Source organism: Rhipicephalus sanguineus, chromosome 4, assembly GCF_013339695.2.
Source record: "Rhipicephalus sanguineus isolate Rsan-2018 chromosome 4, BIME_Rsan_1.4, whole genome shotgun sequence".
Lineage (NCBI taxonomy): Eukaryota > Metazoa > Arthropoda > Arachnida > Ixodida > Ixodidae > Rhipicephalus > Rhipicephalus sanguineus.
In genome coordinates this window covers 62311785-62888500 of record NC_051179.1, presented here as the reverse complement: position 1 = coordinate 62888500, position 576716 = coordinate 62311785, and the positions used below count along the sequence as shown (strand labels likewise).

The 576716-nt window shown below is 46.5% G+C and overlaps 20 protein-coding genes, 1 non-coding gene and 2 pseudogenes across 33 annotated transcripts in view; 7 read left to right on the top strand and 16 right to left on the bottom strand.

The window, feature by feature from the left end:
* Positions 1-17446, bottom strand: part of LOC119390106 (TRPL translocation defect protein 14) — a 25426-nt gene extending 7980 nt beyond the window's left edge. Inside the window, exons 1-12 of the mRNA XM_037657655.2 lie at positions 17174-17446; positions 13021-13088; positions 11375-11412; positions 10935-10972; positions 10575-10703; positions 8716-8810; positions 7441-7545; positions 6591-6668; positions 4689-4784; positions 4144-4240; positions 3599-3690; positions 113-228 (exon numbers count right to left, since the gene is read on the bottom strand). Of these exons, the coding sequence (XP_037513583.1) occupies positions 113-228; positions 3599-3690; positions 4144-4240; positions 4689-4784; positions 6591-6668; positions 7441-7545; positions 8716-8810; positions 10575-10703; positions 10935-10972; positions 11375-11412; positions 13021-13088; positions 17174-17231 (1010 nt within the window). The 5' untranslated portion in view covers positions 17232-17446. The remainder of the gene's footprint in view (positions 1-112; positions 229-3598; positions 3691-4143; positions 4241-4688; positions 4785-6590; positions 6669-7440; positions 7546-8715; positions 8811-10574; positions 10704-10934; positions 10973-11374; positions 11413-13020; positions 13089-17173) is intronic.
* Positions 1-53342, bottom strand: part of LOC119390101 (ADP-ribosylation factor-like protein 6-interacting protein 1) — a 351524-nt gene extending 298182 nt beyond the window's left edge. The window contains exons 1-7 of one of the 2 annotated variants that reach the window (XM_049414662.1): positions 53177-53342; positions 48728-48858; positions 47462-47581; positions 46336-46453; positions 42796-42880; positions 40206-40374; positions 37479-39183 (exon numbers count right to left, since the gene is read on the bottom strand). In XM_049414662.1, the coding sequence (XP_049270619.1) occupies positions 40259-40374; positions 42796-42880; positions 46336-46453; positions 47462-47581; positions 48728-48858; positions 53177-53209 (603 nt within the window). In that variant the 5' untranslated portion in view covers positions 53210-53342 and the 3' untranslated portion in view covers positions 37479-39183; positions 40206-40258. Of the gene's footprint in view, positions 1-36496; positions 39184-40205; positions 40375-42795; positions 42881-46335; positions 46454-47461; positions 47582-48727; positions 48859-53176 lie in introns of those variants that run through there. The other variant, XM_037657649.2, reaches the window with a different exon arrangement.
* On the bottom strand, positions 19249-25248 carry LOC119390104 (uncharacterized). Its single transcript, XM_037657652.1, has 8 exons — positions 25140-25248; positions 25010-25060; positions 24147-24218; positions 23977-24030; positions 23570-23644; positions 21967-22176; positions 20175-20335; positions 19249-19461 (listed from the first exon to the last, which is right to left on the bottom strand). The coding sequence occupies exons 2-6, from the start codon at positions 25026-25028 to the stop codon at positions 21977-21979; spliced, it is 420 nt and encodes a 139-aa protein (XP_037513580.1). The 5' UTR covers positions 25029-25060; positions 25140-25248; the 3' UTR covers positions 19249-19461; positions 20175-20335; positions 21967-21976.
* A 1920-nt stretch (positions 53343-55262) lies between the features above and the next one.
* On the bottom strand, positions 55263-66244 carry LOC119390100 (Golgi SNAP receptor complex member 1). Of its 4 annotated transcripts, none has more exons than XM_049414658.1 (8): positions 66073-66244; positions 64371-64476; positions 62423-62501; positions 60634-60830; positions 59097-59168; positions 58235-58264; positions 56625-56712; positions 55263-55653 (listed from the first exon to the last, which is right to left on the bottom strand). In XM_049414658.1, the coding sequence occupies exons 1-8, from the start codon at positions 66101-66103 to the stop codon at positions 55531-55533; spliced, it is 726 nt and encodes a 241-aa protein (XP_049270615.1). In that variant the 5' UTR covers positions 66104-66244; the 3' UTR covers positions 55263-55530. The 4 variants fall into 4 exon arrangements, with proteins under 4 accessions (XP_049270615.1, XP_049270616.1, XP_049270617.1 ...); XM_049414659.1 differs by having other exon boundaries at positions 55263-55655; positions 56630-56712; XM_049414660.1 differs by lacking the exon at positions 58235-58264.
* Positions 66245-66323: 79 nt separating this feature from the next.
* On the top strand, positions 66324-70817 carry LOC119390103 (uncharacterized). The gene is made up of 3 exons (XM_037657651.2): positions 66324-66580; positions 68393-68559; positions 69313-70817. The coding sequence occupies exons 1-3, from the start codon at positions 66374-66376 to the stop codon at positions 69431-69433; spliced, it is 495 nt and encodes a 164-aa protein (XP_037513579.1). The 5' UTR covers positions 66324-66373; the 3' UTR covers positions 69434-70817.
* LOC119390098 (required for meiotic nuclear division protein 1 homolog) lies at positions 70818-85602 on the bottom strand. Of its 2 annotated transcripts, XM_037657643.2 has the most exons (13): positions 85411-85602; positions 85057-85140; positions 84368-84510; positions 83175-83356; positions 82323-82362; positions 81176-81276; positions 78926-79023; positions 77541-77605; positions 75537-75613; positions 74708-74828; positions 73607-73723; positions 72003-72040; positions 70819-70955 (listed from the first exon to the last, which is right to left on the bottom strand). In XM_037657643.2, exons 2-13 carry the CDS (start codon positions 85136-85138, stop codon positions 70835-70837), a joined length of 1185 nt encoding a protein of 394 aa, XP_037513571.1. In that variant the 5' UTR covers positions 85139-85140; positions 85411-85602; the 3' UTR covers positions 70819-70834. The 2 variants fall into 2 exon arrangements, with proteins under 2 accessions (XP_049270614.1, XP_037513571.1); XM_049414657.1 differs by having other exon boundaries at positions 70818-72040.
* Positions 85603-85704: 102 nt separating this feature from the next.
* Positions 85705-88696, top strand: LOC119390102 (60S ribosome subunit biogenesis protein NIP7 homolog). Its single transcript, XM_037657650.2, has 5 exons — positions 85705-85840; positions 85967-86053; positions 86146-86284; positions 87050-87190; positions 88535-88696. Exons 1-5 carry the CDS (start codon positions 85785-85787, stop codon positions 88652-88654), a joined length of 543 nt encoding a protein of 180 aa, XP_037513578.1. The 5' UTR covers positions 85705-85784; the 3' UTR covers positions 88655-88696.
* A 3871-nt stretch (positions 88697-92567) lies between these two features.
* Positions 92568-103613, bottom strand: LOC119390097 (mitotic spindle assembly checkpoint protein MAD2B). Its single transcript, XM_037657641.2, has 7 exons — positions 103288-103613; positions 102670-102788; positions 102260-102465; positions 101748-101842; positions 99065-99144; positions 94661-94753; positions 92568-92792 (listed from the first exon to the last, which is right to left on the bottom strand). The coding sequence occupies exons 1-7, from the start codon at positions 103301-103303 to the stop codon at positions 92742-92744; spliced, it is 660 nt and encodes a 219-aa protein (XP_037513569.1). The 5' UTR covers positions 103304-103613; the 3' UTR covers positions 92568-92741.
* A 60-nt stretch (positions 103614-103673) lies between these two features.
* LOC119390096 (rho guanine nucleotide exchange factor 10-like protein) lies at positions 103674-168749 on the top strand. Of its 3 annotated transcripts, XM_037657640.2 has the most exons (27): positions 103674-103913; positions 109013-109987; positions 113396-113584; positions 118047-118264; positions 118968-119061; positions 119929-120020; positions 121056-121133; positions 122346-122525; positions 123670-123786; positions 124656-124712; positions 128924-129016; positions 130519-130689; positions 131175-131249; positions 134346-134437; positions 138684-138853; positions 139603-139715; positions 140188-140312; positions 142937-143028; positions 145137-145249; positions 146245-146522; positions 149945-150096; positions 153348-153493; positions 154124-154298; positions 157564-157814; positions 159568-159781; positions 160590-160881; positions 161438-168749. In XM_037657640.2, the coding sequence occupies exons 2-27, from the start codon at positions 109093-109095 to the stop codon at positions 161907-161909; spliced, it is 4944 nt and encodes a 1647-aa protein (XP_037513568.1). In that variant the 5' UTR covers positions 103674-103913; positions 109013-109092; the 3' UTR covers positions 161910-168749. The 3 variants fall into 3 exon arrangements, with proteins under 3 accessions (XP_037513568.1, XP_049270612.1, XP_049270611.1); XM_049414655.1 differs by lacking the exon at positions 113396-113584; XM_049414654.1 differs by lacking the exon at positions 124656-124712.
* A 1563-nt stretch (positions 168750-170312) lies between these two features.
* LOC119390095 (uncharacterized) lies at positions 170313-171027 on the bottom strand. The gene has a single exon (XM_037657637.2). The coding sequence runs from the start codon at positions 170867-170869 to the stop codon at positions 170342-170344; it is 528 nt and encodes a 175-aa protein (XP_037513565.1). The 5' UTR covers positions 170870-171027; the 3' UTR covers positions 170313-170341.
* Positions 171028-181372: 10345 nt separating this feature from the next.
* Positions 181373-188733, bottom strand: LOC119390086 (glutathione S-transferase). Its single transcript, XM_037657627.1, has 4 exons — positions 188603-188733; positions 186043-186322; positions 182709-182928; positions 181373-181632 (listed from the first exon to the last, which is right to left on the bottom strand). Exons 1-4 carry the CDS (start codon positions 188685-188687, stop codon positions 181459-181461), a joined length of 759 nt encoding a protein of 252 aa, XP_037513555.1. The 5' UTR covers positions 188688-188733; the 3' UTR covers positions 181373-181458.
* A 6939-nt stretch (positions 188734-195672) lies between these two features.
* On the bottom strand, positions 195673-497972 carry LOC119390090 (glutathione S-transferase Mu 2). 4 transcript variants are annotated; one of them, XM_049414653.1, is made up of 3 exons: positions 497957-497972; positions 202153-202453; positions 195673-196095 (listed from the first exon to the last, which is right to left on the bottom strand). In XM_049414653.1, the coding sequence occupies exons 2-3, from the start codon at positions 202422-202424 to the stop codon at positions 195705-195707; spliced, it is 663 nt and encodes a 220-aa protein (XP_049270610.1). In that variant the 5' UTR covers positions 202425-202453; positions 497957-497972; the 3' UTR covers positions 195673-195704. The 4 variants fall into 4 exon arrangements, with proteins under 4 accessions (XP_049270610.1, XP_037513559.1, XP_037513560.1 ...); XM_037657631.2 differs by lacking the exon at positions 497957-497972 and adding an exon at positions 212296-212427; XM_037657632.2 differs by lacking the exon at positions 497957-497972 and adding an exon at positions 207545-207674.
* On the top strand, positions 218110-218811 carry LOC119391245 (uncharacterized; annotated as a pseudogene).
* On the bottom strand, positions 242179-247520 carry LOC119390092 (glutathione S-transferase). Its single transcript, XM_037657634.2, has 3 exons — positions 247322-247520; positions 243303-243577; positions 242179-242609 (listed from the first exon to the last, which is right to left on the bottom strand). The coding sequence occupies exons 2-3, from the start codon at positions 243566-243568 to the stop codon at positions 242213-242215; spliced, it is 663 nt and encodes a 220-aa protein (XP_037513562.1). The 5' UTR covers positions 243569-243577; positions 247322-247520; the 3' UTR covers positions 242179-242212.
* LOC119390088 (glutathione S-transferase Mu 4) lies at positions 250989-277229 on the bottom strand. The gene is made up of 3 exons (XM_037657629.2): positions 277190-277229; positions 255240-255511; positions 250989-251444 (listed from the first exon to the last, which is right to left on the bottom strand). The coding sequence occupies exons 2-3, from the start codon at positions 255503-255505 to the stop codon at positions 251036-251038; spliced, it is 675 nt and encodes a 224-aa protein (XP_037513557.1). The 5' UTR covers positions 255506-255511; positions 277190-277229; the 3' UTR covers positions 250989-251035.
* Positions 266775-283369, bottom strand: LOC119390087 (glutathione S-transferase Mu 2-like; annotated as a pseudogene).
* On the top strand, positions 274236-274382 carry LOC119392063 (5.8S ribosomal RNA). Its single transcript, XR_005183655.1, has one exon. It is a non-coding gene; the product is annotated as a 5.8S ribosomal RNA (ribosomal RNA).
* On the top strand, positions 305432-344121 carry LOC119390093 (uncharacterized). Its single transcript, XM_037657635.2, has 4 exons — positions 305432-305670; positions 318676-318774; positions 331727-331847; positions 343873-344121. Exons 1-4 carry the CDS (start codon positions 305497-305499, stop codon positions 344037-344039), a joined length of 561 nt encoding a protein of 186 aa, XP_037513563.1. The 5' UTR covers positions 305432-305496; the 3' UTR covers positions 344040-344121.
* LOC119390094 (glutathione S-transferase) lies at positions 380217-381688 on the bottom strand. The gene is made up of 2 exons (XM_037657636.2): positions 381408-381688; positions 380217-380619 (listed from the first exon to the last, which is right to left on the bottom strand). The coding sequence occupies exons 1-2, from the start codon at positions 381671-381673 to the stop codon at positions 380223-380225; spliced, it is 663 nt and encodes a 220-aa protein (XP_037513564.1). The 5' UTR covers positions 381674-381688; the 3' UTR covers positions 380217-380222.
* LOC119391244 (uncharacterized) lies at positions 393142-426035 on the bottom strand. The gene is made up of 7 exons (XM_049415212.1): positions 425867-426035; positions 416767-417040; positions 410505-410897; positions 404986-405205; positions 404148-404313; positions 395682-396060; positions 393142-393558 (listed from the first exon to the last, which is right to left on the bottom strand). The coding sequence occupies exons 2-7, from the start codon at positions 417030-417032 to the stop codon at positions 393162-393164; spliced, it is 1821 nt and encodes a 606-aa protein (XP_049271169.1). The 5' UTR covers positions 417033-417040; positions 425867-426035; the 3' UTR covers positions 393142-393161.
* On the bottom strand, positions 430875-438392 carry LOC119390089 (glutathione S-transferase). Its single transcript, XM_037657630.2, has 3 exons — positions 438131-438392; positions 435162-435481; positions 430875-433447 (listed from the first exon to the last, which is right to left on the bottom strand). Exons 2-3 carry the CDS (start codon positions 435431-435433, stop codon positions 433051-433053), a joined length of 669 nt encoding a protein of 222 aa, XP_037513558.1. The 5' UTR covers positions 435434-435481; positions 438131-438392; the 3' UTR covers positions 430875-433050.
* LOC119390085 (uncharacterized) lies at positions 441626-449886 on the bottom strand. 2 transcript variants are annotated; one of them, XM_037657624.2, is made up of 2 exons: positions 449325-449886; positions 441626-444496 (listed from the first exon to the last, which is right to left on the bottom strand). In XM_037657624.2, the coding sequence occupies exons 1-2, from the start codon at positions 449562-449564 to the stop codon at positions 444182-444184; spliced, it is 555 nt and encodes a 184-aa protein (XP_037513552.1). In that variant the 5' UTR covers positions 449565-449886; the 3' UTR covers positions 441626-444181. The 2 variants fall into 2 exon arrangements, with proteins under 2 accessions (XP_037513552.1, XP_037513554.1); XM_037657626.2 differs by having other exon boundaries at positions 449330-449883.
* LOC119390084 (ubiquilin-1) lies at positions 450091-499121 on the top strand. Of its 2 annotated transcripts, none has more exons than XM_037657623.2 (13): positions 450091-450275; positions 454128-454230; positions 454409-454464; positions 457450-457485; positions 457938-458063; positions 459455-459580; positions 466756-466884; positions 469690-469807; positions 470119-470438; positions 484000-484134; positions 487883-488239; positions 494878-494956; positions 498217-499121. In XM_037657623.2, the coding sequence occupies exons 1-13, from the start codon at positions 450177-450179 to the stop codon at positions 498276-498278; spliced, it is 1746 nt and encodes a 581-aa protein (XP_037513551.1). In that variant the 5' UTR covers positions 450091-450176; the 3' UTR covers positions 498279-499121. The 2 variants fall into 2 exon arrangements, with proteins under 2 accessions (XP_037513551.1, XP_037513550.1); XM_037657622.2 differs by having other exon boundaries at positions 494875-494956.
* The last annotated feature ends 77595 nt before the right edge of the window (positions 499122-576716 follow it).

The window sequence follows — 576716 nt, the reverse complement described above, 5'->3', positions numbered from 1 at the left end:
GATCACCAGTTGCAAATGGTTGCACGACCAGCGCTAGTCACAGGTGTGAATGAACCTTAAGGCCCTACAAACTTCCTGCTTTAAATGTTCCACCCTCAATGCACTACCATACCTGGCGTGGCAAGGCTTCTTGTAGATGTCCAGCTGGAAGTACATGTGGTTCCAGAGGAAGCAACGGCGCACCTTGTACACAGTGTAGTGTGAGTCATCTCGCTGGGCCAGCATGTTCTGCAAAGGACGTTTAAAATCAATTTGCGGTGTTTCACATCCCAAGGCTACGAGGTGCTCCGTAGTGGTGTACAGTATAACCTCGTTACAATGGATCTGTTTACAACAGACATTCGGATATTACATACCAACTTGCGGCGTTATGCCGACCTCCGTATTTGTTCCATTGACTGAGCTCCGTTTACAACGGATTCTGGTACAATGGACATTCGGATATAATTGACTAAAATCTCAGGCCAGCAAGGTGGTCAGGTCTCCTTTAGAGCGGACTTTTCTACCAGGACATACCAAATTCAATAACTTCCGACTTCAAACATCATTCAGCATACTTTCGGGACGGGAATCGCGCGCCGCGGATGTCGACGTACCGATTTAAGAACGAAGACCGCTGATCTCCGGTCTGTAAATGATCAGCTATGCCTAGCTGTAGCGACAAAAAATCAGCGCGCAGCGTGCTTGGTGTTGCGTTTTGGGACGCTGACGCGCGAAATTGCTATCCGCTGCCACCGCTTCTCCGAGCGGTCGTTGCGCGGCAAGCTTGGCCAGGGGGGTCCGCTGCCGATGCGCAATATGCCCATCCGCAGCTTTGAAGAGCCAGCGGGCGATGCGATTCATTGCTTGCGACGAAGGACATTGTGGCTTCTTCGTTTTCGCATGTCCACTAGCGCGATGTTCTTGCCCGCAAAGTTCGGATTTGTGTCGTACATCGGCACAGTGAGCGGAGTTAGGCCTGGCCATGACATCGAGTAGAAAGCTCGGTTGCGATGTGCGTGGCCGCGGTGCTTGATGTTTCAAAGTACGTCATGCTCGATTGCGAGTACAAAGAGTTGTCCCGCGGTGGTCTTCGTCATAAGCTCCGAAGTGCTGATAAGAAGAACCTCTAACAGCGGGTACAACGAGTCAACGCTATTACAGTCGCACGTCTGCGACGTTCGCGACGAGTGCGGCGCGCTATCGTAATCTGATGATTGAGCTTCCGCTTGCAGCCGCCAAACTAAAGCGTTTTAAATTATCGTCGACCCATGAACACAGAACGAGTGCGAACGCGTCACTAAGTAGTGCAATTTTTGACGGCTACGACCTCGCGACGCACAAGCAGCAGACGACGATTCCGAAGCGAGCATCACGGCAGAAGCAGCCAATCGGAGGCCTTGAATTGAACTTCAAGCATGTGCATTTTGTACGCTTGTAACTGAATAGAGAAGCTAGCTGAAACAGAGAACTTGAACACGGAGAAATGCTCATTACGACGAGTCCAAAATGGTGGCGACCGGTTGCGCCGTTGCCAAGCTATAATTTTCAAAAACGCAGTTTTTTTTTTTTGCTATTTCCGCAATTTTCGCCAAGTCGGCAGACGCAATATAAAATTTTATAGCACTTCTACGTAGTTTTCAGTGAAGATATTTTGAAATCAGATAGAAAATGGGCTACAGAAACTGAAAATGCGATTTTCCAAAAATCGCATTTTTTTTTGTTCCCCCGTTAAAAATAAGACCATGTTTGTGACTCGTAATTCTCTCCTGTATAACGGACCCATTCAGCGTTTACATAAAAGTCTGTTGTAACAGTACTTGGATTTTACATACTCCCTTTACAACAGACCAAAATCCTCTTCACTATGAAGGTCTGTTGTAATGAGGTTATACTGTAATATATTCATTAAGAGCAACTCTGGCGGTTTGTCGATGTACACTGACCTCAGTGAAATTTCTAATGCGCAAGCGGACTCAACAAGAAAACCGTCCGCCTGTCCCTCTGTCACATAAGACAATCGCCGCCATAAAGAAGGAAATGAATAAAAGAAAACAAATTTTCACTCCATTGCTGGTGCTTACACCCAGGCCTCCATGCTCCAAAGGCGAGTACATATCTTCATTAGTGGGTTAGACACCTATGCTTGCAGAATATGAATATAAGGGATGGATGAATAGTAAATTTCAGATTCGAAGCGAATAGCGATTTAGTCGAATAACTTTAAGCTGAATAGTTTGAACAGTGTGTGTGTGTGTGTGTGTGTGTGTGTGTGTGTGTGTGTGTGTGTGTGTGTGTGTGTGTGTATATATATATATATATATATGTAAAAGAGCATTTTTTTTATGACCAAACTTACTTGCATAATATTTTTAAGAATTACAACAAGACTTGTGCGAATGCCACTTATGGGTTCGAAGTAAAGTGGAAGCAACTTTGAATAGTAGCCAGATTTGAACAGCAGTAGGGTGAAGTTATAAGCGGTAAAATATGTTACGTTTTAAATAGGCTATACTTAGCGCATACAAGCCCTTAGATCACGCTTTTAAAATAAAAAGAAATGTATATAACAATCGAGGTGCAGGTAATATGCACACTTAACTTTAAGTGTGGCTTCACGGCAATGCGAATTTCTCCTGGATAGGTGGTTTCACGGTACAACAGCCCAACACTACAGTGAAACCACCTTTTCAGGGGGGTGTTGCATGTGAAAAACGTCTATTCGTTCGTTTCGAATACTTCCTAATTTTGGAAATTCCCAATTCGTGTTGAAGTGAATTCGAATACTGTAACATATCAGAACTACATGAATGCATTGTGCCCACAGTGAAAAACAAGTGTACAAACAGAACACTCTCTAGGAAGGCTTTGTTGAATTTCATGCTAGTGGAATAAAAGCCCTCTGTAGGAAAAGGCGTAAAGCCAACGTGGAGCATTGTATACATCAGGAAAATTCAAACTTGGCGAAAATTTTATGCAAAACATGAGTAACGGTGACTGCAGGATGAGTGTGCTGTGTGGCCAGTTAAGATGCTGATGAGCACTAGAGAGATGAAAGACACCATGCTGAAGCCACCCGAAAGCAATGTTCTAGGGATGGACTCGGCATACATGAAAACTCTACTCTTACACGTCACTTAGACAACTCCCACGGGAGAGTCTATGTGGATTTTAATATATGCATGTCCAATTTGGTAGTCTGATGATCTGGGCAAAATAATGCACCTACAAGTAATTTAGTTCTCCTGACAATAAATTCTGAGGATTGGTGGCGTGTGTCTGTATCATGCCCACAATTGTGTGACTTTTTAAAGCACGCCCTGTGATTGCGACACACGAGCCTAAATTGTCAAGCACAGCGACCCTTCAGAACTGATATGTTCTGTTGTCAAGCTCTGAAGAGCTAAAAAAGCTTGCCATATTGTCACGTGACAATGCCCATTCAGCTTTCATGGTGCTAGCAGGCGAAAAAACTGCACTGCTGTGCAGAGCGATCAAGTGAATGCTGGTATCAAGGCAGGTTCAATTGAACCCTGATGCATGCTGCAGTAGCTCTCGTGGAAAGCTACTGGGGCCTGCCATTGCAAAATGTGAGAGAACACACGCAAGGAACACTCACAATATAGTCTCTGTGTGTGATCTGACGCTTGAGCTCGATGGTCTGGCTGTTGATGTCACACTTTCGTATTGTGTGCATGTAGCTCCAGCAATCTGAAGTGAAAAGAAGGAAAACACAGTTAGTTACAAGCATGGTTAGAAGACAAACCTTTCAAACGCAGTTGGAAGACTCTGGTCTATGTTTCGCACTTAGTGGGCAACACGCTGCAAAGGTACGCAAGTAGCGAGGTCATAGAAGTCACACTGCGTGCAATTCGAAGTGCGGTCGTTTTCTATCTTCGATGCCTTCTACAGGATAACTACATAATGTATCACAGCAACCTGTGGACATAAGGAACCCTCCACTGTTTGCGCATCTTCGAGCTTCTAGTATTTGACATATTATGCCAGTGGTGTGCAGTGACCGTTGGTCAGAGAATTAGTCGCATGACTCTTTCAGTGGTAGTAAATGGCTAGTGTCACTAGTTATTCGAATAGTAGCAAAGTACAGTAACAGAAATATGTAGTAAAATATGCAAACGCATTGAAAGACAAGCAGACACTCACTATGTTGTCCCCTCTTACGAAGTCGGGACTGCGCCTTAGGATTTGAAGTGATGAGATAATCATGGACAACATCGAAGTCTTGATAGGAGGGAAATGCCTGAAACACAAAAATGGAAAACAATTTGCAGGGGCCGACACAGTCACATTACTCATCGAAATATGAAAACGTCCTCACTAGCTTGAACTTTTCTAGGTACGGTGGTTTTCGTATTACTATAACTCTAAACTCTACAGTAAAATCTACAGTTTTTTCTTTCATGCGAGTTAACTTGAGCATTCTCATAAAGGCTGCATAGCTCAACAAAGAACAGCTCCCCATAGCTGTCTAATAAGTACAAGCAACTGCATAATGAGGAATCCTACAATACTACATGAAATGCAGGCAATGTAACGAAGCTGTTAGGAAGTGAAAAAATATATGTTAATATGTTGTTTCCAGTCAATGTCATCTATAGTTTCAATGTACCAACGAATACACTTCAATTTCTTTTTGCACATCAAGTCAATGACAACATAAATGGAAAAAGTTTCTGCTTAAAACTTACACTGTCTGGTGGCATGGAGCCAACGAGGAACTTGGCTTTATGACTGTTGGTCGCTAGCCGATCACCGATTTCAATACCAATTCGGCGACAAACACACTGCAAGAGAAAGATTACAATTAGTCTCAAGACGGGGCTAGAGGATTACCGTATTTACTCGAATCTAACGCGCACCCTTTTTTCGGTAAAACGAGTCCAAAAATCGCATGCGCGTTAGAATCGAGTACCAAAAAAAGAAAAAGAAACTCGGTTATCATATTGCGATCGGCATTTCAAAATGGCCGAATCCTACGCGCCTCGGCCATTGTTTGAGTTCGTACGTGTGCTGAGGAGTTTGTCATCCCATTCTGCGTTCACATCGACGGCATGGAAGTGCCGACTCCATAGAGTTTCCTAAAATTAACTAGAGGGGACTCTGGTGCTGCGATCGTTCAGCCACCATGGGAATGATGGGTAGTACACGGATTTGCCTAGTCTTTGTACTTGCGGGCTTCGAACGCACTTGTGGCTTTGTTTATTGTTGTGTTTTGGCTTTCTTTTGGATAAAAGAATGGACTGTTGTGAACTTCGTGACCAGATTTCAATTGGTGAGCCTAAAAAGGTTAAAGTGGTGAAGTGTAACTGCTGACTCTTGCTCAACTTTTTTTTTGTGACAAAGCGGATACAGCCGACGCGGAGCCAAATGGAGCCGAAAGAACAAAGACTAGGCAAATCCATGTACTACCCATCATTCCCATGCTGGCTGAAGCGCCGTGCGTTGCAGCCCCCATAGACAGTAGCGCCAGAGTTCCCTCTAGTGTATTTAGAGGAAACTCTATGGCCGACTCCCAATACTCGACGAGTGCACCACGATGCTGCATTTAAAAAAAAGTTATTACATGTGCAGAGACTGCCGGAAATCAGGCCGCATCGCGGTCGTTCGGAGTTCCCGAAATGTGCGTGCAAGACTAGTAGGCAGTTTTCGATTAGCGTACGCTAAGTTAGCGGTAGCGTTTGCGGCCAGCTATTTCCGTCACTTAACGGGAGCCCGCAAGCGGTTAGCGTACGACGCATGCGCAGTTGCGCGAAAAGCCAACGCAAAGCTTTGCGTACGCTATTCGAAAGCTCCCTACTGGCGCAAACAGAAGCAGAAGGTTTTTTACAGCAAAGCTTCACGAAAAGGTTTCAGTGGACCAAAGCAGGGCCGGTTTCCTGAAATCGAAGAGCATTTACAGCGACAAGGAGTTGTCCGACAGCGACGAGGACTGATCCACTACGCGACTCGTATCCCCACCGTAGTGGGGAGTTTTAGCGGCAAGACCCGCTGTTTGACTGCGTTTTATTTTTTGAAATTTTTTTAAAACCCAAATACTTGTTCTTCAGAATGTGCGAAGGTTGACTCCTATGAACTCTTTTTGTTCTTTTCTCTCACGAAAAATGGGTGCGCGTTACAATCGAGGGCGCGGTAGAATCGAGTAAATACGGTAAGCGTTATCAATGCTCCGAGATTACTGCTCGAGACGATTAAATAATGCACTGCCTGCGAACCCTTCCCATTGCCCCATGCTTGACAAACTGTGTAGCTGCAGCACGTGGTTTCACTAAGCAGACTACAGGAAGGGTCACATGTTACAGGGCATTCGAGACCACGTGACTGCTCCCACATCTCAGCCCATATCTCTGCTCCCACATCGCAGTCGCATGTCATGGTGGTAGGAAGAGTCAAATCTCACTGGTATGTGCTAACACAGAGGCCAAGTTATATATGCTGAAATGTGCAGTAATGGCCACAGCTTGCCAAGCAGGCACGGCTGGCAACAATAAGGCATTGCTACATTCTTGCACTTGCCCTAGGGACAGTCTGAAAACTGGCAGTACTTTGTTAGTGCAGCTTAGTAAACAATATGCACTGGAGAAATGCTTTACCTCTATCAGCCGACGCACTTTGGTATTGAAGTCTGTGGAATTGTCGATGACATCCATATAGGGGTGACCAATCCATGCCTGAAAGCAAAACGGCACTGTCAGGAATTACAATACAAACAATAGTACTTTTTCGTCAGGTCAACTTTCGTATGGTTAGGATATAGCAAACCTCTCTACATCTAAGGAAGGATGAAAGAAAGAAATAAAGATAAATCTACCTTCTAGTATCACTGACTTTTATTTTCTATTTTAAAAAACTGAGTGACAGCGCAAGATACCGGACAAGGAAAGGAACAAATGAAGCGCTGCTTTGCAAGCTGGATGAACATGTTATCAACGATGATTGTGGATGAACTGTAAGGAAACATTTTGCAGTATTACACTGCAAAGCAACAACAGTGACAGCCAATGCAACATTGTATGCAGGGTGGCCTACAAAGTTTTATACAGTACCACGAACAGCCAACATTCATGCCAGCACGTGACCAACTAACACTCGGTGGTGCCAAAATGGCATCGCTCTTTGTAGTTTTTTTTCCTCTTCCTCTTTCATTCATTCAAGCTGTGAATTGTTTTTTTCTGAAACAACTTAATTCTAAAATTTTTCTAAGAATCAAGGATATTGGGTACTGCCTAGCTAGAAGGAAGAATGCTTCAATTTGTTTGCATGTCTACGAAGTCGGAACAAAACCTAGAACCAGAAGGTGTGTGTGTGTGTGTATGTGTGTGTGTGCCCGTGCTTTCTTTTTTCAACAAGTACTACAACCCCGTACTGCACACCCGTCGTCATTCGGTCAAAAGTCAGCTGCAGAGGGGTAAGTAAGCCCATCCTGACAGCTCACGAACTCACTTGAGCTGCCAGCTTGTCTCGCTCCCGTGCCAGCTCGATGCCCTCTGTACGACAGCTGTTGTCTTCCGTGTTATAAAATTCCTCTGCTCCGTTGGCAGCTGAAACCTGCAAAGTGGATTGTAGCACAGCTGCACATCAGTGCATGCAACAACAACAAGAAAATTGCATTTTGCTAGAGCTACTTGCAACAGCTTCCACTCAATACAATGCCTTAATGGCTGTCCTCAATAAATATGGCCTTGGTAGATCCGTGGTATGTCCTTGGTAATAAATATAGCCTACGTAATTCACACTTGTGACAAAAGCTGTCATATCATGGGGCCATGTCCTCAGCACCAAAATGAACACATGGCTGTCAATTATTCAAAATTAAGCACAAGCCAGAGCAAATTCTGCTCAGCTTCACAATGCTACTAAACCTGCATTGACAGAGAATACTACCTCACTTCATGAGATGTGCAAATGGCAGAAAATTGGGGCATTGTGTGACTTGGAGGTGAAGCAATCAAGTCTAGGATACAGTACAAGCAGTTGCTGGCAGTTTTGGTATTGTTTGATTTCTGGGTGGCCGTACACAAAAATGCCAGGAGGCGGTAATGACGATAAATATAACAAAAAGCTAATCTTGACAAAATACAGCAAAAGATCCCCCAGAGTGAGCACACAGCCTTTGTTTAATGCCCAAATAAATAATTTCATAATTAAATAGTGTGTTTCTGTTAAAAGCAGTGAAGATTGCAGAAATTAGAGACAGCTCGAACTATGTATTGAAGAAAAAGATTAATTAAAATATTAAAGCACTCATTGTGTGTGTTAACTCTTTCATTCTGATACAACATGGATGTTGCTAAAGGAAGTTGCTGAAGACTAATGATGAACAAAAGAAATGAAACAAAATGTAGAGATTAAAACTAAGTCCAGAATCCTTGTACCAAAAAAAAAAAAAGATCAAAACAACAGTGTGTTGCAATGCATAAGGGAAAAAAAAACAATCAGATTCAGTCTCACAACATTCAGCACTTTCAGTTACACTTTAATTTTAACAGGCAATAGTATATAATTGCTGTTAGCTTACCTAAATTTTGTTACTTTTCAGTATGTTGTTTTAAAAATATCTGCAGCATCAAGGTTTGCTCAATGCACCTTTCAGTGTACCATAATGCAGCAGTAGGTTGGATGTTAGTGATTAAACGGTAGACGAAAATTGAAAAATAATAATAAAGCTACAATGGAAAATTGTTAACGCTGTCTTAACTAGATGTCATGCAAACTCACCAGGTGAACAATCTGGTTGTAGCGGTTGTCCCTAAGGTCCACCGTATGCCAGTTGTGAGCTTTGACAATCTTCTCCCAAATCTCCTTGCTAACAACTGGAGAGAAAGAAGGATTTGATATGACATCCACGTCTCACAAGCAGGCAAATAGCTTGAGCATAGGCTTAGGTAAAATAGTCAATATATATGGCATGCATTTAACGCAAAACTGTAACGAATGTGTATGTGCATGTCCCTTGTTTCTTTTACTTTTCCAATATTAAGCACTTCTTAGTAAAGAATGTGGGTGTTTACACTGCAGTGTGGTCAAGGATTGAGCCATGCAGCATCTACATGAAGCCTGCAATTATAGCATGAAATGGCAAAAGTGCATAAAATTGATACAAGCAAACATTTTTCATCGAGTTTTTGACCAAGAAAGCTATTTTTCATCAAAAAAAAAAAGGAAGGCAATATAAGAGAGAAAACAATTCATTTTTAAAAAATAAGCTGCGCTGAATTACACAGAAAAATTTTAGTGAAATTGCCACCACTAGAATGTATTAGCACTGATGCAGGCACAGCTGTTGGTTTTTTACGGAAAAGCTGGATAATGGACTAAGAAATACAGAGCACTAAGAAACACAGGACAAGAAGACTGGATGAACGCTCACTACCAACTGGTTTATAACGAAAAATTGAGGAAAATATACAGCTTAGTACGTCAAAGGTGCAGCTGCCCACACATCAACAGGCAAGTCAAAATATCTGCTACAGATCAGAGTAAAGCAGCTTTTATTCATTCTGCCACAAACACACTGACATTTGGCTGACACAATCTGTGCCCTTATTTTTATGAGGCACAGATAGTGACAGCTGGATTCGCCTGTTGATGTGTGCACAGGTGCGCCTTTGACATACTAAGGTGTATATTTCCCTCAATTTTTTGTGCAATAAACCGCTTAGTTGTGCGCGTTTGTCCAGTCTTCTTGTCCTGTATTTCTTAGCGCTCTTCTTTGATTTTGAGAATTTGAAACTGCCCTGAAGTGGCCACTACAGGATGAGTCCACAATTTTGAGTGGTGCGACCTGCCGCCTTCTATAGCACGCACTGGGTGTGCTTGTTAAATGATGATGTGTGGGTTTTAATGGCGCAAGAGCCATGCTTGGCCAAACGTTGTTTGGAGCTTCGAAGGAACCTAAAGTCCGGACCTAAACCTAAACCTAACCTAAAAATTTATGTGATGCAGGTCTGCAAAAATTTCTGGTAGAACACATCTCGCGATTAATTATGTTGTTAATGCGAACAGCAATGAGGCAATGCAGTGACACACCACATTACTACCATTCAAGATCACCTTGTTTGAGGCATTTATGCAGCTGGGCTTCTCTCTCGTGCTTCTCCCTGAACATGTTGTGCTATCTAGCGGCGCCATCACAAGGTCCACATGTCTCAAATGATTGTCTCAATATGTGTAACATGGGTTTCCGTTCAGCATGAGAGAAATTTGAAGGATTCTTTTTTTTTTTGTCATTGAAGAACAGCACGTGCCCAGAGTCACACACCCGATGACTGAAGTTGGTCTGATGGTTCATTTCAAACCTGGTTCCCTCAGCACAGCAGCCCGATTCTCTACCCCATAGACCGTGAGAAGAAAATCAGAGACATAGAACGACATTGATATGCCAGAAAGTGTGTCAAGGATCATAAGAATGATAATCTCATGAAGGAAGATGCCATCCCAGCTGTTTCTTTCTTTTCCCTGGCTCCCACTAAAATATAGTACAGCAATATACCAGTCATTAGTCCATGCCGTAGAGCTTAACAAAAAAAAGGGGGGGGGGACAATAGAGGTCCAGCAAAGTGACGACAGTAACTGACATGCAGAGGCATCCATGGTGCCACGGTCGCAGATAATGAGGCAGTTCTTGTCGCATGTCCTGGCCAAGTCAAAATATGTGTCCTCCATTGACATCATGGTCTTGAGGAGATTCTCCTGGAACCTTTCAACTGGCAAAAAGAGGAAAGAGCAGTGTAGCTTTATAGAAACAAAAGCCCACTTGGAGCACACTTTGGCTACATGCTCCTATATGCAACAGAATTGCAACAATAGAGAAACATTACCGTTAGTAAGTACAGTAACGAAACATCCAGTAAAGGCACCAGCTATATTATGCATAAGATCTCTCAAGGGAGTACATCAACAATGAGAAGCATAAATGCAGAGCGACAGTAGCTTACCTTCAGCAGGTGTCAGATCCGGAAACCGCACGCCGCCACTAAAAGTGGAAAGAAAAAAATATGTCCTAAATTAAAAAAAAAAAAACATCATTCGGAAACTATTTTAAGGAGTGTTAAATATATACAATACATTCATTAAGAGTTAAAAATAGGCTACAAATGCAGCCCCGTATTATGCAGGCAATTACAGGGCAGCCGAGTGACAGGAACTTTCGCAGCAAATCTATAAGTGTGATTCATAAATTAAAACAGCATTCAGTTAGAAATATTCCAATAAAGCAGGAGTGAATGTTGAGTCGATTGAGGTCTGAAACATCTACGAGAGCCCTAACAGCTGCCAGAACTCGAACTGGAAGTGGAGACTAGTAGATAGGTACATAATTACATTATCATAAATTATAGAAAAGGTCATTCCATAAAGGTTTTCTTCTTTGTTTTACCTGAGCAACACAGTGGCAGCCTCGGGCACACGATACACCTGTTAAAAGAAACAAACAGGAACAATAAGTGACGACACAGCTGCACTTAAACGGCACATGGAATCTTTATGAAGGTCTATAGTTTACTTTTGGCGTAGCAGCTCCCAGCTTGCATTAGCACAATGGTGTCATCATCACCATCATCCGCCTGCCTATGCCCACCAAAAGGCAAAGGCCTCTCCCATGTTTCTTCATCTAACCCTGTCCTGACTGCACATTAACTGTCTTTCAACCGATCACCCAGTTCTGAGTCTGCTAATGGTGTTTTCTGAGATCCAAGGGGGATTTTGCAGATTGTCCATTTCACTAGGTCGCCTTCCCCAATTTTGCTCATTTTATACAGTTTTAACCAGTGATGAGCCCTTTTTCTTAGCCGTAAAGCTACTTTTCCCATGAAGCAACTCGCAAACCCAATAGCGACAGAGTAATTGTTTTAATCAACGCATACCAGCGGGGTAGCCGGGAAGGAGGTTGAGAGTTTCAACACCCTGCCCCCACCTTTCCAAAATGTTTACATTTTGTACTTGCATATTACTCACGCACAAGCCAACACTCGCAGGAACATACCTAATGGGGAGCTTGTAATTTAATAAAAAAAGGTCTGCTCCCCTACATTTTTAAAGGGACACTAAAGGCAAATATTAAGTCAATGTTGATTGCTGAAATAACATTCCAGAAACCTTGTAGTGCTTGTTTCGTGCCAAGGAAATGCTTTAAAAAAAAATCATGTTTTAGTGGTACACACAGCGTTAGCACACTTCAAATCGCCCGCCTGATAAGGTCTTTTGACATGGCGTTTGCCTTGCCCAACGTTGCCCGCCTATACTGCCCGGCAGCCGACGGTGCGGTTTCTGCTCTGAAGGGCACATTACAAGCCTTGCCCAAGTTACGGTTGATCTCGTAATCCTGTGCACAAAAGTGCAGCGAGCACACACACAGATTTCTTGGTTGTTTAGCGCACTATCGCAGAGGCACGGCACTCAGCCACTTTAGCACAGGGTTTTATTTATGGCACCCACTGGAAAGTCACGTCGGTTCCTTTGCTGCAGCTGCTGTTGCTCAAGCGGTGCACACTACTCAGGCATCTGGCAACATAACAGGGACGTGGCATTTTATCAAACTTTCCGTTAGAGCGAGTTTCATGAGCGTGCAAAGCACACGCAACCAGCATGTGATAACGAAATTGCCACTGAGACGCCACCGCACGCGTGGAGAGGAGCCCAGCGAAAACAAAATTTTTAAACCACCCGTGCTGTTCACCTAGCGATTAACTGTACTCCGGACTCTTGACGTCATCAGGCTCATTCCAAAATGTCCCACTAATGGCGCATATTGTGTCCTACATTTACCTTAATTTCTCAATGAGTAGAGCACTGCTGTTGATAATACTGACGTTTTAGGCGTTCTCAAACATTCACCTCTCAGTTTGACATAAATTGTTATTTGCCTTTAGTGTCCCTTTAAGTACTTATTTCAAGTTTCCCTGACCCATAATATCTCTCTATTTTCATTCTGGTCAGTGACTGTTCACATAGGGTAAAATGATAGTTATACATGACAATAGAGAAAGAAAATAATAAGTAAAAAAATCTGGCAACGCAGCACACCTTCCAGCCATAATTCTCGAAAAATGTTGACAGTCTTGCTTGGCCTGTTGTCTTCCCACTACATGGCCCTGGAGAGAAGGAGAGGTTTCGACACACCGAGTTGTTAGTGTACACGTATTTCGGCAATTTGTGCTTAAGCAGGCAGCAAAGAAGCCTGCAACCATCATACAAATCTTGGACAGCAACACCACAGTAGTCAACACACATGCATTATTTGTCCTTTTTTTTTGGTACTATATGAAATTAATGCAAAAACCACAGATGTCAAAGTTTTAGAGCAGTTATAGCTACTGAACACATGCAAGTTCAAGGCGGCTGTAGCCGCCATTAAGTCATTTGCGTGCCAAGGCTGGTAGTTGACACGAAGACTAGCATCTACCGGTTTATCTAACCACGTTTTACTAGAGACACACGGCAATTATCACAAGCTTCGTGTTTATAGGGATAGTTAAAAGAAATGCAATTGTTTGCATTGAGCAGACACAAGCAGTACACACATACCAGAAACTTAAATTCAATTTTTTTTACTAGGAACTAAAAGCTGGCAAGAAGAAAGAAACACCTTGACAACTCCTGGACAGGTCTCACCAACCTTGCCTGAACAGCAACAACTTATCATAAAATTAACGACAGCAGAGTTCCAAAAGAATAAGTTATCAGTCTAAGCTTATTTAGTGTCTCTTTAAAGGTAACTGAACCTAACTTTACAAAATTCTGCCAAGGACAGAGATGTGCATGCAAGTACTCAGTCTATTTAGTATTAAAATATTTAAACAATGTGTATTACATCATATGGAAACTACCATAAAATCCCGAGCAAGCACCCCCCTACAGTGAAGGATAATTCAACAAGATTTGGAGGGGGGGGCCCTTGCTTGGTCATGAATAAAGAATGCACACCCATGCTTCTTATGAAATGCTTTATTTAATATGCATGCATTCACTGTTTTAATTCGCCCTCGGTGAAAATGGTGGGAGGGGAGAAAAGGCCGCATATCTGAAATCTCTTGAAGAAAGGAGGGGGGCGCTTGCTTGGGATTTTACGGTAATTTATGCTAGATTATGGCGAGAAAAAAACGCTAGATTTATGTATTTCATGTGGTGTGCGGTAAGGCAATGGCTTCACCACACAAAATACGTCTGCACAACACTTAAAGTACTCTAATAAAGTTTGTTTAGGGAGAGCCAGCGAATAAGAAAAGAAAACCCTGCCAGCCAGGAAATATATCAAAGAGAGCTAGCTATAATAAAATGGAGCTAGGCTAGAACTAGATATACAATGTTATCATGAAAAAAAAAAAGTAATTGAGGAAAATATTGAATTGGGGGTTTCTACCATGTAAACGTACATTTCAAGCCCAAAGTAGACATTAATCATTAAATCATGTCACTGCGCATTTTCTGGACATGATTTTTCCAGCAGGCAAGAGTGCTCTGTGTGATGTGAATTGCAAGAATGGTAAGCGGTGGAAGTAACGAGAACAAAAACAAAAGGGTGCAAGAATAGCCAGCTGTCTTATCAAATTACAGACAAGACTATCGCAAGTTAATCCCCTGTAAGCCCTTTCTGAATGGGCTGACTTAGAGAGCTTATCAGCAGTATGCTTAGTGTAATGGTGCAGTAATGTTACACACAAGCAATATACGTCTTGCGCTAATGATGATGTTCTTGGAAAGCTCACAATAGCACACCGATAGGATGTGTGAATGATGAAGTGAAAAAGTGAAAGTGAAATTATTCTAATCCGATTTGGAGGAAGATGTAACCTTCTAAGCCCAAGAGACTGTTTGTAAGCCGGCATAAAAATATGCACATAAGCTCTATTAGTTAAGGACCACCACTCTATAATAGTATCGTTATTAGGCTACAGCACTATAAAGGTGCCCAGGATCTATGGCAAAACAACTGCCTTAAAACTTTTTGGCATGCTAGTTTGTTTATAATGAACTAGTAACGTGCTGCACAATATACAAAACTATGAGAGAAACTCGCTTTGCCCTGTCCAGTATTTCTTTTGTATCTTGCGCAGCACATGAGTTTTTAATGAGACCTACAAGAGCCTGTACCGAGTGATACTAAGCATAAATTTTAGAAGTAGACAAACAAATTTTTATGAAGAGCCCATTTGGCATAAACGATAGCCTTTGCAGGCAGAGCCACTTCTAGAAGGACGGTCAAAGGTGCTCCAACATCAAGAATTATCGCTGCAGTGTACTTCACAGCCCAACCAACATATGCCACTGTGTGTCGATAGAATATTATATATTTTTGGCTGTCATACATGTCTGCAAATGGGAGTGATTCACATGCAAAAGTTAACACGAATCTTTAAGAAATGTCTACTGCCGTCCCCACAGAACCCTCCCAAAAATAACTGCAGTCAGGTAAGCTTTGACGGTAGAGGCCGTATTCTGAGCAGATCGCTTTGTGAAACATGAAATCTTGCTTGTTGAATGACTGAAGCGACTACTCAACCGCCTTTCCTCAACTAGCTGATCACTGCACACTGAAAGCAATATGGCAATTCAGAATGTGGCCCAAGGAGTGATAGTGCAGCTAATCATCAAGTTCAAGGTCCAAGACTGTATTTTAATTTCACCAAGCTGTAATAATAATAATATCTGGGGTTTAACACCCCAAAACCACGATATGATTATGAGAGACGCCATAGTGGAGGGCTCGAAAATTTAGACCACCTGGGGTTCTTTAACGTGCACCTAAATCTAGGTACATGGGCCTCAGACATTATCGCCTCCGTCGAAAATGCAGCCGCCACGGTTCACCAAGCTGTATCCTTTGCGTCACCTCTTCACACTAATGTTATATACACCAGAGTTATATTTTTGAACTTTTATTGCCAAGTACAATAATGCCGACGTATCAATGAAACAAAGCAACTCAATGCTTCTACCGTGCATACTGGGAAGTTTTCACCAAAATGGAGAACACACGTTTCACTTACACGTAAAATAAACAACCAAACAAACCAAGCAGATGAGCAAGATTTGCGAAACAGCAATCTTTATGGTGGCTATTCACTTAATATGGCTATGGTTGCAAGAATACCTACAGGTATGTCCCATTTGCATTGTGTCATGTAGCTAGGTCCTCCCCAACCTTGAAGGATTAGGGGCTTTTAAGATAAGATGCTCAGACAGCTGTACGAGATAATAAACGAGAAGGCCAGCGTTCCCGACCATTACGCTAGATAAGACGTTTAACGGGGCCCATACAGCCTAGGTAACAGTAAACGCTCGCTGCCTTAGAGTTTGAGAACTTACCAACCGTACGACTACACAGCTCATGCCATATCCGGCGCAGTATTTCATTCATTGCTTTTATTTATTTGTAAGTTTACGAAAAAAAACGATGAAATCTTACACTCGTGCAATTCGAAAGCAAACTGCCCACCAGTACGAGCACTCGACGACTACGAATAATAAAATAAGACCGCTACAGGTGTGCGTTGTAAGCTAATATGTCGAACACAAACGGCAGGAGATCACCCGAGCAGTGGCCTTCCTGTTTTGGCGAAGGCGGCAGTGCGTGGTCTTATTACCAGACATCGCAGCATTATTTGCGCAGTATTCCCGTTTCATGCGGCGCCGGTAGGTGCCGGCGCGGCGCGCACAATACACAGGCGCGCGCCGCATGCGAGCAGCATGTGTCGTACTGGCAAAGCCGCTAATAAAGAGGCGACAGCTGCAGCATGCTTCATGGCCTTTTCGCGAAATGACAACAGCGGTGAACGGTGCAATGGATCACCGCGCGAAACTCATCGCTGATATCAAACACCCGAACGGCGCACGGAATAATCCTTTCAAGGACAACCCCCCCCCTTCTCGCAATACCAGCGCGCGAGTCCACGCGCGCGCCGCAGCATCCATTTCAATGGAGCGCATGTCCGGAAGGTATGGTACCTACCGGCAACTCGGGAAAAAAAAACGAGCGGTGTTCGTCTCGCTAACGAAGCGATCCGGCGTGGGAAGTACGGGTGAAGCCATGGGCAAATGTGACTGCCGCGATCACTGTTTCCTAGAAAGTACCACAGCATGACCTACACGCGCTGCACGTGATCTTGAACCCTTATTTGCCGGCGTGCGCCAGACCCGATTCGATCAATATATTGTATGTACGACCGGTACGACTCACCGCCGGTCAAGACCAGCTTGTAGACGATTCTCTCCCGCTTCTCCGAGTCGTGTGCCATGTCTCTGGCTCGGCGAAGTGGACGAAGTCGGAGGAAGTGTCCCGGTGCCGTCGCTGGTGCCCTAGTCCCACGGCCGCCTCACCATTCAACAAATTCAGCATCCGCAAAGGCGCACAGAGGCAACGGATCGCCGAGCGAGCGGCAAAATCGGGCAAAAGCGAGCGGGCAAGGAGGAAGGCGGGTGAGTGAATGCGCAAAGCCTTCACAGAGCGCAAGCGGCGCAACACGAGAACGCGACGAGTCGTGACGTCAAGTTGTGACGTCGGGCATGCAACATGGAGGCCTACTTTCAGTTTCGGAACGGGCGCTGCGCCGCGTTGCAGCTGCTTGCTCGAGCGTGGCCTAATTCGATTTGTGCTGCGGCCAGAAAAATAAGGCTGCAGCTGCATTTTTTGCTTTTGCGTCCTATGCCTGCTACGGAAAGCACAGCCTGCAATGTTTTGTTCATTCAATTGTTGGCTCAGGCTAATTGTCTAATCACAATACAAACGAGCACAGGCGCAACGCCGCCCCAACAGCGCGTTAGCGCGTTTTCCCCAAAAATTACGCAGCACATACCGACTATCGGGTTGTCCTTTTTTTCTTGTTCTTGTTCCTTGTGAGTGGCTCATACCCCCTACGGAAGACTGGCCAATTGAAACGGACGGTTTTGTAGTTGTTTTTATTCTATCGAATCAGGATAAACATTAGCCCAGACAACGCAGTGGCGTCCTTTGGATACACCTAGGATGCGCTGCGTAGGATGTGTGGGAAGTTCTAAGGATGTCCCAAATAATTGCCGGAAACCTCCCGGAAGCCTCCAAAATGAGACAAAAAACGGGATCCATAGGACTTCCTCCCCATAGGACATCTCGGGATTATATTGGGATTAGTTTTGGCTGTTGCACATTCCATTATCAGTACATGCAGCATTTAAAGGGCACATGCTAGTAATAGAAATAACTGTTTTTTTTAAGTCTTACATTTCTTTCAATGTTTTTAAAACCCCTGCACGTACTCTTGCAGCAATGCAATTCACTCCTGCTTTTTCATGTGACTGTAGGCCTATAATATGTTGAGCGGTTCTGTTGCTTTCTTCTTTGCTTATTTTCCAAATCTTGAAAACACTGCAAACACTACTGCAAGGACAGAACCCCACACATCTGCCTACAGAGCACTTTGCATGTAGAAGTTCCCAATGTAAAATAGAAGAACAAGGTATCTTGCCCTATGGGTTTCAATTTCAAGCCTGAATTAAAGAACAGCTTGAAGACGCTTTCAAGCACAGGTAAAGGAGCCAATGATAAAAGCTCTGAATTCCATGATCCTGTAACAGTTCTAGAACAGAGATGACTACAGAAAAAACGGTAGGACAAGTGCAACACATCTCATACTTTTCTGAAGATGGCTAAAGTTAGGCGTGTTCAGACAGAAAAATGAATTTTTAAAATACTCGTAGTATTTCTGGATCTGTTGTAAATGTATGACACTAGTTTAATGTGACACTGTAACTTAGACAATATAGAGTTCATGGAAATAGAAGTTTGAATTCTTTATTTTACTGCACATTTGCCATGCATAAAGGGCACGCATATATATATAATAAGGAAACATTCTCCTCACTGGAACTGTTAATACAAAGCTTAAAGTAATCATTTTCTTTCTCTGTTGTTCCCTTAGCCTAAGTGAAATTTTGATTTCCTGAAACACAATATCTTTACTAGCACACTCAACTTGCTTAATTCTCATCTACTAGTGCAGAATTCAGGGTTGTATTTGCTTGTTCGGATGCTTTTGCGATTACTGCAAGGGCACTTTTTGAACAATGTACTATGTAGTGGACCTGATTTTAGCATTAGACTATTGGTGCAGTTAATTACTCTTTGCTCTTAAATCTACAAGCAGCGTGCAAGTAAGAAAATTAAGTTTTAGGAAACAAAAAGTTCAGTTCAGCACAGGAAACAATGCACCAGAAAAATGATGGCACTGAATATGGCGTACATAAACAAGAAACAACAAAGAAGGAATGAAACAGTGGTGAAGAAAAACACAAATTTTAATACACACAATGCAGAGAATTTGCAGCAAATAACTGACCTTCAGGATTATCTTATTAGTTGAACAAACAAAGAAAGAAACTATTTTTGTTGCGCGGCAAGCCGCTCAGCAGTATGACGGAACCAGGTCATCGCAGCCTTCTCCACATCCTTCAGGCTCGCATTCGGGTTTTGGATGTCATTAGTCAACACGCCTGCATGCATAGAAGCAAAGTTATCGTTCCTGTAAGTTTTGCACACCACACAAAACTTGGGCCAGTATGGCACTCTTCTAGAAATTAAGGCAGTTTCGCATGTGTGGTGCCAAGCCTGTAGGAAGTGCGGAGCTGGGCAGCCTTATTTGTTTCTCTTTGGTTTTTTCTTTGTTTCCGCCTCTCTTTTTTTTTTCCTCCTTTTCCGTCTTGCTGTCTTTTCTTCTCTTTTTATTTTCATTTATTCCTTCCTCTCTCTTTATCTATTTCTTTCTATTTCTAATCTTCTTTCTACCTTTTCCTGTTCTTTCTCTCTATTTCTCACTTGCCTCCTCTTTTTTCTATTTTTTTACATGGTTCTGCCTGCGTAATGCCAAGCAATGGCAGCATATGACAGCCCGGGCCCCAAATGTGCTCCACACTTAATATCATCATCAAGCCGCTCGAAGAACAAGAAGAAGACCTCCTTGGTGCGAGCACGCGCTCATTACGCTACAGATGGCTATGTTATACGTGGTTTTGCCTGCATTATGCTAAGCGATGACAGCATACGGCAGCCCGGGCCCCGAAAGTACTACACACTTAAAAACTGAAAGTAAATACCAGGACTAATTGCACCAAAGTATAAATAGACAACCTAGCTATATTGAGTATACTGCTTGACATAAGATTTCACAAAAAACCAAGTTATATCAAGCTTGCTACACCTGACTCACCGCACATCAGCTTGCAGAGGAGCAGTTCACAGATTCTTTTTTTTTCCCTTTGTGCCAAACCAACTGAAGCCCACTGCAGAATTCCAGCTGAGGAGGGACTGCAGTACACGTGTTCTTCTCTGTTTCGTCGAATCTCCCTCTTGTACAGCCATGTACTTTTTCTGTTAAAAAGAAACAAGAAGATATACAGCCAGAAAGATACATTGGGATCCAGTTTAATTTGAATGTTTTGCAACATAAGTAATCTTGTGGTGATAAAGAAATACAAGCTTGCTTCTAGCTTTACTTAAAGGAGTGGTGACAGAAAATTTGTGAACCTCTGTTTTTTGCTCTTAATCAATGGCTACTGACTCGATAATAGCGGCAACGAAACTCATTTGCCCCAGCGCGAAACGAATGTTTAATTATATGCTCGTATGTTACGACCGGAGGCAGTTTCGATTTCGAAGAGCACTCGGTAGCCCCGTGACGTAGATGGTCTACTTGGTAAACAAGACCGCAAGAATCAGTGACGTCACTGGCCAGCTTCTGCTATGTTGTCAGTGCTGCTGTTTCGTTTGCTGTGTTGAGCAGGTGTTGAGCGTTGCGAGTGCTTGTTTCCTCGATTGTCAAACTACGTTGCTTATCTAGTGCGGCGATGGACGAAAGAGCTGGCAGGAGTGTAAAAATCAGTAAGAAAAGCTCGATTCACTTTGCGAATCTCGCCGGTAGCTGCGATTTTGTTCTTGTAGTCGTTGTCCAACTGAGGCGACGTTTTCCGCCAGGCTTGGAGTAGCCGCAGCATTAGACGTGCTGAAACATTTTCGCTCCGATCATTCGTAAAATAGCAGGATATGAGAAGTGACGAAGGAAGCATTGAAATCACAACATTGGCACTCTGTAACAGTGTTTATGCGTAACATGCAAATGACGTGATGCACGCTTTACTGACTCGTATTTATATCGGGCAACGCCGCGTTCTCAAGGCATACCAATCCCACGTAACCACGTCGGAGGGTCGAAGCAGTTATTTGTCCACTACGCAATATGATCCCGGCAGCAGAGAGCTTTAGTTCGTCTGTAGACTTCCTATCGTTTGCGGGTACCTGGTTACCGGAGCTGTTGACGGCTGCAGCAGTAGCAGCAACTGCGTACAACTGCGGAGCCCGTAGCGACATCTTGTGGCGTTTTGTCCAACTACAATAACTTTTTTTCGATTTCTTTTCCGTCGCGTTATAGTTCTTGTCCGGAAAAAAAGCAATGAGAATACTGTGAGTTGCTTATTATCTCACTGCAAATGCTTTACACAGAATCAGTAAGCGGGTAAGTCGCTGCGATGTTATATTGTAGGTCTCTGGTAAGGATATGCATCATCAGGTGTCGCTACCAGCGTTGTCTGTCTCGTACACGCCTCCGGTAACCCGGCCAGAACTCGTGACGTACGTGGTATCCACTCGGTGACCTCATCGTCTTTTGCTTCTATTTCCGATCCGGCACTTTCACGAACTTCAAAACTCAATTAAAATACCTTTTAGGCTGTATTTGTGGCTGATACTGCACAGATGGCACCTATATGCACCCATTAGTGTGATTCAACAGTCAAATTGTGTCCGAATTTTTGTGTCACCACTCCTTTAAATTCTTTAGAACTGTCATACGCAGCTAGCTATGTAAAAATTCAACAGTACGTCATTAATCAGACTGTCATAAGTAATATTCACATGCATTTATAAATGCCTAGTCACTCCAACATGCTGTAGTTACAAGACAGGCAACATTATACTGAGCTTAGGCAATGAAACAGAGAAATTACCATTTGATCATCAGCTTGGCTGTCTGTCTGTCTCGAGGTTCTCCTCATACGCGAGAACATCCGCCACATTCGAGAAAGGCAGGTCTGGGAGGCCATGAGGGTGCGGAGCTGCACTGTCGGCATTACTTAGCAGCTCGTTGAAATATTGCAAATGGGCTTGCTGGGTGTGCTTTATGCTATTTAACACTTGTAGTATCCTTTCCATGAAGGCTGAAAAAGAAGTGATGGCATCAGTGTTATGAAAGTTTTCAGTTCAGCACTATGTCTAAGATGAAAAACTACCGCAATGATTCGAATGGGTTATGTAATGTTCAGTGCTTTGCTTTTCCAGGTAGCTATAGGTCAACCTATAGCTTTAAAACTTTTCAGTGAATTATATGGCAACACATGGAAAAAAAACGGTCATGAACATTGCTGAGAGTTACTCGTAGGAGCGCTAACAGCAAAGCATGAGTCTTCTTTGCAATAAGAATTGTTAGGGTTTTACGTTCCAAACCACGACATGATTATCGTAGCCAAAAATTTTGACTACCTGGAGTTCTTTAACATGCACTGAAATCTACGTACAGCCTTCTTTGCAGTTTTTGCGACACTGGCTTGGTGATAACAGTGTAAGTGAGGATCTACGATTTGATCGATGCTGCAGCAGCACCACGAGCACAAATGTTTTATAAGTCACCGCTTGCACACTAGCAACCATCGTTGCTCAAATGATGAAGCATGCTCCCCCCCCCCCCCCTAAAGAAGAACGAAGGGATAAACTGCGCCTCTGACTTATGGTTAGAATGACAGAAAGCTGAGCTAGTTTGTAGGTACTCATATTAAAGAGACAGGGCGTGAGAACACGGACACAAGAGAGAAGCCAAGATGTCAAGGCGTTTGTGGTGTCTTGAGTTCCCTCTTGTGTTCATATTTGCACGCCCTGTCTCTTCAACATGACTCATGGTAGTGTGCCACTGTGTCACAACGACAATGGGAAAGTATGTTATGCCAGCAGCAACATACAATTTTTTTTTCATTTGTGCTACGTGGCTGCGTAATAGGAGAGGGTAATGAATGCTCACACTAATACTATTACCATAAAACCACAGCAAGGTGAGGCACACTGTGCAGAAGCTATGCAGTTTGTGTTTCTATTTATGCTGATACATAGCATATATGAAGAAAATAGGACACTGCCCAGATACACGAGCTCAAGAGATGAAGGTGGAGCAATACAGCAGGCTGTTACACTGCCTGAACACAAATCGTATTACTGGTGACAGTCCTTGTAAGATGGGTTCTGCCATAATTTTTTCCATCATGAAGCCAGCAACCCAACTAAAAAACTAAGCTGATTTAGTGCTAAGAATATCACCTTCCGTTTCCAACACGTTACAATAAAGAACAATACTCATGGAATTAATTTCACTCTTCTGGGCATGCATTATCACATATGTGAATAGTACATCTACAGTACAAAGGAAACATTTGCCTCAAGTAAACATGAAGCAAGAAAACACATAAACAAGACTGCAATTTTTCCCTTAGTATTAATAGGACCCAAGGACACTGAACAGTATGGACTGTATCCATTAAAGAATAAAGAAGGTTAATGACATACCGAGCACTTGTGGGTCTGTTTGTGACCTTGTAGCCCCGGTCACATATGCGGGTCCTGGACTGTATGGTGGTGAATCTGAACATAATTGACACCACAAGTTAACATCTAGAGTTACACAGACAGGCAGACAGAGATAAAATAGATAAGAGACAGACAGGCAGGCTCAAAACACCTGAAGTGGGCAAAGAATTCTCAATTTAACGAGTAAATGTAAATAAACTACAGCAACATGCTATAAGACATCAGAATGACATACCAAGCATGCTCGGTTCCATGTGTGGCCATGCAGCCGCAGCAAGAGCCACAGGCATTTGGCCATAGCACAATGACTATACAACAAAACAAGGTAAAAACTGGAAACATTGCATGACATCAACATAATGATGTATACCGCATAAATGACATACCATGGAATTGCAGTTCCGTAAAAGAGTTGGCGGCTTCCAATATGTGCAAAGCACCTAAAACATAGAAACCATAGTTTGCACTCCACCTTGCCGCACAATGCAAAAGCAAAAGCAAACACCCAACCGCAGCAAGATAAAACATTGCTATGTGAAACTGCAGAATGACATACCAAGCATGCGTGGTTCCATGTTTGGCCTTGCAGCCGCAGCAAGAGTTGTGGATACTGGTATGTGCGATGAGCCTGAACATAAAACAGACCACAGGCATTGGGCACACGGTAAACATGTCTGAGAGCAGATTGAAGCCCTTCACGCAAACCAAAATGACAATAATGTCCAGAATCCAGCAGTAGTGTGACATTTGCCACTCTTGGTGTGGACAAAAGCGCCCTGGCGCTACTTGGTAGCTCACACATGCAAGAATACGAGCGAAGAACCTTTAACAGATTTGTGACGGCATCGTGAGTCACACTTGACTCTAAGCTCCATTGTCACAGGTCTTCTCTCAACGATGCAATATCCAGTTCTTTCAATATACTTGAGTTAGAATCCGTTGCAGTGTCCTGCTGTGTAAGGTATCTGTGGCACCCGTCGGACACGTTATCGGATTCCACGGGAACGCTGTGCATGTTGTCACCAGTATGGTGCTCCTAGTCGCAAGATTCCAGCATGCCGCCATAAATGCCGGCACTCGCAACTTGGCCGAGCGAACGGTTCAGAGGTGGTTCGGGAACTTCTGGCTGATTGGAGGTAAAAGCGACACGTGAAAGATTCTCCTCCGCGTTAGTACATTCGCCAGCAGCTACAAATATTGCGCGCACATCGGCCTGCACGGCGTGACTGATCAGCAGTCGATCTCAACGTTTTTAGATTACTTGGTCGATCTCGGAGTAAACCACGTGGTAACCGGTAAACTCACTTGTGTCGTGCTGTTTAAGCGGTTGACGTCTAAAGTATAGCATCGCACTGCACATTACAAAAGGCATATGAACACAACAAACGTGGAATAATGATAAATGCAACGATAACTTACTCTCGTATTCGCTTTCCATGGCGCGTGCTTCCCGCCAAGCGTATGCAAGCTCTAAAGATAAAAAACAAGGCCAACACACGTGTATCTTCACGCTTGACAGATCAAAAAACAGTAGGAAAACAACACTTACCTTCGATTACAACCAGCTCCGCGAACCCAAATTTCAGAGTGCGCACGAATTGTAACTGTTGTAACCGCACGCAGCGCACGCAGAGAACACGCTTCAAATGCGGAACTATAGAAACAGACTGCAGCCACAGCCGCGTTGTCGTAATGCTGTCGTACATATAATGAGCATAAAATAAAAGAAAAAGTTAAGAAACTACAGCGCACTTCAAATACGAATTACAAATATTTTGTTTTCATAATTTTTCGCCTGCCCACTTAAGAGCAGTGTACATGTAAAACGATACACTCAAAGAACTGAAACCGAAACTTATCGCCGCTTCTCGAACGGAGCACACAGGAAGGTTAGTTTTACATGGGACGGTTTCAATCCCCATTAATGTTTAACTATATTGGAATTTTTCGTGTACCATCTGAGCAAAGTGCCTTAAAACAGTTTAGTGAGCAAGGTTGATCGCATGCATAAATGTGGTTCCGAATAAACGAGCAACGCGCAGCACACCAGCCCATCACGCAATATATGTCATTGCTCAAGGCGGACGTGCTTTAATTAATTAAGGCCTGCACGAAAGAATAATTAGTATGCAAAACTTCAACAAAGAATAGCCGTTGTGTGTTCTCGCCTGTTTAATTAATACATGTTAATTATTTGTGAAGGGTTGCGCAAGTTCCATATATATGTATTGGTGCGATTTTAAAGAATGATCGCTGGAAATGTACGTTATTAATTCATGAAGACAACATGCATATATGTGTGCTAATATGAGTAAGTAGATTAAAAACGCGTGGTTGATATGAGGCATGCAAGCATCCACCCATTCATGTCCTCTTCTGGGATGTTTAATGGGCATCCGTTCGCTGAAGTCTACGGGACACCCATATGACTTCCTTTTTTGGATGTGGGACTTAGGTACTTGTTTGGGGCATCCTTAGGACTTTTCGTGTTGTCTGGGAGAGCAATAGCGCGTCATCGCGAACAAACGATATGTATAAACGATATGAAAAATGAGGGCTATTTAGAGGCATAATAATAATCCGCACGTTGTTGTTGACAGCGTTGTTTTCCTCATCGCCTCGCGTGGCGCACGCACGTGCTACTCAGCCAGCCAGTGAGCGGGCAAGATGAGATTTCCTAAAGTAAACAGTTGATTTCGATGCTACTTATCCGGCTTTTTAATCTATTTAAGCAGCGTGCCAGTTACAAACAGCGATAGTCAACAATCTTTCCCTACCGCTGCTGCTGCAGTGGTATGCATACCACAGCAGGGGCGTAGCCAGGGGGGGGGGCTTATGGGGCTTCAGCCCCCCCCCGAAATTTTTCGTGCTCTCATACACCACCAACCAGCGGCGTCACCCGGGTGGTGGGATTTATTGTGCTTCAGCCTGATTATCATTTATTTAATTATTTATCTTTTTCTGACCCTCAAAATCTTAGCAGAAGCAAGTTTGATATCGGGCTCTAAACTGATGGCTCAAAAGTGAATGATGACACAAAAAAACTTCGGCAGATCCCACGTACCGTGGCAGTCGATGTTATGCGAAGCATGCGGCGGGTAGGTGACTGTGGCGTAACTTTTTTTACTGAGCGACACGTTACAAAATGACGCTAAAGATTTGTATAAATTTTATACGCATACATATATATGTTGAAGAGCCGCATATGTGTTATATAACCAGTTTTTTGCGGTTGGGCAACGCTGCCAATGGCAAAGTGGGTATTACGAACACCAGAAGCGGTAAGCTGATATGTAGTGCTTATACGTGTCCCGAGAACGCACGCACGTTTCACGAACCGGTGTGCATGTGTGGAAGAAGTTCTTGACAGTTCTTGAACAAGGGCATCATCACCGTGATCAGTGAGCACCAGCAGCTTGTCATGACTTGTTATAGGATCCTGTCGTGATCGTGGTGACGAGGGGTCAATGTGTAGTGAAGTATCGTGGTATAGTAGAGCTGTTGGAATTCATGGATGCCTCGGTCATTTCGTCGACAAAATGCCTGTCGACAGAGCCGGTGACATGTAGGAACCTGAAGCCACCCTTAGCGTTGGTGAGGTATAGGCCATCGAGGCTGGTAGGCCTGGATAGTGCTACGTAGACCAACATCAGTGGATGGTATTTGTCGCATTCGTAGACTACCTGGGCGTATGTGGCATACGTAGCCTAGTCTACAAAGAGGCTGTCAATCAATCTGGCATCATCCTCGGTCAGCATGAGGCCATCGCCCAGCCTCGTAAGAAATGAAGAGGACACTGCGTCGTTCTGGTGGACGAAGTGGACCTTACGGTGCGGCGATGTGGATATCATACGTAACTTTCGTTAATGTATTCCTCCGGGGTCGAGCAATGCTTCAATATAGCTTGCTGAATCATAGGAATACAAACGTAATGGTTATTAGACTGCTATAAAAGTGGAGCCAACACTGGAACTACAGACGTTAATCTGATATGACGCCTGAATCGTAGGAGTATCATTTAGTGTTTATTGCTTTCTTGTAAAATTAGATAGCCAGCACCACAACCACAATTGACGTTGCACCGATATTGCGCCTGCATAGGCTGTTTTTCCAAACCAATTTATAGACCTGGCGTGGCTCAGTGGTAGAATACCCGATTGCCACGCAGAATGCTTGGGTTCGATTCCCGCTGGGATCGTAATTTTCATTCTTTCCATTCATTGAGTCAACGCTGCCGATGTTGGTTTTCCTTAAAGCTCTAGCATTTAAGTTACCAATGTCTGTTCTCACCGTTCCTGGGTAGATATAAACTGTCAATCACCTGTGGCGCATACCCGTACACCGCGGCCCGTGGTAAACGGGTATGTGCCACACGTGTCTAGTGGAAAGAGTTTGACGACGTACGCCACAGGATTTTAACGTTATTCATCTCATGACCCGGCAATCATATTCGTCAAATCCTCTTACCCTCCCATGCAAATTTCGGTCTACACCAAGTTAAGGAGGCGATCATGAGAGCAGCCAAACGTAGGCGGCTAGATAGATAGATAGATAGATAGATACGTAGATAGAAACGCTCAAAGTGCCAGAGGTTCGCTAAGAAATGCTTCGCATTTAACATCAACTGCTAGCTTCTCCTTGGATTCCTCCGCCATGATATATGTTTAAGTCTATGAACGATTTTAAGCAGAAACGAAGGTTTACGTGGCTTGGCTGGACAGGTACCGATGGCTTAGCTACTCAGCGCTTCAAGAGGGTGCGTTTTGCCGAGTGTGTGTCCTTTTTAGCAGAAGTGAGATTGGCAAGGGCCAACATGCGCGCACTAAGGCCCTCGTATCCAAGCCATTTCAAAAGTGGAAGCACGCCCTCGAAGTCTTCGGTGCACATGAAGTCACTAAATATCACACTGACGCTCATCTGGTAGCCGATAGTTTTTTTCAAACCTTCTCAGGATGTGTGCCCAGTGTTGTTGATCAACTGGACCATGGCAGGCAAATTCAAATAAGAGAGACCCGAAGGAACAGTTCTCCTTTGCGGGCGGCAAGGTGTGGCTCTCCGTGGACATAGAGACAGTGGTCCCATGGATTCAAGCACAGCCTCCTCTACAAATACAGGCAACTTCAGAGTGCTGCTTCGCATGCGCGCGGATTGTGGCGACACAGATCTAAAAAAGCATTTGGAAAGTTGCCCAAATAAGGCCTCATATTTTAGTCCAGATGTACAAAACCACATTATAAAAATCTCTGCTGAAATCATCAAGGAAAGCCTAGTCGCAAAAGTAAACGCTGCAGGCTGCTTCTCCGTACTTGCTGATGAAACGACGGATGTTGCTGGTATCGAGCAGCTTACTGTTTGTGCAAGGTACCTTAATAAGGACGCGAACGGAATCGAAGAAGTGTTCTTAGGCTTTGTGCCAATTCACGACCAAATGGCCGGGCCCTCGCCGACACCATCATAAGGCTCCTTATAGAAATGGGAATTAACATGCAGCATCTCCGTGGTCAAGGCTACGATGGTGCAAGTTCGATGGCCGGCAAAACGAATGGTGTTCAAGCTGCTGTTCGTGAGAAATATCCAGCCGCACTCTATGTACTCACTGCGCGTGTCACTCCCTTAATCTAGTTGTGTGTGCGGCATGCTCCATCACAGACATTCAGTCTTTTTCCGTAAATCTTCTAGCCGCTCACACGTTTTGCGAAAAATGATAAGTTTGAGCTGTCCTGAGTCTACAAGGCAGCGCCTTTTGGGACTATGCGAAACGCGCTGGGCCGAGAAGCACGATGCAGTGCTTTCATTTGTGAGCCTCTTTGAGCCGTTGGTCGCAGCACTAGAGGAGATTAAGTTTAACTGAAATGGCGAAAGTCCAGTGCAGGCAAACAGTCTAATGTTGGCACTCTTTTCACCAGCATTCCTTGTAAGCCTGCATGTGACGGAGCACATGTTAGCACTGACTTTGCCACTGTCAAAGAAGCTGCAGACGAGGAGTATCGACATGATCTCTGCCATTGACGACATGGAAGTGGTACAGCTGACAATTGAAAGTGACCGCAAGAACACGAATGCTTCTTTCTCAAAAATATTTGCACAAGTGCAGGCATTGACAGAAAAACTGAATGTGGAGATCACCGGAATGTCGAGCCGGTGTCCGGAAGCAAAACCTTGGGAGCAATGCATTCGAAAGCGCGGAAGAATATTTTCGCAGAACCCTGTTCATTCCGTTCATGGACCACGTACAAGCCCAGTTAAACGAACGGTTCGAAAAGCACAGGGCACTTCTAAAGGACGTTTCATTAATTGTACCATCCGCAATACCACCAATGCAAGATGATCGAGAGAAAGGAGCAGAAAATCTCCTGACCGTTTTTGCGCATGACGTCGAAACGAGGGCTGGTTTTGGAGAACTGCGACTATGGTGGACAAAGTGGGCGAACAAAGCAGCAAACCAGCGCCCCGGTACTGGAACCGATGCCCTCTCTCATTGCGACAGCAGGTTCTATGCAAATGTGTACAAGCTACTCCGGATTCTAGTCACCCTTCCAGTGACCACTACCAGCGCAGAGAGAACGTTTTCAAGCATGGGGTACTTAAGAACTACTTACGCTCCACGATGTCTGAGGAACGCATGGTTGGCCAGGCACTTCTGCACGCCCACAGAAACGTCGACATCAGCGTGTCGGAAGTCATTGACCGTTTCGCTAAGCTTCCTCGCCGGGTCAACGTTGTCCTTTGATACCAAGCAGGACAAAAATCAGCGCAAACGAAAGGAAAAGACACTGCTGTTCCAGAGTTCAGGTCAATGAGCCCGTAATTCTGACGCAATATTATTGGTCACCACCTTTTAAACCCGTGAGGATTTTGTACCTTTTAGCAGTTAACACTGTGACCTAATATAAACATAAGAATACGGGCATCAGGTGGACATTACCAGCCAATCGACAGCTTAATTCACCTTGTTCACTGAGAGGTCGGCATACGCAGCGTTACCAAACAAATTCAACTATTGGGAAGCCGTACTAGCAGCATTGTTTGTTACTTTCATTTGTCGTTTTTGTTCTTCATTGCTTTTTGAACTAGAAGCGGCAACCTTCCTTTTATATTGAGTGCACAATAGTGGTTCGCACTTTTAAAACAGTTTTGAAATAGTTTCTTTCGTTATTTCTGCGCTCTTCCTTTATAGTTCTGTCCACATGGTGCGTCCGAGACAGCAGCTTGGCCCAAAGACATATCAGTTGGGCATTACGTATAGTGATCATTGCTTAGTTCCGTATATTTATTTTATATTTAAATGTACATTTCTGATGCATTGTGTAAGCATACTGCGCCCTGTTTCCAGTGACTTATGTTTTGCCCGTATTCGAGGTGCACTTTCCCATTCTTGCTTTTCCCTGGCCGCATCATTTGTGCAAAAAGATGAACATTTTGCGTAAACAATCTACATTAAAATATTTGATCTCGTCCATTTTTTTTTGTTATCAGGCGCTTCTTCAGTTCAAAACTGACGCAGTTCCGAAGTTTGCGTGATATTTGCCGTACCTGTTACACACACAAAAAAATATTGAAAAGATTGAAGACAGTTATTCCTGGAAAGATTTGCGGGCATGCCAACATAATATTTTTACGAAAAAAAACACATTTCTTACTCGTTCTTAACAGAGGGCAGCATTCAAGAAGTGGCTTGCAGCATCTAATACAAATTGTTACTGGTAATACATGTTAATGGTAATACCAGTGACAATGTATGTACATGGTAATACATGTACATACCCACGCCTCTTTTGGAAAATTATGAAACCGGACGACAAAACCACAGTCTCTCTTTGTGACACTTCTGGATCCTCCGTTGCCGATTGCGACGTTCCATCCGTCAACTCTGCATTTTGTTCCGTCTTTACTAACGAACCTAACAACGAACTTCCTGATTTTCCGCATTTTGCTTTTCCGCCAATGCCAAAGATTGAATTAAATTCAGAGAGAATTGTAAAAGTTATTAACCAATTAAAGAACTCTTCGTCATGCGGTATAGATGGCATAAACACCAAAGTTCTGAAAAATACTAAACATGTATGCAGTTCCATATTATCAATCATTTTTCATCAGTCACTCGACATAGGTCAAGTCCCATTAGACTGGAGAGTTGGGAAGGTCATTCCGGTCTTCAAGAAAGGTGACCGCTCATTTGCAGGTAATTACCGACCAATCTCGCTCACTAGTGTTTGTTCAAAGATCATGGAACACGTCATCTTTTCTCATGTTGCTACATTTTTTTATCATCCGTAAACTTCTTTCACCCAAACCAACATGGCTTTCGTAAAGATCACTCATGCGAGACCCAACTAACATTATTCCTGCACGACATTCACCTTCATATGGATTGTAACAGCCCAATTGACACACTGTTCTTAGATTTTGAAAAACCTTCGATAAGGTACCCCACTCCCGTCTCCTTCTAAAAACCTCGCGTCTAAGCTTTCATCGGCATGTTTTAACTGGTTTAAAGCATTCCTAACAAACTGTAAACAATTCGTGCATGTTAATGATCACTCCTCCGACCTCTCCCATGTCTTGTCCGGCGTGCCCCAGGGTACCGTCCTAGGGCCTCTTTTATTCCTAATATACATTAACGATATTCCGCTTTCCGTTGCGTCTAACATACATCTTTTTGCTGATGATTGTGTCCTCTACCGCCCTATAAATAACGCCACCGATGTCTCCTCTCTACAGCATGAACTCTCACGCATTCAGCAGTGGTGTACCACCTGGTTGATGTCCCTTAATGCGAAAAAAACATTACTAATTTATTTCCATCGTCGCCGAAACCACACGCCGGCTAATTACACAATCAACAACTGTCATATAGCTGCTACCGACTCGATTAAATACCTGGGTGTCCATCTTTCGAGTGACCTCTCTTGGGGCGACCATATAAATCACATAATTCACTCCGCTAACCGCGCTCTCGGGTACATACGCCGTAACATTTCCATGGCACCACCTTCCGTTACACTACTCGCTTATAAAACCATTGTCAGAACAAAACTTGAGTATGCATCTGCTGTCTTTGACCCCCACCAAACTAATCATATCGAAATACTCGAGTCAGTACAGAACCGAGCAACCAGATTCATTGTTTCAGATTATTCCCGCTACTCGAGCGTCTCCACCCTCAAATCCCAGTTAAATCTTTCTACCCTCGCTCTTCGTCGTCGTATTACACGTCTCTGCCTTTTTCACAGATCCTTTTATTCAACCCCGCATGACAACAACCTCATCCAGCCGGTCCATCGAGGTCATCGCACAAGTCATCCAAATGCTGTGATTCCGCCACGTGCCCACACCACCTCATTTCAGCAGCCCTTCTTTTTGCGCACCGCCCGAGACTGGAATAACCTTCCGAACGAAGCAGCAGTCATCCGCGATTTTGCGCGCTTCAAAAATGCCATCCAGGAAGCAGACTCAACCACATCCTAACATACACCTTCATCGATACCGCCATTTTATGACGCCCACCCCTCATGTAAAGTCCCATACGGGACCTTTGAGGATATATTAAATAAATAAATAAATAAATAAATAAATAAATAAATAAATAAATGTTATTCATATACTTAGTCGTTCTAAAAATTCAATGAGGAGGTCGCGCTGCAACGTGAGCCCCCCCCGAACAAAATTCCTGGCTACGCCACTGTACCACAGTATCCCATTCTTGCGTTAACTAGCTAAGGACAATTTCAAAACAGGAAGGTAGCATAATGAGTAGATAATGAAGCAAAAAGCATGAAAAAAATGATTACATGGAGCTTGAAAACTAAGACTAACAGCGTGTGTCGTTCTGAAATAAAATGAAGCTGCTAAACAATGTTTGGGGGTTTAACATACAAATAACATGGCTACTAGGCATGCTGTGGTGGTGAACTCTGGTTTAATTATGCCCATCTGGTGTTACCTGAATATTCCAAGTGCACGGGCTTTATTGTATTTCACCCCGTCAAAATGCAGCCGCCGGGGCCGAGATTCATACACTTCTTAGATGCTTAGCAGTGCCAAACTATAGCTACTTGATCCATTAGCAGCTTGCTATACTTCTTATAATTTCCATGCATAATGTTATGGATTTACATAGTCAAAAGATGTCCAGAAAACAAGTGAATTAAAAAAATATATATGGTATCAGCCGTATGGCACTGTAGATGAATGCAATCAACATAATAATTACTTTGCATTGCCCAACAATATAACAATGTAATTCTACATAGACTACGGCTCACTTAATAGTTATGCAAGACTCAAATGTCTAAAAACATCCGATTGACTAAAATTATTAATGGCTATTGTGAGGAAACACAATTTCATCCCCTTGTTTGCACTGATCTGCAATGAAATTGCTTAATGATAGTATGCAAGGTTGTGTTTGAGCATTCGAAACCATGCCTGATACAACCAAATGGCCACGATCATGCAAACAGCTTCAATCTGGTCTCGCATCAATAAAGAGGCCTAAAGACAAGGCGAACGTTTCGTTTGTCAACTGCCATAATTTACTAACAACTGCTGTGAAAACAAAGAACACAAAATAGCAGATACTTCAAGGGCATGATATTTAAGTGAAAGGAGCACTTGACCACACATTCCTGGCATTGCTATCCTCAACAATCTTTTTGTTCATGGGCGTAAATTCTTCCAAATAGAGAATTAACCAGTTTGGAGAGTACAGCATGTGTACACGGATCGTCAAAAGTTCCCAGGCCACGCTGCATGCAGTAGGATTACTTGGGATAGCGGCCTGCGAACTTTTGACTCCCCTTCCTTGTACATTGTGTGCAAGAGATTCACTGTTACACCCTAGTAATGAAGCAGTTGAAGTGGCTAAAGAAGTTCACGAAGCAGGGATCTGGAGATTTAAGTCCTTTCGGCATAGTTGTACATTCCACTGGTGATGTATGGTTAGCTGAGCAAACCTGCAGATCTTGCAACATGGAGTTAAAATCTTGCGCAAATAAAATCAAAAACGAAACACACTTAACAATGACATGACAATGAACAATGGAGCCACCCATGATAAATTACAGAAGCAGCTTAGTTGCATGCGGTTTCTTCCGTCCATACCTAGTGAGTCATTACTTTAACGCTATAGCCTCACACGAACAGTTTTGGCAGTGTACAGTGCCTGCATTCAGTGCATATTTACTCGGTAAACATGAAACTAAAACCTGCCAGGCAATGTTGGGGAAATGAAAAGAAACTTTATGCAGAGCATGCATGCTCTCCCTGCTCTGCACTGCATGGTCCCTTCAGTCCACCGACTTTGCTGCCCTTTTCGCTTGACCACTTTGGCTTGGTCCGAGCTTTCTTTGCAGTGTGGGCATTTACAAGAATACAGTGCAGGGTGTCCAGTGAGGTACAGAATAAGACTGGCGATAGTGCAGCAAAATGCTTGCGTAGGCTAATGGAAGCGGCTTGGGATGGAATTGAAAGTCGTGTCCCAGTATGTGTCTGCTCAGGAATGCGCATGTACTCGCTAGTTACCGTGTAAGGACTTGTGCCCAGGAGTCTATGCAATGTTTATGTGCAACAGCAGTTGGTGTGCTCCACTTGGAACATGCCTTTGAAGCTTTGCATCTGTCAGGGTTACAATGCACTCTCAATGTGGTCTTGTCATGATGGCTAATGCTATGCCCTTTCACAGCGTTTACCCGGAAATTGAGAACAGCATAGATATGCAGCACAATTAATGGGGGGAAGCGACGCCATGTTTTTTTTTTTAAAGAGGTGCAGTGAATGGTACTACACTTCACAATTGCAAAACTTGGAATGTGCAGTCAGAATAGCGGCAATGTAATCAACTGGCAGAAACTAGTTAGTCTTCATTGCATATAGACGAATATCTTGCAGTCTATCATTTGGACACACTGCAACAACCAGAGAATGGAATGAAATAATGAAAATGCGAATGCTCCATCAATTCTTTTGATCAAGAAAGAGCAAGCTTCTTTCTACGGGTACGGTGGCAACATTACAGCATTGCAGCAGATTTTGTCTTGCTTCGCTGAAACTAATATGTGCATACTACACTTCCTTGAGTTGCTTATGTTATTAGTAATCCTGTGCGTGTGTCGCTCATCTTGCTACCCACATAGTCATCAATAATTAGAGTTGTGCTTGCAAGCATATCTAAAGTATTTACTGAAAATACAAGTTCAGCAGTTCTCAAGGTAATAATATAATAATTGCTGGGGTTTTACATGCCAAAACAACTTTTGATTACGAGGCACGCTGCAGTGGGGGACACTGAATTAATTTCAACCAGCTGGGGTTCCTTAAAGCGCACCCAAACATAAGCACATGGGTGTTCTTTGCATTTCGCCCCCATCAAAATGCGACCGCCTTGTCCGAGAATCAAACCCATGCCCTCGAGCTTCGCAATGCGACACCCTACGTGATAAGCTACCTCAGCGGGTCAGTTCTTAAGGTGGAAGTAGCGAATGTTCAAAGTAGCAAACATGGATAATAACGAAGCAAACCTAAAGTGTTTCTTGTCAATCTCGGCGCGTAACGAGTACATGCTTTTCAACCAATACTGGGTGTAACAAAGATAAGAGACTTCACTGCAGTGAGATATCCACCAAAAATGTGGAATGCAGAATAAAGAGGCAAGGAAAATTCAGATGGGTTCTCCCATCGAGGTTCACTTTTGGTCTAGATAAACTGGAACCAACTGGAATGAATGAAAAATCACTGGCCATTTGCCAAACCGGATAAACCTTTGAATTGAGGAGCATTCTCCCCAAGTAATACGCACGTGAACTCTTTGTAACTTCCAATACCAAACTTCACTTTCACAATGTGGAATCCGGTACCTTCACGACCCATCTTCTGGGCATTGTAAAAAAGACTACAATGTCAAACAAGTACAGTTTACATTTTTATTGTCTGGCAAAAGTGACACTTTTTTTTTTTCACACCCTACAGTTGATCGGTACATACTGCACGCAACTGTCAGCGTCAGCACACATAAAAGATGTACAACACAACATATTTGTACTATTCATTCACACACGCACACAAAAAGTTTGCACAATCTCACTAAAAACCTTAAGGATTTGTGCTAACTGAAGTTAGGGAAAAAAAAAAAAGACTGTGCTGACTATAAAATCTCAATCAAGAGATCCACAAATATGCGTGGACTACATTACGTAAGATTTTACGCCAAAATACCACGATATGCATCAGAAGAAACAATCCTTACATCAAAAATGTCAATGGAGAAACAAAATGAGCACGAGGAAGACAAAAGAAATTTTCACAACAGTAGTAAGCTGTGACAATGGGCACATTCAAAAGTACGTTAGCTGCAACTGTGCTGCGAGAGGTGGCTTTTGCTAACTACTCGTACATGACCTCCACAACTATGTAGACGTGAAGCTACGTCATTCACACATGCTATCACTTATGTTAAGAAGGCAGCCTTTACTTCACAAGCAAGTTCCTTGCCTTGCGATATTCAAGGTGCACGGCTATAGGAAAGCCGGTTAGCGACGCCACAACAGCTTTGGCAGTTACCGAAGAGCCCATAACATGCAACCCCCTCCTCACAACACTGATGGGAGTGTCAAGGCTATCTTATCTTATCTTTCCTCTGCGGGTGCAAAGGTAACCTGGCGGGAAGGTGGAGAGGACCAGTCAATCTTTACAAGCCACTTAGAAGTCAGGACAGTGAAAGCACGATCAACACACTGAAATCGGATTTCACAATTTCACTTGTGTAACCTGCACTGCTCTACCATTCACGGTGCGACAAAAAATGATTTATGATAAAGAAACATACCTCAAAAAAAAGTGCATCTAGATAAAGGGATGTCGTATCCTAATAAGTAGCACAGAAAAAAAAGACCATTCCCTCGTATATCAACAGTGAAGTTGCAGCAAGATCCACAGCATCGTATCAGTGTTGAAAGCGTACCATTCAACCAAAAATATCGGACTAAAGTTGTACGTGCCAGAATTTGGAAAGTGGGGAAAGTGTTCATAGAGCCTTCAGCAATGCCACATGAAAAAGAGGCATGGTTCTTGCGTACGCCAACACTAGAAATCCTTTTGTTTTCCGACAGCGACAATAAGTTACCGGTGTACAGAAAAATTAAGAATATTGTTCATTGTTTGCTTTGATATAAGCTTACTACATTTTCATACCCTGAAAACAAGTACAGGAACTTTCCGAGTTGGAGGGAGAATACAGTGAAAAGTGCCAAAGGCTTCAAGCAGTGCAGAAGAATTAACTTGCTCTACAACAAAATCTGGTCTTTGATTTTATTGGGCTTTTGATCCACATTTCGCTTGAGTAATAAAACGTATCTTACTGGCGTTCACTGTACATTTGCCAGAGAAAAGGAAGAAGTGCTGACTAGGCTTCGAACTGAAAAACAACAACAACAAAGAAAAGCTTTTTTTTTCCCTCGTCAATTTTACCATAAGATGCACCTAAAAAAAATACCCGATTGAGGTGCCCCACCTTTTCACAGTAATGGATACCTTAACTAAAAAATGCAATCCTACCTATAGAAGTTGATCTCAAAAGGATGGCACCATTGACAAACTAGAAAACAAACACAAAGGGCACATTCAGACCAACAAGTTGCCACAGCTGGGTGACAGTATTCAGAAGGAGTTGCTTGACAAACATGTGGCTTGCATTGCCAAGTGCATGATAGTCTTACATTAACAAGCTGGTTAACCAGGTATGTCTCTGGTCACATATTACATTTGCAAGGTTTGCCCAATCTCTTCCTGTCCTAAGCAGCTTCTGCAGTCCGCAGAAATGTCTGACATAACCAAAATGGCATGCGCGTTTAGAACGGACATGCTCTATTAATGCAAAATCAAGCATTAAACTGCCAATGCGCGTAACGTGACACGCTTGGTAGATTCAAGTGTTCTGAAATAGTGTCACAAAGCTCATCTTCAAAACCTGTTCCTGCTTTGCAGCACACAGATTCACAGAAGGACAAACATAAAATGAATAAGCTGCCTGACCAAGAATCCAAGGTCTCCAAATATTTTCTTTAGTCATGTGAAACATGCACGCGTTCAAGCAACAACCAAGCCTTGTTTAAGTGCCTTCAATACACGCGTGTAAATGCAGTTTCACGATTGGGCAGTGGCTGCTGCTTGTTAAGCATGGGTCACGCAATCTTTTCCAACTTGTTAAAGTGAACATGCCCAATTCACTGTCTACAAACCCAAATACTGATGATAAAATCCAAAATCTAGGGTGCCGAATTCTACAACACAGCACGGTGAAATGTCATGAACGGCCGCAACATTTAAGAACATAAAACAAGCAGCGCGAGCAGCACACGTCCTGCCTGCTTGGTGAGCCAACAAAGGCAGTATGTGGTACTTCTGCACGCTCTCACTTTCACTGAATACAGTGCGTGCATTGCGGGCACGACGACCGTATGGCAGCGCAAGGCGGTTTTCCAGCACAGCAGCTGAAGCTTTCAAGATTGAGGCAGAGCGAGGCTGCACAGTCAGCCAATTCTTTACATTGGTGGCATATTTTACTCTTTACATTGGCAGGCCAGCAAGCAGTTCCTTTCCTGCAATGATCCAAATACATACGCATACATGAAGCTGATGACACCGCATTGATTAGTAACTCAGGGGACGAATTGCAACTCATGATTACTGAATTGGACAAGGAAAGCAGAACGTTAGGTCTGAAAATTAATATGCAGAAAATTAAAGTAATGTGCAACAGTCTCGGAAGAGAACAGCGCTCTGCAACAGTTAGCGAGGCACTGGAAGTGGAGCTTCCAGAGCAACAGAATAGAAGCCCCCAAAGCAACAGTATTGATGCTCCTGTGAATGCAGGAGATGCTAACATGCTTTTGGGAGTTTACATCAAGCACGCTGTGCACCAAAGACAGAGGGCTGCCATGAAGCTTACCTCAAAAGCTTTACATCAACAAATATGGCAGCACCGATCAAAGCCGACAGCTACTAAGCTGTTTCGAAGAGCGCATCAGCGATGACAGTATGTCATGCGAGATTGGGAGGGGCACTTGACGAGGAGGACAAAGCGGCTTTGGGAGAGACCAGCCGACCAGCGGAGGGTAGCGAAGGAAAGAGCGAAACGAGCAATCGCCGTGTTGTGATCATCAAACGCGTGTAACTCCACTGTTACGGCACAGTTTTGAAAAATTCTCACGGCTACGTGTTCGTAGCAGGCTCGTGCACAACTGTCACACCACAACTAAATTTCGGCCTCTGGGTGGTTTAGGGGCTCTTTACGCGATAATGCACGATGACTTAACATTCTGGAGGCACAATCATCCCCTCGCCATCCACCCTGCGTATACTTCAACGGGCTAGTGACAAAAAAGGAGAAAAAGTTCTTGCCTTGTGCAATAACTCCAAGTACGCTTGATGAACTAAAAAAATTTTTGTGGCAGGAGATTCGTGCGGCAACATAGTCCAATGGTAAGGTATAAATCTACGATAACATAAAAATGCACTGCACGGCCCGTTTGAAATCGAAGCTGAAACGCATAGTAGTACATTTGCGCACATGAATTCTTACAAGATTCCAAGGTGCAAGCCTTGCAGTATGCATGCTCACATTTTTTTGTCACTTGTGCTTAAAGCTTTCAGCTGCAGAGTGGTTGTGCAGGATTAGTTTTTCTTCATCTTGTCGGCGATGAGATTCCTGATGGTGAGGACGGTCGCCGAGAAGTACTTCTTGAAAATGCCCTGGTGCTTCATGCCAGGAGTCATCGCAAGGAACAGCACTGCAAGCAACGAGAGACGAAACCAACATGAAAAAGCTGCTAGCATGTTAGTGTCACAGTAATTAAGCTGGCAATACAGAACCCTCAATGTAGGGTAAAGCCAACAACTTCAAAATTTAATACATACTCTCAATAACTCAAACTTACTGTTAATTCAAACAAATTTCAAATTTTTGGTTGGCCCATTGTGTTTGCCATCTATCCACTTAATTCAAACTGCTGCATTGCATCAATTCGATTAATTCATACTTCTTGCTAGACCAAGCCTGAAAATATCTGATGCCTCTGTCACTTCTACCTGAACATTTACGTTTTTATGTCACTAACGGTCACAAATAAAGCCGACTGTCTGTGTACAAAGTCTTCAAAACTAGCCCAACCGCACGCACCAATGATAGCATGTTGAATTAAAAAAAAAAAAAAAACAACAACACAATCTGGTCTTGATCAAGCTCGTGCTGAATGCTTCACCACAGTGCACTGGTGTCATGCGGTAAAGCATACTAAGACTAGGAAGGGGGCTAACAGCTGTCACGAGGCAGAGCACATCGTGACAGCTCGTACTGGTAGTCGTTATTACACATACTGTGTAATGACGACTACCAGTACGATCGCCAACACCTAAAAACTTTACTGGCAATCATGCAGAGCTGTCTATGACAGTGCTGATACCCCGAGAAGCAATAATCATTACAACATAAGTTGGTATGTTGCCCCGAGTCATATTTTTGAGAATTTCTGATAATTCAAACAAAATCACGGAGTCTCCTGAAGTTTGAATCATTGAGAGCCTACTGTACTACCACTGCAGTCCGTCAACACAGTACTGCATACTCTCATTTTCAAAGGTCTGTGTCAGCTACAATATTTAGATGGCTGCAGATAAACATGTAACAGACTATTTGACTCAATGGTGCCGCAAGAAGTGCCCATTCGTGCACAAGAAATTCGCACGATGCATAGCGTGAACTAATCACTGCATAGTATTAAAATTAACGGAACGGCTGCAAGAGCCCCAAGGCCGTGGAATGCAAATCATGCTGTTTATGACATGATTTTCATGCTATGACCTGTCATTTATGTTCGTGATAAGGTCATGTTATGCCACACCAATTTTGGTATACGTCCAATTAACGAAACGGCCAGGAGAGCACAAAGTCGTAGGCGGCTAGATAGATAGATAGATAGATACGCTCAAAGTCGCAGAAGTTCGCTAAGAAATGCTTCGCATTTAAAGAGCTAAACCTTTCACGAACACACCGACTTGCTTTGTACGGTGTGGCCTGCTGTTGGAAGAGAACATGATATTGTGTGGCATTACATGATTACAGCTATGAGCTCACTTGAACAGTGTACCACTTTGTACACTCACTTACTGAACTTCTCGCACAGGTAACGCGTAGAAAGAAGCATTGACTGGTGCACCATCATGATCAGAAGCTCTATGTAGAGGCATTGTAAACTGCTTTGCTACACCTGCTGCACGAGTGTCACGGCAAGAAAGAGCTATTCACGAATTCTAGGCTTGTGCAAATAGTAAATTTTAGGTTCGAATCGAATTTGAATAGTGTGTATCACATGTTACAAAGAAAAATTAGCATATTTGCCATGACCCAACTAACCTGCACAATATTTTTTAAAATTGAAACAAGGCCTGTGCAAATGTCATTCCTTTTGGTTCAAAGGAAAGTGGAAGCAACTTTGAATAGTAGCAGGATTTGACTTTCTGTACAATGCAAGTGATAACCTGTAAAATATGTTACATTTTAAAATTGACTATACTTGGAGCATATAAGCCGTATAACGAGCTTTTAAACTTACAAAATGATGAATCGATGTGAGGTTAATTTGTCCATTTAACCTTGAAGTGGGGCTCCGCGGCAGTGCAGAGTTTCTCCGGATAGGCGTATTCACTATACAGCACCCCTCCACTGCAGTGAAACCACCTTTACGAGGGGTTACATGCGGTTTATATACTGCTATTCGTTCATATAAAATACTTTGAAATTTAGAATAATTTAAAATCTTTTTGAAGCAAATTTGAATACTGTAATAGTCGTTCGAATATTCACACAAGCCTAACGGATTCCTTACAAAGAGAAACAAAACAGTGCAAAAGTACGAGAACATGTACACACTAATTGCATTACATATACGGTATGTCAACAATTCAACATAACGAGAGACTTAAATAAGTAAATTTAAATTTAGTTTTACCATTCCGGCACTTCATACATTGGCCACGTTCAGCCACACCTGTGGCATAAGAAATCTATGCGCAAAACCAAACAATTCCTAGTCGGACGATGTCAAAACCGACAAGCTGTATTGCACGAGCATCGTAGACAAACACTTAAAAGTCAGTCATTGATAAAAAGCTGGACAAAAGATGAAACAGTTTTCTTTTCACTGCATTCTCACCGATGAGGTAAGTGAGGAAGAGGTTGTCAAAAGCATTCCCAATCCAAGCCATCACAAGGAGAGAGATCAGCACCGCCACCACATACTGCACACATTGAAGCACAATGAAGCACAAATAACACATTCACTTTTACACCCAGTAATGTGAGACTACAGAAACAATACAGACAGGTGGTAACAATGAGAAAGAGTAACAAGAGAAGCTGTACAGTGTGTCAGTATACTGCAACCTAGGAGACAAGAGAAATACGATACTTGTCATATTAGTAAACTACACCTTTTAAGAAAACCAAAAACACCACTTTTGTTGTGAGAATGTGTTAACAAAAACAAAGGTGGTGCAGCCAACTACCTTGAGGTTCCCACACCAACTTACCGCGATGTCATCTATTTTTTTGTTAAAGCCTACGTAATTCTAAATTACATTAAGGCAAGTTAAAGGGGCCCAGCAACATTTTTCCAAGCAATCATTCAATGGCTTTCTTAAAGGAGTTTACTGCCTCATGAATCGACCGCCGCAAAAGTATTTAGAATTCGTCAAGTAGGTTTATCGCATGCTGTAATTGCTCTCTCTCTTCTCTCATCCCGACGAGCGCAGTGGAAACTAAACAAGGAGGGATGGCACGGGGGAAAGAAGCTACGTCACGACCTTGAGCACGCTTTCCATTTTTCTTCGAATGCGCGGCTTACTTTCAGTGTGACTGTGCATGCGCAAGCATGTGGTGGCCTCTCGTGGCGGCCGCGGTTACTGTGAAGCTCACGATGCTCAAGTCAGCCAATGGCCATGAAATTGGGTACGTGGCGCAATCATTTGGGTATATGGCACCATTTGTAGAAAGAAGAGGGAACGATTTCGATCTGACTGAGAATTAATTGTAAATTCCAGGTCACATGCTGCGTTATAATGTTTGGCTTGTGTGTTCTCGGGAGCTATGACTACTGATTGGCAGCATTTTCTGACCATGTTGAGAAAGTGCTGCAGGGCTCCTTTAAATTCCGTTTTATAAAGGAACTAGAGACCTAACGTAGCGGGTTTCAGAAAATTTTTTTCGAGTAAGTGTGACAAAGATATGACAGGAAAAAAAATGACCTCAGAGAAATACCAAAAGCAAAAAAGAAGGAACATATACGTACAACCAACGTGCGCATGCTTATGCACCTTGCACATACTTTAGGCAAGTTTTGGTACGAAAAGATTTATCTGGAGCATTTCCATTATGAAGTCCTTCATACACCAGGTGTCACATTTGGATGATTTGTTTAAAAGTTCATCAATTAAGAGCAGTTCATTACAGGCTGCAGAACAAATGCAAAGAGTAACATGAGGACTAAACATAGAGTTGTCCAAATTTATGAAAAATTTTATTTTTGTTTTCTTTCTTTCTTTTCTTTCTTTTTCTGCAGCATCCTGCGCTCTGGCACATTGTATACCCGGATATACAGTCGCCGACCATTTATTCAGACATGCTCATTTGAATTCAGACACCTTCATGGTACCATCACTCGTCCCATTGAAGTAATGTAAACTCGCGACCGAAAATTCGACGCCCCACAGTGCGTCGTTCAATTTTTCTGACTCCGGCAGCCTGATCGAGGAGCCTTTGAACGCCATGACACACTGCCAGCGATGTTTACAATATTTTGCTAGGTTGCCAGCACTGAAAGGTTGCACTGGCAATGGCTGAAGCAGCTGAAGGTCGTGCCAGTGTCAAAATCCACGCAGAAGTTACAATTGCCGATCTCGAAGGCTATGTTTGTTGACCAAGCGTAATGGTTGCTTTTTAGCTTCAGCCAGTCAGGTATCCATCTAAGCCAAGCCAAGCTAGAAGTCAGCTTGTATGGCGCTCGTCTCGCGTGTTTTGCTCTCTTGTTTGTTGCTTGGAGCTGCTGGGTGTGTGAGGCCCAATTCTGCTGAAATGACTCCAACGCCACCTGTTCCGTCTGCGCTGTCGGTACTAATGAAGAAACGCGGCAACTACAGGACAATGACGATGGTGAAAAAAAGCAACGATTATTTGCCAGGTGTAAGGCAGTGGACTGCAATCCAAAGCTGCTCGGGAGTTCTCGCCGAGTTGGATGATGATGAGGTCGGGTCCTCGAAACAGCGCAGGTGGACAGTGACTCCAATGATGATGCGCCACCCACACCTTAGCCATCAAATGCGGATTCGACACAGTCCGCAACAGTGCTACTGTCGACCTACAGCGATGGCCACACACTGGCTGAAATACATGCCAACTTGAGCGCACGTAAGCATACATGTGTGCCGATGCAAAGTGACAAGTTTTTCTGGCCTCTGGGCCAATAAAGGTGTTTTTTTTTTTGGTGAATTCTTTTTTTTTTTTCGGACACTTGATTATTTGCACTTTTCAGCGGTTCCCGATGAGTCCGAATAAACAGTCAGCAACTGTATATGAAACAGACAAATGCAAACAATGTGAATCCAGAGCCAAAATGGAACATATATTAAGGGAATGCCAAGAGGTTAGTGACAATACTGAGAACGCGGCTTCTTGTGACAGCCTTCGTGCGCCCTGGGAGGCGGCACTGCCCAGGCCCTCCCCAGGATGGATAGTAACTGGGGAAGTGTTACGGTAAGGTTTCATGCTTAGATGCAGTGTGAAGATATTGACACAGAAACAAGAACTGAGCTTTGTGTTCTCGTATTTCCTAACATGTTTTCGACCTGCAGCTAGGACAGCTTTCAGCCAGTTCAAGTCAAGACTGAAGCTACAGGCCTGCACAAAAAGAAAGGCATGCCCTGAGGGGCGTGAAGATCAGTGCTCGTAACTAGAGATGGGCGAATAGTGAATTTGAGGTTCGAAGCGAATCCGAAGTGAATAATGATTTGGTCAAATAATTTCGAATCGAATAGTTCTAACAGCATTTACCGCATATTATTAAGAAAATGCGCATTTTTGTCATGACCCTTTCACAATATTTTTAAGGATTGGAACTAGGTATGAGTGAATGTCACTTTTTTGGTTTAAAATGAAGCAGCCTTGAATAGTATCAAGATTTGAATAGCGGTAGGGTTATAAGTGGTGCAATACGTTACAATTTAAAAATTACTATACTCAGCACATATAAGCCCGTATAACACGCTGCTAAACTTTAAAAAATATGTACATTTAACCTTGAAGTGTGGCTTCGCGGCAGTGCAGATTTCCCCTGGATGGGTTGTTTCACGGCACAGCAACCAGACGCTGCAGTGAAACCACCTTTACAGGGGGGTTATGTGCGGTCAAATGTATACATATATTCGTTCATTTCGAATACTTCGAAATTTCGAATAATCTAAATTCGTATCGAAGTGAATTCGAGTACTGTAATATTCGTTTGAATATTCGAAATGCTCGAATATTTGCCCATCCCTACTCAGAACACAGGATGAACACAAAGACGAAGGAAAATTGAGATAAGACAACTCCTTGCTTCTTTAGCAGTTGCGTTCAATCTGTACTATGAATACTGAAGATGTAACAATTTTGCTGAATTCTTATGGTGCCAGAGCGCAGAGGGTACAACTGAAAAACGCACCGCCTTGGGTTTGTCCTGTTTGGCCTTCTTCAGGGACGCGCATGCGCTGACCACCGACTGCCACGCATGTACCGCTTCGAGGCATATGTCGTGCAGCTGCCGTTCATGCTGGCTGGTCCTGGAAAATAAAAAAAATAAAATAAGTAAGGGACAGGAAAAGATAGTCCTTAGTGAGTGCACAGTGCAGTGACAGTGATAAATCCTCTAACGAGCAGCACACTGATTTCCTCTTAGTGAAATTTGCTACTGCGATATTGAACAGTCGCTGTGCATACATGTTAGATGTCCAGCAGCAGCAGGAGGTGCAATATCTATCAAAAAAGCGCCATTTTTGCTTTTCTTTATCTAGAGCTCTACTTTTAGATTTTTCAGCTAACAAATCCCACCTTCACTAACTTCTTTTTGAAACTTCTTTTCGCACCCGAGTGACAAAACGCAAAATTACATTAACCAGCACGTCAATGATGTTCTTGCGTCATTAAAAAAAGTAGCTAGCAAAAATGTCATTAATTTTCACAGTGAAGACATGCAGGAGGAATGCTTAGCTTCCTAGGAATGACGGATGCCTGAATTTACATTTTCTTTCTTTATGCACTAGAGCATTTCTTCATTAGAAAATGTTTGAGAGCCAGCCGTTTGTGATAGCAATTGCGATAATGACCCGCAACTTGCATGACTATGCTCAACTGCAAACTACGAGAGCTTTGTGAATACTGGTTAATGCTTTCTCTTGTTGCCCATAACAATTACAATAAGAAACGGTGCCAAAAGGTTCCCTGGTTTGCTTTAATGCAAACAGATGAAGAGAGGTGTTCTGCAATAGTCCACTAAGTGGGCAGTCTGTTTCAGTCAGCATTTACTGAATCGATTTCAAGAACCGGTGATACGGTGCCGGTTGTCTGCGCCAGTGCCATCACTAGAGATCCAGCTGGTCAACGTGCACTGAATGGACAGTCCATTTCGTGGACTCTTGAAGGGGAAAAAATGTCATACACCTGTATGTAGCATGAGGCTACGAGGAAACTCGCACGGGTTTCTCAGAAAGTAAAGCTTCCCACTTGATCAATTTTCCAGAAATAAGGGAGGGGGAACAAGAGAGAAAGAGGAAACAGAAGTTCATTTTCACCATTTGTCAGGACTGCAAAGTTGAGCCAGCAGCAGTGGGACGAGATAGTCGAGCAGGCACACCAGCATGCCAATCAGTGAGAAGGTGGTCAGCAGGGACGGCTCCAGGTACCACAGCAAGCTGCACAGTCATTTGCATCTTGCGTTCAGATAATGACAAAACCCAGCACCTCCTCAAACTACATGCCTGGAACATCACTTTCTTTCCCATAAAAAGCACCGTACCGCTTGCTGCGACCAAGTACTGCAACAGAGCAACTCGCCATAGCCCTGTTTAGTCATGCGACATGATGCGACGTCTCGCAACTGCTCAGAGGCAGCCCTTGGAGGCAGCAGCAAGGGCTGCCTCTGAGCAGTGTGCCTCCACAGGCGAAAATAGAAGAGGCATTGAAAGTGCGTTTGTGGATCCCATTCCAGGCATGCAGTTACACGAGGCATTGCCAAAATCTCAAGGGTTTTGTTATGTAAGACTTATAAGGATATGCAAAAACCTTTGCTTCAGTTATTGAGTGCAGGTAAACAAGAGAGCCTGGAATGAATATTTCAACAAGGCTCATTTTTGCCAGTCTGTCAAAATATTGGACAGTGTGTCATTACGAACGCACTTTTAGTTTAACACAAGCAAAATGAAGCCTTACAACCTAAGCCAAGTAAACTCCATAAATTATCTCATTTTGAGATTTTTCACATGTTGTATCCTTACCATGATCTGTACAAGCAATTCATTCTAACTGCATGATGCATAGTATATTGTACTGCAAAGATTTGATGACATTCATAAAGTAGGCGTTTCACATTATGGGACGAGTTCCATTTTACATTCGGCGAGTAAAGTGCTTTCCACAATGAGTAAAACCTTCACTATCGAAGATTACGGCACAAGTACTAACATTGGAAAATATTCTATAATAAAATTCTGAACTTGTAATAACGTGTCTTGTGTTACGTAAGTAAATACTATATTAATTATTAGGCCTCCTTGGCGCTCTTTTTGCCATTACACCTGTACACTCCTTTAGACTTCACATGTACGTGGTATAATTATCACCGATATATGTCAACATTTCAATACACAACTGACATGCACTAGTAATTTTTCTGCGCAATCACTTTCTTCTGTAACGTCGCATTGACAAAATATTATGTAAAGAAAATTAAATGTGACAGGGGAGAATTTTTCCACAGTCAAAGCTCAACTAAAACAATTGAGTAGAAGACAAGATGAGACTTTTATTGCAGTACTAGTATGTAAAGCATGGAAGCTTACAGGAAGACTGTGGTGATAGCACCAAAGATGCAACCCGGGTAGTATGGCTGACTCCAGAGCAGGACAGAGTGCAGGGGAAGCACCACTTCCCGCCATCCTTCCAACTTCAGCCTCAGCTTCTTGGCCTGATCCTGCATTGGAAAGTGGCCGCCAATCACTAATCTCGAAGACACTCTGTTGAGACAGGACTACAAGATCATCACTCCATGACCCGGTAGTTACTAGGGCTTTATCGGAGCAGCTGCCGTCACAACTATAATGTGTCAGAGCAGATATTCCCAGAGAACGAAGGTGGATTTTTAAAGTAAAGAAACTGACAATGACATAATTACGCTTGTCTAGAGATTATATATAATGGCTGTTGCTTTTAAATACTCAAAAAGCATTTTTAAAGGGGCCCTGCAATAGTTTTCCAAATAATCGTCGAATGGCTTCATTAACAGAGCTTACTGCCTGATGAATTGACTGCTGCAAAAATTTTTATAATCCGTCAAGTATGAGCGAAGTTATAGGGATTTGTCACACATTTTAACAATTTTTTCTCTCCTTTTGCAGTGTGATCGCGCGTGCGCACAGGCACGTGGCGGCCTTTTGTGGTGGCCAAAGTAGCTCACGATGCTCAAATCAGCCAATGGCTGTAGACTTTGGGTTTACAGCGTGGTCATTTGGGTTTATGCCATCATTTGTCGAGAGAAGAGCGAGCGATTGCTAGCCGACTTTGAGAATTCATTGTAAATTCCAGGCCGCATGCTGCACTATTATGTTTGGCTCAAGTGTTCTCAGGGGCCTCGACTACCGATCGGCAGCATTTTCTGTCTATGCTAAAAAGTGTTACAGGGTCCCCTTCAAGAGGTACTAGATGTTGCTCACTCAGTGCTAATTGCACATGTAATGATATGTGGTACTTGTAAAACACAATGTGGAACTTTATTTAGCTCTTGTGCTTCATAATGTGAACAGGTAATTGAAAAGTGCATATGGTTAACGGTTTGTGACATGGAGTGCCAAGCAAGTTGTTTTCCCAATAGGAAGAAGCTATGGGTCAATAGCATTGTTTGCGCAATTCGTAGGTGTCAAGGAGTGACATCACAGAAGCGATCCTTGTGTCCTGTGTTCACTTAAAGTCCTTTGATTACGTGAAGCTTGTGGTTCATTTCCTTGTCCAATTTTATCCGACAGGCTTTGCAGATGGTAGCTTTCAAGTGTATTTTATATAAGTTCGTTGACTGACCACAGTCTTTTGCAGCAGCTGCTAGCATATCAGCTTTTCATGTCCAGGAACACTGCACCCACGGTGTACAGCTATGCAAGATAATATTTTACAATTGCAATAGCAAAAAGGCTCCTATAACTAAATACCAGGAATTAATGAGACATGAATATGCTAACTCAGCTATGCGCGTAATCTCTCCAAAATCCTCGGCATCCCAGCCTGCATGCAGTATTCAATGTCCGTTTCAGGCAAGCCTGAATATCACACCAAAGTATCATGTTACGTATCCTTTGAGTCAGCTAACGCAAGAGGGCAATTCCACGTCATCAAATTCTCCGCCAGTTTTGCTTTGGTCAATGCCTCAGAATGCTGAACATAAAGAAAAAAGAATGCAGATACAAATTCTATTACTATGCAAGTAGTGAAAACTCAATGCAAAGGATCTTAGTTGCAGCTGTAGATATTGAAAACATTCAGTGAGATTTGTTGACAGGACGTGATGTAGTGCGCATGATGAAGCCACCACATCCCACTGCTTCTAAAGCACGAGAAGTGTTTAACATTTTTGATGACTTATCTTTTTTTATTAAACCTGTTATCTTTACTTCTCAGTAGCAAGTGAGAACATAAATATGAGTTTAGTAGTGTTCTTTGTTCAGTTAAGACATCGGTTAACAGATTGGGTAGTAACAAGAGACAGATGTGCATTAGCTAGATTAAATGCAGGGGGGGGGGGAGGGAAGAAAATAGAATGTCATCAGTAGCCCACTTTATAAAGGCTACCTCTGTAGCATTTGGAAAGGACAAAAACATAACAAACTAATAGACAAAGCCTAAGGTGCTGTGCCAAGAATGAGGGCACTCCTGGCAGACAGTTGAAAAATAAAAAGCTAGCAATATTTTGATAAACGGTAGCTATCGCACCTTGCAACAGAGCAGATTTCTACTACAAGGAGCAAAGTAAACAAGTTAGTATGTCACACACAAGGTATTCGAGCTATTAGAAAAAAAGCAACAACAAAGCAGAAAAAAATGAGATTGAGAATAAGTATGAAACCTTTCCCTGTACAAAACACAAAGCTTCAATGCACCAGCATAACAAAGTATAAAAAGAAAAAAGAATGCGAAAGAAAATGCTATACATATATTTTTTTTCACGCTTGCACTTTTGATTAGTTTACCGTGTCAGTGGTTGCAACTGAGCTCGCGAGCGTGGAGCAAAACAACAAAAGAGCCTCTTCCTACTTGGCTCTTGGAGAGCTGCCAATCGAGGGGGGGACCTTTAAACAGCATGCGTGCCACTGCGGGCCGTCCGAGGTGTTCAAACTTAGCAACTGCAATGCACCTGCAAACCTGACTTAAAAGTGGAGCAGCTTCTTAATGACACGCAGTACATTTTGCAGCCAGGCGGCTGATGCAAATTGTACGCGCACGCATACTACGATGTGTCTGGCTGAACATGCTCTGAATGCGAACTGTATTTCGTTCAGTGACATTTCGCTGGGGCTGTCCGGAAACAACTGTTTCCACCGTCTGCGAAAACTCGGGCAAAAAAAGAAATCAATAATAGTGCAACCGGCGCTTTCTGCTTGGCATGTTTTGAGGCCACTGCAAATGCTGCTAACACCTGCTTGGTTTGCCCATGCTCGGTGAGCTGAATCTGATTGCAGGCGGGAAGATTCTAAGAGATGGCAGCTCAGTGGCTTACACAGGAGTCAGTCAGAAAAATGTTGAAACTTAAAATTACAGACAGACATTGAGTTCGAGAAAACTGGTTCTAGCATGCCCGCTTATTCAAATTAAGTTGTCCCACTCAACTCAGAACTAGTGTTCTCTTCTGCCCAATGGACTAAGGCATAAGCATTGTGCAGCTCATATTTCCCGCAAAGCTTCGCTTTTCTACAGGAAATTATGAAAGTGAAGTAGCATGCATGTTTACCTAACTTTGTTTACAATGGCAGACATCGAAACAACAAATGTGTGAACGGAAGCATCATACTATGATATTCAAACCGACTGAAAGTCATAATCCATCCGTTCAAAAAAACACGTCATGCATATCAACTATCCACCCATTTGACTTGTGAATAAATCACATTAGTAACTGTGAAGCCCCTTGGGCACTGCGCCTACAACGGTGTGAGCCGATCCCCAAGGATCACTCAGTCCAGTCGCAATCCTCTTGGGTACCCACGTGAAGTGATGAAAATAGCATACGTACCCAATCAACGCTATCTTTGTGTAGCCTATTCTAAAACTGCCTAATTACATCATATCACTCACACGTTACACCAATTTTTTTAAGTGCTGCCAGTCAAAGAGCATGATCGTATTTTTTTTTATTTTAGTAAAATTTCAGCGACAAATTCTGGGAGCGCTACAGAATACGGTGAACCTGCAACCGACGATACTGTATCAGCACTTCAAGATTTGTTTTACCCACTCACAACTGTTTCTAGCTTTTTCCTGCTGATCGGTGACGCTAAATATGTGCAACGTATGCCAAAAAAATAAACAGCAAAGGCCATTATTGCGAACGAAATCCGTCGTTCGAGCACACATTGACGGCGTCTAATCAAACAAAACTGTGTGTTTTGATAAGCACGCTGCACACGACTGGCAACATAACACTTACCTCACGAACAAGGAGATTCTCACGCCTGATTTCACCGAATGTTACAAATCAGCGTCACATATTCCGCGTTTTTTTTTTCTTTCCTTTTAGCGATGCATCTTTGCAATCGAGTTAAGTAAGTGCATTGGGGGACAAGGCTGCGGGTAAAATGAGCGCGCACAGGAATGCAGAGCAATGCGGGAATGTCACCTTTCCAGGATGAAATTTCGCGCGCTCATTACAGGCGATGTAAATAGTTCAGAAGCTAGAGTAAAAAAATTCACACCCTCACTATGGATACTCACGAATGCACTGCGCACAACGCGCCCAAGCCGTGTAATCAATTTTCAGCAGCGCGTTCCAAGAACGCGCGCAACGCTCTGAATACGAAAAGCTTTTACATTTGAACTAACTGTGATCACAAATCATATTAGATAATTCTCAGGTGTCAGTGAAGCAGAGCGACCCTACTAAGTGATGGCACTCGAGAGAAGCTTCCAACGCGGTATTCTTTCATCACCGATTTTTGTTATGCCCGTTTGTTGATCCCATGACTCATCTTTGTACGCGCTACTCAAAGGAGGTGTGGTCACCGGAGAGAACGCTTTGCATGCGCGCTTACCTGTTCTTGAGAAGTGTACTTTGCATTATCCATGACTCCCTCTTAGGACTGAAGAAAACAACTGCAACAGCAAGCTCGCGAGTCTATAAATGGGTTCGCAACGCTTTTGCCCGCTCTCCACAAAAAGCTGATCGAGGAAGAAGGCAGGCCTTATCGTTCAGTGAGCTGTGGCGGTGGTGAGCACAGAGGGCGCCACGAAAAGGATTTTTTGCTGTGTAACTGTTCTAAAAAGATACATTCACTGCACAATAGCTAGTTGTTAATCAATGATTACGAGAGCAAAAAACAGTGGGATGCTACATTAATGCACTGTAAAATTTCTGGCGGCCTTCGAGGCCCTGTTTACTAGTAATTTTCCGCACACTCCATATTTTTATTTTTTTTTACCGTAACTACTGTACCGTAGCACAGTGCTCTTTGTGCCATAGAGTTTCCTACAATTTTAGGAAACTCTATGCTTTGTGCGTCCCCAGCACACTAAAAAAATTATGCTTATCAGTGGAGGGCAAATATTCATGAAAACGCGTTTTTAACACAAGCGTCATGCCACGGCGCACCCAGAATTGAAGGATACCACTTCCGTCACGGATGTGACGTCAGTAAAAGGGAACGTGGGTAGTGAGAGAAATTAATGCCATCTTCGACAAATCGCACCGGTGTGCACCGGGGCGCGCAGGCGCAACGATGACTGGACGAAACGGCGTACCAGGGCGCCCCGGTGTGCACCGGTGATATTTGTCGAAGATGCCATAAGAAAAAAACCTTCCTGAGTTACACCGTTCGGGAATCGAACCCAGACATTCTGCATTGCAGTCAAGTGCTTTACCACAGAGCCACACCACTGCTTGGAATTTCATCGGAAAAAAAAATTAATGCAGCATCGCACTAGTGCTGCCAAGCCTGAAGGAAGTGCGGAGCTGGGCGTCCTTCTTTGTTTCTCTCTCTCCTTTTCTCTTTCAATTTCTTCCCTTTCTTTCTCGCTTGCTTACTTTTCCTTCCTCATTCTGTCTATGCTATGCTTTACTCTCTCCCATCCTCCTCCTCATTTTCCTTTCTCACTCATTCTCCCGCTCACTTTCTCGCTTCCTTTTTCTTTCTTTGAATCTTTCTTTCTCATTCTATCTCTCACTTCCCTTTCCCACCCCCTTGCTAAACTATACAAGACTACGCTATGCTCTGCTGGCGTGCCTGAATAGCCTAGTGGTTACGATGTTCGCCTTCGTGGGAACACAGGTTCGAATCCGGCGTCGCCAAGAATCTCTCTTCGTACTCGTTCTCTCACCCATCAGGTTATAGCATCCCGTGCCAGAGAAATCGCCGCACGTGTTTTGGGAGCAAAGAAGAAGATGAAGACGACAACACTGACGACCAAGAAGAGGAAGAGCGCGTGTTGGTTCTAGATGATCATTTCTGTTTTAGCGTTGCGGACAAATGGCCAGCCTAAACAGCTCCGCAGTCAAAAACCAAGAGGTGTTACGTCAGACGAGGAGCAACATTAACAGGTGTAATCTTGTGTGGCAGAAGCATAGAATAGCACCAGGTGGCACACCATGGGAATTCAGCAACGAGTTTTCAATAATTTAAAATCACTAGCCACAGCATGAACAAAGTGTGCAGCTATATATAGCTATATATGTCAACGCTTACTTACAGACATATAGTGGGTACTTCACAACTGTACTCGCAGTAGGTGATCTGGGAGAGTTCACGACTGCTAATGTCATGTGCAAGGACATTTCTTCCCTCACAGCTAGTATCGATATGCTAGGCAGAGATGTTGCAGTGGGTGTCAACATGCACACATCCATGTATAAGGCTGTCATACTGGCCCAAAAGCAGCCTCAACTACTTCTGTGGAGCAGCCTTCTATATGAGGCAGGTTTAACTTTCTTGTTATGAATGATTCTTATGAAAGAGAAAGTAAGAATCGCTTGTCTTTTCAAGCACCCACATTTACAAGGCAACGACAATTCTCCTGTTGTGACTGGAGAGGTTTCTTTCTAGCCACTATTATTCTGTGGGAGCTCCCAGATAGCAGCATCAGCACACATTTATTCACACAGGGTTAAAACATGACAAGCATATGAATCAAAATACTTTATTCCCGCTTAGAAAACAACAAACGCGAGTTACAGCCGTGCAATGCCTCTTTCTCTTCACCAGTAGCATAAAGGTCCATTATGTACAGGCGTATAATATATATATATATATCTTACAGTCAACGCGAATGGGAGGAGGGGGAGGGTCAATCAACCACGACCTTTGTTTCCATTAAAAACGCACTCGAGTTTCTAGGAGGAGCTTGGGCACGAAAAGCTAGAGACGCGGTTCATCGGTGTCGGCAGCCACGAGTTTCAGCGAGTAATGTACAGCAACAGCAGCACCGTGCAGGTCCCAATGACGAGGCCCAGAATGATGGAGTCCCTCCTCTTGCGCAGGTTGATCCTTTGCACCAGGCTGTTAATCATGGGGAAGCGGTCGTCAGTGCTGTTAAGGAATAGACTTCACCAGGCAGTCATACTGCTTCAGGAACTCGCGCTGTCAACACTCGCGCATTCCTTAAAAGTGCAGCCCAAGCCACCAATGAACGCGTATTGCCAATGTCCAGTGCATCAGTGGCCTTTGTTAAATGTATTTTATTCATGCCATCAAAACAGTAGCTAGCTAGCCAACTATGTTCAGTACAAAATGCCCGCTCCCCACAACTCCATACAAGCGATAACCGAGCTCACCTCCCCACAAAGCAACTTAAAACTCCGTCGTATTCCTTGCAAGACGTGCTGGACAATGGTATGCATTGAGCCACCGTCCTTCTTGGCGCACCCTCGCACGCTTTTCCTCAAGCCTACAGTGTATGAGATGGGTGATGGGTTTCTATAACACTTGAATTTCATGAAAGAAGGGAATTTAAGGGCTCAGTTAAAATTATGGCAAAAGTTCACTTTCTTAAATTGCAAGAACCAGAAGCTCAAATGTCTGCAACAGTGAAACTAATAATAAAAAAATAAAAACAATTGCTGGGGTTTAACATCCCAAAACCACGATATGATTATGAGAGACGCCGTAGTGGAGAGCTCCGGCAATTTTGACCACCTGGGGTTCTTTAACGTGCACCTACATCTAGGCACACGGGCCTCAAGCATTTTCGCCTCCCATCGAAACTGCAGCTGCCGCAGTCGGGATTCGATCCTGCGACCTGCGGGTCAGCAGTCGAGCACCATAACCACTAGACCACCGTGATGGTTAACTGGCACTGAGTTGTGTGAACCAGGCATTCCAGGCACTAAGGCCATATGTTAAGACAGCGTTGTTGCCTCATGAAGTTTCAGTGCTGGTTGCAAACACGATAACCGTGATTATCAATATTTACACGTACCAAATGCAGGGAAGTGCCAACAGAGATAGCAAGATAAGACACCCGTGCAAAAGTGAAAAACTGCAGCCAAAGGATACTGGCTAGAGTGGTCATCTTGGTCTGAATGGCCTTCAGGGCGTTGCGCTGACTCAGCAACTCATCCTTTGTTCGAATAGCGATGCTGAAACAAAAAATATGCCACGAATTAATTGCAATACAAATATGTATCTAACAAAAATTGCATTGGGCAGCGGCAAGCAGTCCAGTGCTATTCATGCACTAAGTACATTACAAATATTAAAATCGCAAACTTCGAACAGCCTCAGAAGGATGCACTAAAGCAAATGTTCACCAACGTGACAAAATTACTGTGACATTGCTCCGAAATATAACCCACGATTTGTAAATGAGACTTGTAAATCTTGCGAGGACAAACTGATGACTGCCCATGAGGCATAAGCCAATGCGAGAGATCTGGGCCCGTATTCTCAAAAGGCGACAATCGCAAAAGTATCGCCTTTGGTGCGCGCTGATTGGCTATTGAGCAAACCGGAAAAGTTAGGGCGCCATCCGGTAATTCCGCCGACGTCAATTTTGCGTCATGGTGCCCGACGGTGCTCTCGACATATTTGCAATAAACGAAGGTACCGTTAACCGTCAGTTCGTGGTGAAGTCTAGCATTTCGGTGACGTAGGCGGTAGCTTCTAGTATTCAATCCTCGGTGGATATACGCAGCAATTTTTACGCTGAAGCTTTCATCGAGCATTACCTTGGGGTGTTATCAGCACTCGTTCTTTGCCAGCGCGTGTTTTTTCGTGGTTTGAACATCCCAGGAACATGAACCGTGCGTTGCGCGCGTGGCTTATCGTGAGCCGGCAACATGTTGAGATCTTGAGACGATGTCGCTGCGACGGCACGCTACAGCTGAACTCTCCGAGTACGCCGTGTTAAACTCTCAACGAAAATACGTTTCACGCAAGGTTGCATTCTTTAAATATTATACTGTGCATTAAATAATCAAACAAAAAACCGTTGAAAGCGCTTTCAACACGTCTTACACTTCAAGTAGCCACAGCCAAGCCGGCCAAGCCTGGCCACTGTGTAGAAGCAGCAGCACACGCTCGAAAACGCCGCACTCGGGTTGTTCTGCTCTTGCACGGTGCGCGCACTCATGTGTTGTGAGACATTCGTACAACCAACGGCCAGTTGCAACAATGACGTCACAGGCAAGCGTTTTTTTTACTTACTGAACGCATCAAATTCTACGTCACCAAACGCGATACTATCGCCTTTTGCGATCGTTTGGGAATACGGGCCCTGTCCACTTCAGACATTTCAGCAGATGCATTCTTTATGCAAAGCGGTAATTTTCAGCTATGTGTACCAAAGAATCCAAATTCAATAACTCACCCCAGGAAGTGCAACAGCTTTAATTTTTCTTAAGTTTAATGAATTCCACTTGGCTCGGTCAAGCATTTACTTAATCAGAGCAAATTTGAGCTTCATTTGCATAGGACAGATTTCAGCATATCTATAAAGACTAGACAAAGGGCACTTGTAGGATTTACTTCATGGTTGCACTATCATTCTCACTTTCATGAGGCTATGTTCACAGCAGTGAGTGCTATACACAACAATGCTGTAGTAGTCTATTATAGAAATGAATAACTACAAATAAAAACAACAGAAAGTGTTTTGCTTACTTTATCTGATCATGTACCATCCGGTCTGAGCTGAAATTAAAGAGAGAAGTATGAAACAAAGCTTTGTCAGGCAGTGATACTAGTATAGTAAATGAATTGTGCCTCTTGTCCCCATCATTTGTGTTATTTGTCAAGCTATCCACAAGACAAGTTTGCTTTTGTATGCTCCTATAAAACAATATATGCAGTAGTACTTGTACAACAGATAACAGGAGCTCTATAGCATAGCCAACCTGAAACAGGACCTCACGTAACCATGCCACAAATGTAACGCACCCCTCCCAACCAGGGTTTTGCCCATCACTATGCAATAAGCTCAGCCACCAGGCAATTGAGCCTTGCAGAAAAACCAACAGTTTTACGGGAACAGATGTCAGCCTAAAATACGGTCAAACTTTGATATACAACAAAAAGGGGTATACTGATTTATCAGATAAACAAGGAAGCAGATACAAAGTTAGTAAATGTTTATATTAGTCACTTATTATGGCATTCCCGCTTATAATGAATATAGGATGTAATAAACAACTTTGTTGTGTGGTAGCAATGCTTATCAAATGTTTTTTAAAATATGACAGCCAAACCTAATGTTTTTTAAAATATGACAGCCAAACCTAATATGGTGGTAATTTTCAACATGACCTCACGGCACAAAAACAGCCACACCATTCAGTGTGAAAAATTTGCGGTCTGAAAAGACAGGCATAAAGAATGTAGACAGAATATTGAAATGAATAAGACATGATTTAACACATGCCTTTGCTTTGTACGCCTACCATTTCAAACCACAAACACTCAGCAACTTTCTGTCATTCCAGAAAAAAGAAAAAGAAGCTAAGAACTCTCTCCACCGTACACCAACCTTTTCAGGTGCTCGTGTTCTTTTAGGTAGCCCTCTGACCGCCGATTGAGGCTTGATGAGTTCTTATAAGAGCTGCAATGAAGAGAGAGAAAGAGAATGCATGATGCATAACTCGCAGTCTGATTGAGAGGCAAAATGCTGTGCAAAAAAAGGAAGAAGGAAAGACTAAAAGCTATGTGTCACAGTTTTTCTATAAACCTGCTTCGGCAACGGAAAGAAAAACAACCACTGGATTATTTTCCCCCTTGCACAATTTAACATACCAACAATTAACACGTACGCCACATAAGCAGGTTCCAAGCACAAACTGGAATTTCATTCAGCCTAACCAAGGACACTTCCTTAGGAACAAAAGGTGTCCTGTGATCATGACATGTTGCACTGAAGCAGCCAAACACGCAAGCTAAATGAGACACGCACCACTTTTCTCTTTTCATGTTTCACATAGAGGTAGTGATGAAAAATTCATAAACAGGGTTTGTGTGCTGGAGCCGACGTCTCGAAAAGCGGAATTGTCTTCTTCAAGGCTGCTTCAATTATTGGACATTTTAAAACATCGGCAGCAGATTATGCCAACAGCACCATGTCTCAAGCATATCTTCTCTGTATTGTAGTCCGTTTCGCACGCTGCACACGAGAGTCTCACTACTAGAGGCACTGTTTGCTGTACTAACTTTCCGAATGTCCCTGAAAGTTATTTCTGCATAAATAACTAAGGAGGAAGCGAAGGATAGAGGTGTGTGACAGGTACTAGAAACGCCCTTCTAGACTTTTGCGGATTCCAAAGACTGACATTTCAGGAAAACCCAAGTAAATAGGTGTTCGCACACCCTGCCTTTAATTGTAACAATAACTAATTTAATTGTAACAATAACAATAACTAGTTTACTATTTCCACCAATACAGTGCAATGTTGATGGAGGGGGTGAAAAAAGAAGCGACTAACCATTTGACTAAGTCCTCCCCCCTCTATTTAAATCAGGCATAGGTGGTGGTGGCAACAGAACACGTAGTAAAATGATCACAGTAACTGGCCCAAGTTGCAGAGGCTACACACACATCACTTATCTTTCTTTTATTTCAATACACTGCAGGCCCTTCATGACCCGTGCAGGATTATGTACATGAATACATGAAAGTACATACATTGCCAAAAATTCATGGTGAAAATTCAATACACTGAATGAGGTTCATGAAAGAGTCAGTGTGATTGCGATACACAATATCGTTAGATAAATTATTTCAGTGGGGGATAGCCGACGAAGTGATTACACAATTAGAGTGATTATACATGGCAACAATGAAGGTTATCGACAAATATGAAACAGCAAGAAGCCTTTTTTATGTCTTTTTCCCCATTATCAATTTGGCAACGACGTGCAAGCTGCGGCGACTCTTACTGGACTTGAGATTGAATGCGCTTGCTCTAAATGGGCATGCAAAAGTTAACATATTCTGGTCTATAAGCTACGTGCAACAGCCAGGTAAGACGGGAGGATTTGCAAAAGCTGTTTCAGCGGAAGCGCCACCTGCTTACTCTATGTCCTTGCGCACGGAGCCGAGGAGAAGGTCCCTCTCCCGGTGGGCCTGCACGTTGGTGCGCGTCTTGTGGAACTCGCGAACGTAGTCCTGCAGGATGTCCCGGTGGCGCTGCAGCGTGTGAAGGACCGTGGCGCTGGGAGCAGCCCCGCTCGACGTCTGCACCTGGCTCATCTGGTCGTTGACCTCACCCAGCTGCAGGGGAAGAACATGGCAAATGATTTATTTATTTTATTTATTTATTTCAACATACTGCAGCCTTGAAGGGCTGTCGCAGGAGTGGAGGTAGCAAATACAAAAATTGCAAAACAACACAAAATGTGCTGAACATGAAGGTCAATGGTCCATATTTCAATAGTGTGGAAAAGAAAACTATTAATATATGCATTAGTTTGGTGATGAAAAGGAGGCACACTCAGCTCATGATGATGTCTGGTGGATGTTGGTAAAGCAGATGTGATGTATTTGTTTAGTAAAGGAAATCGTGGAGAGTGAATCAGAATATGATGAGTTGAAATCAACGAAAGAAGGGGAACTTCTTTTTTTTTTTCGAGGGCTCATTTCTTTGTTAGACACAGTAAAATGAACCGTAGAGACAATTAGGCCAAAAAAAGCATAAGGGACATTAATTGTCTTTAACTGTAGCAGAGTAATTATAACATAAATTGAAATGAATTAAAGTGGAGAAATCGCCCTTTCCGTTGGTGAGATCCGAACCTACAACCTTCGAATTACGCGTCCCATGCTCTACCAATTGAGCTACGACAGAGTTGGCTACTACTTCCGTCATAGCCCAACAAAGTGGGTGGGGAGGCGCCTTCCGCGGTAGCTCAATTGTTATAGCGTCAGATGCGTAATTCGAAGGTTGTGGGTACAGATCCCACCGACGGAAAGGGTGATTTTTTTCTAGTTGCAAAGAAGATGCGTGACACCAAGAAAGCAACAAAGGCCACTTTTCCAAAAGCAGTCTGAATTTCATTTCTGGATAAAGATAAGAAATTTCATGTTTCAACTTATGAGAATGAGGAAACAAATCTCTAGAGCAACAAATTCCTCGTATGTGTATGCACAACAAAACTGAAACGAAAAATGACAGTGAACTTTACTCGGGTGAAATTCTCAGCATAACCACTAGTGGTGATAACAGAGGGCCTTTCTAGCATTTACTTTTTAAATACTCTTCCTTACATTTTTATTGATGTCAAGACTGCAGGGCAGTTAGTAATTAAGCAATACTAAACCTATCAATTAAAGTCATGCAGCGGTGGCGCAGTGGTTACGGTGCTCAGCTGCAAACCCGAAGGTCATAAATTCAATCCTGACCGCTGTGGTCACATTTCAATGCAGCCGAAATAATAAAGGCCCGTCTGCTTAGTTTTAAGTGCCTGTTAAAGAACCCCAAGTGGTCGAAATTTCTGGAGCCCTCTACCACAGTGTGCCTCATAATTATATTGTGGCTCTGGCATAAAAAATTCCCCTATATTATTATTATTAAAGTTATGTTAGGAAAAGGAGTCTTCAACTCTTCTAATCATTCATGGTATGTTCCTGACATCACGACTTTATGGGAGTTAACTGATCAGTTTACCAACATCATTTTCGTTTTAGTAACACAATTTAAACATTGTGCCATTTATTTAAGAAGTGATATTGTCTATCCATTTTCACCTAAGTTAACGATTTCTGGAGAGTAAAAAAACAATAAAGTGATTGTAAAAGCTCACTGTGAATAGCCATAAAACACTCTGCATTAAATAAAAAAAAAAAGAGTAAAGAATTTTTCTTGCCTTGGATAGCAGCTGCTCAATTTCCAAGGTCATTGTCTCGAACATGTGGTCCCTGCCAAGCAACGGCGCAGTATCAAGGCTATACAAATCGAAAAGAAGCAAAAATACTCAGGTAAATGGGAAAACACTTCCTAACAAGGATGATAACTGTCACTGCAAGTTTCTTTATACCATATTTGCCGTCTTTAACATCCTGTGATCATAATTCACATGTTAGCATTAAAAAAAAAAGCAGAACAAAAAGGAAATCTTCATTGAAAGCAGTACAAGTGACCTTGAATGCTATAGAAAGACAGTGCGGTTGGCAGTGAGACGATAACAAACCACACGAAGGCAGGTATGTACAGCAGCAGGTGAAGATATGAGAAAATGCATAAAAAAAAGGACACAGAAGTCCGACAACTTTGTACTGATTACTAGTCTGTACTAACCCCCATGTTAAATCTCTGCTTCACTCATCTTAAAAAGTCCTTACAGTGCCATCCCTAAGTTTATTTTTGCCCAGTCTTACTTTCCCTATTTCAGTTACATTTTTTTTAGTTGTATAATATTCCCACATTTTCCACCTACCACCTACCAAAAGAGAGTTTTGAAAGTTTAGAGAACTTTTGCTGTGCCTTGATGTACCAAATATAAGGAAACACTGAACTCCCTCTATGACGTCAGACTGATGCCATGGATGGCAGCTGTTGGAATGGCATCAACTGGTGGTGGAATTTCAACGCTTGGCAAGCGGTTGTCCTGTGCATCAGTGTTCTTTCTCGGTCCTGTGTCGAATCCGCGCTACCCAGTATTTTAAGATATCAACACAAAATTAAAGACACTGAATTTGGTTTCTCTTCCAGTAGTCAACATCCTGCAGTGAAATTACCGAAAACATATTTGAAAAGAAATAGTTTCCTAGCGTAAGCTGATTAAGCCTTTTTTCATTGCTATCTCTTCCAATCAATAAACTTGTGCGGTATAGTGTTCAACCAAAAAAGTAAAGAAGAAAAGGACAGAACAGTGTGTGTGTGTGGGGGGGGGGGGGGGGGAGGAATTTGGAGATATGTGGAACAATACACAAATGTTACGCATGCCAATAATGAGAAGACCCATTGAAGTTCATGACGTACTGTGCACCTAAGCTCTACAGGGCCCCGCTGTGTGACAAAGTCTCAACTGGTGATTGCCCTAATGGAGTGTGTACTTTATCAGCTGCAGTAGATGTCGTAGTGACAACGCCCATCGAGTAATGTTGTGAAGTCTCACCATCGATAACCTCCATGTGATTTCTTCTTATGCCCTGTTTTTCCCAGATAAATGAGTGTTACGTATTCTGCACCATTCTAAGGAAAAAAATCAGTTGACAGTCGATACATGTGTTCCATCTATCCTGCCTTGTTGGTACTGCTCCCCATGGTAATCACATGCCTACTAGCCAAATAACATGGCAAGTAAAACCTTAAAACCAAGTCATTCAGACTGACATCAGGACTTGGTTATAAGCAGTATTTCACTAAAATCAGAGGAGCTACAGGAGAATTGCAACACGTGAATGTAAAAAAAAAAGCGAATAAAGTGATATTTTTATGTAGAGGATTTACTGCACGTTAACAGCAGGTGCTCGATACCCAATGGTGGAGTGACGTGGTTTTGTTTGCAGCAGCCAAATCATACTGCGCCTTATGCTGAAGTCCAACAGCAACTCTAGATTCAGCATGAACCCCATGCTGCACACCCACATATACGAGAGGATGGTTATAATGGCTCTTATTATAATGGCCTAACAATTTCACCTCATTAAATTAAGAGAAAACATTTTTTGAAGAGATGTTTTACTGAGATGACCAAGGTAAAAGTGCAATGCACATCGGCAAAGTATTCTTAAATCAAGCATACACATTTTTTGCCTTGGTACCAATTTCTTTCTTTGCAGATAGTACTGAATGCGACGTAGCAAACTCACCTTTCATTCTTGAGCTCTCTGGAACCAAAGCCGGTGCCAAGCTTGCTGAAGGAGACGAGCTTTAGGTCGATTTCATTTTCGAGGTGGCGCGCTTGTTTCCGTAAATCTGAAAAAAGATTGAGCACTAAGAAAACGCTTAGCAATACACGCAAGGTGGATGTTGACAGCAATTACGGATTTCACATTTACTGTGAAGTACAGAGTGCAGCACAGAGATGAAATACACGAGAATAAGGAATGGGTGTGGAATATTCCGTGACTCAATGACGATGCCTATGAAATCAAGCTACGGCCTAAGCTTCAGCAAGGTGAGTTCACAAAATGTTGTGTATAATCTGTGTTCTAAACTTAGGTTAATGAGTGCAATGGCTGAGGTTACCAACAGAAAGTTTGACATATTTTTCTTTTGAAAGTAGACAACAATGCTATGGCTACATCCTGCGAACTTTTTTTGAATTAACAATACAGTCATGATGAACGTTCTGTGGGTCCCAAGCAGAAAAACAAACACCTGTCAACGGCATGAAGGGGAAGATAGAAGCTTGTGATGAAAAAATCTGTAAACAGGGGGTGGGTGCTCACTTGTCTTCTCCAGCCTTGAAGATGACAAGTCCACTTGTCGAAACCTCGGCTCGAGCACCCACCCCCTGTTTACGGATTCTTTTCAAACGCCTGTGAAGTATGTTAACTGTGATTTGAACGTGTCTACAGTGGCTAGAGGAAATACAGGCACGTCACCTAGGCACTATACGTTTCAACTATCCAGCCTGAAGTTCATAACTTAATTGTTTCCTAAACTTGCTCTCTTGGTTGGTTTAGGAAGGAGTGTAGGTGATATCCCCCCCCCCCACCCAAAAAAAAAGAGAAAAAAAAAGTGGAAGGCTATACGTGTGAAAAGTTGTTTGACAAGGGATGCCTGTCCTGAATTTCGCTAGTTGTGTTTACGTAGGCAGCAAGAGTAGGCAAGTACAGAATATATACATACCCAAACATTAAGTTTCGCGGTACCTGAACGGCAAGAACACAGTTTAATAGGCGTACAAGGAAGCAAACTTCGCATACCTGGCTTTAACAGGTTTGTAGCGCCGGTTTCGGCGCCAATTGATGATGAGAAGATGACAGTTTAGGAAGCACCACTCGAAAGACAAACATAGGTTTAGCAGCGGCCACAGGTCCGCGAATTGTCACCGATATTTCTCAAACACAGCAAAAGCGCAGGACCGTCGTATGCGAGGAAGGTAGGCAGCCGAAGACTGAGCGCACTGAGTTAACGGGTCATTCTTTTTTAAAGACAGGCAAAACGAAACGTAACGCAGGAGTCATCGTACGTCAAAACGCGGAAAACAACACACCACGAATGCCTCATCGGTTCGCGATAACAATCTGAAGCTGCGCGCTTGCTCTGGTTCAGTCAGAAAGGAAGTAGTGCGCCCTGGCGATACACAAACGGGGGCGCGGCTTGACGAAAGACCCACTCCTTCACTTAATTACTGCTGCCAATCCATTGGCAAGTAACAACCACGTATGCTGACGATTGGCGAGCCTCGTACGACGGCTGGTTGACGATGTCATCCCCGCGCTGCTGCGCTTAGAGCTCAATATATACGCGGCCGGAACGAAGGTGAGGACATTACGTGCGTTATAAAGCGACAAAACACACAATGCACGCTGCCGGCAGCTACAAATGAATGCAATAACTTACCTTCCAACGCGTAACCAGCGGACGCCATCATCAACAGAAACAAAATGTGTGCAGCAGAATGATTCGTTCGCGAGGTTTCGTTGACAGCACTTAAAAAAAGAATTGAAATTTATATAACGTACATATTATCGCAATTAGTAGATCATAATATGCAAGAATAAAGGTTAGATACGTTGCGTGTGGTTTTTACAATCTACAATTATTTTCGGTTTTTCGACAGGCAACGCATCGGGTTTTGAAAGTCGGTTGAGGGCGAGGCTCAACAGGCGTGCGTTATCAGGCTAGCGCGTTTTTCGAAGTTATGTCGTCGTCCCAAAGTGCCAGCGCGCGGACTTCGCGAAGAGATGTGCGGGAGAAGACGCGAGAAAAATCGCGGAGACTGCGAAGCGAAAACCGAATCAAGATCACCAAGTCGATCGGAACGGCCTACTGCGCCCTGAGAGAGGTTCGAAGCACGGCACGCCAGACCCTCGCGAACGTCAAATCTGCGGTTGAAAACATCTCGAACGTGAGTCGTCGTGGCTTTGTGAAGATTTTTTTTTTCTTGGCGAAATACTGCTGCGCGATCTGCGCGTGTGCATGCACGTTTTGTGCCCCAGAAAAATGTTTTCTCATTACCATTGTCTTTTTGACCGTTGCAGGGCGTTGCCTCGTGTCGTTAACCTTTTTTTTTTCTTCATTTTTGTGTCTTTATATACGGTGCTGTATAGTCCGCAATGTTGCTTCGAGAGAGGCGAAAACGCTATTAATTACTCCTCGTAGAGAATAAGTTCATTGCAGTGAACGATATAAGCTACGGGAACGCCATAAAGATGACACGCTATTGTTCATGTGCTTTTAAATTAATTTGTATGATTTCTTGCTTGTCTGGAAGGAAGAAAAAAATCAAGAAACACTAAAGACGGCGGCAGATGGCAATATCTTGAGTATGGCCGATGAATTCGTCGCTGGAGATGCCACGTGCACACCATGGTGTCTGAAGTTTCAGAGGCGTCAGAGTGAAGCACGGGTGCTTTACCCCCCTCCCCTCTTCGGGCTAATGGGAAGCCTACGCTTCAACCTTCCTACGGTACCGCCACAGGTTCTGGAGGAAAGGAGAGTGCAGTTCTATGGGAGAACGGGGAGAGGGGTACGCGAAGACAGGTACAGGAATGTCGTTGGAATGTAGGGGAGAGAGGGACAGCGGTGCAAGGGGGCCACCCTCTGCCCCGCTGTTCAGTGTGTCGCAGGGGGCACTTACCTTGATGAGCCTTCTTTTCTACTTATTCATCTGTTTTTTTTTTTTTCGTGGGGGGGGGGGGGGGGTAGGGGTAGGGTACATACTTCAGGCACGGCCAACAGGACCCCAAGAATAGGCACTAGGATGACCTTGGCAACAAGGTGCCATTTAGCGGGTAGCAAACATGGCATTCGGTAAATATATTTATTTGCGAGGTTTGCTGCTAGATTTGGAGGCAAGCTATGTTGTGGCAGCGTAACATATCTCTTAATGAAAATATTACACCGAATGTTTTGTAGTGCAAGGACACCCTGGACACACAGTTCTAACAAATTTGTGAAATTCAATTCTGCAAATAAAATTGTGCCGTTTATGACACGCATTGAAAAACGTGCTAATGTCGCGTGGAAAAGAACAGATATGGTGGCAAATATTGTTACCATATTTAACTGCAAAGTGTTGGTGTTGCTGAGGTCTGAATCCAAAGACTATTATGAATCTATTATAGTTAACACCTATAATATATATTACTTCTAATTAAGTGCAACATAAATTTGAATCTAAATCTAACTTTTCAAAGGAGATGCTATTTACATCAATTCTACAGGTGGTGCCATTTGTATAACCGACTTTCCAATCAAATGAGCATATTGTGAATGAGAAACAACGAAAAATTTATTGCACTGGGTGCACCATAACGATAGACAGTAAATTAAGGAAACAGCATGTTACACAATGCAGTGGTCACTGAAAGAGATGATACTGTGGTACTGCACATAGTTTCAAAATAGATAAAAGCGTGGTGCGGCTGACTAAGTGATAAATTGCCTTGCGTATAACTCTGATTACAAATTTTGTATACTTATTTACTGTTTCAGTTTAGTATTTCTTTAAGTCCCGCCCGCATATGTATCAGGCCTGTCTAAATGAAGCAACTGGGAAGAACGGACAGTATTCAAATAGTAGTAGTGTTTTACTTGCCTTAACGGAATTTTCCATCTACTGTAATCAGCTCGAGTAAGTACAGCAGCCACAATTAATGCAACCACACTTTACATTCCAAAGAGACTGATCTAGTTGTCACAAAACGCATACTTTCAGAAATGCCTACAGGGAGGTCGGAGCCGTACGAAGTACCGGCTTCCTCCGGGACCATACTCTCCCCTGCACTGCCAGACACCCGTGAAGTTGTACTCTCCTTTCGGCATCGAGACGCCCAGTCCTGTCACTCCTCGTCGCAGGACGCCCAACCGCCGAACACCCAAAACGTGAGCACGCAGCAAAGAGAAGAAAGGGGATTAACCAGATAAACAGCACTTTGATTGTTTTGCACCGCAGTTTAAACTAAGAGGCATGAGGACAGGTATAAGTTTTTACGTTGTGGAAGACAAAGCACATTTATTAAATAGTATTAACGGGACTTAGCGAGCTAGCTGGTATAAGTCTTTTGTGAGTAAGCAGCTCTAAATGTGGACACAGGATGTTGTGCTGGTGTGCTAGTGGTTGAAGTGCTGTTAATATAAGAATATCTCATTAGTATTCAACCTTAGTGTGTCAACTTCATAAGGGACAAAATATTGCTCGATGTGACATAATAGGTTATTGCCGTTTCTGCATTGTTTTTTGCAGTTGCGATGTTTATGCATGTGTGTGGAATAATCTGTATTCATTCCAGCTATAGTTAATACTGCTTTAGTAGATACAACTCTGAATAAACCAGAGATTGATTGTATAGGCTAATGGTACAGAGCCACAGGAGCTGCCGTCTATATTGGGGAAAAAATTCTGCTCAGGCCTTTTGCCTGAAAGGCGAGCTGTAATTGGTCTTCAAATACTGACTCGATGTTCCTTTTAAGAGTAGACTTTTCTGCACATGGATTTTGAGAAAAAGCAGGTGCTCAAGCTGAATCTGTCAGCCCTGTTACGCTTGGAATTATCAAACCCTGGCACAGTTATCAGCAGTTTGCAGGTATTGCTCCATCGGTGCCTGCCATAAGTCACATAGCCATTTTTGTTTGCAGGCGTGCATTGGGAACACCTGCCAGGAAGTTGAGAGAGGAACTGAAAGAGATTGAGGCGGGCATTGGAGAGCTGCACACGGTGGCCGAGAAGATCTCCAAGAGACAAGCCAAAAGGACTTGAACGAGACCGGCGCTGTGCCTTCTGTCACAGTGTTCATGGAGTATGCCAAAGCCAATGCATCCACCGCCGATATATGTTGAGCGTGCATTTCCTGAGGCATTAGCATTTAGCCATTACCTATGAACCTATGTAACTTCATGTAAGGTACTAACTTTTTTAAGCATGTAGGCTCGCATATGCCACCTATAGTTGGTTATGTCGAACAAAAAGATGCTCAGCCCGCAGCCATCGCACCTCACAGAGAGGCAATTTGCACAGACGCTCCATCCAGTTGCGTTTGCCTATTTTTGTGACATCAAGAACATTGCGTGTTTAAAATGGTTGATTTTACAATACAGATATATGTTTGCTTTGCTGATTTTACGCTGAAAACTCAAACGTCCTGGCAAATTTTATTGTAGGTTCTGACGTCACTGTTCAGCCAATGTAATATGTTAGATAGGAGCAACGAACGTTTAAATATGTGTACCATTTACATTAGCAGAGAAAAAGTATGTACACATCAAATGAAAACCAGCCAGCGCAACTCTTACACAGCTGGATGACAGGGGCTAATATTTTTTCTTACATATAGTAACTGACTTTAGACCAGCTGGTGCCACAAGCGAGATTGCAGACCTTTGTGCTAAAGTAGTTTCTGTACGAAATCCCATGTTGTGGCCTCCCAACTTGTGAAGCAGAGAGCTTTATCTTGTCTATGAAGTACTGCCATTCGTGGGATGCCAAGGTGTGGCACAGTTCAACCAGAGACTGAGTTGTTATCATGACGGCCAAAGCTATTCTGTTTATCTGTTGGCAGAAAGGTATTTAACATAGTTCATTTTCTTGTCCTTTGACGAGAACATCCAACACAAAAACTGTGTTCTGGTTGCTGTAATATAACTTACCAGGACAGTTGCTGCTGACCATGTTTCCAGTGACGACGCAGTACAATATCTGCTTGAACAAATTGAAACTTTAATGCTTAAATACTCTCATAGCTGCAGCTGTGCTGGCCATTACGCTGCTTTCTCAATTTTGGCAGTTATCTTTTTTAGGACTTTATTTTTTCCTGCATGTACAGTGCTGACATTAGTGAACCAAAGTTTTTTACATTTACACGAACAAAAGCCTGCCCTGCCAAGTTATCAAGTGATTGACGTGCCAAGCATGTTGTAGAAGGGCTTGCAGAAAGGCGCATGGTTGTGTCAGTCGACGCAGTGATTAGCTCAGCTACGTTTGAAAACTGTGTGTTGTGTAGCTAATATGCCTGAAGGCTGGCTTTAAAGTACTGTTATATTATACTTGAGATTCCAGCTATTTTATTTATTAGGCAGCTTCTGTCACATTGTTGCATGTTGTGTATGTCACCTATACCCAACGAATAAAACGTTTATACATTCGATGCTATAGTACAAAACTTTATTGAGGGTCCCCGCACGCTGTGTGGGCACCCTTCGAACATTCGTTACAAACGTCTGCACATACATAAGGGAAAGAAAGAGCGTCCTTACTCTGCCCACTCTTGGTGCTTGTAGAAGGCCTAAAAGAATGGTACAAAAGTTGTATCTCTCGCACATAAGACATAGAAAGTGGGCACGCACCATCAGTACTAGTGTAAAAAAAGTGCAATACAAAGTACTAGCATGACAACAAACATATAGGACACGCCTTATTTTAACAATATACTATACAGAAGTCACAGAAAGGTAAAATGCCTGTACAGCCGACATATGGCCAAAAATATAACATTTCCTACGTACTTGTAAACAAACTACACATTGCGAGCTAATCCAACATTTTCCCAGCTTTAGTATAGTACACCACGGTAAACATAAAAATGCCTTTGGTAAATTCAAGGCTCACCGTTGCCAAAATCCTGAACAGAGGCATCTGCTGAAGTTGAAAAACATTACCACCATGACCATCATAAACTTGGTGACGTTCATAGAGGGGGCATATCTGTTAACCTGCAAGCTTCGCGCATCCGGCCGACCTCTCGGCTTATCTCGGATGAAAACGCATTGCTCACCTCTGCGGAGCTCAGTGCCACAAATGCGGGCAACCCCTAATTTGTAGGCGAACTTCACTCGCAATTGGTTCAAAGATTGTATAGCTTCAAAAGGCGGAGCTAAATTGAATATTGACACGGTGGAAAAAAAACGGGCAATTTCTGGTTCCATTACTACAATCTGTTCCACTGCAAGAACATGTAAATTAGACAAGGCATCACACTGCGAAAAATGCACGAAATCTGGTAGCCCTGGTTTTTTTTTTTATATATAAAGCAAAATAGCACGCTGCCTATGTCACAGCGGCCAGAAATGCTTCCCTGCGGAAATTCAACCATTATTAAGCACAATTAATGGCTTGCAGGGATAGATAACTGCCAACACGTGAGAAGACAAAAGATAGACAAGATAAAACAAGCAAATATAACAAAAATTGGAGAATAGGCTCCAAAAATAGGTTCACCATGTGAAAGTTACTGCTATAACCACTTGCTGCGAGACAAAACTAGAGATAAAAATAAGGGAGGGGGGGGGGGCAAATGCGATCATACAGCTACAATTAGATAAAGAGTGCCTACATGAATTTGGAAGCGTAGTGGACACACTCAAACAGCACCTGTAAGAGACAAGAACGTTAGATAAGTGTACTACATCTAGTTGCCTCTAAAAAATGTGCTTATTAAAAATTTGAGAATGGTTTGAGGACTACACAAGCTGCAAGCGTTGGCATGCTACTAATCAAATCTGACCGAGGAGTGGCCACATGGGTATAGCAAGTGGCCGTCAGTGCTAGTTACCGTATTTACACGATTATAGGTTTATCTTAATTTGAAATCCGAAGATGAAAGGTCGGCTTACAATCGAAACCGAAACTAGTTTTGGTTGTAAGGTCGACTTACAACTGAAACAAATGAGAAATCAGGCACGCTGTGGCATGGTTAAGACATTATGTTTACGCTTCCACTCTACCTGTAACATATACTGTATTTTCTCGTGTACAACCAGGACCCTTGGCAACAATTCGCGGAAAATTTCCTAAAAATGATCCCCGCATATTGCCGTGAAGCTGCCTTTCCTGCATAGCTCTGAAGCACTGCCGTGAAGTCACCTTTGCACACCGAAATTCGAGTTTTTCTTTAGCAACATCGTAAATAAATCTCCTTTATGAAATGCGCTTGCGTTGTCTTTTTTTTTTTGCCGTACAATTTTAGGGGGTCGACCTACATTTGAGTCAACTTGCAATCGTCTAAATACGGTAATTTTGCATCGTACACACACAACAAAAGTGACAACAGTTTGCATACAAAAAAAAAAAGGAAACTTGGAATACTAGTATGACCAAGTCTGCGCCAGTAAAACCTGACCAGATGCACCAACTGTTTGTCAGTAAAGATGCATGCCGAACTCGATGGAAAGTACATAGAGGCATTACTGCCGCACAACCTTTTTAGATGCGAAGCAGGTTTTGCTCGGGGCTGTGTCCATCCGCTCGGGAACCATGTGTGCTGGCATGCGCTAGCGCGTTCGGGCCTGTGTAAGGGGCTGGGTAAGACACTGTGGCCTCTCCCCCTTACACTCTCTCAGAAATCACGTGATGGCGTCGGGGAACGAGATTCTGCAGACGTGCAATGAACCCGCGTGGCGTGCTCCAACAAGAGTTCGGGACGTGTAACAGCAACAACAACTACAGTGAATTCATGGTGTGCTCCACTTGCAAGGAAGCGTTAATTAACATCGGGCAAAGTGCCCATGATGAACGGAACTTTAAGTCGACCCATGCGCTGCTTCGCATCCCCACATGGTTCCCTTTAGTGGGAGATGGCGTAATTTTTCTTATGAACGCAGTACATTCCTGTAGGAAATGGTAGATTTGGCGACGGCACATAGCACGAAAAGCCACAGAACATGCCTTAGTATCCCAATTGCAATAAAAAACAGCGAGTGAACTTCAAGCATGCATTAAAGTGGAGCGACCAAGTACTGAGGCAAGAAATGTGCTGCCACACCAAACATCCCAAGCCCACAAGGAAGCACATCTCTTGCATAAATTCAGAGACCAGAGGTGCACCTGAGAGAAGATAACTGATTGCAAGTGAGGCATGCTAAATATTTTTCGTACGACGTACCGGAAGCTTTGAGCCTGCTGTAGTGTGCAAAAGAAGATCGCGGCACAGATTCTCACCTCGACCATAATGAGCACGATGATCATGACTTCTAGCCGAACGTGGTGCTTGTCCTCCAGGTGGTGGCTCAGCAAGTCCATCAGCTCGCAACAATGTGTCAACTTCTCATTCATGACCTGCGAATCATGAATACAGGCTGTTGTTAATATGCAAACAGGCAAATCAAACTAGCAACTCGAATGCTGGAATTCTTTATCAACTAGGAAGCTTTTCTTTTTGAGAAATTTATACGGACTTTTATCACTTCATGCTATAAATGGGTGGTTAACATTCGTGCCCTTTTACAAACAGCCTACATACAATAAAAGAAAAGTATAATGCCCTGAAGCACTGTAACGAATGGCTTCAGCTTAAATTTGGCCAAATGGGAATTATTGTGTGTGTGTATTCAAATCATGGCAAACGGGTGTTCATACAATCTTCTAATTACAACACACACAAAGACAAGACAAAGAATGAAGCATGACATATATAGTGCTGACTTGCAATCAAAGCTGATGGGCATTGTGGATGCTGCAGATACCTGTGCAATTTCAAGTCCTTAAAAAGAAAAAAAAAAACCTAAACAGAAATGGGGATCGATACTGAATCAGGTGTAATCTGACAGCGACAGTGTTTAACGGTGCCTTTAGTCCTCTCTTTCCGAAGTGTAACATTTTCCACTTGAATAAAATGAATTCAATTCACCAGAAAAGTTAGTCTAAATTACCAAGGCCTCCTAGTACATGGAGATTACATTCTGATGCGCAGCACCATAGGCATGAAAAAAATGACACAACCGGTGCAATCAACCTTTTCCTGTCTCTCGTCTCTGTGTGCTGCACACAGACGACCTCGCATCACCAACTTGACGAGGTTAATCACCCTCATAAACCACACCAGAACACGACAGACACACGTGGATTTAGAACTGAAGACAATCATATTTTATAAGAACTGCCAAAGACATAACAAACACAGTAAATCGCTAATGTGCAAAGAGCTAGTGTGCAAGCAAAAACCGCAACATCCTTTTCTTTTTATTATCGTTATTCTTTCAGGTTTTTCTCAAGCATGTTTCAACAATTTCAAGTGGGTACACTTCCGTTCACATGATGTACCTTTGTCCGCCTGTTAATGTTCATGTACTTGATGACTTTCAGGTACAGGCTTTCCAAAGTTGGCCGGTCCCAGTAGAAATCTGGAGTGTCCAGAAGGTCAGAGCTCAGGTTGATCAGGTGCCTGCGGAACGAGTGCACGTCTGAAAACACTGTGCTTGGACAATCTTTACATTACACGAGATCACGCATTTCCCTGCATTTCCCCTTGACATGTGGCTGCATTTCAACACGTTTATTTCCTGCACGTACTACAACACAACTGCAGAACTCGCTTAATAAGGTCATACTTTTTTTTAAGTAACTGTTACCCGTAACAATAACAATGCCTTACATTCTTTCACTGTAGCCACAAAGGAACCCGATATGTTAAAACTAGCTGGCTGTACAAATCCCGTAGAGTAGCGTACTTATACAGAGCACTAGAGCACCTCAAATGAGAATACTACTCCATTTAATAAAGCCAAGGAAGACATAGGGGGCATTATTAGTAGTTTTTAATTGAAGCAATGGCAATTATGAGGTAAAAGAAAACAAAAGTGTATGAAAAAAAAAAAAAGAACGAACTCGCCCCCAGCACAGACTGAACCCATAACCTACGCTCTACCAACCGATCTATGTTCACCCGTTCACATTCTTGGGTATTTCTATATGCATGACCCTGAGAGTGTCAGCCAGTGCCACTTGTATTGTAGCCATTGTGGCAAATGTGGAACATTCTTTTTTTTTTTTTGCCAGCTGCTTGAGTCTAGAAAAAAAAAAAAGCTGGGCCCCTCAATTCGTTCTTCTTTCGTTCATTTACTAATCCGAGAGGACATTCTTAGTGACTGACCTTAGAGAGAACAGCTCTCCAGTCTTCCGAAAAACCTGTTCCCTAGTCATCCTAATTGTTCTGCCTTGCTTCATGTCCTGAAAATAAAACAGATACCTTAATATGTGTTACTCAAAAAAAAAAAATATTCACTGGCTAGAATAGACAAAGATCACGAACTTCAGAGGGAAAATTTGCTAGACAAATATCGCCACAAAAGCAAAACATCTTTACAGCAGCTCTCTGATGCATTTTTATGACATGCATGCTGTATTTTTGCGCGTTGGTATTTTCGCCACATTGGCGTGCCTGCACTATGGTTGAAAAGAACTGCTCTATGTCTTGACCTATAGGTAGTGCATCTCGCACACCTTGTGATGTAACTAAAGCACTTGTCCGAGAAGCCTTACTTATAAAGGGGACATAACCTTCCAAAACTACGTACAAATGAAGCTACACATATTCTGAACAACTTCTGGGAGTACCATTGTTGATTCACACTGCATGGCTGATTGAGAAGCAGTGGTCGTGACAACAGAAAACTTCCTTGATGCGTAACTATGATTTTCATAACATGTAACAATGCTACAACGAAAAGCTATCAGAATGACATCGGAAGTGTCGTCATCCACTGCCCAGTGATACCTCGTGCCAAGTAAATGTATTCTCATGCAGAAGTAAAAGTATTCCTGAAAGGGATCACATGAGGATGCTGATCATGAGCCATCAGTGTTCACTAGGCTTGCGCGAATAGTAAATTTTAGGTTCGAAGCAAATAGTGAATTGGTCGAATAATTTCAAATCGAATTCGAATAGTATATATAACACATTATAAAGAAAAATGAGCATATTTGTGATGACCCAACCTGCAGAATACTTATTTAAAATTGAAACAAGGCTAGTTAGTTAATTCAGTCTTTATGGCACAAAAGCAGCTAAGGCTACGCTGCGCCAGTCACAAGGTGTTGAGTAATGAACAGTGAAATGATGCAAAGAAGGCATGTGCAAATGTCATCCTTTTTGGTTCAAAGGAAGTGCAAGCAACTTTGAATATAGCAGGATTTGACTTTTGGTAGAATGCTAGTGATGAACTATAAAATATATTACGTTTTAAAATTTACTACACTTAGAGCATATAAGCAGGTATAACAAGCTTTTGAACTTATAAAATGATGAATCGATGTGGGGGTAATATGTTCATTTAACCTTGAAATGGGGCTTCGTGGCAGTGCGGATTTTCCCTGGAGAGGTGCATTCACAGTATTGCACCTCACCACCGCAGTGAAACCACAGTTACAGGGGGTTACATGCGGACTAATTACCCCTATTCATTCATTTCGAATACTTCAAAATTTCCAATAATTTAAATTCGAATCTCAGCGAATTCAAATACTGTAATATTATATTCGTTGAAATATTTGAAGTGCTCAAATTGTCACACAAGCCTAGTGTTCGTGATTAATTAAGAGCTGCTTTTTAACATACACACATGGCTAAGCACACAAGCACCTTTGAATTTTTGCCTCTATATTATAATAAACAAAAAAAGAAATGAACAAATTATTTATTTGTTGCACATCTCAATTAAACAAACAATTAACAAGCAACCTGGCATATAAGACAATTATCCGACACTACCACTACCGCAACCTAGCGAACAATGGCAACCCAACATGGAGCGCAATGCTTCAATGGACACTCATCACACAAGCCAATACGATAACTGCCACTTGTATGCACTCAAGAAAATAATAAATACTGCATTTACCATGGCGTCTGCATTTATATCACGATATAAATGAAAGCTCTCAGATAACTGTCAAGTAATAAAGCTCCCCTGAATGCAGCGCCCCACAAAATATTTCTTTACTGCCAAAAAATAACAAAACATGTTAGCTGCATGTAAGTGTCCTTAAGCCATCGTATGCATCAATTTGGGAACAATTTGGTAAGCGTTAACATCAATTTTATTCGCACTGCTTTAGTAGCTCATTAAGTGTCTGATCTTGCAGTGGTTTGCCTTACCTCAATGATGTCCTCGATACTCTTCACATAACTATCCAACGATGCCTCCCAGATGGCCAGTTTTACTGTACAAAAGGAAGAGGCAAACTTTTAAACAAAATACTCAGATGAATGGCAAAGAAACACTGCCCAAACAGTGCGACACTGGTATTACTACAGCGTTAGCCATTAGTATTTCCGTAATACGCTTGCGTGTTTACAAGTAGCACCACAAAACAAACCATACATACTTTTATTAAGTAAACAGCTGTTGCTGCATTAAATATCTGCACGGTTGTTGTCTAAAGATTTCTTCAATAGCCATTGTAGAGCACTGGCACTAGTGACAGAGAAATGAATAAAGTTACCACAGAAATGAATTCTGTATTGAAATATTTTGAGCACAGTGAAAGCAGTGTTCAAGTGTCACAAACAAACACATCCAAGGCATGTTGTGACAAAAAAGAACAGCAACTTTACTTGAATATAATATGTAGCAACATCTACTGTTTACTATGAAACACATAAAAGCAGAAAAACACCGACAGAACAAACAATGCTGCTTTATTTAACATTAAAATGACTCGTAAGATGCATTAGGCTGAAGTATATCCATTAAAAATAGCCTGACTGCTTTCATGCTATTTCAGCTGACTGGCGGCCACATACAAACTAGGCGTCTCTTTTAACGATCGGCTTTGCTGTACGCATCAATCTTTCGAATATATAACAATGAATGTGAGAGGTGCACTAGCCACAGCATGCAGGCACACTGCTTTAAAAAAAGGTCAAGTTCCTAAAAAATTATTACGAGCCACTGGAGCAGAACTCAGACACCATAATTCACAGTGAAATCTGTTTCCATGCCCTTTTTTAAAAGCTACGTGCGAGAATACCATAGCTAGAAGCCTTAGAAAGTTAAGTTGGGTACATAACAGATTACACAAAACACTGCTTCAATTCATACTCAACATAGCCACTGTAGCACACTTATAATACACACACAAAACACGCACGTACCAAAAATTCCCAATATTCTGGTCCTCTATCTCATTTCTAACACCAATGTAGATGTTAGAAAGAACAGATAGTTTGGTTGCACATGCTCTTTGCAGTATGCCAACAATTTCTATAGTCCGGTACAACTTTAGAAGACAGCGGCATTTCATCTTCAAAGGCAAGTGCACTCAAGCCTGCTCCAATGGGCGTGCTCTCCAGACTGAGATCGTGAGCTGGACAGCCGATGAACATTGTCAAGTGCACAAGCTGGACTATTTTTTTTAGTGGTGGAGGCATTCGGCTGCCGCGCATCGGTCATCTGGCTGGAGGCCTCTCCTGACTTCTTAAGGTGTACTCGACCGCAAATGTCTCGGCTAAGGTATCGGCAAGTCCTCGCCAGCACTCACCGGAAAGAGCAAGCCCGCTCGAAAACGTGTACTTCTCTAGGTCACTCTCCCCATCTGTGCTGAGGTAGATGTTGCCATCATGAAATCTCGTCTTGTTTCTGAAACAAAATTGCACAACCAATTATAACTAACACGATTATCTGCAATAAACAGGCTCACCCTTCTTAAGTTTGTCAGTTGGTATTTCCTCCGAAACAAATTACACATTGAAACAAAAGAGCGAGAGGCGATTTCCATTTTCCAAAAATACTATTAAATTCGAGGGCTATATGTGCCAGAATCACAGTACGATGATGAGGAATGCTGTAGTGGGTGCCAGACTCTGGATTAATTTTGACCACCTGGGTCTCTCTAGGATGCAAGTAATTTAAGTCCGTGAACATTTTTGCTTTTAGCCTCAATCTAAATGAGGCCAGCATGGCCAGGAATACAACTTGTGAGCTTGGAAGTTATCAAAGATATTAGGAAGCGACAGATGAAAACCTCTGCAAAAGCGCCCCCCCCCCCCCCTCTCCCCCAAGATGAAGTACTGAATACAATGAAAGTTAGAGTTGTCAAGAAAACTGTAGTGAAAGCATCTGCCCACTCTTCAGGAAAGAGGGAGAAGGAACTCAGAAACGGAAGTTGGCAAAGGTTCCATGGACCCATTCTGTACAATAGCCCTCAAATTTTTATTTTTATTAGGGGTGTGCGAATATTCGAAATTTCGAATATTTTTCGAATAGTGTTTGCTATTCGATTCGATTCGCACTGAAATTTTACTATTCGAACTATTCGAACTTCCCAAAGACAAATGCAGTCAACGTCCGGTTGAAAGTGACCCCTTCAGAGTTTCAATATGCTTCACCTCATTACACTCTCGTATTGCGGCAAAGCTGCCTTTCAAGCTCCGTTACGGTCGAACTATAGCCAAGAGACAGTCTGGTTAGAAGTGGTCCCTAGATTTTCAATATGCTTCACCTCATCACACCCCCGTATTGCGGCAAAGCTGCCTTTCAAACTCCGCTACGGTCGAACTTAGGCAAGAGACGGTCAACGTCTGATTGGAAGTGGTCCCTAGATTTTCAATATGCTTCACCTCCTCACACCCCCCTATTGCGGCAAAGCTGCCTTTCAAGGTCCGTTACGAGACAGTCAACGTCCGTTTGGAAGTGGTCCCTAGATTTTCAATATGCTTCACCTCATCACACCCCCGTATTGCGGCAAAGCTGCCTTTCAAGCTCCGCTACGGTCGCAAATGTATTAACTCAAGAAAACGCTGGTTCCAATATGGAGATGAAAGATGTGGCAGAGTTGGGGGCTCAATTAATGCTGTTTTGGACCTGAAATTTGGGCAGGAAGTCCGAAAAATCGGACGCCGAAGCTTTTTAGAATCCAAAATTTCAGATGTTCTTATATATCGACGTCTACGAGGCAGATTTGGAACTCCGGACTTGAAGGGAGCACACCCTTGTCCGCCACATCAGTTGGGCTTTCATAGAAGTTGAAAGAGGAGGAGAGGCTGAGGAAATGGCATCTCTGCCTATCACGTGTAAAGTGTTGTCGGCAACACTTTGGTTGCACCAAATCATGTACATAAATACAATTCGGCCTCTACATTGCCTCACACTTGATAAGAAAGACAACTATGAAATATGACCCCACCAGCGCTTCATTAACCTAGCAAAAAGAAACACTTTCATGTTGCTATCTCACAAGAACATACTTAGGGATTCTCTGCAACTTTTTCTGTAATTTCACTTCGAATTATTCGAAAAATGTTTGAGAAATATTCGAAAATTATTCGATTCGCACTCAATCTTTATTATTCGAATTCGCTTCGCACCCGAAATTTTGCTATTCGCACAGCTCTAATTTTTATTTTTTCAGTTGCCAGTACTTCTTACAGCATCAATTATGCGTAAGCCAGCAAGATTGAGTAAATAAAAGTTTTTTTCAACTCTGCAGGCTTTTGCAGAACTGATTAGCCAGTTTTCAGTCTCTCTATGCTTCAAGCTGTCCATTAATTCGCCCTCTTGATGCCAACTGCTAGGCTCGTGGTTAGCTGGAATGGGAGAGTGACCACCACCAAAAGGCGTTGATCCCGGGTTCCAATACCAGATCAGGACAAATTTTTTCGCCTACCGGGAGGCTTTCTTTCAGAGATTTCCTTTCTTCTAGTAGTGCTTCTTAAAGTTCAACAGAACAGTGTCCCTAATAAAATTGTTGCATTGGAACACGAATAAATATTAGAAAAGAAAGTGGGCTCACTCGTGGTATACAAATTCCAAAGCTTCGACCTCCTGATTTACAAGCGATGGGCTGTAAGAGTGTTCCTCGTGCGGTTTCAGAAACTTCAGCACAGCTTTCCTCTGGAAGTGAGCCATGCAAGTAAGGATTCAACAGAACGAAGGCAAAATATTTACAGCGTAGAGACCTACTACAACATCTCATTTTTGCCTAATTAGGAATTAATATGAGTACTGTAGTACATACTACCTATGGAAATATTTTCAGAATTTGAGGGCTGGCAATTGGCTAATTTTCTGATTTTAAACCTCAAATCACCCGTCACCTTCAAGATTTTTTTTGATCGTGCACAAGGCAGTGCCTAATCTCCGAGAAGGCGCCTGCGAATGCTGAATCATGCATCACGTCCGGAAAGCAGCAATGGTGACATGTTTCTTTTTTCCAGTTTTGGTATAAAACATTTCCACTTTTACGAACATTCGTAACACATACACTCATACTTCAAATGTAAAATTTTGCATGGAGACCGCTCCATACTTATATTGTCTGAATGCAGGCCTTTTACATGGCCAAATATTGTCTTTCTCTTGGCCTTTAAATGTAAACAATGTCAGCTAATACACTCAAACCTCACTATAACAAAATCGCATCTGCCACGAAAATAACTTCGTTATATCCGAAAATTCGTTATAAACGTTTATTTGTAACACTGTAGCTATGACAAGACTAATCTTCATTTATTTCGTTATAACCGATAATTCGTTATATCCGTGTTCGTTATAACGAGGTTTGAGTGTAATTACATGGTTAACTTAAAAAGCTAAAGTCGAATGAAAATTATTTTTCTTTTTACATTGTTTTTCTTTTTGATTGTAGAAAAAAATTGGTTTTCTTTTTAGACTGTAGAAGTTGACATTCTGATGATAACCACATTGAAAGAAATGACCGCCTTGTAAAAAGAATAAAAGTGCTTCATGCATCAAGCCCAGATGGACACATCTATGAATCAAGTTTGCCATTATTTTCTGTAAATTCTGTTCTTATTATAATGCGCACAGGCCCTATGCAAATTGAAACAAAAATACACAGGACAGAAAAATAAAAAACCAAGCTTTAGTAGTAGAACATATGCAGTAAATAAATAACAAAACAACATTAACAAAATTACCTCTATTTCTGGGAAATTCCAAAAGACAACTGATCCTTCCCTAAAAATGAAAAAAAAGAAACGTTACTTAAATGTGACGTGTGCGTACTAATGTATTTTAGCACTCTTTTCAATTTCAAATAAGAAAGTTCTAACGCCACAATGTTTTTGCCTTGTAGTGCATTTAAAGGAAAAAAACATGTTTACCATAAAAATCACAAATGAGTTTTATTTTTCAGTACCGAAAGTTGAGCCAAGGACATGCTAACACCTTGACTTAGTCTCATCTATATTCGCTGTATAAATAAACTTGTATTGCATTATTGTATATATCGCGAGATATGACAATTATCTAGGACGTCATAGTTGCATCACAGGCACCAACATTTTACACATGCGCTAATTAATGAACTTCCAAACACTTCAGTGTTCAGAACTGAGATTGCGCATGAAAAAAAAATATGCTCTCTCTAAAGTTAAGTCAGCACTAAAGCATCTTTAAAGAAACATTTTTGCCACAATATTTAAGCACGGCTCAATTTACAGAGCGATGTGACTTCTCAGTATAAAAATTACAAGACAGAAGGAACTAATGGGCACTGAAGCCTGCTAGATTTGTCTAATGCTCAGTACAAATGGTTCATGTATTTGTTACAAAAATTCTGCTATGAGAAAGGTTTTGAGGGTTCTTTCTTTTTTCTTCTTACTAGAAGCAATCCTCCCCAACTATAGTGTGAGTCAACTGGTATTTTCAGCATACAGTGCTACTTTCATTCACATTTAAGATGGAAGAGGTCACAGAAGCAAATGAAGAAAAAGTGGTTAACAGCTTCAAGTCCCACCATCCAATTGAAGGCTGCATACCTTGCTCACCTAAAGATGAAAAGCTCTCTCGGCTCTTCGCTCACTTGATACTTGGCAGAAGCATAGAGAACATCGTCCAAGTCTTCAGAGATGACCTTTTCCTTGTACAGGCCTTGCTTTTTCAGTGCGTTCAAGATGGACGTCAGATCGTACTCTTCGGCTGTGCTGTATGCCACGGCCGTCAGTGAACTCTTCGGGGTGCCACGAAAAGTAAAGTCAAGTTAATGCTCAAGAACCAAGAAATAAAAATAAGTCTGAAAAACAAAACTTGGCAACACTGTCCAACTAAACCTTAACGCTGATGTCTCACTTTTGGCATAATGTTTTATAGGCAAAATGCGATCCATCATATTAGCATGTATAGGCAGCTGATCGCAAGTTACCAGACTTAGTACTGCCATTCACAGTAGAATGGTGTGTAGAAGGATTTATATGTCAAACGAATTGAGCAGGACTTGCATTACCTAACCTGTCACTCTGCACTGTAGAAGAAATGGTGAAATAAAAATGAATGGAGGGTGACACTTATGACAAGAACGAAGTCAATATGATGTTAGTCATTAACACAGCAGTATAATTAGAGCCTTAAAGACTAGTCCCCAATTAACTTTTAAATGAAATTCTCAGAGAATGGCCTGGCATCATCATCAGCCTTTTTTATGTGCACTGCACGATGAAGGCCTCTACCACTGATCTCCAATTCATGCAGTCCTACCTAAGGTGATTCCATTTTACGACTGCTACCTCTGAGAATAGCCTGGCATGAATGTTTGCCAAAGAGGGGTCTCAAACAAACCCTCAACTTGAAGTTCTTTCTGCCCATCTCCCGAAGAAGACCTCTTAAGAATTCCCATAGAGTGTCATCGAAGCGGAGTTGCCACAGCTGTCAATGGGCGACACCGATATATCAAGTTTCTTGAGTCTAGCTGCAATTTTCAACTAACAAAAATGTGCTTTTTCAACTAATGGGAACTGCACATTTTTTTACATTTTTATTCTACAGTGAACCTGTCCAACCCACAGGAATCACAATTCAAGTGAACAGAAATGATAAATTTGCACTGTCGTCTTTGTTGCACGTGCACTGGCTGCGCCGACATGTGTTAGCAGCCGGGAAGCAACACCCCTATCTTTGAACACAGTAGCGGGATTCAGCCGTATCCTTTGCGCTATTCGTAAAATCACAGTGATGCTCCACTGACCACTGGAGTTTCAGGAGCAGGCTTCTTCCTTGTGAGTCTCGTTTTCACTGGCAGCGACGACAAGCTGCGGGACGTCGTGTGAACACAAGGCCACAAGTACGGACCTTGTAAGGAGAACAACATGTGCAACCTTGTGGAGTCACCTAGAGGCAATGTACAGAAAGATGAACAAGAGGTAAAAGATCGTTAAATGCATTCTGGTTATTGGCATAACACATAAGGGCTTGAAAAGACAGAGAAAATACACTCCAGACTATTGCTGCCGCAAGCACTGCTTCCCGATTGACAAGTAGGTCTGTGATTGTCCCAACATTTACATAAAGAGCATAAATAACTGGACTACACAAAGGTTTGACTGGTACTTTCGATACTCGTTACTTGAAAAGCAGCAAAGAGAACTAATTCGGAAAACACAAATGAGTTGAAAAAAGCGCTTGTTTGAAGCACATAAATGAATGCCCCAGGTGATTTGCTAAACGACTTTCAACTCGCATTCTCAGTGGTGAGACACACCCCACTGTTGTCTATTGTTAATAAGGTCAGGGTTTCAGGGACTAACTCTAGTGTCTTTGTTTATTTTTTTAATGGAGTATGGATGGATCGTGCACACGATGGAGTTGCAAATACAACACTGTGCATATCTGCAATAGACTATCACTGATGTGATTAACATAATTAACAGTTATTACCTGTCAATGATGCGACATTCCTCGCTCCCCGGAGACAAACAAGTGCTCGTCCAGCAAAGCGTGCAAAGCTTGCTCTCGCCATTACTGAAAAAAAAAGGACGAAGAAAAAGGGTCAATTTTAAGGTACCTTTACGTCACACGCGGAGCTTGTCGTGAGCGAGACCTGCAAAGTTCATACACGTTTTTGTAGCACTGCCAATCTTTTCGAAACTACAAACATTTGTAACGGCAGGTTCAGCCTCACCAAACGCAACAACGAGGCGTGCGTTTTCAATATGAGATCTATTAATAGTGTAACGTACGAGAAGTTCCGAATGCGTCGACGAGCGAAAACGAAAGTTGCAAAACACTCACTTCGTGCTTTTGCTGTATCGTGCGACACCTTTGCAAATGTGACTAACAGAAAAAAACAAGACGAAACTGCATTAGCAACCTATACGCGAACTAATTACTCGTTTGAAAGGGTGTTGACACGGCGAATAACACGGGAAAAAGCTGCGCAAAGCATGATGCGAACCGCCCGGCGCCGGCATTCACATTGAAAATGATCACGCCCTGGCTTGTCTTCGGCTTTGTATGGCTCGTGTGGTCGTAACAAGAAAGGATTGAAACAAGGCGAAAAAAGCCAAGTCGAGAACACAGCCAGCTCTACTAAATTTATGCGGTGCGAAGTACACGTGCGTGATAGTACTGTTGTGTTGTGACAAGTTCGTCAAATACTCCTTAAAATGCGTCCGCTCACGAGCGAAGAAACTCGAACATTTTTCGACAAGCTCTCCAAATAGTGAGTGTTGAACACCAGTTTACTATGACTATTAACTGCGAGCAAACATTGTAGTTCACTGGTAGTATCGTCATCTGCTCGACCGGACAGATTGAAAACATTTGTCTTTCTTACCTTTTTCGACAGCATTTCCGAGAATATCAAGCTTCTCATTGACAGGCCAGATGGCACCTACTGCTTCAGGCTTCATAAGGACAGAGTCTACTATGTGAGGTAAGCAAGTAAAGTAGGCGCCGAGTGGTGACTGCACGGAACTTCGGACGTTCACTCCAAAACACGTCTGATTGTTTTTTATGGTCGTGCAGCGAAAAGATCATGAAGCTGGCCAACAACGTTGCCCGGGAGAACCTCATCAGCATGGGCACTTGCTTCGGCAAGTTCACAAAGTCCGGCAAGTTTCACTTGCACGTCACAGCTCTGGACTACATGGCACCGTATGCGAAAGTGAGTCCGCGTTTTCTCGGCCATTTGGTCGCACGTAATTTGGTCGCACTGCTTACGCCTTACTGTCCTACGTTGTTCTTGGCCTGTTTTGTTTGCGAACACTGGGTGTAGCATATTGCGCTGCTTAGGTATGCTTGGCTGTAGCGCGAAATACATTTCGTGAAAAAAAAAGGGGGGGGGGGGGGAGTGAAGAAATAGAAGCGTCAACTACCAACTGTTTAATGACACTCCCAGAAACGTACAGGACAAAAGGAAGACACCTTCCGCCCGTGCGTGAAGAGCCAACTTATGACGTGGAACGGCATGGTGTAGATAACATGTTATCAAGAAAGCGCATTTCTGAAGAATACAAAGTTGTAGATGCGTCGCTGACACAATCGGACCCTCTCTGTTTGATATAGAAGGCTTCCAACAACTCTCCGGCAGTTAGTTTCTTACTTTTGCCGAGAATCGGCACTTGCGCAAAGCATGGCACACAACAACAGGCACTGCAATGTGTGGGAATGTGCGAGTTATCGCTCTTTCTACTCAACATACCTGGTAGTGTCATTAAAGAGATGGTAGCTGGCGCTTCACTTTCTTCTCTTTTCTTCCACTCCCTTTCACGAAATGTAATTTGCACCACAGGCAAGCACACCTAAGCAATCTAAGTACAATGTCACTCAAAAGAAAGTCGTTTTGGAATATTGTACTGGTTGTTTCTCCCCACCCTCTTTAGCTTGCTGCCTTAATTCAGCTTAACTATAATACTGCGACATTTTACAGCAAAAGGTGTGGCTCAAACCAAGCGCGGAGCAGCAATTCCTGTATGGGCACCACGTGTTGAAGTCTGGTCTGGCGAGGATCACTGAGAGCACCAACACGTACGACGGCGTCGTCGTCTACTCCATGAGTGACATTCCCCTGGTGAGCACAGTGATTTTGCTGCTTAATGGTCTGAAACATTTGTTTGTCTACACACGCAGTGATACGCTCCCACAATATAAGCGCATAAGCTTCTGGACCTCTTGCTTCCATAGACATGTGGTATAACGTGACACAAGCATTGATTAAGATGCTAAGATAAACAATTAATGACTCTGCATTTGCAAGTTACTGCATCAGGGTGTGATGTGGTGCCACAGCTCAGTGAGAATAGTGTTGGTTATTGCTTTAAAGGCAGTGCACTTATAGATACATAGACAAATGCCAGAGCAAGGAGTGCACAATCTCTCAAGATTGCCTGTTTGGTGATCATGTGTGTATCTATAAGTGCACTGCATCGTTGACAATGATGATTTCTGCTTAATCAACTGACAAGACGCTCATTTTCTCATGGCTACATCTCGTAGCCTGATATTGGTGACAATACGGTAAAACCTGAATAAGAGATTTCACTGAAGACGTTTCAGTAAATGATCCTATCATTGACCAAATTTGTCATCAGTGCTTGAAAAATGCAGGTCTTTTTCTTTAATTTAGAATAGTCATCCATTGTATGATCACTTTGGCTACTGAGAGTCTCAGTCATTCCGTGATCCTCTTCCTTGTTTGGCTTACAGTGGAATCCATGGGTCGTATCAACCCCCATGGTTTCATGGTTCAGATGCACAATAAAAGGGCCTGCCCATTATGTGCTATTATTCGTTCTCATGATCCTTCTCGTACGTGCTGCCCACATGTGCTGCCTGTCACATTCTAAAGGACCAAGTATTTCTTCAGAATTGGATACCAAGACATGCTATGTAAGGTGCTAACTGCATTGTAGAGCTGTGCAAAACCTGTGCATTTGATTGGAAGCTGTGCATTTGATTGGAAGCACGCGAGGCTCTTCCGCTGCCATCTTGAATTTTGATCCTTGACTGAGCAAGGCCCCCCCTCCAAATCTTGTCGGATTATATCTTTCACTGCAGGGGGGGGGGGGGGGGCACTCTTGCTTGGGATTTTACGGTAGTGTTTTGTGGTTACCTGTACTGTATCTGTGCCTGCTAGAAAAGACAAGCATGTCTGCATTGCATCAGCTTGTATTGTCTGTGTTATTTTGTGTTTGTTCAGAATGAGAGAAAAGGCCGCTGTAAGTGTTGTAGTGTGCCTTTGGTAGGAAGGCTCCTGCATACCTTTGTTGCCATGAAATCGCATGGTGTATCAATGTGTTGCTCACAGAAAAGATCTTTGTTCTCACATACTACCGGTTTAAGTGACGTTTATTACCATTGCAAGCAATCGGGAGTAAGCAAAATTTAACTCAGTTGCTCATCATCCATATTTCAGGGTTTTGGTGTTGCAGCTAAGTCCACGCAAGAGTGCCGGCGTGCAGACCCCATGACCATCGTTGTGTTCCACCAGGCTGATGTGGGGGAGTACATTCGCTCCGAAGACACCCTCACGTGATCAGCTAACTGCCATTATGTATTTTACCTTAAATATATTCTATGTCAACTGAGTAGCCTCATCTTTTATTCTTCAGCCTTTCGGAACCATTCACAATAAATGGTGGTGTGAACATGTACCGGAAACGTGGATAAATGTAATACTAACAAGGCATTCCAAATGCAGACAGCACTATTGGTATGCATTGTTAGTGAAGTAAGTGCAATCACTGGAATGTTGATTGTAATCAACCTGAAGTGGATTTCATTCACTTAGAAAATTTAGTATAAAGATGAGACAATGACAAAGGGAGAAAATGTACCAGAAGCTTTGTCTTTCATGTTGCAAGCAGTGTTGTGTAATGCTCTGAACAAGAAAGAGCAGGAATACTCTTCAATGAAACAGTAGGCAGCAAGAAGTCTTTATTGTGCTTGCAGTTCAAATACGTTGAATACATTGTAAGCCTGCTCTACCTTGCACATAGAACTCCTCCGAAGTGCTAGCAGAAAGCGGCTTACCCCCATTGACAATTTCAGCATTGGGCTTTGCAATAACTGACGCCCCTGCTACCAGTGTTGTTCCTGCACTTAGTGTTCCCGATGAGCAGCTACTCCGACAGTTGGTATATTTACAGACAACCTTTCTCTCATCTATGCATTTGTAATGCACCTGCTGTCATCGACATGTACATAAAAATCTGCAACTTCATAAACAGAAAACTAACATTAAGGTGCTGCATTGGCCTCGGGTGGATCATACTTGGTAAACTTTATTGCTTTCAAAAAAAGGCACGTGCAATCAATTTCTCTAGTAAAGGTGTTGCTATTTCAGAACTTGACGCATCAACTTCCAACTTATTAAAGTTTTCTTCCGATTACAATTATTGAGCTGAAAAACAAGTTTTAAAGGAATATTCGATCTCCTATAACATTGTTAAATTGAATGCCATTGATGTATCTGGCCTAAGATAGCATAGATGATGGCATAGCTTAGTGTGTTGGCATGTGGAGCTTGTCCAGTGATAAGCAAGCACAGCTAATAAGCTTGTTTATTGGATGCGGAGCTTTCGAGGGTAACATTAGCATGTCTAGCTTGCAAGAACTGCAACCAAGACTGTATGATGGCTCGTGACCAATTCAAGCTTGAAAGTGCACGAAACAAGCCCCTATGTGTGCTTCGACTGTGCAACTTATTCCCACGTAGGGCAACGTGGTAACCCAGGCAAATACGTGCAGGACTGTAGCAGTGCTCCAGAATTTTATCAGAAAGATGCAAGCATATGTCAGCTGGTAGCTAAAGCGGAAAAGCCAGCAAAGACCTCACAAATGCACTTCTGCACCAGGAAAGCTTCTACGTGAAAGCATTTGAGATAACTTAAAAATGAAATTTTGACCTTGATTTTCTCCTCTATGAGTAAACCTATGATGGTAAAATAAACAGCATTAGAGTTCTCTGAGTACAATTTATCAATCGAAACCGATTCATTGTTTGACTTTAGTGTCCCTTCTAAGACTTCATTCTAGACCACAGCAACTGCTGGTTGAAACTTCCTTTTAAGTGCGGAGCATAGGCCCGGCCTGTCGTACGCTGCCGTAGCTTGGCGTAGCGCAGGCAAAACCACGAACAGCATAGCCATCTGCAGCATATTGAGCGCGCGCTTGTGCCGAAGAGAAGTCTTGTTCCTCTTATTCTTCGAGCGCCTTGATGATAAGTGTGGAGCACTTTAGGGGCCCAGGCTGTCGTATGCTGTCGTCGCTTGGCGTAATGCAGGCAAAACTACGTGTAAAAATAGAAAAAAAAGGAAGCAAGCGAGAAACAGAGAGAGAGAAAGAAAGAGAAATAAATAGAGGAAGAAATAAATAGAAATAAAGAGAGCAAAAAAGACAGAAGAAAACAGAAAAAGAAAGAGAAACAAGGAAGGCTGCCCAGCTACGCATTTCCTTCAGGCTTTGCACCCATCGTGCGAAGCTGCCGTTATTTTTCTTTTTCTAGTAAGGAAGATGTATCAGCTGAAAGTCTGCATCATTTCTGTCAATGCTGCTCCAGCCACATGTTGCATTTCATTCAGTGCTGGATTAAGAAATTTCGAGGCCCAGAACTAGCTGGATCTTTGGGGCCCTAAAGGTGATGATGACTGGCTTGAGATGCTGACTTTTGCGGAGCTCGTATGTCATGCTCAAAATGTTTATATGTATATTTTAAATGTATGTTTTAATGGTTACAGAAACCAATTTGTAACTTTTCTAACATTATCCCGTGTTTATTATCAAAACATCAAAACAAGTGTGGTGGTATGTTATAATCGTCACCCCATCACATATTCCCAATTAAGTGAAGTGCCGCGTAAGCGAACTGCACCGGTCAAAGAACAGAACAGCATTTTCCTGAAAACATTTTATTAAGCATTCAAACTTGAAGTTATAAATGAATAAAATCCAACAAAACATAAGTGCAATTGCAAGCTTTGAACAATGGAATAACCGTACAAACAATATTGTACAATGAGCTCACTTTTAAAATAATTTTTCCGCACCGTTTCTCTGACTGCAAGCTGTTATGCCAGACCATTTGGGCCAGAACCTCCATTGCATGAGTGGGCTCGGGCTGACCATCTTCTATGCCAATATAGACAGCAAGCACGCTCGGCAGCTATTTTTCAAATGGTTGAGCAGTGCCTCTGAAAGTTGACAGCCCAGTGCTGGAGCTCCCTTTGGCCCTACTTAGACCCGGCGCCCATTTCAGTGCTACCACAGATTTTCTAAACAGTGCATAAACAATGCACAAATGCAGAAGACGATACATGCAAACGCCCTATGTCTCATCTTATGTGTTCGTCTGTTGTTTATGCATTGTTCAGACGATCATGAATTACCAACTAGCCAGAATTACCGCCTTTGTGTTATCACAGAACTGGGTAATGCAGCACTGCAATGGATTTAGCGTAAAACGTTACACGAATGCGCAAGCAGCTATGTTATCTTTCCCGTGTAAAAGCAGCATCTACACATAAATGTATGCACCTGACTACAGTGTCACTGCTGATTAGATACAAGAATGCCAATAGAAAAAGGCAGCCAGGTTCACCTTTAAAAATTGAAATACAGTACTACAAAAACACTCTTGGGCAGTGTTCCTGGTTATTCCTTTGGAGATACGACCACCCTACCACCACTGGCACAACGTGCGCAAGCAACTATGGGTGAGCGCATTATGCGTTTCTTACACTGCGCGAAGAATGCGTTGCTGTGCAAAAGGTGCATCACCAAATTGAGGTTCCTGGTGAACAGAGCACTACAAGTGTGCAATGTGAAAAGCATGGTGCGACACTGCATATGCAACACTGAAACTGCATTGCCAAAAGTGAGTGAGAAATAAACATTTATTTTTAATACTGCCAGTCCCTGTATCAAGACAACAGCAGGTGAGCTTGTTGATACAATGTGACCATACAACTTGATGTGTGACCTTTGTGGCAGTGGTGTTGCCAGGGGGTGGCACACCAGGCCCTTGCACCCCCCCCCCACCCCCGAAAAAAAATTTTTTTTTTGCCATGGCATACAGAGCACAATATGACACTCGACCACATCTGCCTGCCCGGCCCCTACTCCAGATCAAAAAGGTGCCCCCCCCCCCCCCCGCCCCCACCTGAAAAATATTTCTGCCTACGCCCCTGCTTTGTGGCGCTTCCAGCAAGGTGCCTAGAAGATTAGGTGGACTGTTTCACTCAACACCTAAAATGGCAAGCTGTCGTACGTCGCATTCATGTGAGCAAGAATCTCTCCAGGAAGTGCCCAGTCATTTAACGTATTGACTAAGCTCTATAGCCGAGCAAGGCAGACAACCTGGGACAGGTCCATAGCAGACGGTGCGATGCAGCTGGCTAGCAGACCATGTACATGCATTGCGATCCTACTCTTGAGATTAGTTTTCCAGTAGTGTGGATCGAAAGTGAAGTCAACGATGCGCACACGAGACCTCGGGCATCGTGCCCGAGTATTAATGTTTTATTTACATAATAATAATTTATAGGTTGCTCGAGCAATGATGCCTCTTTTCACTCTCTGAAGTAATGTGAAAATTCTTGTGAACACATATAAATGTAACAACATCAAGAAGACGATGACTTTTTGACATCACTCTCCACGACGTAGAGCTGCACCTGTAATACAGAACAAGATCACAATGTTTAGCCTTTGTGATGCACAACAACCTGCACTTTGCAATGAATAGAATGCATGTTAGCACTGTAATACGTTCTGGCGTTTCAGCAGTAATGATTAGACAAGGATTACTAAAACGACAGTTTATTGAAGTTACTATTCAAAGCCACATTGTATCCAGATGTTCTCTTTCACTTCGTACAACCCATGAAATTGGTTACTTGATGCCCGTGTTATGCCTTTTTTTCTTATTTCTATGCGAAATCATAGCTACACACAAACAAGAAACAAGGAGATGCAAGACCAAGGAGCGAGCACAAGTCGTAAACTGCACTCAATGCCTCATTCTTAGTTCATCAGTATTTTCCTACACTTGCACACGACTTTACAGCCAGTGTAATGCCGCGCGGAATTAATTAACATCTCTGCTGCTGCCTCGGCCAATAAACATGCACCGCAAGTGATGTCCTCGAAAGTTACTGTATTTTCTCACGCATAACTTGCACATGAAATATAAAAAATTTAAAGAGCTGAAGTTGGGGTGCACGTTATACGGCAATTTCGGCGAGCAAGGTGGCTTCACGTCAATACACAGAGATCTTTTTCAAATTTTTAAATGGAAAGGCGTACAAAAAATAGTGCAGTGATCGAAAGCTTCTTTAGAATGCTGATAGTACATGGTTGCCAGTACTTCTGGCTATGAGTTACAGTGTGGATTCGTCACGCTTTCGCTACTGCAGTAAATAAATAGATCTCACTTTGCAATACTCATGATGCTGCTCGCACGTGATAACAGTATTCAGCAATTTAACATCAGTAAGACTTACGCTAAAATGTTTAAAAAGATAAGCTTTACATTATTTAATACACTGGGGCTGATATCCAGCACCTCCACCAAATATGTTATGGGAAAGTCACAGGAAAGGCTACAGACAGCTGTATTTGCAACTGCGTATGCCTGCAGCACTGTGCAAGACAAACAGTTTGCATCAGACTCTTTCGCTGTTCTCATCTTCATAATCATGAAGAAAGTGTGTTCAATAACTGCTACTGTTATGTAGCAATACTGTGTGGCACTATACTTGGGGACAACTTTTCTTGGCAGTACTGTGGAAGCTACAGAACCGAAACGCATGCCTGCTAGCACGTCAATAAGTATACCTTAATTTATTGACAATTTCCTCATTTGCCTTGCTGAAATAAATACTGCTTTATTTATTATGAGACTCAAACAGTTACAGGAAGTCACAGCTAAAATACAGTTACTGTTCACTTTACAAGAATGTCTTCTTTCTCTTTGCATTTCTTAGACAGCACCGTGTTTTCTGCACGCCAGTTTTCCAAAGTAAACTGGGCATCCATGACGTGTGGGGTGGCCGCAAACTTGCCGTTTTGTTCTCCAAGAAGGATATACTCGTCATGCGACACGGAAATGTACGCTGAACAATCGAAACGTCTATCTCTCCCATTCACATTTTTCGTGTATGTTTTTCTAAAAGCATTAACGGTGTGAGCGAGCAAAACCGAAACCAGCCGTAAGGCGCCATACTACTTGCAGAGTAACACGAATGTGCGGAAGCCCCTACCTCCATAGGCTTCACTCCACTGCCAAGATGAGCTGTCTGAGAGTATACAAACAATGTGCTGTGCAATGCCTATGTATTCTAACCCTGATGCTATTCAGAAAGATCAGTCCTCACCCAACAATCTAGCTAAATATTAATCCATTTTTACGTAAACGCCAGAGTGATTGGAACTAGGGAGGTAAGTCTATGATCATGAAGTCCGAAAGTGCAAACCATGCTACTGGAAGGATCAACACATGCACCGCTATATTGAGCCGGTGCTTATCCTCAACATTTCTTACCTTTCCAACAGTTGTGTTGGCACACTTGAGCGGCACTATGCTTCCCCCAGGTATGTCGATGTCCTTGTCATCTGCCTCTATCCAGGGGAATGACTGCAGTTGCATAATGAAGAACTCCATCAGTTGTGCTCGACAAACCGCCAGGCAAAGGTTTCATACGAAAACATTTGGTTATCTATGTTACCAGTATCCTGTACACTATAACCTGCAGCATATTAAAACGTTCTGTTTAGAAGTTTTTCACATTTCTTGAAACTGCTGCTCGTATAAATACCTCCGACAATCAGTTTCTCGCTTTATGATAAACCTACCATAACTATGGTTGCCATCGATGCCCAAAGTGTACCTGGCACCACCAAAAACATTGTTTTACAATGTTCGTCTGTAGTACAACATTTACAAAAAATAGATTTAAAAAAAAAAAACTGTGTTTTCTATTCAGGATGCTTTCTTAACTATCAGCATCAGAACCACCTCCAATGAAATAAAAAAAAGAAAATAGTTAATTCAGTGCAGTTTATGAGCCTTTTCACCAACAATACAGATTTCAGAGTGCAAATCTTGAGATGCAGACTTATTCGTTACTGCTAGCAGCAACAATATGTTGCCAAATGTAGGAGAGCTGAAGGGAAATTATTTGTACCTATTACAGTAAAAGCTCGTTAATTCGGATTTCACGGGACAGGAAAAAATGTCCGAATTAACCTAATGCCGAATTATCGAAAGTATCAAGAAAACAATAAACAAATGCCTATTACATTATTACACTTTCATTTTCTTAATGAATATGTAAGTTCTGTGCTTATTTTGCATAAGAGCAGTTTAAAAGGCGTAATTTTCGTCATCAGTGCGACTTCGTGTTCAATGCGACCGTGGCGCCAGACTCCCATGTTTAATTAGCCCGAAACGTGCTCTGCACCCATCCCCTCATTACGTACCGCCATCACCACAACCAATACGCGCACGTGACAATAGTTCTTTTGCAGGTAAAATGGCCGACAAATGATAGTTCGTCCACTGCGATGTAGCAGCCAGTTTTATGCCAGCATGCCGACCGCGGCTGAAAGCTCTTCATCTTCAACAGCTTCTAATATGTTGAGTTTTGTGACATTGAGTGTGCATCATCAAGTCAAAACGAAGCTGCTGAGTGCCGGATCCGCATGTGGACAAATCCGTGGTCGCTAACTGATGAAGATAACGATACGGACAGCTCCGCCTACCTTCGGTTGTCCATAAACAAATGCGGTTTTCGCTCTTCTGCGCTGACCTTTCCGGCGCTTTGCGCTCAGCGGATCGCCTGAATTAACAGAGTTGCAGCGAAATGTGACTGAATTAACGAGAGTTTGATGCTTATACAATGCATATGCTGGCCGGGACCAGGGAACAGGTCCGAATTATCCGATTTTCCAAATTGACGAGCTTTCAGTGTAATTGAATTGTAGAAATGACAAGGCAGAAGGAATTGGAAGTGAACCAAATTTGCTGCCAGTGCGTGTATGAGAGCTGTTACTTGGTAACCACGTGAACAGATGAGCTATATTACATAACTAGCATTTTTTCTCAAAGGACAACAGTACTGCAGTGGTGTTGGTGGCTAGCTTGGGCAGGTTGGAAATGATCCATTGTAAGCAGCACGCAGACGAACAAGGCTTACTGTTAATAACACAGGGCAGCCCTCGTATCCTATTTCTTCAACGATCATTCATTGGAGTGGTATGGTATTTTCTTTCTTTATTAAATAAACCATTTTTACTTTTTTATGGCAAAGCTATAAGAGAGTTCTACAGCAATTTTCATGTGGCGGTGAAAGCCAGCGAGCGATGGCATTGTTGATGTTGAGTGTAAATTCAAAGTGATGAGCTTCCGTTCACTGGAATTTTTTAAACACTATAGTAAATTATTCCAATATACCATGCCATTCTGACACTGTGTAAGAAGCAACAATTATGGATTAGTGGCTAAAAAAGGAGTTCACCTTGCATATATTTTATTCGAATGAAGGAAAGAAAATGACTTTTAAGGGCTTGTTTTTCTTTGTTAGACACAATATTAATAAGAACTAAGAGACAATAATGCCAAGGAACCTTTCCTTGGCATTATTGTCTGTTAGTTCTCATTAATATATTTTATTCAAGTAGACAACTTACACGCATGGCTTCTTAAACCAGTGATCAGTTATTTCTTGCTTCTGACATTTCATTATACCGTATTTTCTTGCGCATAACCCACACCCCCAACAACTAACCGCATAGAAATTATAAATAAATAAAAGAATGCCAGCATACTGCCGTCAAGCCACCATCCTTGCATTACTGTGAAGCAGTGCCATGAAGCCATCTTGCACACCAATATTTGCGCATAATCCGCACCCTCATTGTAGCTCTGATATCTTGTGTGGGTTATAAGCGAGAAAATATGGCACCTGTTCCACATTAGAGGCGAGCTAGGACATTGCACAGCTGCAGCAGTGAAAGCTGACACCATGATACGATAACATAGTCTGCACAGAGAATTTGCCTTAAAGGAGTACTGACATGAATTTAGAATTTTTCGGGTTGTTGCTCTAAATGAAAGCACGGGTGTCGAGAACCCTAAAAAGAGTGTCGTGGTGCCTGGGAATGCATTGCATATATTTTTAATACCGCTTCTTTCAACCAGCAGTTTCGGTTTCGGTTTCGAGAGGACGGCTTCATAGTGACGTGTCAAGTCTGCCCGTGACGTCACGGGCAGACTGCCACCCACGAAATATGCACCTTCTGTCCTTTGCTGTCAGTCAAACGTGGTTCATGATGAGTGAACTGTCGTCCAGTGCCTCCGACAGCGATTTCTGTGATTTAGGCTGCATGCAGAACCCAGATTTCGCAAACCAAGTGAGCTGACTTGAAACGTCATAGGGCTCTCCATGCGGTGAAGCTGCCTTGCAGATGCTGGGAGATGAAAACTTTAAAATCAAACTTAAATATTTATATGTGTTTCCCGTATGCGGTGTGGGGAGAGCGTTAACACTACATGCCAAGGAAACCAAAAACGTCCATTTTGCTGCACTTCAAAATCGTGTCAGTACTCCTTTAAAACATGATTATGAATGATTATACCATCAAAGCTACCTTGCTTATGCCTCAAACAGAACTTCTCTTCATATTTCCGTTTTAGCCAGCAATTCTTCACAGCTACTTCTCACATAGTATTTTACGATCTGCATAATGGAAGCCAGCTAAGCGGTCTGTATGGTTCTGGCAGTGAAAAATGAAGGCATTGTTCAGCAACACTACCTGCTCAGGACGTCTAGAACAGCCATATGACAAGGACACCAGTGAGAACGTGCAGGCAACATTGCTGTTGAATCATAAGTGCATGTCTGCAAATTAATTTTGACCACTTGGAGTTCTTGAACATGCACCGAAATCTCGGCCCACAAGTTTTTTTTTTTTTTTTCGCACTGCACACGCTGTAATGCGGCCACTGCACCTGGGAATCAAAGCCGCTACCTAAACCTCGGTCGCCGAGTGCTGCGGCCATTGAGCTGCCACAGAGGGCACTTGCAACACTTCAAATGGGTGAACGTGAAGAATCAACTAACATGTGGTAACAACTGCTTCTAACGCTCAAAGTTCACAGCTTGGCAAAAGCCTTATTTTGTGTGCTGTACTAACAACTAAGGACATAATACCCTGGAGTCTTAAAGGGAAGCCGAAGTGGTTTTGGAATTCGGTAAAACTTCGTGGTTACTGAGGATCGACATCTGTCATTACTGTCGACGATGTCGTAAATATTTTCCCGGTTGCTCCAGCAGGAGCTTTAGAAAACGTGAAAGAAGTTTGTCTTGCTCCGCCCACGCGAGTGCGCCGAAAGTATGGGCGTGGAAACGCACTAACCAGAACCACGTCATCTTTGGTATCTTTGACAGAGCCGCGCTGCACTCTGACGGAAGGTACCACCACTCACTGACCAGAACTAACTCTGACAGAGCTGTTTATGTACCAGAGGCTCAAGTAAGTATAGAGACTCTGAAAAATCTGCAGCTATCTGTCATAACGAGAAACAGCTGAGTGTAGTCTGAACAAGGGTCTCTCGTATTTTCAACCGTAGCCTCCGTGACTAGCTCCACAGGTGAGCTGTTGCCAGAGCTAATGGGGAGGCCACACTTCAACAGTGCTGCTGTTGCAGATGACGCCGCACACTGAAGATGACATCACCGCATTTGCTCAGCAGCTCAAGAAGCCCTGCGGCCGCAGCCACTGTTTTTTTGCCAAGAAATGCTATTTGCATTCGCTTCTGAGAACTCTGACATCGGTTTCCAAATTCTGCTTGGCTCAAACTGTGATTACCCACCGACTTCAAAGTCACTTCTTTTAAAAAGCACTTCAGCTTCCCCTTTAAAGAAAGAACAGTAACAAAACCTGCCTGGTCATCGGGATCATCACTCAAGGAAAGCCTCATGGCTGTGCTCTCTGCGACGTGTAGCTGGATGCTAAAGGAACACCCTGTGGGAAAAAAAAACAAAACAGAACAGATGCTTATGTGCTTTTGTGCAATGTCAACTTCTTTTGCCAATTAGAAGCACTTACTTCCCTCGTCATATCATTTGCCATAAAAGTGCTAACTGAATGAGTTGGCACACATCTTAACAAAAAATGAGCACTGCCGAGCCACAATGGACGGAGAAACAGGCTCAACTAGAGCTGCCATTCGAAGTGATGTTGTCTTTGTCACTTCCCCATACTTTGCAGAGACTTCTGTGCGGCCAACTCAATTGAGCCATTACAAGATACAGTATAACAAGAGGTAAATCTCAAAATACAAACCAACTGTGCTATTCAATAAGTTAACGAGCAGCATATCTAGACACGTCTTCTGGAGAGCTATCATTTGCTTTTAAAATCGTTCCATGGCGATTTCTCTGAAATTGTTCTTCTTTTTTGTTCTTTGAAGGACATTAATGTGAAGATGAAATGGCCATATAAATGTATTGTATAAGGAGTCAGAGGATCAATTTCAATGGCAAGTGTCACCAATCATGGGATGCGCACTGTACGTTATCTGCGAAGAGTGAGTAACTTAACGTGCACCTTTGCGGTGTGCCCACCAAAATTGTGATAGTAAAAGGTAAGGATTGAGAAATATCCTGCTACTGGGAATTCCTGAACTGACAACAGCTTCACCAGAGTCTCAGTACCTTCCAAAACTGTGGTACAAAATACACTAGAATTGTACACATTCGCAACAACCCTCCTTGCGAGCCCTTCTGCAGGAAAGCCACGGCATTCCACAACAGATTCCGAGAATTGTTATTTTCAAGTGAGTGCTAGCCAGTGGCAGGAATTAAAGGAATACCCGGGACACTGCTTAAAATGCACAACTAAAACACTCCCACTACCACTTTGGGATCAAAAATTTATTACATAGTGACTACAATGACTATGTAGCTGCAACAGGTTCTCAATGACTATACGGACACTGTGCTTTCTTGCTCACTTTCACTGCCCTCCTAAGAGGCAATCTCACCTCTGCACTTGTCAACTAGAATATCAAACAAGAAAGGCTCATCTACTATTCGCCCCTAAACACTCTCCATGCAATGCTGAACGAATTAGCATCTGTGTCTTCCCTATGACGTGTAACACTGCCATTTCGTTAAAAACTACATTTAAGTACCAGTGCTCATTCATTTCAAATGTGTTAAAAATGCCAGAGGTGGTTTATGGGCCCTTCGACTTTCGTAATGCCACGACAGAGTAGATTCTGGTATACACTCTTGGCCCTTCCCGAGACAATTAGAATGGGGCAGCACGCAGCTGTTAGCTGGTTTAAATAAACTTTTTTTTAGCAGGTTTTGTTGTCTAATAGAACGTGCAGTGTGATAAAGCTTGCTTAACTGTCAGTGTTGGTCATGTCTCTCATTTTACAGCTTGACAGACAAGCATAAAAATCAGGCCCGGGTGTTCGTTGGACAGTGTAGAAATTCAAGAACTTTTTGCGAGCTGATTCACAGGACTGTAATGTTAATTACAAGGTGTACCGAAGCAACAACATGGCAATGAAGAGGCCATGTTCACTAATTATAGTGATTAAAGTAATTCATTAGCAGCATAACTTTTCATACTTGCATTAAAAATGCCTTAAATGTTTAGCAGGATATCATATATTTGAACAGCCCACTAATACGCTGCTTAGACAAAAATTAAAATTTGTTGCACTTCATGATGCTCAGCACCAACCTGTAGCAACCTTGTGCAAAGAGGCAAAAAGACACCACCAGTGGATGGTCGTACATGGTCTTTCTTAGTTGGTGGAGTGATTTTTCTGGTTAATTCTGATAATGAACGAGACTCTAGCTTATTAAATAGGTGCGGGGTTCCCAACACCTTACAACCTTCTTAGTGGGACAAGCGGCTTTTAGCCGCACAAAACAGAGCAATAACAGGCCTGTGTTGCCCTCAGATGTCACAGGCTGCATGTGTGCTATACTGGAGGAAGCAGCGTGTCTCTATCCCTGCCTGAAAAGACTGGGTAACCCGTGAAACTTCGTGATTGGGATAGGGGCTTGCAATTGTTCCCTTTGAACGAGGAATTACCAGTAAGCGAGAGTCATAAGCTCGCATTGATTACGTCCCTGCCCTTTGTATACAGCACCCGTCACTACTATTGACTGAATGATTTAGTGAGGTCTTTGGACTGATGTCCGGTGTGGCCTTTCGGTTGCACTTGTCTGTTGGAAAGATGACCAAACCTGATCGTTTAGAGGAAGTAAAAGTCGTAAAGAAAAAGTAGACAACGACCAGCACTCATCTGTGTGTTTCTTCGTGTGTGTGACTGAAGTCACCGCACTCAGTATGCGAAGCTGACTAACCCAACAGTCAGTCCTTTCTCCCTAGACTCCTTTTATACACAGAAGTGATGAGAAGTTGATCAACAAATGTTGCCGCAGTAAACTTTTCGACAGGCCCCCTTGTCAAAACATTGGCTCTAGCGACAATCCTTTTTTGATAATTCCTCATCACTTCAATCTCCACCTTCCCTTAACTTGTGGGGAACACAACACAGAAGTTACATGTGGCTGCTGCCAAAGATCACAAAGGTCTCCAACCTTGTGGGTTGTCTTGCAAGACGGAGTCGCACGAAGTCACCTTGAGGCAAATGGCTCGCGCTGCCGCTTCCACGTCAAGCAAGTACGAGTCTTCCCTGTGGACGACACAGCCATTAGTGTGCAGAAACGTGGAAAATGTGACATGGTTGCATCCTATTCAGCAATAGCATGGTATGATTGTACGAACTTGCAATTCAGAGGGGAACACTAAAAAATTTCATAAAGTGGCATACCAAGAAGAACGGCACCCAGTTTTCTTGGATAACCAGGGGCTATGTTCTCTGTCTATAAGTTTAAGAAGATATTTTCACTTTTACGTGACATGTAGCGTCTAGTGCAACGCTGCACTGGGTGTGACTGTCAGCCTGTCCAATGGGTTAACCAGTCAGTTCGAACTGAAGGGGATGCCTCGACCGAGAATGTGACCTCGGGGCTTTAGGTATTCGTGACAGAGCACTAGCAGCGCAGGTTACAGCATGACACACACAAGACACAACATAAATTTCACTCACTCTTCCTTTTGCCGCCTGGAGATATTAGACCGAGTCGAGGACCCTTCAACTGGGACGGTGACCTCAAAAACAAATTGTTCCAGGGGCCTGTGGTTAGAGTCCGTAACATGCACAACCATCTTGCGCAGCTCGTTCCGTTGGAGCAACTTGTGCATTGTCATCACACAGCTGTCAATGTAGTCCACAATCTGGGGATGTGATGCCAGCTGCAAAATAAATGTGCAATGCATTTTGGAAGTCACATCCCTTTACCAATTTAAAAAATTAACTGGCACTTTGTGAGAGCTCGAAACTGGGGCAGCACGGGTACACAACAGAAAGTTGTTTAGACAGCACCGAACACGTGCTGCCCAGCCTATTTGAACGTTAAACAAGACGATTTATCCACGTGCAATAATCGGGGAACTCACATGAACAGGAATGTTGTACTTCCACGATTTCTGGAACATCTCTTCGGGATACAGCTTCCTCGAGTAAAGGATGTTGTGGATTGCAACTTCCAAAAGCTCCGCGACGATGTCTGCCGAAGCTGCGAATGCAAAGTTTTTTTGCCAGTTATTTTCAGCCATTTCGGAACATTACACTCGATTCACTCCAAGCTCTACTTCGCCCCGACGTCACAGAAGAAAGCACTCAAGTAGGCAACGCGACGCCCAGAACTACCGCTCTCGAGCCAGTGTTATTTAATAGGGGCGCATTTCACTCAAGGTTAGAGGCGCTGCGCGCCCAAGGTTGTGCTCGAGATAACAGCGTAATTTGCCACACGTCCATAACGCCGTGGGGTGTGGATGCAGGCGCGAGCCATGAAAAACTCGGAAGCATGATCCCATGGCAGTGCCTATGAATGGACCAAGTAAGTGTTGTAGTAACGGCAAAACACTCACGGAGTTTCGCCATCTACTGTAGGGGTTTAGACATGTTTCTTTTAATTCCTCGGGGTAAAATTAGGTGTGCTTGCGATGCTAAACCAAGCGTACACGTAGCCGGAGTACACGTCTAGAACAGCGCTTGTTCGACGCATCACCAACCTTGCTGCTCAGTCATTTCGGATGGCTGTATCCCGCCACAGAGCCCGGTTTATTAGACCTCAGCGCGCGTGAAAGCGCAGGTGTTTTCGAAGTGCTTAGCGCAGCTGGCCCAGTAGCACGTTGATCAAGCAACACCACTGCTTCTCGAAACCAAGCGTTGCGTCCCGTATGCGTAGCAGTTCGTCTTTATGACCGGCTCTGCATTGCGGTCGCGACTTCGTTTTTCACCAAACTCGTTGAGCAGCGGAAAGCGGAACCAATTTCTCAAAATTGACGGAAGCGGAGACGCCGCCGCCGAAGAAGCCCAGAAAAAAAAATGTGTATTCCGGCGTGCGATGAGACGCGCTTCCTGATTGGCCACTTGCCGTCTCATTCATCCAATGAAACTGGCGCTTTCGGAGCTGCAAGCCTGCTTCCAGTTGACATGCGTACTGGCAGTGTTGTTTCGCGATGATTTTTGTGTTTGGGGGTCTCGTAAGCGAAGCTTTAGTTGTTTTCTTCTACTCTCACAGTGCCTTTTTATCTACGTGTGTGCGCGTTTTTGTAAAAGTATGATAGCCGGCCAAGCGACAAGACGCCGATAAAGCCTTTGAAGTGCCTGATGGCCTTAGCTTGCTCTTAAAAATGTAAGTACTACTACCCCGCTCAAGAGTCACAAGGGCGGATTTTGACATCTCGCACACGGGCTGCCCGAAAGGGCATTGTTTAATCACTGTATCATACTCGTGTAAGTTGCCGTCACCTACGCTGATTCCCTGTTTTCAAAGTATCATTGTAAGCGCTTAGGGTTAGTTCTCGAGGAGTGTGTTTCTACAGGCCGATCCTCGAAAGCATCATTGTGTGTGGCGTGGAGAATCTCTCGCGCTAGGCGACTCGCTCGCTTGCTCCCTCAAGCGCTTTCACGCGTTTGTTCTCTCGCCTCGGCTGGTGCAATCGCTCGCTGGTCTACTTGACCGCCGTCTTCTCACGACAGTTTATTTGCCACATAGCCGCCGATAAAGTGTTTCGTCCGCCGCGAGAGGACGATTCGAATAAAATATCCCGGGACGCTGACATTACGGCACACAATCAATACATCCTCTGTTGACGAGTAGCCGCCGGTTCCATAATCATTTGCCTGCCGTGTCCCGTTGGGTTTTGTTTGTGCCTGGCATCTGTAACGCCGCGTCAGGGGCGCGGTGTAAGCGTCCATTGCGTCTCGCTTTGTCTGTTTTTCTCTGTCTACTGTGTTCTCGGCGTTACGTTGAGCGCCGCGGTCAGCAAGGATGTGTGGGTCGCTTATCTCCGGGAGATACGCGAGGCCCAGCTTATACGATGCTCGAGGAGCGCTGCTGCATTGCGTGGCGTTCCGCGAAACCCAGTCAAAGCAAATACGAGGTGTCGAGAACTCAACAAGAAGCAGCAAAGCGTATACGTAATGCGAGCTCTGTTGAAATTACGTTTTTTTTTTTTCTCGCCTTCCGGCCTCTTTCTTTCTTTTTGCCCAGTCTCGACCGCGGCTACTGTTAAACAGGCGTCTAGCACGGAAATCGATATATCGAGCAGCAGAGCTCGCCGGGCCGTGCTTTTACGGAACGTGTAGTGGTGGTTGTTTCACGGACTGGCCCGAAGAAGGAAAGAGAAAAGAAAGTGACGATCAGCGCTCGCGACGACGCCAATTACGCCGATTAAAATTCCGCCGAGCCGCCGCCGCGTGATATCGCGTCCTTTTCTCAAAGCCAAGCAGCGTGGCTACAGAGGCGTCGCTTTGAAGAACGAGCCTTCAACACTCTGCCCGTTACGTCTTGCGCGCACTATTCCTGTCTTTTCATTCTTTCTTCGGGAGCGCTGTGCTGAAAGCTTTTGTTTTGGTCTTCCCTCTCCCGTTATTTCAACACTTCCGTAGCTTCAACGATGTTCGTTATGTTGTAGTTTCGTGGAGTTTCCGAGAAACCGGGCGCTTCGACGCAAGACGGGAGTTTATACGCGTTCCACGAAAGAGAAAGGAAAAACTTTGATTGCTCGCGATGAGTAAGGAGTTCCCTGTTCCCGCTCATGGTCACCGAAGAAACGCGAAGCCTCGTTCGCGCGAATGGAACGCGATTTCTTGCAACAGAAACTGCGTGAAAAAAGGCTTCGTTTCCGAATCCGCGTGTGGAAGCACTCGGTGAAATGCATCGCGGCAATCTTACGTCAAAGCTTAGTTCCGTTCGAGTGAGCTCGCACGGTTTTTTTTCCTCGCAGGATTATGGCTATTCGCTCGTTCTTTGCCACTTTCTACCCTACGCAAATGTCATTACGTTAGTCCTGTTTTGTGTTCTGGATAGTTTCGTCAGGATTAAGTCATATTCATCAAACCCTCTTACTTTAAATAAGAGTATGTTCAATTATTTCCGGAAAGCTCATTAAAAGCACATGGAAACGAATAACTTTGCTCTTGTGACTCTCCTGGATGGTTCTTTACTGTTTGCAGATTCAGTTGTCTCCTTGCAGCTCCTATACGTAACAGAGTTATTACTTTAGTGCTGTTACCTTCTTGAAATAGGTCACTTGCTGTAATTTCTTGTAGTATATATGGTCAAGCCCTCTTCTCATTATTACATGTCATTCTTCAGGATGCCTGAAGCGTTTTCAATTGCCAGCTCAGGTATGATGATGTGACAGATTTAATGAAGATTTAATGAAGTTTAATTAGAATTTTAATGGTATACTTAAGATGCAGACCTTGCGTCAGCCTGTAAAGCGATTCACTATATCCATTATGTCATGAATCATCCGCTAATTTTTACATCATTGGTCATATAATATTACAAGAAATGGCAAAGTGCCAACTTCGTTTGTGATCCTTTTAAACTGTTAAGTGAAACCCTTACTTTTATATTAAGAGGAAGCAATTGAGCACCTATGTGTGTTTACACTGTGGAACAAAGAAACGGGTAGATGTTGGTTTTAAAAGCTGAGAGGAATGATAATGATACGTCAGCATAAATGTTTTCTCCACGGCATTAGAAGGAAGCAAAGTTAACACAATCATGTGGAACTATTCTGCAAGATGATGGGGACACCTTGTGTCAGTGTGTCAGACTGTCAGAAAAAATCGAGTCTTTGGGGAGTATTTCTGCCACACAACTATAATCGCCATCCACCTCGCGTACTTTCCTTGCGTTATCACCGCGGTCCAGGCACCTCCCGGTAACGAACAGCACGCGCGTTATCAGTGTGACATAGCATTCTTGATAGGAAAGTGACGAGAGCCGGGTTTTCAAGACAGGAAACGCGAGCAAGCCAGATGACGATTATTGTCGTGTGGCAGAAATACTCCCCAAATACTCTATTTTTTCTTAGAGTGTAGCATATAGTTAGAACAATGGCACAGAGATACGGACATCTGTCACACATTTGTGTAGTATGACAGATTTCCGTATCTCTGTCACCTCGTTTACTCTTCGCGATATGCACTTCTGTCACACAATTGAATACCAATTAGCTCTTCCATCCTCTTAGACTCTGAAGGTTGTCTTCATGATGTAAAGTTACTAATTTCTTTTTTTTTAAAACCAAGAAGTGTTGTGCAATTTAGCAGGCCAAAGAGTTTGGTTAATTGGTTTTAGTTTCACAATAGGGAGGGGGGGGGGCTGCAGTTCAATAGGCAAGGGCAAAGAAACACAGTTTTTTTGTTGCATTCTTCATCTTTGCCCTCATGGTGCTCATGGCCATCATTCTGGTGTTTTGATTGTTCAAAGCACCACAGAGTGTTGTTGCTTCTTTGCAGCTTCTTTCTAGTAAGCATGGCAATGAAAACAGTAGTGCTTATTTAAAGGGCCCCTCACCAGGTTTGACAATTTTGAGCTAACGAGCGCAATGCATACACTGGGCGTTCACGATCACGTCTGCCAAAATTTTCAACGCTACGCGCCGCGGAAATGGGCGAAATTTCAAGGTGAACGCTGCTTGCCCTTCCTCTCGCGAGGGCGCGCCTTAGAGAATGAGGGGATGACGTACATGAGAAAATGGCCCTACGTAGATGGTAGTGCTGTGACGTCGCTCCTCTACGTAGAAGACTGCTCTGACGTCGCCAACAGTAGCACGTGACACTGCGATGATTATTTGACACGACATGTGTTCTTTGTGTAATTTGTTGCTAGAATAGATTAATAAAACGAGAGAAATAATGAGACACACAGAGGGAATGTGTGCGTCTTTTTCATTTTTTTTTTTTCGTGAATTGCAGAGATGCGGGGCTAATGTGCCTCCCTTTCCCATGCGTTCGTGTCCCCGCGGTTAGCGCAGCGAGCAGACGCCAACCCTGGAAACGAAAGTAATGTTCTGGCGCGTTCGAGCACTCATTATGCTCATTTATTCTACCGCGTCCAAGTAAACGTCAATGCGGCACTGGCTCATGATACCGCCACTCTCGTGCCCGTACAAATATCTCAACTTTCATGCCCGTCCCGCAGAAACAGGCAGTACACCACAGAGAACGCCGACAAAACGCCCACGGCCGCTACATAAAAAGAAGGTAGCGGCCGTGCAACGCCACTCGCGTGCTCGGGCTGGCTGGGTCACGTCATGCGCACGTGACCATGCATGCGCATGACGTGTTCGTGCGTATGTGTCAAGTGAAGAGGGCAGGGAAGGGATTTGGATTGCGAAGGCTACACGGGGCGAGTGGCAAGGGTTTGAAACTCGCCTCCTCGCATCATGGTTTCTCGCCGCTACAAATTATTGTTTTTATCGGCTCGTAATGGACCGATTTCAAAAATTCTTGCAGCATACTGCTCTTCATTCGGCACACAACAACTTCCAGAGTCTAACTAAAATTTGCTATGTGGCCTGGTGAGGGGCCCTTTAAATGTGATCAGGGTTAAATGCCTCATTTTCACAGTTTATTCAAAAGCTCATGAAGTTGAGCATGCAATGAAGTTGACCATAACGGCTGAAGTCAAAGAGGCAACCGCAAAGAAAGCTCCAGGGTTGTTGGCCTCATTTAGTACCTAGTATGTTTAATAGTGTACTACAGGTAGCTTCACAAGCCACATTAAAAAGACCAGAAATCATTCGGTGAGTTCTCTAGCACCTACTCCAGGATACTGAAATAGTCATCATTTCAATCTCACTATGCCTATGTTCTTGAGCCACATCCAGAATGTAATCTTCAAGGAGTGTTCTTAAAGGGACACTAAAGTGAAACGCTAAATCAGCTTTGGACTCGTATATTATTCTTTGAGAAGTCTATCGCATTAATTTTGCCACCACAAGTTCATTATTGCAAGAGGAAGTGAAGGTTTAAGTTTCACTTTTGAATTTCGTTGCAGAAACACAGTATCTGATTGTCTGTGATGTCACAAATTTTAAAGTATTTTCGTATGCTGACCATATTGGCTGAATGTAATTTCCCGAAACTTGATATGTTAAGTCTCTATCTGGCTTTCTTAGAATACAATGTAATTAATTTCACTAAAGGAAAATGTGGGCCCTAGTTGACAGCAAAATATGACGTTGTGGTGAGTTGGTGCAGGAATGCCAATGTGCAGTCGCCAGTTGTATCGTATGTTTGCATGTTTTCAGGCTTGCCAAGTGTTCTTTCAGTGCTAGAGGGACGCTTTTGGTAGTGTGAAAGGGTAATTTTCTAATATCAGTGAAACAGTCTTTCTCTTCACTGCCCCTTTAAGGCCCCATCCTGGAGACATGCTTCTCCTAATCTTTGTTACAGTTGTTGACAAAGTAACTTGTACAATCTGTGCAGTTTCTCCTTGGAGGCCGTGCCATGAGTTTTCGGAAGCGGCCCCGCCCGGGCAGCGTCTCTTAAGCCTTGCCGGGGCAGCAATGTCTGCCAAGGCCCCGTACTACTACAGTGAACTGGGGCCCGACAAGAGCCCCTTGGGGGCGCCGCCACCTCCTGATGAGCCGGCGGGGCTCAATGGCGGCACCCCACCTCCGGGGTCTTCAGCTTCCGAGTCGGCAGCCGCAGACACGTCACCCATTGGCGACCAGGGCGGCGGCTTCTTCAACCCACTGCTCTCGATCGAGCCTGATGTTTCGGTGCCGGACACGCCACCGAAGCAAGGCACCGGTGGTGGCAGCAATAACAACAAAAAGAAGAAGAAAGGCAAGAAAAAGGGTGGATCTCCCAGCAAGTCGAACGGCATCTACGGCACGACCACGGCGTACGCCCGCCAGCTGCTTTTTGGCTCGAGCAAGTCCAACAACGGGGCCGACAAGAAGAACCGTCGGGGCTCCGAGCCCAACATCTACGAGGAGATAACGGACGCCGAGGAACAGTACACCGCCGCACGGAGTGAACAGTGTCTGCGGGCGGGCGGGGCTCCGACGATTCCGCGGCGACCCCGCCCGCCACCTTACGATGGTGCGCCGCAACACGTGCGCGAGGAGGTGACGCGAGTGCATCGCACGCACGCGCACATACTTGAGAACCTCAACCTCGATGTGGAGACGATGTTGATGCCAGACGCTGTGCCGCCCACCGAGGTGCGGGGCGGGGGGGAACAGCAGCAGCGAGGCAGCAGTGGGGACTATGGAACGTTGGGGACCAAGCTGGGGAGGCAGGTCGTTGACCCACACCATCACCATGCTCACACCACGTGGAGACGCGTGATGAACGAGTATGTGGAGCACCGGTCGGCACCTGGAGAGCTGCAGGGTGGCACACTGCCGGCCAGGGCATCCAAGCTGCACCGCATCCCTTACGCTAGTCACAAAAGTGAGTTGCTGTCCCCTTCTATCGTTAAGTTATAAACCAATAAGTGAGTTGATAAGGCATTGAGCTGGAAGTACTGAAAGGAAGCAGACAAACATGTGATAGAATAGATGCCATACAGGCGCTGACTATCAATGCACTGTTCGTTTTCCACTTGGCTCGCCTCAGTTGAGTAAGATCAGATGTTATATTTTCAGTGATCATTTCCCTTGCTGTGTTTAAATTTCGTAGTGGACCATTTAGCTCACACACAAACTTAGATAGTTTACCCTGACGTCATGCTAGTCACCATGTCTGCACAGCGAGAGGTTGTGTGCGTAGGACATCACATGAAAGCTACCTGTAGACCTATGCTGCAGTACGGGATGCGACTGTGGTTGCAACTAAGCGGGCAAATTTGCAGTTGGCATTTTAACCATGGATGTGCACCTCAGATCTGTTCCCATCTAATCTCTGTACTCAACCACAGCACTGTTTTAGAGTGATCTGTAGTTCTTTTGTAGACCATATAGATTAGCCTTGGTGTAGGTAATCAGTAGTCTTAATTACTAAGGCTTCGTGAAGCCAAGACATGCTTAAGCTGTAAATATGATATTTGCATGATGTTATGTCGGAGTGTTTGTGTATGTTTGAGTTTGCACTGGGCATTAACTGTCAAGTTAATAATGTTCACAGCACATTTTGCAACATGACCATGTTACAAGGACACAAGACTTACGCAGCCTGTCTTTAACTTCCTTGGCTGTATACTTTTTATCATTCCTTCATGAAAGCTTTTTAACTCGAAGTCCTCTTCTCACACCTTTGCTTGTGACTTTCCTTGAAATCATGCAGGCATACTATGCAATGCGCATGCTCTGCTCTTGCTTTGATTCTTTCCTTTTCTCTTTGGTGGTGGTGGTGGTACCTAAGCTTAATTAAGGAGTTGTGTCAGTGTGCAATGTGTTCTTGAATTTTCAGGATTGGGCTATTAACTGCATTTAAAGGTACCAGCAGTGTGTACTAGCTTTTACTTGCGTAATAACCTGTAATGTGTGTTCCAGCTTTTCTTACCTTACCATACAGCCTGGTTTAGTCATTTAATTTTTTTTAACTACACAGCAGTAGTGTTGACATAAAATTGATTGTTAAAGAGAAAGGAGTGGTTAAATTGTTTCTTTAACCACTCATCAGCCATTCAGATTGCTTATCTGTTTATTTAATGTGAAAGTGTACTATACAGTGGCAGAAAATCATCTGTCGCCTGAACTTGAAGGGGCCCTGCAACACTTTTCCAAGTAATCTTCCAACGGCTTCGTTAAAGGAGTTTATCGTATCAAGAATCAACTGCCGGGGGGGGGGGGGGGGGGGGGGGCAAGGATTTTTAAAACCCGTGAAGTACGAGCATAGTTACAGGGATTTGTAGCACGCTGTAAGCGGTTTCTCTCTTCTCTCGTCCTGACGAGTGCGCTGAAAGCTAAGCAGGGTGGCAGGGGGCAATAAGTTAGGTTTCGAGCACATCATGGCCTTGAGCGCTTTTTCGTTTTGTTTCGAAGGTACGGCTTACTTTCAGTGGGATCGCGAGCGAGCAGGCATATTGCGTCATCCTGTTGTAACTATGCAGCTCAAGATGCTCAAATCAGCCAATAGCCGTGGACTTTGGGTTTATGGTGCCGTCATTTGGGTTTATGGCATCATTTGTTGAGAAAAGAGGAAACTATTTCTAGATGACTTTGAGAATTAATTGTAAATTCCAGGCCGTGTGCTGTGCTATAATGTTGGGGCTCAAGCACGTGCTCTCAGGAGCCTCGACTTCCGATCAGCATTTTCCGACCCTGCCTGAAGGTGTTGCAGGGCCCCTTTAAGCCTTGTGCCGTAGCAAATACTTCTTGTCTTTGAGACCTGAAGTTTGTCTCAGCCAGGGGCATAGCTGGAAACATTTTTTGAAGGGTGGGGGAGGGGTGCAGGTGGAAGGGTGGTTTGACAGGTTGTAGTATTTGCATAGGATAGGACAGCAGGCTGGCTTAGTTTGTTATAATTGCCATGGATTGTTCTAGTGTAACACAAGAAAGAACTTACAGGGACTCCAAGTCCACCTGTACCCTGTTGCTGTCAGTTCTTCTGTTTCACTGGAACAATGCATACCTGGAAAATGTACAATTCACGCGTGGTAACTAAGATAGCGTGTCAAATGGACAATGGGCACACTCACCGTGTCTTTCAGTGAGCTGTTTTAGTTACCACTTATACCTGGTGACAGCCTAAGGCTCCAATACAAACTGCACTGGGCCTGCTATTTGTGTGCACTGAAGCGTTGTTCCTTATGAATGCCGGAATTGAAAGTTCGTCTGCGCCATGATTACATGGAAAGGAGGGAACATGGTACATCTATTCAAGTTCTCTTTTATGTTGGGTAGCAGTGGCTGCTGCATTCTTAGGGTGTCACCGACCGTACAGTTTCTTGCAGTTACATAGAGGGAAAACTGGGTCTGTGATGATGTTGTGTGCATGGGAATGCTGGGATGTGTAGGATTTGAATTGGCATTGTTCATGAATAACCTGGACACCTCAGATGCATCTGGATAGGAGCATTCCTTGCATCATCACTAAAGCAGCATGTGACGATTCTTTTTTCCTTAGCATGACACAGAAACAAGTTTAGTTTAGCCATGAGAACTTCTGCTTTGATACACAGTATTATTAAACTTAAAATGTAACGAGTGGCTGCTAAAATTGGAAGACAGACAGCCAAGCCAGTGTTCACTCTGCGACACTTCGTTATCTGTTTCTTCATTTCACCACTGGATTGTGGCCTGCAAATAAGCAGACTTTCAATGTAAAATGTGGCATGTGTGAATGAGATTTGTTTATGTGGGCATTGTTCTTTAAGGAAGCTTTATTCATGCAGCCATAGACGAGTTTCAGGCAAAGCCTAGCACGACACCGGCCAACACAAGCCTGGCAGACACACATGCAGTCATTTCCACGATGGAACACTTAGAAAACTCTTATAGATGGTGTCGCCAGATTTTCTTCAATGTATATTGTGAGAAACTCTATGGTCACTGACTGTAGTGTTGTTTTCCTGTATGGATTACCACGAGAACTAGCCCTCTTGTTACCCTGGTGGTGTGGTGAGAAATCCTTGGAACATGTGGTGCCTATGGAGCCAACGTTTCGATAAGCGGACTTGTCTTCTTGTCACCCCGTGTTCCAAGGATTTTTCGGCGCCTCAAGGTTTCATCTTTCTTTGAACTTACCTTGCGTTGTGGGAAGCACCGGCCACTGGGGTGGTTCCTTTGGGGCAGATTTCACAGCTGGGGTGATGGATGCTTCCATGTTTGTGGATGGGTGTTTCTGTCACAATGGTGGTGGTGGTGGTTCTTGCTAACATTCCTTCTCGTGGGCTGGGCTTTGGTGCTGGCGGCACAGCATTCCAGCAGCCTTGCCAGTCGGCACCGCCTCCTCCTCTCCCCGCTGGGTCAGCGTCCGCCAGCCCATATGGGCGTGCGGTGCTGCCCAGCGGCAGCGAAGCGGGCACCGCACCCCTGCCCGAGCCTCTGTACATGCTCTACGACGACACGCACAAGCGGAGAACTACACCGCTGCTTGCCGCTGCAGGTTGGTGGTGGGATGCACTCTCCTTTCTCTGTCTTCTCCTTCTTTCCCCCCTCTTGCTCTCTCTCTTTCTCTCTTGCTTGGCTTCTTTCTGTGCTTGTGCAGTCTCATGTGCACCTGTTGCGTGAGTGGCTTGGAATGTCTGGCAACATTTCTGAATTTTAGAAGTGAAGTGGTGGAGAATGGTATGCACATACACTTTGTGACAACTTACACATTCTCCTCAAGGTACTGCTGTGGTGATTCGCTGTGGCTAAGGTGCTATGCTGTTAATAAGCACGAGGGTGCAGGTTTGATTCCCGGCCAAGTTGGTCGCTTTTTGATGGAGATGAAATGCAAGAACACCTGTGTACTTAAGTTTTGGTGAATGTTAAGCAACTCTAGGTGGTCAAACTTAATCCACAGTTCCTCACTATGGCATGCCTTATATTTGTGGGGTGGTTTTTGCTACATAAAACCCCCAGAATTCAGTTTATCAGGTGTGGTCGTAAAGGCCGACATTACACCTTTGCTGTTTGTTGTTGGCTGCTTAGATGTTTGCGGAGAGCAGTCACTGCCCCCTTAAGGACCTTGAGCTCTGGCAGTCTCATTCCGATCCCTTAGCGGTCTTATTCAAAATTTTTTATTATAAAGAAGCGATAATTGAGGGTGCCTTCCAAAATGCCTAGCTGTGTGAATGACAATCCATTGATGCATGTGATCATGTGATAGAAGAGCCAGGAAGGGTTGCCAGTCGTGCCCACCGGTGGCACTAAATTGTATGTTGTGAAGGAAGTTGTAAACAATGAATTGTTCAATTTAAATGTGAGAGCTTGGCTTGCCAGGAGCCTGTAAATCATGGATGTCACTCCTTTTTCCAGACAGTATTGTATTTTTGTTGTAATTATGCTACCAGATTGTAAATATGCATACCATGTCTTTGGGGTAATATTCCCAAATTCTCAATTTTACCAGGATTCACAGTTTACGAAAAGGGGTATAATCATGCTATTCATGTTGGTTGGTTCAGCTTCACTTTGAGCTAACAGGTTAGAAGAGCAAAACTTTGGTATGTGTGAAGAGAACAGCTTCAATCAAGGAGGAAAACAAGGTGGCCTCCATTTCTCATTCTATACACCCTCTAAAAAGTTGGAATGAGTGAATGCTAGACACGTGGTACAGAATTCCAGCAGTAATTAATAGAAGTGCACTGGAACTTGCATAAAAACAAGAGTGACGAAAAGTAGAAACAGTATAGTGATGGGTGGTGTTGCCAAGATGATGAGATAGACTGAGGAAGTGAACACGTAGAAACAGTAAGACTGGCATTTGACGTAAGTATTTAAAAAAGGTTTGAGACACGTTTAGTATCTCGCCGTTGCACTTGGCGTCGTCGTGTGGTTGGTGATGGTAATGATGACAGTGTGCATTGATCTGTGTTCAGTGACCTGTGTGCATTTCTACCTCACTTGCTGTTCCATTGGTGTGCTGCCTGTTTACAGCTTACTGCGCATGTAGCGTTGCCTCTGTCTGCATGTGTTCCCATCTTGCTTCTTTGTCGATGGCCATCTCTCCTCTTTTGCATGGTCGCTTTCTCGCATGTTTCAAACTCTCTGAAGAAGCATGTAAATAACTGCTCCTCGATATTGTTTTCTGGCTAACTCCACACTAATTAATGTCGCACTGTATTTGAATGTCTTTAGGTTGTTAGTGTACAGTAGGAGGTTACACAGAACAGCTCATTGCTTCTGGTGTAAAAAAAGATTGGCTTGGCTTGAGACTAAGAAAACGCTTCTGTTAATTTCTTTTGCGAACTTGAGGGCTAGGCAGTGCTTTCTTTTTGCTTTTTTCCAGGCCTTTTTATATAATAGGAGACCATCTACAGTAGTTGTTATAGTGTTAATTGAACTTTCGTTAAATCTTATAATGTCGTGGTTAATATTATTGCAGTTGGTCGAAGGCAGTAACATTTGCAGTGATTGTCACTTTCGTAGGCTGTAGCATTTTGTCTGTTCTTGCCTTCTCCCTTTTGTTATTTGTACACTGCAGTTTTATGTATAGCATTCGTTCAGAATGACTTTGAACGAAACGAAGCATTAACTAGTTCATGCAGTTGTGACTGAAAAAGGGCCAGAAGAGAATAGAAAGGTACGCTCTAGTTTTGTGAGTTATACGAGCCACATGCAATGCGCAGACTGTGTGTAACATTAATTATTTGTATTCTAAGGAAACCTGTGTAGAAGCTTTCACTGCCAGCTGGTTAGTATTTATGCTGCTGCATTTGGTTTGGAGAGATACTTTAGCTTTTCTGTTTTTTTGCATTTCTTTTTAAGTAGGTTTTTCCTTTTTGGTTAGTTGTTTTGTGTCGCCATCTGTGCAAAACATTAGACTAGTGTGAAAAAAAAGTGGGGGCATTGTAATCTGTTCTGAGCATACAGTTGCGTAGATAAGCGACAAGTTTGCGAGCGGCTGGAGATAAAAGAGCCTTCACGCTGTTCTGTTGGCTCTCCTCTGATCAGAGCCAGCCATTGTGGCCAATTGGCACTTGACCTAGAATAGAGAACGGGGTCATCCGTAGGAGGCACTTAGAGCAACCAGTGAAGCCAAGAGAGCTCGGCTCATGCGTGCTTTCTCGGGGTTGACACTTTTTAACAAAGAGGCGAGTTTTGGATGAGGGAGGAAGGTGCCTATTCTTTCAAGATCCCATTCTGTTTGGCAACTGGCTGTTTAACTGCAGCGATACGTAAATTATATTAGTGAAGCGCTGTCTCTGCCGTATTGGGCAACAAATTGCATACATGGCTATAGTTTCTCGGTAATGTGACGGCACTCTGCAGCTTTGAAAACTCGCTGCCCAACTCGATTAAATTCAGTAGATGTTCGTGGCACTAAAGAAACAAAAGCTGCCTCACTGTTGACGACAGTGTTTTGTTTCCTTAAAGTCCTTGAGAAGACAAATTTTCACCGCTAAAGCTTCTATGAATTCAGTGACAAGTGGGGCTTACTTCCAGTCAGTAAACCGAAGCTAATTACAGGTCGGATGCACCTTTGTTGGTATGGATACAGATTGCCAGGGCTACAGTAACTGTAAGGATTCTGGTTGGGCCAGCAGGTTCCATACCTAGGACCGTGCAAGTCATGCATGCAATTAGGTAGGATGGACAATTAGGTGAGTTGGTACGGATTCGTTATTGTGAAAATGGCGCTATGGAATAACATGGCAAAGACTGAAGACAGGCTGAAGACACGTGTCTTCAGTCTTGTCTTATTTTATCGCACCGTTTTCATAATAATGCATATGAGCTTGTAAAAGCGACACAAGCGTATGAAGTTTGATTAGGGAGCTAAAGGGCCAAACTGTGACTGCAAACAGGGTATGTATCATTCTAAATAATGTATACAGAAAAGTTAGTGTAATTTTTTTTCATAGAGGCAATGGCTATATTGAATTTATTTGCCCTAATAAAGCCTTGTTCAGGCAATACTAACAGAGTAGTGGCTCCTTTCATTTGCATATCATGGGCTCATTTTGTGTGCTTAATGGATGACCATATTTGTCAGATTTAAGATGTCTGCTTGTCCACTGCAGCATTGCATTTTATGTGCCCGGTATGAATAAATTTGCCACGAAATAAAAGAGTGAGTGAGGCACGGTGGTAAAATAAGCTACATTTCAGAGAAGATTGTTCTGATGTTCACAATACATTTCCCATTCTACCATCGCAAGGTCATGTTTCGCGAGGCTTCCTTGCACTTTGAGCTTAACTTTATTTTGGCTTTGCATTAAGCATCAGCCAAGCAAGTTTAGGAACTTGAGGGTTCGAACATTTGCTTGATAACAGTTTGAACTAATAAGTTAAATTGCTCTGATGTGAAGCTTCGAGAATGCATCGGTGTGGCCATTATGTATAATTTTTTTATTTCCTGAAGTGATTTTATTTAGCATCCCACTTCATGCTTTGCTTGCAATGTAATATGATAGCTCAATAGCACGTAGTCTGTGCCATCTATTATTAGGCTTTAAAAAACAAAGAACTTTTATGTGGTGTGTTACACATGCTGGATATGGCAAATCAGGAGGCAAGGTTTATGATAGGGAAGCACTGTCATCTATCCATTCGTAAGAGAAATCCACGCAGATTTCTTGGAACAAATGCTTTTTAGTTCAGGAAAAATTTGTCTACATCTGGAATTTGAACCAGGATTTTTCGTCAACTAGGAAGCTTTCATGCCTGAGAAACCTGCACGGATTTTTCTTGTGGCTTCATGCTACGAATGGGTGGATGTTGGTACTTTCCTCTCATTACTAGTTCCGACACCACTTTCAATCATTAAAATGTGCACGAAAGAAAGTTAGAACAGGTCATTGTTTGGTTTAAAGCCTTTACTGCTGTGTACTCGGCCTTTGCATCGCACCCACTTAACGCCCACGTTTCTGGACTGAGAAATTTGGAACAGATTGAGTGAGGAAGAGATTGGCTCCCAGATGCAGGGATGCGTCCCGAGGACAACATCTACGAGGAGGTGGACATCTACCGACGAGACACAATCACCTGCGAGGACGGCTACAGTGCGGCCGGCTCCGAGCTTGGCCTAGATCATTCAGAGAGTTCGGAGGAAGGCGACACCACGGGCCGAGTGCGCCGAGGCTCGCGCTTGGGCAGCAACAGCAGCAAGCCGGGCAAGAAGCGCAAGGATTCCGACGTGAGTGTCAGCGTTGCGCTCAGCTTACTGTGGCTAAGCAACTACTGGCAGCAGAAGTTACTTGCATTGTTGCTACTATGTGTTAATGTAAATGAAAAAAAAAGCGATGTGGCCTCGCGAGAAACTAAACGAAAAAGAACAGCTAGGATGGGTGTAAGAAACAATCAAGAGACATGCTTATTGAAAATATAGGAGTGAGGTAGAGCATTTGGTGTTTTTGGTTGTTAGTACACCAGTACGACCGAAGAATTTGTGTGCACTTGGCAGTCATCCAAGGCTTCCTTATTGTGGGCCGTCTTTTTCTGCATTATACTTAGGTTGTATGTAAAATGTTCTGGCCCTGTCACTTCTTATTTTGATGTTATTTTACAGCACCTGTTGTTTGACTAGTACAGTATAAATCCACTTTAATGGATAGATGATCAAAAAGAAAAAAATAGGATGTGACACTTCGATTCCTCATTATTTGTTCCGGAGCTGTTATTTTCATTTGTTCTATCTGTGTCCAAACTCTCGTCTATGTGAGGCATGCGTTAGCGAACACATAAGTATTTTATTTCCAACTGAAATGAGGTTGGGAAGTATCTTTTTAGTGCTTCTTTTATCCTTCTCGACAGTCATTCATTAAAAACAACCAGCTTGGTTGTTGTTTTTAAATGTTGCGTAAACATTTTTTTTCCCTTGCTTTCTTGTGTTTGTACAGCTGACCAGCAGCTTCACACGCTTCTTCTCCACCCGGCGGAAAGATTTCGATTCTGACAAGTTGGGGAGCCGCATGGGAAGCCGCCAGTTGTCAGGCGAGTATTGGCATCTGTGAAGGTTAACCTTCCATCATTGTATTGAGCAATGCACTCTTTGATTATCCGCATCGATGTAGTCAACGGTACAAGCATTTTATATTTGATTGGTATATAAAACAGTTTTCTCTGTATGACACTTTGCAAAGATTTGAAAAGTTGTTTAACTGCAGTAAAGCACCGTTCTTTTTTTGTTTTTTTTTTTTAAGATGTCACAGCTTGCAAAGGACAAATACTTCCTGATGATGGCATCAGAAAGGTCTGTAGGTGATGAACACTTACAGACCTCTCTGATGAGAGCTCTCAAGGTGTTCTCATGACCCACAGTGGACTGTTTCAAGCAGGCACAAGTGCCTGTTTGAGAGTGGTAGGAATGTTATAGATTCTACATTCTGCAGCTGTTCATGACAATGTGAAAACCACATGTTTCTCCATTTGAACATGAACCAGTCAAAGTTGTGTATAGGCTATAAAAACAGCCAGTTTTGTCCGACCGCTTGCATTCTGTGAAGCTTTTGTGTGCGATGATATTACTACTGAATGTTACTACTGAATGTTACTACTGAATGTTACTACTGAATGTTACTACTGATATTACTACAGAACGGACTCGCAATTTGCCCATATCTCAGCACTTTTCTGTGATATCAGTGTTCTTTTTTCGCCTGATTGTTCTTTATTTATTCTTGTAGAGCTAGCCTCCGTCCTTTGATTGGCTTATAATCTGTAGCAGTAAGCAGCTCAACTATGTTTACTGTGGTTACGGAATGTTTAGCTCTGTCAATATGGATTGTCTTGTCACGAAGGATACTTTGTGGAGTCAGTGCTGACCAAAACAATGTCATGGGGCTGCTTTTGTCATTACAGAGGATGAAGGCTACGGTGATGTGAAAGCACCCAAAAAGCAGAGACCCCCATTGGCTCTGCCAGCTGTGCCTCCTGGCCTCACACCTGAACAGGTAAATGTGTCTAATGATTGTTCCTTTCCGATTATTCTTTTCTTACACCAAGTGCTTTAGCAAAAACTGTCAAAAATGTAAAAAATATATACCTATATTGGCTGTGTGCAGATCGCATAATTCTAGTCGTTCACCCGAATTACTGAGCAGGCAGACCTTACTTGCACACGAAGTTTAAGTGCATCAACGACTGATTGAAAGAATTTATTAGTTACTCTACGGCAATGTTGTGATTTACGAATCGTAGTCAGTGAGTTTGTGAGACATATCCACCTGGAACGAATCCCAAGGATGACTGCAATTTCGAGATATTTGTTCCCGAAGTGTGTGATGAAGGACATTGGCGTCCCCCTTGCTGTTTGTGTGTTCCATGGCATCAAATGGTGTACTGTTAAACTAACAGGGAGAACAGTGCATTTTTACCCCGCCATGGTGGTCTAGTGGTTATGGCGCTCGACTGCTGACCCGAAGGTCGCGGGATCGAATCCCGGCCGCGGCGGCTGCATTTTCGATGGAGGCGAAAATGTTTGAGGCCCGTGTACTTAGATTTAGGTGCACGTTAAAGAACCCCAGGTGGTCGAAATTTCCGGAGCCCTCCACTACGGCGTCTCTCATAATCATATCGTGGTTTTGGGACGTTAAACCCCAGATATTATTATTATTAACAGTGCATTTTTACCGCGAATTTGACAGCACCATTTTCCAAACTATTTTCATACTCTAATTCGTTCCTTATGTTGTGGTTGCAATCTCAGTGACCACAGTTCGTAAATTGCAATATGTGCACAAGGTAATTGGGAATGTAACCAGTGATTTTTAAAAACTAATTATTGAGTTTGATTTCTCAGGCAAGTAATGTCTCTGTCACCAAGTAATCCAGGTCAAAGATTAAAATTTTGCAATCTGCCACAGCGTAAATAAAGAAAGCTTCTTTTGCCAGTTTTTGCAAAAGTGAGCGGTTTAAGTGCATTCTGGCTGCTTGTTGGTGCTTCTGCTAAAAAGTGTTTCACGCAATTTCTCTGTTGTCATTTCCAGAAAAAGAGGCGATTCATTGTACATAACATAGTTGAAAGTGAAAATTCATACGTCGGAACTCTTCAAAGGCTCATCCTTGTGAGTACTTTTTGAACTCCATTGGTTTCATAGTTCTCTCTCATGTTCCCATCACTTTGCAGGCCATAGACCATGAGTATTGCGTGAATCTCTTGAGAACCTTCGCTTCCACTCGAGCCTGCACCACCATTGAAAGAAAATGAACTGCCATAGAAAGCGTGCAGTCCTCACAGGAAGTTATGCAAAGCCTCAGATTTGTGTCCAGAAATTTGCTTTCCTGGTGCTTTTTTTTATGCTTTTTTTTTTTTTTGCACATTGCATTTAAGCTTTGTATGTATTAGCAAAGCTTGTGTATGTGGCAAAAAAGCTGTTCACATGAGTAATTGTAAAGAGACTTCAATTTCGGGATCGTAGGTTGATTGTAATAGAAAAATGAAGTTCAGTGGAATGCAAGTTCTTTAATTTTGTGCTGATACCTTAGCACCTGAACGTCTTTGCACATCAGGGATGTTGTGGTCTTTTTTTTTTCTTTTCTCACATTGTTGCAACACTGGCTCAGTAACATTTCTGGAAGCCTCCTTTTAAGTCTCTTGTTTCCTTAGGACGTGCCGCATGGCAAGTACACGTGGCCCTTTTTCATATCTTGGGGGCTTTCTTTCAGGCTTGGCAAAAGTTTTGCACTGTTTATAAGAGGAATGGAAAGGTGGAGTGGGGTGTTTTAATACAGTGACCTAGAATTTTTATCATTGACATTTTCGCTCTCATTGTAGTATCTGAGAAGCATATTAACTAATGCAAAATTATGTAATCAAGCAAAATGTAAAGTAAATGACTTTCTCCAAGCAGCAACGAGCAACATTGCGTTGTTTCTGTTCCACTACATGTCACTTCACATTTTTAAAATTATGGCACGAGTCATGTAAGACAACTGGTGCAAGGCTGGTGGGAACTCTACATGATACTGTGTGCCAAGACTAAAGCATACAGATAAACCTACCGCGGTGGTCTAGTGGTTATGGTGCTCGACTGGTGACCCGAAGGCTGCGGGATCGAATCCCGGCTGTGGTGGCCGCATCTAGTTGGAGGCGAAATGCTAGAGGCCCGTGTACTTAGATTTAGGTGCACGTTAAGAACTGCGGGTCGTCGAAATTTCCGGAGCCCTCCACTGCGGCATCCCTCCTAATCATATCGTGGCTTTGGGACGTAAAACCTGAACAATTATTGTTATTATAGCAGACAGATTAAGTTGGATGACACCACCCACTGCCGCAGGACTTCAAGCGACCGCTGATGGCCAGCCAGCCACCGCTTGTGAGCCAGCGCAAGGTGGACACCATGTTCTTCCGTCTCGAGGAGATCATGCAGTGCCACACGCTCTTTGGCATCGCCCTCAATCAGTGCATCTGCGAATGGGACCAGCAGGAGCGCATAGGCGAAGTCTTTCTCGCATCGGTGAGCCTGCCTTTCGTTGAATCCTTAGTCTCAGTCAGAACAAGGCTTTTGCATTGGGCACTGTTGCTCTGGCTGACTCGTGCTGCTCTTGTAACCTCGCAAAGTTAGGGAGGGAAGGAATTCTGACCGGCTGCAGTAGCACTCAGTGTTTATGATGCTGAATACAAGGTCTTGGGTTTGATTCCCGACCTCGATGGGTGCATTCTATTAGGGGCGGAACGAAGAAAACCACCTTTACGTACGTATATTTGTATGCTGAAATTGTCAGTCTTAATTCTCGCATTGTGGGCAGCAGGCAGACTTGGCGAGTGCCGGAATATCTTTCAGACACATCAAATGTAATGTCTGGAAGCTCAGTCATATATTTGAAGTGGTATCCAAATTTTAACTTGAGGAATTACTCAAGCAAGGCCACACCACGAGTCGTGACAGTGAAGCAGCACATTTTTGCTCTTTTGCGGGCAATTAGAATGATGTAGGGAGTAGTAAAAGACAAGGGGTATTATATATTAATTGTAGTGTAACCAACGAGAGCAGTGAAGAAAAGAAGGTGACTAATTATTTGAAATAACACCCCCTATACTTTCCTTGGCATTATTGTCTGTTCCCATCAACAAGAGCAGTGTCTCTTCAGAAGAGCTTGCGTAGGGGCAAGTTGGAACATAATGGATGATAAAGGCAGCGTTGCAAAGTTCAAAAGACAGCAAACAACGCTTCGTCTGTGTTGTTCCCGTTTGCTATCTTTCTTTTCAGCACTGCCTGTATCATCTAGTGTCTTTTGCATGATTGCACATTTTTGGCATACGTAAAATAGGAGGCTGGTCACACTGCACGATGATGGAGCATGAAAATTTGAGCCTTCATGTCTCTGAACAGCGGCATATACTGGAGGTTGTTCCAGATGATGTGGCCTTATTCAGCAATGCGTTTGTTACAGTCAACGTATGTAGAATTGATTGAGTATTAATGATGTCCGTGTCAAGACGAGAGTTAAACCAGCAGTGCCTGCACTTTGGGTAGAAAAAAATTTGGTCTATATCACGTGGCGTGAGACCATTCTTGTTAGTTGCACTCTGTGTGATGGGAAACTTGTCATCTGTTTATGTTGTGCCTCCATCTCACTGTGCACTGTGGCTTTTTTCAGTTTTCAAAGCCAATCGTACTCGACATCTACAGCGACTTCATCAACAACTTTAGCACAGCCATGGAGACAGCGAAGCAAGCAGCTAAGAGCAAGTCTGCTTTTGCAGAATTTCTCAAGGTGTGTGAAGCTTCTTCTACAACACTGCGATGCAGTGTGCTTATCGCAAATTTGTGTCGCATGTGGCTGTGCAGAACTTTGTATAAACTGAAGCTTTGCAGAGACTTGAAGGTCATTGTGTTTGTTTATGTGGTACACTACCTGCAAAGAAGTGGAATTAGTGAAGGAGTGAAAGAGAGGAAAACTCTTCGAGAAGCGTTGAAAATCGAATGCTCAGTGCCTTGTCCTGGTGATCTTTCTTTGGCTGTAAGGCTCATGGTGGTGTCACTTCAAAAAACAAGTGATGGAAACATGAAACGATTGGGCACATAAGTTTTTTTGCCTGTCCCTTTGATTGCGCTGAAGACAATAGATCCTCAGCTAGCCAATAGCCTCGTCTGTGTTTTTCGTCTGTCTCGTGATTTGCACTGAAAGCGTCATTACGTCCTAGTACTATGTTCTTCAACTGCGCATTTTAATCTATGTTTTACCTGAAAAAAAGTTAGTTCATGATTACTGCAGCCTGTGTCGCATTTACAAGTGGTACAGAGAGGAGGCCTATCACGTTTGACAGCCTGGTGCCACGTTGCCCCCTTTGTGCCCCATTTCTAAACTTTTGCTGTACGCTAAAGCAAGCATGCTTAGACTCACGCTGAGCTCTACAAACTCACATTTTGTCATAGCAGTTTATTTGTTGCGAGTCAGACTGTCGTGACGGCAGCAATTTACCTCTTAAACTTTGTCATAGCAATTTATTTGTTGCGAGTCAAACAGTCGTGACGACTGTGCCCTGTGTCACTTACTTTATCGGCCACCTGCGTTTCCAAGGTTTGGGAGAACTTTCGCTGTTTCTTGTTTCTCTCTCTCTCTCTTATCTGTGACGCTCTCAGTCACGTGCTCCGCCGCCCTCAGAAGAAGGTTCAGGCTCGGGGAGGGAGTCGTACAAGGTGAGGAGACTGCCGAGAACGAAAAAGAAAAGAATGAAGGAAATGTGCATCGGCAGAGGAATGCAGCCGACCCTGGAGAGATGCATTGCTTCTCCATCATCTCTCCCCTTCCCCCTCGTAATGCACTGGGACTGCCCTCCTCCTGCACTGGTGTAGTGGTACACAGTTATGAGTGCTCCGGGCGCACCAGTCCACACCCGACATGGCCTGACTTGCCTGTTCATGCCTCTCCGTGTTTCAGCCACACTTCCCAAATATTCTTTTAGTTGTTTTTTGTTTGTTTTTGATTTTCATCCATCTCACATTTGATTTTACTTTGTTTTGGTCACTCACTCTCACTTCAAGTTCATGACATGTCATTACACCGATACTTGCTTATTTGTGAATGTTGGTTCTTGACCTTGAATCTTGCTAAAAGTTTGACAGTGACAGCACTGCAATATACATAGTCAAATCTCATTATATTGAACATGGATACAACAAAAGTGAATTGGTCATTCTTTAGCTTAGATAAAAAAAGATAAAAAAAACATTCGGGATCCTAAGCAATGTCACACAGCAGGGTGAACCATTTTACAAACTTTTATGTATTCCAATAACAAAAAAGATGTTAAATGTTTAGCAATATTGACTGAAACGGCATATTCTAGGTGTTTCTCTGTCCGGCATCCAAGAAGTCGCTCTGTGTTGTCAGAGCAGAGGTGTTACTTCTAAAAGTCAATGATCACCCTCGCAGATGTCTCTGCGACTTGCATGTCTTCATTCATGAGCCGTTAAAAATTTTTTTTCTCTGCTTAGCACTGTTTTGTTCACGTTACACTGTCATGGTGTGTGTTTTTTGCTTACGCATTAATCGGCACCTATGCACGCTGTTCATTATGTTTTGGTTTTTGCTCTCCAGTTTTGCACCACATGCTGTGAGATATCTTCTTCATTTGCACTTTTTTTTTGTTTTGCTTGTCTTGTCCACTGAAGAAGTTGCATTTTCAGTGATAGCTTCTTGCGCTCGTTTATGCAACAGCCACAGTGTACAAGTGTTGTGCACTTTTGCATCTTACTGCTTGTTTAGCAGCTTGTCTCTGAACCAATTGCACGGGTAACGTGTTCTCGAGTTGCTTTGCAATGAATACCTGAAATGATTGAACGTACGCTTTGAGTAGTAAGTTGCAGACTGTCGAGACTCAATTGTCCACATTGATCGCCCTTTAAGTAAATGTCAAGATAAGTCTTTCATGGAAGCTTCGTGGATTGCTGCGATCGTGCCCACTGCGACGACACCAGTGTTCTATCGCTTACCGTATTTACTCGCATAATTTGCGCACTTTTTTTCGTGAACTTGGAGCTCCGAAAAGGGGGGGCGCAAATTACGCGGAGATTTCGCGAGCACATCTGAAATAACGCACAATATATAGTCCTAACACGCGCGATATAATACATTAAAGAAGAAAATAAATATAGCGCAAACGAAGGGTTTTTAACAGAATTAGCACGTACTTTAACCAGCCAGATTCGGTCATGCACGGTCTAGTCAGAATCACTGGTTGAGAAGTCCAACTGAGAATCATCGCCGCGGTCGCTGTCACCGCGCTCCCAAAGCGTGTCGTCCTTGGTTCCGTCAAGTGCGTTGAGGCGTCTTCTTGAAGCTCTTCGCGACAATGCTGCGAGTAACGAGGTGCCACGGCACGGCGATACCGGTGGGCCTAAGCTCTCGCACATATTTGAAAAGGTATTCTTTAACGGCAGGAAACTTTCCATGCTTCGGTCCTCGGAACGGTCTCCTTCCCGGTCTTGTATTAAAAAGCGAACTCTTCTGCGGCACGGTTCCCGTTTCCTTAGGCAAATCCTATAACAATGAGCTTGAATTTTGCCGAATAGTTATTGTAGCCCAGCGCAAGAGAACAGTGAAAACGCAACTGGCTGATCGCGAAACCTAAACTGCCTAAACTTCCGAAATCAATGAAGGCTGTGTCGCAGCGCAGACGCAGAGGAGGAGGGTCAGTGAGGGGAAATGTTGGCGCGACTGGCCCTCGCACGCCTCCAATGCAGAAAGTAGTCTGTGCAGTGTCGCGTGTATGCATTCTCACGGCGGGAGAACGCTCGAACAGTTCTGACAACCCGTGAACAGGTTTGGGTGTTCGGGTACGGTTGGTACGGTCTCGGCGGTTTCCGGAGAATAGAACGAAGTAATCGGAAGAAGGGGACTTCACACTCGCAGCCTGTCTTGTGTATGACTGCGCTCGCCTGCTCGGTGAGGGCTGCGGGGCGCGGCCGTCCAAAGTTTCCCCGTGCACGCCCGCGCCGGCGAGCTGGCTCGAGCAGGGGGGGGGGGGGCGCAAAATATGCGAGTAAATGTTTTTTTTTTAGCAAAGCTGGCTAAATATTAGGGGTGCACAAATTATGTGAGGGCACAAATTATGCGGGTAAATACGGTATTGAGTGTCCTGAATGTGCAGCAACATATTTTATGTATGGCTGATTGAAGATCCAGCTTCTATATTTTGTTGTTGTAAACAGCCAGATAGGAGGTATGGGAGGAAGAAATTGTACACAAACAACCAACTAGCCCGATTTACCGCCATTGTGAAGCTTACGACCACAAATGTCTGAGGGATGTTAACGTTTTAAAAGCACGACATAGAAGCAGATCTGTCGTTGTGTGATGTTTGAAGATTGTCAAGTAAACGAGTGCTATCTTTGTTTGAAGTGTCCCTTTCTGCCATTGAAGTGGGTTTAGGCATGTATCAGCACTGCCGCAGTAATGAGAGAATTGCAGTAATAGTCAGCGATATTAACGCATGCACATTGTACAGTCAAACCTCGTTAATACGTACCCGCTTTAAGCGTACTAACGGTTAAAACGTAGTTGCGATGAATCCCCGACTGAGTCTCATAGAGCCTGATGCATTCGCTGACCGCTTAAGCCGTAGTGCTTCGTCCTACGCCTACCGGTTAGTGCGTACCCTACGTACCGCGATAACTTTTTGTGCCATAAAATTTTACTGCGCCGCTGAACTTCCGGACCCCCCAAAGTGCCGCCAAAGGTTTTCCATCTTCGAGAAGTGCGTAGATCGGTCGATCGCTGATTCCGACTTCCGCGCGATTGCGACGACGCTTTTGCGAGTAAGCACCGGGAAAGAACGAAGGTGAGGCGGCGGCCACCGAAGAACGCGTGCTAGCATGACTGATCGCCGACAACCTTATCACAATAAGTATCTTCAGATATCTGGTCGGGCTCGCGTGCGGCGCAGCACTACTTTAAGCCTACTGCACGCTTTTAATAGGCGACAACCTGAATGCGCTGGGCCGCCGATCGCTGCCGCCTCGTTGTGCGGGGCCGTGTTCAAGCGCGCGCCGCTTTGTAGAAACGAAAGCAGCTCGCTGTTGCGGATTTGAGCGTTGCTGGTCGCGGGTGACGAGAAACCTCTTTGTATTGACGCTATCACGATAAACGCACGCGTACCTACAGCAAGCGTAGCGCTGTTGTAACCATACTGCACGCTTTTATTGGGCGACCACCCAAACGCGCTTCCGTCCGCTGCCAGCACCGCTAGAGCGTCGCAGAGTGCGCATCGCTTGCAGGAAGTTCGTCATCGCCGCCGGCGCGTTAACTGATCCAGCTACTCGCCGCATCTGTGCACGGTCGGAGCTAAGTGGGTACGAAGCACACTCCCACGACAAATGCGCGCGTGCAGTGCAGCAAGCAGCCCGGCAGTGACGGCGTGAGCCGAGAAGGCCAGGCACTGCACGCAACTAGCCAGGAGACGATCGGCTCCACGCAGCCGTACCGCGTTTCACTGAAACTGTCGGTTTTCGTTTAGTAGCAGATCGCGGAACAGACGCACACACACATAGCCGACACTGTCCGTTTCCGTCGCTATGTCGGTCACTGCGTATACCGGACCCTGTAATAGTTCCGAAATGCTCCTTCGCGTCGCCACCGCGCGCTATCGGCACTACCGGACGGTCGTGCGAAAGTGCCAGAATCTTTTCTCCACTTTGGCAAAAACAAAGAAAAGGCTTTGCAATGGGTAGTTTAGGCAATATTTGCTGTGGCACTGTATATATTTCTTTGCTGGCGGCGATGGCATACGCGAGGAGATGCAAAATTTTACTTGGTGGTTAATGCGTACTACCGTTTAGTGCGTAGTTATGCGGCGTTCCCGGCAGGTACGCATTAACGAGGTTCCACTGTATATGCATTTCTGTGGCAGATGAAGCAGATCTACAGTCCTGACCGGCTGTCGTTCTTCGGCCTCATGGTGAAGCCAGTGCAGCGGTTTCCCCAGTTTATCCTGCTCCTTCAGGTGAGGGCTTTGCCCCTACTTGATTCTTCACTCAACTGGTGCTACGTAAACCTGTTAGTAGCACATTGGTGGTCATTACGCACTATAGTTGCTTGCAACTGTGTTACTGAAAGTACGCTTACTAGCATTTTTGGTGAGAGTTCAGATCGTCTCTTAGGATTGAATTAACGAAACTCTACTCTGTTGCCAGTGCTTCTTTGTGTTCTCCCCGTGGTTTTATAAAGTGGAGGATAAAATTGTGCCAATTAGCTCAATTTAGCGTTTAGCCAACGATAGATGTTGGACTTGCCCAATAATTTGAACACCTTGATGGCGCTGCCTTCTATTCTGCTCCTAGAGCTAATGTAGTGTGAAGTCATCAGAAATTTTGGATGCTGACACCTCTCTACATCTGGCCTTTCGCACTTATTGGTGGGATTGTGAGTCTTAAACTGGTGGGAGTCATCACTACCACTGTGTCTCACGGCCTTGAACCAGCAGTTTTGCATGCCAATCTACTTGCAATCCAAGCAGTCTTCAAAAATGAGCTTTGCCGCATTACAGACTTGTCACGCAGTCAAGCGTACCCAAGTAGTGCAGTGAAGCATACGAAAAATATAAAAGGGGTCTACTGTCACAGGATGTTTTATGTGTTTTATAATTGTGAATTCTGTGAGGTTCTTCTGCTTTCAAGGAATAAAAAGTGCTGTACACAGCCATACGAATACGGAAAGGCCAGCTGGCCAGCTTGCCTAAATACACAATGAATACACATGCTCATGGAACTCTTTGTGGCTTCAATGAAATTGAACTCGCCACACCAGGATATTGCACTAGTAATGTTTGCCCCTGCCGAAAACTGACACCTATGTCACTCATGGCTGTCTTGTGAACCATAATGCATTTGTAAGAATGGGAAGGCATCCGTGGGACGTTCTCATGGAGCTCCACATAAAGTATGCAAAGTTTAGCATGCTTGACATTGATCCCGAGCCAGACAGGAGAGAACTGGTTCTTCGTGGGCCTGAGTAACCACGTTGTCAGGCAGCGTTAGTCACCATTGGAGCACTTTCACCATCTTCTGTCGACTGCGCAACTACGCCGACCTAGTCGTGGCTGCACCATACTGAGAAGCTGGATTATGGGAGGTGGGCGAGTTATGTGGGGGAAATAACTTTAGGGGACATGTAGAGCATCCTCACAACGCACACACACCCACCATTCCTTTTCGCAGTACGAATACCAAGATGCCTAACAAAGATATTGGCAGGCCTTCAGAACTACGAGGGGCGTAGCTGCTGCTATTTGAAACCTCGAGGGCAGTAAAGAGGTGTGCACTAGATTTTTCAGCCTACTCGGTTGATTGGATGTCCCTGGGAAGTTCGAAAAATCAAACTTGACTCTATCTAAAATTCTTATCTATTTCCAAGATCCCTGACTGCATTTCTAAGAGCATAACCTAAATTCAGGCTATGGCAGCTTGTCATTAACGAGAAATGGTATGCCTGTTTTTTTGATACCAGGACCTGCTGAAGCAGACTCCCAAGGGCCATGATGACCGGATGTACCTGCAGCTGGCCCTGACTCAGTTGGAGCAGCTGGCCGAGGCGCTCAACGAACGCAAGCGCACTGCCGAGCAACACCATGCCGTCCTGCAGGTGCTTGGGTCCCTGGGATCCAAGTTCTCACTCAAGGTGGGGGCAACATCTTCCGCTCTTGGGTGTTTACACACGCCCGTGTGTAGTATTAACTGTGCTGCTGCATATTCAGAGCTTAAAAATTTTAACACTACCTTCTGGGCCAGTCATTGAGGCAGTTTATTAGTTACTCGTTTCCTTGAAGCACTTTCGCTCTTTTATCTGCTTCAAGTAAATCTTACAATAAGAACAGGATGAAGGTTAGGCACCAAGTGCACAAACTGTACACTCAAGTGAGGCAGTGATGACGCAGCCAGAGGGCATGCAGTTCCCTTTTGCTACGGTGCTAATGATCAGCACAGGGTTGTCGATTCGATTCCTGATTGTTGCAGACAGCAATTGAACCCATGAGCCCATTTTAGGTTCTGCCCCCTTCTTATGAAGGTGGAATCCAAAATGCCGTGGTTTAGGGTGAGAGATGGATTTGTCAGGATTTAATTCACAGCCCTCCACTACGTCTTCTTTCTTGTTCTTACTTCTAGGCATTGGCAGCAGCTTCTTCAACAGTGGACAGCACAGATCACTTCCTTTTGCGGCAAGATGACGTTCTACAGCTGGTGAGCCACTCACTCCACTTATTACAGTAGAACCCCGCTGATACGTTTTTGAAGGGACCGTAGGAAATAAACGTAAGAGACGGGAAACGTAAGAGCCGAAAAACAGGAAAAACGGCAAAATATTTAGTGGTACGGAATTTTATTTCAATTCTTACGAGCAGCACGAAAATTGGCGCGCTCAGCCGCGATCTAGTCGATGGATAGAAACGCGGAGCTTAGGACGGCCTTATCCACAGAAATGTAATCAACGTATGTGCTTTTTTTAACACCAACAGCTGTAGGCATGAAAGAACTAAGCACACGCAATCACGACTGGCGCGGCGAGTCCGACCGCGGACCGCACGCACGACCATGCGAGCTCCAACCACCTCGAACTCCTCCCGTTCTCCGACAAATAACGATGATGATGAGTCTACGCCAACGCGATGGCAGAAGTGAATGCCAATCTCGAAGGCCTTGCTTTCGCAAGCAATTACGTCATACACGCCATGTTTGTGCAATGCAAATCTCGGAGGCTATGCTTTTGTCAATAGTAAATGCCAATCTTGAAGGCCTTGCTTTCGCGAGCAGTTACGTCATAGACGCCATCTTTGCAATTTGAATCTCGAAGGCCATGCTTTTGTTTGCATCAATTGAAAGATTCTGTTGCTTGCGCCTCTCATGCGGCTAATATTACGGTCAAACGAGGCCAAGCTGCGTGAAAATGCGCCATGGCCGCTCTCTTTGGTAGTCACTCGGTCGGCTCCGGGCGCACTTCGCGACGTATCATACGGGAACGGTCCGACAGTTACGACGTAACAGCGGGGTTCCTAATACATTGTATTCTATGGGAGCTATGCCGGGACCGGCGGAAAACGACGTAACAGCCGGGAAAACGCAGCAGTGAGGAACGTAACAGCGGGGTTCTACTGTATTTGCCACCTGTAGTGTATCAGCCCATTGTTGCACATTTGTAATGTCTGCGTGTTTTGGCTCACTTCACGATATAATGATTGCTGCAGATCCAGTATTCGCAATGACTACTGTTTGTGAGAAAGTTCTTCCTACAGTCTCCAGGCGTTTGATGTTAAGTTTTTTTGGTTTGAACGTATATCACTGGATTTCTTGCTTTGAGCAAGTTTATACAGACGTTGACAAGTTCTCAAAGCGGTTGAAGTCAGTGGAGGCAAAATCGCCAAGAATTCAGTTCAGTCTATAAACAGTGTGTTGCTTGTCAGTCTTTGCTATTTCAAGTTTACTGCTGCCTATTTGCTGCATCTGAAATCGTCATTAACGTTGGGCATACGTATTCCCCGCACCCCTTTCAACGTACTGTTCGCTGGGCTGAAATGCTAATCTTAACGTTGAGAAGCTGGCAGATACGCTATTGAGGCATAGTCTATGGTGCGTCTTTGTGGTGTAGTCACCTTCATGTGAGCCTTATAGTAATGACGGAAATTAAGGTACATTTAGCATCATTTCTCTTTTCGTATCCCATTACTTATGGGCGTTGCATGTAGGAATTTCCATCTAAATTGATTTTGTGATCACATCTCATATAAATCTCGAGCCACTGTACGATTTTCAAAATGTGTCTGCCAAATAAGTGCACATACAGTCCAGAAGAGTCTCGTGTCTCAGATTCTCGTTTCCTGTATATTTAATTACTAGCCAGTTTGCTTTTTCGGGGTCAAGTGAAATCTAATGCCTCTGTTGTGCTCTTATTTCTTCCAGTAGGAAGGTTGTACGTAAGTATGTTACAGTGACAGCATAAAGGTTGTCACTGATGCGATTATTCTTACTCATATTGAGAGGCCTTGTTTGAGTAGCCGTACTAAAATAGCAGCCAGTGCAAGAACGAAATACATAATTTGGTACCAAATTTAGATTTTGGTTCTTGTACAGTTGCCGACCGTTTATTCGGACGCTAAAAATTCGGACATGCTTGTTTATTCGGACACCTTCGTGGCACCGCCATTCATCCCATTGAAGTAATGTAAACTCGTGACCAAAAATTTGGATGCCCCACAGTGCGCCATTCGATTTTTCAGACTCCAGCCGGCTGATCGAGTGCGACATTGAACGCCATGACAAGCTGTCACTGATGTTTACAATATTTTTCTAGGTTGCCAGCACTGAAATGTTATCATGCCAGTTTCGAAACCACGCAGAAATTGCCGATGTCGAAGGCTACGTTTGTTGGCTGCACGTGACGGTTGCCTTTTGGCTTTAGCCAGTGACGTATCCATTGAACGACTACCGCGACCGAACAGCAGGCCAGGTCAAGCCAAGCTCGGAGTCAGTTCGGTGTGACGTTTGAGGCGAATGACAGCGCGTACGAGTACGACATGGATCCTAACTTGGACGAAGAGAGAACAACAACACGAGCACTGCAGCACCAACTAGCCCCACGTCGTTCCCTTTTGGTGACTTTTGGTGTTTGAGGGTTTGCATGGTCAGATGTTTCTGTGGCTAGGCCTGATACGCGTTTCGCGCTTTGTGTCTCGCTGCCTTGTTTGTTGCTTGGCGTGCGAGGCCTGATCTGCTGAAATGGCTCCCACCCGTTCCATGTGCGCCATCGGAACTAAAGAAATGCGGCATCTGCAAGGCCCTGACGATGGCAAAAAAAGCAGCGATTATTCGCCAGGTGGAAGGCAGCCGACCTCAATCCGATGTTGCTCGGGAGTTCTTGCCTAGTTGGGCATTGAGATCATCCGTCAGCTACTCGAATCAGTGCACGTGGACAGTGACGGCCATGGTGACGCGCCTCCCCCACCACAGCCATCAAATGCGGATTTAGCGAAGGCCGTTAGCGTGCTATTGCCGACCTACAGGAAAGGCCAAACATTGGTTGAAATACACGCCTACTTGGTGGCACGTAAGCGTGCATGTGTACAGAAGCGCATTGACATGTTTTTCTGGCCACTTTTCTGGCAAGAAGTGCTTTTTTCTGGTGAATCCTTTTTTTCGGACTCCTGACTATTCGGACTTTTCGGCGGTTCCCGCCGGGTCTGAATAAATGGTCGGCGACTGTATACGCTACCATTTGGAAGACTTGCTGCTTGATTGTTTTCTAATCACTTCTTTTTGTGTCTTACTTGCGTCCACCCATTGCAGGAAGTTGACCAGAGCGGGCTTGTTGTCAAGTCGAAACCGCGGCGTATTTTCCTGCTGAACGACCTTCTTGTCTGCGTCACAGTGACTTCAAGGTGGTGTAATGTTTCTTTCACTCTATACTTGAACATGTAGTGAGCTGCTAGTTCTGTTCCTGTACGTGGCTTGCATGTATTTGACATCAACTTAGGTGACCTCGTTGAACTATGTGTGTTCACTACTGAACGGTACCCTTAGTTGTTTTTTTAAGTGCTTTTTTTAAATCGGCCATTAAGTAATTGTAAAGATGTTGCCATTGCAATTAATCTAACGGAACTTGAGGTGCAGGGCTAGGTGAGAAAGTACAAAGATTCAAAGGCCCATGTGAACTGCCTTTTACGAACTCCTTCCCTTTTTTTTTTTGTTAAAGGGGTCATGAACCACTTTTCCAAGTAATGATCTAATGGCCTCAGTATCGGAGTGTACTGCCTCCCGAATCGATTGCCGCAAAAATTTCTCGAATCCGTCAAGAATCAGCGGAGTTACGGGGGTTTGGCGCACGCTCCGAGCGCTTTCTCTCTTTTCTCGTGCCGGCGAGCGCACTGGAAGCTAGACAGGGAGGGATGGCATGGGGGAAAGAAGTTACGCCAGCGCGCGTCATGAAACGCGATCGCTCTCCCGCTGTGATTCGCTTGCGCGAGTGCGGCTACCGTGTCCTGAGGAGTGCGGCGCCGGCAAGTGGCGGCACCCCGCGGCAAGAAGCGCATCTGATCCGAACGCCGCTCTCGATTTACGTCGGCTATCGGCCAATAAGCATGCTATGTCTCTTGTGACGTACAGCGGACAGACGCCCCGCCCACCGACGAGAGTGAGAACCGGCCTCTGTTTGAAAAGAGGGTGCCTGGGGAAACGGCAACTTTGCGCTCCGCTTGTGGCCATTACGCGGCGCGCACGACTGTAATATTTGGCAGAGCAGTTCATAGCCGTGTCAGCTTTCCGCAGGATGTGTTTTTTCAATCAGCCCAAGGGGTGCTTCATGACCCCTTTAAAAGAGGAACAACAGAAACTGATTTAAACTAGAGCTGTGCGAATAGCAAAATTTTGGGTGCGAAGCGAATTCGAATATTGAAGTGTGAGTGCGAATCGAATCGAATATTTTTAGAATATTTCTCGAATATTTTTCGAATACTTCGAAGCTAAATTGCATAAAAAAAAGTTACAGAGGATTCCTAAACATATTCTTATGAGATAGCAAGATGAAAGTGTTTCTTTTCGCTAGGTTGATGAAGCACTGGCGGGGTGGTGTTTCATGGTTGTCTTATCAAGAATGAGGCAATGTAGAGGCCGAATTCTATTTATGTACATGATATGGTGCAACCAAAGTGTTGCCGACAACACTTTACACGTGATAGGCAAAGATGCCATTTCCTCAGCCTCTCCTCCTCTTTCAACTTCTGGGGAAGTCCAACTGATGTGGGAGACAAGGGTGTGCTCCCTTCAAGTCCGGAGTTCCTAATCTGCTATGTAGACGTCGATATATACAGGGATGCAACAGCTGCGCCAATTGCGCCATTTTGATACAATTTCGTTTTCCTGCGCCGAGCTGCGCCAAAACCGCGATATTTCTCGAAATTGCGCCACGCTGCGTCCAAAACACCCCCGGTAACCGCAAAATTTTTCGGTTGCGCTAGTTTTAGCCTCGTTTTAACGCAAAACGAAGCCCGTATTGGCGACCTAATGTTGGGAGCGCTGCACGAAACTAGGAAGGGTTCGGCTCTACGTGGCGACAGGCGCTGCGTTCAATGAAACGATGCCGACTTTCGCTGTGCATAGCTCCCTCCCTCCCTCCCTCCCTCCCTCCCTCTCTCTCTCTCTCAATATATATATATATATAATGAAGAAGAACGGCACAGGGCACGGGCGCGCAATCGGCTTGTGCAAGGAAGAGGAAGACGAAGAGAGAGAATACACTCCAACCTCATTATAACAAAGTCACATCTGCCATGAAAATAACTTCGTTATATCCGAAAATTCGTTATAAACGTTTATTTTTAACACTGTAGCTATGACCAGACTATTCTTCATTTACTTCGTTATAACCGATAATTCGTTATATCCGTGTTCGTTATAGCGAGGTTTGAGTGTAGAACAGCCGGCCTATTGAACAGGTGTTGTGTCTATGTCTCTTGTTTCTCGGCATTACAATATATATTTATATATAATAAAGATAAGGGGGAGGACGCAATTATAAAGATTGTATTTATTGGCTGGTTTGTCTTAGACATTGCATGACATATAAACACCGGACTTAAGACTTTTCTCTTGAACTATATACACATATGGCGGCTCTCTTTAAAATGGACTTTCTCCTTAAGATTTTAGCAGGGCGGAATAATTCAGCGCAGCGGTGCTGAATGAAGTGGATTGCAACAGTGACGTGATCAGCCAGTGGCGTAGGCCAGGTGTAAAGGACCTTGGTGCAAATTCACCACTGCACAAGGCCTTACTGGTTTCCGGAGAATTCACTGGCATTATTCAGCATGTTATGCACTGAAAACATGATTGTGGTGGTGACATCGAAATGTTTGCATATATTTTTTGTTACTGTTCCAAAAGCAAGCTTTGTTTGTGAAGCTGCTCCAAATTTGGAATTTTGAGCTCCAAAACGGAGCTTTTTTTTTTCCCGTAACCTGCTCCAAGTTTGGATTTTCCTGCTCCAGAAAGATTTTCCTGCTCCAAAAATTGCTCCAAATCCTATTTTGGCTGTTGCATCCCCGTATATAAGACCATCTGAAATTTTGGATGCTAGGAAGCTTCGGCGTCCGATTTTTCGGACTTCCTGCCTAAATTTCAGGCCCGAAACAGCATTAATTGAGCCCCCACCTCTGCCACACCTTTCATCTCCATGTTGGAACCAGCGTTTTCTTGAGTTAATACATTTGCGACCGTAGCGGAGCTTGAAAGGCAGCTTTGCCACAATACCGGGGTGTGATGAGGTGAAGCATATTAAAAATCTAGGGACCACTTCCAATCAGACGTTGACTGTCTCTTGGCAAAGTTCGACTGTAACGGAGCTTGAAAGGTAGCTTTGCCGCATTACGAGAGTGCAATGAGGTGAAGCATATTGAAAATCTGAAGGAGTCACTTTTAATCTGACGGACGTTGACTGTATATTTTTTTGGGAAGTTTGAATAGTTCGAATAGTAAAATTCCAGTGCGAATCGAATCGAATAGCAACCACTATTCGAAAAATATTCGAAATTTCGAATATTCGCACACCCCTAATTTAAATACAACTTATAAATAAAAAGCATGCTGTTTAGCTTCTCTAGAGCCTCTTGCCAGGACGGGCCTTGATCCACAATTCATGTCTGTAGCTTTTGCTTGAAAAGGACAAGACAGAGATAAAGCAGTCACGCAGTTAAAAAATGAAAAGAATTTTACAATAAAAATGGGTTTGCACACTAAATAAACTGAGAACAATAAACACCTGTATTTATTATGTTCTTACAATAGCATGAGGTTACGTGAAATACAGAATTTTGATCTCGCAGCCCAATTGTTTTGAAGGAATATTTTCAACGTAGCTTTTTTTCTGCCGTTACAACCATTTCAGAATAGGATGTTATGTGATTATGTATGTGCAGTAGTGCAAGTCATTGAGATATTGCCTTCTGTACATGAAACTGTTTTTCAGTTAATCAGCTCAACCGTGTATTAACGTAATCTTGAATAATGATAAAGCTTTTTTTTTTTTGCAGTGTATGCACAAAAGATGTTATCGTTTCGCTCATGAGTTAGCCTCTGTATTGGCCTTGCAGAAGGCATACCTGCCAAATCCCTCGATTGCACTGCACGGGCACAACCATAAATCTCCCAAAAAGAGCCCTAACCCCGCCGCGAAAAAGAAATAATTAAGGAAAGTGGTTGTAATATTTTCTGGTCTTAGTCTATTGCGTGTAGAGCGCTTCTCAAGTCACTTCCGCCACAGTACATTGGTGTCATGCGGAAAAGTGTTCAAGATAGGGAAGGAACTGTAGCGGGGCAGGGCGCATTTTGTCTAGTAATTACACATGTGTGCACAAGCTGTACAATTATGACTTCCAGTGGGGTCTCTGACATCCAAGAACCTTACCGGCAATCATTGAGAGCTGTCTCTGACGTTGCCGCGGCCCCGATAAGCAATGAATAAAAATGTACTCTAGTTTTCTTTTGACATGCCTGCCTCCTCCTTCATCTTCACTTTATGAATTTCCCAAATTTCGAGGTCCATAGGTTGGCTGGTATGAGAAGGTCTTGACGTTATGGTCATTTTTGACGAATGAATGGCCATCACTGACGCCTCCTCTGTGTTTCGTGCAGACCATCGGAAGGGGGCCAGGGTGGCAGGGAGCGGCTGAGTCTCAAGTGGGCAGTGCCCCTGCAAGACGTGGACGTGCAGGAGGACATCGCCCCGGCCACTCGCAACCTCCTCGCCTCCTCCGGACGGGCACGAAACTCAGCGGGACGCCTCGTACCTGTCGGACACCCCGGTGGGTAGCTGGCTACTCTGACCCCTGTAACAAATGTGCAGCATCGCTTGGACAGAGCGTAAACGCTTCCGTATAGACATTTCTGATTACCTTGTAAGGGGCCACTGCAATCTGTGTTCGCACGAACTGCACTAGGAGACAGACAATGCCTGATTGTGGTAGTCCTGAGAGCATTAAATTACAAAATCCGTGGTATTTACAGTAGCTCAATTTATGTTCAACAATGGGAAGGGATGGTGCCTGTCTTTCACTGGATGTTGCATAAGAACGCTTGCATTGTGACAAAATTTAGGAACTGAGCGGTTAACTTAGCAGTTTTTCGCTTTGCTTGACGTGTTGCTAACTGTGAATTTTAAACAGTAAGAAAACGTGTGACTTCTCACTCATGTTTAGTGTAGCTTTGAAGTTTATAATGAACATCAATTAGCCATGTGTAGATTGTGCTGCGTTGCCTTATCATGACAGTTTTCATTAGCACTTTGTTGAGAGTGTTTACAGTTGAATCTGTGCTTGCCATTGCTGAAACCACCTTCATTGGTATAACTTGCTTAGTTAATGTATCGAACCAGAGTAGTTGTGCCTGATGAAGGCAGTAAAACTGAGAGCAACATGTTTGTGTTTATAGTCGGTGAGGCTAGTAGTAAAAGTACTGTAACTTAAAATGAGTCAATGTGTTTTTTGCTATGTCAATGTGTTTTTAGCTATTTTTCTTTTTTTTACACGAGCTTGTGCTCTTGTTTGTCCTGTAGAAAGTGCAGGTTCCATGCAAGTGCTGTACGACGAGCTCACTGACCTTGTCCACGACCTGGAAGTCGTGAGCCGCATCGCTGTGCTAGTCAAATCTCTCCGAAGACCTTACTCGGTTAGTGGGGATGCCTGCTCACGTGCTGGCGTGTTTTCTTTGGTTTTCTTTTTTTTGCTGCGCTCTTACCTTATAGTCTAAGTTCATGTAGCTTCGCTCATAAAGAGGGCTGAATATTGCCTTGTTGCGGCTACATTTTAGCAGCGGCGAAAATGCTCGTGTGTTCACGTAAGTGGGATTTCAACAAACGTTAAAGAAGCTGAGAAAGCTTTGACGTTATCCTGAGCTCTCTCTAAAGTGTCATGTGCGAATGAATTATTAATTTGTTGTTATTGCTTGTCAACATTGGCGTAAATTTTTTAAATGAACCAGGAGCAGTTTTCTGTATTGTGTTCTAGACACCTTCTGAACGTTTGTTGACATTGCATTGGAACGTCCTGCTTTTGATGGAGCTTTTGCGTATCCTGCTGATACTGTACATAGTGTTTCACATTGGCCTCACAAGTGCACCTCTCGGCATCTGGCCGTGCAGGAAATCTCGGTGGAGAGCGTGCAGAGCATGGCACGCAGCATTCAGGACGCAGTGCGCCAGAAGGATGAGGAGATAACCCTGCTCGACAGCTGCTGTCTGCAACTGGCACTCCCACAGAAGTCAAAGTAGGGCCACATCTCTTGATACTTCTCCTTTTTAGAACCAGTAGTACTGTGCACTTAACATTGAGTGCACTTCTGCTTATCTGCAGCACTTAGATTGTTATTGCGAATGGTATTGCTTGAGGAGCACTTAGAACACCTACCATGGTAAATCGCTGGCAGTTGCTTTCTCCTGCTAAGCTTGATGCCTTGAATTCAATCTCCGATGGGACTTCATAACATCAGTGCAATACAGAATGTTCAGTTACTTAGAATTAGGTGCACCCTGTGTGGTTATTATTACTGATTCAGTCTTTGTAATTTGATTGTAGTGTAGTCCATGCAGTTGTATTGCACATAGCGGTGTATAGTCAGCAGCTTTGTCTTCATGTGAATAATTATGAAAGCTGCCATGAAGTAAACACACATGTGTTGTGGAAAGGCAAACTTGACTGTTGCAAAAAGTCTCTGTTGCTTAGGGAATTTAAAGTTGCTGCAGTATCATTCTGATATTAAAGGGACCGACAACCAACTTTTGTGGTACCCGTTTTCTTGAGTGCAACGGGAAGCTTACCGGTCAGAGCTTCTAATCACTGAGTGGTAACGCGGAGAACGCCGTAAAACATTTGTAATCAGAGTTTTTCGATCTGCAGCGATTATGCAGTCTTAATATCACGTGCTGCAAACAGTGAGAGGTGAGCGCGATAGCGATTATACGCCAGCAGTGGTGACAAGTTATGCCCGAAGTATAAAAAGTAGAGCTGTGCGAATAGCAAAATTTTGGGTGCGAAGCGAATTCGAATAATAAAGATTGAGTGCGAATCGAATCGAATATTTTCGAATAATTTTCGAATATTTCTCAAACATTTTTCGAATAATTCGAAATGAAATTACACAAAAAGTTGCAGAGAATCCCTAAGTATGTTCTTGTGAGATAGCAACATGAAAGTGTTTCTTTTCGCTAGGTTGATGATGCGCTGGTGGGGTCATATTTTATAGTTGTCTCTCTTATCAAGAGTGAGGCAATGTAGAGGCCGAATTGTATTTATGTACATGATTTGGTGCAACCAAAGTGTTGCCTACAACACTTTACACGTGATAGGCAGGGATGCCATTTCCTCAGCCTCTCTTCCTCTTTCAACTGCTGTGGAAGGCCAACTGATGTGGCGGACAAGGGTGTACTGCCTTCAAGTCCGGAGTTCCAAATCTGCCTCGTAGACGTCGATATATAAGAACATCTGAAATTTTGGATGCTAGAAAGCTTCGGCGTCCGATTTTTCGGACTTCCTGCCCAAATTTCAGGTTCAAAACAGCATTAATTGAGCCCCCAACTCTGCCACATCTTTCATCTCCATATTGGAACCAGCGTTTTCTTGAGTTAATACATTTGCGACCGTAGCGGAGCTTGAAAGGCAGCTTTGCCGCAATACGGGGGTGTGATGAGGTGAAGCATATTGAAAATCTAGGGACCACTTCCAATCGGACGTTGACTGTCTCTTGCCTAAGTTCGACCGTAACGGAGCTTGAAAGGCAGCTTTGCCGCAATAAGGGGGTATGATGAGGTGAAGCATATTGAAAATCTAGGGACTACTTCCAACCGGACTTTGTCTCTTGGCAAAGTTCGACCGTAACGGAGCTTGAAAGGCAGCTTTGCCGCAATACGAGAGTGTAATGAGGTGAAGCATATTGAAAATCTGAAGGGGTCACTTTTAAATTTCAGTGCGAATCGAATCGAATAGCAAACACTATTCGAAAAATATTCGAAATTTCGAATATTCGCACACCCCTAATAAAAAGGCAATGTTACGTTTGCAAAGCCTGCGGTGCCGCGACTACTGCTTTCTAGCCTATTAAATTATTTTACAATAGCGTTTTTCTGGGGCTTCTTATAGAAGTACTTTGGCCATACACAGGTCGCTTTATCACATTTTAGTCAAGCCAAGCCAAGCTAAGCCTTCGAAAACGAAACAAGTGGTAGGATACACCAGCAGTGTTGTTCATGAAGTGGTAGCAATCCTCCACAGAACAGTAAGTCGATGGCATTTTGCGAGCAGCAGCGCAAACTCGTGTGCTACTCTTCAAAAGTCCGATACGACGAGAGCAGACGAGAGTCGAGTACACGGGAAACGCCGCTGGACGCCGCGCGCATGCACCGCAGCCTCTGTTTCACTGGAAGCCAAGGTATAGGGGCTTTATGGAAGCCACGAAAGCAGCGCCGCATCTCATGCTTTACTTCTTTTACCTTAGAAACAAACGGGATTTGACAATAACATACATATTCAAAATTTCAGCCCTCGTTCTGGTGCGTGTAAAAGCATTGGACTACGTACAACAAAGTGCTTAAGACTGCATACGTCTAGTTCATGGCACTCACGCTAGGCTGCGCGACATACCGGTTTTTGTTGCTTTTAAACGCAATTTAAAAATATAAATCCTACTCAGATCGCGAGAAGTATTCTGGAATCTGTCACTATAATTCACGGCCTTTTCATTTCCACCAGGATCTAATCACCCGTTCTGGCCAGTTGTCGGTCCCTTTAATGTTTATCTGCTATCCTAAATATAAAGAGTTTGTGTAGAACTATAAAAGTGGCCCATTGGAGGTGGCTCTCTGTCTGCCCTTACATTTCGACACCCTTGAAATGCAGGTCCCAGAAAGTACAAGTTAGTTTCCAGCTGTCAAGCCCTGCTGTTAAAAGAGACTGGACTACTGACCTGCGTCTTGCAAAGCTGGCTTTGGGTAAGCTGGCTTAACTTTTCCATCAGCCACTTTTCATTCTTCTCTGGTTATTTCTTTTTATCAGCTGCAAATTTGGTTCATAATTCAGTGCTGTTATTTTTTTGTACTTTTCAGATCTTTTAGATATTGTGATCAGGCATAGGGTTTTTTAGAAGAGCAGTTAACTATTCAAAGCCTTTCAGTGTCAAAGTACATAATTGATGTCTTACGTAGGCTTCAAACAGAGCTGTTAAGCATTTCAGAACTTATGTTGTGTTCCAATACAGTGCAGACCACTTATAACGTAACCGCATATAGTGCAGGACCGGTTATAGTGCGGTCTTTTTCGACTCCCGTTTATCCTCCCATAGAACCGCATGTATACGCATACCGCTTATTGTGCAGTCCCCCAAGATGAAATACCGTTTATAATGCGGTGGCGGGAAAATATTTCTGAGAAACGCGGTAACGAGTGCGGTTCTCAAAGGAGGTACCCTGCTGGGGAGGGAGCGACGAGGTCGTTGCGAAGGGCGACGGCACGCACAGTGAACGAACGAGGGGCGGAGGAAGGAAAAAGACCGCGGCAGCGCTGTGCGGGCTCGCCAAGTGGGGAAGGGTGGTGGTTGCCTAGGCGACGGATACAGTGTACCGACGGAGTAGCCTTTGCACCGGCGGCGGCAAGGCTCCGCGGCCGCTTGCCAGCAGCGCGTTCCGCGTGGAACGTACGATCGCGTCCTCATCAAGTGCGCTTTAAAGTAAGTTTCCTGTCGGGAAAAGCGTCGTCGTTATCACACTTGCTAAAGATATCGCCTTTGCTACCTCGTCCGCAAACTGAAAAGTTTTGCGGCTTCATGACGCGAGCTTTCGCCTTTTCTGCCAGTGCGCGGACTTAAACGAGCTTGGCGGGCTTTTGTCGCCGTTGATCTCCCGGCCGCGAACACAAACTTCGTATCACGCGCGCTGTTCTTGGGTTAGTGTTTGAGTGCGATCTTTTCGACGTCCGATCTTCATGTTGTCTTAGACAAAGTTCCCGCGACAACATGCTGAACCGCAGGCTAGGCCTAATCAGCGTTGGTTGCTTTTCGGTAGCGGTGGCGGGCGATAAAAGTTGCGGTTTGGTGCGGATTCAACGAAACTTATTGCGATGGCTGCACTTGAAGGGAAGGGAATCATATCGTTAATGCAAACGAGGGCATGGTTGGCACATGCAACTCTCGAATGGTGGTTCCGGATTCGATTGCAATGTCTTGGACATCGCGTGCGCGCCCGTGAAATCGAACGATCGGTACCGCTCAGCACGTGAAATTTCGGTCGCGATTCTGGTTTCTGTGTAATGCGCCTACCTCGAGGTGGCCTGAAACGTAGTCGGCGAATTTCCGCGATGGCACTTTGTTTTGTTTGCTTTTTTCCCCCGTGTTCATTTCGTTGGCAATGCGGGTCTTGGCGGTTAATTTTTGAACATTCGGAGATTTAAGTGGTTGTAAGCGCCCCATATCGCATATGTCGATTATCGGACACGCGAGGCTACATGCTCAACACGTTTTGCGCAAGTGCAGCCTTTGAAGAAGTTTGTTTTGGTTATAGTGCGGTACCGCTTATAGTGCGGATATTCGCGACTCCGGCGACTTACGTTATAAGCGGTCTATACTGTATTTAAGAATCCATCTATATGCATATAATTGATTTTGAAATGAAAGAAATATATGCTCAAAAGAGGGGACACATGTTATAACACAATGTGATCCATGTGATGCTTGTAAAGCATGAGCATTTAGTTTGTTCTAGCATACTCAAGTTGCAAGGCAACCGGTCTAAAATGGTCACTGATAGTCGCTTCTGGTTGAAAAGCGACTGTTTTGGATCAGTCTTGTTTCTGTTGCCACACAACTACAAAGTAAGGAAGAGAACGACTGATTGGAAACGGTCACTTTTCGACCATTTGCAACCAGTTGCTTTGTGAGTTGAGCGTGAGTGGTCGCTTCGGGACTTGGGTGTCCACTAGAACATTTGCTACCAACTTGGTCAAGCTACGTCTGAAGGTCACCATTGTGAATGAGCCTCTGCGCTTTAAAGTGTGAAGTGAGCTAAAGTTTGCCCCGATGCGGTCGCTGCCGTTGCCCCCCTTGCAGACCCCAACAACATGCCAGCCTGGGACGTGCCAGAACTGGACAAACGGCCGTCCAGCAAGCTACCTCTTCTCGTTCGATTGACGCCCCTCTACCCTGCCTCAACACCCACAGAGGTAACTTCTACCACTATTTCTCCCGGCATGTTACTGGTTTCTCAGTGTTCTATTGGCACCAGCAGACTGTGGTAAACCCGAATTGCCACCAAGCCTTGTTGGTCGTACTGGAAGTTTACAAGTTACAGAATTCCTTAGCATCGTTCTTAGACTCCAAGAAAAAATGCACGCCAAAATGGCTGTAAATTTTTATTTTTTGCCAAGGCAGCACCTTGTGTAGACTTCATATGTTATTGCTGCGGATAAAGAGGGTACAAGGTGTTGAATAAGGCTGAAGAGATGTCACTGCTGACGGACCTCTTAGCATACCTGTCTGGCTTTTATGTCAGACCTAAAATGTCTATTGTGAATGGGACAACCTTAATGAAAAATTAAGGTTGTGTCAAAGCAACAAGCCCTAAAAATTCCCCCCTTCATTCGCTGTAAATGAGGCATTATGGGTAACTCTAATTGTTGATCACTCCTGTGTGGTTGAGAAGGGTTGTAAGTGCTACTGGAGTTGCTTCACACCGGTGAAAAAGTGATGATCAATGAATGTTAAGACTCTTAATGGGAGTAGGTCTGAGGAGCAGTTTGACTACTGCTCAACACTGGAATCTTGCTGAGTTCAGCAATAATCTATTCCTTCAGTACATTTCCTCTAGTTAACCTCTTTTAACTTTCTCCTGATTGGATGTCAATGCCAGTGGCCTTACTTTTGAATGGGTCAAGACTCTTTATTTTTATCTTGAAGCTGGTCTTTTCCAGACAGTTAACACTAGACTGGTGGGCACACGCACTAGATCGCAGTGGTAATCCCATCGGCAGCTGTCAGTTTTCGCGGTTCTATAGACGACTGGTTGCTCAGAAGTTGTGTGCTACTTTGCATTCATATCAGAGTTGTGTTTTGTGTGGGCCTTCGAACTTGTACGAATTCCAAGTCACCCAGCTTTTCTTTTACCTTCACCTGTTCTTGGTTGATGGTGGCAACGGGCTGTGCTTCTCCCTCGCTGCAGGTCAAGTGCGGCTGTTTCTACAGCGTGGCACCCACAACGCCGGGCGGCCTCCGGGGCCATTACCTGTGGCTGTGCAGCACTGACGGTGTGAACAGCCACCTGGTGATCCTGTCGATGCAGCAGATAGCCCTGCGCTCCGTGGGTGCCTTCGACCTGCCCGAGTCCCGAATCGCGGCCATGGAGGCTGTGCCACCTGCACCGGACCCGGATGTCAGCCCGCCTCAGCCTCCGCCTCCGGGGGCTGCCGAGACTGTGTGGATCACCACCGAGACTAAGAGGTATGGCGCCTGCTCATTTCACAAGGGTGGCGATGTGATTCGGGCTTCTGCCTTCTTGAAGCCTGATTCATTCCGGTTGGGATCAAAATTCTCAATTACGTTAATTAATTTGCGCAGAATGAGGTGGGAGCCAATCGCAGCCATGCAGCTGAAGTTGCCCCATGTAAATGAGTTGCAATGGCACATGTCGCTGGCTTCGTTAGGGTCTGATAGCATGGTGCAGTGCCATGATTTGCTGGCAGTGGAGCAGCAAAGAGGATTTCTTACATAAAATTGAATTTCAATGCAGACTTCTTTTCAGCATAGGAGAAGTCTACATTCAGAGATTCTTTGTAGTTAACCATGTGGGGCTCTTAAGAACGAAGGACAAAGCACACATTACTGCAAATACAGCAGACTCTTGTTAATTAAATAGAACCTGAAGGGACCAGGAAAATGTGTTGCGTTTAACAGGAGTTTCGTTTACCAAGAGATGGTCAAGGGTACAGAATTCAAGCAGGAAACCAATCATATTGGAAGCAGCTGTTCCATTTAAGCAGCAGTTTCGTTTAAGGGATTTTCGTTTACTGAGAGTGTATTGTATATGAAAAAGCAAATATGAGTGTTGCTTTTCCTGTACAACAGTGCCAGCCTTATGTATGGCTGGGACTGATATACAGGAAATGCAATACTAGCATGCTAGCATATGTACGAGAATTTATTCCTCCATGGAGGCATGCTGAATAAAGTTTAGCTAGCCACCCAAGGATACTGGGGCCCATGCTAGTACTGTGCTTCCGTGTCACGCAAGAGACCCTTTGCTGGACAGTCCTGCAAAGAGCATCGTCTTGTGCATGGTCCATCCTTGTGCACCAGTGTCATGCACCGAAAAGAAACAATGAGGCAGGAGCTGCTGAGGGAAGAAAAGTTCAGGGATGGATGTAAGAAAGTGGTTCGTCCTTATGGTGGCCGATCCTGTAAACATGGGTTTCCTTATGTTGCCTATAACCGCTCAGTGAACTAGTAGCATCGGAACAGACAACTGATGAAGGGAGAACGGCACAACCTGAGCACTCGTGTTGTGTGGTTCTTTCTTCGTCCGTTGACCCCGTGCTCCCACTTCGCTGGATGAATATGAATTACCAACTAGCCCACCTGTCGATCCTTTTGCTATAACTGCTCAGTTGAAATGGAATTCTACCATCAGGCACCAGTTGGCGAGGTGCCTTGCTTATAATAAGGCTGCCTTTATGAACCTGCTTGTTTTGTGCTTAGAGTTGTTCTTTGCGTGGCTTGTTCAGTGTTACGGAATGTAGCCTTTATGAAAGGCTCACGAATGCTCTGCATTCGCATGCAGGTCTAGGCTCGCGATTTTGCACCCTACAAGTGTGCCTGCTGCACAGTTTGTGGTGCTTAAACTACAGTGGAACCTCAGTAAATTGAAACCGTTTAAAGGAATGGTGACACAAAAATTCGGACACAATTTGACTGTTGAATCGCACTAATGGGTGCATATAGGTGCCATCTGTACAATATCAGCCACAAATACAGCCTAAAAGGTATTTTAATTGAGTTTTGAAGTTCGTGAAAGTGCCGGATCAGAAATAGAAGCAAAAGACGATGAGGTCATCGAGTGGATGCCACGTACGTCACGAGTTCTGGCCGGGTTACCGGAGGCGTGTACGAGACAGACAATGCTGGTAGCGACACCTGATGATGCATATCCTTACCAGAGATCTACAATGTAACATCGCAGCGAGTTACCCGCTTACTGATTCTATTTAAAGCATTTGCAGTGAGATAATTAGCAACTCATAGTATTCTCATTGCTTTTTTTCTCGACAAGAACTACAACGCGACGGAAAAAAAATAGAAAAAAAATTATTGTAGTTGGACAAAATGCCACAAGATGTCGCTACGGGCTCCGCAGTTGCTGCTACTGCTGCAGTCGTCAACAGCTCTGGTATAACCAGGTACCCGCAAACGTTAGGAAGTCTACAGACGAACTAAAGCTCTCTGCTGCCGGGATCATATTGCGTAGTGGACAGATAACTGCTTCGACCCTCCGACGTGCATACGTGGGATTGGTATGCCTTGAGAACGCGGCGTTGCCCGATATAAATACGATTCAGTAAAGCGTACATCACGTCATTTGCATGTTACGCATAAACACTGTTACAGAGCGCCAATGTTGTGATTTCAATGCTTCCTTCGTCACTTCTCATCCTGCTACTTTTCAAATGATCGGAGCGAAAATGTTTCAGCATGTCTAACGCTGCGGCTACTCCAAGCCTGGCGGAAAACGTTGCCTCAGTTGGACAACGACTACAAGAACAAAATCGCAGCTACCGGCGAGATTCGCAAAGTGAATCGAGCTTTCCTTACTGATTTTTACACTCCTGCCAGCTCTTTCGTCCATCGCCGCACTAGATAAGCAACGTAGTTTAACAAATCGAGGAAACAAGCACTCGCAACGCTCAACACCCGCTCAACACAGCAAACGAAACAGCAGCACTGACAACATAGCAGAAGCTGGCCAGTGACGTCAACGCTTCTTGCAGTCTTGTTTAACAAGTAGACCGACTATGTCACGGGGCTACCGAGTGCTCTTCGAAATCGAAACTGCCTCCGGTCGTAACATACGAGCATATAATTAAACATTCGTCTCACGCTGGGGCAAATGAGTTTCGTTGCCGCTATTATCGAGTCAGTAGCCATTGACTAAGAGCAAAAAACAGAGGTTCACAAATTTTGTCACCACTCCTTTAAGCAAAATTGCTGTTTCAACAAAACCACAGCCTCCTATCTTGTTAATTTTATATTTTGATGCGGTACCCTTGTATGTATTTCTTGGTAAGTAAAACTCCTGCTTAATGGAACATATTTTTCCTGTCCTTCGAAGTTTCGTTTAATTAATGACTCTGCTATGCAGTGCATGAGGCAACCCAACAGCATTACTGCTTGGAATCGCAATGGGAAGATTCGAGGGGTTAAGTGGCACAACAAACAGGGTTACCACAACCTTCTTTGTGCAGGCAGAGCAGGGGAGCTTGTCTATCATTGTCAAAATTCCTTGCAGTAATTTTGCCGGCCCATTTGCAGTGGCAGGCAGTGAGCACTTTTACTTTTTGTTCCAGGGAAGTTTCTTGACTAGCACGTTTAGCATGTATTTTTCGCAGCTTTAGCTAGCAATGTAGTGAAACAAATACTCACGGCCACTAATAACTGGAGCATGCCACTGGGCCCTCAACACTGTGTTATATTATTAACACTGCTTATATTAGTTGCCATGTGCTAAGCTAAAATTTTATGCAGTGTTTTTGTGTGCTACACTGCTGATAAGGAAGTAGACTATTGCTGTGTGGTGTTTGAAGTACTGCTGGCCACATCCTTTGGCCCTGTACCGCATTTCTGAAACGCATGTTCATATTTCTGTTCTGCAGGTTGATTCTGCTTCTGGCTTCATCTCCGGACAAGTGGACTGAAGTGGGAAGCACCACAGTCATAGCACCTGTGACCCAAATACTTTACCACTGCGAACGTGTATATGTGGCCCTGAGCAATGGCTCCCTCAACATCTACCAGAGGGACCCAGGTAGGCAGTGGCTTGTTTCTGGAGTACAATTTTGTCTGCCCAATGTAATTTTGTCACTTATGTTTGTTTTTGTTTGTTTCTTTTGTGTTTCCTGTTTGAAGCTGAGATAATGGGATAGGTAGGTAGGAGCGGCTTCTGTTTTGTACTGCACGTAGGTTGAGATGATGATTTGTCACTTGAGTACAAAATACAGTGCAGACCACTTATAACGTAACCGCATATAGTGCAGGACCGGTTATAATGCGGTCTTTTTCGACTCCCGTTTACCCTCCCATAGAACCGCATGTATACGCATACCGCTTATTGTGCAGTCCCCCAAGATGAAATACCGTTTATAATGCGGTTGCGGGAAAATATTTCCGACAAACGCGGTAGCGAGTGCGGTTCTCAAAGGAGGTACGCCTCTGGTGAGGGAGCGACGAGGTCGTTACGAAGGGCGAGGGCACGCACAGTGAACGAACGAGGGGCGGAGGGAGGAAAAAGACCGCGGCAGCGCTGTGCGGGCTCGCCGAGTGGGGAAGGATGGTGGTTGCCTAGGCGACGGAGTAGCCTTTGCACCGGCGGCGGCAAGGCTCCGCGGCCGCTTGCCGGCAGTGCGTTCCGCGTGGAACGTACGATCGCGTCCTCATCAAGCGCGCTTTAAAGCAAGTTTCCTGTCGGGAAAAGCGTCGTCGTTATCACACTTGCTACAGATATCGCGTTTGCTACCTCGTCCGCAAATTGAAAAGTTTTGCGGCTTCATGACGCGGGCTTTCGCCTTTTCTGCCAGTGCGCGGACTTAAACGAGCTTGGCGGGCTTTTGTCGCCGTTGATCTCCCGGCCGCGAACACAAACTTCGTATCACGCGCGCTGTTCTTGGGTTAGTGCTTGAGTGTGATCTTTTCGACCTCCGATCTTCTTGTTGTCTTGGACAAACTTCCTGCGACAACATGCTGAACCGCAGGCTAGGCCTAATCAGCGTTGGTTGCTTTTCGGTAGCGGTGGCGGGCGATAAAAGTTGCGGTTTGGTGCGGATTCAACGAAACTTTTTGCGATGGCTGCACTTGAAGGGAAGGGAATCATATCGTTAATGCAAACGAGGGCATGGTTGGCGCATGCAACTCTCGAATGGTGGTTCCGGATTCGATTGCAATGTCTTGGACATCGCGTGCGCGCCCGTGAAATCGAACGATCGGTACCGCTCAGCACGTGAAATTTCGGTCGCGATTCTGGTTTCTGTGTAATGCGCCTACCTCGAGGTGGCCTGAAACGTAGTCGGCGAATTTCCGCGATGGCACTTTGTTTTGTTTGCTTTTTTCCCCCGTGTTCATTTCGTTGGCAATGCGGGTCTTGGCGGTTAATTTTTGAACATTCGGAGATTTAAGTGGTTGTAAGCGCCCCATATCGCATATGTCGATTATCGGACACGCGAGGCTACATGCTCAACACGTTTTGCGCAAGTGCAGCCTTTGGAGAAGGTTGTTTTGGTTATAAGTGCGGTACCGCTTATAGTGCGGATATTCGCGACTCCGGCGACTTACGTTATAAGTAGGGGTGTGCGAATATTCGAAGTTTCGAATATTTTTCGAATAGTGTTTGCTATTCGATTCGATTCGCACTGAAATTTTACTATTTGAACTATTCGAACTTCCCAAAAACAAATGCAGTCAACGTCCGGTTGAAAGTGACCCCTTCATATTTTCAATATGCTTCACCTCATTACACTCTCGTATTGCGGCAAAGCTGCCTTTCAAGCTCCGTTACGGTCGAACTTAGCCAAGACACAGTCAACGTCCAATTAGAAGTGGTCCCTAGATTTTCAATATGCTTCACCTCATTACACCCCCGTATTGCGGCAAAGCTGCCTTTCCAGCTCCGTTACGGTCGAACTTGGGCAAGAGACAGTCAATGTCTGATTGGAAGTGGTCCCTAGATTTTTAATGTGCTTCACCTCCTCACACCCCCGTATTGCGGCAAAGCTGCCTTTCAAGGTCAGTTACGGTCGAACTTAGCCAAGAGACGGTCAACGTTCGTTTGGAAGTGGTCCCTAAATTTTCAATATGCTTCACCTCATCACACCCTCGTATTGCGGCAAAGCTGCCTTTCAAGCTCTGCTGCGGTCGCAAATGTATCAACACTAGAAAACGCTGGTTCCAACATGGAGATGAAAGATGTGGCAGAGTTGGGGGCTCATTTAATGCTGTTTTGGACCTGAAATTTGGGCAGGAAGTCCGAAAAATCGGACGCCGAAGCTTTTTAGCATCCAGAATTTCAGATGTTCTTATAACCGACGTCTACGAGGCAGATTTGGAACTCCGGACTTGAAGGGAGCACACCCTTGTCCGCCACATCAGTTGGCCTTCCACAGCAGTTGAAAGAGGAGGAGAGGCTGAGGAAATGGCATCTCTGCCTATCACGTGTAAAGTGTAGTCGGCAGCACTTTGATTGCACCAAATCATGTACATAAATACAATTCGGCCTCTACATTGCCTCACTCTTGATAAGAAAGACAACTATGCAGTATGACCCCACCAACGCTTCATTAACCTAGCGAAAAGAAACACCTTCATGTTGCTATCTCACAAGAACATACTTAGGGATTCTCTGCAACTTTTTCTGTAATTTCACTTCGAATTATTCGAAAATTTTTTGAGAAATATTCGAAAATTATTCGAAATTATTCGATTCGATTCGCACTCAATCTTTATTATTCGAATTCGCTTCGCACCCAAAATTTTGCTATTCGCACAGCTCTAGTTATAAGCGGTCTATACTGTACAGAGAATGAGAGAGAAACTGGTGTGTGAGAACACACCAGCTCTCTTGATGGGAAACCTATCAATTCTAGACTTGCCAAATTGTCACTTGCATTTAAAGAAGCGGGAAAGAGAGAGAAAAAAAAAGAAACAACTGCTGATTGTGTTTCTAGTTGACTATAATGCATGATGACTTCAGACACTGTGCAGGCTAGAATTATGACATTTGTAATGAATGTGACCTTGGCAAGATGTATGAACTTGATCTTGGCATGATATGGAAATAATGTTGCTGCACACAGTATTGTGGCACGTATCAGTGCTGAATTGCGGACTTCACACGTGCAAGGTAGTTATAGCCCATTTGTTTTCTATGAAAAACCCTATCTTTTTTTTTCCTGCATTTCTCTTGCCCTCTTCAACCTCTTGCTTTATTTTTGTCTGTTTACGATTGTCGATGCTCTGCAATTGTGAGAACTTGCTTTTTTTTTTTCTCTCTCCCTCTTTGTGGCCAAGCAACTGGTGGTTGGGATCTAGAATCTCCCGGTGTTCTTGTCCTGGGGACGGAGCCCATCACGTCTCTCCTTCCCCTGGGAACGCTGCTGTATTGTGCCTGTGCTGACAAGATCTACGTGCTCGACGCATTTACGTCAGACATACAGGTGGGCCCTTGCAGTGTTTCCTACCTAACAGGAACTATCAGGAACTAACAGACAGGAAAGCCAAGGAAAGTATAGGGGATGTTCTTTGTAGTAATTAGTTCCAATTAATATTGTGCCCCCTTCTTACGTTCATTCATAGCGAGGGTCTCGTACTGGCAGATTGGATGCCTAAGTTAGTATGCGAGGGATTATTGGTCAGCTGCCAGCTTGTAGAAAGATCACGTGCTTCGTGATGCCAGCAGGCAGAAAAAGTGTGTTCCACACGAGCCGTCATGGCTACTAGCGGCACTGACTAACACTCCTACGTTTAATGCACATAGATACTTTATAAAGTGGACGGGAGGATGACCACCGCCATAGCTCAGTGATAGAGCATCAGATGTGTTATTTGAAGGTCACAGGTTCGGACCCTGCTGGCGGCAAGTCATCTTTTCGTCCACTTTACTTCTTCACATTTACATCATAATTACTACAAAGAACTTCCCCTATACTTTCCTTGGCTTTCCTGTCTGTTAGTTACAATTAATATTGTGTCTAGCAAAGAACAATGACCCCTTAAAATGCCCCCCTTCTTTCGTTTATTCATAGATGTAAGTGTGTCTTTAAAACTGATGACTGCTTGTCGTGCAGAGGACGCATACGTTGAACCAAGAGGAAGGTGGCCAAGCCTACCTCATGGCTCACTCGGGCACGGGACTTTGGATTGCACTGAAAAACTCTTCTCGCATCAGCCTTTACCACACAGAGACGTTTCAGCACCTGCAGGACGTTGACGTCGCTGAGGGCGTCAACCGCTTCCTTTCAGGTTGGTAGCTGTGCGGTCAAGCCACTTTTCTGATATAGTGATGTGCAGTCAAGCTTTCTTTCTGATGTGGACAAGTTATAGTCCATATCATACAGTGGAAAAATTCCCTTGAATATATAATGCAAAATAAAAGATTCATTGCTTATTTAGGTCAGTCTCCTTGTAATCAGGGAAAACAAAAGCTTAATTGAATTGAAATGAACTTCCACTTTATGGACAGAATTATGCTAGAAACTAGCACAATAATTACAGTACACAAAGTCTTTGCATGTATGGTAGAGATTGTGTTAAGAAAAAGCTTGCGGCATACAGCACCTGTTGCTCTTGGCTCTAGTCTAATGGCACCATGCAAACATTTGCATTGTTATTGTCACCGTTTTGCTTATGATGGTTTGTCGCATCACGAAACTGGTGTCAATTAGGCTTGTGTGAATAGTAAATTTTAGGTTCAAAGCGAATAGTGATTTAGCTGAATAATTTCGAATTGAATTTGTATAGTATATATCACATATTATAAAGAAAAATGAGCATGTTTTTCATGACCCAACTAACGTGCACAATATTTTTAAAAAATTGAAACAAGGCATGCACAAATGTCATTTTTTTTTGGTTCAATGGAAGTGGAAGCAACTTTGAATAGTAGCAAGATTTGACTTTCGATAGAATGCAAGTGATAACCTGTAAAATATGTTACGCTTTAAAATTTACTAGACTTAGAGCATATAAGCCGGTATAACAAGCTTTTAAACTTAAAAAATGTTGAATCGATGTGAGGGTAATATGTTCATTTAACCTTGAAGTGGGGCTTCACAGCAGTGTGGATTTTCTTTTGGAAAGGTGTATACACGGCATAGCACCCCTCCACTGCAGTGAAGCCACTTTTACAAGGGGGTGGGTTACATGCGGACTAATATACACCTGTTCGTTCATTTCAAATACTTCGAAATTCCCAAGAATTTATGTTCAAATTGAAGTGAATTTGAATACTGTAATATTTGTTAGAATATTTGATCTGCTCGAATATGTGCTGTGTTTGTCACCGCTTGCTGGCTGCTTTTGAATATGAAAGAACAAATAAAATCGTGGAATTTGATAACGGGTGACCTCAATGTTCTGCTTGCGGTGAATGCTGTGGCCAATGTCTTTGCCTTATTAAAATGTACAATGAAATTTTCCCCTTCACTGGGATTCGCTTTAAGTGGGCTCAGTGGTATTATGCCTGAAAATTAAAAAAAAAAAGGTTCTGTTACAAATTTCGCTAATTGAAACATGACTGTACACATTTGTGCTGTACTTCATGTGCAGGCTCACAGATGCTTTTCTTTTTGGTCATGAAATAAACTAGGACACATTACCAGGCAAAACAAGTATTTCTATTGGTAGTTGCTCCGCAGTTTGTGAAACTTGATTGTCACTGGTAGCCTTTGCACCAACAGCCAGTGGTGTGGCAGAGCTTGCGTTGTGATGTACTTTATGTAGTCAGCAGTGCACTGTTTGCTGGAACTTTTCGAATGTTTCTAAACTGGTTTGTTACCTGTAAGAGGTAAGACAGGTGGGTGATTATACAGTGAAACCTGCATCTATAGAATTATTGTCTGTGTTGGACAGTTGTTAGATCGCTTTGGAAATACTTTGAAATGGCAAAGTGATTACTTCTCTCATTATTGAACAAAAAACAGTGCTGTTTCATCTGATGCTGTCAGACAAAGCATTGCATCTGATTGGAATCGCTTGCTATGGAGAAAAAATTGGCCGCGTATCTGCATGCTCCGCTGCAAATGCCGTGTAAAGACAATAGAGGCGCTGCGTGAGATATGGACACCATCTGGCAATACGCCCGCAAACATGAGCTTGTGCAGAGGGTTTCCTTCCTCCGTAACAGAGGGCGTTCGTCGGCATTCATAGGCATTTTCAGCGCAGCTTAAGAAACTAGGGTCTTTAAAATTGTGTATCTATGTATTTTCTATTAAAGGAACACACCACCTAATACTTACCTAATGATGTTGCGCCTCAGATATGCATAATATTTACTTTTTGATTGACAACATTCACAAGTATGAACAGCCGTACCAGTTCAAAATGGGTGGGCGGTAAGCAAATGGTTCAACTTTGGTCGGTTCGCTGAATCGGGTGACAGACAGACAAACAGAAAGACAGACAGACAGACAGACCAAAATTTCTACGTTTAAGTTCCCCAAGAAAGACTATCGTCTTTAAAAAGGATCAATGTGCGTGCCTCAAAATGTGGATGGCTTGTTCAGCAAGCATCTTATTTATGCTCCATGACAGATACGCATTAGTTGGCTTCACTGCAACATGGCAGTGTTATTCACAGAAGTGCACAGACAGTTGGAACGAACTGACCTGCAGTGAAACGTATTACCTGGGGTTTGTGCCTCTTGCGTTGAACTACACATACGTTGGAACTGTTGCGGGATCTCTTTCATATTCAATACATCCAGGTTCAACTCTACTATGGCGAAGGCATGTTTCGAGCCTCTTGGTGTGTACAGTGCTCACATACTGAAGCGCGAGAATTTAGGGCTTAGTAATGCACAAGCCTTTGTTTCTACCATCTTCATCTTGTTTAATATCAGTGTAATTCCAACTCAAGCCTTAAAAAACTGGTGCCCCTTTAGCAGCCAGATTCGTGACATGACCCGCCACGGTGGTCTAGTGTTTATGGTGCATGTCGGCTGATTGGTAGGTCGCGGGTTCAAATCCTGGTCGTGGTGGCCGCGTTTCAGTGGAGGCAAAATGCTAGATTTAGGTGCACTTTAAAGGACACCAGATGGTCAAAATTTCCGGAGCCCTCCACTACAGTGTTCCTCATAATCATATCATGGTTTTGGGATGTAAGATCCAACAATTATCATTATGGTTATTATCGTATTGACGTGATGCAGTTATATCGTGCACTTGCTTGTACCAGTCATTATAATAAAGGTATTAGAGTGAAGCTGTCTTAGTCTGCCCTGTACCATCGTCGTAGTAGTAGTAGTAGTTGTTGTAGTAGTAGTAGCAGTAGTCATGCAGGTCACATGACTGGGAAGGGGATTAATAAAGAAATAAATAAAACGAAGTGATGACGATGCTGGTCCTCTGAGTGATGATGATAATGATGACTCTTGTGCCGAAAGTTGTTGTTGTCAGCATCATTACAGCTTCACTGTTTGATGGTTTTTCATGGCAGCGAATTTGCTGAATTTTTTAAGCGTTGCGTTTCAATCCGTGAACACTGTACCTGCATCTGCAACGCGTGCAGCCAAGCAAGGCAGCATCCGGCCAGCAGTCACTGTGACCTCCCTGGTTGCCGGGCCGGGCCTGCTCTGGGTGGGCACGAGTGCCGGAGTGGTTCTGACGCTACCACTGCCTCGACTCGAGGGGGTGCCCATCTTGGGAGGGCGCACCTACCTGGCTCACCATGGACACCGAGGACCCGTCACCTTCCTGCTTTGCCTCCAACCGCGAGTGCACCCGTCCCGCCGTGGATCCAGCAGGGCCCAGCAACACAGGGTTAGCCCGTGTGGCATTGCCTTTTCTAACAGCGTGAGATGCGGAGCCATTGTGAGAGCGACGGATTGGTCGTGATGGTCCATCTTGGTCAAACTGCGTGGTGGGACGGGACACGAGGAAGGAAGTAGAGACAAACAAGCGCTTGTTCTTCTCACTTCCTTCTCTTGTCCCGTTCCACTGCGCAGTTTGACCAAGATGTAACCATACCAACTTTCTGCACTGCTTGGTCATAATGATGCTACTTTGGGCTACACTACTCTTTCTTGCATAAGGCCACAGTTGTTGTTACCTTGGCCGGGCAACCTCCCGTTGATGGTTTAACGCAGTCTCCTCTTAAACTGAGCTAACTCTCCAAAATAGTGTAGTGGTTATCTCATTGCACTGCTGAGGTTGAGGTTTTGGGTGTGATAAGTTATTTGGGTTAGGTTTGCTCCTTAAATGGGTATTCTATGAATCACCAGTTTCTTTTTTCTTTCTTTTTATTACTTGTTTGAGACCTCTCGGATGCATGATGGTCTAGCATTGGAATAATGCTCCAGACAGCATGGGCAGCTCTTCCTTATCATTGTTAAATTTTTTAAAAATGAAAATGCTTGGGAAAGTAAAATGTGCTAAGAAATTTCTGCGCCTCCTTCATTGCTTAGTCATTTCTTTTTAATATATAGTTCTCTGGCCAAGCTTGCACATTAAGTGCACTTGATGGTACACACCCCGCTACAACGAAATTGACGGTGCTCGGAAAAATGTTCGTTGAAGCGAACATTTCGTTGTAGTGAAATCGAAAAAAATATGGCTGACCTGAGCTAGTAAAACAGTGAAACATTTATTTCCAATATTCAAAAAGTTTCTGCTGCTTCCTTTGCGTCCCCAGCAGCGTTACGACGCGATTCTCATATATGCATAGCGATGCCACGTTGAAAAGCACGCAGACACAACGGCTTCCGCGAATGAATCAAACAGGCACGGGCGCGCAACACGAACTGCACAGTTGCACCAATACGCTAACACTAGCTATTCGCCTACAACGGCGACATGCAGGCGTGCTATCGCGGAGCGATGACTTACGCCTTATTCTATGCTATTCTTATCCACCACTCGTGGCTGGCTGATCCCGTTGATGGCCAAGCGCGAAAAGCACGAAAAGCATTGGCATTGGAAAAGGCATCATTCCGCGACTCCACCCTAGGGCTGCTCGCATTGATAACGCGGATGTGGCGGATGTACCGTCGCTCTGACCACTAGCGAAGCACGAAAAGCACGAAAAGTATTGGAAAGGCATCGGAAAAGCTATTGTTTCGCGATTGCACCCCAGTGTCGACAACTGAGCTTTGGCTTCGGATTGTCTGCGACTCAGAAGCAGTTCAAGCCAGTTGCGAAAGCAGGGCAGTCTGATCGCCGTCGCTATCAAGCAATGGCGGCTCCCATGCTCAGTCAACAGCGGCAGCGGCGGTTCCAACACGCGATTCAGACTTTGAATTCGTATTTTTATGTTCTAAACTGCATCAAAATGTCCGAGATTGTGTTTATTGCACGGTAAATTAAATTTTCGAGCCCGGAATGGCATCGTCAAATTTCGTTGAAGCGGAACGGCAGCAGAAAAAGTGTTCATTGTGGCGAGCATATTTATGCATTGACTCCTATGGACTGTTGACTGGGAACAGAGAATTTTTCGTTGTACCGGAAATTTCGCTGAAGCGGAATTCGTTGTAGCGGAGTTCGACTGTATCTTCATGTCATGACTGCATGCTTGCAGACTTCGGTTGCCCCGGAAGAGGCGGGCGCGGAGCAGCTGGCGGAAGAAGGTGAAGAGGAAGAGGAAGAACTGGCGAAGGCAGCAAAGGACGAAGCGGGCGACGCCGTCGCAGAGGAGGCGGAGCTGGACGCAGCCAGCACCAGCGGTGTTCAGAAACAGAAGTCTGACTCGGTCTTACCCTCAACTCCTGCGAGCCACAAGCTGGGAACAAGGGGTAGGTGGAATATTTTGCTCTCCCATTGTCTGCATTGAAGGGAGCCTATATAAGATAAGATGATCTTGAGCCAACGAAGCACGTTGTCATAGACTAGGTTCCTTGACACTTGTGGTTGCATTTTCTTGTGAATATGGACGCAAAAATGTTAATGTATCGATCTTTCTCTTTGGCATTTAGGGGCACATTTTGAAAAATAGGCCCTAGGCGGCCTACTTATCTATGTTTCTAGTTAGGAGAATTTATAGTGCCATTGCCCAATTCTGCCATGAACCACTGAGTAACAATTCATGAAACTCGTCTACTGATCAACAAGACTAAAATCTCTGAGATTCAAATATCTGTTACACCTTTTGAATAAATATACAGCAGAACCCACTTGTGCTTTCCCATGGAAAAAACAACACGTAGTCTGGGAAAACGGGACATCTGGATGATGCCACTAAATGATGCTGGGGCCGCCACTGTATAGTGCGACCCTCAATAGCAACCACCGTGACCAGTATAAGTGTTGACAAACGAGTTCCCACAATTGCACTGTGGAGGTTGTGGGTTTGGCTTTCGCTGATGGCACATTGTTTTTTCATCCACTTTCATTTCCCTCTACCTCGTAGTTTCCTTGTAGTTCACATATGTTGTTAGAGAAGGACAAGCACAAAATGTTTTGCGAATGTTGTACATACGGGATGAACGCACTGTCCCTCCAGTGTTTAGCAAACGAGTGGTTGCTTGCTTCCCATTGTGATGCTCGGCAGCCAACACACCACATGGTCAATGTCCCCTTTGCATCTTTTGCCTCGTCGCACAGCTCTTCGCCGGACAGCCACCGAGAACGTGCACATGTCGGGTGCCAAGACGCTTCCCCGCGGCCTCTCCCTGTGTGCTCGAGCCAGCGCTGCGAGCGGACTGACCCTTAGCAGTGCCGGAGGTGTGAGCACCGACAGCGGCAACGACAGTGGCAGCAGCCCCGAGGCGAGCCGCAGCGAGGTGTATGGCCTATATGCAGACCTCATGAACGTGCAGGACTACGAGAGCCACGAGCAGCTCAACCGCAGCGACCCCGAGCTCATGCACTTTCACTTTGCGACACTGGGGCGCAGGTGAGCATCGCACTGCTTTTTCTTCATCCTAAAGTGCCAGTGCACTCCCATAAAATGCACTGGCAAGCATGCAGCCGATCTACTCCTGCAAGCATTCTGAAGCCAAACACAGAAGTTCCTCTCGAATCCTTGCTATTCACATTGTCAAGTGATGGCTGTATTGGAGTGCTTGCACTGCCTCTTATCAATGTCTTTTTCTTTTGATCTTGAGGTTACTTGCTGCAAGGCATACAGGAGATGAAAAGAAAAATCTAATAAAAGCGTGTAGCTTTTCATCAAGTAGGAACTGCAGCCACTGTGGTTAGGAAATTTTGTTTAAGGTCTTCTTCTGTGTTGTGTGAAAGCACTTGTTTATTAATTATTTAAGTGAAGCACGTTCCAGTCAGCTTCTGTACAGATAAAGGAGCATTGCAACTAAAATGTGAAAGTAGTTGGCTGCAATTAATGTGGCATTTATTCTGTACCTCTATATTGTGATTGTAATCGCATGTACAAAATTTGTAGTCCTAGGCGTACGTTGCAACTTACAGACAAGCCCGTTCTCTGTCCGATGCAGGTCACACCGACCCGGTCGACCGCGTTCCTGGGACCTCTCCACCATGGAAGTGTCGGGAGACTCGGACTCATCCGCAGCCACTTGCGACGCACACAACGCAGCCAATGCGGCTGCCCAGGCAGCCGCGGCGGTTCCCAGTGCCGCTGTACTCCAGGCAGCTGGCACCTCTTCTTCCTCGTCGGATGCGGGTCCCAAGTCGTCATTCGCATCGTCACCATCGCCGTCGCTGTCGTCGGTCGAAGGGCCAGCGTACGGCACCATGCGGCAGCCGCGGCGGCCCGGTCAGCCAGTGCCGAGGGGAGCACACCATTCGGGTTCGGGTGGTGCCGCGGACAGCGGGCCACAGAGCAAGACGCTACTCACTTTGACCGGAGGTTGTGGCTACGTAAACTGGCGCAGGATGGCCAGCGACCACCTGGCTTCCTCGCCAAGTGGCGACGCCCTCGTTCTCATTTGGGAGATGAAAGTCTGAAGCTGAATCCCCACTCCTCATTCTTTATTTTTTCCGTATCTCAGTGGGACGTTGGAAGTTGGTTCAATACCATGTGTGAAGACGGATACGTAGGGTTCTTTTTCCCCATTTTGCGGTGCAGCTATCGCCTTTGTCTCTCTAATAACTCGCACTGCACTCGATGGTTGGGTGTAGATGCTGCTCGCCTTTGTAGGTTGTGTGCATGCATTGAAGTGGGTTTCGGTGGGGGTGGTAGGGAGTGAAGGTGATGCTGTGAAGAGAGTTTGAAAACCTCTAGTGCATTGCACTGCTTTCAGATGCTATTTCTGTTCTCGTTCTGGGCGAGTTCCGTTTTGCTGTGTAATACTTGCTTTTCATTTGTTACAAGGAAACGTAGTACCGATAGCGACGCCTCTCTTTCTGCCCCCTCCTGGTTTCATGTTTCATGTTGGGACTTCTGGATTGTCAATGTCTAGGCCACTAGAGACAAGCCAATGTCAGATTTGGTGCAGCAACATGTTGTGCATGTCACCTGCGCTGAGCAGCAGCGTTCCGTAGAGGAGTTAAATCTTGTTGTGTACTGCTTACCGGTGCATTTCGCATAGCAGCAGTGAAGGTAGTACAGGCACAGCGTTTTTCTTTTTTTTGACAAGGCTTCATTAAACGGCGGGGATGTTCCTTGCTGGAAGCACATCTTAGACGCTTTCCGATTGGCTAGGGCTCATTTTTGCTCAACTTGTTTCACAATGCCGTCCTTCCTTGGAGAGAAAAAAGACGGGCTTGCCAGGTGGCATTGGCTCGTCTTCAGTTGACAAGTCGCATTTTGTTTTGCAAAAGGAGCTCACGTGCATCGCTAATGTGTGCAATGATAAAATAATCTCACGAGGGAAAGTTACCCTTCTATTCCTTCTGACCTTTAATTAAAGATTTACTGTGAGCAGCTTCTGAACAGAGAACGAAATGTTTGAGACGTATGATGAGGGAGCCTTCTTAGCTCCTTTTTTTTTTTTCTTAGATTGGAAGTTCCTTGGTGATGTGCCTTGCTGCCGTCTGTGTGTCACAGCCAACTTGTTGGCAACTGGAGCCTCAGAAATCAGCATACTGAAATTGCATCTTGGATCTTGTATTGGGGATCAGATGCTGTCCTCCGTTGTTGCAGAAGTGTGCACGGCCAAACAATGTGTGCAGTAGTAGCTTCACTTTCCTAATGAACAAAAATATGAGTAACTTTTAATCTTACAAAAGGGAATGTGTAATGGTACTTTGAAGCTAGGGAACGCGCGACATCCAGCATTCCACAACAAGGGGGGGCAGGCGGCACCTTGTTTTTGCCGTGGAACACTGCTCCTTGTGTGTTGGCTGTTCTTGACACTGTAGCACGTACCCAGTTGCTTTTTATTCAATCCTCTTGAACGCTGTGTTCGTTTGCATTTCCGTTTTCCTTCTCATTGCAGCTAAGCTCGGGCAGTTTAGAAAAAAACTGGATACATTGACATACTTCATTGGGATCGAACCTTCAGTTGGCGCAGTTATTATTTTTTTTTCTCTAGCATTTGTGGCACCATCGAAGCAACTTCATCTGTTATGTACCGATTGGTCGAAGACAAGACTCATTGAAAATGTTAACGTAGGTATTGCAAGGGAGCAGGTGTGTTGTGCGTTTAGCCCCTTCTTTTTCGTGTTGCATTCATTTTCGCTGTTTCATTTGTTAGAGTTATGGGGGTGGTGCTCCACGCGCTTCTGCTGCGGCGAGGTTGGTTCAACATCAGTGTGCGAGTTTGGTGTTGCGTGTTCAAGTAGGTGCACGTTTCCCACGGATTGTGCGTTTTTCACCTTCCACTACTGCCCTTCCACTGGTTACATTTCGCAGTACCGGTAATGACTATTGTCAATGGCGTTTTCTGCGTTTACTGCCGTGGCTTGTCGTTTTCGAACAAAGGTGCCTGTACGACCAACCTCCAGTAGCTTGCGGTGACAAACCTTTTCTTTTTCTTTATATGTTTGTTTGTTTTTCTATACAAAACAATCGGTTTATAGTTTGTTCAGTCTTGGACGTTGCGCATTCAGGAGGGCTCTCGAGAGGTTTTTAACTTGTGCTTGCTCCACGAGTGGCAAGCCACCATTATTTACTTGTACATTTACGTATTCGTCCTATTTTGCTCGAGATTGAATTTTTCTACTCGGGTCCCGGTTGACTCCAAGGTCGTTAGTGCACTCGGCTAGACATCTGGAAGAAAGAAGTGCATGTCACGGCGGTGTACATGCCACATTTCTGTGACGTGAACTGAGGAACGTAAAAAAAAAAGAAAATAGGAAAAACAAAAAGCGGAAGTTGAATTAATTTAGTAACTCAAGTACGCTCTGTTTTTCTGTCGTATGCGGAGTTGACAAAAAAACCAACATCTTCACGTAGAAATTGACTTGAACAGAATGCTTTATTTATGTTAAAAAGGTGCTGCAGTTGAAAAGCTTACCTTTAGGCAAAAACATTCTTTAAGTTACAGCCGCCGCATGACCTACTCTTGTTTGCCATTTACTGACCTTTCCATTGTGTTCTTGCAGTGGCAGTTTGGCAGGATACATTTCACCTCCTTCGTACATTTGGAACATCCACTAAAGCAGAAACCACAAATAGGTGATAATTATTTTCATGTGTAATCCTAGGATATTTTTATTTCAACGTGTTAAGCAGACGTAGCTAGGCATTTGGGTTGAAAATGCGCAGAGCAGTTGCCGAGTGGTTCTTCAGCAAGCCCCGTGTTATGTGACACAAGGTAGTGTAGAAAAGGTTGGAGTGTTCCCCACAACTTCACACTCTGCACTGGGCCGGCGTAGACAGATGCAGCGTCTGCAGAAAAATTTGTCCGTGCCGCGGCACCTCCCTCGGATACGTTGCGTTTCCTGTCAGTCCCTATCAAGAGCGCGTGTGCATGCACGAGATATCTGGTGTTGTATCTCGTGTTGAACATTTGCAATATCTGGTGAGTTACCCCCGGTAGCGCAATAACGTTGCAAAATGGGAAGTTCCACACAGTAGAGCCTCGTCTGCACTTTCCCGGTTTTCACTCTTTCCCGGTTTATGCGGTCATGGTTGCGAACTTGCTGATAGGCATTACCCTTCTCAGTCATGAAGTTCAGACCTAAATATAATACTTTTCTTTCACTCCCTTTCTCTCTCTTATAATGTCAGAGTATACTGGTGACGTTCTACTGTGCTCTGCTGACCATATTCACCACTGTTTTGATTTTCAGTTGTTTCAGTGTGCTAGCACAAGCGATTTGGGCAGCTTCTGCGGGTGGCGAAAGAGCCAAGTATGTGGTAACCATCGTTTAGCTGATCGGGGCTCCTTTCTTGCGTGCCTATATGTTAACATTACCGGTAAAAGAAGCTTGTTTACATTTCATGGGTGCACCATTTCAGCTACCACATTTTGCAGTTGTCATAGCTATAGCACGCCGGCCTCAGGAATTTCATTTGTCCTCTCGGTTCTCAATGTCTCTCTCTGGTTTTTATCATTTTGTCCTTGAAGCTTTTATTTGAATTGTACTATCTCCTCAGGCGCTCGCTCACTCTTTTTGTACGTCTTCCTGTGTTTTGCATAGCTTGCTTTTGGGGATAGTTGTGTAGTTGACATTTTATTTATTCCAAGTCGTTGAGACCACATTTGTAGCAGCTGTCGCTCTTTATACACGGTTCGCGTCTTGTTTTCTTGTTCCTTATTTTAGTTCGAATTATCTAACTGCACACGAACAACGTAAACTGCCTTTCTTTGATTGTCACATCAAGGAGGTTTTTGTAAACTCCTTCACCATCTGGTTTTTGTGGATTCTGTTGGCGGCTTGTGAATTAGCATGACGACTTTGTGAACTTTGAACATGAGATGCTTATGGTTACTCACCATAACCACGAAACATTGTAAACTTCGTGTTCACTGGCACGGATGATATACAAGGTATGGAAACGGGTCTGCTTTAGAAAAAGATGTAATGAGTTCGTTTTTCTCCAGGGTAACATTTCACTCTTTTGCATCAAATCCGTCCCCCCCTACCCACCCCCTCATGACGTCTGTATGCTATGTTCCTAAACTACTCTTTGCATCGCTGTGCTTTTGTTCCTAAATACCAAAGGCTGTTTTAATTTAATTTTTATACATGTAGCCAGCAGCAAACGTATGAGTGTACCTTTTTTGTGCATGTTTTCTTGAAATAAGCCACATTTTAAAGGCATGCTCTGAACCATTCGCACATTCATTTGGAAGCTTACTGCCAGTACGACAGACCACAAAAACATGGGTCTCTCCAATGCTATTGTACAACGATACTTCTTTCATTTGATTCGATTCCATTTTCATCTTCTGTTGCTGCTCCTGATGGTGGTGTAAGTGGTGTAACTCTGAAACCAGCGACGAAAGAAATTGGTTTGAAGCACTTGACATCGATTGAGACATCTGAAATGCAATTTCCATATTATGCTAACCTTGGCACTTGCTCGTGCTTCCATTTTGAAAGCCTTTTTTTTTTTTTTTTTAAAGCTATGTCAGATTGCTACCAACCAAGGCTTTTGCAAGAACGAACATCTGAAAAAAAATACATAAGGAAGCAAGCTGCTTTTTGCTAGTCATTTTCACTTTTAATTTCGCACTAATCTTTTTCTCTTTCTCTCTGTAGCAGCTTCATTGTTTCTAAAGCTTTAACATTTCACGAAGAAAGGAGCACGACACACTGTATCGTTGTACAGAAAGGGAAGTGCCACATTAGTTCGTGTCGTGCGGTACGTGCGTCCCTTCACTTTTGCACATCTTTTCAACGCACACTTGATCAGTGTGTCGCACATTGAATGTTTTCATTGTCTAGGTGGGCGATTCGAGAACGCCTGTCGATTTCAAAGATACGTCCGGTCGTTCCTTTATGCGCGCAACTCGCGAACGCTCTTTGGACGCTGCCACTCATTCGTGAACTGCCAGTCCTTATTCCCTTGTCGACTCGGTGCTCAAGCCGGTTTTGGCGCGACGAACGCGAGCCGGCAGCGTAGGTTGTGTTTGCCATCGTTCCGCGATGGCAAAACAGCTACTTTTCTCTAGCTAAATCTATGTGCTCACATTTTCATTAAGATGGTGAAAAAGAAAAATAGGACGAGAGACTTGTAGCCAAGAAGTTTTACAGTTTCTTCGTTTTCTGGGCACTTAGCGGTTACGGTGTGGGCTGTCGCCGTTAGGGATCGTCTTTTACGTTTGAGGACGGTCTGAAAAACCGCATAGCACAGCAACCCAGTGCTTTAAAGAATGGGCACACACTCGCTACCGTGCCTCCAGTTTCGTAATTTTTACAATTTTGCGGCGTTCGCATAAGTATCGCTGTCATCTCGGCACACAGATAGCACGAAGCACAATTGCGAACATGTACTCCTTCTGTCGGGTGTGCACGTTTTGTTCAATAGCCAGTATTATAGCTTGTCTCCAATGACAATTAGACTGTGTGTCTTCTCTTTCATTTTTCACGCTTTCCGTGTGTGCGTGCCGCAGCTGCAGTGAAATCTCATCACAAGCACAGCAAAATTTTCTTTTCAGTAATTGCCAGCTTCGAGAGTCGAGTCGCATGTTGGAGCGCTTGACACTCGTGCGTTGCAGCAACAGTGGCCCGCTGAAGTCGCTACGGTGACGTTTCACCGCTGCGCTAGGAACCTTGTAGATTGTCTTGGTAGGAAACGGCCGGCAAAGAGTGTGCGGCTTACGACGGAGAAAGGAAGCCGGGGTTTAGAAATATGCGTGTGTGTGCGTGTGTGTTGCGTTTGTGTAGTGTTGGAAGGAATCTCTAGGAACGGTTAGGGCAGCGCTCGCGGCGTTAAGTGCTTCTCGCGAGTATTTTGTACGGGGGTTAGCCTTTATATGGATGTGTAAAACGTCCTTGTGCGTATTTGTGAGAGCCGAGCAAAAAACCATAGCCGCTACCAATGCCACTAGCGACATGTCCACCGTGACCTCCTGTCTCTCAATTCCAAGTTTCTTCCCTACTCCTGTCGTGGTGATCGTGCGAGTTGTCCTTCGCTTGCGAGACTCTACTGTCATTTCCCCTTCCCCATTACTTTTGTTTTCTTTTAAACGTACGTGTACATCTTGTGTTCCTTTTTCGCCAGCTGTATAACGAAGCAATTTAGCGGAAAAGATGACGAAACTTGTTTGCGTGTAATTTAATGCCTCCTCTGTACATAAATATATACATATTATATATATAAATCTATATATATATATTGCGTCCATGTGCGTGAGCATGTCAAGTCACGTGTATACAGTGTGGAGAAAAAGAAGCAGGAAACAATCTTTGTATACTCTCGATGAGCTCGCGGCAGCTTGATAACATTTTTGTTTTTTTTTTTCCTGTGCAGTGGTGTTTATTGCGTAGTGTAAGCCAAGCTCACCTGCAGCTGCAAGTGCAGCAGATTCCCCGAGTCAGTTCAAACAAAAAGGCAGCGTCTACTTTGGCTTGAGTGTATTATTATTATTTTTCCTTAGAGATGGGTATTACTATGCATGACTGCCATACGTTGTTTTACAGTTGCTTTTATTGAATGTGTTAGGATCGTCCTTTCTTTTGTTTGTTTGTCTGTTACGAAGATGACTGCACATTTGAAATTGCACAAAGCTTTTGTGACATCGTTTACATGCGTTAGGTGGAAGTTGTTAATCTGACACACTTCTTGTATACGGATAAAAAAACAAAGTAGCCTTGTCCTGTTCTGTTAGAAAAGCACATTTTTGCCCTGCCACCTGTACTTTTAGAACAAATTTTTTGTTTAGATAAATTCTGTTTACATCTGTAAGCATTACACTTCTACAATAAAGCAAATTTGTCTATATATATAAACAGACACATGTGTCTTTCTTTTGCATGCGCTAGAGAGCATGTTGGAGACTGATTTCAGTCTCACTTGTAGGGGACAACTTAGGACACTGGGCTGCTTCAGTGTTGCAATTAAAGAATCGGTGTTGAGTGCACTGTTATGATATGCAATGAAGCCAATACTAGTGTTGCTTCCGTCCGTTGGATGAACCTGCTGATTGCACCTATATAAAAATGTGCATAATATGAATACTATTGAGTTAAGCCTCAGCAGTGAACTATGCTTCTGAAATGACCTTTTTCACTAGATCTTCACTGTGTCTCTTCACCCTTACGTTCAGAGAGAATACGATAGTGCAAGTCTACGAATACGGGGTAGTAAAACAGCATTCCAATAGGTAACTATTGGAATGTTGTTTCACTACCGCGTACTCGCAAACGAACTGTCATGCACTCTGTGAACGTATTGGTGAAGACATCCAGTGAAGACCTCCAAAAAGTGTGAGGTCGGTTGATAACGTTGACGAATGACAAACCTTTTCCTGTCAGCACTGCAGTCCAATACTCTCGACCATTATAGGCCAACATTGCATGCACGATTCTCTCATGCCAAGGTCTCCTAGAAATGTCTGGCGCATGCCAGTTTCACGCGCTTTTCTCGTAAAAGCTTGTGCTTTGCGACACTTGGTCTAAGCACCTTCGGGATTGGCCTATATTGCTTTGCTAGATAAATACCTAAGTGTGCATAGCCCATCTATAATGGCATTGCATTACATCAAAAGGTGGGTAACAATGCCAGCCTGAAGTTGCCACACAGGCACAATGCAATGTCGCACGTTTCGATAGCACCTGCTTGTCAATGTATTGGCAAAGAAAGACAACAGCGGCGACGTCACATCACTGTTATTAACGAGTTTGCTGATGCGTTGCAAAGTAGTGTCTTACTCTTGCCACTGCTGCTTGGCTCTAGAAAGGGGGAACGTGTGCACCGGGAACGATAAGATCTGTCGGGCTACACATTTGAGTATCACGCCAGCGGCATCGTCAAAACATTAAAACAAGTTGCAAGCGAGGGGTCTGCATTGTTGCCTTTACCGTTTCGTTTGCACTTGCAAGCGAAACAATGCCCAATTTGGGCTCCGAAATGTACTAACACATACGCATGGAGCAATGTCGTGCTTTGAAACAGGCCCGAGTCACACTTCCACGATAACGTACGGAACAGGCGTACAGATCAGTAGCTTCCGGCTTGTGTTTCAACTTGCGCTTACGACAAGTGCAAACACTTGCGGTCAAAATATGCTTTGGTCTGCAGTGCGACACTCGACTGACCTACCTCACAGTTTGCAAAAGCGACTGCGTTTAGTTCTTTGTACCTGCGATCACGTAAATGCGGAACCAGGCAGTTGAGGACTTCGGTGTGTTAGAAATCGCAGAACGATGCAACCTAGTCACCGTGCCAGCGCACCGAAAAGACGCGAAACCGCCGAGTGCGGGCTTTTTTTTTTCAGCTGTGGTCGGCAGTTCGCAGCAAGCAAGACCGAAACCTTTATACTATCATTTATTAGAACTAACCATCAGCGTCTCGGCCGCTAGATGCGAGTCGATCAGCGGGATTAGACGTTGTCGCGCAGGACTGTCCTGTCGTTGAAGCCGTAGTCCGCGTAGTCTTGCGGCCTGGTCCTGTCGGAAGCCTTGGGCCAGCCGGGGTCGCCGGGATAGACGGCAGCCCGCGAGGTCCTGACCAGCAGCCCACCGTGACGCTGCCAGGTGTGTGGGTTGTACTTGTAGTTGTACATCAGAACTAGGCCGCCGAGGTAAACGAAGAACACCTTGGGCACGAACCAACGGAAGGCGGGCGTCATCAAAGGGCCCAACGCGGGTTCCAATCGCGAGAACAAGGCATCCATCGGGGCCCGGTAGAAGCGGCGGAATGGATTCTTGAGGGCCCTCTCAAGCTCGGGCACTTTGCGGGGCTCGTTGGGCGATAGATGCTGGTCTTCGAGCCACTTCTTTCGCCAGGCGCGGTCGGCATCGGTGAACTCGCCCGTCAAACGGCTCCTCTCCCTGCCGAACCGTCCTTCGATGCTCATCGGCCGAACGCCGCCCGTCTCCGAGTGCGGCAGCTTGCTCGGGTCCTCCATGGCTGCTGTTTCGATGTTTGCAGCGCCTTCCCAAACGTGTGCTTGCTTTGTATTTCTTTCGACTAAACTCGCCTATTTCTTGCGCCGTCCAATATCACCTTGGATGCCCGTGAAACCACGGACCACGGCGCCTGGATGGAAAACAAACCTAGACTCACAGGGCCGGCACAAATTGCACTTTGTGTCACTTATTTGCCAAGAGGTCGCTAGTAAACAATTTACAGAATATCTCAAATGTTAAAAAAACTTGTAAAATAATCATATCCTAATAGCGTTTTACATAATGAAAATAAAATAACGTAATATTTATATTGTTACGCTGTACTTTCTTGTCGGTGCGAATATGCAAAACCATAGAGTTTCCTAAAATGACCTAGAGGGAACTCTGGCGCTGCGATCGTTCAGCCACCATGGGAATGATGGGTAGTACTCCAGGTAGTACACGGATAGAGTGTACTAGTGGTGCGATCTTGTACGCGTTACAAAATAAACACGGAGGCGTGGCATGACAACCAGCCGCACGTGACCGCACGCGAATGGCCCATTTGAACCGCGACAGACGTCACGGCTCTGCATTGACCAATCGCGTGCGGTCACGTGCGGCCGGTTGTCATGCCACGCCTCCGTGTTTATTTTGTAACGCGTACAAGATCGCACCATAGAACTCTAACACAGATTTGCCTAGCCTTCGTGCTTGTGGGCTTCGAACGCACTTGTGGCTTTGTTTATTGCCATGTTTTGGTTTTCTTTCGGATAAAAGAATGGATCGCTGTGAACTTCGTGACCAGATTTGAATCGGTGAGCCTAAAGAAGTTAAAGTGGTGAAGTGAAACTGCTGATTTTTGCTTAACTTCGTTTTGCGACAAAGCGGATGCAGGCGACGCGGAGCCAAACGGAGCCGAAAGAACGAAGTTTAGACAAATCCGTGTACTACCCATGATTCCCATGCTGGCTGAAGCGCGATAGAGTTATATGCTACCTTTAAGGTAGCATATACAGTCCCCCGTATTCTTAAACGCACCTTCACTCGAGGCTTCGCCTCGACTTGACCAAGTCAAGGCGAAGCACCCTCCTCCACTCAAGGAGCCGCTGGGTTTCAAGAACGGTCCTCGGCCTTTCCTTCGCCAAGGGACACTTTGCCAACGCTCCCTTGACTCGAGTGGCGTCTGATAACGAGAATATTCCTAATGTGGTTAGGAAATAGCTGTTTCTGCTCAATATTTACGTGCTTTTCTTAGTTAATCTTCTTTATCAGTCGACGTTACGGCAAAATACACGCCTTTAAATCTGTAGTGTAGCTTCCGTAAGCTTGAGCCGATAGAGTAAGCGAAACCCCCGCTTGAAATCTGGCAACAGTCGCATCCCAGCTGCTGAAAGAACAGCTGATTCCGATGTGTCTGCTGCTGATCATTTCCACGCGCTTAACTTCTTTTATGCCGCATGCGTCTGTTAATCGCTGTATATGATTACGGCAGTGTGTACTTGTGTATTGTTCGTGACCCAGCTTTCGCCATGGTGACTGACGAACTACTTGAGTGATAGCGAAAAGCAGGGCCCATCGCACGGACGATTTGTCGTTTTGTTTAGCTTCCTGCTGCTGAGAGCCTTCTGTTCATTGATACAGCTGCAGAACGGATGATGCGGGTGAGTCATTTTTACATGCGATCACATTATACTGATGTGCTTGGTGAATTCGCCACCGCACTGTGTGCAAGAATTACTTATCGTAGGTAAATTTGCTCTCGATGCGGAGTGCTAGCATAGTTCATAATTACAGGAGCCTGTGCAATTGTTATTTTCTCATTTCATTTCCTGAGACATTTAACGCTACACTGGTAGTGGTTCCGCTTCGTTTATTTTACAAATGCGGTAGAGACTGCTCGCAGCTGCTGCTCATAGTTATCCCAGTGTCGCGTTAAGGAGTACGTATGCTATGCATGTGGTAGAGCGTTCAAGTTAGACTGTAACGCAGGTTGAGGAAAGCATTCGCTTGTGTTTTCTCCACTATCGACGGAAGCAGTGTTTTAAAGTCGTTTTTTTTTTTAATTGGCAGCGTATGTTGTCGGTTAACTTGGACTGATCTGTGTTTAGTCTCTTCTTAACAGCGTTTCTTGACATCAGGTATACTTTATGCAAAGTTTTAATATTCGGATGATGCATAAGTTAGCAGTTCCTTACTTCCATAAACGTTTTTCTATTCGCCGTGCATTTGTCGATGTACCTAACGTGACTAACTCTAATGGACGCAACGGCCATATTTTAAAATGTTTGTCCTGTCTTTTTATTTTGGAAGCGCAGGCAGCCTGTAATTAGTGCACGACTGCCCTATGTACTGATGTTTTGGCATTCATTTGCAGTTTGTGACCCCTGGGAATACCTGCTGAGGAGGGCATCGGCGTCTGTGCTGTATAGGGACGTTTTGGCATTCCAGAGCATCTTTTGTTATTCTGCACATCGCGAGACTGAAGCCGTTTCTGCCTTTTTACTTCTGTTCTGCCTTAACGACGACCGTGTGGACGCACTCAACCTGGGCGGATGTGTTGCAAAGAAGCAGAGTAGTTTACTCTGCTGATTCAACGAAGACGACAGCACCGAAATGGAAAAGATTCTCAAGGGCCTTGCAGTCATCGCAGCTACTTCTGGTCACAAGAACCCTGTAAATATTTGTAAATATACGCTATCAAGCAAAATCAGCTTGCCTACTTGTTGGAACCGCGCCACCTCCCTTCCATGGAAGAGGAACAGTGCTGCATTCTATAGAACGTGTTTGATTGTTGTAGAACTGCTTTTTCTATATAATCAGAGCAGATGAGGTTTTTGCGATCCTGTCCGAACACGAAAGCACAGAGATAACTCTAAATCAATTGCAAAGGGTAAATGATTTTGGGTCATTCCACGCCAAACGTCCCAGCCATTTTGGCAACTATCTCAAATGTATTGAAAAAAAAATTGTGCCGATTTATTACGTTGAAAACAGTGAATTGCTAGAATATTTAGGAGAGAAAAAATTTTTTGGTCTTGTGGGTGCCTTCCAAATTTACCAGAATGTCACCTGGGTGTTGTTTGTAAGAAAATTTATTCTGAGAGTAGTGTTTCTTGTTTTAATACCAAATTTGGTTTACATATTAAGCAAAGGTGTTTGTGTAAGCTGTTTAAAGCTCAATTATATCAGTACAATTTTTCTGCCATATACGCCTCCAGGAATTTCGCCAAAATGTTCTATGTTTGCATTTTTTCCATTGCGATATTGCGTCTTGTATGAATATACGAGTAATGAATACTTACTCTACAGAAGGTATCTTTTGCGATAAAAATATTTTCAGACCCCTCAAGTTTCTAAACATTGCGTGAAAAAATCACGAATTTCAGAAAATCGTCGTTTTGGTGCACAATGAGACGCGATTTACACCACGTGGTGCTCCAACTAAAAATCGGCTTTATACCTCAATCGAAAGCAACTAAAGAGTTCTTCTTATATGGCAAGTTTTATCATTACAATTTTCGTTTTAAGGAAGAAAATAATTTTTGATGTTCCTCATTGACGGCAATTGGGAATATCAATGAGGAAGCTGTCATGTGACCAAATGGGGAGATAGCCATCAATGGGGAACATCAAAAATTATTTTCTTCCTTAAAACGAAAATTGTAATGATAAAACTTGCCATATAAGAAGAACTCTTTAGTTGCTTTCGATTGAGGTATAAAGCCGATTTTAGTTGGAGCACCACGTGGTGTAAATCGCGTCTCAATGTGCACCAAAACGACGATTTTCTGAAATTCGTGATTTTTTCACGCAATGTTTAGAAACTTGAGGGGTCTGAAAATATTTTTATCGCAAAATATACCTTCTGTAGAGTAAGTATTCATTACTCGTATGTTTATACAAGGCGCAATATCGCAATGGAAAAAATGCAAACATAGAACATTTTGGCGAAATTCCTGGAGGCGTATATGGCAGAAAAATTGTACTAATATTATTGAGCTTTAAACAGCTTACACAAACACCTTTGCTTAATATGTAAACCAAATTTGGTATTAAAACAAGAAACAATACTCTCAGAATAAATTTTCTTACAAACAACACCCAGGTGACATTGTGGTAAATTTGGAAGGCACCCACAAGACCAAAAATTTTTTTCTCTCCTAAATATTCTAGCAATTCACTGTTTTCAACGTAATAAATCGGCACGATTTTTTTTCAGTACATTTGAGATAGTTGCCAAAATGGCTGGGACGTTTGGCGTGGAATGACCCTTTTTTATTATATGTGCTTGATGAAGAATAACGTAGGTGACAAAATACAAGTGTGTAAAGCTGCAAGGTGTCCGTCAATAAAGCATATGCAGCCTACATACTGTCATGAAATTCGAGCTTGTAGGACATCATAAAGAAGATACAGGTGGTAGCCACACTAGTGTGACTAATCCATGCAGTGCAGCTATTAAATGCAGCTTTTCTTCCTTTGTATACAGTCATGCAAACGCTGCAAATACTGCACACTTGTAAAGAGTGTTGGTGTATCTTCTAGTCTCTGCAGCCAGGTTCCTGCACAAAAGAAAGGTGTTATAAATAATGAACATAGTGGTACATCAAAGCTGCATTTTTCTTTACTTCTCGTTCTACACACATTCTTCAGTACTTCTCGCCTTGAAGAACAGGTATGTCTTTTGTTGACTTAATGAGCTTTCACTATTTTGATACATGTTTGGGCCAGGCACTTGTGCATCTGAACAGACATATGGCTATCCAACGCCCATTAGCTTCATTATATAATGGGTCATACGTCTACAAATACACTGCGTGTGCTATTGTTTTCTTAAAATTTGCCGTCATTGCTTAATTAGAACCAGTGTTATTAAGCTTGAAAATAAAACATTCATTCAATTCTCTGCTGTATCTTTTGTCTTTTGATACGTTTCACGCATTTTTGCATACATGCGGGTTTCATACTGCCCCACCACCTGGTTAATTTCATATAGCTAGGCTTGGACGTCCATAGATATTGTGGGCTACATAAATACTGTATAACGAAGCTACGAATTACGTAGTTATAACTTTCAATACTAGCAACTGCACACTCGTTGTACCCCATTACATTGTCTTTTGTTTTCCATAAACCATCCCAAATATCGATCTGATCAAACACAGGGAAAATGTGAAAAACAAAATAGAAGAACGCACCTTCACGTTGATACAGAAGATCTCCTTGCAGAGGTATGCTTCTTCGTATTTCGGTTAGGGTAGTGAAGATTTACATGAGCGAAAGCCGCTCAGGTGCGCGGTGAATACCGGCGCATGAATAGTCAGGTACGTACCCATGAAGCTAGCCGGAATAATTCACCCATTAATTGGAGAAAAGTTCGCTCTTTCACTTTCCTTTCGCTATCGCGCAGTCTTTCGCACCGGGCTTGAACTGATGCGGCGTAAGGTCTTCAACGAAATACACATGAGCACTGGCGACCATAGTAAGACTTGGAACACTCGCACGATGACTATCCGGAAGCAGGTAATCCATTGGCTCATGCACGGAATGCAACACATCACGGCACAAGAGCGCGGTCCTCTTGACATCATGCCCGCCTCTCTCGGAGCCACAGCAGCCACAGTATACCTGAGCCGTTGCCGAACCACTCGAAGACAGCGCCATAGTGAATGCGCACCTTCACTGTCGAAAGCAAAACGGCAGCGGCAGGGCGGCAGCTTGATCCATCGGGAAATGCAGAACAAGTGAGCGACGCACCGCATGGATGTCACGCTGACCGTGGCCTCCGAGACGGCGAGCGCGCGGCCCGCAATCTCGGAGGCCACGCGCTGACGCCGAAACTTCACTCAAGGAACGATTCAAGGTAGCTCCCGCGCTACCTTGACAATCTCAAGTGAAACACTCGAGATTTCCTCAAGTCGAGGTGCGTTTCGAGTGAAGGGCGATTTGTGAATCGCAAAACGGCCCTCAAGGAGCGTTTCGAGTGAAGGGTCGAGTCGAGGAGCGTTTGTGAATACGGGGGTAAAGCGCGATGCATTGCAGCTCCCATAGACACTAGCGCCAGAGTTCCCTCTAGTAAGTATTGTTGGAAACTCTATGTGCAAAACATAAAATGAAACCAGTGAAACTCTATGATGCGAAAGTGGCAGAATGCAAGAGGAAATCTTAGGAATGCGCTGTTTTAAAACAATATCGGTGATGGCGACGCAGGGAGAGAGAGAAACAACTTTATTGACGGCACAACGGGGTCGTTGAATTTAGCTTGCCGGTGGTTCGAAGGGTGGTGGTCAGTAGCTTGCCACGACCTGCCACGACCGTTTCGGCCCAGTTCTGCCTGAGTACGGTGGAGGAGTGACGCAGTGACTCCCACGCCTCGAGGGAGGAAGCTGGTAGTATTGCCAGTATTGCTTTTGGAGGTGGGTTCCCCATCGCATTCCCAAAGAATGTGATTTTGGGTCGCCTTTCAGGCAGCCAGGAACAAGCTACGATCTGAGGCAAATGCAAACAGATTCTCTTCCCAGCCCTCATCGCGGCTGTCTAAAATTTACCCGGAATTCAACGAAGATGACGCAGAGACGAACAGAAGTACACAAGACACGGCCAATCTTCTGTATTGGGTGTGTGTGTGCCATGAGGACAACAACAACAACAAAGCGCTTTGTCGCGTTTACTTCTGTTGATGTTGTTGTAACCTCTGCCCTATGACTCACACCCGCTCTGGAGGTTTGGCCAAGAATTGATCTTATGATTTTTTTTAGGTATTGAATATTCATAACAGTATGTCTAACTTAACAATAGGCAGCTTTAGAATAGCGTTTGCGGTCCGCTATTTACGTCACTTAACGGGAGCCCGCAAGCGGTTAGCGTACGACGCGTGCGCAGTTGCGCGAAAAGCCAACGCAAAGCTTTGCGTACGCTATTCTAAAACAGCCTAATGTCTTATCTTCGTCGATATTCTTTTAAAACAGCGCATTTAATTCCAAGACTTCGACATGAACCAACTAGCCCGGCCAGTAATCGCCTTACTGAGAATGCCAGAGGGCATCACAAGAACCAAGTGAGCCAAGTTTGTGTGCTAGCAGTTTAGTCAGTTTAGTTTTAGTGCTCGAAAAGGAGCTACTTCACTGTAATTAAGCGTTTGTCAACGGTTCACCACCGTTAACCGCCGTAGACATAGGGCAAGGCAGCGCCTCCTCTGTTTTGAAGAGGTGTTTTTGTTATATCGTGATCACGATTCTGCTACCGTGGTCGATTTGCCATTCGGCGTGGCACAAGTGGCATGGTCGAATTCGCCATCTTGTCTCCTCTGATTGGTGCAGTTCTGTTACGGCCTCTCTGATTGGCTCAAAAGGCCGCATTTGACAGTCTGTAGAAATTCGTTTATCATCTCAAGAACAGCACCCAATACGTAGTCGTTGTTGTCGTCGTTGTTGTCATCACTGTCGTTGTCGTGAAGCATATGTGGTCGCTAGCGACTTCTGATTACACGCCGGTAGGGCCCATTTAAATAATTAATAATCGCGTGTTTTGTTCCTGCGTCTGTCGCCTTCCCAACTGAAGGTGGCGTGCGCGTTCGTGCTTTGTAGAGTTACTGTATATGTTACGGTAGTTACGGTAGCATATACAGTAACTCTAGTGCTTTGCAACGTGACGCAGACGGCAAACATTTGATGTGGGCGCCCAACATGGCGCCCAAGGAGTGTCAGAATCAGAATTATCTCAGCAGAATCAAATTTTATTGTTACTATCAAATAAAGTTATTACAGACAGTATACAGAAGGAGGTCCCGTAGTCGGAGACTGAATTGGGACCTCCTGTACATGATGAACATAAAAACAAATAAGACATAGCTTCGACAGGAGGGGAAAAATTACAATAATCAGAATGGTATAGGTGATCAAGCACATTTCATAATACAAAGAAAGCATGTAAACACGAGATGTATTTAAAAAGAAAAAGAAAAAGAATATATATATGAGAGCATGCTTTAGGGGCTATGAGAATGAAATGCTACGTGTTGTTGTATTGGTTGACAGAGAGCTTTTTTAATTCTTTTACAAACGAGTGTAGATTCATTGATTTTAGGACGGATGGCAGTGAATTCCATATGAAAAGTGAGCTAAAATGAGCGGTTTGTTTGCCATAGTTAGTGCGGGCTTTCGGTAAGATGAAGTTTTTGCGGAAATCAAATCTAGTGTTGTTGGTATTGAGAAGTGAGGAGGATGGGGTGATGGAAATGGGAAATACCTCATTGATATGCTTGAATAACCATATGGCTAGATTATACTTAACCATATCGCGCACTGTAAGAACGTTGTAGATATAGAATAGTTGTTTGGAATTGGTGTAATATGAACTAAAAGTGACTATTTTAATTGCTTTGTTTTGAACAGACTGTAACGGTGCGAGGTGAGTGTTCTAGGCAGTACCCCAGGTGGTTATACAGTAGTTGATGTGAGAATGAATAAATGCTTAGTACAGTGACAAGAGAATGGGACGTGAAAAAAAAAGGACGAGACCGAATGAGGATGCGTATACCATAAGACGGCTTTTTCTTGATATCTAAAATATGGCTATGGAATTTTAAGTTTCTATATAGTCTGACGCCCAAGTAAACACAGTCATTACTAACATGGATCAAACGATTTGGGATACTAATTGTGGGAACCGGTACTAGCGATCGCTGATGTGATGAAAAGAGAATAAATTAGGTTTTTAAAGATTGAACTATAATTTGTTTAATTTAATTACAGCAGTGTAATATATTGCAAAGATCAGTGCTTAGCTTATTTATAAAACAGTATATGCTATCGTCGGAGCTAAAAATCGTCGTATCATCATCAGCGCAGAGCAAACATTTACAGTGCATGATAAAATTAGGTAGATCGTTGATATAGGTTAAAAACAAAAGTGGGCCCAGTGTGCGCGCAAATTGTACATCAGCAGGCATTTGCGTGCGCATCATGTCTCGCGTTTTGGTACACCTCCTTTGACATCATTGGCGTTGGCACTGTACGGCGAATTTTCATTCCGCCACGCCACAGCGACAATAAACCCTGGCAGCACGTTTCGCAGCGAAGTGCTCACAAACGCCCAGAAAAGTGCTTTCACAATCACTGAAAGAAAGCAACCACAAAGAAGGTAACCAGAAAGCACATAACTAAGGGGTAGACTTATATCTTCACAGAATCAGTCTGCAGGAACCAAAGCTTCGCACCTCGTAGCTTAAAAAAGCACGCAAAAAACAACAACAACAACAAAACAAACAAACATCCACACCACCCTCTGCCTTTATCGATTGTTTTAAAGTTAATAGTGTCTTCCCTGGGGCTATAAATGAATAACGGACTTCCGGATACGGTAGTGCAAATATCGTCGTTGGGTGAATTTCTGGAAAAAGTTAAGTTTATATATTCCATCTAATTTTGATGCCACTGACCTCATTGTTCGTGAGTTATTGTTCTCAGTGTTCTTTCATTATATGATACTAGCTTAATTTTCGATCCCTGGCAAGAAATGCAACGTTTCATGCGCATGCACGTAACACTCTTGCATATCTTTTTTATGTGTCTTTGTGCGCAACACTTTTCTTTCATTTTGTGCACCGAGGTTCTACGGTTTTTAATACGTTTTCGCCCGTTCGAATATATTTGCAACTTTTACACCCGCCCAGAAATGTTTACGGAACGTGGGCTCCACTGAAAATGCGAATTTCTGCTCTGTTAGTGCACGGCGCTTCAAACCTAGCGGGTAGCCGTATAGGTCGCAGACACTACTACATACAGGCTGGAACATTTATTTGGAGGCTATGTTCTCAGGCAAAGCGGGAATATAGCTTTCTCGGGAATTTCGCGTTCCGCAATCTTTTGGGGGCGGGGGTACAACAATATTGATGTTCCATATGTCCATCATCTGTACAGCATTTTATTTTGCAAGGAATGTAGCACTCTTGTATGTTACTTTTTTACTTATTCAACTCCTGTAATGACCCATTGTGGGTTGACAGTATCAATCAATCAATAAATAAATATAAATAAATATTATCAAGAACTCTTCTGTGGCTTCTGGAGTTAACAGGGTCTTCTCCCGGCGGTTGTGAGCTGAAGCACAACGCTGACAATTTTTTTTTGCCCTTTCAGGGTGCATTAACCCTGTGTCCTGTTTACACGGCTTTATTCTATAGCTTCGTTTGACAGTGACCCATAGGCGTGCGCAGGGTTCCCCTTCAGGGGGGGGCGAAGGTTCGTCACAGCACCCCCCTCCCTATTATGTCAATGTATGGCGCTGACATTGCGCCCCCCCCCCCCGAGTCGCAGCGCCCCCCCCCCCTATTATGTGAATGTGTGGGGCTGACCTTGCGCCCCCCCCCCTCCCACTTAGGTGAATAAGGGGGGTGCCCCCCCCCCCCCTTCCGCCCCCCGTGCGCACGCCTATGCAGTGACCGACCAGGCACACCTTCCAGCCAAAGTGATTTTTCGTGTCGGATAGCGTATTTTGCTTCGCGCTTGATAAACACAATAGACACAACGCAGATTTACTTTATTGGCTGTTACAGCAATGCAGCGGCATACGCTGCCTGACCAGCTGCAGAAGATGCCCGCGGAGTTCACTTCTTGAAGCCCCACTGGCAGCTGGGTCCCATTATGGGCCACTTGATGTAGCTCGGAGAGGCGAAGTACTCCTTCATTTTGGGCAGCGCTTCGAAGTTCTGCATGTACCGCTTGACGGAAGGGTAGTCTGCGTAGACCTCAGGCTTGTACTCGAAGTTCCAGGCGAGGCCCTTTCAGATGAGAGAGAAGAGAGAGAGAGAACGTCACTTTAGCGGGCGGAAGATGCAGCTCTTCTTTCTTTTTCTGTTCGCGTGATTTGTATGCTTCCACAGACAAGCATAAATTTCAGGCAGCAGTGTCACCTGCTCCCTCGGCCATACGTGCGGCGGCCTGCATACTGCATGCTCGCGTGCACGTACACATAAACCTCGTTAATACAATATTTTCGGGAACCGGAAAATAAAATGTATTATCCAAAAATGGAATTATCAATGGGAAGCCCCAAAATGTGTGGAAAACTCAATAGCAATGGTTGGTGTGGCGCCGAGTTATGCTGTTCTTCATAGCACAATATACGTATCAGCATCACTGGATGTCGCACGAACCACGGCCATTGCAGCCATGTTGATTCTCCCGCTTCAATATACATACGTGTGACTACGGCCGGGCGATTATAACACGCTATTCGTGGGTAATAGTTATAATTGTTGAGGTTTTACGTCCCAAAGCTATTCGTGGGTCGTTAGAATGTTACCTAAACTGCTACTATTGTGTATAACGCTATGACTTCTACAAAACATTGCCAAGATCCGCTTCTGCGGTCGTACTTATTATCCCATTTGAGGTGAAAACGCTATTTCATTAACCGCGTGAAAATATATTGATCACATGGGACGTTGGCCAAAAAAAATTATTCTGAAGAACGCATGACGCAGAATCATTCAACGAGATTGTATGTTACATACAATCGCCACTGCACAGCACGCAACGCTATCTCGAGATGGCCGGCGCGCGTTGTTCGCATAGCATGTATGTATGTATGTATGTATGTATGTATGTATGTATGTATGTATGTATGTATGTATGTATGTATGTATGTATGTATGTATGTATGTATGTATGTATGTATGTATGTATGTATGTATGTACTGCAGGTTTGGTCAGAAGTTCGCAGGCCGGTATCCCATGTATTCCTACGGCAGAGCTGCCTGAGAACTATTGACCACCCCTGTATGTACTTATAGTACGTGGCCATGAACATCGCTACACCCATTCTTGAATAGCGTACCATGTATGCTATACGCACCTCGTAGAGCAAGAAGTCCACGTAGGTGAGCCGGTCGCCGAGTGCCCACTTGCGCTTCTTGAGATGATCCTCCCAGCCCCTGAGTGCGAGCGTTAGGTTAGCCTCGTGCTGGCGACGGACCTCGCTTCCGGTCGGAGTCAAGGCGGCCATCACCAAGCCCCAGATCAGGTCATTGGCCTGCTGCTCCAGTAGGTCAAGCTGAGTCACCTCCTCGGCGGACCTGAGTGAAGCACGCTTAATGAAGAAAATACTACTAGATCTTGTTAAAAAAAAAGGAGTGGGGGGGGGGGGGGACGTTTTCGTGTCCTGAATACGTTGCAGGGGACCAAGGAAATGATGTAATACTGGGCGAGTTGGTTAAGGTTCATATTTAATAATTGCTGGCATTCCTGCTCTTCCTGCACCCCCCCCCTCCCCCCACGCATAGCGAGGAGGAGAGACGAACCGACGAACCGAGCGTAGCTAAGGAAAGAGCAAAACGAGTGAGGTCCGTGTTTTGATCATTAAACGCGTGTAACTCCGCTATAACGGCACCATTTCGCAAAAATCTCACGGCTGCGTGTTTGTTGAAGATTCGTGCACAAATGCAACTCCACAGTTAAATTTCAACCTCCGGGTGGTTTAGGTCCCCTGTTTAAGGCAGCGCTAAAGACGGAAGCACAAGACAAAGAAAACCACTTTGTCTTGTGATTCCGTCTTTTGCGCTGCCTTAAACAGGGAACCTAAATCTGCCGCACCAATTAGCAGCGCCAATTTTACACGCTTCTGTTGTACAGCCGATGCGCGTGTTGTTGCTGGGGCCCATAGTAATCTTTTATTCCCGCACTAGATGCGATCTGCCTTGTTATAGTACCACTCCGAAGTTGTGGCATTCGCGGCGTGGGGCGAACATTAGTAAGGTGGCTATTTGGGCAAGTTGGTAAATCTTCATCTTAATTAGCGCACACACACAAACACAGAAGAATAAGGAAAGAACCGACGACACGAGCGCTCATTCTTCTGTGTCTGTGTGTGTGCGCTGTGTTAAGATGAGGACGAACATTATTTGTGAAAGTTGCACGCATGTGTTACGCCATCTTGCTTGAACAGCATGTAGACAGACAGCGAAAATTGATTCGCTCGACTCTTTTACTTTCACCCCCCCCCCCCTCCACCGACCCCTTATTTTCTAATACGTATGCGCCCGCTACACCTCCTTCCTTCTTCGGTCTTGCTTTCTTCATGTCGTTCCCTCAGTCCTCCCCCTCTCTCTATTTAGAGAGCACTTATTCAAGGACTTTCTGTTTTAGGGGCGTAGCTTCTCTTAGTCTAACCTTGTCACGTCTCCGTTGTCCGGCGTATCTCCCGGCAGCCGGCAGTAAACGGCAGTATCTGTCCGGTGGTGGTGGTGGTGGTGGTGTGCGGCGTGACCACCCTTACTGCGCATGCGCATACCCTCTCCCCTTCCCCTCTCCCATAACCAGTCTTAAAAACGGAGGGGGCGTGCACACATGAAGGCTCCCTAAAGACAATGCGCTGCGACAGTACGTGATATGTATCACCCTCTCCTCTCCTACGCTTCCCCCTCTTTCTTTTCTCCTACGGTCCTGCAGATCTGCAGTTGCAGATAGAAAAAGGAAAATTTATTTTTTAAAACAAAGTTGATAGGCATTATCAACTTTGTAGCTACTATAAAACGTCGCATATTTAGACATTTTTCAAAAAACAGTTTCCTTAGCTCTACAAGTTTCAAACAACGTTACTTTACTCTTTGTTGCGCATACATTGCATACACAAGATATCTTCTTTGTAACTATAATATTTCTGTTTACAACGTCGTGAACTTTCGAGAACGACAGGTAATGAAATTGGTCCCTCGGGATTGAATATGTTCGACATTTTTCCCTCGTAAATTATGCAGTTAATAAGGAAATTAAGTTCCTTTTCGGGCTACGGGCATGTGACATGCATAAAATATAAAATACTCAATCAAATCGAAAATATCTATTTTCGGATCCGTGTCGATCTCTCGTGGAATCACCCGTTTGCAATAACCACGATTAGTACACTAACTGCGGTAATGTCTACCGTGTAGCTACCTGTAACCGTGGTTAGCCGTAACCGTAGTTAGCTTAACCGCGGTTAAGGCTGTTCGTGTGACAGCGGTGTTACAAGAAAAAGTTCTACGTTTCGCGTCCCGCTCGCACTCTTTTTCAGGGTTTTCTTCCAGCCGGGGGTCACGCCATTTCTCCACAATAAGGCAGACTCTTGATCGGCAGCGCACCTGTAGACCGGTTGACGTTACCGGCTGTCGCCTGGATCGGCCAGAATTCCACAGAAAGCCGCTTAAGTCGACGACGTGGGAGTTGTCGAATTCGATGCGGTGGTCGTTTACCATGCTATGCTCAGCGAGTGTACTCCTTTGTCACGCGAACTTGCGGGCATCGTTTTTATGTTGTCGCAGCCTTTCGGGGGAGTTCTTTGTTTCCCCCACGTACAAAATTTCACGACCAGCACGTGGTATGGAGTAAACCAGCCCCTGCGCTTTCTCTTCGGCCGGCCTGTCATTTGGGCACGAAAAGGCGCAGGTGCCAGCAATCCACCTGCTACATCCACTTCCACGAGAAGCATGTCCGTACAGTTTCTCATGGCGAATTATGCGGCTTTCATCAAGCTTTGTGTGGCTATGGCCAAAACCTCCACACAAGGAGTCGGCGCGTCTTAAGAAATTGGTCCCAACAATTTCCACAAAAAATAAAATCGATTCTGCCCGCGCTTTCTTGGTCAATGCCTGGCAGACCGACAGCAGTCCGACGCTGCGACAAAAGAATTTGTCGGGGCGAGCTCTGAGAAGACTGCACCCCCAGGATGAAAAAGTAACGAGTAACGTGACACCACACGTTACCGAAAAATGTTAACGTAAGTACGTTACCCGTTACAGTTTCTAAATTGTAACGAGTACGTTACTAAGTTACCGAAAAAAGTAACGCGTTACCGGTAACGTCGTTACTTGTAACGCGTTACCGCCAACACTGGTATAAACGCGCCCGATCTCACGTCGGTGATGATGTACTGGGCAGAATTCACGGAAGATTCACGGCTTACCGATGAACCTCCGCAGCTTCGCCCACTCATCATCATTCACTCCGTGGATGTGCTGTGATTTTTTTTTCAGAAGTACCATTCACGAGACATTTCGACATGCTTCACTTTCTTTTGGCGCCGTCAGTCTACTACAAGAGATGCCAGGGGCTTTTCTCGTGACAGGGCGTCCTCCAGCATAACGGACCGTGCTCATCTTTCATCCCTTTTCTTATGGTACAGTCATCTATACCTACTAGCGCGAGCAACTCACTTGGCATTGAGGTCGTGCTTCCTTCCCAGGTGTCGTAGGATGGCGACGCTCTGCGTGATGTTCACGTCGCCGTCAGAGTAGTAGGGCAGGTTGGGGAACTGGAGGCCCAAGCTGAACTTCTCCGAGGCCCAGCCGGCTTTCTCGTAGCCGGGCGCTGGCCCCAGCTTGTACTGCTTCTCCTCGAACGGAACGCCTTTGTAGACGAGCAGGTTGCGGATGCTCTGGGCCAGACCTCGCGTGTTGGTGTAGCCCAGTACCACAGGCGCCATCTTCACGATGCCTGCACAAACGCGTGACGCAATAAGGAAACTCGACACGACTCACACACTGCACTTCGACTCTAATTTTAGACTTGCACTTGTAGGCGGACCGAGCTTCCCATGTTCAGACTCGTATACTGGGCGTTTGATACTCTCAATAGTTTGAAAAATTTGATTGAAGCGCACCGAAAAACACAGACTAGACGAAGCAGACAGGACAGCGCTTACTTCTGCTTCGTGTAGTCAGTAGGGAGTTTTAGCTTGTAACGTATACTTCTTTACGTTACCGTTACCGGATTACGTTTACCGTTTTACAAGAACTCGTTTTAGTAAAGTTTTTTAGCTGCCCAAACGTAAACCTTTACGTACGTACGTAAACCTTTACGTTTGCGCAAACCACTAAATTGTGATGATAACTTCATTTAAACTGCATTTAAACTACATTTAATTTAGATAATATTGAATTACGCTGCGGAAAAATCATAAGAGAGGTTTTAGCGTGTGCAGTATCCCGCTTCGTGCAACCACAATCAGGAACACGTTTGTTTTCGCTTAGTGTTCTTGAGGGGGGGAAATGATTAAAAAGGCAACTCATTCTTAATTATGCCGCTGCAAGACATTTACATTGGAAGTAGAACGCCCGATGTTTCTGCAATAACAATTTTGTGCTCGCCTGGTACACCTTGGCCCCGCTAGATGGCGCCACCTATCCAGCCTGTCAGCGTCTTTAGGCTTCCCACGTTTGCGAATTCGGTATTCTACGTCGCTCTAGCCTCGGTAATCCGGCTGAAATAAGGTGATCGTAAGTGGCGCTCGCACTTCGGCTTATTTTGACTTGGCGGCTGGAGTCTCCGCGAAGCGGATATCGCGAGTAGCCACGAACGAAGGTGGAGTTGCGAGATAGGGCCGCGAACGTAAAGCCTATGCGGCGAGTAGTTTACGTTCCGTAAACCTTTACGTTCCGTAAAGGTTCGCGCATGCGCAGATTCAATCCGGTATCCGGTAACACGGTAACGTAAAGAAGTATACGTTACAAGCTAAAACTCCCTAGTGTTTTTCGGTGCGCTTCAACTAAATTTTTCAAACATGAACGTTAACCAACCGGCCCAACTTGCCATCTTGCTGCATCTCACTCTCAATAGAGCTCGGCACCGACATCTTGTGATGCTTCGTGTAACCACAATTATTGACAAATTTGTTTCTTTGTTTAAGGCTAGTGTCCTTGAGGAAAACGAGTTTAGAAAGGCAGCGCCTTCGGTATTCGGCCGCTGCCGAGAGCTTACAGCAGCAGATAAGTAGAATGCACTACGTTTTGGCAGTAAGAATCCTGAGCTCCTGTGCTTGCCTGGTTCATCTCGGCCCTTCCAGATGGCGATAGCTATCAGGCCCCTAGGCCTCTCACGTTTACGGCTATGGTATCCGGTATAACGCTGACGCAAAGAAGTTTGCGGACAAACTAAACCTCTCTAATATTAAGGGTGTACGCACGGGATGTACAACGAAAACGTCACAGCCAGCGTATAAGGGTTAAAATACGGAACAAAAGGAGAGGACAGAAAGAGCGCTAACTTGCAACTAAGTTTATTCAGCGAAAACACCCGCAAGATAAAGGCACGAGAACATGCGCAAAGGCGGACAAAAGAAATTAAAAATAAAAATAAAATGCAGTCCGCGTGAAAAAAAAAGAAATATTCGTGAACCCGGGGTGTCGCCGGAGCTGACGTTTCGACAACTGGACTTTTCTTCAAGGCTACGACATGAAGTTGCAGTCTTGAAGAAGACAATTCAACAACCCGTGTTCTCGAATTTTTCATCTCTTCAAGCTTCCACCTTTTCCTGAACTTCTGCCTCTTTTTGGATTTCCACGGGAAAAATTAGCAGATGCTATCACAGTCAGGCCATAAGCAACAATGTTCGAGTCTACTACGTGTGCTAAACGGGTCCTGTAAGGAACCTGACATCTGTAAGCGACCTGACCACGTGATGCGCTCTTATATCTTTTGTATTTTCCTATCTTCTGTTTCTTGTTGTACAACAAGTACCTATTCTGCGCATCAAATGAATAAACTTCCACTTATTAGTGCGCCCTGTGTATATAGTTCGCCTCGTGTAACATGCTATACACACAGGGCGGGGAAGGACAGGTGTGTAAGTGTCGTTCCTCTTCGTCTGGTCCCTTGCGCTCTCTGGCGCTGTTTTACTGGGATTACGAACCAACTGTAGCCCCAAAATACATCTTGACCAGTTTTATAAGAGTCACTACGTAAATTATCGGAAATAAGTGAAAAACGTATCCTTACCGATTTTGCGCAGAAGTGACGATGTAGTGCCGCTATAAATCGCTAAACACGAAGAACAGCATTCTGCCTTGCGTCGCCGCAGCATCGGTTATTTATGCAGACAGTTGCTCCTTGCTTGCGTCGACGTTGACGACACTGTTCAGGCCGTGTGTGACGAAGTTGGGTGTTTCAGCAGTTATCGTGTGACTGGAAAGAAAAGGTCGCACATTTTTTTGTGCGTCGTTAGCGACTCAATATATATAATTAGTGCTCGAGCGCTTTTTTTTGTGCTTTAATAGCGGATGATCTCACCCGCGCGTAGGCAAGAACGCGCTTACGCTTAACAGTCGTTTTGAAGGAAGGTCGCGTTGATTTCGAGAGAAAATTAGAATAAAGAAGTATACACTGAAGTTAACAGATACCAATTAATATTCGTTTTAAAATTCGCAATTTTGGCATTTTGTGTAAGCCACGCACGTCACCCTCACTAATCTTGGTTTTTCTTTTATAACAGCGTATCGAGACAAATTTGCGTAACTCCAAAATTTAGTAGTGGGCTTTGGTTTTTAAGAATTTGCATCGGTCATTCTCACCGGCAATGTGCCGTTTCGGTATTTCACTATATCACGGATCGGCCCACTGTAGTCGGTGCGCCTGTGTGTTAAGTGTGTTAATCACTGCCTCCGTCCCCCTCCCCCCTTCCCCCACTCCTTCCAACTTTTAATCGCTGGCTCCAAGCCACTCCAGGCCAATTTTCTGTAAAGAACGCAAGAACCATGACTCAGGCGTGACACGTCATCTGTTGTACTTATGAGATGCGTTCGTGAGCGCTTACAACGAACACGTCATTAATGACACATACTATAGCGAACAGAGCGCTGACATTTGCTTCTCTGCATGGTGTGTAGGTCCACTTGTACGGGGTTGCGTAGTGCAGAGCACAGAAGTGGAACCAGGAGTGGTTCCATTGATGGCGCCTTCCAAACAGACGAGTTCATTCATACAGAGCAAAAAGTCAAGAGTTGAGCGGTATCCCGCCCGGTCGGGAAACAACATGAACGAAGAAACACACGGCGCCGGCAAAAGTAAAGATGTAATAATAAAATACGTTTCGTAGCCCGAATACGTTTTGGTCGGCGCTTTTTGTTCCTTCGTACGTGCCACGGTGTAAACAAAATAAGTTATCCATACCGAGGAATAAACACGTGCTCAGAAAACACAGAAACACAGAAAACACTGGAAGAGAGGAAAAAAAATGAAATGTGAAAAGCGTAATGCATACAAAAGAAAATAATAAATCGAAAACTAAACGTTGCTTTAGTATATGCTTTTCAAAATGTTAACATCATAAGTTTCTGGCGTACAGCTGCGAAGGCTTCCAGTGGCTGTTCAGTAGTGATGCAGAACTATCGATGGTACTATCGATACTATCGATAGCTGAGTCACTATCGAACTATCGATGGTGAAAAATACTATCGATAGCGCTATCGATAGTAAAAAATCCGATGGTACTATCGATAATATAAATTCAACAGCGCCGACTCACTGCAGAATAAACGTGGTTCCCCGCGCGCGTGGTACATAGTGGAGCCGGAGGAGCAGGTTGAAGGGCAAGGAAGCTGACATGATTGTGTTCTTCACCAGAGTGCTTTGCTGACACATGATCATAAAGTCAAACTGTTCAGCTGTAGCGGAAAGGAAGCCTTTACATGTGATGGGACTGCGCGGCTTCAAATTCATATTGCATTTTATGACTTCAAAATAAAAAAAATATCAAGAAGGTAATTATAAGGTGTAACTGGTTGTTTTGGATGCATATTTATTGATGGATATATTCCACCATTTTCACTGCGGAAATAAATAATTTCTCTGCCAAAAATTGCTCATAAATTAAGCGAAGCTGGTAGTAGGCTATCGCAAATATTTAGGCAATATGGCCGGCCAGCAACCGCATCATTATTCACACCACTATCGATAGTATTCACACGTGGTTGTGACGGTGAAGAATGCTGCAGCAAGACCGGGAAATACGTAGCTCTTTATTTGGGCGAACTTGCGTCCAGAAAATCAAAACTCAAAATACAAGCGATACATGCTGCGCACTGATAGCGGCGGGAGCAGTCGTCAGCCGTTGAGCAATCTGATAATTGGTGGAACGCGTCGTCCTTTATACATCAGTCATCAAACCTTCCAGCGTTATCGCTGGTGCTCGCGTAAGCTCTCGAATAAACTTGACTATTCGCGTCCAGCGCTTAATGTTAACAAAATGATCTCAAACAATTGTGAAGCTTCTCAAACATTACGGCGCGTTCTGCGTCAAATGTTGCTAACAGTCTTTGTGGGTGAAACCCGAATACATCAAAACAAAGCAATAAACACGCTTGGCAGTACTATTGCTAGTAATCACTAGTAATATTAACGATGGTACTACCGATTGCACTATCGATAGTTTGTTTACACTATCGATAGTTTAAAAAAAAACTATCGATACTATCGATAGTCGATTTACCGATAGTTCTGCATCACTACTGTTCAGACAATCTTCTTGACTTACAGAACTTCCTGAAACGCGACCAGCCATGATGGGTGTTATGCGGTTTTTGTCTGGTCGTCGGTCTTATTGTGGCTTAAAACATTTCAGTGGCTTTGTCTTCCACGATGTATCAGTGACTTCAGTGACACAAAAACTTTGAAGAGATCCCACTTTTCCGATTTGCGAAACCTGCGAACTGTTGTCTGCTGACGCAAACTTTCGGTGAAAACTGCGCATTTACACAATTGAAAAGCCCGTTTGTAGCGATAAGCATGAAGTTTCGGTGAATGGATGTTCCATGCCCATCATTTTAACACTGGCTGAACCCGTAGGTGGCTCGAATGTGCATTACGTCCACAAGCTCAACGTTCGGGTCAATACAATGTACTCTATGGGTATTACCATCGCTGTCCATCAATACAGAGTGGTGGCACAGGAAACAAGGTTACCTTAAACAAACCATGAACCATCCCTCTGGCTTGGTGAAAAAAATCACATTCTGCAGAAAGCAGGCACTGCTATGAACATCTCAGCCAAATCTTGCACTCGTGCACGGCAAGAAGAGTTTAGAGGCGGAGCGCGAAGTTGTCATTTTTTCAGGCGCCCTCTTCTCATACAGAGGCCTGTGCTCCCTCTCTTCGAAGCCGCAGGCGCCTGCATGCTGTTTGAGGTCAAGCAACAGATAGCGTGCTATTGGCTAATAGCCGACATAAATCAAGACCGGCGTTTGGATCAGACACGCTTCTCCCCACAGGTTGCCACCACGTGCAGGCGCCGCGCTATATAGTCTGCGAACACTACAGAGTAGCCACACGAGCGCGCACAGGAATCACAACGGGAGAGGTCGATCGCGTTTCATCACGTGCGCTCAAGGTCATGCCTCGCGCTGACGTAACTTCTGTCCCCGTGTCATCCCTCCCGGTGTAGCTTCCAGCGAGCTCGTCGGGACGAGAGAAGAGAGAAGGCGCTTAAAGCGTGCGACGAATCCCTGTCACTACGCTCGTTCTGGAGGGATTCGAGAAATTTGTGCGGTAACTGATTCGTGAGGTAATGAACTTCGATACTGAGGTCATTCGATGATTACTAGGGAAGCGGTTCAGGGCACATTTGACATATAACCAGCAATAGCGCGAGAGACGTATGGGTGATTTGTAGGTTTTTAGGAACAGATTGGTAGTTAATGTGACGACGGGGAGACATGTCATCAGAAACGTGGAAACAAACGGCCATGAAGATAGAGATTTCTCGATTCGATTGTTAGAAATCATTGATTGTACTTTACACCTGAAAAAAAAACACAAATCCAATTAAAGATGCCCTCAAATACATAGGAAACTTTTTTCCCCCTTCTTTTCTTCTTTTCGCTTCAGTAATTTTGCTTCAGTGCGGCAGTGCGTAGAACTGCGATTGGTCGTGCACAAAAGAAAACAAGAAAGAAATAGCCTAAAAACGATTACGACGATTATTGCTGAATCAGCGCACTCAAGTTTGGACAACGTGTACCAACGCGTAGTAAATTTAAAACAATAGTTCGTGTTTATAGAATGATGTTATTATTTCTGAGGCACTGATAATTACGTTTATTTATTTATGTATTGTTCTGCACATAAAAGGTCTGCTACGTCAAGGCGTTTCGCGACTGCCATTCCCTTTCTATGCATCACGCTGATACATGAGATGCACTGATGTCACTGAGTTTTCATAGCTTTCATCTGTCAATCTTGCGTTTGCGCGTTTAAAAAGGTCAGCATGCCGTCAGACTCCAACGACATCCCGCCGCTGAGGACACGCATGGAAAGAAAGACGTTAGAATGAGCCACCGTCGGTGAAAATGTCAGGGGCCTTATTCACAAAATTGGAATTTGGCGAGTGGTTTTCCCCATTGGCCGGCCGGCCTCGCTGATGATATGTCCAGCATGGCAAGTTCATGTGTGTGTGTGTGTGTGCGTGCGTGCGTGCGTGCGTGTGTGTGTGTTTGTGTGTGTGTGTGTGTGTGTGTGTGTGCGTGCGTGCGTGCGTGCGTGGTGTGTGTGTGTGTGTGTGTGTGTGTGTGTGTGTGTGTGTGTGTGTGTGTGTGTGTGTGTGTGTGTGTGTGTGTGTGTGTGTGTGTGTGTGCGTGTGTGATCTGTTACGAAGAGTACTCGCAGCACGTTGCGGACGTGCTGAGAAAACAAGCCACAGGAAAATACTTGATAGATATATCCACATCTGCGTTCTGTCACTTATTTTGTTTTCGTTCGCGAAGCGTGATGTCTAGGGCTCGCAAAGCATCAAGATAGTTTTGAACACTGCCGCCGTTATATTCCGTCGCGTGTTGAGTAGAAGTGCAGGCGCGGAAGCGCAAAGTACATGGTCGCAGATAGCGTATTTATTGTTCATTAATATTTCAGTGATAGCCAGCTCAACGCCCAAGCAGAGGAGATCATCTGCTGCTACAATGGGCGCTCACTCTAGACTGACGTCATGAGCCGCACGGCCGGTGACCCCGCCTTTGGAGAACATTGCCGAGCGCACGAGCGAGGCTATTTCTTCAGTTGGCGGAGGCAATCGACTATCGTTCTTCGGTCGTGAGGGGGGGGGGGGCTCTCCGCACTTCTTAAGTTGTATCCGACTATAGACCCTAGAAAATTGGCCGTTCCCCTGTAATTTATCCATGCACCAACTAGCCCAGCAACGCATTTAATGGCAATTTCCAAAGCCCTTTTGTTTGTTTGTACTGATTTGTACTGGCTGAAAGTTCTACAACAATAATTATTATGTTCAATATGAGGATTGCTTGGCGAATGTCCTTACGAACGTTTTAGCCGAGGAACACTTTTTTATTGCGTGTACAGAGGTGCATAGTAGTGGAACACTCGCGTTGTGTCCTACTCGCAATGCTAACGACAACTCCTACCGGTATTTGGTTTTGCAGCACCATTAAAGGAACACTCGAAATGGGGCAGCGTTTCGTACGCGTCGGATAAGTTAGCGAATGCACTTTATTTACGTCCTCAAAACATGGATAGGATGGCTCACTTGAGGTACTTGTCGTGGGCGGATGCTAATGTGAAACAGGACATAAAATTAAAAGTGCGTGCATTACGTGCAACGTGCTACAGTATTGACCATAGACGGGTGAAAGGTTCTCCATTATGGGGCGCGGGCAAGGTTCACCGCAGCGCCTCCCCCCCCCCCCCCCCCCCCTTTTCGTCGAGTCCGAAAGAAAAAAAACATGGTTGATCCCTCCGTTATAAGAATCGGCGTAACACGAAAGTGAACCGTCTTCATAGGAGTATAGTTGATTGTTTATGGTACAGTGATTTATGAGAGCTTGCAAAATGTGTGTTTGTATGCACTCACGTTGACGCCTGTGGCACATCTTCATGCCGACGACTGATCCCAAAGATCATGCTCTAACTCTTGTGGTAGCTGAAGTAGTTAACGTATACCTGGACATATGCTGAATCCCGCGCAAAAATGACATTAACGAGCACATAACACTGGTACCCGACATGCACTCATTGTAGTTTGAGGAGAGAAGTGCCAAGCTGTGCTTTTCCCAGTCATATGGTAACCTACGCCTATGCTCATGCGTATATCACACAGCGCTTCAGGCAGAGTTCGTAGCTTGAGCCGCGAACGCGGGAACGCGTTCCGCTTTTCCCGCTGGCATGTCTCTCGCTGCTCCGAAAGCTGAAACTACCGTAGCGCTCCCTGTCGGCGCTCGTTAGTGTCACGATGCAGTACTTCACCAATTCCAGGCGCGCCCCCCCCCCCCCCCCCGCCAACCAAGAACACAGTGCGAGAGAGAATGTGTGATATAAGGCGCATTTGTGACACCTGATGCATGAACGTCGGCAGCGCAATGGGCTGAGCGCCCGGCACCCTTTCGTCGCTGACCGAGAGGTCATGGCCTCGACTACCAGGTCATCTACATCAACAAAACTTTTTCTTCTGGTTTCTCTTTGTCGTCTGTTCGTGTGCATTTTACCGACGTCACATCCGGGACGGCAGTGATGTCCGGGAAGTCTAGGTGGACCCAGGCACTATAAACTTTCGTGTTAAAACAAGCTCCTTGATTGATGCAAGTGAAGCGATAATGTCGTTCTCACGACGGCCTGCCTTTGGTCCCTGGCTTTCCGGGGGTAAAGGTAGGAGGTTCTTGGAATGCAATATTAGGTGTGTTTGGCCGCATTATCGTCAGCAACCTGCGTGGCCATAACCCTGCACATTAAGCAATGGCGGGGCAGGGCCGAGCGAGTATAGGCACGGGTATAGGTCGGCAAAAAATGAGGAGCTCACTCAGACTCACTCATGAAACATATTTTGCCTTTAGGACTCACTAGGACTCAGACTCACCGCATTTTTCCTCATTCGGACTCACTCGGACTCACACTCAAAAAAAATATTACTCAGCCTAATTCACTGAGACTCAGACTCACGGCTCAATCTGAGTCTGAGTGAGTCGACTCATGAGTGAGTTCGCCGACCCCCTTAGACAAATAAGGGGTGCGGCTACCCTCCCCCCCCTTCCACGTGTGCGCACACCTAAGATATCGACATAACATCTGAAACGTTTCGCAGATGCGGTTAACCGCTGAATACATTTTATTTGTGCCCCCAAAACATGTAAGGCGCCATGATTGGCCATTTGACGTATTTGTCGGAGGTGAAGTACTCCTTGAGGTTTGGCAGCTGCTCGAAGCGGTGCATGTATTCCAGCAGCTCGGGACGGTTGGCGAACGCGTCTGGCGCGAACTGGCGGTTCCAGTCGAGCGCCTCGTAGAGCAGGAAGTCCACGTAGGTGAGCGTGTTCCCGAGGACCCAGCGGCGCTTCTTCAGGTGCTCCTGCCAGCGGGGCAGCGAGTCTGCGAGCCTCTTCTCTTGGCTCTTGCGGGCCTCGGTTGAGTTCGGGTTCATGGCGGTCACGACGAGAGCCCAGAGCAGGTCGTTGGCCTGCTGCTCCACGAGCCATAGCTCCGCTGCCTCCTGGTCAGTCCTGCATCATTCGTTATTAATCTTACTCAGGGGGTATACGTATATTCACGGGCTAGAAGTGTGGCCACTATCACTTTAACGACTGCGCTCAGGTCAAGGCATATATATATATATATATATATATATATATATATATATATATATATATATATATATATATAATATATATATATATATATATATATATATATATATATATATATATATATTATCTTTAATGAAAATCCCGGAGAGGTTAACCTGATTTGTTGTCGCCTGGCTTGTTACTCGAGTGTCGGGTAATGACTATGGTATATACAGTGATCACATATAGACACAAACGGTACGTACAGTCACATACGCACGTATATACACAAAAGAGTCATTCACAAACTTTGGTTCAGTCGAGTGTTCCTCAAGAAAACCAACAGAGCGCTTTTGTGTTGCGCATCGCACAACCGCTGTCTTGCCACGGGCCGAGAAGGTGGCAAGCTCGAACCGCGTTGCAAATGAAGTGCCGCCCAACTAAAACTGTGTGATAAGAGAAGCACTTTTTGCGTACTGGAAATACTGAAAGTTAACAGTGTTATGCCAATCGGATCAGTTATCGATTCCTCTCTTTTGTCGATAAGGTTAGTTAGAGTTTCTGTCCGCTCACTACGAGAGACAGGTTTAAGAGTCGCTCAGGCGGAGCAATCACCGGCCAAGTCTGCCAGGCTAACCCCTCCTGTGGCAACGTCACCACCACCTTGGAATCTTACTCCATTGGTGTACCCCTTTGCCCCCTTGATTCCCTTCGCCGCACCACGCATAATAATAATAATATCTGGGGTTTAACGTCCCAAAACCACGATATGATTATGAGAGACGCCGTAGCTGGAGGGCTCCGAAAATTTCGACCACCTGGGGTTCTTTAACGTGCACCTAAATGTAAGTACACGGGCCGCACCACGCATGCGTTGTTTTTCAAGTGTGGCAATTGAGTTCTTTGCAGGAATAAACTTTCATGGCTGCTGCTCAGCGCCTGTGCTTATGTCTTGACAAAAGCGCTGTCGTTGGAGTGATAATCATTAATCCTTGGTCTTTAAGGAGAGCGGACAGTTACGCTTGCTTGTGTCGGAGATATAGCACCGAAAATGATTTATCAGCACTTCAGCCACCTATGACACTGACAGTCTGAAATCGTGGGGTGGGTGGGGGGAGGATGGGGCTGAAGGGGGCGATGGTATTATGCACGTCGCGTGTGTTTTCTGACGGACAGTGGCCGCTTCCGTTTCCAGAAATCCCAAAGGAATAAATGTCTGTCCCTCCTTCCATTTATGCCGATGGGGATTTAAAACTTGTATGCACTTCAGAAGTTCGTTGGGATTTCTGTACTCTTGCGGAGCTGAAGGCGCAAATCAGAAGGTCATCTGACGACGACCTCGATGCGCATTAGTGTTTTAAATTTATTAATGAGCAAGCAGCCAAATATCCGTGCCCTTTCGAGTAATTCTAGTAACTACGAGTCAGCGCTACGTACGTTGTTTCTATTTCGTTCGACGTGCTTGACTTTTCGCGCTAATCATTAGCACTCGCACAGAAGAAAAGCGAAGTATTAAATTGCCTGCTTAGAGTTGGAGGTTTATAACGCGCACACATTCGGTGCCTGTAATGAGGAGTTGCGTTACCGCTCAAAAGAAAGGAAAATGTCCTGCAGCTGGTGGGCAACAAGGAAGTAAACTACAGTATCGAATATTAATTGAGAATAAACAGCCGTGAGTCAGCGCCTCTCTTAGCATAGTCATATATTCCTCTCTATGTACACGCACATCAGCGTCACGCAAGAGTCACTTTTAGATTGACAGCCGGCGCCTGGAATATAGGCCTTGCAAGTCCTTCGCATGACGCAGGGTTCGCACGACGATACATGCGCGTATAATAGAAATAATACTTCGGTCGCTTTGTGACCTGTGCCGCAGCTTTCTGAAACAAAAATGCAATTGGGTACAAACCGCGAGAGATTTTCATTTCGGGCGCAAATTAAGCGATCCCCTTTTATTAGCCGCGAGATAATGAGTGCACCATGGTTCATTTCTTCCACCTACATGTATATCCACCGTTTCTATGCTGTTTCTCGTTGCTGTTGACGTTGAATCACTAAACACTGTACGTATAACCACAGCGCAATGGTGCCACGCGACACCAGATGGTCGAAATTTCCGGAGTCCTCCACTACGGCGTCCCTCATAACCATGTCGCAATTTTAGGACGTAAAACCCCAAAAATATTATTATTAATGGCGCCACGCGGAACACTCCTCAGTTTCAGAATGGTGACGCATTGGGATGCGGTGGACCATCTCAATGTCTTGTGTGTGTGTGTGTGCGTGTGTGTGTGTGTGTGTGCGTGCGTGCGTGCGTGCGTGCGTGCGTGTGTGTGTGTGTGTGTGTGTGTGTGTGTGTGTGTGTGTGTGTGTGTGTGTGTGTGTGTGTGTGTGTGTGTGTGTGTGTGTGTGTGTGTGTGTGTGTGTTGTCCCATTTTGCTCATCTCCAGACTATCAGAATATGAAAAATGAAGTTAGGTTGTGAAAAGGATACGCTCTTTGTGTGTGTGTGTGTGTGTGTGTGTGTGTGTGTGTGTGTGTGTGTGTGTGTGTGTGTGTGTGTTGTCCCATTTTGCTCATCTCCAGACTATCAGAATATGAAAAATGAAGTTAGGTTGTGAAAAGGATACGCTCTTGGCACTTTAGTATGGGCCGGTATAACAGTAAAGTTCCGGATGTACATACAGCACAGTAGAAGAGAATGGCCATGGCACCTTTAATTGAGTAGAATAGAGCAGAGTTGAGTATCTTCGAACATAGCAGAATAGTATATATGGTTAGTATACAGTAGAGCAAAGCAATGAAGCTATGCTGAATTATAGCAGATCATAGTGCAAAGCGAGTGGAGTAAACATAAAGTATGGTATAATATATATTATGTTAGACGTAGATCAGTGTATAGTAGAGGTACGTGGAGCGGATAAGCGTAGAGCAAAAGATTGCAGAACATAGTAGGCTAATGTTTAGCAGAGTAGGACATGCAGAGCGTGATAGCGCGCGGCAGAGTGAATCAAAGTAGTGCAGAGTGCAAGAGGGTAGAATAGGGTCCAACGTGTTCGTACGGCCACGAAGACAACGGCGCACACCATGCGCTACTAAACTGTCTCAGGTTCACTCAGGGGTGTGGTCAGAAATTCTTTTCGGAGTGGGGGTAGGGGGGGGGGGGGTTCAACCATATCTTTATGTATGTTCGTACGTGCGCTTGTATGTGTGCGTGTATATATACGCAAGAAAAATGGAAAATTTGGGGGGGGGTTTGAACCCCCAACACCTCCCCCCCCCCTTGGCTACGCCCCTGGGCTCACTGCATGTAGATAATATGTACTATCAGCGTCAAATGCAACCCGAACAGCGGCAAGCATTCGCGGTGGTATAGTGCGAGCTGTCCAGTTATCACTATGGGCAGGCGCGCGCATCCGGTTCGGCAGCACTGCGCATATATGCGCGCCTGTCCATGGTGATAACTGGACGACTATACCAACGCGAGTGCTTGCCGCTGTTCGGCTTTCATTTGACGCCGATAGTACAGCCGCGGCCAATTCTGTGTAGAGCGCGCGAGCAGCCGTATTTTGTCTATGTTTTTGTAGAGTTACTGTATATGCTACCTTTAGGTATAGCACAGTTGCGCATAGGTCTGGCTAGCAACCACTATTGTGGCGGTTTGGGCGTGTTGGTATGACATGACCAATAAGTTCTAAGCGCACATACAGACGAGGGCAAAGAACACGTATGACACACGGAAGAAACATAAAGAGAAGTTAATCGATTGTGCGGAATCTGTCGTGTATAGCTTGCCTATTTCATGTGGTAAAACCTATGTAGGACAAAGCGGGAGATGTGTAAATGATCGCCTCAGGGAACATTGTCGGAATGTTAGGGAGAAGTGCGGAGGGTTCTTGGATGTTCACTACAGAAGGTGTGATGGTTGTGATGATCCTGATGTTTCCAATGCAGATCACAGTGTGGAAAAGAAGTGCCTACCAATGTTTAATAAATGCACAATCGTAACAAGAAACAAAAGTAAACTCGTGCGGGAGAGAATTGAGGCGGAAAAGATAGATAGTCCAGGAGATAAATGTGTGGCCAAGCCGTTGATTGTACTATCTTTCAAAGAAATGCATTACCTGCGATGTCATTGATGGTGTTATATTTTATGCCTGCTGCGCCGGCGTCATGTAAGGTCACGTGTGCGCTTATCTATTCTGTTCCCCTGGCTTCAATAAAGTGTTGAAAGTTAGCGCCTGTGTGTCATACGTGTTCTTTGTCCTCGTCTGTATGTGCGCTTAGAACTTATTAGCAACCACAGCTATGCAGTGAAGTCGCACTCCGTTTTTGCAGGCGACATGCCTACCGTGTCGCCGATTAACATGTCTGGTGTATCGAATGCCGGCAATAAACATTGACTGTCGATGACTAGTGTTAATTCAGTTCGCTGAGTGGCGGCGTCGAAAAATACAGAAACTGGCCCGAACGTCAGCTTCTCCGCGATGCGTGGTTGCTAGCGGCGTTTCGAAGACAGATGCGCAACTCTGCTACCTAAAGGTAGCACATATACAGTAACTCTACAAAAACCGGCTGCTCTCGCGCGCTGCACAGAAGTGGTCGCGGCTGTACGTTGGTCAAGAGCTGCGTTCACTTGACTCTGATCAGCCTATTCAAGGTGCCACGCCTACGGCCAACCATCGCCAGCAAACGATGAAAAGAACTCATTAAGTTATATTTATTTAACAAAGTTATAGCATATAACAGAGCAGTGAACAGAGAGCAGTGGCAAAAGCTTCGCCTTTAAGAGGTGAACGCGATAGCGAAATCCGGCCCCTAGTGCGCACCTCAACCACTAAGTGCATACTTATTAATGTGTATTGTTACACACACACACGCACACACGCGCGCGAATTTTACAGGCTTTCGATCTAAAGCAAGAGTCGCATGGCCTCCAAGATATACGCTGCGCGCCGGCCCTCTCGGATGCCATGAAAAGTCGAGACATATTTCTCACAATGCCTCACAGATGGCAGCACATTATCTAGCGTTTGCTGCGTTTGCTTGATATGTTTTCCTCTAGATGGACATAGTTGTCCATTTTTAGAGCTGTTTGAAAGTTCGTGTGTGTATTTAGCGGCGATGGCTGCACTATCCCGGCGTTTTTCGACGTAGTTTGATGGCCTCGCGAATGCGCCTACCGTATGGGCTCGTTTTCGTCGTGACACCTGCCGAACAAAATGCGTCGAGACTCCTTTCACTACATGACATTTATGTAGTGTTTTTGTCCGAAGTAACTGCAAGCAACATCGTGGCTTTGTGGTAAGACACCTGCTTGCCACGCGTACGGCCCGGGTTCGATCCTCATTGGGACCGAAGATTTTATCGTTTATTTTATTTGCTACTTTCTCGATTTTTCGCTCACGGATGATTTTTCGCTCACAACCAACGGTGCCGACGCCGACAGCGGAATTTCTGCGACACGAGCTCTCTAACGCTACCGCGTTAAAATCTAGCAGAATCGGGTATACCAGACTTCTTTTTTTTGTGCCCCATTATGCACACGACACCGGAAGGTCGGCCAGGAATGAAGTACGTAGCCCAGACATAATATATAAAGCACATTTAATCAAAATAGAAACAAAACGAAAGGCAATGCAAATTATCTGTAGCAAGCTCTTGCAGTTCGGTTGATACGTAGAGATGGTTTGCACGTGACGTCATGGACGCAGCTTTTGAAAGTAACTGGGACTCCACGATGGCGGCTTTGATGACAAATAAGTTGCGTCTATGAGAAAACGACGCGGCAGCAACGTCTCTGTGCGTGAATATTGAAATAACCTGCATGTGATGTTTTGAATACATAAATGTGACATCGGAAACGTCGCGTCCACCCATGCTGGCGCTCCAACAGGGCGCTTTCAGTGACGTCAGCGCAAGTCACCTATAGCTATATCTTTTTTTGCCCTCGAATACCACGAACACTTCAGCCACTTGGACCCGTTCACTGACCTGGCGTCGAGACCGTGTTTCTTGCCGAGGTACCGGAGAATGGCAACGGTCTGCGTGAGGCGCACGTCCCCGTCGATGTAGTATGGCAGGTTGGGGAATGTGAGCCCCAGCGAGGTACTGTCGGCGGCCCAGCCGAGCTTCTCGTACGTGGGCGCCGGTCCGAACTCGTAGCGCTTGTCCTCGAAGTGCACGCCCTTGTACACCAGCAGGTTGCGGATGCTCTGGGCCAGGCCTCTGGCGGTGGTGTAGCCCACGACTGGAGTAGTCGCCATGCTGGATTTAATCCTTGGCTATACGCACTCTATACGAGAGCCACCGAAAAAAGAAAGAGAGAGACAGAGAGCGAGAGATGTAAGCCATCGCAAAATACATGTGTTATGTTGCTTAGTGGTTGTGAATAATCATTAGAGACCGGATTTAGGCGAATGCCTATTTTGTTCCTTGCGCTCCTATCACGCCATTTTGATATATGAGCATGAATTAGAGGTTAAGAAGGGCTTTTATAGTGTTTTTATAGTGCCTATAAATGCCTCTTTTTGGCGTTCGTGCCTAAATGCTTACAAATGCCTATAAATGTCTATTTTCAAATATTGACGCTTATGTGGACGCTATTTAGCCTTAATTTTCACTCCCGGGTGCCGTCTGAGACCGTCATTCATGTTACCGCGTTACATTGACTGTTGGGAACTATCGGGTTCAACCTAGTCCTCTAGTTCAACCAACTCCCGGAAACAACCGCTAGCAGCATTGAAGTGGCTCACGCCGGCGAGCATTCGCCGCGGCGCTGATGTGGCGCGAGCGGTTGGCGAATGCGAACCCGCGGAGAGCCGTCAGCGGAAAGAAGAGAAGAAAAAAAAAGAGAGAAAAGAAAAAAAAATGTGATGTGCACGCGGCTTTTGTTTTGTTTATCATTTACTTTTTAAGGTCTTCACACTGCAGGTAGCGTAACCAGAAATTTTTTTCGGGGAGGGGGTTCACCATGCTTTATGTATGTTCCTGCATGCGTTTGTATGTGCGCGTGTATATACACACACGAAAAACTGAGAAGTTTCGGGAGGTGGGGGAGGGTTTGAAACCTCAGACCGCCCCCCCCCCCCCCCCCCCCGGGCTACGCCAGTGGTTCACTGCCAGGGGAGCAATTGGCTCTACGCGATTCGCCCTGGCTAATAGGAGGAATCCCTCCCTTCTGGTTTTCTAGAGATCTGGCCACCTGCTCCTTCTCTGCATTCCCTTCTCAGTCATGCCGAAAAGACACCCAGGGGTGTGCCGATTCGACAGTGGACACTTGACTCTTTGACATTGTGACCGCAAAAAAAAAAAAAAAAACTGCAAACAGTGAGCACCAACTAGGCCAAACGCAAGTTCTCCTGACACTTGACTCACCCCGCAAAACACGGGAGAGACCGTGTTCTGCGAACCGCGCGTGCAGGACAAAGCACAATTGCACAGCTATATAAAAAGCAAAAACATTTTTGCTTTCCTCTCGTAGATAGAGGTCGCGCACGTCTTCGTTTGCAATTATTTGCTTTTATGTGAAAGTTTATTGTGCCTATATTTACGATATTTGAGGCCTAAAACGTTGTTTTGCCTGCCTATTCTTGGCGCCTAAAACGAGCTTTTTTAATACCTAAACATCCGGCCTCTAATAATCATATATCGAGATGAAGATCTATCTATCTATCTATCTATCTATCTATCTATCTATCTATCTATCTATCTATCTATCTATCTATCTATCTATCTATCTATCTATCTATCTATCTATCTATCTATCTATCTATCTATCTATCTATCTATCTATCTATCTATCTATCTATCTATCTATCTATCTATCTATCTATCTATCTATCTATCTATCTATCTATCTATCTATCTATCTATCTATCTATCTAACTCGATAAAGGGAGGGAAGAGAGGGAGAAGAAAGGAAGGAAAGGCAGGTCAATGAGGCTTTTCCGAATACCCTGAAAGAGTGAAATAGCGCTATTTTTCTGTTCTCGCCAAGAACCTTTTAAGTCTCGCCCCGCCTACAGGTGGTCTAGTGGTTATGGCACTCAGGCTGCTGACCCGAAGGTCGCAGGGATCGAATCCCAGCCGCGGCGGCTGCATTTTCGATGGAGGCGAAAATGTTTGAGGCCCATGTACTTAGATTTAGGTGCACGTTAAAGAACGCCAGGTGGTCGAAATTTCCGGAGCCCTCCACTACGGCGTCTCTCATAATCATATCGTGGTTTTGGGACGTTAGACCCCAGATATTATTATTACTCTTAAGTCTCCTATTGGACGTGGTTAGGGGAATGCGAGAGAGGGAGATAGAATAACTGCATTTAACGCGAACCCCAGAGCGAGGATATTCTACCAACCGCTCCCTTCAGCATCGCAGCTGTACGCGCGAAATTTTAGTATATATTTTTATTATATATCAGTGATATTACTAACGGTATTACATCAACTTTCAGGATGTTCGCAGACAACTGTGTGGTGTTATTGGTAATGATCCTGCTTTTTATTTTCTTCAGATTGACCTAGATAAAGTTTCATCTTGGTATGGGAAATGACACAATGTTTGAAAATGTGTAAACATCACCTTTACAAGGAAACATTCATATAAATCATGTGAGTTCAGATTAAATAGCGTTACTTTACGAAAGGTTAAGGAATGCAAATGCTTAGGAGTTATGTTTACTTCAGACCTAAGGTGCAACCGGCATGTACAGGAGATAAGAATAAAGGTGGCGCCTAAGCTGGGCTTCCTACGTCGAAAATTTTGTCCAATTACCTAGTAAACCTAAAGAACAGCTGTATTTTACTCACCTACATTCGGTACTTCAGTGCGAGCGTGTTTGCTGGGATCCTCATCCGTGTTTGCTGGAATACTCACCTAATCATTAAAATGTCAGTGAGACATATGTGGGCATGTTCAAATGACATTTAACTGCGCTATTTTCAACAGCATACTAATTGCGCGCTTGCTTTTTTGGCTAATAAAGAAAGCCCGCGAAATCTGAAAAATGACACGTGACTAGACTGCAGCGCGCATCGGGAAGCAGCGCCCTCAAACAGGATCACAGCGTGGTAGCAAGTCAAGAACACGCTCCCACCTTTGGAAGGTGGGAGCGCAGTCACCTGTTATTGTTCATATTTCGCGTGCTTTCTTTATCAGCCGGAAAAAAATGAGCACGTAATTAGTACGTTACTCAAAATAGCGCAGTTAGATGTCATTTGAACATTTCTACATATGCCTCATTGACATTTTAAGAATTAGGTGTGTATTTGACGAGATAGAAACATAATGAGGACTAATTAACTAAATCTCATTAACTAAAAAATCAGTAGTGGCTACTACACTACACTGGGAACAATATGCACAGGTGTGCTTTGCGTAACGACGTTCTTCTTTTCTTAAATTGTGCTGAGTAATATTTGGGACACCCTGTATATAATTCTATATATATATATATATATATATATAGCAGGAATTGAGAGAGAAAAGTATATTTATATCTCACGTAGAAGGGAGCACAGTTTGAAAATTTATCAGCTTCCTTTTAAGGGTGATGTTTTGCGATAGTAATTTTTTTATGGCCGAACCACAAGGGACTGGAATGTTTTTCCGCCAGATATTGTATACCTAGAGCCAAATGATGAATTTTACCACGTTTTGTGTGTTGATATTCAATAGAAGTTTATGTGGAGATATACCCCCCTCCTTTTGTTGTAATGCCTGCAAAAGCGATGTAGGTACCAAATAAATAAATAAATAAATAAATAAATAAATAAATAAATAAATAAATAAATAAATAAATAAAAGCAAGCGAATGAGGCTTCGTGGATGGTGGGATGCGTGTGTCTTGGTATGGGCGCTACACCAAGAAACTCGCCTCGTAAGGGCATTTGGAAGCTCTCTCGACTCGACACAACGGTGCTTTGCCGACTGTGGCTTGGTGAATTAAATAGTCAACTTCGCGCCAAAATCACATTCACACAGAAGAAGAAACACGAGACAGGACGGGCGCTCACTTACAACTGTTTATTCCTTGAGGAAACAGGCTAATATACGCCCACTTCTCATCTGTGGCTTGGTGTCGCTTTCACCAAATCATTTGCCTTTCGAATCGGCAGGGAAGTCAATGATGATGATGATGAAATGAACTTTATTTGGTCCTGGAGAACCCCGATCAGACAACCCCCGAAGGGGGGTCCGCCGCAGATGCTGGCCGCGCCCACGCCGGTACTAATGCTGCTTGCAGCAAGGTCGACAAGTGGGCTAGTTGGCAAGGTTCCATTATGGTTAAAGCAGCGGAAAAAGAACAAGGTCGAAGAAGGAGACACAACGAGTGCTGCTTGCAGCCACTGCGGCAGCGATGAAACGATAGACCACATTCCTTGTCACTGCCCTCGCTACAGCGCGCACAGACTGCCGCTAGCTGCTGTGTTGAGCCGCCTTGACGAGAGACCCCTGACGGAACAGTCGGTGCTAGAAGGCCGACCCGAACTTTCTTCACACCGGAAATCAATTAAGGCCTCACTGAACTTTTTTGCATGCCAGTGGCCTATTGAATAGGCTTTAGTACTCACGCTCTACACCTTCCTTTTATGCATTTGTGTTTTTCTTTATCGCGCGCCTGCTTGTCTTCCCGCTTTCCTTTCCATCTTTCTTTCCCTTTCCCCCTTCCCTTAGTGCAGGGTAGCAAACCGGATGCTAGAAGTCTGGTTGACCTCCTTGCCTTTCTCTTATTTTATTATCTCTCACTTTCAAACGTTCATAATTTGCACATTTCGTCAAAAAGAAAACTTCAGTAGGAAGTTCCGGATTAATTTTGCTCCCGTAGAGTTCCTTAGCCTGCGTCCGAAACAAGGCATAACACGATCGTTCTTGCGTTTCACCCCTATCGAAATGTGGCCGTAGAAGGCGGTAATTTAACCCGTCACCTCGTGTTTGGAAACATAATGTGTGCAAATCCCACCGAGTAGTTTGAAATCAAGACACAGTGAAAGCCTAACTGAGCCGTGCTTCGAAGCAAGTGGAACCACGAGCGGCCACCGTGGTACGCGTTCCACAGGCGAATCCAGAGTCGCGGAGACGGTAAAGCAAAATTAAGGCAAGCAAATCCACTCCAGCGCTTCATTTTATAAAATCGAGGTGCAAATTCCCAAAGCTTGTTATTTGTAAGCTCTCTTTTGCCGTTGGCCGATCGCCCTTGATAATTATATGTCCATCATTCAATTGGCTGGAACGTGCTCTTAGAAACAGGCATATAGCATTAGGACTTTATGTGAATACGGCGTCCTGGGTAGCATCACCTCGCAAATTTGTCCGAAAGAGCGCTGAGGAAGCAACAAGTATTCGAAGTATATATATACTATTCTAGCATTCGTTCGGAGGCCTTACCTTACAAGGCAGCGACGGTTTACGGAAATGAAGAGCCGTCCACGGGAAGAACGTCTATCGCCAGCTTATGCCCAACCTTCTCGGTATGATCGACCGCGACCTTCTGTGTGAACGATGCAGTGGACTACACTTATAGGTCTGCTTGCGAAGGTTTTTTGTACAATCATCTATATATAGTTTATTGCCGTCGCGAACTGACCTATGAGCTATGCGAAGGAGAAAAAGAACACCGAGGATTAACTGCCCCCAGGGTGAGAGGATGCCCTTTGTGCTAACTTTTTTTAGCCATACAAACTACGCTGCGATATCGCCCTGTGGTTCCGCTTACAATAGGCTTCGGTGGCTTCTAATTAGGCCGTTGTAGCTACGTACTTGATCCATCATGGTCACGGAGCACGTAACCTCACCTGCGTAGTTGTTTTCACCGCGTCTCTTTCGCAGTGCTCGATGTACGCGCCGTATAAGCGCTAAGAAACAGATCTTGCGTTCGCCTGGAGTTCTTACGCTAGAATTGTTCTTTTAGAGAAAAATGTCAGCCGATCGCGATGTTGGACACGTCATCGCAGAAGGTGGCTGACCAACGGCACGCGCGGAATGTTTAGTGAACTTGGTCCCATTTCTCGGTCGTTGCTGTTATATAAGCACATGATACACGTATAGCTTCAGTTGGAAACGATACTATACAATTTCTCAAATGTAATCAAAGCGCGAGAGCATTTTGTATGCGGGGATGACACGAGTATAAAAGCAGGGAGATGGAGAGAAAGAGCGAGAGCATTCACTGCATTTAAGTCAGAGGATTTAAGTCATCCACTGCATTTAAGTATCTGACTGTGAGTGGAGCATGCACCCATTTAGGACAGAATGAGCCACGACCATTCAGCGCGCTCTCTGGACCGGATCGAGCTGACTCAGCTATAGTCAACACTGGTGATTATAAGGCTTCCCATTGCGCTGCCGTGTGAGGTCACGGACGAATGTTCTGAGTGTATAGGCCCGGTAGTGTGGATTGGCACAGGGTTATGGGTTCGATGCAAATGAGACATCTGGTAAAGATATTAGTATATATGGTGTAGTACACACAGTATAGCGCAATAGTGAATTTGTATTGCGTAAGAAGAGACAAAGCGAGCGTTTGTTTGCAGCCGACACCATGTCTCGTGAGAGGTTCTTCTAAGGTGGCGGAAGTGCCTCCGCCGATACAGTTCACCGGCCTTCGCATATCACCTCGCTGAAAGGCTCGCAGGACCAGCATGAGCCAAGACGTCGACCTTTAAGTTCCCAGCGAGACATCTGTCACTGGCGGTCCATATGGTTGTGGTGATAGCGGAGTGAGCGGAACGTTGTAGCATGCGAAGTGCTGCTTGAGAAACCCTATAGTATATACCTAGGGCGTTGTGTCTGCACACCGCCTGCAAATCTGTGAGAATCGCGGATTGCTGGAATGGTCGCCCATATGGTGGTTCCTGATGTGCAACGCACAATATTCCGAATGATTAGAATCAATATAGCTGACGCACTATATCGAGCCAGAATTATTCCTCTGAATGTGGTGAGCAGCTACTATGACAGAGGTTCTTCAGCGGCCAGGAACAACCCTGAAAGATGCTTTAGCATAAGGTTCAGTTCTCCGGCTCGATGAGGAAGACGTCAGGAAGAACGGTTAAAATTTCAAGGCGGCATCGCGCCTCTCCGTGTATCAAACTATAAAGACTATAAACTATAAAGTAAGCAGATGAATCCTTTGGTGGCATATAATTATACTGATCGCCCATTAAATATACTAAATGTATTCTGGTTAGATTTACCGACTACTTCTACCATGCACTATCCTGATCGACCTTTTCACGCTCACCTACTGAGAACATTGACCTTTTCTTTCATCCCTCCTCTCCCTCCAAACCCCTGGCCCATTACGAGAGAGGGAAGAAATTTCAGCGCGTACGTTAGCATTCTTTCTTTTTTCCTTCTTTTCCTTCTTAAGTGCACGTTAAAATGTCGCCTGTCGAAACTTCGCTATAGTTTATTAGCGGAGGGGTGACTCACACAGAGAAATGATTTGAATATCAGGACGGTCACGCATTGAAACAGCGGAGTCCAACTGAAGCTTAGCCCAACATTGTATACGTCATGTGCGCCCTTCTCAATATATATATATATATATATATATATATATATTATATATATATATATATATATATATATATATATATATATATTATATATATATATATATATATATATATATATATATATATATATATATATATATATATATATATATATATATATATATATATATATATATATATATATATATATATATATATATATATATATATATATATATATATATATCGCTATTCGAACAATCTATAAGGGCAGGGTAACTGCTCTGCAGTTACCATATATGCTACCAAAGGTGCAGCAACGCTAAGGTTGATTTCTTTCGCCGGAAAAAAGGAAAAAAAAAAGTCGATGAAGCCATTCTCTGTTCCTAAAGAACTACTAGTCCAGAACAACTCTTTTCTTAACCATTTGTTTCTGTTTTAAAACGAAATACCGTGAAGCAGACGTGGCTTGCCACGCGGCATGGGCTTGTTTACTTGTACGCGGGCCTGTTAAGCTGCGTTGCCTTTGCAATGGTTAGGGAAGAGATATATGGAAACATAAGCCAGTGGGATTTCTATCTATAAACCACCGCGACGGTAGTGGTCCCGCTGCGCGGCTGCTGACCAGAAGGTCCCGAGTTCGAGCCCAACCGCCGCAGACGTACTTCGATGGAAGCGAATTGCTATAGGCGCGTGTACTGTAAGGAGTCGGGGTTCGGCGGGTCTCGTTACGGTAGCTGGCTCCCGCCGTCCGTCCCCATAGCCGATGATTCCCAGTGAGGAGGCGCGTTCTTTCAAGAAGGAAAGTAGATTTATTTACATGGTTAAGAGATTGGAGTGAAAAGAGAGAGCAGAGAAAACATCAAAAGTCTTCGGCTTTTATAGCCCCGAGACCGTCACTGCAGAAGCACGGGCAAACCGGTGTCAGCGTCTCCCGCCAATCCGGTGACCTGTCGTCTTGGCGTCCGGCCTCCCGAAAGGAGGCAAATAGTCACACAATACACTCGCCACGCCCCGAAGACTCGTAGGTGAGAAGGTCGGCGAGGAGTTTCAGTCCAAAGGGGAAAGGGCCGATGACCTCCGCTTCCACTGCCAGTAATACTTGGAAGAAGCGTTGAATGATGGCTGCCACGGGTGAAGGCCCCACCTGGGTTGATGGGAACGTCTTCAACGGCGCAGTCCCACGCTGACCGAAACGCACGATGAAGCGGCTGTGTCGAATTTCGGAAGACACGCAGACCGCTCCCTCCAGCACGGGTTAATTTTCCCTGCTGCGGTAGGGTAGAAGGCAGATGTGGCTGGGTGAGAAACTCTCCCGCGATGCTATCTCACGCAGAGAACAACAAGCCAAAAAGGGGTCTCCGAATTCCGACGTCCTTTTTCTGGGAAATCCGTCCACGGCGACCTGCTCGCTCGCTCGGCATAGGCTCCTCCAGGAAGAATTGGCGTTCCTGCCTCCGTCTAAGCGCCGATACGGGGGGAAGGGAGCATTCTGGCAGACAGCTGTACGCTCAATGGCGTCTGCCTCGATGAATTTTCAGGCCAAACGTAACAGTACTCAGATTTAGGTGCGCGCTGAAGAACCCCAGGTGGTCGAAATTTCCGGAGCCCTCCTCTACGGTATGTCTCATAATCATATCGTGGGTTTGTCACGTAAAACCCTGGACCTATCTATCTATCTATCTATCTATCTATCTATCTATCTATCTATCTATCTATCTATCTATCTATCTATCTATCTATCTATCTATCTATCTATCTATCTATCTATCTATCTATCTATCTATCTATCTATCTATCTATCTATCTATCTATCTATCTATCTATCTATCTATCTATCTATCTATCTATCTATCTATCTATCTATCTATCTATCTATCTATCTATCTATCTATCTATCTATCTATCTATCTATCTATCTATAAAGGCGGAGTAGTGCACGCTCCGTAATATGCGCCGGTACAAAGTAAATTTCAAAATTTCTGAAAACAACATTTAACACAAACCACAGCGCGGGTTTGAAGGGGTTATTTTCAGGAACCTTAATAACACGAATGGGAAAGAGTACCTCCTACCTATACACCGTCATGTATACGTCTGTACAGGTTGGTAGAGCGAATTCTGGCTCTGCGGCTGCTATCCCCGAATACTTTTTATATAAGTTTTTGTTTTTCAATGTAAAACACGGCTATATCATTATTGTTTATTACACTTCATTTCAGCCTTAATGCTTTACTAATCGAATGTAAAGGTGTTTTTTTTTGTCTTGCGTAAAGGTGCGAAGGGAAATTATAGCCAGGCATTCTATACATAACTGAACGGGCATCCATATATTCAACGCAGCGATATATGGCACCGCACAACATCCCAAGTAAGACGAAAAGCAGCGAACTAGAAGAACACACAAGAGAAAAATGCTCAGGACGTCGCGTAGGAACTCGCCGAGCACACAATCTTACTAGCAACATGAAAAACATTATCTCTATTCCATTAAAGTGTAAAAATGTGCGCTCTTACAAAAATGTCGTTGCTCGGTATGAATGTCTTTTCTATTGCCTAATCAGTAGGCTAATTTAGTTTTAACTAAATCTCCATATGGGGGCGGTTGACTTGAACGTAAAGCAAATGAAGTTACAGTACCTTCAACGATTCGCTCGCGTTGTCGCAGGCGGTTTCTGCAGAGCTGTGGCTCTTAGAGCAGAGGGGATCGCCGGCATGCGATATCCAGCACCGCCGAAGCCGTATAGCTTTATCTTTTAGTATACGCTGAGCTACGCTGGCCTATTATATGCATATCGCTGCGATAAACGAGCGAAAGGAAAAGGATAAAATGGAGGTCAGCGTCGCTTCTATCCTTTCAACTACGCATTGTTCTTTATGGGGTTTCTAGAGTTCTCACAAAGAGAAAAAACAAGAAAGCAAGAAAGAAAGAAAGAAAGAGAGAAAGAAAGCAAGAAAGTGGTCGCTCTTTTTTTATAAGGTTGGGTCGTCGAACCAGATCCCTCCCCTGTGAAAGTGTCCACGCAGCTGAAGCAAACGCTCTTAGAGAACTTCCCGACAACCTCGTGCTTGTGCACTGAGTACCTGTGGTTGTCACGCAGTGTTCATACGGAGTTATGCTGGTGAGCATGAGGTCACGGTAAAGTAAAAAAGTTGGGCGAGTTGGTTTTGTTCAGGATGACTGAGGGGCGCAAGAAAACGGCACACAACTAAAAGAAGTACACGGGAGAGGAAGGTAATAGAAACCCTCTTTATCCAGAGGGAGGGGCCGGATTGCATCAGTCACCCCTCTATCAGTCTGCAGGAAGGGGAGATAGCCTATCTACAACGTTACTTCACGCAGGCATGCTGAGCATATGGTTTTTTTGGTCGACTCGTTGGGTTAAATTTGTTTTCACTGCGTTATAAATATGTCTTTCCTGAATAAAAATATTCCAGTTGATAGTAACGCGTCGTCCCGTGTACTTCTTTTCGTTGTGTGCCGTTTTCTCGCGCCCCTCAGTCATCATGAGGTCACGGATTCGATTCCAACCGCCGCGACGGCCGCCTTTCTGTGAGAGAGAAAACTAAAAAAAAAACGAAGATTATATAAGAAGACAACAGCAACCGCTCGCGCAATTAAAGTTAGGTGCACGTTAAAGAACACCATATGGTTAAAATTATTAATAGACACGGACGATATACGACCTGCCTTCAGCAAACACCTAAGGTCGCGCCTTGTCACCGTGTCGGATAGAAGTCAGAGAATTTGTGCACGAGTCAGAGAAGGTGTGCCGAGGGAATAAGATGTTTCGTGTCTCGTATTTTATCCTTATATGTCCGCCTTATTTGATACAACGGATTCCAACCCAATTTTTCAAATTAAGTTACACCGTCGGCTATAAACGAATACATCAACTCTTCATCAACCGGTGCGTGCACAGAGTAGTGCCCGTTTTGTGCGTGCACCGACAACTCCTATATGTTCCATTATCTATTTTTGGGGCGATCGGAGCAAAAGTGCACATGTCTTTCTGCACGGATCAAAATTGATGTTACCTTAACAAAAGGTCACAATTCATGCACCAGCTCATGTACACTTTATTTACAGCACATAAACAGTGAAATCTCGTAGACCTTTGTTGCGTCGCAGAAGAAGCTGGGACTACGAGTGAGCGTCAAAAAAGGCGTCCTCGTTTAAAGGACTGTGGCCTTCGTCATCCTGAGAAGTCGTTCCGCTGGCGCGAATGAGGGCAGCGCTCCATTTATATTGCCCTTTCTGAAGCCCTTTCTGTGCTTTGCTGCGCTTTCAGGCTTTTATGCGGTCCATGGTGAAGATGAGCTGCGCGAAGCACGGAAGTGCACAGGTAGAGGAGGACTAAGGAAGCGAAACAATTAATGACGAAAACGAGCGCTGCTTCCCGAGTCCCCCCCTCCCCTTACCTGTATTTCCGAACTTCCTCAGTCCCCCCTTGCCTGTATTTCCGCACTCCTGTGCTTCGCGCTGCTCATCTTCACTATGAACTAGAGGTGCGCGCCGCCCTGCCACGCCGCCGCCGCTGCCTGTTTTTGGTTACGCCGCTCGCGCCGCCGCCGAAGTCCCAAGAGAGATCACGCCGCCGCCGCCGCCGCCGCCGCCGCGCAATAATTGCGGCGCGCCGCCGTTAACCTTTTCTTTTAATTCAAATGGGGAATCTGGAAATAAAATGCAGCACTTCGCTGGAGGAGCTCTTCTCGATGTGTCCATGTAATGAACTGTCCATTTCAGCGGCCGCTGAATAGCGGGAGCTCGGCGAGAAGCGTGCCCCATGTTTCCGGTTCTTGTTCTGCAGAGCCATCATGACATCACGAAGCTTTCGAACACTCTCGACACAAATGACAGGGACGGAATGCGCTTCAATGCAACGAACGCAGCTCTCAGAGATCCGATTTCCGGTGTACATAGTCTTTTGATCGTGTTAGCCATCGATTTAGGTTTAATGCGGCCGCTCGTCTACGCAGCTGTAAGGTCGGTACGCATTCCCTGCATCGTTCTCGAACATCTGGGACACATTCATATGCAAATTCAGACTTGAAAAGTTCCTGTTTCTGTGCATTTCGTCCACTCCCTTCTTACGCTAGGAATGTGCTGGCGGGTTCGGTGCGGCGACGTGGTCAAGAGCGAGGTGACATCCCGGCTCTCCGCTTTTTAGAATCACTGAATGCGCTCTGCCGAAATGGACTGTGTACATCTCCTTTGGATGAACACACCGAGAATAGCTCCCCGGAAGTTGTAGTATCTTTTTCTTCTCCAGAAATATCACGAGTATTGCCTGACCTTAACGCTGCTGCGTACTCCAGCCTTAAAGGGTGACGACCCAACTCGCTGGTTAGCATATTCTTGGAGTATTGGACCTAGTACACTGTGCATAAATAAATAAAATAGATAAGTAATATATATCTCGGTGCCTGCCTCGTTCTCACTCTTGAAGATTTGTACTCGGATTAAGTAGTCTTTGTTATTTACCTTTCTTTTTTTGAAAACAGAAGCGGAAGAGGTCGCCATGCCCATAGCCCTTGCAATAAAAGAGGGATGGACGCGAACCGCTCCATTAACCATCATTACTAACTCATAAAAAAGCTTACAGAAACTACCTAAGGGCCAAATTGGAGCACAGGCGCTCCGAATATTGGTTGATGCTGGATGGGACCCCACAATGAAATACGTCCAGACTGGGCACGAGGGCGTGACTGAGAACCTGCATGCGGGCGAGGCGACTCGAGGCTTTACAAATCACCAAGCCGCACCGGACTCTGCAATAGAAGACCCTACACCCCCAGACCCTCGCTACGCAACGATTCTTAAAAACTACAGTGAAACCTCGGTGATACGATCACAGCTCATACGAAGTTCGGGGTGATACGAATTTTTCGTTGGTCCTGCCCAAGGCCCATTGGCCTGCAATGTAATGGAGTACGGTTGTTGCGAACCGATTTTCACCCAGTGACGTTTGATACAAACGTACGCTTACCGCCCAGGTTCTGCCCTGTCGCGGAAACGCTCCAAGCAAGTGCGAGCGCCGGAGCGCAAGCGTGGGCATGCGCGCCACAACGCCATATCGTCAGAATCAGGGTGTAAAAAAAAAGACACTTTTCTTACGCTCAGAATAAACCTTGAAAGACGCGTCACGGCCTCCGAGATTGGGTGCGCGAATCTTTCAGGCTCCTGTGTGCCTCCGTGTGCCTTCGCGTTTAGATTACAGAGGACATTAGCGCCATGCTTTTCTTTTTCAACGCATAGACCCGGGCTGCTGTCATTGTACTGTGTTTACACGTGTCTGCCTCGTGAATCAGACATACTATGAAAGGTGGACGAGGACCGAAAGAAGGCGAGGACGGTCTTGGCGAAGGAGTCAGGCCTCACAACGTCGCCATGCGCGACCATTGAGGTCGCACTTGTGCGGGCACGGCCGTAAATCTCCCAAAAAACATTCCCAACACCTCCGCGATAACAAAATCATAACACAGGACCGTGGTTCTGCAATTTTGCGGCCTTGATCCATCGCGTCAAAGCACTTCTTTTGTTACTTTCGCTGCAGTACTCTGGTATCACGCAAAAAAGCATACTAAAGTTTGGAAGGGGCTACTGCTGTCGCGGGTCACAACGCACCTGGTTCATTAATTAAATACGCTCGGACGGGCCGTACATTTACGAGTGCTGGTATGACTGCCGACATCTAAAACTTAACTGACAATCATTCAGGGTTCTTCCTGACGTTGCTGCGGCCCTGAAAAACGTTAAATGAAAATGTACGCCAGCGTTCTTTTGCCGCATGCTAATTTTCCATGCTTTCTGGTGATACGAATTTCGGATGATACGAATATTTTTGGTGGTCCCGTGAGATTCGTATCACCGAGGTTTCACTGTATAGGGAAAATAGATCGATCCACCCCCACATGGCAAACTCAGCGATGCGGAGGCGATTGTGCTGCGAAGACTACAGACGAACACTTACATAAATGTGCACACTCTCCACCTGATCTACTCTAGACACATGTCCGTGGTGTAGAGCAACACCAACCCCTTTTCACACCACGTGGGAGTGTGCGTAGCACGGAGAAGGGCACGACACAAATGGCAGATGGGACGAATGGAAGGCCCTGCTGTCTGGCCAGGCCCTGGAAGGTCAGCTATACGACTGATCCGAAGAGCTGAACGGATGCCAGTGGGGCCTTGGAATAGGGGCACCACCTTGCCGGACCGAGTCCGCTTTTCACCCCTATATTCCCTGCGGGTTCTAGCCTGTCTGGTTTCTGTACATACTTAAGTTTTTCTGCTACTACTACTACTACTACTACTGCTACTACTACTACTACTACTACCACTACTGCTACTACTACTACTACTACTGCTACTACTACTACTACTACTACTACTACTACTACTGCTACTACTACTACTACTACTACTCCCACTACTACTACTGCTACTACTACTACTACTACTACTACTACTGCTACTACTACTACTACTACTACTACTACCACTGCTACTACTACTACTACTACTACTACTACTACTACTACTACTACTACTACTACTACTGCTACTGCTACTACTACTACTACTACTACTGCTACTACTACTACTACTACTACCACTACTACTACTACTACTACTGCTACTACTACTACTACTACTACTACTACTACTACTACTACTACTACTGCTACTACTACTACTACTACTACCACTACTACTACTACTACTGCTACTACTACTACTACTACTACTACTACTACTACTGCTACTACTACTACTACTACTACCTACTACCACTACTACTACTGACACGAGTGAAATCGCCGTGCACGTATTTGGTCCGTGTCGGAGGCCGTGTGCGATACGTGCATGCCGATCATTTGCGAAGGTCTTTTCTGGAAACAGACGGGAACTGTGAGCCTAGTGAAATTGATTTGCCGCATGCTGCGGAAGTGCTTGTGCCCAGTTCATCAGAGCCACCGGACACTCAGCTGGCACCGGAACAAGCACAAGGATCACCCGACCCTGACTGTTCCCCACCGATCACCGTTAGAAGCAGCAGCCGAAATCGACGGCCTCCAGACCGCTGGGGTTATAGCCACTCATAAATAGGAGGGAAGGAGTGTTGCATCCAACGCTTTACGGCGTTGCATCGAACGCGCTGTGGCGTTGCGCCCAACGCACGGTGGCGTTGCACCGAACGCGCTGCGGCGTTGCATCGGACCATGCGCGCGTGCAAGTGTGTGCCGCGATGTGATTGGTGGACTTGAGTGTTTGTTCTGTGTATGTGCCTGTTTCGTGATTGGATATGTGCATTCACGTATACTTTGATAGGGGGGCTTTTGCTATCAGTGTGTCAGACTGTTACCATGGAAACCGATGGAATAAAGACGTTCCACGAGTACGTCTCCCGGTGTGGAGTTACAACAAACTGGCCACGAGGATGGGATACGGCAAGATACCCTGAAGATGGCTTCATCGAGCGCTACACTTGGCAAGCTGCCGGAGTTCGACCCGGACAACGGGGACTTCGAGGTCTACCTCGAGCGTCTCGAGTGCTTCATCGCCGCCAACGACATTGCAGAAGAAAAGAAACTGCAGGTCTTCTTGACTACGATCGGCGAAAAGGCTTACGGGACGCTAAGGAGCTTGCTTCTTCCAAAGACGCCTACGAAAGTAACATTCGAGGTTGCCGTTGATGCACTTAAAAAGCACTATGCTCCCAAAAGTTCCGTGGTGACGGAAAGGTATCGCTTCCACCAACGAAAACAAGAGAAGCATGAAAGCGTGGCGGACTTCATCGTGGGTCTGAAGAAATTGGCGGCGACGTGTGCGTTTGGCACATTTCTAGAGGAAGCTCTGCGGGACCGACTAATCGCCGGCCTTCAAGCGACGCTGTGCGCTGCCGACTGCTAGCCACGCCAGACGCTGAGCTGACTTGGGAACGCGCCTGCAACATCGCCGTGGCTATGGAAGCAGCTACGAAAGACACTCAGCAGATGGCCTCTACAAAGAGCGAAGGCATCGCAGCGAGCGTCTCCGACTTGCACTGGCAAGGACAAGCAAAAGAACGGCGTCCACAAGCAAGTGCTGGCAAGAACGCGAAGAATTGTGCGTTCACAAAGACTGAAAAAGACCACGCAGCATGGGACTAAAGCTTCTTGTCATCGCTGTGCGGGTCACCATGCACCAGTAAGTTGCCCATTTGTTAACAGTACTTGTTACAAATGTCAGAAAAAAGGGCACATAGCTAAAATGTGTAAAACCAAACTCGTTAAGCAGCTGGATTGTGATGTCGCCGGAAATGAGTTACTTACGCTGTGTCACACTGATAAAAGTTCAGGAACGCCGGCTATTAGAGTTATGTTTGAGATAAATGGAAAGGAAGTTTGCATGGAGTTGGATACAGGTGCTGCTGTGTCGGTTATGTCCGAATCTGAGTGCGCTAAGCTTTTTCCTTCAGCCAGCTTCAGAGAAGCTAATGTGAACTTAGTCGCCTACAATGGCACACCTGTCGATATCAAAGGCGTGATAGATGTTGATGTTAGATATTACGATCAATGCTATTCACTGCCACTTGTCATAGCAAAGGATGCTGAAAAAGCTAGGATGCCAACGTTGCTTGGTCGAAACTGGCTGCAAAAAATTAAAATTAGATGGCATGAAGTCATGTGCATGAAGAGTGTGAGAAATCCAGTTCCTGTAACGGAAATGTACAGCGAAGTGTTTGAACCAGGCTATGGCGCTATCAAAGGCTTCAAAGCCAGTATTAAGCTCAAAGAAGGTGTTACGCCGGTCTTTTGTAAGGCGCGGCCAGTGCCATATGCTCTTCGTGAGCAAGTGGAACAGGAACTGTCGAACATGGAAAAAGCAGGAGTCGTGTACAGAGTAAGGCATAGCGCTTGGGCGACGCCCCTGGTCATTGTACCGAAAAAAGATAAAGGGCTGCGTCTGTGCGGTGACTATCGTGTCACTATAAATCCGGCAATAGAAGTTGACCACTACCCTCTGCCGCTGCCAGAGGATATTTTCATGACATTGCAAGGCGGAAACCGTCTTCTCGGTCATTGACCTATCTAAGGCTTATCTACAGCTTGAGTTAGATGAGCTGGCACAAGAATTGCTGACGGTGAACACGCACCTGGGCCTTTTAGGTTTCAGCGTCTCCCTTATGGTGTCGCGTGCGCGCCTGCCGTATTCCAAGCAGTAATGGATCAGATCCTAGGCGGCTTATCGGGAACCGCCTGCTACTTGGAACGATGTCGTCATAGCTGGCGAGACATACGAGCAGTGCCGCGAGAGAGTCGAGCAGGTGCTCAGACGCCTAAGTAAGCACGGTTTGAAGGTCAACGCCGGAAAGTGCAAGTTCTTTCAGGAGAAAGTAACTTATTTGGGTCACCAAATTGATAAAAATGGCCTGCATCCTACTAGGGATAAGGTGATGGCTATAAAGAACGCACCCAAGCCAGTTAATGTGACACAACTGAAAGCCTTTCTGGGTTTGGTAAATTTTTATTCCAGATTCCTGCCAAATTTGGCAATGGTTTTAGAACCTTTACATGAGTTGCTACGCAAAGAGACCAAATGGCACTGGTCACGTCACTGTGACGACGCATTCAATAAGTGCAAAGCGTTGTTGACTGATGACAGTGTTCTTCAGTTGTATGATGTTCGCAAAGACATTCAAATCACATGTGATGCGTCGGATTATGGCGTTGGAGCGGTACTGTCGCACGTGGAGAATGACGTCGAGAAGCCTATAGCGTTTGCTTCAAGGTCTCTCACCGCGGCAGAACGCAATTACGGGCACATTGAAAAAGAAGCCCTGAGCATTGTCTTTGCGGTAAAAAAGTTCCATAAATACCTCTATGGAAGAGCGTTTAAGGTAGTAACAGACCATCAGCCCCTGACAGTGCTGTTTGACCCAAAGAGGCAGGGAAGCGCTGTGGCTACCGCGAGAGTGCATAGATGGCTGACCTTCTTGGCTAACTATCGATACATAATAGTGCATAAACCGGGGACAGCCATTGCTAATGCCGACGCGTTGTCCCGCCTACCGCTATCTGACACTGAAGAGCTGGCTGAAGAAATTTTTTACTTTTCCACTCTCACTGAGTTGCCGCTCACAGCTAAAGATATTGAACGCGCAACAGACCGTGACAGGCTCCTAACGAGCGTTCGAAACATGATCTGGCACGGTTGGCCAAAAAGCGTTCCAAATGAGCTACAGCCATTTTGGGTTCGTCGGTTGGATCTTGCAGTTGATAATGGCTGCATTGTTTGGACCAACAGGGTCGTAGTACCAGAAAGTTTGCAAGCCCAGGTTCTAGCTCTTTTGCACGAGCAGCATTTGGGGATCACCAAAATGAAAGCAGTGGCACGTTCAATGGTGTGGTGGCCCGGCATAGATAATGCTCTAGAACAAGTGGTACGCCGATGTAAAACATGCCAATCTGTACTCCCTTCGACGCAGCCAGCACCCTTGTGTCAGTGGCGAGTAAGCGATGTCCCATGGGAAAGAGTACATTTAGATTTTGCAGCTAAGGAAGGGCATATGTTCTTGATTGCTGTGGATGCATATTCCAAATGGCTTGAAGTGAAAATCATGCATTCAACAACAGCTACAAAAACTGTGGAAGCTGTACGTTCTCTATTTGCGTCGCATGGGCTTCCAACTGAGCTGGTTACCGATAACGGCCCTCAGTTCACTGCTGCTGAATTTGAGGCCTTCTTAAAAGCGAACGGTGTAAAACACACGCTCACGCCTCCGTACCACCCACAGTCAAATGGTGCGGTCGAACGAGCAGTACAAACTACGAAGAAATCACTTCTTAAGCAGCTTCTAGACGATGAAGGGAAAGGAAAAAGCCGATCGCTGCAGCATAGAATCGACAACTTTTTGTTCTCCTACCGCACGACACCCCATACCTTCACGGGGAAAACACCCGCCGAGCTCTTTCTCCGACGCAAACTGAGGACTCGGCTAACATTGCTTCAACCAAATGTTAGGAGTGAACTGTCAGACAAAGCGGAAAGAGTGAAATTGTCTGCAGATAAGCGACGGGGAGTACCGCGGTCCTTTTCTGTCGGTGATGCTGTTTTGGTGCGCTCAGTGCGAGGTGAAGTTATTAAATGGTTGCCAGGAAAAGTGACACGAGTGAAATCGCCGTGCACGTATTTGGTCCGTGTCGGAGGCCGTGTGCGATACGTGCATGCCGATCATTTGCGAAGGTCTTTTCTGGAAACAGACGGGAACTGTGAGCCTAGTGAAATTGATTTGCCGCATGCTGCGGAAGTGCTTGTGCCCAGTTCATCAGAACCACCGGACACTCAGCTGGCACCGGAACAAGCACAAGGATCACCGACCCTGACTGTTCCCCACCGATCACCGTTAGAAGCAGCAGCCGAAATCGACGGCCTCCAGACCGCTGGGGTTATAGCCACTCATAAATAGGAGGGAAGGAGTGTTGCATCCAACGCTTTACGGCGTTGCATCGAACGCGCTGTGGCGTTGCGCCCAACGCACGGTGGCGTTGCACCGAACGCGCTGCGGCGTTGCATCGGACCATGCGCGCGTGCAAGTGTGTGCCGCGATGTGATTGGTGGACTTGAGTGTTTGTTCTGTGTATGTGCCTGTTTCGTGATTGGATATGTGCATTCACGTATACTTTGATAGGGGGGCTTTTGCTATCAGTGTGTCAGACTGTTACCATGGAACCGATGGAATAAAGACGTTCCACGAGTACGTCTCCCGGTGTGGAGTTACAACACTACTACTGCTACTACTACTGCTACTGCTACTACTACTACTACTACTACTACTACTACTACTACTACTACTACTACTACTTTGTTGGTCAATTGTTTATGTCATAAGTGAAGCGGACTTGCGACATTTCAGTCAAAAGTAATTTAGAAAGTAACGGGTAATTTTCTTGAATTTACTAGCGAGAATAATTTGATTCATTACCCATTACCGCAAAAAGTAGTTTAATTACTGTAATTGCACTACTGCCAAGTCTGGTTACTAGGTATTCGTAAATGTTGGCCCGGACCTCGCGCGTGTTCTTCGGGAGATGCAGCCCCACGTCACGAAGCAACACCTCACGTGAGGTATACCGTCATCTACAGAGACCATGCACTGACCAACTACGGCGGTGATGTGCAGACCCGTCGAAAGTGGCACTCCCCACGTTTTCTCCTTCGGCTTACCCTTTTCGCGCTTTTGTTTTTTTTTTCTCTTTTTCTCTGTGTAGGTACAAACGTGACGCTAACACCGTGGTGACACGTGTCCGGTTGAACTCCCTGCTCACGCATTCTCTCTCTCTTTCTCTTTCTGGCTGGTTCTGCAACAAAAGTGAACCCCGGGGTTGAAGTTACAGGGAGTATAGTTACGTTCGATCAGCAACAGAGCATCAAATGAATTATGAAGTTCAATGTTTACGTTTAAGTGAAGCAGTTGATGGGACCGCGAAAAAAGCAGCAAGAGCAGCAAATCAGTGACGATCATCTGAGGTTCTTTAACGTGAACCTAGGTCTCGGTACACTGGTTTCCTCGTTCTTCGCCCTTATATGCTGCCGTTGCGTGGAATCGAACCCGTTTCCTAGAGCTTAGCAGCGCGACGTATTCGTGCTTATAAAATCCGTTTGATGTAAAGAGACAACTATTAAAACGTTCTTTTAACAGTCAAGCTGTTTAAGCTGGCGGTAACTTGTGCTCCGTCGTGCGAAACTCCTCAGGTGGGTATGCCCCACAGGAATTGGGCAAGCCCCACTACCGTGTACAGCAGGTGCGAGTGTCAAACGAAAACGAACACGTGAAAAAGAAAAAGAGATAAAAAAAGAGAGGAAGATAGCGATAGAAAGAAAGAGGAATAGAAAAATAGAGATAAATAAAGGGAATAAAGATATAAAAATGTTAAAAGACAGAAAAAATATAAAGAGGGAGAAAGAAATAGAAAAAAACACATACATAAAAAGAGATACAAGAAACAGAGAGAAAAGAAAGAGAAGAAATAAATAAAATAAAGAGAAACAAGGAAGGCCGCCCTGCTGCGCTCTTCCTCCATGCTTGACACCACTTGCGCGAAGCTGCCGTAACTTTTTTTTTTAATACTTATAAAAACGACCAGTGAAACAAATCATCAAGCCAGCCATACAGCGAGCAAGTGGCGATTAACTTAGTGGGAGGCAGTACAAAGAGCGCTGAAAAAGACAAACGAGAAAATTTGGCATGAGTGTATGAATGTGCACACGGAATCTACGAAACGGCCGTGGTCAGCCGTTCTGAAAGTGACTGACGCAGCCGTATGGAAGTGAACAACCTGTGAAGGTGCCTAGGCTATAGTTACAAAATGTCGGCGGGTGACCCATGAGAATAAGGACGCGACGTTTTAGTCATTGCGTACGGTATTGTATATCTTCAGTAAATTCACGTACTGCGGTTTTCAGTTGGCCACATGTTGTATGTATAGTCAGCTTAGCTGCTCAGACTCGAGAAAAAAGAAAGGAAGAAAAACGTTTTCTGCCCTGTGTAATGAATCAGCCACTGCAGAAACACTAATTATGTCGTTAACATTAATAACCTATGACGCTTGACAGAAGGTTCAAGTGAGTATAGTCGCCTCGGGTAATTCCGGCGGCTGGCTGTGAATTACGGTCGGCTAAGTTTTTGAATGTTACTTGAGGTTGTTAGCGAGTTAACCGGAGTCGCCCTTGCAGGAACTCTATGACAGGTTTAAAAGCAGAGTTAAGAACCTGAGTGGCTGAGCAAATTACCAAAGTGATTATTGTTTCTGCAGACACCGCGTTTAAGATATTAAACCTGTTTATATTGTCACGTGGTCGTGACGACGAAGACAGCAGTCAGCACGTTCGAGATGAAACTGTTTATTTGGCCGAACTTGTGGCCGGGAAACTGTAAGTCAATCTACAGCAACACACTGATAGCGGCGGACAGAGCGTCGACCGTCGATCAACTGATAAGCGGTCATGCGCGTCGGCTTTTATACAGGCGCTATGGAACTTTCCAGCAATATCGCTGGTGGCGGCGTTATCTCTCGACAAAGCTGGAACATTCGCGTGCGGCACGCAATCTTAACAAAACGATCTACTAAAATCGTGAAGCTTCTCGAACACTGCTTCACGGCCAGCGTCGAGCGTTGATAACCGTCCTTGCTGGTCAAACTCGAACACATCAAAATAAAAGAAGCGGGCGTGGCATTGCCCCCCTCTGAAAAAGCATCGTCCCGATGCTTGCAACAGAACATGCAAAGGAAAAAACAAGTGCATGCACAAATAAATTACAATAACAAAGGAAAAAGTAGAGTTCTCAGGTTCGCTAACGCGCAAAAACGGCTTAAGGCGCACGACATGGACGACTTCAGGTCGTGCGCGGCGTCGCTGGGAGTTCGTAATGCCGTCCGGGACGACCTCGTAGTCAAGAGCGCCGTGACGTCGAAGCACCTTGTATGGGCCGAAGTATCGCCGAAGAAGTTTTTCACTGAGCCCACGTCGGCGTATCGGCGTCCAGACCCACACACGGTCACCGGGTTGGTACTCCATGTGGCGTCGTCGAAGATTATAGTGACGGCTGTCGACCCTCTGCTGGTTCTTGATGCGCAGGCGGGCGAGCTGTCGGGCTTCTTCGGCGCGTTGCAAATAGGCGGCAACGTCGAGATCGTCTTCGTCGGTGGCGGTTGGTAGCATTGCGTCGAGCGTTGTTGCCGGGCTCCTTCCGTAGACCAGCTTGTACGGCGTCATTTGCGTCGTTTCTTGCATGGCCGTGTTGTATGCGAAGGTCACATACGGAAGGATGGCATCCCACGTCTTGTGTTCGACGTCGACATACATGGCCAGCATGTCGGCGATGGTCTTGTTTAGCCGCTCGGTGAGGCCATTGGTCTGTGGGTGGTACGCTGTGGTCCGGCGGTGGCTTGTTTGGCTGTATCTCAGTATTGCCTGAGTTAGGTCAGCAGTAAACGCCGTACCTCTGTCGGTGATGAGGACCTCTGGGGCGCCATGACGCAGGAGGATGTTCTCAACGAAGAACTTTGCTACCTCGGCGGCACTGCCTTTGGGCAAGGCCTTCGTCTCCGCGTAGCGGGTGAGGTAGTCAGTCGCTACGACGATCCACTTGTTGCCGGAAGTCGACGTCGGGAACGGCCCCAGTAGGTCCATCCCGATTTGCTGGAACGGCCGGTGAGGTGGTTCGATTGGCTGCATATGTCCCGCTGGCCTAGTCGGTGGTGTCTTCCGTCGCTGGCAATCTCGGCAAGTCTTGACGTAGTGGGCGACGTCGGCAGCAAGGCGTGGCCAGTAGTACTTTTCCTGTATTCTGGCGAGGGTGCGGGAAACACCGAGGTGTCCAGCCGTCGGGTCGTCGTGTAGGGCCTGGAGGACTTCTGGTCGCAATGATGAGGGCACGACAAGAAGGTAGTCCGTTCGAAGTGGCGAGAAGTTCTTTTTCAGGAGAACGCCGTTCCGTAAGAAAAACGACGACAGTCCTCGCTTGAATACCTTCGGAACAACGGCGGTCTTGCACTCGAGGTACTCCATAAGGCCCCCCAGTTCCGCGTCGGCTCGTTGCCTTTCGGCGAAGTCGTCGGCACTTATAGTTCCGAGGAAGCAGTCGTCGTCGTCGTCTTGCGGCGGCGCGTCGACGGGGGCACGAGAGAGGCAGTCGGCGTCAGAGTGTTTTCGTCCGGACTTGTACACGACGGTAATGTCGAATTCTTGAAGCCTCAAACTCCATCGTGCGAGACGACCTGAAGGGTCCTTCAAGTTAGCTAGCCAGCATAAGGCGTGATGGTCACTGACAACTTTGAAGGGCCTGCCATAGAGGTAGGGGCGAAACTTTGACGTAGCCCAGATGATGGCAAGGCATTCCCTTTCTGTTGTGGAATAGTTGGCTTCTGCCTTGGATAGTGACCGGCTAGCATAACTGATAACCCTTTCAAGCCCGTCAGTCTTTTGCACAAGGACGGCACCGAGTCCTACGCTGCTAGCGTCGGTGTGTATTTCAGTGTCGGCGCAATCGTCGAAATGCGCAAGTATGGGTGGCGTCTGCAGGCGTCGTTTAAGTTCCTCAAATGCTTGCACTTGCTCCGTTTCCCACCTGAATTCCACGTTAGTCTTCGTGAGAAGCGTCAGTGGTTCGGCGATGCGTGAAAAGTTTTTGACGAAGCGTCTGTAATAGGCGCATAAGCCGAGAAATCGGCGCACGGCCTTCTTGTCGGTGGGAGGCGCGAAGTCGGCGATGGCTGCTGTTTTCCGCGGGTCTGGGCGCACTCCAGACTTGCTGATCACATGGCCCAGAAACAAGAGCTCGTTGTACGCGAATCGGCACTTTTCTGGCTTCAGGGTCAGTCCAGAGGCCTTTATTGCTTGAAGTACTGCCTCGAGCCGCCGGAGATGCTCGTCGAAGGTCGAGGAAAACACGACGACGTCGTCCAAATACACAAGGCACGTCTGCCACTTCAATCCGGCCAGTACAGTGTCCATGATGCGCTGGAACGTCGCAGGTGCCGAGCAAAGACCGAAAGGCATGACCTTGAACTCAAAGAGGCCGTCGGGTGTTATAAAAGCCGTCTTTTCTCGGTCTCTCTCGTCTACTTCGATCTGCCAATAGCCGGTCTTGAGGTCCATCGATGAAAAGTACGTCGCGTTGTGAAGTCGATCCAGGGTGTCGTCTATCCGTGGGAGGGGGTACACGTCCTTCTTCGTGATTTTGTTCAGGCGCCGATAATCAACGCAGAAGCGCAGTGTCCCGTCCTTCTTCCTCACTAACACCACGGGTGACGCCCACGGACCCTTGGACGGCTGGATGATGTTGTCGCGTAGCATCTCGTCGACTTGTTTCTTTATCGCGTCGCGCTCTCGAGTCGAAACTCTGTAGGGGCTCTGACGGAGTGGTCGAGAATCTTCTTCTGTTATAATGCGGTGCTTAACAAGGTGCGTTTGTCGTACCCGCGATGACGACGAGAAACAGTCCTTGTATTGCAGGAGCATTGTTTTGAGCTGGTCTTGTTTGACCTTCGCAAGGCTCGGGTTGACGTCAAAATCCGGTTCGGGACCTCTATTCGTCGAGGCAGGTTCGGCAGCATCGAAGAGGGCGAAAGCATCGCTGGCGGCTACACATTCGTCAATGTAGGCAACCGTCGTACCAATGTTGAGGTGCCTATATTCGTGGCTGAAGTTTGTCAGCACTACCTTTGCTTTACCGTCACGCAGTTCGGCTATACCTCTTGCGACGCAAATTTGACGGTTCAGGAGTAGTTGCTGATCGCCCTCGATGACGCCTTCAAGGTTCGCAGGTTTTTCGGTGCCGACGGAAATAATGACGCTGGAGCGGGGCGGAACGGTCACCTGCTCTTCTATCACATTCAATGCATGGTTCCCTGGCGTCGCGTGGGGCGGGAGCGCTTTGTCTGAGGTTAGCGTTATCGACTCAGATCTCAGGTCGATGACGGCGCCGTGGTCACTTAGGAAGTCCATTCCAAGTATCACATCCCTAGAGCAATTTTGTAGGATTACAAAGCTCGCAGGATAAGTCCGGTTATTGATGGTGACTCTCGCCGTGCAGACACCAATCGGCGTTATCAGGTGGCCTCCAGCTGTCCGGATTTCGGGTCCACTCCAAGCGGTCTTTACTTTCTTCAGCTTGGTGGCGAACGGTCCACTGAAGACAGAATAGTCGGCTCCGGTGTCGACGAGAGCTGTGACGCTGTGGCCGTCGATAAGAACGTCGAGGTCGCTAGTTCGTCGTCTCGCGTTGCAGTTAGGTCGTGGCGTGGGGTCACGGCTACGTCGGTTTGTTCCGCTGCTTCCCCGTTGCGTCGTCAGGTCTACTTCGGTCCGCGAGGTTTCATCGGCAGGACTTCGTCTGCTTCGCGTCGTGTTCTGCAGGTCTCCTCGCGTTGTCGTCGTCGGCGGCCGCGGAGGATCTTCGGCATTTCGTCGTGCAGCAACCGCACCTCCATCGGTTGCTGCCCTTAGTTTTCCGGATACGGGCTAGGCGACCGGCCCCGGTTTGGGCCAGTGTACTGCCGGCGGTGCGGTGACATGTAGCGGCCGGGCGACGGCGAGCGGGAAGGTCGTCGTTCTTGCCACTGTGTTCCGGTGAGGAAGTCGTCGATGTCGCGAGGCCGTTCGCCTGGCTGGGGGCGCGGCGCGTTCACGGCGAATCCGCGTAGCCCCATCTGACGGTACTGGCAGCGGCGGTAGGTATGGCCGGCCTCCCCGCAGTGGTAGCAGAGCGGGCGGTTGTCAGGGGCGCGCCAAACGTCGGTCTTCCTTGGGGCATAGCGCGGGGCATAGCGCCGGGCGACAGGAGGACGGTAGGGCGTTGGTGGTGGTGGCGGCGGCGGCGTCTGGCGGCCGAACTGCTGCGGCGGCGCGGCGTCATGACGTGGACGAGGAGCGGGGGCGTTGCGTCGGGCTGCTGCAGCATAGTTCATTGCTTGCAGCTGCGGCTGCGCTGCATCGGGGGTGCCCAGCGACTGCTGGATTTCCTCGCGGACCATGTCGGCGATCGAATCCACTTGAGGCTGCGCTGAAGGCAACAGCTTGCGCAGCTCCTCCCGCACTATCGCTCTGATGGTTTCCCGTAGGTCGTCGGTGCCTAGCGAGTGCGCTTCTGTGTAGCCTGTCGACAGGGTTGAGCGGTTGTATTGCTTCGTCCTAATCTCGAGGGATTTTTCAATTGTTGTAGCCTCCTTTAGGAATTCGATGACAGTTTTCGGTGGGTTCCGCACCAATCCTGCAAAGAGGTCTTGTTTCACTCCCCGCATAAGGAAGCGGACCTTTTTTTCCTCAGGCATCGCAGCATCAGCCAGGCGGAAAAGTCGCGTCATCTCTTCCGTGTAGATGGTGACCGTCTCATTCGGTAGCTGTGCTCTTGTCTCCAGCAAAGCAGCGGCCTTTTCCTTGCGGACGATGCTCGCGAAGGTATTAAGGAACGTCGTCCGAAAGAGGTCCCAGGATTGAAGGCTCGATTCATGGTTTTCGAACCACGTCTTCGCGGCGTCTTCTAAGTAGAAGTAGACGTGGCGCAGCTTCTCTTCAGTGTCCCAGTGGTTGAAGGCGGCGACTCGCTCGTACGTCTCCAGCCAGCTCTCCGGGTCTTCAAACGACGATCCACGGAAAGTCGGTGGTTCCCTTGGCTGTTGCATCACTACCGTTGTAGGTGGCAGGGGGTCTGTCATCGTCTCGGCGGTCGATGTGACGGTCTTCGGCTGCCTGGTGTTTTCGGGAAGGAGCCCGTACTCTGGTTGTAGTCCCTTCTGCCGGCGGCTGGTTCGAGGATCCGGGTTGTCCTTAGCGTCGTCTTCTTCTCGGCTTGGGCTTGGGTCAGCGCCCCGCGGTGGCGTCCGGATCATGAAGCAGCACCTCCACCAGATGTCACGTGGTCGTGACGACGAAGACAGCAGTCAGCACGTTCGAGATGAAACTGTTTATTTGGCCGAACTTGTGGCCGGGAAACTGTAAGTCAATCTACAGCAACACACTGATAGCGGCGGACAGAGCGTCGACCGTCGATCAACTGACAAGCGGTCAAGCGCGTCGGCTTTTATACAGGCGCTATGGAACTTTCCAGCAATATCGCTGGTGGCGGCGTTATCTCTCGACAAAGCTGGAACATTCGCGTGCGGCACGCAATCTTAACAAAACGATCTACTAAAATCGTGAAGCTTCTCGAACACTGCTTCACGGCCAGCGTCGAGCGTTGATAACCGTCCTTGCTGGTCAAACTCGAACACATCAAAATAAAAGAAGAAGCGGGCGTGGCAATATTTATTTAAACAAATTTAGAAGGTGACGGCGCAACGGCTGTTTTACACGCGAGCACACACGTACTGTTGCCCTTGTCCTGTTCTCCTCTTGTTCGCTATCCGCTGTAGTAATGTATTCAGCTTAAAATGTGATAACACGTTTATTGCACGTGTAATTTCATTTGACTTTAGCATGCGCGTATGTTGGAGCAGAAAGCAGGCGCGTGCGAGTAGTGATTTTTCGAAATGGGGGTTTTTGTGCGTAAGCATTCTTGGTCTATACTTCACTCCCGGATATTGTCGCAACGTGACAATGTCTGAGGGGAAGTTGATAATATCCGAGAGGAATACGCTGTCACGTGAAAACGTGACAACACGTTACCAATGGATAACCCCCACGATATGTAGGTATCCCTTCAGTAATAATATTTATATTACACTCAATTGGCTAGACAGTGCTCTTAAAAACATAGGTTACTAGCATAGGAACGCGTTTGTGAATACGAACAGGTTTTTTTTAGTCTTTCTTATGTTGTGTAACTTATGCGTACAGAATAACAGAACTGAATCAGTTCACATTGGCAGGCCAAATATTACAGGTTTTACGTACGTGCCAACATATATTTTCTTTATTTGGATTCATGGTAAGTATAAAGAAGGTCCATAAAAATGGCTGAACTTGCTGGATTTGAGACTGATACACATTATGTTTGGACAGCAGACATAGAGTGATATACTGAGGACGATGATGGAGGTAGACTTGCGTGAATTGATTTCAATGTTGGGCACACGAGCATTGCACTATCGTATACCATAATAGTGCTTTTTTCTAAACAATTGAAGGACTTGGCGAAATGAACAAAACAGCTATATAGCACAAAATCGTGGACGCTCGTATTTGTGCTTCGTCAAAACATATCGCGAAACGCACTCGAATTAGTTTGAAACGGAAGGGCGGATAACGGGCGACCAGAACGTACAATTGCATTGTAGGGGGCTTTTAAGCATCTTAAACATCGGATGTCATCATGCTATGGCTGCGTAGAGCGCGGGAACAAAATTATTATATTCTTGAAGACGGCGATAGCATTGGTGACAATGAAATACCAGTCTGTACATTCACCCTGCTATCGGAGTTTAGTCAGCGACGATACATTCAGCCAGTCTTGAGCACAGTTGGGCCACGTTTCTCGGTGGTGAACTTTTCGCTCGAAGCGCGAGCACCGATTTCGCATTCTTCAGCGGGCGAATTCGAGTATCACTGTGCTTGAAGAACATGCCGTTTCTGTTCCGCGGGTCGAAGTCTAAATGGACGCGCCGGCCATTAGGCATTTCTTTGTGGTCCGTGCCCCTTCGAAACATATATACTATTAATCTTGTTCTAGAATAGTGTCAATGTAAGAGACGTAAAATAACTCAATGCCTCAATTAGAGGTGTGCACGGGCTCAGGGTAGCCCGAAAGCCCGACCCGGCCCGCGGGCCGGGCTCGGGCGGGCCGACGTACTTTCACCTCGGGCCCGGGCCGAGCTCGGGCTACTTGGAGCTTTATCGGGCCGGGCTCGGGCCCGGCGCAAAGCCCGACTCAAGCCCGAAATATAGAGAATGAGCGGGAATTGTTTTCCAGCCCGCATACAGCGCCTTTTCCGCGACCGCCCTTTACCGCTTTTCCTTTCCATTCGCTACTTTAAACAAAAGGGGAGCAGGTAAAGCACTGCCTCTGTTGCACTCCGACAAACGGAGAAGTAACACCACCTGAGCTAGTGACGGCGCCACGCGACTGTTCCGCGTTAGGTTTAAGGCCAAATCCCATATGAGTGAAAATGCACGCGACAGCGACGAGCGACCCGACGTAGATGGCCTTCGTGCAAGCTGACGCTTGCATTGGCATACCCCATACACGTGACGGCTTTGGCGAGCGAACTCCATTGTTGGCAGTCTCTATTAGAGACTGTTCGTCGTGTGTCGTTTGATCATATTCGATATGCTCAAAAAAATGCCAAATTACCGGAAAACGATGTTTTGTTTTCGCAGCGAACCTTCAAAAAGCCGGGCCGGGCCGGGCACGGGATTGTGTTTTCGTACGTCGGGCCGGGCCGGGTGGGCTGGCAGCCCTTTGCCGTCGGGCTCGGGCGGGCCTTCGACAATGTCAGCGGGTCCGGGCCGGGCTCGGGCTCGGAAATACGGCCCGTGCACAGCTCTAGCCTCAATACATGGGCACGCCGTTGCATTACACCAGATGCCTTTCCTGCGAGGGCTCCCCGGGCGTAGTATATGGTTGCTTGAGGATATATGTACAAAAGTTGGGAAAGAAAAAGATGATTAATTATCACACTTTCCCTTTCTAGCTCGATAAGCTTACGCATGAATGGCGGTCAACAGAGCCACATGGCGCCCTCCAGTTTTTTTTTTAAGTTTCACACAATGTGCGTAAATAAGCGAGAGTTCGAGACGGTTTCGAATCCAGGTTTTTTTTTTTTTTTTGCGTGGCAAGCAATTTCTCTACCACAGAGCCACGCTAGTGCTCGACTCCTTTTCAGGAAAAGAACCCTGCACAAGTGTCAGTATGACAAGCAAACGCGTTAACAGGTTCAATATTGCGCGGCAGAAGAGTACAAACGCACCAGGCGTCACACCAGGAGAACTGCGTAACGAGTGGGTAGTTTAAAGCTTCCTACGCATTACAAAGGGCTCAGCGTTAATTCCTCATCATCCTCACGACCAACCACCACAGCAACAACAAAGTGTGCAGCTGCACAGCTGCGCATATTGCCTTGGGAACGTGCAGTGGCCAGTGGGTGTTTCGCTACTCCCAGAAAAAAGGGGTTAATTATTACGCAGCGGGTACCTGGCGAATGTGTACTTGCAGTAGGCGCCCGAAGTGAATTTACAGCGGGCTCTGTGTAGGCCGCTTCGCCAGCTTACAATGTGGCTGTACTGCTCATTCCCGGGCCGCTCTATATCTGTACTATCGACATGTATACATAACTGTAATAAAGTTCTTGCGCAACGAAAACTGACTGATTTTATCTCAAATTATTGGTATATATGTCGTGGAGGGGACAATAAGAGTACGTAAATGTTGCCAGGACTTCGAGTGAAGTATTCGTGCTGGGAAACAAACAAACAAACAAACAAACAAACAAACAAACAAACAAACAAACAAACAAACAAACAAACAAACAGACAGACAGACAGACAAACAAACAAACAAACAAACAAACAAACAAACAAACAAACACGACTTCAAACAAGAAACGCGCGATGTATCAGAGTTGACTAAACTTGTCCTTGACGAGTCCACATCACGATTATAATTGCCGGCTGGGAACTCACGAATGCAGCAAGGATAAACACGTACAGATAGGAACATCAATGTGTATAGAACACGTATATCCACTTCTCTATCCTTCCGGCTGTCCCTTTTTCCTGCTCTGTTAATTTCACAACGACTCCCCTAGCGCGATCGGCTGCAGTATAGGTTCAACAGCGATCGGTGGCTTGTGAACAAGCGCGTGAGGTGAAACCGAACGTTCGAAAATTGAACGAAAAACGAACGTGTGGAAGATTCGGCCCACCACCCAAGCGCGTCAACAAATGAGCATCGCTAAACATCGCGCGAGCGTGTCGTTTCGAGTTCGTTCCTTCCGACGCCGACGGTGGCGAAGATGCCGACAATGCTACATTGCTGTGTCAACGGGTTGCTGAAAAGTCTCGCTACAAACTCAAGTGTTGTACACCCTTCTTCTACAGCCGTCTTACCTTATTATGTACCCGTACCCTACTTCTGTACTTATTATAGCCATGGAAAGTCATTAGGGAAGACGAACACCAACGTTCAGTTAAGTGACGTCATTAACGAGGTACGGTCGTGATGCGAACCCTTCCGCGCGATATGTTGCACCTGCGCGGACAGCGGTAATTGCCGAGAGCGTGGCACGTTCTTCTCAATGTCACCCACGACTGCTTCCCAGGCGCAAGTGGTCAGTCGTGGTCGGTTGCAGTGATAGAAACGCCCACGCTTCCCCGACTACTCACGCATGTTCGTGCTGCGTGAAAGGTCTCTTTTATGAGGGACAGAAACTGGCTCTGTCTCACGCACTTGCAACCAGTTTTAAACGCCCATTCGGTTGATATCTTGCTTTCTTTCATGCCAGGGGCGCGTCAGGACATAGTTTAGAGTTGCTTGATATGGCTCCCAGAGAGAGGGAGCTATGTTGCAGCATAATACAGTAACTCTAATATCGCCGTTCTTATGCAACACCTCCATTGCCAAATAACTCTCCTATTTGCGTCAGTGGCATATTATAAGTATTGGCAAACGGAAATACCCGAGCGAGTTACTGCGGGTGCACTTTCAGAGAAAGGTTCGGGCGTTTTCGTTCACACAGATGAATGCATCTTGCATTAAGCTTTAAGAGAATGAATTAGGGAAAATGCTATAAGAGGACCTTCTTGTTTTAACTCCTTTGACAACAAGCTCTATTCGCCTCGTGCGCCACCGATGGCGGCGCTGCAAACGGCGTTCCGGCGACGCAAATTGGGGGATACGGCTTTTGTCGTCTGCTAGGCTCTGGCTAGAACAACAGCATTTTCGTTATAGTTCGCTCGCGTCGCACGGCGCTTCTCGACTACTAGCTGTATTTTCTTCTATTGATACTTCTATAGATGGCTGCCGGCATTACAGGAGGTTAAGAAACGTTTACGTTTCGCATATCTTCTACATACACACAGCCATCGTGGTCAGGATCATGCCCCCGAGTTAGTAGCATAACTCACTGGGCTGGATGGCGTTGAAATATCTTACGTGAAAGCGTGAACGTCTCGCCAAGCGAGCTAACGAGAGTATACGCTGCTTTGAAAGCGAAGCGCGATCAATTTTACGGCTTATTCGCAAAAGTTAGCGTTGTGTAAACGGACTTGAGTTGAATGGAAATTCACAATCCACTCACAATTGTAGTCATGCGGACCTGTGTACAGAAAGCGTTTCTCGACAAAATAAAATTGATAAGTTCACCGACCAGCGGGTTATTGCGGACAACTAGCGTAAATTCGGCGAGTTGGATGCACAATAAAGAAATTGTTACACGTACTATCAGCGCCGAATGAAACGCCAGCAGTGGTGCGCGTGATACAGTTCGCACCCTTATGATTAGAGATAAATACGCTCGTGCGGTTTGCCGCTCGTGAACCACATTCATCGTTCGCTCGTTCGATCGCGCAGTGCTGCCTAATCGGGTGTGCGCGCCTCTCAATATTGATGAAAGGACGGCGCGCATCTCGACGCAGTGCAAAACCACGTTAGGTCCAGAAAGCTTTCGGAGGGGGCGGGGAAGGAACAATACACCGACTGAAGAAAAAGAAAAAGAAGATGGCTTTCGCCTTCAGGTCGTCTTAGGCAAATTCATAAGGGACCCTGTGAGTCTTTAGTACAATGATCGCACCACGCCTTATCAGGAGTCGACCGCTGAGAGTGATTTACACTATTTTATTGCAAGTACATCTTAATAGGACTTTCCGATGCGAAATCTATTTGTCTTGGTTAGTTTGGTTATACTTAGTCTGTTCAGCACACTTTCAGGCGATCGTGAACGAGTCAGCAAACGTCGTTTTATTAACGCAGGAATTAAACTATGTTGCATAAAAGAACACCGTACAACCTGTCAATATTTCATATCACCGTCGTGCATGCCCTTTTTCCTCGTGCTCACAACCTTATTATTTCTTAAGTTTTAAGCACTTGCGACGCTCTTACACAGCATTTGCTGAAAAATTGGATCTAATCAAAGCTCGTTACCTGCAACAACCACTTAATTTACTTGAATGGCATCACACATCGTTTGTCATGCGCTTAAAACTCCGAACAACGGAATTGAACCTAATGAGCGGGCTTGGCAACCGAACACGCGGAGCACGCAGTATACATACATACATTGCGCTATAACGTAGACACGGAAGCCAAAGCCCGAATGCTGAAGTCAGTGGTCGAAAACGGGGCGGAAAGTCATTCTGGGTGCGCCACGGCCATGGAACAGTCAGGAAAAGAAATGCTCGCCATACATGCAGATGCATACACATTGGTGGCTAGTAGACGACACCAGGAACAATCAACAGTGAACGTGCTCTGACGGCAACTCCTCTCGATTTCGCTGGGCATTTTGCTTGAACATTCAGTACCAATTGTTTTACGAACTTGTTCACTACTGTTCCAATAACTCGAACGTCACAGACTGGCCGGCAGAGTCGAGCAGCCTTCACGTAGCGAGCGAGCGCGTGAAGAGCGGCGCCCGCGTCCCCCGAATGACGTCACATGCGACAGGGCGCCACTGAGAGATCTCGTGGCGAATAACAACGGCGAGTGAAAGCAACGCCGATGGAGGCTCTGCCGTTGCTTTCAGCGCATCCACTTTTGCTGGCTTAGTCAATCAATGCCAATTAAAAACGTCCCCTGAAGGGTAATAATATTATAATATGGACATATCATTCTGGACTGATGCAAAGCTGTTAACTTTCACGTCTACAGGCTGTACAGGAAAATTTTCACTTTGAAAGCAAACAGCAGCGACAACATGTGAGGGTCTCACCTAAGGGACTTCTTGCAGTCCCACTATTTTTATTGTAGCGGTCCGGGGCAGAGTATGGCCCTTGACGCTGGGCCAGCTACTCGAACCTGTTCAGGTACGCCGGTACACTCTTGCAGAGCCCATGGCTTAAAAACTTGGTTCCTGTCTGGCGCCTTGTAGATCCGTGTTCTTTGCAGTACGTTCCACATGGGTTTCCTTTGCGCATGCGTGGCCGTCGCCTAGCAACGGAGACACGCGCCTTGCGAGCGCGGCCAGATGTTCTCTGGCGCGGCCAAGCACAGGCATGTCGGGCGTGTGGTAGTGCGGTAGTACGGTCCCTAGAATATGCTGAGCGTAGGGGTAGTGCCGCTTTGCCGCTGCGGCGACTACGCTCAGCACTTGTTAAGGGCAGATTCCGTGCCACTTTTCCTGCGGCGCGGGTCACTGTGGAGCCTGCAGTGGCGACAGCACCCGAAGAAGATGTAAGGCACCTGCGGGACTTGTTAGTAGCGACTGACATTTGCGTGCGGTAGATATTGCCGTACTTATGGCGTTTACCGTACGGAGGTGCTAAGATGCCCCAATGAAATGGCCTGTACTGAAGTACAATAAAAACTCAGGGTCCCTTTTGCATTTGCCTGAGACGACTGGAAGGTGAAAGCCATCAAGATGATGGTCTAGATGAATTACCAACCCGTTCGAACGCTCACGTTAATAGGCCTAGTTGCTGTATAACTTCGCAGGTAAGAACTTCAGCACAAACGAGGACGAATTACAAAGAGATGAGACGAGTCCTGGCGCAGTGCGCGTGTTTCGTCCTATTAGCGCTGAAGTTTTCACCTTTAAAATGTACTGAAGTAACATCTGTATCGGATGAAATGAAGTAGCACAAGCACAGACCCTTAATATTTTCATGAAGCTAGATGCAATGGGTCGCGGGCCGCTGCGGATGCCTGCGTGCAGCGCATATAATCGCCCATCGAGCTGCACGCCCAATACTTCATTCAAATGTGCCCGCGTGGGAGCCTTCGTCCCTAAGTTTTCCTATTCTTCTAAGCTTGATTTCGGCTGTTATAGAGCGACATTTTTATTTGGGTCCTTATAGCCGTCGGCGTGCGGCGTCTGCTAGCGCGCGCTGCCCATATTTTCCAAGGCCAGGCGTTTGCGTGAGGCGGGTGCCAGTGAAGTCGAAAGAACATTGAAAAATCTAGGGACTTTAGGTGCCAGCGCGCGCTGCCCATGGTTGCCAGGCGCGGCCACGCATGCGCAAAGGAGACCCATGTGGAACGTACTGCAAAGAACCTCGCAAAAAAGCTTTAATGATATAATAATTCCTGGCAGTACATGCCAAAGCCACTATATGATTTTGAGGCACGCCGTAGTGAATGGCTCCGGGAATTTCGAGCACCGGGGTCCTTTAACGTACAACTAAATATAAGTACACGGGCGTCTAGCATTTAGATAGATAGATAGATAGATAGATAGATAGATAGATAGATAGATAGATAGATAGATAGATAGATAGATAGATAGATAGATAGATAGATAGATAGATAGATAGATAGACAGATAGACAGACAGACAGACAGACAGACAGACAGACAGACAGACAGACAGACAGACAGACAGACAGACAGATAGATAGATAGATAGATAGATAGATAGATAGATAGATAGATAGATAGATAGATAGATAGATAGATAGATAGATAGATAGATAGATAGATAGATAGATAGATGAGGATGAATAAACTTGGTTGAATGTCCTGTACAGGGCTGGAGAGCCCGCCTAGCTACTCCCCCGTTGGAATAGGGAGGTCAAGCCTCCTGGCCCTATCGTGGACAGCTACTGGACAGCTAGGACTTGCTACGTGTCGTCTTGCGTCTTGATCATGCTTGAGAACCTGTTACGCGGAATGCCAGCGCCAAGCGATCCACAATCCCGGAGCAAGTGATCTAATGTACAATTACCTACCTTGCATGCTTTACATATAGTATTCATGCCTTGAATTATGAGCATTAACGAAACACAGTTCAGGTTTGTCGGTGTGCATGGATAGGAAGGGGTACACACGGACTAATAGATAAAGAAAAGGGGAGAAAGAATAAGCACTATTTATCTGTAGTATAAGCGGCCGAGTGCATCTTTAGAGCTCAATGCGGCTGGTGCGCACGCGATGAAGAGAAAAGCAGCATGTCAGTACAATCAACAAAAGCGACATGGATGACACAATAGAAATCTAACGGCGCTCACATAAATGTGAGCATTAAGTCGCTGAGACATGTCGAAGTGTGACTCACGCAGCTATATGTGGAAGTAAACGACTTGCCAAAGCGTCTAGTCCGTATTGTTAGAAAAGGTCAACGCTCTTATTAGGCTGACCCGTCAAAGGAACATAGACGCGATGTTTTAGTCGTTCTACACCGTACTATAATTTATCCCGCAGGTTTGGACTTTTCTGTATTCCGGACTTCGCGCGCCAAGCTTGCTGAAAAGAAAAAAGAAAACCTTTCTTTTTTGTTGATTGTAATGAATCAAACTCTTCAGAAGTGATATATATGCAGGTCATTAACATTCTTTAACCTAAGGCTCTTTCTTAAAAGGACGTCTAATGCAGTCATTGACTCTGGAAGTCTATAATTACTCCTGGGGCTCTAATTCGCAGCCGGGGATGTTGAATGTTACACGAGGTCGTTTATGAGTACCGTCGCTATTGTGAGGGGAATATAGAAGAAGTAAAATAAAAAAAGCAACGTTTAGCCACTCTCAACGCTGGACAAAGTATTAGACAAGGCTGTCGGCTATAGAGCAGTTACGAACAAAAAGCTTAGTCGATTTGGCACCTGCTCTTATATGTTCGATATTGCTTATATTAAGTGGCCACGTGGTTTTTTATGCGTTTGTGCTCTTTGTTTACAGCCTCTCATTTTCATCACTGTCTTACCACTTTATTGAAACATTCGTTTATTGTAACCGACCGTCTGTCATTAGGTGTCCTGACACATTGAGAAGGCTGTCGGTTATAGAGCAGCTACGAACGAAAAGCTTAGCCGACTTGGCACCTGTTCCTATACGTTCGATATTGCTTACATTAAATGTCCTGGTGTGTTTCTATGCGTTTGTATTCTTCGTTTACAGCCTCTTGTTTTCATCACTGTCTTACCACTTTATTATAACATTCGCTTATTGTAACCGCCCATCTGTCGTATAGGTGTCCTTTTTGACTTGCATGGCTCCAGCTTGCGGTTAGAATTCTAAGTTGGAGGGGTAATTTACGAACCCAGTCCAACTAATTAGCCCTCCTTAGTCCACTTAAGAAATGCCTTGTAGCGCGCCTTTACGACTATACTCCACTGGCAGTGTTAAATATCAGGGTCCGTAACCACAAACGTGACTTACGCTGGAATTCTTCGTAAAGATAAATACTGCGGGCAGTAACCTTTTCCTGGGCATATTATTGAAGGCAACCGGCTAATAGTGCCGAACAATCGCTCACGATAAGCTTTGCGGATTCTTTTACGCTGGAACTGTTCTTAATGGAAAATTCAAGTCCTGTCTGATGTTGGACATATAATTAACGTACGGGGATGGCTAATGACAAAAGCCACTTACAAAAAAGACTTGGTGAATTATCACTGCCTTCTTTTGACATTGACGTATGGAGAATATGACGCTGCATATGGACCTTGCAAGAAGAGGCGCTTGTGGGTTAAAGACTTGCGGCCTCTATTCACAGAAGGATACTGCTCAAGAAGTGTTCTTAAGAAAAAATTCCAACCAATCCGGAGCCCGGAGATATGACTAGTAAAGGCGACATGATAAATACTACTTACGAACAAGAGGTTTTGCGAATTCGGCCCCTGCATCACTTCAGAACTAAAAGCTATTCCAAATTCGGCTGTTAGAGCCGCACTTTCAACTTATTTCGTTCGAAAGTGATCTTGGTTTTGCGGCCTGGCGCCTTCAGCGATTGTATCGCCGTGTCGTGCTTGTCGCTGCGCTTCTCAATGCTAAAAATTTAACATAATCGTGCACAGAAATTTCGGACACGCTGCCTACTAGAGCACTTTTAGCACGGTTTAGCTGGCGCATCGGAATTTACTCAATCTGTCCACCCGTCAAATATAAAATACATTGGCTTAGGTGATGCTCCGATTCGTAAGCGTGTCGTTATGCTGTGCCCGCGATGAGCTGCGTGTTCCGTGCGAGGCCGGATGTTTGCATGCAATGGGTCTTAGCCGCGTGTTAACTAAGGGTAAGGGGTCTAGCCCTGAGGTTTATTCTCCACTCCAGTCCCAGCTGCCGTACCACTTGATATAAATAAATAAATAACTAAATAAACAAATAAATAAATTATATATATACATATATATATATATATATATATATATATATATATATATATATATATATATATATATATATATATATATATATATATATATTCCGCATTTGCTTATTATACCAGGTATCAGATCAGAGCCTGCGTGGCATCAATGTTTCACGAGACACCGCACTTCAACGAAGATCCTCACCAATTCACACATTGAGGAACTGCTTGGGGAAAAAAAAGGAGAGAATGATATATTTAAATGATGACTACAAGTTTATTTAAAGAAAGTGGTGAGGAAAAAGTGGCAAAGTATGAGACACTACGGAAGTTTCGCGTGTGAAGCTCTGCTGAATAATTGTCTCTGCCCATTGTCGGACCCTGTCCTGAAACGCTGCCGTATTTACTCTAGGAAATTGTTTCGGACCGCCGTTAAATGCTCTTACCTTTTTTTACATATTGGGCGGTGTTGCTCGCAGTCTGATCTGGGGTTGATGATAATTGTTATAAAAGTAATTTATATAACCGCGAAAACAGACAGAGGTCCAGTAGAAGAAGGGCACCGCAGCGCTGCCGTTTGTGACCACTTTAGCTATAATAGTAAAGGGTGGCAGGAATATAGGTGACATAAAGGCAGGGAACAAGTTACGGTGGTGAGAAGTCTGTATACAAGACCATCAACATGCTCGCCGCAGTGAGATTCATGCTACAGCCCAGACGGATGCCGATTCTTCAATCTCATGAAACTTTCGCCTTGCGGGCGACCGCAGAACTGATGTAGCTTTGAGCCACTTTATTCAGGTAGCGGACCTTTATTATATCGGAGGCGTGCAGAAGCGCGGTAAACGTTCCACCGAGTGTGTACCAGGAGGCAGCACTGTGTGGGGGATGTGTTACTTCTTGAAACCCCACTTGCGGTGGGGTCCAAGGATGGGGTACTTGTGGTACTTGTCCGAGGCGAAGTACTCCTTCAGGTTGGGCAGCTCCTCGAACCTCTTCAGGTACTCGACGATGTGCGGGTACCGCTGCACGGCCTCGCCCTTGAACTCTCGGTGAGTGTCGAACCCTTCGTAGAGCTGGAAGTCCACGTACGTCAGCCTGTCTCCCAGGGCCCACTTGCGGTTGGCCAGGTGTTCGTCCCAGGGCTTCAGCACGTTGTCGATGTTGTCCGCGTACGCCTTGATCGTCTCTTCGTAGTTTGGGTTCGGAGCCGTGGCGTAGATAAGCCGCATGGTCAGATCTCGGGCCTGCTGTTCGAGTACGTCCAGCTCCAGGGTCTCGTCTTCGTTCCTGGGAAACGTAGCGACAAGATTAAGAAGCAGTTATGTTTGTGTCTCAATGCCAAGTTTTGAGCGTGTAGCAGTCATTTCTTTTCATGTTGGTGAAATAAATATTTAAATGGACACTACGAAAAAAAAAGGGGTTGTAAGCTCTGAAAACTACAATGCCCGCGCTGTAGGCAAGTGTAAGAAGGGCTATGGTAAGTTTCCAGAGTGAAATATGGGAAATTACAAATGACAGAAGGAGAAGAATCGCGATCTATAGTGGACGAAATCACCAGCGCCTATTGTTATAGCGGTGATTATAGATATAAATTTTTACTGGTCTCCCCGGAGATGTTAGCCTGGTTTGTTGTCTGGTGTCGGGTGACGACTCCAAGTGTCAGGTGACGACTATGGTATAAACAAAGATCTCATATGGGAAGACAGAAAACATGAATGATGGTGAGGGTTAGCAGCAAGAGAAGGGAAGCGCTCCCGATGACGTCAGAGGATTGAGTGATTCTGCAAAATAAGAAAGCCAACTCATATCACGATTGACTTATGTCAGGACTGAGGCAGCTTACAATGCATGCCATAATCATCCGCCCTGTAGCATACATGAGACGACGATGATGACAGAAATGGTGGGGGATTGCACTGTATTGAAGGAGTGTCGTTCGCGGTGTGCATAACACTACGCGGGAGTCGTCATCCCACGAACCTGGCAGCCAAATCGTGCTTCCTTCCCAGGTAGCGCAGGATGGCCAAGCTCTGGGTGATCTTGACGTCACCGTCAATGTAGTACGGCAGATTGGGGAACTTGAGACCCAGCGTGAACTTCTCCTTGAGCCAGTCGGAGCGGTCAAAGTCGGGCGCCGGGCCGAACTTGTAGCGCTTGTCCTCGAACTGGACTCCCTTGTAGACGAGCAGGTTGCGGATGAACTGCGCTAGGGCACGGACGTCCCAGTAGCCGACTACGGGGGCCATGTCGATGTCCTGTAACGTGAGAGCAAACGCGTCTCTGGCTAAACAAGATTGCGTGATGAGGCTTCGTTTCCTAATGCCGTCGTCGACAGATACTTTAGAAAGCAAAAACAAACAACCAACACAAAAACCAACGTGCGACTTAAAATTTCAGCGACAGTACTCATTAGAAAAAGATTTCTTCGTCCATACTGCTGTATGTACATATAAATTGGTATTGAGCAGCTCATAGCACATTGCTAAATGTAAGCATAACTTTACATGGGCCTAGCTGGTGCAGCTTCAGCTTTACCTTGCTCCGTGGCAGCTACTGTTGCATGCGAAGTTGGTAGAAAGAACAAGGGACATAAGTTTTTCTTCTAACTTCTTGTACAACAGCGCAACGTAAAGATGATGCTCTGCTGAAGTTTACTATTATAATAAACAAATGACCGATGGAGCAATTTCATTTTCGGAACCGTACCAGTGCCCTCATCAATTATGAGCGAACCAATTCTTGACCCTGCTTAGAAACATCAGACCTCACAAATAAAATCTTTTGATTAGTTTCAGTCATTATCTTATCATTCAAATCAAGCATTCTTTCAGCTTGTCCATTTTGTTATTACCTGCTTGGTCCGGGCATGCGGTGGCAGTACGGACATGCGGCGATGGTATCCGCTAAATTCGGGTCGTCTCTTGCTCTTGCACTATACAGTCTACCAGACCCATTTAGCCTGCGTCCTGCTGTGCGTTCTCATGCTCCAATAAGCGGGCATTAAGAGGACGCCTACCAGCAGCGGCTTTGTAAACGCGTTTTACATTTTACGTTTCGCTGGGAGTGGGTTGTCGAGACAGGCCGTTGGACAGGCTGTGCCAGTTGACTAACGGGCCGGTCCGTTTGTTTCGAATAAAGGGGTCACGCCGTATGTGGGATAAGCCTTCATTCACGCGCTGCGACTGTTTTGGAGGTACTGCATGCATATAGTTTTTATTCTTAATGGCAATTTTAACGTATATGATCCGCGGACGCCACCAGCAGGCAGATACGCGGATTCATCGACATCAACGACATCCTTCGTTGTCCACTGCCGGACGAAAGGTTCTCCCAATGATGCCCAATTTAAACTGTCCTGCAAGTTTCTTAAATTTTTCACTCCACCTAACCCGCAGTCGTCCTTGGATGGGGGCTCATTTTAAGGCACCTTCAGCGGTCGGCTGATCGCTACCGAAGCCACAAGTTGGCGTGTTCCGATACCGCCCATCAGCGGCGGTACTCCTTTCGAGGAAGGGGGCAAAAACTTTCGTTTTGCCGCTCTTTACACGCAGATTAGATAAGCACAGGCGGCAAAGGTTGACCCCGAGTCACTTTTCACGATGGATGTCACGGTTTATGTTGTGAGAGCGTTAAATTTTACCACATAAGCATTTTATGATGTTGCTTTTCGGGAGTCCTCCTTTACATCGCCCTATTTCTTTTTTAATACTGGATTATACCGCACCGCAGGTGGCCAGTATTATGCTACATATTTCAGCAGTTATTCATATTCGTACTGTTCTGCAATATTTTTGTTAAGAGAAACATGATGCGATAACCAGTGCGCGTTTAGCCTGGCAAGGTTGACCATTCATTTGAACCACGTCTAAATGAACCTACCTTCCGTGAGCACGAAGGTGGACCACCATGTCCCCCCCCCCCCCCAAAAAAAAAAAAAGCTCTTGTAATCTCGTTAAAGAAAAACGAAGAAGCGAAGCTTCCGTTCAGTAGCGGTGTAGAAGCGTCGTTTAAGTCAAGCCAGCTCTCGTCCTATTGTTTCGTTTTCTACGCACTCCCTTCGTTATTTCCCGACGAGGGCCTATTCGTGCCAGTGCCGTAAGCGAGAAAGCATTTCCAGCAGTTACACGTTGCTGTTCAGGGAGCGTGCTTGGGCGAACCTGCGATAAAGTAGCTGGAGTGTATGCGGTAGTTGCCAGAATCGCAAACGGGAAGCACTATAGCCGTTTCACACTTGACTCGCCCTTGGCGAGTCGACGTCGACGTGTGAATAATTGCGGGGCTCGGTAATCCGCATATGCGTACTATGTAGTGACGAGACGCGAAGAGATATGGGAGCCTTGCATATAGGAAACCTCTTCTCGGCTCCTCCTCTTCGCTATTTTCTCTCCATGTCCTGTAATCCCGCAGCCCGTTCTCCGTTGTTGGCAGCCGTTAAGGTGACAGCGTCGCTCGAACTATGACGGCATGTGCATAGGCCACCTGTCGAGGAGGCAAGGGGGAGGGGGGGGCTAATCATCTAAAGGTGCGCACAAACTGTGCACCCCCTTCCCCTATACTCAGTCTGACCTTCCGCGTCATTTTTTATTGCTCGGGGTTATGGCTAGGCATGTTTTTTTTTTTACGATAATGACGACCAAGGACCCCTGATGTTGCATTCAAAGAACTGTTTACTTCCCACCTATACACCCAGACAGCCGGACGACCAATGGCAGATCGTTGTGAGCAGCACGTCATCACTTCGTTTTCATGTTTGCATCCACTACGGAGCTTGTTTTCTTTCGGATTTGACCAGTGGGGAGAGGGAGGGGAGGGCGCTGAGGTAAAGCTTGACCCCCTCCTCCCCTCTACTGGAGAACCCTGCTCACGCCTACGGGCATGGGGCAACCTATGAATCGAGTGCCACAGCTGTCCATCCTGCACAGTATTTGTACGCTTGCGCTGGCCAATTACGTGTACTCGTTTTCGGACGTCACGGAAACATTCTCCGTGCTTCCCCGCCATGCACTCTTCTGACCTCCGCATTCTTCTGATCCCGCCTGTCATGAACCCTCTATAAACAATAGGGCAATCGTAGTTTGAAGATACGATGTATCGGAACCGGACCAGCTTCGATGATGAGCCAGCTCATCGGGGAAAAAGGTGTTGGTCCGGCTTCGAAACGTCGAATGTTTAAGATAAAAGATTTTAATTAGTACCGATAATTGTTATAATAATCAAATTGTTTCCCAACCAGACAGATATCTGTAGAACCTTTGAATTTTCTGTAACTAGCCTCCTGACGAAAGACTCGCCACTTGAGTGGTTACCTCTGTACTCGATCGTCTCATATTACGGCACTGCCTTCTCCATACTACACTCTCTACCTTTCACCACAACCAAGACCTCTAAACGCACTGCCGTGGCTGAGCACAGCCACCTTACATTAATATGACCAAGCCTGTAGCCAGGGGAGGGGCTGTAGGGGCCCGGACCCCCCTCGGGGCCCGGACCCCCCTCGGAGGGGCGTGTTTTACCAAAACAAATAGTGAAAATAGGTGTTCTTTAAGGCCTTCAGCAAGCACTCCCCCCCCCCCCCCCCCGCCGGAAAAAATATCCTGGCTACGGGCCTGATTATGACCTTGTTGCGGTCATTAAGCCAAGTCGCTTCTACCCTGTCCTCTCTGCATATATAGGTACACAAGGCGAGCTTTGTGCCTTACATAATCTATAGGCAATGCTTGTGCACGACGTTTTGTATAGCTTACACTGAAGCGCTGATTTCACGTTAAATTGTGCTTTTTTTTTCTTTGCTCCAATGACCTAAGCGAGAAAACACAACTGAAGTGTATCTCACAGAGGAGCGAACGCAAAACAACGCTCGCTCCAGACTGGCCACTACTGCGTTGGCGCTCGTCGCAAGCCGGCGTGGAATAGGCGGGGCGGTTTGGCCACGTAGCGGCCCGTCGCGACATCGCGCACGTTCCCGTCTTTAAAAGAACGCGTCGCTGTTGTTCACTCACCGTTCAAACGCCTCGAGACACCCTGGAATGCTCGCAAACGACACCCGCAAATGCACCGGTGGGCTTTCCTACGGGACGATTTCGCAAGTGTGCTTCACCGCAGTACGCCCTTCCGTCAACTGATTCACTCATACACAAACCCGCCGACCGAAGCACGACTGGCCAGACAAGCCTGTCTGGTCCGTACCCTCTCTCCCCGTCGGTCTCGTCACGTGATTCCCGCCTACATTCAAAGCGAAAATATAGCGAAGAATGCTGCGCGGCAACAGAGCGATTAGCGAAGTGGCAGAAGAACGTCCAGAAAGGGGACCGGACGCAGGGGTGTGCAGCGTCGGCCTGCCCTCTCCATCACGTCTTTGACGGTGCTTTGACCTCGGCAATGGCAGCCGCCGCCATTGCGAGCTTGTGGGACGCCACTTGCGAGGTCCCTTGTACACTTGTGCGTACACACACCCCATCCCCCTTTCCGCGTGTGTACGAAGTACGCACTCCCATCTGGCGAACGGTTATCTTTGTGTGTACACACACGGCGCCGCTGTTTAGTGGCGCTTTTCATTTTTATTCTTCTCGCACGTGCTATTGCGCGAGAAAAGATTGCGCGCCCAAACCGGATGCTTTACAAGACAAACCGTTAACTTCCGCATTGTCGGTTTCTTTTTTCTCTCTTTTTCTGCCGTTTAAGGCAACGCAGATTGCGCATCACGCGCCAACTGCTGCGCGCCAACTGCATCAACCTGTGGCCATGGCAAGAAAAGAAAGCATAGGAAACACTCAGATCCAACGTTGTGTTCGCACTTGACATACGGGAAGCTCGTTTCAGTTAAAGAGAGGTAGCAGTAATCATGTGGGGACGGAAGGCACGCCCGATAGTTTCTATTTGGGCTTTTTGGTGTGCCGTTAGAACAGGTTACGCAGCGCCGTTGCGGACGAGGACATATAAAGAAGAAATACGTGATTCACACTCGATGCCACGTGCGAATGATGTGTTTCTTCCTTGTGCTCTTCTCCGTGACGCGCAGCGTAATCTATTTGGATGACACGAGTGCAGCCTCGCGTACATGTTTCGCGAGGACCGATACGATGTATGATATTCGCTGAGGTATGAATGTTGAGAGCTGCATGCGCACAGGAACACGACGTATATCTAGGTGCATGGCACACGGCTGTCTTAGCCCCATACATTCCTTTCTATTTTCTTAAGTTCGTTCACGAGCGTTCCACTTTGTTGAATTGTACTCGCGTTATTCTCTCGGCTATTGCAATTAATAAGGCTTTCTTCGGGTAGGCTTAACAGACGTGACAGATCTCAGGTGCTTTCTTTGTGAGGCACCCCATGCGGTCACAATATGTTGAAGCATAGCTGTGGAACAAGGGCTATGTATTTCAGAATCGGCGTCCAGACTTTAGTCATTCTGGAGGTCGATATCGGTATGTGTCTCGAAACCTGACGTCAAATCCCGTTCAAAAATAACCCGTACATGATATATGGAAAAGGCATTCGTTTAAACCGGAACGCTAACTGACATTTCGTTGACCCTTGCCCAGGCCCGTAATTGCCAGTGGGGCCCTGGACGACGGGCTCCGCCCACAGTAACCAGGGACCCTTATGTTCTTCATAAAGTTGTTTCACTCTCTCTCCTGCTGCCTTGTTAGTGTGGCCGCAACTTTGCGACTAACATATAACAATTTTTTTTCTGCGAGCAAAGTGCCCGGAAGAGCTAAGCTGACTGCTATTCGGTTCTGTTTTGACGTGTATCGTGAAAGTATTCAAGTAAATAATTACGCTGTTGGGCTCGAATTCTGAGACAGATGGGGGCTGGCGCTGCGATGCCATCTGATATAGATAGGCGGATGATAACAGAAGATCCATTTTCACCTCAGGTATGCCGTCACAATCGTTGTCTTTGCAATCATCTCGCCTGTTACTCTAGTTCTGTCATCCATTTTGTCCTTGGCTGAAAGTATGGAACACTGCTAAGCGCTTTTATGTGCCTTTCTTGTTCCCACGATCACGCTCAGCAAGTTTTTTTTGTGTATTTTTTTACCTAGAGCAAAGTTTAAGATTACACTTAACAACCCACTTATCCTAAAACGGCAACTTAATTTATTACTTACTTCTACTTCGTACAAAGATTTACTGCGCAAATTGACGGCACCTGTAGAGCTGTTCTCACATTATTGACTAGTGCTTTCGGTTTTCAGAAACACCTGGACATAGAACCTGAAACCGTCTCGTTTTAGCGAAAGCACACGGAACATTGAGTTTCGGATTAAACACCGCTGTGCCATCGCGACTGCTCTCCTTTCCCACGACTAACGTTGCGTGTACCCTTATAGATTTGATCGCCAGGGGAATTGTGGAGATTTATTGCTTACTGATGTGTCGAGCGTTGGCTCACGTACTTGTGTGTTACGACGGTCTCCACGTAATTAAGAGTGTAAACATGAGGGCGCGCGCCGTATTTCAGCGTCTGTAAGCATGAGAAGCCATTAATAAAGACAAATACAGAGTTGCGGTTAAGTGACGCCATTAACGAAGCATGGTCGTGATGCAAAGCCCTTCCGCGGGAGACCTTGCACCTGCGCGACGCGCCTTAATTGTTGGTAACGTGGCACGTTCCTCTCAATGTCAACCACGACTGCTGCCCAGACACGGCTCAACATCATGGAGGAATAAAAAAAAAATCTCAACATGCTCTTTCGCAGTGACAGAAACGCCCACGCTTCCTTGACTACTCGCGCATGTTCGTGCCAGAGTGCTTTCTCGCTTTTTTTTTCTATGCAGAGACTGGTTGAATGCTTCCATGCACGAACTTGTAGCTGCTCTTCGTTCCACTCACCTCCTGCCCTTTATGCCAGGTGTCTGGCAAAATATATGGTCCTGCATTTAACGCCATAATCACCATACCCAAATTTACATCCTATATGCGTGATATATCATAAGCCTCGAAAAGAAAACTGTGCATCTTATATTCACCGAATAACAAAGAGAGACAGAGAGAAAAACACATAAGCGGAAGCTTAGTCTTGATGGTCAAAATTACAAATTTACAGGAAACCATGTGTCTCGTCTCATGACCTCTCGTGCAATATGAAAGGCTCGTTTGAAGCAAGGCAGAGAGGTCTCGTGCAATGAACGATGTAATAAGAAATCTGAATTATTCACGTCTTTTTTTGTCGCTCTTGTCCGATAACATCACTTTGTATCCAGTGTGTTGCTCACCTTAATAATAGTTGGACCACGGTTCAGTAGAAGTGATAAGTAGTGACACTTTGCAGCTGACAAACAAAAGTACTCCGTACTGTGCTCCAGAGCTCTCGCGAGATCTCCCAGGAGCACTTCATGAGGAAATTTCAAGCGCTGCCGCCCGGCGATGCCAAGGCACTATCAACTGGTTCTAGGATTACGGCTTAAACAACGATCATATGAAAATCTTGTAAGAAGGCCTTTTGTCTTGGCCCCTCGCCGACACTCTCGAATGCTATGCCGCGTGAAAATGGCTCCGATGGAAGGCTGTGTTGTCGCCTTCGTCACATGCGCTTCTGATAGTCCTATATAGTCGATGAACGCGCAAAGTGACGTCTCCTGTACAGTTAATCGATGTACCACGTGGGCACTTCGATTCGGTCTTGCGCGAAACTGTCAACGTTCTGCGTAGAGTGAAACGAGACACATTTATTTCGAAAGCAAACTGCAACAGCGCCCGATGCGCCTCATGTGGTGGAAGACTTCTTAAAGCCCCACGTCCTTTGCGGACCGAGGATGGGCCACTCGACGTAGCGGTCCGAGGCGAAGTACTCCTGCATGTTGGGCAGCTGCTCAAACCGTTTCAGGTACTCCACGATGTTTGGATAACCTTGCACAACCGACGGTTTGAACACTCGGTGCCAGTCGAGCCCTCCGTAGAGCAGGAAATCCACGTAAGTCAGCCTCTCCTCTATCGTCCACTTCCTGGAGGCTAGGAAGTCGTTCCAGGGTCCTAGGATCGCGCCCATCGTTTCGGCGTACGAGTAAATGCCACCCTCGGCCTTGGGATCCAGCCTGGCCGCGTTGATCAGCGTGAGGCATAGGTCCCCCGCCTGCTGCTCAATCACGTCCAGTTCCGCCGTCTCCTGATTATTCCTGGTTGGTTGTCATGAGGAAACGAAAGTAGCGAGCACAGTTTGCGTTAAGGCTGTTCAGTAAGGAGGCTCTCACTAAAGTCATCACTGCCATCATCCTCACCGCCAATATACTTTACAACATGACAAATAAAGTTGCCATTTGAAAGACGTTTCCCATATCACATATATGGGTCATTTCTGAAGGGGATAACAACATGTGGATACCTATCTCCAAAATGACTAGAATCTGAATGCCGATCCTGAAATTATAGAGATTTGTTTCACGGTTATGCATCAACACACGGTGACCGAAGGGGATGCCTCACGAAAAAAATGCTTTAGACCTGTCATGTCTGTGTAGCTCAAGAACATACTTATAACCTGGGCAAAAAGCTGTCGCAGCAGCTTGACGAAGGCCCAGGGTCCCTTGCATGGCAATAGCACATACATGACACATCTCACCAAGTGTTTTTACATAGCATTCGCATCGAAAGGTTTCATACATACAGATCAGCATACATCACAGATATACATAAAATGTAACAATGACACTTCGTACAAGAATGCAGGGTAATGAATTATCATAAAGATAAAAAGTAGTCGTCGCAGCTGTGTTTAGTCTAGCCCAGGGGTCTCAAACACGCGGCTCCCAAACGTGGCTGTCTTCGTCCATTATATATATATATATATATATATATATATATATATATATATATATATATATATATATATATATATATATATATATATATATATTGGGAAGGAACTTGATAGGCCGAGCGCAAAGCCGACGGCGTGTTTAAGCGAGCGTGCACAAAACTTTAGCACTTATTTTGCGCTTCACAAGGAAAACCATGTCTGACTTCGCTAAATGGTGCTTGCATTATTTTCTGGCCTATTGCGATTAATAACACTTTGTTCGGATAAGCTAAGCATACGTGACTGGTCTAAAGTATTTTTTTCGTGAGCCACCCCATGCGGTCACCATGTGGGGAAACAGAGCCGTCGAACGAAAAACTCGATATTTCAGTGTCGGAGTCCAGGTTGTATAGCCATTCTGGACATTGGCATCAATATGGTTCTCGAATACTGACGCCAGATCCCCTTCATTATTGACCCCCAGTTATAAATTATGGGAAGGGCCCTTCAAGTGGCAACTTTAGCTGACATTTTGTTCCACCTGCACCATATTTTTGGTCTCAGTAATTATCATGACGAATTGCTGCGCATAGAAGGGTATATTTTTTCTCAGCTTGGTCTGTGGTCTGTCAGCTTGGTCTTGGTCTGTCAGTTCACTTTGCAACCTGGGTGTCGGCAGGGGGTGCAATAAAGGCACCTGCCCCCCCCCCCCCCTCACCCTTACACGCTTTTGCAAGCCGCACCAGAGTGACACCAAGTGAGGTCTAGGAAGCTTCAGTGGAGTGGTACGCCTTTCGTACGTGTTTTACAGCGCAAGTCGACTCTAGGCGCTGCGCTGGCATGGTCGTGCGCAGCAAGTACGGCGACATACATTAGAGAGATATTTAGTTAGTTTTGTGCGTTTTTTTTGTCTGTCTTCCGTCACGCATCGATAGCTTGAGAGATGGTCGCTAACATTTCTGTTTCCGCTGTTACTATCGATGTTTTTTTTTCCCCACTGTATACCATCTGTTCTTATTTCTCGTTGTTTTGCCTCGCAGTTGTGGAGGACCACACACCGAGCGACCTCCCTGGCGGTATGGTATGTAGCCAAACGCTGCAACGGCCCGTGCGCGCCGTCGGTGATAGATGAAGGAAACCGTCCGGCACAGCCGTGTGATGGACGTATTTTTCTTAATAGCTCTTAGATTCTATGAAGAGATATGTCTAGCCGTGAGAGGGGCCCTACAAGTCGGCATTGCATGATTCATGGTCCAGCATATATTAAACCGCCGAATAATTAGAAAAAAAAATACCTCCAACGTCTTCACATATAATGTTTTATTTCGAGTATAAGATCATAGAACCATTTCACAAGGCCAAGCTACATGAAGCTCACCAAAACTGCGGACACTTCCACGAAACGCGAAATGCGCGGCGGTTTAGCTGTTTGGAGTTCGTTTTTTTCAGTCAAAGTGAACTCAATACAGTAGCAGTACACTTCACAAGTGAAGCAAGGTTAATTACCTCTGGCGTGTAAGTATATTACATATTTATATAGTATATGAATACATTGGAAGGTAAGATAATTGCCGAACTAGAAGATCACCATACTCCCCCTACCCCTTTTCTGTCTCACTACTGGAGGCTACGGTGAATATGATTCACTTTTTTATTGCAATTATATGAACACTGTCGGCCGGTTCTTGCTGTCGGCGTCGCCGTCATGTCCCATATATATATATATATATATATATATATATATATATATATATATATATATATATATATATATATATATATATATACATATATATATATATATATATATAATAGGCATAAAGAAAAATAATTTAGAAAAATACTTCCCGACGCGCGGGTTCGAACGGGTGACCCCTCGCTCCGTCCGCAGCGCTAGACGGCTAGGACACGGAACGTTCATTCCACAACTTACTAACGGCGAGCTATTTATGTACAGCACTTACCACTGGCGGTACAAAGATCTCGGGGACATTTCAGCGTTTTCTCTGCATTACCAGCGAGATGGCGCGAAGGGCGCGCGCTTATCTCGTGATGGTGGCGGTTTGTTCGTATTGTGCTTTCACCGGAAAGCTTGCGTTGAAGTTACAGAGTGCACGAACGTCACTTCGCTCGCTGCAGCGGTCACGTTTGCGAAGGGAGTGCGCTGCTCAAGCACAAAGAAGTAACAACTGGGACGGTTGTTAGTTCGCGCTCGTCCTGTGTATGCCTGTGCGTTGTCCTTCTTTGTGTTTGAGCAGCGCGCTTTAGGTGTCGAGCTGTGACAGTTGTTAGTTCGCGCTCGTCCGGTGTATGTTCTTTTCGTGCGTCTGCGTCTTTTGTGCTTGAGCAGCGCGCTGCAAGTTTCAAGCTGCTTGCCGTTCTTCTTCGCGTGACATTCCAATTTGTTGCATGGCACATTGCTTTGCCCTTGCGGCGAAACTGTGACTTTTTTTTTTTCTTATAGGGGAAACAATGAACATGAAATAGAAGGTATAGACGGCACAGACTGAATGAAGAAAATTACGTGAACTAGTCGCATAAATCACCGAATCCAGGAGTGATTCACTGATCTATCATCAATCTTAACATCTCAAACAAAGCTGAGGTCCCGAAGACACCTTGTTGGAACCATCTATACGCAGCTCCAATAATAATAATAATTTTTGGGCTTTTACGCTCCAAACCTACGATACGATTATGAGAGACGGCGCAGTGGAGGGCTTCAGAAATTTCGTCCATCTGGTGTTCTTTGACGTGCACCTGAATATAAGTATACAGGCCTCTGGCATTTTGCCTCCATCGAAATGGGGTCGCCGCCGCAGCCGGAATTTGATCGTGCGACCTTCGGGTCACCAGTCGAGCACCGTAACCACTAAACAAACGCGGCGGGTGTATATGCAGCTTTATAACCAGCTGGTCTTCTTAAAGTTGCCCCATGAGCAAACACATGTGCTTTGGCCTTCTCATCGCACATCAGTGTAGTTCTGCTCAACACCAGAACTCTTCTTATCCAGTGAGCCACAAAGACCATTGGAATTACACACTTTGTAAAATTCACGGACAAACTAGACCAAGTTCCTCCATAACTGTTGTATGATGTAGCAGTCTAGGTAGAATTTAGGTATTTCCGCATGTTCCTTTTTGAAACACGAGAACTGTCCCGTGCACCGCATACCTGACAGCCAGGTCGTGCTTCCTTCCGAGATAGCGGAGGATGGCCAAGCTCTGGGTCAACTTGACGTCTTCGTCCATGTAGCACGGAAGGTTTGGGAACGTCAGGCCCAGCGTGAACTTGTCCTTGAGCCAGGCGGACCTACCGTAGTCGGGCGACGGGCCGATCTCGTACCGTTTGTCCTCGAACTCGATTCCCTTGTGGACGAGCAGGTTGCGGATTGGTTGAGCCAGGGACCTGACATTCCAGTAGACGAGTACGGGAGCCATAGCCTGCTGCCAAAAGAAGGCCCAGATGGCGTTACGTACATTATGTGTTGAAAAAAAAAGAGAAAGCGTTGCATCGGCAGGTAGAATGGACTCCTTCCCTTCCCTCTCTCCTCCTTCCCTCCTGTAAGTCTCACAAGGTGTCTTTGTAAGCATAGGCATGCTCACAGGGAAGGCAGGGTGTAACCCTACTTATGGAAGGTAGACGCCAAATCTGTCCGATACCTTTCCTTTGTCGGCCATGTGTGTGTATATATATATATATATATATATATATATATATATATATATATATATATATATATATATATATATATATATATATATATATATATATATATATATATATATATATATATATATATATATATATATATATATATATATATATACAAAGTACGACTAGGCTTAAAGGGACTGTCTACCGCTCGGAAAAATTTTTCTGATAGTGGTGAAAATGGTGGGATCGTTCGTCACATCGGCGGCACCGAACATACTTTTACCCCATAAAAAAAGAATTATATCTTTAATTTGATGTTCAAAGTCGTGAAAGAATGACCTCTAGCGTCACCCAACAGCGATGTGGTCAATCTACTGGTAGGACAAGAAATCCTCGCAGGTAGACTCATTTTGCATAAAAACAAACATGGATAACTTCAAATTGTATTTTGAGCACTTGAGGCAGCTTTCGGTTGCGTCAGAGAGTAAATTTTTTGCTTTTTTGTTTCTCACGCATCCAAAAAGCGGCGCCGCCTTCGATTTCGTCCGCTTCAACTCATGATGCGCTATGCCATGCGGCTCTCCGCGCTGGTCGTACTGTGCCGCTGTATTTTTGTTAGGATGTCTCACATGTGCTGCGCTGTGAAGACGTGCATTTATTGTCTCTTTTTGATGAATCGACTTGGCTTGGATTGCGGCAGCAGTGCTAAAATAAAGGCATAGACTGCAATTACAGCAGAACAAGTCTTCTGTAATCGTATAACAAGGCTTCATTTAACCGCTGGCGCGCTGAAAACGACTGTTACGTTCATTACAATAGTGTTCAGCAAAAATAAAGTAATACTACAGAAATCACGTGCGCTTTTTTTCTTAATTTTTACCGGCACTACAATCGTCATCACGTCCGCCAACCAATGTTGTGGGCATGCTTCACGCCAATGGAAGAAAACCGAGCGCAGATCGAAAAATTCTATTTTAAAAATTTCTAATTACTTTCCAGAGAAACCGCTGCAAGGTTGGACACTTCAGACGGTGCGCTTTCTATTGCGGTACGTAACTGAAAATCGATGAAGGACGCTAGACAGTCCCTTTAAATGTTGGTGATGCTAGGAAGCCTGCGAACTCCGGTGCTTGTGCTATATGTTCAAGTTCAGCGAGATCCACAGCACGATGACCCTCAACCCAGTGATCACGTACCATAAATACGTCAACTTGCTTTGCATGTAAATATCTAAAGAATCGAACAGTTTTGATTGGGAAACGATCGCCGTGGATTCGGTGTACGCAAGTGTCAACAAAAACGACTCTTTCGAACCAGTGAAAATGATAAGACAAGTTCGTTTCCAAAGGTTACTCTCAGTAAAATGTTCACGTGTCTTCCTTGTTGGGCGGGAACCTGCTCTCAATGGACGTGCCCTATTTCGCGGTTGTTGCTGCGCATAATCAAGGGCTTTCTCTCGTCGCCCTTGTTGACCCATAGACGTGTCGTTATCACACGTAGCTGTTGTCCCACTCACGGAGATATCGCGCATGCTTCTCTAACATTGTGTATGCAAATGAGCTCTCGTTATCAGTACCAGCGCGAAATGGTCTTGGCGTTGAATTCATCGCTTGCATCGTTTATCTGCCAAGGGCGAACGAAAACCTGCCGCGTTTGTATTCCTTTCGAAAGCGAATGAGATTTTGCGAGTGATCTCATAAACTCAGCCCTTGCGCCGTAATTTGCGTGAATCCGACATACCTTTGCCTATTTACTCTGCAAAACACACAACTCTGTCTAACTATAGAACAGAATATTTGCTGGGGTTTTACGTTCCAGAACTACGACAGGATTATGACGCACACCGTATTAGAGGGCAGAAATTTCTACCACCTGGTGTTCTTTAACGTGCACTGACATCGCACAGTACACGGGCCTCTAGCATTTCGCCTCCGTCGAAATGCGACCGCAGTGGCCGGGATCCAACGCACGACCTTCGGTTCAGCAGCCGACCACCGTAACCGCTATACCTCCATGGCGGACTATCGTGTTCCTGTCTTGAGCCTACAAATTCCCTTCCTATAGCAATGCACCACAGCAGACGTTATTAGTAATATGTAAGACAAGCACTGACAAACGTGCTGCAACGACCCTCAGCCAGATGCCACGCGATACCCATCGTCAGCCCACGATGTGCACAGAACTACACAAGCTACACGAAGACGTAGATCCATATCGGATGGCTTCGCACAAAGCCAAAAAATGAGGCATAGGCAAGTAATTGCCGACTGCTTCGCATGATATTGTCACATAGGTGTTTGTGCCACTGTGGACTAGAGGACACTACTAGCCGAAGACGAAGTTGAAGTGTCTCGGGCTTGGGTCGATGGTGTTGCACTTGTCATAGTGCGTCGACGCTACACCCCTTACGTACTGTAAATATATTGTAAATACTGCAACTCTACGCGTAACATTTTGGTGGAGCTGCGGGGTAGTCTCTACGAAAGTCGGACCTGGATCTCCGCAGCGGACGTCACATCGGTTCCGCTGCTATGGCTACCGACAGTGTCCCGGCCAACCCGACACCCGTGCAATACGTCATGAATCCGCTACGTGATCCGGGAATCTTCACCGGTACTGGCAAGGTCGACGTCGAAGAGTGGCTGGCGATGTACCAGCGCGTCGCCAACAGTTACAGGTGGGATCCAACCCTTATGCTGGCAAACGTGATATTCTACCTGGGGGAAACCGCAAAGGCGTGGTTTGAGACGCACGAGACCGAGCTGACAAGTTGGGACATCTGCAAAGAGAGGCTACGTGATCTCTTCGGAAGACCAATCGGACGCCAAGTAGAAGCCCAGAAGGAGCTAGCCTCCCGTGCCCAGACGTCCACCGAATCGTACATCTCCTACATTCAGGACGTTCTGGCACTTTGCCGAAAAACGGACAGCAACATGTCGGAGGCAGATAAGGTCGGACACATTATGAAGGGCATCGCCGACGATGCATTCAACTTCTTGCTTTGTAGGAGCTGCACAACAGTTGATTCCCTCATTAAAGAGTGCCGCCACTTTGAACAAGCAAAAGGCAAGCGCATCGTGCAACGTTTCGACCGGCTTCCAAATACGGCTCCGACCTCATCCTGCAACGAACCCGCGCCGCTGCTTCAACCAGCATCACCAAATTTGACGCAAGCCATACGTCGCGAACTTGAGGCTATGGCTCCGAGTTCTCGTGGTCCTCCCTCTACGCACGACCATCTAACAATCTCGCTCATTCAAGCTGTTGTTCGCCAGGAAATTGCGAATATGGACATGTCCTCCGCCGTTAGTCCCCGTCCCACCTCTACCGCTCCGATCATTGCCTCTGCTGCACCTCAACAGTATTTCGCGAATCGGTACCGAAACCCATCTAAGTGGCGAACACCGGACGACAGACCAATCTGCTTCGTGTGCTCCCGAATCGGCCATATCTCTCGCCACTGCCGTGACCACTGGAATTCATCGCCTCGACCATATGCTGACCGCCGCTACCAACACACCTCTCGTCCTCTGTCACCTCTAGCCGAACCGTCCAATGCTGGCCCTGCTGCTCCTCCATTCACCAATAGCCGCTCGCCCTCACCTCGGCGCCGTCAGTCCCGTTCGCCTACATCTCGGCGTCCCCCGTCCCCATCATACTCAGGCCGCTTCTCGGGAAACTAACCAATACAGCCCCTGGAGGTGAGGCTGCGTTGACGACCTTGACTGCAAAACCTCTGTTGACCCTTGCTCCTAAACGAAACCTAATCGAAGTTTTTGTTGACCATGCGCCCGTTAAAGCCCTCATCGACACTGGAGCTCAGGTGTCGGTCATGCGCTCCGACCTTCGTAGGCGTCTTCGAAAAGTGCTAACGCCCGCCGAGTCGCCTGTCCTACGCGTAGCCAACGGTAGCACAGCAGCCGTAATGGGAATGTGTACAGCCCGTATTACCATCGCCGACCGCTCAACGTTAGTTCTGTTCACTGTACTTGCGGAGTGCCCTCATGAGGTGATTCTGGGCATGGACTTTTTGACTGTTCACTCTGCGCTAATTGACTGCTCCACCGGTATTCTGAAGCTTGAACTACCCCAGTTTTGTGCCGACACCACCGCAGATATCCACTCCCGACTTCGCTGCACTGAATTTGTTCGGCTGCAACCTGATGCTGCGACTTATGTGCTTATGTCGCCTTGCCCACCACTTCGTGATGGTAATTATGTCGTGTCCCCACTCCACGACGTCCTGCTGGAGCGCCAAATAGCTCTCCCTAGCTCCATCATTACGCTCACCAACAACCATGCGTGGCTTCCTCTCCTGAACTTTGGCTCGTCTCCACAAGCTCTTCCTGAGGGTGTGTCTCTCGCTGTGTTGTCCCCTTTGGAAGAGTCCAGAGTGTCTGCTCTCAGCTATGCACAACCATCTGAGTTCGCTCAACTTTCGGCTCCGACGATGCCACCTAACGACAAATTCGCCAGAATGATAGCTCCTGACCTACGACCTTCATACGCTGACGCCCTCCGCCGCGTTTTGATGTCCTACGAAGAAATATTTGATTTCGACAATCGCCCGCTGGGTCGAACCGACATCGTCACCCATTCGATCCACACTGGTGACGCTCCGCCTATCCATAGGCGTCCCTATCGTGTGTCTGCGGCAGAACGTCACGTCATACAAACAGAGGTCGAGAAAATGCTCTCTAAGGACATTATCAAGCCTTCCTCCAGTCCGTGGGCATCCCCTGTCGTTTTAGTAAAAAAAGAAGGACAACACTTGGAGGTTCTGCATAGATTATCGTCATCTGAACAAGATCACGAAAAAGGACGTTTACCCGCTTCCGCGTATTGATGACGCACTGGACTGCTTACATGGTGCCAGTTATTTCTCCTCGATCGATTTACATTCTGGCTACTGGCAAATCGCAGTCGATGACAGAGATCGCGAGAAGACGGCCTTCGTCACCCCAGATGGTCTCTACCAATTCAAAGTGATGCCTTTTGGACTCTGTAATGCTCCAGCCACATTCGAACGCATGATGGACTCTCTTCTACGTGGTTTTAAATGGTCCACATGCCTGTGTTACCTTGATGACGTTATTGTTTTTTCATCGACGTTTGACAGCCATCTCCACCGGCTCTCGGCTATCCTTGACGTCTTCCGACGAGCAGGCCTGCAGCCCAATTCTGCGAAATGTCATTTCGGCCGTCGTCAATTACGAGTCCTCGGTCACCTGGTGGACGCTACTGGCATACAACCTGATCCCGACAAAGTACGCGCAGTCCGGGAGTTTCCACCTCGTCGTACCTCTGCTGATGTCCGAAGTTTCCTGGGGCTGTGTTTCTACTTCAGACGATTTATTGCGAACTTCGCCGACATCGCTCGTCCTCTCACCAATCTTCTCAAAAAGGACAGCCCATTCATTTGGGGACCAGAGCAAGCTCAGGCATTTTCAACGCTTACGAGTCGCCTTGTAAATCCGCCCGTTCTGGGTCATTTTGATCCGTCTGCTTACACTGAAGTTCGTACGGATGCAAGTGGCCATGGCATTGGCGCTATTTTGTCCCAACGACAGCGGGAGATGAATCGTGTAATCGCTTACGCTAGCCGCCTTTTATCACCCTCAGAGCGCAATTACTCGATCACAGAACGTGAATGCCTCGCCCTTGTTTGGGCCATTGCCAAGTTTCGCCCATACTTGTTCGGACGACATTTCACCGTGGTAACAGACCACCATGCCTTATGTTGGCTCTCCTCACTCAAAGACCCTACGGGACGCCTCGGTCGCTGGGCTTTACGCCTCCAAGAATTCACATTTTCTGTGTCCTACAAATCTGGACGGCTACACAAGGACGCCGACTGCCTCTCCCGTTATCCAATCGACCCACCTGACACCGCCGAAACTGATTCGGATGCCTGCGTTTTGTCGCTCAGCGACTTCCTTCACGTCGCCGACGAGCAGCGTCGTGACCCGTATTTGCGATCTCTTATAGAACGCCTCACCTCCGAACAACGGAACGGCCTCCTCCGTATGTTTGTTCTGCACGACAGTACCCTATATCGACGCAATATGACCCCACACGGTGCTGAACTGCTTCTCGTTGTCCCTCAGCATCTGCGACCATCTATTCTCTCGCAATTGCACGATGCTCCCACCGCTGGACATTTGGGTGTTTACCGAACCTACGATCGCGTGCGCAGACGTTTCTTCTGGCCTGGCCTATACCGCTCTGTTCGGCGCTACGTCGCCTCCTGCGAGCTCTGCCAACGACGCAAAAAGCCTCCTGTCCCACCCGCTGGGTACCTTCAGCCTATAGCTGTCCCCAGCGAACCATTCTTCCGTGTCGGCCTGGACCTCCTTGGCCCTTTCCCGACGTCGTCCGCGGGTAACAAATGGGTGGCCGTAGCGACTGATTATGCCACACGTTATGCCATCACGCGAGCCCTCCCTACCAGCTGTGCAACTGATGTCGCTGACTTCCTCCTCCATCAAGTCATCTTACACCATGGTGCTCCTCGTCAGCTGCTGACTGATCGAGGTCGCTATTTCCTTTCGCAAGTAGTCGACGACCTTCTCCGCTCTTGTGCAACGTCCCACAAGTTCAGCACCGCTTACCATCCTCAGACAAACGGACTTACTGAGCGCTTGAACCGTACACTCACGGACATGTTATCCATGTACGTGTCTGAGGATCACCGAGATTGGGACTGCACCTTACCGTTCGTGACGTTTGCCGCGTCACGACGGTAAGGTGCAGTCCCAATCCGGTTCGTACGGATGCAAGGCCGGTGTTCTATTCGTCGCGTCACGACGTTACTGGCTATTCTCCGTTCTATCTGCTGTATGGCCGCGACCCGCTCTTGCCTCTCGACTCATTACTTCCTTCACAGGCAAACACAACCACATTCTACGCTCACGACGCCATCGTTCGCGCGGCGACGGCACGTCGCGTTGCCCGTGATCGACTCGTGGCGTCTCAGGCCAACCAAAAGCGCCTGTACGACAGCCACCACCGGGACGTGCGTTTCAGCCCTGGCTCCCTGGTCTTGCTCTGGCTGCCTTCACGTCGCGTTGGCCTGAGTGAAAAACTGCTGCCGCGCTACGTTGGGCCTTACCGAGTTCTTCGCCAAGTAACCGAAGTCACATACGAGATCTCGCCACTGAACCGCAAGCCTTTGTCCTCTTCACCAGCTACTGAGACTGTGCATGTTTCCCGACTAAAGCCCTACGTCACGTACACCGATCCGATGCACCGAAACGGTGCTTCTGCCGCCGGGAGTTATGTCACATAGGTGTTTGTGCCACTGTGGACTAGAGGACAATACTAGCCGAAGACGAAGTTGAAGTGTCTCGGGCTTGGGTCGATGGTGTTGCACTTGTCATAGTGCGTCGACGCTACACCCCTTACGCACTGTAAATATATTGTAAATACTGCAACTCTACGCGTAACAATATTGATTCCCACAGTCCGTGGGATCTGCCGGAATTTTTTTTTACTCTGTGAACACGGTAAAAGACAGATGCGTTGTCAAATAATGGTTGGGGTTTGGACGTCCCAAAACCACGACATGATTATGAGGGACGCCGTTAAGGAGGGTTCTGGAAATTTCGACCACCTGGGGTTCATTAAAGTGCACCTAAATCTAAGTACACGGGCCTCAAGCTTTTTCGCTTCCATCGAAAATGCGGCGGCCTTGATTCGATCCCGCGATCTTTGGGTCAGCAGTGGAGCACCATAACCACTAGCCCACTGCGGCGGGTACAAACGCGTTGTCGTTCTGTACTCACCTCAAAATGAAGCAATTTTTCTCGTCTTTCCCAGCGAGCTAGCAGTTAAGAACCGTGCTTCACTTAAATGGCAACGCCGCTCATATATGTACACACACGTGGGGTCACCTGCTGCACACCTGCTGCAGACAGAGGCCCGTGCAAGCACTCTCATGGCTGTCATTTATACACCCCGTTCATTGCAATCTGTGTCGACAAAGCACTCTTATTACGTCACCGCCAGGTCTACGCCTTATCTTTCGAAAGATTAAGCGGAATAGCAAGGCGTTTTGCTTCGTCTGCGCAAGATCTGCTTAGGTCATCTAGGCTGCAATGCATTTAACCACCGAGCTGTAGTGCCACTGAAAAGGCACCTTAGATATTCTGCTTTTAAAGGGCCCTTAAACAACCACTGAATATGCAAAGAACGAGAGCGTTATTCTACCCCGGTGTTTCACGTCTTTTCGGCACAATTCGTGGTGCTATAGAAGTCTATTCAAGTGACGTTGTGTGGAAATAAAACTGTCGATTGGTCCATATAAGAGGGGTATCAATGGTGAATTGTCACCTACCCTGCTTTGCCATGCTGTCGCACGCCGGTTCTGCTTTTTCTCGCATGACTATCGTGCGCGATCAACTGATTTCACATCGCTTTGCGCGTTTTCGACTGCGTAAGCGGAGATAACAGCGTGTATAGCCGAAAAGAGCGAAATCCTCACAGTCTCACCGCATTGTCCACGTGCTTTCTGATGAAATAAATGGCGAGGAGGAGATAGCTCCTGCGGGAAGGGTAGTGAAGGCGAGATAGAAACCACTCTCTCGTTTTTGAACTCGGAGTGGCTTAGTAGAGAAAAAAAATGAATTTCTGGCGTGTTAAGTGCCAAAACCACGGTATGAATATGAGGCACGCCGTTTTATAGGGTGACTTAACCACCTGGGGTTTCTTAACCGAGACATACACGCATGTCTCTGTCAAATTAAATGCCTCATATCGCAAAATGAAAACGCCCGAACAGCTACCCTCGAGATTCGCATTTCGGGAGTGTCGTAATCGTCGGTGAACTTCCTTCTTTCAATGTGAAACGCCTGTATATATTTGCGTGTAAACTTATTCCTAAGGTTACACAAAATTATAGCCTTTTTTGATGTTTTTGAAAGCGGGAACGCAGTTGAAGTCTCCGCCACGCATGTCCAAATGATCCGAAATCGTTTTCGTGGTGTTTTAATAATGCTCTATTTATTTAGAAAACCTAGAGCGCAAATGAAAAGACACTATACAGAGAAAGGAACACACACGTCGCACGCAGAGGATGTGGTGTGTGTGTGTGTGTGTGTGTGTGTGTGTGTGTGTGTGTGTGTGTGTGTGTGTGTGTTGCTTTCTTCGGCCAGTTCATATTTCTTCGGTCTTTTCTTCTTCGGTCTTTTCGTATGCGCTCTAATTTTTCTAAAACAATGCATGCTGCACCAACTAGGCCACCTATTGATCCTGATGTAATGGTGACTTTAGATCCTGGTTCAGACAGCGGTCAGTCTGACCTATACACTTTTCTAGTACTTTTAAAGGGACACTTAAGGCAAATAACAATTTATGTCAGATAGTGAAAGCTCAATGTATGACAACGTCTAAAACGGCAATATTATCAACAGTGGTGCCCTGCTTACCGAGAAATTAAGCTAAATGTATCACTATATGAGCGCCACGAACGGCACACTTTGGAAATGATCCCGATGACGTCAGAGAGTCCGACTACAATTAATCCCTTGTAATCAAACTAGCTGCAATAATAATAAAAAAAAACTTCCGTGCATCAAGAGACGTAGTAAAATGCTGCTTGTTCGTTTCTGTTTCATTCATGGAAAAAAGAACCTCTTTGGCGTTGCCATGGGGAACGGCGCGCGTGGTTCAAAGGTTTCGTTTTCGCCGAACTGCGCTTCGCCCGGCGCCCGGCTTCGCTTACGCGGTCGCGTCTCAATGGTAGTTTCGGTATCGCGCACTGCCGCGTGTGTTTTGCGCGCTCGTGAAAGTCTCTCAGACAGAAAGTTCGACAAAATGCCGCATGCATGTGATGTTGCCGGATGCCCGAATGGTGCACGCCGCCAGTGCACGCCGCCGCGCAGTAAAGGCGGGCAACGTTGGGCACGGCAACAGTGACGTGAGAAAGGCCGCTTTCAGGTGGGTGATTTGAAGTGCGCTAACGCGATGCGGATCCCTAAAACATGATTTTATTTCAAAATAAGCACTTCCTTGGCACAAAAGTAGCACTACGAGGTTTCTGGACCGCTATTTCAACAATCAACGTCGACTTAATATTTGCCTTTAGTGTCCCTTTAGTAGTAGTTTAGGGGCCCGGCTTGTCGTTCATCCTCTGTCTCATGTCGCATGGTCACGCAGTGGTCAACACAGGCCTAAAACAAGGCTATAACAAGACTCGAAACGAGTGCAAAATAAACGAACAAGGTCTAAAATAATATAAAGTACAGAATTAACCAAGAATTAATCGCAACAATTTACTTAAAATCGCGATATACTCTTCTGAAAGATCCGGCTGATAGCCGCGCCGTGCAATAGAGGGCGCCACCACCTCGGCAAGCGCGCGATTTCCAAGGGAATCGTTGGGCTGCCCGTGCTACGCACTTCCTCAGCTTTCACGGTAGTGGATCTGCATTTTTTGTTAAGGCAAAAGCCTCAGATGCCTTATGAAACGCAAAAAAATCGACCGTAGGCGACAACACGAGTGACGCAATAATTAATGGCGCGAGGACGTCGCCATGTGACGTAATGATGACGTCACATATCGCCGAGATTTGTGACTCCATAATGACGTCACATAGCGGTACGTCACATGATGACGTCATCACACGCCATCGTCCCTTGGTCAAAGGTGGGCCGATCCCGGAGGCCACGCAAAACCAGGTGAGGTGCAGAAAGCTTTCGGATGGGGGCGGGGGAGGATCAATACTTGAACTGAGATTAAAGAAGAAGTTCAATTTCGCCATCCAGTCGTCTTAGGCGAATGCATAAGGGACCGTGTGAGATTTTTTAAAATTTAGTACGAGAGCAGAGTGGAATAAACGTTCGGGACATGCGATACAAATTGATTGCTATGTTACGTAAAACAGACGTCAATATTCTTTGTTTCTTCCACAATAAGACACGCCCGAAGCCGCAGTGCCCTCTATTCGTCTCCCAAATATTTCCTTCTTTCTCATCCCTGTCTCTCTAGGATCGGCCATCTGGTGCGAGATGTCAAAACAACGAAGGAAGTTGCTGAAGAGCCCGAAACTTGGGTACACGTGTACATTGCTAGGTTTATTTATTCATAACTTTTGCAAAACTGTTGGCATTTTCCAGAAGATCTTACAGCATTCGTAGAGTCGAGAGAAGGAGAGAGGAAGAGGAAAGGCAGAGACATCGACTAGCTTGCCAGGTCAACCAAAATCCACAAGGATCCTTTCATGCGGCGAATGGGCGCTGTAAAATCTACTGAGCAGAAGGAATAAGGAAATCAGTTACAAGTGTGAAAAGGCAAAAGACGGAAAGGTGGGAAGAGGGGAGAGAGCCAACGTAATAAGTACCAAGTGCCGAGTCAACCGGTACCGCTCACGCTTGAACACTGTTATTTCTGCGGTAACCCCACGACCGGAGTGGTCCCATAATGGGCCAATCCTTGTACTGTTCGGAGGCGAAGTATTCCTTCAACCTCGGAAGCTGCTCAAATCTTTCGAGGTACTCGGTGATCTCTCGGTACTGCTGCACGGCCTCCGGTTTAAACGCTCGGTGTCAGTCGAGTCCCTCGTACAGCAAGAAGTCCACGTAGGTGAGCCTCTCTCCGAGCACCCACTTCAGCCCGGCTAGGTGCTTGGCCCACGGTTCGAGCTTGTCCCCGACGTTCTCGGCGTAGGACTTGAGGCCTCCCTTGTACCGGGGCATCGGGACTGCCTCGTAGGCGAGGATGAGGCACAGGTCTTGGGCTTGCTGCTCGAGGACGTCCAGTTCCGTGGCTTCGGCGTCGTTCCTGCGTATTTTGATGAAAAGAAACAGCGCGAGTGATGCCGCATTGGTGTATAACATTTGCTGTGGTCGCTTGGCGATGTCGCGCATTCTGAGCACGAGTACGCTGGTTCGATTTCTTGCCACGGCGGCCGCATATCGGCGAAATGCGAATGTGAAAACACGTGCGTACTTACATTTAGGTGTATAGTTATTGTAGTCGCTACTGTTTTACGTCCCAAAACCACGATATGATTATGAGGGACGCCGTAGTGGAGGGCTCCGGAAATTTCGACCGCCTGGGGTTATTTAACTCGCACCTAAATCTAAGCACACGGGTTTCTAGCAGTGTGCCTTCATCGAAATGTGGCCGCTGCAGCCGGGATTCGATTCCGCGACCATCGGGTCAGAAGTCGAGCACCATAACCACTAGACCACCGCGGTGGGCCTGAGATTTAGGTGCATGTTAAAGAAAACCCGGACAGTCAAAATTAATCCGGCGTTCCCGATTACGGCGTGCTTCGCCATCTTATCGTGGCATGTAAAACCTCAGAATTTTAGCAATTTTTAATATCGCTTTAGAACTTGTCGATGCATCAGCGTCACCATCCGAGGGGACTATTTATTGTCACGTTGCGATACCCCACTGAGACATTCTGTACGCCGTTCTGTACGCAGCGGAGGCATCCTTCAACCCCGAATAATCTTGGTTTTAGCTCTGCCGCGGTCTCGACGACCCTGCAGGCGGCCACATCGTCGTTTGGTTTAGCGCCAGTGGAAACGGCGCCAGCTCGCTCGACGGGTGCCGATTTGGCTCGGGAGCGCCTGGCGGCTACTGTTTGATGACGGTCTAGGCTATAGTGTACTAGAATAATAGTCTAGACTTATGCCACAGGAGTGAAGCAACGGGTCGGCTGAAGCACAATCGACACCAGCAGGGAACACGAGCCGTGGCTTCACGTGCCACTGCGAAGCACCGTCTTCATTTTCTTCTCTTCAGGTCGCGCGCTCTCCGGTTTTGTTCGCCGCCCAAAGGAGGACGCTACAACGGCATTATGTGGCGTTACGTCACGTGACGTCAAGCCAGAATTTGTGACGTCATAATGACGGCGAAAATTTTTGCGGTCTGTGACGTCATGAAGGCGTCATAAGGTGATGTCATCACGTGATGATTTTTTGCACCACTCGTCCGCGACACCACAGGACGCGAGACGCCGCCGACTCGGGACGCCGACGGTGAAATTTCGTGTTTATTGAGGCATATAAGGCTTTCGCCTTAAAATCCGACGTCGCATGGACAAGCTGGAGGACCAGCGGTGGCAGAAAGTTTGCGAATCGCTCGATCATCCCAAACCTATGTCCCTTATACAGAAAACGGTGCCGAGCCTTGGCTCGGCTCCACAACAACGACATCCATTCAGCATACTGGCTCTTCAACAAGGCCGCCTGCAGGTTGATATTGCCGAAGATTTCTGCGTGAAGATTGAGGGCGATGTGGTCGCTATGAGTGACGAAGTTCTCGATGATGCTCCTGTAGCACGCGCCTTTGAACTGAATGTGCGTTTCTCACTCGGGGAACTGGATGCGGCTCTAGCCACATGCAGGCGTTCATCGTCACCTGGGTCGGGCGGCATTACATAAGCTGCTCTACGTCGGCCGAGACCAACTACTGAAATGCTACAGCTAGTCATGGAATGATGAGTCCAGCTGCTTGGTACCACTTCCCAAACCTGGAAGTCGCTGCTTGACCTGGCATCGTACCGACCCATTGCGCTGTCCAGATGCGTGAGGAAAGTAATAGAAAGAATGGTCCTCACACGACTCTAGTGATGCCTAGAGCGTCACAATATATATCCACAGGCTATGCCTGTCTTTCGAAGTGGCCGCTCCTCTATTGATGACGTCATCGACCTTGTGACCTCTGGGCAACAACAGAAATACCTCAAGCACATCTCGGTTGCAATGTTCCTCGATGTGAAAGGGGCATACGACAACGTAACGCACGATGCCATTCTCGATGCCATTCTCGATGCCTTGGAGAATATTGGAATCGGTGTAGAAATGTTTCGATCGATTCGGAGCTACCTATTGATGAGATCCTTCTTTGCGCATACCGCGGAAGGCCGAACCGTTACCGGGGAATCCGCCGGCCACAGCGACCGGAATTCGCGCGCCGCCGAAATTCAACATTGTTCACACCGCTTAGCAACCGCACCGCCGAAACTAGGGCGCCTAGTTGTCATCGTCCCTTCGCGCGAAGGAACGCTGGCATCGACGCGCTCTGCGTTGTGTACGCGTTTCGTTATGGCGAAGCGCATAAACAGGAGCAGGGTCGTGGAACTGCTGGGCCTGCTGGAAAGGAATTTTCTGGCGATATCTGACGAGGAGAAACATGCGTTCGCCGAACAAGAAACGACGCAAGCAGTCGCGGTTGGTTCGCCCTGATTTGCAAGACGCGAGAAGCTTGGTCGAGCCGAGATAATGCTACCCGTTTTGCGAGATCGCGATGGTGTATTGCAAAGATGATAATCGCGACAGCACTTGGCACTTGTTGAGAGCTACAGGATGATTACGAAAGACTTCGCTTTTGCTGCGGGCTTCGACGACTGCAATATCACAAGCGCGCCGCCATTTTTCAAGTGCTCTACTCGCGTTCCGATTGGTTCGCGGCGAGGGAATCCGGCGGCAGCTGCCGCAAAAATCGGTCCAGGACCGATCGACGCGGAAAGGGTTTTTCCGGCGGATCTCGCTGCCGCCGAAGCGGATTCCGCGCGCTCTCGCCGCCGAATGTCTCAGTGTGAACGCGCCCTCACACCTCTCGTGGCGTTCCACAGGGCGGGGTTCTCAGCCCTGCTTTGTTTAACCTCACGATCATTGGACCTGTCCACGTTCTACCTTGATCAGTCAACGTTTCTGCATATGCTGACGATATATGCACCTGGGCCTAAGCAGATGACACTTCCCCAGGTACGTGCACGACTCCAAAAAACAGTGAGAATAACCTCGATGTACCTCCGTGCTTGAGGCCTCATAATTTCCACCGAGAAGTGCGACTTAGTCCCTTTTACCCGCAAGCCTATGATCTGGTATCCCTTTTCAACCGACAACGTAAAAGATTTCGTATACAAGATGTCACCGATTCTTGGGCGTCATTATCGACAGAGATCTTTCGTGGTGTGCTTACATCTCGAAAATTTCTCGCCGGTAAAAACGGGGGGCACATCCGTGTCAATTACGCTTCAACTGTACAGAGCGTTCTTCTTGGAGTACTTGAGGTATAGCACGCCAGTGCTTTCCAACGCCGGGAAAATTAACATCCGGGTCCTGCAAAGCATCAAAGGCCAAGTCATTTGCGCATTCTTGGAGCTGCCTCGGTCAGCTCACACGTTAGCAACGATTGCCATTACTAGAGACCGGATTTTAGGCAAATGCCTATTTTGTTCCTTGCGCACCTATCTTGCCACTTTGATATATGAGCATGAATTAGAGGTTAAGAAAGGCTTCTGTAATGTTTTTATAGTGCCTATAAAGGCCTATTTTTGGCGTTTGTGCCTAAATGCTCACAAATGCCTATAAATGCCTATTTTCAAAATTGGCGCTTGTATTAACACTATTTAGCCTCAAGTTGCGCTCCCGGGAGCAGTTTGCGACCTATTCATGCTACCGCGCAACACTGAATGTTCGGAGCTATGGGGTTCAACCTAGTCCTGTAGTTCAACCAACTCCCGGAAACAACTGCTAGCAGCCGTGAAGTGGGACACGCACATTCGCCGCCGCAGAGACATGGCGTGCGCGGTTCACGAATGCGAGACCGTGGTGAGCCGTCAGCAGAAAGGAGAGTGAAGAGCAAAAAAAGAAAGGAACATATGATGTGCATGCGGCATTTGTTTCTGTAAGTTAACTTTTAAGGTGTTCACTGCATCAGCGTAGCCAGAAATTTTTTTTCGGAAGGGAACGGGGGGGGGGGGGTCGTTTCAACCATACTGTATGTATGTTCGTGAGTGCGCTTGTATGCATGCGTGCATATATACGCATGCAAAACTGAAAAGTTTCGGGGGGGGGGGTAGTTGAATCCTCTCTCCCCCTTGGCTACGCCAGTTATTCACTGGCAGGGGAGAAATTGCCTCGCCGCAAATCGACCCGGACAATAGGAGGAATCCCTCCCTTCTTGTGTTTTAGCTATCTGGCTATCTGCTCGTGTTCTGCCCTTCTCAGTCATGCCGAGAAGACACCCAGGAGTGTGTTGATTCGACAGTGGAATCTTGACTCACCGTGCAGAACACGGGAGAGACCGTGTTCTGCGAACCGTGCTGGACAAAGCACATTGCCAGGGGCGGCGCCAGGATTTTTTTACTGGGGGGGCACCCACGACAAGTGGGTTCCTTCAGGGGGGGCAGAGAGGCTGGGAACATATGCATTGTATTTTGACTATGCTTGCTCTTGGGGGGGGGCAAAGGGGGGGCAGGCGGAAATTTTGGGGGGGCTGGAGCCCCCCCAAACCCCCCACTGGCGCCGCCCCTGCACATTGCACGGCTATGTTCAACTGTTTAACGCCTTTGTGCCATCTTAAGCAGTAACATTTTTGTTTTCCTTTCGTAGATAGAGCTCGCGCACGTCTTCGTTTCAAATTATTTGCATTTATGTGAAAAATTATTGTGCCTATATTTACGATTTTGGAAGCCTAAAACGTTGTTTTGCCGGCCTATTTTTGGCGCCTAAGACAAGCTTTTTTAGTGCCTAAAAATCCGGCCTCTAGCCATTACCAAAGACCACCTGATTACGACATGTATAACTATCGACACACTCTGGGCGCATATTCGTTACATATCCAGAGTGCCTGACCACCACCACCACAAGATATACCGAAGGCAGCGTTTTCCAAAGTTGTTGCGGCTAACCAGCATTCCATCTCTTGGAGATTCTCACTCGCAATCATATCGCTACATCCGGAGTGGTGCCTGGAAAGACTCCCTGTGCACCTTGAAGTGCCAGGGATATCTAAAAAGTCTAATCTGTCATTTGCAACCATCAAGCAGATCTCATTGAACATTTTGCATGTGTCGTATGCTAACTGACTTCATGTTCACGCGTACGGTTCGGTCTCGGGAAGTTCGACGGGCGCCTTCGTGGTACCATCTCGAACAATCATAGTCGAGTTCAAGACCTCACACGTCACGGCATCTACGGGCTGCGAGCTCGCCGCTCTTCGAGCCGCAATGGAACTTGTTATGCAAGAATGCCCTAGTATATTGGCCGCATTCTGCGGCTCTATGGCAGCCCTTCAATGCGCGCGAAGTCTACGACGTGGAAACTGCCATAAGTTGGTGTCTAATATCAATGAAAATTCTCATCGTGCTGCCAATCAAGGACACGATATAGTATTACAATGGCTGCCGGGTCACTGTGGGATCAGTGGTAACAACCTCGCTGACGACGCTGCCCGACGTGCCCACGATGGAGCACCCACACTGTTCATACCCTCGTCAAGAGTAGACGCTGCAAGAGAACTTCTTCACATCGCGCATAATGTCACGCTTACGCACTTGAATTCTCCGCTAAACTCCAATCGTTGCCCACAGAACCTTGATTCATTACCACAGCTACAACTGCCATCCAAGATTTCTCGACGGGACGCTACAGTGCTGTGTCATTTATGGGTCGGTGTAGCGTTTACCAACTCATTCAGCTATCTCACTGGTATGGCACATTCATCCACGTGCGATAACTGCAAACGTGTAGACTATTGATAATCTATTGTGTCAATGTTCCCCATTTGAACAACGCCGGACTCTCCAGTGTACTTTGCGGAGACTAGATGATCGGCCCTTTACTAAATGAAAGATCTTGGGAGCCTGGTCTCACGGCACATCAGCCCAGAAAGCCACACGAGCGCTTCTGCAGTACTTGAAGGCAACAGGATTAAGCGACCGCCTGTCATACGCTGCACTGTGTGTGTGTTGTGAAATGTGTCTAACTTTCTCTCTCTCTTTTACTCCCTTATTCTCCTCCCCATGTGTAGGGCAGCAAACTGGACTTAGTCTAGTTAACCTCCCTACCTTTTCTATATCCATTTTTTCTCTCTCTCTCTCTAAAGAGACAACCGCAAAAGCACCCAGACCTAGACGGATAGATAGATAGATAGATAGATAGATAGATAGATAGATAGATAGATAGATAGATAGATAGATAGATAGATAGATAGATAGATAGATAGATAGATAGATAGATAGATAGATAGATAGATAGATAGATAGATAGATAGATAGATAGATAGATAGATAGATAGATAGATAGATAGATAGATGCGGTCAAAGTATCGCCAAGGAATGCTTCACATTCAATAATGTTATCGCGACATCTGGAGAAGAATGAAATCAGCAGAATGGAAGCAGTTCGGGCTCACCTGGCGTGCAGGTCGTGCTTCCTTGCGAGGTGCCGGAGAATGGCCAAGCTCTGCGTGATTTTCACGTCGCCGTCCATGTAGTACGGCAGATTGGGAAACTTGAGCCCCAACGCGAACTTCTCCTTGAGCCATTCGCCACGGCCATACTCCGGCGGCGGGCCGTGCTGGTAGCGCTTGTCCTCGAACTCGACTCCCTTGTAGATGAGAAGGTTGCGGATGGCCTGGGCGAAGCCTCGCACGTCCCAATAGGTGAGTATCGGCGCCATGTGTTCTTCTCTTGCGTGTGCCTCCTCGGAGTGGAATTTTCCTAAAACATTGGTTATAACTGTACGGAATTGAACAAACATTTTTTTCACGACTCTAAGCGGTGGATCACTCGGTTCTCTGGTCGATGAACAACGCAGCCAGCTGCGAGACTTGGTGTGAATTGCAGGACACACTGAGAACTTTGAACGCACATTGCGGCCTTGGGTCTTCCCTTGGCTTCGTCTGTCTAAGGGTCGGATCACATATCAAGAGAGACTTCGGCGCACAAAGGAACGTGAGCCGTCGACTCGTTTTGACCGCGTCGGCATCATGGACAGCACGTTAAACGCTACGGCAAGCGACAAAGGCCGCTCGAAAGGCCGCTCGAAAGGCGAGAGATGGTGGCGAACGTCGTGCCGGAGGCCCGACCGAAACACAGTTCCTAAGCGGTAAATATGAGGCACATTGACCTCTGAGGTGGCCATACCAAACTTCAGAAAATTTAGTTGAGCCAATGTCGCCAAAATACGACAAATTCACTTTGAAATCCGTGACGTCACGCGCGGTAATTTGGCGCGAAATTTAAAAATGCAGCTTTGGCCTTGGGGTTTTCTTCTTCATTCGCACCTAAAACGAAATCCAGGGGGCACTGCAAAGTTAGGCAACACTGGCAAGGATGGCGGCGGCAAGGAGGTTCATGTGCGGTATAGTGAACTAGAAGATATATATAGCTCACTATAATGTGCGGGTTGTCGCTGCTAGAAATACCGTGTTGCCTAGACTGCGATGTGAAAACGTGGTGTTTTGTCGAAGGTGAGAGTGTACTTGGGGCCGGGTACCTCATTTTGGTAGTCGCGAAGGGCAACATCGACGATAATATAAATGTTGTTGCACTGTTCGTGTAAACGTATGGCGTGAATTCGACCGCACAAATCCCAGTGCAGCTGCGAAGTGTTTTTGGTGAGCCTGTGATCTCCGATGGCCAATCCTCCTGCACCGCTGGCTTTTTAGCGAAGTGCAAACGCGTATCAGCTGTTCTCATCTACTGCTAGGTAAGCGCTGCTGCGCTGTCACGGGCCGTGTCAATCGGCAAGGCAGGCAAACTGTTCGGCAGCATTTTGAAGGTAGGTGGGCTAACGCACTCAGTGGTTGCCGGTGCGTATCGTTTATCAAATGCTGATTGCCTAGATGGTCACGGTGACCCGTCAGCATTTTGCAGCGACTTTGTCAGCCGGTTACTTCGTCGCGTCCTAGAATAAATGTTTTCAAATCCAAAGAATGAGGTGGTGATGGTACACCGAGGGAAATCACGTTGCGTGTACAATAGGCGGAGTCAAACAATGACTACTAACTGCCGACGAAATGATGGCAGGAGACTTGTTCACCATTTTTATTGCGATAGCGATTATATGGACACTCTCGGCTGGTTTTTGCCGTCGCCGTCTGTCGACGCCGTCATGTCCCGGATACGTATATGTATGTATATATAAATAAAAGCCACAAAGAAAAATAAATCAGAATAAAAAAATTTCGAAGCGCACCAGCGGGACTCGAGCCTTCGATCCCTCGCTCTGCAGCGCGCTGCCTTAAACAACTCGGCCACGCACCGGCGAGCTATTTATATAGACCATTTAACGCTATCGGCACGCAGAGCTCGGAGGTGCTTCACTATGTGTAGTATCACCCGCGAGATTGCCCGAAGGGCGCGCTTAAAGCAACGCTCCTACATTTGTCTTCAGACGCGCACTAAAAGGTGGCCCCTTTCTGTAGCCGCTGATGATGTGGAACGCCAAGTAAACGATGCGTCTAACGCCACCGCGCGGCAGGAGACCCGGAGGGTTCACTCTTAAAGAAAAAGAAGTCTAAGAGCGTTGGGTTGTAGCGCGCTGCTCAAACACGAAGAAGTAACAACCGCAACAGTTAGGTCGCGCTCGTCCTGTGTGTACCTGTGCGTTCTTTTCGAGTGTCTTTCCTTGTGTTTGAGCAGTGCGCTGCAAGTGTGAAGCTATGACCGTTGTTAGTTCGCGGTCGTCCCGTGTGTGTTCTTTTCGCCACTCCTTTGCACTCGAGGCAAGTACTGACCTGCTTGCCGTTCTTCGTGTGACATTCTAATTTGTCGCTATCGCATTCATTGCTTCGCCGCTGCGGCGGAACTGTGACTTTTTACAGTGCGCAGAGTCTTATTGATTTGTCTGTTTGTGCGTGTGTGTGACAGCTGATTCGCATACGTGAGCGGAATAGTGGTGCCCGCAATTTCTTCTGCTTACCTGCTGCTACAGCTGTCTATCATTATAGGTAGGTGTAAATTGGCACTTTCCTGCTGCATGAACCGTACGATGAGACATCAGGCAGGCTATACCAACGTTACTAGATTAGGTTGGGCTATACCACTTACGCGTGTCCATAAATCAAGGAAATCGAGCGCGCTACATCTAAAGAGCAAGGATTAAAGCTACTATACGTCATAATATAGCAAGCATCTCAGGCTTGCCTTGACGCCACGCAGCAAGCACGCTGACGTCAACGCTACGAAGATTTCGATTTTGCCCGCCGCTGTGGCTCAGTACGGTGCTTGGATGCTGACCCGAAAGACGCTGTGTCGATCTCAGTTACGGCGGTCGCATTGTGATGGGGGTGAAATGCTAGATGCATGCGTACTGTGCAATTTCAGAACCCTAGCTGGTCAAGATTATCCGGAGCCCTCCACTACGGCGTCTATCGCAGCTAGTATCGCTTCGTGACGTTCCCACGAATCGATTCCGATTCATTCCAGCTGTGTTATCCTTAAGATTGGTTGGTGCCGTTCGAAGAGCGCAACAAACTTTTAGCACAGCGGCGTAATACTTGTTGCTGAAGTGCCGAGAACAAACAGTCATCGTCGGAGTAACTTTGCTGATGAGGCGGTTGGTTATTTACGCATTTCGCGCATTACGCGCTGGACGCGTGGTACGACTTAGCATGCCAGAAGCAGTTGGCTGTAGCATCAGGTATCCATAGGCCTAACTAGATTTATTACGTTAACTATATGTAGAAGCTTAGCATAGTTAACTATAATGTAGCTTACGTTGGCAGATGATGACGCAGAATCTACTGATGATCGCCAGGTCAGTGTTCCGCAAGTTGACACAGATGTTAAGAACGTTGTTTATATATATACGCGGTGCGCCAGCACTCCGTAAACATCTCTGCATTATTATAGCCTGCCCTTTCTGACAGCCTTCGCGATTTCGAGGATGATGGCATAGAGATAACAAGCCATGGACACGGTCTTCAACTGGGTATTTTACAAGCCCCAACCAATGCCAGACGCTGTCTATGAAGGCCGTACTTATCGGCGTCTCCTTGGGCGATCTGCGTGTGAGGATAAAATTTTAATGAGTTCTGTAGGAATGGGAGGGGGGGGGGGAGGAGATGGCGTAGTATGTGTCATCTCCACCTTCAAGGAGAGGACGTCAAAGGCGCGAAGACGACTGCCGTCCTTAAAAGACGTTGGCCGGAATACTGAAAGTAGAGCCATGGTCGACCGAGATAATCAAACGCTCGGAGTGAAAGCCAAGAGCCCGGCACATAGTCCGAAGGTTGCATCTCAGCCGTGAGCGTAACGATTAGCATTACTTTTCTTTACCGGGATTACACTTCATGATTTTTTGTTAGTAGCAAATTCGCTATTAAACCGAGCCCTACCAAGCTATCTCGGAAGCAGATGGCGGATTACTGGCACCAATCGCGCGTAATCAACCCACGTATTCTCGGCTCGCCTCCGAGCGGGCCGACGTCTACTCTCTTATTTTCATTTTTCTCTTTCACGAGCTCCTTATTTCTTACTCCTTACTTTTTTCCACGAGCTCCTTACTTTTTCTTACTTGTTCTTCACGCATTGACCGGTCACTGTTTCTACATTCATTCAAACCGTGAGAAGAAGCTCTTCTTTATTTCCTGGGTCTATACCATACTCGGTTACGACATGCGATAAAATGGCGACACCACCCACAGAACCAGGGACGTAGCCAGAAATTTTTTCGGGGGGGGGGGGATTCAACCATACTTTATGTATGTTCGTGCATGCGTTTGTATGTGTGCGTGTATATATTCGAAAGCGAAATTGCAAAAATTCGGGGGGGGGGGGGAATTGAACCCCCCCCCCCACCTTGGCTACGCCCCTGTACAGAACCGCGGCTTGCCTGCGCTAAAGCAGTGAGCGACTGTCGCGCTAGCTGTCTTCCGCTCGAACCATAGCCGTGCGCACAAGGGGGGCGGGAGGGGGGGGTGCCGCCCCCGATAATCACCTGAGGGGAAGGGGGGAAGAAGTTTGACACATACGTTTAGTCAGTTATGGCCACGCAGATTTTTCACTATAATGGCGCATTCCAAGAACTGTTTGCTTCCCATCTTTACTTCAAGAAAGCCGTGGTCCGAAAGCAGGCCATTGGGAGGAGCACGCCATCACTTCATTTTAACACTCTCTATTTCCGAGTTTCAGCAGTGCGTACTTTGCGTACGTAAGAACGCGACGTGTCGCATAGAGCGCCTGCGCAAAACTTTTTCTCATGCGCACTGTGCAAAACGCGACGTTCTTGAGTACGTTACGCCGTCATGGGCGCAGCATACGCACTACTAAAACCCGAGGATATAGACTTGAGCACTGCACGGGCTCGGGCCTACCTGAAAACCCGGGCCCGGCCCGGCCTACGGCGGGCCCGGCCGGGCTCGGGTCTGAAGCTCCGGGCGTGGGCCGGGCCCGGGTTTGAGGTGGCGGGCTCGGGTCGGGCCGGGCTCGGACTTTGCTCAGTTCTTAAAGGGACAGTAAAGTGATAGAATGAATCGGTTAGGACTGATAAAGTGTACTCTGATAACTCGAATGTATACATAGTTAGTTTCGCCATCATAAGGAACAAATGAAGGACAAAGTTCCATTTTTAAATTTCGCGCCGAAATCTCCGCGCGTGACGTCACGGATTTCAAACTGTATTTGTCGTATTTTGGGAACATCGGGTCAAAAAACTTCTTGAAACTTGGTATGTTAGGTATATTGCCCTCTCAGAGGTCAATGTACTTAATTTTTACCTATTAGGAACTACGTAGATCCCAGTAGACGCAGTCAGAATCTATTACTTCACTGTGTTTGTTGCACGATTTTCAAGGTGGCGTCGGCACCCGCATTTTCTTTTTGCGCGTTTTCTCGCTTACAAAGACTCTTGTCGCAGCGAGCGTGGTGATTATGGGATTTTAAGAGTAATTTACTGATAATAGAAGACTTGTTTTTTTTTCTTTAGTGTCCCTTCAAGTGTGTTCCTCATACGTTGCGCGTACATATACGTTTCCCATTTTATATCAATAAAACGATTATTTTTTTTTATGTGGCAAGCTATTTGGAAAAGTTTTATGAGCGACAAGCACTGATCTTCTTTTGCTTCTTGCATATGGGCCTACTTGATTTATCTGAAACAGGCGAGCTAAAAGAAAGTAGACCAGGCGCCTATATAGTTAACATCTCGCTATTCCGTGCTTTATTTGCATTCTTTATTATTTCATATCATAAATGTTATTTTCTAATCGCGGTAATAAATGTAATATAATAAATTTATACCTGTAACTTATCATCGCAAGTGCGATCACGGAGCTCCAAGGCGGGGAAACGTTCTTGCAAGTTTCAGCCGCAGAAATAGGTTGTATTACAGGAATCGGTTGTACCAAATTTCAACTTCAACTTCAGCCCTCCACTAAATCGAAAAGACTGCGCGGAGTCTCGTTGCATAGAATCCCTATAAAGACAATCTTTTTCCGTGGTTCCGTCTAGGCTCCCAGAGGTCACGTGACGCGAGATGGACATGCACAGCATGCTTTGCGTGCCCACATTGTTAACATCTGAGCGTTCGTCTTGTTCCGCTATATCAGGGGTCTCAAACTCGCCTCAGCTAACGGGCCGCATTCACGAAAATTTACTTCCGCAAGGGCCAGGACAGTGACGAAGGTAGGGGTGAAGGAGGGGTGGGGGTAGGAATAGGTTGTACCAGATGTCAGCTAACGTTGCCATGTTAAAGACCTTCTTAATATTTAATATATGGGTCATTTCTGAAGGGTATTTGGCAGCAAGTTTCCACAGAAATATTGATACCTATCTCCAAAATGACTCAAATTTGGACGCCGATTCTGCAATACAGAGTTTTGTTTCACGGTTATCCATAAACACATGGTAGATGCAGGCGATGCTTAGCGAAAAAAATGCTTCAGGCCTGTCATGACTGTGTAGCTCAAGAACGTACTTATAGAGAAAAAAAAAATGGGACGAAAAATGGGATGTGCGGGCCGCAGGCCGCTAGCGAGAGGTCCGCGGGCCGCGTGTTTGAGTTCCCTGTACTATATAGTGCGAGAGTAGCGCATGATACTGCCACAACAGCGTTGGAATGCGCAGAAATAGCGTAAGTCCATTAAAATTGTATATTCATGTTTAAAGACAAAGTATATTAGCTTGACGAAATATCTGGCTTAAAATAAGAATCACAAATTCCATGCCGAGGGATGTCCGCTTACCTCGAATCATATGCATACAATGACTCTAAGCATCGAGAACAGGGACGTAGCCAAAGATTTTTTTCGGGCGGGAGGGGGGGGGGTTGGCACCTCCTTGATTTCAAGTGGGGGCCGGGCAGGCAGACGCGGTCGAGTGTAATTTTGTGCTGTGTATGCCATGGCAAAAAAAAGTCACAGTTTCGCCGCAATGGCGAAACAATCATGCGATAGCAACAAATTGGAATGTAACACGAAGAGCGGAAGGCAGCTCGAGATTTCCAGCGCTTCGATCAAGCGCAAAGGACGCTCGAAAAGAACACACACACAGGACGAGCGCGAATTATCAAGTGTCACAGCTCGACACTTGAACCGCGCTGCTCAAACATGAAGAAGGACGCACGAAACGAACGCAGAGGTACACGCATGCAGGATCAGCGTGAACTAACAGTTGTATCAGTTATTACTTCTTTCTGTTTGAACAGTGCGCTCCTTTCGCAAACGCGGCCGCTGCAGCGAGCGAAGCGACCTTCGTACGCTCTGCAACTTTGGCGTGGACATCGCGCTGGAAGCACAAGACACACAAACCACCGTACTCACGAGATAAGCGCGCCCGCCGGCGACCATGCCCTTGTAGGGCAAAGTGCACGTCGCTCCTCTCGCTTAACAGGCAGCGCGCGCGCGCTTCGCAACGAGCGAAGCGACGCCCTTTAACTTCGCGCCCTCTCGCTGGTGACCAAGAAAGCATGCTGTAGTAAAAGGTGTATATAAATAGTTCACCATTAGCATGCTGAAAGACCTACTCTTCGTGGCCTAGCCGTCTAACGCCGCGCGCTGCGGAGCGAGAGGTCGCCCGCTCGATTCCGCGCGTCGGAAAGTATTCTTAGAATTATTTTTCTTTGTGGCTTTTAAATATATATATATATATATATATATATATATATATATATGTACGGGCCCTGACGGCGTCGACGGACGGCAAAAACTAGCCGGGAGTGTCCATATAATTGCTATCGCAATAAAAATCGTAGCGGGGGGCACGGGCCCGGTGTGCCACCCCTTGGCTACGCCACTGGTCAAGAAGCTTATTCGCACCTTTCTTACCAAACTAGAATGAACCCCGAAAATAGATCGCAATCACTTCGTCCAACTATACTGCCAGTCCTACCAGTGGAGTCTCACCAGCGTAGGCCACCTCTTGCCGGTACAACATCGTAAGGAAGGCATACACTATAATATGAAAACAAAAGCGCCCTGTACAAGCCGTGCATAACAAACACTGCTGAAAACTGCAAGGAGAAGCCCTCAGAGGCATTTATAGAACATATTGAAGAGTGGCACAACGTTCAAGAACGAGAGGAATGAAGGGATAAGATTGACAGCTATTTTCATTCTGAAGAGGTCCAAAAAGACATCCTAAACATGCTCTAGTGGTGGAATTTGGCTTTTTTGCTCTATTTTTCTTGATGTGGCAAGGTGCCACTATGATGAAGATATATGTGCTACGTGTCCAGAAGGGTGCACGGTTGGCTTTGTCGTTACAACACGCTTTAAGGGGACACTAAAGGGAAAAAACAATTTTTATGTATTAGTAAATTACTCTTTCACAATTCCAAAATCACCACGCCTGCCGCGAGAAGACGCATGGGAAGCGAGAAAACGCGCAAATGGAAATTACGGCTAGTAACGCCACCTTGAAATTCCCGCATCAAACGCGTCATAGATTTTGACGGCGTCTGCTAGGTCCTACGCAGTTTCTTATCAGTAAAAGTGAAGTGCAATGTCTTCCGAGGGGGCCATAGACAACATACGAAGCTTCAGGAAATTTCGACAAGCGAAAATCACCAAAATACGAAAAATGCGCTTCGAAATCCGTGTCGTCACGCGTGGAAATTATGGCGCGAAATTTAAAAACGAAGCCTTGACCTTGATTTTCTCCTTTATTAATGCATCTGTGTTGGTGAAACTAACGACATTAGATTTCTCGCAGTACAATTTATCAATCTAAGCCAATTCATTGTTTCACTCTCGTGTCTATTTAAATTTCAATACAGAGCGCAATAAAAACAAAGTGAAGAGAGCGTTCCGCTCTCTGTCCCCTTTGTTTTTATTGCGCTCTTTATCGAAACCGGACTCATGCTGCAAATCACTTTTCTTCCTACAATATCTACTACAAAACGCTCTTGATGATCCCGAGTGTATTCCTAGAAAATTAGGTACAGTACACCACTGCCGAACAAACGTTCATCGTACCCAGTTGCCCGCTCAACTGTTTACACGGTGAGCCAGCCCCTTTTTACAAGTACCGTAGGTTAAAGTATACATGCTAGCGAAGCATGCGCCAAGCATGCGTAAATATTTGCCACTTCAAACGCCTTGCGGTTGATTCTACGTTCGGGCAACACCACCTATTGGCTCGGGCCCCTGTCGGGCCCGATCTGTGGTCGGGCCGGGCCGGGCCGGGTAGGCGAAATTTTTTCTCGGGTTCGGGCCGGGCCCGGGTCTCGCTTTCAGTCGCCGGGCCGGGCTCGGGCCAGTGAAATGTGAACGAGCCCCGGGCCTGGGCCCGGTCCGGGCCGAGAATCACGGCCAGTGCAGTGCTCTAATATGGACTCGACGTGCCCAGTACTAAAGCTCGCTACCTATGGACTTACGTTGGAAGACGGCGATGAGGCAGAATCTGCTGATGACCGTCAGGCCAGTGTTCCGCGCGTTTGCGCACACGTCAAGAACGGCGTTTATAGCGCCGTGCTGGCAGCCCGTAAATGATACCGCGCAAATATTGCCCGCCCGTTTTTAGACAGCCTTCGCGGCTACGAGAAGGACACCGCACATATAACGAGCCATACGAATAGCCCTTGACTACGTAACGCGCACGTCCCGAAACAATGCAGCGCGCTATCTCTCCGAAGGACGATGTGTACGTACAATGACGGCAGTCTTCTTTTATCGACGAATCCTTGGACGATGGTCGTGTTCGCGGCTGCGATGTCCTCATCTGTCAGGAATGGCGTGGAAAATAGGTACATTCTGCCTATAGGTGGCGCTGGAGACGTTTTCTGCTAAGTTTCTTCTTTTTTTTTTTTTTTGCTGGTGATATCGGACCTCGCTCAGAACACTGTTTCAACCAGTAAACGTTTGTTTGCTTCTTGCTCTTGTACTTCTCATGAGCATGCACGCGTTGCTGTACAATTAACACAGACACTTTTACGTTAAGGACGCATGAGAAGTATATGAGAAGTAAAATAATGGCGACGCTAGACATGACAAAACGTGTCCGACGCTTTCTATTGACAGGAAAAAGATTCATTCTAAAAAGATAGGGCGTGCAAACACGGACACAAGAAAGAAGTCAGGACACCACAAACGCCCACTAACAACTCGAGTTGTTAGTCGGCGTTTGTGGTGTCCTGACTTCCTTCTTGTGTCCGTGTTTGCACGCCCTATCTTTTTAGAATGAATACTTAGCAACTAGCTCAGCTCTCTGTTATTCTAAGGAAAAAAAAATCTTGCAGTGACTTAGCTCGGCTATGCCACGATAACGTAGCGTTAGCAAAGGTTCAGCTAATTATTCTTAGCTTTCCTGATTGTCTAGGATTAGCTTGATTATCATGCTTACTGCTGCTCCAATGACACACACACGGTATACGTATTATGTGGCACATGTATATTTATTTTGCCAGGCAACTGCTTCGGGATCCGATGAGTTAAGCTTCTCCGCTCTTCTGCGCAGTTGAGCAGCATTTGCGCTCTCCTTCTCCATGGCTATTGGCCGCGAGATCGAGCGGAGTCGCCGCCTGGCGGCTTCTGGCTGAACCGCGCCTAGTGTGGATTGCTCCATGCGTTGTCTGCTAGCCACGTTGTGTTTGCATGCGCGCGTACGTCATGCACGTCCTCAAAAGACGGTTTGTTCCGTTGGGTTAGCGCTACTTTAACCGCTCGTACGGATGCCTAACACGACGTAAAGAAGCATTTGGCCTTGACCGGCTGTATATGTACTGTAATAAGATCAGTGAGTGCACTTGTCGAGAGTGCTGTGTGTGGTCGTCGTATCCCCCGTTCACGAGAGTCATATCAGTGTAGGTGCCACTCTGTGGTCTAAGCGCATTGCCAAGTGCACTTGGCGTTGTCCTAAAGATGAGGAGTATTAAATCTCATGTAAATAGAGCCTTTTAGCGGCTCGGTGGTAAAAAAAAAGGCTCTCATGCACTTGCGCATTGTGGTTAGGTGTGTAACTTCGGCACTGTCGTTTATAGGTTACGCGACGAGCTTTAGTTGTGTACGGTCCTGGTCCCACTACAGATAAATATTTCTGTCAAGACACGTCTGACACTTGGGTACTTAAATTGTCCCCTAAAAAGAACAGAAAATGTAATGACACGGAAACCACAACACTGAGTTGCCTTGCGCAATTTTAACTTGTGGCGAAATTTATACAGAAACACCCGTGTACTTAAATGAAGGTACGCGTTAAAGAGCCCTGATGGTCAAAATTAATCCAAACGGCGTACTTTAGATTCATGTCGTAGTAATTTCACGCGAAGCCACATCTTTTTTTCTTTAAATTATTTTGTGCGTTTGTGTTGCGTTGTTATAGTAGATTGACGGAAGGCAGCGGACATTATTCGCATGAAAAAACGTACTTTGGTCCCGTGAAATAACCGGGTCTTTGTCCCATTACTGTCGTGCAAGTAATCAATCGAATAAAGTTCCGTGCTGTACAGTTACCTTTGCTTACTGTTACTGGAATAAAAACAAGCGTGTGCGTGTTAAACGTCTCCGTAGCGCTAAAGCGCTGTCAGCCACGTAGCTTTCCTCAGTAAACCTATCAACTGTCCTACATTTCATGGAGAACTGGATAAGAAATGCGGATGAATATTTGAGCACGCAGAGGACAAACTACTATTTGAACTCATCGTGAAGGAATACGGGCTTTCTTTTTGTTGGGGATATCCAGATGAACAAGAAGTAAATACTTAATTCATTTGCGCTACATCAGTGCGTAGTAGGTGGGACACAAGCTAAACATGTACAAATAAAACAAGAAAACGTCATCCATTGCGAAAACGCCGACTGTTGCCGAAGGTGAGCAACCCGTTCGTTGACAGAATGCGCTTCTCTCACAAGTGATAGTAACGTTCGGCGCGCTTCGTGCATTAATTCGGGAATGAGGAGCGCACATATTACCAGAAAGCTGCATTCAACGCATTTTGTTTGCCGGAAATCGGGTCAGATCGCTCATAACGAAGCGCTGTTGCGTGCGTGTGTGTACGCGCCGGCAACCGCCTATCCACATTTGCGCGGCGACGGTGCTGCCACCTAGCCCGATCTCGCGGCGAATACCACACTGGCAAACGCCAGTCAGAGGCGCTATCAAGCGCCTCCAGCGCAGTGTCAGACAGCGACTGCACAGCGAAGGCGAATAGCTGCGCGCGCGCTGGCGCCAATACGTCTGCCAAGGCTACGACGTCACTCCTCTGGAAAGCGCAGACCGGCGGCGGCGGAATGCGCGCGAGGTGCCGGCTCCGGTGCGTGACATCACTGATCCTCGCGCATGCGCAGCACGGCTCTTGAGGATCCACGCGAAACTGGCTCTGCTAGGCCTGTGTAGCTAGAGCTACAAAAGATGTCGCATTGGAGGTTGAGAGTAGAAAAGAACGCCAGAAGAAAAAGTAAAGGTCCCCCCCTCCCTCCCCCCTGATTATCTCAGGAGGTGTGAAGTCAGCCCCCATACCTTTACGCAGTCGGACCTGTCCCGCCATTGTTCAATGTGCAGTGTTATGGCCATGCAGTTTTTTGATGATAATGGCGGCCGAGGACCCCTGCCGTTGCATTCCAAGAAGTGTTCACTTTCCACGTTTACCCCCGGAAAGCCGGGGACCAAAGGCAGGCCGTTGTGAGAAGGATGTCATCGCTTCATTTCAGCGCGGCGGGCTCGCAACGCAGCTGCAACTCGGGCTCGCCGCCAAGACCCTGCGGTGAGAGCCCGGGAGGCCGAAGCAAAGAGGGCTCACCGTCAAGCATACCCGGAGCTGCGGGCCACCGAAGCAGAAGAGAACCGGGCGCGCCGTCAAGTGGACCCTGCGGGGAGAGGTCGCAAAGCAGAAGCAGCACGGAAGCGGCGGCAAGAGAACCCCGAAGAAGTGCGGGCGCGGGATGCCGGGGCTGCGCGTCAAAAGCGATAAGAGCAGCTACAGGGGCTAGTTGGTGTTGCATCTTGGAAATTCGTGCGGACGGACTGAGTCTGCGCTCTGTGTTTGTGTGTACTCAGTCCGTCCTCGTACGATAAAAAGCGCGAATTTCCAAGAAGGCGTCAAAAGCGGTCGCTACCTGAGGTTGGCGGCGCCGACGCGCGCTTCAAGCGCGATTTCGTCGACCACACGGTCGGCCACAGCTGCACAGCGTTGTCACGTCTACATATGATGGTAAAGGAATGTGTACGGAGGATTCGTGGGTTACCCGATAATCTTCGAGCAAGCTCCTCTAACATCATTCACTTCGTGGATATGGCGCTGATTTTTTCTGTTCTTTTTTTTCTGTTTGTGCTATGTGATAGTCACTTGTGCTGCGGCCCCTCTTTGTGCGCGTATCTGGAAGCATATATATTTGGGTGATCTGAGGAAAATAAATTAGTTGAAAGTCTGGCGCCCTATCCCGTCTTCTCTTTTTTCCTTGCTTCTATCAGTTGCGCCACAAATATTTTATTAAGCTATGCACAAACTTGCCCAACGTCACACTCTGCTAAAGCAATTGGTCTTATGTTGTCGAGGTTAGATATTGCCCTTTGCTTTTTTTAAGCAACAGTATAATTTTGGCAATCTTCCATTCATAAGGTAGCCAGACATTTCCAATGGAGTAGTTTATAAGACTTATTGGGGAAGTCCTGGTATATTATCTTTAGCATTGACTTTGTAATTTCATCAGGGCCTGGTGCTGCATTTGGCAATCTTGACATCGCCTGATATAATTCGGAAGTCCATATTTCTCTGTAATCTGAATACGCTGGTGTATAAACAAAATTTGGAAGGCGCATCGTGAACCTGTCTTCTAGTCCCTGAGCCAATAGATTTAATGACTCCTGTAATTCTTGCAAGGTATGAACTATTGAGTCTACATGTCCTGGCATTAGAATTCTCTCGCTACAACGAAGCAAATTGAATAATACTTGTTTGTCCTTCGATTTGGACAGATAGTCGAACTGTTTTTTTGTCATATTCCTCTTTCGCGCGTGGGACAGTACGTGTAGATGTTACCGCAATAAATTGATAATCCTTTAAATTTTGTGGACTATGATTACGTATAAGATTTTTTCATGGGGCTTTTCTTCTGTAGTCCCATGTGCATTCAATGTTCTACCATTGGCTAGGCGGGGCACATTTGGTTGAAGCCGAAGCAATCACAAATTCCGATGTATTTCTTGAGATTTCTAAAACTGAGCAAACATTTTTTCCAAGGTCTTCATTTCTTGCACTGGAGACTGTGTTAATATTAGAATGCAAGCAGTCTTTAATTTTTTTATCTTTTCTTTCAAGGGATTTCATTGGGCATGCGATTGCAATGTACACAGGAAGATGGTCACTATATGAAGCGAAATCAATTGTTCTCCAAGACTTTAGTATAACACTTGAGCTACAAAATATCATAGCTAACACTGATCGTGATCGACCGCGAACAAATGTAGGCTGCCTCATATTTCGACAGTCAAGATTTTTAATTATTATTGAGTTCCACAGAAGAGTACCAGAAGAGTCTGTTCTAAATCCCCATGAAACATGATGGGAGTTAAAGTCACTGGTAAGAATTCATTCTTGCAGCTGGCTAGGACACTATCCAGTTGTTGTCTACTGTGCACCCACGTGGGAAAATATGCGTTTATAATAGAAAACGATCGGTATCTTGGCATGCTGAGGTCTATTGCCAAAATGTTACAATGCGAGGACATTAACCGAAAGACCATGCTCGCTAAGTGGCAAAATTTGTTGGATATCTGAATTTCACCACTTAGAGAAGGAACATCTAAACGAAACGTTCGAAAATTTTTAGTATGATAATTCTTAATCGGAGTAAGCCAGGTTTCTTGGAATGTTATTATGTCCGGATTCATTTGATTAACTAAGCAAAGCACATCCGTTGAAGCAGAAAACAAAGAACGACAATTCCACTGTAGCACTTTCAAAGTATCTAAGTTGAATGAATTATTTCAGCAACGACCATTTCCTAAATGCAGTTTTAATAGCTGGATTGGAATGTGAATTTCCTTTTTTGGTTTTTGAACTTGGGCAAAGAGAATTTACTGAAGACCGAGTCCGCTTCTGACGCCTGATATCATGGCTTATTTCCATCTCATCCTGTGAATCTACTTGTGTTGAGCTGGAGGATTTGGATAAAATAGCTGTGTGATCTGCTCGGGGTTTCTGCTGTGGAGCTGAACGAAACGTCTCTGCTGCTACTTCTGATGCTGCATACGATGTCAGATTGCCCATCGGTACTGCAGCTGTTGAAAGTAGCTGTGCCATTTTAAAGCAGAACACTTGCAGGACACATTAAGTTACCGTTTCAATTATCTGATCCATCGCCTTCGACATTGCTTTTTCCACTGCTGACTCAATAAGATGCAAAGTGTTGCCTCATTTAAATGCTCTTGCCTCGCAGTAACACCAGGCCCTATCCTTACGAACTGCAATAACTTCTCGCCGCAAACATCTTCTCCTATCCATTATTTCGAACGGCTGAGTTTCATTTGCTCTTGCCGTACAGTTTGAATAATCTGCTGGATGGTTTCGTTCACAAAGGTAGCACTTTTCTATTTAGACAATGCATTCATTAGAGGGATGATCATCACCACAGACACGGCAGTGTGAATTTGATTTGGAGCCCCTTACTCTGTGACCAAAACGCAAACAGTTACGACACTGTAGAGGACGGAAAGCGAGGCGTTCTACTGTGAAAATAAGTGGCCTTATTTTCAACTTTTATGGACAAGAGGTGCCGGCAAATGTAGCAAATAACCCATTCAGTGAGAACTTTCTCACCCTTCACTACGTCGTTACACCGGCATATAGATAGCTTTGACGCCAGCATCAGACAGCTTCTCCAGAGTCTGAGCTGGTGTTAGCCGAGAGTCTACTTCTCGTTTATTTCCTTTAGTGCATGCTAAATGAGACGGGATAAACACACTCACTGTAACCGATGCGGATATCTTGCGCTTTAGGAGGTCTGCAACACATGAACAATCTGACGATCTGATGAATGTCGCAAACTAGACCATCTCTTCCACACTGGCGAACATCCCCTATCATTTCGAAGTGCGGTGTCGTGGCCTCAAGTTCCGCCTGAGAGCCTTTGGGTTGTTGAGCCTGATAACTCCACCACTCGAAGGCACTAGCGCCACAGGGATGCTGCTAACACCACTGCGAAAGAAAGATTCCAATGGCCAATCATCATTGGGCAAAGAGACTGACCAAGAGCTGTCTTCGCCAGGAGACGAATTAGACATAAGCACTCATTCAGTCGCCTAAACAAGTAGTATGAAACGTGAATTTATTATCACAAGTCAAATTCACTCAAAACTCAACCAAACCATCGTCCAAGTCACTAAATACACCGTACGCAGATTTTGTCTCCGTGGTCTTTCGCGCTGAAATACTCGGTTCATTGCAAAAGCCCGTGACAAGATATATCGTGCACGTCTAAATTCATTCGAGGGGCATTTTCCCTAAATGTTTGACTTGTCACTGACCCAAGATTAAATTTCTAAAAGTCTGAAGGGAAAAGGAAGCGGGAATAAACAGGCCTCTGTGAAATAACCGCCAGACAGGACAGCCAACCTTCCGTTCTCAGTGGATTCGTGCACAAAGCAATATCTTCAAGAATATAACGAGCCGGCTCCGAGGAGAAAGGGGGCAGTAGTCGGCGCCTATAGCCTCGGTGTCTTGTGTCTCAGTACTGTTGCAGTGTAAACTTGCCCAGCCCTAAAATACTTTTGCCTTGAAGAGCCATTTGGGTGGGGTTAAGTCTGTCTAAAAAAGCGTGACGTAAAAGAAATGTGAAGGTGAATCACATCGGTTATGCATCTATTGGCATGGAAAGAGTAATGAGGCATGAATACCTTATTTATCGTTATGAAATGTACCAGGACCGTGGCCGTAGATGTAGATGTAAAGTAAAAACACAGGAAATGACCTCGGCGATGGGAGGTTTAAGAATTTTCACAATGGCGGTAGCGATCTGGCTGTAGCCTTTGGATCGGGTCTCCTGCTTAGTGCGCATGTATATGTGATGACGATGACGATTCGCCTCGATCAGATGATGCGATTGGAACTCATTGCGACATGTGAGCGTTGGAGTGACCGCTGTGAAATGTGACCGGTGAAAATGTGGGCGCTTATACGCCACCGATAATGTCGCGGAGAGTTGTGGACAGGAAAGTGCATGTGTGGCTTAGTTTGTAGTCTGCTGGCGGGCCATATGCTAACAGAGAGTCCCTCTGTTCGCAGAAAAACTAGGTGTCGAGGAGGGCCTAGGGCGGTTGGGGAGGTAGGACGATTACTCAACGCATTTTCACATACAGCAACTTCTGAACTTAAGAGGTTTTGCCAAACTTTTGGGTGCTTCCGCAGGTAGGAGACGTGGCATTTGCAATGAGGATGGGCTACACATCCTCCGAATAAAGGTTCGTTCCCACCTGGGTTTAGCACCGGTCACGTGACCAAGTTAGTCGCAAAGCGACCGGTCGCACATGACCACGTTGCTCGCAAAACGACTGCTTTGGATCGTCGCTCGCTGCTCGAGCAGAGTCGCGCGACTGCAGTCGCAAACCTCTGAATCAAGAAAATGCACCGGATCAGGACGTCAGCTCATATTACGGGGCGATGGCGACGTGAGCCATATGCGAGCCGACATGAATTCTGGTGTGGCGACGGGAATAGGTCGCACACGACTGTGAACATCGGTCGCCTTGAGTCGCTTTTTGGTCGTCAGTGACAAATGGTCAGGTGACCGGTGCAAGTCGCAGGTGTTTATGAGCCTTAACGGTTAAACCATGATCGGTACCTGTAAGGAGTAGCTTAAGACTGAAAATTGTCGCCATACAAATGTGTTTTACACTAGTTCCACAGGCAGTTACGACGAATTTCATTTCCCGCAAACCGCAATTAACCGATTGACACGGACAGCTGCAGCTACACCACTAAACGGGGTTGCTCCAAATAGAGGTTAACCACCTCAGTCAAGAAGCTAACAAAATGGCGGCGCCCATGTTGGCGGTCGAAGGCAGCGTGGCTTCAGCGCGGGTCGGAATGTCTTCCTAAAAGCGCATCAAGTTGTTTGTCTCAACTATAGAGATGCTGATACGCGAAACAGTGCAGCAAAAGAAACCACGCTAGTCTCAATAACAAACGTGGTCATATCACCGTGATACTGAACGTGTCTAACAACGAAGTGTATCGGCTTTCGCTCCGACAGTTGCGTTAAAATAACACGTAACATGCCCGCTTGTGCGCCGTATTACTGCGCTCCCCGCAAATTTGGCATCGTCGTTCAACGAGACGATGCTATATTTGCACACTAAACTTCTTTACGCAGTGATAAGAGTTATGCTTTCAACGTGATTCCGTGACATGCAACGCTCCTCTCTGTATTGAACTGTGTTGTCACTCTGATATCTGCTAAGAAGATAGCAGCAATGGCTGTTTGTTGTTACTTGCTACATCTGTGCGTGTGGCGTCTCGTCAGTGGTGATGAGTGACGCTGTAAAAACATTTTAATCGAATAAAAGTATGTTGACAGGTCAGCACTGGTTCTTTGTGTGCGTTTGCTGTTGTGTCGTTGTCTTTCGTGCTGTTTGACTTTGCAGATAACAAGCCGTGCCTCTTCCGTCGTTGAATAGTTGGCTTCTTCTTTGGATAGCGACAGGCTAGCGTAGGTAGTGGCCCTTTCAAGACAGTCTCCAAGGTAAATGCCACTGGTAGCGAACCTTCCATAGAAGCCCACACATTCAGAAAATGGCCGCTCATCAGCCACTGATGGGGCTTAGCGCCATTTGTATGCGGAGGGAACACTTTCAGTGTAACAAAAAATGAAGTGGGTGCAATAATATCCGGAAAAAAGTGACGTCATTTTGATGGCACTACCACAAAATTAGACCTAAAAATAGTTCCCTTAGACCCCTGATTGCTAAGGACTCGCGCTAAGGCGAGCCAACGAGTGCGCTTCAAGTTAACGCTAGCTAAACTAATCTACTCATGGCTAAACAGCGTTGTTTAAGTGTACGGGCGTTTAATTAACTTCGGTTTTACTTGGAGAGTTTATTCATTGAGCTTTTATTCTGCGTTCATGACATCTTCCACAGTGGGATTAAAGCAAGCAGAATCGTAGTGTAGTGATCTAAAAGAATTGGTTGGAGAAGGCGGAAAAGAAGGGGCTAGAAGAGGAGGAAAAAGAAGCCAGAAAGAATGTACAAACAAAAGGCTGTAAAAACATATTTAAGGGCATTTGAATCCCCTTTAAGGCGTAACCAAACAGTTTTCATTGCGCAACCTGGTTTATTTCTTGATTGTCATTGGCCTAGATTTAATACACCTCAAGTAAAATTTATACAATCTCTCCTCGATCCACTGTCCGTCCAAATAAGGGAGGTTATTCCGATTTCTAATGTGACAAATTCTCTTCAAATCTACTTTGATGACATTTTCCCTAACACTGCAAAACACCTACCGAGTAACATGTTAAGAGCTACCCTACAGGACTACCTGTTCACAATGCAAGCAAACGTAGTCATTGCGACGGACGCGTCGCAGAGAGATGAAAAGAGAGGCATTATATATGCCCTGCTCTCGACTGGTCCTTTTCGCTCCTAATTCCAGATTACACACCCATCTTTGTTGCAGAATTTTTAGCGATAGTCTTGGCACTTCGTAAACTGCCCAGTAATATTTCACACGCCTTATGAACGCCTTACACCGCGAGGTGTAAGGCGTTCATAAAATGACACTTCTTTTGGAAACGCGCCGAATGGGACGGCCATAGAGCCGTAGCAACGGTGCAACGGCTCGTTGCCGGAGCTAATCGCGGAGGCCATGCTCTACCAGCCTCACTATACCACTCCCAGACGGCGGCACCACCGTGCGAACCAAGAGTAATGTGAGAGGAAAGTGGTCTCCTCCCTGCTCCACCGATTCATGCTATATCACGGTCCATCTCAGGAGCTGCTCAGTGATCGAGGCCGTGTCTTCTTGTCGGAAGTTGTCGAAGTCATTCTCAAAGAGTGCAACGTTGTTCACCGCGAAACTACTGCTTACCATCCGCAGACGAATGCCCTCACCGAACGCTTTAAGCGTACGCTCGGCGACATGCTCTCCATGTATACGTCGCCGCCGATCACACCAATCGGGATGCCATTATGCCCTTCGTCACCTACGCCTACAATACCGCCGCTCAAAGCACTACTGGTTTTTCTCCCTTTTTCTTATTGTATGGCAGGCACCCCTCGCACACAATCGACACAATCTTTCCATACAAGTCGGATCGATCTGACCTATTCCTGCCACAGCCCGACTTGCTGAAGGGTGTCGCGAACTTGCCAAGACCTTCACTACACATGACCAAGAGCGGCAGAGGAGGATTAGCGGTGACAAAACCACTTCTGAGCCGACGTTCCTCCCTGGCGCGCTCGCATGGCTCTCGATCCCTACCACTGCAACTGGCCTCTCTTCAAAACTACTGCCCAAATACGAAGGCCCCTACCTGTCGTCAAACGCACATCCCCTGTAAACTACCTGATCGAACCCATCGATCCATCCTCGGAAATGCGCCGTCGAGGGCGCGACATTGTCAACGTGGAGCGCCTCAAGGTCTACTATGACCGCTCATTGTGTGTGAGAGAGAGAGAGAGACAAAGAAGAAAGGCAGGGAGGTTAACCAAGCTTTGGCTCGGTTGGCTACCCTACACTTTGGGTGGTGGAAGGGGGAATAATAGAAAAGAAAGGATAAAGAAGAAAGAATAAGAGTAAGAAAGAGATAGATGAACAGTTAGCTTGAATCTACATGACACGAACTCGCACTGTTTGTTCACAGGCGCTCGTGAAGTCCGGTGGTCCTCAAGAAGCACAAGAGGGCTTTCGTGGCCTTGCGCATGTGCGAGATCGTGGGCCAAGGTCGCAAGATCTTCTTTTCTGTCAGTCGTCTTGAATCCAGCTGACGGAGCTTGACTTCCATACTACGTCGTTGAGCCTGGTATGATGGGCAGTGGAATAGAATGTGTTCAAGCGTCTCCTCGCATGCGCAAATGTTGCATGCCGCACTGCTGGCCATTCCAATGAGACACGAATACGCATTCGTAAATGCCACGCCCAACCACATGCGGCACAGCAAAGTTGCATCGCGGCGTGAGAGTCCGGATGGCAACCGAAGTTGCAAATTTGCGTCAATCGAATACTGGCGCGCGTTGGAAAAACCCTGCGTATTCTATTGTAGAAGAGTGATACAGCGTGCAATTGATTGTAGTCGCCACGCGGCGTCCATTCTCAAGAGTGGTATGGGTGTCCGCAGGTATTGGTCATGAGCTGATCGTGCAGCTTCATCCGCGCGGTCATTGCCGACAATTCCGCAATGACTCGGCAACCACTGAAATATAATATCATGTCCTTCCTCGAGTGCTTCTTGGTAGTCGTGCCTTATCTCGTACACTGACTGTTCGTGTAATCCGTGCCGTAAAGCAAAGCGTAGTGTTTGTAAGGCTCACCTGGAGTCGCAAAAGATGGCCCGTAGATTAGGTGGCTGCTGAAGAATGTACTTGACCGCACCTTGAAGCGCTGCGAGTTCTGCTGCATCGCGCGCCGCTGGGAGGGCGGCAGTTTCGGCGTATCGCGTGAGGTGGTCTACAGCGACGATGGCCCAGCGGTTACCAGCGGACGTCAGAGGAAGTGGCCCATACAAATCGATGCCAACACGCCCAAATGGCCGGTCAGGGCAAGGTAGAGGTTGCAGACCTGCCGGCGACAGCTGCGTTGAAGTTTTGCTGCGCTGACAATCGATGCAGGAGCGCACGAACTTCTGCGCATAGCGGTACATCCTTCGCCAAAAGTACCGTTGGCGAATGCGGTGGTAAGTTTTCGATACCCCGGAGTGCGCACACTGCGGATCAGAGTGGAATGACTCGCATAGGTCAGAACGCAGATTGCGGGGTATTACTAGCAGCCACTGGCGGCCGTCGCCGCTGTAATTGCGTCGGTGGAGGAGGTCGTCGTGAACGGCGAAATGGTGGGCTTGACGACGCAACGCGCGAGTGGATGGTGTGTCCGATGGATCAGTCAGCAAGTCTATCAATGAGGCGATCCATCGATCCTTGCGCTGTTCGGTAGCGATGGTGTGAATGTCGATGCAAGAAACGGCTAGGTGAGACTGATTTGTGGGCGTTGTCGTCAGGCAAGGGAGAGCGCGACAGGGCGTCGGCGTGAGCATGCTGGCGTCCGTTGCGGTACAGTACGCGGATGTCGTAGTCTTGCAGGCGAAGTGCCCAACGGGCGAGACGGCCTGAGGGATCCTTCAATGACGACCACCAGCACAGCGCATGATGGTCGGTGACGACATCAAATGGGCCAGGGGCGTAGCCAGAAATTTTTTCCGCGGGGGGGGGGGGGGGGGGGGGGTTCCACCATACTTTGTATGTGCGCGTGTATATATACGCAAGCAAAACTGAAAAATTCCGGGGGGGGGGGTTGAACCCCTCCAACGCCCCCTGGCTACGCCCCTGAAATGGGCGATCATACAGCTAAGGTCGGAACTTCATAAGGCTCCAGATGATTGCCAGGCATTCGTTCTCCGTGACGGCGTAATTAGTCTCGGCTTTAGTAAGCGTACGACTTGCATATGCATCGACATATTACGGGAACCCAGGTTTGCGCTGCGCAAGGACAACGCCGAGGCCAACTCCGCTGGCGTCCGTGTGTACCTCTGTAGGGGCCGTAGGGTCGTAGTGGCGTAGTATCGGAGGAGACATCAACAAACGACGGAGCTTTGCGAAAGCGTCGTCGCACTCTGACGACCATGAATTGAGGGGCCGATTGCTGCCAAGGATCTTCGTCAGCGGCGATATGCCATAGTCGCGAAGTTTCGTATGGAGCGCCGAAAGTAGGAGCATAGTCCTAAGAAACTGCGCAGTTCTTTGACGGACGTAGGTTAGGGGAACTCTGTCACGGCCCGAAACTTGGCTGGATCGGGGAGAGTTCCGTCCTTGGACACGACGTAGCCTAGTATTGTGAGCTGCCATGCTGCAAATCGGCACTTCTTTAGATTCAGTTGTAGCCCGGCGTCGCTCAAACGCGTCAAAACATGCCGCAGGCGTTGAAGATGCGTGGAGAAGTCCGGGGCGAAAACGACGACGTCGTCGAGGTAGCACAGGCACGTGTGCCATTTCAACTTGCGCAGAACGGTATCCATCATCCGCTCAAAGGTCGCGGGCGCACTACACAGCTCTAACGGCATGACGCTGAATTCGTACAAGCCGTCGGCTGTGACAAACGCTGTCTTCGGTCGAGCGTCATCATCCATGGGGACTTGCCAGTGCCCTGAGCACAAATCGAGCGATGGAAAGAATTCTGCTGCTTGCAGGCTGTCAATGGCGTCGTCTATTCGAAGTAGGGGATAAACGTCCTTACGGGTGATCTTATTGAGTCGTCGGTAGTCCACACAGAACCGCACAGAGCCGTCCTTCGCAACGAGAACGACAGGACACGCCCACGGGCTGTTTGAGGGTCGAATAACATCGCGGCGAAGCATGTCTTCGACTTCCTCGTTAATTACACGACGCTCTGCTGGAGATACGTGATATGGATGTTGCCGCAGTGGTGGTTGGCCGCCAGTGTCGATGCGATGGGTGACAGCAGACGTGCGGCCGAGAGGAGTTTGCGCGACATCGAACGAACAACGAAATTCTTCCAACAGGCACAGAAGCTGGGAACGCTGGCCTGACGTAAGGTTGTCAGCAATGGAGGAAGCAAATACGTCAGCGGATGACGAGTCAGAAGTGGAAACTGCACTGACGTACGGGAGCTGGCGCAGTGCGTGTCACCCGGTGCGTCCATAACTTGTGCGTCTTCGAGGGCTTCCACTCTGCCGAGACATTCCCCTCGCACCAACGTAACAATGTACGGGGATGGGTTCGTAACAAAAATATCCGTGTCGCCGTGAGCGACTTTTACGGTCGCAAATGGCACCAGCAATCCTTTCCTGGTGAAAAAGCGGTCAGAGGGAGTAAGGAGTGCAACGGTGTCGGAGAGACCGGTGCAATAGACGGACACAGCCGTTGACGAGTTTGCAGGAACTGTGGTGTCGTCTTTGACGAGTACCTTGGTCGCAGCCGATGGACTGTCCGCCGGCGTCATATCGGAGACTGGTGAAAGCTATATTTCGGCTGGTGCGCAACTAATTACGGCGTCGTGGCGGGCGAGAAAATCCAATCCCAGGATGACGTCGTGAGAGCATGAACAAATTATGATGAATTCGACGGCGTACAGAACGTCCTGAATGATGGCACGGGCTGTGCACACCGCGGTCGGGTGAATACTTTGGGCGCTGGCTCTACGGAGGGAGAGCCCGGAAAGTGGCGTCGCCACTTTTCGTAGTAGTCGGCTTAATTTAGCGTCAATAACGGATACGGCAGCTCCAGTGTCTACAAGGGCTGTTGTGCGCACACCATCTACAAACGCGGCTACTACGTTCGATGGGCTTTGCTGAGGGCTTTGGCTGTTCGATAGCGTCGCAGCCCTTGCCCCTTGGACTGCGACGACTAGTTTTCCTGGTCTCGTGCGAACGGACGAGGCCGCATCGGAGACGGGGAGCGGCGTCTTGGGGACGGTGAATGGCGGGTAGTTATAATTACGATTTCTACAATAGGTAAAATTACCATTTCTCTCGAAATAGTGTCTTATTCGTTAATTGGCGCACAAGCAACCAGCACATTCATGGGAATTTTTGTTTCACTTCTACGTTTAAGCATACATATTGAACACGTCTAGGTTTAGGCATGCACACCACTGTTGTGTTCTGACATGTTACGATAATCCGCTGCAAAACGACGAGTTGTAGCCGAAAGAACGAAATGGATAGCAGCTGGGCAGGTCTGGAGTAACAGTGAGAACAGCGGCATACTAGCTCACTGTAACAGAGGTATTGTGCCCGGGCTCTTTATGAACCCCCGACAGGTTATCGTAAAATACCTTTACGATGTGTCGCTTTATCGCGATACTGTGCAGGACACCAGTATCTCGTTACTTCTATTGTCGGAAATCCGCTAACGTGCTTCGAAGAGGGAAGAGTTTGTTTTGTTGTGCTTAGCCAAGATGGTATTTTCCCCCTCCCGAGTGCAGGGTACCAGATCGGATGCTAATATCTGGTTAACCTCCCGGTCTTCTTCTTCATCTTTGTCCCTATCTTTACTAAACCTAGATTAACTAAGGCGATATATTAGAATGCTGATATACTTTCCAGCCATGAAGGCGGTAATTATTAAATGCGAAGCATCTCTTAGCGAACCATTGGCGCTTTGAGCGTTTCTATCTATCTATCTATCTATCTATCTATCTATCTATCTATCTATCTATCTATCTATCTATCTATCTATCTATCTATCTATCTATCTATCTATCTATCTATCTATCTATCTATCTATCTATCTATCTATCTATCTATCTATCTATCTATCTATCTATCTATCTATCTATCTATCTATCTATCTATCTAGCCGCCAGCATTTCGGTTCTCTCATGATCGCCTCCTTAAATTGGTGTAGACCAAAATTGGCATGGGAGGGTAAAAAGATTGGACGAATATGACTCTCGGGTCATGACATGAATAATGTGAAAATTCTGTCGCGTACGTCGTCAAACCCTTTCCTCCAGACCCGTTGTAGCGCGTCGTGGCGACCGCAGTCTGCGGGTAGCGGGGCCGGTCGCCGTCGCTCCGTCGAGTCAGGACTAGGGGAGAGCTTAGAGCAAACTCAACGGGTTTATTTACATTTGACAGTGAGTTGTCGAGGAAGACAGAAGACCGCTCTGGGCGAGGCGCCGCACGCCCTTTTTGATGACCCCCGTTCCCTAGGTCCCTAGGTTGGGGATCACTACACAAAACAATGTGGACCAATGGTGCTGTGGAAGTTCCTCTCAGTGAAGCACCTTCCACGGAAAGGCACACGCCCTTCATGTATGTTCATAGAGGCACAACACTGGCCCGCACATACACACACACCCTTGCCACTAGTCGCAGCGCCGCCGTAGAACGGGGAGGGGGAGAACGGAAGACGCACGTGCGCATCGACCCCTTTGGTGCCGGCCGCGCGCTGCGTTCCCACGGGAAAGTTTTAGCACGCACTTTCGAGATGTGCCAGGTTCGTGGAATCACTCCGGAGAGAGTTAATCCCTTGATCAGCGCCGTCGTCGTCAATCCGTGGGCGCCGTCTCGTGTAGTCGGCCCCTGTCGTCTCCTCCGTCAAGCCGTGGCGAGACAATCCTTTTGGCGCTGGTCCGGCGGGGCAAATGACCCGCTGGGTCAAGGCATAGCGTGATCGCTGCACCGTGTGACACATCCCCGTTTACCACTGGCCACGGTGTACGGGTATGTGCCACAGGTGACTGACAGTTTATATCTACACAGGAACGGCGAGAACAGACATCGGTAATTTAAATGACGATTGGAAAGAATAGAAATTAGGATCCCAGCAGGAACCTAACCCAAGCATTCTGCGTGGCATTCAGGTATTCTAGCACAGAGCCACGCCAGTTCTATAAAACAGTTTGGAAAAACAGTCTATGCAGGCGTATTTTCGATGCAACGTCAGTTGTGGTTGTGGTGCTGGCTATCTAATTTTACAAGAAAGCAATAAACACTGCATATGTACTCCTACGATACAGGCGTCATGTCAGATTAACGTCTGTGGTTCCTGTGTTGGCTCCGCTTTTATAGCAGTCTGATAAACATTACTTTTGTATTCCTATGATTCAGCAAGCTATAGTGAAGCACTGCTCGACCCCGGAGAGAGAGAGAGAGAGAGAGAAATGAAGAGGAAAGGCAGGAAGGTTAACCAAGCTTTGTCTCGGTTGCCTACCCTACACGTAGGGTGGGGGAAAGGGGGAATAATAAATAGGATAGAGAGGAAAGAACAAGTGTAAGATCAGAATGACTAGTTAGTTTGATCACACACAACACGAACCCCGGAGGAATACATTAACGAAAGTTAGGTATGATATTCACTTGATTGCACCATAAAGTGCACTTAGTTTCGATAATACTGACGTTTGTACTCTAACGCGAGGGCTGAGGTTTCGTCGCACCATAGGTTACCCTTTAAACGCCAGTGTTGTCGACGTGCCTGGTAAGCCCACGATGTGCACACAGCTACTACACTTACAAAAACACGTCGATCCACCTCGTAACACTTCCCTCTAAGCCATAAAATACAGCAAAAATGTACTCGCTGACTGCTTCACATGAAACCGATTCCCACAACGCGGGGGTCTGACAAATTTTTCCTTATTATACGAACTTGTGCTCGTCTGCAACGGTAGAGAGACTTTTCTTATTATAGAATCTTGTATTGCGGGGCCGAACAGATGCTTTTATAAGACAGCCAATTTGAGAAGTTGGTGTTCCTTAAGTACAATTAACGCAGCAACCTTCTCAGCAAACCAGGTCTCATGTGTAAAATAATTGTACACATTTTCTTAATTCACAGATGTTCGTTAGTGATTCGAGCGATATGAAGGACTTGAAAGTTTCAACGCGCTGCAACATTATTCAGAATATTATGCTACACTTCTTAAGTGTATTTGCGAAACATCAGCGCCCCCCATCCCCACAAAAAGTAAATAGCGGGCAGTTTGCACGAGTGTCGCGCCAAGCTTGGCATAGCGAAGCACGGACCCGTCGCCGCTCGTGCTCCCCGTCGACCGACACAATAGCTTCGAGATGCGCGGCTTCCTCCTAGGGAGTACTCAGCCTGGCTATGCACTATTCGCCACGAGATCGGGCTATAGGTGGCAGCACCGTCGCCACGTTAGTGTGGATATGCGGTCGGCGGCGCGTATACAAATGTACGCAGTGGCGCTTTGCTGTAGAATGACGAAAAATTGCATAGTGGCTGCCTCCCTACTTCACAAAAATTGTGATGATTTATAGCGGAGTGGGTTCCTCGCAAGTGCACTTCTATTGGTTGCCAAGGAAGCCCATAAGGTTCCCATGATCATTAGGTGTCAATATAGTTAATTCCCTCTCTCTCTTTCTTTCTCAAGTTAACGTATGTTATAAAGCGTGGTCGGAGTGTTAAATAGCGACCGGGTGTCACACAATGCGAATTACGTAACTAGTAGGTCGTTTAAAGCTTCCAACCCATTACAAAGGGCTAAGCGATAATTCTTTATCGTCATCAACCGTCGCATCAACAAAGTGCACATAATGCCTTACAGTTGGTACCTCGCTTCTCTGCAGAATGACGAATAATGTCGTGGTCGGTGCTTCCGAACTTCACAAAAATTATTTGTGTCGTAGTGGGTACGTTGCTTGTGTACTTATATTAGTAGCCACAACAGAGTTTTTAATGGGCTCTAGAAATGCCGCTCTTCTAGCTTTCGCTGTGACTGTGCTGCGCTTCCCGCGCAGACCTGGCGTTCTTTTCCTTGCTCTATTTGTACGTGTTTAACTTGTGTTCTGCCTATACCAAAATATAAATTGTGTTGCGCGACTAAGCACATTAACTATTTACTTCATGCTCTAGCGGCTAAAATAAAGAGAACCAGTATTTCTGCCTAATTATATGAAGTAGAACTTTGTGCACTCTGATTTTTTGTTTGCATGAAAACGTATGACTTGAGGTCTTTTTTACCGCTAACCGGCCTTTGCCGACATTAGTTCATGCTTTGCGGTATCACAATTATATATCGCCAACACTTTACGAGATGGTGTCGCCAAATACTACATTAAAACCTCGATATTTGGTACTTCTTTCGTTTAGGAAGCCGCCAAATGCACTGTGTGATGTGCTTGAATGACAAAGTGGCACCCACATTGAAATGATTGGACGGCACGATGGACGGTACGAATGGACGGCACGATGATTACACCTAGCGTCATAACGACACGTGCATGCACTCACTTATTGGAGTGCATCCAAGTCTGGGAAGACGAAATGTCTGTGTATATCGTATAAGCATACGTACAAGCACTTGATTCTGTGCTAACACAACGGAATGAGCTGCCCTCTGAGGACGGTGCAAAACGTACGCACACATGCGAACACGGTGTGGCTAGCAGACGACGCAAGGAGCCATCCACACCGCGGGGTTTCTTCCACTCTACGTTAGGTGCCCACTCTGTTCGATAGAGCGGAGGTTGCACGCGGTGTCTCCGTTGGTGGGCGTGGCATAGCTACTGCGCATGCGCGGCTTGGCCGGGTGATGCGCTATCTGGTTGCTAGACGACGCGATGCTTGCTCTCTTTTTCTTTCTATATTTTTCCTCTCTCTACTTCTTTCTCTCTCCTTCGTTGTTCTCTCTGTCTCTCTTTTCTTTCTGCATTTCTTTCTCTCTATTTCTCTCTTTCTAATTATTTCTGTGATACGCTTTACTCTCTCCCCACCTCCTTTTCTTCCTCCTCACCATCGCATCTGTACTCCTCATGCTCAATTCCCTTTCCTACCTTCTTGCTACACTATACTTTGCGAGTCTATGCTACGCTTTGTTAGCGTGCCTGGATAGCCGAGTGTTTAGGGCGCTCGCTTTTGGATTGAGGGTACGCGGGTTCGAATCCCGCCTCGTGAAGAATTTTTTTTCGAGAAGAATTTTTCTTTCGCTTTGTTTATATCTTTCTTTCCGTCTCTCTGTTTGTTTCTCTCTTTCTTTCTCTCTCTCTTTCTTATCTCTCTCTGTACTCGTTCTCAGGTAGCCGCACAGTGGCACACACCCGTTAAGATGATGATAGTTTTCTGCGATCGACTCACAAGGAATGATTTGCTAAAATGCTTCGCTGTTAAAACGTACAGGGTCCCCTCTGCATCCGCCTCAGCAGACCCAAAGGCGAAAACCGTCTTCCAAGTCAATGTATTCACCTTCCCACGCCCCCCACCGAACGCTTTCTGCAATGAACGTGGTTTTGCAATGCCTCCAGGATCGGAGGCATTGTAAGCTTTCTGAACCTCACCTTGCTTTGCACTGCCTCCGGGATCGGTTCACTTATGAACAAGCCATGATGTCATGAGTTGACTTCACCGTGTGACATCATGATGACGCCGCAATGTGTTCACGAATTTGGAGATCTGTGACGTCATGATGACGTCATCTAGCGTTGACTTTTGGCATCAATCGTGTTGAGGCCGCCGGTGGGGCACGCCGACGCGGGACGCCGGTCAATTTTAGCGCTTGATGAGGCATCTAAGGCCTTAGAAAGTATCCCGGTATCTGTATTCTTGTATCGGTATTCGGGGATACCTTTTTGTCCTTTCGCAATAGTACCTCCGAAATATCCCCTTTACGTCAAATACAACTGTATCTCAGCATCTCTATTTTAGGCTTCCAGCTCATGCATTTCGATATCTGTATTACGGAATACTTTTCTGAGTATCTCTGCCTAGCCCTGGCAGGAACATCTTGCGCACCAGCTCGTAGTTACGCAGTACTTCGATGCTAGTGTCCACGTCCTCTATGAAGCGCCGCGCTTCGCCGTTGCTGGCATTCGGCTAAAGGAGTTGCAGGTAAGGCCAAGGAAAAAGGGAAAAATAGGCTCTGTAGGGACCACCCCGTCTGACAGAACGAGGTTTCCCTACAGTACGGAAGCAGATTTTTTGGAACGAGAACCGGCGTAGAAGACTGGTTACAACTTGATTTTGGAAAAGAAGGTAATTGATTACCGGTAACGAAGTGCAAGAAAATGTGATCGAATTTCCCAGAACGTTACAGTTTCGAAAAAGTAATCGATTATATTACAGAATTAGAAGAAAATGTAACTGAATATAGGTAATCGATTACTTGTAACGCTTTACGTAGAACCCTGTCCTAGTAGGTAGCTTCAAGCGCTGTACGGCCTATAATTAGGGCAGTATACTACTAATAACTGCAGCTAAAATGCCTGTCATCGTTTGGTTATCGACGTTGCAGAATGAAATCTGGCGAAATTTACAACATACGAGATCGTATCGCGATTTTTGGGCGTCCTGTCCATAGAACATGTAAATGACGGCAACCCGCAGGAAGCGTCATCTGTCGTGGTACTGCAAAAAGTTCCTCCTTGAAACTATGGGGCCGCCCTGCGGCGGTCTAGCAGATTCACCTCCTTAAATACTTCTTTCTCGTGAGAGAACAGCACGTAGAAGGGTATACCAGTTGTTGGGCGATGCCTGCAGAAATAGCGCGCCCTTATAATCAAAGTTCACACTTGCTGCTCGAGCGAGTGTCCATATAACTGTTATCGTAATAAAACGTGGCGTCTCACTTTAATTCTATTATTCTAGTTTATATTTATGATAACATCTAGCTGTCCGGGCTGCATGTACAAGAAAATATTTATCGCACTCTCTCCTTTATATGCTTGTTTTTTTTTTTTATTTCTGGCCAATTGTTGGCCATTCCCCCAGTGTGGGTACGAGCCATATATGAAGGTAATCATCATCATCTAAACTGCTACGTGGAGAACGTGCGGTGGCGCGCACGTGCGGTGGCGCTAGAGCCGCGAGGACATGAGAAGCAGGGCATTGTGCTAAATTAGCTGCTGCTGTCCACACGGCTGCGGGAGTAATGCAAAATCACGCGTTGCAGCACCCGTGGCCTCTCCCAGGCGTGAGCAACTCCCTTGGTTGCTGATGAGCAGCTACTATGGGATCCTGGCATGGGGACGTGCCTTCGGGCGGCCGCTGTTCACTGGAGACCATCGACCTGCTACCCTTCATCGCCTCGAGTAGTCTTTCCTGGCAGCATGCATCGACGTCGACAGCTCGGAAGCAGCAGCTGTGCCTCCACGAGGGTCCGTCAAGGTACGCCCGAGAGATCTACTGCAAAGAAGGTGAGCGCTGCGGCTCTTACCCCCGTATTCAGAAACGCTCCTAGACTTGAACTTGACTTCCCACCGCCTTGGGCAGCGCGTTCGAAACGCGTTTGTGCTGCCTTGGCACAGCCTAAAGGCAGCGCGTTCGAAACGCGTTGAAGGCGGTGGAAAGTCAAGTTCAAGTGAAGGAGCGTTTCTGAATACGGGGGTTAGTTGCTGTTTGCGGTATAAGCGTCAAGAGTTCATATACCTATCTTTATGCGAGTTTTGTGCTGAGTCTCATGTTTGCCGACATGTGTAGAAAAGCGTCCCTCTTTCTCTCTGGGTACTCCTGTACGTCACACTAACCTGCAACACCCATTTGCCCAGAATTTTGGCGAGCCTGCCTAGATCTGCTTTACCATCTTGCCGATAGTTACGGTATTCAGAAACGCTCCTTGACTTGAACTTGACTTGCCACCGCCTCAAGGGAGCGCGTTAGAAACGCGTTTGTGCTGCCTTGGCACCGTCTAAAGGCAGCGCGTTCCAAACGCGTTGAAGGCGGTTGCAAGTCAAGTTCAAGCCAATGACATACGGGAAGTGCCCATAGATGTAGGGTGGCTGAACGCGATCGGCAAGGACATGGGTATATACTCGCGGACAACTTTTCTTGGCAATGAAGGGAAAGCTACGGGGGTGGAGCGTCTGCACATGTACTGCTACGCGAAGTATAGTCCGGTTTGGCGCGCGTCTCGTAACGCCGTGGAAAGTGTTGGCTAGTGTTGCATTTCGACGCAAACGCTGCTTAGCGTCTAAGGTACGGGTAAAAGGCGCGACTTTTTCACGCACGCAAAAACGCAAAGTGACAACGTATAAAGTAAAAGAAATACAAATATTTCGCTTGTGTGCGCTGCCTTCCATCTCAAAAAGCTACATGTAGAAAATAAAGGAGTATTTTATATATCTCGCGCAGAAAATATGGACGCAAATGTAAGACTGCATTCATTAGCGGTAGGATACGTGCATTGTGGCTCTGTAGCCTTTGCCTCATTGCCAAGAAAAGTTGTCTAGCTGGATCCGCGCTTCAAGAGTGCTTTTAAGCGAACCGCGTGATAGAAAGGGACCTCCGCGCCCAAGCTCGCGACCGATTAGCGCGAGAAAATAGAGCTCGAGGATAAACTCGCGGTCCTTCTTTTCAACTATCAAGACGTTTTCAGGCCTCCTGGGGAAAAGAGATGACGTCATTATGTAACTTGACGTGACGACACGACGAGGTCACAAATTTTGGCGATGTGTGGCCGCATGATGAAGTCTTATGCTGACGTCATAACACCATTTCTTGCATCACCCATGTAGAATCCGCCGACGCCGAAAGTTACCTTTTGTTATCTATGAATCTTTTATCTATAAAGTTTCGAATCTATGAACACACCAGCCCAACAACGCTGCGTTTGGTGGGTGCGCGTGTTTCTGTGTTCATACGTGTTGTCTTCGCGCAGTTTAAGCTTGTCTGCTATGTGATACTTCACCTGTTTGCGCTTGGTTTTAGTAGCTTCGCCAGAGTAGCTTCGTGTGGAGTGTCCCTGCATATACAGACAAAACCAGCAGCCGGCTTTTTATGGCCTCAAAATCTGCAGTCTCCGCCTGTTTAAAAAAAAGGCCTTATCCGTCATTCAAAAGCACATACTTTATCGTTTTTATGTGAAAAACCTTATCATTACATTTATATTTGCCTTAAAAGGAACGGATTTTTGTAAAATTCTTCCTTGACGGCAAAGCTTCCATTAGCCACCTTTGGTCAAGTTGAGTTCTTGTAAGTGTTAGGAGGGGGTAGGGGATGGTTGTGCGAGCGCTAATAACGTGCTGCGTTGTTCTCATTTATCATCGCCGATCTTCGAGCTCGCGCTTGCGCAGTGCCCCCAACGCAGGACATGCATCACCTTAAAATCGAAGATTGTGGCACCATCACCAAGTGAACCTCTTGTTCTTTGCGCAGCACGTTGCGGGGGCCTCCGAAAAATAAAAACATATAAAAAAGGTAGTTGTGGTTTACATTCATAATATATGTGATATCGAAGGGTAATTTTGGTTTGCAATAGTTTTACATATAGCCGATGAAGTGTCCGAAATAATTACAAAAAAAAATGGTAAAGTGATAATTTGAGGTCGCGGTGCGGTGTCGGTGCGTCCACTTTGCGACGACTTTGTTTGAGATGCTGCGATTGCAGCGAGAAAAATCGGTCCAATCTCTTTGTTCGCAACCGCCGCCACTGGTGGTTTCGTTTCACATGGGCTGCGAATGGGCTGTGACTTTCGCTCTTTGACTGGCGCTGCACTCAAGCTTGATTTCAGGCATTCTTTGGGGCAGACAATGAAAAATTTTTCACATTTAATGTAAAAATGTATGCGTGATGACATTAAGTTTTTTATGAACGGTAGCGGAGAGCACGCTTGTTTTGTCATTTCAAAAACACCTTCCAATCTAAGTTCATTGGAAAGTGCGCAACAACGACCATAAGTAAAACAAACAAGTCGGCCCTATTTTGACGGCTCGGCCGACTCGGCTCATTTGCGACGGGTACCTCTTCACCGCTGCGAACAGCAACGTGTCAGTCGCTCGCCGCTGACCGTTGCGGCGGGCGAGGTCGCTGTGTTTTCGCTGCGAGGGAATTTACAACCTGAAAATAGCTGTGTGTTAGCGGCATGGAAAACAGCCTTGACGTATCACATGCGCTATAGGAAGGATGTCTGCTTCGTGGCGTCTCACGTAGAAATAAATAATTGCATGTGCCATTGGATATGCAGTTATGAGTCAATGACGTGACCCAAACGCTACGGGCGACCGCGATTAACGACATTAAATGAAACATTCCGGGCACTTAAGCTTTTGTTTTTAAAAGGTTTTAGATGCGAAGCATCTTATGGCGGAGTTCAATCCGGTGGTGGTAGTGGCGGTGTGCGGTGTGACCAAGGAGGTTCTATAGAACCTCTGGAGTGGCAGTCCCGGCCGCCGCCAACGGGAGCAAGTGAAGCCGCCGGCGGCCATGTAGCTAGAGGAAAAACACGGCGCGACCGCCATAGACGGCAATGGAATACGCGCGGCGCGCGCGTTGGTTTGCAGTCCCACAATCAAAAAATGAGATGGAAACTGCTTTAAACCCACGAACAGTTGCCTCTTCTCGTTTATGAAACAAATTATGTCATACTATTATGTCAGCTGCAGACTAATCTGTTGTCGAAGGGGTGCTTCGTATATCGAGCGCGCTGTAATTACATATGTGTTACTAGGAACTGGGTTTTTGTGTTGTAACGGCGTCAGTGTTCAAGGGGTAACCACAAGCTAACGTGGAACGCACTTATTCTCTTTACATAAGCACACATCAATCACGCGAACATTTGGCCAGAAGCAGGATTCGCAAGCATTAACCTACGTGGGCGACGTGTGCCATCACGGCAAGCGCAGCGCGCACAGCCTCGAAACGAGGTAGCTCTCGCCCTCTCAGACTAGACGCATAAAAAAGTAAAGCAGCCGCGTCCTTCGGTGTTTCGGTTTCAGTTTGGTCGGATTTCAAAAGAGTTACATCTTGCTTTTGCCGCAATTTTTTTTTTTCGTAACTATTTGTGTTGAAGCTACGTCAAGGAGGTAGAAACTAACAGGCTTTTGTAGATGCACTGGGAAAGCAGGAAAAATTGTAGGTACAAATTGTAGGTGCCAGGCCGTCTGCCCCGTTCTGTCGAAGCAGCATTCTGCGAAGTGAATAGAGCAGAGGTGGTTGGTTGGTTGGTTGGTTGGTTGTTCCTTGGCAACCTGGCGCAACCCACCGCGGGGTATCGGCCATGAAACGGGCGGCACCTTATTTTAGAGATAAAATTGTTTTACATGGAGCAGAGGTGGTCAGAGCTGGTCGAGCTGGTAACCGTCCTTAGCTCTCTAACCACTTCTTCGACCGGCACGTTCCCAGGTAGAACGCTGCGCGCAGTCTTTTGGAAACATGTAACACGGATAATCACGTCATGGAATGTTGCGTTTGCCAATTCCTCGATAAACATCCATCAAATTCGATATCCATGCACCGGATAAATATGCATGCACGCCGTCAGTCTTGACTTGCAAGAAAACACCAGAAAGCTCGGAATTCTAAGGGCGTTCTGACTTCCTACTCGTACCATTATTGCTCGGTACGTCCAGCTAGACTGCACCCACTTCGTGTACACACTTAAAAATCACGTACAACGTCGTGTCAGCGAACATTTAAAGCGTAAAATTTTCGTCGCTACAACTGCACGCATGTATTACATGTATGCGCACCTTTCAAATTGTTTCCATTTTAACAGCATGCACGAAAAACAGACAATCGTCAGCGAACGAAGTGAGGGCACTTACACGTGAAAAGTGATCCCAGGCGTCTTCTTATTGCGATTTGTGCAGCCATAAGCGACGCACGAAGTCGCCATGGCCTCGTAAAATGTTTAACTGCTTTACAAAAGCATGCCACCGTCCCCAAAGACAACTGCGACGGCGGGGCAACGGAGCGCACTCCGTCGTCTGCTTCCGAGTTTTTCCTTTTGCAATATGGCGGCGACCGGCTTCACTTACGGGGGCGCCACCTCCACTCCAGAAGAAATAGTATATAACCTCCTTGGGTGTGACCACCTTACTGCGCATGCGCAAGCCCTCTCCACACACCTCCTCTCCACTCCTCCTTCCCCTTTCCTGTGCAACACCGCGATGAGCACCAGCGCATGCGCGTCCCCTCCAGCGCCCTCTAGAATATTTTCAGGCCTGCTCACTACTCCGGGCATGGCCTCTGACGTCAGTCATTTTTGACCCTCGTCTCCTGCTGAGTAGACGTGCGCATGCATGCTCACGCCGTTTGAGAGAGCAGGATTGCTAAGCCTGACGAAGCCTGCCGTGGTATACTGGTGTTTCTTTTGGCGTCTGCTTGAAGACCGTGGTCTGCGTTTGTGAAGTGCTGCGTGGTGATGTGATGTGCTTCGTTCACGGAATGTTGTACACCTGCAAGCTCTCCCAATGGAGCAGTGCTGTGGGCCCAAGTGTCGCCGATATTGGCGATGTACCGAAGGTTCCAGTGGTTTCATTCTCCCAAGGCGACCAAAAAGAGAAATGAGAGCGTGCCGTTCATCGGGATGACATCGATATGCATTCTCTCCGTGATTCAAAGGTATGTGTAGTCTATGCTACTTGCGTTTCAGATGTTTTAAAGGCACCACCTCTAACACGTTCGGTTATTTCGATAAAATAATGCCGTGTGCACTTCTGACTTAGCGTAAGCCTTTACATAAGGCACATTTAGCTGAGCGTCGCAGACGCTCACCCCCGCGATGATGTAGCGTCTCTTGAGAGTGCATAGATTTCCCGTTTTTGACGAGCGCGTCTTGCCGAGACGCGGTGAGCTTGGCTGCTAAACGACGGCGAAACGAAGTAGACTCACCTCCATGCTCCAATCAAGCGACTTCACAAGCGGTGCGAGAGATGCGTTTTGCGTTCCGCTGCTCGCACCCCGAACTCATAAAAATTGAGCAATAAACGCGCGTGGCACTATATTCTCAGAACAGGCGTTTTTTTCCTTCAGGGTCGGTAAACATTTCGCTATTTGCGCGTAGCACGGCGGGCTTCTTTTGACTGAGAAACGCTAAGCAGTGGCGGTGCGTGGCGTCGTGCATCTGTTTTGTATACATAGTATTTCTGACCGGTGCTCCGACCACTTTTTGCGGTAATATAATTATGCGCCAGTCTCGCAAGCACCTTCGCCTAATTTGTTTCCTTGAAATGTGTACTGCTGCGAGTCAGCTGAATTGGGATGCCTGTAGACACCTCATAGATTTTGTTGTTTTGTAACTGAGCAAATAAGTATCACAGTGGAGCGGAAAGCCTGTGATAAACCGCTTTCTTAAATGGTTTTCAGGTGTGTGAGCTCGATTTCAAGCCAGAACACTTAAGGACGACTACCAAGTACACCGATCCAAGAACCGGCAGGACAGTAGTAGCTCCCATGGGGGCTACTCGGCTGACTCTGGACCTCTGGACGCAGTGCCGACAATTTTTCTCGTTTACCAAATAAATAGAAACAGTTTCTGCGCATCTTATGGACAGTGTGACGTGTGTGCGTGTGTAAATGAAGAATGAAGTATGAATCAAACTTGCCTTATTCGTCACTTTTCGGGGCCATCAACCTTCGCATTTATAAATCGGTCACATTTTCGATAGCGCATGATCTTTTCTTATTTTTAAGTGGAATAATAAGTCGCTTACAGACCAATCACCAAAGACTCTAAAGCGTAACACATTCCTTAAGCCAGCACCAATCCCGACGCAAAAGGCAAAATAAAGCTGTTACGCATGTAAAACTAGCCGCGAACGCTTTATCATTTCATAGGGGACTATAGTGGCAATGGCTTCACTGTCTCCCGCGCGTTCGCTCGCTCGGCCAAGACGTGTGACGTCACGGCGGCAGTGAGCAGGCCTAAATTTTTTTTCTAGGTGGCATTGGTCCCCTCCCACTCTCTCTCCTCTCCTACGCCCCCCCCCCCCCCTCGCGCGCCTGTAAGCCGCGTTCTCGCTCGCCCTGTGAGAATTAACGGCCAGGCTAGAGAGAAGACATGACGCGCGTAGCGTTCCTCTTCGCGTTCCACGACGCGAGGTCGGTAGCATGCCCAACGAACGCCAACGGGACGCGATCGTGCAAGTACTACGGCTTCGCATCGCCCCATGGTCCCCTTGAGCGGGAGATGGTGTAATTTTAGGGGCGAAGCTCCTTAAGGCGGCACCCGTTCGTCCCTCGTAGTCGCAGTAGTAGTAGTGCGTAACCAGTCGTAACGCTAGTACCAGACCTTGACCTCCAAGGTGGTGCCGGTGGGAGATTTTTCCTGTGCGTTGTTGAACAATAAAAAATTCGCAGCGTGCGCGTTAACTAAAAGCCGAATTCTTCTGTCTCTCATTCCCCATTAGCAGCCATTGGCATGTTCCAGTAGGAAACGTTAGTAGAAGTAGAAGTGTAAGTGTTAGCTAAAAGCCGACTTCTTCTGTCTCTCATTCCCATTAGCAGCCATTGTTTACCTCCAAGGTAGTGCCTGGTGAGATTTCTCGTGTGCGTGATTAAACAATAAAAATTTTGTTCAAAACGCCGTTGATTGATGAAATAAACCAACGAAAGACGCCAGATGTTTTCTAAAAGCAAAACGAAAGAACGCCAGATGTTTCTAAAGCAAAACGAAAAGACGCCAGCTGCTTAACGAAAGACGCCAGATGTTTTCTAAAGCAATGGTTTTCTAAACAATGAAAATTCACAGCGTACATGTAAAATAAAAGTGAGCTCCAAGTCGTCATAACTCATCGAACCTTTAGTATAAACGCGCCCGATCTCACGTCGGTGATGATGTACTGGGCAGAATTCACGGAAGATTCACGGTTTACCGATGAACCTCCGCAGCTTCGCCCACTCATCATCATTCACTCCGTGGATATGTTGTGATTTTTTTTTTCAATATACTACTTGTATCAGTGCTTAATTAGCGAAAAATATGTAAAATCGTCATGTGAGAATTACTCTCAGCCAGCCACGTTTCATAAATATAATGTATCTATAGCATTGGCAAGTGAACGCTCTGTTAAGCCAGCATAGTATGGGCAAGAACACGTGACCTCTGAGACGCAGCGCATTGGCCGAGTGTGTTTGTGCGTATAGCTTTGCCAGCACTGAACGGGCGCTCTCCCGTGATGATATCTCCGGTTGGGCCGAAACATGTTTTCGTTTCTTTGCTTAAATCCTGTTTCACGACACCTGCTTCCTAATATTTCCTTCCTCCATGCACGAACCTGCCGAACGTATTTGGTTCGCCATTTTTGCCAGTCGTTCTGCTGGTGTGTCCGAAAGAATGCTGCGTGCATTCATCAGTGTCAAGGTGCAAAGAAAACCGCGGCTTCATTACGATTCGTCGTTTATACTTAAAGTAATTCTCTTGGTCCAAAGAGAAAGTGAATAGGCAGCGTCCTTCTGGTGTCCTGGAGATATGTGGTCGCGATTGGCGAAAGGCGGCGTCTATCCGCCTCGTGCATCGGTATGGTGGCGCCACCGCTCGGCTAAGGCGGGTGTGCCCTCTCCCAACCCCCCATAGGATCCCATGCATTTTGAATCAAGTTTGCGATTTCGTTGCGCAAAAACAAACTAGCGCCATCTCTCGACAATACGCCACACCGATGACGCAACACGTCCTCTTGCTTCCACCGACTGGCCATGCTCCAAGCTAACTCCTCTCTCCACTTTCTTTTATTTCTTTCGGTGGCCGTGAGAGCGCGCGCTGCGCACTGTGCTGTAGTGGCTGTAGCGCATCCGACAAGACCGGCTGGGCTCGTCGTTTCGTCGCGTCTTCCTTGAACGTTGCAACGTTAATATTGTGTTAAGGCGGTGGCCACACGTCGGACGATGAGCCCTGATTTCGTTCAGCTGCCATCTCATCAACGGCAATGTTTCAGGCGCCTCAGTTGTGTACTTTTGTCCGTTGGTTGCGGGACAAGATGGCCTCCTGCAAGACCGCGTTTTTCCAAGTCAGCTGTGTGCGTAGTTCTCGGCGTCGTAGCAGTTTGATGACGCGAGGACGTCAACTGGTGCTACATCGTGGGAACCGCTGAAGTGACTGCAAGTTTAACGACATTGTGCCAGAATATTCTAGCGTACTGTACGCGCACGATTGTGCTACACTTAAAATACCGCGCTTGGCCTCGAGCGTCAACCTGGTACGCCTGTGTGCAACAAGCGTCTTGTTATCGTTGTTGCGTCGGTTAATATTGAATTGCAATTGGAATACCGTTTTTGCAAAGGTAAGTGAAGCTGTAAGTAGTTGTTCTGCTATATGCTCGCTACTCCACGAACATTACTTCTAGAATCGCATTTTATTTTGAGCTGCACGTACCAAAGGAGAATCTAGCATACGAGATACATTGCACGCGTGCGCATTTCCTATATAAATCTGAGTAATGCCACGCGTGCGCATTTCCTATACAAGTCTGAGTAATGCCATGCTCAATTTAAAGCGCATGTGTTAGAGGATTGTGGCTTCAATGGTGAAAGTGATTAGATATTCTGAAATATGTGATTGCAATGCAGTTAGAACTTCCTCATATGCTAATACGGTCTGTGAACAAAAAAAAAAACGCTGTGTGAATGTTTGTTGGTCATTTGGTACAGTACTTTCACGCATTATTATGCAGCTGTGTGACGGCTGTTAAAAGTTAGATTTTGGTTTTCTTGGCCTATAGGCCAAGAAAACCAACACTCGTAGCACTCAACTATAGTTGAGTGCTACGAGTGTTGGGCGAAGATAAAATCGCGTGTCTTTTGTGCGTTTCTTAAGCAGACATACAGCCGTAATAGTCATTGTTGTACTGTTTGGGGTGTTCAATAAAACAAGAATGCTGTTTTGTACTGGAACAGTTTTTATTTCATCTGTGTTAACAGATCACGCAAACAACTTGGACACATGCACGTAAGAAACGTACGCAGTGCATCGCGCGCACGCATAAAAAAACGGGCCTGTCATTTTAAAACAAATAATATAGAACAATGGACGTAACAGACGGCATGGTTGTCTAGTGGAGCAGCGTCGGCAGTACAAATATCAAACCAGAATGAAACATGAATAGAAAAACGGAGAGTAACAGGCGCTTTACCCACGGCTTCTATGAGCCGCGCATATCCACCTATCGCCACCGTCCGCCGTTGGTGGCGCCACCAGTACCACTGAAAGCAGCAGCGCACGAGGCGGATAGCGTTTCGTCCTGACGTAACCTAGTTCTAATGTTGCGTTCAGCGTGTGGTTCACGGTGCGTATTCAAACCTCCACTTTTTTGTTCCACTGTGAGTGGTAAGCCTGTGTCACTAGGTAGGTCTCGTTCATCGCCAAATTGTGCAGGTCTTCACGCTCAGTGATGTTCGCGTGAGCGGCGTGTTTTCATGCGCGTACATTAAGTAGCTTGAAGCCCTCTACAACGAACGGACGCAGCCATGTATCAATCAAAGAAGGCTTATAAGCCCTTCAGTCATATGAATTATGAAGTACGAAATAGGCGCGCGCGAGCACGGGGCCGTTTCTTATTTCGCGTATTTCGCGCGCTTTTGTTTTTTTTTATCGAGAAAAATAACCAGGCAGATTTCAGCGAAAAATAATTGCTCGATTTCGAAGTTATTTGAGGCGGCTTTTAAGTTAATATTTTACTGACTCGAGCAAGAATAAATAAGTTGGCTAGTTAAAGTTAATTAATTATTAGTGCGTAGTAATGAAAAAAATTCAGGTTGTAAGTGCACACAAGATTACCAAGAGTATACGGCAGGTAGAACCTTTCTAGAGCACATGGTTTCAAAAAAACAAAATAATAAAATTTGGCAGATCCCACGTACCGTGGGAATCAATATTATGCGAAGCATGCGCGGGACGGGGACTGTGGCGTAATTTTTAACATTGAGCGAAACGTTACGGAATGACGCTAGAGAAATATGGAAGTGGTGTACGCGCACTCATATGATATAGAGTGGCATATCTATTATAACGCCAGTTGTTTACACTTGCGTAGCGATGGCAACAGACACATAGGTGTTACCAACACCAGACACGGTAAGCTGATTTGTAGTGCTTATATTCTTGAATACTGGATAGCACGTATCCGAACAGGACAAAGAAGGAACACAGGCGCACAGGGCAGGCATAACTCGCAACTAAGCTTCATTCAGGAAAGTTTCCCTAGATATATACACAGCCGCATGGCACGCGCAGGCGCACTGCACGTACGTACGTTACAGTCACAGTTGCAGTTGTAATGCTTGTAATTGTCCGTTATGACGGGGAACGCACGCACATGCGGAGGACGAACGCACGAACCCGTGTGCATGTGTGGAAGGGGTTCTTGACAGTTCTTGATCAAGGTCATCATCAAAGTGATCAGTGAGCCCGAGCAGCTGGACGGGACTTGTTAATCGGATCGGTTCGAGATAGCGGCTATGAGGAGTCTTAAGTGTAGTGAAGTGCGAGGTATAGTGCAGCTGGTGGAAATCCTGGATGCCTCTTACGATGAAATGATATGTGATGCATCCTGTCCTGGACGTGGCAGCGAGGTTCTCGATGCCCTCTCCACATCTAATCCGTCTTTCACGCAGTATAAAGACCAAGCATTTTTGGGTCTTGATAAATGAATGTTGAAGACACCGGTAATGATGAGAGGCCTGGTCCTCTCAGCAGAAATATTGTAGGAAGCATTGACGCCGGTTTTTGCGTAATCCACGTGGTCCACGTTGCGGACGACGTGTACGAGTGGATGGTGGTTGAGCGTCTTCCAGGGATGTTCTGTCTTCAGTTTCCTCACTTTCCTTGCGTCCGCCGCGGTGGTGTAGCGGTTAAGGTGCTCGGCTGCTGACCTGAAGGCCGCGGGTTCGCTCCCGGCTGCGGCAGTCGCATTTCGATAAAGGCAAAATGCTAGATGCCCGTGTTCTGTGCGATCTCGGTACATGTTAAAGAATACTCAATGGTCAAAATTTCCGGAGCCATTCGCTACGGCGTCTCTCACATCATATCGTGGTTTTCGGACATAAAACCCCAACAATTATTATTATCACTTTCCTTGCGTCTGTATCACCTGACTCTGTATCACCTGTGGCACATACCCGCATAACAATAACTCTGGTTTACGGGTATGTGCCACACGTGACTGAGAGAAAGGGTTTCATGACGTACGCGACAGGTATTTTGCGTTATTCATGTCATGACCAGTGAATCGTGTTCGTCATACACTGATCCCCTGCTAGGCCAATTTTCGTATAGTATTACAAGTTATACAGACGACCAGGAGGGCGTCCAGACGTAGGCGGCTAGATAGATAGATAGATAGATAGATAGATAGATAGATAGATAGATAGATAGATAGATAGATAGATAGATAGATAGATAGATAGATAGATAGATAGATAGATAGATAGATAGATAGATAGATAGATAGATAGATAGATAGATAGATAGATAGATAGATAGATAGATAGATAGATAGATAGATAGATAGATAGATAGATAGATAGATAGATAGATAGATAGATAGATAGATAGATAGATAGATAGATAGATAGATGCTGAGGTTCGCTAAGAAATGCTTCGCATTTAAAAAGTCTGGCTCCGAGTGGGCTGGGACACCCGGTATGTGCTGACTAGAAGCATAAACACATTTGCTTGTTAGTCAGTGCCGCGGTCTATGTCCTTTCTTGTGCCGTCTTTTCAGCGCTCTTTTTCCTGCTCATGAACCAACCAGCCCAATGCGTATCCTACTGCGGAACGCTATCTGGATCTCCGTCTGTATAATCCCCTGTTGTAATACTATTACTGTGCACAATAGAGTAACTGTTAAAAAAGAGCAAGCGTAACTGCGACGCTGTGCTGCGCAGCCGATGGACACAAATTGACTCTATTCGAATGTGGTCGTCAGCGTACCAGCGAAACGTTGGTTGGGCAACCGACTCGTCGTCGGTTGGATCTATTCGGTCTGGCGGAATACGCGGTGCGAGCGCTTTGTTGGTGCTGGACTCCTTCAGCATGCCCCATTACAGATTTTAGTCAAAAGGAAGCCTGCGGCCTGTCACATATATCTTGTGCTAGTTCCCGGCGGGATGGCACCACAAGTATAACCACCCGATTGGGCTTGAATGAACCAATCAAGGACGTCGTACGCGGCCCCGCCGCGTACGACTGTGGACATTATGGCTGCCTCCAGAGGGTGTGAATATTGTAGCTGCGTACGCAGTCAAATCTGCACGTTTCATGGTTGTGTTTTTTGGCCCATTTTATGTTCTATAGAATGTATTAATAGAATTATCGGGTGCCTGTTCACTGCATTATATCGTGCATGCCATAGAGTCTGGATCCAGTTATTCTTGTGCTTTCTGTGCGTTAAATATTACTTCGCGTGACAATCTGAAGACCATTAGAACCGTACCAATATGGCAGCCCAGCAATACGTAAAACTAACCTCTTTCTGTGATGTATTTCTAGATGTATCCCGTGCGCAGGTACTCCAAGAACGTGTGCCGGCGGCTTGCGTTCAACGGCCAATTCATCGACGAAGCCAACGCAGGCACCGCGCGCCACGGCGTAAGTGTTTTCAATTACTTGTAAGAATTTAACCGCTATCTTTGTTTGTTTTCTCAGAACTCGGACAAGCATATAGATAGGACGTACTGTACGCACCCGAAAAACGACAGTGTTTACATGACACGTCGTTTGTGGGCTTTTGCTGTGCCATTTACGCTAGTGCACAGGAATCAGTTTAGCTGTTCGAAAATACAGTGACCCGATGGGACATTGGCAGGGAAATGAAATCTTACTGAATATCCCCAAGAACGACTTATCTATAATAGTTTCCACGAGATGCCAAGGAGAAATTAGTTACGCATGCAGAGCCACTGCGAAAGTTCCGTGGCCTCATTGCAACTGTCCCTAACGTGTACAACGTAGACAAGTCACTTCTCTGCTCGCTGAATCGGATCTGTCCAGTAAGTGTGAAGACGACTATATCCTTACTGCAGAAAAGTTGTCCCTCACGAGGAATCGGGTTCGTTTCCAAGCCACAGCGGCCGCATTTCGACGAGGGGGGGGGGGGGATTTATAAACATTATTACTTAGCTTCGGTGCAGATGGAACCTCCGTGTGTCAACATTGTTCCAGAGCACTGTGCTAAAAAGGCGTCACAAAAAGATTCGTGTGCTGCGCATCTCTATTTCTGGTAGACTTCTTAGGGATGTCCTAGGTATTAAAGTTAAAAAATAAACGTGCAATCAGTAACACGTGTGATAGGTGAAAGATCAAAACTGTAGACTACATGCAAAATATTTTCAGTATTTTCCAGTAAATGTCTTGCCAGATGGTTTTGTGTTGCTGGCGCTCTTAAAATATACCTAATATTTAAAATTATACGACCATTAACGTACCAACTGTTTCATATCTAAGGTTCCTGTTAAAGGAGTGGTGACAGAAAAATTCGGACACAATTTGACTGTTGAATCACACTAATGGGTGCATATAGGTGCCATCTGTACAATATCAGCCACAAATACAGCTTAAAAGGTATTTTAATTGAGTTTTGAAGTTCGTGAAAGTGCCGGATCGGAAATAGAAGCAAAAGACGATGAGGTCACCGAGTGGATACCACGTACGTCACGAGTTCTGGCCGGGTTACCGGAGGCGTGTACGAGACCGACAAAGCTGGTAGCGACACCTGATGATGCGTAGCCTAACCAGAGACCTACAATATAACATCGCAGCGACTTACCCGCTTACTGATTCTATGTAAAGCATTTGCAGTGAGATAATTAGCAACTCACAGTATTCTCATTGCTTTTTTTCCCGACAAGAACTACAACGCGACGGAAAAAAATCGAAAAAAAAATTATTGTAGCTGGACAAAACGCCACAAGATGTCGCTACGGGCTCCGCAGTTGTAAGCAGTTGCTGCTGCTGCTGCAGCCGTCAACAGCTCCGGTAACCAGGTACCCGCAAACGATAGGAAGTCTACAGACGAACTAAAGCTCTCTGCTGGGTTCATATTGCGTAGTGGACAGATAACTGCTTCGACCCTCCGACGTGCGTACGTGGGATTGGCATGCCTTGAGAACGCGGCGTTGTCTGATATAAATACGAGTCAGTAAAGCGTACATCACGTCATTTGCATGTTACGCATAAACACTGTTACAGAGTGCCAATGTTGTGATTTCAATGCTTCCTTCGTCACTTCTCATCCTGCTACTTTACGAATGATCGGAGCAAAAATGTTTCAGCACGTCTAATGCTGCGGCTACTCCAAGCCTGGCGGAAAACGTCGCCTCAGTTGGACAACGACTACAAGAACAAAATCGCAGCTACCGGCGAGATTCGCAAAGTGAATCGAGCTTTTCTTACTGATTTTTACACTCCTGCCAGCTCTTTCGTCCATCGCCGCACTAGAAAAGCAACGTAGTTTGACAATCGAGGAAGCAAGCACTCGCAATGCACAACACCTGCTCAACACAGCAAACGAAACAGCAGGACTGTCAACATAGCAGAAGCTGGCCCGTGACGTCACTGGTTCTTGCGGTCTTGTTTACCAAGTAGACCATCTACGTCACGGGGCACCGCGTGCTCTTCGAAATCGAAACTGCCTCCGGTCGTAACATACGAGCATATAATTAAACATTCGTCTCGCGCTGGGGCAAATGAGTTTCGTTGCCGCTATTATCGAGTCAGTAGCCATTGATTAAGAGCAAAAAACAGAGGTTCACAAATTTTCTGTCACCACTCCTTTAATTAACACTTCATTGTCGGCGTCCTAACGAGAACCTCATGATTTCGTTATCCGAGAAAAAGAAAAGAAATTCTTTGTTCAAACTGTAAGCACAATCCAATTATTAAGATAATTAAACACTGTAGCATCTCTTGATAGCATTTAAATTCCGCTTCGCTGCTAAAAAGCACGCGCTCTTGCACTTCTGCGCCAACAATACTGCCCTTCTAACTGCCTTGTACAATTGCACGCGTGAATATTATATGTGTAGCTACTTCAGAGCACTGCACAAGCCTACCGCTGCGCACATTGGGCAACTTTCCTTATACCATGTTCTTCTAATTATGCTGAACCAAAAAAAAAAAATGGCAGAGTGGTTAGCTTTCGCTTCTCCTGTATTCACTGACACCATGTATCGTGGACAGATTCAGCAACATTAGGGCCAAAGCATTCGAATTTTCGCAGAGACTCCATTGAAAGCTTACTCAAGGACAAAATGTGCAACATCCCGTCGGAGTAGGTAGTTGATGCAGCGCGCTTTTTCTGTACGCTCTCTTCTTCCCAGTTCTCGTTCTGGAAATCTCTTCGACGGTCTATAGTATATAAGAATGTGACGCCTACCGGTTCAAGTACAACGGGCAACCATTCCAGCGTGTCCTGATGATTTTGCATCTTGTCTCGCTTGGGAACTTTGTGCGGTTAGTCTTGGACATCCTCAGGTCGCCCACAAGAGCCCATGAGACATCCTTGGACCGAACCCTGGATGCCTGTTTGTTGTTGTGGTGGAAATTACATGCTGCGTCGTAACCCCGTATTGTGGATCTTGCATGAAAAACCCGACAATAAGCGGCGCTCTTGACGCTGTAGCTCAATGTATCGGCTATTATACGAGACACCTTGCCCAGTGTCGTGTCTCGCCGGAAGTGACGAGATGCCGCAAAGTACATACGTGCGGCTTTATTCTGGAATCTGACAGCTAGAAATCGACCGAAATGAAATACTTAAACCCGATCGTACTTTAATTAGGTACACGTTAAAGAACTCCACGCTATGGTGTACCTAATATTTGGGTTTAACGTCTGCGAAAGAAAACTCATTTTAAGTGCGGAGCACTTCAGGGGACCGGACTGTCGTAGGCTGTGATCGTATGCTGTCGTCGTAGTTTGGCATAACGCAGGCAAAAACCATATATATAGCATAACCATCTGAGCGCTCACTCGCGCCAAAGAGAAGTCTTCTTCCTCTTGTTCTTCGAGTGCCTTAATGATGATATTACCGCAAGCAAAAGCACATAGCATAGCCAACTGTATAGCATATCGAGCGCGCGCTCGCGCCAAATACGTCTTCTTCTACAAGTCCTCTTGTTCTGCAATCTGCTTAGTCAGAAGGCCTGTAGTGTGCAAGACCCTGCCACCAGACTGGCAGTGGATGCCTAAAATACGGAGTCAAGGTACCTGAGGGATGGGACGGCCATCAAGAAACAGTGAACAGCACCTGCTATCTCCTTCCTCCTAATCTTCTTCTTCGTTCCCAAAAGACGTGCGCCTATTTGTACCGGCACGCGCTCTCTTCGTGCTCTTATACTTCGATGCCAGAACACGTGCGCCGATTTCTTCGGCGCCGGATGCAATAACTCTGATGTACGAGAGAACGAGTACAAAAATAGAAAGAAAAAAGGAAAGAAAGAAAGAAACAAGGAAAGAAAGAGAAAAAAGAAGAAAGGAAGAAAGAAAGAAAGAAGTTCTTGGAGAGGCGGGATTCCAACCCGCGTGCCAACAGTTAGGAAGCGGGCGTCGTAACCACTCGGCTAGCGCAAGGTCCTTGTCCGTTTTGTGTCCTTGTGTCATTCGTCTCTGTTCATCTATATCCATATTGCTGCGCGTCTTATTTTTCATGGGTTGAAGCTTCACCCACAAAGACTGTGGGAAACGCGCTGCGCAGGCCGCGCCGCGATGTGTAAGAAGCTTCGCGATTGTTGTAGACCGTTCCGTTAAGATTGCGCGCCGCACGCGAATGTCCCACCATTGCCGAGAGATAACGCCGCCTCCAGCGATGTCGCTGGAAAGTTCGATAGCGCCTGTATAAAAGCCGACGCGCTTGACCGCTTGTCAGTTTATCGACGGCCGACGCCCAGTTCGCCGCTATCCGTGTACAGCGTGTATTGCTGCAGTCTGAGTTTTCATTTCTCGGCCACAAGTTCGGCCAAATAAAGAGCTCCATCTTGACCACGCCATCTGTTGTCTTCGTCGACTTCACGACCACGTGACAATATATATATATATATATATTGTTACCAACAAATACAGCGCCTGTTAGTAAAAAGACCTATTTATTCAAGGCGAACTTGTGCCGTGAACTTAAGGACAACACTCAAGCCAAAGTGTTCCACGCTCGCTAGCCCGACTTCGTCGACCTCTTCTTTTCGCCTCTGGTCGCGAGCCGCTCATACCATGAGCCGCCAGTCTTCTTTTTCCCACGTGGTGCGTTGACACGCGCAGTCCGCCGTTGCACTGGGCGCTTTGCTTGACATTTGTTTGACGGCATTTACAAACGCAGGAAGCGGCGTGCCTCTTCGGAAGATGTTGAACAGCTTGTGGCATTAATCCCCCTCCTAAAACGCATCGTCCCGATGCGTCCAGACGGGTAACAGTTTGGAATGGTAGGGCTTGTCTTGATGTTTGAGCACGTGTGTCGATGATGTTGTTCAGTGCATTTCGTAGTAGGGTTTCATTCGTACTACATGTACAACTTCGGGGTGATTTCTTCGTCGTGTCGAGCACACTTGGCCTTCAGGGATGACCTCGTAGTTTAAGGTACTTATCCGGCGAAGTACCTTGTAAGGGCCGAAATAGCGCCGCATCAGCTTTTCAGAAAGGCCACGTGCACGTACAGGCGTCCACACCCACACTTTGTCTCCGGGATTGTACAGGACATCCCTTCGCCTTAGATTATACCGATTTACCGATTTACCGAACAGCAGGGCGTCGACGCCCTGCTGTTGAATTATGCGGTGCCTTGCCAGCTGTCGGGCCTCTTCTGCCCTTTCTATGTATTCGCTGATGTCAGCGTCATCCTCGTTCGTATTGCTTACAGGTAACATCGCGTCTAGGGTCGTTGTCACTGTCCTACCGTAAACAAGTTGGAATGGTGTGAAGTGCGTCGTCTCTTGTACTGCGGTATTGTACGCAAATGTAGCATACGGTAAAATGCTGTCCCACGTTCGATGTTCGACGTCCACATACATGGCGATCATGTCAGCGAGCGTTCTATTGAGCCTTTCAGTTAAGCCGTTTGTTTGCGGATGGTAAGCTGTAGTTCTTCTGTGGTCGGTATGCGTGAGTTTCATTATAGACTGCATCAAACGGGCAGTAAACGCCGTTCCTTTGTCGGTTATGACAGCCTTAGGTGCGCCATGTCGTAATACTATCTGGCTGACGAAAAACTGAGCCACTTCATTCGCGGTTCCTTTTGCGAGAGACGACGTCTCAGCATACCGGGTCATGTAGTCTGTCGCTACAATGATCCACCGCTTTCCCGACGATGAGACAGGAAAGGGTCCAAGTAAATCCATTCCCACCTGCTCAAATGGTACTTTCGGGGGCTCTATCGGTTTCAACAGGCCTGCTGGCTTTAATGGCGGTATTTTGCGCCTTTGGCATTCTCGGCATGGCTTCACATAGTGCTGTACAGAATCCATTAACTTTGGCCAATAATATCTCTGGCAGATTCTTGCTAAAGTCCGAGTAATACCCAAATGTCCAGCCGACGGGTCATCATGACACGCTTCTAATATTTCCGCTCGCAGTGATGAAGGTACAAGAAGCAGAAACGTCTCACCACTGTGTTCGAAGTTTCTCTTGTAGAGGACGTCATTCTGGAGTACATAGGAACACAATCCGCGGACGAAAACTCGCGGTACCTTTACTTGCTGACCCTCCAAGTACTGAATAAGCAGGAGCAGGTCCGGGTCCATTCGCTGATGACGGGCCATCTCGGACACGTTGAGAGCTCCGAGAAATGGAAAATCTTCTCCATGATCAGAAGATGAAGACTCGACTGGTCCACGTGACAGGCAATCCGCGTCATTGTGCTTGTGGCCGGACTTGTAGACGACGGTGATGTCATATTCCTGCAGACGCAGGCTCCATCTAGCAAGTCTTCCTGAAGGGTCCTTGAGATTTGCCAGCCAGCACAATGAATGATGGTCGCTGATCGCTCGGAATGGCCTGCCGTATAGATATGGACGGAACTTGCTGATGGCCCATATAACTGCGAGGCACTCTTTCTCTGTAGCTGAGTAATTGAACTCAGCATTCGATAGAGTGCGGCTTGCGTATGCAATAACCTTTTCTTCTCCATTCTGCCACTGAATAAGGATGGCGCCGAGACCCACGTTACTGGCGTCGGTATGGATGTCCGTTTCCGCGTCTTCATCAAAGTGAGCCAAAATAGGAGGAGACTGCAAACGGCGTCGCAGCTCAGAAAAAGCGTCTTCTTGTTCTGCGTGCCAGATGAATGGTACACCTTCTTTTGTAAGCCGTGTCAATGGTTCAGCGATCTTGGAAAAGTTTTCAACGAAGCGTCTATAGTAGGCACAGAGGCCCAAGAATCGTCTCATGGCCTTTTTGTCTCGTGGCTTCGGAAAGTTTTCTACTGCTGTGATCTTTTCAGGATCTGGGCGGACACCTTCAGCACTAACAATGTGCCCGAGGAAGCGAAGTTCGCGAAATCCGAAGTGACATTTTTCCGGTTTTATAGTCAGAGCTGCCGCGCGAATAGCACCCAGTACTGTTCTCAATCGCTGCACGTGCTGCTCGAAGGTAGAGGAAAAAACCACTACATCATCAAGATAGACGAGGCACGATTGCCATTTAAGTCCGGAGAGGACAGTGTCCATCATCCTCTGGAAGGTAGCGGGAGCAGAGCATAAACCAAAAGGGAGCACTTTGAACTCATATAGTCCGTCGGGTGTCACAAATGCCGTCTTCTCGCGATCTCGTTCGTCCACTTCAATTTGCCAGTACCCGCTCTTTAAATCCAATGACGAAAAGAATTGAGCGTTGCGTAACTTATCCAAAGTATCGTCAATTCGTGGAAGTGGATAAACATCACGCTTCGTGACGAGGTTCAGTTTCCTGTAGTCAACACAAAACCGCAGGGTGTTGTCCTTCTTTCTGACCAGCACTACCGGCGACGCCCACGGACTATTGGATGGTTGTATCACGTCATCCTTAAGCATTTCTTGTACTTGCTGCTTGATGGCTTCCCTTTCTTTTGGCGCTACTCGGTACGGACGTTGGTGTATAGGTCTAACATGTTCTTCGACCACGATTCGGTGCTTTGCGACGGGAGTGCGTCCGACTTTCGACGAAGTGGAAAAGCACTCTGCGAATTCCTTAATCAGGTTCACAATCTGCTCTTTCTGCGGTGATGACAGCTCTCTGTCAATGTCTATTGATTGGAGGACACTGTCTACTGTCGCAGAGGCTGGCCGTGCTTCATCAAGTGTACAAACATCCGCAACTTGCACATAATCATGCAGGGATGCTATGGCGGTTCCCTTCGCCACATGCTGCACCTCATTTCCAAAGTTGGTTAATAGGACATCCGCACATCCGTCACGAAGGTGCACGAGGCCTCTTGCCACGCATAGTCCCTTTTCTAGTAGCAGTCCGATGTTTCCATCTGCTAGTCCATCACAATCACGTAAAACTTCACTTTTGACAAGAACTGTCACACTGCAACGGGGCGGCACGGTGACACCTTCGTCCACAATACGGAGGGGTGAAACGATGGGTTGCTCCGTATGACACATGGCGACGGCATTCTCTGTAGAAAACGAAACTTGAGATTCTTGCAAGTCGATGATTGCGTTGTTTGCTTGCAAGAAGTCCATGCCTAGGATCAGCTCACGCGAACATTCAGGAAGAACAATAAAGCTGCCGACGTACATGAATCCTCTTATCCCTATCCTTGCGGTGCACAGTCCCACGGGGCTGACTAAGTGCCCTCCGGCAGTACGGATCTGAGGTCCAGTCCATTCAGTCAGCACCTTCTTCAACTTCTTTGCGAGCACGCTACTGACCACTGAGTAGTCTGCACCAGTGTCTAGCAGCGCAATAGCCTCGAGGTCGTCTATGGTGACTAGCAGTTCGGAGGTAACGTCGCCATTACTGCACTTGTCTTTGCGCCACTGCCGTTGTCCGGTCGGGTTAGCGGTGGAAGGTCTTCAGTTCTCCGAGTATCAGCGGCCTTGCCTCCACAGGTCGCTGGCTCTAGTTTTCCCGTCGTGGGCTAGGGGAACGACGCCTCGGGAAAGTTGATGACGGACGAGGACTGGGCGACCGATAGCGCATCGATGCTGCCGACCTGGGTTCACGTTGGTGGGTTTCCTGAATCGTATGGCGCGAAGATAAAAATTCTTCGATTTCGTAAGGCCGCTCACCGTTCCGAGGACATGGTGCATTAACTGGGAAGCCACGCAGTCCCACTCGACGATACTGACAAGCCCGATAGAGGTGACCTGCCTCCCCGCAGTGGTAGCATAGGGGCCGCCGGTCTGCAGTACGCCATATATCGCTCTTACGGGGTCTTGCTTCCGGCATGGGCGGCGGCGTATTGCGGGGAAACGTCGAGGGCGTAACGGCAGCTTGGGCAAAGTTCGTGCGTCCGAGCTCCTGTCGTACAACTTGTGCGTACGACAACTGAGGTTGAGGTTCCGGTTGTGCGCAGTGCAGTACCTGAGGCTGGGGTTGAATTGCTTGCCTTACTTCTTCACGCACAACGTCCGCAAGTGAGGGCATCGCTGGAGCACCTTGGGTCAGTTGCATATTCTGCAGCTCCTCCCTTACGACAGCCCTCACCACTTCCCGCAGGACGTCGATGTTGCTGGTGAGGGTTGCCGACGCCGCGCTAACCGAAGAGACGCTCACGTCCCTGTTGTACTGTCGTGCACGCTGTTGTAGTGCCTTCTCCATCGTCGCTGCCTCGGATCTAAACTCTGCCACGGTGCGCGGCGGATTACGCACCAAGCCTGCAAAAATCTCCTCCTTTACTCCGCGCATCAGGTGTCGCAACTTCTTCTCCTCGGCCATGTTTGGATCGGCTCGGCGGAAGAGCCGCGACATGTCTTCAATGTACATGGCCACGCTCTCATTGTTCCGTTGGTTCCTCCCCTGAAGAGCAGCCTCTGCCTTCTCTCTGCGGTCCGTGTTCGGGTAGGTAACCAGCAGCTCCCTTCGGAAGTCATCCCATGTCAACAAGGACGCTTCGTGGTTTTCAAACCACGTACGTGCCGAATCCTGCAGTGCCACATAGACGTAACGAAGTTTCCTGGCTTCGTCCCAACCGTTCAAACTGGCGACGCGTTCGAAGCCCTCGAGCCAGTCCTCGGCATCTTCGAAAGTATCGCCGTGGAAGACCTCCGGTGTTCGGGGAGAATCCACGATGATATGGGATGGAGACGGTGTAGCTTGAGCAGCCATCGCAGTGTCGTCTGAGCTCACAGTCTCCGCTGGTCTCAATGAATCGAAGAGAGGGCCAAACTCGGGCTGCTCACCACGTAGGCGGCGACTCGTGCGTTGATGGACAGGCGTTAATTCTCCTGGCTCCAGTCGTCGGGGATCTGGACTACGCTCCCTAGCCTGTTGTGGGCTTGGAATCATACCCCGCACCTCCACCAGAATGTTACCAACAAATACAGCGCCTGTTAGTAAAAAGACCTATTTATTCAAGGCGAACTTGTGCCGTGAACTTAAGGACAACACTCAAGCCAAAATGTTCCACGCTCGCTAGCCCGACTTCGTCGACCTCTTCTTTTCGCCTCTGGTCGCGAGCCGCTCATACCATGGCGTGCCTCTTCGGAAGATGTTGAACAGCTTGTGGCAATATATATATATATATATATATATATATATATATATATATATATATATATTGTAATGACGAGAGAAATAGACACAACGCCTGTTCGCTAGGCCGGCTGTTCTATTCTCTGTCTTCGTCTTCCTCTGCTTCACCAGCCGAGCATGCACCCGTGCCTGAAGGCCGCTCTGTCCTTACACTCGGCCACACTGCGAGCATGGAGTGCTCCTAAAAGATGGCCTTTCTGTGGCGGTGGTCGTTTCTTAGAGGTCCTGGCCCCTGAACCACCATCGATAGCACTAATGCTTCTGGCGGGCGGCATTGGCTGCTGCGCGGAGGCCGGTCACGTCCACGCTGCGACTTGCTTTGGAAGTCAGGCGATGATGGTTCTGGTGGACGCCATTGGCTATGTCGTGATGGTCGTCGCACGCTTACCATGAGGTTACGTCGTCGCTGTTCCGTGCTTCGCTCTAACGCATGCTTGTGCATGTCAGCGGACTGAGCAGGCACATACTCCTCCAAGGAAGCATGCTTGCGAGTTTGGTCATGCTGCGAGACCTGGCCTTCATGGTTTGGCGCAGTAGCTTCTGCGCGGCCGCCACCGCACTCTCCTGTTCCGTAGCTGCAAGAAACAAATATGCTCTCTAGGTGTTCCCTACCGCGGCCATCCGACCGATGAGCGTCGGGTCCCCCGTAGGCACAGACCGCCTTGTGGTGATCCGTACGGCATTCGTGTTTTACACTGGCGGTCAGAATGAACTGCCCGTCGTCGTCAGTAGAGTCGCACGCCAGGCGGCCGGAAGGGTCGATGCTGGCTCCATCTTCCGGCGGCGCATCGATAACCTCGGCCATGCCGCGGCTTGCAGATCCCGACAAAACAGGCAAATGCTCGATAAATGTGTCCTCGGCAGCCATGGATTTCTTGAGCAAAGCCCTCACGACACACTCAGCCGATGACTGCCGTGAAGTCAGCAGATGTGCCTGCGGCTGGTCACTGAGGAGGCTCTCGCTGCTGGACATCCGTGGCTGCGGTCTTTTAACTTGGATATTTGGGGCCGAGAAAGTGTTCGGAGTGAGGCAGCCGAGCTTTACTTGGCCGCCATCTATAATGAGCTGAACTTCACCAGACAAGAGGTAGTCAGCTCCCAAAACCATGTCCGCGTGCAAGTCCTCGAGGACGGGAACGGCGGCAATGAACTTGCTCCCGGCTTCCGTTTGTATCTGCAAATCCAGCGCACCGACTGGTAATGCGCTCCCGCCGAGGCCGCGCAGGGGTGCCTCGGACCAAGGCTGGAGGGCGACTGGGGCGTGGCGTCGATGCAGTGTAGTACGTGGAGCTCCCGTTTGGACAACAGCTGTAAGCTCACCGATTCCGTCCACACGGACCTGTACCGTGGGAAGCGGCTATGTTGCGTATTGGGTGGCGCGACGTAGTGCATGTGGTGGTGCCACATTGTCGCAGTTTTCATGGCAAATCCGTCCGAAAACAGCGATGAGCCTTGCACTCCATTGAAGCCAGGAGTGACGCCTTCATATTTGTGCCATGCCTCGGCACCACCACGAAGGCGGTCTATAGCCACCAGCCATTTTTGGTTGTCGTGCCAGGCATTGCGAGAGCCGACAGAATTGATGGCCTCAATCCACAGGGCAGCGTCATCCTGGAAGCCCCGGAACTCCGGCACTGCCCAAACAGCCGATGAAGCGGTAGATGAGAATACGGAGTTGGTCGACGCCAGGACGTCGAGCTGCTTCGACAGTTGCGTGAGCGGTTGCAACACCTCCGCGACTCTGTCGGGTGAGGCGCCTGATGAGCAGGAAATCACGTCCGCGGAGTATGCGGCGGTCGCAGTACTCACGCTGGCGAGATCCACGGCCAAGGGAGCGTGAACGGCGTCTCTTGGCGGCTCAGATGTTGGTAGAGTCTTTGCTACTCGATCCACGTCTTTGGAAGCGTGAATTGCGTTCCTGGAACAGAGCTCGTGCGCCGTGAGGTCGCGAACCAGTAGCGAGGCGTCTGTAAACTGAAGGACGGCTTTCCTTGGATGGCCGGCCCGGAACGCCGAAGAAGCACGAGCACAAGTGGTGTCTGGCTTAATACTTCGTTTTTGACGACTGCGCCATTGTAATGACGAGAGAAATAGACACAACGCCTGTTCGCTAGGCCGGCTGTTCTATTCTCTGTCTTCGTCTTCCTCTGCTTCACCAGCCGAGCATGCACCCGTGCCTGAAGGCCGCTCTGTCCTTACAATATATATATATATATATATATATATATATATATATATATATATATATATATATATATATATATATATATATATGTGCTATCCAGGCACGCTAGCAGCGCTTAGCATAGCCTTGTCTAGTATAGTATGGCAAAGAGGGGGGATATGGAAGTGATAGTGAGGAGGGGGGAAAGGAGGAGGGAATAAAGCATATCGTATAAAGAAAGAGAGAAATGGAAAGAAAGGGAAAAGAGAAAGAAAGACAGAAAGAGAAAGAAAGTGGAAGCAAGAAATAGAGAGTGAGAGAAAAAAAGAAAGGAAGAGAGGAAGCAAGAAAATAAAAATAAAGAGATAATAAAGAAGGCCGCCCCGCTCCGCACTTCCTTCAGGCTTGGCATCACTAGTTCAAAGCTGCTTTAATTCCTTTTTTTTACATATTCTGCAATGGTACTATATTACGGCAAAAGCATTGGCGACTTCCCTTTGAAGCCCACTATAGCACCAATAATGCGCTATATGTGCACCTTTCTGCGACTACTTCATTCGTTTCACCATACGCTGCTTCTTTCATATTCGGTAATTTGATTATTGTAATTACCTAGAATTGTCACGTATATTAGATATTTCAAAGCCAGGCATTACCTATTTTCCCAGTGTCTAAACAAGCGCAAATATACTGAACGGTTTATTTTTGTTACAGTTGAGCTTCGAGCTCGTCGATGAAGAGCATGTGCGTGTCCAAATTCAGCACGACAGGACACAGAGGGCCCTTCAAAATCAGGGTACCGCCGGAGTCCAACAGCAAGAACTGAACCAGAACAGTAAGATATCGTCGGTGTCGTTGGCTTGAGGAAATGTTCATGTACCCATTGTAAGCTACAAAACGTGGCAGATGCAGTTGCTGGTTTGTCATTCGTCCTTAAACAGTACAAGCTTAGGTTAATAATAAAATGTCTAGAAAAACTTCTCCCCGCTCTTATAAATACACCGGGCTCACCTATACTGCGTATCGCATGTTAAAATAAAAGCTGCAAGGGTACTTGTATGTTGCAAAGTGTAACACAATGCCACGAGAACTGAACTACATATCTCATTAACAAGTGATTGGTTGGCAGAAAACTTTCATTAGTGCAAACGAACGGTGGAACTGTTTAACCAGCGCTTTAGGAGGATCCACTTTGTACAACAGTGAAACTTTGTTTTTGCGTAACCATTACGAACGTACTAGCACTTAAATGCTTTGTGCTCTGGCAACACTGGGTGCGGCCGCCTTTTGTGCTGGGAGCAGTCACGGAACCTTCTGCATGCCACAGCGCCTTGATGAGGAGATGCCACGGTGAGGCTGAGAAGCAGTAGTTTGCCGAGCTTTCGGGCCACGAAAATGCAGCACTTTTCTTCGAGATTCAACTCAGCGCCAAATGGTAGGAGAGCTTTATTGCACTGCCACAAATCGACGAGAAGACAATATCGGAGAATAACTCATCCGGACGGCAGCTGCAGGAGGTACACCGCTACGCGAAGCCGAACTGTTATGTAGTGGCGTGCGCTTGTGCACCGATTTTGGCGTTCAAAGAAAATATTCGCTACCGAGGAGGTGTAGCTGTCAAACTTCTAAAATAAGCTTGCCCTGCAATACATCTCCATTGTATTTACCACTGCGATTATAAACACGCGTCAGATATCGAAGCCACGACGTTTTTGGCGGCAACGCTGTGTTGTTTTGCTCAGCTGGCACAGTCAGTCATCTCTATTCCCTTCCAAATTGCGAGTTTCGTCGTTTTCTTTTCTTTTTCCAAAGAAGCAAGACATGGGCATATACGTAAGCTGCGTGCCGCGAAGCGTATGTGCACGATGCAACTGATCGTGCATTGCAACTGTATACAGGGAGAGCGGTCTGAGTACGAAGTCGAACCTGACTCTATCGAACTCAGGTAAATCGAATATTTCTTTATATAAAGAATTATTCGATCATGAAAGCGCTTTAACGTCCATGCATAAGAAAATCTACTGCTACATCGAACAAAAACATCCGGAACGCTTGATATATCGAACATCCAGCACCGGGAAACGTCACAGGAAGTTGGCTTTCCCTCGAAAACGTTTGCCTTTTATTCACGGAAGGGGTGTTTCCCGCGTGTATTTGGGTGAGCTAGCGGTGTGATTAGGAGGACGCTTTGCCGTGCAAGAAGAAACTACCGTAGGCCATCACTTGCTTTCCGCCCGCCACGATTGCTCGTCGGTGCTTCGTTCTCCGTCGTGCTGAGTCGCGGTTCGCTTCTCCGCACGTTTGTTAGCTCGATATATGCCGCAAAGCCGACGAGCCTGCTGTTCTCCGCAAAGCTGGCCATAATCGATACAGATGAACCTTGGGAATTGGAGTCGTACGTCACCGCTGCGTGTAGCATCCCAGAAACACGCTGAGTACTATATGGAAAAACAGGGCCGACATTAGAAGCCAGAAAGATTGGTCGCGCCTGACGAGTACGCACATCTGCGTATGAAGATCCTGAGGCGCTTTTACATCAATACCGTATTTTCTCGCGTGTAACCCGCCCCTGCATATAATCCTGTGTCCCCAACTACGAACCGGTGAAAATACAAACGCAAAACGAGAAAACCCGCCTATTCTATTGAAGGCGTCCTCCTTACATTATTTTAAGGCAGTGCCGTGAAGGCAACTTGTGCCCAGAATTAGCATTACAAATATAATAATGCCAATAAAAGTTGAATATCAGATTATCCTACATATCGAAGTAAACTCACCCCCCCACCTTTTTTTGTGATTGATATATGCCTGGTCGACTGTAATGTTGTGTTACTGCAAATTGGTTGCTTATAACGCGTTGCAGACGTAATCTCTCTGGTGGAGTTGGCATGGTTATTCTTGTTATCTTGAACGCTATATGTGGCATTCCTTTACATATTCAGTCGAACCGGCACACGTCGAAGTCAGTAAATATGGTAATTAGTTGACTAGATATAAAACATAATTCGATTTTAAAGAATTTAACGTTAATTATTTGCGCAAGTCGGCTTGACAGCATTACTCTACGATAACGCAAGGAAGGCAGTTTACGACACTACAAGGGAAGTTCTGCAATTTTTACATTTCTGGGTATCTTAGTTGGGGTTGCGGGTTGTTTACAAAGAGGGGTTGTAGGCTAGAAAATACCGTACCGGTGCGGACAGTGACTCATTGATCATTGATCAGTGACTCATTGATCAGTGACTCATCTTAAAACGCAGATTGGCGAACTCTGGCGCAGGAAGCCTCGACTGCTCTTTTACGTGCTTCTTTTACGTGCGACTGTGTTGATTACCGCCAGCTTCGCGGAGAACAGCCAGGCTCTTCCGTTTTAGGACATTCATTCCATAAACAAAGGGAGTTCATAGGCCACCGCGCACGATGGGCGCGACGACCAGGAATCATGGAAGAAAGCACGCGATGGCAAGCGATGCTTCCGACTCGCTCTGCATGGCGCCCTTTTATACACACCGCTCACTCTAGCCAATTCATTCTGAAAAGTCCCCCGTCGTGAGAAAACAAAAAACAAAAAAAGAAACCGCCAGGCCTACGCGCAAAGCGCAGCACAGTCACAGTCACAGCGAAAGCTGGAATAGCGGCATTTCTAGAGTCCGGTATAAACTCTCTTGGGGCTACTAATACAAGTACACTAGCAGGGTACCAGCTACAGCGAGGTAGCAACTACACATCTGTAAGGCATTATGTGCACTATGTTGATGCTGTATCTGATGAAGATGGAGAATTAAGGCAGAGCCCTTTGTAATGGGTTGGAAGCATTCCACAACCCACTCGTTGCGCAATTCGCATTGTGTGATGCCTGGTTAGAGAATTCGCGTTGTGTGACGCCTGGCTTATATTTTGACCCTACATTACATATGCTAATACGGTTCCTTCCCGACATGAAGCCTGCATACGGTCTTTTTACAATGCAGCTTCCAGCACCGGCATGGCTCTGAGGTAGAACACTGAGCTCCCGCGGTGAGGACTCAGGTTCGAAGCCTGTTCCTTCGGAGATATTTTTTTCTTAATTCGTTTTTTCTTGTTTCACGCGATAGCGGTTACGGACACCAGCGGCGGTGGCGGCGGACAACTACGGTGACAAAAACGGCCGTTGTTCTTATCTCATAACAGCTCCCGCTGTAAAAACCAACGTGTGAGGGAGCCAACTTCTTGGAGTTTATCGCACTGCCTACTATTCCATATATCGAGTGTTTCGGCTATCTTTGTTCGATGCAGGCGTAAATTTTCCTATCTATTGGCGTCAAAGCCCGGTCGCTTTGGAAAATAGTTCGACGACGGATTATTCGATATTGCGGAGAGCTATGTAGTCGGGTTTGGCTGTATAATTAAAGTATTGCGCTCTTTGCTTTCACATCCCGCGGCAGTGTTGCATTTCCGTGCGCTATTGCGAAACATACGAGAGGCCGTGATGAGGCGGAAAGATGAGTGCAAGTGCCCCGTATGGGCTCCGTAACTGTAGCTCCAACGTATTCGGAGATGACGCCTTCTGAAGAGAGCAAAGCAAAAATAAGAAAATAATGAATAATGGCATGCGGCATGCGGATTATGCGCATCAGCGGACACTTTCTTGAGTACCTGGCATGGAAACACCCGTTGGGGCCTTTGCACCGATAGAGTACCGATCTTGTGGCAGCTCTGGATATTTCTAGCGGACGCGCGAACCAGCGTCTGTGGGACTAATTTTTAATGTATTTGCTTCCCATCTTTAGCTACCCACGGAGCAATGTGCATGTTCGGGATACTTTGCAATCCATGATTCCATCGTTATGCGCAAGAAAAGCTCGGGAAACAAGGCACGGAAAGAATGCGGCGCACACAATCGCTATCTCCCAACTGAATTTTTATTGTTCGGACACATATTTAGAATGGTGAACGCGCCTACGCCACTCCGCTTCCACAGATCACGATACCCTAAAGTTATAACTAATCAGCTAACAAGATAAATTCATCAGTATTGCCCGCGTTCTGAGTGGATTGCTTCTGGCTTGTATTCATAAACATATTTCAAGTGAAGACAAACAACCTTGGGTGCTGAAAACCTTCCGGTTTGTCGATGATTACCTTATGCTGTGTAAACCAGGTTATAATGGCCTAGATACATTCATTTTATTTACCTTATCTATTTTTTTCTCGTAATTTACACCCCCTTGTTCTAACACACGCGCTCACGCAAGATGGTAAAGTTTTTAGTTTTGAGGCTTAGCGTTTCAGACGAGGCATATGCTGGGTATGGGAGCCTAAGGGTTCCAAAGCCACCCCTTCAGTACCGGTCCGCGCACACAAATATGGTCGAAAGAGCTATTGCTGAGTCATGTCTCAGAAATGCGTCAAAGAAACCTTATGTGCATCTGGTCCAGGATAGTTGCCGCGTGTAAATTCATAGGCTTGATGCGTCTGGGTACCTACAAGAAATAGTAACAGCGGTGGCTGAAATTTTGCGCCGCAAGAAAAAAATGAGAGGTATCGGTTGAACAGCTGGTAAAAAAGGTACCAGGTAAAGTTCGCAAAAATTCATCCGCCGCATTTCCCATAAGTTAAAGAACTAGGCACCCAAGAAATTTTCAGCGCTACGCACAATGACATGCCCAACTGCCAAAGAAAAACACAAGTGTTCCAATGTAGACCATGCGCGTATGCGTAGAATGCAAAGAATATGGGTTCTATTCCTTACCTGTGAGATGCGGCAGCAGATATGTTGGAGTAACCGGGCATTGCCCGAACGACCAGCTCAGGGTGCATTTGTGTAATGTCCGGGAGGCAGTGCTACACGGAGTGAGTGTAACTACGGTTAACCGCCTTTATTTTGACATTTCAATCGTACTTTAATATAGAAGGTAGGTAAAATAAGTTTTCCGAACGCTCGTCGTCACGTCAAGCCCCTTTACCGGCTCGCGGGCCAGGCGCTTCAAGTACTCCTCCAACACGTCGGCAGGTGCCGCTAGTTTCTAAACTAAAGCTAACAACTTTCATGCTGCCGCTGATGATAATCGGGTCACTCGTCAAGCGACGGCGGCGCCGCTGTTCCACTCACTAGAAACCAAGGCGTATCTTCGCATTTGAGTTGCGAAGGTTATGAGCAAAAAGTCTACTGCATTTCAACATTTAATGAGACAATTAATCGAGTACACCAGTAAACGGACACGTGACCGGACTCATCTGCAGCTTTGCTTTTTCTTACCGCGGCGGGCACCAAGAGTCAATTTCCGGGACTTTAGTGAAGCTAGGGTGTGTAACGATAAGAACTTCGGTGCATGTCCGCGGACCCATTTTAATTTGGTTGAAAAAGATATATTTTGCTGTCCTATTCCCCAGGGCCACAAAATCCTTCTTAGTTTCGCAAAAAAAATGTTTGCCTTTGTCAAAAAAATTCGGATGACTCCACTCAGAACCGCTCTATGCGAATTGCGCGAAAATAGGGCTTTCACGAGGTCCTACAAAATAACTATTCTAGCTGTGAGTCTCAAAATTTTTCTTGGCATACCAAAAGTAACGTGTGTTTGCAAAATGTTTTCTTGCAATTTTGTTGCGCATATTTTATGAAAAAAATCGCAAATACAGCACATTGCTCAATAATGTTCTAGTTTCAGATATTTTGCTTCGCGTCTATAATACTCAGAATTTCCTAAATTTCACAGTGTTGCCACACATTAGCTTAACGATGTTGGTAAATATGATTGCCGATAATTATAGGCGCAAACCAAAGATGCATAAGTGAAGGCATCTCTATAAAAATGCTACATTTTGAAATGCAATTAAAAAAAAGCCATATTCCATTTTCTTTTAACTCCCCAGAATTAAAGCCTAGTATGTGCTCTAACTTAAATTGTAAAAACATGTTGCACTATTTTTGTGAGATCGGAGTTACAAAGCCGCCAAAGTGTCCAAATTGACGTTCACGTCAACCATTTAAATGAGCGAGCATGTAGCTACAGTTGCCAAGGTACATTTTTAGGTCTTAAGTATGTCCGCTCGTGTTCGCGAAACATCAAACTGACCGAAAAAAGACGAAGAGCTGCTTTAAAGTGCAAATTTGTACATATCCGTGTTTGTACTCGTCGTACTAGAGGTCGTTCGAGAGGTTCATGGCGAAAGCAATTATGGAAAAAAGTTCGTCTAGATGCACACTCGAGCCGGGTTTTCGCATGCAAAGTTTCTTCAGCTGGACGCGAGAGATGCATTGAAGGAAAACTGGGTGCACGCAGAAAGTGTCCTGGAGACGGCAACCACGATCTCCGCCTCCCAGTGTATAACGTCCGGAAATGACATTTCCCATTCACCGCCATTATCAGAAGAGAAATTTCTTTTGACTAAATGATTCAGTTTAGCTCCTGAGCAGCATTTTATCAGGAGCAAAACACACAGACACAGACAAGACGCAGACGAATCTTTACACTTAACGCCGATCTCCTTGAAGAGACTGAAGCCGTTTCCAAGACGGAGAGCCACTTTGGTTATTATAGATTCTGTGGCAAGAGCCGCACCAAGGCGATGCGCGTGCACCCGCGTTTCCCCCTCCCCCCTTTTTGCAGCTGTGCCGTATTACTGTGTCGTTTCTACCAACAATGTTTAACGAAAGCACTACTTTTAGTCAGACTATATTCCTATTTTTAAGACTACGCTGTTCATTCGTGCTTGGCGCGAGCCATGGCCTCATAATGCTAGTGGAATCATCATTCAGCACGCATGAGTCTTTGAAAATGTCAACTCGCCCATCACAAGGCTACCATTCCTGGAAGTTCCTGCCTACATCGGTATCTTTAGGACAGTGGGGTACCCTGTTGGCGTTCCACGTCTCTCGAAAGTTTAGGCACATTGAATCATAATCCACGCACCTAAAAGCACCATAATGTTACCTGTTGAAATGTATGGATGAAATGAATTTTGTCGCACTTTCGCTTTTTCGCTTATATATATCTCCAAGAAGTCATATAACTGTGTATTTCAGCAAACGACCAGACCGGTACCGTCACGGTGCACCTTCGCAACGTTGACGTGCGGGTCGCCCTACCGCAGCTGCGGGAAATGTTCGTTTCCGGGGCCACCGCCATCAGTGGTCTTCTGGGGCGTGTGCTGGCGTGGATTGCGGACCTTCTGCATAGCATCCACCACTGACAGCACACACCCGCGTGCGGGTGTGTGCTGTAGTAGTAGTAGTAGTAGTAGTAGTAGTAGTAGTAGTAGTAGTAGTAGTAGTAGTAGTAGTAGCAGTAGTAGCAGTAGCAGCAGCAGCAGCAGCAGCGGCAGCACTAGCTTTAGAAGAAAACACGACCTACCTTGCACATATCAACATTTAGCTGTTGTCGTAAGAATGCTGTATGTGGAGGACGATTTCAGTTGGGGCAAAGCCTTGAAGGACGGCGGACCGACAGAATAATTCTGACCGTTTCTTTTCAACACTTAATGAGACAATTAATCGAGTACACCAGTAAAAGGACACGTGATCGGACTCTTGTGCAGCTTTGCTTTTTCTTACCACGGCGGGCACCAAGAGTCGATTTCCGGGACTTTAGTGAAGGATGTGTACCGATAGGAACTTCGGTGGAAGTCCGCGGACCCATTTTAATTTGGCTGAAAAAGATATATTTTGCTGTCCTATTCCCCAGGGCCACAAAATACTTCTTAGTTTGGCAAGAAGAACATTTGCCTTTTTCAAAAAAATTTGGATGACTCCACTCAGCAGAACCGCTTTATGCGAATTGCGCGAAAACGGGGCTTTCACGAGGTCCTACAAAATAACTATTGTAGCTCTGAGTCTCAAAATTTTTTTTGGCATACCAAAAGTAACGTGTGTTTTCAAAATGTTATCTTGCAATTTTGTTGCCCGTATTTTATGAAAAAAATCGCAAATACAGCACATTGCTCAATAATGTTCTAGTTTCAGATTTTTTGCTTCGCGACTATAATACTCAGAATTTCCAAAATTTCACAGTGTTGCCACACATTAGCTAAACGATGTTGTTAAATATGATTGCCGATAATGATGCTAGGCGCAAACCAAAGATGCATAAGTGAAGGCATGTCTATAAAAATGCTACATTTTGAAATGCAATTAAAACAAGCCATATTCCATTTTCTTCTAACTCCCCAGAATTAAAGCCTAGTATGTGCTCTAACTTAAACTGCAAAAACATGTTGCACTATTTTTGTGAGATCGGAGTTACAAAGCCGCCAACGTGTCCAAATTGAGGTTCTCGCGCAACCATTTAAATGAGCGAGCATGTAGCTACAGTTGCCAGGCTAAATTTTTAGGTCTTAAGCCTGTCCGCTCATGTTCGCGAAACATAAAATTGAACGAAAAAAGACGAAGAGCTGCTTTAAAGTGCAAATTTGTACATATCCGTGTTTTTACTCGTCGTAGTATTGTTCATGGCGAAAGCAATTATGGAAAAAAGTTCGTCTAGATGCACACTGGAGCCGGGTTTTCGCATGCAACAGTTTCTTCAGCCTTAATGCACACAAGACGCAAGAGAGGCATTGAAGGAAGGCTGGGTGCACGCAGAAAGTGTCCTGGAGACGGGAACCACGATCTCCGCCTCCCAGTGTAGAACGTCCGGAAATGACATTTCCCCTTCAGTGCCATTATCAGAAGAGAAATTTCTTTTGACTAAATGATTCAGTTTAGCTCCTGAGCAGCATTTTATCAGGAGCAAAACACACAGACACAGACAAGACGCAGACGAATCTTTACACTTAACGCCGATCTCCTTGAAGAGACTGAAGCCGTTTCCAAGACGGAGAGCCACTTTGGTTATTATAGATTCTGTGGCAAGAGCCGCACCAAGGCGATGCGCGTGCACCCGCGTTTCCCCCTCCCCCCTTTTTGCAGCTGTGCCGTATTACTGTGTCGTTTCTACCAACAATGTTTAACGAAAGCACTACTTTTAGTCAGACTATATTCCTATTTTTAAGACTACGCTGTTCATTCGTGCTTGGCGCGAGCCATGGCCTCATAATGCTAGTGGAATCATCATTCAGCACGCATGAGTCTTTGAAAATGTCAACTCGCCCATCACAAGGCTACCATTCCTGGAAGTTCCTGCCTTCATTGGTATCTTTAGGACAGTGGGGTACCCTGTTGGCGTTCCACGTCTCTCGAAAGTTTAGGCACATTGAATCATAATCCACGCACTTAAAATCACCATAATGTTACCTGATGAAATGTATGGATGAAATGAATTTTGTCGCACTTTATTTTCGCTTGTTTTGGGTTATATATATCTCCAAGAAGTCATATAACTGTGTATTTCAGCAAACGACCAGACCGGTACCGTCACGGCGCACCTTCGCAAAGTTGACGTGCGGGTCGGCCTACCGCAGCTGCGTGAAATGTTCGTTTCCGGGGCCACCGCCATCAGTGGTCTTCTGGGGCGTGTGCTGGCGTGGATTGCGGACCTTCTGCATAGCATCCACCACTGACAGCACACACCCGCGCGCGGCCGTCACTTGCAGGTGCCTTAGTACTGTAGCAGTAGTAGTGGTAGCTGTTGTAGTAGCAGTAGTAGTGCTAGTATGAGTAGTAGTAGTACTAGTTGTGTCGTAGCAGCAGCACTAACTTTAGTACTATAGTAGTAGTAGTAGTAGCAGCAGTTGTGTAGGAGCAGCAGCAGGAGCACTAGCTTTAGAAGAAAACACGACCTACCTTGCACATATCAAAATTTAGCTGTTGTCGTAAGAATGCTGTATGTGGAGGACGATTTCAGTTGGGGCAAAGCCTTGAAGGACGGCGGACGGACAGAATAATTCTGACCGTTTCTTTTCAACACTTAATGAGACAATCGAGTACACCAGTAAAAGGACACGTGATCGGACTCTTGTGTGCAGCTTTGCTTTTTCTTACCGCGGCGGGCACCAAGAGTCAATTTCCGGGACTTTAGTGAAGGGTGTGTACCGATAGGCACTTCGGTGCATGTCCGCGGACCCATTTTAATTTGACTGAAAAGAGATATATTTTGCTGTCCTATTCCCCAGGGCCACAAAAGCCTTGTTATGAAATCCAAGGTTTGACGGAATCCCGTCTGGTCGGGAGGAGGCATTGAAGAAAAGGAATAAACGCCGACCACAATAAAAACACTTCTTTGTGAACAAAGCTCCCGTGCGGGAGCCGAAACGTCTTGTTTCTTTTTAAAGTGTTTTTATTGTGGTCGGCGTTTATTCCTTTTCTTCAAGATCCTTCTTAGTTTGACAAAAAAAATGTTTGCCTTTTTCAAAAAAATTCTGATGACTCCACTCAGCAGAACCGCTTTATGCGAATTGCGCGAAAATGGGGCTTTCACGAGGTCCTACAAAATAACTATTGTAGCTGTGAGTCTCAAAATATTTCTTGGCATACCAAAGGTAACGTGTTTTTGCAAAATGTTATCTTGCAATTTTGTTGCCCGTATTTTATGAAAAAAATCGCGAATACAGCACATTGCTAAATAATGTTCTAGTTTCAGATTGTTTGCTTCGCGTCTATAATACTCAGAATTTCCAAAATTTCCCAGTGTTACCACACATTAGGTTAACGATGTTCTTAAATATGATTGCCGATAATGATGCTAAGCGCAAACCAAAGATGCATAAGTGAAGGCATGTCTATATAAATGCTACATTTTGAAATGCAATTAAAAAAAGCCATATTGCATTTTCTTTAAACTCCCCAGAATTAAAGCCTAGTATGTGCTCTAACTTAATCTGTAAAAACATGTTGCACTGTTTTTGTGAGATCGGAGTTACAAAGCCGCCAAAGTGTCCAAATTGACGTTCATCCGCAACCATTCAAATGAGCGAGCATGTAGCTACAGTTGCCAAAGTAAATTTTAGGTCTTAAGTATGTCCGCTCATGTTCGCGAAACATCAAATTGACCGAAAGAAGACGAAAAGCTGCTTTAAAGTGCAAATTTGTACATATCCGTGTTTTTACTCGTCGTAGTATTGTTCATGGCGAAAGCAATTATGGAAAAAAGTTCGTCTAGATGCACACTGGAGCCGGGTTTTTGCATGCAACAGTTTCTTCAGCCTTAATGCACACAGGACGCGAGAGAGGCATTGAAGGAAGGCTGGGTGCACGCAGAAAGTGTCCTGGAGACGGCACCCACGATTTCCGCCTCCCAGTGTAGAACGTCCGGAAATGACATTTCCCCTTCACCGCCATTATCAGAAGAGAAATTTTTTTGAGTAAGTGATTAGGTTTAGCTCCTGAGCAGAATTTTATCAGGAACAAAACACAGACACGGAGAAGACGCCGACGAATCTTTACACTTTACGCCGATCTGTTTGAAGAGACTGAAGCAGTTTCCAAGACGGTGAGCCACTTCGGTTATTATGGCTTATGTGGCAAGAGCCGCACCAAGGCGATGCGCGTGCACCCGCGTTACCCCCCCCCTCCCCCTTTGCAGCTATGCCGTATTACTGTATTGTTTCTATCAGCAATGTTTAACGAAAGCGCTACTTTTAGTCAGACTATTCCTGTTTTTAAGACTGCGCTGTTCATTCGTGCTTGGCGCGAGCCATGGCCTAATGATGCTAGTGGAATCATCGTTCAGCATGCATGAGTTTTTGAAAATGTCAACTCGCGCTTCACAAGGCTACCATTCCTGGAAGTTCCTGCCTTCATTGGTATCTTTAGGACAGTGGGGTACCCTGTTGGCGTTCCACGTCTCTCGAAAGTTTAGGCACATTGAATCATAATCCACACACTTAAAAGCACCATAATATTACCTGATGAAATGTATGGATGAAATGAATTTTGTCGCACGTTATTTTCGCTTTTTTTTATATATATATATATCTCCAAGAAGTCATATAACTGTGTATTTCAGCAAACGACCAGAGCGGTACCGTCACGGTGCACCTTCGGAACGTTGATGTGCGGGTCGGCCTACCGCAGCTGCGGGAAATGTTCGTTTCCGGGGCCACCGCCATCAGTGGTCTTCTGGGGCGTGTGCTGGCGTGGATTGCAGACCTTCTGCATAGCATCCACCACTGACAGCACACAGCCGCGGAAGAAGCCGGCCGTCACTTGCTGGTGCCTTTTAGCACTGTAGCAGTGTGACAGGTTCGTTTAATAAAGCAACTAGAATGAGTTGTGCAATATTATTCTCGAATAAGAGACGGAGGTGAGCGGTTGATTTTCAGACAAACGAAAATATATTTTCACACACAAAAAAAAGTAAACGAAATGGTAACACTAGAATGAACAAAAGGTAAATTAACAAGCGTCAGCCTGACCACAACTACATAGAGTTCTCCTTAAACAAGGGAATCTTATCATATAAGCCTAAAATCGTGCAAGTCCACACGCTAACGTCGTCAGGAGAGTCCTGATGTGAAAACAGAGCGGTACGGCTCACCAACGGGTTGGACACACCAACAGTCAAGTAGGAGGACGCGGTGGTGGAAGTCTCCAAGCTCGGGCCCTCAGCCCGACGACTCACTTCCGCTCCCGGTGGATGCCGTCATCGGCGGTGCCATCTCCCGCCCGAGAACCACAACCAGCCAAGCCGGGACCTCGGCAAAAGCCACGCCGGTAGAATGGTCGCCAGGTCCACGTGAAGGCCTGCGCCGGCTAGGTGGACGCCTTCAGAGCCCGGGTACAAGCGCCCGACAAGCTCGCATTCCGCACCCTAGCCACGTTACTCGAGTAGAGTAGAGTAGAGTAGATCCTATAACTTTTCTCTACTCGAACCGCCAGCCCAGCTCTTCTTCTTTTTAGGGGCGAAGCTCCTTAAGGCGGCACCCGTTCGTCCCTCGTAGTCGTAGTCGTAGTGCGTAACCAGTCTTACGCTTTGACCTCCAAGGTGGTGCCGGTGGGAGATTTTTCCTGTGCGTTGTTGAACAATAAAAAATTCGCTGCGTGCGCGTTAACTAAAAGCCGAATTCTTCTGTCTCTCATTCCCCATTAGCAGCCATTGGCATGTTCCAGTAGGAAACGTTAGTAGAAGTAGAAGTGTAAGTGTTAGCTAAAAGCCGACTTCTTCTGTCTCTCATTCCCATTAGCAGCCATTGTTTGCCTCCAAGGTAGTGCCTGGTGAGATTTCTCCTGTGCGTGATTAAACAATAAAAAATTTGTTCAAAACGCCGTTGATTGATGAAATAAACCAACGAAAGACGCCAGATGTTTTGTAAAAGCAAAACGAAAGAACGCCAGATGTTTCTAAAGCAAAACGAAAAGACGCCAGCTGCTTAACGAAAGACGCCAGATGTTTTCTAAAGCAATGGTTTTCTAAATAAAAATTCACAGCGTACATGTAAAATTAAAGTGAGCTGCAAGTCGTCATAACTCATCGAACGTTTAGTTTAAACGCGCCCGATCTCACGTCGGTGATGATGTACTGGGCAGAATTCACGGAAGATACACGGTTTACCGATGAACCTCCGCAGCTTCGCCCACTCATCATCATTCACTCCGTGGATATGCTGTGATTTTTTTCTTTTCGGCCGAGTGGCGCTCGGTGATTTCTTTATTTTGCGTTTTTTTTTCATGCTCCGATGATTCTCGCGCAAGTGGCACGTTGTACGTCATCCTCGTCGTTTTTGCTGCTCCAACCATCGGACGCACCACACTCGCGCACTTCACTCATAACAAGCAGTAGTAGTAGTAGCTGTAGTAGTAGTAGTAGTAGTAGTAGTAGTAGTAGTAGTAGTAGTAGTAGTAGTAGTAGCAGTAGTAGTAGTAGTAGTAGTAGTAGTAGTAGTAGTAGTAGTAGTAGTAGTAGTAGTAGTAGTAGTAGTAGTAGCAGCAGCAGCTGTGTAGCAGCAGCAGCACTAGCTTTAGTACTGTAGACGTATCGCCATTCTTCGCTACCTGGGAAGTAGGCCCGTAGCCAGGGGGGGGGGGCACCCCCCCCCCGAAATTTTGGTGATGTATGTGTTTCTACTAAAGAATAAATAATAAAAATAGGTGTTTTTCTCAAAAAGTGAAGGTTTTCAGCAAGTGCCCCCCCCCCCCCCCCGAAAAAAATTCCTGGCTACGGGCCTGCTGGGAAGAAAACACGACCCGGCCGGCCGGGTAGCGGCTATAGTCTCGCTACGTAACGAATGGCACTCCAGGTCTCCGTGTTAAAGAACGTTTACGCTACAGACTGGTCAGAGCCGATTCTAGCCAATCCCGTGGATGGGCCTTTTGATCACGAAAAATACAACTTACGATCAGCTTACAGCCCAGATTTCCCTTCTTGTACAACTTACGAATAAGAAAGCTTTGTGAAGTCGTCCGGAGAGAATGAACATTTTATTAATTTATTAAACTAAGCATGTGAGAGAGGACCGACGTCCGTGGTCTTTAGGATGATCTCGGCGACCACACGGGCCTGAAAGCATATGAGTTGAGATAAAAGCTGAATATCTGTTTCAGGAATCGGGCAAATGCATAGAGGGGAGGGCTAACCTATACTAGTCACTATGCAAGTCTGATACGCCAAACTCCATAATCAACTGCCTTGCCCTCTGGTTCTTTCCAGTGGCCTGACAAGCGGCGTGTGAGGGTCGCACATGTTCAGCGAATGCCGCAACGCTCCAGTGTCATAGTTAAGATCATATCCATAAACCTTGCATAAGAAAGAAGTCAAATACAAGAGTGTTTACTTGACAAACACGAGAACCAGCTACAATGTTTTCTCTGTCGAATTTCGCGTTGCAGCAGTTTGCCAGTATACGTCACTGTGACAATAGAGATGAAGTATATCTTTTTTTGGTTTGGGGCAGTTCTGTAAAATAACACTATTATGAAAACATGCTAAGATTAGTCATTGGTTTTTTTAGAATGTAATGCACAATACGTTCCACTATTAAACGGTGCAGTCAATGCACGGCTCTCACCTTGCTGATGCTGCAGGTCGAACTGTCGTGTGACTAATAAAAAATTACACCATTTCCCGCTAAAGGGGACCATGAGGCGATGCGAAGCCGGAGCACTTGCACGATCGGGTTCCGTTGGCGCTCGTTGGGCATGCTATACCGACCTCGCGTCGCGGAACGCGAAGAGGAACGTTACGCGCGTCTTGCCTTCCCTCTAGCCTGGCCGTTAATTCTCACAGGGCGAGCGGGGAACGCGGTCGACAGGCATGCGAGAGGGGGGCAGCATAGGAGAGGAGAGAGAGGGGGAGGGGACGCCCATGCGCTGGTGCTCATCGCGGCGTTGCGCAGGAGAGAATTTCGGCATGTCTAGCCCGCGTTTCAGATTAAGAGAGGAAAGGGGGAGGGGAGAGGGGGAGTGGAGAGGGCATGCGCATGCGCAGTAAGGGTGGTCACGCCGCACACCACCACCACCACCACCACCACCGGATTGAACTCCGCCATAAGATACTTCGCATCTAATATGCTATGTCATGGCGCGTTTATGCTGTGTAAAACGGTGCCACCATCGCCGATCACGAGTCAAATGCTGCAAAACTGGGAGATTGTACATTTGCTTGGGCAATGCACAGTCACGTATACTTTTACTGGGCCCGGGTTTAACGTCCCAAAACCACGATATGATTATGAGAGACGCCGTAGTGGAGGGCTCCGGAAATTTCGACCACCTGGGGTTCTTTAACGTGCACCTAAATCTAAGTACACGGGCCTCAGTCATTTTCGCCTCCATCGAAAATGCAGCCGCCGTGGCCGGGATTCGATCCCGCGACCTTCGGGTCAGCAGTCGAGCGCCATAACCACTAGACCACCGTGGCGGGGCCACGTATACTTTTAGACGATGGACAACGCTTTTTTTTATTATCCGTAAAGAGTTGGCAGATATCGAGATGTAGCGGTGATAATTTATGACGGCACATAGAGTTCGTGAAGAAACTCCAAGGTGACGTCTCAACTCGTTTTACAGCGAAAGCTGTTATGAGATCACAACAAGGGCTGTTTTTTAGCCGTAGTTGTCCGCCGCCGCCGCCGGTGTCCGTGACCACTATCGCGCGAAATAAAATAACCGAAATAAGAAAAATATCGAGGATGGACCGAGGTTCGAACCTGGGTCCTCTCCGTGGGAGCCCAGTATTCTACCTCAGAGTCATGCCGGTGCTTGAAAATGCTTTGCAAAAAGACCCTGCATACAGGCTTCATGTCGGGAAGGAACCACATTAACATATGTTCTGTAGTATGGTGCACCGCTTTGCGAGCCCGCGCCGCCGTGATGGGATCTTCGTTCGTCGAAGCGCACTCCATGACAGCTGCTGTAGTAGAGAGCGCGCCGGGGGAGAGTGAGCGCTTTTATCTCTTGAACTACAGCGCCGGTAGCGGTCTCCGCTCGAACTAGAGCACGCGCCGGAGTTAGGGTGGCTACCGGAGTGGAGCGAGCGCTCTACCGCAGAGCCATCTAGTGGGCGCCTTGAGTACTAGCGGCGCACTGGCTACGCCGACGCGACGCCGGGGGGTCAGGCCTCATTCATAAGCTGCTTCGCATCTGAAAATCACAAGGCGTAAGGGGGGGTGGGGGTGGGGGGTGTGTATACCGGCACCATAGTTACGCACGACGGATGCCAACGGCACACAGCCGCGGTTGCGCGAATAGACAAACTTCGGAGCAACACAGTCTATATAAGGACAGAACTGTGGTAGGCGCGTTGCTTATAAATGTACGGTGCTTGTAATCAGCCAAGCCAAGCCAAGTTTGAAAAACAGCGCATTGGCGAAAACGTGCTCTATTTCCGGAAAAAGACCCAATTACATTCCCACTTCATTCCGTGCAAGAGGCGCTTAATTCCATTCCTCAAAGCGTTGTCCACAATCCATTGCCATTCCATTGCGGGGTCCCGAAAATGTGGAATGATTCCGGAGTCATTTCGATTCCGGAGTGGTAACTCCGCAACACTGATCTCAATGTATGTCATAACTACTACACTACAGCTAAAAACAAGAAATAATATATCCTTCACTTTCATTGACCTCATTATCCGTTGGATTGATTGGGCCGCGTCTAACAAAGAAACAAGCCCCTCGAACAATTCACCTTTCGTTCATTCATAGCGAGGGACTCGTCCCGACAAACCTGATATCTTTAGGAAACATGCCAGAGTTTATTGGTCAGCGGTCACCTCGTGAAGAGATCACGCACTACGCGACGTCCTCTGGCAAAAAGAATGTTCCACACTCGCCGCCTTGGCTACGAGTAGCGCTGGCTGACACACCCACGGATTACACGCACGGAAATTCCCAGCAAAGTGGATAACTGAGCGCCCGCCGTCGTACGTATAGCTCAACCGGTACAGCGTCGGACACGAAATTCGAAGGTTGTGGCTTCCGGCCCCGTTGACGTCAAAGGTGCTTTTTTTTCGGCAACTTCAACTCATTTGCATTTGGCATAATTACTATGCTACAGTTAAAAACAAACAGAATACCCTAACGCTTTCCTTGGCTTAACTGTCGGTTAGATTCATTAGGCCGCGTCTAACGAAAAAACGGGCCCCTCGAACAATTCCCGTTCTTTCGTTCTTACAGTAGTGCAGGGATCTCAAACACGCGGCCCGCGGGCATCTCGCAAGCGATCCGGTCCGCACATGACTGTCTTGGTCCCACACATTTTCTTAATAAGTATGTTCATGAGCTACACAGACGTGGCTGCTGGCAAGCAATTCTTTTCGTGAGGAACCCCGCGAGGTCACCATCTGGTAAAACATACCTCAGTATCGACATGTTTCTCGAAACCTGACGCTTCACTTCAGAAACTACCCATATATGAGATATCGGAAAGGTCTTTCAAATAGCACCGTTAGCTGACATCTTGTTAAACCCCCTCCCCCCCCCTCCCCTGCCTTCTTCACTGTCCCTACCCTTGCGGGAGACAATTTCGTGACTGTGGCGCGCTAGATGAGGCGAGTTTGAGACCCCTGCTGTAGAGGAAGCTGATACGTAACATCATGTTCTCTAAATGTCATACTAATGAGAACTAACAGACAATAACGCCAAGGAAAGTACAGGGGGTGTTATCTGTAGTATTTAGAATATGTGAAGAAAGTAAAGTGGACGAAAAGATGACTTGCCGGCGGCAAGTCATCTTTTCGTCCACTTTACTTTCTTCACATATTCTAAATACTACAGATAACACCCCCTGTACTTTCCTTGGCGTTATTGTCTGTTAGTTCTCATTAATATTGTGTCTAACAAAGATAAACGAGCCCTTGAAAAATCATCTGCTTTCCTTCATTCATAGCGAGGGTCTCGTCCTGGCAGACTTAATGCCTTCAGGTAGTATGCGAGGGATTATTGGTCAGCTGCCAACTCGTAAAACGATCACGTGCTACGTGACGCCAACAGGCAAAAAAAAAAAAAAGAGTGTTCCACACTCGCCGCCATGGCTGCGATTGGCGCTGACTAACACTCCTAGGTTTAAATCAACATATATACCCCAGAAAGTGGACGGGAGGATGACCGCCGCCGTAGCTCAGTGGTAGAGCATCGGACGCGTTATTCGAAGGTCGCAGGTTCGGTCCCTGCCGGCGGCAAGTCATCTTTTCGCCCACTTTACTTTCTTCACATATTCTAAATACTACAGATAACACCCCCTGTACTTTCCTTGGCGTTATTGTCTGTTAGTTCTTATTAATACTGTGTCTAACAAAGATAAACGAGCCCTTGAAAAATCATCTGCTTTCCTTAATGTCATACTGCAGCACAGTACGGCTCTGCCAGCGACTCTTCCTCAGCCTACAGCACAGCGCCTTTGCAACAACAGGCACTCGAAACCTCCGCATAGACACCCAACGCCCACGAGATACGAGTGCATACACAGCAGGCACAGCTGAACGAAGCCCGGATGCGAAGCCGATCGGCGACAATGTATGCGCGGCTTCTCTTTGCGAACGCCAACTGCGCGAACGCTGCGCCTGCTATCGCGTTTCTTTTACGTCCGTTTTCACGTAACAGGAAGCCATTCGAGTAAGATAGCTTATAGTAGCTAAGGTGTCGCTACAGAGTTACCTGATGTGGCCTTCGAAATACGTACTCAAGTGAAAGCACTCACATTTTGTGCTTCGTATAGACTATTTTACGGATGGGTTTCGGTGGCCCCATATTGGGCCGTTTTGTATCTTTAGAGTAGGCGCATACGCATGCAAACGGTTGGGTTGGGGCATTGAACGTTTCGTGACCTCGTTAATTTCATGTCATGACAAAAAAAAGAAAACATTCGTTTAACAACCCAAGGTGGTGGCGACGCCCACGTGTCTTACGTAAAATCGCCTATAGAAAAGCCTGCAAAAGTCGGCTGGCACCTGCTGCTGAGACAGAATGACCTGCGAATGTGGTGTGTGTTTCGGCCAGTTTTAGTCATTTTTTTTTTAGATCTGGTGCAAGAGATGCCGTTTACAACGGTAACGCAAAATACAATGCGGTTTTACACTTCACGATGCCACTTTTGCGTGCGTTCCATCTCATGAAAGTTATGGACCAATCTTCTTCTCTTTCTTCTCTGTAGCCATGATATTGCAGATTATGAGTGGACAACCTCACGACGATGGCATGATGACGTCGACGGCCTGGTGATGACGACCGTTTGCAACATAAATTGCAGGCGGTGACACTGAGAAAAGTTTTGCTGGTTTTCCCGTATGAAAATGGTGATGTCCGGGAAATGTCCTTTCTGTTTCCCATTGACGTCCTACATGACCTTTATGGTTCCTCTTCCCTTTTGTGACCTGCAGGACGCTACTTTATGTTTACGAAACCCTTCCTCGGCCTATGGAAGGATTCCTTCATGTCTCCTGTAGGATGTGTCCTTTATGTTTACGGCAGGATGTTACCTGGCAGCGAACTATATGTTACCTGCAGGAGCACCCGAGCTCATAAGTGGGTAACATGTGGTAGTACAAAAACATTTTTTGTCAGTGCCGTAGCCAGAGGGGGGTTTGGGGTTGCCGAAGCCCACCCCCAAAATTTTTGCATTATAACACACACACACACATAAATATATATATATATCTTATTTTGGGGGGGGGAGCTAGCCCCCCCCCCCAAAATTTTGATGGTTTTGATGATTTCGGGGGTATATATAATAAACACCCCCTCCATCAAAATTTCGGGGGGGGGGCGGCCTAGGCCCCCCCCAAAAAGTCCTGGCTGTGGAAAAAACTAATATATATATATATATATATATATTTTTCTTTTTGTCGTCGCACTAGATAAAAGTTGTATTTGATACTTTTTTTAGTTTGACATAAGCGCAATCATTGCATAACAATCTCGCGTGTAGACATCTGCACTAGTTGTATAACATTAATTCACGACACACGAACGTTTTGTGGCGATTATGTACATCGTTGTTCATGTGTTCAAATTTTTTTCAAATTTCGCGCGCTTAGATTTCGACTTTTTTTCAGTCAAGACATTGTACGCCTCAACTATTTATGTGCATTATATTTGCCTAATTTTTTTTTAATATTTGAAAGCGTAAATTCAGGTTTTTAGTTAGAAAGCGCGATGCGCAAATGCGGTATACGTCTGCGGGGCTGATACCACGTGGTATCACTTTTTCTTGTTTTGCGGTTGCTGCACGTCGCCTCGCCGCGTCGCGAAGGGCCGAGCAGGCCGAGTTTGAGTGAATTTTCCCCTCGTTTGAAGTGTGCTTGCGCCTTGTGCTCGTCCTGTGTGTTCTGCCGGTGCTGCGTATTACGAGGATGCGCTATACTCAAGCGAAGACCGGCTGCTTCATATCGTGGAGCACTCACCAGGTATGTACCACGTTGCTGCTGTCAGCGCTTGGTTAACACCGAGAGCGCGATAATAACGCCGTTAACCAAGTTTTTCTTAACCAGTATACGATAAACGAGCTTTTATTAACGTAGCGAGCTTGTTTGTGTCTATCATTTCACCAGGATCAAGGCACGTTTGTGTGATTTTAAGCGCGGGCGAGCTTTTTCTTTTGTTTGACGCGTAAAGGAGAGTGCGCATGCGCGGCTGTGATTCGGCGGGGGATTTGAACAGAGTTGTGGCGGTGCCCTCCTCTGACGGCAGTGTTGTTGGAGGGTGGCCCCGCTCGCGGTAAACTACTATTTTGGCTTAATAGATGGGCGAAGACTGCGTTTGTTAGCTGTAAGCGTCGATCGTGCCTAATGCGCATATGCTTGGACCTGTTAGTAATTCATGCTCACTTTTTTAGCGCACTGAACTCTCCTACGGCAGTTCGATATGCTGCACGTACTCTTTTCAATGGCTACAGGATCGTTATAATAGCAATGTTTTGACTACTATCAGAGAGATGTGTTTTCCTTCTTGCGGGTGGTCAAACGTGTGCATGTGTATGCATCCGCGCTGGCACGTATCCGCGCTGGCACTGCCGTGATACTCGGGGTTGATGCGTGTCCGTGATCTCAAAATAGCATGTTGCTTCGTCTTAGGTACGGCTCGCGAAGCTTGAACTTACGCTTAGGTGCTCATACAGCCTGTTTCGTCAAATTCGGCCGATGTTTTCACCCGCAACATAGGTTGCCTGATGCGGCCGGCACCCGTGCGTTTTAAGCCGTACGTTAAACTTGAACTGTACTCCAGCGAATCCTTCATGTCTATTTGGGGCAGAATTGTCGCACCTAAACAGTGCAAGCGCTAATTCGAGCATCAGTCCACGCGTTCGAGCACAACTTTTTTATTCTGCTTGTTTCTGTCGTGTTTGGCTTTTGTTATTTTGTTCTGGTTATTAAGAATTGTATGCGCCTCGCCCCACCTTGGCGTTAAAACTTCGCTAAACACTTACTTGTACGGGTACGGACATTATAAACAGGTTGTACCACCACCTCCAGTGACATTTTCTGGCAGATGAAAAGCTTAACAGTCTATCGGATAAAGTAAATTCTCTAGGCACGCGCTACAGATGTTAAAAAGGATCTGTGGTATGTGCAACATATGAACATCTTATTTATTGCTCATAACTCGCAATAATGTTATACATACTTCACGATATGCATGCATAAGTCATGCATGTGTTGCTGTTCAAATGTGAAATTAGACAATGTATTTTATCTGAGAACACAACAAATCTAGACTGTGTTTTTTCACGCTGTTGGCATTGAAACAATTATACAACTTCAGAAATAACGTTCATCGAATGTTTATTGTGTATTTGCTAAATTGTGGTCAATAGCTTCCAGGATTCTGGTTGCCAGAGATTGTTGCAGAAGCCTACATGCTTTATTGGGATGGCATGTGGTTCAAGATTGGTGCCTTGTAAGTCTTAGCATTTCTACCTTTTTCTCCACATGGCCATTAGACAGCCTGTGATGCATTAGTGAGGAGTATTGCTTTTTTAGCCAACCAGAATCATTGAAACTAATGACCGCAATTTAGCAGCACACAATAGTAGAGTGAAACCAATTTCTGACATTATATAATCATCCCAATGTGAGCAGCCTGAAGAAAGCTACGTTAGCTGTGTTTGCAAGCAGACATAATTTAATTTTACATGTTACCTGCAATGGATACATGATGAATGTGCATAATGTCATGTATGTGCAGTGCTATTGTGCAATAAATAAAATATTCATATGGTGCATATTGCATTGCATTCCCTTTAAGGAACACATCGTATAAGTACCATAATATAGTTACAGGAATACAAATGTGCCTGTGTGAATGCATACTCACACATAGGTTTGGCTAGCTGCAAGAACAGGATTTACCGATAGCAGCCAATGATATTACTCACGCACAGAACTTTCAATTACACGTGGTTGACACATACAGCAAACAGGGGTCATCTTTTCCTAAGAGCTGTAACGTTTGCGTTAGTACGTGAGCAAGCTAAGATGGTAAGGTTAGATCCTCGACATCAAAAGCATAAAAAGTTCTTCCACAACACGCATTTTATTGCATTTATTTTGGAGCATTCCTTTTATGTATATCTCACTGAGTGGAGTCAGGTGCCACTGAATATGGTGGCCGTGCACTGCATCTATACCCACACAGAACTATGAACACAATTTCCAGCATGATGGGAACATACTGTACGTTAAGCTCTTGTGAAACATTTCGTGACTACTCCTTCTGTATTTTAGGCTTCAGGGTACAAATGTACTGTAGAGAAAGCACACCCTAGCGCACCCTACATTATGCAGGAGCAATATTCAAGCATATTTTTTACACATCTGCGATGTGGAAATTCCATATACTTTCATAAGGATGCGACTGTGTTCACCAAGAATGCATCAAACAAGTTTTTCTTGTAACTTCTCTAGTTTCTGTACGTCCTGCTTGTTCAAACTTATCTAAAACAATGTTCCAGATCAATTAAAAAAGAACGTGTGAGGAATTCAGCTTTGCTAACAGACACTAGTGTCACTAAATTGTTATTTTGTTGTTTCCATTGCAGCCTATACGTGCTCCTTGTACAAAGTGAGTGTGAAAGAAATCCGGACAAGCCTGTCATCAATGGTGGCTCATGGACAAGTTCGTTGCTGATGTACAGCAGTTGCGCATGGCTTCTGTTTCCTGTACAAGGGGAACTGCACTGAGAACACCGGAGTGGGCACTTCAACCACCTGTTTGCTGTATTCAAGTAGCTCACATGTAGAGGGTGTTCAAAATTAAGCTTTTTGTTTTTCTTATAAAAAAGTCTGCACTGTAAGTCACGTCAAAGCCACCTTTGCAGATAAGTTATTATCCAGGGGGACACAAAGTGGGACAATAATTATCGCTGTCAGCCGTGCAATTAACTGAGATTTAATAATGAACTTTTTTAGTGACTGCAGCAAGCGGGCATGTATGTATTAAAAAGTTTGAGGCAGCTGCATTTCTACACGATTCCACTTCAAAGAATTCTTCTAGCAGGTGTGGGCTCAGATATCCTGCTGCAAAGTTTAAATCTGGCTTGCATCATTGCACATGCAGGACCTTGAGCACTGGCACATAGCTCCTCCCTGATGTGCCAGGTTTAATGTTACAGCGGGTCGAAGGCATAGGCAAACATGATAACGGTTACCCTTTTCCTGCAAGCTGGTGATAGCAAGCAGTGACTGCTCGTCACACCAGGGAGTAATATTTTGCTGATCCTCAGCGCCTTGCATCATGCAAACCACAATTAAACTTTGCAGCGGGATATCTCGCAGCACAGACATGCTAGAAGAATTCTTCCAAGTGGAACTGTGTAGAAACACGATTGCCTCCAACTTTTCAATACAAAGATGCCCGCTTGCTGTAGTCACTAAAAATTTCATTTAATCTTAGTTAATTGGGCGGCTGACAGCAGTAATGTCTTACTTTGTGTCCCCATTGACACATAACTTACCTGCAAAGTTGGTTTTCATGTTTTTCCCAGGGCTGAATTTTAATGCAACCATAAAGCACAATCCTGAATGTGTCAATGCTGCTTCCTTAGCTTTGTATTTTGTCTTTTCAAAATTTATTGAGTGAGCGGCTCTCTCGACTCGTGTGTCATGTTTTAATCCTTATCTTATGTGCAGTTATCATTTTTAAAATTGAACTTTCAATTTTGTGATAAGGCAGTAGTGCATCAATTCACTATTTTATTTTCACCTTAATATTCACCGTACATTTTGTAATATTTTTTTTTTCATCAGAGTCAATTTTTTTATTTTATTTATACAAGTAACTGCAGCGCCACGAGGGCATTATTGCAGGGGGAACTGCAATAATGCTTTTCTAATCATACATATTCCATTGTCTTTCGGAAATTCATTTCCTAAGTGCAATCATGTGATGTCCTATGATGCCTAATCATATTTAACTTTGTTAATGATAACTTACAGAAGGCATTCTGAAATATTGAAATGTAAGTCTCGGCATTGGGAGATGAATGGTGGCGACATTTTTTAAACTACACTGTTTTGTCTGCTTGCTTTAGTTGTGTGAAGTATAGTAATAATAAGTGTTTGGATTTAACCACAATATGATTATGAGGGACGTCGTAGTGGAGGGCTCCTGAAATTTCGACCACCTGGGTTCTATAAGGTGCACCTAAATCTAAGTAGATGGGCCTCAAGCATTTCTTCCTCGATCGAAAATGTGGCCACCACGGCCGGGATTTGATCGCGTGGCCTTCGGTTCAGCAGTCAAGGGTGACTTACAGTGTACTACTTCTGTGTGGGCTATAGTTTGCTTTAAATTATGCATGCTAAGTATGGCATTTTGGTGCCAACCACGCATCTCTGGTAGTGCACTGATGTTGTGTTTGCCACATTCCTAATTTATTGCAGTATTTAATTTTAGCATGCATTTATTGTGAGCAGCTCTGGGTAGCGCACTGACGTTAGTCACATTCCTCATTTATTGCAGTATTTTTTATTTGTGTATTTATTCTGAGTTTGTTGTGAAGTTATGATTGTTCCACTTCTTCCACTCTAGAAAGTTGCATACATTTGTAATTAACCCATGAAGCCCAACAAGTCACTCTGATACACTTAGGTGTGCAAAGCTTGTCTAAGAAGCCCATAGTGTTTATAATGCCTTAGGATGTGCCTCTTGGTCATAAATTGCTGTCATGATGAGTTTCTTAAAACATTTGTTTTTGTGTTTTTCAGAAATGAATGTACTCTTCATTACCAAAAAAGATGCAGAACAAGTTAAACCTTTCAAAATGTTAATGATGTGTTGAGGCGTTATGGGGTTAAGGCTGATCTGTTAATCTTATTTTTCTTCAACCGCCGACATATGTACGTTGCCAGTTTGAATATTGTCTATGAAGTGCTCTAAACTGTACAGTGTAAATGATAATAAATGAGTAATATTGCAGAGTTTTGTATGCGTGTACATCCAAATTATAGCAGCCGTAATATGCTGCATCATACAGGCAATGCAATGGCCTAATTTCTGGTCTGCGTAAAAGGTGGCTACTTATAGGACACATACAGGATGGACACTTTGAGGAGACAGAAAGTCAGCGGCCAAATCGCGACATCTGGGAGACATAAAGGACGGTTACATATGGGATACATACAGGACGGTCACAAATGGGACACATACAGGATGGACACTTGGAGGACACAGAAAGTAAGCGGCCAAATCGCGACATCTGGGAGACATACAGGTTGTGTCCTCATGCTGCCTCGGGGAACCATACAGTACACTTCCAGGACGTCACCATTTTCATAAGGCCCCCATGCTCTGCTGTACCGCGAGCACACCCTTCTCCGACTCTGGCCAATGTGCGAACGCTCAAGTCAGCTTCTTACCGTGGCCGTACTCAAACCGACTCCCTTTGCGGTCACAATCCCGCGGAGTGACGTGGACATACTGGAATGGTGCCCGTCATGCACAACGCCACGACAAAGAAACGGGAGGCTGCGCTGTCCAGCCAGGAACAGGATGACAAGGGCTTCCGCTTGAACGCTCGAGACGCGGACATCCAACGCTGCGGCAGTCCTGGACTGTGGACACACTTATAGTGCGGTCAGCAAAACTCCACCTCTAGAGAGAGAAAAAAAAATCTCTTTCTTCACAACATGACGGCGCTAGCTGCTAGCGACATAAGGCTGTAGCGTAGAGGTTGACCTCTCTGGACTCCGAAATCGCACCATAAAAGATGCGTTTTCTTGCTTGTGTCATAGTCATTTCGCGCAGTTTAAGAACGTCTGACAACAAAAAAAGATGTAACGAAAGTTTGATAAACAAAGAAAATCCTTATAAAAAGGTAGTAATGGCTCTAGCTCATGGTTGCATAAAATAGATATGTTAGTGAAGATTAACTTGAAAAAGTTGAATTAGCCCCGTGGTTAGTTAATTAAAACCTAATTTAAAAAACCGGCAGATCCCACGCAATGTGAGAGTCGATAATGCGAAGCAGCCAGCAAACAGCGGCATACATTGTCTTGTTTGTCATTCAGGCTAATGAAGTCACATCTAATGATGTCGTGACATCTAGTTCGCTATATGTCGCGAGATTGTCGTACATGCATGCGTGTACAATCTGATATATGCCATGCTAATGAAACATATTTATTCTGCTACATGCATACGATGCGTGACCTGTTATTTATTTTCGTAACGCACTCCTGTCATCCCATACCAATTTAGGTATACAGCCAGTTAACAAAACGGCCGCGAGTGCACCATGAGCGTGGCGTCTAAATCATACGCTACATGACATGCATGTCATGATTTTCGTGTCAACTCCTGTTATTTCTGTTCGTCACATAGTCATGCCGCGCATACCAATTTTGGTGTATATCAAGCTAGCGAAACGGCCGCCAGCGCACCATGAGCGTGGCATGTAAATCATGCTTTACATGGCATGCGTGTCATGATTTTCATGTCAATCTATGTTATTTGTGTTCGTCACATAGTCATGTCGCGCAATACCAATTTTGGTGTCGATGAAGCTAGCGAAACGGCCGCCAACGCACCATGAGCGTGGCACGTAAGTCATGGTTTACATGACATCCATGTCATGATTTTCATATTAACTCCTGTTATTTATGTTTGTCACGCAGTCACGTAGCGAGATACCAATTTTATTGTATATCAAGTTAGCGACAGGGCCGCGAGCACACCATGAGCGTGGAATGTAAATCACGCTGTGCATGACATGCGTGTCATGATTTGCACGTTAGGACCTGTAACTTATGTTAGTCATACACTATTGTCATGCCATACCAATTTTGGTATATATCAAATTAACGAAACGGCTGCAGGAGCACCAAGACAGTGGCATGTAAATCATGTCGTTCATGACATGGATATCATGATTTTCATGTTATGACCTGTGATTTATGTTCGTCATAAAGTCATGTTATGCCATATCAGTTTTGGTGTACGGTGTACGCCCTATTAACGAAACGGCCAGGAGAGCACAAAGTCGTATAGGCGGCTAGATAGATAGATAGATTCGCTCAAAGTCGCAGAAGTTCGCTAAGAAATGCTTCGCATTTAAAAGACCACTTACACCCTGAAGGCACATAGAATTCCGCCGTAAGTGAACATAGGAAAGTGACGTTTGGTGGTTCGTACCCAAGTGCTGGACTAGGAAGGAGCAGGTATGTGCCATCACGATGGCGCATACCCACTGCAGAACAGTCTTCTTTCACTCATTAGTTGACCTATTGAAGTGGGTGACGGGGAACAAGGCAGTCCTAGTGGATGTTGTGTGTGCACGGAAGCGATGCAAGTTATACGACTAAAAGTTAACCTCAAGTCTACTAAGTCAACCAAACAATAGGGGATGTAGCGGCATTAAAGACACTTAAATAATTATTTAGAAATCTTTCAAACAAGCGCTAGACGAAATAAAAGAAATATCTAGTGGGGAACAGGCAAGACTCGAACTGAAAGGCCACATAGTGGCGCAAGAGAATTCGTACATGTGCTCAGTAATACAGCGCCACTGGCCACCGTATTTCTTTTCCCCTACTGCGCGATTTTTCAAACGCTATTCCGGCCTATGTGTTGCATCTATCCTGCAAAAATTCTACCCCACTATCTAACCTACCTACAATTGCCCACAACGTCAACGCAAAGGCCACCTATATACTGCACACCACTTGGTTCTGTACAGATTGTACGATCCCTCACTAAAAGGAGTGAGGGATCGCATAGCACAATGGGAGGCCACCCTGTTGAACACGGATCCTGACCGCCAGGAGTGACTGGAGCACCAGGCCATCAGAGCTACGGCAAAGCCAGCGGTGGCCCCGCACTGGAGGACCCGCTCGAGTTCTTAGTTTTGTAGTAAATAAAGTGTACTCTCTCTCTCCTTCTGTCCGTTTCCCCTCGCCTATGTCAGTGTCCACACGCCTGTCTTCACTACTTAGAACGACTGACTCTATATTTATACCATCAGTTTCAACCACCTGTGGTTCACAGAACTATTCTTTCAACTCTGTTGGGGCAAACTGTTTCGACCGTTGGCCCGGAAAGGTGGCTCTACACCAATCTCCAGAAACGTTCTTTCTTCGACGATTTGTAATCACAAGAAATCATTTGTCATTAATCATTACTTGCGCGGTTTTCATTAGGTGAATGTCCAAAGCAATGAACGACGATTCCGGCGCTCGCACTCTTAAGAAACAAAAACGCGTGTGTTTCTCTTTTCCGGTGAGTCCTGATTTGCCACGTAAATGACTCTCTCTAAACTGCGAAGTTCAAATGTGCGGCCTCGGTGTCTATATCACTGGATTAATGCCGACCGTTTGTTTAAGTCTCTTTTCAATTATTGGTTACGTCTGTCCAGAAATCCTAATTGGTGTTTGCCACCCCTGTGTTCCCTTCATTTTTAGTCGATCAGGGGTGAGTGGTAGAGCTTTCCCAATTGCAGCGGCTTATAGGCGCTTGCAGTTTTTGCGTACATAGGACGGACGAACGTTAGCATCGCCTAGCCATTTACAGTCTCGCTGTGAAGAAGGAACTGTACTTAGTATGTATATAATAAATAGCGCTAATTGAGGCAGTTTACATTTTCAAACGGTAGCTTTCGCCGTTTCAAACGCGCCGTGGTTATGTTAGTGCGGCATTAGGGAAGGCAGTGCTTGGAAACGGCACTTCCGGCTTCCGAACATCACAACACTACTTCTGTGACCAGGGAAAGTGCAGAACAATGCCGGAGGATCTCGGAGCGACATTGTCGGAGCGAAAACCGTGTTTAACAGGGTAGTCCTTGCATTTTAATGGTACTTTCTTCGCGTTTTAGGGGCGAAGCTCCTTATGCCGTCGGTCTGTCCATCCTCCGTTTGTTTGTTTGTAGTAGCCACCTATAGATCGTGAAGTGCTCACTAGATGGCGTTGGTGGCGCTCTCTCCACACACACACACACACACACACACACACACACACACACACACACACACACACACACACACACACACACACACACACACACACACATATATATATATATATATATATATGTATATATATATATATATAGAGAGAGAGAGAGAGAGAGAAGAGACACAACTAAGCGGTTGTCTTAATTTTATTTGCCAACGGTTTCGACCGGAGGACCGGTCTTCGTCAGGGCTTATGAGCAAATACAGCGCTATACGAGCATCCAAAATCGTCGTGGGCACTCTTAGTTGAAGGAAGGAAAGAGAGGAAATAATAAAACAGTCAAGTTGTCAGCGGTGACGTATAGTGTGTCAAACAGTTCCTCTCGGCTCATTCGCTAGAGCAAGCAAAGAAGAGAATGGGGAAACGGGAAGCAAGCGCCGTTTCGGCGGAGTAGAGCAGGTGCCGTAGAATGGGAGGAGGAAGGAAAAAAAAATTGAGATGGCAGAAGCGCAACAAAACGCAGAGCGCGGCTTCCGCGGCGCGCCGTTGAAGGTCGTGGGGAGCATTGTTGCTTTGCTTGCGTGGCAGCAATTACTTGCTGCGAGGGGTGCATCCGTGGCAGAGTAAGCCCGATCCCGCGCCTTTTGCGGTCACTTAAAGAGGGAAAAAAAAAAAAGAAAGAAGGGGGGGGGGGGGGGTCGGTGTTCTTTTGACGCTTACCCGCTGCGTGTGTGTGGGGCACAGATTGTGCATGCGCACGAGGCCCCTTGTGAACTACACGTTAATCCTCGTGTCTGTGTCGAAGTGGCGGCGTGAGTACAAGAATCCTGCCCTGTTAGCGCGGCTCTCCGAGGCGCCTGTGGTTGAAAAATGTAGTGCGGGTCAGCCTATCCCATTTAAAAAATGAATTAATAAGTTAAGCAAACTGGTTAAAATATAGAAAGAAAGGAAGAAAATGAGAATAAAACGAATAAAACGTTGAAAAATATAATAATAAAAAGGCAAAGGTAAGATGTGGGAAAGGTATACATTGAATACTGAAAAGTCGGAAAAAAATAAAACATACAAAAACACATGTCAACAAAATTGCACAAAAGTACAGAATATGCAAAGGTTTCCGGTTGGTCCGCTCCCCCAGATACTTGTTCGATACCATTTTAGCATACATGACGAGTTACAACTGTCAGGATTCCTTTTCCCGTCTACTAACTTTTGCATGACCGACGAAACGAGAGGTTCCCCATGTTTTCATTTATGCCGTGTGTCACTGTTTCAAATTTGTGGATGAAATAGGACTCTCGTTGTTCCCGTTCACGAGTGCTGCGGAAGCCTGACTGCAGGAGGGTGACGCGTATTTTGTCAAATGAGTGTTCTGGCGAACTCAGATGTTTAGAGAAAGGGAGATCTGGCAGAGTACGCGCGTGAGCTCTGTGGTTATTCAGACGTAGTCTAAACGCCGTCCCAGTCTGGCCTATATACTGCTGGCCACAGACATCGCAATGTAGCATATATACAACATCCTGACTGTCACAATTTAGAGGTCCCTTAATGTTGAATGTGAAGACAGAGGACGAAGCCTTGGCAACACAGGTTGTGGTCATATGTTTGCAGACCTGGCAGCGCTGTTTTCCACATGGCCTGCAACCCGATTCCCTGTTTTCAGACTCGGTCGTCTTAGCTCTTACTAGGATGTCCTTTATATTCCTTCCGCGGCGGTAGACCACTCGCGGCGGCTCCGTGAAAACTGAGGACAGGCGCGTACTCTGCTGTATAATGTTAAAATGTTTAGAGAGAATGTTGTTGAGGTGCGGTAGTGTGGACGAGTACGTGAGAACAAGGTTCGTTTGGTTTTTTGAGTGGCATTGTTTCGAGCCCGAAAAAATTTCGTTTCTATCTAAACTCCTCGCCCGGCTTATAGCATCATCGATGATACTCTCTGGGTAGTCCTTTGCCGCAAGGGCCGTTTTAAGATCCTCGGCATGACCTTCGAAATCTGACACGTCCGAACGAATTCGGCGGTATCGATGGGCTTGTGAGTATGGTATGGCTGTTTTGCAATGACGTGGATGGCTACTCTTAAAGTGAAGGTATTGATGGCGATCCGTTGGTTTTTTGTATAGATTTGTATGGATGCGATTCTCATTAATTTTAACAGTGACATCAAGAAAGTTTATGGTTGGTTTCGAGTAGCTGTGTGTAAAAGATATTGAAGGATGTGTTGAATTGAAATCATCTATGAACGAAAGGAGACTTTCCTCTCCGTGGTGCCAAATAATGAATACATCGTCTAAGAACCTTTTGTAGACGACAGGCTTCAATGTTCTGGTTGCAAGAAAAGGTTCTTCAATAGATGCCATAAAAATATTCGCGTAATTAGGAGCCATCTTTGTACCCATTGCTGTACCGTTTATCTGGAGAAAATGTTTATTATCAAATTCGAAGTTATTGTGGCTAAGTACCAACCTCAGAAGTGTCGACAGCGTGTCCTCGTCTAAGCATAAAGCCTGTTTCACATGCGAGCGACCGAGCGGCGGGGCCCGCGGCGATCGAGCGGCAGCAGGACGCTCGGACGCGGCTTCGTTTCACATGCACCGCTTTTGCGCGGCGCGCGCCTCTGCGAAGCGCAGTGATGATTGTGGGAAGCGCCCGTTATCCGCGGGTTTCCTTTCTCCGGGCTCGCTTGTTTTGGTGCGCTTAGGTTGCAAGTTTCACCAGCCTTCTACTTCGGTGATCGATTTTCACGCGCCTAGACCTTGAATGATGAAAATGTGCAGTGTATCAGAGTGCAATTAAACAACTTCAGTAGTCACGTTTATTTCTGTTCCAGCTTTCTTTTTTTACCACGCAAGTCATGTTGCACGCACATACACTTGGCCATGAAAAAGCAAAAGAAAGAATTGGCTTTTGTGTTTTTAAGCTTTCACGGGGCTTTCGGTGGCTTTTGCTCTCGAATGCCGCGAGGCGTTGGTGCGCCGTATGGGCCGGCAACCAGATGCAAGCGGCCCAGTCGACGATATTGTGTGTTTGTGAAGGAGCTCGTCCCTCTTTTTGCCCATGGGCATTCCAGTAAAGAGGCGGCGGCACTTGTCGTCATCGGGGTCCGTGACCATTCAAAAAAAGAAAACAGCAAACTTTTCGAACATGCTGGGCCAGAGTGGTAAACAAGAAAAAACAGCAGCATGTGCTGCGAGCTATAAGTGCGGAGTGCCGTAGGGTCCCCCTGACCGGACCTATGTTGGTGCCACGATTCGATAAAAATGCAAAAGAACAAAATGACACGTGCAAACGATTTGTCTGCTTTAACGGAAGCGCCGTAGAGGACAACAAACGGAAAAGAACGGCACTTCTACACTGCCAGCTCGTTGCTGCGGATGTCGTCTGCTAGCAAACCGAGTTCCTCCCGGCGCGGCGCTTTTACAATCCCGATTTGGTATAATAACATAGATTTAATCAATGTAGATAAGGTATTAGGCCAACATGAAACAAGGAAGTTTTTTTTTTTTTTTTTTTCCTTCGAGCCTGGTGGCAGACATGTCACCGCCCCGTTTTAAAGGGGACGCTCATAGCATCCATCCATCCATCCAACTCCAGCCGGCGACTGCAGCGCCGCGGCGCGGTCACGGCGTGAACTATCACAAGAGCGCAAGCTAGGTGCTTTTTCTGACGACCGCACGCGGCCTAGGCACCAAAATGCACGAACGTCCCTAGCCGTTTCAGTCCCTAAAGTCACTATACACGTCACGGCAGCTTTTTTTTCTGTTTTTGTTTTTCCATCTGAAGCCCGTTTGAAGGCGAGACAAGTCAGGGCGAAAACCGAAAGCACGCGGTAGATCATAGTAATCATAGGTAGATGTTGTCCCGTGTTGTGTGGAAGAGAAATCCTCGGATATCAACATTCCTTTCTCCGTGGAACATACGAACGTCGGAAAAGAGCTCGGTCGCTGTCGGGCCCGTCATCATTCGATGTTGTTTCGTGTGAGGAGGTGTTCGCCATTTGTTACGCGTCCATCTGCCATGCACACGAGCATGCGGTCATTTCGATGACAAAGCCGGTATGCTTCTTGTTTTGTGAACTTTCGTTGCTATGAGATAACCAGTCGGTGTCGTTATGCCCTGTATTGAGGCTTCTTTTTGCAGCGTGCAAACGACTGCAAACGGCAAGCGACTGCATCGGCAGCTTCCAGTTGTTTACGGACGAGTAATGTACTGTACATACATGCCAATTATGTAAGTAAATTATGTTAGAGTGTTCTGCGGCAAACACGATCCGCAATCGTTTCCTTGCCGTTCAGCAGACTGTAGTGTGGCAACAGGCTGTAGCCGCAGACGGGTTATTGCGTCGCTGCTTCCAATCATTTGTGCTTGGTCGGTTAATTCGCCTGGAAAGCCAGTGCGAATGCATTGTGCGCTGTTTTGTTGAACTCCCATCATTAAAAGCAAACTGGTATGTACCTTGATCACCGTGTAGATTCTTGTTTTCATCGTTTTCTCTTTCCCATTTAACAGCAAGAACGCGCGCAATGTTCAAATCGCCAAGACAGAACGAGACATCGTCAATACTTCCTTTTGGGCAGGTTGGTTCATTGTTGACGAGTAACCGCGCGAACACACCCACTAGGGCAGTGGTTCTGAACTGGGTGTCCACGGACCCCAACGGGTCCGCGACACTCATCAAAAAAAATGCCCCCACCTCCCCGAAGGGAATCGTGAGGAAATGCGAATGCATTTCTTGCGCCGAGAGTACAAGGCGCAGTAATTTTAATGGCGTAAATTAATGACGAGACGAGGATTTGTACCTTAACCATTTATTACACATTCATCAGCACCTGTTTGTGTTGTCATTGTACCTGACGGCCATAATCTCAGCCTTGTGGTCGCCGTTGGCGTTTCACAGCGGCGTCTCGAGCACACATTTCGAGAGACGCCCAGCCAGCGGACGGGAGAGTGGGGCGCAGGGAGGAGAGAGAGCGAACGGCGAGAGAAGGAGCGGCGAAGCACTGCACCTAGGGCTGTGCGAATAGTGAATTTCGGAACCGAATCGAATACGAATCGAATAGTGATGACACCGAATCGAATACGAATACTAATCGAATACTCTTCGAATAGTTTTCGAATAGTAAGACAACCATTCTCAAAACGGTACTAGAACTACACAACATTTTTTTTTAAAGAAATATTCACAAACTTTCACCAAGGAGCATTACGCTTACTTTTAACAGACTCAAAATACCACAGTTATGAAAACTGAGGTAAGCTCGTACGCAGCAGCGACCCAGCCTTCGAAATATTTTGTAACTGCAGGTTGAAATATAGCAGTGACGGCAGATACTTTGTCGCCTGCTTTTAAATAAAACTGAGACATAATATCTAAACAATTTTGAACCGAACGCCATCCATACAGCTAAGGCGGTAATGAAACATGAACCTGCCATCGCAACATGGTCCTCGGCACTGAAGGCATGTAGATATCGGTGTTGAAAGCTGTATCTGCAAGAACAATTTACGCAAACACAACCCTTGCATCTATTGCTATTCATAAAGCTGAATGCAGGTGCACCTTCAGTTATTACAAGATGAAGTCAGGAACTGATTAATACGATGCAGCTGCAGCATAGTAAAAACTGAGTGAGTGTGGAGCTTTCAATAAAAAAAAAAAAACGCCTTCATCTGGTATTCAATATAGCGTCGGTAGTTTCCTAAAAGCTTGGGCTGCATGCATACTCGTAATTTAGCGATTAAAAGAAGAAAAATGGCCTTTAACTGTTCCAAAATTTCATTGTTTTGGGATCCTCCCGTCGGCGCTAATTATTCGAAAACTATTCGAAAAATATTCGGTATTTCGAGTATGTACTATTCGATTCGAGTACCGAATCGAATAGTATGCTATTCGATTCGTTATTCGAAAGTTTCGAATATTCGCACACCCCTAACTGCACCCAATGCCACCTAGAAGAGCGGTGCGGAGCCGGCGCGCGCCCGCGCAAACCGCGGTGAGGAGGCGGAGCGCGCGCAGTCACGTGAGGTGTGACGTCGCTGCGCCGTTGCTACAGACGCTCCTCTCCTTTCCTCGCGCCGTTGCTATGGGACGGCGGATTCAGGGTCGCTTATAAAGTGCATTCGCACTTAAAAAAACTTTTTGGAGGCTGACTATTCCCTGCGACAGCGGCCCCTTTTCATTTGTGGTATGCTTCGCCGCGTAAAACTCCTGCACTGCGGCAAAGCTAACCTATAATTCCACTTCTCTATGAGATGGCTTCAAAGCTTCTGTTGCAGTTGTCTTCGGCATATGTGCGCGAGCACACTTTCTCTAGCTTTCAATATTTGAAGAACAAACATTGTTAAAAAAGAGGTTGAAGGTGGCTGCAGACAGCACAGCTTGTTAACAAGCTGTTGACATCGAATCGGCGTGGCACATTACTCTGACCATGCTTTGCCAGGGAGAAATAAAAGCCACCTGTTTCAGCTGCATGTTGTGTTAATTTATTACTCTGACCCTTTGTCTCTCACTGCAAGGGGTTCCCAGATCATCCACAGCTGAGAACCACTGCACTAGAGACGACACGGACACACTAGTGCTGACCAACAACTGGATTAAAGGAGCCCTGGAACGCCTTTTCATCTGCGAACTGCAGCGCTGTAGTGCGTGTAATGCTGAATACTGAGGTGAATGCAAAAAGAATGATCGAAATCAGTGCATTCCATAGTTCGAGAAGAAGCAATGAAAACTACACGCTTAATTTGTGTCGCAGGGCCCCTTTGATGGCAGAATGACACACCTTATATATGCCAGAGTGAAGCATGGGAAAAAAAAGAGGGATACAAAACAAGGTTTAACACACAAAAACATTATTTTTATTTTCCTTTGAGATCCAAGATGTAACAGCCGCATCCAGAAGATGAAACTCAGCATTAAAGAGGGCAAGAGATGGGGCTAGTGCACTTATCAAATGCCTTAATATGATAGGCTTCTAAACTGATACGTGCAGTGCTGCCTTCACTCCTATCGCAAACCGTCGACCCTTTAAACCGGGCCACACATTTTGCTGACATGAGCAACTAAACGTGCGTACTTGTAATCTACCTTTTGCAATTTTGTGCGTGTTCCCCCAAATGGTGATTGACAAAGCGCCCAGTTCCGCCAACGTAGAACATCCCACATGACATGGGAATGCAATACGGCACTCCTGTGGAACACTTGACCAACAGCGTTTTGTGGTTCTTCCAGCATCCACATTTACTGGTGTTGCAAATGCATGGCCACAGCTTTCCCACCTTATTGGGAGTAGACAAAACAAATGGTGACACCGTGCCTACTTCCCATCTTCTTAAGATAGTGGGAAACTATATGAACATATTGTACAACCTCTGGCCTAAGGGTCTTCCGGTGATGCTTCGTGGTTGCGCATCCTGTTCCACGTTTCAATTTTTAGCGGAGGGTTTCAGGAAGAGCAGTCAAGACTGAGTTGGGGAACCCTGCAGCCGAAAGACTGCATATGTGGTTCTCAAAATTGGGCACCATTTGATGTGGGCACGATTTTTTAGAGCAGATTCCAGGCACATCAAAGCTGTAGCTCTCTAATTTGTCTTAAAATGTGCTGAATCAAAGGGAAGCAATCCCTTCTTAGCCCTCGGGTAGTAGCCCCAGCAAGCATGTCCTTCGCAGAATATCTTAAGGTCTAAAAACCGTAAAACCGAACGTCATCGAAGTTCATGGGTAAAATGCAACCCAAGTACTTGTGAGCTAAAAACAGATGAAACTTCACCTACTGTACAGGGGTAGGTGAAGTTGGTAGTTGCTGCCCGAGTACAGAGCACCAACTCATCTGAGAGAGTTGCTATGCAATTGGCACCCACTACGTAATTGCATGTACAATTTCCATGTAGCACCACTCTGTATGACAGGTGTTGTAAAGAAACAATTGTGTTGAATGAGCGATAGATAAATAAGATTTGTTTTTTTTTTTATCTAAATGCAGTGTCCCTGAAATTTTGAACCATGTGTTAGTATAGTGATTCTAACAGAATGTTGTCCATTGTCACAGGGATCTCTTGGAGGCAGATAAAGTTATACAAACATAATAGCAGTCCTATATGCACTCTTGCTTCATGAATTACTTTGGTAAATAAATATGCTTTCTGTGTATACCTGTATGTACTTCCAGGAGCTGCTGCACTGTGTGCCATTTATTTAAGCCTGTGTTCAGTACTAGCATTGAGAAGTGAATGTTTACGCACACTTGGACACCATTGTGTGTTTCAATGGTTACATGTCTATGCATAGAGTCAGTGTTCCTACAACTAGTATATCAATAAATGGACAAGAGTTCAGTTGCCCACAAAGTAAGTGCATTGCAGACCATTTTGCCACATGCCTTGTGGAAAGTTATCAAGTCTCACAGAGCGAATTATTACCGCACCAGAACGTAGCATTCATTGAAATTTCGCACCTCACCCACTACATACAAATTTACCCTGTCACTTGAGCATGAGTCATGCAGTTGCGATATAAAAGTGCATCAACAATACGCCCGCATACAGCACCAGGCAGTGCCACAATACAAAACTGTCGTGGCTTAGCTTATTTAATGGTTAGGGAAAAAGGGGGAGTCAGTGAAATATGACAATTAAGTCACCTAGGAAATGATTTTCTCAAAGTCTGAAAGCAAATTCAATGCAGTATAGCTGGCATACTGAAGTACACATCTCAGAATATGGCTACTTGATAAAGAAAATGCAGTCAGTCCACAATGCCTGTTGCAAACAAACATATTTGATACAGGAAGTGACATTAGATGAAATATGGTGCACTATGGCATTCCCAAAAGCTGTTCCTGTGTATTATATTACATGGCCACCTGACATGCACTTTCCTGTGCGTCTGCGAGAGGAGTGCTTAAAAAGCAGCTAATCTCTCATCCAATAGCCCTTAAAGACCCTGGAGAAAAATGTGTAAATGTTACCATTGGCATTGTATCCCATTATCAAGTAAGAAATGCAAAAATGTTGGACTGGTCAATCCTAATGCGGGTCATTCTGTCTTCAGCAACAGTTCACAAACATTGCATTTGGGAGCATGACCTATTAATGCTTCAGAATCTAGCACAGGACACAACACAAAGGCAGACTAAAATAACACGATTGCCACAGTCTTGCTCAGTGTTTGTATTGCATCCTGCACTAGATGCTGCAATGGCACGTCCTTATTCAAACCTCCACCGTGGTTAAACCAACAGAATGCCCAGACACACAAAAATGGATAAATATGGTTAGTCTGGGTGTATGTGTAACGAAGTAGTACATCGGTGCTAAATATTGTAAATATTGCACTTAGATGAGTTATAACCACTACGGAAGGCTCCAGCACACGGTAAAATAGAACGCCAGCACATTTCACTAAAATTATCTATTTGTAAATAACTTGCTTTGAAGCACCGTAAACGAAGTACTAGTACTGCGCCGGAATAATTTAGGGCTTTAGGCAAGCATTAATGTGGCTGTGCAAAGTTGCAATATTCCAGAGCAGAAGATAGAAGTGCCAAGGCCGCGCAACTGCCTCGGTCCTTTTACTAATGCAACCTTTGAGAAAAAAAAATTGGCCGCGTATCTGCGTGCTTCGCTGCAAATGTCGTCTAAAGACGATAGAAGAGGCGCTGCGTGAGATATGGACACCATCTGGCAATACGTCGGGAAACACGAGTGCTGTGTTGCGGGCTGGTAGTCCCGGCGCAGCGGCACGCGAAGACCGGCGGTGACCAACGCGACCGGTGGGGACGCCGGCCAGCAGCGCTCCTCACGCCGCCAGCGATTCAAAAGTGCTCGTGTGACACCTGTCCCTGCTGCACGGTCCAAAGTAATCCGTAACAAATACCGCCACTCAAATTGCAACCATACTGCAATCAGTCCTGATCGCACTTAAAAGCGACCACACAGCAGCAAGTACCCGTCGTCAGTGCGCATTCAACACTACCACTTGCACGAAACAGCCAACACTCACGTATCATCACATTCGCAGGACGCGCCAATATTACAAAAATACAAACTGGCGCACAACACACACAGCGCAACCATGGCGTTAACAATCGCTCCCCGCTCCAGCCACTGCTAGGGACTAAAATGGCTAGGGACGTTCGCGCATTTTAGTGCCTAGGCCACGCGCGGTCGTCAAAAAAGCCCCTAGCCCTGCGCTGCTCATAATAGTTCGTGCCGGTACGCGCCGCGGCGTTGCAGTCGCCGGCTGGAGTTGGTCGGGATTGTAAAAGCGCCCCGGCGCGCGCGCGCCCGTTCCTCAACTCCACCCCTGCAGTCACGTGCTCCGCACGTCAGTGCTCTCCCATTGGTTGATCATTGGTTGACCTTGGGCAGACGCGCTGCCGCTGCTGCCGCTAGCGAATTTTTCCAACTCCGGCGATCTCGGTCGCTGGCGTTGCGAGCGTCCACTGGTCGCTCTAGAAAACCTGTTTTTGGGCTTCCGCGACGGCAGCCGCTCCGCTCTTGGAGCAAAATCGCTGCATGTGAAACAGGCTTAAGTGTGTACTAGCGTTCTTGAAAGCTTGCACCGTTGCAACAATGCCATCTGACTGTGGAATGTTTGTGTAAAGTGACACTACATCCCAGGCACGTAGCCAGGACTTTTTTTCGGGGGGGGGCCCAAGGCCTAATTGTTCGAAAGAAAGTCTTTCCGTGGCAAAAATAAAACAAAAGTTGCCCGCGAATGTAGAAGGCCGGAAAAATTTCGGGGGGGGGGGGGGGGGGGGCCGGGCCCCCCGGGCCCCCCCCGCCCTTGCCTACGTGCCTGCTACATCCATTGTCACAAGGATGCTATCCGCAGGAACCTCGAGTCCGGTGATTTCGCGGAGAAAGTGGTTCGTGTCCTTAATGTAAGAGGGGATAGTTGGAACTATGTCCTTATGATAAAGTCTAGCGCGCCTTGACATTCTTTCTGTCACCGTGGCCGTTGCTTGAGACAATAGGACGGCCGGGGTGGTTGGCTTTGTGGATTTTGGGGAGCAGATAAAAACGGCCTGGGCCAGGTTGAATCGGTCGCATTGCTTTGAGCATATCGGCCGTGATCTTTCCGTTCTTATGGAGCGAGTTTAGTTCGCGGTTTATTTCTGATTGGAATAATTTAGTGCCATCGGAAGGAACGGGCGCGGTGTCTTCTATTCGACCCCGCCCTTCACGAGATGCCGCCTTGGAGGGTCCCTTTGCCGCTGACGGCCTTCACCCCAGCTTCGAAGGCGTGGCGGACTGCTGGCGCGCCCAAACCGAGGCCTGCCTCACCACTAGGACCGCCGCTGGGCACCCGCTGGTTTCACAGCCGGCAGGAACGGTGCCCTGGCCGGTGCCGGCTCTCCGGTGCCTGGCGAAAACATGGCACCCGCGGACTCTTCCTCATCGCGCACTCCCGGCCACCGGTCCCGAGGCCCGTCATTGCCCCAACATCGCCGACGACGACGTACAACCTCCGGAGCTATTCTGAAAGCCGCCCGACGACCAGCGCAGCCGAAAGTAAACTGACTGCCGAATAATTCAGGTATGGTCCGTTCCCCCAAACTGCGCTCCCGCCCATTCAGAAAATTAGGAAGTTAATTGAAAAACGGTGAAGTACGATCTCCACTATTCGACGCTGACTGCATATTTAAATTCTAATTCGGTACCGAAGTGCTTGTCTCTGAAACTAATCCAGCAATGACAACATTAAATCGAGAAAGAACAAGCGCAGTGGGAGAAAACACTTCAAGATGCATCGCTGCAGCTCATGAAAATAATTATTCAGCACAGTGAACGCAAATCTCTCGAAATTAAGAGGCTGAGCTTTCAATGAGGCGTCAGGCCGATCTCAGCGAGGAGGACCTTAATGAATTGGTGGAATATGAAAATCAAAAAGCAGCAATGACAACAGAGCGCAAGCGTCGCAAACTAGAACGGGATGGGGTAACTGAGACAATCACTACTACACATGCAACTATACCGGCGACACCGATAAGGGACAACCAGAACGTAAAAACAGCTCTTCCAAGTGTGATTAATTTTTCTTCTGGACAGTTATCTGCGTCCGAAATAAGCCTCCTTTCAAAGGGTCTTACATTCTGTCCGGCAAGTGGCAAATTTAATGAATTTCAGTTATATCAGGATTTGGATAATTTTGCCAGAAACCTTCGCCTACGGGAGTACTTTCACGATCATAAACCGAGCCGAACAGCATTCCTCGGTTCATCAGAAAAACTGGTCGCCGCCTGAGCAGCGGGACAAACACCTAGATATGTATATCTCGGCCGTACAAAAGGACATCATAGCGGCTTGCTCAAAAGCAAAACGGTATCGAAACAATCTCACCTCGGAAGAGCGAAAGTCACTGGAGTGCCTGGGCCGTCGAGCGGATCTGGTTAATTAAGCCTGCAGATAAGGGTGGCGCAGTAGTAATACTAGATAAAGCTGACTACCTGAGAGAAGGTTACCGGCAACTTGAGGACAAGAACTTCTATGCGGAACTTGATGAGGACCCCACTAAATTATTCCAATCAGAAATAAACCGCGAACTAAACTCGCTCCATAAGAACGGAAAGATCACGGCCGATATGCTCAAAGCAATGCGACCGATTCAACCTGGCCCAGGCCGTTTTTATCTGCTCCCCAAAATCCACAAAGCCAACCACCCCGGCCGTCCTATTGTCTCAAGCAACGGCACGGTGACAGAAAGAATGTCAAGCGCGCTAGACTTTATCATTAAGGACATAGTTCCAACTATCCCCTCTTACATTAAGGACACGAACCACTTTCTCCGCGAAATCACCGGACTCGAGGTTCCTGCGGATAGCATCCTTGTGACAATGGATGTAGTGTCACTTTACACAAACATTCCACAGTCAGATGGCATTGTTGCAACGGTGCAAGCTTTCAAGAACGCTAGTACACACTTATGCTTAGATGAGGACACGCTGTCGACACTTCTGAGGTTGGTACTTAGCCACAATAACTTCGAATTTGATAATAAACATTTTCTCCAGATAAACGGTACAGCAATGGGTACAAAGATGGCTCCTAATTACGCGAATATTTTTATGGCATCTATTGAAGAACCTTTTCTTGCAACCAGAACATTGAAGCCTGTCGTCTACAAAAGGTTCTTAGACGATGTATTCATTATTTGGCACCACGGAGAGGAAAGTCTCCTTTCGTTCATAGATGATTTCAATTCAACACATCCTTCAATATCTTTTACACACAGCTACTCGAAATCAACCATAAACTTTCTTGATGTCACTGTTAAAATTAATGAGAATCGCATCCATACAAATCTATACAAAAAACCAACGGATCGCCATCAATACCTTCACTTTAAGAGGTAGCCATCCACGTCATTGCAAAACAGCCATACCATACTCACAAGCCCATCGATACCGCCGAATTCGTTCGGACGTGTCAGATTTCGAAGGTCATGCCGAGGATCTTAAAACGGCCCTTGTGGCAAAGGACTACCCAGAGAGTATCATCGATGATGCTATAAGCCGGGCGAGGAGTTTAGATAGAAACGAAATTTTGTCGGGCTCGAAACAATGCCACTCAAAAAACCAAACGAACCTTGTCCTCACGTACTCGTCCACACTACCGCACCTCAACAACATTCTCTCTAAACATTTTAACATTATACAGCAGAGTACGCGCCTGTCCTCAGTTTTCACGGAGCCGCCGCGAGTGGTCTACCGCCGCGGAAGGAATATAAAGGACATCCTAGTAAGAGCTAAGACGACCGAGTCTGAAAACAGGGAATCGGGTTGCAGGCCATGTGGAAAACAGCGCTGCCAGGTCTGCAAACATATGACCACAACCTGTGTTGCCAAGGCTTCGTCCTCTGACTTCACATTCAAAATTAAGGGACCTCTAAATTGTGACAGTCAGAATGTTGTATATATGCTACATTGCGATGTCTGTGACCAGCAGTATATAGGCCAGACTGGGACGGCGTTTAGACTACGTCTGAATAACCACAGAGCTCACGCGCGTACTCTGCCAGATCTCCCTTTCTCTAAACATCTGAGTTTGCCAGAACACTCATTCGACAAAATACGCGTCACCCTCCTGCAGTCAGGCTTCCGCAGCACTCGTGAACGGGAACAACGAGAGTCCTATTTCATCCACAAATTTGAAACAGTGACACACGGCATAAATGAAAACATGGGGAACCTCTCGTTTCGTCGGTCATGCAAAAGTTAGTAGACGGGAAAAGGAATCCTGACAGTTGTAACTCGTCATGTATGCTAAAATGGTATCGAACAAGTATCTGGGGGAGCGGACCAACCGGAAACCTTTGCATATTCTGTACTTTTGTGCAATTTTGTTGACATGTGCTTTTGTATGTTTTATTTTTTTTCCGACTTTTCAGTATTCAATGTATACCTTTCCCACATCTTACCTTTGCCTTTTTATTATTATATTTTTCAACGTTTTATTCGTTTTATTCTCATTTTCTTCCTTTCTTTCTATATTTTAACCAGTTTGCTTAACTTATTAATTCATTTTTTAAATGGGATAGGCTGACCCGCACTACATTTTTCAACCACAGGCGCCTCGGAGAGCCGCGCTAACAGGGCAGGATTCTTGTACTCACGCCGCCACTTCGACACAGACACGAGGATTAACGTGTAGTTCACAAGGGGCCTCGTGCGCATGCACAATCTGTGCCCCCACACACACGCAACGGGTAAGCGTCAAAAGAACACCGACCCCCCCCCCCCTTCTTTTTTTTTTCCCCTCTTTAAGTGACCGCAAAAGGCGCGGGATCGGGCTTACTCTGCCACGGATGCACCCCTCGCAGCAAGTAATTGCTGCCACGCAAGCAAAGCAACAATGCTCCCCACGACCTTCGACGGCGCGCCGCGGAAGCCGCGCTCTGCGTTTTGTTGCGCTTCTGCCATCTCAATTTTTTTTTCCTTCCTCCTCCCATTCTACGGCACCTGCTCTACTCCGCCGAAACGGCGCTTGTTTCCCGTTCCCCATTCTCTTCTTTGCTTGCTCTACGAATGAGCCGAGAGGAACTGTTTGACACACTATACGTCACGCTGACAAACTTGACTGTTTTATTATTTCCTCTCTTCCTTCCTTCAACTAAGAGTGCCCACGACGATTTGGATGCTCGTATAGCGCTGTATTTGCTCATAAGCCCTGACGAAGACCGGTCCTCCGGTCGAAACCGTTGGCAAATAAAATTAAGACAACCGCTTAGTTGTGTCTCTTCTCTTCCCAAGTACGTTTGGCCCATTGGAAAAGCTTCTTCACACACACACACACACATATATATATATATATATATATATATATAATATATATATATATATATATATATATATCTATATATATATATATATATATATATTATATATATATATATATATATATATATATATATATATATAATATCGCTAGATGGTGCTAGTTTTAGTATAGTTCCAAAGGAACCAAAGGAATTGGTTGTGGAAGGCGGAAACTAAGAGGCTAGAAGAAGAGGTAGAAGAAGCCAGAAGGAATGTAGATAATATGGCTGAAAGCAAACTGCTTTCGTTGGAACTTTGCATGACCACGTATACGGTGTGGAACGGGACCCCATACTTACTGCGGTGGACGTTCTCTGTCTTACCGAGACGTGGAACGCCAAAAGACCGTATATCAAAGGATACGTTCCAGTCGTGTGCATCGATGATGCAGAGCGTCCTGCAGGTGGTGTGGCCGTATACGTCAAACAAACAGAAAAGGCACAAGATCTGAAACAACTACCAACGACACAGAGCCACAACGGTGAATATGCTTCCATCGATTTTGATGGATGCATCATCATGACCATGTACCTTGCACCCAATTTGTCGAGTGGGAATATGAAGACATTCATTGACACGGCATTGTGTAATTATGACAAGTACAAGAATAGACCATTTGTGTTAGTTGGTGGCCTGAATGTCGATATTACCGAAAAGAACTATGAGTGGTTAATACAACATATGGCAGCCAAATATGCTCTCACGTGCACGTCCTTTGATCATATGAAACCAACGAGCATCCGAGGGACGTGTATAGACCTGGTATTTTCAAATTTCTAATTGCAACCCGTACAGGAACCGCTATCCCTTCCTTTCACGGGCCATAAAGCCGTGATAATGAAGGGACAACGCAAGCCAAGCATAATCTAATTAAGAAAAATAAAAGTTTGACGTTTGTAATATACACAGTGTTTCTCACTCTTTATATGATGATTGATGGGGCGTTACACGGAAGATTCACGGTTTACCGATGATTCTCTCCGGAGCTTCGCCCCACTCATCATCATTCACCACGTGGATATGCTGTGATTTTTTTTTTTTGTGCCGTCGTGGAGTCGTGCATGTGCGACGTCTTGTCTTTGCACACGTCGTTCTTCGCACTGTCATCTTACTGTCATCGCGATGACGTCGTAATTTCATTCCGCCTACTCGTTTTCTTAGCACCTTTAAGGGGTCATGAACAATTTTTCCAAGTAGTCGTCGAATGACCTACGCATCGGGGTTTGTTGCCTCACGAATCGGTTGCCGCAAGAATTTCTCGCACCAATCAAGGACGAGTTGAGTTACGGGGGTTTGTCGCGCGCTGTACGCGCTTTCTCCCTTCTCCTCATAGAGCTTCCTACAATACTTACTAGAGGGAACTCTGGCGCTAGTCTCTATGGGAGCTGCACCGCATGGCGCTTCAGCCAGCATGGGAATGATGGGCATTACACGGATTTGTCTAAACTTCGTTCTTTCGGCTCCGTTTCGCTCCGCGTCGCCAGCATCCGCTTTGTCGCAAAATGAAGTTCAGCAAAAGTCAGCAGCTCCACTTCACCATTTTAATCTTTTTAGGCTCACCAATTCAATCTGGTCACAAGGGTCACAACGTTCTATTCTTCTATCCGAAAGCAACGCCAAAACACAGCAATAAACAAAGCCACAAGTGCGTTCGAAGCCGTAAGCGCGAAGAGTAGGCAAATCCGTATACTACCCATCATTCCCATGGTGGCTAAACGATCGCAACGCCAGAGTTCCCTCTAGGTAACTGTAGGAAACTCTATGCTTCTCCCGTCACGGTGAGTGCGCAGGAAGCTACACAGGGAGGGATGGAACAAGGGAAAGAAGTCACACCAGCCGCATCGTGACCTTGAGCGCGCGTGATGAAACGCGATGGTTCTCTCCCGTTGCGATTCCTGTGCGCCAGTGTGGTTCACTGTGTAATGTTAGCAGGGGAGCACAGGACCGGCACGCGGCGGCACCCCATGGCAATAAGCGCATCTGATGGAAACCTACTCATGATTTATGCCGGCTATTGGCCAATAGTATGTTATCTGTTGTTCGACGTCAAACAGCAGGCCCATGCGGCTCCGAAGAAAGTGAGCACCGGCCTCTGTACGAAAAGGGGCGCCTGAGAAAACGGCAATTTTACGCTCCGCTTGCCAACACTCCTGACGCGCACGATTGCAAGATTTGGACGAGATGTTCATATCAGTGTCTGTTATCCGCAGGATTTTTTTTTTTATCGCCAAGCCCGAGGGACGGTTCATGGTTCCTTCAGTGAAGGTAGTCTGAACCACCCCTACGGAGCTTGTTTGCCCAAGGATCTCAAAACCTGACGTAAACGTAGATTGTTCTGCACTTTTCCAGCCGTGCAATGGCACTTTTTTATGAGCATTGAGTCAGTGTCGATTCAACATACCAGGCGCCTTGTTAAGCATAACTTGAGCAATGAATTGCGACTTAATGCCGAGGGATACGCCAAAGATTGATCGATTGATCATACATTCAGACGTACTGTGTGTTTTCGTAAAAAGATATCAGTTTCGCTTAAGGGTGAAGCAATGAATGCGATAGCAACAAATTGTAGTGCTCTGCGAAGAAAGGCTTGCAGCTAACTCTTCTGCATCTGATCACGCGTAACTCTACAAAGCTGTTCTTTAAATGAATACCGCCGCTCCATGGATAGAAGCGGTTTTTTTGCAGTCTGTCGCCTCAACGGGAAGCGGCGAGAGCGATAGCCGGTTCGTTTCAGCTATGCTTCAGCCGCGTTCGTCGTCAGCGCTCGCGAGCTTTTACTCGCGGGTAGAACATGCGATGCGCGTGGTGATGCCATCGATTTGGACTTTATAGGGAAAGTGACGGCGACGGCGACGACAACGCCAACGTCAACGGCGGCGGCAAAAACCCGTCGAGAGTGTCCATATAATTGATATCGTAATAAAAAAGAAGAAAAGTCAAATCGTTGGGTGAAAGCACATGTACTAGCAAGTTTAATATATTCTGCAATTGCACGAGAGAGCCAAAAAAAAAAAAACAATCTTTTGCCATTTCTAACGGAACCAGGCTCACCGAACAACATCCCGTGTAACGTAACAGTGTCTAGTAATACACTCAGTACATTGAAGTCAAGTAGATCAACTTTGAGCCCACTCATAGGGTGCAAAATAAGAGAATCGGCAACCTTAATTCGCGTATGATGTACACCGGGTTTGTAGATGTAACGAACGAAGCCAAACATGGGTACTGCTTCAATTTGTGTATCCCCAGGGCCTCGCCGGACAGGTGATGGGCCACTTCTTGTACTTGTCCGATGCGAAGTACTCCTTCACGTTTGGTAGCTCTTCGAATCTCCTCAAGTAGTCGACGAGCGGCGCATACTTTGCCAGTGCTTCCGGTTTGAACTCGCGATGCCAGTCGAGGCCTTCGTAGAGCACGAAGTCGACGTACGTCAGCCTGTCTCCCAAGGCCCATTCGCGGGAGGCCAGGTGCCTGGACCACGGATCGAGCATGTCCTTGATGTTCTCGGCGTACGAACTGAGGCCCTCCCGGTAGCGAGGCTGCGGTCTCGCCGCGAAGTTCAGGATGAGAACCAGGTCTCTGGCCTGCTGCTCCAGGACGTCCAGCTCGACCATCTCCTTGTCGTTCCTGTGGTCAGGATGACCCATGCAGAAAAACAGAGGAGACAGAGAGAGAAAAACAAGACACTGAAACGGTGTACATATAGAGTCACGGGTAAAAGAAAACATACCTTCGCTCTCTTCCATCTCCATACGTTACACATACGGTGGCGGAAATGTATTGGGAAAGAACAAAAACCAAATAGCATGGAAGTCAACGTAGTCAAGGTATTGGCCAATATAAAGATTAATCTTTGTGGCTCGCACGTCACTAGGCCTTTACAAAGGCTACGCTCATAGCACCCATACATCCATTTATCCACCAGGAAAGAATGGTCACCCACTAGTTTGTATTTAGACACAAAATAAATCCACACGGACTTATTCTGTGATTTATTTTTGGAGAAACAAAGCTTAGCAGTTTAAAATTTCGTCCTGCGCGGTCCGGGATTGTCGTTGTAGTACCTTGCTACAACACGACGTGTAGTAATTATTTTCTCTTTCATATACCTAAACTTGGAAAACTGGTTTTCCATTACTATAGTCGGATACAACTTTAGAAGTCCGCGGCATTTTCTCCTCAAAGGCAGATGCATACATGCCTGCACCAATGCGCGCACTATACACTGATGTCAATAGCTGGACCGCCGGTGACTCCGCCTTGGAGAACATTGCCGAGTGAATGCGCGGGACTATTTCTTTAGTCGCGGAGCTGACCGCCTGCCGCGCTTCGGTCATGAGGGCGGGGCCTCTCTGGACTTCTTAAGTTGTATCCGCCTATAGTCTAGAAGCAAGCGAAATCGATTGGCTCCTTACTTTGCGGTCAGGCCATGCTTTCGGCCAAGGTAGCGCAGTATGGCCAAAGTTTGGGTCAGTCTGACGTCGTCATCGATGTAGTAGGGCAGATTAGGAAACCGCAGTCCCAGCGTGTACTTTTCCTTAAGCCATTCCCCGCGGCCGCAGTCGGGCGGCGGTCCGAACTTGAACCGCTTGTCCGTGAAATCGACGCCCTTGTAGACGAGCAGGTTTCGAATAGGCTGCGCCAGGCCTCGCGTGTCCCAGTAGCCAAGAACAGGGGCCATGATTATGGCGTTTAGCTTGAAAGATATAACGGGGAAATGTTACCGACAGGAAAAGCATTTAATTAGATGTCTGTATATAACCTGTATATAACCTTAGCCTGAGCTAACACTGCCAGGGTTACACAAACATATATAACAACAAAAGAAAACGATGGACGGTGTAGCAGCCGCAGCCGTAGCGCGCATAATTCGAAGTTTCTTTTTTTCCTTTTTTTTATCGATATGACGTGCGGGGATGTTGGCGCACAAAGAAGGCACCGTTTACTCCTTAGCATTTCAATGTATCGAACGTACAACTCACAACTTTCTCACAATAACACAAGGTTGTGGGTTTGGTTCCGAAGCTGTCTTTTCATGTGCTATCATTTCCTTTTTCCTCATAATTATTACACTTTAATTAAATAACTGAAATTAACACTCACTATATGCTTTGCTTGGATTCATTTTTTGCTGACTTCATGTGGTTTATTTATTGAGTAATCTCTTCAAGATTTCACTGCAATATGTCATTATCCGAAGAGATGGTTCGATCAACAACAGCTGCCAGGAAGCATTTCGACACTGTATGTAGTCTTAATGAGGAGCTCGTCAACGTAGGTTAACAAAAGTGGTGCCAGAACAAATGCACCGAGTTAACTAAAGGGACCCACTAGCGCAACTCGAAACTACAATCCCTGTAAGCGTGTGCTGTGGACAATTGGAGGGAAAGAATTTAATTCAGTTCAGGTTCATATCGACGTATGCGGTCGCTTTGCGTTTAGAAAAATAATTTATTTCAAACAGAACCTAAAATCGTTGCAGAATCTGGAAAATGCAGTACATAATAAGTCAGGTTTCAACGATCCGTAACAAGTACAGTAAAAGCTCGTTAATTCGAAATTCGTTCGTTCGGAAATTCGGATAATTCGGACGTGTTCTCTGGTCTCGACCAGCATATCCATTGTTCAATCGCATCAAACTATCGTTGATTCGGTCATATTTGGCCGCAATTCGTTTAATTCGGACGATTCTCGGCAAAGTATTGAAGGACTCTGATTCTCGGGGCGCGCCAAGAACGAAGCGCCGCAAATGTGCGACGCAAAGGAGCGAAAAGGGCGTTCGCGGACAGCCGAAACAGCCGAGGGCTTTCAGAAAGACGTGGTCGCCATCCACAATCACGTTGTTGGTACGTAATAAGGTATGGGTTGAGAGCACGTTTCGGCTTAAGACACGGGGTATTGAGCCGCGTTCACATTGGAAACGAAGTCGCAAATGACGAAAATTGCGGCTTTTGCACTGCTCTTATGCAAAATAATTACTGGATTTACGTATTCCTCAAGAAAATGAAAGTGCATTGATGAAGCAAGCATTTGTTAATTGTTTTCTTGATACTTTCTATAATTCGGCATTCGATTAATTCGGGACAGTTTTTCCTGTCCCGTGAAATCCGAATAAACTAGCTTTTACTGTAACTTCAGCAAGTACCTTGTAAAATGGAGCAGCTGGCTTTCACAAGGTAAAGTATTTCTAACGCTACTTTGATAAGAATAAATAAGAAATTAAACTAAAGAAGCTCGCAGGAAGTGTGAGTGTATAAAATTCTAATTTTTCCATATGTTTGTATAATAGCTTTACTGCGACTATAGTTTGCCACTCGTAATCGCGCACATAAGCACATGAGTTCGCAATATGTAATATTCTTCTATCTGCTTCGCAGGGAAATAATGGGAGCGTTCATATGCGCTAATGTGAACCCAATTATGCAGCAAGCGTGAAACGCTGCGAGTGCTACAGAAACATTGCATGTGATTGCTATAATTTCCGCCAGATCGAGCATGCGAAACGACTGCCTTCTCTGATATAGAAAACAGAACCAGCAATTATTAAGGCGAAAGCCTAAATGCCTCATCAAATGCGAAAAATTGACCGGCGTCGGCGTCAACAAGCGCGATGCAAAAATCATCACGTGATTGCGCCGCCATACGGCTTCACATAACGACAAAGTCTGTGACGTCATCACGACGTCACTATGATGCCACATAACGTGGCGTCACACAATAACGTCATCATGTGCATCGTCGCTTGGTCAAAGGTGGGCTGATTACGGCGGCAGTGCAAATCCAGGTTAGGATCAACGCTCCCTCTTGCATAGTTTAGTTTCCTATTACGCATTGGATAACGTTTTGTTTTATTTTGTATACACCTACGTAGAAAATCTTTTCATGCGGATATAAATAACAATATCTGTCTAGGGACCCCTTCCACAACTCACGTTGAGCTTTGGGGTCCCAAGTGTATAAATATGACGCACTGTACTCGATTTTGTTGTGAATAATAAACAGATTGATTGATTGATTGATTGATTGATTTAGAAAGCTTGGTGCAAAACTCCTTTTGTTGCAGAAAGCAAGAAAAAATTGAGGCGGCTTCGCACTAGTAGCGCCAAGCCTGCAGGAAGTGCGGAGCTGGGCAGCCTTCTTTGTTTCTCTCCAGTTTTCTCTTTCTTTCCTCACCTCTTTCTTTGTTTTTCTCTTTTTCCGCTTTTTTCTGTCTTTTTTTCCGTGTTTATTTCGATTTATTTCTACTTTGCTTGATATTTTTTCCCTTTCTTTCTCTCTCTTTCTATTTCTCGCTTGCTTCCTCTTTTTTTCTATTTTTATACGTGCTTTTGCCTGCGTTACGCCAAGCGACGGCAGCATACGACAGCCCAGGCCCTTAAAGTGCTCCGCACTTTTCATCATCATCAAGGCGCTCGAAGAACAAGAGGAAGAGGACTTAGCTCGAGCGCGCGCTCAGTATGCTACAGATGGCTATGCTATACGTGGTTTTGCCAGCGTTACGCAAAGCTACATATACGACAGCCCGGGCCCCTAAAGTGCTCCGCACTTAAAAGAAGTAGAAGATGGAGTTCGCCATCGACTCGTCTTAGGCGACTGCTCAAGGGACACTGCGAGTTTTAGTGTTTGTCTTGAAAAGCGTCTCTAACAGCGATCACGCGTTCTCGGCGAGGGAAATGACAAAGAACAGTGGTTAGAGGCGCTGTCTTAGAAAACCTATTTGTCTGACGGTGTATACTTGTGGCTACGGCATGTGATGACACGATGCGACGAATAAGCTAATAGTTATGGCAGTCAGGCCAACGAAGCACTTTCAAGACGACCGACAGTCAGAGCTCCTGTGAATCAGCATCTACCAAGAGAGACAATTCGATTCCATTTTCGATCTTTTATGGAATTCACCCCATCAGCCCTGTGTCACAAGCGGACTTAGTCGCGCCGAGTCAACCCTGCTGTATAGAGTAAGAACACGACCGGCTTACACTCCTGCCTGGTTTTCATAGTAAGGGACACCCATTCTCCATTGGGCACTGAGTTTAAGAAAACTGACGGTACACATCACTACATCTGGTCCTGCAAGCGCTTTTGCTCCGAAAGAGAAAGGCTAATCGACAATATGAAGAAAAGAGGGTTTCCCCGCGGATGCTGTGAAGACATTGGGTTTCTGGAAGGCGTACGGATGATTCGTAATGAAGTGGCTTAGTCGCGCCGAGTCAACCCTGCTGTATAGAGTAAGAACACGACCGGCCTACACTCCTGGCTGGTTGTTTATAGTAAGGGACGCCCCTTCTCCGTTGTGCACTGAGTGCAAGGAAACTGGCGGTATACATCACTACATCTGGTCCTGCAAGCGCTTTTGCTCCGAAAGAGAAAGGCTAATCGACAATAAGAAGAAAAAGAGGGTTTTCCCGCGGATGCTGTGAAGACCTTGTGTTTCCGGAAGGCGTGCGGATTATTCGCAATGAAGTGGCTGCTATTCTTTTACGCTTTCTACGAGAGACCGGTTTAAGTGACACATGGTGAGACATACTACGTGGAAAGTGTCGCTCAGGCGGAGCAACTGCCGGCCAGGTCTACCAGGCTAACCCTCGCCTGTGGAAATATCATCACCCCCACCATCACCACCACCGCCTGTATGAGTTTGGCTGACACAAGACAGCGGTAAACTGACGCTACCTAAGAGAACACTTCGTCTTTAGGCATAGAAGCAATTCGGTAACGCTTATGGATACAAACTAAGAGAGAATCGTATTGGCGAGAGGCTTAACACCCGAACGCTATGAATATGTTACCGGTTTCACTTACCTGTACAGAGCTGGGAAGTACTTTTTTGCGGGCACTATTTGTGCCCGTCGGCCCGAAGAACAACGCCGCTACGGTGAAAGGCCAGGATATAGCTGAAAGCTCAGTGCGACAGCATATTCGCTCGACCTGCAGCCGCAAGGCTTTCTGGGATATTGCGCTGTTGTTGTCGCGAGGCGCTATCAAAAAAGAACATACAAAAGCAAGTCAGACCTAAAAATGTCCGTGCCGCGCAATCTCGGAGAACTCACGCATACGCAGGTCAGCGCTCCACTATCGCGGCGATATCACTTTCCGACGGTGACCCTCAGTTAAGTTGCCCTAGTTCTTATCTCTCTCATTGTCCGGACCCCGGAAGAATACTGGTAACTTTCCCGTGTAAAGTGAAGGCATACAAGTGGTCGTTTGATTTAAGTGAAGTGCAAAGTCGCGTGCTTTAGTTTGAAGGGACACTGCGGTCGCCACACTAAATCGGCTCATAGGTTGAAAAAAAGATTACAGATAAGTCCCTTACGCATTCACCTAAGACGACGAGAAGGCGAAAGCCGTCTTCTTTTCTTTCTCAGTCGATGTATTAATCCTCTCGCGCCCCCTTCCGACAGCTTTCTGCACCTAACGTGGTTTTTCACTGCCTTCAAGATCGGATGCACTGCAAGCTTTCTGCATCTCACCCGGTTTTGTACTGCCTCCGTGATCAGCCCACCTTTGGTCAAACGACGACGTCATGTGATGACGTCATCACGTGACGGCACGTGGTGTAACGTCATAGAGTAACGCCATGAGGACGATGGTGACGTCATCTCATGATGACGATTTTTTGCATTACTCGTGTTGTATTACCCGCTGACGCCGCGAGACGCTGACGGTCAATATTCGCGTTTGATGAGGCTTCTAAGGCCTTCGCTTAATACTTCCTTTTTTGAGAACTCTACCGTCGTTAATTCTACCAGTGAGAGGTTCATTGGCAGAAGAAGTGACAGTCAAAGTCTTAATTTTGAATTTCGCGCACAAAACTTGACAACTAAAGGTCAGTGTGACTAGAGAAACTTCTGTTGCCTACTTTTTTTTGGTACTTTAGCCTGATTGGCTCGATAGACTTTTCCGAATCTTGCCATGTTTAGGCTCTGACCAGAAATCAATTTAAAGGGGTCATGAACCACTTTTCCAAGTAATGATCTAATGGCATCAGTATCGGAGTGTACTGCCTCCCGAATCGATTGCCGCAAAAATTTCTCGAATCCGTCAAGAATCAGCGGAGTTACGGGGGTTTGGCGCACGCTCCCAGCGCTTTCTCTCTTTTCTCGTGCCGACGAGCGCACTGGAAGCTAGACAGGGAGGGATGGCATGGGGGAAAGAAGTTACGCCAGCGCGCGTCATGAAAAACGATCGCTCTCCCGCTGTGATTCGCTTGCGCGAGTGCGGCTACCGTGTACTGAGGAGTGCGGCGCCGGCAAGTGGCGGCACCCCGCGGCAAGAAGCGCATCTGATCCGAACGCCGCTCTCGATTTACGTCGGCTATCGGCCAATAAGCATGCTATGTCTCTTGCGACGTACAGCGGACAGACGCCCCGCCCACCGACGAGAGTGAGAACCGGCCTCTGTTTGAAAAGAGGGTGCCTGGGGAAACGGCAACTTCGCGCTCCGCTTGTGGCCATTACGCGGAGCACATGACTGTAATATTTGGCAGAGCAGTTCATAGCCGTGTCAGCTTTCCGCAGGATGTGTTTTTTCAATCAGCCCAAGGGGTGCTTCATGACCCCTTTAATACATCTTTACCGCTAATAAAGTATGTAGGTCATAGTAAACACCGTCAAAATCTACGGCTGCACAGCTACTTGGTGCGCGAAATACAAGGCGGCGTGCCCATCCGTATTTTCGCCTCTTCTTGCGACGAGAGTGGCGCCTTCGGCATTGGCGAAGGCCAATTTACCCTTTTATTATGTGATCGGGCTTTTTAGCTGCACCACGATGGAGTAAATTGTAAGTGTGTCTGCGCGTTTGAGAAAATAACTGCTCTTTATCCCTCTCTCCCTCCAGTTTCATCAGCCTCCGTTGCAGCGATTTCGCGATATATCGAATCTGAACCGATGTATTCAAATGAGACGCTGCAGGACAAATAAATCTTCATTTGGACATCATATATAGCCGTGTAGAAATAACCACTCAGCATGCCGCCGTTTGCAACCTCTGAGCAAACATATTGCGCGTGGTGCTTCCAAGGGGGATGTTAAGAAAAAAAAATCATTCACGCGTATGTATTCATTCAGGCACCATCTCCCTAGAGTAGAACGTTTCACAGACTGCCATAAAATGAGAGACCGGTTCACCTTCCAAGTCTGAGTTGGTTAAGTGCGAAAATATGCAGGCATAAATAAAATATGTTTGTGCTGGAAAGCACGCTTCCATTATCTCAAAACCTAGCCTGCAAATCTCACCTGGGCTAATTAGTAAGAATGATGTGACAGCGATTCTGGATGCTCTTAGTTTGCATACAAGCATTTCTAGCTGCAGCTCGAATGCTTTTTCTGCAGGCGAAAAGAGTCCAGGATATAAAATGTTATAGAAATAAAGTTTTTTTTTACCCCCGTATTTTCGTCATATTTTATAGTAGCTGATATTATTTGATTATTCCTTAGAGGAAGGAGCGGAAATTGCACAAAACTTATACTTCGTAAGTACACATTGCTCTTGGCGGGGCCGTCATCGGTAATATGTCCAGCCAATGTTGAGATTAGCGGAGAGATTCTCTTATGAATGGTTCTAGCATAAGAGAGCATTTTTTGGGGGGAACTCTGGGCCGGAGCCGTCAGCTGACACTTGTTTGTATGCGGTATAGTACGGGTGGATAGACATATAAGCCGATTCGCCCCGTGTGCTTTGTCTTCGACGGTACGATTGCCGGCCTGAAAGACAAGCCTGAGACGCTCCAGTGCTATCGCTCAAAAACAGGTGGGTCTTAAACAGCTTATATTTGACATTCAACGTGGCGAATCGAAGCTCTCACTCCACCGCTACATTTTCTGATGTCAGTACTTCGCACAGTCGCGAGAAAAAGTTTGGGGACCAACTGGTGCCACAGACATTGTTTCCAGGCTGAATATGTTGTTTGAAGTCAAATGGTACAACCTATGTTCTACCGATGTAATGTTATGAAGTAGTTTTACGCTGTGGAGCAGTGCTTTAAAAATTAAAAAAAAATTGTTCCTGTGGCCGTGGTTCCATAAGTTTTCGCTCGTGACTGTAGTATATATACCGAATATTAAGGTTCCGTAACACCGCCGCTAAATTTTGATAACCGCCGTTTTTGTTCGCTTCAGTTTAGAGTTGTGTCACCGCCTCCTTCTCTCACCGTCGTTTCTGCCGCAGTTCGACCGACCGGTATTGGTCAGACTCACTCCTGTTGCGAAGCGCTTTCCCGTCTCAAGTGACCACAGTTCGAATAAGTGTATAGCTATCGCGCTTGAAAGCGCCATGACTCGTTCCTTTACGTTGCGTTCATGCCGGTCGCGCTAGTCTGAACAAGAGGCTCAGTAATTTCTATTAAGTATGCTTTGTTTTTGTCTTTAGATGCGGGTGAGTTTCAATTTCGGGCTACCAGAACGAATACCATCATCTAGCAGCCAACAAGCTTGCTCTGGCACGATTATCTATGACGTAATTGTATTTCTTTGTAATTTGGATATAACATAATGTGCGACCCCGCGGTGCCCGTTCTTTTGTGCCACAGTCAAGTCGACTGAAATCAACCCACGGTGCGTGTACTATTTCAGTAATGGCCCACCCGAAAGCAGATTCGGCACAAGACTTAAGCGTATTTCACTGGCTTCTCCATTTGCGCAGTCTTCTCATGACAGAGAGCCCGTATTTCCCATGAAATATTTGTCGAACTGCAGCCAGATAAACGAATCATCGTAGCACTAACGGAGAATTTCAACTCTTCTATTCATGTTACTGCTTTACGATGAGCGGAGAAGACTTCTGGAAGGAACACGTCCATACGGGACAGTTCTCTACGCCCTCTATGTCGAGACCCACGGCAGGAACTGCAAGCACTGTCAGGAGACAGCAAACACCTTGTACCACGTGATATGGGGACCCCAAAATAACCAAAGCGTTCCATCTAGCAAGGCGAAAGCCTTAGATGCCTCATCGAACGCGAAAGGTGACCGTCGGCGTCAACATGAATGGTTGAAAAAATACAAAATTATGAAAACTTGGCAACGCGAACAAACGGGACACAGAAGGAGCGGAACACTTTCGTTCGCGCTGCCGAGTTTCCATAATGAATCTATACCAACTAGCCCGCCTATCAACCCTTCTGCAAAAAGTCAAACACCTAGAGCGTCCACTAAAACACTACAAAGTGATGTAAGACGTGACTGAGAGGGAATAAGAAGCATATGTGAAGGTAATTAAGAAGTAATTGAAAAGTAATTGATCAATTAGAATAATTGCGTGTAATTCAAAATGACGTCCAAATTTTACAGGTGTTAAAGCGGTGCGTACGTAATGCCTTTCACCGTCAAGCTCTTTCAGGATGCGGAAGGGACCCTGTGAACCATTAGGGAGTGTGATGTGTGGTGCGCGTTCGAAGTGTGCGCCTTTCAAAAGTGCGCAACATGAAAGAATAGCGCGCGAAAATGGTGGCCACATGAAAGACGACGACGACGTCGAAATAACGTCCAGCACGAGAGCGCGCGGCGCAAAGGTTCGACGGACAAGTGGCCTAATAGGAAGTCACCACGGAGATTTCAGAGTGCCAATAGTTGGGCACCACGAAACTTCAGCATCCCCAATCAGGACGGGACAAGTTGACCCGAGACCGAGGAAAAGCCTGGGTCGAAGAAGAGCCAGGGGAGTTCGAGGATACGTGGCGAGCAGAAGGTTGTCTCCGGACCGGGCGCTGAAGACGGGTAGTCGGGTTGCGGACCCGAGCCTCCAGGGCTTCAACCGGCCGGAGCCTCCTGCCGCCTTGTTCCTGTGCGAGGAGACCTTAACCATGGTACTCGAACACTACCTCAAGGCCTGCGGATTTCCGTTCCGACAGGCAAGCAGCAGCAGTTGGGCTACGGGTCCGAGCTGTGCACCCCAGTGCCTGGGCCTGCTCCTCCGCGCATCTCAAGGGGTCGCCCAGTAGCCACCTTTTCCCCGTCGCAGCCAGCCAGCCCGCGTCCACTCCACAATCGGGAACCACAGCGTTCCAGTTTCTCAAACGTCAGCCGGCATAAACGACATGGTGAGACTGACCACCAGTTATTCCGCCGCTCCGCCGCTCGTCCGCGATGAACTGTAAGGCTTAGTTTGAGCCTCTAAACTTTCATTTTGCTTGTCGTTAGGAGTGTTTTATTGTGTGCATTGACTTTTTTTGTAAAATGTTTAAATTTATCTAGATGCATAGTTGTTGGCTTTATTTGTTTATTGAATGTTTTGTGTGGTTTCTGTTAAACAAACGGCCTTGTCCTTATTAAAACTCTCGGAGGCTCAGCCACAGAGAGCTACTACCAACAATAAGAAGAACCTGCATCACAGGGAGGAAACTGCTCAGAAGAAAATCCGAAACGAATTTACGAGGCACTGATGTTTTCACAGAGCACCTAAGACCAGCTTTGGCCGGTAGACAGAGTCCAAGCGTCGACTACAGTGAGCCATGACCATAGGCGTGCGCACGGGGGGAGGGGGGGGGGGCGCCCCCCTATTCATCTAAGAGGGGGGCGCAAAGTCAGCCCCACACATTGATATAATAGGAAGAGGGGGTCGCTGCGACTTGAAGGGGGGCGCAATGGCAGCGCCATCATCATCATCATCAGCCTGTCTACGCCCACTGCAGGGCAAAGGCCTCTCCCATGTTCCGCCAATCAACCTGGTCCTGTGCTTTCTGCTGCCACGTTATACTTACAAGCTTCTTAATCTCATCTACCCACCTAATTTTCTGTCTCCCCCTCACGCGTTTGCCATCTCTTGGAATCCAGTCAGTTACACTTAATGACCACCGGTTATCCTGCCGACGTGCTACGTGCCCGGCCCATATCCATTTCTTCTTCTTGATTTCAACTATGATATCCTTAACCCCCGTTTGTTCCCTGACCCACTCTGCTCTCTTCCTGTCTCTTAAGGTTACACCTATCATTTTCCTTTCCATCGCTCGCTGCGTCGTCCTCAATTTAAGTTGAACCCTCTTTGTAAGTCTCCAGGTTTCTGCTCTGTACGTAAGTACTGGTAAGATGCAGCTGTTATAAACCTTCCTCTTGAGAGATAGTGGTAGACTACCATTCATGATTTGATAATGCTTGCCGAATGAGCCCCATCCCATCCTTATTCTTCTAGTTATTTCACTCTCATGGTTCGGCTCCGCGGTTACTACCTGTCCTAAGTAGACGTACTCCTTTACAACTTCCAGTGTCTCGCCACCTATCGCAAAGCGCTGTTCTCTGACAAGATTGTTCCGCATTACTTTAGTTTTATGCATATTAATTTTCAGACCTACTCTTCTACTTTTCGTACCCAGTTCAGTAATCATGAGCTGTAATTCGTCTCCCGCGTTACTCATCAATGCAATGTCATCAGCGAATCGCAGGTTACTGAGATACTCTCCGTTAACTCTTATCCCTAATTCTTCCCAATCTAGGGCCCTGAAAGCCTCCTGCACACACGCGGTGAATAGCATTGGAGAGATCGTGTCTCCCTGCCGTACGCCCTTCTTTATTGGGATTCTGTCGCTTTCTTTATGGAGGACTATAGCGGCTTTGGATCTGTTGTAGATTTCTTTCATTATTTTTATATAGGCTTCGTTGATGCCCTGATTCCGCAGTGCCTGCATGACTGCTGATGTCTCCACCGAATCAAATGCCTTCTCGTAATCTATGAAGGTTATGTATAGGGGTTGGTTGTACTCCGCGCATTTCTCTATCACCTGATTGATAGTATGAATATGGTCTATCGTTGAGAAGCCTGTACGAAATCCTGCCTGGTCCCTTGGTTGATTGAACTATAATGTCGTATTAATTCTGTTAGCAATTACTTTTGTAAATAGCTTGTAGACAACGGACAGTAAGCTGATGGGCCTGTAATTTTTCAGGTCCTTGACGTCCCCTTTCTTATGGATCAAGATGATGTTGGCATTCTTTCAAGATTCTGGTATCATCCCCGTCGAGAGACACTTCGTATACAGGGTGGGAGGGGGGGGGGCGCTGCGACGAACCTTCGCCCCCCCCCCCCCCCCCCTTGAAGGGGAACCCTGCGCATGCCTATGGCCATGACTACCTAGAATGAGGAGGCCATGCACCTGAGGGCGAAGCAAACGTGCGCCTAGTCACAAATTAACTTTTATTTCTCGCTCTCCTTTTGAGTTTCGTTCGTCTTTTCAGTTCTTTTCACTTCCTGTTTCCCCACGGCCGCATGGGCCCCAGGATGGGCCACCTGTTGTACTTGTCGGATGCGAAGAACTCTTTGATGTTGGGCAGTTCCTCGAATCTCTTCAGGTATTCCGCTATGTTCGGGTATGGCTCCATGGCATCCGGCTTGAATTCCCGGTGCCAGTCGAACCCTTCGTACAGCATGAAGTCGACGTAGGTCAGCCTGTCCCCGAGAGCCCACTTATTGTCACTCAGGTGCTTCTCCCAAGGTTCGAGTACGTAGCCCATGTTTTCGGCGTACCACTCTAGGCCTCCCTTGCAGCCCGGCACGTTGGTCGCTTGGTACGGTATAGCCAGAAACATGTCCCGGGCCTGCTGCTCGAGTACGTCCAGCTCCGTGGTCTCCTGGTCATCTCTGCGCAGTGGACACAAACAATTAGGAGTCATCTTTCATCAGTCATGTCATCTTTTACTTTTAGTGGCACGATCAATGAGTGACACTCCTGCTCCTCATCCGAGCACTTCCGGCCGATCACTTGCTTCCGGTTTCCCGAACATTCAGAATATGTGTTTTCAAAAATAAAACTGATACGAAATCGATGGTTCATGGTTCAAGTTTTCACGCGAAGGAAATAGCCAACATTTTAATTTCACTATTCGAATACCTTTTCGTTTCATGTTTGCCTTCGCTTGTCTGGTAAGCTGATGTCAGGAGTTTTTTTTTTTTTTTTTAAAAAAAAGGGTTCCTTCTGCGATGTTTTACTAAACCTCGTTTATCGTAACACTCTTGTATCGTTGGTTCTTTCCCTCGTGTTTTGCATTTGCTACTCGTGTTTTTGTTTCATGTGCACTTTTTGCATCTTGCTACTTCTTGGTTTCAAGACACCCGCTTCTTTCTTTTCTATCATTCAACGAACTGTCACTAGCACGCTTTTCTATCAGTCATCGTGTCCTACTTGTACTGTCTAGACTTTATCGCTTGGAACGAAAATACATCGGCAGCCAGAGCACACATGCACTTTGTTATCGGACAAAGCTTCTTATCAGGTCTTACGGTGGCACGGGCTGACAGGTCTCTAGGTTCTATCTCAGGTTATTTTTGGCAGCACTAGTGCCACTAGACATCATATGGCGCAGTGTAGGCCCAGTGAACTTTTAAATGAACGCAAAAAGGGAATACTAAGTGAAGCTGGTTGGCAAGTACTATCACAGGATTGCAAACTGCAGGAAAGCCAGAAACGAGTTGCGACGTCGCATTGGAGTTTCCGTGACTCTATGATACGTTATAAGTTTTCGCTACTTCAGCTCGATATCTGCCGGCTCTTTGTGGATAACAAAAAAATGTAGCGTTGTCCATCGTCTAAAAGTATATGTGACTGTACATTGTCCAGGCAAATGTACAAACTCCCAGTTTTGCAGCATATGATTTGCGATTGGCGATGGTGGCACCATTTTACACAGTATACGCGCTCTGAGTCATGACATAGCATATTATTAATCACCCGAGAGTTTGACCTGCAGCATCAGTAAGGTGAGAGCCGTGCATTAGAGTGCACCGTTTAACAGTGGACGGTATTGTGCATTACGTTCTAAAAGAACCAATGTCTAATCCTAGCACGTTTTCATAACATTGTTTTCTTACAGAAATGCCCTAAACACAAAAAAGAGAGAAATACTTCATCTCTATTGCCACACTCATGTGTACTGTCAAGCTGCTGCAACTCGAAATTCGATAAAGAAAGCATTAATGCTGGTTCTCTTGTTTGCCTAATAAACACTCTTGTATTTGACTTCGTTTTCATGCAAGGCCGATGGGTATCACCTTAGCGGTGACAATTGAGCGTTGAGGCGTTCGCTCAACACTTGCGAACTTGACACGCCATTGGTCAGGCCGCGGGATTAGGCCGGAGAGACAGGCAGCCCACTGTGGAGCTTGGCGTATCAGGCTTGCATAGCGAGTAGTATAGTTTAGTCCTCTCCTCTTTGCATTTACCGGGTTCCCGAAATAAGCATTCAGCCTTTACCCTAACTCATATTATGCTGTCAAGACCGTTGTAGTCGCCGAGATCATACTAAAGACTCTGGACTAGATAGAGGTCCCTCCCACATGCTTAACGTTTAATTTTTAATAATATGTTTTCTCTCTCAGGTCGACTTCACAAAGCTTTCTTGTTCGTAATAATAAGAAGAAATAGACTTCATTGTGAAAAATGGGAGAGCAGTTTAGTTTTGGTGGCTTCAGGTGGCGGCTCGGAGTCCCTGGACTCGGACGGCATCCTCGGCCGGCCGGACGGCCCAAAGCTGGTCGAATTCAGCTCCGAGCTTTTGAGGGCCGCCTCCCAGCGGCGGCGGCGCAGACGGCGTAAGCTGCTTCTTTTTCTTTGTTTTTTGTCATCGTCAGGCCATCTTCGTGTACAAAAGGCCCGTCCACGGGATTAAAAAGAATCGGCTCTTACGAGTCTGCAGCGTAAAAACACTTTTATGATAGCGGGGCCCTGATGTCCGCTCTCGTCATACGTTGAGAGATCGGTGGCTCACCTGCCGGCCAGGTCGTGCTTCCTGCCCAGGTAGCGAAGAATGGCGACGCTCTGGGTGATCTTGACGTCGTCGTCCACGTAGTACGGGATGTTTGGGAAGGGAAAGCCCAGGGTGAACTTCTCCCGCAGCCACGCTTCGCGGCTGTACTCCGGCGGCGGCCCGTGCGGGTAGCGCTTGTCTTCGAACTCCACGCCCTTGTAGATGAGCAGGTTCCGCAAGGGCTGTCCCAGCGAGCGAATGTTCCAGTAGGCGAGCAAGGGTTTCATGCTTTCTAGCTGGGCGTCGAGAAAAGAGTAAACACTGTTAGGTGAGCCATAGCCGACTTTCAGATTAGATTCTTGCACGCTAAAGAACAGCACGCTACCCAGTGTCTTCGAGGCTGCCACAATATGCTTTTACACTGTGGATTGCACGACTTCAGTATCAAAGGCTTCAGATTTGATCATTCAGATTTGAAGCTGAAGTGTCGTTCCTTATGACCCAGTTGAAGCGCATCAGTGATTTCGAAGACACAAGGTGCTATAGGACGTAATATGAAGGGGCTCGCAAGCAATGTTTACTGCTGCTACTACTACTACCACCATCGCTACTACTACTACTACAGTACTAAAGCTAGTGCTGTTAGTGCTGCTGCTACTACACAACTGCTACTACCAAAACCACTACTACTACTACTACTACTACTACTACTACTACTACTACTACTACTACTACTACTACTACTACTACTACTACTACTACAAGGGCAAACCATTTAAAAAAGACTCTTTTTCTAGTATCGTGAAGTTAGCGGGCAGCTCCATTAAAAGATCGGTCCTACGCACGTTTGTCGCAAGCCGTCGGAGACGAGTATCACTGAGGACGTCCTAGAGACAGCGGAGAAACGTTTACCGCTTTATTTACGGTCGTCTAACGCTGACGTTTCGTCCACAGGTCGCGCAGATACGCTCACTTGCAGTGGAGATATGTGTGCTTTACGACCTGCGGTGTCGCGGCTGTTCCTTCTCCTCCTCGTAGCAGAAGCGACGTGAATGGACGATAACGGTAGTGTTCCAAGTTTACTCCGTAATTAAGGAGACCAGGCGAAACGGCCAGGTCAGCTTCTGTATTGTCGTCAAGTACGTACGTCCTTATACTTGTTGTGTACGTGCCTCCAGCCGATCTAAGTATGTCGCCACAAATTCAACATCCCCTCCCTTATCTTGTGACTAAATGTCCGAGCAACTCTAAGTAAAAAAAAGGTAAAACAAGTAAGCGGCATCGTAGTTCTTAGTTTCATCATTAAAGAAATAAAATAGAAGTAGTGGCGTTCAACTATTTCTGCGGCGCACTGAACGCAAATATATTGCTACTTTCAGTAGCGGTTTCTCCCGTCATCTTCTCCCTAAACAACTTCGCTGTAAGCTGCGTAATGTCTAGGGGGCATTTTTTACAAACCCGCTGTACCATTAACTAACAGTAAACTCGATGTATACGCTCACTCGCTCAAGTCACAGGCAGCGTCATGACGCACTCTAAAGACAGAAAGAAAAAGAGTCATTTGACTCTTTTTTGACTCCAGGTATATGACTCCACGTACATGACTCTTTAAAGAGACTCGTGTACTCTCTTTGGAGATCACTATACTTTCTTCGGAGAGTCGTGTGACGCACAAGAGAGTTAACGCGTCTCTTTAAAGGGGTCATGAACCACTTTTCCAAGTAATGATCTAATGATCTCAGTATCGGAGTGTACTGCCTCCCGAATCGATTGCCACAAAAATTTCTCGAATCCGTCAAGAATCAGCGGAATTACGGGGGTTTGGCGCACGCTTCCAGCGCTTTCTCTCTTTTCTCGTGCCGACGAGCGCACTGGAAGCTAGACAGGGAGGGATGGCATGGGGGAAAGAAGTTACGTCAGCGCGCGTCATGAAACGCGATCGCTCTCCCGCTGTGGTTCGCTTGCGCGAGTGCGGCTACCGTGTACTGAGGAGTGCGGCGCCGGCAAGTGGCGGCACCCCGCGGCAAGAAGCGCATCTGATCCGAACGCCGCTCTCGATTTACGTCGGCTATCGGCCAATAAGCATGCTATGTCTCTTGCGACGTAAAGGGACAGATCCGCGACGTAAACGGACGGACGCCCCGCCCACCGACGAGAGTGAGAACCGGCCTCTGTTTGAAAAGAGGGTGCCTGGGGAAACGGCAACTTCGCGCTCCGCTTGTGGCCATTACGCGGCGCGCACGACTGTAATATTTGGCAGAGCAGTTCATAGCCGTGTCAGCTTTCCGCAGGATGTTTTTTTTTTTTCAACAAGCCCAAGGGGTGCTTCATGACCCCTTTAACGAGATTCATGTACGTGTCAAGTCAGGACTCACCGGAAAGAGAAGCACGTGCGTTCTTGTTTCTTGGAGTGCGAGCGCCGGAAGCGTCGTTCATTACTTTGGACATTCACCTAACGAATACCGCACAAGTAAGGATTAATGATAAAGGACTTCTTACGATTACAAATCGCCGAAGACGGAACGTTTCTGGAGATTGGTGTAGAGCCACCTTTCCGGGCCAATGGTCGAAACAGCTTGGCCCCACCGAATTGCAATAATAGCTCTGCGAACGACAGGTGATTGAACCAGATGGTATAAGTATAGAGTCAGTTGTTCTAAGTAGTGAAGACAGGCGCGTGGACACTCACATAGGCGAGGGGAAACGAGCAGAGGGAGAGAGAGAGAGAACACTTTATTTATTACAAAACTAAGAACTCGGGCGGGTCCTCCAGTGCGGGGCTACCGCTGGCTTTGCCGTAGCTCCGATTGCCCAGTCCTCCAGCCGCTCTTGGCAGTCAGACTGCGGGTTGAGCAGGGTGGGCTATGTTCCTGTTAGTGTCCGTAATTCTTTTTAGTGAGAGATCGTAGAGCCTGTAAAAAACCAAATGGTGTGCAGTAGGTGACCTTTGTGTTTACAATGTGGGCAATTGTAGGTAGGCTAGATAGTGGGGTAGGATTTGTGTAGGAGAGATGCAACACATAGGCCGGAATAGCGCTTGAAAAATCGCGCAGCAGGGGAAAAAATTCGGCGGCCAGTGGCACTGTATTGCTGAGCATATGTACGAATTCTCTTGCGCCACTATGTGACCTTTCAGTTCGCGTGTTGCCTGTTCCCCACTAGATCTTTCTTTTGTTTCGTCCAGCGCTTTTTTGAAAGCTTCCTAAATAATTATTTAACTGTTTTTAATGCCGCTATAACCCCTATTGTTTGGTGAACTTTTGGTTGACTTGGTAGACTTTAGGTTAACTTTTGGTCGTAACTTGCATAGATTGCGTGTACACACAACATCCTCACCGTCGCCCTCTTCTATAGGTCAACTGATGAGTGAAAGAAGACTGTGGGTATGGGCCATCGTGATGGCACATACCTACTCCTTCCGAGTCCAACACTTCGGTACTAACCACCAAACGTCACTAATTGAGTTTTAATTAACTAAACACGGGGCTAACTCAACTTTCTCGTCACTCAACGTAATCTTCATTAACCAGTGTATCCTATACAACCATGAACTAGAACCATTACTATCTTTTTATGAGGGTTTTCCTTTATTTATCAGACTTTCGTTACACCTTTTATGGCGCTATCTTGGAGTCCAGAGAGGTCAACCTCTCCGCTAAAGCCTTATGTCGCTAGAAGCTAGCACCATAAAATTATGAATTCACCCTGAGGACCAGCTCCGGTTGGTGGACAGGGCTCGAGCGTCAGCTGCAAGCCATGGCTACCTGGAATGAGGAAGTCACCCACCTCTGGGCGAAGAGCACGCGCGCCTGGTCCCTCAATAAAGTTTAATTCTCTCTCTCGATCATGCTTGCCGTCCTCCTGCGCGCAGGAAGCTGTAAGAAAGAGTCTTTGTTTTCTCCAGCAGTGGAGTTTTGCTAAGCGCCCGTAGGTGTGTCCTCATTCCAGGACTCCCGCAGCGTTAGTTGTCCGAGTATCGCGCGTTCAAGCGGAAGGTCTGGTCCTCCCATTCTGTACTGGACAGCGCAGCCTCTCGCTTCTCTGGCGTGGCGTTGTGCACAATGGGTACCGCTCTGGCATCTCCAGGTTGTATGGTATTCTGCGGACTTGTGACCGCAAAGGAAGTCGATGTGAGTACGGCCACGGCAAGAAGCTGCTGTGGCCGTACTCAGATTGGCCAAGGCGGGAAAGGGGTTTGTGTTCGCGGTACAGTGTAGAGGATGGGGGCCGTGCGAAACCAGCACAACTATTTCCGCAGTGCCGCCGCCTGTCATTTATGTTGCAAGCGGTCGTCATCACCAGACCGTCAACGTGATCGTGACATCGTCGCGAGGTTGTCCATTCATACTATGCAATATTGTTACGTCTACGAAAGGGTTTATTTAGCTGCGAAGTACCGGTAGACGCGAAGGTGTTGAACAAACGCGCCCCGGAGGCCTTTCTTGTTCTTGTTCTTGTTTGCCTTCAACTATGGCTCACACCCACTGCGGGGGATTGGCCAAGAAGTGAGTGGTTTTATAACATGTTAGAATACTTTAGAAAGGAGGTTACAGAATAGAAACTTCACAAGTTTGATAGAAAATTTTGGCGCTCGATCAAATATGAATATATATAGTAATAATGAAATAAAAAAAAAATCAATGGCCGAATCTTTAAAAATATATCCATGTCTCGACACACAAGGATAATAATATAGATTATCTAGTTAACCGATTGGTTTCATTGAGGTAATCCCGCACAGCCACGCAAACCTTCGCATTGGAGAACCCGGAAATAGAGGCTCCAAAAGACAAAATCACAGGCACAGATAAATTCAATCCTATAGCACGTAAAGGTGTTTCCAAAAGGATTTTTCGTGCTGTAGTATATCGCCTGCAGGTCAGAAAGAAATGATCAATAGTTTCTAGCTCACCACAGAAAGCGCACAGTGGAGAAGGTGCCTGAGCAGACCTGTGTTGATAGAAATTTAGTTTCGGTACACGACAGCGCAGTCTCGTAATTGACACTTCCAGTTTACGGGTTTGACAAAATGACCGCCGCCAAGGATATAATAAGTGCCGATATTCTGTGGAACTTGTCAGTGCTGTGTCTGCAAAGGCTTCCATAATGCTACGCCTGCGAAATCGCGCAGCCGTCACATAAGCGGATGTTGGAAAATAAGGTAAAATCGGTCCACTGATCGACGACTTCGCTAAAGAATCGGCAATTTCATTTAGCAACAACCCTTTGTGTCCAGGAACCCAAACTAAGCGAACTTTTCTCAAATGCGCGGGTACCAGTGCACGAAACGCCTTTATTACGTAGGATTCAGCCCCAGCAGAAAGTGCAGCACAGAGAGATAGAGAATCTGTAATTATAACGGCAGATTTAATTGCCGAGTTTAACTTGCGCAATGCGAGCACAACTGCCAGAAATTCAGCCACAAAAACGGGTATGAAATCGGGTAGTCGAAGGGAATACGACCAATCCAAATTCGGGCTAAATATACCGACACCTGACTTTTCGTCACACTGTGATGCATCTGTAGCAATAATAACGCTAGTTCTAATGCTCTGCAGGTGTTCTTGTAGTAAACCGTCTAAAGTATGATGGGGGAGTAATTTTGCATTATTAGGAAAAATATCATCAAATTGAATATCAATAGGTTCCGAATTATCACGAGTAGGGGTTATATCGCAGATACGTACATTCAGAGGGTCCAGTAAACGTTGTACAAATATAATTTGTGGTGTGTGAAACCGCGGCCATCTAGCCCCAAAAAATAATTCCGGATTGGAAATAAAAACTGTTTCTGATTGTCGTAGTGGTGACTCGTAAATTCTTAAGAATGTCTGAACAGTCAGAAGGCGAAAGCGGCATGGAAGGGAAGGAACCCTCGATTCTAAATACAAAACATGGTTAGAAACCGTTTTAGGGAGGCCGAGGCATAAGCGTAGCGCCTCTCTTTCCAAAAGAATTAGCGGCCGTATCTTGTAAGCTGGAGCACCAGAGAATAGTACGCAACCAAATTCCAAAATAGGGCGAACGTACATGCGATAAATCATTATTAGTGTGTCTCTTCTCATACCTGTGCGGTAGTTGCTAAGCCTACGCAACATGCCAACAGCACGCGCACCTTTTCCAGCAGTATATTCGATGTGGGGTCGCCAGTTAAGGAATGGATCATAAATTACCCCAAGGTACTTAATAGACTCCACCTGTGGTATGTCCTCATAATGATAACTCAGTGAGATGTGCACAGGGAATTGCAGTGGAAAAACAAGAAGGGCACATTTACTCGGATTAAGCAGAAAGTGATTGTGATCGAGCCAGTTCTCCAGGGTATTAAGGTAATGCTGCATCCGTTCATATAATGTCTGGATATTATCTGCCATTGCAAAGAAAGCGATATCGTCAGCATACACATACGTTGTTATTTCCTCGTGTCGTGGAATGGTGCTCATTAGTATATTAAATAGCACCGGGGAAAGCACTGAGCCTTGCGGTACTCCTCTCGTTTGTGTGTGAGTATTCGATGAAAAGCCGCGTTTGAAACAATAAAATTTTCTGTCCATAAGGAATTTCCTAATCCACGCTACTATGTATGCCGGAAAATTGAGATATTCCAATCGATCTAATAAAATACCATGTTTTACAGTATCATATGCTTTAGCGATGTCTAAAGTAACTAAAGCCGCATATTGATTACGTAGTCTTGCTAAGTGTATACGACTTTCTAAATCAACATGAGCATTCCAAATTGAACAACCAGCCCTGAATCCAATTTGACAGGGGCTTAGAATGGATCTCTCGTCAATAAAACCATTGATTCGAGTATGGATAATTCTCTCAATCAATTTCACTAGATTTGATGTCAAGGCGATTGGCCTTATGTTATCCAAAATATACCCTCCATCTTGTTTCTTAAGCAACAATATAATTTTAGCAACTTTCCATTCTAACGGTATCCATGCGTTCTTTAAGGAATAATTCACAAGTTCTAAAAGAACGTTAGGCGATTCCTGAAGTAACACTTTTAACATTGAATTCGTAATTCCATCTGGTCCAGGAGCTGTGTTCGGTAAACATAGTACATTCTGACTCAATTCATATAAAGAAATTTCCGGAAATTCAAGCGAAGATACCGACATGTCGCGGATAGCCGACAGATTAGTAGTAAATCGACGTTCTAAACCTTTGGCTATCTCTTCCAGTGAGGTGTTCATTTCTTGCGGAGTCAAGATACATGATTCTAATGTTAAAGGCGTTGGTAGTACTTTTCTTGTCCGAAGATATGCGAACAAAGCACGCTTATTTTTTGATTTGGAAAGGTAATCGTAATGTCTACTGTCATATTCTTCTTTCGCGCGGTTAACAGTGCGCTTAAATACGCCAGCAAGAAACTGATAGTCTTTCCAATTTGTTGGGCATTGATTATGGAGCAGCTTTTTCCAGGCAGCTTTTCGCCTTCTGTAATCACGCGTACATTCATCATTCCACCAACGAGAAGAGGATCGTTTACTCGATGGGATAACGAACTCTGATTTCTTCCGAGATCCGTCTAGTATTGAGCCAATCTTAGACACAATTTCCTGACTACTGGCATTATGAAGTTTTGAAAGGGCCGAACGCAGACAGCTTTGAAATTTCTTATGATTGACATATATTCGTTCTGGCTGATCTAAAGTTATTATTGGACAAGTAATATCAAAAACTACAGGAAGGTGATCACTGTTAGTGGCAGAATCAACCACGGACCATGACAAAACATTAATTGCATTTGTGCAAAACGTTAAATCTAACACTGAGCGAGCCTGACCTCGAACAAAAGTTACCTGCCCTTTATTCATACACGAGAGATTTTTGTCAATAGTCCACTCCCACAGTCGCCTCCCACATAAATCTGTTCTTAGCCCCCAAGACAAATGATGTGAATTAAAGTCTCCTGTGAGTACAATTTCCTTTCTACAGGCTGTCAAAACGCTGTCAAGGTGGCGCGTACTTTGCACACCGGTGGGGAAATAGCAGTTTATGATCGAAAAAGGGTGGTAACCTGGAAGACACAAATCTAATGCTATAATTTCACATTCAGAGTCCAACATTCTGAAAGAAATTTTCGCCCTATGACATATTTTACTTGATACAAGAATCATTAAACCACCACCACGTGTTTGGCGATCTAATCGAAAAGAACGAAACCCTTGAAGATAGAAATTTTTATCCGGTGTAAGCCAAGTTTCTTGGAGAATTACAATATCAGGATTAATTTGGGTACAAAGGTAATTTAAGTCGGTTGAGGCTGAGAATATAGATCGGCAGTTCCACTGAAGTACCCTCAACTGGCCAATGGTGTTGGGTGCACCGCAGAGGCACTTGCCCCTTCCTTGCTGTTATCTTTGCTCGTATGCGACGATTCACTCTTTTTAGTTTTTGACTTTAGAGCGGCAGAAATAGGAGATCTGGTACGTTTATGAGCTCGAACTTCAATTTCCATATCTGTGGCATCACTTGTGCTTGGCTGAGGCGTGTAACGGTCTGATTGCACTTGTGATACAGACTGCTTAGCCTTATCTACAGGTGTAGAAAGTTTGTCCAGCACTAGGCTATGTAGTTCAGTGGTGTCAATGGTGATAGTTGACTGAGGTGCTGGAGGAACCTGGCTTCCTTGCGTCATCTGATTTGAAATGATTTGGATCAAACATTCAGATAGGTTGGATATTAGCTTATCCATAGCCTTAGTCATTGCCTTCTCCACAGCAGACTCAATTGCCTGTGATAGGTTGGAATCTAGGCTTGAAATGTGGCGTGCTGCAACACCAGAATATCCGAAGGCCCTGTCTTTAACCATGTCAATAGCTTCCCTTCGCGAACAGCGGCGGCGGTCAATGATTTCTAGCACGCGTGCTTCCTGAACACGAGCAGAGCAGTCGGAGTAGTCGGCAGAGTGACTCCCGCCACAGAGACAACACTTTTCTGATGTTGCGGAGCATTCGCTTGAAGAATGGCTCTCTCCGCAGGCGCGGCAACGAATGTTTGATTTGCATCCTCCTGCACTGTGGCCGAACCTCCACCAGTTTTTGCATTGAATTGGACGAGAAGCGAGGGGCTCTACGCGAAAGATGAGAGGCCATAGCTTTATTTCTGACGGGCATGTTGTGCCCACAAATGTCGCAATGACAGATTCAGTAGGGATCCTCTCGTTGTTAACAACGCGACTGCATCGGTACACGGAAATGACGCCTGCTCCAGAAAGCCTGTCTAGGGTCTCAGCTGGACTTAACTTGGAGTCGACGCCCCGTACGAGGCCCTTGGTACACGCAAGGTGAGGCGGAATGAAAGCACTCACCGGGGTTGAAGCAAACGAGGTACACTTAAGCAGATCCTGCACACAGGTCTGGTCCGGTGACCTACACACTATGCCTCCTCGTCCGAATTGACGCACATCGGTGATGGTCTGGAAATGGTTTGACGTGGCTTTAAGTTCCTTCTGGACAGCCTGGGGATTAGTGAGCCTGATGAAGCCTCCGTTTGTAGGCACCAGTGCAACAGGAATGCTGCTGACACCACTGCGGAAAAATGAATCTAACGGTAATTCATTAGACGGTAGTGACGCTGACCAGGCGGATCGCGCCTGACCAGGTGAACTTGTCGACATCGGCACCGAAGAATGAGGTAAATTCAAAAGCAGATAAGCGACTAGAGACCAAAAGAAATAAAACCACTCAATACTCAGCCAACACCGCCACAGCAGCTACTTGCGCGTACGGTGTGATCCACCTTCCTTTCTCGCTAGCCGAACGTCCTCTTCTACTCTAACCTCCCTGTTCCCCACTACACAGATGCTCATACCCAAATCACGTATGCAGTAACAATATCTTTGCTACATAAAAGAAAGAAAATGATGATGATGATGATGATGATGCTCCTTGGATGATGGCACCTACCCACTCAGGGGGATCGGCCAAGAGTCGGGCGGATCATAAAGTCTGAAAATTTTAAGAGCTAAAAGACGTTACTGCGTCTGATTCACCCACAACGTTCACTGATATTGAACGCACTCCAAAGTGGCATCGTGAAGTGGAAGACCGTATCGTGTTTTACTGTACCGTTGTAAACGTCATATTTTGCATTAGATCTAAAAAAATGACTTCAAAACTGGCCGAAACACTCACCATTCGCAAGTCATCCTGTCTCAGCAACAGGCGCTAGGCGACTATTGCAGGCTTTTCTATAGGTGATTTTGCGTAAGACACGTGGGCGCCGCCACCTTGGGCTGTTAAACGAATGTTGCCTTATTTTTGTATGTCGTGACGTGAAATTAAAGGGGCCCTGCAACACTTTTCGAGCATGCTCAAAAAGCGCTGCCGATCGGTAGTCGAGGCTCCCGAGAACACGCGAGCCAAATATTATAGCGATGCGCACGGCCTGGAATTTACAATAAATTCTCAAAGTCAGCTGAAAATCGCTCCCTCTTCTCTCGACAAATGATGTATTAGTCCGCAAAATATGACGCGATTGTCGGCAGTTCCACCATTGGCTGATGTTATAATCACGATAACACCCTCATTATTACTTTCGTTGTTAATTTTGAGTTCAATAAGTAGATAATATGTATGTTTATATTCTGTTATCGCGTTAAAAACACCGAACAAACATTAATATTAGCACTTCCGGTCTCACCGACAGCTCGTCTGCTCGTAGTTGCGTGGTTCCGTTTTCTTCGCCATGCGCAGTGCCGAAAACGTGAATATTTCTGTGCTTTTGACCATCGCCGGTTGCCGTTGAGAGTGGCAGCCGTTCGAGTGTTGCCTCGTCAGCTGAGAACTGCATCGTCGGCACGTTCTCACGACCGACCGAGGCACGGGCGCAGCGTGTCTCCGATAACAATGCTGGCGTCCGGTAATGGCGGCGCTTCGGGGTCGTCTGCCAGTGCCGTCTTACGAGGCGGTGTATCGGAGTATGGGCCGAAACCGATCTCAGCTGTCATTCGTTCCAAACGAGCGCGCACGTTTGCTTCCATGGTTGGCAGAGCGATGAAAACACTACGGCGTTCGAGGTGCACACCCAACATTACCAAACCGACGCGCAGTTTTCAAGCACGCGCGATACACAGCGCGATCGACTCCGCTCGACGAGAACGACGCAAGCCGACCGGAAGTGGCGGCACAGACCACGTGGTTGCGCCGAGACGCCAGAGAGAAAAAAATGAATAAAATGCCGCCGGCGCTGACGTCGCCTCCTCGCACCTCCGCCCTCCCTCCCTCCCCTCACGCCGCGCGCAGCTTTCCGCGCGCTCGCTGCGTTGAGTTGAGAGAGAAAGCTGCGGAACGTGATCTCTATAATTTGGTAACACCACTTAGACTTGACGGATTCGAAAAATTTTTGCGGCATATGGCTCGTGAAGAGTCATACGTCAATAATGGGACTATTCCAATATAACAAAGAAAGGTGTTGCAGGGCCCCTTTAACGAGGTCGCAAAACGTACGACACACCAACCCAACCGTTCTTATGCGTATGCATCTACCGTAGCACTGTTCGTTTAGCCGTTAAAGATACAAAATGGCAAGGCTACAGCCCAAGAATAAGGTATTCAAAGCTTCGCGCTCTTCTCGCCACTGCGCATGCATCGTACGCTATCATATTACGGTCCCCCGTTAAGTGACGGAAATAGCGGGCATACGCAATGAACGCCATCTTTGCGTACGCTATTCTACTGCTGCCTAATATGGCGACACCGAAACCCACCCCTAAAATAGTCTATGTGAAGCACAAAATATGAGAGTGCTGGCGCCCAAGCAAGTATTTCGGAGACCAGAGACCACATCAGGCAACTCTGTAGCGACACTTTAGCTGCGTAAGCTATCCTGCAGGAATAGGCCTTCCTGTTACGTGAAGACGGAAGTAAAATGAACGCGATAGCACGCAGAGCCATTCGCGCAGCTGGCGTTCGCACAGAGAAACCGCGCATACATTGTCGCCGCTGGTTCGGCTTCGCATCCGGGCTTTGTTCAGCTGTGCCTGCTGTGCATGCACTCCTATCTCGTGGGCGTCGGGTGTCTAGGCAGAGGTTTTGGGTGCCTGTTGCCAAGCCGCTCGACTGTAGACTCTGGAGGAGTCGCCGACAGCGGCATGCGTGGTGCGCTACGACACTGAGAGAACACTACGTTACATATCATCTTCCTCTGCAGGGTCTCGTTTCTTTGTTAGACGCGGTCTAACGAATCCAACAGACAAGTATGACCTCGACAATCGCCCATTGTCGGAGGAAAGGGTCTTGGGACACTGGCCGAGACCATCCTCCGCACAAAAGGCTTTGAGAGCGTTGTTGCGTTCCTTGTGGACAACCGGTTCTATAGAGACAGACTTTAAAAAGCCCTGTCGTATCATTCTCCCTTTTTTTATTCTTTTTTTTTCTTTTGCATTGCTTTCCTTTTTTTGTAACATCTCTTTTCTATCACCTTTAATTCTACTCACCCCTTTCACAGCACAGGGTAGCCAGCCGGTCTGAGAACTTGCTAACCTCGTTCTCTTTTCGTCTATTTCTTATTCAAGAAAAGAAGTACAGAGGACTAGCTGTTGTTTTTTTAACTGTAGCGGAGTAATTATGACGCACAATGAAACGAATTAATGTGGACGACAAGAAGCACCATTACCGTCGGTCCACAACATTAGATATAGCGAGGCGTAAAGTAACAACTCATTCGCTGATATCGCCTGGAGATCCGCGAGACAGAATCACGTTTGCTATCACGCTGTTCGATCTGACTTCTTCCTGTACGGGGGCGCGAGGTTACAAATAGTGACATCGGCGAAAATCAGTGCGTGGCATTCTCTGTCTGCCTACAGTCTAGGGCAGGGGTCTCAAACTCACCTCACGCAAGGGCCGGGACTGTGAAGATAGTTGGAGCGGGGGCAAGCGGGAAGGAAAGTTTATACAATATGTCAGCTAACGTTGCCATTTCAAAGGTCTTTCCCATATCTCATGCGTGGGTCATTTCTGAAGGGGATTTGATGTCAGGTTTTCAGAAACATATCAGTACTGATCTACAGAATGTCTGGAATCTTGACGGTGATTCTGAAATGTAGAGTTTTTATTCTACGGTTATATTTTAACCATGGTGACCGCGTGGAGTGTCTCACGAAAAAAAAAAAATCTTGACACCGATCACGTCTGCGTAGCTCATGAACATACTCATTAAAAACAAAAAAAAATATATATAGGAAGAAGAGATTCATTTAGGGGTCGTGTCGCATGTGGCCCGCTGGCCGCGTGTTTGAGACCCCTAGTCTAGGGCGCACCAAATAACCCCGCGCCTTTCAAATTGTCCGTTCGCACAAGGCACAATCAATGGAGTATGGGTATTATTGCCAAGTCGGTATACATTCTATCTGGCACCTGGCCCCGTTTCTCGGCCATATCAACTATTCAGTGTATCTGTTTGCCTATATATTATACTTGCTTGTTCAGAAGTTATGGGTGTCTGTTTCTGGCTGTAGCTCTGTTTCACCTTGCGCTAATTTCCTGCGTCCAATTGTAAACGTCGACTCTTCGTCCTTTATTCGTACCGTGCAGCAAGAATCATCGTCGATCGCGATTCAGAAAAGCGATCTGGATCAGGCCCAACCGCAATTGAATGCGAACGTTTGGCACTGGCATAAAAACGTGCCATTGATTACTCACGAAAAAGAAAAAAATACACCCAGGAAGAGGATAACAAGAACGTATGGGTTTCTTTATTGCAAGTATAATACGTGCTACATACGGCACAATTAAGCACATAAAATATACGAGAAGGCATAATGAAAGCTTCAATATTACTCTAGATTAATAAAAAATTGGATTCTCGTAATCATCTCGGCTTTTAGATCTTTACCTCGCATTCGTAGTGCGCTCATCAGGATTACTGTTTCTTACCCGTGCACGCGTTACCGTTAAGGCCACTTGTTTTCCTATGGTTGCAAGGTTAAAGCACGTCGAAACTCCGCACGCCAACAGCATCTCACAAACGAAATGCCTATCGTTTCGTGTTTCTGCGTTCCTGACTGGCTTCTTCCAATTCAATCGTTCTTTGGCGTTTGGGGCGCCGCACGTCGGCAATCCGAAGTGCCATGGATGGTCCGGGATAAGGGGCCTGCAATTTCACGGTATCCACTGCAAGCGCGATAACATTTTCACATTTTCATAGGCTAGATACGCCCTTCGGAAAAAGGAAAGTACAGGGCAGGCTTGGATATTTTGGTCAGTATTTGTTACGTCTCAACTTGCGGAACCGATAACGATAAGGAAATTTAGAGGAGCAACAGACACTTTACTCGAGACATTGGCGTCACATGTTGCAATGTGTGTTGCAAGGCATCTGGATGCGCGGTGATATATATATATATATATACCGTTAATTCCTGCAAATTTTACTCCGATCAATGTGAACTCTTGGCCACGTGTTACATTGCACTGCTTTTGCTAGACAAAACATTAATGACAACCAACAGACAATCAAGCCAAGAAAAGTACAGGAAAGTATGCTCAAGAGCATTGTACGCGTTATTCAAAAGTTGCAGGTCCAGTCCCTGCCGGCGGTAAGTTGTCTTTTCGTACACTTTAATTTCTTCACATTTATTTGATTACTAAAATAACGTCCCTTATCCTTTTCTTAGTCTGCCTGTCTGTTGGTTGTCATTAATATCGCACTGCTTTAGCATCGTTTCGGTCAAATGACCGTTATTTACAGCAGAGTATTGTCATTATATTCACCGGCGAACAGTGGGCCTGTGACATATGAAAATGTGAAAATGTACGCCTTTCATAAACGACGCCGTGCTTTTATGGAGCGTGTAAAGAACATGCCGCGGTGGTTCAGGTCTACTCCTTCACGTGGCCCCACTTGACCTGTGGTCCCATGAGGGGCCACTTGCTGTACTTGTCCGAGGCGAAGTACTCCTTCAGGTTTGGAAGCTCCTCGAAGCGCCGCATGTAGGCCACCACGACGGGGAATCCCTGGAAGGCCTCGGGCTTGAACTCGTAGTTCCAGTCGAGCGCCTCGTAGAGCAGGAAGTCGACGTAGGTGAGCCGCTCGCCCAGCACCCACAGCTTGCCCTGCAGGTGCTCGTCCCAGAGCCGCAGCTGTCCCATCATGGTCTCCTCGTACTTGGCCCTCTGCTCCTGGAAGTTTGGCGAGTAGCAGACCATGACGAGCCACCAGGCCAGGTCCCTGGCCTGCTGCTCCATCACGTCCAGCTGGGTCGTCTCCTCGTTGTCCCTGCAAGAGACATTTTTTTTTTGTGAAGTACAGTTTGGGTAATGTCGAGGGGAGAGAGAGAGATGTAGTCCCTTTGTACGGCCATAGTGTTTTGCTGCGGACCTCGAGGTCCCTGAAGGGTAACGATGCACTGCATAGATGCACATAGACGAATAACACAAGTACACAAAACGGACAAGGACCTTGCGTTGTTGGTATGACATTCTGAAGGGTAACGATGCCATGAATAGATGCATTGTCTCTGCGTGGTCTCTACGTTTTTGAAACCTCTTCTCTGTGCTTTGCCATCGAAGTTGAAACAGGCCAAAATTGGTCTAAATTGATGCAGATCTCATAGGCTGTGTGGTAAAATCTTCAAATGGTCTGGCAAGGTAGGCGCTTTATGGCACGTTATTAGAATTACGCCTAAAATGTTCTAGTTGTTCTCTAGTATCCGAAACCGAGAGTCGTTTTCAATATCTTATTTCGTTCGTGAGTTATGATTTTTTTAACACGAAAGTGTTTTATGCCGAGGTCCACCAAAACTTCACTGACGTATTTCCGTCCCGGATATGACGTTGGTAAAAGGCACACTAACGGATGAGAAAGAAAAAGCTAGAAGAAAGAGTTCCGCCGCCGGGAATCGGACCCACAACCTCTCGGTACGCGACGATAGGCGCCCGACGCTCAACCGACTACGTCACGAACGCACATGCACTAGACTCCACAAACGCGCATTATATCGCTCACATATTCTCTCTCGCACGGTGCTCTCGGTTGGCGGGGCTAGGCGGGGCGGGGCGGTGCCTCCGTCTGTGAGTGGTGAAGTGAAGTACTGCGTCATGACATTAACCAGCGCTGATAGAGCAATTTGGCGACGACGCAGTTAAAACGTCTCGATGCCAGCGAGGAGTGCAGGCCGCTTTAGCATCGAAGAGTCGCCTTAGACGCAGTTACGTTCTTTGCTTTTCGCTTCGTGTCGGCGTGTGATCGCTCGTTGTCGGAGTAGTGCAGCTTCCACATGCACCAACGATGTTTCTCCGCCGCCTACTACTTCGAGAGTGATAGCACCGTATAATAAAACTGCTGCAATAAGCGCCGCAGAAAGGCAACGATGTCTACTTGCGTATGTCGTGCCATCGTGGAGTGAGACAGAGGCCAGCGGGACGAGGAACGCCTTCGCGCGTTTCTCGACCGTGGGTACATCTACGTCAAACAGTGCTATGGCTGCTAAACACCAATAGACATTGTACAATTTCTCATAGATCAATGCACAATAAACAATCAATTACTTCTGTGAAGACACGTTTAACTTTCGTGTTATAGCGATTCCTATGACGGAGGAATCAGCCATGTTTTTTGGTGTGCTTCCCATTCAGTTCGGCTGGGCGCCTGGCCGCCGCCGAGAGATGGCATGACATGTTCATGTCCCGTAGAGCCACTGGAAAATTTCATATCCAGAAATCCTGAATAGGTTTTTCTTTTTTCTATGGCTGGTACAACGCATTCATGCAGTTCACACATATTAAAGTTTAGGTGTCTAGTCAAGACGAAAATTCACACAGTTTGTTATGCATTGGCCTACGACGACTCGAAGGCGAAAGCCACCTTTTTCATCTGTGGATTGTACCAATACCCCCCCCCCCTCTACCCCGACCCGAAAGATTCCTGCACCTTACGCGGTTTTGCATTTCCTCCGGAATCCCAGGCATTGCAAGCTTTCTTCACCTTACGGTGACTTTCAGAGCCTCCTGGATCGGCTCCACCTTTGACCCAACGACGATGTCATGTGATCACTTCATCATGTTATTTCATAGCGACGTCACAGTGATGTCACGAATATTGGTGATTTGTGACGTCATAACACGTCATATGGTGACGTCATCCCATCATGATTGTTTGCACCACTCGCGTTGATGCCGCCGACGTTGACGGTCAATTTTCGCTTTCGACGAGGCATCTAAGGGTTTAGCGGACACTTGCCTTCGCAGCGTGGGCCACAGCACCACAAGAATATGTTTTCTTTTTTATATATTTATTTCAGTATAGCGATTCGTCTTACGTGACTGAGAAAAAGACTGACACTCTTCTCGTATAGTCGGCGCAGAAATGCTTACGCTTTTATAATATAGGCTCTACCCATAGGACCGCGGCACGCCTGCACCTCATCTATGCAGGAGAATTGCGCCAGCTGTTTTCATTTATAGCGCAGACCATAGGCGGCCGTTCCTGCGTTGGGCAGCGTCGCTGTCGGCGTAATCGATAAAGCGAACAAGGACGAAAGAGAGCGAATGCGGAGTCTGTCGATAGCACGAGCCACTGGTCTCTAACCTCGCTTTCTGCCTTCGTCACGCGCGCTGGCCCCTCGTTGGGAGCTCGTGCGCATGCAGGGCTGGCAGGTGCACTGCGGCTGGCTTCACCTGTCGTAACGAGGCTGTGGTGTTTCGCTTGGTTGGCGACGTCTGCAATGCACAGAATGGTGTGCGTAGCACTCGAGCGCTGGCAGTTTCTGTGGCAATATGTAACAAATGTTATACATTGCTACAACTGCGGATAGCCAAAACTTCAAACACAGTTGGCGTTGCCCCATCATGAGACGTGCATCCGTTTTTTTAGAGCGCCGCTCTTAGGCGCCCGTTCCTGCGTTGAGCGGTGGCGGCGTCGTCGTAACCGGCAGAGCGAACGAGGACGAAAGAGAGCGAACGCGGATCGCAGCGGAGGATGAAACACGACGATAGCGAGGAGAGCGCGAGGAGGAGGGAACGACAGTGGTGAGAGGACAGGTCCCGCGGCGGCGACCCGCGGCGCCACAGTAGTGTGCGCTGAAGTGAGATCGCGATGACGTCATCACTAAAGTTTGCGGCGAGGGCGTCCACCGATACCATATATGAAAATAAAGCGCTGCATGAACGGAGGCCTATCTGCGGCGGCTGTTGTGGAACGTGCCCACGCGCTGCCTTCTGCGGTCTCCCGGTTAGCGAGGCAGTCGCGCTACGCTCTGTCTGCGACGATTTATGTGAATTGGGCTGCACGAAATTGTGCGCGCCAGTCACGCTACTAACGGCGTTTTATGCAACTGTACATACATGCATGTCTCTCTAAAATTATTTGCCTCAACTTATCGCAAAATTAAAGCATCTAAACAGCTGCGCTCAGAATTCGCATTAGGCAGTATCGTAATCGTCGCTGATATTTTTTTTTTTCAAGCGCAAACGCTTTCTCTTGGCTCTTGCGAGTACTAGCAGGCGTATTAGGAAATAAAGGTTCGTCGTTCCTGCCTAAAATGGTTCGTTTAACTGATTACTAATCTCAGATTATTTAAGCAAAATTTGCCGGGACTTTCAAGTTTTTGACCCGTAACCAACTATAGAAACGCATACTTGCGGGGTGAAATGAGCTCTATTAGGCTAGTGGCCCTTGACAATGATACCTTAATACGAAAGATGGTCGTAGGATGTCCAATAGTAGGGTTCATAAAGTACCCTAATTCGCTAACAATTTGCTCTAAACAACACAGTTCATCTCCATGTTGGAGTCGTGAGAGTTTACCGCACTCGTACAAGAGTACATTGTACTCTAAATCGTCGAACGTTCTTCTACGCACACGTTTCAATGACAATGCTGTTAGCACATGGGTCAGTGGCAGGAAGAGCTCTCTCATAGTACAGTGCATAGTACTCTAAATCGTGGAACATATTTTTTTGCTAAACACACACGCCTAAGTTGCTATTTCATAGTTGAGAACACAGTACTCTAAATCGTTTGCTGTTTGGTCTTAGCGCATTCGTCGGCACCGCTCCGCGGTGTTCTCTCCCATAGCAGAGCACATAGAGTACTCGAAATCGTAAACAATTTGTTCTAAACACTGATCTCACACTGACAATTTTAGGGACAGTCTACCACTCTCCCGTAGTAGAGCGCATAGTGCTTTAAATGGACTCAGTTTTTTTTTCTAAACACACGCGTGAGCTTTTATACTTCTATTTATACAATTAGGCACAGTTTGCCGCTTTCTTGTAGTACAGTACATAGGGTTCTGAATCATGTTCTATGTTTTCTAAACACCACTTTGTAGTTCACGTGCTGTTTCGGGACGTTTTAGTGCTCTCCCACAGTAGAGTACGCCGTACTCAAAGTCGTTAACAAGTTTTTTTGTTATAAACAGAAGAGTTCCACAACTGGAAGTCTTGAAACATTTCCGATGTAATTAATTTTTATTTCGGTGTCCGCCTCCAATGCGACAGGCCCTATAGGATCGCTTCTCAGTGCGGCAGGGCATTGAGAATTGAGCCCAGTGAGCCAATCAAGCTTTTAAATGCGAATGCATTTATTAGTCGGGATATGTAAGGCATCCGGCGTTGTCCGCGCGCCTCTCCGCTCTCACTCCCTCTCCCATAGCTACAGCTGCGGGCGCGCGCGCTTATCCTCGCCCCTAGCAACCGGAGCAGGTGGTGCGGGCGGAGTAGCGGAGAGTGAGTGGAGAGGAGGAGCGCGTTCTGGCGTGTGAGGGCGCCCGCATCGTGGGAGCTTGGCGGAGCTCCCGCGCGTGTGGAGAGAGTGTAGGAGAGGGTAGGTGCAGTGCTTCGCCGCTCCTTCTCTCGCCGTTCGCTCTCTCTCCTCCCTGCGCCACCGCCTCAATGCAGTGCGTTTGAAACGCGTTTGTAGCGTTTGTGCTGCCTTGGCACAGCCTGAAAACAGCGCGTTCTAAACGCGTTTGTGCTGCATTGAAGGCGGTGGCAACATCCCTGAGGTGATTACGAACGCACGTAGGAAGCGTTCGTTGAAAGAGGCGCCCAAAAGGGAGACACTTGAGCGCGTCGATGTGTCCAGCTTTACGCCATTAAAATTACTACGCCGTGTACTCTCGGCGCAAGAAATGCATGCGCATTTCCTCACGATTCCCTTCGGGGAGGTGGGGGCATTTTTCTTTAATGAGGAGGCAGGTGATGAAACCTGGCACTCGATTACTTGAGTCTGACTACCTCTCTGGATGCCTACCCTATCGCGAGGGGCATTACCGGGACATTGCGGGTAAACGGCAAAAGTTTGTACCCCGCCGCAGCAAGAAGGGGTGCAATTTCGCTACACACAAACCATTCATTATCTTCGAAGCCTTGTCACGGCCAGCAAGGTTTAAGGTCCGGTATATATATATATATATATATATATATATATATATATATATATATATATATATATATATATATATATATATATATATATATAACCATACACTACAACTAAGTGACGTCATTGCCAAATTCTCAGCAAAATTATTAAGCAAAATTCCAGAAAGCCCATGAGCCCAGAGAAGGTGCGCTTATTGCGCATGGGATGGAAGGGATATTTGAAGCGACATGTGCATTATAGTGAATCTTTACTACTGTCAGCCGACGGTACCTGGGAGACAGTCGGCCAACTATTTACACCATCACTCTTCTTTCTTCTACGTCAGTTCTCTTCACCATACCCGTTTATAAATATTGTTATATCTTTGGCGGTACCTTTTTTATTTAGGCGCCCATAAAATAATGCGTATTAACAGTGGTGCGAAAACTAACCTCTATATATTCGTTCGTTTTTGCGTCTTTTGTTGTTACTTTTGTCAACCTTTACGGCTTATTTGCTGTTACGTTGCACTGACAGATCAAGCTCTGTGTGTGTGCCACTCATACGGCAGATTAACCAATAGAATTCTCTAATCCGCGGACCGATGCTTAGTGATGCACATCACTTTGTCCGTAACTTTGCCCATCACTTTTTCCATGTTTTATGCGTCAGTGTAACTCTCCTGAACGTAAAACAAGAATAGACGAAGATGCATTTCGTTGCATAAAAAGTGGATTCTCGTTGAGCGCGCATTGTTTGCCGCCCACGTGCATATGTATACCTGGCGCCGAGGTCGTGCTTGCGGGCCAGGTACCGCATGATGGCCAAGCTCTGGCTAATCTTGACCTCGTCGTCGATGTAGTACGGCAGGTTGGGAAACATGATCCCCAGGGAAAACTTCTCCTTGAGCCAATCCCCGCGGTCGTAGTCGGGCGCCGAGCCGAACTTGTAGCGCTTGTCCTCGAAGTCGATCCCTTTGTAGATCAGTAGGTTGCGGATCGGCTGGCCCAAGCCGCGCAGGTCCCAATATCCCAGCGTGGGCGCCATCTTGACTTCTGTGATAGTGATAAATAAATAAATAAATAAATAAATAAATAAATAAATAAATAAATAAATAAATAAATAAATAGAAATTGGAGGCGATACTGTGTGGTAGTGTCAGTCGCTCCTCAGCGTTTGTGCGCTCTGGTGTATTTATTCCTTGGGTTAACTTTGTGTGTCGTCGCAGTGTCCGAACGGATCTCAGAGTCTACGAAGAAAGAAACGCGTGGTTGGGATCTGCTCCGCCAGGTGTCGCAACGATCCCAGCTGCTCACAGGAAAACAACCTGCTATTTCAATTAGCTAATTTAATTAATTTTCATTGATTATACTGACAGATAATTGGCACTTATCTTAAGTAAGCTTATGCTCCAGTATCATATATATCCAACATAACTCTTAAATTCAACCAGGGCCACCGATTTCGTACCAGTTTTATTTTTAGAACGAAGCTCTTAGGCGGCCGTTCCTGCGTTGAGCGGCGTCGCCGTCGCCGTCGGGTGCGTAACCGCGCGAACGAGTACGTGCCATAGGAATTGGGCAAACCCCACTACCGTGCACAGCAGGTGCGAGTGTCGAACGAAAACTAAGTATGTGCCACACGAAAAGAAGAAGACGTACGATGGTTGAAGGCGCTCTTAGGCGCCCGTTCCTGCGTTGAGCGGTGTCGCCGTCGCCGTTCAGAAGAAACACATCGAGAGCCTCCGAAACAAGTAAAAAGCCATAGACCAGTCCCTGGAAACGACCAACTATGAGTCAGTGGCGCAGTTCTGGGAACATCACGGCGTCATAGACGAGGCAGAGTATATTTCGGCTCTCCGAGTGGGTACTCCGCGTCCCACCCTCATGCTACCCCGTACCGTGCAGCAAAAGTGGGTGAACTACTTTATCCTATGGGTGGCGTCCATCCTAAATTCCAACGCTGATCTTCATATAGTGTTTGACACGTACGCATGTGCCTCTTACGTGGTGGAATATGTAAATAAGCCCAACCGAGGTATGTCCAATCTGAACCGGGCAGTGCAAGAACAAAGAGAAGGGCGACACGGATTACACGCAGGCACTCAGACACCTGGGTGTGAAGATGCTCAATGTGAATAAATAGTAGCATGCAACTGTACATACATACATGTCTCTCTGAAATTGTTTGTCTCAACTTATCGCAAAATCAAACCATCTAAACAGCTGCACTCAGAATTTGCTTTAGGCAGTATCGTAGTCGTCGGTGAATTTTTTAGGAAACATTTTCTGAATATTTGGAAAACCGGAAGTAAATGCTCGACAGGAAGTGCTTGCAAAAGAAAAAAGAGTGTCACTCGTGGCTCGCGCAACTAATAAGATGCAGACCCAATGTCAACCTTCGCTCGCGACCTTAGAACATTCTCGTTCCTCTCGGTTACCCACAGCGGCGGCTTAGCGGCAATGGCGCAACTCTGCGAAGCACGGGGGAGCGGGTTCGATTCTTGGTCGCGGCGACCTCATCTCGATGGGGGCGAAACAGGTGCGTAGCCAGAAATTTTTTTCGGGGGGGGGGGGGGGTTCAACCATACTTTATGTAGGTTCGTGTGTGCGTTTGTATGTGTGCGTGTATATATACGCAAGCAAAACTGAAAAATTTCGGGGGGGTTCAACCCCCCCAACCCCCCCCCCCCTTGGCTACGCCCCTGGGGCGAAATGGCTAAAACAGCGTCAACCCAGAATGGCTCATTTTGTTCGGCGCTCGCCGCCGGTACACCCACCTGCGATGGTTGTTCGTAAGATCAGCTGCTCGCTACATTAAGGAGCCGACCTTATATATCAACGCCGCACGTGGAGGCCTCGACAGTTACATTAAAAAACATGAAAAGAAAGAAAGAAAGAGAGAAATAAATAAATAAATAAATAAATAAATAAATAAATAAATAAATAAATAAAGAAAGAAGGTCGTTACACAATGCCTTTGATTACACAACATCCGGTATAGCCCTATATATATTAGACAGCTTTAGAACAGCGTAAGCAGAGCTTTGCGTTAGCGTTTGTGGCCACTGCGCATGCGTCGTACGCTATCCTCTTGCGGTCCCTCGTTAAGTGACAGAAACAGCGGGCGACTGCAATGAACGCTATCTTTGCGTACGCTATTCTAAAACTGAAGGCTGGTGAGCGTACCGCGCAATGCTTGTGCAATGAACGAGTATGTACCACTCAGCAGTCGTGATTACTGCCTTATTTTAAGTGTCATATTGGCGGTTCTTGTGCACACTGTATACGCTTGTGCTGGATTGTTGGTGGTCTTTGTACGAAACTATGTAGCATATTGCGTGCCGACGGAGCCGTACGGGTGCCGGATTCCATAGTTTCCTACAACAGAAGCGTAACCAGAAATCCTTTTTGTATGTTCGTGCGTGCGTTTGTATGTCTACGTGTATATATGCACATGCAAAATCGAAAAATATCGGGGGGGGGGGGGTCAACACCCCCCCCCCCTGGCTACACCCCTGTTCTACAATTACCTAGAGGGAACTTTGGCGCTGCGATCGTTCAGCCACCATGGGAATGATGGGTAGCTGATTTGCCTAATCTTCGTGCCTTCGAACGCACTTGTGGCTTTGTTTATTGCTGTTAAAGTGGTGAAGTGGAACTGCTGACTCTTGCTGAACTTCGTCTTGCGACAAAGCGGATGCAGGCGACGCGGAGACAAACGGAGCCGAAAGAACGAAGTTCAGACGAATTCGTGTATACTGCCCATCATTCCCATGCTGGCTGAAGCGCCATGCGTTGCAGCTCCCATAGACACTATAGCACCAGAGTTGCCTCTAATGTATCTATAGGAAACTCTATGCTGGATTCACGGTGGTCTATATGAAAGGAGCGAATGCAGTGGCTTGTCGTGTCGTGTGCACCACATCCGCCGGAATGGATATCCGCTGCCACGACGATTCAGTATATGGGTTTCACGTGTCGCGAGAACACTGCGCGTTTCGTTAGAGTATAGTCGCTCAGATTGCAGCTGTGCATATACAACGTTCGAGTGGCCTGACACACTAGAAGGACGTATAACGGGAGCGCTCACATTACTGATAAGGGCCCACCGCTGGTGCTATATTCGTCAAGTGCACCTTCCATTCCGCAGACAAAGACCCGCCGCAATGGTCTAGTGGTTTCGGTGCTTGACTGGAGACCCGAAGGTCACGGGATCGAATCCCGAAAGCGGCAGCCGCATTTCGCGGTAACCCCCCTCCCCGTACCGAAAATTTTCAATTTTGCTTGCGTATATATACACGCACACATACAAACGCATGCACGAACATACATAAAGTATGGTTGAACCTCCCCCCCCCCCCCCCAAAAAAAAAAAACAAAAAAAAATTCTGGCTACGCCCCTGAAAACCAGGAAAGCGAACGAAGCGAGTCACCCACGAGCGCTGCATGGTGCTCGTGTTTACTGTTGTCTGGAGAGTTGCCAACCTGTACCGAGTTTTCGAAGCGCACAGCTAGTTTTACTGCGGATGTTGGCCTTCGACAGTTGCCCTTTCCTGATAAGGATGCGTTTGCCACTGTTTTGACGGTGCTCCTCTTTGCGAGAGATACGACGAGCATGTTGCGATGCCACGGAGACGACTGAAGCATTTCTTTACCTAACTCTCTCAAGCACGTGTCCTGTATTTACGTGGCGGCGTAAATCATTGTGAACGCCGGACGTTTGCGTAGCATTGCACTGAACGTCTATGAAATTGATCAGGAAAGCCGCGTAAACCATCTGTCCGCGCTGCATAATTCTCCCCATTCCAGTTGGAGCGTCTGCTTGTAAAGTCGTGCTTACGAGTTCATTTGCTTCGACGTAGAAATAAAAAAAGACTTTATTGAAATGGAAATATTTCCGGGTGCATGGTTGACGACGTTGCCTCTTTCGCTTGGCTTCTATAGACGATTTTACATTCGACAAATGGGCGCCGCCACCTTGGGCTGTTAAACGAATGTTTTCTTATTCTTGTACGTCTCGACGTGAAATTAACAAGTTCACGAGACGTCGAATGCACAAATCCAACCGTTTTCATGCGTATGCGCCTATACGCCTATACGCCTTGCGCACCGCCTATAGAGGCGCCACTGATAGCCACCTAGCGGGCGCCGCCGACAGTACGTGCGGGAAGCCGAGCAGACGGCGACAGCGCTTTGCACAGCTTGCTGTGAGGAGATGAATGAAGTTCGCGGCTGCTATTTCCCCTTCGTGCGGGTGCCAGACAACTAATTCTGCACTGGCAGCTGCAGGAAAGGCGCGGGCCTCTACGAAAGTGGACTTGTGCACGATGTTTGTCACGAACGAGCGCTTAACTAAGCGCACGTCGCCGATTTCGAACCACGGCATGAAAGCCTGGCGCCGACGGTTCGTGCGCGACAGAGCGCGCGCATCGAAAAAACAAGTATAAAAAGGCGCCGGGAGCGCGTCCGCGCGCCTCTTAGCGCTCGTTCACACAGGCGTCAAACGCTCCGTCACGTCACCGTCACGTCAAAAAAACGTACAGCAGACGCGACGTAGCAGTGTACGAACAGACGACGGCGGTTGCAGCGTCGACAGCAGCACGCTTTTGTGCAGTGTTGACCAAAATAGGAATTGTCCACGCAGCTCAAATGCTTCGCTGGCGCTCTCCCGACTCCGCTGGGCGCTCCTCCTCACACCACAAACACACACACACGCACAAAAGCAACCACTTGTCCCCCCGTTTTATGGCCCATTCAGTCAGGCGCGCGTTCAGTGTTTCAAGGCCACGGACCCGGGGGCCGTATGCTAGACGCGTAGCTCTTCTCAGAACTCAGAACTCCAAACGTAAACTTCTGATTGGTCCGTTTTCTAGGGGCGGGGCTCCGTCCCCGTGCCGGCGACGGAAACGTAGAGCACTGCTCTACGACACCGTCAACCGTTTTTTCCGGAGAAAACGTCTCGGAAACCCTCTCCCCTGACGGAAATCGGCGACGTGACGTTGACGTGACGGGGCGTTTGACGGCTGTGTGAACGAGCCCTTACCCTCTCCGCAGAAGACGCCACCGATACATAACGAACGCGAAAGATCGGGATATTCGAGAAAGCAAAGCCGAGCCAGCGTCGCCGTCTGATTCCGCAGACGAATCGGTGAGAGGATCTCGCCCTTTCTCTAGCTTTCGCAGTGCTACGCACAGACGAATCATACGCACCTTCCCGAACCCAGGCGCGAGCCGATACAGGCAATGCAAGCGCAGCAAGCGCGCGGGGGCAGAGTCAGTCAGTGAGGAGTGAGGCGAAGAAGTTATGTTGTTCTAGTGATAGCATCGTTCGCTCGACCGCAGAAGATGTGTTGTTTGATGATCTAGTGCTGTGAGTTAAGTATCAAGAGATGACAGTGACAAGTTTTGAAGAGATCGCCGAGAAGACGTGATGACCGACTGCGGAGGAGAACGAACGTCCGCGTGGAGTGAATCGTCATGCCGGTGAATATCAAAGGTGCGTCGCGCAGACCAGCGTAACATCCAGCTATGAGGTGCAGCTCGTGGTGAACATCCACTTTGTTTTGTTTACAAAGGTGACGTCTCAATCACTTCTTGTTCTTTTTGAAGTCAACCATTGCTGCATTTCTGCTTCTGTAAATAATAAATATAGAACTTAGCTTGTAATAGTGCGGTACATGTACCGCGCTAGTACAAGCTAAGTTCATGGATGACCAACTCACCCGAACTAGAACACTTCTGAAATATAGAACGTTTGAGCGAAGTGCCCTGCATGGCGGTCGAACCAAACCAACGCATGCTCAGGCTGATAACGTTGGTCGTCTACCAGTGTCAACATGATCGAGTGCATCCAGCGAGCACCGATATGGCAGAACGAAAGCATTAGAACAAGAAGCGACGTGTTAACCCGCACAATGACGAAGCGGCTCGTCTTTGCCAACGAACAGCGGCGATCCATTGCTTCCGTCGCTCTTGCTCAGGAGGCCTTGCGGTAAGTGAGTAAAACCGTGTTCCGGGCGCGTTTTTGTAGGTGTTTGAGCACTCCACTCCACAGCAATTGTTATTCGACATCCCTTGAAGTTGCGGCCACCACACATACGACGAACGTTGCTTATTTCACTACGGAAACGTGAACAACGCAGAAACACACGTACAACGACGTAGGAAACCACGGCGGCCGTCTGCTTGCTTTTCCGAGAGCAATGATTCAGTTCGCCGCCTATGGCGCTTCCGTCGGCGCGCACTAGGCGTATACCGTAGCACTGTTCGTTTAGATGTTGAGGATACACAACGGCAATGTTAACAGCCCAATACGGCGGCACCGAAACACATTCGTAAAATAGTCGAAGGATCAATACTTCCTGCGTACGAATCTCTGAGCAAAGGCACGTGCACACGATCGTATAGAGATCTTGAGTTTTCGCAAGCGGTGTGAGCACACGGAGCAAAGCGTTTACGCTTCTTCCTCGTTCTCTGCGTGATTATTACGGTGTGCATGCGCCGACGGTGTGTACCCACTCGTCTCTTTCGGGCCTCCTCGCCTAGGCCGCACACGAGCTGCGACACGGAGCGGGGAAGGAAAGGGAAGCGATGAAAGCGACCTTGCTGGAAGGCCGCGGATGGTGCCGCTGTGTACATACACCGCAGCGGTTGGACAAGCATGCGGACGGCACAGCCGCACGAAAAGCGGTATCGCAAGACGACGAAATGTTGACTCGTGCTGTATTGAAAGACCCTTAAACCACTCCGAGTGGAGGAGAGGAGGGGTTCCGCCACCACAACTCGCCTTATCCTTGTCCCGCTCAAGAGCTCACCTTTCTTGAATGGCAGAGCACCAATTGATCACGACCTCACCAAATAAAGGTTTCTGTCGCTGCGTCCATGCAACAGCGTACCGTTCTTTCTGTCGTCCCAACTGGCACTCGAGGCACAGACGCTCACGGTAAAAACCTTTACGCCAGTCAAACAGTCACCGCGCATGCGCTTTAACGTTACAGTATTTGTGACTTCCGACCGGGAAAAATCGGAAATTACAGAATCCTTTATCACAATTTATCGAACAATGGCACAGACACATACGCTGTGTAGGATACGCTATGGGCAGGGTGGTATTATAACTGATTGTAAAAGACTATATGAAACGGTAACCAACAATAGTCAGTCATTTTCTGTAATAATCTTTTTTTTTCCTTACCATCCTTGCTTCAAGACCACTACCATGTCGGTTAAGCTGGTTGCGCATGGCCGTATAAGCATCGTCAGTCTCGTTCCCCTTCGTAGCTCGGTGTGCGCCACGTTTGGCTCGTTAATTACCATCGTCGTCTCGCGCTGCCCTTCATCGCCAATTAGAACCAGCATCCCAAATTAGAGCGGCTTCTGTTACAGCATGTTCCGACACTCATGCAATACATCTTATCTGTCATTCCTGCATACATGTTACCAGCGCGCGCGAGGAAATAAACGTAAATAATAGATGAAATTGTAAAGGAGAGTGTTCTGTTTTCTTCCTCTCGAAGAACTTGTTCCTGGGCTAGTTGGAATCTGTGTTTGCTAAACATGTTGTCCTTGGCGCAAAGCTTAAAGGAACACTAAAGTGAAAAAAAATGAATCGCTTTACATTGATAAAGTGTACTCTGAGAACTCTAATCGTTAATTTCATCATCCTATTAATATAGGAGAAAATTAAGGTCAACGTTTCATTTTTAAATTTCGAGCTATATCATCGCGGGTTACGTCACGGATTTCAAAGTGTATTGCTGGTATTTTAGCGTCATCGGTTCAACAAAATTTCCTGAAACTTGGTATGTTAAGTCTATGGCCCCTTCAGAGGACAATGTACTTCATTTTCACCGATCAGGAACCATGTATGACTTCGCAGACGCCGTCAAAATCTATGACGTCACGGTGTTCGGCGCGGGAACTTGAAGGTCGTGTCGCCACCAGCATTTTCTTCTTGCGCGTTTTCTCGCTTACCAAGCGTTTTCTCGCGGCAAGCGTACTGATTTTGGAGTTGTGTTGGAGTAATTTAGCAAATATGAGAAAAGTCGTTTTCCTCTTCAGCGTCCCTAGCGCTCCTCCGTGGCGCTTCTCTGTTTTTCCCTGCCCTCTTAACAGCGAAGCTGTTCTTGATTGATCCTTTCATGTTCGGGGTCCGTGGTAACGCTTGTGGGCATCATAAACGGCTATGTGCCACAGACATTGGGTACATCCCACTACTCACCACTCTTCCACTAAAAATGAAGGCAACAAGCGGGTATGTGCCACAGAAATCTGTGCGGCATCACCATCATAAACGCGTATGTGCCACAGAAATCGGTAAATCCCACTATACACAACTTCCTTTAAAAGGGAAGATGGCAACAGTTCGCCCAACAAATGGCGTGCTTGTTACCACAGTCACACCACTGTCACGTGATACTGTGTAGTTATAAAAGGTGGTTGCTATATTACCCCCTCACAGCTTAGCAAAGAGTGTATAATAAAGAGCAGTGATGCAACATATCGGAGCATCTTAAGCGAAGGCTTCTTTGTAAACCTGTGTATAAAACTGGTATGGTCAAGATGCAATAAAACTATATTACCACCTCAAAGCTTAACAAAGAGTGTTTATAAAGAGCAGTGATAGAACATATCTGAAAGACTTGCAAAACATTTGAAAAACATAGACTTGCGTTAGCCTGACGAAGGGAAGGCCACCTGGTTCGCTGTTTCATCGGTGTCCGCGAAGCGGAGCTAGTTGATTATTATTTTATTTTTCATGCTTTATACCAGGAACACGTTTAGCAAGCTATTTTCGTTCGTTCGGCCTCACCCAGTTTTTATTTTTTTTCTCTCTCTCTCTGTCTTCACAAGTAGTACAAGAAACTGGTCAGTACTTACAGTTTAAGTTCTTTCCTCCTTGCTGCTTAGGTCCTTGTGCAGTCACGTTGACCTGCTCGCAGTGTGTGTGTGTGTGGTCGTCCGCAGTGACGGAGCGTGTCGTCCGCGTCCGGTGCGCTTGCTGCCTTGTCTGCGCGCAGACTCCGCTGTCAGGATCTACGTGATTCACGCGTGGACGAGAGAAGTTTGCGGAAAGGAGGAGGCGGAGGAGGAGGGGGGAGAGACACGTGATGGCGACGACGACGACGAAGAGTAGATGCTTGCCGAGGGCGGATGCGACGCCCCGTATACAATGCGAATGAAGAGGAGCGATCTTTTTTGCTGGTCGGGACAGAAGAGGAGGCGGCTGAAGTGGGGGGAGAGCGATGACGAGGCGACGTATAGGCAGACGAGTTGTACCGTGTTTGCTCGCGTGTTACAGTCTCGTACCCGCGTCGCGAACCACGGGTGTACAGCGCCTACAGAATGCACTCGAAGCTCGGAATAACGCCTTGGACGAATAAGAATGACAAGGATGAGAGTCCTGGTCCTGCTCTTTGAACGCCGAAGACCATTTCCAGTCACGTCGCAAGTGGCCCGACAACCACTAAGCATACGGTGCGCAGTTAACGGATTAGTTGGTGACATAAGAGAGAGATAGAGACGACAGGCTGGGAATGGGCGGGAGGTTAGCCAAGGCCGTGACTAGTTGGCTGCCCTACAAAAGGGGAAAGGGAATCGGAGCAAGAAAGTAAAAAGAAAAAAAAAGGGAGAAGAGACAAGCCTTGTATCGCGGCTAACCAACTCCAACAGCTAACAAGCGTTCGTGCTGTCTGTTTAACATTCGTTAACGGTGAGGAGTAATGCATGTAGGTCATGGCCAATGGGCGAGACCATCTTGTAAAGAACTGGGGGCTGTGAATTTCATTTTTTGTTTCGCTGCTTCGAAGGATGGAGACCCACGCAGTGGACAGGCACAATCGCTCAATGCATAGAACAGAATATTTTATCTGTATTCTTTGCGAGTGCATCTATTTGAGAACGTTGTACTAGAGCTATGAAAGCACCGATCCGCACGAAACGTTTTGCGACAGGTAGAACTGTGGAACTGTGGCTAACACATTTATCAGTTTTTCTCTTCCGAAACTTGCACCTTGCCTATCAACGCGCCAAAGGGATCAAAACACAGGGCCTGTGTGATATCAAAATGCTAAAAAAAACGCCAGGCCTGCGCTGAAACCGCAGCACAGTCACAGCGAAAGCTGGAAGAGCGGCGTTTCTAGAGCCCGTTAAGCTCTCTTGGGGCTACAATACAAGTACACTAGAAAGGTACCCACTACGTCATAAATCACAATTTTTGTGAAGTTGGGAAGCACCTACTAAGCCATTATTCGTCATTCTGCGGAGAAGTGAGGCACCAGCTACACGTCTATAAGGCATTATGTGCACTTTGTTGACGCGACGACTGATGACGATGAAGAATTATGGCTCAGCCCTTTGTAATGGTTTGGAATCTTTAAACGGCCCACCAGTTATGTAATTTGCATTGGGTGACGCCCGGTCGCTATTTCCCTTTCCCGTCATGCTGTATAACATACGTTGACGTGGGAGAGAGACGGGGGGGGGGGGCGAAGAACTTTACTGAGACCCCGAGGAGATGGATCATGCGCTTATGGGCTTCATTGAGAACCAATACAAGTGCACTTGCGAGGAACCCACTATGCTATAAATCATTGTAATTTTACTGAGACCCCGAGGAAGTGGATCATACGCTTATGGGCTTCCTTGGCAACCAATACAAGTGCACTTGCGAGGAACCAACTACGCTATAAATCATTGTAATTTTTGAGAAGTAGGGCAGCAGGCACTGTGCCATTTTTCGTCATTCTACGGAGAGCGTTGGTTCCTGCTAAACCCATGTAAGGCATTATGCGCACTTTGTTGATGCTGTGCCTGATGACGATGAAGAATTATGGCAGAGTCCTTTGTAATGGGTTGTAAGCATTTAACAACCTACTCGTTGCGCAATTCACATTGTGTGACGCCTGGTTACAGAATTCGCGTTGTGCGACACTTGGTGCTTAGTTTACTCTTCTACCACGCTATATTGCATATGCTAATGTGGTTCCTTCCCGACATGAAGCCTGTATAGGACCTTTTTGCAAAGCAGTTTCAAGCACAGGCATGGCCCAGAGGTTGAATACTGGGCTCCCACGCAGAGGGCCCAGGTTCGAACCTCGTTCCATCCTGGAATTTTTTTCTTATTTCGTTTTTTTTTTCTTATTTCGAGCGATACTGGTTACGGACACCGGCGGCGGCGGCGGCGGACAACTACGGCACCAAAAACGGCCGGTGAAATGATCTCATAACAGCTTTCGCTGTAATAGTGAAGTACACGCTGGTATTTAATGTTATGAGTGTGTGCCTTGGCTGCGATAATCATCGCTGCATAGCATCATGAGCCGCGTAATTTATCGAAAGATGCATTTACCGAACAGAACACGAGAAAACGATAAAAGAAAGAGAGGGAAAACAGCTACATTATACAAGCAGCAAAGAGGATTCGGAGCAAGAGAGAGAGAATTCACAAGCTTGGTGACGTGTCGCACCATGGGCAATCGGGCAATGCCTGTCGCACTTTAAGTACAATATAAGAACAATGTCATGCCACCCGGAAAGTTGGTAATGGTTTTAATTGTATTTAATGCGTGTTAGGTGGGAACGGAGGAGAGCAGGAGGACGAACACAGCGCGTCCGATCAGGGATATAGATATTGCACTAATTGTAAAAGATTCGGAGCACATATACACATGAGAGAAGGCATATACATGGAGAGAAGACACACCACGTGGTTCACAAGCAAGTGTCAATTATTCATTTAAATTATCTGAAAGAGACTAGCCGAAGTGGCACTTGGTAATCGTAAAACTGGAAAGAGACGCGGGGGGGGGGGGGGGGAGCGATTGTCAGCCAGGTCTGCCAGGCTAAAACCACCTATAGCAACAACATCACCCCCACCGCTATCAAGACACGCCACACTACACTGCATGCAATGCAGCCACATCGATTCACTCAACTTATCATTGTGTAAAAAACAAATTAATCGTTCCGCATATGCCTCTGTACAGGGAAAATCGGGGACAAGTTGATCCCAAGGCCTGCTGGCGCTGGCCACGCGCCAGTCGATGAGTATTTGCTCGTTGTTCGGGTGACACGAGGGTCGAATTGCGGCCGCCGACTGTATACAACACTCCCAAACCCTCGGCGACCTTGCTCGGGTCTTCGTGCATTGTGTAGCTCCTTATTACGCACAGAGAAATAGAGAGAAGTTGATGCGTGGTGCTTTTTGTACATGTGTCTCGGGTGTTCCTATACGAGGTCACGGCCTTGGCTTACAGAAACTGTCGCTGCTTGGTTGGCGACCGTGGTGGTCCTCTTTCGCACAGAGGGTGTACTCCATAATATACATACAAGGTCAATAAAATGAAGTGGGTGTGACTCCGAATTACGTTCGGGTGAGTGATTGAAAATGAAAGAAAGAAAAAAAAACTTCTCACTTTATGCCTTGGCAGTCAATGGTCGAAGTAAACTGTTCGTTGAATAGCTTCCGGGACTACGCTTGGACTCTATATTGTGCGCGCTGTTACACATTCTTTCGGGAAGGGTTGAAGAATGCAGCTTTGCTCTTAAATATGTCATACGATGCATCTTTTTCAGCACCATAAGGGTGGGGCCTGACTGGCTCGACTTCAAATGGCTCAACCTCGAGATTGGCTCAAGCTAAAAAGGCACAGATGTCACAGCATCATCCAGAACCAACAAAAACCAAAGCACGTAAACCAAAGAACAAGCGATGAAGCTACAGTGAATCCCGTTGGATACCAGGCTGAATGATACATCAGACGTCCTTCTTTACTTCTACCGACCAACGTCCCATAGGAGCAATGTATTTTTGCGTGGTTAACGCTATCACGTTTTCAGCTGACATTGGATAACATGACTGTCGAATTAACGGGTGTTCCTAAAACTCGTAGCTATGTCTCTTTTTCTAGTGTACATAGCTTTTTTAAGCGTAGTATAAAGCGTGTACTGTGCACTCAACTACATTGGGCAGCGGCGGGCAGTCCCTGTGGGGGAGACTTACCGACGTTAGCCTCCAAAACGGGAGGAACTGGGTTTGATTTCCAGTACCGCCGGGTACCCACTAGTTCTGAAGACGAGAGGTGTACCTCGACTAAGCGCTCCGTAGTGTATCTTTAGTGTCCCTTTAATCCCCTTTCCCCAGCGTAGGGTAGCAAACCGGACGCGCGTCTGGTTGACCCTCCTGCCTTTTCCTTGCTCTTCCTCCCCAAGCAGGGAGCACACAAACGTGTACACCGCGATTGACAGACACAATTTACAGTTGGACCTCGTTATAACGAATATTGATATAGCGAATTATCGGTTATAGCGAACTAAATACGAACTTTCGTTGGTCGCGCTTGATTTTGGGGACTGTTATTCGTTTTATAACGAAACCTAAAACGCGAGAGCTGCCGTGATATCAGATATAACGAAGAAATATTAGATTCGCGCTAAGCTCAAAACTCGAAAGGTAGCCAAAAAGCGAAATAAATATTGATAGACAGTTCACAATTACATTTTTTTTTTAAATTTGGTTGTGAATTGCCGCGAAAAGCCACCATAAGAAGATCACATCCTTCTTCAAATAAATGTGAACGCAGGCCTGTTTTGACAAACTTTGTTGTGCTGTAGTTTCACTTTCTCATGTTCCGGTCTATTTAGTTTGTATTAGGAGTGTGTGAATAGTAAAACTTAGAACCGAATCGAATACGAATCGAATAGTAATGACGCCAAATCGAATACGAAAACAAACCGAATACTGTTCAAAGAGTTTTCTTCGAATAGTAAGGCAACAATTTCCAAATCAGCCCTATACTGGCAACGTAATAATTTGCAAAACAGCCCAAGTATTTCACAACATTTTATTTGAAAAAATATTGACAAGGTCTAACAAAGGAACATTATTACTTATAACCGACAAGAAATACCCCATTTATTTACACTGAGGCAAACTCGTATATATTTTGTCACTGCAGGTTGAAATATAGCAGTGACTACGGTATTCAAGGTGGTACATTGTTAGCAGCTTTTAAATGGCACTTGTACATAAATATTAAGCCATTTTTAGGAGTTAGCGTCATCATGAATGTCATGGTGGGGATAATGGATTGATGACACTGTCGCTTCGGCGTCACAGGATATTAAAGCAAAAACGCCTCCATTCTATGGCATATATAGCGACGATATTGCCGTAAGTACATAGGCTGCATGCATCTGGGTACTTCGATGATGAAAACAAGAAAAGTTGCCCCTCGCTGTTCCGACGTCTCGTTCCTTCGAGCATTTTTCGTCGCTGCTGATTATTCCAAAAATATTAGAAAAATATTCGGTATTTCGAACGCGCACTGTTCGATTCGAGTACCGAATCGAAGAGAACGCTATTCGATTCGTTATTCGAAATTGTCGAATATTCGCACACCCCTATAGTTTGAATTGCCACATGAAGACAGGTCAGGATTACCTCGCTTATTGCGGGTTAGAAGCCTATATAAGTGCGTTTTTGTGTCGAGTATTTTTTGAGCGAGTCAAATTGCCGATTTGTTAGAGCCCATTTTTATCTCTACTGTTAGAACGAATATCAGTAATGACGGACTAAGTGATGGCTCTGATGTTACTTCGCTACGACGAGGTTGGATCGTATATGGAATATAGCATGTTGCATAGCGTAGTACGCGTTGTGGTATTCACGGGTCGTCCGACGAGGTCCACCTAAAGAGCGGGTTGATACGGCACACACCTGTCGCTTTGTGCGCGAGTGAGCACGACAATGCGTGCGCCCGGAATGGTGCAAGGTTTTTCCGGTCTCGCGCGCCGCCGCCGCCGCCTCTGCTCAACGATGCGCACGTGCCACGACCTTCACCGCTTCGTTTATATACACTATCGCAGCCTCCTTTTTTTTTTTTTCCTTTTCCTTTCATCTGGTCGTTCTATGGCTCTTATAGCACACTGCTCCCCCTCTCTCTTTCTTTTTTTTTTTGCTTGTGTTTGTTTCGCTCGACTCACTCTTTCCTACAATGATCTCACGCGTTTCACGCAATTGCATATCGGGATAAAGAGACGCATAAGGAAAATAATGTTGTGTTTTCGACGTCTTTCGAAGCGTGATACGGTGAGGTGGCACGCGCGGCCTCATCCGCTGCATCGTTTCTTGGAAAGAAGAGCCATAGGTATTTGCACGGCGTTCCGCTTTGGCGGAGATGCGCCTTGTTCTGTGGCTCGGTGAATAGAAAGAAGGTCGTGGTGATGGTTCTCGACGTGTTGAATTACGACTAGGACAAACCTTTTTATATATAGGCAGACGTGTAGACCAGAAGATCGCTTTCAAGTGGCGCTGACTCAATGGTCGACACGTTGTGTGCTGTTCGCTGTCGTACATATATGTACTAAAGCGAAGTGGGGAGCAAACGTCCCTCCTCGTTACCTTGTGTCCTTCGCGAAACAGGATGTTCTGTACTCATGCGTGCTGCGTAGATCAAGTACAGCTGTGCATTGAGCATTTTGGAGCTACATAAAAATCTAGAGTAGGATTTAAACGGAGGGGTTGGGAGAGGAGGGGGTACTGGGGTAAGGTTCCGTCCATGCTTGCAGAGACCAGGGCTTTACTGACATGTTCACAGAATATGAGGCTGCAAGCGCGAGTGTCTAGTGAATGTATAATGTGTAGAACCACAGTCACAAGTGGGCCACGAAGGAAAGGAACACCCTAGACACTGCCCGTGCAGCACTTGTCTTTGCCCCGTTTGCAAATTGCGACGAACTGCACATCTTTAGTGAATGTGGTGACGGACATGCCGGGATACTCAGATCATCTATCCTTTAGCGAAGTCGTGAACTGTGAAACCACTCAAATGCTGCAGCTCTAATCAAACAAGGTGTTCATCAGTGCAGCACCCACCCTTGGCAGCGTGACAAGGTGGCCTGAAATAAGCCCCGAGACAGGTACCGTGTGACAATTCACACGATTGTTTGTGTGCGCTGTCAGTATACAAGAGCCAGGGCGCCATTCCAGGAGGTCACCAGTTTACAAAACAAAAGAAAAGTCACAGTGCAAGGTCTATGTAGTCTGATGTGCTCTCACGAGGTCATTCCTTGAAGTGACCCCATTTTACCATGGGTCCCAGGATTGGCCACTTGCTGTAGTTCTCGGAGGCGAAGTACTCCTTGATGTTCGGGAGCTCCTCAAATCTCTTCAGGTACTGTTGCAGCATGGGATAACCGGAGAATGCGTCCGCGTTGAACTCGTGGTTCCAGTCGAGGGCCTCGTAGAGCAGAAAGTCCACGTACGTGAGCCTGTCGCCCAACGCCCACGTGCGGTTTTTCAGGTGGTCGGCCCATGGCTTGAGCACGTTTACCAAGTTCTCCTCGTACTTCTTACGGGCCTCGTCGAATGTCGGGTTGAACGCAGTCATAGCCAATCCCCAAGCCAAGTCCCTGGCTTGTTGCTCCAGGAGATCAAGCTGCAGGGTTTCCTCCTCGTTCCTGCGTGTTAAGCACCGGGTACGAGGATTAACCTAGCTTTGAGTGACACATATAGGCGCGCGCATGGTTGTCCAGCAGGGGGGGGGGGGGGGCTGGTAGGGGAAGGCGAACGCTTGCCGGAGCCCCCCCCCCCCCCCCCCTCCAGTCCCCGTTGGTCGAGTCATAAAGAAAAGTTTCGCAATGAATGCAAGAATGAAAATTAAGCGATCATGCGCTTCTCCACAACGTCCTGCCTTTGGTACCCGGGTTCCCAGGGGTAAATATGGGAAGAATGGCAAGTTCTGGCAGTGCAACATCAGGGGTCCTCGGCCACCATTATCGCCAAAACCCCGCGTGGCCATACATAACCCTAAAAATTAAACAATGATGAGACAGGTCCTACTGAGTAAAGGTATGGGACAGACTTGGCGTCCCGATAACTAGGGGGGGGGGGGCTTTACCTCCTGTGCACAAGCCTACGATAACACCATGATTTCGACTTAGTTAGCCGTATACTGTCTAATCGTAGCTGGTTGAATACTTAGTTCGCGCGTGTGTCTTTATGTTAATTTCATTGTTCGTTAGAGCGAAGCACTCTTTTTAGTACTCTATAATGAATTTCCTTGGGGGTAGTTTTCTGGCGCCTTTAGAGTGCCACGCGTGCTACACATACAAAAATAATACAAGCGTCAACACAACAATTCCGCGAAACGACACGTTCACATAGATGTCTTTACGGGCGGTCTTGTGGAATGGATGCGAATGGTGTTGAGATGGGACCACCAGAGATGTCCGTGCAGACCGCCGAGAAAGCAGGATCGAGGAGAACGCCAACGCTCTGAGTCACCAAAGTTCAGGCGCCAGCGTGAGAGCAACGTCCTCGAAAACATTGTGAAAAATTTGCGTTCTCACGGTTTCGACTCGGGCATCTGTTAGTTTGTTTCTTACCACCCCAAAGGCTCAACGGCATGATGTTCCTGTTTTGCTGCTGAGTGCAGCAGAACTCAACGGCGTTCCGTTCTTTGTCTTTCTCTTATTACATTTTAAGAAGTTCATATATAATAAACGGGCTCAGGAATGCAGACAAAGGTGTTGTGCCTCATTTGGCTGGGCGAAGTTCCAAGCGGCAGCGCCGTGACGTTTCCGGCTTTCTTCCCAAGTTGCTATATTACGGGAAGTGCCAACGACAGCTAAGTTAGCGTTAAAAAAAATAACAAGCAAACAGGCATCGGGCGTTTGTAGCACCTGTATCGTCTGTCTAGCATATGTCCCTATGTTTTCGCGCCATTCTATAATGCATTCATTCCTTCCTACAGTTTCAAAGGGTAGTTAACCTTCGCTACATGTGTGTTATATTTTGTTTTAATTAGTATAGTTATAAGCAATCTATTCATATTCCACAATTGCTTGTCTTTTTCTTGCACTTTTTTATATGTGAGCTTTTACTGTTTCTTGTTTTAGCTTCCCACTCGTGAGTATTTGTTGTGTCATGGGTGAATGAAGGATTCCACATCAGACTCTGCGCATTCTTTACGCTAGTGACCGTATATGTACGTAGTGCTTCTAATTTTTTTTCTGTTCATATTCTTTTATTCGTTCTAGTCTTTCTGGCTTTTGTGTGTTTGTTCAACATTAATATCATGATGACGGGAGAGTCGACTCTAACGTAGCCTGCCTTCCCATTTTTTTCGTGTATTAATAGAAACATCAGCATCAAACTCTCGCACGCGTTCACCTGGCGCCCAGGTCGTGCTTCCTGGCCAGGTATCGCATGATGGCCAAGCTCTGGGTGATCTTGACGCCACCGTCGATGTAGTAGGGCAGGTTGGGAAACTGCAGCCCCAGCGAGAACTTCTCGCCGTGCCAGTGCGAGCGGTCGAAGTCCGGCGGCGGACCGAATCGGTACAACTTGTCCTCGAAGGCGACGCCTTTGTAGACGAGCAGGTTGCGGATGTACTGGCCGAGGCCGCGCACGTTCCAGTAGCCCACGACTGGACGACGGGGCATGGCTCGAATGAGCGGCTGAGCTTGAACCTGTTTCTTTCTTTCGTAGACCTTCGTGTAAAAGAACATGAAAGCAAAGATTCACCACTCCGCCAATATTTACAGAGAAGCCCACAGCCATCTATCGGCAGAATACTACAACAGGGGTGGCACCGGCGGGAAAGGATGCATGGGCAGCTGCCCTCTGAAATCTTTAGCCTGCCCCCTATCCTTCCTCCCCCCCTTGTGCGTCAGAAGGAGTGTCCCCTAGCCCCGAAGAACCCCTCTCATCTACATTAGGGGAGACAACAACTGCCTTCCGTAATGTAGCGCGAAGGCACAAATACAAAAACAACGAGACACACTGCACATACGTTACATTATACCTGTCTCGGTGTCTTTGTATTTACACCTTCGCGCTACATAATGGCGTGAAGCAATCGCCAACTTGCCCCACAACAAGTCCGCCTGCAGAATATGCAACTACATGGACGATTACGATGTGGAAAGGTCACGTAAATGACAAGCGTACTTAGGGTTCCGAGTACGTGCGCAGAGTGTTACACTTTCGAATTCCGCGACCGGTGTGGCAGCTGCTCGTCGTCACGCTGCGAACGCCGACGTCCCGTACCTGCAACGGTCGGTTTCCTTGCCCCGTTTAATCCGGCTACTCCGCATTGCAGCCATGTAATGTGAGAATGCGATCTTCCGTTGGCAGAAAATGCGGCTGAGCGCGGACACTCGACAACCTCACATAAGCTAATCGTACATACCGCTATATATTCGGCCAGGTTATACGAGTACAGCACCTGAAATTCGACTGCTCTCTCTAATCTATGAGCTATACTTCTGAAAACATAATTTTTTCCTTTTGTCATTTTTGCACTCACCGCATTGAAATGTTGATGACTGAAAAGCGGGCTTCAACATTGAGGCTATCCTACAGCTGAAAAAAAGAAAGGTCAACGATCGAGGAAGTAAGACTATCAGAAAAGTTGACATCATGTTCGGAATATGTTCTAAGGCTACTCCGAAAGCAGTCAAGGAATTTAACGCCGTATTCTGCCCTGTGTCGTCGAATTTCAATAGTTAACTCTATTCAGCACCACCGTTATCCTATTTGCGTGGATTCGGTCTCTCCCAGCCATAGTGTTCTAGTCGAATACAGCGTTCTAAACCAATGCCCTCGCAACCTTTTAGAGGAGAAGACGTTTGGCAAGGGCATCGTTCCAACGAATCGTACGCGCAACAGTCCAAAAAGAAGCCACAAGTGTGATCTGTAACACTATAGTGTGCGATGTCAAAAAAATTGGCCGCGTATCTGCGTGCTTCGCTGCAAATGTCGTGTAAAGACGATAGAAGAGGCGCTGCGTGAGATATGAACGCCATCTGGCAATACGTCGGGAAACGTGAATGCTGTGTTGCGGGCTGGTAGTCCCGGCGCAGCAGCAGGCAAGACCGGCGGGGACGCCAGCCAGCCCGAACACGCGGTTTGGCGCGAAGCGCCGAAGCAGAAGAAACGTCCGCACTCAACGAGTACTCTCCACACACTCTTTTATATTCACGTCGCCTGGGTAAAGCAGGAATGCCAGAGCGGAACTGAGCTCGCTCGCTGGATTTCAAGCAAGACGGACGTGCCTGCCGCGATGTCCTGGATTACTCCTCGTACCTCTCGCTGACCGGCGCCCCGTGACGGACTCCTCGCCCACTATGCCGTGCGCCGCTCATCGACGGGGCCTTCGCCGCTTCGCCGATGTTGTGCACCGTGCCTTTAGCTGTGTTTCGCGGACCCGTCCCTGAACTCCCGTGACTGTTTCCCCATCTTTCCTGTCCTCTTTTCTCTTCGTTGGGTGGATGTGCTCCTATCACTTTTCTCTCTATTTTCCCACTATTCTTTTATACCCTCCTTACCCCCACCCTACAAGGCACTGCGCCGTGTCGCCTATAGGCAGAGAGAAATTAGGTGCCTTTTTCCTTTCCTTAATAACCACAGAAGAAGAAGAAGAACTGAAACCGAAACACAACAATGAGCTCGCGCAGAGGGCAGACACGGAGGAAGCCAAGTTTCGGCGTAGTCGCATTTTCAGCGCAGCTTAAGAAACTAGGGTCTCTAGAATTACGTATCTATGTATCTTCTATTAAAGGAACACACCACCTAATACTTACCTAGTGATGTTGCGCCTCAGATATGCGTAATGTTTGCTTTTTGATCAACCATGTAGACAAGTATGAACCTAGTGAGCCGTTCACGATGGCTGGCCCTTGTGCAAGGGGTTCAACTTTGGCCGAGTGGCTGAATCGAGGGACGTGCCGACAAACAGAAAGACAGACAGACAGAAAGACAGACCAAAATTTCTGCGTTTAAGTTCCCCAAGAAAGACTATCGTCTTTAAAACCATTTGCCCAACGTGCACTTCCACAGGTCAACTTTTAAGACACGAGACATGCAGATATGCAATAAGCGACATGCAGATGAGACATGCATTATGCGACATGCAGAACGAATAACCAGTGATACGCTTTCTTTTTTTCTTTTCTGACGTCACTTTCATAGACTGTTCGCGAATGAGAAAGTAAAACCACCAAATATTTCCGCGCTTCATCTTAATTGACGCAATTTATGCACTGTTGTATACTCACAAAAGATCATGCATCAAGACTGGATTAAAAGTGCAGCTATACATCGCTCACGCTTCATCGCGTGCACTCTCGAGAACTTACCGTGAACCTCGAATCGCGCTTCTCTTAAGTGAGAACGACGCGAAGTAGAAAAAATACCGGCGCAGAAATCACGCGCTCCATTTGGCCGGCAAGTCTTCCATCCGACTCGGTTTCGCGAAACCTCGAGGAAAGAGAAAGGTGCTCTTCACCACTCGGCGTTCAAACACCGACACACCCCGCTGCTTTCTCCTTCGTCCTCCTCCTCTCTACTTTCGTAGACGCGAAAACCTTCCTTCTCTACTTTCGTTCCTCTTAACATCAAAGACCGCTTTCCGTAAACACAAGAGCCGGCGGCGACGGTACGTGTTCGCGATGAAAACAGCGCAAGTGCTTGCGGTCTATTCGCGTCATCGACCTTGGCTCTTCTAGAGCTGCAGCGATAGTTTTGCTTTTCCGCCCTGGCTGAGTCGACCGTGTTGCTTCTAGTTATTTTATTTTTTTGCTTTTTTCTCACCAGCGTTAGAGCGCGCGGGGCTATATTTAGCGGCACTCCAGCGCGCGAAAAGCACCACTAGGACAGGGAAGGCAGCTGAAGGCGGGTCTGTATTGCAGAGGGCGTTGAGTGACTATAGATGCTAAAGGTTTGTTTTCGTTGCTTCAGATGTGTGGCGCCTTTCTTAACAGGGCCCGGACGTTCACTTCCTCAAGAGTTACGCTGCACAGCCCCCAGAGTGATGAATATCACACCGTCAATAAATGTGCCGACGTTGGGTAATTTGGTTCCAAATTGCTGTGCAGATTAAATTAGAAGACACCAGAGGTGCCTTAAGTCTTCGTATAGTGCACAAAGAGTCGTGTCTGATTTCACTATAACAATATGTTCATCATGGCTCCAAGCATGCGCACGACTAAAGCTATTGACTGCCGGCCGGATCGAACTATAGCTTCGCCAGCGATGACAGGGACCGCACCGTTGAACATACCGTATATAGCATACCATCATACGCTAGTGCCTTCAGATCAATCGTCGTTTGTAACGATAATTAAAGACTGATGTGAAATATGGCGCTATATTAGGCGAGAAGAGGCTTCAATTTGATGAATTCCGTTTTTTTTTTTCGTTCTATTACCGTACAAAACAGGCAAAAGAAAACGCATAAACAAATATGTTCATCATGATCAGAGGGGACACATGCAGTTGGAACACACTCCTCCTTCAAGACGTTTAGACGTTTAGAGAGTACGTATACGGCATGCGGTCTAACTGGACATCCGTTAAGACAATTCTCTGTTAATCTTTTCAGAGATGACACCAGCGTACGCACGCGGGTATGCACTCTTTGTTTGTATTGGCCACTCGGGGCATCTCGCTCAACCAATAATAGAGAAAGGCATCTGTGATGTTTGTGGAAGTCTGGTTTCACCGAATGAGCTTTATATACCGCTAAGTTAATTTTCTGTCCTTCTATCTTTGATAAGCAAATCACACCTTCGAGCGTTGTTCGGCATACACGAAAATTCACATTAACCGGCACCATCACAGCGGGAGCGTACTGTACTGGCTGCTGTGGCTTTGCCACAATACACTCATATTTTTGCTGGTGCGACCATCGTCGTAACTATAAGCTCGGAGCGCATGTGCCAGTGGCTTGAGCTTTGGGGCCTAAAAAGCATAGACCCGCCACGGCGGTCTAGTGGTTATGGCGCTCGAATGACCCGAAGGTCGCGGGATCGAATCCCGGCCGCGGCGGCTGCATTTTCAATGGAGGCGAAAATGTTTGAGGCCCGTGTACTTAGATGCACGAAATTTCCGGAGCCCTTCACTACGGCGTCCCTCATAATCATATTGTGGTTTTAGGACGTTAAACCCCATATATTATTATTGGAAAGTGTACAGACAATTTTACCAGGCCCGTAGCCAGCAGGAATTTTTTTCGGGGGTGGAGGGGGGGGGGCATTTGCTATTTGTGAAAAATACCTATTTTTGTTATTTATTTTTGGTAAAAACACCTGCTTCAAGAAAATTTCGGGGGGGGGGGGGAGGACGGGCTCCTAGCCCCCCCCCCCCCCCCCTCCCCCTCGCTATACGGGCCTGGATTTTACATAAGACACATAGACGCCGTCACCTTGGGATGTTAAAATATTGTTTCATACTTTTTTATATCGCGACTTGAATGGAAAAGGTCATGAAACGTCGAATGCACCAAACCAACCGTTTTTACAGGCGCATGCGTCTACCGTAGCACTGTTACGTAACGGCAAGGCTACAGCCCAATATGGCGGCACCGAAAACCATCCGTAAAACAGCCTATACATAAAATTCAGCAAAAAGCCTAACAGAAATGTCATGCCATGACGCCTGGTGGTCGAATTGGACAAGAACAGCACAGCCACTTGTCGTTGTAGCACGTACTGAGGGTATTTATAGTCTGTCGATTGATTCGATTCAGGCATTGGAGGTCTAAGGCTCCGAGTACATCTGCACGGTATATACGTTTCGCGTGCTCCTATTTCGTTCCCTCTACACCTTTCTTTTACTCTGTTCCCGTCGACATGTTGATTGAAACACTAATTTACTCACGGGTGTAATATCAGCATATATCGGCATCTTTTCACTATAGCGCATCTAAATTCAAGCGCAATGAATCAGATTCTTCAGTTTTTACGCGCCAGAAGCACGACGTGATTTAAGAGACAGGCCGAAATGGAGGACTCCCGGTTAATTTAGACCACTTGCAGTTCTTTTAATGTGCACGCAAATCCAAGTACACGAGTGTTTTTGCACGTGAAGTAGGCCGCTGCTGATCTGTCGTTTAGTGTAATGCGCGGGCGTCTTATGCTCCAGGATCCTACAAAAAATAACAATAAAGATTAATAAGCCTGTCTACACTTAAGCGTCCGCATTTCGTAAGCACTTGCGTCTCCTCAGCGTGAGACAACCGTTCGCCAACCTCAGCATGTCAGCATGAAACTCCTTCTCACGAGTTTTAAACATTCTTTCCTTCCATCACACCGCCGCATGTACACTTCTTATTTTTTTCTCCAATCCGCTCCTCTCTTCGCAGTTGACTCCGCCCCCTCACGTGACTCCTGGCAAGCAGAAAGCAAAGGCGAACAGGAATTCTCGCGGCGTAGAGTCCCTCCGCCTTTCTCGCGTGCTGCGGAACCTTCGAGCGATACGTACAACGCTGCTCGAGCCCCCCCCCCTCCCCCCCCCTCCCCCCGAACCCTCCACTTTATGACGGTGACCTGCTCACGAGGCCGACAAACTAAACGTACTATAGTCGGATAAAACTTTAGAAGTTGGCGGCATTTACTCCTCAAAGGCGGATGAACACAAGCCTGCACCAATGGGCGCGCACTCGGGACGGACGTCATGAGCGCGACGGCCTGTGGCTCCGCCTTCAGAGAACATCGGCGCGTGCACGAGCGGGACTATTTCTTTAGTCGCGGAGGCGATCGGCTGCCGCGCTTCGGTCGTCTAGGCGGGGCCTCTCCTGTATTCTTAAGTTGTATCCGACTATAGAAGAGAAATGAGAGAGAGCTAGGCGGAGGTGAACACCACGAAAGAATATATTTATTCCATTTGTCAAAGAAACACAAGTCAAGAAACAGGTATGGGCGACCGCCAGACATATATGTATATATACACACACAAAGAACACGCAAATGCGCGAAATGAACAGGGGGGCATAAGCTTTCCAGAACTACCTTGCGACTGGCGGCAGCCATTTGCTTTCCAGTAGCCAGCAAATATGGTCAACCACAAAACATGTAGCGCACTCCAACATGAACAAGCAAACCGACGGCCACGCACTCACGCCCGCGTAGTTGACGCATGTGCTGTACATTCACAAAACGTTCGTTGCGCAGCAATGTGTTTGACAGCATCTTACGAAAAAAATTAACACCGTAGTCTTGTTCATTATCAATGGTAAATGAACTGGAATCAATGGTAAGACATGCGTGCTATATCATCCTATGACAACGGTAGCCGCGACATTAGTTCTCATGCTTGAATTACTTGTTATCGCTTCTGTAAAAGTCCTGACCCATCCCGCGCCATTTACACAAAATGAACTTGCACGTCAATTCAATGGATGCCGTCAAACCTGACGGGCCGCAAATGCAAGCTGAAAACGTGAATCTTACAGAGATGTTACCCAGCACACAGAGTGCTTAAATGCGTTCAGTCGTTGTTACATTTATTTCATATTTTCTGTTATTTAATTTGTCATATTGTTTCCCACGAGATTTTTGTTAAGATACTTGAACAGAACGGCAAAAAGACAAACGTATGCGACAAGAAAAAGAGACTGCAGTTTTTTTTCTTCGTTCTTTCTTTCTTGTATATTACAAATTTTGCCATTATTCTATCGCGCTTCAACGCATTTTCGATAGGGTTTCTCTATCATTAACACTTGCTACTATGAGCGAGACACTTCATCCGGCATAGCAGGGCATTGTGTCGGCACACGCCAAACTATGAATGCGCGGGTGAAGAAACACATACATACAATTCGTCAAGAGAATGTGAAGAAAGCTCCTTATGAGATCTAAAAAAAAAAGGGGGGCTTGGCGAAAGCCACATGCAAATGAATACACCCCCCCCCCCCCCCCGAAACATCACAGACGTACTGGCGAAGACAGACCACAGAACGAGCACTGGTGACACCTCTTGAGGCGCTGTGTTAAACAAAAACGCACGTGTTATACAATCGCTGCACTTTAGGTTGTTTCCACCTGCGCTTAATCGATGCACATACATGACCATTAGTACTGCACATAAACAGCTGACTTTTCTTTTATTCGAAGGGGTGCACTCGTACGACAGAAGTAGCACGTTTCCAGCTGCTTGTGGTTTGACCACAGCGCCGCAAGGCGTCTCCAAAAACACTTCAATCCTCAAGCCGAAAGGCGTTATTGACTTCTGTTGCCGGATACGACGTTCAGCGTCCGCTTACGATAAGCTAAAGCTTTTAACGACATCCGGAGCAACGGGGAAAAAAATAAACGCGCGGGAAAAAATATTCACTGACAAGGCGCTTACACTCAGAGGCGTGTATCCATTCAGGGCACATTTTCCTGGTTGATATCTGCCAGCTGTGCGCGATCTGCGTGGCTCCAACTTTTTTTTTTTGCCCTTTCTTCGTACAAACAAATGGCGAAAGCGATCTACTGCATCAACGTGGCGACTACTACTACAACGAAAGTTTTAAGCGCGAAACCCGCTATCTTCTGCGCGTTTATTATAACACGGGCCCTTTTAAGTACTAAGCAAGCGTGGTCTGTTGGTGGAAGGGGTGACTGCAGGACAGGGAACGATATGAACGAAACAACAATGGGAGTTAACAAACTTCGTTTCTGAGCTACTTGGCTCTCTTAAAGTACTGGACAGCGCACATTTCACACAGTACCAAATAAGAAAGTCCTGTGCTTCAGTGTTCTTTCTTTCTTGGTCCTGTGTCGCATCTGCGCAATCCAGTATTTAATACCGGTGTAACACGGGCACAATTCCACCGCGATCAGGGCCGATCCGGATTACGCTTTATCAGGGTCAGGTGCTGTTACACAGCTTCTTTTAACGCGATCAGGCCAGATCGGGACCAAGACGATCGTGATCAGCGCATCGAGATCAGGCTGCTAGATCGCGATTTGAATGACGTCAGCGCCAAGCTCGATTCGGATTAAGCCCGAGACAGACGGTATGATTTTCCATGCGATGCGACGTCCGACACGGCGGTGGGGAAACCGGAATGGTGACCTTTCATAGCATCGGGCAGCCACAATTCCCTCTCCCCCACCGCCGTGTCGGACGTCGCATCGCATGCAAAATCGTACCGTCTGTCTCGCCCTTTAGTCTGGACCGTGTAGCAGCGACCAACTCGTTAGCAGTGATCACGAAGTCCGATCCGGATCGACCCTGGTCGCGATTGCCCGCGTGACAACGGTATAAGACAGCGATGGGACGCAGTCAGTGTGGGAACATGGTGGTGAGAAAGAAAATGACTGAAATGGAAATTATTCAGTGATGTAGGCAGCTGGCGGGGAAGCGAAGCGGGGCTGGCCTTGAAGATGGCGGGTGGTCTACTTGTCTCCCCTCCTCTCTCGTTACTCCATGATGACGTCGACGCTGACGTCGGGGAACGGGGTCTTCCAGTAGTTGAAGGCGTTGAACGCCGGGTCGTCTTCGTCCGAGGCCGGCGGGCTGGCCAGCTCCATGGCGGCGTCGGCGGGCAGCGGGGGTCCGGACATCAGCACCGCGGACAGGTCCAGCTTGTCGCAGCAGCCGCCCGGTTCGACCATGGGCGGTGCCTGCGCCTCCATTGGAGACGTGACCGGAGGCGACTGCGCAAGCGCAGCATTCACGGCGGGTGCTCCGCTAGCGTTGCCGCCATTCTTGTGTTGCTTGTTGTGCTTGGAATCCTGCGGAAAAAGGGAACACAGAGAGAAGAGAGAAGGTGCAAAAAAGCGTCAACACCGAGACAATCTTTCTTGTTTTCTCAAAATCGTATATACAACATATATGTATCTATCGCGGCTTAAGTCAGAGCTGCAATTAAGTGCACATGCAATCATAGGCGTGCACACGGAGGGGGGCGGGCACTGTCCCCGGATCATTTAAGTGTGTGTGTGTGTGGGGGGGGGGGGGGGATTTCTGCCCAATACATTTACTCAGTCGGACCTTTCACGTCATTTTTTAATGCGCAGGGTTATGGATACGCATGTTTTTTGACAATAATGGCGACCGAACATCCCTGATGTTGCATTCAAAGAACTGTTTACTTCCCACCTTTACCCCAGTAAGCCGGGGACTAATGGCAGGCCTTTGTGAGAAGTGCGTCATCGCTTCGTTTTAATTTTTGCATCCACTGCGGAGCTCGTTTTCTTTTGGACTAGACCAGCGGGGAGACTTGACCCCCCCCCCCCCCCCACTAATGGTTCGTTCTCGGAGCGGTTTAGTGTGTCGTGCATCGAACATAAGCTGCACAAGAGCGCAGTCAACGATCGTAAGTGTGAAAAGGCAGAGGAAAGTAGACGTAACAGAAGATAAGGTTAAAGGGGTACTGACACGAATATTTTCAGTTGTCGTTTTTTTGCGGCAAATGAAAGGTCAAGCCCTCAAGAGCATAGAAAAGGTAGTGCTAAGCGCGAATGCGCGCTGAAAAAGCAATTACAGTATGTTTTTAACAGCTAGTTTCGGTTCCCATTGTACCCTGACGTGAACACGGTACGAGCTTCTCGTCACGTGCTCGCACAAAATATAGTGACCTAACTTCATCACAACTAGCCAGACTGCTGCGTGAAGGCATCAGAATTTGTACTGTAGCCTGACGTCAAGCTAGTGTCGATATCAGTAGGTGCGCCATGGAGATGACTTCAATATGAAACTAAATTATCAGCATTTGCTGAGCTTCACACTTGTCCAGAGCCGTCTCTGCATACAGGAGATTTGTATGGCAGAGTAAAATCGCCTTCCAAAAAAGGTGTCAGTACCCCTTTAAAGATTTGGGAATTGCAGCGCAAAGCGTTTACGTGCGGAAGGATACGTATTGAACAGATTAAAGGAACAGACTGGTGGCTTAATTCGTACTGTTAGGAGTACTCCTTGCGGGGCTAGTTGGTGAATCATATAGCTTCTAAAGTGAGGGCGCGAATCGGATGAACACAAAGCGAATGGTTTCTAACCGCTGGATTCTTGGCGAATCCCCTCGCACAGGTGGGTGCCTATATTCCATGGATCATAACCATCGTCAGCAGTTATGAGGCACACAGTCGTACGGAGAATGTGTATTAATTTTCACTTCCTGAGGTTCTTTATAGTGTGTACCTAAACATAAGTACAAGAGTGTCTTCCGTATTTCGCCCCGCATCGAAATGCGGCTGCCGTGGCCGGGAATCGAAGATGGCTGCTGGCAATCATAAAAAAAGGAAGAAAAAAAAAAGTTCCTCCTCCCAAGAGTTGAAAGAGAAACTAAAAAGTATGACAGGCTGGACCGGTGAGGAGTTTCTCTTCTGTTTTTTTTTTTCTAAGACAATCTTTCACTAAATCGGCGAGATCAGATGGATTACCACAGTGGATGAAAACGAAGGTTAAGGCTACTTTCTTATGAATTTAGCACCGGAGATGCCAGCAACGCAACCTCACCCCTCGAAAAAAAAAAATGTTTGCTGCAAACAGCAATGAAAAAAATTGTGTTACTAGTGAAAATGCTGAGTTTACTACGCACAGGCCCCAGTGATCTGCACTTAAAGAAAATAGTGTCCAACAATCAAGCGATGGCGGCAGGAAATGTAAGTATAATTGGGGCTGCTAAAAACCAGACTGAAAAATTGGTCACGACTTTGTTTTATAGGGGGTGTGCGAATGGCGAATTTTAGAACTGAATCGAATAGTGTTTCGAATAGTAAGGCAACCATTAAATTTCAAGACAGCCCTAGAATTGCGCAACTTTATTTTAAACAAGTATTCACAAACTTTAACAAAGGAGCATTACGATTACTTTGAACAGACAAAAAAATACAATTATGTAAACTCAGGTGAGTTCGTGTAACACTGCAACACTTTTCCAAGTAATCGTCCCATGGCTTCATTAAGAGAGCTTATTACCTCACGAATCGACTGCCGCAAAAATTTTTCGAATCCGTCAAGTACGAGCGGAGTTACTGGGTACGGCCGCGTGCTGTAAGCGCTTTCTCTGTCTTTTCGTGCTAGCGAGCGCGCTGAAAGCTACGCAGGGAAGGGGATGACAAGAGGCCAGAAAGTTCGTCAGACCTTGAGCACCTTCTTTTATGTTTTCCTCCGAACGCGCGGCTTACTGTCAGTGTGATCGCAAGCGCGCGTGCGGGTACGTGGCGACATCCCGCGGCGGCCACGGTAACTATTCAGCTTGCCATGCTAAATCTGCCAACGGCCGAGGACGTGATTTGGAGACAAGGAGGTTTTAAAAAAAAATCCTGGAGCGGAAGCTCTCGCGACGCCTTGCCAGCAAAAGTGAAGCCAGCTTTTGCCCACCAAAGATCTCGGAAACATGTTCTTTTCTGGTGGTGCCTACTGAGAGATCAAATGGCTTTGATCTGTTAGTGTAAATACTACGTTAATTATAAAAGATCGTTGTTGCCGACAAATGACTTGGAGAATTGTAAATTCCAGGTCGCGCGCTGCGCTATAACGTTTGGCTCGCATGTTCTCATGCGCCTGGAATACCGGTCGGCAGCGTTTTTTGACCATGCCGAAAAAGTGTTGCAGGGTCCCTCTAAATAAAAGTGAGGTATAAATGCTGAAGAATGTTGAACGGTACACCGCACATACAGCTAAATATGTAATGAAACAGATAAACAAGTTCATCACAGCATGTACCTCTTGCACCAAAAGCAGGTAGTTATCGGAGTGTTGAATACTCTCATTTGGAAGAACAATTTACACAAACACAATACTTGCGCTTGTCATCATCCACGTAAACGTGTAAAACAATTGCAGTTCTGAAGCTGAACACAGCCGAAGTTCCCACCTTCAATTTTTAAAATAATTACATAATAAATCGTAACCCAGTAAGATTACAGAAAGCAACACGCAAGTGCCAATGCAGTAAGAGATACATTTGAATATACCACTTGCATAATGCCAACTTTTACCTTAGTGTTTTTAAAAGATGTCTGCAGTGTACACGACAGCCATTTCTAAAGAAAAAGATACCAGTCATTTCAAGTTGGCAAGTACATGTGTATAAACGCTACATTTCTCGAAATACTTCGTGTCATCTTGGTGCAAGGACCGTAGCCCTCGCTAAGCTCAAGAAGAGGAAGCACTTGACAACGCTCAAAGACAGTGGTTTTCAAATGGGGGTCCGCGAAACCCATCCGCGCACACTCACAGACGCGTTTTAGGTGGCTGTGTCTCTTGACAGCGGCTCCTTCTGATTTTTTTTTTTTGTATGCTTCACCACACGACACTTTTGCATTGCGGCAGAGCTGACTTATGTTGCAGTTTTCTACATCTGCACGCGAGCAAACTTTTTCTGGGCTTGCATACTTGAAGTGCAAAACACAGCTAGAAACCGGTTAAATGTGGCTGCAGTCCGCACAACTTGCTGTTGAGTTCGAATTGGAGTGGCCCTTTAGTCTGACCATTCTTTGTCAGGGAGAAACAAAAAGCACCTATTTCACGCTGCATGTTGCGTTAATTTATGACCTCCCCCCCCCCCTTTTTTTTTTCTCACTGCAAAAGGTCCCTCATCACCTCTACAGGTCCACAAGGGGTCCCCGAAACACCCATAGCCGGGAATCACTGCTCTTTAAAAGATGCAGCCACGCTCTGAAGGACGCGCCTGTCAGAAGGGACACTGGCAACAAAACTCGCGCACATGAGAGAGATTAAACGAAGGGCGAATTTCTGGCACGTACACAGTATATAAACAAGAGCCAGAGCTAAAGCATTAAAAAAAATGAAATACAGAAAAAGCAGCAGAAATAGAGGAAATCTGCAGGGTTAGAAAAAAAAAGGCTCACTCGTGCCTTGTCCGTTCGTGATGTCGGAAAGCAAAGCAAATTACTAAATTTCCCGTTTAAAATCGCGATTCAAGTGTAATCGATCGACAACACGCGCTAAAGGTGAAACCTCTCGACCTAAAAAAAAAAAAAAAAAGACTGGGAGCTGAACGGTTACGTAACGGGTAGCATCATGTCGGCGCTGCAGATTTCATTTCCTCGCCCTTTATGTAAGTCACAGTGTTGACAACGTCTGAAAACAACACCTGAAAGACTGTCTCCTTAGGCACCTGAATGTCACTCAAACTCGTTAGCAGCATTGGGCGCTAGTCACTCATTCACAAATGCGCTTAGTCATCACTACTGTAGTCACCGCTCTCACTTCGGCCGCTCACATATCGACCCGTCTCCGTCCCCTCACGACGCATAACATCCGATGCGGCGCATCCGCAGGTTTTGTCCGCATCGCACCTCCCTTGTCAACCGACCGCTATTAATTACTTTTACCGAAGCCTGCTATTCGCGTCGTATGACGTTACGTTTCGATTTCTTGCTCCTCAACTCCGCAACGGTGACAATGCCGGCACAAATGCCGTCACTTATCGGAGAGATCTTAACTGCCGCGACGCAACAACAAGCTCCGCGCAGTCGGATTGGCGATAGTGGGCGCACATCAACAGCAAGCGTAACTTCCTCTTTGTCCGTGGCTCGTATTGACAAACAACAGGCGCTTCTCCGGGATGCCGTGCAATTAGATGAAGCCTACCTTACCGAAGGTCGGTTCTTTCGGTGTCTCCTGGATTTCCCAGAGGAAGGCATGGCTGCCGTCGAGCCGCGGTCTCTTTACTGGCGGCGGAGAACCCGGCGTTCGATCGAGACCGCAGTCGAGCGAACGCTTGCGGCGGAAAAGCGGCGCTGCATACGCTGCCTCCGAGTCGTGCAGACGACGCAGTAACTTGCGCCGCCGCCGCTGGCCGGCAAAACATGGACTCCTCGGCCGCTTCATCGACGATGTTGTTCGTCTCTCTCATCGGATACAAAATATGAAACGAACAATGACGCTGTCAGCGACGACCAGTGCCCCGGCTGTCGAAAGCGCGCGACGGCACGAGACACACAGACAGAAAACTCGAAAGAATGTTCACGTGAGCGAGAAATCGAGGCAAGGAGACAAAGCGATCGCGGCTCGTGCGCACGTCTTGAAACGTTAAGCTGCACTTACGTGCCTTTTAAATAGGTCGTACGGCACGTCAAAGTAATCACGCATCACTTCAATAAGTGACAACGCGGGTTAAAACTAATGTAACAATTGGGTCGCAGCGTTGCACACATACACACCATGGAACGCACACGCATAGTCGTCGTTGTTGTCGTCGATAGCGATGCCAGCGCCGTCTCGTGTTCACACGTCATCACAACTCTACATTGAGTGCAGTAAGTGTAATTATGCGCCGCCTGCGATATAAAAGATTGAGTGTCCTTTAATTTGATCAATTGTTACATACATAAGTATAACGTTACGCGTTGCTTTCTATAAGCCAAGGCTTGTTTCGCAGCGCCACTGTCCGCTAACGACCTGAAACCGGAAGCTGAACACATTGGAGGCACGAGTGTCATCATGGCTGACGAAGAGTCGCCGAAGCAGATAAGCTTGGTGGTGAAAACAGCGAAAGAGAAGAAAGTAGTGAAGGTTTCCGAGTCGGCTTCGGTCAAAGAGGTAAGTTGGACGCACATCTCGCCGGAGTCACCGCGTTCGAACTCTTACGAGCGCCACTTGAACGCCCAGCAGCTTAGTCTACGTCACGCAGGGGATTGTGTACCGATAGGCCTAGGTTTTCGAACAGAGCCGCTACGAAAAGAGGTGTTTCGAACATCGAGATCGGTTCAACAACTCCGTAATACTTGTCCGGCGAGGCTGCGATTGTTTTGTGTCATCGCGTTTGAGCTGGGAGCGCCTTTTGGGGGGCGCGATGTAGAGAGAGTTCCTGGGAAGGCTGCGCGATCAAATCGGAGTGATTTCAGCCCTTCCCCCCCGCCACCTCCAGCGCTCTTAGCGGAAAACGCTCTGATTCTGACAGTTGTTGGACTTTAGTAGCGGCGTCGACGCGATGATATGTCGGTGCTGGCTACGAGCCTTAAGTGTTTGGGGCTCGGCGGTTCCATAGCGCAGCTAGGATTCGATTCTAATCGTCAGTTTCCTGTTCGGCCGTCTCTGGAATTCTCACCGAAGGACAGTGTGGCTGAGCGGGCGAGGGAGTTGTGGGGGACATGCTGCTTGCGTCTGAAGGAAGAGGAAAAAATGTGTGGCGATTGCAAAGTGCCGTCCTTTTCTCCACTTTCTCACGGGACGCCAGCGAATGTTGTTATAAATTTCCGGCTTTCCGCGCGGAGCCGCTAACAGCGGTGATCGCTTTCCAATCCGTAACTCGATTAACCGGGTTACAACTCGTTCGATTCACTTGTTTCTTGCGCTGCCTGTGAAGCCGTGTAAATCGATTATTATCATTATTCATTACTGTTTACTGGAAGGTCAGAACGAGGAAAATTGGGCTTCCGTTCCAGTTTTGACTTTTTATTCCGGTGAAGGCAACCCCTGCTAGCTTTCGATCTTACACGTCACGTTATGCTCACACTGACGTCGCAGCCGATTGTTTATTGTCGATGGTGTATTCTTAGTGAATGTACAAAAATTTTACTCTGATTGTGAGGAATGTGTGTAGTTTTTTGCATTTTGTTCTTATCGATTTTACTTCGGCACCTGCCACTATTTCCCTCACGCGGACTATGGGTCAAGTACCCTTTATCACAAGCAGCCATTGCATTGTAGGCTGTTATGTGATCTGTGACATTGCCACCGATATGTTGCTTCTTGCATTACCTTCCCCCCAGCATGTTTAGTTTTTGAGGTTTGCGACAGGGCTACAAAGTGACATTGCAAATGCAGCTCCTGCAAAGAAACTTCGTTTTTTATAGGCACTTTTAGGTGAACACTATTTGCTACATTGAAAGTGCACACAGCATTGAAAGTGCAATGTAGCACATTGAATGTGCTACATTGAAAGTTGCATGCAGTAAATAAGAAAGTTTTTTTTAGTTTTTTCCTATGTAGTGACGTTTCATGTTACCCTAAAGACGAATGTCATACGATGCCTGAACATCTAGTTCCTTGCACAATCTGTGTTTTCCTGGGGTCTATTCAGTGTCTTTGTACACAAGCCTGCATTCTGCGGAGGCCTGATCATAAATATAATAATGTGAATCACAGGAAACAAGTGAAACCATAAATGCCTGACCCTAAGGGCATTTTATGGAACAGTCATTGTGCAATCTACACATCATTAAAGAAAAAGTAAAAATGCCAGCTGCCAATCGCCGGCAATGGCCGACTAGCCTTCAGTTCTTTTTTTTCCAAAAACCCTGTAGTTCACGATAAAGTGCACTGACCAGGGAAGTCGGCAGCTGTTCGTGAGGGCAGCCTACACACAAGCTCTCAGCACAAATTGAAATGTGAGCAGATTGGAAATAATGATCAGAATGCTTGTTTCGTTTAGTTACGAGCAAGTGTGACACTCAGTGGGTGTGTGGTCATTTTGCATGGAGTAGTGCCAAGTGTGAATGTCAGACCCTGAATTGAGGCACTGTTACAAATGCAGTGAACCTGAAAACGAAGTGATTTGGAGCAGTTTCATAATGATTTGCATCATCATCAGCCTGTCTACGCCCACTGCAGGGCAAAGGCCTCTCCCATGTTCCGCCAATCAACCCGGTCCTGTGCTTTCTGTTGCCACGTTATACCTGCAAACTTCTTAATCTCATCTACCCACCTAATTTTCTGTCTTCCCCTCACGCGTTTGCCCTCTCTTGGAATCCAGTCAGTTACCCTTAATGACCACCGGTTATCCTGCCGACGTGCTACGTGGCCGGCCCATATCCATTTCTTCTTCTTAATTTCAACTATGATATCCTTAACCCCCGTTTGTTCCCTGACCCACTCTGCTCTCTTCCTGTCTCTTAAGGTTACACCTATCATTTTCCTTTCCATCGCTCTCTGCGTCGTCCTCAATTTAAGTTGAACCCTCTTTGTAAGTCTCCAGGTTTCTGCTCCGTAGGTAAGTACCGGTAAGATGCAGCTGTTATATACCTTCCTCTTGAGAGATAGTGGTAGACTACTATTCATGATTTGATAATGCTTGCCGAATGAGCCCCATCCCATCCTTATTCTTCTAGTTATTTCACTCTCATGGTTCGGCTCCGCGGTTACTAGCTGTCCTAAGTAGACGTACTCCTTTACAACTTCCAGCGTCTCGCCACCTATCGCGAAGCGCTGTTCTCTGCCAAGATTGTTCCACATTACTTTAGTTTTATGCATATTAATTTTCAGACCTACTCTTCTACTTTCCGTATCCAGTTCAGTAATCATGAGCTGTAATTCGTCTCCCGCGTTACTCATCAATGCAATGTCATCTGCGAAGCGCAGGTTACTGAGATACTCTCCATTAACTGATTTGCATACTAGTACGCAATTAGGAAATAAATGCACACACCTGTGTAAAGAACGCACCACTTGTATTGGACGAACGCTTGTGCAACAGTGCATGTGGAGAAGCACAGTGGATAGGAACCATAATTGATTGAGCTTTGTGGCACAAAAGCATTTGTGTAAGAGACATTTTATTGGCTATCGAATTAGTGTACATGAGTCTTATTTCACAAAATTTCAACATGTGTGGGACAGTGTAAAGTATAGGGCAGGGCCTACCTGAACACGTAGAAGCCTAAAGAACACTACTTCACATATTTTCTAAAGAAGTACATCTCTCTTGAATAGTGCAAGTGGGGAATTCATATGAATGGTGTCGGACATACTCAGTTATCTATACTTGTCTTCTTTGATTGTAAATTACCATCTGTTATGGGTAAACTTTGGTACTGTCATTATACTGTTCTTGGCCTATATTTTCTAAGGATTCTTTTCATTTTCTCCCATAGTCATTTGCTATTGTAGGTGTTGGCAGTTGGCTGCGATAAGGAATGAATGGGATCTAGAGAACCTTCACGTACTGGAGTACATTGTTTTCATAACTGCTTTGGACATTGAAATATGCTTATGCTAAGGCGTGATAACTGATGCACATATTGAAGGGCCTATCTGTCAGGCAACATCTGCAGACGTAGACTTGCCTTTTGATACTTTCCAACATTAGCTTGGAGTGTGTATTGCATGTTGAAAGTTGGAATATCTTGCAGCCTACTTCTGAATACTAGGTCTTCCTCATTGCCCTCTTTCTTTGATGGGGCACGATGTCGACAATAATTTCTGACCGAATTCAAATACAGCATTTACTCCATACTACGAGCACTCACTAAAGGTGACTAGGTGATTGTGGATGTTAGCGAGTGTAAGCAGACTAGAGGCTAATGTTCACTTGTGTGGCCCAGTGTTGTCTAAATAATGAAATGATGGCTAATGTCAGCTGAGGATGTCTGTATGCTATTACAACAACACTGTCCTCATTTACTCTTGGTCCATTCACTGTCTCCCATTCTTTTTCATGTCTCTATCCTGCAGTTGAAGGAGCAGGTGGCCAAGGAGTTTGATGCTCCCCTGGAGCAGCTTTGCCTCATATTTGCTGGGAAGATCCTGAAGGACAATGAGGCCATCTCCACGCACAGTGAGTGATTTTGTACTGCATTTCCTCGAATACCAGAGTATGCATGGATGGGGCTTCTCATGCTCGCATTACAGGCGTTGCTCCTGTATGTTATGTATTTGCAACCTCTTTTTTTCGTTACTTCAAGATAATCTGTTGCCCCTGTGTGTGTGACAGTGGAGTGTGCATCTCTGTGCAGATATAAAGGATGGCCTGACTGTTCATCTCGTGATCAGGTCTCCGGCCTCTGCAAGGGTGAGTGCTGTTCTTACTTAGACACCGTATTTTTTTTTTATAGGCTGTTCTGGCAGGCATGTTTTCCACTTACTGATTAGACCGTGCTTGAGCCAAAATATTGTCGTCGTTCGTCATTTCTTTACTATCAGAGGTTTAAGGCCAGTTAGAAATGTCACCCTGCACTGCCAAAGGGCGATGCTTTCAGGCAGTGAATGCTGCATGTGGGTTGTCTTGGACAGTGGAAGGACAAATCGACCTAGTATTTCCCTTTGGTTTTCCTTTTAATGGAGCTGACAACCTATACTCAAGTTCCTAGTCTACTACGGTGCAATGCTAAACTCATTCATCCTCGGACTTGTTTGTACTTGCATTGGTTACTTTAAAAGATGCCTCAAACTTTTGTCATCAGAATGCTTTCTTCGAACTAGTCTATGAAAAAAGAAGTTGAGTCCCTAATGTGGCAACACTGAGAAGTGGGGGCAATGCTGATGGCTTGCCTCTCAAACTGGGAAAACAGAACTGTGGGCAGTTTTTGCAAGGGTGAGTGCAGATTTCATTTACGATCAACATATTGGCCATCTGTGCTACTTTTCTTAGTAAAACACTAGAAAAACTGTTCGTTGCTGTGCGGACATCTCTTGGATTCCTCTCGCCTTGTTCTCCCAAAAGGAGGTGCCTTGAACAGCTCTTGAATTGCTTCCACTTCTATTGGCTTGAGAGAACCATGGCTGGGGCTCGTATTTGACAGGACCTGGCACACGCCTTCACCTGTGTCATGGCTTGACCCCTCTATCCTTCTTGGGCTGACATAAAAGCCAAGCCAACTAATCCAGAATGAAGCCACACCCTCGCATGACACGGCACGGTAGCATCACAGGCAATTTCAGTGTGCTTGCAATGTGGAACATGGGATCACTTTGCGTCAGCCAGTTGAAGTTGGCCGTTGCAGCTTTCCTGCAAGGAGCACAACCCAAATCCCCACTAACAAGTGCCTGATTGCCATATTTCCATGAACAACAGCATTACTCATCACCATTGCTATAAGCATGGCACATCAGAATTGTTGCACTGCGTCACGTGGACACGGCACCATTTTTATACTCGCAACATCTGAAGATTCAGCTGTGCATTGGGTGTTAAATATTATCTCTACTTAACAAAATATGTAACAGATAATGTGTGTTGCATTTTAATATTAAAGGACCCCTGACACCAAATTTAGAAACTCGAGGGGCTTGCGTTGTTTGATAGTCCTGCATGCGTGGGCACTTCTGACTGATTAGGAGTGACGAACGTTGCCTTTAATATATTCTAATTTGATTTTAAAGTAAGCGTGAGTACTCATCTGAGTCTTCAGCACCTCGCGACATCGCCACTAGTATGATGGAGACAGAGGCCCCGCATGATGTTTCACGAGTAAAACGAGTATTGTCGACGTCAGAGAGTATTGGCGGGGCGCGCAAAATACCCTGACTGGCACTCGGCGAGGACTGTTGTTCGTCACCTGTCTCGCTCTGTTGTCGGGCAACTCTCAACGTAGTACTGGCTGCTTCGGCCAGGAATGCTTTTTTTTTCTTCTGGGTAAGGGGGAGAGGGGCAGGAGGCACATAACAATACCGAAGCACCTGCATCATTTCATTCTTTACCGTGTGCGGTGCACCGATTTGAAAACTGCACTTTCAACGACACCAAAGCTTGAGTGCACGTGATCTTAGGCGCTCCCCCGCTGTGGGGCACTAGTTTGTGATGGTATTTAGGCGGGCATTTTGAACTGACGCAAAATTGTTCTCAGTTAACAACGCTAGCATTAATTATACGATGCGTTAGAGCGTTTACGATTCAATTCCAGGATTACCAGATACAAAACAAATTACAGTAAAAAAGTCGCCGACAAAACTTTCACTGTCAGGGGTCCTTTAACAGTGGCCTAGGAGTCGCATGCACTGATATAAGACCACCTGATATGGTATCCCACTTTATTGTGTAGGCTCCAGATCTCATTTTTCACGCTAGGTTGTGAGGGATACAAAACATAAATCCTTGTTTAATAAAAAAAAAAATGAACAAACGGTTACAGTTTCCTTCCACCTGCGATTTGATTTTTCCATCAGCCGGAAAGTGACGTTTCACAATTGTGGTGGTGTGCAACTCTGTAGACTGACTGTGGACGTTCCTTTCAGTACCCCTGACGTACATTCATAGACAAATGAAACATGAGCAAGGAATCGCAATGCACTGTAGGTGCACTGTAGGACAATTCGAGAACGCCTTCAGAGACCTTTGATTACGCTGTTGCCGAAGATGGTTTTTGGGCCTCAAGCTAAGCGTGCAAGACAAAGTCATGCTGACATTAAGCATACTGGCAGCAACAAGAACGAAAGACTGGGTTGTAGTTAACTGTAACTTGTTTGTATTTCACTTGTTTATGGCTGTAGATGTGCATGCTTGTCAGCTTTCACTTTCTCTTAGAGTGCAACTTTTGTGAAAAGGAGGAGGTGTGACATTCAGTTTCAAATTCGGATTATTTTTGCACCATGCAGGCATTTTGTAATTTGTAAGTGCATTCACCGAGTGATCTACGTGCCATGCTTGTTTGTTTACAAAACCCACACCTGTTGAAAGGCCCTTGAAAATGCAGTACTGTCATGATGAGGACCTGTTGGCTACGCTTCACGTGGACTCATTTTAATCTTGTGATATTGGGACAGAAATTGAATGTATATTAATATTTAAAGATGCGATGCAAGATATAGCCACGTTTCCCCAATCTTGAAGTCTCTCATGTTTTGTCATTTTCAGTGTTTCTCCCGAAGGCAGAAGTGTTTGGCTGCCATTCTAGAATGGAAGTCTGCTTATGTGATGTGGTTATGTTTTCTCTTGCCTCTGAATGTGTGGTCGCAAAGCTGCAGGATCTGTTCGCATTGCCCTGACTCCATTCATCCAACTCCTCTGCTTATTTATATGTGCTGGAGCATTGAAATGGGATTGGTGTCCTTCTTTCAGGGAGATGGTGGAAGGAGACCCGAGGAGTCCAGCCCAGTAAGTGTCATTGACTTTTCTAGTGTCACTGTCTTTTATTGTACAGCTGCCGTCAGACTTAACCTGAATGATGAAGTCTTTATAGCAGTTCAATAGAAACTTGGGCCATGAGCAAACGTTTAATGCTTTGGAAGGAAGACCGCATTAAGTGCATACATTTGGGGCGCCCCAGCCAGAAATCTTCAGTGCACTCTGTAAGAAATACAAAAATGGGGTGTTTAATATTCGTGTAACCTTTTTTTACATTTGCTATTCTACCTTTCCTGCAAAACTTCGTGGTTTGTTCGAGATGGCTGAAATGGATGCGTTTCATGAGTTTGTCTGCAAACAACTCAGCCAATTTCCGTAAATTTTCGAGTGCCGCACTTTTGCACGCAGTGTGTGTGTACGTGTGTGTATGTTGTGTGTACTGCAGTACTCACCTGTTACTATATGTACGGTCCCTGCTGCAGGGTAGCCAACCATCTGGTGTGCCGCCAAACCCGTTCGGTGCTGGATTGGGGGGTCTGCCAGGCTTGTCGGGGCTCAACCTGGGCTCCGGAAGCTTTGTGGAGATGCAGCAGCGCATGCAGAGAGAGGTGAGGATTGGGGTGGCCGTGGCTTCCTCTCTATCACTGCACGTTTATGTTTCGAAGTTTACGCTAATTCCTTCCTGATTTTTGTTAGAAGCGGACTCATGTAGTGTGATTAGTGTAAGGGAGATAGGGTAAGCTGCTGCTAGTTATAAAATTGTGAGATGCTGCACCTTTTGCCTGTGTTTCTTCTATAGAGTACTACCGATGCAAGTTCGTGGTCTATCTTCGGCTCAGCGGTGATGGCCTTCCTCTGCCAAGGATTTTGGCGAATTGCATGAACACTGCCATACTTGGGTTTAGGTGCATGTCAAAGAAACCCAGGCTGTCATAATTAATGCGGAGTCCCCCAAATGCTCTATGCTTCATAAGCAGATATTGGTTGTGGCATATAAAATCATTGAATTATGCTTTTTCTTCTGCTGCCGAGTGTGATGAGGTAGAATATCCGAAAAGTAAGAACTGAAAAATAAAAATACACAGCGATGACAATTATGCGCCGTATAAGTGGTATCGCAATAAAACAAACACATGCTGTTTCCTTTCCCATTTATGCGAACAAATGCTATTGCGGTAAGCGCTAATTGGTAGACAGGCCTCTGTGGTGCAGTCAATTAACACATGAGGCTGTATGTAGAATGTATGAGGGATTCATCGCAACTACTATTTTGCCATTAGTATGTTTAAAATGGGTAAAATTACGGTGGTGGCTCGGGTGTACTGTGTTCCATGACAGTGACCTCTTCAGAGTTTTTGTATGTTTCACTGCATAGCACTTTTGCATTGGGGCAAAACTGACCTTTAGGAACCACTGTGGCTACATGCGGACCTGTATGCAAGAGTGGTGACTCAACGCTAAACAATAATTAGCATAAGGGCAGCTGTGGCTTCATATAACGCAGTTTCGGACCATCGGTCGGAGCAGAAATTCTGAAAAGTTGGCTGCCGAAGAGTTTCGGCGTCCGAACTTTCAGGTGTCCCATACATCTGTGAGACATGTGGCGGGGCCTCCCCCTCCTCACTGTCCTGAAGTGTCCTCATCTTGAAAACTTTGGGGAGAACCCTAGTGTCGACTATTTTATTATTTTTTGAGTAGATGTGATTTTCTCCTTCCTGTACTCATTCACCGATGACTAGAAAAAGCCAGCTTGCTTGTGTGAATGTTTGCTAAACATGTTATTTCTGGCGCAATGCTTGAAACATGAATGAAGGACAGAGAAAAGAGACAGAGGAAGGCTGCCTTTTCTCTGTCCTTTCTTCATGTTTCAAGCATTGCGCCGGAAATAACATGTTGAGCAAACTTGTGCACCAACTTGCCCAGAAACAAGTTCTTCTTTTGTTAATGTGTTTTGGCTGAGTGTGACTTGCATGCTTTTGTTGTGTCCTTTTGTGTGCAGCTGGTGAGCAACCCTGACCTACTGCGGCAACTGATGGAAAATCCGTTTGTCCAGTCGCTCATGTCGAATCCGGACTACATGAGGCAGCTCATAGTCGGCAACCCTCAGATGCAGCAACTCATGGAGGTGAGAAAATGTGCACCCGTGGGAGGGGTATTCACGCATCAGCCAACATATAGCAGTTTAGTATAGTAAAACTCCTGCGATACGCTCACGGTCGGTTGGCATGAATTTGAATTTGGTATGAACTTGTAGTACTTCCCTGGTGAAACACATTCCGTATGATGTGCACATCATTGGTTGTTCCGAATGCACTGATTTGTAAAGGTCAATTTTTTTAATGGGACTCTAGATGCAAATTATTTGCTATAAACTACCTCTAATTGCAATCTAATTTCACGATCGTAGCTTCATTATTAGTAAGCCAACGAAGGTCAAAGTTTCATTTTTGAATCTCGTGCCATGACTCTGGCACTTGAGTATGAGTGTGATATCACGAATTTTAGTCTTGTTTGACACTGTCCTTATTTGCTGAATGAAGTTTCTTGGAAGTTCACCATGTGAAGTCTCTTACTACCTCAGAACACAATGTAATTCGTTTTTATCGATGAGAAATTATTTAGGCCCCAGCGGAGTTGATGCAGGAAATTCGAGGGCAGCGTTGACAGCTGTACTTTTTTTTTGCGGTTTTTATGGTTTACCGAGCACTTTTTCGCAGCAGGAGTGGGGGTTTTGGTATCACATAAGGTTAACCTTGTCAATTTCCTAATACAGTAAAAGCTCGTTAATTCGGATTTCTAGGGACCGGAAAAAATGTCCGAATTAACCGAATGTCCGAATTATCGAATGGTCGAAATAAACACAATAAATGCACAAGTTTTTTCAACATACCTTTACTTAACAAAGTAATCGCGGATGCTTGTCTGTTTTCGAGCAGAAATTCGCGCGGACACAATTTTTCTGAGCCCTTCAAGGTGCTCAGCAGCTCGCATGATGTATGCAGTGACCGCAAAAGTTTCACCCGTCATCCACGCTTTTCGGTTGGCACGGTAATCCACGGGAAGATTGTTGATGTCCTTAAAGCAGCGTGGCTTTTGAACCTTTCCGATAACAAGAAGCTTGCCCTAGGCAACACGGAGATCGGGAGTAGAAGAGATCGCACTCGCGAGCTAAACCGAGGGCATCACGCGTGAAACGAAGTTTCGGTTCGCGATCGGGAGAACAGCCGCGGCAACTATCCTGAAAAAGTCTTTCAAGCTTGTAAGTCCGCCTGTCGGTGGCAAAGGCGAAAGCTCAATCGCGTCTCAAAGCATTGTTACTTGCGGGGGAATCGAGGTTGCACGCGCGATATCTGCGCTCTACGACGAAGCAACGACGAAGCGCGCATGTCAAGCGGCCGAAGGGGGCAAAGGCTTCTCCGTCGGCCGCGCAACCGCTCCCCCTCCTCACACCACGCACCTGCGCCGGGCAGCCGCATTATAACCGGTCTTTCATCTCGGGGGTCTGCACAATAAGCGGTATGCGTATACATGGAGTTCTATGGGAGAGTAAACGGAAGTCAGAAAAAACCGCATTATAGCCACTGCACTGTAAGCGGTTACGTTATAAGTGGTCTGAGCTGTACTTGCGCCGCTTCGCCGGCGTTGTCATCGGCGGAGAGTGCGGTCGCACGAGAAGTCAGCACAAAAGCACCAGTAACGATCAAGCTAAAGGAGCCGTACTGAAACGTTCCTCGATAAATCGGCGATCAACGATGCAGCACACCAATGGGAACAAAGCAACAAAACCCACACGCGAAAAAAAGGCGTTCAACCAGTCTCGATCCAAGCCAAGTCGATAATTGATGTCCATGGCGATGCTGCGTTTGAGCTTCACTTTTGTTCCGAATTGTTCTTTTTTCGTTTTCGAGCCTCGCCAGCGGCCCGAAAGTCGCCGAATTATCCGATTTGCGGTCAAATCTGTCCGAAATAACGAGCGCCCAGTCTCATAGAGTGATGCGTATATTTACAGGGACCAGATGACTTGTCCGAATTAACCGATTTTCTGAATTAACGAGAGTCGAATTAACGAGCTTTTACTGTACAAGAATTTTTTTTCTTTGTGTTTTTCTAATGATTACTAACACAAAAAGATATATACAATTACAGTAGAATCTCGGTGATACAAGCCTGGATGATACAAATTTCAGTCTGATACGAATTCGTAAAATTCCCAGGTCAAATTCCATTGTGTCCAGTGGACTAAAATTCGTATGTTCCAAACACTTTTGCGTCGCGACGGGTGAACACAAACTTTGGTAATGAAACCGTCGGGCAACGGCCGAGAGCAGCATGCTCCAGAAGCTTCAGAAGTATGCGTGCGGGCAGCGCCTACACAGTCAGAACTGCAGTTGTTTGCAACAACCGCTGTGGACAAAACCACGGTCGCTGTCAATGCGATCATGTATGGCGACGACGCAACTCCGAAAATACATGCGCATCTAATGCTCACTGAGTCTAACTGATGCTGCAGTTTACAATAGCTGCATACAAAACCGTGGCAGACGCGATCATAGATAGCAATTGCGTAGTTCTGAAGGCGCATGCGCGCGGCCAGTGTACATGGATTGAAAACAAAACTACAGTTTGCCGAAACCGCTGCTCACGAAGCCGCAGTCGCAATCGACGCAATCATCGATAGGGACTAAGCAGCTTTGAAGGTACGCGGGCAACACAGCAGTAGATTAAAGGCAATAAAATCTTAAAAAGGCACGAATCGTTTTGGCATTCTTGTCGTTCGCTTATGACTGTGGTGGAGTGAACTTCAGCACTTAGTTTTCAGTTGGCCTCAGGTGAAGCTTTGTTGCGCCCGTTCATGGCAGTCAGCTGTGCCATCCCTTATTGGTCGGTTCGCGTGTGTCTCGGAAGAACATATGTGAGTTTTGTTGATGTAATAAATGTTTTGGAGCCCTCCACTACGGCGTCTCTCATAATCATATTGTGGTTTTGGGACGTTAAGGGGAGACACTGGTCTCGAAATGAAAAGTTTTATTATTGGAGATATTGTAATGAAATTGGTTGTGTATATGTATTTCTTCCTCCTGATTTCAAAAATATAATTAGTTTTCATGTACTTCAATTAGTTATCAAATTGTGAGAGCATAAGTAAAATCTAATTAGGTAATTTCTTACGGGTCATTAAGACACTTTCCCTCAGTATTTTTAGGTTCTGTTTAAGATGCAGCTGTAGCCAAAGACCTGCCATGTGGAGCTATGCTATTTATATTGTCACTGAGATATATCATCATATAAGAACTTTCAATCGTATTGACACTGTGTAATCTTGAAATGCAATTAGCTCACATTATTGTTCACAAAATTTCATATGTTCATCTTAGCCACAAGAAAATAGCATAGCTCCACAGTCCTATTTCTTACGAATTCAACGGTATAAAATTTATCAAAATTACCTTACAAAAACATAATGAAAAGATCCGTAAGGCTGGTCAACTTGGCAAAAAATGTGAAGCTGAGAAAATCGCGTTTGAAGTTTGACACGCACTGTATAAATTTATGAAAGGAACCTTTAACCATTAAATTTTATTCACATGTTCCCCATCTGTTTCCCTTCAAAACAAAACAGAAAGTGTCTTGTTCCACCCAAGGAATCATATCTAAAAAAATTTTCCAATGTGCAAAGCATGATCAAAACCCCACCATGACAAGCGGCTGGGGGGTTCTGGAAAAGCCATGGGGTATGAGGCTCAAGCGACTGGCTGCTCATGTCTTTTCAGTCTTTAGGAAGAACCTTCTAGATGTTAGGCAGCATGTTACCCTGTAATCTGTATACAGCTCTTTTATTACTGCCACACTAGCAGCTTCACTTTCAGTCGCTGTGTTTTCGCAGGCTTTCACTAAACTTTTTAGGTGTCCCTGAAACTTCTTGTGGTGCAAGCCTCGGTGCGAAAGGTTCATACACGCACAAAAGTCTGAAAGGGCAGTAACACCTTTGCCTATCATCTGTATCCCCTTCATGGCCCTCATGTTGACTTCGAAGGGAGTGATGGTGGCAGTTCCGCTCACTCTCGGAGAAGAAAATTGCTTCTTCTCGAAATCACAACTGCTGCAAGAAAAAATAAGCTTTACCGCAAGGCCGTACTCCTTGTCCGTTGCCTTCCTCACGCTGAGACTTTTTGCGTCACATTTGTCGCACTTCGCTTGTGCAAAAAAGTTATTCAAAACTTTCATATCGACGAGCAAAAAATCGGTCCCGGCGTCACCGGTCTGGCACTCCGCGCTGACTCCAAGAAGGTCGAACTTGCGCTGGGTAGCCGACTTTCCAGACAGAACGGTCTTCGTTTGCGCCGATCTCTCAACTCGCTGCGCCTGCTCCGCCGTTGAGTAGTACGCGGCATCAACCCGAAGTGTTTCGCTAGTCGAACTTGGTCCCACGGTGTCGTCAGTTGAAGTTCCCGGCAGATCCAAAGGGTCCGGCTGCGACTCCAACTCCGCTGCCGACGGTGCACTTGTAGCCGGCGCCTTCTTGTTCCAAGCCCGTTTTTTATGGCTTCCAAAAGCTCGTTGCGTCGATGGTTTCAGACGAGAGTCTCCAGGCATCTCGATCGCGTGGAAAAACTACCGGCACAAAGTGGAAACACGGTCCGTCGAGAAACACGCACGATCGCAAAAGCAGGCGCACACAAACGGACAGCCACGGCGGAGAACCCAACACAAAGAAAAAAAAATGACGTGTCGGTCGCGCCAGCCAATGGGAGACTCGGAAAGGCGCGCTTGAAAAGCGCGCCGCGTGAGAGCCAATCAGTGGCCTGGAAACGACCTTGAGAAAACTCGCGACGGCGGCCGTTCTGCTTGAGCGACGCCATTTTGAGATGGCGCAAAATGTGCACAAAGAAAACAGCTTCAAATCTAGCCCAAGATGGCGGCGCTCGGCCCGCTGCAACGCTCATGGTGCGCGCGGGAAGTTCGAACAAATTTCGTCCTTTTCGGGACATTTTAGTGCTGCCGGGGTGCTTTGAAAGCCGATTTTATCGCGTTTCCCGACCGAATTTAGCGTTAGCAATTTGAGAGTAGGTGCTCAGAAGTACAAACGCCTCGAAAATAAGCTTTGCGAAAAATCGATTTTTTGACCAATTTTGGCCGTTCCAAGACCCGCGTCTCCCCTTAAAGGTTCCCTAAACCACCCAGAGGTCGAAATTTAGTTGTGGTGGGAATGTTGTGCACGAGTCTACAATGAACACGTAGCCGTGAAAATTTTTCGAAACGGTGCCGTAATAGCGGAGTTAGACCCGTTTGATGATCGAAACACGGCTACCGATTCTTTCGCTCTTTCCTTCGCTACCCTCCGCTCGCCGGCTAGTCTTCTCTCCCAAAGCCGCTTTGCCCTCCTTGCTGAACGCCCCTTCCAATCTCACGTGACATACAGTCATCGCTGACGTGCTCTTCAAAGCAGCATGCACTTTGGTTGATCACCGTGACCGTGACTCCGGCAGCTCCATACTTCTCGGCTAACCGCTGTTGTAGCCGTGCTGGCCCATGCTCCTACGAATCGTGCCAGTATGGACCCTGTGTTGCGCGCACGGCTTCAAAGGATTGCCAACATGGTAGAATACCGGAGCCAAACTCCTGCAGCAGGCGTGGGTTGTAATCAAGGAGGTTTTAAACCTCCTTGGTCATAATGGTATTCTTTGGCAGCCAAGTGGCGCCCACAAACACGTACAACACCGTTGCGCTTTGATTGTGCCATAACTCCGATGCGCTCAAGCCAAGCATTTCGCAAGGTGACATCATGAGGTAACACGTGTCGCGTCTTTTCGTACAGTCGGTGCTTTTGCAGCCAAGCACCGCACACCGATGCGTGAAAGCCATCGCAAAACACTGTCGGATTCAGTCCGCGCAGTTTATCAGACCACTAGGTTTGACTGTGCTGGTATGCTAGTGATTTGGCAGTTGCATTATAACCCGCTCACGCTAGCGGCACGGCAGCTCGCCGTTTGCCATTCTCAGGCTGCCGTGCGCAAACGGTTTCATTCGCGCACGTCAGCCGTTCGAAGAATAGGTCCGAGACCCATTTTCGCGCCGTTCTCTGGCTGCCGTAAAGCGACGTCACCAATCAGCAAAGGAGGAGCCACATCGGCGCGCCGCGTCGTCTGCTTTCGGCTTTCCGCATCTTCGCATCTGCCGCAGGATGCTTCGAGCTGCTTGGTTCTTGCTCTACAATTTTTATGCTGGAAGTGTGGATGTCGTCCAAGCCGTTGCCATGCATAGTTATAGCAGTCAGTGGAACGTTTTACTCTGAAGTAAGACTGAAAGTCGAGCTACAACAAACGCTGGTGTTGTTTCCACCCTCTGTGTCCCTGTCTTAGTTTGCCCTAAGAGGTTTTCAAGACGTTTTATTCTGTCTGGTATTTAAAAAAAGCGTCGCGTCAAACCAAATAACCTGTCCCCAAGCTGGCGCCAGGTCAAGTGGCACCAGCTATGGAGGATTAGAAACAACTAACAAATGCGTAATTTATGTCCTCCGAGCATTCGGAAGCGCCCATCTCGACTCTCTAAGCCTACGGCATCGATTATTTGAGTATGGCTCTCAAAAACGAGGTCAAATCGGCACGAATAATTTGCTGTTTAAGGACATGAATCTAAAGCAAATGGAAGCATCAGTTCGGAGCTTGCAAGCTACAGAGCACACGGCGGCCACTCGATAGATTCGAGGTGGATGACAACCGCTTTTGGCAGTGCGGCCATGTTTTTCGGAGGCACGAATGCCTCGTCGGTGAAGCTTGCCGTGCACATTGGACAGCTCTCGCGCGTGCGGTGACGGCCGACGTTCAGCGGCACCGCGCCGTTGCTGCAGGCTTGCCGCTAGCGTGAGCTGGCCATTACGGGCCGCAGTTGCCGCTTCTCAAGCGTGCACACGCGGGCAACACGACGATGCACGGGCAGCTGCTTGCAGACTAACTGGAAGTCATAGGTTCTTCTTCGACCAATCACAGCATTGCCTGCATAGCGCATCAGAGATTGATCACACGACATCACACATACCACTAGTCAGTCTGGAAGGGCCCGGAGAGGAGAAGAAATTGTTTCTTGGAATTTGTTGCACACCCGCGGCTTGTAGTGCTGCCACGTTTGGCATCATTGACCATGACGGCATTCTGCACACGATGCTCGTGTTTACTTGAAATGTTTGAAAAAATATCGGAGGTGGTTTAGGGGCTCTGTAAACCCCAGGTATTATTACTAGATTTTACTGTATACACTAGATAACTATGTAAGTAAAGTCGTTATGTGGCCCTTCCTTTGCAGAGAAACCCCGAGATAAACCACCTACTGAACAACCCTGAGATGCTGCGACAGACGATGGAGATGGTGCGGAACCCGTCGATGCTGCAAGAGCTGATGCGCACCCAGGACCGAGCCATCAGCAACCTTGAGGCATGGCCACATTCTCATCCTGGCTCATATTGTATTTCTCACTTATAGTAACGAGCTGCGTGTGCTTCTTGCAAGGGCAGTTTCCTGAACTAACACTGTAGTGTTCACTTTACGAAGGTTGAAGAATGGCTGAAAGAATATTTTGCTCATTTGACCTGAAGAAAACATCGTTGAGCGGATGAGTGCTATCTTGGGTTGTGTCATTCTGTGGGACCTGGTTTTCAAGGTATAAAAAAAAATGCTATTCTTGTAAGAGTCTTGTGCATTTTGGCAGGTGCAAGCTGTTGGCATGTGATAGCTTTAGCTTATAGTCGTTGGATGTGTAAGCTGTGCGTGCATTGCTCTTATTGAACAATGTGTTGCTCTACCTTAATTACTTTTCTCTTATTTTTCATTTTTGTGCTTGTAAGAAAATTGTGCTGTTGTATAGTCTGGACCGCGCGGAACCAACTACAGTCAACTGCTGTTTTTTCGGACGCCCGATTTTCCGGACATGCTTGAAAATTCGGACTTTCACGGCACCGTCACCAGCCCCATAGACGTCAGTGTATTAGAACGTCCGAAATTTCGGACGCTGAAACTCTCCGCGCCCGATTTTTCGGACTTTCTGCGCCAATTGCAGGTCTGAAAGGCATTGTTTGAAGCCCCCACCTCTGCCGCGTCTATCATCTCGTCCAGTGCTTTCGCGAGTCGATCTGTTTGTGACAGCAGCAGAGTCCGAAAGTCAGCTTTGCCGCAATGCCGAAGCGTTATGGGGTGAAGCAGACCAGAAATTCAAAGGGGTCTCTATCAAGGTGCCGTGCGGCGATGTCTACTGATAAACAGCAGAAATGCAGGGAGGTGTGATCGCGGCAGCTGGCAAGCGCACCAGTACGGCTTAATCGCTGACAACCCTTACGATAAGAATCTTCACTTAACTGCTCGGTAGTGCATACGGCCTAGCGCAGTTGCAATGCGTACTGCACGCATTTAATAAGTGTAAATCCAAACGCGCCGCGCCGCCATTCCTGCTGCCTCTTTGTGCTAGACCGCCGAGTGCGCCGCACAGACACGTTGCCTTCACGGATGAAGCCAGCTCGTGCAACATTGCCACGCCCGTGTGCGGTCAGGAACAAATTGCGCATCACGAACCCTTTCGTGACAAATGCGTGCGTATGATACAGCAACAGTACAGTGACGGCGTCAGCTTAGTTGGCGATGTGCTGCACACAACTAGAAACGATCGGCTTGACAAGGCAGCAAATGCTGCGTATCGGCGGAGATTCGGCGATGTGTGTGTGCATCGTTTACATGCGCACACGCATTGGGGAGTGCCGGACGATTCGTCCGCTACAGTCTTTGTGTTCCGCGTCATCGTTTTCCAAACGCTTCATGCGAGAGAGCCGTAATACATTCCGCGCTTTGCTGGTATCGGCGGCGCTCATCACGAGATGCAAAAGTGGCGGTTGGCACTTACTGTAGTTAGCGGGGTTTGCGACTGGTACCAATTGTATTTGCGAAAGCCTGGGCGCGCACCAAAATGCCTGATAATTGTCTTGGGAGGCATTAAAGCTATTTCGGACGTGGCTGTGGCGATTTGACCGCTTGACCAGAATAAAAAAGCATGAATTCGTTTTTTCGGACTGCCCGATTTTTCGGACGATTCCGCAATCTCTAGGGAGTCCGAAAAATCTGACGTTGACTGCACACTTAAACCTCTTTATAACAAAGTTGCATTTGACACGAAAACTACTTCGCTGTATCCAAAAATTCGTTATAAGCATATATTTGAACCACTGTATCTATTACCAAGGCTATTCTTCATTTACTTCATTATAACTGATAATTCATTATATCCATGTTCCTTATACAGTAGAACCCCGCTGTTACGTTCCTCAATGCTGCGTTTTCCCTGCTGTTACGTCGTTTTCCGCCGGTCCCGGCATAGCTCCCATAGGATACAATGTATTGGGAACCCCGCTGTTACGTCGTAACTGTCGGACCGTTCCCGTATGATACGTCGCGAAATGCGCCCGGAGCCGACCGAGTGACTACCAAAGAGAGCGGCCATGACGCATTTTCACGCAGCTTGGCCTCGTTTGACCGTAATATTAGCCGCATGAGAGGCGCAAGCAACAGAATCTTTCAATTGATGCAAACAAAAGCATGGCCTTCGAGATTCAAATTGCAAAGATGGCGTCTATGACGTAACTGCTCGCGAAAGCAAGGCCTTCGAGATTGGCATTTACTATTGACAAAAGCATAGCCTCTGAGATTTGCATTGCACAAACATGGCGTGTATGACGTAATTGCTTGCGAAAGCAAGGCCTTCGAGATTGGCATTCACTTCTGCCATCGCGTTGGTGTAGACTCATCATCATCGTTATTTGTCGGAGAACGGGAGGAGTTCGAGCTGGTTGGAGCTCGCATGGTCGTGCGTGCGGTTCGCGGTCGGACTCGCCGCGCCGGTCGTGATTGCGTGTGCTTAGTTCTTTCATGCCTACAGCTGTTGGTGTTAAAAAAATCACACACGTTGATTACATTTCTGTGGATAAGGCCGTCCTAAGCTCCGCGTTTCTATTCATCGACTAGATCGCGGCTGAGCGCGCCAATTTTCGTGCTGCTCGTAAGAATTGAAATAAAATTCTGTACCACTAAATATTTTGCCGTTTTTCCCGTTTTTCGGCTCTTACGTTTCCCGTCTCTTACGTTTATTTCCTACGGTCCCTTCAAAAACGTATCAGCGGGGTTCTACTGTATCAAGGTTTGAGTGTAGACCAACCATTGACGTTACTGACCATTCCTGGCTTCCCTTGTTCTTTGCAGAGTGCCCCAGGTGGCTACAATGCCCTGAGACGCATGTACACAGAGCTGCAGGAGCCCATGATGAATGCGGCGCAGGAGCAGTTTGGCGGAAATCCATTTGCTTCTTTGCTTGAAAACAGTGAGTGTGTGCTTCCACTTGTAGTAGCAAGAGGGGAAAAGTGGCTGTGTATGCCATTAGCTGCGATTTTTTTGCCTTTTGTGTAATGTAAGCTGTAGTACGGGGTATAAGAGAGCATGACTGTAGGGGCACCACAGACAAACATCAGATCAAGCTGAAGTGATTGATCTCGGCTCAAGGTGTCGCATATTTAATTCTAAGGTAGTACGCTTTAAGAGCAAGCCAAGCCCAGATTCGTGCTCTTTTGGCATTTGTGTGAGATTATTGGAATGCAAGCAGCATGGCAAAATCTGACCATTGTCATCTTACAGACGCGCAGTCGGGCAATGCACCTCAGGGCCAGTCGCAGTCGTCGCAGGGAACGGAGAACCGCAACCCGCTGCCCAATCCGTGGGCACCTGGTGGGGGCTCAACGGGTACTGGCGGCAGCGCGGGCACAACCGACGGGGGCAGCACCACAGGAAGCACCAACAGCGGTCTGGGAAGCAGTGGCATGTTTGGCACGCCAGGGATGCAAAGTGTCATGCGACAGCTGGCCGAGGACCCGAGCCTCATGCAGAACATGATGAACGCGCCCTACATGCAGAACATGCTTCAGGTTCTGGCCTCCAACCCGGATATGGCTAGCCAGGTAGGTACCAGCTCTTGAGGCCAAGTACAGTAGATTCTCGATAACTCAAACTTTCGGTTAATGCAAACAAATCTTAAATTATTGGTTGGCTCACTATGTTTTTAATGTATTGTAATGCTGCTTAATGCAAACTGCCCCGTTGCACAAATTCGCTTAATTCAAACTTTTTGCTTGTCCATGCCTCGAAAAATCTGCTGCCTTTGTCACTTCTTGCTGAGCATTCCCATTTTTATGTCACTAAGTCGCATATAAAGCCTATTACCTGCCTACAGAACGGTCGAACTAGCCAAGCCAAGCACACCAACAATCCGCCTCTCTCATTTTCCTGTGCTGCCCTCTGCCATTTTGGTAGGGGATTGGTAGGGGCCGGGAGAACCGGTATTGCCAGAAGCAAAGCCTCCGAGATGAGGAGACGTTTCACGACTTTTCCTCTAGGGGAGAGCGGATGCGCCGGGGCGTCGTGAAAAGGGCGGAGTGCCCACTGACCAAGGGGGACGACAAAAAAAAGGAAAGAAACGGTCTGGCCTTGGTTTACTGCGTGCCAAATGCCTTTTAATGACGCACTACACTGATGTCATGCGGGAAAGTGTCCTAAGAATTGGAAGGGGGCTACCAACTGTCACTGGACACAACACATTTTGTCCCTTAAGGGGCGATGCTACTTCGCACTCTTTTTTTTAATATTCACCCTAGAGCAATGAAACATGGGCTAGTTGTAGAGATTTTTATGCTGATTTCAAATATATAATCGGTTTTCTTGCAAGTGGCATACTTTTTGTTCTGCACCATGACAAAAGTGTAAAACATAGGCCTTGTAGCCCCCCTTTTATTGAACGGCGAGCGTTATATACACACCCTTTACCGCTGGCAGTAGTCCGAGATGGCAGGCGCTTATAAGCGTTTCTTCATTACCAGCGAGATGGCGCAAGGAGCGCAACAGACGCATTTAAAGGTCGTCGGCCAGCTCGCTCGAGTCTTCTAATATTTGAGCAGGGAGAACCTTGCCCTTCCGCTGTCTGCTCGCGCGGTTATCTCGTGGTGAGGGGAGGAGGGATGTGGTCGAGCTTTCACTGTGATGTCCTCGCTGATGTTACGGAGCGTACGAAAGCTCAAGGGACGCCGCTAAACGAACAAGCAGAAGATGAGCGTGAACTGTCAAGTCTCACAGCTCGACACTTGAAGCACGCTAGTTTCCTTCGCTGCTTCGGCCACCTTTGCATCAGGAGCGCTGTTCAAACTGAGAGTATGCATTGGCGAGTCTCACTTCGTATAGCATTACAATTTCTTGCTATCGCATTCACTGCTTCGCCCTTGTGGCGAAACTGTGACTTTTTTCGATCCTTCAACTTCTATACATTTTGACAATTGATGGCTCATATTGTTCCATTTGAACTGTAGAGTGCCGAAAACTATCCAGAAAGTGCATACAAAATATTTACTAGATGCGAGAAATTCAAACAAGTCTTCATTCTAAAAAGACAGGGCGTGCAAACAAGGACACAAGAAAGAAGTCAGGACACCACAAACGCCCTCTGGCGTTTGTGGTGTCCTGACTTCTTTCTTGTGTCCTTGTTTGCACGCCCTGTCTTTTTAGAATGAATACTTACCAACTAGCTCAGCTCTCTGTTATTCTAAGCTTCAAACAAGTCCATATTTTTACGCTCAGCTGTGCACGGTTTATGCTCAGCTGCGCGTGTGGCGTAAACCGTGCCGAGTGACGGCGGTACTAACGCGCCATGCTGCCGTTCGCAAGTTTGCCGCCGCCGTGTCGTGCGAGAATGCTTGCGCGTTGCAGGCTAAATGCTCATCTTTGCCCCGTTGAACGAAGAGGCTACTCGCCGCACCTGTGCACGGGTCGGAGTGAAGCATGCACGAAGAACGCACAAACAGGCGCATATATTAGACAACAAACAGCCCGGCAGTGACAGCGTGAGTCAGGTAGGCTACGTGCTGCACGCAACTAGCCAGGGATGATTGGTTCCACGTGGCGGTACCGCACTTCAGTGAAACGGTGTCAGTTCATTGCCAAGGCGGTTTAATTCACTCGAGAGCAAGCAGCGGGTGTCGCTTAACATGCAAAAAGGCCTAACTTGTCTCCGAAGGTGTTGTTAGCAATTTTTAGTAAAAATGTGCAGAAAAAAAAACAACTTGGTAACTAAGTGCATGTTTTTAAGGGTGAGTCCATATACAGTGAACTACTCATCTAACGACCACTTTTCGCAGCACTTTTGATTTTGTTAAAACATGTTCGACTGTATTTAGTGATCACCCGGTTAATTTGAATGATCATTGGAATGCGCCAAGCACGAAGTGCTGCAAATTCGCGACTTAGAGAAGAGAAATTGGTGTTCGTGAATAACATAAACGGCTGTGGGCCTTCAGAAAGGCATGGTCGCCGTCCACAATCTTGCCCCAATCGTGTTGTTGACGACCAAGGCTTCAGTGCACGTGAACTGCGTGGATGCTATCTGTGATCGCGTCGATAGCGACTGGGGTCAAAGCTGTGACAATCAGTAATTTGGGTTTCGCCGCGTTCCTTCAGAACTGTGTAGTGGCCATCCATGATTGTGCATGAGCAAGTCAGGTTTATTCAGCAGAAGACGTGGTGCTCAGCAGTTTCTTTTGGTCTCTGGGCGTAGGCCGCGCACGCGCGTTCAGAACTGTGTGGACATGTCTTTAGCAATGACTGTTTCGTCACAGCGAATGTGGCGCTCAGTAGCTTCATTTTGACTTCGGGCAATGCGTGCAGTGTCACAAAACTCCAACACGGTGGAAGCTGTTGAAGACGAAGAGCTTCAGCCGCGGTCCGCATGCTGGCACAAAACTCGCTTGCTACATTGGGATGGACGAATGATCAGTTGCCGGCCACTTTTCTGGTGAAAAAATTATCGTGAAGTGCACATGGTGGTTTGGTGGTGGCAGTTTGCAAATAGGAATGAGTTCAGAGCAGGGGGGTCTTGAGCCCCGGTCACATTGGCTATAAAGTTGCGAATGACGAAAATTGCGGCTTTTACACTGCGCTCATGCGAAGTAAGTACTGGACTTATGTATTGCTCTAGAAATTGAAAATAGATTCATGTAATTGACATTTGTTTACTGTTTTCTTGATACTTTCGATAATTCGGCATTCGGTTAATGAGGACATTTTCCAAGAAATGGACATTTTCCGGTCCCATGAAATAGGAATTAATGAGCTTTTACTGTACTTTTTTTTCTTTCTTCTTTCGATTCTCTGTAAGAAGTGGGGGGGGGGTCGACTTATATACCGGTTTTTATGGTACATTGTCAGATTCTAAAAAAGTTGTGAAGTGCAACCAAATCGGCATCTCTTTTCTTTCGTCAGTAGTAGGAGCTGTTTTCCCCCTCACTTCACTTTGGAAGTGCGTAGAGTTTACTGCATCCATATGTAGTAGCTACAGGTCACATCAAGGTCATTCATAATAAGCAAATTGAAAAATAAAAAAATGGTTCAGTAGCCGACCGATAAATCGGACACCGATAATTCGGACATGCTCGGTAATTCGGACAGTCGTGCGGCACCGCCGATGATCCCATAGAAGTAATGTGTAAAGACGACTGATATTTCGGACAGCTGCGATATCTACATTCGATAATCCGGACCCTGTCCGAGACTCGAGCACGCCGAATCGCCAACCATTATCTCCCCTGGCACCCGTACCATACAAAGTATGGCCTCAGAGATCAAAACGAAAGCTAATTGGTGATATATGAAGCTTTATTTCGATCGCTACTTTATGCCTCAGAGATTTGTGATTGGAAATGCCGATCTTGGAGGCACTGGTCAACTGTGGGAAATTGTATCGACATCGCGAACATCCTACATTCCGCTTCCTGTATCCCCGCGCTACGCTGCTATAGCCTATCGCCGCCATTCTGTCGAATGCGTCTGCGGTAAAGCGTTTTGCGCGCGCTTTCATTTTTATCTTGAGACTTGCTTTATTTTACGCCGAAGGCCGCGCCGATGACAACGAAACGCGGCAGATACAGTCTCCCATATTGCTAGCGAACACGCACAAAGGACGACATAGAAAGAGACAGGACAACCGCTAGTGACGACATAGATGTCTCTTTCTATGTCGTCCTTTGTGCGTGTTCGCTAGCAATATGGAAGCATACAATCAATACCAACTAGCCCAGCTTAACGCATTAGCAGATACAGTCAACTGCCGATTTTTCGGACGCCCGATTTTCCGGACATGCTCGAAAATTGGGACGCCTTCGTGGCACCGTCACCAGCCCCATAGACGTCAATGGTCAAGATGTCGGAAATTTCGGATGCTAAAACTCCTTGGCGTCCAATTTTTCGGACTTTCTGCCCAAATTGCAGGTCCGAAAGGCAATAATTGAAGCCCTCACCTCTGCCGCGTCTATCATCTCGTAGGTTCGAACCAGCACTTTTGCGAGTCGACCTGTTTGCGACAGTAGCAGAGCCCAAAAGTCAGCTTTGTCGCGATGCCGAAGTGTTATGGGGTGAAGCGGACCGGAAATTCAAAGGGGCCGCTATCACGGTGCCATGCGGCGATGTGTTTCGGATAAGCAGTGGAAATGCACGGAGGCGTGATGGCGGCAGGTGGCAAACGCGTCAGTACGGCTCAATCGCTGACAAGCCTTACGATAAGCATCTTCAGTCAACTGCTCGATAGTGCATGTGGCCTGGTACAGTTGCATGCGTAGTGCACGCATTTAATAGGCGAGAACCCAAACGCGCCGCGCCGCCATTCATACTGCCTGTTTGTGCGACCGCTAAGTGTGCCGCACAGACGCGTTGCCTTCACGAACGAAACCAGCTCGTCATCGTACAGAGATCACACCACACTGGCGGAGATACAGGCGGACTTCGTCGCACGTAAGCGGAAGTGCGGGCAGCAACGCATTGACAACTTTTTTCGGCCACCGGGACCCTGAAGTGTCAATAAAAGCATTTTTTTTTTTCTGAAGCATTCGTTTTTTCGGACATTCGATAATTGGGGCTTATTTACGGTTCCCGATGGAGTCCGAATGATCGGTCGTCGACCGTAATTGCAGAAGCCTTGTGCAGGAACAGTTGTTGGCAATTGCGGCTTCCATGGATTCACTGATGTGGCTTTTGTGTACCTTCTTCATCATGGCATGATAGAAAAGCTATTTCCTGTTCATTAGTTCAACAGTAGGTGGCTAGTGTGCGTTCCCTCCATTGTTGATCACCTGCCGTGGTAGGCTAGCGGCCGAGATGTTGTACTGCGGAGCTTAAGGCGGCGGTCTCACTCCGGCGGCACGAACACGTCGTTTTTGTCACTTTTCCAACCGACGCGGCGGCTGTTCTCCGTGCTTTATATAGTTGACTTATATATCATTGAAAAGCTTGATCTTTGTACTTTTCAAATATATTTATTAAAAACAAGTCAACCATTAGTATTTGGGGATGGATAGCCAAGAATAAGCGCCAAGTTACACGGTTTTGGCTGACTGTGCCTCAGCAGTGACCATTTTTTAAAAAATCTGCTACAGTTACAGCACTGTTCTTTGCGCAGCACATTCAAGACATATTTACCTATTTTCTCAACGTAGCAAATTGATGTTGGACTTCTACTTTTTTGTTGCTGAGCTTTTGAAAACAGCCAAATTTAGTAACTTCCGCAGCAGATTGTCCAGTAACTATTCGCTAGAGAAAGTTCATTTTCGGGGCGTATGTAGAGGATAAGATTTTCCGTCTGAATACCCAATTTCATCGATTTGCACGTGCTACTTTTTAAATTATATTCATCTAAAGTGGGCGATATTCTCAATATAGGGACCTACCGTGGCCCATTTTCGTGGAAAGCTACTGAAGTTCCATGGCCGAATTTGCACGTAGAGAAACTATAGTCCCCGATCTATTTCCTGGACCTAGCGTTTTTCAATAAAGCAAGCAGAAATGCGATACGAAGCTCGTAAACTGTCTTAATTTTTCATGCTGAAAACGTTAACAAAAATGGAGTAATCTTCAAACTGCGCTGAAATCTCCGCATGCATAGCTTAAAATATAATAGTTACGGTCTCCTTATATAATTATACACACTAATCACTCACAAATACTGCAGGAACACTGAGAAATCTGCATTATTCCTATCACTACAACGAAAATCTTCCTCTAGCGCCACCTAGACGGACAACACGAAAGCGCTGCATTGGAAAGCTCCCCGTCTCCCCGACTGTGGCGTTCGAAAACATTTTACTTCAGGGGAGAATGTCAACTTCAGACCATGCTCCAGCATCTGCAAGTCTTCTCTTTTTGTCTGCCTTTCAGACGGCTGCGCGGGAGAGCGTGAAAGCAAGTGTGAAGCATGGGCGCCTTGGGGGGTGCAAAGCCGTCTTGCATCGCGGCTGGGGGAGGGGGGGAGAGAGAGATCTGGCATAGCTTGGGTGGGGGCAAGTGCCGGTGTGGCTGGAGGGGGGCAAATGCCGATTTTGCACAGAGAGTATGGGGTGAGCGTCGTCAAGTGAAAAAAAAAAGAAAAGCCGTACTCTCGGAACGTCCCCCTCGTGTGCGTGCGTATGTTTGTGGCCCCACTCGGGCGACCACTAAAACCGAGGGGTGTGCAACGGCAGACAAAAGAAAGCAGAAAAACGGGCAGTGCGCGTGCGATGCGAGGGAACTGAGTAGATCTGCGTGGGCGAAGTATGTTTTGAATAGCACCTCAGCTTTCCTTTTCTTTCCTTTTTTTTAGAAAAAATGTCGTTTTCCAGAGGTGTGGTTTGCTGGGCTTGTTCATATGAATCCACAGCAATAAACATCATAAATACGAGATAAGGCACACATATATAGGAATGACACGACAACTGTTTTGTACTTGCTGCGTGTTCCTTTCTGCCACTGCTAACAAACTAAACACCGCAGAGTTAAACTAACTAAATTAACAATTAAACACAACTAAGATGTATACCTCCGCTTCTAAAAAATGTAGGCCACTCGAATTTCTTTGGTACCGGCTTCCTTTCCTTTATGCGTCGCAGCATTTTCCCCGGGCAAAAGTGCGTGAGCGCGAAAGTAACCCATCCCGTTCAACTGGGCTTGCTGTGCTCTGTACTTGCTAGATTAGGCTACAAGCGGAAACTTGGCAGGATACGCTCGCTCCGATTCGCCGTCTATCATATACTTTGGCAAGTTATGCATCGGACTGTTTCGCTTCAGGACGTGGGTTCGATTTCCGCCTACGACAGGCGCATTTCCATGGCAACGAAATCCAGGAACACCCGCGTATATATTTCCGTGCACTCTAAGTGTTCAGGAGTGCCCCATATCGGCGTTCCTCATAATTACATAAGGCTAGCTCCAAGGGGACGCGGGCGTTTGCGAACTCTTCACTCTCGAGTCGGAACACCGTGCAACAAGGCGCTCGCGTGGTTACCCTGCCTCCGCCCCCGCTTCTATCACGCGCACCTTTAGACAGCCTGCGGTTACAGCCTAGGAACTGCGAGCTCACTTTGCGTATTTCTCTGATTCATTGCTCTTGCTTTGAATGATTGTACTTTGGGGTGTGGAACGCGGTTTCTGTCAGCCCAGTATCGCAAACTTCACACCTAAATTTGTATACCTGTTTGCTCGAATCACAAATAAAGTTTATATAAAAAGCCTTAGTGGTAAGCTTCGGCCGTATTTGCGGTCACCCTGTGGCATGTGCGGGCACATATTCATTGGGATTTTCCGAATGGTCTACTCTACATCTCTTCTGGCACTTGGATTTGTATGTTTCGGCCCTAAATAGTAGGCCTCCTAAGTTTTTTTATTTCTTCAGTAAACCTCCTCAGGCAAGGTTTTACAAACGGCAGGTGGCATACATGCGTGATACGCTTGGGGTCCCGGTTCGTTCGCTGCTGTATATCCTTGTGCGCAGACCATATTGGTGACTACGCAGCAATTCTTGCGGTAGCGGGAATTTGCGTCCAATGCTGATGTGGTGAGCTGGAAACCCGAAGTATGACATCGTTCCACGCAACACAGCTTTGCCGTCGGAAGACAGTGACATCCGATTGATAGCCTCCGGCCGGGAATCTTAGGCGCGTGCCTGTAGGCTTGTGTTGCTGCACTGGCGGCTGAAATCAACAGCTATTCCTCGATATCTGCGCAGTGCATGCTGTTGTGCTCGTGACACGCGATCGAACACCTCCTCTCTGTTTTCTTTGCTCAGCTCGTGCTTTATCAGCCGCCGCTTTCGCCTGAAGGAGAAACGTTAGGAGCTAACAACTCAACGTCTTTGGAAAGTCTGCCGTGCTGAGAACTTGCGATGTCTGAGGATAGCGGGTCGTAAACTCATAGCGTGAGTCGTAAGGCTGACGAGCCAACGTAGCCGAACTGGGACTTGCGCCTAGTAGCCAGACAAGAAGAGAAGCGTTTTTGAAAACGATAAGTTTATAAAAAGTATAGTTGGTATCGTTGTGCATAAAACACGTTTACATGAAAGCGACAGATGCGCATCGCGTTCATGTTAACAATGGCAATTCGCTAGGAAGGCGCATTGCAGTAATACGTCAGACAGGGATGGTATTGCGAGTCCCGGTCGAATCACAGGCCGTAAATCACGAAGAGAGTAACGGTGGCCTCCCGTCGTGCGAACTCCGGGCGTGCCTCTTTCGCTATAAGGTATTCATATTAGCGCAAAGCAAAAAACAAACACTCGAGAAGGAATTGGAAGGGAGCAGACAGGTCAGGCGCTGAAACCTTTCTGCTTCCTCCCACTTCTCTCTGTAGTCTTTGTTTCTTTGTTCGCGCTAATATGTATCTCTTTGTATAGTGGTTCATGAAGGAGAAAAAGGTGCAGGGGCGTAGCCAGAAAATTTTTTCGGGAGGGGTTCAACCATACTTTATGTATGTTCGTGCGTGTGTTTGTATGTGTGCCTGCCTATATACGCAAGCAAAACTGAAAAATTTCGGGGGGGGTTTGAACCCCCCCAACCCCCCCCCCCTTGGCTACGCCCCTGAAAAGGTGGTAATTTTTGTCTCCCGTGCTTCAGACACGGCTAAGCGCATGTATCCCTCTGACATCAATGAACTCGGCCAGCAACCACATGGCCGCTGCGGCGAAGAGAAGACGAGGGGTTCTGTAAACGGCGTCGCATCGCCTTTCCGAAACGCGCTTGCAAAGCCGATGCGCTACTGTCGCATTCATGTAAACGGGATTATAACCGGCCAGCTGGGGCGACTCCATTCATTCAACAAGACGCCGACACGCCGTCTCCACAAAATGGTCTCCACATTGTCTGAGTGTGGCCCAGTTCATCTTCCCACGGTAGGGAAGTGTGCCTGCGTTGACAGTTTGCCGTAAACCGGCACGGCACGCACCTCGTTCACACGAATGCGACAACTGGCGCATCGCATCCATGTAAACGGGTGTAAGCGCTGGAAAGGTGCATCGCACAAATGCGCCAGGCAGGTGTGGATTTCGAGGGGTAAGCCGACTCATGGACCACCTTACACAATTGAAGGGGAACGCCGGCCCCTCCTCGAGTCGGCCTCGAGTGGACCTCTTCGATACTACACGACAGCTGCGGGGGCAGAAAGCGAGGACTTCTCGGGAGGGTTCATGCACTCCATGTAAACGGCGGCGCATTGCTCTAGGAAAGGTGATGTGCTACCGCTGCATTCTGTCGCATTCGTGTAAACGCAGCTGGAACGCGGCACTGTTTCCCACGGCAATGCAGTCTAATTGAGTTAGTGGGGGAGACAAGGGTTTCCCAAAAGTCTGTAGGCTAACCAATCCTTCCCTGGGAAGAAGGGGTGCACTATGCACGAGGCAACACCACCAAGACTGGTGTAGTCTAGACCCCACGAGTACAGGAGATGGGGCATAACATCCACTGTGCTAGCCTGAAGCTGAGAGGCAGCATGGGGGGGGGGGGGGGGGGGGATTGAGCGAGGATGAGAGCAGGTAATAAAATGTGTGCTGCAGCACGAAAGCCGACAGTCTGTGCTTAGTAACGGGAGACGCTAGAGAACGGAACGCATTTCATTCGCATCCACTGGTGTCCACTGCTCGCGTAGATTTGAGCTTCTCGAGCGTGCGCTGTGCACTCTTAGAAAAAAAGTTAGTAAATGGTTAGTAAATGCTTGCATTTACTACTTTCGAGCGTATTTTACTACCATCGCGAAATCTGTTTACTAGCCAGCAGTTAGTAAAGGTCGTAAAGTGCTGCCTTCACTAAACAGAAAGTTTACTTGGTGTTTTTAACTGAGTAACTACTAGCCACCCACATTGCCAGATCTTTCGTAGATGCACAGTATACTTTGCCGTAATCGTGATGGTCTTTAGCAAAATTTAAACAATTTTTGTTTTATTGATTACCTTGGAATTAAAGTTTCGTGCTACGTGATGGCACGCATATAAACAAATATAAGGGCACACGACAATGTGTAGAAAACATCAATTATTCTTCTAAATTCTATGATTGCCAACCAGTACACGGTGTGCTATCCCAAAATAGGAGCATAGTCTTCAAGCCGCTGCTAGAGTAGATATCAGCTACGTAAAAGTCTTGCTATTCTGTGTGTGCACTTGCGTGTGTTTTCTCATTCGTGATCAATTCATGCCTCTATGTATGTTGGTTGCTTTGTGTACCTACCACGGTAATTACATGAAGTAATTAGCGGCCATTCGTTAATGTACGAGGACAATGCCACTTCGTTTTTTTAGTCCTTTAGGTACTTTTGTAATAGAATCATCTTTATATGGCAATGCACACGCACATATAAACAAAATAGGCGTAAGCCTCTAATTGAGTTGTTAGCGCGGTTACTAACAACTTAGTAATGGACTAGCCATTCGAGCTAGTACTATTCACTCACTAACTAGGTAGCAAGTTCCACTAGCCTGCATTTTACTACCTTCACTTACTAAGAGGCTAGTGTATTTTGTGACAAGTAAACGGTTAGCATTTAGTCAGTGAATATGCCGACCTTTTTTTTCCAAGAGTTGTCGCAATCGGCGAGCCACCCTTTGCCTCGGGCGCCGGGACGGAATAAAGGCAGCCGCCTCACTTTGCGGCGATAAGGAAGACGCCGGCTGTTTCTCATGCACCAGGAGGTGCATGGTTGCAATTGCTCGAAACAACACCATTGTCGCTGGTGCCGAAGCGGTAATGCGACACATGGCGCCTTTGTGCCCCAGGAAAGGCCGTGACGCCGAGTTTCCGCCGAAGACGGACCTCGGACTACCGCACTGTGCGTCTCCGGCTGTTAGGCCGTCTACGCTTCGATCAGCGCCAGCTTGCTGTCAATTACTGACAATTTGGGTGAAACGACCACTCATCATGTTATTGTAACGAACTTTATTGAAAATCAAAATCCTATTGAAATAGCGTACGCGAATAGAGAAGTCGTTCCCCCGACAAGAGAATAACGCACCAGGACCATTCATGCCACGCATATATGTCGCTCAAGACGTAATTGCTTCAGCTCTGTCATACAAATGGTTTTGCGGTTCATCTGATGCTTTGCACACGGTAACATGATAAATAAATGCTGCATCAACCAAAAGATGAATTGATACTACTCTGCTGAAGTTTCAATTCAAATGAAATAAATGACGGTACGTATAGCAGGGAAAACTGTGCTGCTTAGGCAGTTAGCACTGGTTTGACACCGTGGGTCAGAGCGGCAGCGTTGTAGCACGCAATTGCCAAACTACCCGTCTTTCGAACATTCGGAAGCTTAGGTTACATTCGGAAGCTTATGTTACACGGTGAAGGAAGAGCACAGCTAGTCAAATAGAATTTGTCTTCTCCTACAGACGAACGAGAAGTTGTGTCGGGTATAATGAGGGGAGGAGGGGGGGTGGAGGTGTTACACACAACCACTGGGCGCGTTTCTTCCATGGGGGAAGGAAGGAGTACATACGAGTTTGCTTACACCCCGTGTTGCAGGTCAGGGTAAAACTGTGCCGTGTTCCCAACAAGGGCCGCAGAAATAGCGTCACGACCCTCTACAGGGTATCACAAACGGCAGAGTTTTGACAACGGGACAGAGTTGAATGCTATCCTGGAGGCAGTCTCGTCTTTATTCTTTCTTTTTCTTCCTGTCAGACCACCATGTCTCACGTTCCAGCACAATTGCAGTGACAACGATGTCTTCTGCATACTTTTGGCGCAGAAAGATTGCTGTCAATTCTACTGCGCAAATATATATATATATATATATATGTAACACACTCTGAAACGACGCAGGGTTTCTAGGTTCGGTAAAAGATTCTCAGAAAAGTCAGACACGCGTGCGAAGCAATTTTATTTACGTTCCGCTCGGGGTCCGAGCTTTATCTGATGAAGCTTAGACCTCCAGTGAAACGTAAATAAACTTGCTTCGCACACGTTTTTTTTTTTCACTTTTCTATATATATGTGCGTGTGTGTACGCGAACAGAACTTCCCTGAGCATTTGCAAATAATTCATAAACTGTGAATAGAAGCCCTCATGTCACCACAATTATTTGGAGAATAATTACTGCATAATTATAGCGTTCTCTCTACAAAATATTGCTGTCAATTCTTTCTCGAGAGAAATAAAATCTTTAGTACATAGATCGATTATGTCAGGGTGTGTAACGGCATATAGAGTGGTAGACGTAAGTGGCTGTTTACTTGAGGAAGTACATAGAAATGGAACAAAGAAAAAGGAGAGTTTATTATGATGACCACTGTCTAGCTCAAGCAGATGACTGAGTAGTGACAATCAGTAAATGAGGTAGGAGTAAACGACAGCGACAGAGGGGATTATTTACATAAGTACACTGTACACGGAAGGATTTGATGTCTCATGGTTCGCTTGTGATGTGACCTCCGCGATAGAGTTTGTCACCCAAACCCGCATTTTGGCACTGTATGTCACGGAGAGCAGCTGGCCAGGCAGCCTACGTGAGCGGTTTGCAGCGCAATTGTTCCTCCCGTGAAAAGAACCGCACCGCTGGGAACAGGGACAAGTGAGCGAGGGTCATCACAGAAGGAGAGATAGAAAGAGGCGTCGTTGAAGGGGAGAAAAAAAAAAGCAGCCCTTGCGGCAGCGGCGCGTAAATAGTTATACTACCAGGAGAAAGAGGCGCCTCTTTTCTAGACAGTGGCATGGGAGTACGAAGGCTCTCTGGGCCGTGCTTTTTTTTTTCTTTGGGGGGGGGGGGGGAGCGGGCGGGAAGGGGGGGGGGGGCGTGAAGCACATCTGAAACTTTTCAAAGCAGCAGCGGCGCCCCTGAAAAGAGTGGATTAGTTGCAGCAGGGAGAGGCTCTTCGCTGTCGCGACGGCCGGAGAGCGCATTTTCCTCTCTTTTTTCCAAACGTGACTTGGTGGCGTCTTCTGGCGGCTCAGAATGAAACTACACTGCAGTGGAACCCCCACCTTAAGAATGTGGGCTTGGTTTCCGGCCACGGCGGTCATATTTCAGTGGGGCGTGAGATGCAAGAGCACCAGTGTCACTTAGGTGCGTGGTGAAAGGCTCTGGGTGGTCGAAATTAATTCACAGTCCTCTGCTACGGTGTGCCTTGTAATCCTATCCTGTATATGGCGCATAAAACTCTTGGAGTTTAACTAGTTTTAACCATTGCAGGTGTTTGCGACGAACCCTCTGCTGGCTGACAACCCCCAGCTGCAGGAACAGATGCGGCGGATGATGCCACAGTTCTTGCAGCAGTTGCAAAACCCAGAGGTGCAGGGGCTCATCACCAACCCACAGGCCCTGCAGGCAAGTGAGCTTGAAGATATGTTGGGGAAAAGAAAGCTTACCTAGGTTTTCAGTTGTTTCATAGCCTCTGGCGTAATTTGACGTAACACTTGGTGAAAAAAATTACACCATCTCCCACTAAAGGGAACCATGTGGGGATGCGAAGCAGTGCGGGGTGTTCACTTGTGGTTCCATTTGTATGTTTCCGTGTATGCTTCATTTGTGTGTGGAGTTGTGTATATCTTGTGTACCGCTTATGTTACCCCCCCCCCCCCCCAGCTTGATGTTTCGATGTTTCCGTTGCGCTTCGGCATCGCGTTGCCTCGCAGCTTTGAGATTCGCTTGCAGGGCGATTCGCTTGCAGGTGTTGCCATTTACGTTCAGCTTCGCGAGCGTCCATAGCGCCGTTGCGAAGGAGAGTGCAACGCTTACCGGGGTTGCTGTTTACGTTCATCTTCGCGAGCGTCCTTAACGCCATTGCGAAAGAGAGTGCAACGGGAGCGAGTGCGCGCTGCATTATATACGAGCGCACAGCTGTGGCGGAGAGAGAGAAACGGGAGAGGAGAAGCGAAGCGGGGGCAGCGCGCACGCCACCTCCTCGCGCTCATGTGAGGAGAGGGGGGAGAGTTGGTGCATGCGCAGTGGGGAGCGGACACGTGAGGGAAGGACGGACACAGCCCCGAGCAAAAGCTGCTTAACATCTAAAACCTGGAACTGAGCTTTTGACTTTGGTACAGTATCCCAATATCAAGTACAGTACTTCTACATTTAAAAAGTTATTCAATGCATTTACAGGTTAAGGGGGGAAGTGACTACAGAAACTGTTTTGTCTATTTATACATATTTAATCTAATTTGTAAGGTACAGTATAGACCACTTATAACATAAGTCGCTGCAGTCGCGAATATCCGCATTATAAGCGATACCGCACTATACCCCAAACAACATTTTTGAAAGGCTGCACGTGTGCTAAACATGACCAACAGGCAGCCGCGCAATTTCGACTATCGAGGCATGCGACTGGGACATAAGATTGCATCCGCTTAAATTTGAAAATGTTGAACGGTTAGCGCCTGTGGACCTGCGGTGCCGACATAACGAACTTGGAAAAAAAAAAAAAGAATACGCCGTAACGGAAAGCTGCTGACTAACTTTTCGGGCCTCCCTGTTTATGCGGACTTTGCCGCGGTACCACGCTGCGCAGAAACTATATGTTAAACGGCAATTGAAATTTCCACACGCTTTTGTATTTCTGGACGCGTGTGCGATGTCGAAAAAAGTGACGACCACGAACCACCACTCGAATTTAGCACGTGCACACCCTCGTTTTTGTTGAAAATGTAAGTCACCCCTTCTAAGTGCAGCAAGGACAAAATGTTTCATTGACTCGGCACCAAACCGCAACTTTGATAGTCTGCGGCCACTACCGATAAAGCTGCTAGCGCTCGTTAGGCCTAGCGTGTGGGTTGGAACCTGGCATGCCGTCACGAGAAGCTTGCCCAAGACAACAAGGAGATCGGGCGTAGAAGAGAGCGCACTCACAAGCTAAACTGGGGGCAGCACGCGTAAAGCCAAGTTTCGGTTCACAGTCGGGAGAACAGCCGCCACAGCCCTCCTGAAAAACTCTTCCAAGCTCATAAGTCCGCTTGCTGGTGGTCAAAGGCAAAAGCTTGATCGCGTCTTAAAGGGGCCCTCCAACACTATTCAACCCCCCATTTTTTACTTGCGGGTTGCGTAGACTGATGGCTGGGGATAATTTTAGCATAAGTTTAAGCACCGATATCAAATTATTTAGTATTTTAATCACGCGTTGAAGTCGCTACATCGCTGCTGACCGCATCAGCGCGTAGTGGCGCTTGCCAGAACTATTGCGGGCGGAAATGACGAAGATGGGCGCTGGCCTATGATTGGATAAATGTAACGTTAGAAGTAATAACGGCGTTGCATCAAAGTTGAGATTACTATTGTGTTTTGTTTTTCTTTTCTGTCCTTTTTCAATGAATTCCAAATAGCCGCCGTCGCAACAAAAAATATCACTACAACCACAAAGTACGACAGAGGCGCCGGTTGCCATTTCGCCTCTGGTTGCTCTGGCTTTCTTTTTTTTTGCCTGCGCCGGTCGGATGTCCATATGAAACGCTTGCCCCTCTTCCTTCTTTTTGCGTCTGTACGTTTGCGAGCTGCCTCCTTCCGCATGTGCGGTAGGCTCATGATTGTTGTTGAAACGGTGCAAGTAATCCTCTTCGTTGAATTGTTGTCGCTGCACACTTGTAACTCGTCGGGCTGCTCACCGAACAACCCGCGTAGGGGCGACCGTGTTTAACCGCCCATGCCGCTCCACAAATTCCCTTCTCAGAATGAGAAGAGAGCATGACATGGAATGTCGTTGTAAGGAACAGCAGACAAAGCCTCCCCAGCCTCGCTACGAAGCAGTAGCGCCCGCTCAAGTTCTGACAAGTCAGGAGGAACCACATTTGTTACTATGGCAACGACGTCAACAATACGTTGGAAAGGAGAAGCAACAATGGTGTGCGAGCTTCCCCTACGTAAGAGCTTTCAGCCCATTTCATTGGAGCGCCATCCGACGTCACAGCAGAGAGTGAAATGTGGTCACGTGACCCCGCGAAAATCGAGTTGAGGGCAGGCATTTTTTTCTTGTATTTTGAATTTTCTAAATTGAATAACTTCGTACTGCGTGACGCTATCGCTGCCGTTCTTGCTGCACTAGTTCGTCCGTACTTCAGTCTACGCAATCCACGAGTAAAAAATGGGGGGTTGAAGAGTGTTAGAGGGCCCCTTTAAAGCATTGTACCGTATTTACTCAAATCTGGGCCGGCCCCGATTCTAAGCAGGCCTCCGAAATTCGCAAGGCCAGAAAAAAAAACTTATCATTGTACTCGAATCTAAGCTGACCCCCCCCCCCCCCCACTTTCACACATCGTTTTTTCGAAAGAAATATCGGCTTAGATTCGAGTAAATACGGTAACTTGCGGGGGAAATGAGTTAGCACGTGCGAAATCTGCGCTGTATGATGCAATTATTTTCCCAACGGAAAGCTGAAGAGACAAACAGCGGTAACGCGCACTTGATGCAGATGCAGGTGCCCATTTGTAGTGCAGTGCACATGACAAGCGGCCAAAGCAAGAGGCCAAAGGCTTCTTTGTCGCCTACGCAGCCGCTCCCCCTCCTTGCACCACGCCACCCCCATTGGGCTCCGGCACCTGCCCCCCTCCCACGTACACTCACCCCGCTTCTCGTTCGTTTGTTCTGCGTCCCCTCCTGCTTCGTAACGCCGTCTCCTCCGCTCTCTTCCCAGCCGGCGCATCTCTACTCAGAAGTGCGCTTGCTCCCTTACTTCCCTGAGGATTTTAGAGCAACTGAATTATAAACGGTCTTTCATCTCGGGAGACTGCACAAAGCAATATGCGTACACATGGAGTTCTATGAGAGGGTAAACGGGAGTAAGAAAACACTACATTATATCCGGTCCGGCACTGTAAACGGCTACGTTATAAATGGTCTGCGCTGTATGTAATTTTTTCCCTTCGACTTTCAGATTGCAAACAGCGTGCACGCTGTGTCGGTGAGATAGCTTTCTTGCTGGGAAAGTTGTGAGTATTAAGTCTTCAAGGAAAGGCGGTGCGAGCAAGTCATGTGACGATTATTGTTGTCACAGTAAGGTACCTGAAAGGATGCAACATTTTGTTTAGAGTGTATTTGGGCAAACGCAGTGGTTCTGAAGTCAGCCCTCCTTGTATTGCATGTGCAGGCCATGATGCAGATCCAACAGGGAATGGAGCAGCTGCATCGTGTGGCCCCCTCCATGTTCCCAGCTGGACCGGCTGCTGGCTTGGGGCCTGGACTGGGCCTCGGTGCAGGTCTGGGTGCAGCGGTGCCGGGCACCACTACCTCGGCAAGTTCGACCACCACTACTGGTGCAACCACCACTGGCCAGACAGCAGCAGGAACGAACACCACTTCTACTACCGCCAGTACCACTGGTACCGCCACCACAACCACGACGAACAGCACCACCAGTGGAAGCACCCCGCAAGGCCTGGACCCCCTCAGCCAGCTCATGGCACGCATGATCACCTCCATGGCCACGCAACAGGCTGGCAACAATGTGAGTGGGGTTGCTCTGTGATAAATTTTGGTGCTGCTGTCTTGACGTAGGCAATGCTCTTAAAAAATTTTCTTAGATAACATATGATCCAAATTTGTAACATGGATTTTCACGTACAGTAGACTCTTGGTGAATGGAAATCCCTTCAACGGAACTACTACTTAAGGGGGTGGTGCCATCAAATTTCGAGGCTATAACAAGCCTGTTGTGGGTTTCCTCTGTATCCAAGGGCACTCCACACGAAGGGTCGGACACAGCAAACGTTTAGAATATATTTTAATTTACTTCCAAAGTTTACCTAAATGCCCATTCTCCCGATCGAAACCCATCGCTAGCGCGCCAACTCTGACATAGCTGTATAGGAAAGGCAACGAAAGTTGTAGTGACGTCACACCAGGTCTGCTGTAGTGATGTGAGTGACCTCCGGACCTCTGCCACCTCCGCAACGTACATGCCGGCTGTAGTGAACTAGAATATATTCTAGTTCACTGTAGTACCGGCAAAGCATCGGTTGCTACATCACTCGCCGAGTTTCGATCGCTTCCTGGCTATATGCGTCACAGCCTTGCGTGGTCACGTGACCAAGCCTCCTACACTTCTACATCACTGCCCAACCTCGGCGCCCAGAAACCGAAACCGAAAGTTGTCCACATCAAAAGGCGATATTAAATTATTTAGCGAGAATGCATGAATCTTTGTGCCTGCATCATGCTTCCAGGAGCAATAGGAAACGCTTACAGCAAAGAATGCGCAAGCCACAAACTTGGTGGCACCACCCCTTTAAATGGAACAACTGCCTCTGATATGATTAGTTTCTTACTTGGATTCTGCATTCCTCTTAGTCTTTAGTGAATGAAACTCCTGTTAAACAGCACATACCATATTTTCTCGCATATAACCCGCACCAAAAATTGAAAAAAATGCCTGAAGAGTGGGGGTGCGGGTTTTCTGCGAATAATCCAGAAGCAGAGGTCGGCTTCACAGCAATGCATGGCCTGCCGTGCAGTCCGCATCCCCATCGGCATCGTCTGGTGCAAAGACAATAAAAGCCAGCACAGGCCATAGACAGATCCCCTCCATAGCGTGTTTATTCACTTTTTGCGTGCTTTGTTTGATTTGGTCAGCAGCGTCACAACAGCGATTTGACAGCGTCTGTCTCCGAGTCAGGTGTGGCCAGTTTGCACCGTTGGTCAGCCTTGTCTGGTGAGGCACCATGAGTGGGTCTCGGCGGCAATCATTCACCGCGAAAGAAAAACTCGAGATTATAGCTGCTGCGGAAGAAATCGGCAACAGAGCTGCTGCGAGGAGGCACGACGTCGACGAGTCCTGCATTTGTGACTGGCGAGAAAAAAAAGGCCTCTCTCGAAAGTGCACACAAGGAGAAGCGAGCATTTCGCGGCCCGAAGACTGTTGCGTACCCCCTTCTTGAGACGCAGCTTGTCAAATTTATTGAGGAGCGGAGGAGTCACGGCCACGCTGTGTCAACGGAGATTGCGCAAATGGAGGCGCTGAGGTTGGCCCGCGAGATGAACATCTCACGCGAGTTTCGTGCGAGCCGTGGATGGCTCCAGCGTTTCATGGCCAGGCACGGATTTTCGATGTGGCGGCGAACGACTATGTGCCAGCGGCTTCCCAACGCCTACGAGGATAAGCTGTTGAGCTGTCAACGTTACGTCATCGGGCTGTGGAAGGAGCACAACTACTTGCTCTCCCAGGTGGGAAATGCCGATCAAACACCCGTGTACTTCGAGATGCCCACTCTGCAGAAAAAGGCTAAGCATGCGGGTTATACGCAAGGATTTTTTTTCTTTTTTCGGGGAGTTCAAAGTTAGGGGTGCGGGTTATATGCGAGAAAATGGTATTTTTCTGGTGTCGTCAGGTTCTATTAAATGAGAGTCTGCTGTATACCGTATTCATTCGTGCAATAATCAGATGCCTAACTTTTGTCATAAAATTTTCTTTCCCCCATATAACGATCTCACCTTGAATTTGATTCCCTTGAGGATTGCATGCTGTATTCCACCGCTGATGATCATGTGGATGGCTGAGCGTCACCTATGGAACCTTATGTAAACTATGCTGCTCAAAGCACTTGAGGCATGTAACAAATCGTGAGCAATGGCAGCAATGATGTCGCTGTGGCAAAAAATATGGCCTGAATCGTGCTGTTATTTCCATGCCGCTTAATTCCTACCAACTAGCCTATACCAGTATTTTTCAACCGTTCAAACTCGATCCAAAGAAACCCGATTTTACGGAGTTCCCGATCTAATTAAATTTTCATTCCCCCAGCAGCCACCCACAGGGTTCGATGTTGTAATGAACCAAGTTGACCACCAAACCAGAAGAATTCGAGTGCGGTCATCACTTCGTTAACTCGAGTTTCATCTGTATTGCCTGAATCATCGCAGCTACTCTAACCTCGATACAACGAACACGGGTATAACGAATTATGGATTATAACGAAGTAAATGAAGAATAGTCTTGTCATAGATACAGTGTGGCAAATATACAGTAATACCTCGTTAACTCGAAGTAGTAAAAACCAGAAAAAAATTCGAGATAAGCAGATTTTCGAGATAAGCAAAGTTGGGCAAATTCCATTGAGAAGTTCAGTTCTATCTAGAAACGTTATCCCTACTGACCAGTTTCTTAACAGGAGCGCCAAACTGGCTCTTTGTAAAGGTTTTGAAGAAAAATAATGACATACCAGCGCTATTAACCAGCTGTGTTTTTCGGCACTGCCTTTTTATTTAGTGCAGAGAGACCGACTAAGGCTGGTCTGCCTCTCTGTAACACTTGCACCTAGCAAAGCTTTCTCGAGTTGCTTAACACATCGCATGTGCCGATCATCCGCGCCGCTGCACTCAAATTTATTTCGCATCAAGCGAAGCATGTTTCTTGTTTCGGCGGATGTCGTCACCCCTCGAGTAGCTGCGTCGACACTGCTGCGATCACTGTGCGTGACGCCACGTTGTTTGGCTTAAGAAAATGGTCAAACCAGCCGATGTTGCAGGCTAGGTCAGTTTAGCCCACCGCTAAGTCCAGAGAATCGGCCTTATCTGTCGATGTGACTGGAAGGGGCTCCTCTCGCACGATGCCACACATTCAGCGCCGTTTTGACGTCCGGAAACTTCGAGCCTCGAATCCGTTTCTTTGATTAGGGCTACCTTTCTTTGCAGCATCAGTGACTTGCTTTGCTTTGGTGGCGTTATCCTCACCACATCGCACGGCCGACGAAAAAATCCGCGCGACGTGCCTTGCGTAAATAAAATGCTGAAATCGCATCTCTGACGGTAAACAAAACGTGTACGACCCGAGCTATTTTGCAGGGCCTGCTTATGTGCACGTCTATAGCGTCACATGACAAGACACAGGGTTGCTCGACAAAGTTGGTATGCCGCTAGGTTCCGACTTTACTTTCGGGAACAGTGTCCACTTCGTCGTAAACGCGGCAGCCTTGCGCGAACCTTGTGAAACGTATGACATTTTGCCGCTAGTATTTTGTGAAACGGCTCGGCAGCGAAGTTTCGGTTCCATTATCAGTCGAGATTTCGAGATAACCGACAGTGGGCACGGAAATACTTCGAGATAAAGGGCAATAAATACATTGCACCTATGGGAAATTGTTCGGTGCCGCGGAAAACTTCGACTTAGCTGATTTTTTGAGATATGCGAGTTCGAGTTAACGAGGCATTACTGTATGCTTATAACAAATTTTTGGATATAAAGAACTTATTTTCATGTCAGATGCGACTTTGTTATACAGCATAGACCGCTTATAACGTAAGTCGCCGGAGTCGCGAATATCCGCACTATAAGCGGTACCGCACTATAACCAAAACAACGTTTTGAAAGGCTGCACGTGTGCGAGACATGACCAACAGGCAGGTGCGCGATTCCGACTATCGAGGCATGCAACTGGGACATCAGTTTGCATCTGCTTACATTTGAAAATGTTGAACGGTTAGCGTCCGCGGACCTGCGGTGCCGACATAACGAACGCGGAAAAAATGCGCCGTCACGGGAAGTCGTCGCGGTATCGCACTGCGCGTGCGCGATGTTGAAAATGGTGGCGACCACAAACCACCACTCGAGTGTTTCACACGCACGCCCGCGTTTTCGTTAGATATAAGTCACCCCTTCTAAATGCAACAACTGCAAAATGTTTCATTGACTCGGCGGCAAACCGCAACTTCTGTAGTCCGCGGCCGCCGACATGGCAGCTAGCACTCGTTAGGCCTAGCGTGCGCGTTGCAACTTGGCAGGCCGTCGCGAGAAGCTTGCCCTAGACAACACGGAGATTGGGCGTAAAAGAGATCGCACTCGCGAGCTAAACCGAGGGCATCACGCGTGAAACGAAGTTTTGGTTCGCGGTCTGGAGAACAGCCGCGGCAACTATCCTGAAAAAAAGTATTTCAAGCTTGTAAGTCCACCTGTTGGTGGCAAAGACGTCTCAAAGCATTGTTACTTGCGGGGGAATCGAGGTTGCACGCGCGATATCAGCGCTCTACAACGAAGCGACTATTTTCCCGATGGAGACAAACAGCGGTAAGGTGCTCTTGATGCGGACGCGGGCGCCCGTACGTAGCGGAGCGCGCATGTCAAGTGGCCGAAGGAAGCAAAGGCTTCTCCGTCGGCCACGCAACCGCTCCCCCTCCTCAAACTATGCACCCGCGCCGGGCTGCTGCCCCCCCACTGCCGTCCTTTTATTTTTTTTCTCTCCCCGCTCCTTGTTCGTTCGTTCCGCGTCCCATCCTCCTTTGTAACCCCGTTGCCGCTCTCTGCCCCGCCGGCGCATCTCCACTGTGAAGCACGCTCGCTCCCTCGCATCTCTGAGAACGTTCCGGCAGCCGCATTATAACCGGTCTTTCATCTCGGGGGACTGCACAATAAGCGGTATGCGTATACATGGAGCTCTATGGGAGGGTAAACGGGAGTCAGAAAAAAACGCATTATAGCCGGTACTGCACTGTAAGCGGTTACGTTATAAGTGGTCTGAGCTGTAATGAGGTTTAAGTGTACATCAGAAACAGGCTCTGAAGGTCTATCAGTACACTTGTGTGTCTTGATGTTCATGCTGTCGCTAGAGATGTGATGGGCACACTTACAGTAATTGTCCAAAAAATCTGGCGTTGACTTTCACAAAAAGAGATCACCATACGCACCAAGCATTAGGCGTAGCATGTGACCACATTCATCTTTATAGAGATGCCGTTGGGAATTCATCACAGCTACGTTTTGACCATTAATAAGTTTAAAACAAACACACATGAAGGAGATTTCGCTGAATGGAGATAGCTGTTGCCCATGTGCATAATTAAGAAGTGCACACTTCGTCCTGTGACAGTGGCCCCTTCCAATTTTTGGAATTCCTAATTGTAACAAGTTGCGCATGCTTCATACCATAACATTTCTGCATTATGGCGAAGCTGACTTACAGACTCCTCTAAGGTCATGCACAGGTCGGCGCATGAGAGCGCTGTTTCGAGGCTGCAAGATAATCAACACGACAGTGGTGGTGGTTTGAAAAGTGTGATTTTGGACCTTCAATCACAGTACAAAGTCCGAAAAATTGGATGCCAAAAAGTTTCAGCACCTGAAATTTTGTGTCCTTAAGCATAGACTCTATGGGGCATGAGGTGGTGCTGCAAAGGTGTCTTGAACTATCGAGCATGTCTGGAATATCTGGTGTCCAACTAATCGGTCGTTGACTATAATAAAGAAACGTATGGTACTAGGCTCCGTAAATGCGCCCCGCATCCTACTCTCTCAGTATGCTTCACTACATGACAAATATGCTTCACCGCGATGCATTAGGTATGTTTCACATTATAGTGTACACTTAGTTCTTCTCTGCATAACCTAACAGTACTGCAGTGAAACATGCTGTAGGGAACGTATTATGCAATACACACAAGTCCTTTGCCAATGAGTATTGTGATAGAAATACTAGAAGTGTGCGATGCAATTCATGTAATGCATTGTGAACATGTGCACTTCATACTGAAGGTAAGCCATGTTAAACTTGATAGTTTGGTTATGCCTGTGATAGTAACCATAAGAATTCCAACCTGCAATTTGTTCAAGAAACTGCTGTTGACCCCAGCCTCTGCCTGCTGTATTTAGCGGATGAGAACCTGGTCAAGCAGATAGTCACATTTATTTTGACTCCCTCTATGAAGGTTGTATTGGTGAAAATAAAATTATTGTTATCATTAAAATAATGACGTGAACAGCGCATGAAACACACAAGGACGAATAACCGACGAAGGACTAGCGCTGTCACTATGGAATACCAACTAGCCCAGGTCACACACCTTGATTAAAATAAAGTAACGTAATTCTTGACTTAGTGAAAACCAGCAGATAACGAAGCCAAGGAAGCTATAGGGGACGTTAATTGTTACAATTAACATCCTCTGTACCTTCCTTGGCTTAATTATGTGCTGCTTTTCATTAAGGTTGTGTCAAATGAAGAAACGAGCCCTCAAAATTTTCTTCTGCCTTCAGTCATTCTTGTCAGTTGTTTCAGTACATGCTCTTTTCTAAAACGTCATTTGCTGGCTGGGTATACATATTGTTTTTTCTGTGGTGCGTAAAACTGATGTACACTCGCGTTTTGTCTTGAACAGCAGCCGCCTGAGGAACGATACCGGTCGCAGTTGGAGCAGCTAGTGAACATGGGCTTTGTCAACCGGGAGGCCAACCTTCAAGGTGAGCAAGTGTGCCACTGGTTATAACGAAGTAAATGAGGAATAGTCTTGTCATATATGCAGTGTTACAAATATACGTTTATAACGAATTTTCAGATACAACGAACTTATTTTTGTGTCATATGTGGCTTTGTTATAATGAGGTTTGAGTGTATATGCTAACGGACTCGTGAATCGACTCACTCTGACTCACCCAGACTCTGATCGAGCTGTGAGTCTGAGTGAGTCCGGCCGAGTAATATTTTAGCGAGTTTGGGTCCGAGTGAGTCTGGTTGGGGAAAATTTTGGTGAGTCTGAGTCCGAGTGAGCCCAAAGGGCAAAATATATTTCATGACTGAGTCTGAGTGAGCTCAGTTTTTTGACGACTTCTGGTAGCAGCCCATCAGTAATCGCCTAGCCACGTAGTCTGTAGCCAGGAACAAAACAAGCACAAAGACAGCTTACTCAGTCATTGCACTTCCAAATGTTTGCTTTGGCTTGCTTGACAGCTGTGGCGATAGCTTCAGGAAGGCTCACAAAGAAATTGTTGCCGAGCGCGGACGGCCAAGAGCAACAATTGGCATGCACTGATGTGATCTGATGTTCGGCCAGGAATCTTGGCTCTGCTCGTGCAACAAGCTCGTGGTCATGTGACCTGCGGCCTTCACGTGCGTTTGATAGATCCTGCACGTGTTTGGCAAGGTGAGAAAGTGGCAGCTTCAATGCACGTCTAGGGCTAGATGCCATGCAACCTTTGTTATATTGAGGTTTCCGTGTTCCATGGATATGAAGTTATAAATAGGGGTGTGCGAATATTCGAAATTTCGAATATTTTTCGAATAGTGTTTGCTATTCGATTCGATTCGCACTGAAATTTTACTATTCGAACTATTCGAACTTCCCAAAGACAAATGCAGTCAATGTCCGGTTGAAAGTGACCCCTTCAGATTTTCAATATGCTTCACCTCATTACACTCTCGTATTGCGGCAAAGCTGCCTTTCAAGCTCCGTTACGGTCGAACTTAGGCAAGAGACAGTCAACGTCCGATTGGAAGTGGTCCCTAGATTTTCAATATGCTTCACCTCCTCACACCCGCGTATTGCGGCAAAGCTGCCTTTCAAGGTCCGTTACGGTCGAACTTAGCCAAGAGACGGTCAACGTGCGTTTGGAAGTGGTCCCTAGAGTTTCAGTATGCTTCACCTTATCACACCCCCGTATTGCGGCAAAGCTGCCTTTGAAGCTCCGCTACGGTCGCAAATGTATTAACTCAAGTAAACGCCGATTCCAACATGAAGGCGAAAGATGTGGCAGAGTTGGGGGCTCAATTAATGCTGTTTTGGACTTGAAATTTTTGCAAGGAGTTCGAAAAATAGGATGCCGAAGCTTTTTAGCATCCAAAAATTCAGATGCTCTTAGATATCAAAGTCTACGAGGCAGATTTGGAACTCCGGACTTGAAGGGAGCACACTCTTGTCTGCCACATCAGTTGGGCTTCCACAGAAGTTGAAAGGGGAGGAGAGGCTGAGGAAATGGCATCACTGCCTACCACGTGTAAAGTGTTGTCGGCAACACTTTGGTTGCACCATATCATGTACATAAATACAATTCGGCCTCTACATTGCCTCATTCTTGATAAGACAACTATGAAACACCACCTCACGAGCGTTTCATCAACCTAGCAAAAAGAAACACTTTCATGTTGCTATCTCACAAGAACATACTTAGGGATTCTCTGCAACTTTTTCTGTAATTTCACTTCAAATTATTCGAAAAATGTTTGAGAAATATTCGAAAATTATTCGAAATTATTCGATTCGATTCGATTCGCACTCAATCTTTATTATTCGAATTCGCTTCGCACCCAATATTTTGCTATTCGCACAGCTCTAGTTATAAAGAGTTAAATACATTGCTGTATCGAAAATTTCATTATATTGAAGGTCGTTATATCAAGGTACGACTGCATTTGCAGTCAAATATTTTCAGTGTTTCTTACGTTTTAGTTTTAACTGCCTGTCTTGTGTACCTAAGACTGTTATGGCTGCTTCCTTTTTGTGCCCATTTCATGCACATTTTGTTTCTAGACTTGGAGTGATCTGTCTCAGTTAATTCAGTATTTTCATGTTCCCTGAGCCAAAAGAGGCGGGTGGCTGTGTTGTGCTAAGCACACTACAAAAACGCAGTTCCAAACACCATCATGCAGGAGTTTGGAATTCAGACCAGTGTGCAATATTGAATGCCTCAGCATCTGCGATTTCCAAGGCTACTGGTTTCCTTACTTGACCAGTGTCCATTTCACCCCGCAGACAGTTTTGCAGGGCTGTGTAATTTGCACTTAGCCGTCTTGTACCATCCGATGTCTTGAAATTGAAAATTGAAAATTTCAAATGGCAGTACACGAACTGAGTGGAAACAGTAGCCACAAGGAGCTAACTCTTTTATTTGTCTACTGTGAACGCTGTACGGTGGAGAGAATTACTCTTTGAAGGGTTTGCACCAAGATAAAGGTTGGTGGGTGCAATTATGGTTGGACATTTGTGGTACAGCTTACAGTGTGCTAGGAATTACAATAATAGGAAGGAGGTGGGAAATGGTCGAACAGGAAACGCTGCTGGATTTAACGTTTCAACAAGAGGACTTGTCTTCGTCAGCGCTGCAGTTAGATTTCTTAGCAGTATGTTTATGTATGCTCACTCTCCCCCAAACTCAAAAGTGGAGTGGGAGAAGACTAAGCTTGCGTACGAAGAAGGGAAAATTCAGTGATGGAAGTGCTGCTCCATGCTGCTCCAAACTGTAATGTTTGTTAGTAACTGCTCTGTACTTGCTCCGAAATGGCGCTGGTAAACTGAAAACAATGAACTTTAAGCACATGATCATCTAGCGAGCCTAAATGAAACAAAAACAAGCTGTCTACTATCATTCTATACTCACGGACAACTTTTCTTGGCAATGAAGAGAAGGCTGCAGAGCCAAACTACCGTATTCACTCGCATAATCCTCGCACTTTGTCTCCCGGAAAACCTTACAAGGCAGTGTCTCTACAGAAGTGAGCTTAAGGTTAGTGGTCAGAGGAGGAAAAGAAATACCTCGTAGGGGAATAAATGACCCATTCTACGAAAATACATTAGGCCTGTCTCGTTCTTCTTTTTCTGGTCGTCAACATAGTGGCATGCCAGCGGCTGGTCATCAACATAGTGGCATGCCTCTATAATCTATAGATTATAGAGTTTAACTCGCATAACACCGTTTCTCGTGGCTTCTTTTCGTTTCGTCTGTTGCAGCCCTGATTGCCACGTTTGGGGACGTCAACGCCGCAGTGGAGAGGTTGCTGCAGTCACAGTGAAGCAACTTCAGCAGCTGCTGCGGAAGAGGAGGACAGAGTGCACTGTGGGTGCTGTGAAGGACTGGTGGGGGAGGGGCCAAGCAAGTGTGAGAGCAGCGGTGGGGCGAGCTTCGCAGCCAAGCAGCAGCTGTCTGTGTTGGGGAGATGCGCGAGACGATGAGGAGGTTGATGAGAGGGGGGAGGAGGGACCCCACGGAGCATCCCTTTTTTTTTTAGTTTTCTCTCATTCATTTGACTCAGGGGGTTGCACATGCACCTCTCTCTCACTCACTCTCCTCATTTTGTATACATATATATAAATAACTGTTTGCACGTCCAGTGTCTGCCACTCAACGAGAAGAGGACCAGTGTGGTTACGGTGGGCGTGCAGGTGTCGCGCATTTCTGCGAATCAGCCCGGCGCGCCCCCCTTTCCACTGCTTGAATATATTTTTTTTTCTGAGGGCGGCAAAGGGGAAAACAAAACTGGAGGCGACAAATAGACGACAGTGCTGACGCGCGCGCGCTTTTGGTACATTTCTTGTGCCAAAGGCACGGTGGCATTTAGGGATTGCTGACAAGTGCGTGTGTAGGTGTGTACATTAAGTTTCCTCGTTTATTAGTTTTTTTCTTTTATCTTCCGTTGTTTCTTGCTTTTTTTTATTTGCGAGCTCTTTTCTGACACCCTGAAAATACTTTCATAGGAAAGGAAAGCAGTTCAGGCAGAGGACAATAGCTTCTGCATTAAGGGTCTTCTTTTTGTCTGTTTTGTCTCTTGTTCTAGTTTTGTTAAGATGAATTGACTGTGCAGACAGATGGCAATGTTTTCCAGATAGAAAGAATTAAATTACTTTCCATTATGGTGGTTTTCTTGTCGGTGAATGTTTTTTTGCAGGGATGCACTTATGCAACTGACACAGAAAGTGCGACTTGTGTGGTTGCAATATACATTTTGCTGGCTTTAGCTTTAAGTGCCAGAAATATCAGTCTGGAGGGAGCTGAATGAAATGTTTTCGAGGATATTGCGACTTCTCCGGTGGCACATCTGTTCTCTATATTGATGCGTTCAAGTCTTGTAACACAGTGTGGTCAGACATGAAAACTCCTTTATTTATATATCTGCTGTACATTATAAGCACACACACTGATATTGGCACAGGAAATAAGCATTCAGGTAAATACTAAAGAAGGCAAGCATCTGATGGCCACTCGCCAGCTTGACGAGCTGTTATGTGGCACCATAGACTCTTCAGTAAAACGCGTGTTCGTGCCTTGCATCGTTGCCAACGTGTTGCCACACAGTATGTGCTATCACAAGGGTGACAGGTTGGTTTGCCAGCTGTGGTGTGACCAAGCCACTGGTCAAAATGTCCAGAATGTGCCATATTAAGTAACAGTTGCACGGTGTGCTTGCCAGCCTATTTTTCAGGGGCAAAAGGTCTGCGCTCTAGCGCAGTGTCAATCCAGGCCACGATTTCTGTTGCATGCTCTAGAGCTGAAACGTAGTAATGCAATTTGTGTAGTGGCATAAAGGAATTAAAGAACCTAGTTTCACAGATGATTAATCACTGCAAAGGCTAGAGAGACGCTTGTTTCTATTGAGCCTTTGTATAGATATGCACTGTGCGATTCAAAGTAACATTAGCTCTTTAGGTGCAAAATATGATGCCATGAATATGTGCACGATGTCGCGGATCAGAGCATTTGCTACTGCTTTGTTTTTTTATGGTAGCACATTGAGTCACATATGGGCAGCGCAAACAATGAGATTTCTAGATTACAGTAATTTCGCTGTAAAGTACTAGATTGCTGTAACAGAGCATGAACATTAGCTGTAATATAAAGTTATTTCAGGGAAACCATCGTCAGTGAAAAAATTGCCAGTCCCTCTAGGCAATGTGAAGGAGAGCACCAGTGAAAGCATATCACCTGGCAAGGTAGTAGATTTTCACCAAGCGTGAGAGGTCCTACCACCCTTTGTGCTTGGTGGATGATTACTACTTGGAGTAGTACTTCCGGACCCTTAACTATTGATGGTAGTCGATGGCACTGTTTCTCCCCTAAGCGATGTGATGTGATAATGTCATTGATGGCATCATGATGATGGCACAGGCTTTGGCAATTTGTGATGCCATGATTTCATCACTGGATGCCATCGTCACTACTTTAGAAGAATTGACATTTGGGCAAGTTCGTGTTCGTGTTCCTCCTTCTTCTCTGTGTTTCGTCGTTTGCGCTGAAAACCACTCATCATGTCACTACTTTATTTTGACGATTGGCCAAAGTGGAGTGGCTGCATCATCTCTACGCTGCCAAGAACCAGAAGGAGGTTTAAAAAAAATTCTGGAGTGGAAGCTCTCGAAACGCCTTGCCAGCGAAAGTGAAGCCAGCTTTTGCCCACCAAAGAGCTCGGAAACATGCTCTTTTCTGGTGGTGCCTACTTAGAGATCAAAAGGCTACGATCTATTAGCGTAAATGCTACGTTAATTATAAAATAAAAGATCGTTATTACCGACAAAAGTAACCCGTGGAGAGGAGTATTGACGAGTGATGTCTAATAAAATTTGCCATGACTGAGGCTTACTTATGGAAACTAGTAACACAAAGACACACTTGCAGCAGTATCTGACCCGTAAAAGTTGCCATATTAAACTTCTCTGGCGTGCGTGGAAAACGCTCGCTTTTCTTCGCCAAACGCCGATGGTTTAGAGTGCCCCTAGTAAGATGGCGGCCGCAGCCGCCATCTTTTGGTGGGCACGGCTTCACTATTGCGCAATAATCGCCACTCCAGCAATTTTTTTTAACCTCCTTGTACCAGAGCATTTTATCTCCTGGCTCACGCCTTGAGCCAAGCAATGCTCTTCTTTTATACCCATGCCACACAGGCACAGAAATTGACATTCGGTAGTGAAGGCATTCAGTTCCTGAATGACATTTTTTTCGGCGTAGCTGCTAAATGTCCAAACTGAATGACATTTGACTTGATGTCGATCGCAGCATCTTCTACAGGGAGCAATTGTTGAGTAGTAATAAAAAAATAAACATGCGTTTACAAGGCTTCATATACCTCCGAGAATATGTAGAAATAAGCATATTACGCTGCCGTAAGCTTTAGTTTGTTGCTTTGTTTCACGACGTTGCAGCCGACTGTAGCAACCTAAGCCAACGCTAGTCAGATCCACAGCGTTAAAAGAAAATGGTGCCTGTCGCTTTCACAGTACAGCGTTTGAAGCGCTTGTTTGAAGTGATTAGCGTAAATAAAAGATGTGAAAACTTTATTTTCAGCCGAATAGGATGTCGTTTTATATAATTTAGGTATATCGCACTTCGTCAGCTGTGCCGTCGAGAGTATGCATTTCTCAGTTGAATGAGTTCTGGCGATGGCATTAGGGGACGAATGGCATTTGGGTGAAGGCCATTTTGTTCGTCTGTGTGGCACCAGCGCGAATGGTAAAAATTATAGATTTAGAAAAGTTGAACCTCATCAGCTCTTTCAACTTCACCTTGTGAGATAATAAGGCTTTCACCTTAATACAACTGCGCCACAAATGCACGGAGCAATACGTCGATGACCGCTCATCTTGCATGTTTTCTGTAGCCACGACCGGACCGGAGAAACACATGGGCAATCATGCCCACGCACCTCTCCAGTACGGCCGTGCTGTAGCGCTTTGCTCGGTATACATTCTGCGTTCGCAAGCGAATCTCTCCTTAGGTGCGTGAAACATTTGGTGATAGCATCGGGCTTTTCTTTCATTTATTGAAGCTTGCCTTGTGCGATTATCCCTTTCTTGGTACGAGCCAAAGCGTAAGTGAATGGTAATCAGTACGAGTAATTTCAAAGCAAGGTCGGATAGTAGGATTTGAATAGCAGCAGGGCGCAAGTTATATAAGCAGTTGAGTATGTTACATTTAAAATTTTGCCTACTTAATTAGCCCGTATAACACTCTTAAACTTAAAGGGATCGGCAACTGACTTTTCTCTACCCATTTCTTCACGGCGTGACAGAAAGATCACCCTTCGCGGAGTTTGTAGCTGCAATAGTTAATCCCAAAAGCACGTAGGTATTTTACAAGCAGAATTTTTTTATCTGAAAGGCTCTAAACACGGACGTAGCTTTCCTGCAGCAACGCTGAGAATTGATAGCGATGCCGCCAGCCCTTCTCGCGATTTGTGAAAGCTATCGCTGTTCTGCTTTCGCAGGAGTTCTTGTAACTATGCTCGAAGCGACCTTCATGCTGTTTGTCGTTTTAACGCAAACTGAGCGGCGAGAATATAGCTCGTACAAAGGTATGAGCCGTATGCTTATCCCCATCAAGATGGGGCGCCCGGCCGCTCAAGTGCGCAGTTGCTGCAGGAGGCACGTAGACCCCACTTCGGGACCTCCCCATCCGTCCTGTGCGCGACGGAAGAGTGCTGGTGCATTTCCGCTTGAGTCGTGATCGTTGGCTGCGCTTTCACTCGCACATAGAACACATGACGCGCGGGTCGATGTTATCGCCCTTGGACTTCATGCGTAACCTCACGGCGACGGCAAACATGTTTCTGGGTGTCCATATAATTGCTGCCTCAATAAATAAGTCAGTTTCGCCGCAAGGGCGAAGCAATGAATGCGATAGCAATAAATTGGAATGTCACATGAACGACAACCAGCCCGATACTTGCAGTGCGCCGCTGAAGCACAAAGAACGCACAGGTATACACAGGACAAGCGTGAACAACTCACTAGTTGTTACGTCTTTGTGCTTGAGCAACGTTACCTTTTGTAGCAATATGTAGCAACAGAAGCTAGTTTTAAGAAACAAAGGTGTACACAGGACAAGCGTGAACTAACAGCTCACTAGTTGTTACGTCTTTGTGCTTGAGCAACATTACCTTTTGTAGCAATACGTTGCAACAGAAGCTAGTTTTAAGAAACAGGTACACAGGACAAGCGTGAACTAACAACTCACTAGTTGTTACGTCTTTGTGCTTGAGCAACGTTACCTTTTGTAGCAATACGTAGCAACAGAAGCTAGTTTTAAGAAACAGGTACACAGGACAAGCGTGAACTAACAACTCACTAGTTGTTACGTCTTTGTGCATGAGCAACATTACCTTTTGTAGCAATACGTTGCAACAGAAGCTAGTTTTAAGAAACAGGTACACAGGACAAGCGTGAACTAACAACTCACTAGTTGTTACGTCTTTGTGCTTGAGCAACGTTACCTTTTGTAGCAATACGTAGCAACAGAAGCTAGTTTTAAGAAACAGGTACACAGGACAAGCGTGAACTAACAACTCACTAGTTGTTACGTCTTTGTGCATGAGCAACATTACCTTTTGTAGCAATACGTTGCAACAGAAGCTAGTTTTAAGAAACAGGTACACAGGACAAGCGTGAACTAACAACTCACTAGTTGTTACGTCTTTGTGCTTGAGCAACATTACCTTTTGTAGCAATACGTTGCAACAGAAGCTAGTTTTAAGAAACAGGTACACAGGACAAGCGTGAACTAACAACTCACTAGTTGTTACGTCTTTGTGCTTGAGCAACGTTACCTTTTGTAGCAATACGTAGCAACAGAAGCTAGTTTTAAGAAACAAAGGTGTACACAGGACAAGCGTGAACTAACAGCTCACTAGTTGTTACGTCTTTGTGCTTGAGCAACGTTACCTTTTGTAGCAATACGTTGCAACAGAAGCTAGTTTTAAGAAACAGGTACACAGGACAAGCGTGAACTAACAGCTCACTAGTTGTTACGTCTTTGTGCTTGAGCAACGTTACCTTTTGTAGCAATACGTAGCAACAGAAGCTAGTTTTAAGAAACAGGTACACAGGACAAGCGTGAACTAACAACTCACTAGTTGTTACGTCTTTGTGCATGAGCAACATTACCTTTTGTAGCAATACGTTGCAACAGAAGCTAGTTTTAAGAAACAGGTACACAGGACAAGCGTGAACTAACAACTCACTAGTTGTTACGTCTTTGTGCTTGAGCAACGTTACCTTTTGTAGCAATACGTAGCAACAGAAGCTAGTTTTAAGAAACAGGTACACAGGACAAGCGTGAACTAACAGCTCACTAGTTGTTACGTCTTTGTGCTTGAGCAACGTTACCTTTTGTAGCAATACGTAGCAACAGAAGCTAGTTTTAAGAAACAGGTACACAGGACAAGCGTGGACTAACAACTCGCTAGTTGTTACGTCTTTGTGCTTGAGCAACGTTACGTTTTGTAGCAATATGTAGCAACAGAAGCTAGTTTTAAGAAACAAAGGTGTACACAGGACAAGCGTGAACTAACAGCTCACTAGTTGTTACATCTTCGTGCTTGAGCAACGTTACCTTTTGTAGCAATACGTAGCAACAGAAGCTAGTTTTAAGAAACAGGTACACAGGACAAGCGTGAACTAACAACTCACTAGTTGTTACGTCTTTGTGCATGAGCAACATTACCTTTTGTAGCAATACGTTGCAACAGAAGCTAGTTTTAAGAAACAGGTACACAGGACAGGCGTGAACTAACAACTCACTAGTTGTTACGTCTTTGTGCTTGAGCAACGTTACCTTTTGTAGCAATACGTAGCAACAGAAGCTAGTTTTAAGAAACAGGTACACAGGACAAGCGTGAACTAACAGCTCACTAGTTGTTACGTCTTTGTGCTTGAGCAACGTTACCTTTTGTAGCAATACGTAGCAACAGAAGCTAGTTTTAAGAAACAGGTACACAGGACAAGCGTGAACTAACAACTCACTAGTTGTTACGTCTTTGTGCTTGAGCAACGTTACCTTTTGTAGCAATATGTAGCAACAGAAGCTAGTTTTAAGAAACAAAGGTGTACACAGGACAAGCGTGAACTAACAGCTCACTAGTTGTTACGTCTTTGTGCTTGAGCAACGTTACCTTTTGTAGCAATACGTAGCAACAGAAGCTAGTTTTAAGAAACAGGTACACAGGACAAGCGTGAACTAACAACTCACTAGTTGTTACGTCTTTGTGCATGAGCAACATTACCTTTTGTAGCAATACGTTGCAACAGAAGCTAGTTTTAAGAAACAAAGGAAAACCAACAGAGACACTAAGAATAAAAACCCACCATCTACAGCTGCGATTCGAACCCGTGCCTTTTGAGTGGGAAGCGGGCATTCTACCCCTGCACCACTTTGGCGGAGCCACGCACAACTCTTAAACGACGACACATTGCAGACTACCGATCGCAGTGCCGCAGGTGGATTGACCCTGTTTGGGCTTCACTTTCTGTACATTGGTGCTGCGGCCGTTCCGAGCACTCCCCTGTTCTTGTAGACTCTAACATGGCTATGCTATACATGGTTTTGCCTGCGTGACGCCATACATAATTATGCTATGCTTTACCCTCTCCCCTCAGTTCTCTCCTCCTCACCCTGGCTATGCTCTACATGGCTATTGTATACATAGGTTTGCGTACGTCACGCTAAGCGACGACATGAGATGACAGCAGACATGGGACGACAGCCCGGACTCCTAAGGCGCTCCGCACTTTAATATATATATATATATATATATATATATATATATATTGTGAGACGACGGTCAAGCCGAAAGACTCTTCTTTATTTATCTCAAGCCTGAGCCCCGCTACTCAGACCCAAGTGGTGATGATGAGTATTTACAGGTGAGAGGATGAAGCATATGAATAATGCTCACACTAATTTCCCCGCGCGCTGAAGCGGCCAGCCTGGCCGCGACTTAGACTGGGGATAGACGTCGAACGAAAGGCTTCAGACGCGAAACGTGGGCTATCTCGGAACCACGGCAGTGACGGTCGGAAGAAACCTCAACGGGAGTAACGCGATAGTTGACAGGAGATGTTTGTTCAATAACTACGTAGGGTCCAAGGAATCGCGATTGAAACTTCTCACATAGTCCGGGGGCACGAGTAGGCGTCCAAAGGAGCACTTCGTCACCAGGACGGAAAGACAAGTCACGATGAGAGCTGTCATACCGCTGCTTGCGGTCGTGTTGACTGGCTTCTGTACTGAGCCGAGCGAGTTGGCGACAATTTTGAAGTCTCGAGACGAACTGTTCCGGCATAGTTGTAGAATTGTCGGTTGGAGTGCGTAAGAATGAAGCGTCGATCGTGAATGTCGCCGAACGGCCGTAAACTAGGTAGAACGGCGAGTACCCAGTAGTGCGTTGGATGGCGGTATTATGAGCAAACGTCACAAATGGTAAGATTGTGTCCCAGTTGTCATGAGCGGGCCCAATATACATGGATATCATATCAATTAGTGTGCGGTGGAATCGCTCTGTTATGCCATTGGTTTGAGGGTGGTATGCTGATGTGGTCTTGTGAACTGTGCCGCAAGTTTTAAGCAGTTCTTCAATCACTGTAGACAGAAAAGTCTTGCCGCGATCGCTCAAGAGGACGCGGGGCGCACCATGCCGTAAGACAATGGCTTCGAGAAAGAAGGTGGCCACGTCAGAGGCAGAACTAGAGCGTAGAGGAGCGGTCTCTGCGTACCGCGTGAGATGGTCAACGGCTGTTACGATCCATCGATATCCTGTGGACGTTACGGGAAGAGGTCCGACGAGGTCCATTCCAACAATGGCAAAAGGTTCCTCGGGACAGGGTATTGGATGTAACAAGCCAGCAGGAGGTGAAGTCGGCCGCTTGCGCCGTTGACATAGTGCGCAAGAAGAGACGTACTTTGCAATCGAAGTGGACAGACCAGGCCAGAAGAAGCGGCTCCTTATGCGGCTGTAGGTTTTATGGAATCCCAAGTGGCCAGCAGATGGGTCGTCGTGGAAGGCCTCAAGGATCTGCGTACGAAGCGAGCGTGGAAGTACGGGAACCCACCGGTGTCCATCATCATTGTAAACGTACCGGTGCAGCACGTTGTTTTCAAGCTTGAATTGCCTGAGTTGTCGGCGCAACCTGACATTAGGCGGTGGAGACATTCCGCAGAGTCGAATAATGCGATGGCAGTAAGGGTCTTGCTGTTGACAGGAGGCCAGCTGCGTGTGGCGATTGTAAGGAAGCGGGCCACCAACCGTTAGTGCCGATAACGTAAGTGGACGCGTAGCGACTTCATCGTGGGAGGAGGAATGAAGAGGCTTGCACGGTTGCACGGAGATGTTAGTGGCAGAGGGCAACGAGAGAGGGCGTCGGCATCTTGGTGTTTTTTCCCCCGATTTGTAAAGGACGTCAAATGAATACTCCTGTAGACGGAGCACCCAGCGGCCGAGGCGTCCGGACAAATTCTTAAGTGATGACAACCAGCATAGCGCGTGGTGGTCTGTAATTACGGTAAAATGGCGTCCGTAAAGATATGGGCGAAATTTCTGTACGGCCCAAATTACAGCCAGGCATTCCTGCTCTGTGATGGAGTAGTTTTGTTCAGCAGTTGTGAGTGCGCGGCTGGCGTAGGCAACGACTCTTTCTCGACCAGTTGCATCACGCTGTAGGAGGACGGCACCGATGCCATGCCCGCTAGCGTCGGTGTGTAGACAAGTAGGGGCGTGCTCATCGAAATGACAGAGGACGGGGTCAGATGTCAGTGCCGCCTTGAGGGTGTCAAAAGCGATGTCGCATTCGGTTGTCCAAGTGAAGGCTGTGCCCGACGTCAGCTGTTTGTGCAGGGGCGACGCGATGGAGGCGAAGTCGCGGATGAAGCGGCGAAAATACGACGCGAGCCCGAGAAAACTTCGTAACTGCTTTTGATTTTCAGGGCGAGGAAAGCATGTAACGGCATTCACCTTGTCAGGATCGGGACGAACACCATCTTTGCTAACAAGGTGGCCCAATACGATGATGCTCTTTCTGGCAAAATGACATTTTTTTGTATTGAGTTGAAGCCCAGCGTTAGAAATGCACGTCAAAACTTCGTCCAATCGCTCGAGATGCTGGCGGAAAGTGGAAGAAAAAATAACGATGTCATCAAGATAACATAAGCAGGTCTTCCACTTCAGGCCACGAAGAACCGTGTCGATCATGCGCTCAAACGTTGCCGGAGCGTTGCATAAACCGAAGGGCATTACATTGAACTCATAGAGGCCATCGGGTGTTGCAAAGGCCGTCTTGTCCTTGTCCACTTCATGCATAGGTATTTGCCAATACCCTGATCGAAGATCAAGGCTTGAGAAATATTCAGCGCCCTGAAGGGAGTCGAGGGCATCGTCAATTCGCGGCATCGGATATACATCTTTGCGCGTGATCTTATCGAGAGCTCGATAATCGACGCAAAATCGTACCGAGCCGTCCTTCTTCCGGACGAGCACAACAGGCGACGACCAAGAACTGGACGATGGCCGAATGATGTCGCGTTTCAGCATGTCAGCGACGTTGTCCTCGATGATTTTACGCTCTGCAGAGGAGACGCGGTATGGTCGGCGGCGCACAATGGAATTGCCCTCGGTTTCAATGCGGTGCACGGCGACGGATGTGCGACCCAAAAGCTTGGAGTGGATGTCAAAAGAAGCACTGTGTTTTCGAAGTAGTGCTAAGAGATCTTCCTTTTGCGCCGCAGGGAGATCAGGGTTGATGGTGGCTGTTTAGAGCAGTGGTTGTCGCATGGTCGTTGATAGTAGTAGGCGACGGTGGTGGATCTGTGTGAAGAGGCATCAGGGCAAGAGGTTCTGTGTCAGCAAAGCAGGCCACAACGCTACCTTGGGGCAGGACAAGTGGTGAAGATGTAGGATTACGTGCAGTGACCAACGCTCTGCTGTCATGAAACCTGACCAAGCTAGGCGCAATGACAATTCCTCGGGATATCCAGCGATCGCATGGAGCGAGAAACACATCACCATTAACGATGGTATCGGACGTCAACGTCAGAACATTCTCGTCGCCAGGTGGAATGGAACAATCGACCGCCGTGAGGAAACACAGTTTGCGAACATCGTCATGAGATGAAAATTCCGTGTCCGTCATATGAACGACTCGCTGTTGACAAGATATCACGGCCGACGCAGAGGAGAGAAAGTCCCATCCCAAAATTAGTGTGTGCGTACATGACGGCAGGACGAGAAACTGAATGTGATGAAGTATGCCGTCGATGAAAACTCGCGCTGTGCACACACCAATAGGCCGAACAAGAACTGCATTGGCACACCGAAGGGGAGGGCCAGTATACGGGGTTTTTACCTTTCGCAAGCGAGAGCACAGTTCGATACTAATAACGGAAAGTGCTGCCCCCGTGTCTACCAATGCTTCAGTCCATACACCTTCAGCACATACTAACAGTACATTTGAGGGCCGCTGCGGAGGAGTTTGACTTAGCCCGAACAATGCAGCTTCCCCTCCCAAAGCTGCACAATTTAGTTTTCCGGGCGATGGCCCGGGGCCGAAGTAGCTGGTCGAAGGGGAGAAGAGGAGCGGCGCATGGGTGATGGAGAGCGGCGACGCGGAAAACGGGAAGCAGCGGCTCCGTTGAGGCTCTGCGGAGATGCAGAACGACGTTCGTAAGCTTGGTAGGGGCGACTGTATTGTGGAACCGGAGCGGGAAACTCGTCTCGTTCATGATAGTCGTAACCCCGTCTTTCGTCCTGTTGACGGCGTCGGCAAAACCGGGAAATATGTCCACGGACTCCACAGTAGTAACATACTGGTCGAGGTGGGAGCCAGGCGTTGGGAGAGGGAAGCGACGCTCGTGGTGACAAAGCATTCACGGAACCGTGCATTGTGGGCGCGTGGGGTGGTATCTGTTGAGGAGGCGCTAGGGCCGCAACCTGGGCGTAAGATGGTGTCGGTACGGGGTCGTACCTGGGAATTTCCGTACACCTCATGGCAACAAGTTCTCGGACGATGTTGCGGAGGCTGCTGCCCGGAGATGTCGTACGGAGCTCAAGAGGGTACGACATAGCCTGTGCTTAGAGTTCCTCTCGTATGATGGAACGAATCAAGCTGCGCAGCTCGGTGTCAGTGGTTGTGCTCAGATGAGACGTGTCAGGCTGCAAACGGAGCAGATGGAGCTCATCAAGGCGCTGACACGTGGCGACGATTTCCGAGACGGTAGTGGGGTTCTGCACTGCAAGGGCGTTGAATGCCGTAGCGCCAATTCCTTTGAGCAGGTGGCGCACCCTGTCCGTCTCCGTCATTGAGCTGTTCACGCGGCGACAAAGGGCGAGGACGTCTTCTATGTAAGAAGTGTATGACTCGCCGGTTTGCTGGACACGCTCCGCTAATTTCTTTTTCGCGATGTCGGAGCGGATTGAAGGGTTCGCGAAAATTTGTCGTAGCTGGTGCTTAAAGGAGGTCCAATCGACGAAGTCCAACTCGTGGTTGAAAAACCAAGTCTTGGCTACACCCGTCAGGTAGAAGGCGACACGAGTAAGTTTTGCAGGGTCGTCCCAGTGGTTGAGTGCACTGACGCGGTCGTACTGCTCCAGCCAGTCTTCGACGTCGTCCCCACGAAGGCCAGCGAACACCGGTGGATCCTTCTGAGGGGTGGTAACCAAGCAGGAAGGGGTTCCTGACGGGGCAGGTGTCGTGGATGGTCCAGCGTTGGAGTTCTCGTCGTGCGACATTGCCGATGTTTCCGAGTTCAAACGGCGACCTGAACGGAGCTCCAGGGGTGTAGTGAAGTGGAAGGCGTAGCGCCGGTAGAGCCAGAGGACTGAGGAATCGTACAGCACAATCCACCACTTGTGAGACGACGGTCAAGCCGAAAGACTCTTCTTTATTTATCTCAAGCCTGAGCCCCGCTACTCAGACCCAAGTGGTGATGATGAGTATTTACAGGTGAGAGGATGAAGCATATGAATAATGCTCACAATATATATATATATATATATATATATATATATATATATATATATATATATATATATATATATATATGTATATATATATATATATATATATATATATATATATATATATATATATATATATGTGTGTGTGTGTGTGTGTGTGTGTGTGTGTGTGTGTGTGTGTGTGTGTGTGTGTGTGTGTGTGTGTGTGTGTGTGTGACAAATACAAATAATTGAATAGATCAGCGGTACAAACAGTACTGCTGATCAGTAATGTCTGAAGGCTGGTGACCGTCCACCAGCCTTCAGACATCAGAATTTTTCACGGAGAAGACTAGCGTCAACCACCTTTATTATGCCTTAAAGGGACACTAAAGAGAAACAATGAATTGGTTTAGATTGATAAAGTATGCTCGGAGAACTCTTGTGTAGTTTATTTCACCACCATAGGTTTATTATTAGACGAGAAAACCAAGTTCAAAGTTTCATTTTTAAATTTCGCGCCGAACTTTGTAATTCGTCACGTAAAAGACTTCAAAGAGCATTTAACGTATTTTGGTGTCACTGGCTCGGCGAAATTTCCGCAAACTCGTTATGTCAAGTCTCTGGCCCCCTCAGAGGACAATGTACTTCGATTTAACCGATTAGGAACTACGTAGGCCCAAGCAAGCGCCGTCAAAAATATGTGACGTCACGGCAAATGGTGCGGGAATTCCAAGGTGGCGTCGCCACTTGTATTTTCTTTTTGCGCGTTTTCTCGCTTATTAAGCGTCTTCGCGCAGAAAGCGTGGTGTTTTTGGTATCGTGGAAGACTACTTTACTAATGCGAGAAAAATCGTTTTGCTCTAGTGTCCCTTTAAAAATATTGTACAGCAAACGACATTAAACCGACAATCGTAGTTCATTCTGTGGTGAAGTCCTTAGGAAAATTAATTTCCATATACATTGACATGCTGTTGTGGTGCTTCGCGCGTACTTCTCGGGTTGCCGCTCACGGGCTCGTAAGAGCGTTTCTGTTTTACTTGAATAGCATGTGCAGCGCAATGAGACTCGGGCAAGAAAGATACAAACGGCATGTACTAGCGGATACTTCCAACTGCAGTACAAGCAGCACTCCGAAAAGCGCGAGATGAAATTCAGTGCCCGTCCATCTTCTGTGTTCCTTGTCTATGACGTGTTGTTGCGCTGCGCATACTCTTTTATGGTAGAGACGCTCCAAGCGAATTCAGAAGCGAGCAGGCTTGCAAAGGTGGGAGACCCTGCTGGACAGCTCTGCTTCTGATATACGAGCCGGTCACAGCAAGAGCAGCCTGTTACTCATGCGAGCAGTTCTTTTCCATCTCTTCAAGCTTTCATCTTTCCCTGAACTTGTATGCGAAATTGGAGTTTGTCGTGCCACTGCTCTAACAACCGAGTACTGTGCAAGACATTCGCCCGCAGAGTCGCAGCTCATGCCAGTCGAGTTGTGACATAACAGAAACATTTTCTTTTTATGCAGAAACAACGTTTCTCCATTGCGCTCAAGGTCTTTACGGCCCATTAGGTGTCTCCAGTGTTAGCGGTAACGCGTTACAAGTAACGGCGTTACCGGTAACGCGTTACTTTTTTCGGTAACTTAGTAACGTACTCGTAACAATTTAGAAACTGTAACGGGTAACGTACTTACGTTAACATTTTTCGGTAACGTGTGGTGTCACGTTACTCGTTACTTTTTGATCCTGGGGTGCCGTCTTCTCAGAGCTCGCCCCGACAAATTCTTTTGTCGCAGCGTCGGACTGCTGTCGGCCTGCCAGGCATTGTCAAAGAAAGCGCGGGCGGAATCGCTTTGTTTTGTGGAAATTGTGGGGACCAATTTCTTAAGACGCGCCGACTCCTTGTGTGGAGGTTTGGGCCATCGCCACGCAAAGCTTGATGAAAGCCGCATAATTCGCCATGAGAAACTGTACGGACATGCTTCTCGTGGAAGTGGATGTAGCAGATGGATTGCTGGCACCTGCGCCTTTTCGTGCCCAAAAGACAGGCCGTCCGAAGAGAAAGCGCAAGGGCTGGTTTGCTCCATACCACGTGCTGATCGTGAATTTTTTTTTACGTGGGGGAAACGAAGAACTCCCCCGAGAGGCTGCGACAACATAAAAACGATGTCCGCAAGTTCGCGTGACAAATGAGTACACTCGCTCCGCATAACATGGTAAATGACCACCGCATCGAATCCCGTCCAGGCGACAGCTGGTAACGTCAACCGGTCTACAGGTGCGCTGCCGATCGAGAGTCTGCTTTATTGTGGAAAATAGGCGTGACCCCCGGCTGGAAGAAAACCCTGAAAAAGAATGCGAGCGGGACGCGAAACGTGGACTTTTTTTTCTTTTAACGCAAAAAAAGAAATTTTTTTAACGGCGGTTAAGCTAACTACGGTTACGGCTAACCACGGTTACAGGTAGCTACATGGCAGACATTACCGCAGTTAGTGTACTAATCGTGGTTATTGCAAACGTGTGATTCCACGAGAGATCGACACGGATCCGAAAATAGATATTTTAGATTTGATTGAGTATTTTATATTTTATGCATGTCCCATGCCAGTAGCCCGAAAAGGAACTTAATTTCCTTAATAACTAAATAATTTAAGAGGGAAAAATATCAAACATATTCAATCCGGAGGGACTAATTTCATTACCTGTCGTTCTCGAAAGTTCGCGACGTTGTAAAACACAAATATTATCGTTACAAAGAATATATTTTGCGTATGAAATGTATGCGCAACAAAGAGTAAAGTAACATTGTTTGAAACTTGTAGAGCTAAGGAAAGTGTTTTTGACAAATGTGTAAATATGCGACATTTTATAGTAGCTACAAAGTTGATAAGGCTTATCAACTTTGTTTTAAAAATAAATTTTGCTTTTTCTACCTGCAACTGCAGCGAAGTTTCTGGTTACTGAACTCCTGATTATACAGGTTAAAGTGAATTATACAGGTTAAAGTGAACAAAAAATGTTTATGCACAGATATTTTTTTACGTGACTAGCCCATTTAAGCATTTATTTTCTACTACAAAATTCGCGCATCTATTTTGCTAGCAGAAGCACGCCATCAGAATTATTGTAAATTTCTTGAGATTTCATTCATGCTTTCTTTGCGAATAGCGTTGATGATTGAATCTCATATTCTGTATAATGTCACATTGAGAAAAATGACTTCACCATGTGTCAAAGTCAGAAGCCATCACGCGTAACTCTAAAGGCAACTTTAAGCCACTATACCATTGCTAACGTCCGGTACATTTGTGCAAGTAATACTCGTTAAATCAGCATTTTGGGTATATTCGTTGTTTGGGTTAGAAGTTTTATGTGAAACATAAATTGCAGATTTAAATTATTGTTATTGTGGGTTCCTGCAGCAAAGACACATCGATTAAAATTTATGATGGCGGAGTAACGGCAGAGGTAACGTCCGTTACTTTTTTTCAGTAACGGTAACGGTAACGCGTTACATTTTTTTTGTAGGTAACGTAGGGTGGTAACGCGTTCCTTTTTTTATAGTGTAACGAGTAACGTATTTATTTACTTTTTTTCAGTAACGCCTACAACACTGGGTGTCTCAGAATTCCCGCTGCAAGGGAGGCGCATATCAAGCTTTCATGTGCATACGTATACATATAAGTATACAATACCGGTGTTACACGGTGCACTGCTGATCGCGATTAACCCCGACCAGGGTCAAATCTCTCAACAGTGATTGGATCCATTCTGAAGCTTGGCTTGAAGGTGCCAATCACGATCAAGAAATTTGATCGAGATCATGAGCGATCGGGATCAAACGTGACCGTGTGACACCGGTATAAGTCCTGAAGCAACCTGCGGCATCTGCATCACAACTACGGGGAAAACTCCATTAACTTTAGTCGACGACCGTGTCATTGGCGCGTAGTAGTCAAGTGCGCGCTTATGTTGCGCCAAGGTTGAACGTCCACCGTTCGCTCCCTTGTGGTCGTCTAACGTATATACTACTGTCGTGCTTAAGCCGGCTTGATAATCTCAGTGGCGTTGAATTGTTTCGTGCTGTGCAAGACGTATTCGCCCGTGGTGTTCATGGAAAGTAGGATGCTGGCCACGACCACGGTCTTCACGAAGGCGCCAGTCAGGATCTGTGAGAACAGCAGCGCAATAAATGGCATTGTTTTATACGGGCACCAAAAGAAACGCGCCAAACCAGTTAAGACCACGGTGCAAGAAACTATTTCTTACACCGTATATATATAGTTAAGATACAAAAGCATGTTTCTTCAATACCATATATGTACCGGAGCCACATACGACAGACGAGAACGCTAAGTAGCACAACATAAGCTTTATGAAACAAGAAACCAAAGGTCGCCTTCGTGTCTTCGCTTGAGCAAAACACGCGCGCTGTTTCACTTGGCATATACGCTAGAGCACTGCACGGGCCGGTTTTTACGGCCCGGGCCTGGCCCAGGCCCGCTTTATGAAGCCCGAGCCCCGCCCGGACCCGTGGTTCCAAGCGGGGGCCCGGCCCGGGCCCGGGCGTACATGACCGAACCCAGCCCGAGCCCAGCACCGGCCCGTGGTTCCAAGCCCGGGCCCGGCCCGGGCCCGGGCGTACTTGACCGTACCCAGCCCGAGCCCGGCCCGGGCCCGTCGTTCCAAGCCCGGGCCCGGGCGTTCATTACTAAACTAATCCAGGGCGCGCTTGTTCATGACGAGACCCGACTCGGGCCCGCTAGAGCATATTAGTTGTTGATGATTATTATTAATGATGCCGTGCGCTTTGTAGCGGGCGATCGGATGGAAAATCCGGTGTGTACATGCATCGAAATGTTGCTTTGCCTGCGGTGGTAGCTCAGCGGTTAATCTGTTTCGCTGTTAAGTATCTAGGACGCGGGTGCGATTCCCGCGGCCACGGCGGCCGAAATTTGATGGGGGCGAACTGCAAGAACACCCGTCTATATACTTATCTTTAGGTGCACGTTTGAGAACTCAAGGTGGTCGAAATTAATCCGGTGCCACTACGGCGTGCCTCGTAATCATATCGTGGTTTTGGCACGTAATACCAAGGGATATAAATGAAATGTACCGTATGTGTCAACCTAGAATAAAAGACCGAAATCGTTATTCCTCCCATGGGAACAACCGTGACCTGGCCCATTGTTAGTGCTGTTAATATATATATATATATATATATATATATGTATATATATATATATATATATATATATATATATATATATATATATATATATATATATATATATATATATATATATATAACCGCAGCACAGTCACAGCGAAAGCTGGAAGAGCGGCGTTTCTAGAGCCCGTTAAGCTCTCTTGGGGCTACAATACAAGTACACTAGAAAGGTACCCACTACGCCATAAATCACAATTTTTAAGAAGTTCGGAAGCACCTACTAAGCCATTATTCGTCATTCTGCGGAGAGCGAGGCACCAGCTACACGTCTGTAAGGCATTATGTGCACGTTGTTGACGCGACGACTGATGACGATGAAGAATTATGGCTCAGCCCTTTGTAATGGGTTGGAATCTTTAAACGGCCCACCAGTTATGTAATTTGCATTAGGTGACGCCCGGTCGCTATTTCCCTCTCCCGTCATGCTGTATAACATACGTTGACGTGGAAGAGAGACGGAGGGGGAGGGGGGGCGAAGAGCATTACTGAGACCCCGAGGAAATGGATCATGCGCTTATGGGCTTCCTTGGCAACCAATACAAGTGCACTTGCGAGGAAGCCACTACGCTATAAATCATTGTAATTTTTGAGAAGTAGGGCAGCAGGCACTGTGCCATTTTTCGTCATTCTGCGGAGAGCGTTGGTACCTGCTAAACGCATGTAAGGCATTATGCGCACTTTGTTGATGCTGTGCCTGATGAAGATGAAGAATTATGGCAGAGCCCTTTCTAATGGGTTCGAAGCATTGAACAACCTACTCATTGCGCAATTCGCATTGTGTGACGCCTCATTACAGAATTCGCGTTGTGCGACGCTTGGTGCTTATTTTACTCTTCTACCACGCTATATTGCATATGCTAATGTGGTTCCTTCCCGACATGAAGCCTGTATAGGACCTTTTTGCAAAGCAGTTTCAAGCACCGGCATGGCTCAGAGGTTGAATACTGGGCTCCCACGCAAAGGGCTCCCACGCAAAGGGGAACCTCGTTCCATCCTGGAATTTTTTCTTATTTCGTTTTTTTTCTTATTTCGAGCGATACTGGTTAAGGACACCGGCGGCGGCGGCGGCGGCGGCGGCGGCGGCGGACAACTACGGCGCCAAAAACGGCCGGTGAAATGATCTCATAACAGCTTTCGCTGTAATATATTGTTGCGGTGAAAAGAACGAGGAAGCTGGCCCCAGATTAGAGGAAGACGACGTCTCTTACCGCCGCTTGAGCATCAGCTGTATTTATCGTAAAACACCAACTCTGCACTCGTGTGCCTGTTTTCTTCGTGCAACATTTGGTGGAAGTGCTGGGTACCAGTACGGAACTTCGCAGCGGACGTCATCTGCCTGCCGCCTCGATGGCACACGAGTGCAGAGTTGGTGTTTTACGATAAATACAGCTGATGCTCAAGCGGCGGTAAGAGACGTCGTCTTCCTCTAATCTGGGGCCAGCTTCCTCGTTCTTTTCACCGCAACAATATATATATATACGTGATCTGGCGTGTTTATAAGGAAACCCACCACGATGTACTTGTTACCTTGACAGTCTGGTCCAGCAGACGAAACGTTAGTGAAAATATACAGTGCCAATCTATATCTATACTGGTGAAAAAAAATAGCACTTCAACTGTTTTTCTATTTTTATTGCTAAGCTTTACTAAGAGCCAGCTCTTTGCACGTGTCACTTCAGCTTGGCACAGTATACCTTAGACCGTGCAATGCATAACGTTCGCGTGTGCTCGAAGGCCCGACTTACCGAGTCCGGCTCGGCCCGCAGCCTCAAGCCCGGGCCCGGCCCAGGCCCGCGGCTTCAAGCCCGGGCCCGGCTCAGGCCCGCGGCTTCAAGCCCGTGCCCGGCCCGGGCCCGCACTTTCACGCCCGAGCCCAGCCCGGGCCCGCCGAAAAACGCTTAGGACGGCCCGGCCCGGCCCGCGGGCCGGGCCGGGCCCGTGATTTCGGGCCGGCCCGGGCCCGTGCAGTGCTCTAACATACGCACCTTGACATAGTTGTGGTAGAGTCTAGCTGTGGCAATAAACTTGTCGGTTTTGCAATATTTCATTCGTAATTGGAAGAGATAATGAAGGCTCGAAGTTAATAATAATAATAATAATAATAATAATAATAATAATAATAATAATAATAATAATAATAATAATAATAATAATAATAATAATAATAATAATAATAATATTATTATTATTATTATCAACTTCGAGCCTTCATTATCTCTTTTGTACCCACTCCTTCGCAACTAAATAATAATAATAATAATAATAATAATAATAATAATAATAATAATAATAATAATAATAATTATTATTTAGTTGCGAAGGAGTGGGTACAAAAGTGTTTCTCACCAGCTGCTTGCGTGTCACTGGCGCCATGTCGTGGAGCATGACGAGTGGCAGGGAGACCGGCAGGATGGTGTTCACCGAAGCGCCCACAGCCACCGGCAGACCAAAGTAGAGGGCGTCGTGCTCGGTGTCTGTGGAATGCGAAGACGCGCGGCGTTAACCCACAGGCGATTCGGTACGAAAAAAGTGCGGGATGGAGCATCGCATCAGGCACTAACAGTCGACCACTAAATAATAGAAGTTTCGCCGCAAGGGCGAAGCAACGAATTCGAATTCGATAGCAACAAATTGTAATGTTATACGAAGTTATATGACTAGCAGCTAACTCCTCCAGCATCAGGTCTCGCGTAACTCAACGAAACGCTGTCGTACGGGGAACGCGGCCGCTGCAGTGAACGAAGCGACCTTCTTGCTGTCTATCGCTTCAACGTTAACGCGAGCGGTGAAAACACATCACGTACAAAGGTATGAGCCGTCTGCTGGTCCCAGTCAAGATAGGGTGCACGCGACCAAGCCCGGCCGCTCAAAAGTTCGCACTTGCTGCAAAAGCTACGCAACACCCCCCACCCCCTCCCCGCTCTCCCTCCGGCACCCTCCATGGGCTTTTCACGCGAGGGAAGACGGCCGGCACGTTGCCTATGCGCTCGCGCAGTGATCGTGGACTGCCCTCGCAAGCTTTCACTCTCACATAGAACACACGACGCGGGGGGGCGGTGTTGGATCGCCCGTGGACTTTATACAGAATTTCAGGACGACGGTAAGATGCGTCTCTATAGGGTTCGTATAATTGATATCGCAATAACACGAGCAACGCGTTCCCAAATGGCCGTCTGCGCCGGCCACGGGCCAGCCGGTTACTGTTGAGAAACTTCCTTGGACAGATGCGAGCCTTTTCGCGCTCGAGTCAGGCTATCGCTTCCGCCAGCCGCTCACAGATAATCAAAATATTGGTGCAGGAGGCGTAGCCAAATATTGGAGCAAAGTGAGGAACTCCAAAGCTTCAAACGCGTCCGCCGCAGCAGTGTAGCGGTTACGGTGCTCGGCTGCTAACCCCAAGGTCGCAGGTTCGATCCCGGCCGGCCGCGGTGGTTGCATTTTCGATGCAGGCGGAATGGTAGAAGTCCGTGTACTGTGCGATGTCAGTGCACGTTAAAGAACACCAGATGGTCAAAATTTCTGGTGTCCTTTACTACGGTGTCCCTAATAATGATATCGCGATCCTGGGATATGTAAAACCCCAACATTTATTATTATTAAGCTTCTAACGCGACGGCGATCGCTGCCGTGAAAGCCTGTTGCGCCGAGATCGTGATAATATTTGAGCGCTTGAAGGACATGCCTCGCTTTACAAAAAGCCGCGCATTCACCCAAACAAGGCTCTCGACAGCAGGCGGCTTGCCAGTAGATGGCGCAAGAAAAGACACGGGCAAAGCGAGGACAAGACGTCATGTCTCGTTCTTTTGTTGCATACATGTCTTTGTTTTGCGCTACGGAGCCTTCAATTTGTTTTAGAGTTTCTTTTATGTGAACTTAGTTGAGACACCGGTATGTGCGCATTTCCTCCATATACATGCCATTAGAACTCTTGAGAGCACATGACACCACACTAACGAGGTTGATGACGATGGGCAAGATGGCGTTGCACAGCGCGGCTGCGGTCATAAACTCGGCCATGAGCGAAGAGGCGACTGTTAGGAGCACCTGCTTCACCAGGTCCGACTGTCGGCTCCAAAACTGGTTGTCGAAAGCCACCTTGGCCAGGCCCGCAGTCTGCACAAGAGAAGTGCAATGCAGAACTTTGTTTAAACGTATCCGTTTGTTACGTTTTCCCGGCTTTGACGCTCTGATACCACGACCCAGTCTGGTTCCGAAAGACCATGACCCACTTACTTTCGCGTCTCATTCGCGTTTGGGGGAAGCACACATTATATTTATCCTAGTTATCACCTGACGGCGCAGCCAGCACGGGGACTGCGATTTGGTGACTTAATCGCTGCCGCGAGTGAACGTACTGGTGGCCAGCATACGATAATGATAGACCGGACGCTATCGGGGATGTTCGTTCCAAGTGACCGGCAGCCTCTTGCGGCAAAGATGGATGCCCCTTACAACCGATGAAAATTCTGGCGTACAGATGTCCACGTGTATCACAGCTGACGTTGATAAGATTCCTCTTCCCGCGGTTTTTACATGCAAAAACTGTGCCGATACATCACCAACGCGACATCGTTCGCCAGGGGTACTTACATTAACCCTATAGCATCGATGTTGCCACTTCGATACAGGTAATCAATACATTAAGTGCGTGGTTACTTAATCATATACATATCGTGGTTCTGGGTCCTAAAACCCCGACAGTTATTATTAAAGACGATAGTCTTTCTTGGGGAACTTAAACGCAGAAATTTTGGTATGTCTTTTTGTTTGTCGGCACGTCACCCGATTCAGCTACCCGGCCAAAGTTGAACCACTTGCTTACCGCCCACCCATCTTGAACTGGTACGGCTGTTCATACTTGTGAACGTTGTCGATCAAAAAGTAAATATTACGCATATCTGACGCGCAACGTCATTAGGTAAGTATTAGGCGGTGTGTTCCTTTAATAGAAAATACATAGATACGCAATTTTAAAGACCCTAGTTTCTTAAGCTGAGCTGAAACTTGTCTTCCTCCGTGCCCTCTGCACAAGCTCATGTTGTGTTTCGGTTTCGGTTCAGTATTGCATCGTACGAATGACAGAGGGCGCCGCTCTGGCATTCCTGTTTTACCAGGCGACGTGTAAATAAGAGAGTTTGTGGAGAGTACTCGTTGAGTGCGGACTACAGTGGTGCGGACGTTTCTTCTCCTTCGGCGTATCGCGCCAAACAGCGTGTTCGGGCTGGCCGGCGTCCCCACCGGTCGCGTTGGTCACCGCCGGTCTTCGCCTGCCGCTGCGCCGGGACTACCAGCCCGCAACACAGCATTGCCAGATGGCGTCCATATCTCACGCAGCGCCTCTTCTATCGTCTTTTATTGCGATAGCAATTTATATGGACAGCCTCGGCTGGAAAATGTCCGTCCCCGCCGCCGTCATTCACCGTATATGTATAAGTATGTATATATATAGAAAGGCGACAAAGAAAAATAATTAATAAATTCTTTCTGACGCGCGGAATCGAACTGGCGACCTCTCGCTTTGCAGCCCGCCGCGTTAGACGTTAGGCCACGACAGCACCTTCTCTCAGCCTGCTAACGGCAAGCTATTTATATACACCATGTAATTCAGCATGCTTTCTTAGTGGCCACATAGATGGCGCGACGTGCGCGCGTGTTGCGCGCTTTAAAGATCGTCGCCCCGCCCCTGCGAACGCCGTTGCTGTTCGCTCTACAGGGCGTCGTCGCTTTCGTGCGCTTATCTCAAGAAGGGGCGGCCGGTGGGGTGCTTCGCCGCTTCGCTTCGCTCGCTGCAGCGGCCGCGTTTGCGAAAGGAGCGCGCTGTTCAAACAGAAATAGGTAACAACTGTGACAATTAGTTTGCGCTCGTCTTGTGTGTACCTGTTCGTTTGTTTCGTGCGTCCTGCTTTATGTTTGAGCAGAGCGCTTCAAGTGTCGAGCTGTGACGCATTAGTTCGCGCTCGTCCTGTGTGCGTTCTTTTCGTGCGTCCTTTGGGCTCGAGCGATGCGCTGGCAATTTCGAGCTGCTTTCCGTTCTTCGCGTTACATTACAATTTATTGCTATCGCAATCATTGCTTCGCCGTTGCGGCGAAACTGTGACTTATAATACGTGGTTACTTGGATATGCACGACTGCACGGAAACTAAAAAAAGAGCTTGAAGCACTCGAAATAAGGCTGTTCAGGAAAAAATAAACGCTACTTATCTCTATAGTCTGCTGTATAGTCTATACTTATACTGTATAGTCTATAATTATCTGTATAGTCTGCTGCTTATCTTATCTGTATAACGCCTTGGCAAACTACGTAGCAGGCCGGAGCCCGCGCAGCAAGCAGGAGCAAGTGGTCACGGCCATCTCAGAGCTGGCCGTGCCCACTTGCTCCCCAACCTCCGTTGGAGATTTTGTTTGCAGGGGGAAATTGGAAACCTGGTTACAGCTTTCTTCTTTAAAAGAAATTTCTTTCAGATGTTAGCTTTGAAAACACCTATAGTTGTTATGATATAAGTGTAATCTTTCTGTGATACGTGGCCTGGCTTCATCCCGGATTTTTGTTGCGCGATTCTCAACCTCCACTATGCTTCTGGGGACAAGTAGAGCAAGTAAAGGCGCAGCTTTTCACTTCACTGGTTGAGCAACAACATGACTGTCTCAATGACGTCAATGTACCTTTCTTACACCGTGCTTCTAAACTAGATTTCACCTAAAGCAGTCCACACCGACCTCTGCCATTCTCGTGATGACCGAGGCGGCACCGTAGGCAACGATAACGCCCCACGGCAGCCGGCTGGTGAGAGACGCGAAGCACTGCGAAGGGTCGGGCCGGAAATCGGGCGTCTCGTCCCCGTCCACGTCCACCTTGATCCTAAATTGTGCCGCGCTCGTCTGAGGCGTTCGACTCATTCCGGTTCGAGGAAGAGACGAAAGCACCGCCGACGCCAACAGAACGATCACACCAAGGAAACACGTAATCAGATCCCTGCGCGGCAGGCAAGGCGATTTAGGCATAGCCTTGCTACTACAGCCTACTATATCAACCAGCTTAAGATATTCATCAAGCAGTTCCGAATCGCTGTGCGGTAACAAGGTTCAATACAAGGCTATGCTGGTCATCTTGCCTTACCATGCGAAAAATCGACGTAAAGTATGGATTAAGCGCAGTACTCGTTCTAACGCAGGTAAAACGAGTCCACTTGTCGAAGCATTGGCTCCAGCCGTCGGAATGACAAGCGCCGGGCGCGCTTGTCATTCACGTAGGTTATACGCTCAAGCCTGACATGTTCCTTGTTCGATTAGTGCTGATGCACTTCCTTATATTCTCCACCTCCATGACAGCGTATCTCGTTTATAAGTCAGCACTTTAGACTCCAATTGACGGCGAGTTGTCGCACTTTCTTTACATTTCATTTTGCTATATCACCTAAAATGTAAATATATTATAATTGCGGCAGCAGAAACCACCTAACAATAATGGTCAAAAGTAACGCACATAGCATCGGTGACATTAATAACACGGTTCATTGCATTGCTATTCTTTGTACCCATGGAGGCAAGCATGGGGCAATGGATACTGAAGTACAGGATACACGTTGTACAGCGGCTTTTTCCAGACCCCGAATGAAGTCGACGTCTAGAGCAGCTCCTATTGTTGCCGAGCGTATTAAATCTGTGTTACGAAGTTGTGCTTGATGTCCGGTTTGTCTTAAGGGAATGTGAGTGACGTTACTATAGCGCATACCAATTACCCCCATCCGAGCTATGACGCTGGCATCCGGTCCTATAGGACCGGATGCCAGCATCATAGCTCCGATGGTGGTAATTGGTATGCTACACGGACACTACACGTCCGAACGTATAGCACCGCATCCGACCTACCGCGTTGCTACAGAGGTGATAAGGTACCGCGTATTGTGCGTTATATCACCTTTCAATTTCTCTCTAAGAGCGCAGCTCTCGGGAAAGAAAGGTCACACGTTTTAAATATCAACAGCTTCGTCTGCACGTATAGGCGTTTCACAACTCTCACACAGGATCACAGCCGAGCGAGCTACGCGCCATGCTTGTTTGATTGCTTGTTTGTTTGAATTGAATAGTTATTATTCGGATCACCTCGGGGACTTTGGCTTTTCGTGTGCAAATGAACGTGATAAGTAGAAATGAGCCTCCAGCTGAAGCTTCCTGCATATTTATTTAGTACATGCTTAAACTTCCTTAAGAGCGGTGTGTCATAGGTGCATTTGTGCCTTAGGTGAAAAATGACTAACGTATGCTTGACAATCATCGCTGGCAACTGTCTCGTATAAAGCGAAGTGTAAGTACGGAAACAAAACGAAAAAGATTAATGTCGTTGAACAAAAGAAAAGAAAGAACAAGAAGCAAGGAATGAATGAATTAGTACTCACTGTCTTTGTACGAATCTGCATCCGAGTATAGTTCCGGAGTAACCAATCCAAAATAGTAAATTTAGTAGTTCGAAGAACCTGCACCACAAAAAGGCGGCGACAAACAGAAGACGTAAACGTGGCAGTCGTATATATATATATATATATATATATATATATATATATATATATATATATATATATATATATATATATATATATATATATATATATATATATATATTGTTCCCTGATTATCGCACCATAAGTCGAGCAGTTTGAATTCCTCTGCGTCACTTTAAGCTATACCACTGGCGCTTTGTCTAGATGAGCTAGCCCGCAGACATTTTCTAGACAAGAATGTATTGTTGAGCTGCACTGTGGAAATGTGCTAGATGAGCGGCATTTATAGCTTGAAACGAAGTCAAGGACAATATAAATGCGCGAGATATAGTCTAATTATAGCACATTTAAAAAAGGCAAGACATGAAAAGCTGTTAAGTGACAGTGTACGTTGTATCTCGTAGCTTAATATTACTGCTTTTTAAAAATTCTAGGTGATATAGATGCGGCGAGAGTGCACAGATAGACAATGAGCTCGCCTTTGGCGATAGCTGCACTAAGATATAGTGCCCCGTAATGCATAGGTAAATTTTCATGATCCAGGTAACAAGTGAAATAATAACCATTTTCCCGCTTACGTGTCCAGGAGTAGCAACTCAGGAACAGAGAAAATAGTACTAAAGCCTAACAGGAAACATTGAAGGGCGGTGCAACACATAAACGGTGCAACTGCGTTGAATGCACACTAGTGCATAGAGTAACAGCAGACATGCAAACAAAACAGCACTTGCCTGCATTTTTCTAGTCTGTTCAGCCTCAGCCTGGCGTAGCAGCAGATGATCTCCTCTGCTTGGGCGTTGAGCTGGCTATCACTGAAAGATTAATGAACAACAAATACGCTGTCTGGGACCATGTACTTTGCGCTTCTGCGCCTTCACATCCGCTCAACACGCGACGGAAATAACGGTGGTAGTATTCAAAATTATCTTGACTCTTTGTGAACCCTAGACATCACGATTTGCGAACGAAAACAAAATAATGACAGAACATAGATGTGAATATATCTATCAAGTATTTTTCTGTGGCTTGTCTTCTCAGCACGTCCGCAACGTGCTGCGAGTACTCTTCGTAACAGATCATCAAAAAAAAAAAAAACCTGTTACCATTTTATTTGATGACTTTCACAGTGTTGGTCTTCGACATGTCTTCATAAAACATGAAATCACAAACGTTTCTTCATAAAAGTAGTTGCAGCTTTGTAGGACGTTGAGACATACAATTTGAGCAGTGTGTACTGCACGGCAGCGTTTGACGTGGATACACTCATGATGACTAGTGCCACACCTCCTTCATACCGAAGAATATATACCGTTAACGGCCATCAACAACCACTAGACGTAACAGCAGGACAGGGCCAATGGTAAATTCTGCAACCACGGTAGTTCGCAAACCGTACGGGCGAAGCCGAAGAGGTTGGCCGTAAATCGCATCGCGAAATCACGGTCTTCTTCCGCGAAAGGCAGATGAGTGAGGAAGACAGATTCCTTTTGTCTTCCGCATACAAGACTTGGAGGACGCTTGAGCTTCGCCTTCAAGAGTAGAACGCGTTAGCCTAATCGGGCCCCGTGCTCATCGCCCTCTCAATGGCTAGCATAGCTTCGGTTCTCGGTGCATACCTCAACTGTGCCGCAAGGAAACGAACATCTGTGCGCGTATAACATGGGCCATTTCAAACTATCCTAGAATGCGTATTGCAAATTCAGTTGTGCTGTGCCCACTACGCCATAATTCTTCCTTTTGCGAATCAGCGAAGGACCCACTCCTCCCACTACATAACATTCATATAGTTTTTTTTTCCAAAGCAGTTTCATGCAATGGCGTGGCTCTGTGGTAGAACATGCACCTGCTTGCCACGCAGAAGGCCTTGGTTCGATTCTCACTCGAACCGAAGGTTTTTATTATTTGTTTCATTTGCATCTTTTTCAAATTTTTGGTCACGGAAAACGCTCATTATTCGCTCATAACCAACGACGCCGACACCGGAATTTCTGCAAAACGAACTTTTCAACGCTATCGCGTTAAAATGGTTTGCAAGGCGCAAGCGCAGTGGCCCTCGGAGTGAAGCTGAACGCACTGAGTCGACACACTCACTGGGCGTGCAGGCTTCCGTAGTAGACGCAGACGGAAGAGAGCGCCGACGCAGCCAGCGACCCCGGCAGCGTGATCAGCGTCCAGCTCCAGAACGACAGCGACGAGCTGCGTGTGAACGGCAAAAAAGAAAGCTTGAGACGAGAGTGATCAATTGGTGCACATGATGCGGAATACCTGGAAGTGAGGCAACACCCAATATCGCTGTGAGAGTTTTTGTGATGGTGAGGTAATGGGTGAATGAAAATTACACTACACAAATCACAGAAATATTGACTCTATATAGATAAACTACGACGCTTGCTGGAGTCCTCTGATCTACACAGCGGTTCTGAATGGGCCTCCTGTCTTCGGGCAAAGCAAAGCAAATCAAATGGGAAGGGATTTGCCTGTTTCACTATAATCAATATTTCTAGGCAAACAACAAGGTGCACCGTTGCAGCTATGATTCGACTGCCTTTTCTTCGTCTTACTTGTTATCAAAGCATATATCATGAGCACAGCTGCCGATTTCAAGACTGTCGAAGTCGTCACTACTGAGCTGACTGGAAGATCAAGGCGGCAAAGGAACGCGTAGTGAAACGTTGATTTCCTGAAGCGAACGTTTCGACAAGGGGCCTGTCTTCGTCAGGACAAAAGACCCCTTGTCGAAATGTTCGCTTCAGGAAATCAAATTATATTTCATAAGATCACTCAAATAAATAGAGATTGATTCCGTGAATGATTTAACTTACCGACCAACCGACGGCATGGTCACTGTCAGTGTTAACGAGATCGCTATCCTGTTGACGCGGACAAAGAAAACTTTTTTGACGCTGTGATCTTAGTACGAAAATTTGATTTCCTGAAGTGAAAGTTTCGACAAGAGGACTTCTGTCTTGACGAAGGCAGGTCCTCTTGTCGAAACGTCAACTTCAGCAAATCAACTTGTCATTCTAAGATCACTCACATAAACATTTTTTTTTGGTCCGCCGCTATTAGGTAGTGACTTCGTTGATGCGGATAGTGCCCATGCAGTCGGTTGGTCGGTAAATTAATCAGACGCTGAATCAGTCAACCTTCATTTGAGTTTATACTCGTTTGATATTGTGAAGTATACCGCCAAGTTGCTGGCGACTACTGGTGACACCATGAGTAAAGAATCACCACTGAGACCTGTTTAAAGCGATTCTTTGAGCTTCTTTAGACACTTACCAGTGGCCTCGAAGCACCATCTAACCATATTTTGCATGACGCACTTCGTTTTCCCTTACCTTCCGCAGTGGCTAGCATTAATTTTCGCTCCAGTAAATTGGTAGCTTGCATGACATGAGAAAAATAAATGTTTGCTTTCCCGGAAGAACATTCAGGGTTGATCGCTCATGAGCAATGTATTTGCTCGTTCGGCAGTCCGCGAGTCTATAAAGCCAACGTTTCGCCAAGATAACTTCATGCCTTCTTCAGATCAGCAATAAACATAAACAAGTCGCCTTGCCGAAAGATTGGCTCCAGATACATTCCCTGTTCGACGATTTTTCACCACCTCAGGCTTTCATCTTTCCCTTGAACGTCTGTCTTGAGTGGACTGGTTTCCTGAAAATACAAATCAGACCACGGCTAGCATGTATAGCAAGCGCGGCTGCAATTATTCTGATGACTTGACCGTGGTTGCGAGGACCAAGGAGGTTTTTGTTTGATCGACTCATTTCACGGCGCAAGTTTTCTAGCATTTCTTTCAGCAACGCCGACGTCTGTTCAACGCATTTCCCACTAAATTCGTCGTGCTGAATTTTCGATTCCGCTATCGAGAATTTTTTAAGCGCCTGTGTGGTAAACAGGGACAAAGGCGTGAATATCTCAGCACCCTTGCATGAAGTGTACAGGGTGGTCGAGAAGGTACGAGAAAAGGGGATGTGTATGGATGAAAAGCTATAATTGCATTTATTTCGGTAATTGTAGAATATTAAGCTAGTGGATACCTGTCCATGTTGGCGGCGATGGCTTCTGCGCATGGCATGAACCAGTAGCTGGCGATGCTTCCCGCCACGCTGGTCATGTTACCGCACATGCAGAGGGCCGCTAGAACGTCCTGGCTACGCTGCAGCCTGCTGCAACAGGAAATCACATTATGAAGCATGCAGCATATGGCTTTCAGAGTCATCGTTTCGATTTACTCCCAACGGCAGTGAAAAGCTTCGCGTCAAAGGCAAAAAAAAAAAAAAAGTGAGCAAGTAGTGGGAGGCATGGCTTCCCAATGCATCAGGATTATCTCGACGATTTATGCTCACGAAAGTGCTTCTTCGACGTGTACTTGCTCACTTGTACTTGCACTTGGACTCACGTGCACTTGTACGACGTGCATTTGCTCATACCAATATAATCCCGTCAAGTGGGGTTTTTCTGACGTATCGGAATTAGAATCATGGGCCACATGTGCACATAAACACTGACGTAGTACCTGCTTGTAGTAGTTGAGAATTCGTCCAAAGCATCTGATGGGCTTCGCTTGATACTTTATACTTAAGTGTCATCTCTGAAAAATTCAGCATCAGGTAAATATTGGCAGCATTAAAGTATCCGAAGCTGTTCTTACGAGTGCTACATATATTGAGAATTTGTGCAGGTACAATAATGCCATTTGTACAGCTATTAAAAGGGTGCTAGTGGTACTTTGACAAAGTTTTCGTAGTAGCATCAGCGAATGACCCGCGAGGTGACACTGCCGCACTTTTCGACAGGACGTTTTCTCTATACTATTGCCGATGAATGAGCAATACATAATTTTCCCCATGATCGGTTCTCATGTCGAAATGACGTTCATTTCTCACCGTTGTTCTTCAAGGTCCGCCTTATCATAGCCTGGTTCCTTGGTATGCAACGATGACCCTAAAAGACAGAAAGGGTGAGTGAAAAGTCATGCGAACTATAGTCTCTTTTTGGGCTTTCGGTCATGCTGGTATAAATTTGGTCTTTTTGGTTGCACAGCAGACTGACAGGAATCCGTACCGAAATTAAGAAGAGTCTGCCCAGTAGAAGAATTTGGTTGAGAAAACAAAAAAGAAACTTAACAACTGTAATCAGGAATTCGCCGTATCTCGTAGTTGTTATAGCTCTTGAAGTACGCAAATTATTGCTTTTTTGAATGCTCTTGTACTTGAAGGGCAAGCTAGGAGTTGATTTTTTCCTGGCTTTTACTTATCAGATGTCGTTAATCATCATCGTCATCATCAGTAGCAGCAGCAGCAACAACTCACACACGTCGGCCACTAAGGAGCGGTCGTCAGCACGAAACCTCTGGAACTGGCCCGCGCGCTTCGGAGATCCGCTGCCGGGCAGCACCACTTGGTTCTGGTGGCGGAACAGGATGCGTGGCTGGCGCCCCGAAATAGAGCCGCGGCCACCGACGGTGTCCAGCTCCGGTGACGCACTCGCCACGACCAGCGACACGCGGCGCTGAGATCGCTGAGATCGCTGGGAATGTGGGAAAGACGCGGCGTTTGCTTCGAATCCGTGCTTTTATTTTCCTGTGCTGCCTCTGCCTTTCTGATAGGAGCGTGTTATGGAACAACCGGGCTCAACAAAATAAAAGCCTCGCGACTTTACCGCCAGGGAAAGGGCGCATGCGCCGTGGCACAGTGAAAAAGGCGGATTTAGAATGCACGTATATGTCTTACATACAAAGTGCTTCAGACACTATGAACCAAGGACTTTAAAGAGTTTACCGCGGCTAGGTGAAACCAATGACATATGGTTTGCTGTCATGTGAAGCGCCTTAGAGTACCTCCTTATAATCCGCTTGACTAGCAAATAATTACGTATTATCTTTAATATTCATTTAAGAGCCAAGTACCTTTCGCTACGTTGTAAAGGGGTCCAAAAACGACGTAACGATAACTTTTTTTTCGCCGACGTACATGCCGCGTGGTGATCTTTTCAGGCGTTTAAAGACAGCTCGCGAGATATGAAATAAAGCCACGTCACTTCGCTCATGCACCATCGCATAGCAGCGTTCTCAAGCGTGCCTGGAGCGAATGAGGCGTGCCACTTTATGCTGGCATTTCATAGTACTGCACTGCGAGTTGCGCTTCGAATAGTTCGGCTAGCGTGCCGTGGACACCCATGACTAATAGATTGATGTGACTGCACGTAAAGGCAGTCTCATAGCTAACTTGCATATTATTCTTGAAGTTATTTAAAGCAGCAACACTAAGTGCATCTCAACACAACGCAATATGCGTTTGTGATATTGTTTTATTGATGCGTAGCACAGCCAGACCTCGCCATACTGGTTTGGCGCTGCGTAAATATACTATAGAGCATCCTGGAAAACTTGTCTACAGCGAAAAATGAAAGTTCTGGTAGCTAGATGATGCTGATTCTTATTTGTATTCCTGTTCTGTGCCACCGTATATAGCAACGTCTTCGTGGACGCAGCGTCACCTATTACCTGGGCGTGCGAGTCAAGGGAGGAGATTGAGACGCGCACGCCGCCTGCCATGCTGCCTTGCGATGACCTGCGGCTGGGCGAACTGAAGGCGATGACTCCTGCCGCAGATGGAGCAGCTCCGACGGTTACAGGTAAGCCCGAGGCCTGCAGCCTGGAGGCGGGAACGCGCCAGTGGGTAAGTGCGCAGCGTTACGACGGTTACGCCTATGGAAACCTTTCACGGAGTTCTATGGTTTAAGTTCACGATTCCATTAATGTCACAATCATAAACCGTGCGCCTACAAAAAGATGGTCAATAACATCAGCTAAACATATTTTAGTGATTTACCATACTGTCACGGACTGCCATTTTTGCGACCCGGCGTCACGGCTAATTAACGGGCGCCGCTCTTCCCCGCTGACCGGCGGGAACCGCGTACTCTTGAAAAGAGCCGGGAAGTGCTGAATGGGGTGTCCTTCTTCGAACGTCGCCGCGGACGATTGATCCTTTGTACCTACGGCGGCGGCGGCAGGATCTTGCAAAGGCCGCGAGGTACTCCGAACAAGCTTTTGACTTTAAGACGCTCCGGCTGAGAGCCAAGCAAACTGACCGTTCCCACGGGAAAAACTTCTGGTGGACAAGCCGTATGGCAGCACCCCAACAGATTGTCACCATCGCTCAGTTGAGGACCCTCTCCTAATTAAAAGGGGGTGTGGTCAGTGTAATTTTAGGGTGGAGTTTCGAACAATGAAACGCGCATGATTGGACCCAGGTAGAGGTCCCTTGTTCCCCCAGGAAAAGGATGAGGGGACACGAGGATGATTTAAGCGCAGGATTTGGCCCTGCTAAGCAGTCTAGTCGCTTACCAACATGGTGTAGAAGCAGATCAACAAGTATCCCTTCTAGAAGTTTTTAGTGTGGCTCTGTATCGGCTGGCCACCTAAACTTAGCCGTTCGTTTAGTTGTGGCGAGAAATTAACGCCCGCATCGACATCGGAACTTCCTCTCGGGTTAGCTCAACCTGCCCGAGATCGCCTTCAAGCACTAGCCTCCCGGAAACACCAGCGTTGCAACACCACCGACATCGCAGTCGTGCCAGAACTCCGACGAGTTCTGGCATCCGATCGTCGTGGACTCAACGCTGCCGGTCATCTCACGTATGCCTTCACCTGTTTATCCCTTCGGACTTTCTCATCTGTAGTTCTAGTGTTCGTTAGTTTGTGTAGTTTGTAATACTTCTCTCTCGTAAGCTGATTTATTGATTTCATATGTATTTTGTTAGTCGTATTAAGTGTTGATGTATTTTGTTAGTTCTAATAAGTGTTCTGCTACCGTTCCTTGTGCCGCAATATCCCTATAGTAAAGTTGTTTGTTTTGTTTTCACACGTCTCTGATCTCTTCTCTGTCTCTGCTTACGTACGGAGCGAACTAACCTGCTGTCATTCCTGTCGCCGACTTCGCGCTGGCGACGCTGGTGGCAGCTTGTAACACATACCAACCATTAATTATAAGTTATGTTCAGAGGCACACCGATGGCCAAGGTTGTACGCCTCAGTTGTTCTTCTAGAACCGCCAATAAATTCATAGATGTGAGTCACTACAGGTGCTGGACGATAAATTGTGGCATCGAAACGCCACTGTAAACTATATCCTGCTGCGTGCAGTCCAGAGAAATAGCTTATGTGCTGTGCTTCGCAGTGAGCAGTAACAGCGGCCGCGTATCCGACTGGAGATCTCGACAAATGTCTCCCGCTAGTTCCCCCTTCCGTTCCCCGCTGCCAACTGCTCACGCCTGTGCGCATTGTTACAACCCTAAATCCGTTTACCATTCGAACCTACAGCCCGTATCGCACCTCGGCACCGAGGATCGCTTTGCGCTGGCGTCGAGCAGGTGCGCTGCCGAAGGTCCGACACCATGACGCTGGTCCTGGGGCACGTGAAACCGGTCGCTGACCTCGAATACGTGCGCTTTTTCGGCGAACGATTGGCGGTGGTGACTGCTGGTGCCGAACACCTTGGTCCTCAGCTTCCGGCCTGCAGGATGCTTGGCCCTGTGGTGCTTGTTTGGGCCTCTTCGACATCGGGCTCTTTGCTCTCGACCTGTTGTTTGTTCCCCGGTTGCTCCGCCTGTGGCGGGGACTGCGGCTGTTCGGCCGGAACGTCCGCAAACCTGGGCCCGCTGTAGCAACGCGATCAAAATATTTCATTTCAATGCGCTGCTGAAGGTCACGCGACATCATGCACAATAATGTAAAAGCCGCGAAAAGCACGATATGCCAGGAGAAAAGCATGATGGTACCTGAAACAACTAAATGATCTTCATTAGGACGACTAATATTGGGGGAGTGTATTTGCACCTTAAAAGTTCCGGATCAAGTGAACTGTGCAGAAACGTCTTTTGTGACGTAATCGGGAAGCCACCGCCTTACGATTTGAATGAAAGGCAAGGCGTTGCATAGTACCGCTATTTTGCCAGTGTCTGTGGTTGGCCCTTGTCCCTGGGGGACCGGTAAGCTATTCCGTGCCGCTTCGTGGTTCTCACTATTTTGCTAGTATTAGTACTGCCAGAGCCCGGGTCGAGGTGTACGTCTGTTCATCGCTACGTCTCTGTTCAAGCTGCAACCGCTCTACCTATGAGATCACGCGTGACGTTTATGCTTAAGTCACGTGACTTCGAGCTGTTGAAGTGCAATTAGACTCTCGCATTAACATTAACCCACCGCGACAAACCACGTGGCGCATGCGCAAGCCTACCATACACAATTTCTTTGACTAACAGAGGTCAACGCACTAAAGTATGTCGTTCGCTATGCAGCACCAAGAGGCCGGTGCTCTGTAGAATAGCACCGAAGCACTTGGCACCACAACGATTGCTCAAAGTTCCAGCCGCATTTTTATAACATGCCGGTATGACTAGAAAATAAGAAAAACACATATGTTGAGGTGGATTTCCTGCAGAGTATCAGTAGGGAGCTTTCATCGCAGGTTCGCGGATATTTGTTCAACAGCGAGGTTGGTTTGGCTAGTTGATATCGATGCATTCGCTGTGATGTATAACTAGCACGAGAAAACTTGACAAAAAATATGGTTGAGACAGGACAGAGCGCCAGTCTTGAGATGTCACAGTTTGTTGGGAAAACATGCAGCAAAAATTCTACGAAGTCTTTTACACTGTCGTTAAGACTTGAAGGAGAAGACCTTAGCGGCGATACATTAAAGATTGGCACGGCACATATTTGCCACGAGGCCCGGCTACACCGCCGTCCTTCGATTCACATTCAATTATCCCGTCACACCATTGGGCATCTGCTAACGGGTGTCTGCCTACGCGTAGCCCTTTTTTTTTTCACACACGCGGCGGCGGCGCCGCTTCTCGGGAAAATTTTCCATGACGCGGACCGCACCGTTGTAAAATTACTCAGTGTGCCGTTCACGTTGACGCTGTCACGTAACTGAGTGTGCCGTGACGACGGACGCCGGACGTCAAATTTTTCGTCTCATGAGCAGTATAAGGCAGGGGTGAGACAGCTGCGCATATTGCGCATTTTTGATACGATTCCGTTTTCCTGCGCCAAGCTGCTCCGAAAGCATAAAAATTGCAAAAATTGCGCCGAACTGCGCCGAACTGCGCCGAAACGGCCCCGCAAGCAAGAATTTTCAAGCCTGCATTAGTTTCAGCGTGGGAAAACGTACTAACTTTAGAAGCAGCGCCAGGGATACGTTCGCAGAACATGTTAACGCGCCCAAGAGTGTCCTTCTACGCGCCTTTGTAATGGAGGCTTACATAGTGCTGTGGTAATCGCCTTTGAGTGGTTGTAAATATATGTGACCCCCCCCCCCCATGCGTTCATCGGTGGCCGCCATACCGCTTTTGTTCTTTCCTGATATTACACGTGAAGGCGTCGCCGCAATCGCGTGCTAGTAAGAATTGTTCATTGACCGTTCAAAGACCTACTGCTGTGTGACTACAATTCTTGTGCAATCAGATTTTTTTATTATTTGAAAAATGTGATGTTTTTTTTTATTTTCAAATGTAAAGTGAACCTAGTTAAAAACTTTTTTCATCTATTTCATATGTTGTTACCGGGTTATATAAATTGCGTAGTTTGTAAAAAGGTAGTGTAGTTTATACCTGGCAATAATCTGTTAAAATAAAGCTTTCTCCAAAGGCTCTTTGAACGTTATGTGTATTCTAAGCCGATTAAAATGTGCGTTTCTTCCTCCAAGTTGCTACAAATTTGTTTTTTTCAAGCTCCAAAAACGACATAATAAATGCCACTAACTGCTCCCAAACAAGGTTGTTCTGCTCCTAAATTGAAATTTTGCTGCTTCCAAAACTGCTCCCAAATCGATTTCAGCCGTCTCACCCCTGATAAGGCTTCCGTCCTAATAAGCTCTGTATCTATTTTGGTCGATTCTCAATCAGGGGCGTAGGCAGAAATTTTTTTTAGGGGTGGGGGGCACTTTCTTGATCTGAAGCGGAGGCCGGGCAGGTAGATATTGCCACGCCCGCTTCTTCTTTTATTTTGATGTGTTCGAGTTTGACCAGCAAGGACGGTTATCAACGCTCGACGCTGGCCGTGAAGCAGTGTTCGAGAAGCTTCACGATTTTAGTAGATCGTTTTGTTAAGATTGCGTGCCGCACGCGAATGTTCCAGCTTTGTCGAGAGATAACGCCGCCACCAGCGATATTGCTGGAAAGTTCCATAGCGCCTGTATAAAAGCCGACGCGCTTGACCGCTTGTCAGTTGATCGACGGTCGACGCTCTGTCCGCCGCTATCAGTGTGTTGCTGTAGATTGACTTACAGTTTCCCGGCCACAAGTTCGGCCAAATAAACAGTTTCATCTCGAACGTGCTGACTGCTGTCTTCGTCGTCACGACCACGTGACATCTGGTGGAGGTGCTGCTTCATGATCCGGACGCCACCGCGGGGCGCTGACCCAAGCCCAAGCCGAGAAGAAGACGACGCTAAGGACAACCCGGATCCTCGAACCAGCCGCCGGCAGAAGGGACTACAACCAGAGTACGGGCTCCTTCCCGAAAACACCAGGCAGCCGAAGACCGTCACATCGACCGCCGAGACGATGACAGACCCCCTGCCACCTACAACGGTAGTGATGCAACAGCCAAGGGAGCCACCGACTTTCCGTGGATCGTCGTTTGAAGACCCGGAGAGCTGGCTGGAGACGTACGAGCGAGTCGCCGCCTTCAACCACTGGGACACTGAAGAGAAGCTGCGCCACGTCTACTTCTACTTAGAAGACGCCGCGAAGACGTGGTTCGAAAACCATGAATCGAGCCTTCAATCCTGGGACCTCTTTCGGACGACGTTCCTTAATACCTTCGCGAGCATCGTCCGCAAGGAAAAGGCCGCTGCTTTGCTGGAGACAAGAGCACAGCTACCGAATGAGACGGTCACCATCTACACGGAAGAGATGACGCGACTTTTCCGCCTGGCTGATGCTGCGATGCCTGAGGAAAAAAAGGTCCCTTCCTTATGCGGGGAGTGAAACAAGACCTCTTTGCAGGATTAGTGCGGAACCCACCGAAAACTGTCATCGAATTCCTAAAGGAGGCTACAACAATTGAAAAATCCCTCGAGATTAGGACGAAGCAATACAACCGCTCAACCCTGTCGACAGGCTACACAGAAGCGCACTCGCTAGGCACCGACGACCTACGGGAAACCATCAGAGCGATAGTGCGGGAGGAGCTGCGCAAGCTGTTGCCTTCAGCGCAGCCTCAAGTGGATTCGATCGCCGACATGGTCCGCGAGGAAATCCAGCAGTCGCTGGGCACCCCCGATGCAGCGCAGCCGCAGCTGCAAGCAATGAACTATGCTGCAGCAGCCCGACGCAACGCCCCCGCTCCTCGTCCACGTCATGACGCCGCGCCGCCGCAGCAGTTCTGCCGCCAGACGCCGCCGCCGCCACCACCACCAAAGCCCTACCGTCCTCCTGTCGCCCGGCGCTATGCCCCGCGCTATGCCCCAAGGAAGACCGACGTTTGGCGCGCCCCTGACAACCGCCCGCTCTGCTACCACTGCGGGGAGGCCGGCCATACCTACCGCCGCTGCCAGTACCGTCAGATGGGGCTACGCGGATTCGCCGTCAACGCGCCGCGCCCCCAGCCAGGCGAACGGCCTCGCGACATCGACGACTTCCTCACCGGAACACAGTGGCAAGAACGACGACCTTCCCGCTCGCCGTCGCCCGGCCGCTACATGTCACCGCACCGCCGGCAGTACACTGGCCCAAACCGGGGCCGGTCGCCTAGCCCGTATCCGGAAAACTAAGGGCAGCAACCGATGGAGGTGCGGTTGCTGCACGACGAAATGCCGAAGATCCTCCGCGGCCGCCGACGACGACAACGCGAGGAGACCTGCAGAACACGACGCGAAGCAGACGAAGTCCTGCCGATGAAACCTCGCGGACCGAAGTAGACCTGACGACGCAACGGGGAAGCAGCGGAACAAACCGACGTAGCCGTGACCCCACGCCACGACCTAACTGCAACGCGAGACGACGAACTAGCGACCTCGACGTTCTTATCGACGGCCACAGCGTCACAGCTCTCGTCGACACCGGAGCCGACTATTCTGTCTTCAGTGGACCGTTCGCCACCAAGCTGAAGAAAGTAAAGACCGCTTGGAGTGGACCCGAAATCCGGACAGCTGGAGGCCACCTGATAACGCCGATTGGTGTCTGCACGGCGAGAGTCACCATCAATAACCGGACTTATCCTGCGAGCTTTGTAATCCTACAAAATTGCTCTAGGGATGTGATACTTGGAATGGACTTCCTAAGTGACCACGGCGCCGTCATCGACCTGAGATCTGAGTCGATAACGCTAACCTCAGACAAAGCGCTCCCGCCCCACGCGACGCCAGGGAACCATGCATTGAATGTGATAGAAGAGCAGGTGACCGTTCCGCCCCGCTCCAGCGTCATTATTTCCGTCGGCACCGAAAAACCTGCGAACCTTGAAGGCGTCATCGAGGGCGATCAGCAACTACTCCTGAACCGTCAAATTTGCGTCGCAAGAGGTATAGCCGAACTGCGTGACGGTAAAGCAAAGGTAGTGCTGACAAACTTCAGCCACGAATATAGGCACCTCAACATTGGTACGACGGTTGCCTACATTGACGAATGTGTAGCCGCCAGCGATGCTTTCGCCCTCTTCGATGCTGCCGAACCTCCTTCGACGAATAGAGGTCCCGAACCGGATTTTGACGTCAACCCGAGCCTTGCGAAGGTCAAACAAGACCAGCTCAAAACCCTGCTCCTGCAATACAAGGACTGTTTCTCGTCGTCATCGCGGGTACGACAAACGCACCTTGTTAAGCACCGCATTATAACAGAAGAAGATTCTCGACCACTCCGTCAGAGCCCCTACAGAGTTTCGACTCGAGAGCGCGACGCGATAAAGAAACAAGTCGACGAGATGCTACGCGACAACATCATCCAGCCGTCCAAGAGTCCGTGGGCGTCACCCGTGGTGTTAGTGAGGAAGAAGGACGGGACACTGCGCTTCTGCGTTGATTATCGGCGCCTGAACAAAATCACGAAGAAGGACGTGTACCCCCTCCCACGGATAGACGACACCCTGGATCGACTTCACAACGCGACGTACTTTTCATCGATGGACCTCAAGACCGGCTATTGGCAGATCGAAGTAGACGAGAGAGACCGAGAAAAGACGGCTTTTATAACACCCGACGGCCTCTTTGAGTTCAAGGTCATGCCTTTCGGTCTTTGCTCGGCACCTGCGACGTTCCAGCGCATCATGGACACTGTACTGGCCGGATTGAAGTGGCAGACGTGCCTTGTGTATTTGGACGACGTCGTCGTGTTTTCCTCGACCTTCGACGAGCATCTCCGGCGGCTCGAGGCAGTACTTCAAGCAATAAAGGCCTCTGGACTGACCCTGAAGCCAGAAAAGTGCCGATTCGCGTACAACGAGCTCTTGTTTCTGGGCCATGTGATCAGCAAGTCTGGAGTGCGCCCGGACCCGCGGAAAACAGCGGCCATCGCCGACTTCGCGCCTCCCACCGACAAGAAGGCCGTGCGCCGATTTCTCGGCTTATGCGCCTATTACAGACGCTTCGTCAAAAACTTTTCACGCATCGCCGAACCACTGACGCTTCTCACGAAGACTAACGTGGAATTCAGGTGGGAAACGGAGCAAGTGCAAGCATTTGAGGAACTTAAACGACGCCTGCAGACGCCACCCATACTTGCGCATTTCGACGATTGCGCCGACACTGAAATACACACCGACGCTAGCAGCGTAGGACTCGGTGCCGTCCTTGTGCAAAAGACTGACGGGCTTGAAAGGGTTATCAGTTATGCTAGCCGGTCACTATCCAAGGCAGAAGCCAACTATTCCACAACAGAAAGGGAATGCCTTGCCATCATCTGGGCTACGTCAAAGTTTCGCCCCTACCTCTATGGCAGGCCCTTCAAAGTTGTCAGTGACCATCACGCCTTATGCTGGCTAGCTAACTTGAAGGACCCTTCAGGTCGTCTCGCACGATGGAGTTTGAGGCTTCAAGAATTCGACATTACCGTCGTGTACAAGTCCGGACGAAAACACTCTGACGCCGACTGCCTCTCTCGTGCCCCCGTCGACGCGCCGCCGCAAGACGACGACGATGACTGCTTCCTCGGAACTATAAGTGCCGACGACTTCGCCGAAAGGCAACGAGCCGACGCGGAACTGGGGGGCCTTATGGAGTACCTCGAGTGCAAGACCGCCGTTGTTCCGAAGGTATTCAAGCGAGGACTGTCGTCGTTTTTCTTACGGAACGGCGTTCTCCTGAAAAAGAACTTCTCGCCACTTCGAACGGACTACCTTCTTGTCGTGCCCTCATCATTGCGACCAGAAGTCCTCCAGGCCCTACACGACGACCCGACGGCTGGACACCTTGGTGTTTCCCGCACCCTCGCCAGAATACAGGAAAAGTACTACTGGCCACGCCTTGCTGCCGACGTCGCCCACTACGTCAAGACTTGCCGAGATTGCCAGCGACGGAAGACACCGCCGACTAGGCCAGCGGGACTTATGCAGCCAATCGAACCACCTCACCGGCCGTTCCAGCAAATCGGGATGGACCTACTGGGGCCGTTCCCGACGTCGACTTCCGGCAACAAGTGGATCGTCGTAGCGACTGACTACCTCACCCGCTACGCGGAGACGAAGGCCTTGCCCAAAGGCAGTGCCGCCGAGGTAGCAAAGTTCTTCGTTGAGAACATCCTCCTGCGTCATGGCGCCCCAGAGGTCCTCATCACCGACAGAGGTACGGCGTTTACTGCTGACCTAACTCAGGCAATACTGAGATACAGCCAAACAAGCCACCGCCGGACCACAGCGTACCACCCACAGACCAATGGCCTCACCGAGCGGCTAAACAAGACCATCGCCGACATGCTGGCCATGTATGTCGACGTCGAACACAAGACGTGGGATGCCATCCTTCCGTATGTGACCTTCGCATACAACACGGCCATGCAAGAAACGACGCAAATGACGCCGTACAAGCTGGTCTACGGAAGGAGCCCGGCAACAACGCTCGACGCAATGCTACCAACCGCCACCGACGAAGACGATCTCGACGTTGCCGCCTATTTGCAACGCGCCGAAGAAGCTCGACAGCTCGCCCGCCTGCGCATCAAGAACCAGCAGAGGGTCGACAGCCGTCACTATAATCTTCGACGACGCCACATGGAGTACCAACCCGGTGATCGTGTGTGGGTCTGGACGCCGATACGCCGACGCGGGCTCAGTGAAAAACTTCTTCGGCGATACTTCGGCCCATACAAGGTGCTTCGACGTCACGGCGCTCTTGACTACGAGGTCGTCCCGGACGGCATTACGAACTCCCAGCGACGCCGCGCACGACCTGAAGTCGTCCATGTCGTGCGCCTTAAGCCGTTTTTTGCGCGTTAGCGAACCTGAGAACTCTACTTTTTCCTTTGTTATTGTAATTTATTTGTGCATGCACTTGTTTTTTCCTTTGCATGTTCTGTTGCAAGCATCGGGACGATGCTTTTTCAGAGGGGGGCAATGCCACGCCCGCTTCTTCTTTTATTTTGATGTGTTCGAGTTTGACCAGCAAGGACGGTTATCAACGCTCGACGCTGGCCGTGAAGCAGTGTTCGAGAAGCTTCACGATTTTAGTAGATCGTTTTGTTAAGATTGCGTGCCGCACGCGAATGTTCCAGCTTTGTCGAGAGATAACGCCGCCACCAGCGATATTGCTGGAAAGTTCCATAGCGCCTGTATAAAAGCCGACGCGCTTGACCGCTTGTCAGTTGATCGACGGTCGACGCTCTGTCCGCCGCTATCAGTGTGTTGCTGTAGATTGACTTACAGTTTCCCGGCCACAAGTTCGGCCAAATAAACAGTTTCATCTCGAACGTGCTGACTGCTGTCTTCGTCGTCACGACCACGTGACAATATGGTCGAGTGTCATTTCGTGCTCTGTATGCCATGGCAAAAGAATTTAGGATGGGGTACGGGCCCGTTGTGCCACCCCCTGGTTCGCCACTGTTTTCAATCTGACTTCAGTGGTGAATTCAGTGGCGTAGGCAGAAATCTTTTTCGGGGGGAGGGGGGAGGCGGTGGGCGCCTGCTTGATCCGACATGGGGTCTGGCCAGATAAGTGCGGTCGAGTGTCATTTTGTGCTCTGTATCCCACGGGGGAAATATTTCGGGGGGGGGGGGGGGGTGCACGGGCCCGGTGTGCCACCTCCTGGCTACGCCACTGGCGTAATCGTTTGCAAAAACTATAAACGGTACAAGTAATTGTATGCTGTCTTCCTCCGGTATGCATTATTTAGATAGAATCATATAGGACTCAAGATTGGCTATTGTAAATAAGATATATGAAATGAAACACAGCGCAGAATTATGACGGGGACACAGGAAGGAAACACACGCAGCGCTTCCTGTGTCCCCGTCGTAATTTTGCGCTGTGTGTTTCACTATGCTACACCAACATGCCCAAGTTCACTTCATTAAAAGAGATATGAAGAGCACATATTATAGGCCTCTTATGGCGCGTTTACACTTGGCCTCGAAGGGGGCGAAAGCGGCAAAACTCACCGGAAGTTCACTCGCTTCGCCGCCTAAGCGGCCAGAAAACCAGACGGCGAGCCCGACGCGAAAAAAATCGGTCCGAGACAGATTTTTCCGCCACGCGAAAGCGGAATCGCCTTTCCGCTTCACGGGAAGCCGTACTTTGACTGCGCTAGTAAACAACGGCCGGCCGCAAATTCAACATGGCGGCCAGGGCTTCGGAGGTGGCTCGCATCGGCGGAATTGCAAACTACCCGTGCAGCACGACAAAACTCACAACCTCGACAAGGACGCGTTTCTCGAGAGCTTGGTTTGAATTAAGATTGTCGAGAAGACTGGAATACGCAGAAGGTGAGGCAGCAGCGAGTCGGCGTGCCCCAACGTATCTCGTTTTTGCACAGCCGGGTGAATCCGCCGTCGCCGCTGCTGGCGTGCCCGTTTATGTGGTTTCTGCTGGCGTATATCTCCCGAAACAATGGTTTGAAAAGGTGAAAGATATTTCTTTTCCGTGTTTAGCATGCATTACTTGAATTCCGTAAGAAATTAAATGCTGCAGGAAACTGGAAAAAAATAGAATGAATTCTCGAAGTGGCGAGGCGGTGGCGGCGACAGCATGCAGGAGGGGCAGAACAAATGTGAACATTTTCGACGCGCGTGAACACGGTTTTCCGGCCGCTCAGGCGTATTCGCTCTGTCTTCGCTTCTCAAGTGTGAATGCGCCATTAGAGACTTTCGTTATGGCTGCAAGGCAGCATAATGATACGATACAGGAGTGAAAATGAAGCAGGGTGCCTGACGTATGAGACGTACCTTGGCGTGGCATCCTCAGTGCCTGTCAGGAGAGAGACGCGCCGCACTACTTTCTTGATGATCCTTTTAGGCTGCTTCAGGATGGACGCCTTGCGTTGAAGAGCCCCCGAATACGGTTGCTGCATGTTCACGGTACGGACAATAGGGAATTTTTAAAGAGTCACTAGAAAGCCTTGACATTAACAACAACAACAACAACAACAACAACAACAACAACAACAACAACAACAACAACAACAACAACAACAACAACAACCTCAACAACATCATAATGTGTCTGGACAATGCTGCCACGGGCATGCGAGTCGAATGTTTCGCAGCATGTACCGGGCAGCCCACGAGGCTCGTATGGATCGTCTTCTCCTGCTACTCTGCGGTGCGCATCTTTGCATTTATTGTCGTCCTACGCAGCGGGTAATATCACGCAATGTAAATGTTTAGGTACTACGCTGGACACTTGTGCTGAAATTCAAGCACCAAATCAGTCTGATGAGTAGTGTGAGCTACACATCGACGCAGTGATGTCATAAGAAATCACAGTGACAAAGGGTCTGTGCAGAGATGTACAGAAGTACACCGGTGTACAGAGGTAAGCAGCTGTATTAATAGATTCAGTAACTCCAGGCCCCATAGATCGCAGTCGCACATACCTATCCTGAAAAATGGCCAAGATTCGGCACATGCCTAATGGCACATCCAGCCATGTATTGTGTAACGAAGTGTAAAAGAGCTTCGGGAAAATTAAGGAAACTATTGCTTACCACTTGTTATCCCAATAAAATGTACGTGTATTTACAGATAGCTCTGAGCAGAGAAGATGTATACATATCAGAGAAGACAGAAGTTCAGGGGAAGATGGAGGTTAGCAGTGATGAAAAATCCTTGAAAAGAGAATGGCGCTGAAGCCAACGTATTGTGACGGCAGCAACATCTTTCAGGGCAGTTGCAGCTCTTGAAGTTGGCTCCACAGCGACATTCCCTGTTCAAAAATTTTAACACGAAGGTGTTCTATGGAAGGGTCCACCAAGACTTCACTGCCGTATTTCTCTCATGGAAATGCGTCAGTGAAATACAGATGACAAAGAAAAACCAGAAGAAAAAGGTTTTGTCGATTTGGATGACCTGGGAGTCGAACCCACACCCTTTCTGTTCACGATTATAGGTGCCGGGCGTTGTACACTGCGCTAACGGGACACGTGCTTGAAGGCTTACACACGCGCTTTTTATCTATGACACCTTCTTCCTCTCATGGCGCTCAATTGGCTCAATGTTTTCAAGGGCGGTGTCGCCGTCTAGGAGCAGTGAATTGAAGTACTACATCATGGCACTAACGATCGCCCACAGGGGGTGCTTCGGTAGTGTCAGCGCAGCGGAGGCTGGCTCCCTGACCGATTTCCACTCCCGTTTCGTTTCAATAAAGATTCAGTCATGATCCTTCACGTTAGTCATCGGGATGGAGACGTGCCACCGGGCTTCAACGTAGGTGCATCCGCATCAAACGATGCTATAACAGCTAAGCACCGACAGACATTGTGAAGGCTCTAATTTAACATAGTACAATAAACATTAAACTACTTCTGTGAAGAAACGTGCGTTTCACTTTTGTGTTATACCGATTCCTACGATGGAGAGATCAGCCATGTTTTTTCATTATGTTCGATGTATACGATAAATTGCTTCATTATCGAAGCAGAACAGGTGTTCACTCACTCGCTCTACACTGTCGGTCAACATGTGCTAGAATAAGCTGGGGTTATGGACGCTGCATGGCATATTAGGCGAGAAACAAGCTGCCGTAAACTGCGGGGAGACAGCCCTAACACCGGGAAAGTACGGGCAAAGAATTGTTAGTTATGTAATCGTTTTATAGAGGCTGCACGCAGTGTGGGAACAGGCGTAAAGCAATACCTTGCATGTCTCGAATGACTCACATTGGGCGCCTTTCGACAACTAAAGCGTACCAGACGCATAATCCAACATGACCAGATTAGTGTAAACGTCCACATACTGGGAACATCTCGTGGAGGGAACATACATGAAGCCGGGAACATCCCTTGATTTCTATAACCACCGCTTTATAACAGGAGGCTACTATCAACTACAACGCCCCAGTGGACTTTTGAGCAAACAACAGCCGATCAAACAGTGTCCACTGTGGAATTACCGTCTGATACACAAAGAAAACGCCAGGCCTGCGCTGAAACCGCAGCACAGTCACAGCGAAAGCTGGAAGAGCGGCGTTTCTAGAGCCCGTTAAGCTCTCTTGGGGCTACAATACAAGTACACTAGAAAGGTACCCACTACGCCATAAACCACAATTTTTGTGAAGTTGGGAAGCACCTACTAAGCCATTATTCGTCATTCTGCGGAGAAGCGAGGCACCAGCTACACGTCTGTAAGGCATTATGTGCACTTTGTTGACGCGACGACCGATGACGATGAAGAATTATGGCTCAGCCCTTTGTAATGGGTTGTAATCTTTAAACGGCCCACCAGTTATGTAATTTGCATTGGGTGACGCCCGGTCGCTATTTCCCTCTCCCGTCATGCTGTATAACATACGTTGACGTGGGAGAGAGACGGGGGGGGGGGGGGGGGCGAAGAACTTTACTGAGACCCAGAGGAAATGGAGCATGCGCTTATGGGCTTCCTTGGCAACCAATACAAGTGCACTTGCGAGGAACCCACTACGCTATAAATCATTGTAATTTTACTGAAACCCCGAGGAAGTGGATCATGCGCTTATGTGCTTCCTTGGCAACCAATACAAATGCATTTGCGAGGAACTCACTACGCTATAAATCATTGTAATTTTTGAGAAGTAGGGCAGCAGGCACTGTGCCATTTTTCGTCATTCTACGGAGAGCGTTGGTACCTGCTAAACGCATGTAAGGCATTATGCGCACTTTGTTGATGCTGTGCCTGATGACGATGACGAATTATGGCACAGCCCTTTGTAATGGGTTGGAAGCATGAACAACCTACTCGTTGCGCAATTCGCATTGTGTGACGCCTGGTTACAGAATTCGCGTTGTGCGACGTTTGGTGCTTATTTTACTCTTCTACCAGGCTATATTGCATATGCTAATGTGGTTCCTTCCCGACATGAAGCCTGTATAGGACCTTTTTGCAGAGCAGTTTCATGCACCGGCATGGCTCAGAGGTTGAATACTGGGCTCCCACGCAGAGGGCCCAGGTTCGAACCTCGTTCCATCCTGGAATTTTTTTCTTATTTCGTTTTTTTTTTCTTATTTCGAGCGATACTGGTTACGAACACCGGCGGCGGCGGCGGCGGCGGCGGCGGACAACTACGGCGCCAAAAACGGCCGGTGAAATGATCTCATAACAGCTTTCGCTGTAAAAACAACCTATGGAAAAGGTACATGATACTTAACAACATGGGTGAAACATAGCGAGGAACATGCTTCGAGACGGTCCGATCAAGAAAGAAAACCGAAGTGCTCTTTCGTGATTAATGTGATTCGTGATTCAGTAATTTGTGATTAATATGATTCAGTTCCGTGCTCTGTAGCCCGGTACTGGATCACATTACTGAATCGCATGTGGAATTTTTACCTGTGCGCTACAATGCATCCTCTAGACAGAGGCGGACAACCGGGAGTGCTGCTGTAAGCAGCTATCAGCCACCACGTCCTTCGTTGACACCGATACTGTGTTGTCTCAACCTGTCGTTCGGACAGTGGTGTGATTTCCCCGTATCGTTTAGTATGTCCTTCGCAGTTGACAGGTATAAAGAGGAAATGACGAGACTGATAAATGGAGCACTACAACTGATAAGCATGGCAAGGAGTGTGTTAGTACACCTTAGTTATTCCGATCCAGAAAAAAACACTCACAGGGTCCCTTATGCATTCGTGTAGGGTGACTCGAAGGCGAAATCCATCTTCAATTTCTTCTCAGCCGATATGTTTAAGGTCCCTAGATAAAAGTTTATCATGCCCTGCCACCCTGTGAAAGCTTTGTGCACCTAGCGTGGTTTTGCACTTCCTCCAGGGTCGGATGCACCCTACCTGGTTTTGCATTGCCTCCGTCATCGCCCCACCTTTGACCAAGCTACAATGTCATGTGATGGTGGCATCAGGTGACGTGACACCAGAATTTGTGACGTCATGATGACGTCATATGGTGACGTCATCACGTGATGATTTTTTGCATCACTCGTGCTGTGCCCGACGCCGCGGGACGCCGCCGCCGCCGGTCAATTTTCGCGTTGATGAGGCTTTCGCCTTAATAACTGTCATTCCTCGCTGGCTAATAGTCCGCGCATTCTTGATTGTGCCTAGAAAATGTAAACCTGTGATACGGATTCGAAGCAAAATCATTGCTAAAAGAGGCGCTTGTCTGTGTCTTGTCTTCATGACTGGTCTGTCTTTATAACTATGCGCTAATCACGGCGAAATATGCAAGCTCCTGGTTCGGCGCTTGTCCTGTGTGCATCTCTCTTCTGGCGTCGTCCCAATAAGGCTGCTGTTATAATGATGTACAACGTACAGGTTCTCGTGTTCTGTATCTTCCTCGACACAGAGTGCACTTAAGAGACGTACCTTGGCGTCGGGTCCATCGGCAGCGTTGGCGTCCCAGCGCTCTACGGGATCTCGATCTTCAAGGCCAGCACGATGACGCTTCCAGAGAGCGACAGCAAGCTCCTCGTACAGCAAAAGTGTGTCCACCTTTAAAACAGGCGTCGGGGCACGTAAATAGAGACGCTGTTATACGGCCAGTTGGATGGTTACTAGGTTCGTTGACCGCATTGACACGCCCAAATTGCATGGAACAAAACGAGAGGACACTGACACCAGAAAAGTTCGTGTAGTTTATAGCGCTTCCCTTTTTTTGCGCTCTTTTTTGTTCTATTACATATTTAAGGACGCCACTCCGAAAGCGCGGCCTACATCAAAAAGTCTTGGCCCACTTCACCGGCCCTTTTGTAGTTACAGCACGTTTCAATGACGTACACGTACATGATACATCTTCTCTAGCCTATAGTGGCCGCGCTCGTCGACAGGCGCACGAAACACAATATTTCTAGTGTTTCTGCATGTGGTCCTGCCTTCGACTGAGTTGCCGACGTTTGTCCTATCGTTCGTCTTGCACCACACCACGAGCTCCTCAACCAGTGTATGAAGATATAGAGGCATGCTAAGACACCCGAAAGCGCTTGGACCACATCCTTGCCTTCGGCTTTCGTGAAAATTGACACTAATTTATGTTGTATTCAACTGCGTTATCACAACGGAGACCTGAACGCAGCAGAGAAGTGCTCGTCGGAAACTCTACATGTACGGCTGTAAAGGACAAAAATGGCGACCTGACTATGACGCTGGCTATAGTGGGATCAATTATGCGAATGTGGGGTTCCGTACGGTGCACATATATAGAAACGCGCGAGCACTATTGCACGCCACCCGTATCGATACGCGGCCGCCGTGGCCGATATTCAACCCCCGACCTCGGCGCTCGCTATAGCGCAACTTCATAGCTGCTGTACTCCTACGATGGGTCTCTACGACAACGTAAACCATGCACGGTACAGTGGAAGCCAGGGATGCGAACCTCGGACGAGAGTCCCACAGCGTCGTCGGCAACGGCGCACTCCAAGCATCGCTGAACGTCCTGGAGCCCGTGCTCGCGCACGTGGTTGCAGACCCGCTCCACGAGGCACGTGACAAGCACGGCGACCAGACTCTGCGGCAGCACCAGCGAGGCCAGGAACGTGGCGGCCGTAAGGATGGCCAGTACGGGCCGCGCGCGCCCTCCAAAGCGGCCGACTAGCGCGCAGCTGAGCCGGCCCACTGTCGCCGTGTCATCTCCCGCCAGCACCAGCAGGAGCAGCAGCACGGCCGTGAGCACGTCCATCTGTACAGTTGGTCGCAACCGAGAATTCTTATAAAATTACTACATCCGATGCTTTTTGTATATTCAATGTGTATAGAATTCATGTAGCCAATTGCACGGACTGACTGGCTGACTGACAGGGCATTTAACAATGAGTGACAACACAGACACGTCAGTAACGTCAGTGCAGTGCACATGTACATCGGATAAACATAAATAGAAGTGCTAGCAATTACGGTATCTCACCATGAGTTTCACAGTCGTTGATAAGTACTGAACTGCAGCCTTATTCCACTGAACAGAATCTCGACGACACTCTGTCAGCACACAGAACGCACTGGCTTGCCCGAAAGAAATTCTTAATGGAGTGTAGACACGAAAATATTCTTTACAAAACTGACTTTACAAGAAAATATTCTTTACAAGCTGACTGACCAACTTTGGGCCGTCCGGCAAGCCGAGGATGCCGCCCGGGTCCAAGGGCTTCAAGCCGTCACCTGACGCCATCGTCATCGACGGAGAGTGGGACGGGACAGGGGTTAATCCCCTCTTCCCCCCGCCTCGCCCGGACTTTTAATGAAGTTTATTCACTCACTCACTCAAAACTTTATTATTCTATTTGGAAGGCCGTTTACTGGGGACGCTGATAACTACCGGTAAATGCGCGATAGTGTCTCCAGTATACTTGCGGGCAACTTTTCTTGGCAATGATGGAAAAGCTACGGGGGGCAGATCTTCTGCACATGTACTCTTACGCGAAGTAGTCTGGTATGGCGCGCGTTTCGTACAACTGTGGAAAAGTGATCGCTGAGTGACATATATGCGTTGCATAGCATTTGATTTGTCGGCTTAGACGACCATTTATGGGTAAAATTCGTCGAAAGTTTTTTAGGTGAATAGACGAAAGAACCAGGATGATACGGACGCTCACCTGAAGACGCAGACGCCATTTAGCGTTTGATGTACACGTGAAAGTCGCGCCTTTCGCACGCGTGCAAAAACGCGAATTGACAACGTCGAAGTTTACAGAAATGTAGTTATCTAACTCATGTGTGCTGCGTCCTGTCGCAAAGAGCTTGCTGTACAAATTGAAGGAGCTTTGTTTCATGTCTCATGTAGAAGACATGGTGGGACTACATTCATTAGCGGTAGGGTTCGCACAATTTGGCTCTGTAGCCTTCGCTTCATTGTCCAGAAACGTTAATTTGCATGGCAATCTTCATGATTTCAAATATTCACGCCAAGAGGTGGAAAACCTCCGAGTGACAAAAGGAGCAATGTTATGTGATGGCCGCATGACGATGAGTACCAAGTCGGTGACGTCAGCAAATTCTTTTCTTTCTTGAAGCTTGGCCAGCTTTTAGTGCTGTTGTTGCCTAAATGTTTTTTTGTGGAAGCATGCAATTCATGTAAGCTGACGGCCTGTGCATGTGTTATGCGCTAGAGGTAGGCGCAGACTCTTATGTTGAAAACTAACCCTCTTCCTTACGCCGGAAACGATAGAGTTACGTCTGAAGCCTTACTTAATTTCCTCGTAAACTCTGCATTCCAAATACACAATGAATCCTTTAATGTATTTATATAAATTTAAGCAATATGTGTATTTAGCACACACATTTTAGTGTTGCGAAGCTACATAAATTTTGCAACGCTTACAAACAATTTGCCCATTTATTATTAAAAGGCATCATACATTTTGTACACAAGATAAAGGGCCGAGGGGCAGTATAGTGCAAATGTCCTGCTAAGATGAAATGAGAGCTTCTTTATCACTATTGCTAACATTTCTTGCTCACAATCTGTGGCCGCGTTTGTATCGGTACTAGAGTTTAACCCTGAGTCCTTATCAGAACGATGAATATAGGCTGTTGTGTAGTATGCCATAAAACTTTGCATACGCGCAGTATCTGTGCATTTTTTCTTTTTTTTTGTATCTGCAGTTTCCTTTTCTGTATCTACAGCTTTCTTTTTTGCATGCCCAATTGCACGCACATGTCATTGAGTGTTTCGAATACTGTTTTGAATTTTGTGCGGCAGATCCACTGTGTCGTTTATATGTTTTTTTTATTGATACTAATATCTGGGGTTTTACGTGCCACAACAATATGATTACGAGGCACGCCGTAGTGGAGGGCTTCGGAAATTTAAACCACCTGGTACCTGCACTGACATCGTACAGTACACGGGCCTCTAGCATTTCGCCTCCACCGAAATGCGACCGCCGGGGCCGGGATCGAACCTGGGTCAACTTTCGGGTCAGCAGCCGAGCACCATAACCACTATAGCACCGAGGCGGAAATGTTTTTTTTTATTGTATTAACTGGTTTTCCATGGGGTACTCATTGCACAACTTAACTTTGTTTCTTGTATATCTTTACTGACATAGCGTGTCTATATGTACACAATTCTGCCCCGTCTTGTTGTATAGACGCTTCGCGAGTACCGTTTGTATGTGCACTCCTGTATGAGCCTTCAGGGCTTACATTATTAATAAATAAACAAATAAATTTTGCTTGCTCATAGAATTTAAGTACTGAATTTGTGTGTATGTGTTTATGTGTGTGTGTGCATATGTGATCGCCTGCTGTTCCCCCTATTAATATCCAGTGTACAAGTCATTTATTTGCGCGCATTAATGCTGCGCTGACAGAAGCAATTGCACAGATAAAACGCTCGAAAGCAGAGTTTGCTGAGGACTGCCACTAGTCGCTCCACAGTAATCGTGAATTATTAAAAAAACAAGAACTGTGTAATGCTTTAAGATACGACGAAAAGGTAACTTTGAACCACAGAAACAGTGAAGAATAAAAAAGATTCAACTGCCCACATACACTCATGGGCATCAGACCAGCACAGAAGCCGTACTTATTAAACCATGGAAAGGAATATAGAAAACAATAACCCGCCGTAGTTTTCTAGTGATTATGGTGCTCGACTGCTGACCCGACGGTCGCGGAATCGAATCCCGACTGCAGCGGCCCCATTTCGGTGGAGGTGAAATTCCAAGATGCCCGTGTACTTATATTTAGGTACGCGTCAAAGAACAACACATGGTCAAAATTTACGGAGCCTCCATTACGGCGTCTCTCGTAATCATATCGTGATTTTGGGACCTAAATTCCCACAAATAATTATTATCAGACAAAAAAGAAGGTTATCATTTGCAGACAAACACGCATAATGTACCAAGGCCGAGGTGGCGGCACCTGCCCTTTCAAAAGCTGACGCCACTCTAAGCGGGGGCGTGCGCATCGAGGCACTCTAGTATAGATTTCACCGACAATCTCTACGTCTCCCATCTCCGGCTATCGTCGTCGGACGAATACGATCATGAGTGTCCGCCAGAACGCTAGCAAATAAAAATGGAAAATTATCCGCTGACATCATCATATTTCCCATAAACATCTCGAACGCCGCTCCTTTCGCGGCTCTCTCCTGACCCGTGCTCCTGACGCTTTTGCTGATGGTTATCGCGATGAGTCTGGAAAAGGAGCAATACTTCGTTTCTACACTTCAAATAAGTTACTTTTAAGGCATATGTTCTCTGCCAAAATTCGCCACAGCATTTCTTGCTAGCACGCAAAGCTCATGCCGTAGTATGCTTACCATCCGGTTATGGTTTCTGCACTTCTCTAAACCACCAGCGCTTTCTAAAAGGCGCGAGGCGTCTGAAAAGGTGTCGTAAAAGGTGTCACCATACTTTCGCGACGCTGACGGAGAGTTAAGGTGAATCTGGATACGGAGAGCTACTGCAAGAAACACTTCATCAACTACATGCCATGGCGTTGTCGTTGATGTTGTAGTGTATATGTGCGCTTAGACTGTTGTTATATCTTATGTCTGCTATAATTTCACGTTATTGAAGAAATTAGGTACAACCTAATGAAACCAATAGACAATGAAGCCATGGAAAGTTTAGGGGCATTGTTTGTAGTTTCTAATTGTAATGCGGTAATTATGATATAAATGTAAAGAAATTAAAATGAACGAAAAGACAACTTGCCGTTCGTAGGGCGAGAACCTACAACCTTCAGTTAATGTGTGCTACGTGACGTCATCTGGCAAAAAAAAATGTCACAGTTTCAGTGCAAGGGCGAAGCAATGAATGCGATAGCAACAAATTGTAGTGTTATACTAAGTGAGGCTGGCAGCTAACTGTATTGTATCCGATCTCGCGTAACTACAAAACGCTCGTGTAAGAGAATACGGCGGCTCCAGGAAGAGGTGCTCTCCAAAGTCACTTCCCGTTGAGAGCGCAGCACGTATAAGGGTATACGAGCCGCCCGCTGTGATGGCTGTCAAGATAGCGCGTGCGCCAGCGATCGCGACCGCGCCCTTAGATTCAAAGTTCAAAGTTGATGCCCGCGCGACAACCCTCGCCCCCCCCCCCCCCGAGCGAATGCACCCTCCATCGCTCGGAGGGTGCATGCGTTTTTTCATGCTCGTTAATGAAGGGCGTGGCGTTTCCTGTCTCCTTCGACGGCAGGCCTCCCGAGTGGGGTGATGTTATCGCATGCACCCCCCGAGCGACGGAAATGGGCCGGCTTGTTTGATCTCTGCTTCGGCCGCGTTCGTCGCCCCCGCTCGCGCGCTTTTACCTGCGGTAGAACATACAATGCGCGGGGGGATCTTATCAATTTGGACTTCATACAGGAAGGACATGACGGCAACGGCGACGGCAAAAACCTGTCGAGACTGTCCATATAATTGCTCTCGCAATGAAAGAGTGTTCCACACTCGCCGTCATGACAGAGTGGCGCTGGCTAGCATTCCCAGGTTTACATGCACATAATTGCCCAAGAAGGTGGGCGAGAGGACAACCTCCGCTATAGCTCAATTTGTAGAGCATCGGACGCGTTATCCGTTATCTGAATAATTAAATTGATTCTCATCAATAAAAATATAATATTCGTTGGGGTTTTATGTGCCAAAACCACCATATGATCATACGCAAAGCTTTCACTCTAAGCTCTCTCTCTCCGTCAACGTTGACGCTGACATACTGTGATCTCGGTTTGTCAGCGTTGACATGCTAAGATCCTGTGTATGCTTGTCAGGGTACTACAGCACTTTTTCACTCGTCTGATATTGCCACGTGCGTTTCTTTATTACTTTTGCTGTATTCGGTTTTCGGCCACAAAGACTGTCAGCAACGCTCAGCGCGAACCGCGCCTCATTGTTCCAGAGCCTTCGCGATCATTGTAGATCGTTTTGTTAAGATTGCGCGCAAGACGCGCACACTCGCGCTTATTCTAGAATTTGCACGACAGCCAGCGATAACGCTGGAATATTCGACGGCACATGTTTAAATGCCGATCAGTTGATCGACGGACGACGCCCTGTTCGCCGCTATCATTGTACAGCGTTTATTGCTGTAGTTCTAGTTCTCAGTTTCTCGGCCACAAGTTCGGCCAAATAAACAGTTTCATCCTGCAAACGCCGACTGCTGTCTTCGTCGACGTCACGACCACGTGACATCTGGTGGAGGTGCTGCTGCTTCCATGATCCGGACGCCCCCGCGAAGCGCTGACACAAGCCCAAGCCGCGAGGAGGACGACGGCGAAGAAAACCCGGATCGTCGAACTAGCCGCCGGCAGCTAGGACTAAAGCCAGAGTACGGACCTCTTCCCGGCAACGCCAGGCAACCTAACGCCCTGACCTCGACTGTAACGATGACCGACCCAGTAGCTCCAACATCGATCCCGCTGCATCAGCCCCGGGAGCCGCCAACCTTCCACGGGTCGTCGCTCGAAGATCCAGAGAGCTGGCTGGAAAGGTACGACCGGGTCGCTGTTTTCAACAACTGGACAAGTGAAGACAAACTACGGCACGTGTATTTCGCGCTAGAAGACACCGCTCGAACATGGTTCGAGAACAGAGAAGCCACGCTGACGAACTGGGACCTTTTTCGCGCCGCATTTTTGGACACCTTCGGCAGCGTCGTCCGCAAGGAAAAAGCCGAAACGCTGTTGGAGACCCGTGTACAGCTCCCGAATGAAAGCATCGGGATGTACACCGAAGAAATGACCCGACTGTTCCGGCACGCGGACCCGGCTATGTCAGAAGAAAAAAAGCTTCGTTTCCTGATGCGGGGAGTGAAGCAAGAGCTCTTTGCCGGACTTGTACGCAACCCGCCCAAGACAGTCGCGGAGTTCAGTTCGGAGGCCACAACGATTGAAAAGGCCCTAGAAATGCGTACGAGACAATACAACCACCGTATGCCGACGACGAACTACGGGGAAGCACATGCGCTGGGCTCCGGCGACTTGCTCCGACGACAAGCAGCGGGACAAGCCGACCTAGCCGTGACCCGACGCCGCGATTTAACCGCAACGCAAGACGACGGATTAGCGACCTCGACGTACTATTCGACGGCCACAACGTCACCGCTCTCGTCGACACTGGAGCCGACTATTCCGTCGTCAGTGGACCATTCGCCAAAAGATTGAAGAAAATTAGGACCGCTTGGCAAGGGCCCGAAATCCGGACCGCTGGGGGCCATCTAATAACTCCGGCTGGAGTCTGCACCGCAAGAGTCACCATCAATAACCGGACTTATCCTGCGAGCTTTGTAATCTTACAGCATTGCTCCAGGGATGTGATACTTGGGATGGACTTCCTAAGCCACCACGGCGCCGTCATCGATCTGAGATCTGAGTCAATAACACTAACCTCAGAAAAAGCGCTGCCGCCACACACGACGCCAGGAAACCCCGTGTTGAATGTGATAGAAGAACACGTCACCATTCCGCCTCTCTCCAGCATCATCATTTCCGTCGGAACTCAAGAACCCGCAGACCTTGAAGGTGTCATCGAGGGCGATCAGCACCTACTTCTGAACCGTCAGATTTGCGTCGCAAGAGGCATAGCCGAGCTGCGTGATGGCAAAGCTAAGGTAGTGCTGACAAACTTCAGCCACGAATATAGGCACCTCAACATTGGTACGACGGTCGCCTACATCCACGAATTCGTGGATGCCAGCAGTTCTTTCGCCCTCTTCGATGCTACTGAACCTGCTTCGACGGATCGACGAAACCAACCCGATTTCGACGTCAACCCGAGCCTCCCGAAGCACAGGCAAGACCAGCTAAAAGCCCTGCTCCTACAATTCAAGGACTGCTTCTCGTCGTCGTCAAGAATTCGACAGACCCCAGTCGCGAAACATCGCATCATAACAGAAGAAAGTGCCCGACCAATCCGTCAGAGCCCGTACCGAGTTTCGACGCGAGAACGCGAGTCCATCAAGAAACAGGTCGACGAAATGCTACGCGACGACATCATCCAGCCGTCCAAGAGTCCGTGGGCGTCACCTGTGGTGTTGGTGAGGAAGAAGGATGGAACCCTACGTTTTTGCGTCGACTATCGTCGCCTGAACAAGGTCACGAAGAAGGACGTGTACCCTCTCCCACGGATAGACGACGCCCTAGATCGACTCCATAACGCCAAGTACTTTTCGTCGATGGACCTCAAGACCGGCTACTGGCAAATCGAAGTAGACGAGAGAGACCGAGAAAAGACTGCCTTCATAACACCAGACGGCCTGTTCGAGTTCAAGGTCATGCCCTTTGGTCTTTGCTCGGCACCCGCAACTTTCCAACGTGTCATGGATACAGTGCTGGCTGGCTTGAAGTGGCAGACTTGCCTCGTGTACTTGGACGACGTCGTTGTGTTTGCCTCAAACTTCGACGAACACCTACGGCGGCTTGAAGCTGTACTTCAAGCAATAAAGAGCTCCCGACTCACCCTGAAGCCAGAAAAGTGTCGCTTTGCGTACGAGGAACTTTTGTTCTTGGGAAACGTGATAAGCAAGTCCGGAGTACGCCCTGACCCCCAGAAGACAGTCGCCATCGCTACATTCCCGCCGCCTACCGACAAGAAGGCCGTGCGTCGATTTCTTGGCCTGTGCGCCTATTACAGGCGGTTCGTCAAAAACTTTGCCCGCATCGCCGAGCCACTTACTAACCTTACCAGGACCGACGTCGAGTTCAAGTGGGAAACGCCGCAGCGGGAAGCATTTCAAGAACTAAAACGACGCCTGCAGACGCCTCCGTTACTCGCGCATTTTGACGAATACGCCCAAACGGAAGTGCACACCGACGCAAGCAATGTAGGACTCGGCGCCGTTCTTGTGCAGAGGACTGACGGAGTGGAAAGGGTAATCAGCTATGCTAGCCGGTCGCTATCAAAGGCGGAAGCAAACTATTCTACGACAGAAAAGGAGTGCCTTGCCATAATTTGGGCTACAACAAAGTTTCGCCCCTACCTTTACGGCAGGCCCTTCAAAGTTGTGAGCGACCACCACGCCCTGTGTTGGCTAGCTAACTTGAAGGACCCTTCAGGTCGTCTCGCACGATGGAGCTTGAGACTTCAAGAATTCGACATTACCGTCGTTTACAAGTCCGGAAGAAAACACTCTGACGCCGACTGCCTGTCTCGTGCCCCCGTGGAACCGCCGCCGCAAGACGACCAGGACGATGACTACTTCTTGGGAACCATAAGTGCCGACGACTTCGCTGAACAACAGCGATCCGACCCGGAACTCAGAGGCCTTATGGAATACCTCGAGGGCAAGAACGCCGTCGTTCCGAAAGTGTTCAAGCGAGCACTGGCGTCGTTTTTCTTAGGTAACTGCGTTCTCCGAAAGAAGAACTTCTCACCGAATCGAGCCAAGTACCTTCTCGCGGTGCCTTCAGGATTGCGGCCAGAAGTCCTCCAGGCCCTGCACGACGACCCGACAGCAGGACACCTCGGTGTTTCCCGAACGCTGGCAAGAATACAGGAAAAGTACTACTGGCCGCGCCTTGCCGCCGACGTCACTCGCTACGTAAGGACATGCCGAGACTGTCAGCGACGCAAGACACCGCCAACAAGACCAGCGTGCTTTCTTCAGCCGACCGAGCCACCTCGGCGACCGTTCCAGCAGATCGGGATGGACCTCCTGGGACCGTTCCCAACGTCGACTAGTGGTAATAAGTGGATCATCGTAGCTACCGACTACCTGACCCGTTACGCCGAAACAAGGGCCCTACCCAGAGGCAGTGCCGCCGAGGTAGCGAAGTTCTTCGTTGAAGACATCGTTCTGCGTCATGGCGCCCCAGAGGTCCTGATCACCGACAGAGGTACGGCGTTTACTGCGGAACTAACTCAGGCGATCTTGAGGCACAGCCAGACAAGCCACCGCAGGACCACTGCCTACCACCCTCAGACCAATGGCCTCACCGAGCGCCTAAATAAGACCATCGCCGACATGCTGGCCATGTACGTCGACGTTGAGCACAAGACGTGGGACGCCGTCCTTCCGTACGTGACCTTCGCTTACAACACGGCCGTCCAAGAAACGACGCAGATGACGCCGTACAAGTTGGTCTACGGAAGAAGCCCGGCAACGACGCTCGATGCCATGCTACCCAACGTCACCGACGAAGAAAATCTCGACGCCGCCGCTTACTTACAGCGCGCCGAAGAAGCACGACAGCTCGCCCGCCTACGGATCAAGAACCAGCAGATGACTGACAGCCGCCGCTACAACCTTCGACGACGCCACATGGAATACCAACCCGGTGACCGTGTATGGGTATGGACGCCAATACGCCGACGGGGACTCAGTGAGAAGCTTCTTCGACGATACTTCGGACCGTACAGGGTACTTCGACGCCTCGGCGCACTCGACTACGAGGTTGTCCCTGACGGCATTACGAACTCTCAGCGGCGCCGTGCACGACCTGAAGTCGTCCATGTCGTGCGCCTCAAACCATATTACGCGCGTTAGCAAATCTGAGGACTGTCATTTTGCTTGATTATTGTGCTTTCTTGTGCTTATTGTTTATTGTACTTTGTTGCTTTATTCTTGTTATTTATGGTTGCATGCATCGGCCTGTTTTAAGCATCGGGACGATGCTTTTTCAGAGGGGGGCATTGGCACGTGCGTTTCTTTATTACTTTTGCTGTATTCGGTTTTCGGCCACAAAGACTGTCAGCAACGCTCAGCGCGAACCGCGCCTCATTGTTCCAGAGCCTTCGCGATCATTGTAGATCGTTTTGTTAAGATTGCGCGCAAGACGCGCACACTCGCGCTTATTCTAGAATTTGCACGACAGCCAGCGATAACGCTGGAATATTCGACGGCACATGTTTAAATGCCGATCAGTTGATCGACGGACGACGCCCTGTTCGCCGCTATCATTGTACAGCGTGTATTGCTGTAGTTCTAGTTCTCAGTTTCGCGGCCACAAGTTCGGCCAAATAAAGTTTCATCCTGCAAACACCGACTGCTGTCTTCGTCGACGTCACGACCACGTGACAATATTGGCGTTGTTATGACAGTGAAGTGCGCAGAACGCAAGGCGGTAAAGATGAAACTTGTTGGGCGAACGTTGACCAGTAAAGCGGAAAACCCAAAGTACAAGCAATATTCGCTGAGCAATGAAAGCGGCGAGCACATACTTGCCCGATTGAACATATCAGCGTTATGACTGGTACTTGTGTTATTCCCAGAATAGACTCAACTGATCGCGTCGTGTCCGCAATCTTCTGAGAGCTCTTTAAACAATCGCAAAGGTTCTCATGCCTTCTGGCGCTGCCTGCGCCATGTGGTAACGTGCGTAGAGTTTTTGTAAGTGAAGCGCGGTCACATGAAATTGACGAACAAGCACACGTGGCAAGTTGCATGGACGATATAGGAACACAGTGTAAAAAAGGGCTAAGCTCTCATGTTACTCACAGAATGAATACATTTCTTGTCCTTAACTTACAACCATCACCTCACATAGCTAATTTAAATTTGCCATTTCTAAATCGCAATAGAAATTGTTTGAGAAGTGATTCCTTCTTGGAAAAAGTAGGGGAGTTGACTACGTGTTTACTTGTTTTGTGGATATCACTTGTTGTAAAGTGAATTGGAAGACTCTCTCCCAATACGAATTGTGGCTGTCAAATTATGGGATATACTTTGTAAAGAAAGCCATCTGCTCTGTAGTTACGCGAAAACGATGGACTAATCAGATTAATTACAGAAACGTGACTTTCTGTCTGTATTTTATTAGATATATACTGTGCTCGTTTGCGCTGCTATTGCATTAAAAATGGTTGGAAGCTTTGGCGATTCATTACAATGACTTTTGCTTGCTACATCTTTACCCCACAACTTGTGAATTGCTCTCTCTCTCCATGCTGAAGTGAAGGGACTCGCAAGCCTCAGCAAATAACTGTCGCTTAATAAAACTTGCTGCGCTCGTCCGAGTCTCCTGAGTCCGTGTTTTTATGTGTGTGCGCATCAGTATTCTTTCCTTGCAAACTGTCGTTTATTCTAGCACAAAAAGGCCTGGGTTATGCGAGGGTAAATTATAGCAGTCTAGATGAGCGTTCGCTTTTGGTGTCTTCCGTTAAAACGATTCACGTATGTTGTCACGCATACCGAGAGGTAGTTGGAGGCGATCTGCTCATGTCCCATGATTCCCAAAAAGGGAAGGGCGATAACTGGCAGGAAGGCCAGCACAGGCTTTGGCACGACACGCATCAGCCGCCAGGACATCATCAGCAGGACGCAATAACAGCACTTGCTCTCCTGCGTGGTGGCACCACCGTACCGTTATGTATTACAGCGACGCTGTATGTGTCTAGGGTTTCATGCATTTTTCCTTCACGTCAACAAAAACCTGTGTGCCACACAAATTGGAAAAACCCCACAACTCAACCCCGTGCTGGGTATCGGCAAAGTTGTACCCCAGCCGATCAGTGTATGCCATAGCGACCACAAGGGCATTGTCATCACCATCAAGACCAAAAAATAACGACCCGACTAGTCAAGACAATAAAAGTGTGTGCGCACCTTTACCCACGATGATCACGGATCAAAACGATAAATGAGTTTGGACCTTCGTTCAAAATTCTATATCACCTCTGTGTCATGTGCTTAGCAGCTTCGCTGGTCATCCATCTTTACACGGCTCAAAATACTTGCATGTCGGTTCCATCAGACGAAGATGAAATGTGCGGTAATCGGTGCATGATAAGCCTTTTATCCTCCCTGAATCATAAGAGGCGGCGCGGCCTTGCTGGAGTGTGCTACAATCGCAGACTGTGCAGCTCACCTTAGTTCCAGTGTAGAGTACCGGGCACAGGTAGAACGGCATGAGGTAGCCCAGCAGGCCCGACGAATGTCGCTCAAGCTCTTGCTCTGACCTAGCCGAGCTCCAGCGCCGGCTTATCTCTGCAGTCAGGTTGTTTATCGATGCGCGCGATACAAATAAACCCACAAGAGATAACGTCAATTTTCCTTTATGTACTAAACAGCGAAGGAGACAGCTAGTGAAACGCGATGATAAACGCGTTAAAATCTAAGGGCAAGAATATTTGATACTGCATAAAAATCGAACGCCAGTTGCACTCCATGTAATATTTTAAGCCCTCAACCCTAGTGGGCGCATCAGGAAAAAGAGGAATATGTTTTGAATCACAACTTGAAATTCAGAAAGATTCGACTACTCGACGGAAATGATGCAGGAGTCCCAACGCCGGATTTATTCGGTGTTATTTTCTAGCTTATGCGTCTCTCGTGGCTGCCTGTAGTACACTTAATAATCTAGTAGATGGCGTCCTTGGAATGAAGTCACATCTTCTAACAACTAGATTACCATACCTGCAGCTTGCGAGGACTGCCTGAGCAGTATATTTGCTGTATAGCATAATTAACCACCATTTACTCGAGGTTAAATTTCGTTGCAGTTGGGAATGTTAAGCACAGCGTGAATGTCAAAATGACAGGGCGTGGTCAGTCACTGGTTTGGCTCGCTATTGGTTCGCGGTAGCTGGTCTTTAGAATTCTGTCGTTCAGTAAAGACATGCAATGAGTTGTCCCAACTGCTCTTGAATGAGATAATGTGGCGAGCAGTAATCTCTTATGTGAATGCGATTCGTTGTTTGCCAGGCGCTGTTCAGAGATTCGTATATTGAGCTGCTCAGGTACTCATCGTGCGATAAGCATTATAAGTCGCTTTGCGTGCGCGCAGCATTCCCTCGGTGACTCACCGCTGAAGGAGGCACGGCTGCCTTCACCGCTTCTGTTTTCCATGAAAATCCTGGATGTGAGCCAGCGAACGGTTTGTTGGCTGGTTCATGGAGGAATGGCTCAACCCACTACGAATCATGCGGCAATAGGATTGTGAAAAAAGGAAAAAAAAGGAAAATCCTAAAAAGATAATTTGTAGGCAAGCAAAACTATTAGTTGTGTTTACTATTTCTTTATTGAATGCTATAGGAAAAGAGAGAGAGAGAGATTTATATAAAAGAATTAAATTGATAAGAAAAGGTTCTCGAGCCTCCCAACGTCACGCGCGCCGAAGAGAACGATTTTCACGTTTCAAGTTTCAAGTTTCAAGTTTATTCAACAACGACGTCAGTTACAGGAAAGTGTGTACAAGACTGGTAATACACAAGGAGCCCCAAAGTTAGAAACTGTCAGGGGGGCTCCCATACATGATGTTAACGGGAGAAGAAACAAAATATACATCATTCAGTGGTTACGGTATCTTCGGTGAGAAAAAAAATGCACAGTGCGAAAAAACGAAAGTGAAAAATACATATATGTTTAGCAAGGCAAAAAAAAAAAGGAAACTCTAAAGAACAAACAATCGCAAGTTCCAATACAAAACATAAGGACAATATAACATGTAGCAATTGTTATCGCTACATTAAAAAGCAATTGCTAAGATGAAGACAATTTGTTTACTTGGTTTTTGAATGCATGTTCCGTGGTTGATGATACACAAACGAGAGGAGTACCGCAAGGCTCAGTGCTTTCCCCGGTGCTATTTAATATACTAATGAGCACCATTCCACGACACGAGGAAATAACAACTTATGTGTATGCTGACGATATCGCGTTCTTTGCAACGGCAGGTAATATCCAGACAGTATATGAACGGATGCATACTTACCTTAATACCCTGGAGATCTGGCTCGATCACAATCACTTTTTGCTTAATCCGAGTAAATGTGCCCTTCTTGTTTTTCCACTGCAATGCCCTGTGCACATCTCACTGAGTTACCATTATGAGGACATACCACAGGTGGAGTCTATTAAGTACCTTGGGGTAATTTATGATCAATCCCTTAACTGGCGACCCTACATCGAATATACAGCTGGAAAAGGTGCGCGTGCTGTTGGCATGTTGCGTAGGCTAAGCAACTACCGCACAGGTTTGAGAAGAGACACACTATTAATGATCTATCACATGTACGTTCGCCCTATTTTGGAATTTGGCTGCGTAGTATTCTCTGGTGCCCCAGCCTACAAGATACGGCCTTTAATTTTTTTGGAAAGGGAAGCGCCGCGTTTATGTCTCGGCCTTCCTAAAACTGTTTCTAACAACGTTCTGTATCTAGAATCGAGGGTTCCTTCTCTTTCGTGCCGGTTTCGCCTTCTGACTGTTCAGACATTCTTAACAATTTACGAGTCACGACTACGACAACAGAAACAGCTTTTATTTCCAATCCAGAATTATGTTTTGGGGCTAGATGGCCGCGATTTCACACACCCCAAATTATATTTGTACAACGTTTACTGGGCCCTCTGAACGTACGTATCTGCGATATAACCCCGCCTCGTGATAATTCATACCCTGTGGATATTCAATTTGATGATATTTTTCCTAATAATGCAAAATTACTCCCCCATCATACTTTAGACGGTTTATTACAAGAACACCTGCAGAGCATTAGAACTAACATTATTATTGCTACAGATGCATCACAGTGTGACGAAAAGTCAGGTGTTGGTATATTTAGTCCGAATTCGGACTGGTCTTATTCCCTTCGACTACCCGATTTCATACCCGTTTTTGTGGCTGAATTTCTGGCAGTAGTGCTCGCATTGCGCAAGTTAAACTCGGCAATTACATCTGCCGTTATAATCACAGATTCCCTATCCCTCTGTGCTGCACTTTCTGCTGGGTTTGTCTCCCACGTAATAAAGACGTTTCGTGCACTGGTACCCATGCATTTGAGAAAAGTTCGCTTAGTTTGGGTTCCTGGACATAAAGGGTTGCTCCTAAATGAAACTGCCGATTCTTTAGCGAAGTCGTCAATTAATGGACCGATTTTACCTTCTTTTCCAACATCCGCTTATGTGACGGCTGTGCGATTTCGCAGGCATAGCATTATGGAAGTTTTTGCAGACACAGCGCTCACAAGTTCCACAAAATATCGGCACTTATTATATCCCTGGCGGAGGTCATTTTGTCAAACCCGTAAACTGGAAGTGTCAATTACGAGGCTGCGATGTCGTGTACCGAGGCTAAATTTCTATCAACACAGGTCTGCTTAGGCACCTTCTCCACTGTGGGCATTCTGTGGTGAGCTGGAAACAATTGATCATTTATTTCTGACCTGCAGGCGATATACTACAGCACGAAAAGCCCTTTTGGAAAGACCTTTACAGGCTATTGGAATGAATTTATCTGTGCCTGTGCTTTTAAATGCGAAGCATTTCTTAGCGAACTTCTGCGACTTTGAGCGTATCTATCTATCTATCTATCTATCTATCTATCTATCTATCTATCTATCTATCTATCTATCTATCTATCTATCTATCTATCTATCTATCTATCTATCTATCTATCTATCTATCTATCTATCTATCTATCTATCTATCTATCTATCTATCTATCTATCTATCTATCTATCTATCTAGCCGCCTACGACTTTGTGCTCTCCTGGTCGCTTGATTATTCGAATGTACACCAAAATTGGTATGGCGTAACATGACTGTATGACGAACATAAATGACAAGTCATAACATGAAAATCATGACACGCATGTCATGCACAGCATGATTTACATGCCACGCTCATGGTGCGCTGGCGGCCGTTTCGCTAGCTTGATATACACCAACATTGGTATCTTGCGACGTGACTGTGTGACGAACATAAACAAGTTAACATGAAAATCATGACACGCATGTCATGTACAGCATGACTTACGTGCCACGCTCATGGTGCGCTGGCGGCCGTTTCGCTAGCTTGATCTACCCCGAAATTGGTATTGCGTGACGTGACTGTGTGACGAACATAAATAACACACGAGTTATATGAAAATCATGACACGCATGTCATGTACAGCATGACTTACGTGCCACGCTCATGGTGCGCTGGTGGCCGTTTCGCTAGCTTTATATACACCAAAATTGGTATCTTGCGACGTGACTGTGTGACGAACATAAAAACACGAGTTAACATGAAAATCATGACACGCATATCATGTACAGCATGACTTACGTGTCACGCTCATGGTGCGCTGGCGGCCGTTTCGCTAGCTTGATCTACCCCAGAATTGGTATTGCGCGACATGACTGTGTGACGAACATAAAAACACGAGTTAACATGAAAATCATGACAGGCATGTCATGTACAGCATGATTACGTGCCACGCTCATGATGCGCTGGTGGCCGTTTCGCTAGCTTTATATACACCAAAATTGGTATCTTGCGACGTGACTGTGTAACGAACATAAATAACATGAGTTAACATGAAAAATCATGACAGGCATGTCATGTACAGCATGATTACGTGCCACGCTCATGATGCGCTGGTGGCCGTTTCGCTAGCTTTATATACACCAAAATTGGTATCTTGCGACGTGACTGTGTAACGAACATAAATAACATGAGGTAACATGAAAATCATGACAGGCATGTCATGTACAGCATGACTTACGTACCACGCTCATGGGGCGCTGGCGGCAGTTTCGATAGCTTGATCTACGCCGAAATTGGTATTGCGCGACGTGACTGTGTGACGAACATAAATAACACGAGTTAACATGAAAATCATGACACGCATGTCATGTACAGCATGACTTACGTGCCACGCTCATGGTGCGTTGGTGGCCGTTTCGCTAGCTTGATATACACCAAAATTGGTATCTTGCGACGTGACTGTGTGACGAACATAAATAACACACGAGTTATATGAAAATCATGACACGCATGTCATGTACAGCATGACTTACGTGCCACGCTCATGGTGCGCTGGTGGCCGTTTCGCTAGCTTTATATACACCAAAATTGGTATCTTGCGACGTGACTGTGTGACGAACATAAAAACACGAGTTAACATGAAAATCATGACACGCATATCATGTACAGCATGACTTACGTGTCACGCTCATGGTGCGCTGGCGGCCGTTTCGCTAGCTTGATCTACCCCAGAATTGGTATTGCGCGACATGACTGTGTGACGAACATAAAAACACGAGTTAACATGAAAATCATGACAGGCATGTCATGTACAGCATGATTACGTGCCACGCTCATGATGCGCTGGTGGCCGTTTCGCTAGCTTTATATACACCAAAATTGGTATCTTGCGGACGTGACTGTGTAACGAACATAAATAACATGAGTTAACATGAAAATCATGACAGGCATGTCATGTACAGCATGATTACGTGCCACGCTCATGATGCGCTGGTGGCCGTTTCGCTAGCTTTATATACACCAAAATTGGTATCTTGCGACGTGACTGTGTAACGAACATAAATAACATGAGGTAACATGAAAATCATGACAGGCATGTCATGTACAGCATGACTTACGTACCACGCTCATGGGGCGCTGGCGGCAGTTTCGATAGCTTGATCTACGCCGAAATTGGTATTGCGCGACGTGACTGTGTGACGAACATAAATAACACGAGTTAACATGAAAATCATGACACGCATGTCATGTACAGCATGACTTACGTGCCACGCTCATGGTGCGTTGGTGGCCGTTTCGCTAGCTTGATATACACCAAAATTGGTATCTTGCGACGTGACTGTGTGACGAACATAAATAACACGAGTTAACATGAAAATCATGACACGCATGTCATATACAGCATGACTTACGTGCCACGCTCATGGTGCGCTGGCGGCCGTTTCGCTAGCTTGATATACACCAAAATTGGTATCTTGCGACGTGACAGTGTGACGAACATAAATAACACGAGTTAACATGAAAATCATGACACGCATGTCATGTACAGCATGACTTACGTGCCACGCTCATGGTGCGCTGGCGGCCGTTTCGCTAGCTTGATCTACCCCGAAGTTGGTATTGCGCGACGTTACTGTGTGACGAACATAAATAATAGGAGTTAACATGAAAACCATGACAGGCATTTTCCTTAGTGACATACAAGACGATGTATGCAGCTGTTTGCTGGCTGCTTCGCATTACATCGATTCGCACAATGCGTGGGATCTGCCGGCTTTTGTCTTTTGGAGCCTCTATTTCTGGGTTCTCCAGTGCGAAGGTTTGCGTGGCTGTGAGGGATTACCTCAATGAATCCAATCGGTTAACTAGATAATCTTCTTATTATTCTTCTGTGTCAACATATGTACGTATTTTAAAAATACGGGCATTGATTTATTTTATTTTATTATTGTTATTTATTTATTTTTCATATTTGATCAAGCGTCAAAATTTCCTATCAAATTTATAATTTTTCTATTCTGTAACCTCCCCTCTAAAGTATTATAACTTTTATAAAACCACTCAAGTCTTGGCCAATCCCCCACAGCGGGTGTGAGCCAAAGTTGAAGGTGAACAAGAACAAGAACAAGAACAAGAACTTTATTGTGGCCCGTTACCGACATGCGTTTGGCTGCGCCACCCGGACACTCCCATGTGGAGACCGGCAGGTACAGCCGGAGAAGTGTGGGTTAATTTCACCTGCCACAAATTGCGTGTTCAGGTACGCTCGAGTTTTACGAGTGTCTCGTGTCCATCTCAAGTGTTCGAAAGTGTTATACAGATGTTATAACCTACGCTTTCCAATATTACGATTTTACGTTAACCCTACTTGATATTTCCTATCCAGTGCAATCTGTGGTGCATATATATCCAACGCTCTTGGCCCAAATGTGAGCACTGGAGGTAAGTGCCGAACACTCGTATCTTCTAATTCTTTGATACGACGCTTGCTAGTGAGAGTGTCATCGGCGAACTAAGCATAACACATTGTCGTCATTTGTGTGAAATTAAGAGGAAGTTGTGCTTAATACCTTATTTGATTTTAGGGATAAATTACGCAGGCAGGCTGTACGGTGCCCTATAAGTATGCTTTCTTGCCCTGGAAGAATACAAGTGGTAACGATGACATCTGGGTTCAGTGGCGCGAATTTCAGGAATGAACAAAGGGCGCCAGACACAAGTGAGGAATGAATTCAGATGGTAATCTAATGTTTCGGTCTCTAAAGATGTTATAATATAGCTTCTGGAGTGGTGGGTCCCTATACAAGGTTATGGGAGCGAATGAAGCCGGCCGCAAGATGTGAAGTAAAATAGAAGAAAGTAACGCAAAATGTGAAGTAAAATTGGAGAAATCTGACAGTGAGCATAGTTATTTGCAGCGCCACCGCCCGGGATTGAACAAAAACGTAAAGTATATGGCCTCCGAGATTTATGCGAATACGAGACTCGAAACGATGTTTCACATTTTACGTTACTTTTTGTAGCAATGCGTAGCAGCAGAAGCCAGTTTTAAGAAACAAAGGAAAACCGATACAGCTATAGAAGGTGACACTAAGTATAAAAACCCACCATCTACAGCTGCGATTCGAACCCGGGCCTTTTGAGTTGGAAGCGGGCATTCTACCCCTGCACCACTTTGGTGGAGGCAGCGCGCAGCTCTTAAACGATGACACATTGCAGACTGCCGATCGCTGCGCCACAGGTGGATTGACCCTCTTTGGGCTTCATTTTCTCTACGTTGGTGCTGCGGCCGTTCCGAGCACTCCCCTGTTCTAGTACACTGTAGCTTCACTTTGTGTTTTGCTGATCGTTTCCATGTGCTCAATTTGTTTATTTCCGCATGCGTCTGTTAATCACGGTTTATAATTAAGTCGAAACCCGCGGTAACGAAATCCCGAGGGAATGAAATTCTCACCGCAACGAAATATTTACGGAGCACCGGCGAACGGCCATAGGAGTCAATGCATTTCGTAACTCGCGACTACCAAAGATATTCATACGGCAGTCCCCCATTAACGAAATTTTTGAAACACGAGTGCGCAAATAATCTACTCTCGCAACATTAACTACATTCGAAAAGTGCTGAAATGCATTCATGCTACACTTAAATTGTGCAAAACTGTCGCTACAGCGCACTTGAGAAGCAGCCGCCATCATTGTTTACAAAAAAAAAAAAAAAAACAAAGCTGGCGACAATGATGATGATGATGGCTTGCCGAAACACCTGCTCGTTATCGCGGACTACGTAGCCAAATCCACACATGGAGTTTCGTTCGTTGGCTTGGCTCTGTGCTTGGCTTTGTCGGCTCTGTGCGCACATAGTCGCGTGTGTTGAGCCATTTGTGGAGCGTTTGCTTGGTCGCTTGGTGCAACGTGAACTGTGTGTTGCGATTGCTTCGTCCGATTTCGCTGCCTGCGAAGATACCGCCTCCAACGAAAAAGCGGAAGGTTATCACGCTGGAAGGTAAGGTTGCAATCATCAGTGAGGTGGAAAAGGGCAGGAAAAAAATGAACATCGCCGAAGAATTCGGTGTTGCGTGCAGCTCGCTGTCCACGATTCTGCGCTGATACGCGCTGATCCAGCGGAGCCGGAAGAATGTTCACCTGGTAGGCGCGCTTGATGACGGTACTGGTGACAGAGCAGCGCCGCCGTCACTGACCAGTGCATGGGGCGAGCTTTGTGCAGTGGCAAACGAGATTCCTGATCGAGAGGCATGAAATTGCTGCATGGTAAGGCCCGCCAAAGCAAACGTACTGACTTTTGGAAATAAAATGTGCTCTTTTGTAAATTCCATGTCTTTTCTGCCGCGTTCTCGCGCCAACGAAATTCCCGCAACAGCGAAATTTTGTGCTTTCCCCGCCGATTTCGTTATTACGGGTTTTAACTGTACGGTAGTGTCTACGTGTGAATTGTTTGTGACCCAGCTATCGCCGTGGTGACGAACGAACTAAATGAGTGATGGCAAAATCACAGCCTCTAGAGCGGACCATTTGTCGCTGTGTTTACCTTCGTGCTGCTGAGAGCCTCCTGCACTGATGCAGCTACAGAACGGTTGATGCGGGCGAGTGAGTCATTTTTACATGAAATCTTATTACACTTGTGTAATCTGTGAATTCGACACCGTGCCGAGTACAAGAATTACTTGTCGTAGGTAAATTTGCTGTCGCTGCGGGAGTACTAGAACAGCTAATGATCACAGGGGCCTGTGCAATTGTTACTTTTCTTACCTCATTTTTTGGGAGCTTTAGCGCGATACTCTAGTAGTGGTTCCGCTTCATTCAACAGGAAAAGCGGAATATGCTGCTCGCCGCTGCTATTCGAGGTTGCCCGCAGTCGCGTTAAGAAATAGATATGTTATACGTTTAGTAGAGCGTTCAAATTAGACTGTTACGCAAGTTGAGGAAAGCAAGCGTTTGTCTTTTCTCTACTATCTACGGAAGCCGTGTTCCACTGTCTTTTTTTTTATTGCAGCATATGTTGTCGGTTAAAAGGGACTGATGTGTATGTTTATTTTTCTTAAAAGCGTTGCTTGACATAAGGTATGGTTCATGCAAAATGTTAATCTTCCGAGGATGCTGGAGTTAGCAGTTAATTATTTCCTCTAATGTTTCTTATTCGCCGTGCACTTGTTCATGTGCCTAACGTGACATTAACTATGGACGTTTTCAATTTTGAACACGAAAGTGTTTTATGCCGGGGTCCACCAAGACTTCAGTGACGCATTTGTGATGCATTGTTTGTCCAATGCAAACATGGCCGCAGGAAAAAGAAAGCTGGTATACAACTCCCATTGTGCAAGGCACAATGGGAGTTGTATGTTTTTGCGCCGCCCGTTTCGAAGATGCATAACCAATTCCAACTTGCCCAGACATCAATTCTTCTGCAGGACATTTTTCGTTCAATTGGTATGCAGTGTTAACGTTCTCTACACATCGGAGTCAGAAAACACGCATAAAATATTTTACTTCGATATTAAACGTTTCTTCACTGAGCATCTGCAAGTCAGCCCCGCCGTAATAGACATTATCTCGACGAGTCAACACAGTTCCACTGAGTTTGCTAACTCTGCGTCCTGCACGCAGCATAAATCGCAGAAATCGCTGTCGGGGTCACTTGACAACAATTCACTCATCGTTGCTTACGTGCATCACGAGCATATGACAGATCTGCCGTTAGTACGTAGCGAGTTGCTGCCTCCCCGTGATGTCACACTGCAATGACACGTCACTGAGAAGCCGCCTCCTCAATACCGAAACAGAGAGTCTTCTTTTTTTAAGGTAGTAGCATTTAAAAATATATTCGGTGCATTCCCAGGCACCGCAGTACTCTTTTCACGGGTCCTGACACCTGCATTGCTATTACTTTAGAGCAACAAATCTGAAAAATATTTAAAATTCGTGTCAGTACTCTTTTAAAGATGGCGCGAGGACCTAGTCCGAGGACCGGAAGACCGCGCTAACACCTTGGGACATCTTCTGCATCGCATTCCTTCACAGTTTCGCAAAGAAAGGGTTGAAACCCCGTTGGAGGCAAACAAGAGCAAAAACACTAGGATTTATACCGATGAAATGACTCCCTTGTTTCGCCATGTTGACTCCGATATATCCGAAGAGAAGAAAGTTCGCTTCCTGATGCGAGGAGTCAAGCAAGAACTATTCGCCGGACTCGTTCGTAACCCACCCATGAGTGTTACGAAATTTCTTTTGGAGGGTTCCATGATTCAAAAGGCGCTAAAAATCCGGACAAGACGGTACATATCCGCAGCATGCCCAAGACGACCTACGGGGAATTTCAAGCACTGGGAGCCGATGACCTGCGTGAGACCACCAGAGTGACCTTGCGGGAGGAGCTGCGAAAGTTGCGGTCTTTATCGCAGCCTCAAGTGGACTCGTTTGTTGAAGTCGTACACCAGGAAATTCAGCCATCATTGGGAGTTCCTGGACCAGCGCAGCCTCAACCACAAGCGATGAACTACGCTGCTGAACGTACGCCGTAACTCTATCCCTCCGCCCCCATGTCATAACGCTACCACGCCACAATCAGGTCACCAGCCTTCGCCGCCACCGACGATGTCGTACAGTCTGCCTGTCAGTCAGCGCTACGCGCCGACGAAAACTGATATATGGCGCGTCCCCGACCATCACCCGCTCTGCCACCACTGCGATTAAGCCGGTCACACCTACCGCCGCTACTACTACAGCGATATGGGACTACACGGCTACGCCGTCAACGCGCCTTAGTCCCCAGCACATCGAACGGCCGTGTGACATCGCCGACTATCTCGCAGTATCTGAGTGGAGACATTGAGAGCCGTCGCGTTCAACATCGCCAGACGCTACTTGCCTCCATAGCGTCCGCCGTACACTGGGCCAACTCGGGGCCTGTCGCTTCGTCCGTATCCGGAAAACTAAAAGCACAGACCGACGGAGATGTGGTTGCTGTCGACTGAAATAGTGGAGACCCTCTGCCGCCCACGACGTTACACGATTCATCTCAACGATGTAACGAAGGTTCGCCGACATGCAGACGAAGGCAATAAATTAAACAGGGCAATAAATTGCCTGGTTTAATTCAGTGCAGTTTTTACTTTTTCCATGTGATACTGCTGATTATTGTCAGGTACTTTAACTATATTGTGAACATTTACCTTTTGATTGTTTTTTAGTGTTGTATAATGCTGTCATACGTGGCTGTTTTAATACCATTTCATGCTTTCCTTATTATTGTTGTTGTAATTATTATTTCCGTGTTCAGTGTTTATTTGAACTATTCTTCGCCCTTTTCATTGTAATTTCCCCTGTGTATGCCTTCTGGGCCTTTAGGGTGTCTGAATGACACCCTAAAATGACACCCGTATAATGACGAAACAACCGCGCAAAGTAATCACAGCAGTGGGACAAACCGATGCGGCAGCCGTGATCCGACGACGCGGCCGAATCGTATCGCATGACGACGAACCACCACCTCGACGCGCCTATTGACGGCCACACCGTCTTCGGTGGACACCGGACTCCGCTACCCCGTCATGAGTGGACATTTCACTCTCAAGATGAAGAAAGTTAGGACTACATGGGAAGGCCCCCAAAGGCTGAAGGGCGCTTAATAATGCCGACTAGAACCTGTATGTTCATGACCGGAATTATACCCAGCGACCTTCCTTATCTAGAATAAATGCTGACGAAAGGTAATTCTGGATGTGGACTTCTTAAGCCAACAAGGTGCAGTCATCGACCTGAGATCCCAGTCGATAACGCTGTCTTCAAAATAAGCATTACCACCGCACACGATGCCAAGAAACCACGCCCTGTATGTGCTCGTGACCATTCCACCTTGCTTCAGCTTCATCATTTCCGTCGTGACTGAAATATCAGAAGACGTAGAATGCTTCGTCGAGGGCGATGATCGCCTGTTGGTCAACCGTAAGATTCACGTCGCAAGAGTCAGGGAGCCAAGAGCTGGTTGGCGGGAAAACGATGGTGATAAAAAATTCGGCAGATCCCACGTACCGTGGGGGTCGATGTTATGCGAAGCATGCGGCTGGTAGGTGACTGTGGCGTAAACATTTTTTACTGAGCGACACGTTACAAAATGACGCTAAAGATTTGTATAAATTTTATACGCACACATATATATGTTGAAGAGCCGCATATGTGTTAAATGTCCAGTTGTTTACGGTTGGGTAACGCTGCCAATGGCAACGTGGTTATTGCCAACACCAGAAGCGGTAAGCTGACATGTAGTGCTTATACGTGTCCCGAGAACGCACGCACGTTTCACGAACCCGTGTACATGTGTGCAAGAAGTTCTCGACAGTTCTTGAACAAGGTCATCATCACCGCGATCAGTGAGCACCAGCAGCTGGTCATGACTTGTTATCGGATCCGGTCGTAATCGCGGAGATGTGTAGTGAAGTATGAAGCATAGTACAGCTGTTGGAAATCGTGGATGGCTCGGTCACTTCGTCGACAAATGTTCTGTCGATAGAGCCGGCGACTTGTCGGAACCTGAAGTCACCCTTCGCGTTGGTGAGGTATAGGCCGTCGAAGCTGGTAGGCGTGGATAGTGCTACGTAGGCCAACATCAGTGGATGGTGTTTGTCATATTCGTAGACTACCTCGGCGTATGTGCCCTATGTAGCCTATAGTCTACAAAGCGGCTCTTAATCAATCTGGCATCATCCTCGGTCAGCATGAGGCCATCGCCCAGCCTCGTAAGAAATGAAGAGCACACCGCATCCTTCAAGTGGACGAAGTGCACTGTGCGGTGCGGTGATGTGGATATCTTATGTAACTTTCGTTAATGAATTCCTCCGAGGTCGAGCAATACTTAAATATAGCTTGCTGAATCATAGGAATACAAACGTAATGTTTATTAGACTGTTACAAAAGCGGAGCCAACACTGGATCTACAGACGTTAATCTGATATGACGCTTGTATCGTAGGAGTACACATCGTAGGAGCATCATGTAGTGTCTATTGCTTTCTTGTAAAATTATATAGCAAGCACCACAACCACAATTCACCTTGGACCGTTATTACGCCTGGGTAGGCTGTTTTTCCAAACCAGATTGTAGACCTGCCGTGGCTGTGTGGTAGTATACCTGATTGCCACGCAGAATTCTTGGGTTTGATTCCTGCTGGGATCCTAATTTCCATTCTTTCCATTCTTTGAGTCAACGCTGCCGATGTTGGTTTTCCTTAACGCTCTAGCATTTAGGTAGTTACCAATGTCTGTTCTCGCCGTTCCTGGGTAGATATAAGCTGTCAATCACCTGTGGCGCATACCCGTACACCGCGGCCCATGGTAGACGGGTATGTGCCACACGTGTCTAGTGGAAAGGGTTTGACGACGTACGCGACAGGATTTTAACATTATTCATGTCATGACCCACAATCATATTCGTCAAATCCTCTTGCCCTCCCATGTAAATTTTGGTCTACACTAAGTTAGGGAGGCGATCATGAGAGCACCCAGACGTAGGCGGCTAGATAGATAGATAGATAGATAGATACGTAGATAGAAACGCTCAAAGTGCCAGAGGTTCGCTAAGAAATGCTTCGCATTTAAAATTTTAGCCATGAATACAAGCGCATCAACAAAGGTGTCACGGTCGCCTATATAGAAGAAATTGTGGAGGCCAGCAACACTTTTGTACCCACAGTTCTACCCAACCTACTCCGACGATTCAAGTTCCTGAACAAGCTTTCAACATCCATCCGCGCTTTCCCTAGGCATTACCAAGAATGCCTCAAAGACCTGCTCGGACAATACAAGAGCTCCTTCTTGTCCTCATCAAGACAATCGAGAAAACCCTATTATTATGCGCCGCATTAAAACTGAACCTGTCCATTACAGGCCTCACAGCCCGTACCAAGTTTCTGCGCATGAACGCCAAGATATGAAGCTACAAGTCGACGAAATGCTGCGCGATTAAATCATACGGCCGTCCAAGAGTCCATGGACATCACCCGAAGAATTATTGAAGATGGATCGATTCCTGCGGTTCTACAACGATGATCGTCGTTTGAACAAAATGACGAAGGATGTATACCCTCCCGCGGATCCAAAGAAGGTTGCAGGTTCGGTCCCTGCCAGCGACAAGTTGCCTTTAAATCGTCCACTTTGTTTTTGCATTTGTACCATAATTACTACAAAACAGTTACAACAGTACAATTACGTCCCCTATGCTTTCTTTGGCTTCGTTATCTGTTGGTTTTCATTAAGATCCCACGGATATACGACTCGTTGGACCAGAACTGCAATGCAAAGTATTTCTCGTCAATGGAGTTGAATATGGGCTAATGGTAGATTAAACTCAACCAGAGGGATAGAGAGAAAACCACCTTTGTAACGTCCGGCGGCCTGCTCGAGACTAAGGTCATGCCTTACAGGCTCTGCTAGGCACGTGCGAAGTTTCAACACGTTACGGACCCTGTTTTGAAGGGCCTACAGTGACAGCCCTTTCTTGTGTACTTCTATGACGTCTTCGTTGTTGGTACGAATTTCGACAATCAGCATAGGCGGCTCGAGATGGAGTCACAAGTCATTAACTCATCGTCATCCGGGCTTACTCTGAAATCCGAAAAGTCGCATTTCATGTGCGAAGAACTGCTCCTCCTGGGACACGTTATCAGCCCGTATAAAGTTCGCTCACAGCCACAGAACACTGCAGCCATCGCCAACTTCCCTAAGGGAGTCAGCCCGCGTGGACAAGAGGGCGGTGCTACGGTTTCTTAATCGGCGTGCCTATTATCGAAGCTTCGTGAAATACTTCTTCCACATCGTCTGATAGTTCGGACAAAATGTGGCGTCGATTTCAAGTGGGGATACGCTACAGATCGAAGCATATGAGCAGCTACAACGACGCTTGCAGTCGCCGCCCGTTCGTTCGCATTTCGACGAACGGCTTTCAAGACCTCGTCAGGCTTTTTTAGCCCTTAGTCTGCCTTCCGCAAGGAAATTTTGAATTCTTCCTGCAAATAAACAATGTTTAATGTTCAAGCCGAAACGGAACTTCTCACGGACCGAAGCCGTGTAGGATTCGGCACCTGCTTGTACAGTGAAGAGATGGTCATCAAAGAGTAATTGTCTATGCTATTCGGTCGCTCTCAAAAGCCGAAGCCAATTATTCCACGACGGAAAAGGAAGGCCCTGCCATCACATGGACCACGTCAAAGTTTCGCCCCTTCCTCTATGGCAGACATTTCAAAGTGGCGAGCGACCATGTCGCCTTGCGTTGACTGGCAAAGCAAAGGATCCTGTTGGTCGACTCACACGGCTGTGTCTGAGA

Coding starts and splice junctions, on each gene's coding strand:
- LOC119390104 (XM_037657652.1), bottom strand. Junction 24,031..24,146: donor CATGGAACCACGCATGCTTG/GTATGTCATTCT, acceptor TCTATGTTTTAG/GTGCTTTGCACATATTGGAA. Junction 23,645..23,976: donor TACGGAACTGCAATTCCATG/GTATGTCATTTA, acceptor AATTATGTTCAG/ATTCACCACCATACAGTCCA.
- LOC119390100 (XM_049414658.1), bottom strand. CDS start 66,103: ATGATGGCGTCCGCTGGTTACGCGTTGGAAG. Junction 59,169..60,633: donor TCCGTGCGCAAGGACATAGA/GTAAGCAGGTGG, acceptor TCTTCATTGCAG/CTCTTATAAGAACTCATCAA. Junction 56,713..58,234: donor ATGGTACATGATCAGATAAA/GTAAGCAAAACA, acceptor TTTTTGTTTCAG/CATCGCTATTCGAACAAAGG.
- LOC119390103 (XM_037657651.2), top strand. CDS start 66,374: ATGTCGTCGTCCCAAAGTGCCAGCGCGCGGACTTCGCGAAGAGATGTG. Junction 66,581..68,392: donor CGGTTGAAAACATCTCGAAC/GTGAGTCGTCGT, acceptor GCATACTTTCAG/AAATGCCTACAGGGAGGTCG. Junction 68,560..69,312: donor AACCGCCGAACACCCAAAAC/GTGAGCACGCAG, acceptor TTTTGTTTGCAG/GCGTGCATTGGGAACACCTG.
- LOC119390098 (XM_037657643.2), bottom strand. CDS start 85,138: ATGGCGAGAGCAAGCTTTGCACGCTTTGCTGGACGAGCACTTGTTTGT. Junction 82,363..83,174: donor AGAGAGCTTTTCATCTTTAG/GTGAGCAAGGTA, acceptor TTTCATTTTTAG/GGAAGGATCAGTTGTCTTTT. Junction 73,724..74,707: donor ACATTAACAGGCGGACAAAG/GTACATCATGTG, acceptor CATGATTCGCAG/GTCATGAATGAGAAGTTGAC.
- LOC119390102 (XM_037657650.2), top strand. CDS start 85,785: ATGCGTCCGCTCACGAGCGAAGAAACTCGAACATTTTTCGACAAGCTC. Junction 86,054..86,145: donor GACAGAGTCTACTATGTGAG/GTAAGCAAGTAA, acceptor ATGGTCGTGCAG/CGAAAAGATCATGAAGCTGG. Junction 86,285..87,049: donor ACATGGCACCGTATGCGAAA/GTGAGTCCGCGT, acceptor GACATTTTACAG/CAAAAGGTGTGGCTCAAACC.
- LOC119390097 (XM_037657641.2), bottom strand. Junction 102,466..102,669: donor AGTACAACATTCCTGTTCAT/GTGAGTTCCCCG, acceptor TTTATTTTGCAG/CTGGCATCACATCCCCAGAT. Junction 101,843..102,259: donor TCCAGGCGGCAAAAGGAAGA/GTGAGTGAAATT, acceptor TGTCGTCCACAG/GGAAGACTCGTACTTGCTTG.
- LOC119390096 (XM_037657640.2), top strand. CDS start 109,093: ATGTCTGCCAAGGCCCCGTACTACTACAGTGAACTGGGGCCCGACAAG. Junction 119,062..119,928: donor GGGAAGCCGCCAGTTGTCAG/GCGAGTATTGGC, acceptor TTGTCATTACAG/AGGATGAAGGCTACGGTGAT. Junction 146,523..149,944: donor ATCACCACCGAGACTAAGAG/GTATGGCGCCTG, acceptor TCTGTTCTGCAG/GTTGATTCTGCTTCTGGCTT.
- LOC119390095 (XM_037657637.2), bottom strand. CDS start 170,869: ATGGAGGACCCGAGCAAGCTGCCGCACTCGGAGACGGGCGGCGTTCGG.
- LOC119390086 (XM_037657627.1), bottom strand. CDS start 188,687: ATGCTGCGGCGACGCAAGGCAGAATGCTGTTCTTCGTGTTTAGCGATT. Junction 182,929..186,042: donor AAGCACGACCTCAATGCCAA/GTGAGTTGCTCG, acceptor TGCTTCACTCAG/GTCCGCCGAGGAGGTGACTC. Junction 181,633..182,708: donor TGGACTTCTTGCTCTACGAG/GTGCGTATAGCA, acceptor CTCATCTGAAAG/GGCCTCGCCTGGAACTTCGA.
- LOC119390090 (XM_049414653.1), bottom strand. CDS start 202,424: ATGGCGACTACTCCAGTCGTGGGCTACACCACCGCCAGAGGCCTGGCC. Junction 196,096..202,152: donor AAACACGGTCTCGACGCCAG/GTCAGTGAACGG, acceptor CGAATGATGCAG/GACTGACCAGGAGGCAGCGG.
- LOC119390092 (XM_037657634.2), bottom strand. CDS start 243,568: ATGGCCCCCGTAGTCGGCTACTGGGACGTCCGTGCCCTAGCGCAGTTC. Junction 242,610..243,302: donor AAGCACGATTTGGCTGCCAG/GTTCGTGGGATG, acceptor TACGTTTCCCAG/GAACGAAGACGAGACCCTGG.
- LOC119390088 (XM_037657629.2), bottom strand. CDS start 255,505: ATGGCTCCCGTACTCGTCTACTGGAATGTCAGGTCCCTGGCTCAACCA. Junction 251,445..255,239: donor AAGCACGACCTGGCTGTCAG/GTATGCGGTGCA, acceptor ACAACCAACCAG/GAATAATCAGGAGACGGCGG.
- LOC119390093 (XM_037657635.2), top strand. CDS start 305,497: ATGGGGACGTGCCTTCGGGCGGCCGCTGTTCACTGGAGACCATCGACC. Junction 305,671..318,675: donor AGAGATCTACTGCAAAGAAG/GTGAGCGCTGCG, acceptor ATGTATTTCTAG/ATGTATCCCGTGCGCAGGTA. Junction 331,848..343,872: donor GCAAGAACTGAACCAGAACA/GTAAGATATCGT, acceptor TGTGTATTTCAG/CAAACGACCAGAGCGGTACC.
- LOC119390094 (XM_037657636.2), bottom strand. CDS start 381,673: ATGGCCCCTGTTCTTGGCTACTGGGACACGCGAGGCCTGGCGCAGCCT. Junction 380,620..381,407: donor AAGCATGGCCTGACCGCAAA/GTAAGGAGCCAA, acceptor TCCTGACCACAG/GAACGACAAGGAGATGGTCG.
- LOC119391244 (XM_049415212.1), bottom strand. CDS start 417,032: ATGGCGCCCACGCTGGGATATTGGGACCTGCGCGGCTTGGGCCAGCCG. Junction 410,898..416,766: donor AAGCACGACCTCGGCGCCAG/GTATACATATGC, acceptor TGTCTCTTGCAG/GGACAACGAGGAGACGACCC. Junction 396,061..404,147: donor CACGCCTCAGCCAAGCACAA/GTGATGCCACAG, acceptor ATATTGTGGCAG/CCTCGAAGACACTGGGTAGC.
- LOC119390089 (XM_037657630.2), bottom strand. CDS start 435,433: ATGCCCCGTCGTCCAGTCGTGGGCTACTGGAACGTGCGCGGCCTCGGC. Junction 433,448..435,161: donor AAGCACGACCTGGGCGCCAG/GTGAACGCGTGC, acceptor CTTAACACGCAG/GAACGAGGAGGAAACCCTGC.
- LOC119390085 (XM_037657624.2), bottom strand. CDS start 449,564: ATGAAGCGGCCGAGGAGTCCATGTTTTGCCGGCCAGCGGCGGCGGCGC. Junction 444,497..449,324: donor AAGAACCGACCTTCGGTAAG/GTAGGCTTCATC, acceptor CTTTTTCCGCAG/GATTCCAAGCACAACAAGCA.
- LOC119390084 (XM_037657622.2), top strand. CDS start 450,177: ATGGCTGACGAAGAGTCGCCGAAGCAGATAAGCTTGGTGGTGAAAACA. Junction 469,808..470,118: donor TGCTTCTTTGCTTGAAAACA/GTGAGTGTGTGC, acceptor GTCATCTTACAG/ACGCGCAGTCGGGCAATGCA. Junction 470,439..483,999: donor ACCCGGATATGGCTAGCCAG/GTAGGTACCAGC, acceptor TAACCATTGCAG/GTGTTTGCGACGAACCCTCT.